Source organism: Grus americana, chromosome 1 (assembly GCF_028858705.1).
Source record: "Grus americana isolate bGruAme1 chromosome 1, bGruAme1.mat, whole genome shotgun sequence".
Taxonomy (NCBI): domain Eukaryota; kingdom Metazoa; phylum Chordata; class Aves; order Gruiformes; family Gruidae; genus Grus; species Grus americana.
In genome coordinates this window covers 52136571-52713286 of record NC_072852.1, presented here as the reverse complement: position 1 = coordinate 52713286, position 576716 = coordinate 52136571, and the positions used below count along the sequence as shown (strand labels likewise).

The 576716-nt window shown below is 39.3% G+C and overlaps 8 protein-coding genes, 3 long non-coding RNA genes and 1 other non-coding gene across 27 annotated transcripts; 5 read left to right on the top strand and 7 right to left on the bottom strand.

Moving 5' to 3' along the window:
* Window positions 1-4291: 4291 nt before the first annotated feature.
* On the bottom strand, window positions 4292-6382 carry LOC129200129 (uncharacterized). The gene is made up of 3 exons (XR_008574813.1): window positions 6261-6382; window positions 6001-6075; window positions 4292-4421 (listed from the first exon to the last, which is right to left on the bottom strand). It is a non-coding gene; the product is annotated as an uncharacterized LOC129200129 (long non-coding RNA).
* Window positions 6383-156732: 150350 nt separating this feature from the next.
* On the bottom strand, window positions 156733-181221 carry NEDD1 (NEDD1 gamma-tubulin ring complex targeting factor). Its single transcript, XM_054805643.1, has 15 exons — window positions 181098-181221; window positions 179814-179957; window positions 177843-177937; window positions 176342-176458; window positions 175030-175170; window positions 167691-167920; window positions 166472-166673; window positions 165546-165732; window positions 162772-162900; window positions 162527-162574; window positions 161853-162076; window positions 160947-161103; window positions 160511-160667; window positions 158099-158165; window positions 156733-157406 (listed from the first exon to the last, which is right to left on the bottom strand). The coding sequence occupies exons 2-15, from the start codon at window positions 179947-179949 to the stop codon at window positions 157302-157304; spliced, it is 1995 nt and encodes a 664-aa protein (XP_054661618.1). The 5' UTR covers window positions 179950-179957; window positions 181098-181221; the 3' UTR covers window positions 156733-157301.
* A 155-nt stretch (window positions 181222-181376) lies between these two features.
* LOC129202831 (uncharacterized) lies at window positions 181377-186677 on the top strand. Of its 2 annotated transcripts, XR_008575856.1 has the most exons (3): window positions 181377-181663; window positions 183037-183817; window positions 184313-186677. It is a non-coding gene; the product is annotated as an uncharacterized LOC129202831 (long non-coding RNA). The 2 variants fall into 2 exon arrangements; XR_008575852.1 differs by having other exon boundaries at window positions 181377-183817.
* A 2805-nt stretch (window positions 186678-189482) lies between these two features.
* On the bottom strand, window positions 189483-304772 carry CFAP54 (cilia and flagella associated protein 54). Of its 5 annotated transcripts, none has more exons than XM_054816019.1 (69): window positions 304576-304772; window positions 299160-299265; window positions 295496-295642; window positions 293214-293385; window positions 291306-291364; window positions 289833-289976; window positions 289302-289415; window positions 289104-289205; window positions 282796-282994; window positions 280966-281061; window positions 280179-280291; window positions 279894-280062; window positions 279166-279251; window positions 277065-277199; window positions 276333-276483; window positions 273092-273150; window positions 271961-272089; window positions 271153-271300; window positions 270262-270339; window positions 270057-270178; window positions 267274-267447; window positions 264002-264094; window positions 261571-261756; window positions 260415-260557; window positions 256037-256184; window positions 254898-255053; window positions 253204-253326; window positions 250945-251088; window positions 249509-249605; window positions 246513-246602; window positions 245266-245392; window positions 244756-244867; window positions 243958-244106; window positions 242126-242356; window positions 241564-241700; window positions 240027-240208; window positions 239104-239331; window positions 238669-238892; window positions 238440-238574; window positions 237708-237753; window positions 236672-236786; window positions 235491-235643; window positions 234773-234970; window positions 233794-233881; window positions 233140-233346; window positions 231493-231559; window positions 228466-228648; window positions 226209-226295; window positions 225047-225169; window positions 222506-222559; window positions 220896-221112; window positions 220452-220546; window positions 218740-218909; window positions 213772-213874; window positions 212066-212204; window positions 210976-211133; window positions 210592-210780; window positions 209185-209311; window positions 207910-208065; window positions 206988-207096; window positions 204789-204894; window positions 203916-204011; window positions 203278-203419; window positions 199527-199735; window positions 196223-196408; window positions 194756-194862; window positions 193740-193929; window positions 192310-192387; window positions 189483-189812 (listed from the first exon to the last, which is right to left on the bottom strand). In XM_054816019.1, the coding sequence occupies exons 1-69, from the start codon at window positions 304770-304772 to the stop codon at window positions 189693-189695; spliced, it is 9423 nt and encodes a 3140-aa protein (XP_054671994.1). In that variant the 3' UTR covers window positions 189483-189692. The 5 variants fall into 5 exon arrangements, 4 of the variants coding, with proteins under 4 accessions (XP_054671994.1, XP_054672176.1, XP_054672090.1 ...); XM_054816201.1 differs by having other exon boundaries at window positions 271237-271300; XM_054816115.1 differs by lacking the exon at window positions 237708-237753 and having other exon boundaries at window positions 238439-238574.
* A 2955-nt stretch (window positions 304773-307727) lies between these two features.
* On the top strand, window positions 307728-425947 carry CDK17 (cyclin dependent kinase 17). 11 transcript variants are annotated; one of them, XM_054815140.1, is made up of 19 exons: window positions 329484-330037; window positions 330590-330745; window positions 331137-331337; window positions 366823-366971; window positions 371523-371561; window positions 381383-381547; window positions 387961-388094; window positions 406346-406471; window positions 410400-410456; window positions 412108-412222; window positions 412769-412863; window positions 413730-413792; window positions 417426-417549; window positions 418513-418633; window positions 419174-419271; window positions 419587-419692; window positions 420491-420533; window positions 421746-421836; window positions 422031-425947. In XM_054815140.1, the coding sequence occupies exons 4-19, from the start codon at window positions 366854-366856 to the stop codon at window positions 422258-422260; spliced, it is 1725 nt and encodes a 574-aa protein (XP_054671115.1). In that variant the 5' UTR covers window positions 329484-330037; window positions 330590-330745; window positions 331137-331337; window positions 366823-366853; the 3' UTR covers window positions 422261-425947. The 11 variants fall into 11 exon arrangements, with proteins under 11 accessions (XP_054671399.1, XP_054671115.1, XP_054671207.1 ...); XM_054815232.1 differs by lacking the exon at window positions 330590-330745; XM_054815325.1 differs by lacking the exon at window positions 331137-331337.
* Window positions 425948-429980: 4033 nt separating this feature from the next.
* ELK3 (ETS transcription factor ELK3) lies at window positions 429981-470017 on the bottom strand. The gene is made up of 5 exons (XM_054804771.1): window positions 469571-470017; window positions 452431-452639; window positions 440902-441696; window positions 435389-435511; window positions 429981-431603 (listed from the first exon to the last, which is right to left on the bottom strand). Exons 2-5 carry the CDS (start codon window positions 452635-452637, stop codon window positions 431505-431507), a joined length of 1224 nt encoding a protein of 407 aa, XP_054660746.1. The 5' UTR covers window positions 452638-452639; window positions 469571-470017; the 3' UTR covers window positions 429981-431504.
* Window positions 470018-514598: 44581 nt separating this feature from the next.
* TRNAD-GUC (transfer RNA aspartic acid (anticodon GUC)) lies at window positions 514599-514670 on the bottom strand. The gene has a single exon. It is a non-coding gene; the product is annotated as a tRNA-Asp (tRNA).
* Window positions 514671-514900: 230 nt separating this feature from the next.
* On the top strand, window positions 514901-530949 carry LTA4H (leukotriene A4 hydrolase). Its single transcript, XM_054842838.1, has 19 exons — window positions 514901-515120; window positions 516242-516372; window positions 518448-518568; window positions 519066-519134; window positions 519817-519921; window positions 522240-522292; window positions 522880-522952; window positions 523262-523402; window positions 523628-523651; window positions 524641-524711; window positions 524825-524936; window positions 525893-526037; window positions 526119-526222; window positions 526595-526665; window positions 527228-527282; window positions 528143-528238; window positions 528744-528826; window positions 530011-530115; window positions 530425-530949. Exons 1-19 carry the CDS (start codon window positions 514965-514967, stop codon window positions 530543-530545), a joined length of 1836 nt encoding a protein of 611 aa, XP_054698813.1. The 5' UTR covers window positions 514901-514964; the 3' UTR covers window positions 530546-530949.
* Window positions 530950-533311: 2362 nt separating this feature from the next.
* On the top strand, window positions 533312-547650 carry HAL (histidine ammonia-lyase). The gene is made up of 20 exons (XM_054803761.1): window positions 533312-533683; window positions 534120-534180; window positions 534342-534369; window positions 534659-534733; window positions 534828-534900; window positions 534985-535051; window positions 535239-535276; window positions 535356-535481; window positions 536792-536931; window positions 538394-538441; window positions 539479-539626; window positions 539712-539807; window positions 539926-539984; window positions 540802-540882; window positions 541757-541822; window positions 541931-542096; window positions 544504-544638; window positions 545549-545657; window positions 545762-545831; window positions 546818-547650. Exons 1-20 carry the CDS (start codon window positions 533437-533439, stop codon window positions 546965-546967), a joined length of 1983 nt encoding a protein of 660 aa, XP_054659736.1. The 5' UTR covers window positions 533312-533436; the 3' UTR covers window positions 546968-547650.
* Window positions 547651-550129: 2479 nt separating this feature from the next.
* Window positions 550130-562615, bottom strand: AMDHD1 (amidohydrolase domain containing 1). Its single transcript, XM_054848773.1, has 9 exons — window positions 562384-562615; window positions 561175-561281; window positions 560093-560157; window positions 559246-559523; window positions 554973-555198; window positions 553875-553999; window positions 551398-551491; window positions 550835-550995; window positions 550130-550392 (listed from the first exon to the last, which is right to left on the bottom strand). The coding sequence occupies exons 1-9, from the start codon at window positions 562518-562520 to the stop codon at window positions 550278-550280; spliced, it is 1308 nt and encodes a 435-aa protein (XP_054704748.1). The 5' UTR covers window positions 562521-562615; the 3' UTR covers window positions 550130-550277.
* On the top strand, window positions 561811-569666 carry LOC129215515 (uncharacterized). The gene is made up of 3 exons (XR_008580009.1): window positions 561811-561934; window positions 565179-565249; window positions 569389-569666. It is a non-coding gene; the product is annotated as an uncharacterized LOC129215515 (long non-coding RNA).
* A 474-nt stretch (window positions 569667-570140) lies between these two features.
* SNRPF (small nuclear ribonucleoprotein polypeptide F) lies at window positions 570141-571606 on the bottom strand. The gene is made up of 4 exons (XM_054848788.1): window positions 571467-571606; window positions 571174-571299; window positions 570817-570881; window positions 570141-570245 (listed from the first exon to the last, which is right to left on the bottom strand). Exons 1-4 carry the CDS (start codon window positions 571467-571469, stop codon window positions 570179-570181), a joined length of 261 nt encoding a protein of 86 aa, XP_054704763.1. The 5' UTR covers window positions 571470-571606; the 3' UTR covers window positions 570141-570178.
* Between the last annotated feature and the right edge of the window lie 5110 nt (window positions 571607-576716).

Here is a 576716-nt window from a genome sequence, read left to right as displayed (position 1 = left end):
TTTCTGTAGTGCCTTTAGATAGGACATAACAGCGTTCAGCTTTCTCAAGCTATTCATTGGCCTCAGGTAGGCAACTCCCTCCTTTGCCCTCTTGACATACCGTAATCTCATTCTGTGTCCTCTCTACTTGTAGGCTATATAAAAGGTGGACTCTCACAGCTAACAAGTTCCTCATCAACTTTTTTTTTTTATCATCATTATTTTTTAAAACTCATTGACCTCCAAAGACTTCAAACTCCTGTTCAAGGAAGTGACACCACTTTGTACGTGTAGACTACATAGATTTCATTCTCTAAGATGTAGTATGCACCTTATCTATTTTACACGATTCACTGCGATTATTCAATGGCTGCCTGAAATATTTTATGTAGGCAAGCATAAGAAGATTTTGGGGTTTTGTTAGAATTTATTCAAATATTTCAGTTTTGGAACGAGGATACAAGGAGACGTTTAGGGTGAGGAAAATATGAAAAAAAAATCTGCACAAGTTTAAAGACTGAGATCAGCGAAATCTTACATCAGTAACATAAAATGTAAATTTCTGTAGAATTAGGCAAACGACATAACTAACTTTGGATTCAGGGCCCATTTATGAGATGTGTCGCATTGTAAAATGAATAAAGAATAATAGAGAACATGATAAAATAGAAGCATTTGCTCAGTGCTTAATCTCCTCTTCGGCTTCCTCCTCCTTATAATTGCATAGTACAACACACTTAAATAATGATAGGAGGTATTATCGCTTTTAGTATAGGAGGTTATAATTTAGCAACACTACCACTCTGTTGAAATTCAAGAAATTTAATTCATGATACACCTAAATAAAAGATCTTTGCTTATGAAAATAGCATTAGCAAGCATAATACTCAATTATGAATCATGGATTACACATTTTAAATAGATTCCCAAGAGTAGCAATGTTGGTATAGAAAAAACTATCACCATGAAAAAACATAATCTTTCATTTGTCACTCTAAAAATAGAGTCAGAAAATTATAAAATTGATTCTGTTAAAGCAAAATGAACACATGGTATGAGTACATTTACCCTTCCTTGGACAATCCATTTCTTCTTCTTTTTGCCTATATGGACAAGTCTAAAGCAATATTCCACCTTGATCCCTCTGTCTCTTTTGATCACTTTTTCCTAGACAGAAAAATAGCAGAAGTAATGAACCAAAAAAAAAAAATACAGATCTCAAATTAAACACTAGAGACCTATTTAAAATAAAAAAGTTATCCATTTATCACTACAAATTTGGCACTACTGTGCCAATATGGTCTAGAATTTCAAACCTTGTGGTCAATGAAGCATAAAATAGATTGTCAGAACTACTGTCTGAAATATGAATCCACTGAAAGAAAAAGCTTGAAAATACCTAAGATAATTTAAGAGAATCAAAATTGGCTGAATATACCTCTCAAAAGTCTCTACCTCCCTTTCTCATTTCATAAATGGCTTTCTCCTATGTGACCATTTTATAGTAGTAGTAAAAATAAGCCTCAGTTTTCTATCCTTGAAAACGCTGTACATTTTTGTCGTAAGCCAAATCACTTCTTATCTGGAAATTATTTACTCTGTAATAGAAACTAGTAGCAAAATAGTAAGCTTTCCCTCTCACTGAAGCAATCTTCTCAGAAAATTCAGAGGGCCCACTGCCATGAAGCCCATGGTGTGCTAACCATGATGTTGTATGAAGTAGAACATTACCACAGAAAACACAACTTCTTGTCATGAAGAGGCACACCGAAATAATATTTTTGTGGCTATAACTCAAAATGGAATTAAAAGAGGACATAAAAAAAAATTCATACTCCTTATACTCCAGTTGAAAATAATCATCCCTCATCACAGATCTTAATTATGGTCAGCCTGAATTCTACTGTTCCACATTAAAGCTCATTAAAGATAAAGCTGGCTACACCAAGTTGCGATAATTCTCTTACCAGCTTGGTTGACTTGTCTAGATAACCTCCACAGACCTAATTCCAGGGTACCTGGATAAAACCAGGTTAATGAAGTGCTGTGTACCGCCCTTAGTTACCACTTCAGCTGAGATGGTTTTGGCTCTGCTGACACTGTTCCATGGCAAGGGTACTCTTTTGTTTGTGATTGTCCTTTTGTTATTAGATAAGGATGTTGCAGAACACAAAAAATCCAACGCCACAATAAGAGCAATTGTGTCAAGAAGGAAAAGGATAACAAATATCCATCTGGCATTATGCATTCACTACTACCAACAATGATTAAAAGAGTATTTAGCAAGCTTTGAGTTCCTTTTTATCCTCATAGTTCATTAAAAAAAATCACAAACTAATTTGCTGATAGACTAAGTGAGGAGAAAAGATATCTATCTATTCTGACTGTATTTTCTCCTCTAAGAATAAGAAGAAACATATCTGCAATTATTTTTTAGAAGTCAAAATTCATAAGGAATGAAACAGTGGCTGCGTTCACATTGAAAAATATCAGAGTCTAAACTCAGAACACCCAATTGTGGCTTCTTTCAAAACGCTGACAGTCTCCAACACAGAATTCCTGAATTTTGTAAACAATCTCTCACCTTTGTTTCAACCAGTGGAGAAGAGGGGCTGGTGAGGGGAGCATACGAACAGACTGCAAAGAAATTGGAGTCACTGCCACAGACAGATGGCAACAATCCAGGGTTGCGCCAACCCTGCCTCTTGATGCTGGCACCTGGAGGGATGTGTTATTTGCAGCTGGAAATGGGGATGTCTGACTGCTGACAGAAACAGAGCTGATGACCAGGTAGAAGGAAGGGGAATGAAACAATCGCCCTTTCATCGTGCAGCTAGTAGAAGGCACTCCAACGCTTCAAGCTTTTTTTCTCATATTTCCTCCCTTCTCCCCCACTGCATTCGGTCCCTGTAATCACACAATACACAGAACGCTTTGGTCCAAACCATGTGCCAGATACAGAATCAGGAAAGATTGGGTTTGGGGTTTCATTTCCTCACTGAGCCCAAGTGGTGAGGATCTGGTAGCTTTTTGCATTATTTACAGTGATTCAGAGGCAGGGTTGTAGGAAGTAAGATTAATGTTGATTTGAAAGTCTAAGAGGCAAGCTGGGAATGAGCATCCCACTGCAGCTTTCAGCCCATATTCAGAGGCAAAGACATCCAATAATTCTCAGCAGTAAGTCCCCGGACTGTAAATATAATGGCAATCTGAAATCTTCATGAGTTTCCATTTAGCATTCTTACAACGTGAGTAGAAACACGATATTTACCAGTGATTGATATCCAAGGAACATAATCTGTCTTACACCAGGTTATTTATTTATAAATGAAGAGTCCTGCAGCTCTGCCTGGAGACGAAGCGGATGTGTATGTATGTCCTGCACTCCGTGCCAAACTGTGACCTCCTATCTAAAATTCCTTAGGTGGTGTATCTTCACTCAGTCTTACAGAAAAGCAATGGCTTACTCATGTTAGTAAAAGACTGTGGCCAAGAACTCCTGTCTCCTCCTGCTAGTTCAGATTCCTTCATGGCTGGGATTCTTCTTGCACATAAAAACAACCAGCAGCATTTTAAACATATCTTCTCGGTTCTCACTGCCGTATCTGCAAACAAATCAAACAGTGTGCTCAGGAACACCACACACACGAGCATGCTTAAAGTCAACTCTTATTCTTTCACTTGAAAAAAAGACAAAAGCGTCTTTGCAGCTTAGTGCAATGTTCATTATTTGTATGAAAGGAAAGTGAGGGAAGGTAATTTATGGGTGTCTGTGGCTAAGAGCATTTCAAAATTATTACCTGCTTAGAGGGTAACTGGGTCCATTCTGAATATTAGAAGTTTGTTATTTAAAATGTTATGGCTTTTAGATTAAGGGATGATTCCTCAGTAAATCCTTGAGTAAATTGCACTAGTGGCAAGGATTCATCCTCAGTTTTTCATTCCTTTGATGAAAGCATCTAACACACAATTCACATGCATCCCTTCCAAAAAATAAAAGGGCAATATCCACAGAGATGTCGTTGAGGGTTATATTGTTAATGTTTATAAAAAAATTCTTCAATGATGAAAATTATTATACAAAGTCATATTCATATATGCCATGTTATCCTTCCATTCAAAGTTCAGAAGGTTGCAGATCTGAAAGGCAGGCAAGTCTTTTGTTTCTGAATCACAGTTATTCCTGGGAGAATCACAGGAATAATTAAAATAAATAAATAAATAAAAGTTTTAAGCTTTAAATACCTCATACTTCAGAAACACGCCAGTCTACCTGAACTCATATTAATATATTTGGCACCTACGAAATTACCATCAAGCTCCTTCAGGGTACGCTGCTGTATGGGATATCTTTATATGCACATCTTCAGGCAAGGACTTGATCTCCCTGTGATTGATAGAGGCACTTACTGCAATGGAATCATAATCAAGACCAAGGTCCTCTGGAGAAATAAGAACAAATAATAATGACAGTAATGCTTTAATATCCTCCTAAGCAAGAATCATCTCTGCTTTCTTGTAACTTAACATTTTTTCCCTATCATTTACATTCATAAAACGTTGAGACTAACTGGTGTTACTATAACCACAGCCTGGTCTTCTGCAGAATACCAGCTGTAATTAAACAGCAGCTTGATGAAATATCACACTCATTCAACAAATCTGGGGGTTTTATATTGTCCTGGTTTCAGCTGAGAGGGTTAATTTTCTTCACAGTAGCTAATATGGGGCTATGTTTTGGATTTGTTCTAGAGGCAGCATTGATAATATAGAGATGTTTTTGTTCTATGGACCTATTGCTGAGCAGTGCTTACACAGAGCCAAGGCCTTTTCTGCTTCTCGCACTGCCCTGCCGGTGGGATGGCTGGGGGCGCACAAGGAGTTGGGAGGGGACACAGACAGGACAGGTGAGCCAAACTGACCAAAGGGATATTCCATACCACATGACATCATGCTCACTTTATAAGGAGCTTGGGGGAAGAGGAATGGGGGGGGCGGCAGCATTCGGAGTGATGGCGTTTGTCTTCCCAAGGAACCGTTACGTGTGACAGAGCCCTGCTTTCCTGGGGATGGCTGAACACCTGCCTGCCCGTGGGGAGCGGTGAATGAATTCCTTGCTTTGCTTTGCTTTGCTTGTGCGCACGGCTTTTGCTTTACCTATTAAAGTGTCTTTATCTCTACCCATGAGTTTTCTCACTTTAACTTTTCCAATTCTCTCCCCCATCCCAATGGGGGGGAGGGGGGTGTGAGCAAGCGGCTGCGTGGTGCTCAGCTGCAGGCTGGAGTAAAACCACGACATATAAATATTTTTGAAGTTGAAGAACTATGAAGAAGGATGGAGAAGCTTGAAAGAGCAAAGGACAATTTATCATTCCAGGAAAGCAAGAGCCCCAGCATTTCAGACCAGCATTGTATGTGCTCCTGAAAACAGATGCATTTGTGAATTCTGGGGTGACGGGGGACTATAAGAACCTGCAAAGATTTTGTGGCTGGAGGTATATGAAACATGTTGTTTTGGGCCAGCGGTGAACAGCAGATGAAAAGCTAGTGAAGAAAGGCTGGCTAAGGGGCTGGATTTAGAACAAGGGGTGAATTACTGGGGGCGGGGGAGAAGCAGTTAACACTGAGGCAAAAGGATTTGCACTTCTCAGCCCCGTGTTCGTTCTGCAGTTTATGGACAGGAGAGGCTGGCGGGGAGGGGAGAAGCTTATTCCACCTTCGGGTGCTAAGCACCTTGAAGGGATGGGAAAAGGGAGAAAAGGAAGCAGTACAAAAGGACAGGGCAGACTCTTAGATGCAGTAGTAACTAGAGAGAAAGCAAGAACAAGGCATCTGACCAAACACATAAGATTATTTGTTGTCCCCCTCCTCGTCTGAGGTCCATAAGACACCCACATTCCCTGTTAACCCCTGCAAAATGCAGATAAGACACAACGTTTGATGAAGATAAACTCCAGATCTTTCAAAATAAAACTATACCAACTAAACAGATAAATATTATATGGCAAGGAATATACCTACGGTAAACAATTCTGTTGATGCAATGCAATTTGTAATCTTATTTGTCGATTTTGGAACAACATGTTTGTTCAGAGCCTGCAATAAACAACCAAATGTTCTTTCATCAGAAAGTGCAAATCAACCAAGTTAGTTAAGAACTATTCTAAGAACACTTAATAGCATCCAGGTTCAGTGACTGATTTTCTATTTTAAGCAGGAAGAGAGGTACAGCACAAACAATCTGCCGGATAAAAGCCTGACAGCGAAAACTCCACACATACCAAAGAAAATAACGCGTCTATGACAGTGACAACAGCAGCAATTTTCAGCTTCTTACACTACTCATGCAACGCACTTTGCAGTCACCCCTCTTGCATAAATCTGTACGTTGTAATTTTGCGTTCCAATGGATCAGTTTGTACGCTCCCTATCTGCAAATGAGCCAGATAATACAGAATGTGAGAAGTGATTTGTGCTATCAGTGACATCAGGAGTTTTGCAGCTGTAGTTATTAACAGATATTTTTTCACCCAGCAGCATCGACTAAAATCAATCATTCTGATAACTAGGCATGGCATGAGCTGTCCGCCCTGTCATTTCAATCTGATTAATCACACGTACACAGACCTTTACCTTAAAGGAGCAATTGTTCACATTTAATCACGAAGATACATTCAAGCATACCATCACAGATTACTAAATTTAAGTGCAATTTATGTCTTATATTTCGGCAAATACGTTTATGATAATATGGCTTTGGCATATAAATGTATTGTTTCATTCATTTTACAAACATTAAAATCTAAGCTAATGTGTTGTACTTTGAATCATTTATCACATCAGATTTGCAGCTTTTGAAGCTTCCATTATACACATATCTTTATCTGCAGATTTATCCTAATAACCCAGGTACATATAAGTTATTAGTCATTATGTCTTCTTCAGACTGTGCTTGCTAGACAGCAGGTATCATCTTCATCATAGATGAAACCTGACTTCATTTTACCTGAACATCCTACATTCTATTAACTGGTCCTTCTTTTGTCTCAATTTTGCTTTTTAACCTTGGACAAAGCACAGCTCTTCCCCTAAGAGTTATGCAGGAGTTGCTCTTTCTTTTGGGGTTTTGGTTGGTTTGGTTTTGGTTGTTTTTTGTGGGTTTTTTTTATATATAATCTGTTTTTCTTTTTAAAAGGAAAGGCATACAAGAGAGTCCTTATACAAGCATAAAACTTTACTAGTCAAAGCAGACCACTCCAGCGAAAACACTGCTGTGCTAAAAACAAGTTGAATTTGAGATCTGTCAAACCAATAACATATTAGCCTCTGCTAGAAATGTCCTACACTCCAGATACGCTTCTTGATTAGGCCTAAGCGCACAAAAGCGTTCAAGTGTCCTGGGGTCCACCACTACTCAGCAAACCACACAGGCATTTACTTCACTTTCAGTTCAGAAGCCAATGAAATGAAGTACACGCTGAAAATTGAGCATAACTCGAAGTGTTCTGCTGATCCAAGTGGACAAAACCACAATCTTTGGCTCTGCTGCTGAACTGCAGCCCTCCGTAGCAGACAAGTGTGTTATTTGTTATGTGTATCCAGCAGGTGACTCCTTAAGCTTTTAGATTCTTTAAAAGTATAAATTCACCAACATTTCCCAATTGGGTCTGGTTTTCTAAAGGGTCAGACCCATATGCTAGGAATTATTTTTTATGTACTGTTTCTACACTTGATAACACTTATACTTTATAATATGTACTTTTTCAAAGACTGTTGTACTTGAATCTATATATGAATTGTCTGATTAACATTTTTACATTTTACATTTAAATAAGTACACTTCGAAATAATTTAATAAATATTTTCTTCTAGTAAGGCAAAAAGATTATTAGTCAAAAATATAACATAATGGATATAAACTGGACCTCCCTTTCATTTGTAGCCCAATATGCAGGAGGCCCCCAAACCACAGGCTTCTGTTCTGACTGCTGCCCAACTGAGTTCTCAGAAAATGACAGGGTGGATAGGTTGACGAGCAACTAAACACTTGCAAGACAGCAGAAAGAATTCTTCTGCCAAAGAATTTTGAAAAGAAAAGCCAAAGTGCTGGAAGCAACCAGAGAGTTGTTTATGTTTAAATAAATTGCAGCGACATAGATTCATGAATAGAGTGCAAGTAATGACTCAAAACTGCACAGTGCATTTATTTCCTCAGTCCTGAACTGGGATATAGAAGGATATTGCTTTCTACCACGTCACGCACACACAGTATATACATCATAACACTTCAATCATCACTCAGTAATGCAATCAACAGTAGCTAGGCACAATGTAACGGGAGTGTAATCGTCGCTAGAAACTTTAATGTAAGTGCCCCTTAAGATACAGAAAGCTGACTTTTCCAAATATTCCTCCTCCTTGCATCCTACAGTATTTTTCAGAGCAAGAACAACGGTTAATATTATTGTACCCACTCAGTTCAGCAGCAAAACACTATCACCTTCGGTCTTGATGTTGCAATGCACCTTTATCAAGTAGAAAACAGTTATCGAGGAACTGCACAGCAACCTTTATTTTATGCAGAGTATCTTACGGGGATACACTACCGCAAGGGATTTTGGATCTGGAAAAAAAGATTAAAGCGAGGATATACACAGCCATATACAAATTAAGAATCTAGAAAATGCAACCGCAGGTCAGAACATTAGTCCATTTAGTATGTACCCTATCTCCATAGCTCCCAGCATTGAGGAACGTGCAAAATACCTGTCATTAAGTAAACGAGGATAATACCTCCCCAGTCACAGGTTGCTTCCACATGATTGTCTTTAATAGTTACTCATTAGCCAGTTCTCTGTTGATTTTCCAGTCTCTTTTAAATCAGCTTGTACTTCTGACCTTCCAAAAACAGTAGATGCATTTCACAGTTAAAATTCTGTAGTTCAGAGGAGGAGAAAAACTGCTGGGCTTTTTTTTTTTTTTTTTTTTTTTGCTCTGTCTAAGCCTACCAGCTCATAATTACACTGGATTCCCCTGGTTCTTATGGAAGATGATGAAGAGCCAGTCCCTACTTATCTCCTCTGCAGCAATCATCTTTGTATTCTCCTCTACCATAGCACTTCCCACATACGTACCTCTTCTATGCCTAAAAGTTCCAGCCTGTTCAGCCTGCCCTCATATAGAAAGTCACCTAGGTACACTTCCTCGGGTTTTTCTTAAGACCATTTGACAAAGAACTTGACAAAAAATAGTCTGAAATTCCAAGTAAAATTAGTACTATGTTTCTCTCTTCAAAAGCTGAAAAGCTATGTTAACTATTCCCCACTACACTGCATTTTATTAATTCAATTTATTTTCAGTATTATACCACAGCAGCCCTCTGGAAGAACTCTTTCAAACATTTGGAATTTATCACCTTACTTTTTTTACTGACTAGGTTATTGTTATGAAAAAAGGTTAACAAGAACTATCAAAATCATCTTTCTGAAGACAAGAAATTTCAGCCTTTTTTGATTTCTCCTTCTAAGAATGTTTTTCATGCTCAGATTTTTCTGTATTTTCTCCAACATTTTTGTGTGAAACAGGTCAATACAATATTGCGCTGAGCATTTCAAACACCATTCCTACCACTGATATAGAAAGGCATACTAACAGGTTTTGATGTCTTCTTTATTTCCATTCCTTATGTCTTATGCAGTATCCATGACTTTTTACCCTGTAATTAGAAAACTGAGCTGCCCTGACTGATGGCAAAAAGCAAATGACACCGAATGCAGGACATGACAGCCCTCCCTCTCTCTACTTGAGACCTCACAGTTGGTCAGGAGCCTCTTAAGTCAGGGTTTCCTTTTGTAAATATACGTATATACACACACACGGTGTGAAGAGTAAACAGGAGTGGCTAATTCTTCTCACCACACACAAAAAAGTACTTTTTAATGAAGTAATTAATTTTTAGCCTCTTGAAAAGAAACACTTGATTTTATTATACAAATTTACTTTGAAGAGTTGAGTGCCATAAGACATCATAGAAGCCAGGAACTTCAGCGGGCCTTTTCTTTTTCCCCAGATCATCAAGAGTATCCTTCAAGAGAGGAGCCAAGTAGGTATCCATTAAGTGAGTGGGCAGAATTTCTCTCAACAGACAAATTACTTCATTGTCATCCAATAAAATACTTCTTTTACTTTCCTATGAATAACATAGTACACTCAAAAGAGGACATTAAAACAAAGCAGTGGCTTGATGGTTTATGAAATACGTTACTTAGACAGCAAAGGCCCTTCCCATATATGAATATACTTCACCTGTAAAAAAACATATTTTGTCTCCTCAGAGAAATTTACCAATAACGCAACAATATTTTAATCAACTATGATTTGATATGACACAATCTGTAGAAGGAAGATTTAAATTGTAAAAGGATTTCTGTATAGGGAAAAATTAAAGAAAGAGTTGTTCAGAAAACCTAATACATAGTATTTCCCTAAATTTCTAACTTGAAAGCTCTCTCTGAGAAACTATGAATGTGGCCAACATGATGTTCAACACATTCAGGCAAATAAGGCCTTTGCAAGAATATAATGTGTTTTTTCAAGTATATATTTTTCTGAATGTGCCCAATGTCAGGTTTTCTCTTACCTGTAACTGTCATTTAATTTTTAAGTCACTTCAGAAATAGGAGTACATTTAGGAAGCAAGGAAAGTTGAATTTATCAGAACCGAATCTGATATATTAATATGGTGTAAGCAATTAACTGAGGAATATTAATGACAACCTATTGCTACCGTCCTACTTCAATCCAATGCAGATGACATAGGTGCCATGGAATTCTTAGAGCTTAAACATGTTTTCTCCTATTTAGTGTATTTCAGGAAGTCAACACAGTAACCGTTTTCTAAAAAGATGATGATGCTCTGAATTCTGTTATCATACTTTCTTATGGCAAGCCCCTAGACACGAAGACTTCAGAAAGGAAGGTTCTTACTGATTTAATACAATGAATAGGTGGAGAAGAAATTAAAACAGAATAGAGAAAAATTCACAGAATCTATAATCACTATTAATAATGAGAAGAAAAAAAAGAAAGGATGAGATCCAAAACAACATTCAAAAACAAGGTCACTAAGATACATTTTGTGCATATTGTATCATTAACTGATAGAAATATACACCAAAAACCCTACTAAGAATGTAGTATTAAAAAGCTCTAAAAATTCTGTGGTGTCAGGTGAGACAATGATGGTCAGATAGGTCTGAAAGCATATATAAACTTTTTTTTTCTTTCTAATATATTTGCAATTATGACGTTACCTAAATTCAGTCTCAATAACATAACTGAAACCGAGACACTGTGCATACAATACGTTGCTGTATATCAAGAAACATAAGAGCTGAAAAGGTCTTTTCTTTTAGTTATGTAGCAGCGATATGGTCATAATTGACATTTTTGTCACGTTGCTGCATAAGTCCCAGTTTGTGCTGCATAAATGCACAGAAATTCAGCTGCATTTCACTGCTGTCTTCCCCTACCTGCCATTTCACTTTCTGCTCTCTTCCTCTCTGTCTCTTCCTTCCAGTCCTTCATCACATGTGATAATTCAATGTTTTTTCTTCTGCTTGTCGACAGGAAAAAAAAGAAGCTATAGTGTCTGCAGACTACAGGGTACTAAACAAAAAATCAGCAAAACCGCAATCAACATCTAGATAAGGTCCTCTAATTTCATTCTGAATATGAAGCACAATTTAAATCACAACACTGCTAACGCTGAAGTTAAAAACAAACACCACCACCCCCCCCAAAAAAAAACCCCACCAAAAAAACCCACAGCATGTTATGAAATGACAGAATCACATGTGATTTATGCTGTATATCTAATTCTAATTTTTATAGAATAGATTTAAGAAAGGACACATCAACCATATTAATATTCAAGTCTATCCCTTTAAGTATCACGCAGTCACTAATCAGAGCTGAAGGGGACTGAGCTTTTCTCACAGTATTAATTCTCATTTTAAAATGACTTAATTTTGAACTATTTTATATTCAAAACACTTTTCTTTATCTGGCATGTAACCCCTACAGTTCAAGTAGTTAAACAAACAGCATCTAATTTGATATTCTATAAAATTAATTTCAATAGAGTAGCTGATGAAAAAACAGAAAGGTTTTAGTATTTTATAGGTATTTCTAAAGCTTGTCCCTCCAGAATGAAATCTTCACAGCAGTCACTTTATAAGCAACATTTTTTTTTATGAGGTGTTACTTACATATGCAGAAGAATATATTTCACAATACACCTAGCTGTGCTATTAACATATATCTTAAAAAAAAAAAATAAAACAGCACTTATTGAAAAGCAAAGATTTCATCAGAGAATTACAGAGCAATCGTGGTACCCAAAAACTAATGGTGCTCCTGGCACCACGACACTCATCATGGGTTCTGTTTAGCAGCAATGCTTGCTTCACAGAGTTACCACCTCTCACCCATCCGAAACTCTCAGCTAAGCTTTTACTTTTACAACAGGCCCACTGATGCTGTATCTACTAGATTTTCAAATCACCACCATTTACTGATTCCCTTGTATTTTAGTGTCTTTTTTTTTTTCCCCCTCCTTTTCTGATAATAAGATTCAGCTCATCTTGTCACACTTGAATTGCCCAAGATAATCCTTGCTTTCCCAGGCCGGCATTGGTTACATAACAGAATTATCAGAATGCCAAGGGAGATTTTTTTCCAAGTCCTATTCAACCATCTGGACTAACAGGATTTTTCCTTTTGAACGTCACGTAGAAATTTAAAGCATCTAAGAAGAGAGACAAAACTTATTATGGCAACATGGAAAGAGCCAATACAAATATCTTATCTATTTTTAGCATTCCAAAAGCAGTTCTTTCATCCTTTACATATATTGGCCCCAGCTTGAAGACACGTCTTTCCATCAGCTTCGGGCAGCTTTACACAGAGCCCGTGGTGGGGGTGCAAGGCCATCCCTCCACCTCAACCACCGCAGCACTCCGAAAACGTGGTTGCACATATGTGTGTGAGAGAGAGATTTTATTCACCAGCATTTGCTTTGTTCACTGAAATGACTCAGCAATGCCATGCTGTTTTCAAAACGGTGTGAGGGCGCAGACTGACCAAAGTTTGGGCTGATGCTACCAGAGAACAGAGCCTCTGAGGATGGAGATGGCCATGACAGCAGTTCAGACCAAACCTCTCCCTGCTCCACCAGCGTCTAAGCAAAATCCTCCTAGTCATCCAATTCAGAAAAAAGAGAAGAAACTCACATCGCTGAGCTAGGAGAAGACTGAGGGAAGCACATTTACAGGCACTGAATGCGTACGGCACTTACAGAAGGACTACTAATGGACCCTCGGCGCAGGTACCAACGCACACAGGAGCAGAAGGGCCAGCTTGTCTCTGAACTACCCTTTCAGATGCATTTAAAATCTAATTGAATAGATCAGTCCCACCGCTTTTCCTCATATTTATTTCTAGTTCCACTTATACAAAAAGCCAAGTTCTCGTGGCAGGAGGCTCTCCCTCCCTACTTTTCAACATTAATTATGAAATCACAAACAGACTTCACTATGGCAGAAGGAAATGGGCAGTAAGATCCTTCTAATTCTGGACAAGAGCCAGATATAGGACTTCCTAATTTCTTAGTATGACCTATAGTACTGCCATTTTTGACACAAGTCTCTGAAGTATGCATCTTCTTTCTTGAAATCCGTGTATTTTACCCACCTTCTCTCCTTTTTGCCAAGTCTGCTTGGCCAGAGAGCGCAGCACTCCCTGAAGCCCCTTATGCTGTACGAGGACAGCAGCAACCACAGAACACATTGCAGAGGTTAAATGAAACTTGAAGAAAATATAATTTTTCTCTATGAGTTTTTACAAGAATACAGAAGGAGGAAAACGGTGATACGAATAAGAGCATTTATAGTTTCTTGAGCATGTCTTTTACCAAGTTTCCACCTTAGAGTAATCCAGTCATCATACTTTTCACTGAAGCTCCAAAAGCCTCACCTTCCCATTCCCTGGTCAAAGGCACAGGCCTGCATGGATACATAGGCTGTTCCCACTTTCTCCCATGCATTTGGACACTGGTAATTCTCCCTTCAAAAGCCTGCAATCAGCACTGCGTAGAGCCTTTCTCACACCAATGGGAATAAATTGGTTTTGGGGGGTATAAAGCATTTGGAGGAGAGAGAGACTTTCATAACAGCCCATGCTGCTGCCCATCTTAAGTACATTCTTGTGATTCCACCCACAAAAACAGTCGTGAGAGGCCAAGTTCTCAAGCAACACCCTGCTTCTTCCACGCAGAAGCCCCCTCTCCTGTTGAGGAGACCCTGCTTTGTTGAGGAACAGCTTCTTTAACCTTCGGTTTCTTTATGCCTTTGCTATACTGACATTGTCTCTTAACAAGCGAGAAGTGTCTCCCTTCAAGTCGCTTTTCCCATGCTATTTTTTCCCTTCTAGATTGTCTATTAAATTGTCAACCCCATTCACAGAGGAGCAACTTTGCGAAGAGTTGTAATAACAAAAATCACTCGAATGTCAGTGTTCCCTCCATATGCATACCCAGTGGGGTATATGTTAGGCTTATAAAAATTGTTGGAGCTTTCTTGTATATGCTCCACAGGAACTGGGAAAAGATACACATCATCTAATCCAATTAAATATATATATATATATCCTCCACAAGCTGTCCCTTAAACAATCTTATGGTTTGACTGCTCTGTTATTTATGCTGCTTTATACTTATCGTCAAGGTGGTCCAACCCTGTCGGTGCCATTGAGCTGGTGCCAGGTACCTCTACAAGCCACACGTGGGGGCACATCACAGCAACCACCCCTTAACTGCGTGCTGCCCCGATTAACGGGGATCAGCGCCCAAACACGCGTAAGAGTATTGAGAGGCATCCAACAGCTGTTAGATTTCACAAAGTGTGGGTGATGACGCTTCCCATACCCACCTTCCTCACCTGTGCGAGACCAGAGCAGAGAAGCCAGGCTGGTTGGTTAGACCACATTGACAAGATAAATGCACGCCCTTGAAAGAGCCACAGTCCTATTGACGTCAGAAAGCAATGGATTGGGTTCCCTGTCAGACACTGAAAGCAGACATCTGCTTCGCTGCGAATGCAAAGAGGAATTCATTAAGTCAAGCATAGTCGTATTCCAAACCAAACACTATTAACATTCAAAGTGCTTAAAATTTTTAACTAATGTAAATTCTCTTCAAAGTCTCTTGATTTCCTGTGTTAAATAATGATAAACGTTCAGATCATGAACTTTATGATTTCTTATTATTTTATTGTTTAATTTTGTTGCAGCTTCTTGATACTTTCCCTGCGCTGCTCCCCCCCTCCCTGTTCTATGCATTTCTCCCCCCTGCTGTGTGCATCTGCTGTGTGTCTCTCTCACTTGCTCTCTCCCTGCTGTGTACATCCACTATTTCTCCCCACCACTCCTATATGCATGTTTGCCATCTATCTCTCTCCCCGCTCCTGCTGTGTCTATTCACCACCTCTCCCCCTCCCCATTACACGCATCCATCGTGCATCTTCCTCTGCTTCCGCTGTGCACATGAACCTTTTCTCAGCAACTCCTGCAGGCGTTCACGAACACCCTCCTCTGTCTGACTGTCTTCCCTCATGTGCTCTCCTCTTTTCTTCAGCCCCTCTTTGCGTATCTCTTATCCCTGCTAATCTTTATCCTTTTCTTCCTTCCATCTTTTTGATATTCTGGTTCCTCTCCCTCCTTACCTGCACCACCCTTCTCTCAGTGTCCCCTCTGTATGGTTTCTCTCCAATTCTCTCTGATCTGTTCTCGCAAATTGATTCTACGGGAAAAATGTTCTGCTCTCGTTTGCATGGGTGTGCAAGGCCGCGTTGCAAAACGTTCAGCACTGTGTCAAATCTAATGGTAGTTGGCTTAATTTGCAGAAGAATCCTTGCTTCCTACCAACAGGTACGCAGGGTAAAGTTTCACAAACACTTTCCCTGTCCTTTTTTTCCTCATGTTACTGCACTACTGGGCTCATTTCCATGTAAAGCAAAGTAGTTAAGGTATCCCTGTGCATACGTGTCATGTTTTTATTGGCAAAAGAAAAGGATATGTTACAACACTGAGCCTAATTGTTGCAGTTTAGGTCACAACAAACTAAACGCATTTTGCATTAATTACTGCAAAATAGCTGGATACATATGAAATATTTTGGATGTTTATTGCCCCTGTGAAGCAGCGACCCATAATGCATAGAACAATACAAAACTACAGAAACATGGTTATCTCTGCTTCCCCTCTCCTTGCTGGGAAGAACGGCGATCGTCACAAGTCGGGAGGAGCAGGCTATTACCGGCATCGGTTCTGGCCACGCAAGCGTAGTCCCAGGCATCCATGGAGACCCTGCACGGTCAGATGTCCCCGATGTAGCCAGGCTGAGGCAAATGAGTTTTATGAGACAGGGAGCATCTCCCAGGTTGGTTGACCTTTTCCGGTTGGTAACTGCTCTGAGCCGCTGCTTGTGATTGGTGTAGCGAGTCGCCAGACAAATATTCTTGTGTAAGTTTAGTTCTCATATTTCTGCTGGTTACACAGTTTTCTTCATAACAACTGTCTAGTTGTGCTTTATCTATCAGAAGTTACACCACTAACAACTATAGAGCAACTTACAGAAGGTCAAATTGTGGTCCTCCGACTACCCTAGCTACGTCAGCTCAGGAGGCCGAGACACTGACTCCAGCTGCAGAGATTTACATTTTCCAGCCCGCAGTATAATCAGGGTCAACATGGGTGGCAGTTGTTACACGTACATGCCTTATTGACCATTAAACAAACCGCCTCTTCCAGATAATTCCAAAATTAATTACCATAGCTACCCTGACCCAAAAAAGGATGAAAGTAGCCTTCCCTTCTTTATCCTTCTCCCTTCCAAATAACCCTGGCAGAAGCAGGACACAGAAACTACTAGTTTTCTTGAAAGAGAAGAGTTCAACTTATGCAACCATGTTCATGTTTTCGTCCTTCCTAAATAGGTTGGTGAGTCTTGGTGGCCCACCATCTCTTGGGTTTTTACCTAGCCCAGTTATCTGCTATTGTGTGTAATTTTTTGCATAATTTTTTCCATAAAGTTTTCTTCCAACACCATCTTCAAACTATTTCACTCTCTTGCCTTGACCAGAAGGTAAAACTTCCCTAGCCTGTTTTTAAAAAGCGTCTAATTTCCAGGTTTATTCCAAATTTATCACATCCAGGTTACACCAACTTGTTCATGTGTTAGTCTCATCTTTCAGATTAAATGAACTGTTCTTTTCCTTGGAATGAAAAAAGAATATTCTGTCTCAGAATTTTCTAAACCAAACGTATAAGTTTATTTCCTGACAAGTAAACAAAATTGTCAAATAGCACTTCTAAAAGACACGTCTCCATTGTGTTGAATAATGACAAATACTTCCTCTTTCTGTAGAGAATCAAATTCAAATGCATCCTATGGTTTTTCATTTCCCTTTCCAACTGATGTATAGTAACAGTGACTTAGTCATTCAGTGATCAACTAATTGACCTGACTCTTTCTTTCTGCTCATCAGCAAATTTCATCAACTTGCTCTCACTTTCAGTGTCCAAGTCACTTGAGGAAAAATTTAAGACTGATCACAATTTAAGACTCATCCTTCAGGAACTCCAATAGCGACACCTACACAACTCTGTACTTTCTCATTCAGCACTAACCAGTGCTGTCTCTCATTTAGCTAATCACATATATTACTTAGACTGATCCCCAGCTTTCCAGTTTTGGCTATTAATATCCAGATATTAATTTCCAGATATCCAGTACAGACAGATGACGTCAACCACACCTCCTTGGTTTAGAAATTCATTAGTTTTAGCAAAGAAAGATATCCTCTCCATCTGGCATAATGCACCTTTAGTAAACCCCTGCAGCATTTATCCCACTTTACGTTATCGTCAAGCCTTAAATAATTATATTTCCTGTAAAATGTCTTCTATTGGCTTGCCGAGGCTTTGTTTAGATTTTTCTTTTTAGAATATAGGTATAGATTTGCCATATGCCCACATCTATCTTTTTTATTGGTCCTACAATAACAGGTACTGGTTCTTTTCCAAAGTCTAGGATGGAAATGACACAATCTTTGGGGGAAAAAAATCATTAATTTTCACTTTGGCTCTGCTGACTTCCACTTCCACTTCCAAGTGAAAGCCCAGTCTAGTCACATCTCCTTTGTCACTTTTCTTCATCATGGCCACCTCTGCAGTTACCTATCTATTTGGGGATTAAAGTCCTAGGCAGTTTGCTAACCCCCCTAAGCCTCCTCTGGTGCGTCTTTCTCTTCCGCTCCTTGCAGGTGGTTACATCTGGGAGCCAGCGTGCCACCACGGCACAAGCAAGGCTACCGGAGCTCCTGAACTCACTGCTCTTCCAACCCTCTGAAACGTGACAGAGTCATTTCACAGGCAAGGAGGGTGTTCTCAGTTATGTCACTCCCACATGTCTGCAGCATGGACACACCTAGAAGCACTAACCAAACGCTACCAGAGGCTGGCATTAGAGAAGGCGCGTATTCACGTTACAGGCATGCACACGTATCCCTTCACCTAAGTCTTGCTCAGGTTTTCTAGATCGTCGTCTACTTAAAAATAGAATGGAACTACAATGTTCCCACCTGTCAGTTCTGACCCTAACCTTGGCTAAACAGTTCCTGCTCCAAAACCTGAAGCCAGATCCATAGTTTTTTGTCAGTGTCTTCTATTATTGTGGTACTTTAGCAGACAGATTAGAAGTACTTTCGCAGCTCCTGACAAATTTTATTGAACCATATGTGAGTTGGTAAGACAGTCAGTAAAATATTCCCTGATATTAAATTCAATTTACTTTTCTTCCATCACAGAGAGCACTGCTAATCTTCTTTTCTTAAATGAGGCAGAACTTTATAATATAATGCATAATCACACCTGCTTTACATTTTGTATTAAATAAGTACATTTTGTTTTAAGAGTGCATGATCAATGTCACTGTAGCAGGAGGAAATTTTGGCAGTTGCACAGAAAGAAGGGATGAAGGATTTAGTGCTTCAGAAATGACCTGGGATTGAGAAATAGGCTCAGCTGCTGAATACCTCTGTGAAAGTGATCAACACAAAAATGGATAACATTGCCACTGACATTTTTATCACACGGTTTGAGTGTTGACACTCCAAAGAGATAATAAGAATGGTCCAAAAGATCAAAGTTCCTGTCTCAGGCTTTCTGCACTTTCAAGGAGATGATGGTACATCAATTTATACTTGATTCAATATTTGAAAATGTTCTTTTTCTTTCTTTACTCAAAGAACTTTAAGACTCATCTACATGACTTTGTGCTAACGAATAGATTCTACAAAGAATCGTAAAACAGGCAGGTCCAAACCTGTACATAAAAGCTTAAAAAGTGGATTAGGATATTTCTAATGAAAAGCACTTTATAAACATGAAATAACACTGGGAAAATATTAGGGATATTCTTTTCCACATAAAAATACCTGTAATATTTTTGTTTCTTTGCTAAAGTCAAAAACTCCATTTGTATTTTGAAGAATAAGTCACCACCTATCCCAACTAGACTAAAAATAATTTTATCTTGGTCATCTAGAAAGAGGTCAAAACAGTTCTGAATATCCTGCCTCTTTTGCCAAACAAACGTTCTTCATCTGAGAATAAATTTCCATGCCCTGACGGAATAAGCTGCTCACAGGAGAGTGATCTAACAAAAATGACTGCGGCTCAGGATATGAATGTAAAACTGATTGCTTGACCTGCTCTGTAACACAGCTCATATCATGCACATGCACCTGAGAAGCTATTATGATTTGCACATCTTCTGTCTGAATGACTGCCATCCTATCTGTAATAACTTTAACAGTTAAATCACCATCTGTTTCACAGGCTTTCTAATGTTTATATCTCCCTTTTCTGTCCTGGCAAAAGAACAAAATTGTTTTTCTGTGTTGTATGAGAAGAAGTATGCCTGCACTCAGCTGGAGAGCTAAGCTAACATATCTTAACCATCTCTATCAAACCAAGACACAGATTTTAGCATTCAGATGAAAGTAAATGAAATCCATGATCCTGCTTCCCCTATAGAAGGCAAGATAGACCAAGAATCACATTACATATTTTCACCTTCCTCCTTCCATCCCATCTGGTAAAGTTTCTTAAACGCTAATGTAACAGGTGATAATGAATGCACAAGAAACAGATCCCTGACATGTACCAATAGAAATGACACAGCATTTACAAGGATCCAATTTAGGTCCTAGGTCAATATAAGCAGAGGAAATTAGGATGCTCCCAGCTAAGTTATAAACTTTGGAAACTGTAGGCTCAGTCCTCCACAGAATCATCAACAGAAGATTAAGTCACTTCCATACTGCTATCCAATTCTTCATTATTAAATAAAAATGAAAAAAATAAAAAAGAAAAAAAAAGAGGAAAAAATACTCAAAACCCACCAATCCACATTGACCTAGCCTTGTGTACAAAACTCAAGAAAGCAAGGCATATGCCCTCCACTATCAAAGGAGTCCATAATCTGATTCCTTACATTTTTACTACACACTTATAAATGCAGACAATGCTGGTATTTGCTACAGGTAGCTCGGAGATGATGCTGCGCAGGCCAGAGAGTTACAGAGGTCTGGCAGGAGGGGGCTCAAAGGGAACCTTTGCAAAAGATGTCTCAATATGGATCTGCAGAAGCATTCTCACACACTCAGAATTGCTATTCAGCTCCCAGGACCCCGGATTAAAAAGTCAGAGTAGAGATCATAGCGACTATATATAAAATCTTTCACACTGGACAAGATTAAGATTAATCAGTTTGTCTCCCTTTATGCCTCTCCTGGACATAGTCAGAATCCTTTGGTTTTTGTTAACACTGAAAAAAAGCGTTACTCAATTAAAATGACAAATACACATTAGAAACTGACCACTTACAAAAGGAGCTTCTGCTATGCTTCTGTATGCTCCTCTATTATTCAATTTTACTGACACCACCAAGAAAAATTACTTTCCACTAGTTGTTTGTCACAGTCTGCTCTCCTCCCTCCCTCTGACAAGCAGTTCAGAGAGTTAGCAATATGGTGCCATCTATCAGGAAGCACAGAGGCAAAACAGTTGTGAAATCATTTTCCTAATGCACACGCGCCCTTAGACCTCCCCTCTCTCTCACACGTACACACACAGGTCTCTTGTCAGAGAGATTCAAAATTTGCTGGGAACTGCACCCATATCTGGGGTGGATAAGTCTGTCAAATAAAACAACAACTGAGCAACAAGCCCATCCTGTCCACGCCACAGTTCTACCCTCTTCAAACTGACAAAGAGCCCTCAGAGCACCAAGTCGATAACTTAGAGATGTAGGCTTAACGCTCCTTGCTGTAACACTGAACTATGCTGGTAGAAGAGCCAACAGCCCAGGGAACCCTTGCCTGATCCCAAACAACGTGGGGCAAAACCACACGACGACACGGCATTCACACGGAGGAGTCCCAGGAGCAGAGTCGGTCCTCCCCTTGCCCCGACGCAGGGTTACCTACACCAATCGTTTCCCCAGCCAAAGGCTATCCAGCCTTATATTAAAGGACCTCCAACAGCAACATCTTCACAACCTCCCGTTGCACACACAACTATCTAGCAACAGTAACCTCTAGTGTGAGTCAATTTTACCATAGCCATTAACCAAAAATGTTTCCAAGCCGCCAAGCAGGAGATAAAGCTTTCACAAGAAACCTCCTTCCCAACAGTTGCGGAAGTTACTGGCACAGAAGAGCGAGAACAGGGTGGGTACTAGTTCAGAGCAAATTTTGACCGAAAGGATGAGAAAAGCAAATCTCCTCAATAAATATTGAAAAAGAAAAAAAAATCTCAGGGAAAAGGGAAATTACTATAGCTCTGAAGTTTCTCAGTCCGTTGCTAGAAGAAAATGGGAGATGTTATGCTACTTTGAAGAGTTGCAGAGCATTCTCAATGGAGAGTTCCCTGGGAATTTGAAACCAAAGCAAGGCTCCCACACTGGTATTCCAGGATGAAAAGCAGGACCCCGAAAGCTTTGAGATGTTAACCTCTCTTTTTATCTTCTAACTCTTTTTTAATTGCAAGACTACTAGCAGGGAAAATATCTTGGGCATAAAGATTTTTATCAACTCCAAATAAAAGAAGTTCCAAATGTTCAAGAGGAAGCTGGCAATGCTACACTGTCTTCTCATCTGCAAAAGGAAAGAATTCATGTACAACGTCAGTGTCTTCTTGCTATTAAAGCAAGCAACAGCTGAAAAACTCTGTGGCATGAAGCATCTCTACTCATCTTCCTTGTAGTCACCTTCAAAAGTCACCTAGGATTTTGAAGTACAGGGCACTGAAACAAATGTTCAGTGTCTTTTAAAGTGTCCAGAAATGAATGAGCTGCCAGACTCATCAATTTCTAGAAACCAAGGTGACAGAACTATCAAAGACCCAGAGAAGTAACCACTGCGTTGTCTTGCCTGACCTTCTGTGATGATGTGCAGAGGAATGCAGGAGCCACAGGCCTTATTACAGGGAAAGAGCGCTTTGTTCTTGTAGCTTTCAAAACAAAGTAGAATGATCTTTTCCAATGCAGCTGAAGCAATTCTATCACCAGTGTCATTTTTTCTGATGTCTGAGCTGCCTCCTTCAGAACCAGTTCTCTCCCTAAACACAAAGAGCCGGGGAAAACACAGAACGTGGGTAGCTGGGCTTTCATCCCCAAACCCAGTAGCAATCCCTGTTAAAGGAAAGATGTGCACTAAAAATAATAGCGATGGTCTGCATATGGTCATTACTGTTTATTTGCTGTCGGACGTAAGTCCAGACAGGGAGGCAGCTAAGCACACGGTCCAGGTCTCTTGCAAGGATAAGAAGCCTGCTGCTTGGAAGGAGACGATGTGATGAATGGACACTTGGACAACCAGACTCCCTGAAATCTGGATACCGCTCTTTCGGGCGCTCAAGCGCCCTGTCTGATTATTCCAGCTCATTTTCACAGTCTCATAGGACAGATGCTGTCGGAAACCCATTCTGCCCTTCCACCCACTCCTTCACTTCAGTCTTGGCCTTTTTACTCTTTTGTTTTGGAGGTTTCCCCCCCTCCTTTTGTTTCTCAGACATACAAAGAGAGAAAGAAAGATGATGGGTGACCTGAGGAAAGGATCAATCCAGACGCTGAGAGAAAAGAGGCCTGATACGGTCGTCGGTAGATTACACAAACAGGATGATCTATAGTGCTGAGCGCCCTGACTACCTGTCCTGCAACAAAAGAACAGTTCAAAAATAAATATTCCAAGAGAGAGAAATTCAAATATGACATCCAAGCACAAATATGTACGGAATAATTCAAGTACAGGTTATCTGATAATAAATTCACCAGTTTTACATATTAGGAAAAAAAAAAATGAGCTGCTTAATAAACTTCCTACCTTATATGAAAATTTTAGAAAATGTTGATCAATTCCTATACCAGTCATGTCCAGCTAAACTACCAAAATAATGTAATGTTTAATCTATGCTCAGACGGTCTGGTGGTAGGCTTTTGCTTTAAGCCTGCGCTATAGAAAGCCTAATTTAAGATAAACTTCAAACAAGAAACAGGTAGTCAGGGAATTAGTATTGACATATTTTGCTTCCTGAGATCAGTAAACTAAACAAATCTCCAGAAGGAAATTAAACAAATAATATTTTTCATGAAAAACACAGGTTTGTAAAATAGACACCTAATACAACAATAAGAATAGTTATGGTTAAGATTGCAACTTAAAAATTTGATATAGCAAGGAAAATTAGAGCTAAGATTTCAGCTGTCTTTTTAATTAAAGTATTTTACCTCTTAAAAGACATTTCAGTAGCACAAAAGAACTTGAACTGCATTCTGTTCTCAACTGCCTGGCATAACCTATAATTCACAGTGAGATAAAATGAAATGGTATCCATAAACACTGAAACACTGGACCATTCATTAATCAGTCTGCATGTATAAAGTCAATAGCAAACACACTGTAATAGCAAAAACCGTTAGTGCTTTTATATACAGTATAAACTGCTGTAGAAATTAAAGCAGCAGATGTACAGAGTAACAACAGTAAAACAGTGCAGGGTATTAAAAATTCTAAGGAAAAAAAAAATCTTATAGATGCACAAGATCCACAATGTTGAACTCAAATCTCTCTTGAATATACCTGACCATCTTTGACCCTGTAATGAAAATCACAACTTCCTAAATAATTTTACACATATACTGTGCCTACTCCTCTTCACCTCCACCTAGATTTGTATAGATACAGCACTCTCTACATTGACAATTATAGCTCATATTCATGTTTTACTCTTTTTCCATACCTATATTAATTTTATATTTGATTTATTACAAGGTTCATTTTATTTTATTGACAAAGGGGCAAAACCTTTAAAGAATCATTGGAGGCGTGACTGATGCTAGTTGAATAAGATGCTACTTCACTGTGCATTTGCCCAGTTGCGTGCTGTCCCCTACTCCTGTACAGACAACCATCTACTTCTCCCTTGGGTTTATTAGACCTGCTAAGGAAGGCCCCTTCCAGCTACTTTGTGAGACAATACTGCTTCTGTGGAGGACACTCAATAAAATGGGAAACAATAATCTGTTTTACGTGTTTACTTGGTTAGTTTCTTAAAGATCGCTCACCTTTTAAGGATGCCAAGCTATTTTTTGCTTTACAAATTAGAAGTTAAGCATGACCACAGACAGCGCTGAAGCCAAGGATCTCACCAAATTCAGAGTCAGCCAGTAGTCCTTTACAAATCTCTTTCCCAAGATATCATGACTCTCAGGTCCTGGCTCTGAACTGACTCTACTGTCAAAACTTCCCCGCATGCCACCTTTAACAGGAGTGCTGCAGGTTGTTTCTCCCAGCCTGATGCACAGTGCTTGTGAGGTATCCAGGCAGCAACTTCAATTAAATTTAATTTCAGCAGGAAAGACCTCTCAAGTGTAACAAAGATGATATTACAATACCTACACTTAATCCTTTTTACCAGATTGCCCTACATTGCTTTGGGTCTATGACTTTTGAGTAAAAAGTGACTGCATGCAATTTTCAGAGGACGCAAAATGACTGACAACAGCATATAACACCTTAAGTAAAAAGTGAAGGAGACAGTCAACCATCACATTATTGAGACAAACAGCAATAGTCTTTCCTTAAAAGGAAATAAATCCCTTTACCAAACAATTCTCTCACTTCACAATGCCCCCACCTCACTGAGGAACTTTATTTTCCCTCCCCAACCCCCAGGACTGCATTTTTCCTCAAGAGCAAACACCTCCCGCCACCACCTTCCCATCGGACACAGGGAGATGAAGGCTTTTTTGGCTGAGACGTGGCAGATGGCACCCTCAGTGCCGAGATGCCCCAGGATCATCCTCTCCTCGTGGTTGCCATGGCTCATTAAAGCAGGCAATAGCAGTGCCAGCGCTTGAGGACCGCCTGCATCCCTGTCTTTTTTCTGCAGTGGCAGCAAAGGCATTTCAAAGGAATGGCCATTAATAGCATATTTCTTGATTCACCCTGACTGGCTGTTAGGAGTCCTGAAGAATTGATACCACAGCCACGGAGACAGATCCAGAGAGCATCACATGTCCCCAGTCACTGACAGGCTGTGGCTTTTCCAGAAATGTCAATGCTCACAACATCTGAAAGGCAGGAAAGAAAATGTAGAAGCTCCTAACATGTAAAGAGAAGGAGCTTTCCTTTCCTCCCTTTACACCACGTAAATATTTAGGTCTATAATACCCAGGCCACGTAGAAAATTACACTATTACATCATACATTACAAACATTACTTGATGCTTCTTAAAAAAAAAAACAAAAAAAACCACAAACAACAAACAAGCAAAAAAACCCCTGCAACCCACCAACCACCAGAATTCATGTATATATCTTCTTTTAAATACAGCATTATTCACTTAACTTCCAAAGTGCATGTAAACATGTACCTCAACTTACCAGAACAAGCACGATGAACTATAGAAGTATGTTTAAAACCGTATTCACCACACATCTTTGACCTCTTTTCTTACGATTAACATGCTAATTCATATTGATTGATACTAGTTCTGTGATGGCAAGCTTCACAGCTTCATATATCTGTCTCTAGGGAGAAAAAAGACCCCCAAAAATAAAAATGCAACTTAAAACATTCAGAAAGGTTTTTTCTTTTTATTCCCAAGTACATAAATAACCCTTCAAATTGTGTTGCCTTTAGGCTTGGATGGTCAATATTGATTCAAAGTTTTATATTCTTTCTTCGTATCAGACAAACACAGGATCTTTCATTCCTTCCTCTGCTCTTCCTGATATTAGATCTAACAGATCACAAAATCCCAGACCTTAAACCCTCCAACACCGCACGCCTGTAGTTTTGCACTGCCTCTTAAGCAAGCCTGTGGTTACACGGCTCTCTTCCTAGTCCTTAACTTCATCAAACAGTAAACCTAAATAATTCTATTGACTTCAGAGATCAATTTGGGGATTAAATGCATTTCTGGATGAGGGCCGGGGAGGGGGGGAGATGGGGGGAAGGAGAGGGGCTACAAGGGGACCTGGGAACCACAGTACTCGATACAGCAACGCTGCATTAGAAAGCACCGTGAGCAGGAATTATAAAGCTCCGGGGACCTTTTTTGCACATGTACAAGGAACGTGCTTTAAATAAAAGAAAAGCTGAATGCCAAAACGCCTAGAGGGTCAGACAGGCTCTTTGTGAACTGCCAGACAGAACCAAGACACTGGAAAAACAGTCAAGTGCCACTGTGGATCTTGCTGTCAGTTATTAGGCAAAGAAATAATACGACCTGCACAGCAGAAAAGGCCTTGCCTCAAAATGGATGTAGTAGCTCGGAGTATATATGGGTATCCGTAGACGAACCATCTCTCAGCTTGTTAACGGAGGGTTATATGTCCTGGCAGGTCTCTGGAGACGGTTGCACCGACCGAAAACATCTCTGTAGCAGTTTCAGCTAATAGGCCTTTCTGCTTCCTAATGGCTCCAAATATATCTTTTGTGATACCAGCCTCTCGCTTTTAGCTAGCTGAAGTTTGGCGAGTGACTTATCTCCAAAACATCAGCACAGATTATTTGTATGTGCCCAGTTTGGGAAAGCAGTCAATACAAGCTTTCTTAAATCAGAATAGGTCTGGCAAGAAGTTACATCCAACTACAGAAGCTCAATACTGAGCGACAGAACAGATAGCTGGACCCAGTAATCACCCGAGTGGTCCAACTCCCAACGGCAATTGCCAAGACTGTTTTAGCATACTTAGCATCCCTCATACCTCAGTCACAAATGACAAAAGCAGTCAGTATTATTCTAAGCAACATTATTTCACAGTCTCTCTCTAAGCAAAAGGATAATAACCATAATTTTAAAAAACCCACATAGTTTAAAAAAAAGAAACCACACCCCCCCCCAAAACAAACAAACAAACAAAAAAACCCCACCAACCACACACCCCAAAACAGCTTACTTCTATAAGTAAGCTTTCTCTACGGAAAAGGATTGGGGGGGGGGGAAATCTGCACCTTAACTTATTTTGTAATAAATAATGGGAGCATAGGTATGTCTCTGTTCATAATTAAAAAGCCCTAAGAAATTCTTCTCTGCTGGCATTTTAGATAAAATTTTAGCAGAGTCTCCGGTCTGTCTAATTGCTATGATACCGTACGCAGCCTGCCTCAAAGCACGGAACATATGGCATCCTCAAAGGATTTGCTATCATTTTTTTCTTTAAAACGTGCAAGTCAGTTGGCCATTGTTACCCCTCTGTGGAATTACTCAAACAGCTGCTACCTTCCAACTAAGAGGTAAGAAAATCTTTGTCTTTTTTGTTGCTGTTAATTTTACTGACACACTTCTGTCATATAATGAGAGTCGGTAATATGTCTATAATGCATTTTAATGTTGCATATTTGATCCATGGTATAAACAACACTTTGTTGAAGACTGACATCTACAAAAGGATGCTTTTCATGTTGTTTGCAAAGTAGTCTGAATCATGAGGCACACATTTTAAATTGCAAGAAATTCATTTAATATCTAAGCCCATATGAATAATGATACGCTATTGACGTTCACTTCTACAGAATCACAAATGTGACACTTGAACCCACTTATAATGCATAAAAGGTATTGTCTTTAAAATTGTTTTAAACTCTTTATCACCAAATAGATTATTTCTTTTAAAATTGTCTTTTACTTACCGAATAATGATTTGCTAAAATGTACTTTTAGCTTATGATTGGAAAGTAGATGTGTCTAACGATACCGTATTCATTCTACATAGAACAGGGTTATGAATTTCATAGTTTTCTGAGTTCTTATCTTCCACGGTTCACAGATCCCATCTCTCCTTGATCATCAGGGTATCTCCCCAAATTGAACCTTTTTTTTTTTTCTCCTTTCTACTCTTTCAAACTGACAAATTTTTCATTCTCTATCAGAAGATTAATGAAATAATAACTAAAGTGAGAAAAAGAACACACTACCAAAAGATACAATGATAAATGACTAAGAAATCAAATCTCACAAAGCAGAGAAAAAAAAACGGAAATGAGAAAGGGAGATAATCAAATCATGATCATGCACCATAAGAACCATATACGAACACCACGTCCTCCCACATGTGATGGGAAAAAAAAAATAGGATGTATAAAACATTTTTAAGTCATAGGGACATTCTTATAGGGATCATCCTGGATCTAGCAAGACAGTTGCCAAAGCTTTGTTTTCCTTATTTTTTTCCTTCTATGAGTTTTAGTTGTAGCTCACATTTCTTCATAACACATACGACCTTCTCTTGCAGTGGAAGAATACTAGCAAAAAGCAGTTAACAGTTAAAAGTTTCCAGAACCAGCGGATGACAAGCATTATTTTTATGGCCTAAAGACTGCAGTTTTATTACAGTTTACTAATAAATAATTTATATTATTACAGAAAAAGTTCATGAAGTCCCTCCTGATACTTCAAAGGTTCATATTAAACCATATTTTCAAAATCTTTATGAATTCCAACACACCTATATTGAAGAACAACCTATTCTGAAAAAGGACTATCATTTTCCCATATTCTAAGTGCCAACAGTACATTCTTGGCCCTGTAACAGATGTGAATAAGCAGGCAATAAATTACTGAAGAATACTAACTATGTAAAAGATACAAAATGACACAATAAAGGAAGAATTCACAAAGCATCTGATCCACAGTACGCAGCCAGTGGGAACTTTTCCATTAACTTCAAAGACTTTTAAATAGTTGCTAACAGACGTAGGTCAACAACGGTTTTGGTTTAATATAATTACCTGCTCCCCCTTCCCCACCTCGCCCCAGCTTCAGATGTAATGGGAAAGGCAGAGAACATACAAGTTAAACGTGTAACATTAGAATCTCAGCAAGTATAACTCTCAATAATTTCAGAAGTATCAATGATTCAAAGAATGTATTAGAATTTATAATACCCTTGGATATGTCCTTTGATGTTTAGGTCCTGCCCAAAACTCAAAAAAATAAAACACTTTAAAAAAAAAGTGTGTGTATATACATATAAAAGTCATTGTGCTGTGATGCACCATTCTTTCTAGACTTCTATAGTTTCTCCCATTTCTATACTCTCATAGAAAGACATCATCTTTTTATCAAAACTATCTTCTTTTTATCATGGCTCCCTCCCACCAAAATATTTCTATTAAGTTTTTCTTTGACTTCTATGAATCTAGGAGATTGTTAAGAATATAAAAATCTTTTCATTGGGATCTAAGTTACCTTGAGAAGAGACATGCATTTTTTGCCAAGACATGAAACAGAGATTTCTCAATTATTGCAAATTTCGGGATTTATAAGAGAGAGTTGGATACGTGCACATGCACATTTACATTACGCACATTGTATGGTAAGGATATATTCTTGTCTATAAAGCCCATCATCAGTTTGAAAATAAAATTACTAGTGAGGTGACACTATCATTCTCTTATGGCACAGCCAAAAAGTTCCAGATAATTATAATCATTTTACAATTTTCACTGATGGAAGTCAAGAGTTTCCATGGTGCAGAGAGAGATATTTTCTTGTCAAATCATTTGTAAGACCTCTTTGAAAGAAGCTTTACTACATACTTTTCCAAGCATTATTTGTACTTAAGCCTGGTAGTGTAGGAAAACCAAAGACTTTTAAACAGTAATACTTGAGGTAGTTTGCCTGCCTATGAGATCGTGGAAGTTTAGTTAACTAAAAAAAAAAAAAAAAAAAAAAAAAAAAGCAAGCACAGTGCATGTATGCTGCCCCTGGAATTAAGACCTGTATAACAATTATCAATCATTAACTTTAATGCCCTGGTAAGCTATGTGAGCTCTAAAGCAAAAAACATCTTACATGTACACATGGTTACACTTCAAAGCCTGCACAAAAATCGAAGGGAAGAAATGAGCGCACACACACACAGATAACAGCCCCGTCCACTAAGTGTTCTCTTCTGTCTTATGAAGGCGTGCTAGATTTTGGTCTCTCCTGTCAGAAGCCATACTTTTCCTCTTCAACCTGCTACTAAGGAGAGGAAGGATCCTTACTCAGAAAATGTGCCTTCTGTTTAAAAAAAAAAAAAGTATTTTGACAACTAGACAATGAAAAAGTCGAAACTAAAAAGCACCATGCTCCTCCAGAGGTGGCATCAGGCTGGGATGGGGCGAGAAGAATTTCAAGACTTGAACAGACAGTTCAAAAGCCGAATCCCTCGTTCCCCCAGTGAGTGAGTGATAGCCTTTCACTGCTGATGACACCGTAATGGCCCTTTCACACCTTTGTGAACTTTCTTCATTAAGTGCCAGCAACCTGCTAAGCAAATGGATGATCTGCTCCAGTGACTCTCAGGGCAGGGGACAGGCATTTCTTTCAGTAATGCCAGCTGAAGCAGCTTCATCCCCTCCACCATCCTTCTCCCCCACCCACCCCCAAAACTCATTCCCTCTTCTGCATTGCCGTCTCAGTTAAAGAAAAATGTTCTTTATTGCCATACCTCCACATATGATATTTTGTAAGACAAAAAGGAACTCTGAAAGACATCAGTTTTGAATCATTACTGATTGATTTCTCAGCCACTTCTGTATTAATAAGTGAGCACCATGCAGTTAACATCAGACTGTTGTTTGAAACAGTTTAATGAACTTTAAAAAAAAAAAAAACACAACAACAAAACCACTCTTGAACGTATGAACGCTTTTAAAACATAACATTCATTACGGAAGAAGACAGTAGGGTAAGGCTCCTAAGTAGCCATCTCTGCAGCTGTGAGACTGCAGCACAGAACTTCAGCCTGCTCTGATCACACATGGATTGCAGTCGGTACTCCTCACACGTACGCAAGGCATCACCCACAGCCTCCCAGGTTACGCATCGAGAGAAGGGAAGAGCTAACACCTCCCTTTCTCGCATATGGTGCTAGCATATGCTGAACAGACACCAGAACTGTAGAGCTGCAGCCAGGGAAGTAAAAACCTCTGCTTCAATCCACAGAGTGAACAGGGTCAATTCCAGCAGTTTAATACCAGCAGTATGTCAAAACACGGTAAGCTAAGCTCCTATGGTAAAATGAGGTAAAGATTGAAGTGACAATCACCTGGTTGACAGCCTGCAGGTCACACTGTTAGAGCAGTTACTGGTAGGACTACACAGAGCTGACGAAACAGCTCGTCTTTGGTCTCTTTGTTAGAGGAGGCAGGTAGAAGGAATGCTGATGTCAGTTAAGATAAAAACATATAAAATTCTTAAGCCTAGATTATAACACTGGAGTATTGGAAATTAATTGGAAATTAATTGCATGTTAAGGAGGTGCTTCTGATTTGTATTTCTGAGAAATGAAATGACAAAGTAGAGAGAGAGTGTTCTAGACTAGGTCATGGTATTGGTACATAATATTAAGAAGCAAAACATTTTCAATTTTCAATTTTTTTGGCTGAAAGATTTCAGATGTTGGCTTCTTTTTTCCCCAGCAGGAAGAAGTATTCCACTGTTCATTTAGTGAAATAGAAAACGATATTTTACTGTCACATTACTGAACTCTGGATTTTTACCACAGGGGGTGAACACTGTTAAAAAAATTGCCTAGTGCAATTTAGACCACTGCGAGGTTTTATTGATTACTCTCAAAGAGATGACATGCTTGCACCCAAAGAATATATTCTCACTATACAAGCATAGCACAGTGTTCTGGGCTCCAACCCACTGTGTTAGGAGATACTGATTTTGTGTGCTCAAATCACAGCTGTAGGTCTGGGTATCTGCAGTCAGAGAAAATCAGGCAGGTAGCAAAGCTACTGTAAGTGCTGTGCCAAACCAAAGTACCTGACAAACGTAGTTAGCATCACCCCGGCCCATCTTTACATATCAGGCATGTTAAGCATCAGCTGAGGAAGAAGGAGGCCTTACTATAATGCTGATCAAATACAGGTCCTAGTTACTGATGGAGGTGCTGTGTCCTTCCTTGGTGCTCTCCTCAGCTCCCAGAAACGCAGTCAGGATCTCTCCTTGGCCCAATCCTCTCAAGTAAGCTGGTCCAGACGCTTAAATCAGGAGAAAGCAACGTACATTTCCCCCCCCCCCGCCCTTTCTGTAAGTTAATTTTCTAACAGTGCAGTGAACTGAAGTGATTCATCAAGGATTAGATGAGCACCAGTGCCAGCAAGGACACAATTCCTGGTAAGAGACCCAGGATGCATGAAAGCCGCTCTCAGCAGCAGCAAACCATTAGATCACTCCAGTCACTTTGTGTAATCTCAGCCTATGTCCAAAAGACCAGCAATTATGTTGTTAGCTGTGGCCAGAGAAGAGGGGCAAGGAAGACAACTAATAGAAGCTTCTTATCCAGCCTCTTACAGCAATCAGTGAAGTATTAATTCTGCCCATCTTTTGCATAGGCAGGCACAAAAGTGGTTTTTTATAGCTACAGACTAACACTTAAATTTAAAAGCACTACAGAGACACTTTAGTACAGAGCACTAATTTGACAACTTTAGAAGCAGCAAGTGGGTTCAGATGCAGAGAAAGATTTGAGGCTACGTTACTAACTTGGCTGGGAAGCTAAAAAAAAAAAAATAAAAAATTGAAAGCAAAAGCAGTCTGCAAGATGCCAGAAAAGCAATTGATCTAAGCTAAACTTGGAAGTCCATTCTAGTTGCATAGAAAGAAAAGAACGATTTTATCCCAATCCACCGATAGCCTGTTCGCCCAGAAGAAAAAGCAGGAAGTTCTGAAGCCCTGAGCCAGGGGAACCAGGGGTCCAACCACAGAGCAGTTTAAAAACCAAAAGGATTAAACAAACTGGCTGTACGCTTTGCTTCAAAAACCATAAGCTGTATGTTCCAGGCCTCACAAATGTCATGGTCTTTACATTATAAGCAGTGCAGCTTATAGAAATCACCAGGCTGTCTGGCTCAAAGCTTCGAATAAAATAAATAAATAAATACCTTAGCTTTTAAAAACAAGGAGAACAATCAAAACGTAAGATCTCATGGAGTTAAGAATCCTGCCAAATATCAGCTTCGGGGACTTAAACAACAGTTCAGGGAATATACACCGCTACAGATCTCTACAGGATGTGCAGTTCTGTTTGTAGCACCATGTCTAGAACTGCACTTCCCATATGAATTTTAAAAAAAAGGGCACCAAGGGTGGGATTCTGTGTTTACTGCCTCCTCAGGTTCCATCATTTCTAAATGAAAATACCTTATTTGTTAAAAATTAAGCACCAGATCCTTCAACTCATCTCAGGATCTTACGCAGAATGGCAGTTCCTCCCCTGCATCATTAATTAGCATTAGCAATAAAAGGAAACACATCTCCAAAGATGATACTCTGGTGCAGCTTTCTAGTAATTTCATCATCTTCAAACTGTATTCTCTGTTTCACCAGCACAATCAAAGAGCCTCGAAAGATTTTGCATAGGGATAACTTGCAGCTACGTATATAATGTCAATAAACGTTATACCAAAATTTAAAAATTCCAGCTCGCTTGCTTTCAGTTACCCCTCATTCTTCCATTTCTGTCCAAAGACAGCCAAAGGTAGGAGAAACTTTGTTGTTTGTCTTCGTAGGGTTTTTATTTTTTCTTTTCTTTTTTTTTTTTTCAATAAATTAGAGAATCCAGATACAATAATGATTTCACAAAATGAACACGTTTAGTGGGGAATAAATTACTTTGTGGGATCACATAGTAGAGTAGAATTGCTACTTAAAATCAGAGTTATGTCATGAGCACTCTCTGTAAGTATATTTGACTACCCAGAAGCCATGCTTCTATTCAGCAGAAATGTAAAGCAACTCACTTCACTGTACTCTGGTGATGCTAGACAACAAAGGTTAAAGAATAGGAAAAAAAATTGCATAAAGGGAATACTGGCAACGGTCTGGCAGAAAAGGTGGAGACAACTGACGCGGGCAGGAAGAAAAGGAAAATTTACTAACTTAATTTTCCGCTTCAAACCAAAATCTATATTAGTAGTAATAAAAACAGACACAACTTAGTGTATTCAGATACCTTAAATAATAACATACTAAATAATAAAATGGTAAATCAAATTTATTTGTGATGTCAATATCATAAACTGAACTAGAACTGTGATAAAACTAGAACAATGACTCAGCATCAGGAGTCCACAGAAAAGTGTGTATATCCCAGGTCAGCAGGAGAGCACCTGAAGTGCAGCAGAAAGGAATTCCAGCCACTCCAGCCAGTAAGCCAGCTTCGTTGGGGGCCCAGCTGAAATGCCTCTATGCAAACACACATAGCATGGGGAACAAACAAGAGGAGTTGGAGACATGCACATGCCTGCGATGATCTCATTGGCATCACGGAGAAATGGTGGGATGGCTCCTATGACTGAAGTGTTGGGATGGAAGGATACAGGCTCTTTAGGAAGGACAGGCGGGGAGATGAGGAGGGGGTGTCACCCTCTATGCCAGTGATCACCTGGCCTGCATGAGGCTCTGCCTGGGAGGAGGAGGAGCTGACTAAGAGCTTGCGGGTCAGAATTAAAGGGAGGGCAGGGACAGGGGACACTATAGTGGGGGTCTACTACAGGCTACCCAAGCAGGAAGACCAAGTGGCTGAGATCCTCTATAGACAGATAGGAGCAACCTCACATTCACAAGCCCTGGTCCTCATGGGTGACTTCAACCACCCCAATATCTGTTGGAGGGACAACACAGCAGGTCATAAGCAATCCAGGAGGTTCCTGGAATGCGTTGATGATAACTTCCTTCTCCAAGTGATAGAGGAGCCAACAAGGAGAGGTGCCATGCTGGACCTTGTTCTCACCAACAATGAGAGGCTAGTGGGGAACGTGAAGCTCAAAGGCAGCCTTGGCTGCAGTGACCATGAAATGGTGGAGTTCAAGATCCTCAGGGCAGCAAGGAGGGCACGCAGAGCAAGCTCACCGCCCTGGACTTCAGGAGAGCAGACTTTGGCCTCTTCAGGGATCTGCTTGGTAGAGTACCATGGGACAAAGCCCTGGAAGGAAGAGAGGCCCAAGAAAGCTGGTTAGTATTCAAGGATCATCTTCTCAAAGCTCAGGAGTGATGCATCCCAGCAATGAGGAAGTCAGGCAAAAATGCCCTCAGGCCTGCATGGATGAACAAGGAGCTCCTGGACAAACTCAAACACAAAAAGAAAGCCTACAGAGGGTGGAAGCAAGGGCAAATAGCCTGGGAGGAATACAGAGAAATTGTCCGAGCAGCCGGGGATCAGGTTAGGAAAGCTAAAGCCCTGATAGAATTAAATCTAAGGAACCTGAAGGTGCACAAGTCCATGGGACATCATGAGATGCATCCATGGGTCCTGAGGGAACTGGCAGATGAAGTTACTAAGCCAGTATCCATCATATATGAGAAGTCATGGCAGCCCACTGCAGTTCCCACTGACTGGAAAAGGGGAAATATAACCCCCATTTTTAAGAAGGGTAAAAAGGAAGACCCAGGGAACTACAGGCTGGTCAGTCTCACTTGTGTGCCTGGCAAGATCGTGGAGCAGATCCTCCTGTAAACTACGCTTAGGCACATGGAAAATAAGGAGGTGATTGGTGACAGCCAACATAGCTTCACTAAGGGCAAATCATGCCTGACTAATTTGGTGGCCTTCTACGATGGGGTTACAGCATTGGTCGATAAAGAAAGAGTGACAGACATCATCTGCCTGGACTTGTGCAAAGCCATTGACACTGTCACGCACAACATCCTTGTGTCCAAATTGGAGAGACATGGATTCGACAGATGGAGCACCTGGTGGATAAGGAATTGGCTGGATGGTTGCACTCAAAGAGTTGCAGTCAACAGCCCAATGTCCAAGTGGAGATCAGTGATGAGTAGCGTTCCTCAGGGGTCGGTACTGGGACCGGCACTGTTTAACATCTTTATTGGTGACACACACAGTGGGATCGAATGCACCCTCAGCAAGTTTGCCAACAACACCAAGCTGTGTGGTGCGATCGACATGCTGGAGGGAAGGGATGCCATCCAGAGGCACCTTGACAGGCTGGAGAGGTGGGCCCATGTGAACCACATGAAGTTCAACAAGGCCAAGTGCAAGGTCCTGCATGTGGGTCAGGACAGTCCCAAGCACAACTACAGGCTGGGCAGGGAATGGATTGAGAGCAGCCCTGAGGAAAAAGACTCAGGGGTGTTGGCTGACGAGAAACTCAACATGAGCTGGCAATGCACACTTGCAGCCCAGAAAGCCAACCATATCCTGGGCTGCATCAAAAGAAGCGTGACCAGCAGGTCGAGGGAAGTGATTCTGTCCCTCTACTCCGCTCCTGTGAGACCCCACCTGGAGTACTGCATCCAGCTCTGGAGTCCCCAGTACAAGACAGACATGAACCTGCTGGACCAAGTGCAGAGGAGAACCATGAAGCTGATCAGAGGGCTGGAATGCCTCTCCTATGAGGACAGGCTGAGAGAGTTGGGGTTGTTCAGCCTGGAGAAGAGAAAGCTCTGGGGAGACCTTAAAGCAGCCTTCCAGTACCTAAAGGGGGCCTACAAGAAAGCTGCAGAGGGCCTGTTTACAGGGGCATGTAGTGACAGGACAAGAGGTAATGGCTTTAAACTAAAAGAAGGTCAATTTAGATTAGATATTAGGAAGAAATTCTTCACTGTGAGGGTGGTGAGGCACTGGAACAGGTTGCCCAGAGAAATTGTGGACGCCCCATCCCTGGAAGTGTTCAAGGCCAGGTTGGATGGCGCTTTGGGCAACGTGGTCTAGTGGAAGGTGTCCCTGCCCGCAGCAGGGGGGTTGGAACTAGATGATCTTTAAGGTCCCTTCTGACACAAACCATTCTATGATTCAATGACGACGATTCTATATACACTGTATACACCTCTTCTTACTGTTTCCATCACTAAATAAATTCTTGCCCAGTTATATGTAGCTACTAGTCCCAGTTGCTGCTGAAAATCTGCACATCATCAATCAAGCTCAATTGCTCATACAGAATGTATTATTGGAAGGTCAGTCTAACACTGGACAGCCAAGGTAATGTCAGAAGAGTAAGCTTATAAAGTAAGTTTGACATTTTTACACTAAGTCAATTCTGAGTTATGTGTGGATAAAAAAATAAATTAAAAAAATCCACGCATATTTTTTTCTTCTCAAAGTGATAAACTACCACTGCTTCAATTATTGCACAAAAGAGCCTGGGCAGTTTTTCCTCATACTTTCCATAAAGAATTTGTATCCTTCCATAGGCTACACAAAACCCATTCTGTGAAGAAAGAAACTTCCCATACCCTACAATTCACAAGTGGAATAAATCAACCTTAAGTTTAAGCTGTTAAATGTTACATAAATTAAGTATGGATCACCACAGCATTCAGACAGTTATTACTACCATTCCTTAGCACAAAAAAAGCAGTAATCCTACAAGACTTTTCAAATATAAACCCACTAAAGTCCACATAAGAAAAGTATTAGCTCAAACTAAACAAGGTCCAAACAACCTGAAAATCTCTCCGTAGGACTGCCCAAATACATACGTTACCTCAGCCTTCTCCATGGCAAACTGCTATTGCATCAGTCTTACGTTCACACTTTACCTGTTATTGCGTACCATGAGTCAATACCACCTCTCCTCTTGGCTGGCAGGTCAACAAACAGTTGAGAAATTATGAAAAGCAGCTTTTGAATCATCTCCCAGCACAAATGGACTAGCGTTTTTAGTCTGCTTCAAAACTTTGACAGATATCCTAACAGCCCAACTGTGGTTAGGACTTATTTCACTTTGCCCTGAGACAGACTACAGAAACTTCACAATCAGATGCTACATCTCAGCTGGGATGCCATAGCCAAGAAAAAAAGCACTGAACATTACGGCTACATGACACACAGTGTGTGTTCATCCATGAGATCAGGTGCCTGGTTTGTTAGCTCCATCTTATTCCTCTGCTCCAGAACAAGCGTGTTCTGGGTGACCTCCATGTCAATCCAAGGCATGACAGGGTCCAAGATCTCCATACAGGCACAGACAAAAACTGTTCACAACCCTCCTTTCACATGCAGTTTATTAAATCAGTGTGTAGATGCACTAAATTAGAGAGAGAAGAAAAAAAAAAAAAGTGTTGAAAACACTATTTATTTATTTTTAATATACCACATGCAAAAGATTTTCTTTGTCAAACTGCAATCTGTCAAATGTAGTTGCAGTTATCTACTTAATCTCCCAGTAAAACAAATTAGCTAGAGGAATATCACAGAAACCTACAAATGATCTTCTGAGAGAAAAAGATATTTTGTTTATGAAGAATATATATTGTACTGAGACTACGGCATGTCAATGTCAGCTAAAGGAAAGGAAAGACTCCAACAGTGACCCGAAAGGACTATAATTCACAGGATGAACAAAGTGAATTACGCAAATGTACTCTTAAAGAACTGATCTTTACATAACATCCTCCAGGAAAGAGTGCTAACACACAAACAAATGAAGGAACATTTAAAAAAAAAAAAAAAAAAAGCATGCTTAAATCAGAGAGATGCCTCAAGCAAAAGCATAAAAAAGATGATCAAACTATAGAGTTTCTCTTACCAGAAGTCAAATATTTGGGGAAAAAATAACCACCAATTCCACCCCCCTACCCCCCCCAAACCAAACCCAACACCCCTCTCCAGTCAGCTGAATACTAGAAACCTCTGATTTAAGAAACAATTTACTCTGACTACCAAGACAACCATGAATACAACTTGTTCTCCCTGATGGAAAAGGGGAATGGCACAGAATTTCTGGAAGCCTCTTGGTAAAACTGGGAACCCCATGCTGATTGCTACATCACAGGGAGATGCAAAAGCTTAGAAAGACTAATTAAGAACAAGTGCTGGTGACTTTCAGGCACTGAGCAAAGTCAAGGAAGACCATAGTGCTCTTGTAGCCCACCACACACTGCAGCAAAGCACATGCTCTGTAAAACTGAAACACTTGCACTTCTCTGAGCTAGCCATTTCCGATGAAAAATTATTTTCTTCAGCTTTCAGTAGAATTTTAAAAGAATTACAAACAGTAGAAAAATGATAAATTCAAAGATACTCAAGTATTCAGTGGAAGAGCTAGGAATAAAGCTCTGCAGTCCCCGCCATCTGTAGTTGTAGTCTGTTATCACAAAATCCTCCTCCTAAAATCTCCACCTGTTGCTTCATCCTGCCTCTCATAATTTCTTAACTTTCTATGAGGATACACAAGATTGAGGAGCTGGCCTTGTTGAGTGTAAGAAATGGTAAAAGATGGGGAACACTGTTTCATTTCACCGGGCTGTTTTTCAGCTGGATCAGTCCCTTAATTCAGTCACTGCACTGACCACACCAGCACTTGTGCCAATACAGCTGAATGGCTGACAGCAAGAATGGGCATCAGGGAGCAGCAACATCAATCTAATCCTGCCAGAACATTTCACAACATCAAACCACAGTCTTTTCATTAAATTAATTAACCTTGATTTAATTAACAAGTGAATTAAATAACTCCTCTTTCAGAGATGGAAACCCATGTTGTCAGTAAGATCCTAGACTCATGACAAGCTCAGATCCTAATGTGCTACATCTGCTCTTGAGCAGACACTCTAGGCAAATGCTAGAAATATTTAACAAGGTCAGAACCTGTCAGTGTCGTGAGGGCTTAGAAACACTTTACGTCTCTGAATCCAAAGCCCTCAGAATGCCTGATGTGAAGAAAAAACTCACATGCTACATCCTCCTACTGCAGCTAAACTGCCTTTTAGGTCTGGAGCTAAGAGCGTACTGTTAGCTCAGGAGAGATCTGCACGTGCAGGGTCAACTTGCCGCTGCAGTCCCAAACAGCCTCGAGTCTGCTTTTCGTAGTTAGCCAAGAGGTGGAAATATTTTTTTTTTTTAAATTTAAGCTAATTATTAATATAATCTTTTCTGAGAAGAGAAATAGTATAATTACTTAGTGTTACACTTAGTAGATTATCTCAGATGAGAGGAAACGTATATCCATGTATCAAGTCTGTGGATTCCCTTAAACGTAAAAGTAGTTAATCTTTTACATTATGATTGCCTTTTACTTCTTAGCAATGCTTTGCTTGAATAATATTATAATACATCATCAAGTACCTTTTACGCTTGTGCACGTAGTCATATCCTGTCTTAACTCTTCATTAATAAGACTGTCAGCTGTTGTTTTGGGGGATGGAGTTTTTAAACCAGAAATAAAATGCATCAAAATGATCTCATGTTTTAGAACTACAAGAGTGGTGTAACTAAGGTAATCGCTTCTCCAGTATTCTGCATTCAATCCTATACAAAATCAATAGTGAGAAACATCACTAGACAAAAGGATACAATGCTGATATATTATGTGTTGATTTACATGAACGTCAACATATTGGGAAGCATTACAAACCATTTAATCTACCATCAGTGTGGAGAACATTTAGGAATGAAAAAAAAGACCAATAGTGCTTCATACACAATTTGGCTTTAGGGACCAGATGTATTATAGCTTCCATATGTCTCAGCCTACTAAATGCATTTTTAATGACAAGTTCTTGCAGAGCAAAATCTGCACAGTAGCTTGGGTAGTCTGTCAAAAGGCAAAAATCATTTCATACAGATTTGCCCTGAACTTTATTTCAGTGATGCTTCTGCATGTTCTGGGAGCCTCACAGGGGCCAGAGAAGGGACTAAAGTGTCAGAGTGCTTTATTTCCTAATACAAACTATAATGAGCCTTTTTGGATATTCTACCAATGTCAGGGACATTAAATATAGATCATTGTTCTTATGACTCAGTATCTCAGGCCATACTGACTAAGTATATTGAAACTTTCCACAGACAGTGATAGAACATTAGTACTGGAGCACTACCAGACCAATTACCCATTTGTGTATCAGAACAAAACTGTTCCAAACAATTGCCCCTCAAACAACAATGCTCTGGGTGCTGCAGTTCCTCGGGCCTTTCAAATTTACAACAATTTTTCTTGTTTAGTACTGGCTCTAAAGGCCTTAAAGATCTCCAATGGAATCAAAACCAGTAGAGTCCGAAGTTTCATTGTACAAGCAGAAGCTTCAGATAAATAAGGCACAGACTATTCTTGCCTGAAAACAACTTTTGCCAAGAGGAATGAAGGGCTAAGCAAGTGTTACTTGGTGCAACCCATCTTGCCATTGGGCACACACTTGTACTAGGATCTCTTCTTTGAGTTCCCCCACACGTATCGTTCATTGAGCCAACAGGATAAACCCCAAGTTTTGCAGGATAACTCGCATTCCTTTAATAAATATTAAAATGCTTCAATGAGAGAGGTTAGTGGAGAGGAACCTAATGAAATTCAACAAGGGCAAGTGTAGGGTCCTCCACCTAGGGAGGAATAAACCCACACACCAGTACAGGTTAGGGGTTGACCTGCTGGGAAGCAGCTCTGCAGAGAAGGACCTGGGAGTCCTGGTGCACAAGCAGCTCTCCATGAGCCAGCAGTGTGCCCTCGTGGCCAGAAGGCCAATGGTGTCCTGGGGTGCATTAAGAAGAGTGTGGCCAGCAGGTTGAGGGAGGTTCTCCTCCCCCTCTACTCTGCCCTGGTGAGGCCACATCTGGAGTTCTGTGTCCAGTCTGGGCTCCCCAGTTCAAGAAAGACAAGGAACTGCTGGAGAGAGTCCAGTGGAAGGCTACAAGGATGATGAGGGGACTGGAGCATCTCTCTCATGAGGAAAGGCTGAGAGAGCTGGGTCTCTTTAGCCTGGAGAAGACTGAGAGGGGATCTGATCAATGCTTATAAATATCCAGAGGGCTGACGTCAAGAGGAAGGGGCCAGACTCTTCTCAGTGGTGCCCAGCAACAGGACAAAGGGCAACGGGTGCAAATTGCAAAACAGGAAGTTCCATCTGAACATGAGGAAAAACTTCTTTACTCTGATGGTGACCGAGCACTGGAACAGGCTGCCCAGAGAGATTGTGGAGTCTCCTTCTCCAGAGATATTCAAAACCCGCCTGGACACGATCCTGTGCAACGTGCTCTAGGTGATCCTGCTCTAGCAGGGGGGTTGGACTAGATGATCTCCAGAGGTCCCTTCCAATCCCTACCATTCTGTGATTCTGTGATTTAAAGGTCAAACTTCTATTTCTTTAAAAATTATCTGGATGCATAGGATCTTAACTCTGATTGAAATCTGGTAGGACTTAGAGTTAAGAAACACTGCCACACAGAAAGCCTGAATGGGTTATCACCAACCTGCTGAGCCACTATAAGCTTCTACATGTACTTAGCTGAGTTTCTAGTGCAAAGGGAATGCGCTCAGACTGCCTCAGGTCTGCTGCATGCTAACAGTGCACGCACAGACTGCTCATTGCAGTGACTTTAAGCAACTGTAACTTGATTGTATACTTGATACCACTGAGTAATATTTCTACATGTCTAAAAACATGGGTTCAAGATACAAGTTATCACTAAGTCATGTAAGAGCATTTTTAAATATGGAAAAATGTTAAGACAGAAGTTTTAGTGAACTACTTTTGCTACCAGAAAAAAAAAAGATTAAATTAGGATACATGAAGGGGTAATTCTGTTGTAACCTGTCAGAACAAACAGATCCTTAAACTTATGTGCTTGTAGCCTCTAATGTGGTTAACTGCATAAAAAAGTTCCTGAACTTCCAACACAACCTGGAGATCCTTAAAGTGGCAGTCTGTAAAGGCAGTTTCAGGGAGGGAACAAGTTTTTACCTGAATGGTCATGGCTTATCACATAGATAAAAAATTCCATCATGAGCCAAAGAAAAAAAATTCCCTACTTTTGGTATGTCAAAGATGGGCTTTTCCCTATCTACCATCTGCAATAAAACTGCATTTGAAGTACCTTAAAAAACATTCAGCCACTAATCATTATTTTCCTGCTCTTAGAATCCTTTAGAGAGCAATCATTCTATTACTGTCAATGACATTAAGTTACCAAACAAATACTCCCTAAAAAATCCATATGCATATTTTATACTCCGGAAAAACAAACTTCTTCAAACTCATGAAGAAAATAAAAAATAGTTCCAGATACGAGGTTTAAATCAACTACTAGGTTTACAAGATGCCTCACACAGACTTACACTGTTAACTACAGGATATATTGCAAGTGATTTAACGTTATTAAGACGCCTCTTGATTCTGTAATTTGGTCTATGCTGGAGAAGCTTCCACCATTTTGGACATTTCGAGTTCTGTGTGCATGCAAGGATATACTTGCACAGATCAGACTGAGTGATGGAAATGTCAGTTAGCCAGTGATAAGTAAAAAAGAAAAAATAAATAATATTTTAGCAGAGTTGCCAGTTAGTTATCCTGAAATCAAAATTCAACATCCAATCACCACTCTTAATCTAAACAGCATAAGGGACATAGAAATAATTTTGGGAAGTTTGGTTGTTGGTGGTTTTTTGCTTGTTTGCTGCAACTTAGCTATGATCCTCTTTTTCTATTGGCTTAAAAAAATAAAAAGTTGTTATATACATTTTATGCTGGAGAAAAAGAACAGGAAAAACTCCCAGCACACCTGCTTCAGAGCTAATTGGAGGCCATTTCTGAAATGAATATTGCGAGTGGAAAATTTCATGTTAAAGTCTCATTACTCTTCATTTCTCCTCACATTAACCCTGAATTTTTGTTTCCTCTGATGAGTGTGTTTATTGGAAATTAGAAAAAGTAAAATTTTGATGAAAGACAGACTTAGCACCTGGCACACTCTCATAAAGCATCACATCTGTCAGACACGGGTTACTTATTATAGTGTTACATCAAACACCTTACCCCAGTAACTAATTATTGCCTTTCTCCCCTCCTCTGTCAATGCTAGCAGATTAGTTCATTTATTATTAAAACCTCCACGCACACCACATCTTAAACATTGAAATACCTCAAAGACCACTTTTAAGAATGCCTTTTGTTTCTTAAGGAAACTATAAACGGTGAAATAATTTTGCAGTAGCTTGGGCTTGCTACAAGCACTGAAACAGATCAGAGTTGCTCTAGCATAATTACAAAGCAAATACTCTGTAACAGTATCTTTAAAACTGGATGTAAGAGATTACTTTCACTTAAGCAGCATGACAGCTACAGCACCTCAGCTGATAAAGGCCAAGGCCCTATGCCAATATACGGCATAGGTATTATAATTAATTTTGCTGTCTGTGAAACCAAGTATAGGGGTCTGCACCATCTACAGAAAAATACCTTATGGAATGAGACATGGCTTCTAGATAAGTAAGTAATACTTGCAATCAGCAAAACTTCTTTACAGTCATGGAAGACTTTTGTGTAGTCACAAAACTGACTCACTGGCTAAAACCAACTCCCTGGAAATTCCACATCAGATACTTCAACTTATATCAAATCAGCTCAAGTCACCTTAGACCTTAATAAGACAGAAGACAAAATACACAACAAAGACAATCAGAAGTTTTCTACCCTTATGTGGGTTTACACAACATGCTCTGAATCCAGAGTCCCACCTGCTAAAATCAGTGGTGCCACACTCCCTGACCACGCAGAAGCAAGCACAGTGGCACGCAAAGCTGAAAGGACTACCAGAGCTTGGGGTCTGGAGAGACTTAGGACTTCCAAGTTCCCTCTTCTGCAACTCCTCCTAAGAAAAGCTTTGGGGAATTTGGTGTATCTCCACCCTGGCAGTGAAGGCACACTCAGAATATGGTAAGGCATGAACTAGCCAGATCTTGGTATTTTTGAAGTTGCAGTTGCACTGTATTGTAACAGCATTCCTGTAATCTTTGGGGAAGAACTTTAACTTCTCCAGACTTTAAGAGGTCAGAGGAACACCATTTCACAGCTTATGTTTTGTTTTCAAAAGCTTAAAAAACCCCACCATATTCAGTTCTCCTTTGTAAGCCAGCATAAGGAAATAGTGCTTAAAACTACACTAAAACATACCTTTATTTCAACTAGCTAGTAAACGGTATCCTCATCTTAAAAAGGTACACCAAATATCTTATATCCTACCCAAACTATATTATTTGCTCATATTTAGAAAATGTATCTTTTTCTTTAACAAGTTTTTTGCTAATTCACTGCTGTAACTATGTCAGAATTAAAAAAAGAAAACTTCTACCTCAGAGAGACAGAGGGTTGAAACGACCTATGCACAATTAGTTATCAATGGCACATGACGTTCTGACATAAGGTCAATTATAAAACCAAGGCAGATCATACATTTAGTGGCCATTTGATAAAGTAAGAGTAATGTTCATATTTCAGCAATTAAATTCAGTATTACTCATTAGGAAAATATACACCTCGTTGAACGTGCATCCTGTCAGAGTGCCAACAGTCAAGGTGTAATACGCAATGGGACACTGACTTTTACCTCGTTGTGATACTTTTTCCAAAGTATTACCCAAGACTCTTAGGGACAACCGAATTAGATATCTTCATCCTCAATGAAATGTTTATAACATACCTACTACCCATTTAGGATCTATCCTAGATATCAAGTCCCCTGTTCCATCCCAAAAGGCCTACAACAAGATCCACGACCTACCCTGGGCGAAGCGTGCCTTCCCTTTCCAGTCACGCTTTTCTGTCTAGAACACAGAACAGCAGAAACATCTTGAGATGTTTCTTTGTAGGTCATTGTCAAATGATAATTTTCATACTCAACCGATCATCTGACATTACAGTAGAAAAACTATTTTTTTGTATAGTCTAATATTAAAGGATTCAAAACAAAACTCAAACATGAAATGAGTTTTATATAATAGAGTTTCCCTCTCCCCCTCTCCCTCCCCCCCCCCCCCCAATAGCAAAAGAGCATTTGAGGTAAAAATGTAAGTTATAGGGGACTGAAGGACAGCAAATAAGCTGACTATTTACAACATGAACTAGATAACTCGGTAAGTAACAACAAAGTGTTAGAAATCTTCAAGTTAAATTATGTATCTATTGGAAGAAAAGCAGAATACCTTTTGTAAAGAAAAACTATGTCATTCCTATCCTTCATGGTTCCTGAAAAGTTCACCAAAACACCAGAGAAAGGAGAATGAATTGATATTAATTTGAGTTTCCAAACAGCCTTTGACAAAAGTTCCCTGTAGAAGACTTAAGGAAACTAAATGGTCACTACGTGTAAAACTAAAATCACATGCCATCATAGAACAGAAAATAGCCAAGGAACTGAAAGCCATAAGCTGTTAATTTTCCTTCTCTTTCTTTTTTCCTTTGTTTTAAACTATCATCTAAATCTACCACCTGAAATAAAACTTACAAAACAAAAATACTGACAGTGACATACGCATGAAAACTGCTTTAAAGCGTTTTGCTTAAAGAGCTTTACAGAAATAAAGACTTCAAGACACTTTAATATTAAAAACTGAGCAAACGATTTTCAGTCATAAAAAGAAAAGACTTTTGCCTTCAATAAGCTATGATTATCAGAAAGCAGACAAAACAAGCATATATTATAAAGTATAAATAGCAAGTACCACACCAAAAAAAATGACACGTTCCTAACTGTCAAAGCCATTCACTGCAAATTCGCAGCTTTCCACGTCTGGTCAGCTCAAGACACCATCTATACAAACTATTTGTTAAATTTTCAAGCAGATACCTTCATGCTCTATCTCGTGATGCCCTCACAGATGCAAGGACTTCCCCAAAAATATCTACACGGCCAGGGGACTGTCCTCTCTTACTTCTCTCTCAAAACTACCCATGCCTGGCCCCCCATGGTAGAGCCCTGCAGCCCAATGAAAGAACCCAAGATACCCATACCCACGTGCAAACACCAGAAATCCTTGTGCTACGGGATCGCTCAACAATACACATTCGATCCAGATTGAATATCAGCACATGATCTCCTTTATCTCACATTAGCAAGATCACACAATATCAAGTTTCTGCTGGCTTTATATTAGCTCTAGTGGGAAAGATGAAACCTGATCTGGTACAAGACTTGACAATGTAAAGCTAACCTATGAAAGCTTTCTTAAAACCCTATTTAAAACAAATGGTTTCATCAGCACTGCCTATGACCCTCAGCGGTATCACCTCGTTGCCTCCTTACCTTCTCCTAACTGTCTGAAACGGTTGCCTCCTGTCTTTTAACCCTTTAAGGGGAAGGTCTTTCTTTTTCTTCTGACATTATAAGAGGCTACCCAAATAGAATCTTAGTGTACAAGTTGGGATACCTAGTATTATGGTAATAAAAGAATCCCAAGACAATGCAATATATAAAAAAAATAAAGAAAACTGTTTTCTCTTGAAAAAGAAAACAATTTATAATTTGAAAAATATGTTGTCCTTCTTAGACTAATACTAGGCAATGTATTAAAATATTCTAATCGCATTAATCATCTTTGTACCATGTATCAGAGATCTGAAAATTGATCACCAAAACCAATCAGGAAATTATCCCATGAGCTTAAGCACACAGCCTCCAGGAAAAACCCTGTTGACCCTCACTTCCTCTACAGATGCCATGGTTAAACGTCAAGAAGGCAATCTGCTTTGCTTATCTTCCGCTGCCGTAATGTACAGTAAGCTTTAACTGCAATAAAACCACATCTGATAATCAGGCATTTTTTCCTCACTGCCCTTAGAGGAGTAGTAGTAGTTCTCTCTTCAAAAGAAGAGATAAATTTTCCTACTGAACTTAAAGTAATTGGCACTCCTTCATATTGGGGCATAAATGTTTAGAGTCTGGTATACGTTTTTTTACATTTGCAAAATAACTTGTTTTCTCACCCACATCAAGATAAGGGAAAAACCTTCAAAATAAATAGAGGTGATATACTGGAGTTCAGGGGCAAGTAGTAACCACACAGCAAAATTTCTTGATAGTCATCTAGCTAGGTCAGTGACAGTAGAAGAGGCACTAGAAAGCTGTAAAAGACATTTCAGAAAAAAAACAACTAGTTGACAACAGCTGCAGAAAAGAGCATTTCAATCATTGCCGCATGTTGATGGGCTCCTAAATAAACTACAAAACTGTTAAAGGAAAAAAAAATAGAATTAATGAAAAATGGGTTTGACAACAATAGACAATAAAAATACTGCCCAGTTTCATTATGATTATGATACAGAATTAAACTGTATTGTTATGATGATATCTGCACCACAGTACATATTCTTTATGGGTCCTCATTTCTGCTTCTTCTGAGAAGTAAAACATGAGTGGTAGGAAATATAAGAAGCATGAAAAGCCCAAAGAAAAGTAAACATCAATTACTCTGAAATTTCAGGACAGTTTTAAAAAAAAAAAAAAAAAAAAAAGATTTTTCAGGTTACAAATGGAAAAGCAACATGACATGAATAAGTGAATGAAAATGAGAATATCTCCAGTGTCATTAGGCCATACAGACCTTTACAGGAGACACAGCCCGCCATACATTGTGACAGAAGGGAATAGATAGTACCATTGCTCGTTTCTTCCATTATGGAAGTTTCATACTTTCTTCTGATGGCAAACTTTAACACAGAGAATGAGGAATAGTGCTGTAATCCATTCAAGCAATTCCTGTTTTGGTTCATTTTTCACATAACTTACCAGTATATACATTAAGACATTTATCGCATAATACACTACATCATCTTACAATGGCAACATGGCCAGTTTAGTGTGCTGAAGAAGGGGAGAGTGAAAGGACAAATGAACTGACAACAGGAAAGAACTTGGTCAAAAATTTAGTAGATATTATATAGGTAACAGATAATAGTATTTGTAACCATGCTGTGAATAGTTAAGAAAAGATACAGACGCATCCACAAGCCTGTACGTATCCACAAACCAACCAAGTTTTCATACTGCAACATTTCTTTGATATCAGACAAAAAGTGAAGAAAAACTAGTTCACGAAAGCTGACACAAACTCCAGGAAATTGTGGAAGAAGAATTAAAACAACTGCTCAGTAAACAAGTCATGTTTCTAGTGATGTCAGCATCCAAAATAGAAGAATATTTCAGATTTTGTTCTGGAGCAGGCTACTCTATCAAAGAATGTGCAAACAACCTCATTTAGAATAAAGACTGATATGGGTCAGACTGAATTCAAATATGTCCTCTTATTCACAAGGCTCTGGGAATTTAAGAGACTGCCAGCAGTTAGTCTGAACATTTGGAAAACCTTCTATGCCTTCCACCTCACCTATTTCAGTCTGGACAGGAGACACAAGACATAGTGACACGCATTCTCAGCCCCTTCTCTGATTTAAGATGATATATGTGGTGTTATCTTAAAACCTCTAGATTCTTACACAACTCTATATTAAAAACATTATTTTTTTAAAAAAATCAAAGTGATAAGATTTGCTTGTTTATTCAGAAGATAAGTTCTCTGTGAACAAATTAACTGGAGTGCAGGAAAATTGCTTTCCTGTTGACTTACATAGGGAGCTCTTCAAAATTTTATTGAACATATAACATTCTGAATTTATATAAATACTGACATTAAATTACTTTACAATTTATTTTATAGAACAGCTTGCACCATTTTGCTTACATAAACTGCAAGTGAACTAATCTTGCTCTCAGCATTTACCCTTCAAACTGTTCCAGCCATTTTGAAAAGGAAACATGCTGCAGAGAGAAGAAACAATACAAAAGAGTTATTTTCATGCCAGTAAATCCTACTTTCTTCTCCCATTTAAAAAAGAATGTCTCTAAAGATAAGTTCTTCAAAGTACACATGCAAAACAGGGACACTTAACAGAACTTCCCCAATAAACTGACAACGTGTCTGTTGTTAAAGCAGTCAAATGGATTTATGGAGTTTAGGAAAATGCTTAAGCAAGAGGGATTAATTACTACTAAAGTGACTCCCAAGCCATTAAATTTTATCAAATGCAATTTCTTCGATCAGATAGTTCTTGACAGCTGACAAAATGTTAAGCTTTAAAAATATCACCAAGCCTAGAACTACCTCCAGAGGGTTTTGATTTTCTTACTAACATCTCCGTAAGGATGGCACTAACAGCTCTATACTGATAATCTTCTTATTTTCAACAAATTGCTAGTGAATTAAGGCATAGGATATAATGCGATAATGAAAGAAAACTTGAATGAGAGTTCCAGAGTTAACAAAATGATCTGGCAAACATTAAAATGCAATTTATCAGATTATCACAACTCTCACACAGTCCCCACAGTTTGTTCCTGCTGAGTAATGACGACTGTCTGAAAGGTAACAGGAGTACAACAGCTCGATAATATTACAGCGTGATCGCTGTGACAATGCTCCTGCGACTGCATTTTGCTTAGCTATTCAGTCATTCAGGTAGGGTGCTTAAGTAGACTGCTGACGTGTAAAAACACTGCTGCTTTGAACATTTTAAGTGAAGCATTCATCCCGCAAATGTCATTGTTATTCTGATCGTAGTGTTCATAAACCAGCAAAGGGCTAATGGAAGCTCCAAGTGAACGCAATGCAATCCAAAATAAACAAAAATAAAGTCTCTCAAAGATTATCAGCCTTTTGCTGCACTACACTACAGAGCTGCAGCACAGCGCAATATCCTGTGCCTTACCCAAAGCATCATACTAAAATAAAAAAAATTACTCAGGCTTTCCTCCAGTTTTACTCAGCATTTAATATACTTCTCCTAAAGTACAGGACACTACCTCCTCACAGAATTTTTTAGCAAGAGTCTGTCCCCATTTAAAGGGGAAATCAATTTTAAAGCACATTCCTCAAGGGAGAAATTTAGGAGAAAAATTTTCCATTAAAAGATTTACAAACTGTTACATCTAACATGTTAAAGTTTTATTCTGTGTAATAGTTTTTTCACTGATGCATATACACACTGATAAATCACATAGATCTAAAATTAATTGTCCCGATGATGCATCTTTAACTGCCGTATTCATAATGACCTTACTCATAACTTTGTCGTCTTTTTTTTTTTTTTTTTTTTTGAGCAGTTACAGGGCAGTTTCTCCTAGCTTAAACCCTGCCAAAGACAGACTGGCTTGTATTCTCTCATCTTTACAAAATCCCTTTGGCCCAAGATGCTGGACAACTAATAGCCAGATTTAATATACCAAAGACCACTCTACAATAGAAAAGGAAGCTTCATACCACTGGAAAAGACAAATATCTGTCACTGAAAAGGCAGGAATTAAGACCTGTTTGCTTGCTTCAGCTGAAAGATTTCCAGTGAATTCCTGGATGAGGATATTTGTCAGGCAGCACCAACGCCTGGGTACACATCTCTACTGCCCTGCAGCTGCCCCAAGAGATGGGGGCAGATATGGCCAGAATCAGAAACTTATATCACTTTTAGGGACTGAATTAATAGAACTTGCTATAAATGTCCACTGGCTTACTGGAGTTGCATTAGGAAGATAATGCTTGTGCTCAACAAAATTTGACTCAACATCCAATTTCTTTGAAGGTGCAATAGAAAGCATTCATTTGAATACAATGTTTGGACTCTGGCTTTCTTTAAGGTACTACTACCTGATTTCACAAGAATGTGCTGGGTTGGGCTGGGATACAGTTAATTTTCTTCACAGTAGCTAGTATGGGGCTGTGCTTTGGATTTGTGCTGGAAACCGTGTTGATAACACAGGGATGTTTCTGTTACTGCTGAGCAGCACTTACACAGAGCCAAGGCCTTTGCTGCTCCTCACCCCACCCCACCAGCGAGTAGGCTGGGGGTGCACAAGAATTTGGGAGGGGACACAGCCGGAACAGCTGACCCCAGCTGACCAAAGGGATATCTCATACCATATGCCGTCATGCTCAGCATATAAAGCTGGGGGAAGAAGAAGGAAGGGTGGGACATTCGGAGCGATGGCATTTGTCTTCAAGTTGCCGTTACGCGTGATGGAGCCCTGCTTTCCTGAGGATGGCTGAACACCTGCCTGCCCGTGGGGAGTGGTGAATGAATTCCTTGCTTTGCTTGCATGCGTGGCTTTTGCTTTACCTATTAAACTGTCTTTATCTCAACTCAGGAGTTTTCTCACTTTTACCCTTCCGATTCTCCCCCCCCAATCCCACGAGGGGGGAGCGAGCAAGCGGCTGCGTGGTGCTCAGCTGCCGGCTGGGGTTATACCACAACCAAGATCCACAACCAAACTACCCAAGTGATTACCACGTCTCTGATTTAAGTAGACTGGAAGCAGTGACTGGATGCTTTCCACCAGAAGCCCTGCATAATGTACTTGCTTTCTCTCTGCCCTACAGACAGTTAATAAAGAATTTTTGTTGTTGTTGTTGAGTTAAAACACACTGCCAACACAAAATTGGTGTTTTGTCAGTCAGAAATCCATTGCAGTCCTGAACAAAAAACCTCAGTACACTTAAACCAGAGATTCAAAAAGAATGAAACTATCAGTTATGAATTCTAGTTCTAAAATAGGAGAAGATTGTTTATGTCAGTAAAAGAGGGGTGGTGGAGACTAGAATTCAGATTAGGACATGACTAGATGCATATGAAAGTAGGCACATGAGAAGTAAAAGTAGACCACATAGAAAAAAAGTAACGTAGAAATATATCATAAAAAGTCAATTAGTATCCCAAATACAGGAAGCCAAGTAGTACAGCAACAGAGTGATAATTATAAACTACAAAAGAGACCATTAGGATAGCAAGATGGTAATACTGGATAGATGAAAGGAAAAACTATTAAAAAACAGCAAGTCAACAACAAAAGACAGAGAAAAACAAGATAAGCTAAAAAGAAAACATCTGCAATACGTGACAAAAACTGCTGTCTCCAATTGATTTAGCATTTCTTCATTTCTAGTTTTAGACTTCCTCAAGCTCACAGTATCACATACATATAATCCTTTGCTCCAGTAAATAAGAAAGATAATGATCACACCTTGTACAATAATCATTACAGCTGAATTTTGCTTTTTATGCTAAGAAACCAGTGGTGGTGATCGCATACCTAACAACTCCCTTCACTGACCATTCAGCCAAGCTAGTCTAATGACCACACGCTGCCATTGATAAATGTGCATTCAGCACTGGCTTTTATCTATTCATGGTATAGAAAATTAAGCAGCTTTAAAAAAACAACCACAACAACAAAAAACCAAAAACCTAACACTAATATCACCACTGGTATCCCTCACAGCTTAGCTCCCTCAAACAGCTAACTGTATCGGACAAGTAAAAATGCTTGTCTAGAATATGAGACCAGACAACAGGATAGGAACAGGACTGACACCCTGCCTCAGTTGCAGGTAATGAATGTGGATTAACTTAGCTGAGTCATGAAAGCACATTTGTAAAACCGGAGCATTTTCCTTGCCAGCTGAAGATCTATCAATGAAACAGTCATAAACAGGAAAACAATTAGACACAGAATATCCTCCTCGTTGAAGTGAACAGCCTATTTGATACTAACAGTTGAGTACATCTCTAAGATCCTTGTCAAAATGCACCCCTCTGGCAGGCTCTGAAACACGATCCATTTCTCTGTAATAATACGAAAGCCATTGGGCTAAGCACTGGGTGTATTCCTGATGAGTTTGTCACAAAAGAAGTTAAGCTGGGCTGTCTACGTCTCATCTCTGGCCTCATTTTCAGTACTACCAGCCTTTCCACACTAACCTGACCATCACCTGCTACATCCTGGAGCAAGCCCAAGGTCACCAGCACTCACCTGGACCTCTCAGCAGCTGGCAGCTCTGGAAATACCGGACCCTAAAACGTGCTGAATCAATATCTCTGTTTTTTAACAGTCATCCAAGAACTTAGTATCAGTATCCAGTAGGTCACAGTTGAAATCTGGCCAACCTGGCAGCCTCTGCAGGAAGAGGATGAAGTAATTAAATTTAAAGTGGTCAACAGACTTCCCCTTGCTCTGTCCCCTGGCGAGGAGCAGCTGACAACAAAATCTCTTCCAAGCTTCGAAAGCAAATTTATCCTCAGGCTGCTGTAACATTATCACATACAGAGTCATTGAGGGATCGGGTACTTGACAGACTCTTGCAACAAGCGGTCTTCGTTTGCTTCTTTTATAGTTTCCTTTACAGCTGTGGCCTGAAAGCATTCCCTGAGAACTCGAGTAACGCCACGAGTGCTGTCTGCAGTGGGCTACGGGTATCCACCCCGGTGAGAAACAGGATGTGACAAAACTTCGTATTCTCTTGCACAGTGGCCCATCTAATACCAAAACTCTCATGCACCTCCTATCTGCACATCAGGCTGGGCAGGCAGTGAAAATGAAAGAATCCAGGGTCCTAAAGAGGCTTTTGACAGACGGTGTATTTCTGGCAAATGAACATCTGAAGAACAGTACAAACATTTTGATACTACCCCAAAATAGCTCAAAGTCTGTCTTCAGAAGTATCAATAACGAAGAGCAAAAGCCTCCAGAACATAAAAGCTGCTGACAAAACCGTCAGTGCTGTGCCAGCGTTCGACAAGGAGTACGAGAGTCAACCTGGAGCTCAGGGGAAAGCAAATGAAATCCAGTACCCAACCTGCAGTCACCCAGAGCTCACCCCTCCACCTGTAACCAAGCCCGGTCCTCATCCTCTGGCCATCTCTCTGCACAGGCAATGAAAACCAGCAGACACGGAGACAAAATCGTCATCATCACTACAGTTGGATATAAAACCTTTATAAAAGATTCAACATTCACTTTATAGTAACATTACTGGATGGGAAAACAAAAGCCTAGTATCCTTTAAAGACAAAGCACATCATCTTCTCAAATTTGAGACTGAAAGACATGTAGAAAGGAATACTATAGCAGAAGTAGCACACTTCTTTGAAAACCATTCCTGGTTCATTTCAGAAACATAAAGAAAAAGTTTATTTCATCTTCATGCTCAATGAGAAAAGAGTGAACTGACTAATTGAAACCTTACTTGCGTTACAACTATTAAAAAAAACGTACTTTTTTTTCCCCCCGATGTTAATAAGCAAATAGTGCCAACTCTTTCTTTGTAGGTCATTCTTCTCTGTTTTTTATTGGAAAAGGGGAAAGAAACTGGAGTGGAAAACAAAAATAGGAAGAACAAAAGCAAAATGGTAATTTTCTGCTATTATCATAAAATTATAAAGAAGAGTTTGAAGAAAATCTTTGTTGTTAAAGACCACTAGGAAATGAAAAATTGCAACCAATTGTATAATGATATCAACTAATCTCTTAAGATTCATAAATTAATTCAATATGTTCATCCTCTCAGTATGAATCTACTCTGTTGCTGCTTCTCTAATAACTACTATAATAAACATAATAAATTTAAGTAAATTACAGCTACAAAGCATGCTCTACTATATCTTCATTCTACATTTTCAGGTTTCTGGAATACTAGAATATTCAAACTATTTCTTAACATTTCTATATGAAGGATTTATTTCTCTCAAAAGTTCATCAAAAACAGAGATTTAGGGGGGAAAAAAACCATTTCACATTCTCACAGAAATTAAAGCTTGCAGTTTCTGACTATTTCTCCCCGACCCCCCTTTTTTCTAAAGGAGGCCTACTAGAGATAAAGCTCCTATTTGCTCTGTATAGAAATGGAATATATTGAAAAGCAGATTGAAAATCATTTCTGTGCTACAGGATGTGGGTTATTTCCAGATTGTAATATTTTAGACTTAGTGTTTCATTAATATAGGTTTTTGTCTGCTTGCATTTCTGCAGTTAGGTTTTATTTTGGTTTGTCATTAAAATGAAGCACAGATCTTGCTTCTGTAGCCTAAATAACATACAGCTGAGGTACAAAATTAGTCTCTGTTTAATGTGCTAGTTGTAAAAAGCTTCAGGAATCAAATATTCCCCTGTTTTAGGGGAGAAGAGAAGGGGGAAGAAAAGACGTTGCTTTATTTTTTGTCATCATTCATATGATAGACCTACACTCTCAAACAATTTCAGTGTTTGTGTGCCTCCAATATAAATTTGCAATATTATAGTTTACAACTTTATTGCATTCATTATCATACTAAAAGACCCAAAGTAGCTGTTTCTGTACAGGAAACTAACAGAAATAGAGCCTTTCTGAAAACAAAACCTTTGATTTATCAATGTTCAGCAATGCTGAAATACAAAGGGACACACAGACTTTACCCAAACATTAATAATATCAATTCTATTAAAAAAATAAAAATCGTGAACAAAATTTAAGCCAAGTCTCTTGCCACAATTCTGAGCAACTAAGAAGAAAGCACCACATGAAAAACTTGCCGCGAACCTTGGAACATGTACCAGCATCCCTAATTTACAGATAAGGAAATGATGCACAGATGTTATACCCAGAGAGGAACATGTACTTAACTGAGAATAAACACCCAGAATTAGCGTGCTCACCTATGAATAGATATATTGCAGAGCTGCACTCAACCCCCATCTGTGTAATTGCATCAAACCGATATCTCAGGTAACGGGGTTGTTGCTAGGATTCCTAGGGATGTCTCCCTCTCAATCAGCTTCTCACTAATTCAAGCCAATGATTTGACTTACGATGCTTTCAGAGAGAACTTGCTTGTCCTATTAGAACGGAAGTGTTTTTAGCTCATGGACATGTTTAAAATGGGCATTTTTGCCTACGTAGATTCCTTATTTCTGTTTGTTTCTGCTGGACCCGTGTTATGACTCTGGTGGAGAAACACCTCCTGTTTGTGTTTTTGCAAGTAACAGAAAGATGCTGACGGAGGGCAGCAGAGGTGTTTAACAGCATTTAATCCAGGTAGATTATAATTCTCTGGCACTGGCACTAGTGACGTTACAAACATTGACGAGGCAAAGCAAGACATCTACTGCATGATTGAGCCACTCAAGGCTCTTGGTTTTCAAAAACACGTAAGCCTGGTGCAAGACGACAGCTAGTGTGCTGGAATCACATCAACGTTCAGAAACGGCAACAGCATCGTGCAAGAAAGATTCCCATTCGTGGAACTGTGTGAGAAACTTGCCATGACCCATGGCAGCTGAGACACGTAACACAGGTCCAGGGCTAGCCTGTTCACTGTTAATAAATCAAGTGAGGAGATCTGCAGTTTATTCTACAGCTATCCCAAAGATACCGCTTACGTGAATGACATTATATTGGCTGCCAAACGGCGTTCCGCACCTCTCCAAAGCCATCAGTTGCACACAAATGCCTACTGTTTGCCAAAGACAAAAAGTAATAACACCCAACCATTACGCATGCATTGGTAGATCAGAAAGGAAGGGACGCAAACAGCAACATGAGCCACACAAAGTTGGCACCAGCTTACAGAGCAAACCTAGTATTTACCTGCTTTGGCATTTTTGTTGGATAACATGGTAACCAAGCAGTGTGTTTGCCCAAACATTACAAGGGACCCTGCCTTGACATATGAACATGTACTCCAACGTCCAAGCACAACTGCTGTTTTCCCTGTCCTTTTCTGTATTAACAATACAGCATCTGCCATTCTGCACAGCGCTGGTGGTCTGTGAAAGATACTGTGCATGCTAAATCCCTGTTTATTACTCTTCCAATAATTCCAAGAGGAAAAAAAGATATTTCTCTCTCTACTTCCTTTTTGCTGCATGTGAGCTCCTTCAGATTACAGATCATCTAACATTTTAAGATTTAAACAAGGATTTTCATAGTCTCTACACTCTCACCCTCCACGATACTAAACAAAATCTGCTGTCTTAGATACAATTCTCTTTCTACATTAGTAATATCCAGAGACCTCCATGTGTCATGTTAACAAAAATTTATCATATTTCTAGCAATAGTTAACTTTATTATTATTTGCCAGAAGGATCCTGTCATACTCAGAAAACTGCTTAGAAGACACACACGTGCAAAGAAGTTAGAAGTGGTGATACTCCAATTAATTATTTTTTAATTACAAATTAGTCTTAATCTTTAATTAATGTTTATGTGGATTTAAAAAGGTAGGAAAAAAAATTTATTAGTCTAGGTTTCCACCTTTCCCTGGATTAACAAGACTTTCCAGACTCTTCCATTTTTTCCTTTTCTTCTCTGATTTCCTTTCTAGCCTATATTACTGTTCCTTCTTTTTCAGGCTGGATCTTTAGAAAATCCATTTTAGTATGTTCTTATCTGCAGTATCACTCCACCGTTTCTAATCATGACTTTTTCACCTTCTGATCCCTGTGATTTCCTGACTTGCCATGCTAACAACTGTATTTTGCAAGTGCAAGTCCCTTTTTCCTCCATTAGCTAGGTAGGTACTGCTAAACTCTGTTATTAATCTCCCAATGATGTACATACTAAGTACATAACAGTTGTGTTAGCGGTTTAAAATCCAAACTCTATCTGGAAATGACATCAGGAGGAGACAGTAAGGATAGTATATACTATATAGTATATAACTGAGATTCTTCTCCTTAGCCCCATAATTCTTTCTGCAACCTGGAAACTAATTAGCACCACGTAATCACATATTTTCTGTCTAGTAAACACAGTAGTTTCATGGGAGAAAATAATTTGTATCGTGAATCATTATCCACTGCTTAATCATAGCTTTTATGTAGATGAAGTGCTTTAGGTTGACCTCTGATTCGCTACTCCTCGTCTAAAACAGTAAAATCACACAAGTTATATAAAAATTTGAGGCAATTTAAATTACTCATCTAGGTCATTGGAAGTTTGGGGGGGGTAAACATTTTCTAAAGTATAATGTTGGTAAATGATTATTTCAAAGAACTTTTTACTCAGAAAGACATACAAAAGGATAAAATGCAGTTATAAAAATAAACTCAAGGGTATTGTCTAGCTACTACATTAAAAATTCAATGCACAACATGAACTTAATACTTAAGCAAAAGGTGCTTTACTTCAGGCAAGTCAATGCACCTGGTTTTTCATGCTGGCATTTTGCATATGTATTTATGAAAACATTATGTTTACAAGCCACATTAATTCAGATAGGCCACAAAACACGGTATCCTCATTCCAAAACTAGTTTTTAAACAGCGGCTAATTAATTGGTTATCACTGAATGTTGAGACTCTGCCAAAAAGCACTGCAAAAGTTGACACCAAAGCTTACAGCAAGGTAGCCTGGGAATAAAAACCAATATTCCTCTTCACAGTTCCCTGCTAATAGAAGCATTAACTTTAAAGTACATATGAAAGGAAGTGAGGACCTCCTGCCGCCTCTCTGATACAGTATTGGTGGCAAATGGGCAATTTCCATATATGTGGCAATTTACTAGTGTTACAACCCATACCCAAACGCCTTGAGGCACTGAAGTGCCAGTCAGGAGAGCAGGATCAGCATTAACATATGATTATGAAAGAAACAGCAAAAGGGAAAAGGAAAAAAAAACTAACTCTGAATGAATGCTTCAGTGAAAGTTTCTTTGTAGAAGTGGCTTTAGAGGCACGATCTGAAATTTCATGTTCTCAGAGGCACAATGCAATTCACTCATTTATGAAGTATTTAGCCAAGGCGGTAACCCTTCATTTCCCTATGACCATTCCTCCGAGTTCACAAATAGCGAGATCCATACAGAATTAAGTGAGCTGTGGCAAAAGTAAATAATCTTGCTATGAAAGGAGATGCATGTTGTAACAGAAACAAAAAAAAGTTTGCAAGGCAGGGGGTTGGGCTCAGCCACTACCATGTAAGGGTTCATGAATAATTCAAAATACCCTGTGCTTGCCTTATTGAGGAAAATGCCACAGGAAAGAGATCAGTTGTCCTCTCTGTTCATTATTTATCATATTGTAATGTCTGGGAACCATTTACCTTTCTCTTTCAATGCACAACTCCAACTGATATTAATAAGACACCAAATCATCTATCCCACTTAAATACACACTCTTGAATTTCAAGAAACACTGTCAAGTTCAAGATCCCTTTGTTTACGAGACTAATTTTTTTTTTCTATTGCCAGCTAGCACTGTTCAAAGCAGCATCTAATATTACTGTAGGTAAGAGGAGGAACACTATTAAGACTTTTCAGATGATTATCTAGACTTTTCAGTTTGTCCACTTCACATAATTGGTAACTTGACCATAAATAAGTGGATTTCTTAATGAAAAACACCTAATCAAGTTCCAAAGCCGGTCCTCAAATCAGAAAGTAATTCAGAAGATGTGCTTGTTATGGATAGAGTTAGTTTTCTTCGTAGTAGCTAGTATGGGGCTGTGCTTTGGATTTGTGCTGGAAACCGTGTTGATAACACAGAGATGTTTTCCTTACTGCTGAGCAGCACTTACACAGAGCCAAGGCCTTTGCTGCTCCTCACCCCACCCCACCAGCGAGTAGGCTGGGGGTGCACAAGAATTTGGGAGGGGACACGGCTGGAACAGCTGACCCCAGCTGACCAAAGGGATATCTCATACCATATGCCGTCATGCTCAGCATATAAAGCTGGGGGAAGAAGAAGGAAGCGGGGGAACATTCGGAGCGATGGCATTTGTCTTCAAGTTGCCGTTACGCGTGATGGAGCCCTGCTTTCCTGAGGATGGCTGAACACCTGCCTGCCCATGGGGAGTGGTGAATGAATTCCTTGCTTTGCTTGCATGCGTGGCTTTTGCTTTACCTATTAAACTGTCTTTACCTCAACCCATGAGTTTTCTCACTTTTACTCTTCAGATTCTCCCCCCATTCCACCAGGGAGGTGGGAGCAAGTGGCTGTGTGGTGCTTAATTGCCAGCTGAGGTTAAACCACAACAGTCCTAAAAAACCCACAAAAAATGCAATAAACAATAAAAGAGGCAGTAAAAAATAGACACAGTAAAAATTACTACTTTGTAGTTATAATTTTTTAAAATTTCATCTATTTCAAGTTCCTGAAATATTTCTTCTGTTTAGGAGCCAAGCAAACTACAAGCCACTTGAAAAATTTTTTTTTGTCCCTTAAATTACATATATTACTTTTATTCTGTGGCAAAACAAAAGAAAAAACTGGTATGTAGATCCCTTTGCACATACTTAGAGTTTTAAGGTTTACTGGTCTTTAACGATCAATTACATTCTCTTCTAAAATTGTTCAGTCAGGGCCGCACACCTCTTAAACATACTTTTTCTTCATGGGACATGCATATCTGGAGTTGTGCTGTACAACAGCTCAAAACATACTCCTTGCCACCTTCTGAACAGCTAACAGGTTTTACTGGTTAACAACGGTCCATCAAATTTCCCTAAAACAGATACATCCACATACCCAACGGCTGATGTACGATTCAAAAAGTAAATGTCTTTCCTCTGCACTTTCTAAAGCAAATGTCAGGTGGCTTTCACTGTAGTATGAAGCCTACTGCTTCAATACACAAATCCAACCCGCACATCTCTTCCAATACTCCTATTCCTTCTTAAATCTCGAGCCTTTTGGATGAAGCTGTGCTAAAAGAGCTATAATAAACACGGGCACAGGTAAACCTCATTAAGAACACCAATAACAGCCACCTGTTCACTCAAAGCTTGGTGCATTTGCAAGGGAGACATGTTTTATGTTCAACATATGCAGCAACCAGCTCTTGAATGTTCCCAAAATTTCCGCATACATTTTTCGTATGCAAGAGGAGTATCTAAAATGTCTTGGCTCCCCGCCACCCCCTACTTTCTACAGTGCAATTTTTGAGGAATCAGTTCTTATCCATTAAGTATTAGGACACAGAAAAAGCAAAAATTTGTGCTCTGAGGAATTTGGCAAATGAGCAGTAAATATTTACCAGCTGCTATGATCAGCTGGCTGTTTTGAATTTAATCTAAGTATAATTAAACAAATAAACAAACAAACAAGATATCAGGATTGCATTTAACAGTGCAGGACCATTCAAGCATTCTTCTATTTTAAAGTTATACCAGCATTAATGATCATCAATGCAAATTCTTTCTTTCATTGCTAGACAAGTATTAGTTTTTGGTTAACTAACAACTGACACTTTAGCTTCATAAATGGTTGCCAGATATTTGTAAGAATGCTATCTGAGAAGCATTTCATTTTTAAGAAGTTCACTGTCATAACATAAAAATGGTTTGCCAAGGCAAACTTGTCTCCAAAGAAATCATGGTTTTGTTTAAATGAATATCAATTCTTCATCTAGCAAACATTTCCTAAATGAGAACTGTAGCTTTTTTGCTTGCTTGCTTAACTTGGACTTTTGCCCAAAGCGTTTTCTTCAGGAAAAATCCTTAAAGATTTTTCTTTTCTTGGGTTTGTTGTTGGGTTTTTTGTTTTGTTTTTGTTTAAAGCATTTGAAATCTCAATATGAAATCTCAATTTTAAGGTTTTTCAGACTGCAAGTCATACATTAATGGAAGGAGCACGTGAGTTTGAGCTTTTCACAAAGGACAATCTTTTTCAAATTCATTCAGGCACTGGAATTAAATAGATGCTAGTAAAAACAAAGCAGTGTAAGATGCCCTAATCCTTTCAACTGTCAATTTCTAGGCTTTTGGTGTCCTGTCATGTCACTATTTCCTATCTGTCTTGGGGGGGGGGGCAAAAAAAAAAAAAAAAAGGTAAAAAAAAACCCAACATAGTGTATGAAGCTTCCTCTGGACATGAACAGCTAGTAAAACAAAACAATTCTCACCCACCTATAGTTAGCTTTATAAGAGATATAATCATTATTTTTATGGAAAACTGAATCTGCTGAAATGATAAAGAGAAAAATACCTTTTCATAGCTGCAGAAGATCTGAACTTAACTAGCACATTTGTTAAGTAGAACTGGTACATATGTTATAACTAGAATTACAAATGTTAAATACTACGGTACAGGATGAGGGTGGTGGGTTGACCCTGGCTGGAGGCCAGGTGCCCACCAGAGCCGCTCTCTCACTCCCCTCATTCACCAGACAGGGGAGAAAAGGTATAACGAAACACTTGTGGGTCGAGATAAGGACAGGGAGAGATCACTCACTAATTATCATCACGAGCAAAACAGACCAAACTTAGAGAGGGAATTCATCTGATTTATTACTAGGCAAAACAGAGTAGAGCAATGAGAAAATAAAATCAACTCTTAAAACACCTCCCCCCACCCCTCCCATCTTCCCGGGCTCAACTTCACTCCCGGCTTCAACCTCCACCCCCCTCAGCGGCACAGGGGGACGGGGAATGGGGGTTACGGTCAGTTCATCAGATGGTATTTCTGCCGCTTCTTCATCCTCAGGGGGAGGACTCCTCTCACTGTTCCCCTGCTCCAGCATGGAGTCCCTCTCACGGGGTGCAGACCTTCAGGAGCAAACTGCTCCAGCGTGGGGTCCCCCACGAGGTCACAAGTCCTGCCAGCAAACCTGCCCTGGCATGGGCTCCCCTCTCCACGGGTCCACCAGTCCGGCCAGGAACTTGCTCCAGCGTGGGCTTCCCACTGGCCACAGCCTCCTTCAGGTGCCTCCAACTGCTCCGGCGTGGGGTCCTCCACGGGCTGCAGGTGGAATCTCTACACCCCCTCATCCTTCCTCCATGGGCTGCAGGGGGACAGCCTGCTTCACCATGGTCTTCACCATGGGCTGCAGGGGGATCTCTGCTCCGGCGCCTGGAGCACCTCCTCCCCCTCCATCTGCGCTGACCTTGGTGTCTGCAGAGTTTCTTACATCTTCCCACTCCTCTCTCTGGCTGCAAAAGCTCTCTCTCCAAGTGTTTTTCTACTTCTTAAATATGTTATCACAGAGGCGCTGATTGGCTTGGCCTTGGCCAGCGGCGGGCCCGTCTTGGAGCCGGCTGGCATTGGCTCTATCAGACACAGGGGAAGCTTCTAGCAGCTTCTCACAGAAGCCACCCCTGTAGCCCCCCCGCTACCAAAACCTTGCCACGCAAACCCAACACAATGAGAAATGGCACTTGAGTTCCATGGCGGCTAAATTCCGAGCCCGATACGCCATCATCTCTATAATCTCACAGCACAGAACTATCAAGGTTTCTCCTCCACAAAGTTCTGGAAAACAGTTTACTTTTTAACACGGAAAATTCTGAACCAGCCTGATTTTCTAGCATCTAGCATGCAGCTTGTTTCTAGTTTGTTTCTTTAGGACTTCTTTTGGTGACTCATTGCCTTCATTTATTTACAGATTTCCTGATTAAAAGTAAAAAGAAAACCTAAGTATATTTAAAATCTTCCTCCTAAATGTATGCACATTTACTTTCTCCGTTTCATTCCTGCTATTACTATTTTTAAGTCAACTAATTCCATATGTAAGATGGGATGAGGGCTGGAAAGGAAGAGAACAAAGAAACATGCTCAAGTTGGTGCCTAGAATGCTCAGTGGCTTGGTTTTGGTGTTTAATTTTTGCCACTTCCTGGGTATTCATTGTGTTAAGTCTTCAAGAAAATGATAATTCCATGATGGACGAATGTTAAGTTTGACAGTGACATAAAGACCCATTCTATTCAACTAAGAAGGTAAATCTAACACATGTTTTCAACTACCCTACTCAAAGAAAGCATAGCGTTACAAGACTGATGGGTGGAATCTAAGAGGGACAGTAAGCCGAAATTAAACTCAGCATGAAGAACAGACTGCACATGGTCAGAAAAAAAAATGATGCAGATTAAACAGGATCTGTTCTAACAGACAAGTAATCAAATTTTTCTTTTCAGTTTCTAAAGAGCAATACTGAAAACACCAGAAACATGCAGTTGAATGTGCAGTAACTATTAATAGTCTCCTAAGAATTAAGCAGCTGCTTATTCAACACAAAAGGTTAGTGTCATACCATAAAGTTGACATTTGATATTTTTCTTGATCACATGCAGCTAAGAAGAAATGAGATGCCCAGATAGGTCATCATTACACATAAAACCTTACATTAGTGGTCCCTAACAGAGGATAGGAAGTGGAAGTCACTCAGATATTACCTGTTTGAACCCCAATGCTAAGAGAGAGAGAAAAATAAAAAAGAAAGAATTAGGCCGAGAGAGAGAAAATACAGTGTGGTCTATGGCACATCTTGCTCAGCATTTCCAGCTGTGGTTAGGAGAGGCTGGGGACTATTGGCCTATACTGAATACAGAAAACATGGATACATCTCTTACAAGCAGTCTGGTAGCTAGAAGTGAGCTAATTAGCTCCTGAGTGCCAATGATTCAGGATCCAGTTCAGGTTTTAATTGCATCATATCTCCATTCTTGGAGACACTCAAAAGCCGTCTGGACATGGTCCTGGGCAGCCTGCTCTAGGTGGCCCTGCTTGAGCAGGGGGCTTGGACAGATGATCTCTAGAGGTTGCTTCCAACTTCAGCCCTTCTGTGAGCCTGTGGCTGGGAAGTCACACTAATGAGAAGGAATTAAACATGTGCCACTGTCCTGTCCACCTGATCACATCCTCCTTGTGGGCTTTAAGCTAGCTTAAGTCCAGTTTAGCTGGCTGAGTGCAAGTCCAACTCTGTTTCTGATAGGAGTTGCTGTGAAGAAAGCTAGAAGGGAAGTCCCGCCTCACCTTTCCCTTGGGAGTCGCTTTTTGGCTGGGGCTGTACTGCTGGCTCCCCTCTCTGCCACATGGTAGCTGGGCTGCAGCTCTGTCTGCACCCGCTCTCCCACCACCCCAGTTCTCACCCTGGCCCAGACCTGCTGGCTTAGCTTCAGACATGCCCCGATTTACTATGGACTCACTGGGCAACCATTGGACAGTCTCTGATCCTGACCACTGTCTCCAAACCTAATCCCAACCCTGACTTGCTGCTCAGCACCCTGGCTCCTTGTCGGGCATGTCACTGCTCCCCACCTGCCTTGCTACCACGCTTGGTTCCCAGCCCACCTTTGCTGGTGGAGCATCCACCAACGGCCTCAGCATAAAAATAAATTCATTTAATCAGTAGGAAAAAAATTAAGAAAATTCAGTGGTATATTGGTACTAAATATTAAAAGGCCAGGAATCAAGAGGACAAATAAGTCAATATTTCTATTATTTATGCTAAAACAATTTGAGATAAGTACAAGGCAACAACCATAGCTGTAAATACAGTAGAAATTCCTGGTGTATGGTAATATGTAATAAGGATAATACAACTTTAACTTATAATATAATAAAATCTAAATGCACAGAGGACAAAAGAATGCTAGATTTATCTGGTAATACTACAAGGAATGCAAGATAACAGTGAATGCTATATTTAAAGACATTTTTTATTTGGAGTCTGAAGGAGTCCAAAGTACTCCAAAGACTATAAACACATTACAGCAAAAGCATAAAACAGTCATTTCTTAGCTAGGGGTATGGGTAAGGTGCAATCAGCCAACGTCACAGTAAGTAGCAAGGGAAGATGTTAAAAACATCAGGACAACCTCCTATTTTAACAAAAGGCTCCCTTTGATCTTTAGTGCCTATGAACAAAAAAAAGGAGGCATTTTTTACTGGAGAGAGAAAAAGAGGGAAAATGTGTTCTGAAGTTCTTCCAGAGTAAACTCCACAGTTCTCAGTGAATTTAATTCCTTGGGAAAATATATCAAGTTCACTCTGCTGGAACTGGTGAAGAGAAAAGGAAAAGGAGATATTCCCACGAGCTTCAAAAAGAAAGTATTTCTTTTTACCTGCATTATACTGAGATGTGATCAAAATGAAGCAACCACAAGGAAAATGATGGTACTACTGAGCTTCAGACCAGCCCTTTTTTTAATGTACTGTAAATTAAACAGAAAAGCCAATTAGGAAGAATGATAGGCTCTTGCTTTTATAAAAGATCGCTTTTATTCAATTTTCAAAGAGCCTAGAAAATTTGGTGGTCGGCAAATTTCTAAGACGCAACATCTTTTGTGAATTTTCTGCCCTCGTAACCTGCTGCAGGCATGCACTCTTTACGCCTTCCAGAATTAACACCTACGAAAGGATTACTGTGGTCCTGTCCCAGACAGCATTCATGCCTTTCACATGAATTTCATTTTAAATGTAGCATTCTAAAACGTAGATGTTTAAAATCAGGTATTTAAACAAACAGTCAAGCATCTGAGCAACAGGGTGGTTTTCAGAGCTGGTTACCGATCCCAGTGCCAAAGCAGAGCCAAGCTGGGGAGGGAAGAGGAGGGCTCTGTTCCGAAGGGGATCTGACATTTCAATTGAGAGCAAGAAAAAACATGAAAGGTGACTCTTTTTTGGTCTGCCCCTGTAACCACAAATTTGGCTGATGACCCCGCTGCAGCCCCCGGCCTGCCCATAAGTAGCTGCCTTCAAATCATTCTCACTTCAGGACCGTATTTCAGTAAAGGGGGAAACATTAATTTTTGTGGCTTTATGTGCCATTTCTGGGTTTTGGCTGAATTTCTCTGAACTCATCAAAGCTCCAAACCAGATTTCTGTGAGTCAAGAAAAACAGTGAGAATGAGACAAAACTGCTTCTTTCCTCCTGCAGCTTCTCCAGGTATTTTTCAATAGACCTATAGAAAAAGATCTCCCTCACACATTTTCAGTGGTGCATCACCTCTTGACATTTTAGATGCACTGTGAAATCCTTTCCTGGAGAAGGGAGGAGGAATGCATGATGAGGAACACAGGACACACTAGGATGCCAAGGTACAGAAAACAGAAGCATTTAAAAAAGACTTTTAAATATCTTCAAACTTGAAAAATATCTCTGTAATTCAAACACTTTCCAAAACCCTGAAATATCCTATGGTTGGTATGCAGGAGACATATGTAATGCATACGCAATACATTCAACACCTTTATTTTTACTAAATAAACAGACTTGTTCCTCCCTTTGTGGGGGAGCCTCGTTTCTAACTCAATTCAAACAAGACTGAATTGGAGAAAACAACACCCAAGTGCTTCATGTAGTCCCACTCACAAGCTAAATACAACCTGCCTTAGATGACAAAGAAAGAAGCTACTCACAAGACTTGAGGTTCTCATGCTTGGGCCACCTCAATTGGTATTTCCATCAAGAATCAAACCATTAAAAACAAACAAACAGCATGACTAGCAGACAGTTAAAATTCCTCCTCTTGGTCTGAATACCAGCTGGGCTTATGCAAGAGCTAAGGAAGTCTGGAAATGGAAACTGCTGCCAGACGTGCCGTTTCTCTCTCCCCACCTGCAGGCAGCCTTGTAGAAAAAGTAACAGCAACCATCACAGCCAGAGAGGAAATGGGATTGTGCAGATGGCCACTTTGGAGTCAAAAGAGCTTGGTTGGGTTTTGGGTTTGGGTGGGGTTTGGGGTTTTTTTGTTTGTTTGTTTGGGTTTGGTCGTTGCTTTCTTTTTTAATCACCGAGCATCTAATACATCATATGTGCTGCTCAAAGCTTCTGATTCAGTCTTCTTAAGGAATTAGGCAGTTATTGCATTTCCCACTCCTGGATCCAAATTCATAGACAATTCTGATCTACAAACATCCCAGAGACAAGGAGCCTTGTTGAACACACACACTCTCAAAGAAAAACAAAACAAAACAAACAAAAAAAAACCCTAACCAAAAAAACCCCAAACACAGGTCCGGTAGAGTCTAGAACACGCAGAGTGCAACAGTGTGCAATCAAAAAATTTTGCTAATCTCAGCTTTTCTAAACACGCATGTCCTACCTGCCACATGCTCTCGTGTCTTCTGCTGTTCTGTGTCTGCAAAGGGTGTTCCTGTATCACTGAAAAATAAAGACTTCCATTACCCAGATGAACGGACTTGAAGACTTGTATAGTTTCTGTATGGAATAGAGGTAATTTTTAAAAGGCCAAACTATTGCACCTCTTATGAGCCAATTCAATTTACTATTAAAGTAACTAGCATACAAGTAAGATCCCAATGCATCACTTGGGATAACATGGATCATTCCCACGCAGCAACTCTAAGCAACGTAACTCCCCCAAATTCATGATAATAGAAGACTTTTAAATAGCAGGTAACCTTGCAGATTGCATGTAATATATATGTAATTCACTCGTTTAAGGTCTGATCCCACTGACACCAACGAAGGCTAAATATGGCCTTAGCTTTTAAAATAATTATGGCCAGTAATTGTATTAAAAGTAGAAAACTTGAGCAGAAAGGTTCTGCAAAGACACCTGCCTGAAAAGGTTATCACAGAAGTACAAAGTAAGCACTACTGAACAATATAAAACTTCAAATACACATAAGTATTGTCCTTAAGCACAATCACACATAGGGGATTAAGAATAATCCCAACAGACTGATGAAAGTTTTGTTCTGAATTAATCCTAAATATTTTCTTCTGTTGCTTATATGGACACAGTCCTGTAATATTTCATATCTGTTAAAGAAAAGCTCAGAGGGTTTATTCCACAGGGGTACTGAGCTAGAAACCAGTTAGTACCTGGCTCAAGTATAAAGGGTGCATAAGTGGCAAACAAACTGCTCTGTGTACGTTTACAGTATAATGCAGGCGTGGGATGCACATATGTTAATATTGCGCACACATACTCTACAGCAGTGAAAACTGGGCTATCCAGCACTTCTGTCTGCCATCCATGAATTCTAGCTTATGAAAACAAGTACTGTTGTTAATTCTCTCCACCACAGTTTCTTCTTTCCATCTCACCCACAGGAAAGAAAATTTAAAAAAAAAAGAAAAAGAAAAAAAAAAGCGCAACGCAGCCAAGAGAAATGGGCTGTTGTGAAAGAAATATTTTTACTACAAACTACTCTCTAGAGAGAGAGAAATTGAGAGGTCGCTATAAAGTGACCTCCCAAAATGTTACTCGTTCAAAAGATTTTTTTTCCTGCACCTCCCTCTGTTAGGCTCCTAAAGAAAAATTACCTCCTATAGACGTACTGTTTCAATTTACACAGTCATCTCAGATTCCCCAAGGTGATGCTGCTAGATGCTGGAAAAGAAAAACTGTGCTGAATTAAAAGTTTTGGCAGATGAGACTTCTCAGGCTTTTTGGCAAAATGGTACTAAAGAGTACAGAGATTAATAAAAAGGCATGTCCCTTCTGAAATCTCATTATCATCTACCTATGATTTATAAGTTAGATGTAAACCATGCACTACCTCTAAATAATAGTTAATACGCTTGCATTCACATTTATTGTCAAATGCTTAATGAAGAATATGGACTTCAGCTTAGTAACTATATGATATTTTCCAATTGTCACATTCTAGTAGAAAACATTTATTCAGTCCTAAGCAGTGCTAATAAACAATATTTGCTGCCATTTTCTAACAGAAAGTGCTACCAGCTGTCACCTGGGTAATGTAAATACATGCATGCAACTTAGAAATACAGGGACAGGAAAAGAAAGGAATCTAAATTTTTATAATTAATATTGTTGTGATTTTTAATATTTCTTTTTAAAGAAACAAAAAAACCTCCAAAATAACTGGGTTTTGCCTTCTACTTCACATTGTTAAATATGTTCTCTGGGCTGGTCTTTTATTTTTAAACACGGACAAAAAGCTAAGAATTTTGACAAAAAATGCTCAGTTGAAGAATAACTTTCCACTGCTGCCATCTCAGCTCATAGAATTTCCTGTCTGGAACCTTTTTCCCCTCCCATAATTTTACAAAATCCACTTAATTACCAATTCCTTTATAGTATAATTAGACTTTAAAAGCCTAAACCAGATACATCTTCTATACTTCATTATTTCACATATACACAGAGATCAGAGGTCACCTCAAGGGTTGAACGTATGAGGAACATGCAGCCTCTAAAGTATATTACGTGGATTGCGACTAGAAGGAAAACCTACCTTTAAGATTCAGTAGCGAAAAATTTGAAAGTATCTTATATTGTCTGATGCTCTAGCAGACAAGTTGCCAGTAGAAGAACATATTAAAGAATGCCCATTAGAGCAATAAACCACCAAATGCTTTTATATCAAAGCTAGTTCATTATTTTATTATCACTCAGGACTCAAGAGAGAAATCTTATGTGATCACTTAATATTCCTACAGCTTTGTATCAGCTTCCTGGTCCTTGATCATAAAAATATACATACCTGTTGGAGATTAAAAAAATACTGTAAAAACATTTGATATCCCACAGTATCATTCAGTGCTTAAATGGGTTTTCCTCCAGAAGTATTTGCTGCGCACATTGAAGCTGCTTGCTATGAAGTATTAATTTTTCCAACGTTTCCCTCAAATTCTGTCATCGCTTGCTTTACCTAAAGTTCCTTAGGCATAAGATAAAATCAAATTTAACCTACACTTTTAAAATAGGATTTATAGAATACAAGTATCAGATTCTTTTTAATTATGCGAAAAAATATTCATAGTTTTTTTAACAAAAAACATGTAACAACATTAAAATAAAGCGGTTAAGAATTAAACTGAATATCAACCATGCTGCTGAGGTCTGGTTTGCAAATAATTACTGATTTTTAGAGTGTGATCTATAACAGCATTTTAAACTCCATTTGAAAATATAAATACATACATGTTACTATATTAATAACGATTAGAATATAAAAATAGAGATAGGCCTCTTGCCTAGACACTGACCTTTTCAAGCTTATCCCAGTACTTTACTTGCTCCTAATTATTGTTCAATATTCCTTTCCCAAGAGCACATTCATAATAATAAAAGGAGGAGGCTAACAGCTATGATAGCTGATTTAGAGGTTCAAATTCTTTACTGTAGCAATGAGATGGTTTTTAAAAAGGCAAAATGCCAGTCATGAGATCCTACCAGACTATTGGTAAACTACTGACAGCAGCACTACAGCAAATCAATCAACAATGTAAAAAGCTGACAAAGAAAGAAGAAAATAAAGGCTTGCACGACTTTGCAGTTTACAGGCTTTTGTTGATAAATTGTGCTGCCTAACGACATTTTCTCTTGTATTACGGGAGAATTCCAGATTTTGGTGCTAGGATAGGTCAACAAAATCCAAATAAATTTCAAATTCAGGAATACATATAAAAAATAAAATATTCTCTTCAGAAACACAAGAAGGCGGCATGAAGACAGCCACATTTCAAAACAGAAATAACTATTAAAAATAGCTTTCAAACCCAAAGAACTCTAGTAATTTTTTAATTTTTTTTTTTTTCATTTTTCCAGGTTGCTATTTTTAACTAAATAATTTGCATTAAACTTGAAATCTAGTTGGGAGTTAGAAATCTCTCAGTTAGGGCTAATTGACTTTGCCTCACATGCGTAAAAACTCACTACATTAAATTACAAGCAATCAGTGGTATTTTTCATTTGAAACAGCCTTCGGTGAGCCTCATTTGTAAACAAACAAGACACAGCATTATTAATTTATTAATGGACTCAGCGTAGTATATAATGGCATCATTAATACCAAAGTCACTTCTGTTCATGTAACTAATCAGAGTTCTGGGAGGGGGAAAATTAACGTGACAAACGTTTGGGAGAAAATCCGGAAACAGTAAGTACACAAAACAATTTTTTAAAAGGCCCGTTGAGACCGGCGGCTGATGAACTTTGGAAGAGAAAAGGCTGAGCACAGTGGTCGAAAGGGAAAGGCAGAACGGGCTTGCCCGTCGGAAGTACCCCGACACCACGCGAGCACGAACCGACTGTCTGAAGTGCTGACGCTAACAAGGTTTGGAAATCAAACGCCATTACAGACTATCGTGACTTGTTTTTGTCGGGACCCTGCCAAGCATCAATGGATTGGTTTTGCTGCCCCCGGCCCCCACCCTGCCTGTGGCCCAGGACCCCATTTCAGCTCCACCTGGGGCCCCAGCACCCCCACTGCCGTGCCAGTCTCCAGCCCTGCCTCCTGGGTGGACCCTGGACGTGGGTCATCACTCCCCTGGTCTGGGGCTGTCGATGGAGCCTCTCACCAGCGCCCAGCTCTGGGTGCAGACCCCTTGGGACTGTGCCCCATAGGTGAGGGCACCCTCGGCTCCCCACCCCTTAGGGATCAGCCAGCTCTTGCTGACAGTTTTAACTGAAACTGAAGCAGACAAGTACATTCAAGACAGATGGTGGCACACTGAAACAAAGGTTTTATGTTCAAAGAATAAAGAGAATTTCCAGTTATGTCTGTCTATGCACACATTTAAATAGTTTATCATCTTAGGATGCAGTTTTTAAAACTATATTGCTAGATTTTGTTGCTTACTTACAATACCATCATTTTACAAGATGCTACAGAAACTTCACAGACCTTTGAAGTCCACAGTAAACAGTGGCTTTAGCATCCATTGTAATTTATGCCTTTTTTTTTTTAAATATTCATGCTGACTATGTTAAATATATAACTAATTCCATTACATGTTGCCTCCTTTTTTTCCCCTCTCAAACTGCATGGTTGGGGAAGGGAACGTCCTCCTGTTCTGTTCCCTGCCAAACCTACCAGCTCCATGGCTCTCAGCCTCCAGATGCAGCAGGAGACACCACAGCGATGCACCTCCTGCATCTCCTGCGGGTACCTCTTGCTCTTCATGCAGCTCCTCAACAGCTCTCAGAATTACCCGAATACCTCCTGGGCAACCGCTTGTTTGGGACCAGCCATCCTGCAGGAGCCTCACTTGGCTCTTTGAGAGCCTGGCTGATGGTAATGTATGCACCCAGAAAATATGCTATGGTTGGTAATGAGCCCTGTGTAGCAGGTGTGAGAACAGCCTCCCCCAGACCTTTTTGATGTGCTACTTCTGATTCACCACCGGTGTTAGGAGAGCACTCGGCAGTCTGAGCCACGCTTCACTTGGGCAGACATAAAACAGAAACACAGAGTTTGTTTTAAGACCTCGCAGCCTCTCTCTGTGGCAAAAAGGAACAAGTGAAAGAAAGAGAGGTGTGCAAACTAAAGCAATAATTTATAAAATAAAAACCTTGTCCACCCAACAGCTTTCCAAGTCACATCTTGTCTCCTGGCTTGACGTGGCCCAGCTGGCAGGTCTTCACAGGCACCATGTCAGAGACGACCGGCAGAGAGATGCAGGGCAGGGAGAGAGCGGGCAATGCCCGAGTTAGGAGAGATTACAAATTAGACGGTGAGAGAAAATGTAAGAGACATGAGGAGGAGAAGCCAAGCACTGAAGGGCTAACAGCACAGGCAAACAGAAGAAGCTGTCAATATTGCAACAGCTTGATAAATTAGGCATTTTCAGTTGTTAAAAGTCAATTGACAGCTCAGCTACATCCTCTGTCTCCGGTGAGCTTAGAAAATGCTCCCTCTCCCTCTTTCCCAGGCATGTTCACGTTTTACAGGCAATTTCAGGCTGTTAATCTTTCTGTTACAGAAAGCGCAGCACCACCAGTCCCACCGACAGGCCACCCTCACATCTCGCCTTCAGCACCCTCAACACCCTCACCCCGTTCCAATGTCTGCTGCTACTTGTGCCATCATGGAGGTCGAGGCAGCAGAGATAAAGGCTTGTGAGCCCACTGGTCAATTTTTACTGCAAATGCCTGCAGAATGCAGACTTCAAACTCTTCAAAAACAAATTCATGATCTTATAGCCAATGTTTCAAACTCCTGGTGATTCTATAGAAAGGTATGGATAAGGCAGAAAAAGAAAAGTGGGGACTTGTATAAAGACAGCAAATGTCTGATGCCACATTTTGGATTCTTAATTTTTCCAAGAACTGTGAAGAGTACTGTGTGCATTTGTCTCCATTACTGAGGGCACATATTAGGTCCTTCCCGATCAGCACAGGTTGCTTCCCCCCATTAAACCAAATCTACACAACCCACAGACATGCTCAGCCATTCCTGTAAGCTTTCCAAGAAAAAAAAAAAATTTTAAAAAAAAAGCAGAATAAGGAAAATTAATCAAAACGGCTGGGAATATTCCCCCCCCCCACAAAGGACAGGAGTGGAGGAAGGAGAAATACCAAGAACTTTGTTTACTTTTTAAAAGTCATTCCAAATTGATTTAGCCTAGAAAGTTCAAACCTACTTTGTTATGTTGGATTATAGTGAGGGCTTGTCTCTGTGATTAGCATTGGGATAGTAAAAGAATTGATTAACATTTATTCCTGTATAAATTATGACAGCAATTGATTCTTTATTCCCATCTGCAATTGATCTGAAAGCACATGTGACAGACCCAGTCCAGAGAAGCAGGATAAAGTAGTGTCCCTACCAAGAAAGGGAAAGTCTGAACTAAGCCAGAAGGTCACTATCAAGTAATCAACCAATAAATCTTTTCTGTGCATATCCACATAGCTTTCTTTTGTCATATTTTGGAAGAAGATAGGTAAAGAAATGCCAAAAGCAAGAGCAGGACCAAAACCAAGGGCTTCCCATAATGAGAAAGAAGTTGAATTCACTCCTATGCCACTGCAAACTGAAAAGCATTTGGCATACAACATTCTATATATTAATTTTTATAGAAATTATTCAACTTACAAAATTACCTACCCATGAAAAATATTGTCTGAAAATTCTATACATTTAGTAATGGAGGAAAAAAAAAACACTGAATCACAACCAAGAATGTTTTGTTTGCTAGTTCCTGTAGTAAGAACATGCAGCCCATCTGTTGATAACAGAGAAGCCACTGACAGGAAAGAGCTTGAGATGTATTCCAGATGTGTGACACACTGTCTGGGATAGGGAAATGTTTGCTGGCTAATTCCATAAGAATCATCCCTGCTTTTGGTGTCCTAGGTGATTGATAGAGTTGCAGAACAATTCAGGTTGGAAGGCAGCCTCCAGAAATCATTTGGCCCCAAACCCTCCTTCAAACCTGTTGCTGAATCCAGCTTCAAAGTTAGATCATGGTGTTAGGGATGAGCAATATCCAGTTAAGCTTTGAGAGTTTCCACTGATGGATATGCCTTCTCTGGGCACATTTCTAGTGCTTAATCATTATCATATGTGAAAAATTCACAGAATCACAGAATGGTAGGGATTGGAAGGGACCTCTGGAGATCATCTAGTCCAACCCCCCCTGCTAGAGCAGGATCACCTAGAGCACGTTGCACAGGATCGTGTGCAGGCCGGTTTTGAATATCTCCAGAGAAGGAGACTTCACAGCCTCTCTGGGCAGCCTGTGCCAGTGCTCGGTCACCCTCAGAGTAAAGAAGTTTTTTCTCATGTTCAGATGGAGCTTCCTGTGTTCCAGTTTGTGCCCATTGCCCCTTGTCCTGTTGCTGGGCACCACTGAGAAGAGTCTGGCCCCTTCCTCTTGACATCAGCCCTCTGGATATTTATAAGCATTGATCAGATCCCCTCTCAGTCTTCTCTTCTCCAGGCTAAAGAGACCCAGCTCTCTCAGCCTTTCCTCATGAGAGAGATGCTCCAGTCCCCTCATCGTCCTTGTAGCCTTCCACTGGACTCTCTCCAGCAGTTCCTTGTCTTTCTTGAACTGGGGAGCCCAGAACTGGACACAGAACTCCAGATGTGGCCTCACCAGGGCAGAGTAGAGGGGGAGGAGAACCTCCCTCAACCTGCTGGCCACACTCTTCTTAATGCACCCCAGGACACCACTGGCCTTCTGGCCACGAGGGCACACTGCTGGCTCATGGATAACTTGTTGTCCACCAGGACTCCCAGGTCCTTCTCTGCAGTGTCAGCCCCTAACCTGTACTGGTGCTTTGGGTTATTCCTCCCTAAGTGGAGGACCCTACACTTGCCCTTGTTGAATTTCATTAGGTTCCTCTCCTCCCAACTCTCTAGCCTGTCCAGGTCTTGCTGAAGGCAGCACAGCCTTCTGGTGTATCAACCACTCCTTCCAGTTTTGTATAATCAGCAAACTGGCTGATACTTTAGTCCCTCCTCATGTATCATTTCTCCAACACCCATCTTGGTGACCCCACAGTGAACTCTCTACGGACAACATCTTTCTTGTGCTGGGAGCCCAAAGTTGGACATGGTATTCCAGCTGTGGACTAACAGAAGATGAAAAAAAAATTACTTCTCTCAACCTGCTGTCTACATTCTTCCTATCACAACCCAATACACAGCTGGTTTTCATGATACACAGGCACTGCTGACTGGTGTTCAGCTTGTCCAACACAACGCCCTGGACTTTTTCTGTAGAACTGTCTTCCATACTGCCCTCACACACCCTGTGCTGTTGCACGGATAACTGTCAGGAGCAGTAAAATCACCACAATCCTACCAATTGCTTCACCTCTGCCAAAGCCCTGAAAGAGAAGGTCTGCTGCTGGATGAACTGGCCCATGAAGGTTGAGGGCTCTTTCACAGAAAGACGGATGGATGCTCTACCCCAGCAGTTGAAGTCTTTTCTCCCACATGTCTATCCCTGTCCCTAACAAAAGAAGCTAAAACCAGAATCTAACTTGAAGCGTATCTAATCTGCTTGCTATAATACTGCAGCAAGTCATGCCATTTCAAAGCAAAACTGAACTGCCAACAGAAGAGCGTTTATCAGCTTTTGTCATGAGACAACATTTGAGAGAAATGCTCAAAATGTATTCAGCATTTCAAATTGTAAAACTTTACAAGGACTGAACACAAACTTTTGTCTAACATACAGAGTAAGGAAGTGTAAAAGGCCAAAGCAAAATATTTATAATATGTTTATGCCAGAGAACAGGGTATCAGGATGGGACTTTGAGGATGCAAAAAGCAGCCATACCCTTTTCCACCTATACAAATGAAAGAGATGTGTTAATCAGGCTAAGGATAGGAACTTCACAGGCCTTATCCACACCTCCCTTCAAAGTGCCTCTCCCTTTTATAGATGCATTGCATCTATACAAAGCAAAAGGTATGTATATTCAGTATGTGTATTCAGCAAATTACATTTATCTCCCTGAAACATCCGATAATACACTTGTTACTTCAGTTCTGATTTGGTGAGGTATTTTACCTAGCAAGGTATTAACGTTTCAAAGTCCTCCCAACTTCTTGAGGCTTCATTACGATCATAATACACTCTATTTCAAACATTTCCAGATGATACAGCACTGCCCAGGGGAATACACTGACCCTTTACAATAGACACTAATGGATCCTACTATTTAAGCAGCACTTTCCTTTTGCACAATATTTAACATCAATTGCATCAGTTTGGTACGGCTTATTATACTACTAATAATGAGCCTCTCCTTCCCCATCTCAGAAATTAGATAAATATTCAAATACATGAGATGCCATCCTTTTTTGATAATGGATTCAACAGTGGAGTTGCACCTTCCTTAAGGATGGCTAAACTAGAAACTAATCTGGAACAGAGTGTAGACCCTGCCAACACGAGTGTATTCTTTAGCTGAGCAAATAGAACAGTTTTAAAAAATTCTTCTTCTGGCTAATAGTTGAAAACAATCCAGTAAACCCTTAAAAAAAGATATGATCTGTACAAAATTTTAATGTGAAAGTTTAGCCATGCTTGTAGCGTAACATGTAAAACGGACAGGTGAATGGTTAGTTATGACTCCCAAGCTTCCAAAAATTATAGTTAAATCCCTATATGTATTTTGCTGCTACAGTGTATTTCTCAATGAATGGCAACTTTTGACTTCTGTATATGAAAGCAGTAGTGCTAACCCGCTCAACGGTGCGGCTTCTCAGCATGCACAGAGATTTCTGTTGAGTCTGTCTGAAAAAACAGTGTTGAAACATGGGAGTCAGAAAGGAAATGCAGCCAACACCTCATTCAGAATTAGATTCTAAAGGAGAGTCACACACAGAACAGCTGAGGTTGGAAGGGATGCCGGCAGGTCACCTAGTCCAATCCCCTTGCTCAAAGCAGGGCCAACTACAGCAAGTTGACCATGGTCGTGTCCAGTTAGGTTTTGAATGTCTCCGAAGATGGAGATGCCATAAAGCCTCTGGACAGACTGGTCTAGTCTTTAATCACTCTCACAGTAATAAAATTTCTTATTTTTAAGTTGTATTTCCTCTAGTTGAACTTGTGACCATTGCCTCTTGTCCTGTCACTGGGCACCACTGAGAAAAGTATAAATTCTTCTTCCCATCAGCTATTTATACTCATGTGGGGTTGGAGGGAAGCACAGGGAATCAGAGGATCTGGAAATAATAGTCACTGTTTATGAGCTATAGCTTACTCACCTGCATCAGATTTGTACAAAGTACAGACAACATGCAGACAATGCCTTCTTCCACATACTTGTATTTAGGTATCATTTCTGAATTTCCAGGAAACTACGCTATATAGGTTTCATAGAATCATAGAATGGTTTGGGTTGGAAGGGATGTCAAAGATCATCTAGTTCCATTGTATCTATAAATACAATTCCATACACTATAGAATATCAGCAGAAAGCAGACTCACGCTCAACACCCTCTCCCCAGCTCACAAGCCACAGTAGTGTGATGTTCTTAGAAGATTTTTCTCAGTTTAAAATCACAAAGCAACAAGCTGTGAGGCCACCTATAGTGGCAGAGTGTGGGGTCTTCTGACATAATATTACATATTCAATATTTATGAAGTACTACTTAAAGGACAACTTGTGGGGAGAAGTAATAAAGAATTAGTATATGAGGGACAGGACAGAATATCCAGAAAGAGAGAAAAATCAACCATTCTGAGAATAAAATACATATATTTTTAAAGAGTATGACCTAGAAACACTTCAAAAAACCACAGAATTCATAACAGTTCTTTTCCAGTTTCATAATATACCAGAAATCTCATCTTCTGGTATAGGAGACACAAGTACTCCCTGTATTCTTCCCTACTACAGAGAAGTGGCACTGCCCTTCAATGAATGTATAATTACTTGTGGGCTTCCTAGGTAAGGTAAAAGGTGCCATGTGTATGACAGAACCATGAAGTACTCATTTATAGAATTTCAGTCTTTTCAGTAATTAAAAAGGATGTTTCAATAATTAAAAAGAGATTTTAACTAAAACTAACTTTCATATTTTATTTACAAGCTCTTTTGATTCTACTCTATAAATCATTTCAGGTTCCTTTTTACTCTTATTCTTTGTGTCTATCCAGTAACTTGTCATATTTCCATTCTCCAGTTTAAAAAAATACTCTTGAGTATAATTAACTACTGATTGCTGCACAACACATGTTATTTTTCACCTATACAAATATTCCAGATATAATACTGAAATAAGCTTTTTTTTTTTTTTTGGTGCTTTAGATTTTAGTGGGGTTTGGTTTGGTTTGGGGACAAGGGGAACGCAGTGGTGAGAGGAGGTGGTTTTGTTTTCATAATCAAAGCCCTATTCCTAACCTAACACTATTCCTATATCCTGTCAGAGGAATCTGTATCAATGAAAAAGCTTGGCAAAAAAAAAGAATAATGGTCCACCACACTCTGCATTAAGGTTTGATATACTGTACACAATTTTCTGTATTTTAAAATACATTAGGATATTACAGAAATAAGGTTTTTATATAAAATAAGGAAAAAGACATTTTATTTTTCAACAAGTGTTCTACATTCCTGACAGATGCATCTCTCCTTGTGCCGTAACATTTGTTTACTCACCTGTAAAGACGGAATGCCCACAGAACTGCCCAGGTTAATGCATAAGTCACAGCTACCACCAGATAAGAAAGAGAACTGCATCCATAAACCAAAAGAGAGAGTAGTGTGATAATTCATATTGCATTTAGAACAAAGGGAACTGTACTCGTACTCTCAAATAACACTGCACAGAAACTTAAACTACACTGTTTTCTTGAAGAAGCTCCTGAAGTTTTGCAGGCATGTGGTTAGCAATACAATGAGTTGGCTCTGTTTCATGAGAGATTTTTTTTCAGTTCAGCTGTTAAAAAAAAAAAAAATGCTATAATAAAATCCTCCGGAGGCCAGCTTTGCTAGAAGTAAAACTATTAGGCTTCCCATCCTTGCTTAGAAACTGTGCACTTGATGCAACTGTAAAATATATCCATTGCTGCAAGCTGTTCTTTTCAGTGAAGTAAAAGAGAAAATTTTCCAACTATTTGCAAGCCATAGATCATTAAAAATGATCCCATACACACAGCCACCAGTAGCATCTAGCATTACAGTGTTTTTCTGATTCCTTTCTGCAAGCTTCAATTACAGCTTTTAACTTCAGAGTACAAAGACATTCCAGAGATAAATTTTAGGTTACATTATAATGATTTGGAAGAGCTTGCACACATTTCTTTAAAGTTTGCAGATCCTTTAAAATGACAATGACACAATTTTAACCCCAAAAGTATAAACTATTTCTGTGTTCCTTTCCTTGTAAACTCTGACTTCATACATTACGTTTTCTGTAAAGTTACCGCATCTTGTACAGGCGAAATCATTTTCTAAAAGGAAAAAAAAAAAATTAAAAAAAATCTGTGAGGGCCACCTGATGTTTTAAAAGATGTAGGGAATCAGTAAAAAGTAACCGTCTGGCTTCTGACAGTTTTCAGATGGGAGAAAATGCGAAGCATAAGAACTTATACTTAATAATAAAATATAACTACAAAGCTCTAACGGACAAGGGAAAATAGAAATACCTGTTTCCTTTCAGACAAACCCCGTGTTCACAAACTCTGTCGGCCTCAAATATCAGCCAGATACAAGACTTCTGTAAGAGCTGAAACAGGTAAAAAAGCCCAACTTCAAATAGGGATACAAAATATTTTGAAGTTGAGCAATGTCATCAAATCCTAAGGGAAGAGTTGCCACAAGTCAACTGAGGTTCCAGTTGGATAAAAATCTTCCAGTCTTCTTGCTAAGTCTTTCAGTAAAAACAGGACAAACAATGAGGAGCCCAGCAGCAGTCTCTACCTGGATCTCAGCAGCGGCATCTATTTTTACACCAAAGAGATTTCCAGATCCATGTTTTTAAGAATTAGCCAAAACTTATTTACTTCGACCACCTAGATTGTCTCAAAAGCCAATAAGTTGTTTTTCAGAAGTATTCCAGTTTGAAGTCTGCTATCTTCCATCAGCCTTATTTCCCATGTTATCTCCTACTGCTTGTTTAAAATGAAACTAGATAATGTCACTTTACATGCCCAAGGATTTCTCTGCTTTCCTGTGCTCTGTGGGACTCTTTCTCTCTCTTCTACCTGAAGACCACTCAGAAACCTTCTCCCTCTCAGCCACACATACCACTGCTTTTCCCTCACCGTACTGAGATCTGAAATCCCCACCCTCCCCATTTCATCCTCCATCCAGTCCATACTACCATCACTCAGTCTTCCGTCCCATCTGTCATGCCAGAAGCGTGGCCCCTATTTTCATCCTTGTGAGGGCTTATATACACCCGAATCATCTCCTCACAGTGCCAAATAACTCTCTTCTTGCAGACTGAGAAGCAAATCGTTATGTGAGTTAATGTTTTAAAACAAAAAAAGGGATGGTCTTGCTTTTAGGCTGGAAGGTAACCACTGACTGGTTTAGGTTCCACAAACACAGACAGTGAAGTTGATGGTGCAACTATTCACCTGTTCTTCCAGTCATCACCAAAATGAATAAAATTCTACCCAGCGATGCCTGACAGAGTTCTTAACATTTTCAGATTGACCAGTGCTTCCAGAGTTACAATGCCAGGGACTCGCACAGAAATGCCATTCAAGGCAAAGCACCATTTCCATCAGCCAACAAAGGAAAAACAATCAAACGTCACAATATTTCCAAGTTTATACTGGTGTTAATTCAAGCCTAAATATAAAATAATGATAAAATGCAAGACTTCTACACTCTTTCTAACAGTCATTGTTTGATAATTCTCTATAATTTAAAATCACGTTTAATAATCATACGTGACAATGGATAATATCATACAAAAGACATCAAATAAACGTGAGTTAAAATCACACAATTGAACAATCAGTAATACCATCTTATTTAAATTTAAATAGGCAGTTCTAAAAAAAAATTGGGGAGAAAAATATCTAACAGTTCAATGGGAAAATTAACTAATGAAATATAGACATGTAAGGTTTCTTACTCTCATCTTTATTGTTATTAATATATTAATCAAACTATGATTGCAAAATGAGATTCAAGTATGAAGAACTCTGCCCCAAAGAACCGATGACTCAAGCATCCGAGTAGCATTTGAGGAAGCTTAATATTAAATAAATGAATAAAAAACCCTCTTAACTGCTCTCTTTCTTCTCTTCTTGTGGCAACACTGTTACAAAGCTATCCTTTTATCCAATTGCGTGAAGAAGGGAGGGTAAAGAAATGGAAAGCACCGTAAGTTTGCTCTGTTAATTTTTTCCATCTAAGCATCTGCTGTTGGCTTCTCTTGGAGCTGGGGTACAGCATAAACCTAACAGCTTTTGTTCTGACCCCTCATTACAAACATTCTTATGTCACATTAGGGTGGAAGAACTTGCTTTCTCTGAGACACTTTCCATTTTGACTGAGAACAGGAAAGAAGAGAAAGGTTAACAGTACACTAAAAGAAACCTTATTTGTAGCTCCTCTTCTGCGCAGATCACCGCCTGCGTGCAGATGCCCTCAGAAGCTTCCAGCAGAAGCTGGTACCTGCGCTTACTGCGGCTTACTGGCTAACTGTGCACTCATACCCCGACTAACAGGAAAAAAAGGGTGGACGCTACCCCGTGGAGCCTTGGGACCTCAGTCATTCTGTTGTCCTACAGCAACTTCAGCACCAGCAGCACCCCCGAGGCTCCACACCCTGCTGACTATCCAAATGCCGGGGGCAGCACAGCGACGGCATTCACATCCCCATCTGGTCCAACTCCCTCCTCCTTCCCCATCACCCCACTGTTTACATTAGTAATACGCGTTACCTTCACAAGCGCCGTGGGAGAAGCTAGGATGGACGTCCCTGAACATGTCGTCTCCTCACAGCCTTCCAAAACCAAAGTGTGATCTGCTCTCCTCAAATCTATACAGTAAGTAATAATGAAAGTCATGTTTTTCCTAATTTCTCCTTCGATTATGTTAATGTCACCTGTGACTTTATGGTAAAAAAAAATGAAATATAGTAAATCTTTCAAGGACTTTACTTTTTTAAAAAAATCCCAAGAAAGTCAGGAAAATATATGGGATTACAAATTTGTATCAGCATTTATTTGGGAGAAAAAAATAGCAGTTCTCATAATAATGCCTTAATGCTGCCTATTTAATCAATGAGGCAAATCTATCAATGTTAAGTTCTATATAAAATCAAGCACTAATTTACAGAATACTTCTCTGTATTTCTATATATACATAGCACAATCTTTCATTTTTAAAACCTGGTAGACCAAGAGATGCAAACCACAAATCCATCATGAGCTCAGAACAAAATACTACCCCGGATTTGACAACAGGTGGGAGTAACAGCATATTCACATTTGCGTGGCTGTGCATGCACAACAACTCTATAAAATACACAGACTAACAGAAATTCATGCCTCATTGTTAAAAAAAAAAAGAATTATTCATATGACAGGTTAATTTTGATAGAGAAAATAAGATAATTGTTTAGGCTGTTTAGAAATATGTGTCTGAAGTGTTAAAGTCCATGACAGATTAATGGGCAAAATATAGGCAGGACAGCTGGGAGTTTACAGTAAATGAAGTATATAACACATCTGACAATTTTTCTATTGCATATAGCACACATATACCTATATACTCATTTACAAAGCCCTAGTGGTTGAATTAAATCAAACCATTTTCTTACTCCTAAATTGGCCAATTGTAAGAAGCAAGGCTGTCTGATCTATTTTAAAGAAAGACTCATTAAGCAGTAGCCTCCATTTCTTTCTTTGCAAGACACCGTGAGATGCAGTTAATGATTTGAAAAAGAATCTGTAGGCTGCAACTAATGATCCGTTTGGGTCAAAGTTTCTATTGAACCTGTTTATTTCCATTTACAAGAGATTTCAATGTCTTGTACAAAAGATGGTTACATTTCCTGGTCAATGTCCTTTCACTGATAGTCAATTGGATCTGCTGAGACTCCATATCAAATGAAACTTGTGTATCATGTGAAATTTGCACATTTTGGGGTGTTCTAATCCAAGACTGTAAAATTGTTTTAACGTATTGATGTACATTAAGGTGTAATATAATGTTTCACTGCTTGGAAAGGACTCACCAGGAACATATCTTTCTAAAGTTATTTTGTCTTCTGCATACGCACAGGATAATTGTGGGAAGCCTGTTAGATAATGACTTGCTTTGAATATGTTAAACTGGCAGATTTATATTCATCTGGTTCCATAATAACCAATGCAAAGAGTCACAATGAGGAGAAAAGGGGTGATTAAAATGTCATAAGCAGCCCAACTGTCGAATGCACAAACGCAACAGAAACCATTTCCTACAACCCTAGGCAGAGAACAGAGAGTAAAGTGGTACTAGCTTGCATGGGTGGAGAGGGGACGGGAAGGAGAGCTCTACCAGAGCAAAGGACTGGATGAAGGGGAAAGGTTGCAAGTACTTTCACTAAGTAGGATACGACAGTTAAATATTTTCCCATTCATTTCCAAAGCCATATGTTCATGAACACACCTGTTCTGAGGAAAGGCTTTTGTTTTAAGAAACCACTAGATTTGCTGTATCGAAACACCATCACATTGCTCATTACACCTAACGTCACTTTTTCATGACTTCAACTGGGAGCCTCGATGGCCAGTCAGCATTTAATTGTGTCCTCCTTTCCAATTTTCTTCAAAGCTACCTGATGAACCAACACCAGAATTCCTTAAAAATCTTTTGTTACTCCATTCATTGATGCTGCCATCAGATGTCACATGTATAACACACATACACACACAAGTGTGTGTATATATGCATGCTCCTGATAAACCTCTCACCAATTATGATGTCAATATTTCAACCCAAAATAAGTTTGCTGCAACACTGCTAACCTTTCTTCCTTAATGAAAACCAAAACCAGTCAAAGGAACAATTGTGTAAACAACAGAGATGAGTCTAGAAGCCACTTCTTAAAAGCCAGCATTTGTTTTGATAGGTAGGTTTCCTACCAGATTGCTATGAAAAACTTCCTGCAAATAGATCTTTTTTCAGAGGACAGAGCTCTATTATTTTCATTTGCTCTCTCTTGCCAAAATCTGTCTTTTCAAATTTTCAAAGCTTCCTTCAGCTGGTAACTCTTCAACACAAAACAGCAGCTTGCTCCGCTCTAGAAAAACATATTATATGACTCTGTGAAGCGTAGTTATTTACTGTATCAGATCAGATGCGTATGTGCATACTAAGGAATCTGTTCCAAGTAGGTGGTTTTCTTTCCTGAGGATAAAATAACTGATGCAGAAGAAACACTGGCACTGGTGGAGCCTCTTGATTACTGAGTAGGCAGAGTTGAGTTAAAGGATGGCAACTCTGCTAAACCACAACAGGGCGTCCTAACTAGGAGGAAAAATAAGATGGAGGTTAAATGTTTACTTTCCATTTTTCTTCATTTTGTTATATGCCAGCTGGAAAAGAAATTCTGGCTGGAACGCATTGCCTCATTACCAGTTAGAATTACTATCTTTTCTCCAACTCTTTTTCTACATTATCGCCCTTTCAGCTTCTGATAACTACCAAATACCCAGTTCCTCTAGAAAATAGCCAGGTCAGACCACTCGCTATCTTTCAAGAAATTGAAGGATTATGGACTGAGCTCCTGACAAAATTGTTGATTGCCCTCCTATTAAGATTCTCATCCGATATAAATGATCCTGAACTTTATATCTCAACTTTCATTGGATTACAGCACACTAACAGTCTGCTTCCTCTTGTGGGATGCTATTAACTATCATTACAAACAACTTTTCAAAAGGAACATAACATATCCTAATACTCGGGAGCGCTGTATCTGCATGTTGCAGGTACCTCTATTCTAAATTATCCTCCCACTCCACTATTACCTCACCTCCCACTCTCTGCAATAAAAACAAGATTTGCTTGATTTATAAAGGAAGTAAACATACTGTTTCAGTAGTTTATAATAGCATAAAATGGACTGAGTACAGTTCAAGGATACATCTGTACAACTGCTTGATCTATAATTTAACCACATTGTATTATTTCAACTTTACACTTTAATTGGCTTCGAAAGAAAGCTAGAGAAACTGCATTTTTTATGCAGTTTATCCAAGATGGAGCCCTGATGTTTTCTAACACATAAAACAACGTTTGACATAGTGAACAAAAGTAAGTCTCAGAGGACACCAAATGACTGAAGACTGACATTATTCAGGCTCAACAGGAATCTCATTCTCTTCTTTAGATTTGTATGAATAAATAAAGATCTCCAAGACTACCATTGCCTTGTATTACTTGTTTTATTACATATATAGTAAAAAATGAAAATATTACAAATTTCCCAGTCCAGTTTGTTCCCAAGACACCCATGCCCTCACACATTTTTGCAGTTCAGACAAGTTTTGCCTCAGAAGTTAAAAAAACCCAAAACAATCCAACTAAAACTCATCCCATTAAAAATACATTTTTCAGCTAGATCAGTCCCCTGATCTGTTCACAATGAAGCTAGACAATGGTTGGTGCATTAACCAGGTAGGGATATGGGATGTCTGCAGAGAAAAGCAGAAGAGCAGGAGAAAGAAAGGGGCGGGGGGGGGGGGGGGGGTGAAAGGAGGAGAGAACAAGGAATAGCACACTGCTGTGCTGTTGGTGGCAGTGCCAGCTCAGGACCATGCGGAGTTCACAGAATTAGTTTCAGGTCACTGCTCATCTGTGACCCTGCTTCTCCCAACTGTTTAAAGCAAGTTTTGGTGAAGAATTATACTTCCAGCAAAACTAGCATTTGGAACTGGATGTCCAGCACCTGCTAGTCCTTCCCTACTGAGACTTTAAATCATAGCATCATTTGGTGCATGCCAACTGCAGGCTAACCATTTACACCAATCCTCTGGTTTAATATTTTTATTTATGCTCACTTATTTAAAGAGTTGGTAGAAACACCAGCTTCTGCTTCATATCACGTTTCAGAAGAGCCAAAAATAGAGAGGAAAATTATGGAATCACCACATCAGCTCTCAATAACATAAGAATTTGGGGTTTCAGGAGAAATGGAAAAAACCCAAACAAACACAAAAAACCCAGCTTTGAGGAACCAAAATGCAGTCACTTTAAGAGAAAATTAACACAGCTTTTTGCATCTCCTCACTTTAGTTAAACAAACAAACAAAACCAGATAGCACACTGGAAAAGGCCACAGCTTCAGTGGAAAAGCAAGCTACAGGAGAAACAAATCATCATGGCTGCTAAATAGCACCCACTTTTGAATCAAGCTAGACAGATACTTCTCTGAAAAATTACTCAGCTAGTTAAGCTGGATGCAGACACCCCTCACCAGCCTAAATAAATCTTAAGACAGGGAATTTGAGGGAGCTGATGGGGTAGCTCCAGTGACAGTAGAGGAAAGATGAAGAGTAGTGGAATGAGGTTGCTCTGTCTCATTCACTCCTATTTCCTTCCAGCTCCTGCCTACAAAGGCGAGAAAAAATGGAGCAGTAGTGACAGTGCCAGCACCAGCAGTAAGAAAGAAGAATTTGGCACCTGAGACCAGAAAAGCCTCAGGTGCCCCACTGATACTGATTACCTTTCTCCTGCTGCTGCCCCTAAGAGACATGAGAAAAGATTTGGTTTCTTTATAATGCTGTGTATGTTGAAAACACCTTTGTTGACTTGAGCTGCACATATTTATAGCTTATTAAGTAAACGGGATCATTCTAACAAAGAACAAGCCACTGGGACATATTCCAAGGGAGAAAAATACATAAAAACAGATGCTTACAATCAATTTAGTTTGTTTTCAGAACTATATAGTAACTGCACGGTTATGGCAACCTCCTTTTATTGATTTATTTCACCTTTAAGAAACATTTCAGGGAGCCTAAAGCGTTCCACATGTAGTTAATGGGATAAACAGCCTTTTCACCCGTACTTCAAGGCATCCAATCCCTAGCCTGCACTGCTAGGGACTAAAAGACATTCTCATCTGACAGCTCTTCACCGACTGATGTAGTAGAGTACAGCAGAGTGTCCTGAGCAAAATCATACTAAGAACTCTTCCAGATACTTCTCCATTTCAAAGGGCACATTTCATTACCACACCCGCAGTCGGAAAAAAATGTAGAAAACACAAAATAGCATGATACGCGCATGCATATGTATCCTCCTCTCCACTCGTTCTCTGCCCATACCCTTCACTCAGGTTAAAATTCATGTTCATGCACTCATTCTACTCAAAAGCACACAACTACTTTGCTCCTGAAAACATTATGTACTATAACCACTCCTCCTCACAACTCTTGCCCCGCCTCACCTCTGCTTTTTTTATGTACGGTATATCCTAAGTCATGAAATGATATAATAAAGCAATCTCAGGTATTGGATCCCATGACCTCAGATTTGTTGAGATTTCCTGTTGATCATGTCCCACACTACTACTACTTTAATGAAAGTAAAGCATTAATAAAAATTTATAACCATAGATTTGGCTCTCTTCTTTCCATCGGGAAGACTCAAAACCAAAAAGGGTAGTTAAAAATTCTGAAAAATTAAGAACCCAGCCTGTGACATAATAATGGTCCTTCTAGGCTCCCTACTTATGACAAACCAAATTATTTACATAACACAGTAGCAAATTTGCATTATTTCCTATTGTGGTTGTTCATTTTTCAGTATCATTTGCAAATATTTTTGACTGTGGCCTGACAAAATGGTCTCTGTGGCCTCTCTCCTTTCTCATCGGTAAACATCTTTAGACAATCTAAATGTTTGTCAGCATCTCCATTTCACTTTTCTTCTTATAACACATTATGGGGAAAGTAGTTGTCCTCTTCCCTTCTTCACATTTTAGAAAAGCATAAACAGTCTCTCAAGGTACATCCAGAAGATATATCCATAACTAATTTAAAATCCTTGGTAGGATTTTCCTGCACAAACTTGAACCGAGATCCTTACCTTTTAGTGCAATCCTAGGAAAGTGCTGCTCTACTCCTTGTCATTTGTATTGAACCATGAAAGATTCATACAAGAGAAATTATATTTTAGAACATCACAATTATAAAAATATCTCAAGTACTTGGAGGAAAACTGCAGACTTGACCATGCCTTTTACATGGGTGTCAGCACAGCAAATGCCAGTCAATGCTTGGATGCTCAATGTAGAGAAAATGACCTACAATGGAGTCCAGAAATTTGTTCATTTTAATAAATAACCAGTATAGCTAAATGGCACATTCCTTTATGAAGCAGTCTCTGCAAAGAGTTTTTAAAACAACTTTTTACTGAGATAAAGAAGAAAAACCCTGCACGCTAGGGCAGCCGATATACTCGTGGAATTTATTAAGTTCAGCATAAATGCTAAGACTAAATGAGCTTCTTTAATTTCCATAATGAAATTGTTTTTGTAAAGTTAAAAATACTGTAATGAGGCCAAAACGGTGTGCTTTCAGAGACTCCCATGGTGAAACAAATGAGATTTTAGCTTCTCTAATTGGGCATACTGCAAGCTGGGCTTGATGCTGTCCTCAGCACAGGATGTTTGTTATCCCTAACAAAAAGAGGTCTACAGCTGTCAGCATAATACCATATAGCTTTTCTGAAGCCAAGCCATCAGGAGGAAGGCTGCTGCTTTCTGACTGGGACCACCCAAAGGGAGAGATCAAGTAGAGAACAGCTCTACTCTTCCCTGATTAAGAAGTTATTCGTAAGGTAATTTGTTTACAGCTATCACAGAGATGCTTTTGAAGCAAGGATTGAGTATTCCCAGAATCCTCTAAGAGAATTTTATTTGATTAAATGATGAATATGGATATTCTCTTATTCCTTCATTCCCACCCACCCCTTTTCCCCTTGCTTATTAGATCTCATTACCTGTCAACATAGGCCTTCGGAGCCTTACTGTTCCAGCAGGAAAAAGAAAAACATTAGAGGCATTGTGTTGTGTCTGTATTGCCAAAATCTGCTGGTTTGCTGCCACGTGCAACACCACAGCGCTGGCCTCCAAGCCTTTTAAGAACTTAAGGCTCATTTTGAATACATATTATTTTCATTTTTCCCCTACACTTGTTTTCAGGTGTAAGCAATAGGAAAAAAAATACCCAAGTTAATCATTTTACAGCAGTAAAAACCAGCCAGTTAGTTCTTTCACAACTAAACCATGATCTCATATTGGAAGCAAGAACAATAATTCTGTAGAGGAAGAGAGACAAATACTATTCAGGGCTGAAACAGAGGGAATGTGACTATACATACCTTAAGAAGCTAAACAAGAATATTTAATTTTAAGTAGCTACACAAAGAAGAAACACTTCACTATATAGATGCACACTGATGGAGATTGCTACTCCTTTGCTCTAAACCTAAGCCATCATTGTAAGATCAAATTGTTTAACCCATGTCAGAACATTTTATGGTCAAGCCATAATTTTAAAGTGACTTCCTTATTGTTTTAATTTTGCTATAATGATTCTATTCATTGTTTCATCGTCACATTCAGAATGTTTACGTATTTTTATATCTAGTCTTTCATTCCTTTCCTGATTTTCTGCTCTGCCTTCTCTCCTCAAGCATTCGATTGTCAACCTGCTACAAACTAAAAAAGGGAGTGGGAGGGACATTACAGAAAGGTTTTCAGAAGCTTGGTAGTTACTACATGTTCCACAATTCACCCCTCTGCTGACTCATAAAAATATAAGGAATATAGTCTTTATCATGAGAGAGTAAAACGTTATGACGAACAATAAGTAAAAGTGGACTGCAAGTTCAATAGAGGTTAAAAATGTAATATAAAAAATGAAGGCACAGGGAAAATAATAGTATTATAGGCAAAATTTTAAACCATCAAAATCAATGAATTTTTGCAAATGCATTTTGCCTTTTTGCTTAGGTTTTGGAGAGTGCAAACAAGTACAGCACAATTGCATAGAAGGAATGAGCAATAAGGTCATTCAGCAATCAGCAGTCAGAATGTTGCCAGAATTGTATAAGGCATCCATTTTAAAATGTATCTTAGCAGGTAAATGTTTAGAAACACTTGTTAAAATATGCTTTTCAACCTATTTCCAATACCCCTGTGTATTGCATTAATATTTTGTAAGGGAATGTAGGGAAATATTAGCAGGAGATAAGTGAATCATTACATTTTTTTCATTTTAATTTGAACTTTATTCATTAAAGCTTCCCAAACAACCTCTACAGTACAGAATCAGATTTAAATAATGAGCTATTTTAATTAATTTGAACTTGGAACTTCACTTTGGATCAGAGAAACCTTCTTAGAGGATTCTCAGAAGACCAGCATGGGGTAAAAGCAAAATATCACATTACTAGAAGTTAAAAGAAAACATATCTTGTGAGCCTCCTACAAAGACAAGGATGATTCCAAGAAAAAATAAAGAATGGGAAATTTATGACAAGCTTTTGTACAACTTATTTTAAGAGTATTCAAGAGTACCTATTTTTGTGTGTACTATGACACAGCAGGCTAGACAAAAATTATATACTTATTGCATACAGTTTATTAGTATGTGTAGTGAATTATTCAAAGTATATCCTTTTAGGTTTTGAAAGGGCATAGAAAGTCTGAGCAACTCCTCCCTGTATACCTACAAAACACCGTAAAAGATGTTATTATGCTGTGTATCTACATTAGCTGAAGCAAGGGTCTAGATTATACAGCCTAAGGGACAAATGTAAACATTAAAAAACTAACTGCCTCCTGAAATCGCCATAAGATAGACTGTAACTGGCAACTAGCTGTCAGTTTTCAGAAACAACAATACCAAATGATGATGTACTGAAAAAATTTAAAACACCAACATATAGAAATATGCATCATCGCAGCGTAACAATTATTCTAAAACAGTTTGTTACTAGTCCATTTATGTCTTCATATTTAATTTGGATCTAATGAATCTACCACTTTATTTCAGTTAGCCCTTAAAAACGATAGGATATCTTCTGAAATTCTCTCTCTCATGCTTGCGTTATAAAGGGGGGAAAGTGTTTCAGTGCACAACATCTTTGTCCCACTGTTTTCCTTTTACATGTTGTTACTACAATGAACAAATTACATTGTCCCATCGACGGGAACATCTGAACAAGATCTATTCTGACACGAAGCAAATAATAAATCTCTCCCTGTAATGAGTTCTGCTTTCTAATAAATTCACCCATTATTTTAGTCCAGAAGATTAAATGTTACAAAATCTATAATGCGAAGCACACACAAAATGTACATACGTATATACAAACAAACTTTGGGGTTAAACCACATTTTGGTATTCGCATTATTTCACAAATAACATGTCGCCTTTATTTAAGCTGATCGGACCAGCATTTCTTTTCTATCAACTGAAGCAGCTAATTTACTTTCATTGACCATCCAGCAGTATAATGTACCACCTGCTTATTGTGATTCTCTCTGGCTAGACATTAAAAAAAAAAAAAAAAAATCCTTTCTCTCCCCCATTCTGTAATTTAACTTTGTACAAATGTAATCTTAAATTCTTCAATTCTCTGAGGCATTCTGTGAGTGGAAATGCTGGGATTTTTACAGCACCACATCTGTGCATGCACATTGTGATTAATATAAGACAAATCCTTCAGGCATATTGCAATTGATGCAGCAAAGCTGAACTTATTTGAAGCACTGCAGAATTATCTGGTTTTTCAACTGCTAGCTAATTTATTTGCTCATAGCCAGACAAGTATAGAAGATTAAGCGCTTTTTTCATTGCTGTATGGAAGTAGAAGATGAACATATGGTGATAAAAGGGCAGAAAACAGTGTTATAATAGATTCTAACATTTTGGAAATAATTTGCTTTCCAGTCCAGTTCAATATTTTAAACAACTTAATATCCTTTAGAAAGTCTAAGTCGTAATATGATGAGGAATCCTACGTAGTCAAGTTTTCTTTACTATTTTTGTCCCCATCTAAGACTATTTCTACGGCTCTGTAAACATTCACAACCCCACCAAATGCTAGTTCATACTTGCTGCTGAAAATCAGAAAAAAGAGCCAGAAACATGTTATGTTCAGTCTGCTACTTCATTTTGGGTTAAGAGACTACAGTTTTGACAGTAGGGCCATCTGCTGTTAACTTTCCTTCTCATCATAATACCAGTCCAGTCAAAAGCAATTAAGTGTGTTTTGCCATTATAATATGCAGATAATTATGATAAATTACAGTTTTTAAATCAGCCTCAAATTATGCATATGGTAGGTATTTTCCTTGCAGTTACTGATGTAAAAAATATTCTTGCATTTGCAAACTATTTCAGCTATTTTATTAATGATATTAGTTCTGTAATGAGATATCTACAAGGAAATTTCTTAGGCACAGAGCCTGACAGTCATTAGAAATCTATTTATATCTCAGCAAGACATTTTGCCAAGTAGATAGAGTCATAACATTCTGTACTGCCATTATACAAAATACTCAGAAAATGGTCCACTTTATTGTGTCACAAAAATCAAAAACATAAGCAAACACACCAATAAGTAGCCAGAATAATATTTTAGTTTTTGTTACAAAATGGAATTATTCAAGAGTCTAACACAGCCTAAAACACCTGATAAAACACACCACTTGAAGAACTACACACTAACACTGTTTTCTGTCGAGTTTTCTCCCTTTGACATTGCTCAAGTGATCCCCAGGATGAGCCAGGTATAAATAAGCAACAATTCAAAGTGGAGTTAATAAAAATCCTTCCTCTACTGTAACACTAGATTTATCTTGAGGGTACTTTTTTGATGGGGGGAGTCCTACTGTCATACTTTCTCTTAAGTTCAACTCACCACTCTTGGTATTTTAATTTTTTTTTTATAATGTTTCTCAGTATTTCCTTGCTAGTGAATGGATTTATTGAGAAATAATCAGTCCCTACAATGCAACTACATGCTTTTCATAACCACAGCAGCATCGAGCAGTAATCCAGGACCCTTCATACATCTAATTCTCACCAGGAATGTGCTACCCACTATGAAAGCTGGCTCATAAATCCTGAGCACTAACAGCAACTGGCAGCACCTGAGTCATGGCAGGCCGCAGAGTAATGACGAGGAAGAGAGGAAAGCAAAAAAAAAAAACGACACAATAATGCTGGCAGCAGCAGAATCAAATCTCAGCTCTGTTAAACGCACGGAGATGGTGTCTGTCTGAAAATGGCCTTACCACCTTCTCCTCATTATGGCCACACGGAGTACGAACACAAGTCAGAGAGATAAAAGTTAGCAAGAGATAACTATCGATTCAATTGACTTCAAAAACTTGCAGTGAGAGACACGAATGGTACGAATTGATATTTAAATCTTTCCTTTCAGACAACGCAGCGGAGCAATATTCCTGTGAAGCAGCGATACAGAAGGAAAACCAGTGGTCAATATATGCTGTGCTTAAATGTCAGCTCGCTTGCTCTTCAGCTGCGCTTGCAATAACCATGCGGGTTCAGAAACAGAAGATACCAACAAAACAATAGCCGAATATCCCTATCTGTGCCTTCTGATTCTGAGCGCTTCAAGACAGGAAAGGATAAGATCACTACCTAAAAGGAATGGAGCCTTTATATAATTCTGCTCACAGAATAGATGTTTTCTTCCCATATCTCTCTGCTAGCTGAGTCACTGCCGTTAACAGCTGCCAGTGCGTTACCATGCTTTTTTCTCCTTGGCAGGACAGCCAAATTGCTCCCCACAGAGCAGATGCCAGTCAACATGGCAAAAGGAACTGCGCTGAGCATAATTTCTCTTCCCATAACACTAAGTTGTTTTCAAAATGTTTGGGTTCCATCAGACCACTGCTTGGGGTGAGCTGTTGCTTCTAGATTTGTTTCGAACATAACATTAAGTTGTACTCAATTTCCATAATCAATTAAGAAAATGCAGTGGATATTTTTATTTCAGAACTGCTACAAAACTTAACAAACCATTCAACTGAAAAAGCTCTTGTTAAAAAAGCTATTGAAAACTTAATGTTTAGCTAATTTATATTTACAAGATTGGTTTTGCCAGGTATCAGAATAAATAAATTTTACTACTCAATGTAGTTCTGTACCAAGGATTTCAGAAGAGGATATTTGGATTGCAAGGCTTCATGTCTAACACAACAAGACATTGCAATTGTGAGCTGTGAGAGCGGCGCGTAGCCTATAAACTGCGGTGTATAAATATATACGCATAGAAAGTCTATTCCCATTTTGACTGCTGCTTCAAAAGAAAGTGTTTGCCCTTTGTAAAGAATACCATTTTCTGAATAAAAACAAGAACTGCAGCCTCTACTTGACTAATAAACTTGAATTCATAAACAAGCCAGCCCACCCTCAGTCACCAATGAGGGTGTCTGTTCCGAAGCATGCAGAGTGACAAAAATATTCACTGAAATTTTTTGGAAGAAGCAATGCCGATTTCTACCTCCTTAAAAACATATGTCAAGATCCAGAACAGAAATGCAAATAAAATTCAGCAAGAAAAGTCCTCTTTTTAAGCAGAGGAGTTCTCGGCATACTTTTACCACAAACCTGCTCTTGAAAACAAAATATAATTAGCACCAGAGCTAGGACTAATAATCAGTTAACGGGAAATCGACCTAACCAACACAAGACACTTTGAACAGAGCTGTGAAGACTATCTCAATGGGGATGTTTCAGTCTGGAATACAGTCACACTGATTATTATTCATGCAATATTAGAAATGCACATACAATACCGTAACCACCTATGAAACACTAACCCCAAACTAAAGTTCATGCAACTTTGGTACCTCCAGCTGACAGGCAAAATTTTCATTTTCAAGCACTCCATTTTCCAGTTGTGGGCTAAAAGGACGTCAAGGTGGGAAGCCCATGCACAAGCACTTACAAGAGGGAATACAGTTTGAGAGGACCATCATACTTGACTAGTTCCTCAGTATAGCTAAAGGTGCCAGCATGTACAAATCTAGGAAGAAAAAAAAACCCCAATTCTTTCACTATTGTCCTCTAAAATACTTCTTAAATAGAAGTGAGAATGTTTATTATTAAACCAGGAAAGAGATCAAGGACCACACATGCAAGACATTATCCATCGTTAATGCCTAAGTGACCAGTTTTGGAAGTTAAGGCAGAGTGAAGATGTGCTCCCTAGAAAGTGATACCTTGGTGCTCTACATCAGCAGAACAAGAGCCTGTATCTTTGTGAATGCATCAAGCTTATTTCTGGTCTTCAGCAACCAATTTGGGAAATGATTTATTTTTTTTTCCTAAGATGGAAACTAGATAGGATGTTTAACTCAAGCCCTATTTGGCACTAATCTCCTTTTAAATCTAAATAGCGAGATGCAGACAAAGTGGAACACTTGAATTGTCTGAGACTAAACTTCAAAGATAACCAGTCTTCACCACCTTCATTTGCACCAACTGTATTTTTAAATTATGTCAGAGCACCTATTAATCTCACTTCCATAGCATTTCAAATATTTCCTACAAAGCTCTACTGCAAGTTGTAGTGTCTTGTAATGACTGAAACACCTTCATATTTTTTATTAAAAAAAAAAAAATCAATTTCCCAATTTTATTCATCATTGAGGTCTTCTGTATCAAATAAGCTGTGTGCTCTCTACAAGCGCTCATAAGGAACTATTAGCATTTAATAGCCATCTTTAACTCTTATGTAACTGCTCCCTCTCTTTCGGTCCGTCATCCCTCAAGAGTGGTTTCATTTGCCTAAAAGTACCCTTCCGCTGCGAGCCCAGCAGCCAAAACCCCCGCAGCACTGCGAGGGAAGTACAAAGCAGGCTGGAGAAACCTCCAGCACACGCTTTCAAAAAGATACGGCATCAATCTTCCCAGCGCTGTCAAAGACACCAACTAACATGGGAGAGCAATGCCCAAGCACGCAGAACAATGCAGGGTTGGCGGGGGCAGGGGACAGACGCTAAATTCACCTGTTTGGTGTACATAAAAAAAGGAGATAAACTCAACATCACTTAAATGCCACTGGACTTGTATTGTTATCATCCATTCTCACGCTCCACTGAACCGGTTATCTGCATTCCCAGGCAGGCACAAAGACCTTGAAGCCCTCAGTAATATTAACAGCGTGGTAAGCACCTCACGGGCAGCAGGCTCCCCCCCTTTACAGATGGGCATCTGCGATCACTCGAGTTAAAACACACAAAGCACGCTTACCGAGTCGTGCGTTGTGGCACGAGACCTGTCGTCTTTGCCCTCAGACTACTGCGTATGTCTGAAGTGCTTTGAGATAGAGCAGGAATCACTGCATCCCTGGGAAAAATACTGTGACTGTGGTTTTGTCCCAAATGTATCAACTAACAGGATTTGCAAAACATTTACCTAAAAGCACAATTTGTTCAGTATATCTTAGCATAGGCAACAGCGAAAGTAAAGTCTCTACTTTACTCTGTTTTCAAACCTGCCCAAGTAACAAATGAAGGAACAAGATAACTGCACACAAACAATTCTGAGGACTACAGAATTATTTCTTCATACTACAAATATCACGTAGAATAAAAGAGTAGAACTAAAAGAACCTGCTTTCTATACAGGTTCTCACTTGCAGCGTATCTCACTGCTTATTTAATGATTGTCTTTGGACATACAGGTATACAATACAGCATCTCAAATACCTTCAAAATTCAGACTCTGCCTGCGAACCCTTCTTCTAAAGCAGAATATCTTCTGGAAGAAGGTGTCATTGTTACTTTTGGATGCCTATTATCCAATGTCAGAAAACGGTAAGGCTTTAAGCAATGCAGGAATGAGCAATAAATTGGCTGACAATGCTGTCCTTTAACTGAGATTCAACACTAGCCCTGGCTGTGCCCACTTCCAGTATATGTTAATACGCCAGCACAAGAGAAATGGAAATCCTCTGTGTTCCTTTTACAATTTTTATAACATTGATTCAGATCCTTGGCAAAAGAAGCAGAAGCAGTAAAAGTAGAAATATTCACCCAGAGTGCCTGAAAAGTAAAGATAAATTTCAAAATGCCTTACTCATGGTGTAAAATAAAAATCTGCTGACATCTGGTATGGATCAGCTGGCTGAATTGCTCTGATTACTCATCCACAGCCAAGTTCTTTTTTATTTATTCATTTACTCATTTATTTCATGGTTATAAAAATGTGTTTCATAATAAATATGGAGAGTGACAACACAATGCTGATTAACAAATAAGATGTTCTCAATTTCTTTAACAGATTTCAGTTTTTAAAAGGAATTGTGTGTCTGCAAAAATGTCAGTCCTAAATTTTATCCATGCCTTTGCTGTCACAACTTGTTTTTGCCTTTCTTTGAATATGCTAAATTTATAGGTGTTGACAAAGTATTAGGAACTACAAGAAGAAAATGTCTGTGTAGAGCACTGCTATGAAATTGTATTATAAAGACTCATTCTCCGCTAGCACACGACAACCCTGAGCTGCAAATCACAGAGGGCTAAGAGACTGTCCTGGGAAAATACAAATACAGGCACGTGTAATTCACTCTGCTCTAAGCACCTATGATAGGCCACCAACAGACTGAGCTTATCACATCTCTGGTCTGACCTAATGTAGTGTATCTGCATGAACCAATTTCCCAAAAGAAGCAGAAAGGACCAAAAAACCTTGAACTCCAAATAATTAGTTCTTAAATGGAGAAGACTCAATCGATGGACTGCAAAATATTAGAAACATACAATACTTTGGGTTGAAAGGGACTTCAGGAAGGTACAACTCCTCACTCCAAAGGAGCCAACTTTGAAGGTAAATTGACTTACTGAGGGCCTTACTGAGTTTTTAGCATCTCCATAGTGGAGGTACCATAATCTAACAGCCTTTTCCAATGTTGGCCACCATAATTTGGTGTTGTTCCTAATCAAAATTCTCTTGCTGCAGCTTTTGGCTCTACCGTCTTCTCCTTTTAATAAGCTCCTCCAAGAAGAGTCTTGCTCCATCTTCTCTTTAACATCCCTTTAGACAGTTGAAGACAGGAACTAGAGTTGCCCCTCAGACGACTTCTTCAGTCTTCTGTTCTCGAGACCGATCCAATCCAGCCCTCAGCTTCTTATGCTTCAGCTCCCTTTTCATCTTGGTGTTCTGCAAAGCTGCTTCCTAGCCAGGCAGTCCTCAGTGCATAGTGTTGCACGGGGTTGTTCCATCCTAACTGCAGGGATTTGCATTTGCCTTTGCTGAAGGCAAGGTTCCTCTGAGCTCATTTCTTCAGCCTGTTGAGAGCACTCTGAATAGCAGCCTTGTGCTCCAGCAAATTTATCACTTCCCTTCAAAAGAGTAACATAGGGCAAACTTACTGAGATTGCATGCCATAGAATGATACAGGTTATTATGAAGATGTTAAGTAGTACTGGCTCCAGCACCAAGCCCTGTACAACTACTAGGTCACCAGTAACTGGCAACCAGCTGGACTTCAGACCACTGACCCTAAGACTTTGAGCCCAGCAGTCAAGCCAGTTTTCCACCTACCTTATAATCTGACTAACCAAAGAGTATCTGATCAGTTTAGCCACCAAGATATTATGGAAGGCCATGTCACCTCTCCTGAAGCCCAGGATTCTAATCTTCCTATTCACCTTCCTCATTTCCCTCATGATCAATTCCATCAAATCATGGTTGTGTAGCCGGGGCTACAGGACCTTCACACTCTTCACCAGATCCTCTCTACTTGTGAGCAGCAGATCCAGCATATCACCTCCTTTTACTGATGAGACCAGCATTTGCATCAAAAAACATCCTCAACACATTCCAGAGATCTCGATTGCACCATGTTACCTTTCCAACAGATGTTGACAGGTCAAAGTCACTCACAAGAAAGACTGTTTTCAGTCAAGCTTCCTCCAGTTCTCTAAAGAAACCTTCATACAATTCCTTCCCTCAGTCAGGCAGTCTGCAGTAGACGCTCACTGAGATACATTCATGTTGGGCTCTCCTTTGATCTTGACTAACTTGTTACTCCTTCCAAAGAAAATCTGGCTCTGCAAATTCAAGCCACTATTTGGTGTGAAGCACAAGCCTTTCTTCCATCTTACCAGCCACTACTTCCAAAAGAGTCTGTATTCATCCACTGCAGCACACCATTTGTGTGAGCTACCCCACACCACATTTCTGTGACCCTAAAAAGGTACTGTGATGGTACATAGACTTCTTATTCCTCCTTTTTGCTTCCTATGCACTGTGTGTTTCTGTATAGGTACTTGAGATGGCCCACTAGGGACAGTATGAAAGGCTTACTTATAATTCTGCCATTTAAGTACTTCTCTGGCCCTCGTTCCTCCACTTTGGGCTTCGGTCTCCATTTCCTGATAAACCAAAGTTAAAGCCCTTCTCCCTAGATTAGCAAAAACAGTTGCACGTGCTAGAGAGCAACAACTCTACTACCCTCACGCCAGGCTGCTCACTTCCCCTCACTCATGACCCCAGCCATAAAGGGTACCTTAGACAATGCGAATCTAGCACACGTTGATTCAACGCTTATTTGAATCTACAAATGACCTGAAAGGACAGTTCTAAAAGATACTATCACCCCTGCAGCTTAATCAAAGCTTTTCAGACAGCTGTTCAAACTTAAGATCATATGTGAAGCAGTCTTCCCTAAGGATGATCCTCACATTAGGACATTAATTTATGTTCTTATTGTTGAAGAACAGATCAACAAAAACCACAGAGCTACAAAGCGTACAAGATGCATGGCTGCTCTTGTGATGAATTAGTGAAATTACAGGAAGACAACGACTATAGGTGGTGTGGTTATGCAATGAGATCAGGATGTACATTACCCTCTCACCACATGCTCCAACAATACTTCTTTTTCTACTTCTTCATATCTGCATGAAGCAGGATTTTCTGGAAAAGCTGTTGTTAAAAACAAGTACAGTAACCTGCTGAGTACTGAGAATGAGCTACTTTTATGTCTGAAACTTCCCACTGCTCCTAAACAGATTTGTGACTCCAAGCAGACTCATCTATCTCATTAACAAGAAGTACTATTAGGGGAAAGACAGAAACCTTTGAATTTAATTAAAATTCAAGTACATTTTGTCTGAATGCACATTTTTATATATGTTGTTACATACAAAAGGAAGAATATTATAAAGTTTATCTACCCACTTGTTTACAGAGAAAGAATAATCAGCTAATATTTTGAGAGCGCGCCATGAAAACATTCCAATAGGGGAGGAAAAAGGTACCAACTACGAAAGTTTGGCAACTCCTGCTTATAGCTTATCTTTGCATGCCATGGCCTATTCCAAAAGTTATCCCTTGGAAAAAGATGCATCTCAATACCACAACTTCAAAGTGATATTCAAATGTGTTAGGCTGAAAATAAAAACAGTTGAGGTGCAGAGGAGCACGGAAATCCACCGATCAATCCTGACTCCTGTTTCCATTATCATTTGTGACTAGGAGGCTGCACTGATTTAAAATTCTTAATCATGCAAATATTATTTTTAAGTAACCTTTTAATCTCTTAGAGGAATACTTCACACTTGCTTTAGCTAACTGGTGACCTTTGTAGACTGCTTGCATAATGTGAAATACAAAGCCCAGCCACTGTAGGTTTTTTAATTGTGTGCTCAGTCAATATCACCAAACCTGTGATCTCATTTCAAAACTAAACTAACAAAAACAGGTATTACGGAGAAAATGTCCAGAGGGAGAGAGGAGGCTCATGAAGGTGTTGAAGAGAGAGGAGTAGGGAAACAGCTTAAAGATTCCTTTTGCTACAGAAGACAAACCAGAAAAATCAAATCTAGAAGAAATAAGCACAGAGCTAAGTCAGAATGAGTTTCAATTGTTCTTCCTCTAAATTCTAAAATATTTCTACTGATATCACTGAAAGTACACTTATCTTATTTTTATTGCCCAGAAAGGCAAGAAGGAGAGGGATTATCCAGGAAGGTGCACTGGACTTAAGACAGTTAATGACAAATTCTGCCCTCATGCTCAGTGTTGTACATTCTGTTTTGCACGATAACTGACAAACACAACAAGATTCAAATAAATAACCACTTAGCTATAGATTCTTTACCCCTGCAAGAAACAAGCTGAAGGCCAGTTAAAAAAAAAAAAAAAAAAAAAACCACAATCAAACCAAACCTAGCAATAACAACTTCGCTGTCATAAGAGACCTCCTACTTCAGAAGCAAAACCCATCTGAAGAACCCCATGCAGGTGGTGGGTCTCCTACAGTCTAAGTATCACATACTACATTTGAAGATGAGAGCCTTGAACCAATGTCCTAAGGTAAAGTCCCACTTACTTTTACAGATGCTTTGGTGAAACAGTATCAAAGGGGAGACATTTGTCTTACTCCCATTTTGAATTCAATTTCTTCAAATATTTTGCGCGCTATCCAGTTTCCAATGTGAGAAGTTACTGAGGAAACCCTCTGGTCACTCCTGCACACCTGGTGTGGAGCACCTGTGATCCCAAGAGGCACAGCTACCAAGTATGCCCCAAGACAGCTTCTGGAAGCACAGCTTCTGCCGTCTGAGTGCAGCCACCAGTCTGAAACAAAGGCAACCCTACCTGAGGTTGGGAGAACATTTCTCTCTGACTTAGAGCTTCACCCTTAGCAAGCAGAGTGATAATACCAATTTCATTTGAGCAGGTTGCTACTGTGGCAGAAGGGGAAAGAAAGTCAGGGTGATATGACCAGCTCCATACTTAACGACAGTAGTTCTGGACTGAATAAAGAAGCACGCAGCCCTGAAGCCACATAATGGACCCACCTGGCCTATTTCTGGAAGCATGCACTGCCCAGTCCAAAGCACTCCATCAGTTTACCTACCCAATACATGTGAGGCGACTTCAGTGCTAACAACCAGCTCCTGGACTGCAGTCACACTGTACCTTGTAAGTGGTAATGTCCTAAAGTTAGACTGACAAGGTCACAATGGTAGTACAGGCCTGAGTGTTACAGAGATCAATATCCAGCTCAGAGGCCATACTCCTAGAGGCCAAGATGACAAAAGCTGGAAGCCCAACCTCATAACAGGTTACAGCCTGACCAGGAAAAGCAGCAGCAATGATGTCCCTGTGACCTATCAGGGTCCTACACCCTTGAGATCCAGCATTCCAGACCAGGTCCTTGTCAAGACAGCAGACCCAGCACAGGTGATGAACCTCCCAAGAATCATTCAGGCAACATTCTTTTCTGGGTCAGATCAAGAGGCCATCTAAACCAGCAGAAAACAGCTCATGCACAGAGAAAGAACATAAGTAGTAAGGCAAGTATGGAATGGTCATTCTCAAATCTTGCCTTCTGGCTTGCAGTGAAGCCATTGCTGTCTTTTCATTGTAGGCACTCTTCCCATGAAATTCTACCCCAACAGAGTGCACCGGCAGCTGATAAACACCAAACTCACAATCATCTTCTATCAGTTCCATGGCTACAAACACCTCACCTTTATACAGGTAACAACCTTCTAGTTCTTGAGATACAATACTGAGCATCCCTTGGGCTGACAACACCCATCCAGTACCAAACTTGCACAGGTCATTGCTTTAACAACTTAGTGGCATTCACATATTAGACAGAGGCCGCCATTAACCTGTGGTACCTGGTATTCCAGACAGGACACCTTATTTCTGGAAAGTCACCACTCTTTTTTCTAATAAAGACAATTGGCATGAAAGTTTCTCACACAAACCAAAGCTGTATGCCAAGGAACATACTATCCATTTTCAGAAGAAGCAGGACCCTGGGGAAAAAAAAGATTAAAAAAAAAACCACCAAACATCAAACTGCGCACACAAAAACCCCACCCAAAACAACAACAACAAACCACACACAACAACTGGGCTGTCTGTACTGTTTAATTCAGGTGGGAAGCAGAGGGGAAAAAAATTTTGAAAAGGACCAAACTTCATGGAGGCTTGGTTTCTCAAGTCAGGCTTTGAGAAACTTGCTCAAATTTTGCTTGCAAACTTCAGAATTCAGAAACTTTGGGAGTTTTCCACTGCAGCAAAAGGCAGAGCTTTAAAAGACTTTAATTAGACATTAAGTAAGATAGCCTTTTCCCAGCTCCATCCCCTAGGATATGTTCAAAGGGAGCTGCATTTCACACACTGAAAACATGAACAGTTTTCATCGCTTGTAAACAGCAATCTGGGGAAAGAGAGGAAAAGAGCATTAACTTTCAAGACTTTGCTTCTACAATCTGACAGAATCAGGCAAGCTGGAAAACTCTACCAACCTATCTCTAAAATACTCTACAACATTTTAATTAAACCAGTTTTGTGCTTGTATCTTTGATCTAGGATCAAAGTGATCACCCCATATAAATCTGAACCAAGAATTCAGGTATTTCAAATGCTGAATGACAGGCCAACTGAGGATTAAAGGTCAGGCCAATAGCCTGAAATGTAGTAAAACCAGACAATGCTAAAGAACACTTAGATCTTCACAAAACACAAATAGCCTTCAGGCTTGGTATAAGTTTACTCAAAGTGAGACAGCATGATCTATTCAAGTTGCACTCCAGGCTGGATGCCTAAAGACAGGGTTGTGCTCATGACTATGGTATCAGTTTGCTACATGATCTATTCTTTTCGATTCACCTATATTTCCCTACTGACAGGGCAGATTTATTCTGCAGTTTTACGTGACTATCATGGGTCCAGGTCCCTATGGCATGTATATCATTTCACTTTGGGCTTCTTGTTATCTGTCCATAATGCTTTTGCCTGCTATTTTTTTATACAGCTGGAAATGAAGCTGAGGCCTCCTCAACAATCATGGTTCCTCAGGGACTATATACAAAATTGTTATTGCTCACATAATAAATTCCTTGAGTATAGCATATCGATGAAGCCAAGAATGCTCTTTCCAATGATTTATTTAGTTGTTGACTAAGTTTCTCTTCCATGTAAGAGCTCTTTGGTTTGTTTTGTTGTTTTGTTTTTTTTTTTTAATCAGAGATAAGCAAGTGTCTGAAAAGTTCTTCTAGTTTAATATTGGGTTTTCAGCTAGTCAAAGCATTAACAATAATTCATTAAGGACCATTCCTGGTCTTAATTACCAAGTTTTGACTGAGATTGCAACAACCACCACAGCATTTATCACAGGTCTGTCAGAGCAACTAAACCTGACCAGTAACTTTGACAACATGTACTGAATCTCTCTTCTACCAATGCTTTTTGCATTATCTCCTGAGTGCAATTTGCATCATCTGTCTGCAACAAACCTCATTCAGGTACATGCAATAACAAGTATTTCTCAGTATAGTATCATAGGAAATAATTAACAGTACTTCTACTCCTTGTATCAAGTTGATACCATAGTACTACTGTATAGAATCTGCACAGATACTACTTCAAAATATGAGGGTATTAACAACAATCACACACATTAAAAAAAAAAAGGAAAAAAGTTATTTGTGTAACAATTCCATCTTGAAAAACTTGTTTAAAAAAAAAAAGTTTTGTCTGGTTTCCAGAGAGGGTGGATATTCACATCACTGAAGCTTAGATACTTACGTAGGCAGCTAACTTCTTGTGGCTCCTCAATACTCAGAGAAAGAAAGGCTTCTTCAGGAATAAATTCAGAGCAGAGACCCAGTATAAGAACTTCAGAAGAAACAGTTTCTTCTAGAAGTGATGAAAACATAAAAGGAGCACAAAAGAAACTAGCTGACTGAGGCTAGGTGGTTCACACTGGAACACAGAGAAATAGAAAAATATCCTCATTCTATCATGCTATCTCTTCATACTGACAGAGTTCAATGAATCAGACTTTTGATATGACTGGATTACTGCCTTCTCATATTCTTTGAGCAGTCTTGCTCTCTGCAATGCTGAATGATGGCCACAGGAAATAGATTTCATGGATACTTTGATAAGAAGGTAAACAGAGGTCATATCTTCCCACCATAGAAATGGTAATGTTTACCTCGTGTTCGGCTTCTGTGGCTATACAATTTAATTAACCTTATGGTAATATCAGCCTGATCTGCAGTAGAATAAAAGATGAGGCTTCATTTGTCTCACTAATTTCAATTTTACTGTGAAGTTTCCAAGTAGTGATTGGGAAAGTTGAACACAGAGAGTCCTATCATATTCTATGAGATTCCTGAACAATACAAAAAATTACTATGAATTACCTTCAGTATGTGAGCTACTGATCAATCATAGTATTTGTTATTGTTCCAGTGCAAGTGGTATCTTTTAATGTTATCAACATATAGAGCTGCATTGCAAAAAGGTGATCATGTGGGTTTATGTCATCCAAGACTCAAGGATTCAGGGATGCTCATCATATGGACAGCTAATATCTTATTCATGGTCCTGGATTTGTTTAGAAAGCAGATATCTTTAAGATAGAGGACTTGGGTCCTTGACTTCATTTTATGTAAATCATGAGATCATAAGCATGAATTATGCATTTTGCAGGAGAGATGCTTTTATGACAGTTTGCTCTCTGAAGAGCAACGGTAACACAATTCACCTTGAGAACACCTGAAAGTTAGTCATAGCATATGGCGAGTAATTCACACTAAGTGGTGGACAGAATGGAGATCTTCCTGTGGAATGGAGATCAGATCTCCAGTCCTGTCGATCTTCAGAGATTTCTCAAATAAAAGATTTGATGATTTTCTGCTTTTATTCAGAGCGTTCAACACATTCCAGATGAGTTATTCAGGAATTTGTTATGGTAGCATTCTGAGATGTTAGTCTTGCTCCTTGTCTTTTATTCTTTAAGAAAAAAAGTTCAAATCTTTTAATTAGAGAGAAAAAAAAAAACTATAAACTTTTACATTGTTAGATTTCTTCAGTTTCAGACTAAGCCAGTTGACAAGTATTTGCTCATTTCCTGCCCAAAACACTTCTGCACACAGCTATAAAAAACACTTACGATTCAGATGAGTTGCAGAGCGTGTAACAATCCATAATCCTGGCTATAGCAGCTGACATCTCCATATCAGTTCCTTCATCCGGTAAATAGGTAGAACCATACTAGTCTTGGAGAAAGATGAGTAAACTAGTATGATGAAGTTCGGTTTAAACACTTCACACACTGATGTATAAAATATCTTAGGTATTCCTTCAAATGAGGATCACTTATTACTACTTTTAAAATATCTCAGCTGATAATTAATAGAAAGGAAACAATGTGCAAACACGAGACATATCATATCTCAGATATCCTTTTTCACTCAAGACGTCTTCCCTCCTCCAAGTAATTTTTCTAAGAATAGTTATTTTCATTCAGAATATTCTTAGGAATACAGATTTCTGTAATACATGGGATGCTAGCCACTGAGATCAGATGTGCAATCTGCCTAACACCACGTGCTGGGTATAGATAATAACGCGTTATGCCTTATTTCTAGTTTTGTCTATGGATTTGTAAGGCTGGACTATGAGTGATGTGATTGCAAACATATGCCTTAATTTTTTTTTCCCCAGGTGTTCTTCAAAACTTGTTACAGAAGAGTGAGTGATTACTAACATTTTTTAAAGGAGAGGTTAGAAGAAATGGGAAATGCAACCACAGAAGTGCCACAGTGGCCTGGAATAATCAGAAGGGAAATGGAACGCAGGGCACAAAATCTTCTATACTGTATTATGAAAGTCTCTTCAGTACAACCAAAGCATAACCAGAAGCCCGCAAACATTACCACAGTCTTTTTGGATCAATTTTCAGTCACTGTCTGGTCATCTGTGACTGACTTTTCATCAACAGAAGGAACAATTTCAGGACCAGAATAACAGGTAAAGGACCTTAAACTTTGAGCAGCTAAACTAATTAGCCTGACATCTTCCATGTCCCTCACAATCCTGTTTTCCTTTGTATTCCTAACATCTGTCATTGTAATAGCCCATATCCTCCCAACATCCCCAGAGCCATGCCACTACATATCCAAGTTTATTCCTAGACTCATGAACACAGTAGTCTTATCTCACTCCCTTTTCTCCCAGTGATGCATCTAGCTCCTTCTAACAATACATACTGAAAATAAAGGTGATAAGAGCAGAACTCTCCCTTCCTTCTTCACAACGAGGGCATTAAGATGCGTCTCCATGTCAACACCAATTTTCATACAACCTCTAAGACCTCAACAACTTTAAGATCCTGCTTCAAATCAGCCAAAAAGGTCCGTAAGCTATTAGAGCACAGATAGTGATGGAGTAATGGCACATGCCTCATTTCCTTAAGCAGGCAGGCAACAAATTAGATAAAAGGATGCATTTTACAGAAAAATGCTCATGTCACTGCTGTGTGCCATCTAACATTTTTAAATTCACAACTTTTGTCCCCTAATGCGCATTCATTTCAAAAAGGCAGACAAAGCAAGAATGTAAATATAAAAATACCCAAAAATATTTCTTAGGCATAGCGATACACACCACAACAGTATGGGGCTAGTCAAAATAAATAAATAATAAATAAAATCAGTAATATTTAGCTAGATAACAGCAATAAAGTTACCAGTGATATGCTTTGCTGCCTTGACAGTCACTCAACATAAAAGATTTTTAAAAAAATGTTCCCTGTCATGTAAATGAGCTAAAGTGCTGCTTCCTGAATATTAAAATATTTGGACCATGCTATGCTACAGCAAGTCCCTATAAACACAATATGCAGTTAACAGTAGAGATAACAGAAAACTGACACCTCATGCTTTTTGTTATTTTGCACTGTTTTCTGGAAGACTAGAGTAAAACACTGCATGACACATTGCAGGGAAGACCAAGAAAAGGACTCAGCAATTAAATTTCCCAAATGAATGACATTTTTGACATTTCTCTTCCCTTAAGAAACTTTATGACTTAGGGTGGGGTTTTGTTCTGTTTTTCCCTAGGAAAAACACAATCAAGATAATGATAGTAATTGGTAAACAGATGAATGAGAAATCCCAGAAGCAATTTCATATTAAAAGGCCACACCAGATATTACTGAGTAATACTGCTCTATAACATTTTTGCTTGACTCACAGATGTTTATTTTGCTCTTTTTTTTTTTTTCTCCTTCACACAAAACTTTCCAAGACGACACATTAAAAAGGTCATTTAATCCATCCCCTGCCCCTGGCAGGATCAATCACTTCTGCTACAGACATCCACGTAACTTCTCCAACTAAGACTTCCAGCCGCAGAGGCCCCACAGCCCTCCCCAGGCGCTAGATGATGTTACTTCCCTCACTCAGTCTCACAAAAGTCCTTTCCTAACATCTGACCTGAATCTCTCTCATTGCAATCTAACTCAGTGCTGCTCCTGGTCTCAATACACCTTGTAACCACTCCTTTTCCCCCTTTATCATTTTTACCTTCACAATTCTGCTGTTTATCCCATCTTTCTTGAAATTCGGTGCCTCAAACTTGATACATCAGTTCAGCCAAGATTCTCTTACACATGACATAATGTAATGCTGTTTATAATTTTTGTTTTTTGAACAGCAGAACAGTGCTGATTCACATTTCATGTAGTATCCCATACAGCTCTTAGAACCTTTTCTTCGGTTTTGTCTAAACAGGTTTTCCTCCACCTTGTATTGGGGCAGTTAATTATTCCAAAGTGTAGAAAACAGCAGTAGTCCCTAATAAATTTCACCCAACTTCTTATACACTATTGCTCCAGCATTTTTATCTTAATCCTGTCCTCCAAAGTTCTTCTTCCTGCTTCCTCATCATGATCACCTGCAAAGCAAGCAAGTATTCTGAGCAGACCCAAACTAAACCATCCAGAAATGCATTCAGCCCCCATTCAATAGCAGATGCTTCACACAATTAGTCTACGCAGTTCCGTAACTACTGGTTGATTCAGCCTGCAGCTGTTTCATCTACGATGTATTTCTTTTGCTTGCTTATAAATGCAGCATGCAAAAAAAAAAAAAAAAAGGGTCCAGGTGTTTAAGACAAGATGCATCTCATCTACAGCTTCTCTGACATCTACAAGGCCTGCCACTTTCATAAAATTAAATTAGACTGGTTTGACAAGAGTTGCTGTCAATCAAGACATCCTGCATTTATTTTTTTTTCCAAAGTATTTGCCAAAGATTGTGAGCTCCAGCACTTTCCTTGAATATAAGTTGGGTAAATTGTCTGCAATTCTCTGATTCTCCTCTTTCACTTCCATTCTCTTACCTTTTTCCATCTTTATGAAAATTCACCCTCCCTCAATGTTTTCTTGAACATGAATATTTCACCATTTCCCTAAATGCTTAAGGATGACATTCATCAGGATCAGCCAATGCAAGAGCAATCTTTCTTTTCTTCTTTCCACCCCTGTCATTTACAATAATCATGGTAGCCACACCATTAAAGATCACCATTAAATCCTTTTTTTCCCTTTTAATCATTACCCATAGGCTTCCCCACTCAAATCAACTGCAGTCTGGACCTCTGAGTACGATGTACAATCTTGATAAACCAACGTCACTCATATTAATAAGGCAATATAAATATTCAAGTCTCTGAATCACCTCACCAAATTTGTTATAGCATATTACTTTCACTACCTAATAAGGATTTCAGTTCTTCCTCTCTATTTCTTGCACATCTTGTATGGCATTTAGAAATTTAAGATGGGCAGCAGACTGCTGCTTTTTCCTCTCCTCTCCCCCATGAGTCCATCAATCATGAACCAGATATCAAGATATCCTGAGGTTACCAATGATATATACTTCTTTAACGTCATTATGCCATTTTTACAACACTTCATTGATTCTCATCTCTCTTCTGGAAAACTTGATAAAAGCCACATTCCCATCCTAATAACCACTAACTCAAAGTAATCTATAACCAGTGTCATTCTTGCTCACCTAGCAAACTGGATTTTAACAATAGCAACCCCAGAAACAATAAGCCCAGTTGGACAATGCGAGTGTGAATCTTGGCTGTAAAAGCAGAGTCATCCCCCCCACAGCAGGACCTGCCTCTGATAAACCAAAGGAGGTTATCATCTCCAAGAAAGGATACACACAAACCATATCTGTGATGCTTTCACCCTGCCTCACCTCCCTGACGTACAAGAGCTCCACTTTTCTTTTAAGGCTCCCAGGCAAACAAACTACATTTGGTGCGCTCTCTCAAACGTAAGTGGACAGAAATATTTTTCCATTGCAAGCAGATCAGATTAGCAGTAGTCATTTTGCAAAGAGTACTGAGACCTCCAAAACTCAAAATATAATTCTAAAGTGAATCTCTCTCAAGAATATAATCGTGTTTCGATTTTAAGTCCTATGAAAGTATGTTGAAAAAACTAAACCATCTGTCTTCTATTCTTGCTGTTAGAAAAAGATAAAAGGAAAGAAAAGTAGAGCTTTATTGTTTTGCTGGGGTTTTTTAACCCTGACACTTCCGAGGAGCCAGACTCCAAGGAACTTTGCTCAAATTGCTTTAAATCTCTCAAAAAAAAAAAAAAAAAAAGTGGCACAGCCCTAGACTTTACTAATTTGACTTTTAGAAACACGTAGAACTTGTTATAGCTGTATTTAACTAAGACTTAGCATTATTTCCCTACACTGCTTCAACACACTATGTTTGCAAAATAAATTACAGCAAATTCTCCTAAGATCTGAAACCAATGTATATACGACAGTGACAAGAACCTCTAAGCAGTGGGACGTCAAAGAAACATTTTTCCAACAGAAAAAACATATATACATTTTACAACTATGCACATTAACTAGAAAGAGTGAGAGTATGCACATGGACGTGTACACACACAGATCCCCATCTTATTTTCTTAGCAATGAACTAAATTATTGGGAATTCATAGCAATAGTCATTGTTCTCACCCGTAGAGTGTTGTGCATCTTTAGTGCGTGTCCAAGTTCATCCTTTTCTAAACTTGTACTAGATCACTGTCCCTGTAGAAAATGTGTTAAAAAAAACATTTTAAAAAGTCCAGCTTGGAGAATAGGAAAGAAGCCTCTGCACTGATTGGAGTCTCCAGTCTCAGGGTATCACAAGCCCATAACTCTGCACGTGGTCTAAGTTTAGCTACTTTCTTTATCTCAATTTCCAGAGGTGCTGTAATACACAGAAACAACTGGCTTCAGTTGAATTTAGGGGGGCCAGTATAACAAGCACTGTTAAAACATGGATTTTCAGGAGCCACATTAACTTTGAATATCCGGTACTGGCAGGGTTTAGAAGATTTGTTAGCTGATGGACACAGGAAATTCAACAGAAAACTGAATTTCTTCTTGTCTTTCCCTTCCTTCCTCTCCTCTCCCAACAGTAGATACTAAATTAATTTTATATATGAAGATACTGATTTTAACAGTTTTTGGGAAAGGAGGAAGGGTTCCCCCTTGTTTTCATTAGAACTATATTGCAATTTAGCAAAAAAAAGGCACCACAGCTTACATGACGGACACCAAATAAGGCAATGGCAATTACTAAGAGCCAGCCCCTTCTCCCCTGCAAGAGCAGGGCATATGTGAATTGCCTCTTTGGTTAAAGTAGTACCATCTCTGTCACACGCTTTCCTACACGCCCTGCCTCACCCAACGAGATGTACTTGTCATCTCAAACACGAGACCAGCCGAACCTTAGCCCCATCGGTAGGAAGCAACCTGAACTGATTGGTTTACCAAGAAGTGGTGCCCCTACCCCGCTGGACGCAGAAACCGAGAGAAGGGAGCTGCCTGCCTGCGGTGGCAATTAGTTACACAAGCATGCCCCGTACAAACCTTCCAGGAGAATTCTAACGTGCGCGCCCCCAAAATGCATTCTCAAACGCTATTTTATGTTAGCTCCCCTAAATACGCAAGACTTCATCAGAACTTAAAATGGAAAATGCAGTTGCTAGTAAGCAACGTAACTTCACTGTTAATACTCTCTTCCTTTCCCTCAATCCCAAAGCCAGGTAAAAGATGAGCTTTTTTGCAGATTTCTACTCTTTCAGCTTTTTTTCCTTTTGTCACTGCCTTAGTATTGCCTCAATGTAACTACTGTTTTTGGGGGTTTGTTTGTTTGGGTTTTTTTATAAAAGATGTTTGGCAAAGTCCAATATCATTCACAATATACCAAAAATATAAATATTAAAAATAAAAACCTAAATTATATGGAATATTCTATACTATCAGCAAAGCCTCTTTCTTCTTACTATGTAGCCTTTTATTAAAATCTAATACTAACACCGGATTAATGTGACAGCCATGAGTATACAAACCAAGTTACAAAGGAAATAAGCTTTTATTACTTTTCCAAAGATACAGCTAGCTTTAAAGTAACAGAGGGATGATGAAAATTGCTAAGAGGGGAAAAAAAATAAGAATGTTTCTGGAAAAAAAAAATATTCAAATTGTTAAACAGTGAATTGGATTTCCAGGCTTACAGTTAATTACAGCAATCCTCCTTACACAAAGTCTTTTCTTCAGCTGTGTATTTCCCCACATATAAACCAAGTGCAAGAGAATTTAAATAAAACTTTTCTTTAGTATTTGAGATTTCAGCTCTTATGATGGAGTTACGCACTAGCACACAGTACCAATACAGACAATAACCAGGACCAGTAACAAGAAATAGAACCGGATTAGTCAGATGCCAAAAAAATGCATAACAAACTGCCCCAAAATAGGTTTTTGTCCTGCTGGCATTCTCCAGGAGTGTTATGACTCCAAATGCAACAGTTGCAGAGCTCCAGCTGGAAAAGTCCTTCTCAAAAAGTCGTTAGACATCAGAGAGTGAGTCATTCTTTAGTGAACATTAATGATAAAAAGTTTCAGTGCCATTAGTGAAGTCGAACGTTAAACTTCTTCTAAACCATTAAACAGATGTTCCAGCCTTTATGCTAGCATGACTTTTTTCCTAATTGCCTCAATTACGTCCCACTAGGAGCCTGTTGTTCCTGCAACCGCACAGGACTCGAACTTCAGCCGAAACTTTTCTCATCTCCTTCCACCTCTGCAGCTCCCTTTGCCGATTCCCTGGCAGAGGGCAACAGCGGCTAACGCCCGTGCTGCTAACGAAGCGGGGTCTCGCAAGGGGACGAAGAGACAAGGCTACAGAAGCGGCGGCAGCCGAGGAAGGTGTTGCACAGGGGGGTCTGAGCACCAGCAAAGCACAGTGGTGGGGTGGGAGGAAGCGTATAGCAGAAAGGGGCCAGAAGTAACTCCAGCTATCCTGTGTACAGTTAGTCCCCCAACAAAAATTGCCCTGGGAAGGAACTACTTGTCAGGGTAGGTCAATGGCCTGTTAATCACAGAACAGGTCTTTAGAATGAACTGTAATTAAACCTTTTCCCTCCTTTACACTGCCCTTACAGACCATTCACTGCACACCTTTCCGCCCCTTAAGAGGCCCATGAGGCTGGGGATGAAACCAACAGCGTTCTTTATTTTTAGAAGACATGACTGCAAATGGCTTCCAGCTGAAACGTTAGAAATCTTTCCAAGTAAAGTGACTTGATATGACTCATTTGCTAATGTCATAAGCCTGTGGCACAAAACATCTTAAAAAAGATAGTTTTGTCTAACTGCTTATTAAATAGAGTCAATTTTTTATATTACTATGTTTTTGTTTTCCTTCTACATCTCAAATAATCTAATTTCTCAACAATTAAGCAGTTTGTTTTAATATACTCCTGCTGATTTAAATAGGAAACAATACAAGCAAAAGGGTATAATCTTTATTAGGTCAATGATAGTTTCAGTAAGTTGCAGTAAATTAAAAATGTCATTATACACAATTAAGGAACTTCATTAATATAATTGCCATTTTCCTCACTCTTTTAGCTTAGTGTGTTTAGTATATGCAAATAATTATACTGAGATATACACACATACATGCACGTACATCTACTTTCCACCTACTATCCCTATGCTACTTGCACATACAAATCAGTAATGGGCTTCTTAAAGCCAGTTAAGAAACTACACCTAAAAACCAGCTTCCCACCAATAAAAGCTGCCCGTCATGGTCAGCAGTGTAAGAACTACCCTCACAGCTAAGTAAAACACATGGGAGCGTATATGTGCCACACCGGCTCATTACTTATTCATTCTCTTATTGAAGCAGAGCATATTTGTCTTCTAGTTACGGAGCCCGGATGAGGGTCATAACCTGGACTGAAATGTGAAATGCCACGCCACAAGTACGACGCCACTCCAACAGTTGATAGAACATTCATCCGTTCTTGGAAACACGAAGTTTTACTTTGCAAAAGAGGGAGTTATGTTATGAAACTAGTTAAAAAAAAAAAACAGTCCAAAAATGTTATGATTGTCTATCTTGCAGAAGGAAAGCAATTTTCAGCCAAGTAATTGGTACATTTTCTTAGTGCATTATGTTTCTCAAAACATGTTACTGTAGGTGGAGATTAGCATCCCTTTTCTTCAAGAGAAAAATTACTTGTCTTCTATAGTGACTGGAGCTGTCATTCCAAGAGCTGACAAATGTTAACAATCTCTGGAGGTGTTCTTTACAAACATCTCAAAAATAAATAATATATTCAGATCAAGGATCTGACCAAAGAAAGGTTATAAATAGAAGGAAAATACCACAATTTGACAATTCATATGCATCATATATCCATCCATTCCAACATAAGGAAAACTATTTTTAAATAGCTTAATTATCATGTTAACAACTAATACTGAAGTTTGCCAAAGAAAGGACACAGAAATATTATTTACTAACAAATCAAAGTTTGCTCTACCTTCCATTTTGCAGATAACATCAAAAAGGAACTAGGCAACAGTTCCTTTCCAGCCAGCCAATCTATTAATCTGTGCAGACAGATTAGCACAACACTTACATTTGCATTTAGAAAACTACACAGATCTTTTTCTTTACATTATATTTTTGTTGTTGTTCATCACATTCTTACTGCAGTTTCTTGAAAGTGTTTCCAATGCTTGCAACAACAAAACACAAAGCTGAACTGCATTATCCCTCATGCTGAAAGCAGGTCCACAAAGTCCAAACCAACCAATTTGCTCAAATTAATTTCTTAAACCACAGTAATTACTGTAATTTGTTTAAACTATGATGCTAACACCCCAAGACACTGTCTATATGTATAACTCACTTAACATTTAAAATTTCAACAATAAAACTCATCTTTGTTTAAAAAAAAATAGCAAGACACTAATATACAGAACCAAAAGACATGCAAATACTTTTCTTTCTTCTTTACAAGAAATCGCCAATCACAAAACAAGGTGCTTTACTGAGATTTTGACTGAGAAACTGTCTTTCTCTTACCCTTTCCATAACACTTCAGAATAGCAGCTATTAAAATCAGAACAAATTGGTAAAGCTTCTTTTCCCAAGTTGAGACTTTTGCTAGGAGCCAACTACCAATGTGTCAGAAAACCTTACCTAAATTACAACTATGCATGATGTAGGACCACCTTCAGAGAACTATAATCTGAACCACAATCAAAATAATAGAAAAAAAACCAGCAGTCAATACAAGTCACTAATGTAAAATCCCAGAAAAGTAGGAAAGAAGGAATAGATTCTCATTACACTTTCAAAACTTTTCATTTCTCAATTTCCCAGTGTAAACCAAGGATATAATTTTAATATAAAATTAGTACCCTATGGGATGAATAACAGAAACATAAATAAACAAGCCTTGCAACTAGTTTAGCCCAAGACTATAACTAGCTCCTTCAAACAAAGAAGCACACAGAGTTCTCCATGCCTTTAAAGAATCTCCTTCTTGGAAGAGATGAACCTTCTTCATTCTGCTCAGAGTTAGAACTGTTAGTCACCTCTGAGCAAATGATTATCACATGATGGGCTCGGCCCAACCCACAACTCCACATAAATCTATAGACTCTAAAACAATGGGATTTAGGAACAGCTGACTGAAAAACAGGCTGTGGGAAAGAAGGGATGGAGGACTTAATATGGAATGACTTTAGTCTTACTACAAAGTTAGTAACTCAATGATAAAGAGGGCAAAGTAATATGGATTGAGGGCATGCAAACAGGCAATGTTGTCAAGGGTCAGACTATACCTGCTTTGTGTAGTTAAACAAGAAAATGACAGCTTCAAATCAAGAGCTGCAAAATACCCCATTGGATACAAAGCAGAAATTCACGTTTCCTTAGCCCTTCTTCACCTTCTCCATTGGGAGGCCCGACCTTTCCCATTCCATGCAGTGTCTGATTTTAGCATTTTCTTTCAGTTACTGTGGAGACAGACCCAGATTAGATCCCCTCCTGCCACAGGTGGCAGGGACTCAAGGCAGCTCACTATGGATGAGCTGCACCTGACCCACCTAAGAATCATGTCTCTTGTATCTTCCCACACTTAGCCAATCATCTAAATCCCTGCAAAGTTTAAGGAACAGAATTATTCATCAGTATCAGGCTTCTACCAGGAAGGTAAGACATCAAAATTTTCTTCTGTCGATTGGATGAAAGTGGGAGAACAAGCTAGACCATTTAAGCCTCTGAAAGGTTTAAATGAAAGACTAATTATCATTTACTTCAGTTCATTACATAAAAGTTCATGGAATGGAGAAAGGAAGGAAGCTCAGATATGTTATCGATCAATGAAAGGTCATTATTTTCAAAGTAAAAGTAATTCATGAAAGGATGAATATGTATTGTAGAAAATAATTATGTAATATAATATTCAATATTATATATAGAATACATTCTGACATTACACAGGTTAAGAACCTGAGAAAAACACTGACTGTTTCTCCTAAAGACAGAATATCACATCCTCACAGCCAAAAGTATTTAATAATTTTTACATCTCTCTCTAAGCAGGACTGGGATTATTGATTAGCTGACTGAAGCCTGCACTACATTGCATGCACTGACTTGGTGCAATGCTTGTTGTTAGTGACTTTTTGGATTAGACAACATCTTTGTTTGCAAATAGGAACGTTAGTCATGGTAAGGTGCCAGTTTAACTTATATGGGAACAAGGAAGATGCAGGAGTAAGCCAAAGTTGAAACTCTCTGATATTAAACAGCAGGTTGCCTGATGACTTCAGCATTAGCGTTTAAGTTCACTGCAGCTCAACTCACTTCGTATCAGAGGAGGTTTATATCAAGCAGTGGGAAGGCACGTCATCTTCTGCTTCTGTCTTACAGAATTACCATCACGAACACAGATTATAATAAGCAACAAATAAAAGCATAGGTAGGGGAATATTTCAAGTGCTATCAAAACTTGTAATGGTTACTCTGGTGCTAGAAGTATTCTCTAAACATTTCACCCTTTTACACCTTCTTGAAAAGAAACATTTTCTCTTTTCCTCATATAATTGAAGTGTATAGTGTAGCAGAATTTTATATACATGCAAGCCAATATCAAGCTATATAATTTGCTGTGTCTTACTATGATTCTGAAGTAAAACTTACTGTTCATTTGTTGTTTTGTTACCACCTTAGGCTGAGATCCAAACAGGTGGCAAACCGTAGCAACTGCAAATATTCACAAAGCCATTTTGATGATCTCCCATTTAAACTAAAGTTTGGTATGTACCATGTCCTCACTTACATACTATCATAGAATGCTTTGGTTTGGAAGGGACCTTTAAAGGTCATCTAGTCCAACCACCCTGCCATGGGCAGGGACACCTTCGGTATTATGAAGGCAGCACCATTTTTTCTTCACAATTCTTCCCCCTGAAAGATCAAGTTTGCTTCTTTCTTTTCTAAGCAACACAAACAACTACCCTACAACAAACTTTCACCACCACTGGATCAACTTCAGTTGTACCAACAAGAGTTCCTAGGATTTCCTACAAGATCTTCTCTTCCATTTCATCTTCGTTTTAGGGAGGCTGGAAAGTCCATCAAATGCTAACTACAAGCAATAAATTCAAGCTCAGTTTTACAATGGGCAGTCTATGCCTTTATCCAAGGAACTTGCACCTCATTTTAGATAACACTACATTTCTAGCTCACACACAGTCCTAGAAACTACAACTGCTTTCCTGCTTCCTATCAATAAATACAGCTTGGAATGAAGATGGCAGAAAACGTGCTGCCGCCTCCTTGATACCCGCTTAAGGTATAACTTCTTATGTAGGACAATCTGAGCACTAAGCACAGACACTGTCTGCCATTTTAGACCAGACTGGCTTGATCTCTGACCTCACATCACAAACAAAACCTTTGTTCTAAGGATTATAAAAAGGTTTTCAAAGATCTTAAGTATTTAAATCACAGAAGGATGAAAGATGACAACTCTCCAAACAACGTATTTTTTTTTTAAACATAGCCAGGTTAAAAAATGCCTCTCTCATCAGCATGCCAGAAATAAGGATTTAATCTTTAAAAAATGGCAAACTCTTATATGGAATATCAATTTAAATAACAGTATATCAACACTGCAGCTCTGACAGCTTACACTAATTTAGAAACTCAGAAAATAATCAGGGTTCCTTCGCTTAGCCAATTAAAAACCAATCCAGACTAGGTACTAAATCAGGAGAGTGTTTGTAAACAACTTGTTGTATGGAAGACCCGTATAAACTTTCTTTAGAAACTACCATAGGTCTTAGTCTTGCTTTGTGTTTTTTGCATTATAGTATTTACATCTTTTACCATTTTTTCAAAAATTATTCCTGTTATAAGCATCTTCTGGTTTTAAAAATGATAGTATTAGACTACTCGAATTGAGGAAAAAGCACTTTAAAGTGAAACCTGGGTAATTTAAATCCTGAAAAAGAAGATTGGGAAAAAACCAACAACACAACCCAAGCAAGTACATATTCTGAGAGGATATAGCTTTACTTAATTAATAGCAACTCTTCTGAAACACTGATTCATATGCAAAAATATTTTCAATAGCATTGAAATATTTGACTATGCAATACAGAAACATAAGGGGAAAAAAAATAATCTCCAAATCTTCTCTTTGTTCAAATATACAGCAGTGAACATAGTTTTTTCAAACACAGCACGATTACTTACAAGCAAGGAAATTTCACTGTTTTAAGACAGAACTTCTTTACTGGAAAATGTTTGACATCACCAAGTCAAAAAGAGCTCATATCTAAAAAACCCCTCCCTATTGTTCTACTGCATTCCATTCCTGTTACATCAACCCAATACTTGTGACAAATTAACTCTGCCCTGCAGGCCAGTGAATTTCTATTAACGATTTATTATGGAGGAAAATAAGAACAGCACAGTCAAGAGCTCTACCCATCAGACAAAGCAAGCTGTCATTCTGCTTAACTTTTACAACGAATGTCCTCAGACCCACATGAGAGAAAAGAAACACCATTTGGCATTTAAACCTGAGGTGCCAGGATGCATTAAAGCAGAAAACAAGCCTGGATTGATTACTCCGATTTTAAAAGGTCAAGAATTGCTAAGGTTTTTTTTGTTTGTTTTAATGGATATTTAGTTGATTTACAAGGCAATTGTTTTAAATTGTAAATTATAACCCTGTATAATGGGTACTGCCTTAATTAGATTTTAACTATATGCTAATCTGAAAGCGGGGCGTTTTGTTTCATGCTTTCTCAAGGTCTGCTAATAAAGACTGCTTATCCCATAAAAATACTAAATCAGATCAATATAACTAAGATAATATAACTAAGATAATATAACTAACTAAGATAATATAACTAACTAAGATAATAACTTTATAATTGTGTATTTCCTTGTAATGTAAAGCACTGGGCTTCCACAAACAATGACCATTTTGAAATGTTTAAATTTCATTTGAAAAGGCCATTTTTGCTTCCCTTGCATGACCAGTGATTTATACCAACCATTTTCCAAATCAACATAGAGAAGGGAGCAGTGCAAAGAACACACCTACGTTAAAATAAATAGACCAACTCACATAGGCTTCATCTGTGCTGTGTGGTTTCAAAATGCATCACTAAAAGTCTAGCTTGATCTTAAAATCAAACCAGAGATCTTCTAGAATTAGCAGTATAAAACTTACTCACCTTCAACATTTCACTCAGGCTTTGCTCATAGACACAAACCAACCCATAACTATCTTTTTTCTTTTACAGATTGTACTGATCATTTCACTTTTAATCCTAACACATTTACTACAGTGATGACGAAAGAAAAGATAGAAAGCTTATCAGTATAATTAGTGGTAAAATAGCTGCAGTGCTATTTTCACTCATGATCTCATCTTTGAAAAACAAACTGGTTTTTCAAAAGAATTTCTCCTTACAGAAAAAAAAAAAATAAATAAAACCACACTCTTCAGGCAACAATGTTCAATTTAAGTTACTGGAAATAAAGAAGGAATCAGATGTCCTGGACTTATGCATGTACACTGACAATCCGTTAGACTAGGAAATAAATAACATCCAAACCAGCCTCACCCTTACTTGTCTGGATTTGGGGTGGCAGGTCCCAAAACCAGAGGAGCATTCGGTCAGGAGGGAGCAGAGGACGGCCGCGCAGCTAACGGGACATACCGCTCCAGCACCCAGCCCCACTGCAGGAACCGGCTGCTGAGCAGCCGCCACTGAAAAACGGCTTTAATTTGGTGGTTACCACCTATCTCTCTAATGTCTTGCTAACAGGAAGAAACATAAATGTGTTAAATATGCTGCTGACATCATACGAAAGTTAAAGGCTAATCTCACTTCCGTCACATCAATTGCTCCAACGGAAAATAGGTACGGAGGCAGTTCTGTTGAATCTGACCTTCACAGCTGCAACTGCTGACCAAAACTATTGCACACAGACTGTTCCTCCCCTTCCCACGTCAATTTGGCATGCACAGCCATCAAATTTCATCTTTAGAGTTTTGATTAATAGCAGTATTATCACATGGACTAAAATATATTTAGGGAAACTAGTTTAGACTCAAATGTTTCAGGAGGGCTTTATGTTAGAGCACAAATAGCAGCTTCTTTACCGGTAAAGGTGTCGCTACACAGCATATACAAAACCTATGAAAAATTACAAGTACCTCCATCATGCTTCCGAAACAACCACAGACCAAAGATGTAACAAGAAGCACAAGTAATGCTCATACACTTGTCTCCATTATACTTCACTTCAGAAGTCCTCTTCTGGACCAAAGTGCATCTGAAGTTACTTGTAGAGGTTATATGCTCCGAAGTCCAGAAATGGATCCAGCAAAATGCTCAAATAATCACAACGTGCTCTAAAATCTGAGCGATACTGCACAGGAAGTCATACTCAGCAATGCGATGAGATGCGGGAAGCAAATTAATCTTCATTTGCCAAAACTGCCCACCTGGAGCTGTTAGTCACTTCTACATTTACACTGGTACTTCAAAGAGTACTGTAGAGAAAATACATGTTTCTTTTGAAGCTGCACACCCAACTTCCATCTTAGCACACAATTACTTAATTTCCATAATAAGCATCACTCTAAACAGTGTACTTCTGGCTTTCATTATGACCTGGGTTTTGTTTTGTTGTTTTGGGGGTTTTGTTGTTGTCTTTTTTAACTTGAAAGCACTTTATTCAACCCTAAACCAAGCAAATTGCTCCTTTCCATAGTGCGCTGTCAATGACAATCCTGCATAATAAAATGGTGCTAACACTTCACAATGAGATTTTCTGTTGGTGCTCAGAAACACATCTGCAAGAAATGGTTTATTCAGAACTAGGTTTGTACACTAAAATGATAATGTCCATATCCCCTCTCCCTTGCAGCTGGTGATGATTACAGGGTCGAGATGAAACATATGCAGAGAGGCTGGTTCTGAAAATACAGCCCTTAAATATTGCCCTTTTATTTCACTGTTTACCTTGTGATCTGACTCTTGACATCCACAGTTTATAATTGACAAACATTTTTAAAAGCTTTCACATTTTAATTAAAGATACAGGCAGAAATAGTTCAGCAGAACATGGGGAAAAAAAAAGACCTTTGGACCCACCTTGGGGCTGGCTGTCTCCAAAACCCTGCCTGCCTACTTCACCAGGCAGATAGAGAGCTGTTGGGAGGGAATTTATAACATCCTCTGGTGATAATAACTAGAATTTCCCAAACCTGAGGGAGTTATACACACACCTGTGCCCAAAGCTGCCACGTGCAGCACGGCCGTGCTGTTTGCACGCTGTGGGTGCACATGTGAGGGGACTCATTTCAACGTGCCGGACAGTCTGACTTCCTAAGCCCTCACCTAGCAATGAAGCAAGTATACACTCAGCTTTTAGGAATGAAAGGACCGTGGAGTTTAAGCACATCACCCAAATACATTTTGGAAACAGGCATTTGTTTAAGGTACATGCTTGTCTTTAAACATAACCTTTGGACGCCGGTGTTACATTAACAGTGACCACCATCCATTCATTAACATGAGAGATAAACTGCTTATGCTTCGGCAGGATGAAAGAGTAAACAGAACTGATACAAACAATTACCAATGTCTTTCTGACTAATTTAACAAAATCATTCATGTTGGAAGGGACCTCCGAAGGTCACTTTGTCTAAGCCCCCTGCTCAAAGCAACGTCAACTCTAGCAGGTTGCTCATGGCTGTGTCCAGTCGGGTTTTGAATATCTCCAAGGATGGAGACGCCACAAACTCTCTGTGCAGCCTGCACCAGTATTCGGTCACCCTTTAAGGATAATTTTTTATTGCATTCAAACAGAATTTCTGGTATTTCAGCTGGTGCCCATTGCCTGTCATGCTGTTGCTGGCCAGAACTGAGAAGAGCCTGGCTCCACCTTCTCTACTTCTCCCCGTATCAGATGCTTACACACACGGACAGGATCCCGCCGAGCTTCCCTTCGCCAGGCTGAACGCTCCCAGCTCCCTCAGCCTCCCCTCGTACATCAGATGCTCCAAGCCCTTTCAATCATCTTCCCGGCCCTTTGCTGGGCTCACTCCAGTAAGTCCGTATCTTGTACTGGGAAAGGCAGCGCTGGACCCAACGCTCCAGCCATGTCTCGCACTCAGTAGAGGGGAGTAGGATGAGTGAGGGTGTAATTTTAAGTAGATTCACTGTTGCACACACCTTTCCCACATGGCTGAGATGGAATAACCAATCTAAAAGCGAGAGCAATGCTTTCTCATACTTCTAAACTATAGGGTTTTAATTTATACTTCAAAATGTTGTTCATTTTATTACGTTCACTTTCCTGTGAAAGTAAATCACTTCAGTCTGGTTATCCTGAGGTGTAAATCTGAAAGTTAACAAAATCTTTGTGCTTGTTACCACATAACCGATAAAATACAATAAAATCAAAATTGTCCTTTCACTTGTCCAAGCCTGTCAAGCTAATGCCAAAAGCAGTATACCTGAACGAGTATATTTCTACGCTATCGGAGAATTACAAAAGGAAAGAAAAATCATAATTCATATAAAACTAGTATGACCTCCAGCCTTCAGAACTGCCAATAAAATAACATTAGATTTACCCTTAGAGACTTACATTAATAGCTAGCCTTGGCCATATGAAATCTACAGGACTCCATTTTTATATTTGTGTATGTATATAAATTGCACACATACACACACACACAATCCTAAAAAAAGACCCAGTTCATCTTAGATCGCAGATCTTGTGAAAACTTCTGAGCAAGCACAGGAATAAATATAGCTAAAGTTTGAAACTCTTCCTGCGATGATTCATTTGCCCGAGACACACGGCAAAAAAAATGGGATCTATACATTAGTGCAATGAAACTGTCTTCCTCTGCGTGGGCAGTGCCTAGCATGCTGTCAAGGCTACTGAAATATGAACAGAAACAATAAGACTAAAACCAGCTTTTGAACGCAAGATGTTTACACGTAATTTAGAAAATAAATTTCCTGCCCTTTTTTTGGGAGCTGAATTCCACCTTACCACATCGCACAGTTCAACTCTTTGTAAGACTCTGCATTACAAAATCAACTGATGCAAAGGGCATTTTTAAAAGAGCACCAGGGTAGTTATTAGAACAAGCCACTTGCACCTTAACATGAATATAGGTTCAGGCTGCCTTTGAAAAAAAAAAAAAAAAAAAAAAAAAAAAAAAAAGCTGGTCTTCTAACTCCACATAACTTTTCATTTCCTAATGCTTAATATTTTAGAACAGAACTGAAAGAGTAAACAAAGGCAGGAATGCATCCCATTTTTGTACTATGACAAGAAATCCTTCTAAAGTAATGTTGTCCTGTGATTCAAAAATCTTGCCCAGGACTCCTCTGTACCTTTAGAAATGTATGTAATACCATATGAATGGATGTCTGGAATATCCTCAACTTAGGAAATACTGGAGTGTCATGCATTATCATAGCCAGTAGGTAATCTGTAATCTAAATAAGCATCTGGTTAAATTCAACTAGTTGCCCTTTTCAGCATTATAAACTTTTATTTGTCATCTGTGACTGCATATATGTATGTACACCTATATTTATCAGCAAAAGTTTACAACTACAGCAGTCAGTAAGTGCGAGCTCACTCTGGCCACGCATTAGGAAGACATTTCTTAGCCGAGTACAATCAGTCTGCACACAGCGTCATACACACCACAATTCCACAGCTTCTCTGGCTTATTTCTGGCTGCTGCTGTGCACCAGGCGCCTCTGCACCAAAAGACTGTCTAGGTACCTCTTCTCACCTGTTCAGGTATTTTACTCATCTTTTCGCTTCACATTTTTCTAGATCTAGTTATGAACTATTAGTCAGTCAAAACCCCATTTCTTCTAGCAGTTACTCATAAAGTTGGAGTTTAAAGAACGAAAAGCTCACACAAGTCTCTATGCCTTCTTTACCACCTCCTCAAGGTTCAGTGTTAAGCTCTTGGAATTCAGCAGAAGGTTGTATTTATACCAGGAGAAACTGTTTCAAGATAAGGTAGAGATCTGCCAATGAAGCTCAGCCAAAGTAGAAGATATTTTCAGGGCCAGTCCTACCAGCATTTTATCTTCCCCCCAATTTCTGGTTCTCAAGTCAGTACCTGTATGGAACCGACAATTTAGTTCAATTTCAAAACAGTTCCTGTTTCTCAAGTGATTAATTCCTCAACAGTTATTAATTACTCCAAAACATTCACTCAACAGACTGTCACTAGCATAGCACAATATTATTTTAATATACACACTGCTGATATTCTTCCTTTGCGTTATAGGATCTTTAGGTACGAATTTGAAGTTGACTTCTCCCTGCTTTGCAGAAAGAAGTAACGCAAATGATGTCAAATCTCTTTTTGCTGCTAGAGACTAAGCACCGAAGTTAGAAGGCACAGCCTTATTAAACATTAATATTCTGCTAGATTTTTATATTTCATTTCAATATATTTGTGGCCAATAACCATCCATTTTCTCTCACTTGCAGAAGCAGAGCAGGTGTGCAGGTAGCTGGTTACCAAGACAACATACTGGCAAGGGATTAGAGCAGACACTTGTATGTGTATAACTCTGAATAATGCAAACACTGTTAAGTGATACATTTTTCATTATCCGAACATCACATGATGTTTTATGCCTTTTTTTTTTTGCCTGTTGAACATGCTCCTGTTAAGAACCCAATTCAAATCTCACAAGCAAATGTAATGATAGTTTCATTATAACAATGAAAATACCGCTTTACACATTTCTTCCATGAGCTAGGTAAGTAGTTATCCAAACATCTGTTCCATTTCCTACATCTCACATTTAGAAGAACTAAGCAGCAACACACAGACATTTATAAAAACAAAAGTGAGGTGAAGAAACGTATAATTTTATCAAATATATCCGCACTTCACCAAGGCGGCTGTCTACTTTGAAGAGATACATCTCTGCAGTAATTTTCACCTAGTTGCTCTAGAGACAGATACCAGTCCTTTAGCAATATCTTAAATTTTGTTTTCTTAAACTGTGGAAAGCACTGCAGAACATTTGACGGTGTTATATCAATGAACTATGAATTATAACATTAAGCAACAACCTGTTAATAAAAAAAATAAATAAATCAATACAGGCGAATAGAAGAGACGTATTAAAAACTTTCCTGTTCTTAGAGACAATTGGAAATGCACCTATTCAAAACCTTTACATAGATTAGAATATATACCACTGCATGCTAATTTTAATGGTTCATTTTTATTTTACATATGCTGCCAGAGGACAGAAAACCTATGGCTTTCTCCATACTTCTCACAGTAATAGCACACTTCAACTTTACCAAAATACATCATCTAGGAAAACACAAAACAATGAGAAATGCCCCTTTTTTGATCCACTACAAATCAGATCAACAAACTCACACAAGATCAAACAGCTATGTTTTATAATTCAGCAAACCTCAACCTCCACTTTAATCATTACAATCATCCACAATATGAGAGGAAGAAATGCTGATGTTTCCTCACGTGGATGGAAAATGTTAAGTGTTGCTGTCATTCTGTCCTCAGCAACGTGAAGGAGAAAGAGGTACAAGTACGTGGTCCTTCAAACAAGTATTTCTAGAATTGAAATTAGGAGCAAAACGTTTAAGTGCCGCTACTTTAAATTCGTAGATTTCAAAATGAGGATGATAAAACCTGATGTATTTTAATGGATACACCTACGCTTTTCAAAGGCAAAGAAGAACAGAAAAGACAAATTCATGTGTTTTTCATCCTCCTTCTATACAGTAACTGCTTCCTGCTATGAAGAAACCACCCCTTGCCCAAAACTGAAGCAACACTTTTTCTGCCTCAACAAACATTTTCAGGGATGTTTCAAAATCTTTATCAAAGTCAAATCTCCCCAAAATGCTGGAATTTACCTGGGCTTAATCTCATTTCAAACTTTTAACCGAGCTCACAAGATGGAGAGACACCTGGTGGATAAAAGCATTTTTAGTATTTTAATGTCTATCCTCCTTTCAAATGCCTACTGGTTCGAGAACTCACCTGTCCTGGTGCCTCTGAAAGTCCTGCTAGAAATAAAAAATACTTTTGATAACCTGCATGTTCAGCAATCAAGGGCAGAACCTCAACAGAGGAGTACTTAAAAGTGAGCTTAGGCTGCTGAAGTAAAGGCCTACATACTTCTCAGGACTGTGGCTTTAGGGCCTTTGGTATCACAGAAAGTCAACAGAAATTAGACTCCTTGAGCTTTGACACGCCTGAGCTTGAAAAACCTTACTCTAGATCTTTACAGATTAAAGATGCAAATCCTGGAAACACTTCAGCACACGTGACTGATCACTGGAGAGATCCCATTCAGTTCAATGGAGCGACTCACATGGCCAAAATGATGCTTATAATTAACTATTTCCAGGATCAGGATTTTAAATTTTGGTGCAGACTGCTCAGAAAAGATGAGAGACTCAACTTGTCAAATGCTTAATTAGATGGAGTTACAATTCTCTGACTAGCTTCCTCCAAAGAAACAGCCATCTGTTTCATGTTGCAAGCATCCCTAATGTCTCATCCTGCTTTACACTGAACTTAGGAGAAACACCTCTTAAAATCAAAGTCCAAATCATGCAAACAGGTACCTGTAGAGTTAATGCCATCCATAAGCTCACTAAGATCCGTGCAACTTCACAATAGATTTTTTTTTTTTTTTTAAAACTGCTGTAAGTCTTCTGTCACAAACATCAACAAGATGTTAGACAGGCTTTGTCAGGACCCCAAGGGCACCCCCAGCACCGACTGTCCCTGTATGGACCCCTGGGGTTCTCCCCACCCTGCCCAGGTCCCAGGACCCCACCTCAGCCCCCCGGGGCCATCAGTCCCTGCCCCAGCGATGCCACAGCAGGGCCCGTCTACAGCTGCCCACGGCCCTGCCACGGGACTGAATTCTCAGCTTCCCATAGTAATGGGGGAAGATGAAAGAGAATCCATATTAAGCAAAATTCGAGATAAAAATGTATTGTAATTAAAAATAATACAAGACTATTTCATACTGTCATTTTCAAAGAATTCAACCGATCTCTGCTGCTGTTGCTTTTCATAGAATAATTGTTCCTAACATGCCACAAGTGGTACAATGCACAGGTAAAGTTCCTTGCCACAAGAAGGCAGAGCAGTATCTGCCTCTTCCTCCAGAATGTCATGCTTGTGGTGGGTTAACTCTGGCAAACAAGCAAATGACCACCCAGCCGCCTGCTTACTCCTCTTCCTCCTCAGTGGGATGGGGGCAGGAAATAAGATGAGAAAGCTTGTGGGTAGAGATAAAGGCAGAGATATTGCTTACCGATTGCCTTCACAAGCAAGGCAGATTCAGCACGGGGAAAACTAATTCAATTTATTGCCAAGAGAAACATAGACAAAGATGAAAGCAACACCCTTCCCTCCATTCCCTTCCAGACTCAATTTCACTCCTCCACTCCCGAGGGACGGGGGCATTACAGTCACTACACAGCGGTTTCTCTCTGCCGCCCCTTCCCTCTCACTTTTTTCCCCCTGCTCTGACGGGGGCTCTCCCCAAAGCCTGCTGTCCTTCACAAAAAATTTCATCTCCAGCGTGGGCTGCTCCTCAGGCTGCAGTATCTGCTCAGGCACCATGCAGCACCTCCTTCTCCTCCTCTGATCTGTTTCCCTCTGCTGTCTGTCACACTTTTTCCCTCCTGCTCTCTCTGTCTGGCATTTTTTTGCCCCTTTTTAAAATAGGATTTTACAGAGATGCAACACCCGTGGCTGATGTGCTGTGTCCTGTGGTGGGTCCACTGGAGCTGGCCACATCCAACACGGGGCAGCCCCTGATCTCTTCTCAGAGGCCACCACTGCAGCCCCCCCAGCCTCAAAACCCTCCAGGGACACCCAAACAGCATCCAGGTGCAACACCACAAAGTTTTTTGAAAGAAACCAAGACTGAACAGTATACCCAGAGTCTCAAATCTCGGGCAGAAGTTAAACGTCGTGGCGTCACCCGCTAGGAATTACAAATCAGAGTGGGGCAAGAAAGGAAAACAACCCTTGCAACAGCAGTGCAAAGCACTGGGGATGTTAAGGAGCAGCAGAACAGAATCTGCTCTCTCAAAATAGGACCAGAAAGAAAAATGCTTCAGTTTAGCTCTTAGGGATGGGGGGGGGCATGCTTTACTGAACTTAAAACCTGGTCACCTGCACAATATAACCACAATTTCTCAAGTGCATTTACAGCAGTGAGACTGCAAAAGGCTAAGCAATGCTGACCTCAGCGGCACCACAGAGCAGAGTTTGTGCTGGAGAGATCACAGGTGTCTGAATAATTATCCACTCTGCTCCACACAACTCCCTTCCCTCCAACCACTTCAGAGCTTTTGGTTGATGAGATTTTGTAATTCTTAACCTTTATTTTACTGCGCTCATGTCGTGATCAATTATATAGATTTCAGGTTGGTGCATTTGCCTAAGAAATTGTCATTTCGGTTATCATCTCTGCTGTTGTCAAACTTTGGTCTCTAAGCATTCTTTATTAAAAAACATACTCTCGTATCAATATACACTACATTTGCCCACAGCATTTCCCTTGCTGAAGGGGGCCCTCTTGCATGCTTTGAAAGAGGGGCCTTCAAAGATGTAACATAAACATGCTCCTGTTCAATTTTAATTACATTGGAAAGAGATATTCCCTGTGGTCTCTGGCATTCCAAACATTACAGAGCAGAGACTTCAACTAACAGCTAATCAGATTTTTAAAAAACTTGTTTGCAAACACAGTTTTAGTTTAGGCATCCATAAGATTCTGATATGTTATAAAATATTTTATTTCCTTGAGGTTATGTTTGTTATCTATTTAAGCGAGAATCTAATTCTACATTTTTTAATAATAAACCTAAAGCATTTAAACTAATAGCTTTAAGAGGTTCAATATACATATACCAATAACGGCCACCCTATTAGTCATTACCACACACACATAGCTGCTTGTACAAACTGTGATGGCCTCCAGTAAACAAAACTGGCAGAGAAATTAAATTCTCACACTAATATAAATACAACTCAGCAGCTCCTTATTCATAAAAGATACCGTTTATATATCAAAGTGGTATTTGCAGACAAAGGAAATTATAACATCCTACAGTACTGTCTTTTTGTATGTTTTGGGTGGGTTTTTTGTTTTGTTTTTTTTAAAATCAAATTACTGCCTTAATTTGATCTTCTAATTTGTTACCATAACCTGAAATTTCTGAATTGCAAAACACTAAGTTCCGCATCCTTCTCTTGATTGTTCTTTAATGAAAGAGAGCAAACATTGCTGGCCATCCTCTCCAGCCATTCAAATACCATTTACATAAGCAACCTCATAGTTCTATTGAATCCTGTAGAGTTAAACTGCAGGATTTCTGATAAGGTTTTTAATCAAATCCAGTGACACTCCAGAAACTGAGCATTAGTAGTGTTCACAAAACCGCTCCACCAACAAGGAAAAAAAATATTTAAACAAACTATACAGATTATAAAAATCTCTTAGAGAGTTAAAGTATGGAAGACAACTACAATTGGCAGAATTGCAACTGCTTCACATCTCTCTCTCCACAGCAAGAGACAGTTACAGGCACCTGTAAAGGAAACATTTTCAGCTGAGAGCTCTTAAAGGGAGCGTTCTTCCTGGACATCCATTTCTGTCAATGCAAACACAAAGATGATGTGTGCTGAAACACCCTCAGCGGCAATTTCTCATTGTGCTCTCTCTTACATGTCTGACCATCCAGAGGAACAGCTAATTGCTTTTATAGTTTTGGCTAAGCAGAGTGGCTAAAATTCAGTCAACATGAAGTTTAGGCAATACAGGCAGAACAGAAGAAAACAAATGTAAAAATGTAGCAAGGATTTCAACTCATGCTTAAGGGGGTATGCCTCCAGTGTGTATTACAGGCTGAGACCATGTTTGGATACTCAAATAGAAAACAAAGTAACTGAATTCTTTCTGCATCCCCAAATCATCTATTCTCCATGCTCACATTTACCGCAGATTTAAAACTTCCAGACATCCTAAAACAATCTCCAGTTGTAGAGCAGAACAACGGGAGACACAAATCTGGTGTGAAACAGGAATAGTCACAGATTGAGGGGGACTATCAATGGGCAGGGGGACCTGCAATAGTAGGGAGCTAGTTAGATTTGCTTTCTTAGATGATCCTGAAAGTAGAAAGAAAGTAGACTGCATCTATAGTGAAAAAAGGAAAAATCCCATTAAGTTCTGCTGGCTCCTGGTAAGCAAGCTGCAGAACACTTGAAGCCTACCTAGCATTTGTATAGCATGATTGTGGTACATAATACACACATAATCAAGCATCTATTCTTTCCTGAACACTAAGAAAACAGATAGCTAAAAAACATGAATCTAAGCTTTTGCTGTAGGCTCACCTCTACCTATCAGAGGACTTCTTCCATAAACATGTTGAATGTCATCTAAAAAAAAAAAAAACAAACAAAAAACCAAAACATACACACACACGTCTTGGTGAGACAAAACCAAAACAAACAGCCACCTACTGCAGGTGCAGCTCCAGCTAATCCAAATTGCCTTTGTTTTACAGTATGTGCAGTTTGCTCTGGGAACACTGTTTTGCCCAGCCAATTACTTTTGGAACTAATCTCCATTTTCTCCAATAAAATTGAGGTTAGTGTACCTGAATCTTTATCATGAGGTATTATGGAAAAAGGTGTGGCTTTCTGAGCAAAACCACAATCCATGTGGAGTCAGCTTAGGTTCACAGGGACTCATCTCCTGCCCTGATTCAGCCCTGACAGACCTGTACTGATGCCTGCAAAGACAGAGGTGGATCTACACTGAATCCTTCAGCACTCCAGTTCTGGGAAGACTGGCTAACTTGTCTCAGCATAGCATGATAATCTGGATTCACTTCAGGTCTAGCGCTCCAACCTGACAAACTCCCTAGAAACCCAAGTAGCTCTTCATGGACCCAACCTAGCTCTGCCAGGGCTCACAAGGTCAGGCAATCTCTAGAAACCATAGTACTGCTGAGATGACTCGGGAATAGCATCATTCAGTCTGAATTACACAGCAGTGGAGCTACCAAACCCTGCCAGAACTGGTTCTTCACAAGGCCAGCTCTGCCAGCTTCTTTTGTCATCTGATCACACACTGATAGCTGGAACTCAACTGTGTTCCTGCACCAGGACACAAGATGTTGAAAGACATGGAGCTGTTGGAGAGAGTCCAGAGGAGGGCCATGAAGTTGGTCAGAGGGCTGGAGCACCTCTCCTATGAGGACAGGCTGAGAGAGTTGGGGTTGTTCAGCCTGGAGAAGGCTCTGGGGAGACCTTAAAGCAGCCTTCCAGTACCTGCAGGGCCTACAGGAAAGATGGAGAGGGACTGTTTATCAGGGAGTGTAGTGACAGGACAAGGGGTAATGGGTTTAAGCTAAAGGAGGGTAGATTTAGATTAGATGTTAGGAAGAAATTCTTTGCTGTGAGGGTGCTGAGGCACTGGAACGGGTTGCCCAGAGAAGCTGCGGATGCTCCATCCCTGGAAGTGTTCAAGGCCAGGTTGGATGGGGCTTTGCGCAACCTGGTCTAGTGGAGGGTGTCCCTGCCCATGGCAGAGGGGTTGGAACTAGGTGATTTTTAAGTGCCTTTCCAACCCAGACCATTCTATGATTCTATGTTGTCATCTTCCTCCCACCACTCAGCACTATGCCCTTATTCCTACTTTCCCAACCTCTCTCACAATGAGCCGCCACTGCTCACCTCCACTTCTGTATCTTCCTCTGTCTCTCTCAGGAAGAGGGAGAGAGGCCAATTAGCAGACACTGCATGATGCTGAAAACACCAAACGAGGCTGGAGAGCTGACTTATGATCAGGCTAGTGCAGTAAAGCCCTCATCCTCTTCCTCAGGTCACAAACTGCTTCACCTTCCAGAATGCTGCAGTTTGTCGGGTGGAGGGTTCACAGTGAAGACATCTTACACGCAGCAGCAGACACGGACCTTTGAGTGAAGCTAGCAACTGCAGCAGACCACTTGCAATTGTTTCTGTGCTCTTTTAAGCGAGGCACCCTTTCTTAATTTCTATGTTTCCACAGAAATAGCAGATGAAAACTAAAAACACCTCCCCGCTGCTTTGTGGTTTTAATTCGCTTGCAGAAGGTAACAAAGTGTCCATGAATCATCCACATAGAATTAGACTGGTTCAGTTAAGATTAATTCAGGAGTCACTGTATAACTAGGTCCTTGGCGTAGAGCAATTAGAGCTGGCTAAAATTTTTGAAAAAGCATGCTGCTTCTGCACCCACTCCAAGATCAGATCATCCTTTGTGTGTGAACTTTCTTCAGAAAGAAAAAGCTGACAGTGAAGGTCTGCAAAGCCTCTAATTGCTAGACTTCTAAAAAAAAAAAAAAAACCCAAAAAAACCTCCAGAAAGACAGATCAATGCATTCAAATGCTTCCACAGAAACACTTCCAAATTCTGGGTTTTATTTTGTGATCTGCTCCACTGGCAACAGAGCTGCTCTGGAGTATTTCAGAAATATTGGGCTTCTTCCTCCGTAGGTCACAAAAGGCCCAACACTAACAGAAGTATCTAGCTTCAGATTAATGAAAAGATCTATCTGCAGTCCACTGTACTTATTACAGAGGTGCATGCACTTGCTCTCATTGTCATCTTTGTTACTTGCAAGACAACCCACATCATTATTCTCCTCTCCCACAAGCATTTTCTTTACTTCCACAAACATTTAAAAAGCAGAGACCCTTCATGGCGTGTATGCAGTGAAGTCGAATTTCTTGAAGGAAGCGGTGCCAGACCTATTAAATCAGCCTTTACCCCAAAGGAAGAAAGTCTTGTAAGAGAAGGGTCCAGCCCCAACTGGGTACTTCCTTCAAGAGAAGGGGAAATGGTAAAAAGAGATCTCACACATGGAAGAGGGTAACTGCAGAATTCCTTCTGCTGTCCTAAAACTCACAAGCACCTATGTCCTCAGAATTCATGACATGATGGCAGTATTGCTGAAAATGAACCAGACAGACTGTAAAGAGAATATAGAGTATGATACTGTCCTTTAGCCACATTTAAAAAAAATAAATAAAAAACACAACCAAAAAACCAAAACAAATAAACAAAAAACTAAAACACCCAGCACATGAAAGAAACATGAAGTTCTTATATTGGAGTAGGGTAGACCTCACGTGAAATGTATGCATAGCTCCCAAAACAAATTACTATCTCCACTCATTTTCAAAAAAACAAACTGATGCTGAACAGTGGACCAGACACATGGCAGCTAATAAGAATGAGTTCTCAGGGATAGAAATTACTGAGATGGAAGCAAAATCCAAAGAGCTTATTGCTGTCAAGTCTAGGTGGCAGAACAATCTTAATCACAAAACACCGAAAGAACTGGTACATGAAATTGCAACTCTGATAGCATGGATATTAAATAAATCCATCAAATGAGGGAGTACCACATGACTGAAGAAAACCAAATATGGTGCCTGTACTTGAGAGGAAAGACATAGGGAAAAAAGTAATTTTGGTAGTACAGACAGATCAGTCATCTGCAGATAGCACACAAATCTCAAGGAAAGAATAGAAAACAAAGGAAATCAAATTAATTACAGAAGACAGATTATGTCACACTAGTCCAAAAATCTTTCTTTTCTATTGTTTTCCCTACAAAAAATGTCGTGAATGTAATGTATCTGGATTTTAATAAATCATTTGCCAAAGCACTACATAGACTAAACTGGAAAAAGTGGGAAAAGTCAGCAAAAGTATAAGATATATAAATCAGATAAACTACTTAAGGAGAAATTACTAAGTGGAAAGTACCAGGCAGAAAGCTCCTTACTAAGGAAGTTCCTTCAGATTGGTCTGCAAAGACATGGGGTTGAGCATCAGAAAGGAAAAGCATGACAATGAACAAAAGACAAGGTTTAACAGTGCAAGATGCAGTCCTTGTAAGAATTCCAGTGCAGGATGATTCCAAACTGTCAGCATGGCACCATCATGACACCAGGAAAGTGCAGCCACAAGAACAGGCAAATGCAACTGATGATGCTTTCAGAAATGTTTTGGAGAAGGGCTCTGAGGTTGGCCAGAACTTTGAGGTGGATCACATTATACTGAAGACCGCAAGTTTTCTGCAGCAGACTTAGGTCTTCAAGCTCAAGAAAGCTAGGCTCTATCAGAAGAAAAAAAAAAAAAAAAAGAAAAGACTCAAATTGAGTAGGGAAGATAACAAAAGCAAGAAGGGACTATACCCTATACTCTTACCCACTGAACTCCTCCAAACGCAGGTCTCTGCTTCCTGTCTTGATTATTCAGGAGCTTTTTGAATCACAACAAACTTTACACAGTCCTTTTAAAGGCCACTACTCTCTGTGCTCCTCACTACAGTCTGTTTCTGCTTCAGCTCCAGACTCCCCTTCCTGCTCACAGAGAAGCTTGTCTCCCTGTGCGTGACCATAGCTCCCCACAAAGGAGCAGCCTCCCCCTCTCTTCAGCAGGTTGGGATCCTCTTGAAGCCATTTGACAAATGCAAGCAGATGAAAACCAAACACTGTACATCAGAGGCAGCAACAGGATGCCATCAGCAACATCATCCAGGCACACGGAGTGCTTTAATTACAGACAGCGTGAATGATTCTGGTCAGCCTACCATGGAAAAACAAACTCAGGCATATGGATTCTTCAGCCTCCTCAAAATCCTGGGTGCAGCTGGCAGCACAGCACAAACAGAAAATCCCACCCCAGAAACTTCTTGACCATGAACCTGGTTACCTGGCACTGACCTTTACACCATGGTGACTGTGCTGCTAACAGTCTGTCAACTAGGGAGCTCAAAGCCATTTCAGCTGTGTCTACAGAGGCATGCTTGCAGCAACTCTACTGTAAAGCATGCTGAGGAGGTAAAAGCTTTGCTTTTTCACATAAAAAACACTGTGATTTGTCTAAGCCAAGATGAGAAAGAACAGCAGCCAGTCACAAGTGGCGTTCCCCAGGGCTCAGTACTGGGGCCAGTTCTCTTTAATATCTTTATCAATGATCTAGACAAGGGGATCGAGCGCACCCTCAGTAAGCTTACAGACAACACCAAGTTGGGCAGGAGTGTTGATCTGCTCAAGGGTGGGAAGGCTCTACAGAGGGATCTGGACAGGCTGGATCGATGGGCTGAGGCCAGTTGTACGTGGTTCAACAAGGCTCAGTGCTGGGTCCTGCACTTGGGTCACAACAACCCCATGCAGCACTACAGGCTTGGGGATGAGTGGCTGGAAAGCTGCCTGGCAGAAAAGGACCTTGGGGTGTTGGTCAATAGCCTGCGGAATATGAGCCAGTAGAGTGCCCAGGTGGCCAAGAAGGCCAACAGCATCTTGGCTTGTATCAGAAATACTGTGGCCAGCTAGACTAGGGAAGTGACGGTCCCCTTGTACGCAGCACTGGTGAGGCCACCCCTTAACTACTGTGTTTGGTTTTGAGCCCCTCACTACAAGACAGATGTTGAAGTGCTGGAGAGCATCCAGAGAAGGGCAACAAAGCTGGTGAAGGGTCTAGAGCACAAGTCTTATGAGGAACGGCTGAGGGAACTGGGGTTATTTAGCCTGGAGAAAAGGAGGCTGAAGGGAGACCTTTCCGCTCTCTACAACTACCTTAGAGGAGGCTGTAGCCAGGTGGGTGTCGGTCTCTCCTCCCAAGTAACAAGTGATAGGACAAGAGGAAATGGCCTCAAATTGTGCCAGGGGAGGTTTAGATTGGATATTAGGAAAAATTTCTTCACTAAAAAGGTTATCAAGCACCGGAACAGGCTGCCCAGGGAAGTGGTTGAATCACCATCCCTGGAGGTATTTAAAAGACACATAGATGTGGTGCTTAGGGACACGATTTAGTGGTGGACTTGGCAGTGCTACGTTAACAGTTGATGATCTTAAAGGTCTTTTCCAACCTGAGCGAGTCTATGATTCTATGAGGAGAAGCTTCATCTGTAGAAGAATATATGGTGCACCTGACACTTTTAGCAGAGATTGAACCCGGTGACAGTGTGACCCTGCCCACCAACTGCAACACCAAAGCAAGCCATATGTGACCATGCCATCCTGTTCTCACCTCTTCTTTTACCTCTGCTCATGTGTGTCACTTACCTGCTGTGCCTTTCTCAATTCAGATGGCAAACCCTCCAGGACTGTGACTTGTTAGGTATACATATGGTTCCTGACAGAAGCCCCAGCAAAGCCTCAAGGCTTTACCAAACACACTTAGAAATGATGCAGCAGCGGATGAAGCAGTGGAGCTTAACGGGTCGGCAGGATCCACAAGCGCAATCAGCGAAACTGGCATCTAACACAGCAGTTCAGTGGGAATTTAGACTGGGTGAGCTTTTAGATCACACCATTTGTATTTGTGCCTCTGTATGGAACTGGTAAAACCCACACTACAAACTCAATCACGTACAATGTTAATCAAAACCCTGTGAAGACATAAAAAACCAAAACCAACCCTCAAGACAATTCTTGTTTTGGATAACTTTCATCCTATTTAAATTGTGTCTCAGGTGCATGTCTACTAATAACAACATGTTTTCCCGAAACAATGCAAGAATGGAGTTAAAAAAAATATGTAAACAGAGCTCAAATAAGGTACACATGAACATTTTACCAGACAAAAAGTATAAACACTCTCTCAGTCTCAGTGCCAACAGACACTTATCTGCGTGAGAGAACTCAAAAGCGCAAATGCAGTGGCAGCACTCATGTTATGCAGACAGGCAGAAATCAATGTCCAAAACCTGGTACTCAGCCCTTGCTCCAAAGACAGAATTTAGGCTCTCACAGGCATCCCTTTGTCAGGCTTGTGTAGCTCCTTATAGAAAACAGAGGGGGACAAAAGTTGAGGACCTAAGAAGGGATTCAGAGACACGTCTCTGAGCAGCCACAGCATCTTCCAGTCAAGCTCCTGTCTTCCAAGGCAACCTCCCTCCCTTTCCCACCCTGATTTGGCCCATACCCAAATCCCGACGGTCTCATTTTTTCCCTCTTCCCATCTCCTGACACAGCCTGGCTTGTATTTCTTCTGCATTTAGACAGCCTGATGGTCGCTTGGTGCTTTGGAAACAGAAGCTCCCTTTTCTGTTTCAGGATGCAATTTAACCTCAGCCTGCAGCAAGAGGGAACTGCTTGGGAAGGTCTGTTTGAGCTCCCAATAACCCTGGGATGCGACATTCCTGCTTGCTCAGCGAGGATGGGGCATCCACTGTATAATTGCACAGAGATGACAGGTAAGCTTTCAGAATGTTATTACTGGCACATATTTCTCAGAGACTTCTAAACTTGGCAAGAATTAAACAGAAGCAGCAAAACAAAAATGCAGACTTCTGCCAAACCTACCCTGGAGCGCCCATGACACTATGGTTAAAGGGGATTGTACAAGTGACAAAACAATACATTTTTTCCCCCAGAAATTCATTCTCAAAAAGAACCCTAAACATTTTGATGAGATAACAAACAAAAAAGGCTGGCACGAAAATTTTCAATCCCAATGCTTAACTACATGCTTAATGTTTACTACAGCTTACCAGGAAGGAGCTTGCAGGCCTGATAGAAAAACAGTATTCCCATCTTACAGTTCAATAAGCCCAATATTTTTGATGCCTTGAGTCCCATATTAAACTCACTCCAAAAAGTAGACTACATGTAGAGCAAAAGATGTTTACTCTAGCAGAAATATCAGAGACCATTTAGAATTAAGAAAACTTCATAGATAGAGCTTTCTTTTTAATTTTAGAAAAGACTAGATAAACGCAAGAAGGGTTATCTGCTACCAATGAAATTGGGATGAAATTTTAGGCCAAAAAAACCCCACGATCAGCACCAAGAACTACTTTCAACTTTATGGAAACCACAAGCAGGAGGCTTACAGAACAGAAATACCAGCTCAATCAGCTCCAGTGGGAGCTGCAGTCAGCAGAAATGCTAACTCCATTGTATTAGGAAAGAAAAAAAAAAAAGAAAAAATAAAAGAGCCACATTGACGAAGATGTAAACATAAGGCTTAACATACAATTGTGTTCAGAAAACTAACTAACAGTATATGCCAGCCTGGTACCCAGCAGACTGGTGTTCTCTGTATACTCCAAATGACGGTAGCATGCTGAACACGCCGCCCTACCCAAACTGTGGCACTGCAAAGCCCATGCATTTTAGAAGGACCTAGGCAGGCAATTCCAGATTATACTAAAGTTCCATTTATAAAGGGGCAAATTTCTCCCACTTGACCAGGGTTAGGCAGTGTAACAGTAAGAGTGATGATAACTAGCCCATGCTGGTGCTTCCATTTTTGATGGTAAGGCTAGAGGTGAAGGAGCACTAGAGGAAACATCTTACGAAGCCCTGACAATGATAGCAACGCCTGCACCTTACAGAAGGGGGAACCCAAACAAGTCTTTATTGCTGATGACGTTTGCACAGTATGAAGAGTTTACCCACATCCTACCAAGTTAGCCAAAACTGGCCTTTCTCCTGAACTAATGATGGCTGAAAACACACCACACAGTCTGACAGCTTGTGCTCCTCTAATAAATTCTGAGCCTGACAGAGTCTCAACTGTCTACGACAGAAGGCTCAAAGCATAAGAGGAGGAAGAGCCAGAGTACTGCTCACCGGAGCAGGAATGTGTGGGGAGGCTGCAAGTAATGGTGGGGAACTGGAGGAAAATGAGAGCTACGGAAGTATAAGGACAACTGGGGAGTGGGGGATGATGGATGTCAACTTGGGTGGACAGCTCAAGAGAGCACAGCACTATAGGAAACCAGACATTATTGACTCAGATATTCACAAATTATTGTTTCTTTGTTTGTTGTGGTTATGTCCCATCCAATCTAAACTCACTATGGTGAGAGATACAGAAAGAGGGAAGGCAGGTGTAACACAACACTCGCTCTGCATCCTATTCTGAAAGCCTCTGCTTCCAGCCACAGCTTCTCATGCATTCAGCCTTTCCCACCTTCACTCCTTTCCACGGGTGTGAGAAAAACAAGGCTTCTGGAGCACACAGGTGGGACTCTCACATCTAATAACTTCTCAAATATTATTGCAAATCCCTCACCATTCTCTCCAGAGGCACCTTACTCCACTTACTATTTCATTTCCTGTTTGTTCCATTGTAAGTTTCCTTTTACTTAATGTCATGCAGCTTGGCAGAATACCATCAAGCAATTAAAATAAGGCACATACAGCACTCACAAAAATACTGCAGAAGTCTCCAATGTTCTTTACACCGTTCGAATTAATTCACATTTCACAGCTACAGGCCTACAATGCCTCTTTCACTCTACACTTCACTCCCATTTGCACATATTATAGCTAAATAATATAATTTAATCAGTATTCAGCAGTAAAACATCTAATTACCCACCAGTTTTATACCTTCGATGTCTCTCATGTTAGAGTCAGCCCAGAGACGACACGAGTCCCGAGGCACAAGAGATTCAGCAGGAGGAACGCAACCATCGATCTTGGCACACAACCACACATTAGGCTTTCGCTCACTGTAGAAATTGCTAAAGAAATCACTCCTTGACTGCAGGACCTCACCAAAATGTAACCTCTAATTTGAAAACAAAACACATTCCCTGTTTTCACAGTCGTGAAATCACTGACATGAACCAAATGCAATCCTGTGCAATATCTTCCTCCTTACTCTGGAGACAGTCTGAGCAAATCTGAAAAGTTAAGAACAGCCATTCATCTAATCAAGTTGATTCAGAAACCTAAATAGGAGGGCGGGGGGGGAAGGAGGAGAGGGATGAAGGTCTATAATCAATTTTGTGTCCCTGATGAGCTTCTCAGGAACATCCAGTTAAAATTTTCAATCTAAATTCCAAAACGCTGAAGAACTCACTGTCCTTCACTAAGCTGTAAAAAGTCCAAGTGCCTTCCAGCTCCTCTTCCAAATCTCAACAATGTAGTGAAGCAGTGTCAATATAAAAACATAGCATCCTGGCAGCAGAATATGCAGAAAAACTATGTGAAATGAAGTCCAGTTCATAAAATAAGTTTTGGGCATCTGGTTATAAGCTGCACTCCTCTTTCTAACTATCTGTCTTGCTTTTCAATTAGAAGTTGCTAACTGGTTTCTAGTTTACTGCAAAATTAGACCAGGATATATATTGCACCTTCTATCGCATCTTTGCAACCCAGTCTCAGTGCTCAAAAAAATAAGTACAAGAGCCTGCAGGGAAAGCTCCGCTGCAAGTCTAAGTTGCCCAGAAATCTTGTAACTCTGAACTCCATGTTTCAAAATATGATGCATTTATTTACTCAGTCGTTACAGAAGCAGAGTCAAAACATGCATGAGAGGTTTAATTTCTGAAGCCACTAATAAATATGATCACTCGTAACCCCAAATCACAAGGGGACACCACATGCACCGCACTGTTTCAGCACCAATTAGCACATTGTTTGAGAATGAGCTCTCAAAACAACCAGTGCATTATATTATGGAAATAAGTTTCCCAATTGTTCTAATGAAAACAGAACAGAAAGCCGAAGAACAAATCCTCTCCTGGTATAGATCCACCTACTTCAGTTGAGGTCCATTACAAGTAATTTCAGCTTTATTACTTAGAAAGTATGCGAGTAAAGTAACAATCCCTTTGAAATTAAAATTCTCGAGCGTTTTGTGTGGACCACATGACTATTAAGGTAACAAAATTAATCACAGGTTTTCTATCTCAGCCTTGGTGGTTTTCATGGTTTCCACTGTTGCAGCAGTAAGACTATACTTCTCTCTGAAAACACTGTCCAGAAGTTAAAGCAGTTTACTGAGTATTTCCACTACCACTGTCATTCCCAGATTATGAAAGCTTTGTATCAGTTGGTTATGTCTCTCCTCCAATTTCAGGATAACCAGCTCTTCACGTAATGCAGCTTCAAGATCTCAAAGAGCAAAATCCAGCCGTTCATCTTCAGCCAAGCAATCAAGAAATACAGTGCACATAATAATTTTCACTTTCAAAAGCTACTGTTCCTTAAAATGGGATAATACCCTAACGTGTGTCAGATTTATTTACAAGTTGTTTATCTCACGCAGCTTGAGGAAATTAGAGGTTTGTTGTTCTGCCCTGCCTCAGCCACATTTTAGGTGCTTTATTTTCAATTGCAACCACAAGTTCATCTCCGCTTGCTTTCATAACACATTTCAAACCAGATAGCCATCAACCTTCGCATATGGTCTCAAGCATCCATTTGACTTTGTTTTTGTTTTCCTCTGCTTCAACACCTCCTCAGATTACTCAGCTTAATTCTCTCATACCAAACACCCATTAGCATTCAGTCTTGTTTTATTTACTACCTCCTCCTGGGTTTCACCCACTTAAGATCTCCCGTATGGTTCTTCAAACCCAAAGCTGTATAGCGCTGAGCACACGGCGCCTGTTTTCCCTGTACTACAAATTCATGCCACGAGCATCAGTGTGACTCAACTCCAAACGAGCACTAGAACAGCACTTGCATTAATTGTTAGTTATTTCTGACAGCCCCGGAGAGTCTTCACATTAAGAAATGGTCTCTTGAAACCATTTTAAGCTCGCCCCCCCATTACAAGTCCAAAATGAAAGGTAACAAATAAGAGGGCGCACACTAGAAATATACATTAAGAAAAGCTACAGAGAAGGTAAAGAAGATCCCACTCTACTCTGCTTTAACAGAAAACGCACACAATGAAACTCTCATAAACTGAGAAGATCTTGTCTTAAGGGGGGGGGGGGGGAAATCACTGAACTCCAAATTAATTGTCACAAAACATGATGTTCCTGTAGCCCACTGCTAAGAGAAAAACAGAAAGTTATTTGCATTGAATGTAAATGTAAAACATTCCCCATTATACTGTTTCAAAGTAGAAGATTTTTCTTTAAAAAATATAAAAAGCAAATCTTTTTCCAAGGACCCAGGGAAAACAATCCTTCTGGGCTGGTTATTTAGTAGTTACTCACGACACCATGCCACATGCCTTCCTGAGGTACTAGATTCTAGCTAACATCAGAAACAGAGTATTAATCCCAACCACAGTGCTTAAGCCAGGACTTAACCCTAACAATTCAGAAGCACACAGTAAAGCGGCTCTACCTCTTTCCCCAAACAACAAACCTTGCTTTTATGAACATTTGTAACACCAGCTCTTTATGGCTCTATTTCAGCCTATTAGTCAGAAATGTACTGCTTTTCTCTACGTAAACAGAATAGCACTCTACTAGATTTTCTAGAAATAAAAGCTGAAGCCCAACACCGGCGCAGTGATAGATGAAGAATAAATAAAAGCTATTGTAAAGTAGCTAGGATGAAGAAAAATGGTTTAAAAATAAATATTCACAATAGCTTATCAAGAAATATGCACATATGCTGCTTTAACCAACATTATTAAAATATATGAACTCTGAATCATTGCTTTTGCTTAATGTCATATGAAGTGTGGGTGTTCTCTTGTTTCTGTTTTAAATGCCAATGGCCATCACCGTTAATAAACAAATGAAAGATAAAAACGGCCCATGGACTGTGGGGAAGAATCAGAAAAAGGGAGAAAAAGGTCTTTCAGTCATGTGAAGGTGACTCCTTCATGACTTCACAGGCACCTTGCTCTTTCAGCATACTATTAAACAGCAATGTTCAGGACAGGCAGCAAACCTGAAACTAGCCAGGACATGACTACAAATGGATGAAGGGGAGGATGTATAAGTACTACCCAACTTGAGCTCTTGAATTACCTGCCTGGACTTCCAGCCATACCCTCAATGGAGAAAACATTCCCCTAGGGAATTACATTCCCATTTGCCCCCACAGAAGTGATGTCTCTTCGCTGACTGGAGAGGGGGCCCAGCAAAGCTAGCCAGCCGAGTTCAGCATCCATCCTCTTCTCCAAGTGCCAAGGACACTTTCTTAAGCCAGCCGCGCTAGGAAGGTAGCCAGATTAAGTCTGAAATGCTACATTCAGTTGTCAGTGTCCAAGGTCCCCCTCTAGCCACAGCATGTAAGAAAGCACACATCACTGTATCCCTGACCAGTCAACCCTTCTGCACACAGATGATGGAGGACATACACCCACACACATTTCTCCTGGCCTCTTCCACAGCATCCAGAAGCACCATCCATCAAACATCTCCTTGTGTCACACCCGTGATGCTGCCATAGACACAACATCTCCAAACATCTTCATCTATCCAGACTGCAGTTATAGGACAACAACCCAAAGGTTCATCTGTGAAGATCCTCTCAAACATGTTACCCAGGTATGTTGCTCCCTCCTCTACCTCTCAGCTCTTCAATGGACACAAAGCTTTGTTTTTTTATTGAGAAGTGACTTTGAACTGAGGAACAAAGACCTTTGTAATACCTATTCCACCTACTCAGATTTTTTTCACCCTAGGACCACAGCTCCCGTCACAGTTGTGTGCAAGCAAAACTAAGAGACTACCCCAGGAGAAGCCAGTTCCCCTTACGGCATCCACAAAGCCATGCAACTCACTCCTGCAAAGGGTGTGAATGACCACCACAGAATCCACTGTCTTCAAAATTTCCTCTCCCTTCCTGCAGTACAGCCATTTCACACATAAACACAGTCTCAGAAGAAAATGCTTGTCAAGTTGAAATGGCTACAAAACAAGAAAAAGGTGATTCGGCTCTGAGGACATGCTCTGCTGTGCTCTAATAAGCACTGAAGCCTAAAAGAGTGGGAACCAGTGAGACAGACGCTTTAAAACCTCAGTTGCCTTCACTTCTATTTCCTCTCCTACTGACTAGAGGCTGATAGGAAAATTTGTTATTGTTAAAAGATATAAACAAGATAGTTGAAATAGCTCAGAATCCAATAGATACCTTAAATTGTGGCCGCATGTAACAATTCAGGTCACAATTTCTCACCTGGTATAATTACCTTTAAGGTCATCTGGCCTTATTCTGGGTATCAACACCTCTGTAAATATTTTTTTTCCCTATCACACTGATAACTTCTTTCAGCCATAAAGAATAGCTTGATATGAATTTCCAACAAGTGAAAAAAACCTGTATGAATCTATGCTAAAGCTCCAAGACTGTTAGGTACTTAAATGCCCCTTTAAGCATCTAAATCCCAAAAGTGCTAAAGGTGCCACCCAGTCCCCATAAGCACCTGAAGGGCCCCCACTCTCTGCTGCAAGGTACACAAAGAACTACTAAAATCCTGACAACCCTGAGCAACCACCTGCCATAGTTTCTATCCATGCTCTGGAAGGCACTAAATAGGGCTTTCCCATGACTGGGTTCATTCACAGGACCAAAAACGGCAGGATGGATGGATAGATAAATTTGCCACAATGGTGGCCATCAAGAGACCATAGATCTGCAAGCAAGACTTCTCCTTTTGGAGTTGACAGATGCTGTCTTCAAACCCCTGCAAAACCCACGTCAAAGGGAATGAGAAGAAGAGACTGTATGTTTCTAGTCCTTTAAAAGAAAGGACTAGAAACATACAGAGCTGTAATCCCACCAGAGCACACACTCCCACACATGCTGATGCGGTCCAGCCTCCCCGGGGTCACGTCTAGCACTTTCTCTTGGTTATCTCGCACAGGTGCGGCATTAACAAGGATGGCTCTTCTCCGACAGCTGTCGGACCTTGCGTTAAGCAGGGAATAGTTCTTCCATCCTGGGATGATTTCAAGACTTAAGATAACTTCTCTGGCGAATGAGAGCGAATTTGACAATTACCAAAAGCTTACGACAAAGAAGACATGTTCTTAGGGTACCTCTCATGAATGAGAATTTTCCTTCTAGTCCCTGCTCTACCTGAATTGAAGCAGAAATACTGGCCAAGCTTTCTGTTTGACCTGCTTGAGCTCCACTACGTAACCATTCACTGCAGCCAAGAGCTGAAGCAGGGTACCCCACAATGTCAAAAATTACGCAGACCTTTGACTACAGGGTCACGTGCGGTCTCGCTCTGCTATTAGAGCTGTACAAACACAGTAATGCTGAGTTAGAGAAGGTCTGGTTGTCTATCAGAGAGGTTAAAAATACGCACTAAAATAGTTTAAACTGCTTTTTCCTTGTTCTTTTGCTCTTACCTTTAGGAAGCTTACTATTTTCACTGTGGAAAGAAACGAGCCAGGGCAAAAGAGATCACCTGGTAGCAGCCTATTTCTTCTCTCGCTTCTTCCTTCCATCCCTACAAAATAGCACACAGCCTGGGTGAATACATCATATATTAATTAGCAAGAACAATTACCAACCAAAAAAAAAAATCATTAAAGCTCTTTGAAATGCATTTAATACCATGATATCACTTCCATGTAACTCTAAAATAAAATCTAAATTACTTCACATCTCTTCAGCATAAAGCGCTGGAATGAAAATTTATTTAAGAGGTTTACTTCAAATAGAACTTAACCTGTTACACAAAACCAGCGCCGTGGCTTGCCTGTTTCAGAAGGGAAGAATTAACCGCCCAGCATCCCGGCTGGCGGCGGTTCAGGCTGACGCTAATTACCACTTACCGGCCGCCGCCGCTCGCCCGCAACGAGCCACCGCGACGCCTTCCCCGCACGTGTCACAGCTTCCCCAGCCCGCTCGCCCGCAGCCCGCTCTGAGGCCGGAATTCGCGCCTCAAACCCAGCGCGAAGCGGGAAGGGCACGCGGGGCGCCGGACCCACCCGTGGCGCGGAAGCGGCCGCGAGGGGAGCTCGGACGCGCGTGGCGGCCGCGGGAGCGCCGAGGCGCGAGGCGACCCTGCCCTCTGCGGGGGCCGGGAGGTACTGCCTGAGGTACTGCCTGAGGTACTGCCTGAGGTACTGCCTGCACGCCTGCCTGGGGTGCCAAAAGCGGCAGGAACGGGAGAGACTGCAGGCACCTTTGAATGAAAAGAGCGGTCTTTCGTATCGAGCTTTGATCAGAGCGGGTCTCGCACGAACGTGAAATAGTGCGTTAGAAGCACGGCGCTAGAGACCGGCGGGCTTCTTGTCAACAGTTACACGTATAATCCCTCTGAAGGGAAAACCGGCAGATAACGCACCTTCGGGGGAGGGGGAGAGGGGGAGAGGGGGAAGCACAGGCGAAACCAAGCGCGGATTAGCTTCTGCCCGACAGGTGAGGGTGCCCCAGCGCTCCGCCCGCAGCGGCACGGCGAGGAGGGGAGCTGCTGCGAGGGCACCCCCCCGCGCTGCGCCCCGGGCCGCTCCCCGCCGGGCACGGCGCTGCCCCTGACGGGCGCGCAGCGGGGACTGCCGTTGCCCCCGCCACCGGCCCTCCCGCCGCGCCGCCTCCAACCCCGCCGCCCGCCTCCACGGCCGGCCGCGCCCAGCCCAGCCCAGCCCGGTCCGCCGCCCCACGCGTCCCGTCCTGTGTTCACCGGCGGCTCACAGGGCACCGGCGGGAGCGGCTTCCAGCTGCCCCGCCGGGGAGAGGAAAGGCTCTGGCCGTGCGGCCTCGGGAGCTGCGTGGCGTGGAAAAGAGGCCTCGCCCGCCTTAGCGTGTGGGCTAGCGATGGAGGATGTTCTGAAACGCGGCCTGGACGCAAAGTGTGGCCACACCTGAGCCCCGATTCCCACACCTGCTCCCTCCCCCATGGCCGCAGCCTGGCCGTCTCCTGCCCCCCAAGCCGAGCAGAGGTCCCACTCATCCCTCCCTGGCACGTTTAACTCCATCCTTCCCTCCACCTCTTCCAAGTCTGTGTTCATCACACAAACCCACAGGTACTAATTTTTTTATTTTTTTTTTTTCCAAGCCCTCAGACAAGCCTTCTGAAGTTCCATCACTTAAGGTATCACACTCTCAGGGACATTAATTTGATCCCTGGTGCTGAAATAGTACCAGGAGTAGCTGACTGTACTGCTTTCTCCTCCGGAGCTTGCCATGGCATTATCAAGAAAACCCAATAGGTGGCTGAGATAAGTGTATGGATAGATAAGTTTGTTTACGCTTAGCCTTGGTGTGATGGAGTGGATGCTCATTGAAAGAAGCATTTCAAGGACCTGGAGGGCTCCTGTTATTGAATCCTCGGTGCTGTGACTCAGTGTGTGGCAAGGGCTGTAAATCCTCTGAGAGTTGTTTTCATTCCTAGATGCTCTTAACACACAGCAACAGTGGCAAGAAATGTCTCCATCTTTTCCTCTGCAGCTGGAGCTGGCTTCTATTAGCGGAGCCTCGCAGTCCCTGGGATAGGTTACTACCCAACAATTTACTAGGAAGAGCAAAGGCCAGAAAAGCAGCTTTTTGCAGAAAAAAAATACAAGCAGCTGATCTGCTGTGTCAGGGAGACATTAGAGGGATAATTTTTTTAAGCATCTCAGTTGAGAGGAGCTGTTGCACCAGTAGTTAGGGTTTTCTCTTCAATTGCAGATCAGCCTCAAGGTCTCCATCTTCAAAGCAGATTAGCAGGTGAACCAGGTTAATTGCTCAAGTCATCATTAGATCTGTCTCTCCTTCTCCCTCCTTCCTAAGGATGCTATCTATGATCAACACATACAGTCAGGTTTCTCAAGCCCAGCTTCGATTTCTGGGAAAGGAGGGTGAGATACACACAATGCGGTAATCTGAAAGGTGGACTCTCCCCTGTACTCGTACTAAAGGAAACTGCTAAATTGACTGACAGCATCAGCACTGAATCTCCCAGAAAGACAAACCTCCGTGGTCCTGTTCAATACTCCTCCTACCCACCCTGGTACTGTGTGTGCAGGGACTGAACCGATGGAAACGGGCAAAAGTCACAAGCAGAGCAAAGCATCGGTGAAATCTAAGGACTAGATGTGAAATATTTTGGTTTCTTTGCCTGGCACTGAGTGAGACCTCTTGACAAAGACGACTGTTACATGGTGAAGAGACTTGTGTCATTTCTGCAAGTGTAAAAGCCTTGGTCATGGTTGGGATTGAAATACTGACAAGCTATCAGTTCCCTCGCTCAGTATAACTATTCCCATGAAGTTTGCCACACAACAGCCACTTAAATAAGGCAGAAACACAAGTCAACTGCTTTAAACGGTGAAATAAATGCATACCCTACATGTCTTGACTTGGCATTAAACATGCGAGAGGTCAGCATCAATTAAGTACTTTCAATTAACTACAGGAAACTTATGTACATTTTGACTTTATGAAGATAATGTTTTTTAAAAAGGTAGTGCAATGCTTATCTTGTTCAGTCCCAATGGTACTCCCATGTGGGTTTTATACATAAATTCCTCTGTTTCTAAAAAGCATGGAGTAACTTTCAATGCGTTGGTACCCTATTTTTTTTATAATTTATATTTATTTTATAATTTTATAAATTATTAATTTTATAATTTATATTTTTATACCCCCTATATTGCACTACAGGTGGAGATACCTAACAGTCACACCAATGCCATTGTTGCTTGCCTGATAGCTGGTGTAGAAAGTGACCTTTAAAAGAATCAAAACTAGACAAAATAAACAGCAAAAACAACTATGGGACGGGCAATTACAGAAATGGTAATATTGTTGGAGAACACTTGTCTGTCACAGTTGTCTGTCACTTCAGAATAGCACAGGGCAACTCAAATTACTTGTCACCGAAGTGCTGTTAGCTCCCTGCATCCTTTCCTGTTGTTCCTGGCTTTTTTCTCTTTTCCATTCTGAAGCATCAAAGTTACTATGGAAACAAGCAATGGCATTTATGTCGATATTTGTGAGCCCCACCCATGCATGCCATGTGAAGTCAGTCTCGATCAATGGTGTGACCTGCATCTGGTGGGGCACATCTGCGTGGAAGGGCACGGGTGCTGGCAGAACGAGACTTTGCTGTGCGCCACCCCGGAGAGGGGCACTGGGAGTGGGGCCAAATGCCTCCAGGGGAGAAGGAGACTTGTAATTGCTTCTGCCATTGCTGAGAGGCAGGGAGTCAGCGGCTTTCCCACAGCCCGAGGAGCTGATAAGACGTCAGACTCAGGGGACAAATATTTTGGACGAAGCGGAGTGACATTCCTTCCCCACACCGTGGGGATGAGTGGGAGTGTGAGTTCCAGCACCACGTGTGATTCCTTTAAGGCCAACGTGGCATGGGAAGAATTTTGTGTATTGTGGCATGAGGACGCAGGGTCTATTTAATTTAAATTTGCCCTAATTTTTAAAACTTGCTGACTTTTCTTGTCAAGAGGTCAGACTTCAGTAATAAAATCATTATATATATATATAAAATCCTGCAGACACTTCTGTACGATTGGAAATTTAAAACTTGAATGGATGATAATAAGTAGCACACAAAAGAGCTCTGACTATTAAAGCATTAGTTAGAAGTTGCACCATTTTGTTTATTCAGGTAGACTTGGATAACAAACGATGTCAGCATTCTGACTGATAAAGAAGTTGTTCAGAGATGAGAACTGGAACAGCATAAACCCAGAACTGCTTCTGAGTTTAGAAGTTATGAGATTAGGGGGACAATTCAATCCACTTAGCCCAAAACTTTCAAAAAAAATATTAATTGGGTTTGTTTGCCCTACTTTTGATTGACCTTACAGAAATATGAAGAACTCACTATTCAGAAAACACAGTTCAACCTCTGCAACTTGATAATTATAAAAAATATCTCCAACTGGACACCTCTGGGTATTCAGCCATTCTGGTAAGTAGTGCTATAGTAACGCAACCGAGCACCAATATTTATTTATAGCACTAATTTTTTAAAATGAATTCTGAAACACTTCTGCCCTGTATTAGCTAATATGCGTTTTCATAACCTGTAAAGGCACTCCTATGTAAATAACCTGTATAGGAAATTGTGTTCTTTTCTCATGTGTCCTTTTCTCTGTGTAATTTCTTTCCTTCTCCATTACTCAGAGGACTAGTAGGGATGAAAAGAATAAATCAGAATTATCATTCTTGCAAAATAATAGGCTGAAAAAGCATTGTCTCTCAGTAATTTCCATATAGAGACAGAGCTTTGTAGTGTAAGAAATTGGATGGGATCCATAATAACTTTCAATTACACGAGCCTTGGTATTTTTAGCTAGAAGGAGAGGACAAATGATGAATTCAAGAGAGGTGTAGAGCCCAAAGCACAACCGTTTGTGCTGCAACTCGCACCTGTTGGAACTAAGGGAGAACAATATTTTGCTAGCAAGAACAGAGGTTTCTACAGCTAGGACAGATTGCACGTGAACCTCAGAAGCGTAATGGCAGTTTTAAACTCCCTCCAAAGGCAGTCACGACTACAGCTGGGCCGGTGACTACGTGGGACAGCAGGTGATACAAAGCTGGGAAGTTGTTTCTGAGAAATGCTAGTGGTATGGACGTGGTGGAGAGTGGATGGCTTAGGACACTTACCAGCCAAATTGAGAGCCCCAAGCCAAGCACTTACAAATTCTGGCGTGGTGGAGCCCCAAAACACCATGGGCATTACTGGTTATGCTGCACCAGCATTTGTAGACCAGAACTGCTTCGAGGTAAGTAGATAAGTGCAGTCCAAAAAAAAAAAAAAAAGGCAGTTGCTGCTCCAGCAAACAACTCCAGTCCTGATACAGTTTGTCCAGATGAAGGAATGACACTTTCTACTTGAGTTTAGGTCTCAGTATTTGAAGTACCAATGAGGCTAATAAATAAATATCAGCAGTCTACACTTCCCTTTGCTTTAGTCACCAATTGTCAAAATCCAGGTGAATAGAGAATAACCTGGAAGTTTCTGCAGATTTAGTGGACGTTTCTAAGCTTGCTCTCAAATCTGAGGTGCCTTCTGGAGAAAGAATAATTTTTATTGTGTCACCACTCCCCCCCCCCCCATATCTCATCAAGATGTTCTTGAAAATCCATGGTTTATTAAATGAACTGCCCAAAAAAATCTTTTGGCAGTTTATTTTGAAAACATGAGATATGCACTCTAACCCTAGGCTAGCTTTTCCACAGGAAGAAATGAAAACATCTCACATGAACCCATAACTTCAGTAAAAGTGACTATTTAGCAGAAAGCGTTATTGGCAAATGATGCAGACATAATACTAGATAGGACAGAGCATTGTCTACATCTGAATGATTGTTTCTCATGGCTCTTCGTCCCACAAATGTATCACTGTTTAGACTACCAAAATCAACTAAAAAGGATGTGTTTACAATAACTTTTGAAATCTTCATTGAGGATGATTCCACTGTTATGTTTCCTTGTACTATAGCTGTGCCAGAGATGAGTAGGAAAACGTGAAGTGTCAAAACACAGGTACTGTCTGTACTTTCTTATCTACAGAGAGACATCCAGCCATACGGCTAATTTCAGTTTATCTTGAAAATACTTCAAAATTTTTTATTCTTGTCCCTCTAGCCTCATATCTTATCTTTGCCAGTGCCTGCCACAGCACACTCAAGGAAAAATATGAGATTCTTTCCATAATTTATTCTTAGAGAATTTGTTAATCATCAACCCCCAGCCACATTGCAAGAGGTAACGTGAAAACAGCTGTATGGAACCAGAGCAGAAGGTGCAGCTCTTGGCACGCACCAGTAATGATCACACAGGTATAAGTAAACGGGTGGGCAAGCATATAGCATGGGACCTGCCAGTCTTAAGCAGCCAGCGGTACCAGATCTGTTATCTTTATATCCAAATAATCTGCAATGGTTTTTCATCTGAAGGTGTAGTACCCAGCACATCTGCTAGCAAGGAACTCTAGATTAGTGATGCAGTCTGTAATGCATTGCCTTCCTTTTCATGTGTCCTGTTCCTTGTATAGAAGGGGCAGCGAGCAACTTCCAAATTCATCATTGTTGTGGTGTTTACGAACACCATTGCGTGTTGCCAGAAGTAAGGATACATTGGCATTTTGTATTTTTCTGAGAATAAATCAAGCAGTCAAAATCAGTTTTGAAAACCTACATACCTTGAAACTTCCCATCACAAGAAGTCTGATATGTGCATGAGAGAGAAGGGAATTAAAAAAAAAGAACAATCTGTAAGTGAAGTATTAGGAAGAGGTAGGATCCCCAACTTGCCAGAAGCTTAGGTGACAAGATTATTCCCCCCACCCAAAACATCTGCTTGAACATTATTTTTAGCTGTGAACATGATCTCTCTGTCATGACTGTAACAGTTTCCAAGTTGGAAGGGGGAACTGAGCATCTGTTCTTTACTCTAAAAGCATGAGGTAACGTGAACATTTCTGTGAACATGAGTTGATGGTCTACGCAAAGCCAAAGAGGCAGAAGAGAGATTACTGAAGAATTTTAGGTAGATCTCTACATATTCTTTGGCTCAGGCTCTAGATTATTCCCTTTATAAAAAGTAGATCGCCACAACCCCTTTTTTTTAACCTTTTTGGAAAAAAAAGCTTTATTTTAACATACAAATCAGATTTGTGTACAAGGCAAAACATACCCCTACAGTGGTAGGCATATTGGGTCTCCACACAGCATGCGTAGCCACTTGCGCTACAGTAATCCTGAGATATGGAAAAAAGCCCTAAAAATATTTTTTAAAATGCCAAAATATCTCCTTTTAATCACTCTTGCTATAACCACCTCCATTTGGGAATTAAGAAAAACATTATACAGTTCTGAGTCAAGAAAACAAATTATCTACAAGCCAAATACCCAAGATACTTGTCTAATTCCCTGCTGTCATCTGGGTATACTAGCAAGAGCACTTGGGGAACAAATCAAGAGATGCAAATATGCAAGGTTACTTCATTAACACTGCAAAACATGTAGAAGAACAGTAATATATTTTTGCTACCTTCAACTACTATTGTCTTCATGAACTGTGTGGTCAGTGTGTCAAGCTTACACATCCTATGAACTTATAAAAAAAATTCTCTACATTGTGTGTTAAGTTACTAAGCAAAAAAATTAACTTAGTTTGCTTCCTTTCACCATGAAGTTTTATGTGATACAGAAATATTTTTAAAAGCTTATAAAAGCAATATAACTGCAGACATTTAAATTCCTGTCCCTAATATTAAAGGCTACTTGAACACCCTCATTTTGATACAAGATTGAATTTGTCATTAACTGACATGAGAAAAAAAAAAGTGTCTTTTTTTAAAAAAGTTAAAGATAGGGAAAAGGTATAAATGGGGTGGGTTTTTAGTTTTACAACATATAAAAATAAGTTATGCTATCTATTATGGCTTTCTCATTTAGTGGAAGAGTGCCATTATGGACTTAAACACTAGATGATATAATTAAGTCACCATGTTCTTAGCTTCCCTTGTTTGAGTTTTGATTGTGTGAAAAGAAACAACCAAATACTAGTGGAAAAATTAAGAAGACTCCAGAACAATTTAAATAGCAAGAAGCGCTTGAAGTCTTTCAGAGACATTTTTAATTTAATTTAAATTTTTAATATATTTTTCAAATTAATTTAAAATTGAAGTTTTAATTTAATTGAATCTCTTGGCACAAATAAAGGCCAAGCCAAACCTCCCATGAACTTCATTAGAGTCAGGACTTCATACTGAGCTTCATTTCAGAAATGTTTAGATACAAGTATGATACCATTATGCTACTGAAGTAATGATTTCTCTTTAATGTTTATGTTAATCATACAACTAAGACACTAGTTAGATTTGGTATGCAGCTATCAAGAAGGCTCCAATAATGCTAAACCAGCAAGATTCAAAACTACAACTCAACTGCTGAAGTGTTGTCCACTACGAATAGAAAGGAAGGGGGGAGCGCAAAAGATGCTTGAGTCAAAGACTGAAAGGCTGCATTTACACAATGCTACGTTATCAATGGCTGAGTATACTTACATTTTGATGTCTAAAGTTCCATTCAGATTACAAAAGCTATGACAATATTCGAATACATGTAAATAAAGAGAATTCTAGTCTCATAGCTGAAGTTGTAACAAAAAAATCTCATTGTGCAGTTGAAGTAGTATTTGCAACAAAGTTCATAGCAGACAAGCACAAATTTCAGACTTATGAATATAGTAAGAAAGATCATGGCACTGAATTTGGGAATATTTTCAAGCTCTGGTTTTACTTAGGATAGAACAGTTGCTAGTTGAATAAAGTTAACTGAATACTGTACTTTCCAGCTCCTTATAAACAAGGCTCCACGTCATGCAGAAGATGAGCTTTCTCTCCTCTTTTTCCTCCAAAATAAGAATCTGAAAGGCAAGCTACAGTGATTGCTTCCGACAGCAGTAAAACAAAGCAGCAGATAGAAAAGTAGGTATATCAAAAAATTCTTACGGAAAAAGGCATCTGTCCTGGTTTGATTTTGTTTACAAAAAGGCACTTAACATATTGCTAAACCTCTGATAATGTACTAATCCTTTTAGTTTTTCTGTTAGAAGGATGTACCTCAAAGTGGTTAGCATGAGTATGCAAAGGTTCTTTATACAGTGTTTATCTGTTACAAAGTTTTATAATAACATATAGTATCTTATACCATTTATTTAGAAGAAAAGATTCGTGTTCAAAATAAGAGCAGGTCTTCACACAATACTTCAGTGATGATGGATGATCTGTCATAAAAACACACCATCTGTAGTAAGTTCATGCTAATAAAATTAGCAGTGTAAATGTTTCAGAAGTGAGTCCTCAGTCTTTTGTTTTCCTCTCGTAGTCTCTCAATTTCAGCTACTAAGCTTTCATTTACAGAGTATCTTTCAAGTAAAGCGTGCATTTCATTCTAGAGAAAAGAAAAAAGTCCCAATCACTAGCTATAAAGTTAATTATTCCAGTTTTATCCTATCCCTTTTGAAAATTAAATAACCTAGATAATACTGGTTTTGAAAACTTTTGATAAGAAAAGTAAGATTTTTTTATGCTGACATACTGTATTTTGATCATTAAAACATTAGTGAATATTTTATCAAAGGATATTTTGCACTTCTTCAGGATGAGAATGTGCTAATGCAGGTTCCATTAAAATGTTCAGTACCAAGACAAAGTCTTCTTAATGCAGATCAAAAGAACAAAGATTCATAAAAAGGTGAAGTCAAAGAACACAGAACACAGTTCAATATGCATGCAGTACCTATAACTGAAGCTTTCTATTTGAATTCCATCTATCTCCTCCTCAGCCCAGCTATTGGTCCTTTCCAAAGGACAGCTGAATTTGTTTCCCTTTTGTCTTTTTATAACTCCTGAACTATGGAATTCATGATACCTACCCAATGCATATGTTCCCTTTATTTATCAAGCATAAAACAGTTTAACAGATTCCAATTCACAGTTTCCCCTTCCTTCACATCCAATCCTCCCCTTCTTACTCTTAATAAGTAAAATTGATTTTCAGTTTCGAGAGGAAAAAGTTGGCATGCCTTGGTATTACTAAAAATGAAAACTGAATATATTTCCCACCATGCTCTCTGTACATACCAACTGCATGTGGAACTGCTTGATCATCTCCACTTGCAAATTCACAATATCTCGATGGCATGCTTCTCTGGGGGAAGAATTGCAAAAGGACAATGCTTAGTTTTATTAAGGAAGCAGTAATTCTCTCCACTCCTCAGCACCCAGAACTCCACACTTTCTCACTTTCATAACATCATAAAACATGAGTCTGAAAGCCCTTAAGCTACGAAATGTACTTCTCTACCACTTATTTTCTGGAATACTTTTGTTATGACATTGACTTTCATAAGTACCATTTTTCAGCATACAAAAAGACTTAGAATCTTTTCTGTTTAGAAATATAAATGTATACGTGGCAATATCAAGACTCTTTTTTCACTCACGAGCTGTAAACTTCTCTCATTTTTACCATTCAAAGCTGATTTTTCAATCCTTCGATCACAAGTACCACAGAGAAGGATATTTATCTGTAACTGAAGATACAGCTTTTCAGTACATCGCTTTCAGCACTTTCTCGTAAGAGGACCCAAAACATCAACTGTGATAGATGATACATTATCCTCACAAGCCCACAGAAAGCTGCAGGTTAGTCTACAGAAGTAGTAGTTCCAGTGTTGTCCATGAATTGACATGAACTTGTCAATTCATGGACAACCGTTCCACACTATAAGAATCAAGCTCAGAAACACCCTCTGAACACTACATTAATACAAGTGTTCCAGACGCTGAGGAAGAACAAGGAGAACAGCTCACAAAAAAGCAGGCAAGCTCATATGCTCTTCCTGAACAGCGCACCACAGTGCGATCATCTGAGACCACTGTGCTATGGGTACCAGTGGCCTGAGAAAGTAAGGAATTTCTTAAGTAGATACACACTGATCTTATTTCATTCTCCTTTCCTAAAACATATAGCAAACCCAAAGGGAATATATTCTTCACTATTTCCACAGGTTACTGTGCTTCAGAACTCCTGCTGGAGGCAAACGGTCATCTTCGAGTGTATTGAGCATAGATGCCAGCTGGCAGCTCAGAAACCCAAAGATGTAAGTTATCTCCCAAAGACAGCAAGTTCAAGAAACAAGCAGCTTTTTAGAACCAAATGAGTTAGAAAAGGACCAGGAGGAATATGTAAGTTCCCTGGGTTTTCCCCATTACTTGAAGAAGAATAGATTTCAGGCAAGAGCAATAAAAATCCTTTCCTCATATTCCAGAGGGTGAGAGGTATTTATATCAATGAGAAACTTGCAATGGTTCCCCTCCCTCTTACTGACCTCAGTACAAACAATCTTTTACATTCAGTTTGAATGTATCCACAATTTACAACTGGGAAGAGGGCCAGCAGAGCTGTCCAGCCACTCCAGGAAGCGGAGGCCAGAAGAGAAACACAGTCTCTGAGGCTCCAGATCTAAGATACTGGAAGTACAAGACTGACAAGCATTCCTTCCAACACTGGGATGCCTGAACACAGACTTTAAAGAAAAAACATCTGCAATCCATAGACTGCACTTTAAGTAATGTGAAAGTTACCATTTTTAATCAGATGTGTGATTATCGCCAAATATTCAGAGGGGAGTTTTACTATACTGTATTCTTATTTAAAGACATGTAGTAACATTCAATGTATTTTTCTGTTGGCAGATACAGAACAGCCAGAGCGCATGGACCTACTAAGCTAGTTTTGCATTGCTTTTTGTCATCAAGACAGCAATACTTCCCCGGCCCAGCAATCTTTTTCCCCCTCCACCATCTCAGTCAACCTACTTTTTCTTAAACATGGGTTGGGAAGTGATCCCCAAGATACAACTCTCTCAACTGCTCCATCTTCTTCAAACTCCGCTCCAAATCCATGCTAATTTGACTTGCTTCTTTCAGCACGAGTGGAGTGTTAAGTATCCACGAATACAAAGTAATCTGTCACCAACCATCACTTATGGCACAGACATTATTTTAATATAAAGCTTCACCAGTAGAAACACACACAGTATTTTACCTAATTCATGCCAAGCTAACAACAATCAAAGCCAATACAAGTCAACTGTCTAGGATCAAACCCTCCACAACGTCAACTTTAAGAGAAACTTCTCCTGCTGGGGCAAGGATGAGCATAGAGGAAAAAAAAAATCAGCAGAAGGCTTCATGAAAGCAGTAAGGACCTCATTATACAGATAAACTTACCATCTGAGAAGTATTCAAACACTCATTCTGAAAACATGTTAGCAAAGCCATGCAGTAACAACCCTTAGAGATATCGGTCTAATTAGTCATCAGAGCTATTAAAAAATAATAGTTTTATACCTAGATTTCCAAGATTAGGGGTATTAATGGTGTCAGTTTCTAATGCAAGCAGAAATTTCTTAAAGCAGATGCTAAAACATCTTACTAAGGAAATATGTCATTGAAAACAAAAAAATGTTCTGCATGAATACCCAGTACCTGAAGTCATCCATTGTTTCTTGTATCATATTCTGAATGAAGTTTATTTGGATTGATGTCAGAGGTGCATTTGGTCTGCTACTACCAATAGTTTCTACTATTTTTTCTGACAACGAACTGGCAACTCCAGCAGTGACAGGTGATGTTATCTTTGGACCTTTACAATTAAAGATAAGATAAAATAAAATTAAAAAAAAATCAGTATAATGGAGTACAAGAGGGTTTTTTATTTGTCTTGAAGCTTGTCAGTATTTTATCTCAGATAGATTTAGAACGAATCTTTTCAGAGCCAACTAGAGATATTCTAGGAGGGCAAACTGGATTTACAGAAGAATCAGGACTGGATGCTCTGTTTTAATGCTAAGGCCATTTTATCAGGTTTCACATCAGTTCACAATCAACCATGCTTAAAACTGGACCAAAATGACCAACTTACTTGTTGAGGTAGTACCATTTACTGGTAGATCATACGCAGGATGGGCCTGAATATTCTTCACCAGTCTCTCATTCGTATCAGGAGCCTTTACAGCAGTGGATGATGGTGGAGGACTTAAAGTTACAGATTCTGCACTTGATGAGCTTGATTTTGAAAGCTGACAATAAAAACAAAAATAATTTTAAAAAAAGAAGATGAACTTTACTTACTATAATTAATTATCTAATTGCACTTGAAGACTAAGTTTTCAGGAATGCACTTTCAAACATTTTTGGCTTTAGCAATCTACTCAAACATATGCTTTTCATTTTCTAGCAAGACATTCTAAAAATTGATTGCTAAAATATTCAAAATTGCCTCAAATGCATGCACACTGAAAAGAGTGCAAAAGGCAGGAGCCTCTTAATTTTCACATCAAATGTTTTGTGGCAAAGTTATAAATATCATTCCTAGCAAACTCAGACTTCTCAAAAGCAATATGAAAGGAGCTAGGGTCTCAGAAGTATATCAAAGATAACTCAAGGTGGAAGAAGACTGAGACGGAGAGTAGGGAAAGAAAAGAGGGTGGAATTGACCTACTAAATGACAAACAATCATACTGGTGCAACCAACTAATGATCATTGTTGATTTTCTAGAAAAATCAAAATATTCCTCAGGCTAATCCAGTTTTGTTTCATATGAACTTTTGTAACCTGAGCTTACTTAAAGAGAAATATACATTTATCTTGCATTGCTGAAGGCCAACACACTTAAACTGTACAACATTTTACAGATTTGTGTCAATAGTGTGAACAGAGTTGCAAAATAAGATTAGCTGGGATGCTATTAAGGATTTTTCCTTCAAACAGTAGCATTCTGTCAAGAATTTAAAAAGATCACTCATAACAATACTTAGTATAGTATACCTGCTTTGAGACTTCTTTAGATTCTGGTTTTCCAAGATTTATTTTCTTAGCATCAGTCTCTGGATGCTGTTGTTCTTCTTTAATTGGAGCTCCCACAAGTGCATGTAATGGGCTGGACCGTATCCCTTGTGCACTACTGCCGACTGGGTTTCTTTTTACTGGAAGGGCAGTGGTGAGCTGTGGGAGAAAATCCAAACCCAAAACATAGGACTGAAAATCCAGACCTAAAAAGGAAAAAGGAAGGGTGAAACACACAGGTCAAAAACCAAACACATACCCCAAATCAAACCCACAATTAAAACGCCTGCACACCACCACAAAACAAATAAACAAAATCACCCAAAAATGCTACAAAAACTAAATCCTTAAATCCAACTTATGCTGTCACTGTCCTTATGAAAGTAATAAAGCACAAAAAGCTTCCATATATGACTATAAATTCCATAAAGGAAAAACCAAATCACTTTAGGACCGTACTCTTGGATTTCCTGTTACCATGTTGTGTCTTAGCACCTCAATGTATTAGACAATTTCCAGAAAAGTTCATTTGTTTCAGTGTCTGCTTTCCTCACTTGTTTATTTTCAACTGTAAGACAAAATGAACATGGCAGAACTAGCGCAGGCCTCCAAAGCCTACCACTGACCAAAGAAAAATATACTGAAAGTATGTTTACCATCCCCTTTTCCTTGAGGATCTTCATTCACTTTATTTGCAATAGTATCTACAAAATACCAGAACACAGACAAATTAAGTGTTGATTAAATGAAACCTACATCGGTATTCATATCATTGCATCAAGTTCATAATCAAAGACAAATTAAAATACCAAATAGGTGCAGTGGTCAGTAACAGACAAATGTCAAAATGTCATGCTATATGCAGATGAATGATGCTTTAAAAATTTCAGTAGCAACTTACCATCTCTGACTGGAGAAAACACATCTCCTAAACTACTTCGACCCACATCAGAATTATTTAAATCAGCACTTTTCCCATGATCTGTTTCTTTAGATGGAATCACATCCAAGCTGCAACTATGGGGAAAGCCTTAAAAGGACAATAACATTCAGTTAATAATTGATGTTTTCCAAAAATAACATATCCTAAACAATCTCACAGCAAGCATGATGCCTGGTAAGTCCAGCAAGCACTTTAGAACCTTCTACAGATTCCAGTTAGAGGGTCAACTTCTAACTTCCTCACTGGGGCTGTCATCACAGGTGAATATAACTAAAAGCTGATATACTTATTAACAAAAATAAGATACAGTTAGATTCCTTTCTTCTTTTGAAGAAGCAGCAGAGTTATCAAACCAGAATGCACTCATTTTCAGATAAATCTACATGACGGATGCAGCAGATATATGGTGTGTCAGGTGAAATGAAAAGTAGCGAATGCACCTTCCGCTAAGGTGATCACATTCAGATGATCAAAATTTAAATTTATTCTGCAATCCAGGGGAAAAAAAAAAGTTAGCTTTTGTATGCATGGTAGTAGGAACAGTTGTCCGAAGAATGGAAGCATATCTTAAGTCCAAAATAATCCCAGTAATACATGGAGAAGTTAATTGAACTGCTAAGATAACTACATAAATTACTTTCACAATATAGTATGTTTGAAAACCAGCTCAGGACTGTAAGCAAGCCACTATTCTGCCCTCACTGAACTCCTACCTCTAAATGTGCTTAAGTTTTGCTTGTACAAGTTAAGACCTAGGCAAAAAGCATTAGTGCTGTGCAATCCATAAATAAATCTTCTATAAATAAATCACCTGCACATACAAAAGCTTTACTTTGTACCTAGTTTAGTTTGAAAAAAACCAAAAACAACAACCCACAAGTTGTTCATAAAACCTACTTCTCTACTCACTTGTTCAAGTGATGCAAATGTGACTGTGTGTATGACTACAATTAATCATGTCCAAGTATTTACATAAACTGGGACTTGAGTCAGGTTTAAGATTTCACTTTTAAATGTATTAATATAGCACATTTTCCGGTCCTTCAGATGTGTCAGTTATGACACATACATAGGATTGCACTTGCTAGTTAAGTAAATACTTGGCATACTGAGTCAAACTAGAAGTGTAATATCAACCTGTGCCAGAATCCACAGAGGACTGATATGCAAAAAGCATAATAGAAAATAGGGCAAAATGCATTTTGTATATTTTTACCCATTCGCAGTAATCTAAATCTAGTAAGTACCTAAACCAGGGGACAGCTGTTAAATAGAAGTTTGTGAGAAGCCAGCTCAAAGTACATCCAAACTTCTCATCACCTTCTGAATTCATTTATACTTTTGTGCTTTAAAATACCTGTCACAAAAATGCCCCAGTCTGTTTGTAAGCTGTATGAACAGATGGGTTTTTTTGTTTTAAATATGCAATCAGATCACTTTACTGAATGCCCCTTATTTCTCCAAAGTTAAACCCCATAATCAGGGTATAGAAGAGTCTCCACAGAACAAGTGCAGTTTGTGGTCTCTCATCCATTCCCATTTTTAAGTTTAAAGACTGTATATTTTGAAGTATACTGAGGTCTTTACTTCTAAAGTGAACATTCAGTTTAATGAAAAATATTTGTTTTACTTGGTAAGCCTTTATTTTCTTAAAACATTTATTTATTATGCTTGGTCCTCTTTATACAGGGTAACAGCCATTACATCTTCAAATAAAGATAATAAATCATATATTTTAACTGGAATAAAATTTTCCACACCATTCAGTAATGTTGATTAGCAACACTTCTTATATACATAGGAAGCATTCTACCTTACCTCGTACTTCACTGCATACCCAAGGGAGGTCATTAATACACGTCTCTATGGACTGCAGTGGCTTATTGCCTAATTACTGTTGCTAAATGTATTTTTCCTTATTTAAAAAGGGAGGGAAAAAGTGCTGTTGCATTAAAATGGCTTGAGGACTTTTTTCCAAGAATCTAACAGTGCTACTGATTTCAGCATATATTCAGAACTCTTGAATTAAATAAAATTTTAAGAGTACATTTCACACCGTGGTAGAGTTTTAGAATAATGCTCAAAATTCTTATAAAGAACTTGTTAATTTCAGAAGCATAAATAGCAAGTACAGTTATACAACTAATCATACTTGCAACTATATTTAACATCTTTCCTACCATGTGATACTGGAATCATGCCTCACACAAAAATACAGTTCAGTTCTCACTTGGGTGTTTGGATTAGGTTTTTTTTTCCCTGTGTTTTGTTTGATTGGGTTTTTTAGATGAGGTCTGTTACTCCTGTTTATTAATAGAATTACAAACCATTAGCTCTGCATTCTATACAGACATTGCATCAGAAAAACACATTGTGTACATAAGGATAATCTACAGGAAGTCAGCATGCAAGAGAGCTCCCCACAACATCACCATAGAGTTTTCTCCTTTAAAGTTTAAATGCAAACTTATACTTCAAGTCCAGAACTTTAGACTTCACACGTCTAAAGTTTGTAGTAAGACACAATTCACTTCCCACAGTCTCATAGTATGTCTAACGCAGCAGAGGAGGGAAGAGAAGGTACAGATGTGCATGCATGTATGCACAGTTCTTGCAAACAAATACCCTTTCCTCAGTGAAACTTTTATATTGTTATGGCTAAGGCATGAAATATTCCTTCCATTTTGTATATTATGCCAAATAACATTATATAAGTAGGAAGAAGACACTACCTGTTTTCTCCTGAAGAAACTCTCCTCCCTTATTCTCATTTGGCAATGTCAGATGTGATGAAACTGTAGCTGATGCTTGAGAGGCAATGTTTTTGATGCCGACATTTTGAATTCCTCCAAGATTACTACCAGCTTTGACTTCTACTCTTTTGGATACAGGTTTATTTGAAGAACTTGTAAGGTTAGACTGAAGAAGGAAAAGAAAGAAAGAAAAAAAGAACAAATCAAGAGAAATTATTATTCCTTCAGCTAAGAGTAAAAATATAAGCCGATATTCTTTCAGTATCAAAACACTAAAAAAAATTCAGTTCAAGTTGCAAAGGTTGCCTAGGAGATATGCCGTTACAAATATAAAAAAAGTATCTTAATTAACTTCAAAGAACATGGGAAACTGGGAAACATCTGTATTATATGAATACTGTGTGGACCTGCAAAAAAATACCAACAGAACTTAAGGTAACAATGGAGTGAACTCACACAAGCCCATTTTGATCCTAGGCTTCAGAAAAATAAGAGATTACATTATTAGGGACTCTATGCTATAAAGGAGTAGCCAGCCACTAGCAGCAAGTGTGCTAGAAGAGGAAAGCCCTTCAGCGGAAGGGCCATTACAGACCTTTCTGCTATTGACTACAAATGAATCTAAGGTGCCACAAACTGCTCTACAATGGCAGCACATTCACACCAGGAAATTTAAGACTAAAGTTTCACTCATTTCTACACCGAGGCTAGGGGTGGGGGGAATTCCACATTAAAACCCACTAAAATGGCACTTAAGACTGAGCAGTTTATAATTTCTATGCTGATATGAACCACTTTTGTTGGCATCTGTAATTCTCAGAAATTGAATGGTATCATTTCTTTAGAACTTAATGCCTTGCTTTCACTGATCTGCATATTGAATAATAAAAGGAAAGATTTTTTACCTTGGAAAAAGTGCTACTGAACTGAAGACGTATGCATTTCACACAGCCTTTGTGAGCAATAACTGTTTTCACTGGTGATGTCAGTTGTCTTAAGTCATACTGGCAGATTTTTCCCCGGGAACACCCTATAGCCAAAGTAGTACCATCAGGCATGAAGTCTACTGTTGTCAGAGGAAAATCAGCTACTATTGTTGTCAGTAATCTTCAAACAGGAGAAAGGACAGAATAAAGAAGCTTTTAGAGTTCAAAAGTTAGACTTTTCATAACAGAGTACCTATAAAAAAAATGTAAAAGCTTTCATAATTCAGCTACAGGTCAGTAGTTCCACTTCTCCAGTGCCAAGTAAATTCAGTGAAATATCTTAAAGAACAGTGGATTAGACTTATAGTAAGTGTTCATGCTTAATAAATTAAAGACTGCATATGCCTCAACAGATTTCACCAGGACGGGATCAAATTGCCTTCATAACAGCAGTTCTGACAGCTACATTATTTACTGGTATCGTCATTTCCAGCAGCAATCATACTACGTGCATAGTCTAGCTTCCCAAGCCTACCAACTCTAACCTTACCACAGCTCTACGAAGAGCTTCAGGTCCTAGTTTGCATCCTTCTACTACACCCCTCCAAACCAGAGCCAGACTCCTGCTTTTATTCAGCCAGAGTGAAAGCACAACCCACACTAGAACCAAAGTCCCACAAAACCACTTGCCACCCTACCCTCTTACTACACAGCCCCATCACCTATGCCCCATACTTTTTTCAACCAATACTCTTCCTTATTTAAGGCTCACTGTTTCAGCAACTCTGTGCACCACAGTCACGTCTTGTACCTTGAACTAGAAAAGCAAGCAAGCTAAGCTCAGGTGGCTGCAGGTCCTCACAGGCTGTACTGCCTACAGAGAAGCTAATTGCTCTGTATCAACAAGAAAAGCCGACATACAAGTACTTGGGAGTGGTCACTCATATGTAACACCTCAATTAGTTCCCAAATGCCTTGGGTTTTTTCTGATAGTTTGTCTGGGGTTTTTTTGTTTGGTTTTTAAATAAAAAAGCAAAATGGACTATGGTACAGGTTCTCCAGTAACAATACGCCAACCATTTCAACCATTCTCAATGTGGTCTGAATTAAATATTTCATGTCATAATTAGGCATGCTTTTTCAGTTTATAAAAACCAAATAAGGATCCTATAAAATCAAAGGTCTTTAATATACTCACTTTTTACTTGAAGTGTCATACAGAATTATTCTTTTATCCAAACCTACAGTTACAAGCAGCAGCTTATTGACTGGAGAAAAGCAGATTTCTGAAGCTGGTGCTTTATGAGTATTTTCAAAATTATGATATGGGTTCTGACTATTTACATCCCACAGAGTTACGTTTCCACTGTCAGAAACGCTGCCCAGCAAGGATTTCTTAAAGGATGAATATTTCAAGTGTCGAATAGGCTGTAAAACAGACATAAAAAATGAATGGTAATACCACTATTAAACACCATATTAAGTTCTTTTATAAACACACAAACACATTAGGAATACAGATTTTACATTAACTTAAAGTAGTTTACAAAGGCTGGCCACTCTAAAAAATAAAAAGTAAAAAAAAAAAATGTTCATTTTGCATTACAATGCCATTTTTGCTGTCAGGGCAGCAGATTTTTTCTTTTTTCTGTGCACCAGTATGGGGCACCATATGAGCTGATCAGCAAAATGAAGGACAAGGGAAAAAAGAAAACTCCTAGAAAAGTTTCTTGATTTTTCAGCAAGTATCATGCCGTCAAACACACTACAAAAAACCATACGACATCTAAAATTAACAAGTGAAAAGCTACATTATTTCACTGATTGGTCTCCCGCAAAGAATGTTAAACTTAATTTCCCCACTGATTTTAAGTACTTGGGTATAAGTCAATTTGGTAAGACACACAGTCTCCAGAGTTATGCAAGTATGTAGGTCCTGCAGAAGAACAGACATCACCCTGTGAGCTAGGACTGCAGAAGAGGATAATATGCCTGGTTTACCACAGGCAGCCTTGCTATCACAGAACCATGTAATACAGGAACTTGTCTTTCAGAAGCAGCTAAGTATTTTGTTTCCACCATATTGCTTCAGAGGATGTTTCAGAACCTCACTACTCTAATACTAAATTATTGTACTCAATTTCCAAATTAATTTTATTTATGACCCATTTGCACCAATTCACTCCTGTGACAATAACACCCTCACACTTAAACTGCTTCCTAACTCCCCAGTGCTGCTTTCCCCTGTTTTAATGAACAGCCAACTCATCTTCTTTCAGGCTTTATTTTGCTATAAGCAATAAGCGAGACTCAGTCTCCTAAGTCTGGTTTTTCAGCACCATCACAGTCTCTTTGTAACTCTCCCAGTTTGAATCTTTCTTGAATACGGACAAACAAAATCTCGTACAATCCTCAAAACATTTTGCTACTGCCTTTGCAAAGGCAGTAACACTTCCTCCGTTTTGTACTGTAAATACTCATCCTGACATATCCTCGACTGCATTTTCTTTTTTGTTATCCAATCTGTTTTGGTTGCTCATTGCCATTTTATGATCAAGATGGCCAAGTCCTCCCTTCCCTTGGGAATTTTCAAATCCTAGTTTATTAAGAAAAGCCTCAGTTGTGACCTTGATTTCTATACAGTCACAGTTGCTCCCATGTCTATTATTTCAATTATTTTTTGATTCGGACACAATCCTCTCTCTTACAGGCAATACCTTCCAACTGTGTCTCAACATAGCTCTACTTCTCATATCATAACCATTACTGAAAATATTCAACAAGATTAGCTACTGATAACCTAAACAAATATTTCATTTCAATATTACCTACTGTCATCTTTCCTATAACCAATTTCTTACCCATCCTCAAGTCCTTTCTAACCTCCATCCTCTCTAATATTTTCTCACAAGGCACTGAATCAAGTGCTTTACTTGAGACAGACAAGAGCCATTACATTTTATTTGTCTGAAAATGCTCTCAAAAAGCTATTATATTATTCTAGTATAGACCACACCGCAATGTGCCATACTGGATTTTATCCTATTTCTCTCTTTAACTTCATTTTAATGGAGATGTGTTGGTTTATATGCCTTCAACATAATTTCTAACACTTGCATTGCATGTCTCACTGGAAGCCTAATTGCTCCAGAAGGAAGTGGCATCCTCAACTACATATTCAAATAGGGCAGAAGATGACTGTTTACAATTTATATGGTCCTCTACTGGACATGATGGAGACATTTTTATCAGCATCTTTCAGTTTATTTACATTTAAAAAATATTGAGACACTCAGCAATAACAGCTCAATTCCATACATTATCTTCATGGGAAATGTGCCTGTCCCTCACAGTTCTCTCAATTCTTCACCTCCAAACACCTTCCTTACTGTCCTGGCACCTGCTCATGTTCCATTTTCTTCCTCCTCTGTCCTCCCGCCCACCAAGATTACTCTCTCCTAGCTCTCCCCAAGCCTCCCTTGCTATCCTACCATGAGGCATCAAAGAACGTAATTTCCGAAAGGCTGCTTGACAAGACAAAACTAAAACATTTCTCCTCCCATTAAGTCACTTAATTTGAAGTTTTCTTAAAAAAAAAATCTCCATGAAAAAATACAGCTTTAAGCTTAGCACAGTTAGAAGCAGTAGACAGCCAAGTCTCATATGGGAAAGCACCAAGTATTAAGATGCAGGTGGTCAATCTACATCACTTACAGTAAGTCTTAGCTACATTTTCCTTACTTCCCACCCCATCCATAATCAAAAAGCAAATTAGAAACTGTGTTTTAGAATGAGAATAGGCTTCATGAAGTAACATGCTGTCTTTATCTTTAAAAATATTGACTCAACTCTACATTAATGTTATAACAAAGCAAACAAAAAACCAACATGCTATCTGGTGTTCACTGGACACCAGATGCCCCATCCCTGGAAGTGTTCAAGGCCAGGTTGGATGAGGCTTTGGGCAACATGGTCTAGTGGAGGGTGTCCCTGCCCGCAGCAGGGGGGTTGGAACTAGATGATCTTTAAGGTCCCTTCCAACCCAAACCATTCTATGATTCTGTGATTCTATGAAGTTAAAGCACACATATACACACTATGAAAGCTGACAAGCATACACAGAAAAATATCTTTTTTGTGATCCACTGCTGCAAGGGAATGGGACTCCTTGTACAGGAACAGATGATCCATTACACTTGATCAGATATTTGAGCTGTTTAATCCTACGTCATATGTATAAAAGTGTTTGATACTGAAGTTCTCAAAAAGGTAAAAGGGACCCCTCGCCACTCACCATAGGAGACAGAGCTGGGATAATCTAATGCTAGGCCTAAGTCTCTTTCAATTAGTTAAAACCAAACTTATCTCCTTTACGGTATTGCTTTCGTTGTAATTCTCACGTTACTTTTCCAATCTTCTCCCTCTGATCACATTTATTGCCAAAGAGGATGCTAAAATAAAATCATCATCATGATCAGCTGTGTGTTCACGGAGAAAACATTACCTTTATGTCACTGAATTTAACATTTTTGTTTAAGGCTTAACATAAAGCATACACAGGGTGGGTTTGTTTTTTTTTTTTTATTTTCTTCAGTTCCTTTTTCTTCCTCTTTACTAGACTTCTTCCCTACTTCTAATGCCTCTGTACCTCTGCAGTTGTAACTCTGTAAACATTTTTGAGCTGTCATGCATACTATTCTAGATCAGATTCTATCACCTATTTTTAATTTTAATACGTGTTTCTTTATCTTATTTCTTATACATTCTAATGTCTTTATTTATCTTAGTGACATAAAATTAATACATAGTCACAGTCTTCACCAAACAGCCTTTAAAAAAATGTTGATTTTTGGATGGCACGATGAAGTCACAGAGCTTTAATACACTCCCAGTCAAGTTTTTCCTGAAAAAGTTGAACTTCATTTGTCATCTCCTCTCCTTTTTCCTAAGTTATGGTTTAGAAACAAGAGTTCTGTTACTCTGATTTTCAACACTAGGGCCTCCAACTCAGCCTAGCTGGAAACCACCTAATACAGTTCCTTGGCCTTTGCACTGCCAGCAACGGGAATCATAAGCCTAAAAAGGGCACACAACCCATGTGCTTTATACAGTTTAACTGCAAAGTTTACTAGTTATAAGAAAAAAATAGCTAAGGATGTGGGACACAAGTTAAACACTGGTAATTTTCTGAAAATAAACCCGAGACTGTTTACAGATTACAATTTCATCCACAGAATTAAATGGCAAAGGTATGAGACATGTTTCGTAGGGAAAAAATCCAACTAGGCAAGCCTAAGTATCTTACCTGAATTAGGTCTAAGAGGATATTTAAGATTCTTGCTTTATTTTAAGTCAGCATAGCTGTTCACTGGCTGAAATTCAAATGTCTGAATAGAAGTGGGAAGGGGGCATCTGTTTTCTGATAATTTTAGTTACTAATACTAAAATAATTTCAGGACTACTAGGAATGACACAATTATTTGGAAAGAGTCATGTTTTGGAACTCACATGTCAAGACTGAAAAAAAATTTTAAAAAAATCAGTAAATATGAAGCAACTTTCACTACATCTTAGTAAGTACAACTCTTGATGATTTCTGGAAATTCTGTGCACGCAAAACTATCAGAAACACATTTAGCACAACGTACCGAACCCACAAAAAGACAATTAAGTTCTCTTTGGAACATTTCACCAGTCAGTGTAGCACAAAAAGCTATACACATCTTTTTGCCTTAGCTGTGATTGGAGTGGATTTTCTCTAGAAAATAAAAGTACATTTTATCTTTAAGCTTCACAATAAGACAGCCAAACAAGGAACAGTGCACTTCAGAAAATGGTTGGTCCATTGCTGAGGACTAGTTACACTTAGGGTTTTTCACCACTGAAAAAGAAGTGAAAAGCCCAAAACTAAACCACAAGTAGTCTAGCATCATCAATTACCTTATTTAAAGACAGCGTAGTTTCTTAATCTCCTTTATACCTTAGTGAGCCTTGTAAGTGAGAAGGCAGATGTAAAGACAGTTGATAGCTTTAAAAGCCGAAGACTATTTCACTATACGGAGTGACCAGAACTCATCACATGTCTTTACAAATCAGCCAGCTGTTCAAACAACTAAACTAAATCCTGTTGCTAGGAGAGTAGCACTAGGCAGTGAAGACTTGAACAAACATTATGTTTCAAAACAAACCTTAATTCATCCTCACAACAGCAAGCAGATAAGAATCTGGTAGTCTAAATGAATACCAACAGCAAAGACAAATTATGGGATCTGCAAACAACTCTGTGCAAGAACTCAACTCTAATAAAGCACAAAAGGTGTTTCTAAATCAAAACCAATTGATCGAATATAGGCCAATACTCATATGAAAAGAAAATTGTTTAAAGTCACAGAAAGCACTGCAACCCTGGGCTATTCTACTACTTGTAGAGTCTATACAATATCAGAAATTAACTGGCAAGAAAACTACATTCCATCATGCTGAATCAAACATAGACAAGCGAAATTTTATAAGCTTAGTTTGACCTCACGTTCCCCAATTGTAAAAAAAAGTTACTAGGGAGTGGTGACCCTTACCAAGCCAGACAGCTAGTGCCAGGATCAAGCAGGACAATACACTGTGTACCTATTCAAGCTTACTCTTAGAAAACTGGGCCTCTAAACTATAAATCAAGTAAAGGCTTTTTAAATTTATCTGAAGACTTGTGTAATTCTGTTATTCGCTTCACTGCACAATTAATCCTGCAATGCTCTGCAAGTATCAATTAAAACCCAAAACCAAAAATAAAGCTATTTTTTGCACATAAAAGCAAAGATAATTTTTAGGACATAAGATAAGCTGATAAACTGGGACATCCAAGTAGCCATTCCATTACACAATTATAGCTCGATTCCATTTTAAATTAAGGCTGCAATCAAATAACTGCCCCCCTTTAGAAAATGTTATAGACCCTTTAGAAAGTGAAAAGTAGCTCTGTGCTTGCAATTACTTTGATTTAACACTTCAAATATCTTTAGCCATCTTAAAGGTCACTCAGCTTTGCAGTAGGCCTCTTGATTTCATCTGCCAAAATAGCTATTCACTGCATCACTTAATCCTAATCACTTTTTGGTGGAAAGAGTTGAATCTATCAAACAGGTTGATGCAAATCATCTTTGTAAGATTTTCTTCATTTTCGAATTAACTGGCAGCATAGTGCCAACTCTGGATATTCACCTCAGCTGCGTAATCCAGCCATGGATTTCCCTGTAGCTCCTGCCTCACATCCACGTTTTTCATAAGATCGTAAGAATCAAATCAGAAAAATGAACTGACTACATAGATGGATTCTTAAGATCAAACCAAGTATGAAGTACAATTTTGCTTCAATATAAGTATGAGACTGGTGATGGATCAAAGACACTGCAGCACCTAAGAGCAGAAATAGTTCGAATTTAATGGAAATTTTTCAACAGAAAGTATACCGCAGTTCCTGTGATGCTATAAAGTCATAAGAGATTCTTCATCAAGTTATATTGTTCACGCTAGACAGGAGAAAAATTTAACTTCACACCCTATCTGCAGTCTAGGACTGAAAAAGCTGTTACAGTAACAGAAAATGACTAAATCACAACCTGAGTATTCCCTGCAACATTAAAGGTCAGGTTTAGGACCAAAGCAACAGTTCTGCATCCCCTAGGCAGCTCCTACCTCTGTAAAAATGACTCGGTAAAAAAGAAAAGAATGCCCAGAACACAAACACTTAGCTGTGCCTAAGACAGCATTCACACTAAGAATGCACTCTGGAACTTCGATGGGACACCAGAGCTCATTTACTGCAGATGCCCTTATATCAAGGGGTATCTAATGATACCCAATAATCCTGCCATATCTTTTGAATGAGTAAAAAGGAATTGTAGCGGAAACCCCTACCAAGGCCCCTAAGTAGTACACACGCTTTGCATTTGTCTTTTGCACAGTTTTCCTTCAAACTAAGTTATCCAAAATTTCACCTAAACACTTAAGTAGGTAATATAAAATCTCAATTGCTTTTCTCTTTGAGCAGCTGTGCAATTTTAATCTCCAGATGAAATAAGCTTATTATTTCCAAATGCAGGCTTATATTCATCCCTACTGTACAGATGGCCCCGTTCAGTCGTAAATCTGATTACTTTGGATAAATCAGAACCCAGGCTACATGGTCTTTGCTCTCTGCAACAACATACGTTGAGTAGCACATTAAAATCCTGCTTTGGTTTGTAAAACTGACTGGTTTTGGTTCAGTTCCAAGATATGTAGAAATTTGTTCTTGAGGAACCAGAGTCTACAAAGTAAAATTTGCTGTAACCTGTATGTAAGGTACTTGAGAAATTTGTATTTCAACGTTTAGTATTATTTAAAACCAGAATACACACAAAGGACTGTTTTTTCCTTTCCCTAAGTGCACTCTTAAAAGGAAAGAGATTAACAAAATTTAAAAGCTCTTGCTATGTACTTTCAATTTCCAAACACTGAATTAAAGCTTCATACCTGAAAGGAACTTAATACATATAGCCTACCTGACGGCTGCCGTAACCAAAGGGATTACTTGATAAATTGGTTGTAACACTGTGTAGGATAATTTCACCACTCAAAGATCCAGAAGCAATGTAGCAATCATTCCAATTATATGTAATACACGTGACTTCATCTTTATGATCCTGTGAGGGAGGGAGGGAGGTTAGAGAGAGGGTTAAACACATTCAGGATAACCATATTCCTTCCTAATCAGTGCTTTTGCAGAAAAATTTCATCTTCACGTTTTTTTCTGACCATCTGTAACATTTAAAAAGATTATTTAAGAGTTATTAAGGAATATTCCACAAAAAAGCAGCAGAACATACTGAAGATCAGCTATTATATTTTAACCACCGTCTGATTATTTTCAGAAAATTGTTTTAATAAATTAGTAAAGATGATGCTGTAATTATATACAATATTTTAATAAGACAACCATAGATATAACTACCACAGGTGTCATTAATGTTATTTTAAAAGTCTTCCAGAAGCCAGCGATATTTGAATACACTTTCTGTGAATCTGATGTATTACTGCCAACTTCCCCTTCTGTCACTTTCACTATCAACACATATTTACCAAATAGCTTTTCAGTATAGTCATTTGCAATGATGATATTGTGTTTACTGAATATAGAGGGGACAACAATCAAGTACTACTAGTCCAAAAGAGGAGAAAAAGATATTTAAAGTATTGTATTAGCTACTTAGTAATTTTGTTTCAAACTGTAACTTTAAGAAAAAAGAATAAATCAAAGCTAAAGTTTTAGGACCTCTTTAACAGTGGTCCTAAATGAGGGCAAATCACCTACTGAAAGCATCATGGAACTATACTAGACCATCCTAAGTTTTGTGCATCATAAGGAGGTTTTAGAGAATTCATACTGGATCAGTTAGAAGATGACAACCTTGTCCCAGTTTTGCGTAACACTAGTTTAACTACAGTATTCTACAAATACAAAAGTATTTTCTTGTTTGACATATCAGAAACAGCAATTATCTGAAATGCTGCCCTTGGCAAAAATCCCATCAGAGACTATCAATACAAAGTCACAAGATAAGAAGCCTATTCTGAAAATTTAAACATACTTTATTATACAATTGTACTCTGAAGACATCAAGTTAAGTATGCTTGTTAAATTAAATTTGCTATTTACACCACACAAAGAACACAAACTTGAACGAGACACATGTGTGCTAGCTCCTACCTGTGAACGTGATCCAATAGATACATGACTTAGAGAAAATTAATTTTTTTACAGTTGGCAGCAAACCCTGGCAGTCATGAAAGCTACAGTTCTTCAGCCAAACTTACCTTAAGGCTACGGTAAACCCTTCTGGATTTCAGATCCCAGATATTAACTGTGTTATCCAGGCCTCCACTCACAATATATGAAGAACTAGAATTCAAGCTCACACATGTCTGTTTTGCCTGATGGAGAAGGGGGAAAAAAAAAAAAAAGTATGTTAAAGATAATTAAGAGATTTATGCAAATCTAATTAAAAGCATATTGATGTGTGTTTTCATCTTCATTAACACAAATAGTCCCACCAAGCAACAGAACTATTGGTACACTACAGTCATTTTCCATCAAAAGGCATTTAAAATCCAGTCTAGTTTGGACATATGTTTAATATACTTTAAAATCTAAATATATAAACTCTCAAATGCTCACATTTTCCCACTCCCATTTCATTTTTTAGCACCTTTTCCTGCAATATGCATTCTCCCTTTAAATTATAGCTCCCTCAAGTACAACCATAAACTTCTATTCAGGTACTGAGTTTTAAAAAGAAAATGCTGAGGTTTTTTCTAAACTCCTTAAAAGAAAATCAAAAAGTTGTCTAAGTCATGTACTTCGCATTCCCTAAACATTACAAAGAATATTATAGCAGCAAACCTCATAATTTGGTAAAGTGATTCTTTTTAAAATAATCACTGAAGTACCAGCTTTTGAAAAAAAAATGTCAATCTTAATGATAGGTCTACATCGAGGACAAATTATTATTCAGTTCTATCATGTTGAATATTCACTTTTAAGTTCCTGAAATTTGAATTAAGAAAAAACAAGTCCATCTAATTATTGACATGAAAAAATTGGAAATGATTGCATTAGTTATAGATCAGATTCAGTGAAACCTCGAGGACAAACACACACTCCACCTTTGAAAGTGTTCGCTTCAGCAACCTAAAAGCAGGGTTGAACACCTTTTCCAAAGATTTCCAGTCCAAATTAGCATTACAATAGCTATCCATGAGAATAATTAGAATGGTTTAGAATGCTAACAAGTTATTCAAGTAACCATGTCGAGACTCTTCTAAAACTAAGTCCAGCTTTCTGAAGAGTTTATAGTGCCACGCATTCACATATTTCCAGAAGATAGTGCATGTATGCTCCAAGAACAACCTCTACATAGACTCTTATGGTTTTCAATGTACAATTCACAGGAATGCATAATGCTGACAATTCAAGTTGGAAAATTAAGTTCAAACTTGAGCTCTGTTTGTTGCCTACACATTAGATCAAGTTTGAACCACTGACTGCCTCGGGCTATCACATTGAGGCTCAACAGGCAAATTCCCCTAGCAGATGCTAGTATAACCACATTTGTATCTTCTTAGTGGTAAAACTATTCTAGAAGTGCTATTCCCCCCACTCTTTGAATCTAACTATACACAAGGCAGTGTTTTTATATACGTGTCATAACTCTAACAATGCTAAAATTAAATTGATCCCAATATGCAGAACAGGTGTGATACAAACAGTAAGGTGAAGTGGGAAAAAAACCCAGGGAACAGCATTAGTCATACTTACCCCTTCAGCAATTTCAAAGAGTGGAACAGCTTTGCTTTTACAGCTTGAAACAACTATTTTATCACCAGCAGCAGAAGCAGTGGCCAGGTATCTATCTTAGTCACAAGTTATGGACCATAATTGTATTACACTGGTGATTAATAAAAGCAGCAGTAAGTTCCCCTTACTGAACAGAAAACAGATTGGCTAAACAGTCTAAAGTACTGTACCTTGAAGGGACCTAGAAATAGAAACGTAAGGCTATTTTCCAAGCTTTCATTAAGAAGCTCTTCCATTAACTACAGCCCTTACTTCGCAATACAAGGCAAAGCAATTTCTTTCAGAGAGAAGAGCAAGAAATATCTGGCAGATATTATTTAAGAGCTCTTTACCGCTAAGGCAACTTATCCGGTCTACAATTTTGTTTCCCCACCACCCTCAAGTAAGAGCCCCATTTATCACTAGAGTTCAAAGGAATGCCTGTTAGCAGACTACAGATTTAAAGAACGCTCCTGTTCATGACAAATGTTAAACTACTTGACCATATGGTTTCTAGACTACAATGAACATATACAAATTTATCTCCCTCTGTACCGACGGAAGAAAAACAAAAAACCCAAAAGAATCTTTTATGACACCAAGTACCACAAGTTGTAAGAAAAGCCTTCAATATGGAACTACAGAGCAGGAAAACTGCATCTGCACCCCCACCAAACAAATCAAGTAATCATTTAGATCCATGTCCTGTAGGTCTTCAGGCCAATGCCCATTGTGATTTTGTATTTGTTTATTTAAGAATACAGGTTAATTGACTGGATTTAACACCAAACAACTGGTAGGCAGATTAGCAGATTAGTCCTTGTTCTTTCTTTCATTATTTTAAGGCACCATTTTAGCTTACAGAATTATGCAGAACTAAACCCAGTGCTGTACCCCTAACAAATTAACAGGCATTCAAAAGTATATGGAGTAAGATGCTTCATTGTTTCACTTTTGCAGGATGAAGAGGAAACTAGGTGGAAGAAAGCATGACAAGTCAGACTGTCTACAGCTAAAGCTTACTAAACAAACAACACATATAAGTGTGTGTATATATATAAATATTATATCTATGCTTCAATTTCTCATACATCCACTTATTTGCAAACTTAGAGGACATTCAGAACTTGCAGGACTTAACTGTTATGTGCCAGCATCCTGTCCTTTTTTTTTACATCAAGATCAGACATCACTGCCTTTTCCCATGAGAGCCATACAAGCTGTTCACCTGACAGTGCACTGTTCTCATGAAATTTCCTCATATATTCATCTAACACCTCATATCATTCTCCTGCAATAGGCTTCCAAGACAGAGGTGAAAGGCCTAAATGGGCCAGATCCATTTTTGTGCATAAATCACCACCATCCTATGGATATTTTCCTACACATCCAACACTTTTGTGTTTCCTCTGTAAATGCTACAAAGACCACAAAGAAAGCCAGTGCCTACAGAGTAAGGGGTAAGTGTACACTATCAAAGACTATCAGAATCAATGAGAGGCTGTTCAAGGAGAAACAAACAAAAAAAAAAATGTTTCATTACAATTTTCCTCTTTACACTAGGTATAGAATTTTACTGCACTAGCAATTGCTTTGTTCAACCTTGTCAGGAAATTAAGCACTGCCTTACAAGTGAATATTGTAATCAACTACTGAAGAAACAAATGCGTAAGCTTTACAGTTGGTAGGCAATTCAAACATATAATAATCATTAAAAGTGTTAGCCTCCTAAAGGAAGAGAAACTTCTTCAGAAGCATTTACCAGTGTGAGTTTATTTCATAAATCACTTCAACACAGAGAACTACAAGATTTTCTTCACAATACATACAAATCTTTTTATGCAAGACTTCAAAAATGCATCAGACCTGTGATTTACAGACACTTTAATAAAAAAAATTCACTGAAATTTTGCAGAACACCCACAAAACTATGGCTAAAACTGTAAAGGATACTATTGCTGGCCCAACATAGTGAGCTGACTGGATGTGGGGGTGTATGTGGGTTGAACTGCTCCACCACAGTTAGAGATGAGGAATCCCAAATTTTAACGTCATCTCCCGATGAAGCAAAACGTATGCTTTCTTGCATGGCTGCACCTGTTTTTTCCAAAAAATAAATTTGAAAATGAAAATACATATATATAAAAAGTAAAAATATACAAGAGGTGACTTCGTAAGTCAAGAAGAATTTTATTTGTGTCATTTAATACTGTTTTCTTGATAACCAGGTCATTTATTTAGAGTTACACAATTAGTACCATTCAACTGAAAATACTACTGAAAGCAGTAGACACTCCACACATTTGTTACTTAAATTCTTGCAGGAAATGTATGCTTTCCTTTTCACAAAGGAAAAGCCACCCCCTCTATGGTATCAAGAGGCTAAGAAGATGCTTGTATCTGCACAGAGGATAGAGCTGCCTAACACGAAGCCGTGAGTATCTCAAGGATTCACTTCCCACCAGTAGATGGAGATACACAAGCTGGAATCAAACCGACTGTTGCGGGGGAAAGGCTGGAAGTTTGGACCTAGAGAGCTCACTTCAGCGCTCATCTCACCACCCTAAAGGAAACATCCGAGAATCCTTTAAACTAAACCTTTAACTGTACAATACGAGCAACAATGAGTTGCTTTTCAACACAGCTTATACAACGTTAAAAGACAAAAAGAACACCACCAAAAAAGTACGATATTTGTTTTGACTGACACCGTTTTAAGAGTAAAAGCCAGGCTAACCAAATCCAGGTTTATACAGTTTATTCTTAGGTTTTTACCGTGGGCAATTTTAAACTAGCAACAAACAAGGACTCAAGCCTTGGTAAGCATTTCCTTCACCTGAAGGTATCACCACCCTTTAGCCAAAAGCTTCCGGGACATTCCTACAGAGCTTTAAGCCACTAATTCTCACTGCCGAGGATGTACAGCACGGACAAAACTAGTCAGGAAACTCAAGGTCCACAACCGCCTTCGCTCGGATGCCCAAGGCACCAGCCCGCGGGGCTGCTCCCCGCTCCCTCGCTGCTCCTCCCGCCTCGCACGGGGCTTCTCTGCCCGCTCTGCACCCTCAGCCCCGAAGGCCGCGGGATGAGCCGCTCTGCGCTCCCGCGGCATCGCCACCGCCCGGCCCTGGCCCCGCTCCCGGTCCCGCTCCCGCCAAGGCGGGGCTCCGCTGTCGGGCCGCCCCCGCGCCCCGCGTTCTCCCCGCGGCGCCCCTCTCCCCCGCAGCCGTAGCCCACCTGGCAGGGCGGGCACCGGGCCGAGCCCCTTCCCCTCCCGTCCCGGCCCAGCGCCTCCGCAGGGATCGGACCCGGCACCAGGCGCCGGCCGCCCCGATTGGCCCAGGCCCTGCAGCTCCCAGTTCTCTACGGGGTCCGCGGGCACTCCCGGCCAATGAGCGCCGCCCTCCCGCGCGCCCTCCCTCACGGGCCGACTTTCCGCGCCTCTTCCAACTTAACAGCCCGTCCCAACAGCCCCCGCGCGCCTCCGCGTCCCCCGGTGACTACGGTGGCCCGGAGGAGGCGAAGCGGAGATCGGGCGCGCGCGCCCTTCCCGCCGCTCGGGCAGTTCCCTGAGGCGAGAGGCACCGCCCGGCGCTGGAACCGCACCCGGGGGCCCGTCCGCCCCGGAGCCGGGCAGAGCCCCTGCGGAGGCCTGGACTGGCGTTCCCTTGTCGGGGCACCCGAGCGGGCCTGCCAGAGCGGGGGAGGGCCTGTAGCGCCGGGCCGTGGAGGGGCTGGAGGTTTGACAGGTCACCGGGCCCAGGCGGAGGAGCCGGAATTTCCATGGAAACCGCTGAAAGAAGGTGAAGCGAGCCACGTGTTAAGCAATAAATGCTGCTCTCTGCAATGGGTTCGTTTTGAGTGACGCTGGATCCGGTATCTGCTGCGTTTTAAATTGAAAACGTGGAGGAAGGGCTGTATTTTCAGTAGTGAGTAAAGAGCATCCAGCACAGCCGGCCTGGGCCGTCTTCTTCACAGGGACATCGTGGTGACAGATCATAATAAATAATAGTCAGAAATACATTCCAAGGAGATAAGTTCCTGAGCCTGTCAACTCAAGTCTGGTTTTAATTATGTTCACTACATACCTATTTGCAGCCCGTTACACACCTTGTGTTTACTTCAGTAACTGATCAAGTAACAGAAAATCGTTGCATCTTTATCCTGATTTAGAATATAGCTGTTACTCTAGTCATGCTGAATTTTGTAGAAGGAGGGATTTTTATTCATTTTTTCCATCTGGCAAGATAAAAGCTAGCACTTCTTCAGAAGTAGTATGTATTTTCACTGCCTTTGCTTTCTAAGCCTAAGTAGAAAATCACTTCATAAAAGATTGTCTTTAAAGAAATATTACAAAACTGTACGAAATCTGTTTCTGTAGAAATTTGGTTTCAAATGAGTCTTTACTTTGTGTATGGCCCACAGAATCAGTAGATCTGAAATGCCTCCTTCACTTTCCTTTGCTGATGGAGTTTCGATTTTACAAGTTCATTTCAGCTCTAGTCTGTATAACTGAACTCAGAATCAGGAAAGAAACTCATGTCACTGTTAACACAAAATGCCATTATTATTTCCCTACAGCAATAGGATTATGTCTTTATTGCATCTATTCATCCTCATTAACCAATCATTAGTCCTATCATCTATCATCTGTCTTCTGAGATATCTGTTTGGAGACCTACAGCATTCCTACAAGCCTGCCACCCCCACTCCACTTTATTATCCTAATTTCCTTTAAACCAGCCATGTTTCGCTTCTAAGGCCGATACTTGTTATTCTGTTCTGTGTATCATCAACACATAGAATCAAAAGCTTTTTCTTTCCCTTAACAATATCCTCTGCCTTTTTTCTTTATCTCCTCACTGTGGAGCATAACTGTGTTTATACACAGGTAGGTGAGTACCCGCCTTCCAAGCCCTGAAGCTTCAAAGTTGAGCAATTAGAAATTTTCCCTTTTTTAAGTAAATATGACCAGCATTTTTTGCTTCATTCTGTGACACCCCACCCAATTAAATCAGTTTTTCCTGCTGCTAGGACCTTTGTTGGCATTTTTTTATGCCAGTGAATGTTGTGTTTCTTCTTGGTATTTACGAGAAACCACTGGGACATCTCAGTGTATCATCTTTGGGGAAAGGACGTTCCCTCACACCTGACATGGGGAAACCGTGCCTTGCAGGTGGAAGGGCAATCCTCTTCATGGAGCTTTCCAGATGAGGAGAATCAGCCCGCCTCTGGGAATCTCAGCCAAATACACAGCATGTGACCAATGATTTCGTACAGCACTCCACCAGGAAACAAGGAACTTCCATCGTCTACATGCAGGATGCACTCCTTTCGTCAAGCTTTTTGCTGCGTGCGCGTTCAGATTTTGAAGCAGATGAAAATGTCCAATCAATTCCCTACTGCCAAGAAGAAATCACAACTGATAGATACTGACGCAGTGTGGAGAAATGCAGTCTGGGCAGGACAGAAGAGGCCTTGACAAGTGGAGGCTCAGGAGGCAGCGGAGGAGTACAGGCATGGGCCCGGAGGGATGGGGCACATCCCTGGTGCTGGAGACCCCACAGCTACAACCGAGTCACCGTCAGTTAAAGACTTGCAGACCTCATGCTGGACAAAAAGAGTTTTCATGGGTAACAAAGAGAACTAAAACCAAGTACTTACCACATGGAAAATACCATATATATTGAATTTAGATGTAACACGGAACTGCAAACCCATGAAGAAAGAGCAAGGTGTAAAAGTGTGTTAAACATATAAACATAAAACATAAACATGTAAAAATCACCCCAAATGAATTCTAGAGTGAGGGAGAAGAAAACATCAACACCATATTCCTCCTGGCCCAGGACTCTGGATGCAATGATGCCCTAACAGCTCCTGACACACACAGACATCAGCATGAAACCACTGACCTTCAGACCCAGGGGAGCAGTGGAAGTATGAGCGTTACACAGGTGGAGTAAACATAGAGTGTATAAAATAATTTTAACTGTATTATCACTATTGCTATTAATTAAACTTTTTCTGCATAAAAGTATTCTTTCTTTTCCCATAATAATTAGACCTGGATTAATAATGATTTGTGGATTAGGCTAAGATTTCAGTTACACTAACAATAAATTTTTGGCTTTAAATACGACTTGTGTTTCCTCTTTGCCCATACACAAGATTTGCAATGTAGCAGCAGTGATGCTGGGTTCTGAATTACGAGCCACAGAGTTCCTGGGGGATAAGACCAGTCAGGACACTGGGGAAAAAAAAACCCACCTGGATTTCTTCACAGTTATAGTTGTTCTTTAGAGCAGTTTTGAAATAGTTGGTATTACTCCACTTGGTAGTGGACTCGTAAGAATGTAACAGAGCTAATTAATACACTACACATTATATTATAATAAAATGTATACAGTAGTTTTATAGGATAAACCGAATGTTGATTTTTTTTCCTTTAGCTATGCCATATTCTAGCTGTATGATGCCAGTAACCATGGGGAATGAAGCAAGGTGCGAAGCATGAAGCAGACCTCATTCTGCTCCCGCATTGCAGAGCAGCCATGAGAGCCGCCAGGCACTCGGAGTTCTCACATTTGGAAAACCCGCAGTAGAGGCTCCCATGCCAACCCCCCCCAGGTCTCTGTGAGGAGAACATGACTGCCAAGAAGCAAGGAGCTTTGACTAGGACATTGTTATTTTTTGGCAGCTGCTGAAATGTTCTTTTCAATTCTGGATGTCTGGCCAGGAACTAAACCAGCTCTGACGGTGCGCTGATTCTTTACAGAGCTTCACTTTCCACACAGCTGTCCGGAGAACAGCCCAGATACCGGATCCATCACCTTGTGATGATTTCGTATGTAGCATTTTCTGGTTTTGCACTCTGTGACACAGATTGTTGTTGTAATTCCCTTCAACATGTACTTTTTTTTTTCTTTGCACATTGAGTAGAATCCTAAATCATGCTGACATGGGAGACAAATGAGAATAATTCTAATTATCTCTGGGGTTTCAAAGTGGAAAATTAAATTGCAGTGGTAAATATTTGACTTCAGCACTTGCCTTTGGACCCTTTCACCCACTCTGTTTTAAAGATTAACCTATGCTTCATATTTTCACTTCTCTCATTTGATGATGTACTCGATATCTTTAACTCAGAGAGAATCTTTGGCAAACGTAAACGGAACTCTTTGCTGGCTTAATTAGTTCAGCATATTAGCCTGTAATTCCATCAATTAATTCTAGTTCCATCGTTATTCTTGTTAAAAATCTTTCTTCTTGGATTTCACTGAAAATGGATTTGGAAACAAATTACTATCCCTTTTACATTGTGTCTCAATTGAATAACAACTTAAATTCCCTGCCTCTTTCATTCAAGGATCTGAAAATTTCTTCCAAATGTTGATGCAGAAAACTTCAAATCCCTCACTGATGAGGGGATTACTGTTATCTTCAGATAAAGAAACTGAGGCATAGTCAGGCTAAATACTAGGATTATTTTGTTAGATTGATGTCATCCAAAAAATGGACAAATACTTAGTCCAAACCAAAATAAGCGTGAGTTAGAGCTGTAATGGAATTTAAAAACTAGTCACATACAATTGAATAAATCTGTGTGAAATTACTAATTTCCACATCATAAAATTAATTTAACCAGAAATAATTTCAGGTTGCCATATACTTGTAGGCATGAGACAAATCTTGTGAATGCCTTGCATATACAACTATCAAGGCAGCAATATACCTTAAAACTATATTGAAACAGTATTTGAAAAATGAAGTATTCTAAAACCCATTCAGACCTGTCAATGCTCAGCTCCCTGCTCAAGCTCAATTTGAGCCCTAGCACATTCTTGATGATGCAGTTATTAATTACAGGACAAGAAACTGTTTTTGTTCTCAGGACGCTTATGTCATTCAGTTCACAGAACAGTCACTACCAAAGGAATTAAAAAACCCCCAAACCTCTTTTTACTATTCTTTAGTTCCCTGTAGGATCCTTCTTGTCTCTTATCCAGGGGATGCACTGAAGATAAAATGTCATTCATTTTGGCATCCTTTCAGTTTGTCCCCACAGTGCTCTCCCGTGCTCTCTCTCTCTCTCTCCCCCATTGCCCGTCCCACAACTTATCAGATAGGGAAACACTATCCATTCCTGTCACAGATGTGGAATGGCGAAATATTTCAGTTAATATGTGAAAAGAATTGGTAAACATATCAGCGGTTCAAAGCTGTCAGGGTGGTAAGTAGCCCTTCAGCGGTGCTGTACGGGGCAGACCTTCGCCTAGCAGGAGGGCCCTCCCTTACACTTCAGACTGTGAAATCAAAGAAGGTGCCTTTCCCCTCTTCCTTTTTAATTTTGGAGACAGTGACACAGACAAGTATTCTATAGAAACTTAATTGAGCATGGTGCTGACACAAATTTATTCTAGTCTCACATATTGAAAGCTTTAGTTTGCATTCAATGGCAAGGAAAAGCCCACCCAAACTCCTATAATACATAAAACAAGAAGCAATTTACTTTGCAATTAGCTTTATGCTTTTTTTTTTTCTGTGCTATTACAGGAGACGTTTAGGTATGAGCTTTCTTCCTTACAAGCAGATTTTAACTAAAGAGTTTAATTATATGTTAAAAGAAAAATGTTTTCTCCAGTGTTTTCTTCTGAAGCCTGCATTGAATACTTAATCCTGTGTTTATGAGAATAAAATCTGCTGCTATGGATACAGTGAGGTCAACATTTCAACATTATTATTTTACTGTGCTGTGTTAAAGGAGATGGCAGGATAATATTTTTGTTTCAATAAAAATACCTTAGAAAGTATAATGAATTTTAAATGCATATGTAAAGCATTTTATTTAATATTTCTCTTTTAAGTATGGGAATTATAACAAGGTCCAGACTGGCAGCACTGAAGAAGCACCTCATCTCTAATAGAACTTTACTTCCATTTTCACATGATGCTATAGAGTGTTTTACAAATATTAATTAAGCTGCACAAAAGTCCTATGATAATCTTCAAGGTGACCCCAAAAAGAAAAAAAGAGATGTTATACTTTTTAACAAAGCATAGGAAAAGACTGAATAACTTTTCCTAAAACGCTGCAATTTTCTACTTGTTCCTTGTAAAAGAAAAATGAGTAATGTCAATTTTTATCTTTCCTGCTTTTTGAAGAACTGCAGAACAATAAATTCTTTTAATTGAAAGAGTAATGCTAAGGAATATGTCCTCCAAACTGGCTGTTAGGCAGTTGAGTTAAATAACCATTCTAACTCAGTTTTAAAATTGTCTTGCAAAAATACCTTCCCTATCAATTACTCAGTTTTTACTTTCTTTTTATCATTGTATCATAATCCTTCTAATTTTTCTACTACCTACAGCAATCCAGAAAGGGCTATGCAAAAGAAAAAATAACACAACTTTTAAAAAGCTACACATAACAAATACATGCAGTCTTTCTTCTTTTATAAGAATAAAGAAAAACAGCAGACAACCTCACCCCCTTTCTTCCTGTTACTGATCACATTTAAGATACTCATTATGCTGAATCTTTTACCTCTCCCTGTCTCCCTCCATAAAAGAAACTTCACTCAACCAGGTAACATTTCTCTGAAAAGCACGAGCTAAGGTAAATCTGCAATTTCCAAATAGCTCAAAATATTTTTTTGTTTTAGCACTGGGCTACAGCACAGGGAGAGCCTGTCTGAAGTGAAAGGGGCTGTGTGTTGGGTTTGTGTGGCAAGGTTTTGGTAGCGGTGGGGCTACAGGGGTGGCTTCTGTGAGAAGCTGCTAGAAGCTTCCCCTGTGTCTGATAGAGCCAATGCCAGCCGGCTCTAAGACGGGCCCGCTGCTGGCCAAGGCCAAGCCAATCAGCGCCTCTGTGATAACATATTTAAGAAGAAGAAAAACACTTAGAGAGAGAGAGCTTTTGCAGCTGGAGAGAGGAGTGAGAAGATGTAAGAAACTCCGCAGACACCAAGGTCAGTGCAGATGGAGGGGGAGGAGGAGCTCCAGGCACCGGAGCAGAGATCCCCCTGCAGCCCGTGGTGAAGGCCATGGTGAAGCAGGCTGTCCCCCTGCAGCCCATGGAGGAAGGATGAGGGGGTGCAGCGATTCCACCTGCAGCCTGTGGAGGACCCCACGCTGGAGCAGGTGGAGGCACCTGAAGGAGGCTGTGACCCCGTGGGAAGCCCACACTGGAGCAAGTTCCTGGCCGGACCGGTGGACCCGTGGAGAGGGGAGCCCACGCCAGGGCAGGTTTGCTGGCAGGACTTGTGACCCCGTGGGGGACCCCACGCTGGAGCAGTTTGCTCCTGAAGGTCTGCACCCTGTGAGAGGGACTCCATGCTGGAGCAGGGGAATGAGGAGAGGAGTCCTCCCCCTGAGGATGAAGAAGCGGCAGAAATACCATCTGATGAACTGACCATAACCCCCACTCCCCGTCCCCCTATGCCGCTGAGGGGGGGGAAGGTTGAAGCCGGGAGTGAAGTTGAGCCCGGGAAGATGGGAGGGGTGGGGGGAGGTGTTTTAAGAGTTGATTTTATTTCTCATTCCTCTACTCTGTTTTGCCTAGTAATAAATCAGATGAATTCCCTCTCTAAGTTCGGTCTGTTTTGCTCGTGATGATAATTAGTGAGTGATCTCTCCCTGTCCTTATCTTGACCCACAAGCGTTTCATTATACCTTTTCTCCCCTGTCTGGTGAATGAGGGGAGTGAGAGAGCGGCTCTGGTGGGCACCTGGCCTCCAGCCAGGGTCAACCCACCACAGGCTGGCACTTCAACCCGATTATTTGTTTTTCACAGAAACTGAACCCAGGAATGGTGACTATTAGTCCAAATTTTCCTGTCTACAGAGAAGTGCACCTAGTGACAGGACAAGTTCTGCAGGGCTCCTGCCCAAATGTCCTGGGGTTTTTGCTGTTTGTTGCAAACAAATGATATGAACTAGCAAAGAAGCGCCTGGCCTTGTGATGTGAGCAAAACCAAAGGGCTGTGAACTCTCAGGCCTGATTCCTGCTGCGCTCTCCTGTACGGGCTTCTTCAACTAACTCACTTTTTCGTGTCAAATTCCCCATCGCTAACACTGGACAAGCATATTTCCTCAGGTGGCTGTTGTTACAACTCATCAGGGTTTCTTCAGCGCTTTAAAATAATATTTACAACATTGACAACATAAGTAGAGGTTTTGTTAGCATGATGTCCAAAACTGTTCTATATAGTACTATTTTATTTTTTAAACTGGCTTCTTTTCAGACAAATGCTTTGAAATTATGGAGGCATCTGAATGATCAACAACCTGTGATGTGTGTTTGCTTCAGAAAAGACAGAAAAGTCTGAAATGCTAGTTTCCAAATAGAATGTAAAAGAACAAACTCAGTGATGATTTTAGGCCAAAAAAAAATTTCTCAACCTCAGAAATAAAACCAGCTTTTGATAACTGCAAAAGCAATTAAAAAACTGCAGATGAGAATAAAACCTTAGGGAAAAAGCACTATCTATTAGTGGATGCTAGAAGGCTACAAGCCTTCAGCTTTTCTAAACAATAAGAACTTATTGAATAGCTAGAAAATCCCCAACAAATTCACTTAATTACAGATGATTGAATAAATCAAATTTTTAATCCTCTTATTAAGAAACTACTTTTAATTCATTTAAATCCTAAAAATGTATTTTTAAAACTATTAATTTTTCAATAATTAGAAAAAAGCTAAAAATGAAAATCATAAAACACATTTGGAGCCAAATCCTGGTGTGATTAATGAGGTTGTTTCATTAACACCAGAACTTAAGTCTAAATCTATAGCACTCAGCAACTGATTAAGTTACTGCAAAAATAGAATTTAGTGAAACAGAGAAATGATCCAATTGAAAAGACTTTCTTCAGTTATTATACATCCACTGGCAGGATCAAACATATCTTCCAAACTTGCTATTGATTGCAAAGTAACATCAAATGGGATCTGAAAAAACAGGGGGAAAAAAAGGCAAATAAATCACTTTATTAATCTTATAGGTACCAAAAAGTACATACATACAAGTAGCTCCATATTAAAGCCAGATTTCTGACCTACAACCAATGAATAAGTTAGAAATACTCATTGCCTCAATATAAATTTGTGGTTAATGACATCTCTTGCAGGGAACTAGTAAAACAGGATTAAAAGGAGGAAATTTCTATGAACCGTCTTGCTTACAAAGTTTATCCTGATCATCTGCAGGTAATATGAAGGTATCACACAAGAGCAGCAAGAACGATTAGTAATTTGGAAGACTTTTCCTGAGATGAGAAGTTGAAACAATTGAGGTAACTGTAAAAGGTGAAACAGGGTGCACTGATAAACTGGTTTGTGTGTCCATTGGACATGGAGAAGAACTACTTTGTTTATTTAGATATTAAGAAAATCTAACTAAAGGAAGAGAAGCTTGGAACAGGATATCTCAGGAGATTAATTTTTAATGCAATTATTTAATTTATAAATTTACTTTTAAGATTGGAACTTCCAAACACTATGCTTTATTATCTCTCTCAAGAACATAGCTATTCATTAAATAGCTTTAAAAATGAGCTGGCTGTTCAATTTTTATTCTTAGAACATGAACACTCAAATAATTTTAAATGAATAACTCAATAAAAATGCACTTTTTCCACTTAGAACTTCAGTGCTGAATCAAAAACACTATGAGACACATGAACGGAAAAAAGAGAATCAAAGAATAGAAGCTGGAAACATGATAGGAGTTAAAGTGTGACAGTTCGGAGAACGAGAAAGCAAATACCACAAATTAGAACTGACTTTGTCCAATTAATTCACAAGAAAATGAGCAACAGAAAAGTGTATGGTGGGGAAAAATGATGTAAAACTACATATAAGCAATCTGTCTGCTGCTTTCCCCTGCATGTTTGAAAACCAAGGGAAGGTACTACCATACGGTGTACATCATCCCACTCTGAGCTTCCCGCCTCTAGCCAAGAAGACTGGGTAATGCACATGTACAACTTATTTGAAAAGTTGGAAATATTACTTAGAAATATGCTATACATAATGAAGTGCTGAACACTGTTGGCTTCAGAGAAGAATGAAGAAACTCAGCATCTTGAAAGATTAGGCTCCACTTTCTCAACCAAATCTTCCATACATAATAGGATCTCAGTTTGAAGTCTCTATCTGAAACTTTGTGATGAAAAGCCATTTGTTCCACCTGTTGAAACATTTTAGCTTGCTGTGGCATTTAGCCAGAATAAGAACAGTTAACATCATCTTCTTACTGGAAGGACACCACTAAATCTGCTCCGTCACTTTCATCATAGAGCCACAAATAGAAGCAGGCGAAGTGAAGAGGGATTCACAAGAATTTAAAAGAAGTCCAGGAGATCCATATGATTCTATGAAAGCTCAGCTGTACCTTTCCCTAGGTTTCTGTCAAATCTCTCTACCATGGAAGATATTTCAGTGGGACTGTGAAAAGTATTATTCTGCAGAATGAGTGTCTACGTATTGATGCATTGATAAAGCCAGATTGAGTGATATGAAGGTCTGGGAGTCATTTGAGAGACACCTTTAGGAGGGATAACAAGAGGTGGCAAGAATGGTGCGATATGTATAAAAGCAAAGTATATACTCCTAGGTACCAGACTGCAGGATGCACAGGACAGCATTACATTCGCTCTCTTCTATAACAGGCCACTAGCCAAACTGTTCCCAGATAAAACTTTGGATTCTCTTCTGGTAGGAGGAGCTACCTGACAGGAAAAGAAGAGTACAGTGGATGCCTTATCCATCATCATTCCACTGTGAACAATTACAGGCAAGACATTTGAGGATTAGGAGGAGGAGTTATATGTTACAGTGGATTCCAAAATCTTCCCTGGAGTTCGTTAAGCCCTGGCAGTTGTGGTCCTTTCCTGATCCACCAAGGGTGGCTGAGAACACTGCCCACTATGGGCCAGTTCCCAGAGTCTCCTCTGGGATACTGACTGCAACTGGCTAACAAGGTGAGCACAACAGCATGGACAAAAAAATGGCATGCTGTCTCTCAGGACATATCATGGGCAATGAGAGAAAACTAAAGAAAATAGAAGGAAAGCCTGAATAACTGTAAAAAGACACGGATGGAAGGAAATTGCATTTGGCAATTTCATCATGGAAATTCACTGGCGTCTGTGTAAACAATGACCAGAGAATGGTGGATAAACCAGATGAACCTATTGTGAGTGAGATTCATTCTTAATACATTTTTGTATGTATAAAAAGGTGATTCTAATGAACAGTGAAGATATTCACAGTTTGTAATCATGCCCATTTGGATTTTATTTGTAAAGATGAAAAAAAATAAAACCCCAACAACATATGAGAAAAAAATGGGAAGATACTTAGTGGTATAATCCGTGTTTTGGTTTAACTGAACAACAGTTTTATTTTAGAAGGCAGATTTTTACTATTAGTGAGAATAGCATACCTCAGTTAATGGCAAGGACAGGGCTGGAACAGCAGACAGCAGTGTTTTGACTTCAGATAAACACCTTTTAGCCATTTCCTAATGGTATAAAACAAGAAAAAACTAATGCTGTACTATCAGTCTCCTCTGATAAGCTAACAGATGGCTTAGCTTTACAAAATTTTTCAGAACAATCAAGTTTTAAGTTATTCCAGTTGAATTCACAGCAAACTAAACCTTAGTGGATGAATGTAAATTTTCTGAAACACAAATACTTGTGTTTGCTGTACAAACAGAAGTGCCCAAACCTTGCAGTTTCTACAGAGGCAAACTCCCCCCTGGCTCAGGTATTAAATCCAGTGAGCGAGCCTACTTTTGCTGCGTGCTTACTGAAGACGTTCTAAACAAACACTCTGACAAGATGATATTTATACATGTATAATGCATGGCATGTTAATCTTAGTATTCTAAACATTGTTTTTCCAATTACTGCCATATATTAATGAAAGTTTGAGCAAAGCCCTTCAGGTAATCAGAAACACCCACTAAAGGACAGCTCTGTCTACCCTCCTGAAAGCACGGTGATTGGCCAAAACATCATTTGTTCTCCAAGCTGGCCAAAATACAGCCTCCTAATAATGGCACAGTTCACAATTGTCACTGTTTCACAGCCTCCATCAGACAAAATGACAGCCTCTACATCATTAATCATCTCATATAATAGATATAAAGAGAATCCTGTCACATGATAAATGTCTCCCACTTTGAAAATAAACGTCTATTTTGCATTGGCATTTATCAAGCAGCAGTTATGCTGTGGCAACATTCTATTCCAATGACATTATCTCAAACAGACCACATGGAAAATTCTGAAATTACCTCTTTTGTGTGTCTATGTGGGGGGGAGTTATTTGGTTGCGGACCATATTCAGCCTTGCTAATAAAAAGAAAAGAGGAGCGCGGCGTAGAGAAAATGAAAATAAATTCACTGCCAGTTTTAGTCCTCTCTCAATAACGTTATTAGAAGGATCTTATTTCAGAAACCATCACTGCCCATTTTGCATTGAAGATGAGTAACCGATTTTTAAAAAGGGCTTTTGGGTTGATCGCCATGCTAAGTTAACACTGCGCCAAGCATTTTCAGATGCAGATTACTGTAAGTTAGGCATCAATTTTCAAATCTATCATCTACCTGAAGATGTAGCCTTTATTTTCAAATGGAAGGTTGAAGATGCCTGATATTTTTGTAAAGTGACAAGCAATACATAAGGAAAAGAAAAAGTTAAATTTTAAATGAAAAGTGAAAATATTTCAACATTCCTTGGAAGAGGTGAGGGAAGTTTAATCTTTTATGTCTGCTTTCCAAGTTACCTGTCATTTATTTCCCCAAAACAGACATCTTAAACAAAAGACTGTCAGACATATTTAATAGCAGAACTGTGCTCACTTACTTCTGTTTTTTCATCAAGATACACTTTTGCAACATTCGTTTGGGGGTTCTTTGAAGGAATTATTTTCAAGGTTTCACTTTGTTCTAGGAAGCTTGTAGGTTCTGAAGCTGAAGACAAGCTTTTAGAACTTTGCATCAACGTTTCAACTTGCTGCTTCAGTTTAGATAATTTCTCCCGTAAAGAAGTAATTCTGAAAGAAGACAAGATTTTTCATTATTGCTGTTATAAAGTAACAATATTTGTTGTTTCCAGGTTATAATTAAACTAACATAGCTTTTATTACATATTTATTAGGTTCTACATTTTCTTTCATTTTGAGACTGATCTTATAATTTTACAAAAAGATGTTTTCCATTAAAGAAAGTGGAAATATGGAATACATTAGCTTTTTGCATTAAAAATGGTAACAAGAGTATGCCTCTCTACGAATAGATTTTCTCATCCAACCAGCACAAGGTGGGCTGACAAGCTGGGTGGCAGGGGCTGCAACTCTTCTTGGCCTGTTATTCCTTTCCCTCCACTTGCTCAGCAGTTCCAAACATTCTAGGGCTAGATGAATGACAAGGAAGTAATGAAAAACACCACAGGATGTAAAATGAAGGGCTGAGTCTGGGGCTACAACTGAGAGAAATTCTTGCATGCACAGAGCTGTAATGTGGGATGGAGAAAGTAGCTGATCCAGTGACAGAATGGGAATAACTGCTGGGAGTGCTTCCTAGATTTGCTCGTGTTTTCTTACATTGCTATGCCAGTATAATATAATTAGCATGTGTTATTCAGTTCTTTAGGAATCAAAACTAAAATGCTAATGTACTGAAAAGGCATATGTTTGGATGGGTTTAAGACTGTGTACAACATCTTACAGTTTTTATAGTGAAAAATCTCTGCAAAGTGAAAATGAATGCATTTAAAGACTTACAGCTCTGATATTTTGTCCTTTATTTCTTCTCATCCTAAATGGTTGACTGATCTTTACTATAGCATGAAATAACAGGATAAAGTCAGTGATTATTTACCTAGCCAACGGAATCCACAAGTGGCCTGAAAACACAGACATTGAACTGAAAATCTTGATGTTGCTAATCTTGACAGGCTTTGTATTATAAGCATACAGCAGCAAAACCTGTAGAAGAGATGGAATAGATAAGCTACAATGCAGTATGGTATAGCAGACCTGAGCTATTTCAGTGATACTAGATTATAATACTATCAAATACAGTGTACTAATGAAGACTTGGATAACTGACTTCCAAAAAAGAGGGGAGTGTGGCCTCGTATGAATTTGTGCTACGCTCAGTTTTTATAGGTGTTAAAGCAATTTAATTATGCATATAATTTATATGGGTTTGAAAATTACACCCTATAGAGTCACCATCAAAATCCCAGTCTTGTCCTGATCCTGGTCAATCAATCCCACTTATGCTCATGTCAAAGTTCCAACTTCAGGTAGGCTGAACAGAAAACTTTCACTGACTTTCCAAAGGCCCTTCACAATTAGTTACGTTTGCTATATGGCTTTGTGCATGGCTGTCATCATACGAGGTTTAAATCCATAAAGTGCACATAACTCACCAATCTAATAAAGCTGTAGCAATATAAGAGCAGAAGAAAATGAAATAGAATGTTCTCATCTTTCACTGAATTAATTTGCTATTATGATTGAAAATATGCTTCCTAGTGGTAGCTGAATATTTTGACTATATGGAGAATGTCAAGAATACGGCTTTCATATATTAGTCATTTTTAAGAGTTGTCTCTGGATCTCTGATGGTTCGTAAGGTCATGCTAAAGTAACTATATTGAAAAGTACATTATTTGCACTAACTTCACAGGGCTTCTGGCAGCTTACTAATAGAGATGAAATGGATTTAGCAGAAATTTTGACACTGATCTGCTATGCCAAAAACTTTGGAGAACATGGATTTCTATTGCAGTAGCAGAAATTTTACTTACATGCTGTTCCCTTGTTTAAAAATTTAAAAATGAATTCCATGTCCTAGTCTCTTGCTTTTCTGCAACCCTACAATCTCTCTCATCTTTCATGTTTAGTCTGATTTCTTAGGGAAATGATATTTACGAAATCCCATTTTCTTGGTTATATGTGTGTCTCTGCTTTTCCAACAGCCTCCCACCAAACAGTGTTGTTTGAATGTATTGGTCAGCTCTAACCAAACTTAACAGAGTGGAGGTCTTCAAGACATCAAGGACCCACAAAAGGCATGAATACAACATGGCCTGGAAGCTCTGTGTGGTCAACAAAGTCTTTCTTTGGCCTGCCACCAAAAAACTGTAACTGTCAGGGCATTGTTTGTCCTGCATAGCGGGTTTGCGGCACAGTAAGTACATAGCTCCCTGCTGTCTGGCTTGTCAATCAGCATATGTATAATTCAATTAAAAAGCTGATCAGTCATAACACAAGTATTCATTGGAAATGAGACTTAATTTGTTCCGATACGTAAGGAACTGCTTTGGTGTAGTTATACCTTGGTCTCTGTATCGTTTGACGGCTTTGCCAGAGAAGGAATGTACCACTGAATGTTAATTTCCTTCTTTGAAGCGTTTGCTGCCCTACTCTCTGTCTGACTGTCTGCTTCTGCGATGACAGAAATCGGAGAAGCTATTGTCACATGTGACATCTTTGATGTAATTCCAGTAATTTCAAGAGACATCTGAAACACAGAAGAAAATTTTAAATTGTATTTTTTTTAGTGTAACGTGCAAAATCTTTATAATCTAGTGTCTACTAGAATTGGTATGACTTTCACTCCTGCACAAATATATGCTTATTTGATAAATGGGTAATTTTAAAAGGTGTCCATTTTACCAAGTTAAGGCTTTTCAAAGTTCACATGATGAGACATTTCTAAAGGTAATGCAAAGGACCTGTGGGCTGACTTGCTGACTTAGAGACACTTACAGTAACAATGATTGGTACATTTGACTTATCTTCCTTACGGCAGTACGTTTTTTACTAAACGGTATTATTTGACATGCTGATCATTCAAAGTTTAGTGCTGAAAAACTAATTTGTCTGCTATGCATATTAATAATTAAAATAGTAATCTGAATGCTAGATTAATCCTTTATTTAGGTTTACCTATTTGTTTTCTCATTAGCTGTGCAACTAACAAAGGGTGATACCTACTGAAAATTCAGTCACTTAATTTGTGAGGATTTGTCATATGTCATATTTACTAAAATATATATGGAACATTAGCAGGCTATTCATCAAATAGTTACAGTTTGACCGTCATTTACCAGGGAAGCAAGGGAGGAACACTGTCAACCAACATTCATTCATGAATAAAAGCCTCTTTTAAAATTGTAAAATATTTGATTTAAAGGCTGAGGAGCACCATACCATTTCTACTTTACAAAGTGTTATGCAGATCTGCAAGGAACAGAGGCGGCCAAACGGTGACATTTGAGGGGAATGCTGAAGCTATTTGAGAAGGTTGTTAGTGCCTCCATCATTGATTCCAAAACGTGGACACTGAAAACAGCTGCCTGGGGATTTAGTTCTTTTTTAATTTTGAATGTTCATCACTAAAAAAACTGGAGAATTTTATCCACTTTATTTTCAGAAAATATAGCTCATGACTGATAGAGGGTAGTAAAGCCAGGGGAGCAGAAGGTGGATTTTTCAGTGACATAATCTTACTTCATAAGGCCAGTTCCCATTCCACATCAAAATATAGCAGAAGCGAAGACACAGATGAAGTCATACATGCTGAAGTCATGCATTCAAGCATGTGGATATGCCTTCAGTATGGCAGGGGACAATTAACCGGGGATGGTCCATGCCACATAGACTCCTGGGCACTGAGGCAGTGATAACAGTGGCCTTAACCCATGGTAAGCCATGAGGTGTGCATGGATCACCCACCTACAGAAGGATCTTCTACACTCGGGATCTTAGACTTTAGTTTTGGCAATGAATCACCCACTATCCTGCTAGCATGGAGAGTGAACAAAATTATGAGAAAGCACATATATGGAGGGGGGAACAACCTAATTTATGCTGTGTCCCTGAACTAGAGCTCTTAAAAGTCCATTTTGTGATATATTTCTTTCTCAAACATGCAGTATGTTTTCTTTTTCACCAAACTGCATCTTTTGTTATTTACATAATATTGAATCTTTTTGAAGAAGGATATTACAACTGCTCTTGTCAAACTGGAGGGTTGCTGAATTACATACATAAATATTTATCTATTCAACCTTCTCAAAAGCCTGAAAACAACAAACTGGCTTAGTTAAGTGTTTCCAGTCCTACATACTATCATGGAGTTGAGTAAAAAACAAGCATGCAAAATGTAATAGGGCACACAATTTTAATTATAGCCTTCTTAATATAATTTGGATTCTTTGTTCAGCAGAGCTGGAAAAAACTTCAAGAGTCAAAAATGGAATCACAAAGACACATGTAAGTGAAACAACCTTGTACATAAAAATCATTATTTCAAAATTATATCTATTTGTACTGTTAAAAATCCTAGTATTAAAATAAGGTAACATTTTTAAAATAACTTACACATTCTTCTGAATAGTTAAGCTTCTAAAAATGTTGTGATAAAAATCAATGAAGCTTAGAATTAAAAAAAGTAAGAGCTTTATGCTTGTTAGCTGTCTACAACAGTGAAGCTAACACATGATTATGCAGCTTGCACCTGTCACGAACATGACAGTGAGCTCTGAAGCTTATTATTCTAGGACAGTGTAATACTAATTATGTCAAAAGAAGAGCAGACAGAGTAAAATAATTTTTGATATACAATGGCTGTTATAAATGTCACATACCATATATTTACAATTTATTCAGTGGCACAGTCAGCTCTTTGTTGGGAAATGAGTAATGATATGCTGTCCAACACTGCAGAAAGTTCACCAACTCTAGAAGAGCTACTTTCACAAAAGTATTTTAATTCCTTTTTATAAGGTAACAAGTTCTCACTCCTCAATGCTCCCCTGTCTCCATCTAGATACTGAACATAATAGGTAAAAAATAAACCATAGAGAGTAACCTGTCATTTTAATTTTTTAGTATTAGGATAATTATTAATATGAGAAGTGGGATGGAGGAGCTTTGAAGACAATTATTTTTACATTGAATCTTCAAAGACTTTTACCATTCAATATTCAATACATATGCCACGGTCAGTGTAGACTCCAGAATTCCAATTCCAGATTTCTCTGAGTAATATAGCCTGAGCTGCCTACATTTGAAAGCTCAAATAGGCTGTTCACAAGCCAGAGATCTGAAAAGATTAATTTTCTAGCCAGATGATGATCAGTGTAAAAATTTGGCACACAAGGCCTTCAACAAATTTTTGAGAAAATAAAAATTATATTTTTTTTATTACAGACCAAATTAACAGTATAGAGGCTTGTACGTACAAATTACAAAGCAAACATCGGGACATTTTTGGTATGAAACGTGGCGATCCACAAGATTAAAAGCCTCAGTCCTACCAAATAACACAGTCAACTTAATTAACTAACAATGAAATCTTCTTAAATATCATTCTGCTTAATCTTCTAGGGTCTAAATATGCTGGGCATGGGATAGAGATCATTTTTGCAGGGATGAATAACACAAGGATATTTGCATTTGTTAACTAAGTCCTTCACTGCTTGCACAGGAGTTTGGTTTTGCACTGGTCCTCTGCATAATGAATTTCATTCTTCTATAGTGCTCACCGAAATATCATCATTGGAACTAGCAAGAATCTGAGAGAAATGCAAGTGTAATACATATTTTTGAAACATCAGTAAGAAAATGAGTACCTTTGAAGAATCACCTGGCCTACCAACTGGCAATTCTACATCATGTAGCTCTTCTGGGAAATTCTGAAGACAACACATTGAATATTCAAACAAATGTTTTTTAAGAAAGGAATGCATTTCTGCTATGCGTAGAACAAACCCCGTGTCAAAAACAGAACTAAGGTGTCCTTCTCTTGCAGAAAATGATCCAGGTCCTGAGTCAGGGGCAGCTTTGAAAAGAGATTTTTATTACATTATTAGTTGCCATTTAAAAGTAAAGTTTCTACAGCTACTCAATATTAATACATTTTGAAAATATAGTAAAATATGTAAAATGATTCAATATCAAATAAATGCATTTCCAACAATTAAACTGATGGTCCTTAAATATTACAAGTTTATGTTACTTGTATTGCAATTTTTCATTGATGATCTGGTAATGAAACAAGCTCTGTCTAGACATTATTAAGTAGCATAAAATGGGAGCTGCAGATTTGAGCTTTAAGTACTTAAATTTAGATCATCGGTTCACTAGATGTCTAAGCACCCACTAGAATAAATGCATATTTAGTCAATACAGTCAAAAGAAGCTCTAAGAGCTCTTAAGACCCGAATTTAGACAGCTAGTGGCCGATCGGCTGAGTCACTCCCTAGGCTCCACCGTTGGTAACTACAGCTGAGATACACGTGCACATTTTGACAACTATTTGTAGATACCTTACTGTCCTTATAGTTCTGTTGTGAGAAAGAGATGGGAGAGGAATACTTTCCCTTCATTTGGTGCTGCATGGAAAAAACCCAACCCTCTCTGAAATGATTCTTTTCAGAATTGCCTAGTTTCTCTCGAGGCAGCACCTATGTGTACAATCTAGGTCTATTCTCACCTGTTAGGTCGTCACCTGTATATCCAGCAGCTGGCCATCAGATGTAGATATATAGTATTAGGGCCCTGAAATTCATGGCTTCTTACTCTGCTTGAAAGGTCCTATCTATTACCATCTTTTGTTTACAGTGAAATAAACCAAGTATGTACATAACATCTGGGGTTTCAGTCAAAACACATTCAATAATGCTCAGCCTTCCCATTTACACTACACTCAACTCTCTCAAACAGGCCCTCAAACTGAACAGATTTATTTCTGATGTGACTGAACTCTGATGTATCTAGAACTAAAACCAAATATAGATCAGGAATTTTTTAAAAAATGCTTCAGATATAGGAATAGCAATTAAGTTTTGAGGGATGCTTTTCTTGGTATCATGAAGGTTTATGAATAATTATGAAAAAAGGGTTCACTTACAATACTTGTAAACTGTCGTAAATCTTGATTTCAGTGAAGATTTTTCACATTTATACAATTTAAAGCAACTTAAAATGGGACTATGTCAGATGATGGCCTTTGAATCTGACACTGTTGGCCCCCGAAAATAATTACCTGACCTACGGCAGTTTTCTAGAAGGAAGAATAAAATCATACCAAATAGAAGGTTTGTGTTATAAAGTCTTTTTAAATAACCGTGGTAGCGAATTAAGTGAACCCATGTTATTGTCTCTTTCTTGTGGCTGGCCTTGGTGGCAAGACTTTCCGTTCCTTCACTGTAGCTCTGCTTGTCTTCTACGACTTGTTTGTTTTCAGTAGAAGATGCTTTGGAACTTTCAGAGACACCATATCCATCTGCAAATCCAATAATGGTTTGACAATACATTAAGTGAATGGTTGCAATTCAAAAGCTATTTCTGCATTGTGTTGGAATTGACTAATGTGGAACTAAAAACGGAACTTGTGAACTTGCTTATCTTTCCCATAAGAGGAAAATTCTTTCTATTCTGCTTTAATATTAGTTGCACTAGTAAAGAAAATATTTCTCAGATCATGGCCAGGAATCTGACTGGACCTTGCAAGAAGCTAAAAGGGGTAGGGAACAAGGTGCTCGCTCTCTCTGAATTTAAATATAAAACCATTATTTATTTCTATACATTGTTCAACAGCAGATGTTTACTAAATGGAAACAATACTAAGAGTCATCAGTCATAACTACAGCAGTTGAACTTCCCAGTTACATCGACCTGAACTCAGAAGAGTAAGCTACTCTGAAATGTTTATTGTTAGCTTCAATCCAGTCCCTTTTAGATATTAAGAGCATTATGAATGAAATGTGTTCTTGACTATTGACTAAAAAAATGGGAGTTTTTTGGTGCTGCCTAAAAGTTATATTTATGCAAAAAATATCAGTACAGTTATCACTATATCACTGCTTATATTCAATATTTTTTTCACTGTATTAGTGCATGGCGCTCTCAAAAGCCTACACAATTCTTCTGCTCTGTTTCCCATTCCAAACTGAACAAACATTATGTTACAGTAATTCCTAGTAGTAAACTTCCAGAAAATAATTATGTGTGCTTCTACAAAATCTGAATGTCTCCATTATTCCTGATATTTCACTGTCAATTGTAAAAACAGAATTTAGTTAAAATGGCCACATTGTTTATAGATGAAACTTAAACAATGTGTTTCACTAATGGTTTTACAGAAAATATTTAGCATGCTGTGCTGATCATTTCCATTTCGATTTACCTTTATATATTTTGGCCTACTACGGCTTTTTTACATTTTCTATTCTTCTTTGTATTGCCTAACAGAACTATCAGGAGAAACACCTGCTGCATTTGCTAAAAGAAAAAATGATCTGTAATTATAAGCAAATGGAGCTGGTACAAAACAATCAGATTGATGGAAGGTCTTAGCATACAACACTTGTTTTCATAAACCAATCAAAACACATATGTTTAAACACTGTACAGTAAGCAGACACTGCTCAGCTGTGCCAGCAACTATCAGGCAGAGCAGTTCAATCTTTGTCTGTCACTTGGGATGATTGAAATTAAGCCACCGAACCAAAATTTTATCACTAAATTAACGGTTCCCAGTTTAAAAAAATAGATATTTTGCCTTAGTGCTTATATAGTGTATGCAACCATTATCCCAGAATTCCTAGTTTCACTGAATTTTTTTTGAAATCAAAACCTTCCATTTTATCAACTCCATTAGCTGTAAAATAAATGCAGAAGTTGGGAATAAACCAGGTAAAGGCAAAGTTCTACCAAGCTAATGGAAGCATCTCTAAATGATAATCCATTGGACTGGAACGATAGTGAAAATTTTTTTATTATACTGACTTCGACAGTAGAAGATGACAGTACCCAGACAGATAACTTTGCAAGAGATTGGGTTTTGGTGTTTGGCTTTGGGGGGGGGGGGGTTTGAGGGGGGCTGGCAGTGAGAGATAAGCTATTCAACACCAACATGTCTTTGCCAAATCAAAAGAAAAACTGAAAATCTCCAAGGAAAAGCTAATATAGCTAGGGAAAAAAATCTGTTCTAAATCAGTGTTTGAAAAAAAAGCAGTGGTGACTGATAGGGGTGCCAAGACCTAGTCTAGAAGTCTGGAGAAGTCCTGTGACAAAGGTCCATCTGCCTTTTTAAAAGTATGGCAGTATGTGCACTCTGTTGTTCTGAGCCACAGTATGCAAACAATGCAATTTTTCTTAACCTATTGAATACATGCATAGGCTGATATTTAAAGACCCATTATGTTTACTCAACATTTTGTACTGCTATGCAGGACAAGGATTTTACTTTTACTTTCCAAATTTGACTTGCAATTTTTCATAAATGAAAATTAGATATTAAATGTATTACTAGATTACATGGCATATATAATTTATTAGTTATTTAATGTTCTAATATCACTAGGTGTAACGGAATACCAGATAAGAAATCTCTGTATGAAGCAAGAAGATCCATGGAAGCAAATTCTGGGATTTTCTGTTGCACTGCATCCTTCATGCTGTGTTCTTTAACACTCTTCATTCCAATTAATAGCTGAGAAGCAAGTACAGCTTCACTGACCTAAAAATAATATTTGTTTTATTCAGAACCAGTTCACTGCAATATTTATACAAAAAATTAATTACTCAACATACCATATTTTTAAAAGTCAGGAAAATATTCTACTTCTCTCTGACATATGGTATATATTATACTTAAATAAATTATTACTGCTGACAGCTTAATTACTACATGAGTGATTTCAAATCAGATATCCTCACCTGGATGCCACTGATGTCTACCCACATGTCAAATACATGTGCACACATATCAGGCAGTGTGCTGGTTTATTTGCACCGAATCAAAGTTGAGGTAAACAGACTCAGATCTGTCCAAGAGAGATTAAATGCACTACTTAGACAGATGTCCATTTTAATTTCCTCAAATAAGACCCATGCCAGAAATTTCAGGAAATCTTAGCTCTTGTCTTGTTTGCATTGCCTTGTTTGCTTGTGTAAGTAGCCTAAGATGAAATTAAAAAAACAAAAAAATTACCTCTTCAGAATATTGCACCAACCTGTGTAGCTGCTCTTACTGCAATCCAGGCTTGTACTTTGTAGCCTTCTGATTTCAGAGTCTCCTTAGGAGAAGAAGAGTGTTCTCCAGAAGAGGTCTAAAATTATAAACCGGTCCATAGTTAGGATTCTAAATGTACTATGATAAATTATATTTTAAAGGTAGAAAAAAAATCCTCCTACTTACAGAATTTTTGTTTTATTTGCAAGGTGTAAAAATCAGCATTGATTTTTACCACAGATTAATTGCTAAAATGGAAAAAAATTATCCAGAGTATAGTAATTGGCTGCTCCTGTAAAAATTTTCTCAGAGCAGCTCATACTATAGTCACTACTGTATACAATTTTGCTATAATTTTCCATTTTTTGGAATCTGAATTACTTCTTTTCTCTTATATTACACATTACGCTTTGAATCTATGGCTTGTAGCCACTTTAACGTGGTTAAAGCCTTTTATATTTCTCATGCTGTCACTCATATTTGTACTGAAAAATTGAAATCTGGTAAAGTATAAATATTGCCACTTAAAAGGCAGGTTTTAATGGGGTTTTTTAATGTTTTCTTTGCAAGCTACAAATTAATTAGTACATAATCAAAAATTAAAACACTGTTGGTTCTGTTTCTTCCTATTTTATACAGAAAAATATTTTAAATGTTATAATTCAATGCAGTAAACATGAGAAATAACATCAAAAAAGATAAAATTCAACTGCCGTACTGTATGATTTCTTTGTGTGATTTTTCTAGTAGAATTTTCAGTATCAGTATGATTTATAAGTCACTGTAAGTAATAGTCTGGCAAGGTGCACAGTGTTCTAACAGAAATATATTTCCTGCTTTGAAGAGGCCACTACCCAAAAGATAGAAAACATACGTTTGATTTGGAAGGCGCTATCTTATCTGTCTGCGACACTTCCTCATTATTTGTAGCAAAATGCAAATATAATAGTGCTATTTCAAGGTATGATCTTCTTATTAACCTGTAAGAAACAACACACAGATCAATCAACGTTACTATCAAAGTAAGCATTACAATGATACAATCAGACTCCTGCATAAGACTAGCCAGACATCCTCACCAAATAAATCATTCATCCAGCTCATCATCTACTTAAAGTGTATCCTCTTTCAGAAAGCCACGTGATCCTGTTTTAAAGTCTTAGTGAGTCTAAAACATCCCTATGGTATGCTTAACAAATAACACATTGATTTAAGAGAATGTCAAATATAATTTGCATTATGTGCAACAAATAGGCCATAAATAAATTGCAAATGTTTAGCAAGAAAACTGTAATTCTGCAAGGGAAGTGATCTTTCTGTACAGAATCTGTATGGGTTCCTCTTCCTTCCTCAAGTTAAGGCATATATCCATTGTTCTGGTTTCCCTGAAACATGAGTGGCTGAATTTGGAGACTTTCTTCCAAGAAACAGAAAAAAAATACCCACAGTGACCAAAACAGTCTTTTGTTTCTTCATCGGCCTCAGCTGAGGAACCTTCTTAGTTTTGAGTTGTGTACCAGAAGGCTGCTGAAAGGCTGCTATAAGGTCTCCCCAGAGCCTTCTCTTCCCCAGGCTAAACAACACAATCTCTCTCAACCTTTCCTTACAAAAGAGGTGTTTCATCCCTCTGATCATTTTCGTGGCCCTTCTTTGGACCCACTCCAACAGCTTGATGTCTTTCCTGTACTGAGGACCCTAGAGCTGGATGCAGAACTCCAGGTGGCGTCTCACCAGAGCGGAGTAGAGGGGCAGAATTACCTACCTCAGCCTGCTGAAAATCACTAGATCTGGAGAACTTCTCTAACATTTCTATTCCCTTTAGGTTTGTAACAGTCTTTTTATGCAGATTCCTCCTGGCACTGTAGATCTCTTCAAATCTCCTCTACGAATTAGCTTTCCTAAGCATAGCAACAAACTCCTGCTCATCTAGTTACTATTCTGGACAGAGTCATATTACACAGAGTTGACTATATAGTACAATAAATTCCAGCTTTGGTATGATTTGTGTAAAGCAAAATGCAAAAGTCAAAGAGTGCTGTACAGTCCAAGATAGGGCAAACTAAGTGGGAAGACGGCAAGTTCTACAGTTGGTTGGTGACAATTTAGTTAACTTTCTAGTCTTGCTAACAAAGAAGGATTTGAGACATCAAGAAACAACTTTAATTAAGAATCCCTTAGATATCAGAGGGCTTGTATATAGGTGATCGGGATGTTTAGTTCTGTAAAATAAGCAAGCCAAGGTCTATTGATGTTGCTGTACATTCTTTTAGAAAGACAGTAGCAAATTAAATAAGGGTGTAGCAAATTAAACTTGCAAAACATCACAACAGTCCATTTCGGTACTATCTTCCATCATGCTGAACGCTTGTAGAGGTTTATTACTATGCCACTGCTTCTGTGCTCAGAGTTCTGGTTCATTAACTTAAGTAACAGAATACCCAAACAAGCAAGGTAAATTGCTGCCTTTACACTGCCTGTAACCAGACATGGCACATTATTCATTAAGACTGGTCAAGACACTAAAAAAAACCTAAAGTCCAATATATCAGAGCTGCTTGACAGAATTTATTGGCTGGCTTGGCTTAGCTCTTCAGGCATCTTCTATGCTGATAACTAATGCCAAAGTCACTGTACTGATATCTGTTACAAACACATTTCCTATGCTTCTTCTGCCTCTGCTCTTCTGACTGTTTCTGGCTGCTAACCTTTTCAAGCTGAATTTCTATTATCTGGAAGTGGGCAGACCACAGCTCATCTTCTGAAATATGAATAAAACCCCTGTTTAATTGATAGCTCTGTTCCTGGTGTTGACAGAGAGGGTACAAATTTGGAAACAGAACAGAAAGCTGTAACTTTATATACTCTAAAATATGCTTTTAAATGTTCTCAGCATTTGTTTTAAATAAGAGAATAAATATACAGTAACTCTTCTATACTGCAATAGAAGAAAACTCTCCTAAACAGAAAAGATGCTTCATAATAGAAATCCCACACCAAATCTTAGAAAATGGTCAAAAAACTATATTCATGTGTGATTAAAATTATTTTGAAAGTTACATAGCTAGTTTCGTACTCAAATTTTTGATCATGTTGCTGACTGCGTTTTACAGCTTCCAGCAGGGCTTCGACAGCTCTAGATGACTTGTTATTGCCTGCTTCAGTTATCTGGCGTTCTACCTTACCTAAGAAAGAAATATAGAAAGCAGATTTGCAAGATCATTTTTTTCTGTAAGACTCAACCTGTTTTTCAACAACATAGTGCATTTTCTGTTCTCTTCCTGATAAGAAAAAATTTTTCCAGTTTGTTTAAAATGTACAATGTTTATATAGCAAATTACTTTATAAAGTAGCTAAAATAATGAGACTTTTGAATCATAATGACTCCTAACGTGTAGCGATCCAAACTAGAAGAGCATTGTACATGGAGAAGTTAATGCACAGGCCTGTTCTATCCTCTAGATACACTATCCTCTTTTTCTTTATAGTATTAACTCCAATAAATGGCATTTTAAGAGATACTTTACAGAGTCTGAGTGCCTTTCTGGCTGGGATCCTAACAAAGCAACACCTCCTGGTACAAAATGTACCTCCTGGTACACCACTAAAATCGAAATGCATGCAAACACTGTAATTCATTAGCTTTGTTAAATCATTTAGAAATACTTTCTAAGCCTCTCATCTTCTTTAGTTCAGACTGATGCAGAGAAGCTAATTAGCTTTCTACAGTCCTTAATCTCATTGGCTACACCCTTTGATCCCTGATAACATAGAGGTGGGAGAAGTTCAACTGCAGTTTTGAAATTATTTGTTCCATAATGCAACCTGAACTACGCTGGTGTGATATTAAACACAAGAGAGAGATCTGCAGCTAGACATGGTGACAAATATACAAATCTGTTCTATTTTTATAGTAAAATGTCTCCATTTTAAGAGAGGCCACATGCATAACGTTGCCTAGGAAGGTAATCACGATGTACAAACAGTGTTTTATTTACCTATCTGAAAAAGAATTTCAGCTTCCATATCTAATTTTTTTGTTGCAGATGCTCTGCAAAGCTTCAATGCGGATTCTAAATGTTTGAGAGCACATAGCCATTGCAGTGGATCTCCTCTTGCAGGTGTACAAGCTACTTTTTCAGCTAATGTACGTCCTAAGGAAAAAACCAGTTTGTAGTAAATTATTTAATAGAAAACCAATTTATGCAAAAAGAAACAACTTCCCTAGAATACTGTTACATACTTACAGTTACAATCCAATCCTCAAAAATCCAAGTGATTAATGAATATAAATACAGAACTATAATGTTGTTTCACTACTTTACGGTGCCATTGAGGTTTATCTAGGCCATCCAAAAGAAGCTCAGGCTACACAAATCAACCCTTTCACAAACTATCTGGAAAGACTAGCAGTAAGCCACTTCATAACTTTATTTCACCTGGCAGTTGTAGGCAAAACCAAAACCTCTCTGAGCATTTCCAAATTCCCAAATTCCTTTTGTACTAACCAGTTCTAAAGGCTTCTTTGATGTATTGCATACGTCTTATACTATACCCCCTAATATTCATCTGTGTTCATAGGGTCTTCCTAAAAATGTGGATTCAGAAACAGGAACTGGTCAAACATGGCCATTACTACAAGTGAGTCTGGCCGTGCCTGCACTGACGTAAAGCACAGTAAGAGTGGATCTCTAGAGCAAACCAGCTGGTGTTGAAGACTTGACAGCCACAGCAGATGCCTTTCGGAGTGTTTCCTTTGGACCACCTCTATACTAGTCCTAAGGGCTGAACACAAAGTAATGGTCGGGGTGCACCAATGTGCTTCTGGAGCATATCTTCCTGAAAAGTAATCCAGAACACTCTGAGGCTGCTCCACAATACAAACCAAAGCGCAGCAAGTGATTTCTAGATTTTATAGTCCATTACAAGTCAGATATACACCAAATTAATTTTAGAAGAAGGAACAGCAAGACAATATCCTTTTCCCTATATTTGCTATACAGCGACAAATCTCAGACAGATCTTAAAGGTCATCTTCTGTTACTGTTCAGCATACTACCAAGAATTGTACCTTGCTTACACACATTGCATAATGTGCAAAGAGGCACAGAGCCAGAGGCATCTACTATTGGATTTTAAAATATTTTATTTGTATATGAAAACAACTGATTTACTACATTCACTTCTGATGCATCAGTTTATCTGTTGTTGCATAAAATATGAATAAAAATGAATGACAAATTAAAAATAATGATGACTTGCATTTTTCTTACCGATTCTCATTTTGACTTGGGCTAGCAAGTTGATATGTGGCAAGTAGATATTTTTTGTAGGTAGGACCACGCAAGTCAACGTACTGTCTTCTATTTGCTGTTCAATGGGTTCTCCACACATAAAAATCTATGACAAGAGTATGCTTTGTAAAATCAAGTTGCAGACAGCAAATTAAATCGTAGTTTGAAAAAGTAACTTAGGTATTGCAAAACCCTGCAACTCAAATGTCTCTTGTAAAAGAGCCCTAGGAAAGGGCTTGATAGTCCTGAACTCCTTTACTTCAGCTTGTGATTGTCTTCTTTGCAGAGGAGTCTGGTAGCAAATGAACAACTTCAATGAACTCTTGATCAAATTTATTAATGTTAGGCTTAGGTTTCTAAAAGCAAACTCCCTCAGAACAGTCTTTAAGAAATAGATCTCCCAAGTAACTCGAGTCCTAGAAAGAAATTGTCATTTCTGTAAAGAAATCTGACATCCCACAAAGGCCAGAAAGAAAATAACATGTATGGACCAGTCAAACTTTTCATTCATGGAAATAAGGCGATGGGGACATACTGCAAACTCTTAAGTCTCTTGAAGACTAGCAAGTCTCACAAGCGGAAGTCTAAGTCAGAAGTGATTCATATGATTCTTTATTAGTTGGGGGAACAAATATTTCAATGGATTAAACTTCTGTATTAGGAAACACAAGGAAAGAAATTGATCCAAAAGCTTTTCTCTCTAAACTTTGTCAAGAACGGGTAGAGACTGCAGAAATGCATATCTATGTTTGTATCACCAAATAGGTAAATGGTTTATTACTATACATTCCTCTCACAGATTTCATGTCTTTAAATTTATCTTTTTTTTTACTGCCTATTTAAATTTTTACCTGGAAATGATTTCTTCATAGTGATTGTAACAATCTGTCAGTCTAAAACATCATAAACAATATGCTACTTTATATAGATTTTCTAATTCAGATTATTCTAAGTTAAGATAAAAAGGTAAACTCTTAAACTTGGATGTTCAAGAGTTAGGAATTATATGAGATGTACATCCTCCCTGAGGTGCTGAGTACGAACATATCCCTCAGTTCAAATGGGAAAAATTAATGTTCCGCATCTCTTTAAAAGTTAAACTACCTATTTCAGTTTTCACATCTGAATGTACATTTTGCAAGTATTCAATGTTTTTAAATTGTATGAAAATACCAGACTACATACATGAGTATGCATGATGAGCATGCATAAATAAGTTTGGTAAGATGAATTACTTCTTTACACTATGTCATCTAGGGAAAATTGAAGTGATTAGTTAACAGCAATAGCCCTTTTTAATAAATTGTTAAAATAGCTTCCAGAATAGATAATTAAGATTGTTGGAAGGATTTGCAAATGCTGTGTAAATCACCAACATATACTCACTGCTTTAATGGTAAGCTCATGTGCCAAAATTAGTAAGTTTAATGGTTCCACTGTAGAAGAGGAATGTTCTGTATCTTCTAACGCTGTTTGCAGTGTTAGTATGTCAGCCAGCAGAAGCATACTTTTCACAAGAGTCAAAGAAGCTGGAGGGGAAATAAATGTATCCTCTTGGAGTAAACTGATGATATTCTGTTTGGACATAGACAACATAAACCAAAGTAGTTACTACTTTTGCTGTCTATTTATGAGGACAAATCACACAAAGTGAAAAAAAATCTATTTTAGAGGCACTATTTCAAGCTTATTTAATGCTGGCATCAGCTGTTCTGACTACATGAAAAATGCATCAAAGAAAAGCAAACAGTTTCTCCTTTGTGCTCAAACCTGCAAAAGAAGTTTAATGCCTGCCACGGGACGTTTTTCGTGCAGGTCAAGAATAGCAGCTTGCACCATCATTTCAGCCTGGGTCTCAATATCACCAAAGGCTTCTGCCTCTAGTATTGCTTCTTTTATCACACTTCTGCGTTCGGTCACATAATTTTCTAAAAGGAGAGAACATATGAAGAGTGAAAATACAATACAAAAGACTTTAGAGTATCTTCTACCATTCTTAAGAGGTCACTTCCACACTAAAAAGTTAAAGAAAATCTGACATTATAGATTCCACATTTACCATTTCATTGATTCTGTGCCAAATTTACTTTAAAAAGAAAGAAAAAACACCTCGTTTTTAAACTGCACTTGGTTTATGTTCATCCAAATACATTCTTTACATGTAAGCCACCAGCAGAAATGATTAGATTTTGAGATCAGATGTCATTCTCACCCATAAAACATATTCTACATATTCAAAAATCTGATCTTAGTTATCATTCCAAAATAATAACAGCTTTCACAAGAATTATGCAGAAGAGATTAAATAAGAGTTTGGCTACAGACCTAGACTGTGATTTTGATACTTAAGTGAGCGTCAGAGCTAAGTTTGTAGAACTAAGGAACTGCAATGAATGTATTTTGTAGTATCTCAATTAAATATTTTTTTTAAAAAAAGAATCTGAAACATTTTTAGGAGATATATAGGAATTTTTCATTTATTTGACATATAAAAAGGGAAAAAAACTTCTGAGACTTTTAAAACTCGAAGTATGTAGCAACAGTGGTTTTTTAAAACAAGCATACTTATTTAACCTAATTACACTAGAACATTTGAAACTTTTTTCACACAAGTGATTTATCAAAAGATAATGATCATTAAACAAACATTAATATAATGTTTTGTGTTTACATGCTCTAGGGAGAGATTGTACTCAGAAATATATTTTTCTTTTTGCATTGGATGATTTAATACAAATAATTGCTCAGTGATATTACAGCCCCATAATTAACGTTAATATTTTTTATGAATAAGAATTGTGTCTGAATAGGCTCGCTTGCCCACTATACTCCAAAAGTCTAAACCAAAAGAGGGTAATACCTTCTATATTGCCAATGCCATGTATCTGTGTTACGAGTGCAGTCACTAACATTGTACGACACCTTAGCCACAGATGTAGGCTCGTATGTTCTTCTGCTGTTATACTGTGAGGTAGTCGCACATCTTCAACATGAGAGTCCTAATAATTTCCAAAAGCAAGAGAAATGTTACTTTCTGAGTCAACTACGTTACTACAAACAAAGCAACAGAGCAGCATCAGTCTAAAATAAATCAAATTGATATATTACAAATAATATAATTATAACCAGAAGTTTATTTGAAGCATAGATACATATTTGTTTTAATTACAGAAGTCCATTTATTAGTTAACTTTTAGAAGTTCTATAGAAAGAAGAATTGTAACAAATGGAAAATAAACCAACCTTTATGGGAGACTCCCATAACTATATATCCATATACTGAATGTGCCATGGAGAATAATTCTAACAGTTTGGACTTTATTCCTCTCAAACAGGAACATTACACAAAACTCAAAGGCACAGAACAGTGTAACTGCAGATCAGGATCAATATCAAGTTCTGGTACCTCACTAGTGATTAGAAAGAAATTTTTAATTTTTGATGTCTAGTTTTTATGGTGATTAGAAACAAATATTAATGTAATAGAGTACTGGAAGTGTTTGGGATAATTCTCAGCTCAACTCCCTGTGCCATCTTCACATATTATAAACCACCTCTATTACTAAAATTCTACAGTCCGTCTTCTAAGGATTTGCTCCAGCAAGCAATAAATGGACACTGCACCACCCATGTTTTACTTTTACAAAAAATCATCATGAATGCCTTGTATTGATGCAAATGAGGAAAAAAACCCCAGCAATAACTCAGTTACTGGCTACAGGGCAGTCCTAAGAAAATGTAGGAGCAAGTGCAGAAAGACAGAAGACCCTGTTATGCAACACAGACAGAGAAGAATCACACTGCATGCAAGCAAGTCCAGTCTCATTATGCATGTTACAAAACCTGGCCTCATTGCTCAATTGCTCTGTCCATGTTTGACTTACTGCGCTCTCGAGGGTGACTGTGTGGTGTATTGCCAATAGGTTTTGTACATGGGCTTTCCAAAGTATAGGTCAGTATCCCTATTTGTTAGGCAAAAGAAGTCAGCTGCAATCTTGCTAAGTTTGGAACACGCCAATGATGTGAACTGGTCTCTTTGGCTCTTTGAAGTAGATTTTCAAGCAAAAAACCTAAAATACCTTACCTGAATAATACAAAATTTTCACCTGATATCTGTTGTTTCCACATCATATTTGTTCGTTTGTAAACAAAAGGAGATTTTCAGTGCTGGCATTTGAGAGTACACAAATAAAAACTGTAATTCCTAACCATATACAAATTAAAATGATGATTACAGGCATATTCACCATCCCTGGAGGTGTTCAAAGAACGTGTAGACGTGGCATTTTGGGACATGGGTTAGTAGACGTGGTGGTGTTGGGTTGACGGTTGGACTTGATGATCTTAGAGGTCTTTTCCAACCTTAATGATTCTATGATTCTATATTGAATATACTATAGGCAAGCAGGTAACTGAAGCATATCATACATAATTTTCTCCCCAGGTTAATGGTAACCACGTAATACAGATGACTGCTGTGTTCTAGTATTCTGAAAATCACTCAAGACTTAATACAAGACTTCATATACTAAGAAACAATGGTTTAAAACAAATATCCGCACATACCGAACACTCCTCTTCGTCCTTTTCTTCTTGAAAATGTGTCACTTCCATCCTAAAAATGTTTGCATCTTGGAGAAGTCGAATTGAAGAGAAAGCCAAAGCAATGCTGTGATACAGAACAATATTATTAAAAAATACTAATTGTATTAGACATTTTATGCTTTTATTATACCTGATACTTCATTTCTGACTACCTCAGAGATGTCTATCAGCAGTTATCAATTTTTGCTTCAGTAGAAAAAAAAATTGCACTTGGAGTATATTCTGAATTTGTAGACACTACAGTATGAAAGTGAGAAAACAGCAGTAAGAGAAACAGTTTTGCCAATAACAGACATAACCTGATAATAAATACCAGCCAAGATCTATCATATCCTGTTGCAGCATTCAAAACAGAACTCCACTATAAATTTCAGTTACACGTATCTGTCTTCAGGGATGGGCTTTTAGAAGTTAGAAGAGGTAAAAATACTGAAAATGACAAAATATAGTTGGAGAGTTCTGTATTTCATCCACAACTAGGGAGGTAAGAAAACACCTTCCTCCTGAATGCCTTTCCAGACTATATGTTAATCCTTCTGTTAAATCCACATGACCAAATACTCACAGAATCTTAGTAAACATCATGAACCAAAAATTGAGCCAGGTGCCACCCTGGCAAAACCTCATAAGCAATCATGTGACATTGAGTCTGCTGCTCCCCGCCCCAAACATAAATCCTTTTCTGGAGTTCACTGCAAACAGCGTCTAGAAAGATACACACACTATCAGGACTGGTTCAGCGTTCAACCTCGCATTTCAAAAAATTGTGAGTTGGAATCCAAAAATATTGTCAGGTTTCTAAAAATATTAACTACTGGGGTTTTTTTTTCCCTTTTTATGCTGTCTTTTTAAAGCTTTCAGATACACTGTTCAATTTTCATGACATCTATATAAATGTGTATCTGTAACAGCAGACTTTGTGAATACTATTATTTTCATGATATGAAGACACTTGCAAAACCAACACAGTGAGAAGATAGATCTTTTTCACAACAGGATTTGTTGCCCAAAGAACACGCTACACAAAATATTCTGAGAACTGCCAAAACCAATGCCTCATGGTATTAGTTTTCCATCTCTAATTGTATATTTTCCCCTACATCTGTAAATCTCTACTTTCCTACCTCTTCTCTAAAACGTTTTTGGGATTACAGGGTTTGGTAGGGTTTTTTCAGTTCTACTTATTCTCAACATATTTTCCTAATGATGCAAAAGTACCTGAGGGTATCTCTAGCTCACCTGTTAAAGATTTTTCAGCAGGTTAATTGTTAAAAATGTAGAACCAAAATTCTCATCTATGCTGTGTTTTTACACAGAGAGACTCTTTTTACATAGAGACTAGCTGCTATGAAGCAAAAGAAAAAAAAATAATTTATGAACACCTTAAGTTCTGTTTACACTGCCAGAACACTGTGAAGAGCTTTTAATGCAAGAGAGATTCAGGCTTTGTGTGAATTTACTGCTTTTGAGAAGTTCCAGATTAATTGTTGTAAAGGCAAAGTTCTTGATTCATGTACAAAGAAGTCAGAACAAGAGCAGCAGTACTCTGAAATTACTCACATTATTCTGCCAACACGTATCTAACCACAGGATGGATAACCTCCAGAGATAAGAGGGTAGTTACAGTCTTCCTGTCATTTCTGATTCTACCCTGCTGCCTGTTTTTGTGATGCAGAACTGGATGGATTACACCAATTCAGCACAAGTAGACCCCAAAGTAACAATGAGAACCAAAACTGTTAATATCTTGCCTTTCAGCTCTCAGAATTCAATCCTTATGAATCTCCTTTATCATCCCTTTACCTCAGTTTTATTCAACAAAATGAAACCAGAATAAATCAATGTTGAATTTGATGGTAACCTTCTCCCTAACAACAGAAAAGAAGAAACAGAATTTGCTTATAAAAGCAAAAGAGACAGTAAAGATAATGCAATGAAATATCCTGACTGCTTTTCTTTCTTTTTATTAAGAGAGTTTTCCCTTGAAACCAGGCATCAAAGTTAAAATTACAGCAAAACCTGACATTTTTCGAAACATTGGTTGAGGTGCTATGGCTAACATTTCTCAAATAAATTGGAGAAGATGCAGCACCCAAGAGTACAGACTTTTAAGGAATATTAATCTAACTTCCTGAGCATCACTGCCTTCAGTTAACTGCTGTTGTCTACATTGAACCAGTCTGTAAATGAGGCCATTTTTATCTACATGCTTACAAATTTCATGAGTGAAATGTAGAGCATGAGCCCAAAGGTTCATGTATGTATTGTTTTAAGCAGTAATGTATTCATATAAGCAGACAAGCACATATTTGGGTAATTAGAAACCTCACATACTCAGGGGGGCACCATGTAAGTACTCTCCTTGAGATCAAGGGAATTAGTCCTATACATAAACTTATTCTGAGGCATAAATTTTTTTGCAAGACAGAGGCTGTAATGTAGAAGCTTCCCTTGATGAAATTTTTGTGACCCTCTTCTGCTGTCAACAAGAGTGATGTGTCTATATATTTCCCTTGACAAAATACACATCCTTTTATCAGCTGAATCAGAAAGTGACAAGATGATCAAAATAGGAAAGTACAGCTGACTATAACAATTTCACCACTAAGTCATTTCGCCAAAGGAAAAAAATGATGAATTTCTGTAATATCATGCAAAGTTTGATTTCTAGGCTGGCAGGCAGGAAACATTCAGCTGTCTGAAGGAATGTTTCATTTGTATCTGAGGCAGATATATCAGCAGTGTCCATGGATGGCAGTGCAATAAAATTGTAAAATAGGTTAAAAAAACCCAAACCCGTGCTTTGTTTGTTGGTGGGGTTTTTTTCCTGCTATCTGACCACTATCGATATATAAGGCCCATTAAACGCCCATCAAAAATTTGAGAGTCCCAAAACATGATCCATAAAATGTTTGACATCCATTGGAACCCTTGATAGTCTAAAAAAAAGTTTCTTTAGTCTGAGATAAGTTATAAGCCAAGAGAGAAACTACTCTCTAGGATGTAACTGCATGTCAAAAAGAAGGGTCCTGCACTGAAAATGGCTTGCGTACTGGAACCAGTTTAGCAGGGTCAGAAAGTTTGGATCAGAACTCTATTAATACAGGTTTTACCAAGCCTAGTATCAAGCTAAACTGGGTTTATGCACAGGATATTTCATAAGTCTGTGTACTGGTCCTTAGTTACTAGTATGATAATTTTATAAAGTCCACATGGCACTCAAAAGCACAATGAGGTCACTGTCCAGTGATTTGTTGTCTTCTCTTTGACAATTTTATGGTAAATTAATCTAATTTGAAAGGCACTGAAACAGATTAATAGTTCATGATGAGAAATGTCCACAAATAGCCTACAAGTTCTTACTTCACATCCTCCTAATGACATTACTACTAAATTATTACAGTCCTACTATCTGAACTTTTGGGAAAGTTCTATCTTTTAAAATAACATAAACAAAACCCAGGTGAAAGATCATGCTGCAGTACTCTTACTGTTTTCAGTTCAGTAGTCTATACAGCACTGCGAAGCTCCCATCTTTGTTAATTTTATTTTTTTATTGCTGTACCATAGCAGCTAAAAAGGAATTGTGCTATTTAAAGGCTATCTAATTTGGAGGTTTGTTTATTCACAGCCAGGAGAAGGAAGATAGTTTGCTTTTGACACAGAAGAAAAAATTTCTTTTTTGTTAATTAGGTAAAAAGGAAAAAAAACCCCACCATTGAGACTGGTTTATCTGTTGGCCAGATGAATCACCTACCACTTCATCACTAAGAGAGTTACAGCAATCTTCACCAGTATTCCAACAGTAAAGAAGATGTTAATTTTGCTTTTTGCTTGGTGCTTACTATAATGTAAGATTTACTGTAAGAATTTTGGTGTGTTTAGTCTGATTACAACTAACAAAAATTACAAATCTGGTTACGTTCTACCTAATCTCAATATAGTCTGGCAAATGACAGTGCCCTCTATATGCTGCATCTCTAGTTAACAATTTGTACTCTCAAAGAGTTTTCAACCTAATAAGAAATTAGATAAAAAGAGTTTGATGCTAATAAAAATGATGTATTGTTAAACTATTATCCTTCTTATATAAATTAATTTAAAATTACAGGTATGCTAAACAGAGGAATCCTCTTTGCTAAAAGATCAAAATGATGTTCAGAATTTAACATCTACAAAGAGTTAATATATTTCTGTATGCCCCATATATTCAAAGAACAGCACAACTGTAATTTCATGAAGTTCTTCAAAAGAAATCAGAACATCAAAAAAATCATGGAATTTGGAAATAATAATTTGGAGAAAACATCTGGAAGAACATGTATATACAACAGTATTTTACACACTATCACTAACAATGTAATTAATGCCTGATAAAATCTATTCTAATATGTTAAAGGTTAGACCAATGCTTTTTAATCAAATTGATTTAAAAAATATAATTTTAACATGTTAATTTGACAGCAGTAAGTACACCAAGAGAAAATGTTCTCTTAGGACAGTAACAGGGCATTCTAGAACAAAGTAGAATTCAGTAGTTCAGAGATAACACTAGTGCTCTGCTGTACACTTTAAAATTACAAAAAACCACATGACCTAACATATCCTGACTTTTGCTTTAACAAAAACAGTGAACATTGCAGCTTTTTCTTTGATTTCATATAACACTATCACAAAAACACGTCACAGAGAAATCACAGGCCAGTAACTGATGATCTTTTAAAAAGTAAAATAAAGCAATAATAAAAAAATTATATGCCAGCATAACTTACATTTGTAGATATACTAGTGGGGTTGTTATGGCTGGTTACTAAGATTTAGAATATTAATGTAGGCATAAAGGATTCAAAGAAAAAATTGCTGGATTATTTTTTTTAATCTTCTGTAGTCAACGCTGTGCAACATAAGGTTGTTCATAATATTACTTACCTGAAAGCTGCTTGATACCTCTGCTGAGAAATAGCAGCAAGCTGAAGTTTGGCCTCAATAAGAGCCTCTAAATCTTCAGCAGAACACCAAGATATCTCCCCAAGATATTTGTCCTGTATGTTCTGCACAAGATGGCTAAGACTTTCTTCAGCTTCTGTCAATAAAATCCCCTAGAGAAGAACACAGCATTGTATGATTTCAAAAAATAATGAAATAAATAAAAAATTTCTTTAAAAGTATTTTATTCTTTTATAGCCTACTATCAGTGCACCCTGAAACAAATCAACTTGAATATTATATGCTTTTTCTATAAATAGCGGGTGTGGGGGGGTAATTTTGCTTTTTGCAGATTTACAGATTCAATGTATTGAAAGAAGCAACATCTTAACTGTGCCTCTACTGTTGCAATTTATGCTTAACTACATATTTTATGGCTTAGCAATATTACACAATAATTTTTAATTCTTATCTTTATCTATACTTGGTAATTTTATACTACTTACTATTCTTAGTAATTTTCAAAAATAAAATTCAATATTAAAATACAACATTAAAGATGTTGCCAGTAGTATTACTTTCTTTTCTATCTATACTTTAACAGATCCTTGAGTGCAGTAGGCATCCCGAAAGTCCAACTGTAATTTACAGTCTCTCCAACAAACAAAGCTGTAAGAAGCTGTGAAAACCAAATCTAAAAGAAAGGTAATTTTAAATAAAATCTCAGTTGTGAAGCTTTCGGCAGAATTCAAAAATAATTCAAAGGTTTTTATCAGCCAATATCTTTTTTTGACCAGTTTCCTCAATGAATGCAGAGCTCTGCTTAAAAACCCAAAAGAATAGAACAGTTAAAGAAAAATCAGAAGGGTAAGAAATATATTATGTCTCTTAAGCCCCATTCAAATTAATTTAACATTTCTATTTTAACTATTTTCAAGATGCTTCTTTCAAGTTATTTTCAAGCTATACTAAAGTTTCAAGTTTCTATTGTATGGTAGTTACCAATTGCCATGCAAAATCATCCCCCATTTCTCCAGATGTATTTTGCACATTACTTTGTTTGTAACAATGGCCAAAAGTAGGTACTCCCAAAGTGGAAGACACCTCTAAAAGAAGAGTATGTCAGCCCTCAATTTGGGTCTTTTTATGATGTGAAACTGCCAAGCATGAAGTTTACAATTAAACAAAACAAAACTAAAACTAAACCAAAAAACCAGCCAACCAAACAAAACCCCTTCAAACAAAGAAGCTAATAAGCTGTAGTATGTTTTCTCCAAAATAAAGTATCAGAAAAAGGAACGTGAAAAATTTGAGACATTTTACATATGGTTTTCCATTTATTTGTAGAGCATCCTGCCCCATCAAAGAGTCTCTGACATGTTCTACAGCTGCCACTCTCTGAAAGGAGATGATTTTATCCTTCAAAACCCATTCGGTCTTTACCCTTGTGGCTGAAACAGTCATACTGAGATCTGATTGTGATGATATTTCCCATGGACATTTATATAGCATAAACTATACCGTTTGAAAAACTGCACCAAATCACCAGGACTTCATGTACGGCTAGTAAAATTACAATCAGATTAGAAAAAGAAATTTCTAGTCCCCTTACTCATGCCATCCTCCCATCATAATTTGTTACACTGAACGCATTAGCATTGTTTTTAGAACAATCTGCAGTTTCTTAAGCCTTCTTCCCTAAAAACCAAAATTACCTTCAGCATTGCCATATTTAATTCATCTTTACAGCCAACGAGCTGCACCATTGTGCCTCTTTGTTCCTGTTGTCTTGAATTCTTATCAGCATCAACTGTCAAATACATTTCAGATGAAATTTCAGATAACAGATGCAGAATCAAAGCATTCTCAGTAACTTGAAGAATATGCCCCTTTTTTCTCTATTTATAATTGGGACTTTCAATATCAAAATAAGTGAGGAAGAATGGAATACACTTCTAATAATGTTAAAGATATTAGCTTTAAAAACCTTAAAAAATCTTAATGCTTATTATTTCAATAAGGACTGATTTTTCCAGCAACATTTAATATGCTTATTGTTTATAATATGACACATTAATGCATATGCAGTTAAAAGTGGAAAAACTCTGCTTGAAACAAGTTGCAGAATAAATGTACTTTTCCACCACCCTTATAATTACCTTTTACATTTGATGCTGTAATTCTGTTTGACTCCTTCAAGCTGTTGTTTTCAACAGAATAGACATGTTTTTCCACTTTTTCAGGTATATTATTTATTGTGGCAGAAAGGCAAATGATGAAATGCATTTTGGCTAAGGTAAATTTATTCATAATTTGTTGGTTGCACAGGGGCACCATTGTTAAAGACAGACTCCAATTAAATATGTCTTCCAGTACCTACAAGAAAGTTAACAATTGGGACTATCTGAAATGACATATTTTACATTTTTCTTATTCAAGGCATATTCTGCTTCTCTTAATAATGATGTTTATCAACAATTAACATGAATAATATTAGTAATATGCTCTTAGTCATTATGGATGAGTTGCTATTTTCCTTTCCAAAGTTAATTCACCCACTTGCTACAGCCTCAGTGATTGGTTTTCCAGAAGAAGGTGCATCTATGAAGTTACAGCTTTTACTCGGTGTGAGTTCTAGTTTTCTGCATTGTCCATAGCTCTCTTTGAGCTCAGGCAGTCACAAAAAATATGTAGGTAAATTTGTAGTTCAGAAATCTCAACTCAAAGAAAAGTCTGTTGTTACAATTCACCCTAACTAGAAAGATTAAGCAAGGAAAAAAAATCTTGTATCAGACCATTCTAGTGTATTTCATAGAATCTTTTTGTTATTCGTTATAGCATCCTTGTTTTATCTTGAGTTTAATATTCTCACTTTAGATTAATAAATTTAGAAGTTAGAAGTCTACACAGCTTTGTAAAATCATAAGACCAATAAGAGCCCCATATAGACTCTGAAGTGTTCAAATCAAAAGCTCAAGATAAAGCACAACTTCAAAATAAATATGAAACTAGTGAGATCAAAAGCTGTCAAGATAGACATCTCATTTCTGTCTTCTAATATCAACTGTGGTAGGAGATGCAGAAGCTTGCTGTAAACAAAATAGAGAAAAGTGGAGGAAAAAAGTGGGGTTTTTTCTACTTTATCAGTTTGGTTTTATGTTACAGCTTCTTTTCCACATTCTGCTAATATTTACCCCTACTGGCTCAATGGATCTGTGACAAGGCAAATTAAGGAAAATTATTAAAACTGAAAACCAAAAAAGAAGTCATTGATGAACATGTGATTTTAATTAAAATGAGAAACAACTGTTCATTAACCAATTTACAAATTCACTTTTTCTCCCCCCCCCCCAAAATGGACTTCAACCCCAATCTGAATTAGGACAAATCTATGAATACAGCTCTAGTTGATAGAAATTATAAGGCTAGATGACTGAAGTTCTCGGTATTTTAGCAGGATAAACACCAGACCCTACATATCATGACAAAACCTGAATAATTCTACTGGTATGCTTTGCATAGACAAGTCACAGATTTGTACATATTAGGTCTCCCATATGAAAAATGGTGATAATGGTACTTGCCTCTCCCTTGAGACGTCAGCCACAAAATTTAAGGAAATGGTAAACTGTTGAGGAGGATATGTTTTCTGTTTACTGGTTTTTAGTAATAACAAGTATGTTTTCTGAACCAAATAATCTCTAACTGATGCCAGAAAAATAAGTATTTATGTCTAGCATAAAATTTTAACTCTTTTAGACTTTTTTACCTGTAAATTTGTAGCAGTGAGGAGAGATTTTGAGGAGTCAAATTTCTGTAAGGCCTGTAAAATGTAGAAAACCAAAAATAAGTAATGTGTTACAATATGAGTATAAAATGAGTTAGCAGAGTAGTGGACAAGTGTAGCACATTTCCAACTATACTTTGAGGGCTCTGAAAATGCAAACAATTACTTGGCTTCTACAGGCTTTACATTTCTGAACCATAACCCCAAACCCAGAACTATCCCTACACCTTCTATGCCATTCATCAGGATTCTTGAACTCGAAGCAATAGGAGAAAAAGTCATAAACCAACAAAAATCCTCTTCCAAATTCTAGGAGCTCTATAGACACCAACCATCAATTCCCTTTTTTTTCTTTACATTTCTGAATCCCAACCTAACTCCAGACTTTGCACATGCTCTGCTATTCACCAGAGCACAGATCTGTGAATGGAACAAAAACAAGAGCTACAGGTCAAGATGAACTGGAGACCTCAGCCTCCTTGAGGGCTCTAAAAGCAACTGTTTCTTCACTTATATGTGCTTCAGTTTTCTGAACCCTAACCCTAATTCTAGTCCTTGCTGAAAAACCCTTACCTTTTCACCAGGAGACAAATCAGGGGAAGGAAAAGAGGTGAAGACCTAATCACAAACCTCCTCTGCTATTCACCCTAACACTCACCTGTGAGCCCAGTTAGAAAAAGTAAAGTGACAAATCAAGCAGACCTCATCCTGTGAGCTCTTCAGACAATACAGAAATTAAGGAAAGGACTTAAAGATGCATTTTAACCTGACTAGCATCAGTAAGGAGTAAATGCATTCACTACTGTAGCCACGAACAGGGAAGCTTTGTAGAACCAACTCCAGTGAGGATGCTGATAACTCTTTATGGCTCAACCCAGTGAGAATGTGATGTAGTTTGCGCACTGAGGAAAATCACTAGATTTCAGTTTCTTATCTTCCTGTGTGGTTAATATGAAAGTATCATTGACAAATTAAAAAGGTCACCTTTTTTGATAAATATTTTAATTTTACTTCTTAAGTTCATGTTTCATTTAAAAGTGAGTACCACTACAGGTTATTCTAGGAGGAGTGCTTGTCCATATTTCTGGGTTTTTAACTGTAAACATTTGACATCCTATCATAAATGTAATTGTAATTATTCCATTATTAATTAGGTTAGGCGTTGATTTGTTGGCTATTGCCAAAAAAGATACTACTAATGTATTGGTTTTGCGTGGCAAGGTTTTGGTAGCAGGGGACTACAGGGATGGCTTCTGTGAGAAGCTGCTAGAAACTTCCCTCGTGTCTGACAGAGCCAATGCCAACCGGCTCCAAGACGGACCTGCCACTGGCCAAGTGCGAGCCCATCAGTGACGGTGGTAGTGCCTCTGCGATAACATAGTTAAGAAGGGGAAAAAAAACCCCTTCATAACACAAAGAGCAATTGCAGACAGAGAGAAGAGCGAGAATATGTCAGGAACAACTCTGCAGACACCCAGGTCAGTGAAGAAGGAGGGGGAGAAGGTGCTCCAGGTGACAGAGCAGGTCATGGTGAAGACCATGGTGAGGCAGGCTGTTCCCTTCAGCCCATGGAGGTCCATGGTGGAGCAGATGTCCACCTGCAGCCCATGGAGGACCCCGCACTGGAGCAGGTTTGCTGGCAGGACTAGTGACCCTGTGGGGGACCCACGCTGGAGCAGTCTGCTCCTAAAGGTCTGCACCCTGTGGAAGGGACCCACGCTGCAGCCGTTCATGAAGAACTGCAGCCTGTGGGAAGGACTCACGCTGGAGAAGTTGGTGGAGGACTGTCTCCCATGGGAGGGATCCCACACTGGAGTAGGGGGAGAGCGTGAGGAGTCATCCCCCTGAGGAGGAAGGAGAGGCAGAGATGTGTGATGAACTGACCACAACCCCCATTCCCCGTCCCCCTGTGCCGCTCCAGGGGGAAGAGGTAGAGAAATTGGGAGTGAAGTTAAGATGGGGAAGAAGGGATGGGTGGGGGGAAGGTGTTTTAAGATTTGGTTTTATTTTCTCATTTTCCTACTCTGATTTGATTGGTAATAAATTAAATTAATTTTCCCCAGATTAATCTGCTTTGCCCATGATGGTAATTGGTGAATGATCTCTCCCTGTCCTTATCTCAACCCACGAGCCTTTCATTATATTTTCTCCTCCCTGTCCAGCTGAGGAGGACAGCCAGCAGCTTTGGTGGGCACCTGGCCTCCAGCCTGGGTCAACCCACCACAGCTGCTCTGTGCTGCTTTTGCCATCGTGAGGCTGCAGGGTAAGGACAGTCAGGCCATGGGTCGCCTGAAACTCCCTCTCAGGATTGGGGGAGTTGGGAGATGGGAAATTTCCCTTCAAATGAGCTCATTAAACTCAATTTGCCTCGCAGTGCCAGCTTCACAATGTCTACTATTTGACCTGTCTATTAAAAGAAATTTAGGAATTTTTTAGGAATGTATAATAACTTCCAAACGTAGAGTATGTGCAGTTTCATTAAGAGAACTGAGTGTTACAGTTCGATACTTTACTGGTGTTTACCTTCATTTGTTCAATTTTTCTGTATCCTGCAGGTATTTTCCATGGAATTCTCTCTCCACGGTTAAGCAAAGACAGTTCATGAAAGGCCTCTGTAAAAAATCCTATATCTGTAAGTACTTTAATCTGTGAAAAAAAAAAAACCAGAGCCTTTGATTTAAATATTTTCAATAATTCGTTTTGCTCAAAATAAAGTGTATTCAAAGGTAATTTTCAAGTAGATTTGGATACTGGAATAGTACATTGATGGAGAATGTTCTTCAATGGGAAAAAATTCTTCACATTTTATAGTAAAAAAATGAAATCTCAAAGATGGGTATTTCACTTTTGAAACAAAAATGAAAAAAAAATCCAAAAACATATTCTTCAAAAAGTTGCTCCTGACAAAGGAAAAGAACTTAATTCATCTGACTGGAGCTTTGAGTGTCAGTCTAAGATCAGCCCCTTATCAAAATCTGTTTCATAGATTTTACTCATCTTCGTCTCATAGTACTCAGCTACTCTCCCTAACCTGTATCAGCATTTCCTGAAAATATCTAAACCCAGTAATACTTCGACTCTTACTACAAGTTAGATTCCTTTAAAAAAACCCCAAGATATTAAAAAAACCAAAAACAAAACCAACAAGCAAACATTAATGAAATGACAAAAGTCTGTTCCCAGAAGTCTGACAACCTGGTTACACCATGATACTGATAACAAATCTCCAGAAGTGAACATTGTGAACAAAAAAAAATTTATGTTTTGCACTTAAGAAAACATTTAAAAGAACAGTGGAACGAGATAAAAAATACCAAGTAAAAAGTTTGGATCTAAGAGGGAAAAATCTTATGAACATATCTTTAAGGAGAAAGCTTGTTAAATGGAGAGTGGAAAGAAATGATGGAAGTACTTAACAGTCTCTGCAGGACATTAACAGTAAAACTATATAAATAACCCTACATCCTACTAAAATTGAGAATATAAATAATAGTTGCATTTAGAAAGTAGTCCTATTCTACAATCTGTTGTGCTAAGGAACACTAAGCAACAGCTGAACTTTAGAGCATTACATTTCATAGTAGTGATATATGAAGAAATATTAAATTGAGTATATTTAATAAAGAAGTGAAAAGTTTATTTGAAATACAATGTGCTGTGATAAAAAGAAAGTTTGTTTGATTACCTTGAAGATTCTTCCTTCAATACATTTAGCTGGGTCCTTACAAATCTCAGACACAATGTATTGGTATAATGTGAACAATGGTAAAATCTGTAGGAAAATATTAGGTCATCTAGTTATAAATGTCATAAAGAGTACAATTTTAGGCATGTACATTGCAATTACGTATCACAAATATAGAGATACTATTGGAGTACTGCTTTCACTGCCACATACCACCACTACGTTTCCTATGAAGGATGAACATGTTAAAAAGTTCTTCAGCTAGCTAAAGCTAACCCCTTATAATATCTTACGTGTGATTCATAATGTAGAAAGTGAAGTTTCCCCAAATTATTCTCTGTGTTTAAGCTGGGTTTTTTTACTATACCATTAGTGAGTAAACCTACTGGAAAGATGTTGATATAAGGGATTTCGAAAACTGTTTGCATTTTGATGCCATAATTTTTTCAGTACATGTAACAGAATAATAGCATTCTTTAAGCTTTATAAAATAAACACAATTAAGTCCTGCAACTGTCTAAGTGAAAAAATACCAATTGTAAAATAAACTGGATGGTGATAAGACTTATTGACAAATTTATTTGCATTCATTTCAAATTGAAAGTTTTTGTAGGGGCAACTAACAAAAAACATTTTATAACTGAGTTCCAGTAAAGTATACAAACACTGTATTTATTGTTATATAATATTTCAGAAAAAGCAGATTCTTTCCTAACAGATGTATTTGTTTACTGACATTGAAAGAACTTCCAAATTTTAATTACCATTCAGCTTTTACATTTTTCTTCACTTTAAAACGTCCCCAAGCTTGGAAAATGCTAACAGCATTGTTACTTTTTTGTCAAATGCACTTTTAGTTTTCATAAAGTAGCTTAATACTTCTGAATTTGGATTACAAATGCTTGATGCAAATGTTTTAATTGTACCCATACAGTTTCCAACTGATATTTGAAGTAGTTCAACAAAATTAGTCTTTGAAGTCTTATTTTTAATAAAACTGGAATCTTGATGTATTTTGATTTAGATGTCAAATCAACTTAGTGCCACCATCCAAAATGTTCCCACACATTAAGCATTCAGTGGAAATGAAGCTCTCATCCTGCTGAAACTGCAATTGTTTTGACCATGATCTATGACCTGGATCTATATTCCGCTAGAACAAGTGCAGAAAGAATAAAAAATGTGCATGGCCACATGAAGCAAGCAGTCAAATTAAATGTCCCTGCCTCCAGGTAACCGTCTGCTCCTTGATCTCACTTGGTCTCCCGTAGCGAGGGCAGTTAGACAAAGCTTAATAACAAAGCAGACTCCAGTAAAGCAGGATGGGAAGAAGCAACAACAGGAGGTAAAAGACAGACACTTAGCCTGAAGTTCCAGAAGAAATCAATCCAACAAATGGCTTGCTGACAAAAAAGGAGTAACGTCTTACTGCCTCCTCCTCTCTAACTCCTCGTACATCTCTACCCCCTACCCTTTTCTTACTCCCCTGCTGCCAGCCACGCGATCTTTTCCCCTCATTTGTACTGACTCTGCCATTTGCAGGACCTTTCCATAAGTGGATTCAACTCATTAAAGCAGGAGAAAACTAACTACTTTTTCTGCTGGGCAGTTTTCTGTTCTGTTTCTGCTGAGAATTGATTTATAGAGGTATACAATAATCGCGTGACATGAAAATCTGTCAGAGCATACAGGACCAAACAGAAACAAAGGTAGAATTGCACTTTTTTTAGTACTAGTAAGAAATTCAATCTATTTATTCCAATGTACAGCACTGCACCTTTGAAAGAAATTGGATTAAAGTGGAAGTGGTCAGTCATTAAATGGAGGAAATCAGCACATGATCAACATAAGAGGGACGCTGTAAAAACACTCCATACAGAAGATTAAAGGAACATGAGAAGCAGAAAGGCAGACTTTTATTTACTGAATGTGAAAATAAAATTACTGAAAGCATTCTAGACATACTGCATTTGAAGTCATTCTCTGTACAGTGCATTTCAAGTTGTATATAACAGGAAATTTCCTCCAAAATGCCTAAGCTAAGTGGACCATGTATTGTCATATTCCTGAAAAAACAAGTACCCTGTATATTCTAAAAACTGTAGGGAGCAAGCTATAACTTGCCTCTCAGTGCCACAGAACCTAACCATACACATATTTTGCTAGAGCTTCTGAGGTATCACATAAGTACACCCACACAAAAAAATAAGACTTGATGTCTTAAAATTCATTTCCAGAGTATAAAAATAATACTTACTATTAAATTTTGTTTTGCACAATGTAGTTGAAACATCAGGAAATTCAGACTTGCAACTACAGTAGAGATATCAGCTCTGTAGCGATCAGAGAACAAGTCGATGCCAGGAATAAGCATATCTGCTTCATATCGTGCAAAGTCACAGTCAGATGTCGGATGTGGAAGAGAAGCTCTAAACAGGGTCTGAAAATAATAATAATGAACCACTTGTGAAAAGATGTATAGGCATTAGTGAAACACTACAAATGTCCAAACTTTGAGACTCATAAATGACTACATAAATGAAACTCACTCAATGTCTTAAGTATCCAGTTGTTTCCAGACAAAACCATGAAAAATCTTTTTAGAAAAAAATGCTTTGTTTGTGAACTTGATAGAGGAAAAAAAAACAAAACCCGCTGTAAATAGTCTAAGGACAGTATTTCACAGAACAAGCAAAAGAGAAAAACTAATCTAGGTGTAGAAAAATAATCATGGAAGATTCCTCAGCAAGTATTCCCCAGGTAAAGAAAAGTCCTCCTAAAGAGCCAATGGTGCTTCTCTCAGATTCCAAGTCAAAGCATCCCAAATAAATCTCTGGAAGCACTGGAAAAAACCTGATCAATCACTTGGGGTTCTCACAAAGACTTCTTAGATAATTCTTAGGACAAGCCTCTGATCAGCAGACAGAAAGAACTTAATAATTTATTCAAACATCTTCATAATCAAGAAAAATGCATAGGAAAAATTTGCTGAGATGATTCTGGGGATGTGTTCAAACATTTCTTTACCAGTCCGAAGATGTTTCATGGAAAATATCTTCAGCCCAGAAAGCCAACCGTGTCAGCCCAGAAAGCCAACCGTGTCCTGGGCTGCATCAAAACCAGGGTGACCAGCAGGTCGAGGGAGGTGATCCTGCCCCTCTGCTCTGCTCTTGTGAGACCCCACCTGGAGTACTGCATCCAGCTCTGGGGCCCCCAGCACAAGAAAGACATGGGGCTATTGAGCTATTGGAGCGAGTCCAGAGAAGGGCCATGAAGCTGATCGGAGGGATGGAGCACCTCTCCTGTGAGGACAGGCTGAGAGAGTTGGGATTGTTCAGCCTGGAGAAAAGAAGGCTCCAGGGAGATCTAATTGTGGCTTACCAGTACCTGAAGAGGCCTACAGGAAAGATGGTGAGGGACTGTTTATCAGGGAGTGCAGTGACAGGACAAGGGGTAATGGGTTTAAGCTGAAGGAGGGTTGATTTAGATTAGATGTTAGAAAGAAATTCTTTACTATTAGAGTGGTGAGGTACTGGAACAGGTTGCCCAAAGAGGTTGTGGATGCCCCATCCCTGGAAGTGTTCCAGGCCAGGTTGGATGGGGCTTTGGTCTAGTGGAGGGTGTCCCTGCCCACAGCAGAGGGGTTGGAACCAGATGCTCTTTGAGGTCTTTTCCAACCCAAACCATTCTATGATTCTATGATTCCATCAGAAGAAAAATCTTTTAATTTTCCCCAAAACTAATAAAGCTAGTTTGATTTTACTTAGCCTTAAGTTCTTTCCCTGCCATCACCTCAGCTGTCATTTCTGAGAGAGCTGCTGACTTTAAGGCCAGTTAAAAGCTAGTTCCACCCTAGTTCCGCCTTTAACTAGGTCAGCTAGTGCAGCTTAAATCATATAACTTGAAATCAACGTGAACTTTAAAGAAGTAACTTAAATGTTCCTCCTTTAAAAAGGGAGGAGTGTGAACATTGTCTCTGGTGTTGGATATTCCTTCCCAATTGTGTTTATCTTGTCATAATTAGCAGTGATATGCTAGAGAAACATGCATTTACATACTCAGATCTGAGATATTAACAAGCCTAAAGCCTATACCAGCGGTGGAATTTAAATAAGGTTATAAAAGCTTTCCAAATCAAGGAACAAATTATGGGTTTGAACTTCACAAGGTACAGTGACAGTAATTGATTATATTTTTCAAGACACTCACCCTGCAAGCTGCTCCTATCCCAATTAATATCAGACCCACTTCAGTCAAGTCACAATTATTTCTACCATTATACAACTGGAACAAATGCTTACTACTATTTCTGTCAAAAGGAGGAATCAAAATTGTTCAGCTTCATATCACCAGCAATTACAGTGCTAGAAGCTAGTCAAAATTCTCCTTTACCTTTGTTTCTTCAACTTGTTCTCCTTCTGCTGAACTTAATGAGGTTTTAAATGTGGCCTAGCACAAGTCACACAGCCACAACCATGGCTGGCACAAGATGTTAGAAAGTGGCCTTGGTTTGTTTTGGAAGAAGCCGACTAACTTCCTGATGCTGTACGGGGATGAGTAAGCACTGATCCCAGTGGAGTATGACTGGCAGAATACTTGCAGTTCTTTCTCCTATATCACTTTTGTTACTGGTATCTTAAAACTTTCTTTTAAAAGTAAACTGAAACCCTTTTTTCCTCTATAGCTGGTTTCTGAAAGTTTGCAAACTTAATTCTAATGATCTTATTTTCTTTGTAAATGAAACAATCATTTAGACTAACCTCTATTTTTAGAGCAAACTTCTTACAGAGATGAAATTTTAGAATTACAAACTAATATCTTCCAATGCTAAAAAAGATTAAAAAATTTCTTTTTCTAAACAGTCTGTTCTCCTGGTTGAAAATTCATGACAATGTGTGAAGACTCTGTACAGATCTGACAGAGAGCACTCTGCTATTGTTGATGCCATCAAGCTCTTCCTGAGCAGAGCATTTCCAAGAGAAGAAAAATATATTTGACTGCCAAATATTTTAGCCATCTTCACTTTTCAGTATTTCATTATTTCTCTGAGACACTAGCCTTTTATTGAAGTGATAATTTTTAGGCTATAATACAGGAATAATATTAAAAAACAGAGAATAAAAACATCTAATCTAATGTGCATAAATTGTCAACTACCTCTGATCTCCAGTTTTCCTTTACAATCAAAATGAAAAGAGAAATATTTTAATAGAGGGTTATTGAGATTTAAATTTTAGAAGCAATCTGTCAACTTCATGAATTCTAACTGAAATTGTATGCTTACCTTAAAAAGCATAGCAGAAAAATAGCAGTATTTAGTTCTTAATCTCATCTTTGATGTTGTTATATACCTAAAGTACAACAAATAATAAGAAATATGAATGTGCCCATCAATATAAATTATTCAAACTCTTTTTTTTTTAATCTAGTATAATAATGATGCTAACATAGTCTAGATGTTTTCCATATGGGAAAACAGCTGCCTGTTCTGTAGATAGGTGCTCAGCCGTGCCATGCAAAGAAAGAAACATTTGACCAAAGACAAACCTAGACAAAGGGATTTGTCTAGATTCTCTTTAAGGGAGAGAAACAGGCAATCTAAGTGCAAAATTCATCTCACACAAAGCTAGAAAGATAAAGCAGGTCAAGCAACTCACACCTTAAAGTGTATTTCTTTCCATAAAGGAAGCCTAAGATAACTAGCACACGTAGACTTACACATGGTAGGTGTCTAGTTACATTAAATGAATCCCACATAGTATCTCATCAGTATTTAAATGATCCTGGTAGCAGGGTACTCCTCTGATACTAGAAATCTTTAATACAATATTAGAATCCTTTAATACAATATTAGAATCCTTTAATCTGCATTTTACAGCCTGAGACTAAGTTGCTCTAGAAAGAGCAACTCAAGGGAAAGATGTTTAACAGCCCAAGTCAGGTCTGATTAGAAAAGATTGGCCTGAGGGAGAAGCCGAGAGGATAGCTCCCGCCAGATCCCTGCCAGGATTTGGAATGGGCATATTAACAGCACAGGGATAGAATACAGTCCAGCAAATAGGTGCCACATGCACCTACTGGGTCTTGCCTAATTCGACCTGAGATTGCACCACAGCTCAGAATTAGAAGAGTTGTTGTTTAGTATCAACTTAAACTCACTCCTTTTCCTCTTGGGTGCTAATTCTGAGTGTTGCAATGCTGTTTCATCCTGAAATATCCATGCTAATACTTTCAAAGCTACCTCGGTTTACAGATGTTTCACAGTGCTATTAATATGACCTGCTTCTCAGGTAAGACAGGTTACTCAGATGAAGTTCTGCCCTTTCATGGGTATAATGCTTCTAAGGTCATTTAGAGCTGGCTTAGATATTTCTAAACTTTATATTTTGTACATTTTTATATTGTACAATACATTGAGGAACAGCTCAGAATTACATCCATGGTGTTTTACCAGCAGTCAAGGAGTAGTGGACGGAAATCTTTATTGATGGTAGGCTTTAATACAGTAATTCAAATTTCAATTAGTTGTAATTCACCAGAAAATGAGTACTTTAGGCAGTAAATCTGCCCTCAAGATACATTAATATTTAATATGTGCAATGACTTGGGAGATGTGATATTTCAATTGAAAATCAATATGACTGTAAAATCCTTGCGCTTATGACTTTTTATCATTTTGTTTTATTTCAATGATCTCTCCATATAATATACAGCTGCAATTACGATCAAAGATGAGCGCTCAAAAAAAGGGAACAAACAATGTTCTCCAAAAGAACAACTTTCTTCCTGAAAGGAAGAATTCCTCTGCTTTTTATGAGGTTTTTTTATAGCAACTCATTAGTATTTTTAAATTAATTTCAAGTTGCCTACTGTCCTGGATGAGTAATTTGTTTAAAATACGAAAAAATACATATATAGATATAATACTTACTGAGCTATCTTAGCCACTAAGACTGCTGCATGTAAACATCCCCAAACTCCAGCCTGAGAAAGAAATTTCTGACTGATATCAGTCGATCTTTCAACTGCAAAGCAGTCTGTAGTATTTTTTGGAAAACCTAATTCTTGCCAGTTGTTAAGAGCATCAGCAATGTTGAGCGTTTCATCAAGGGCTTGACACCAGTATTTACAAGCAGCTCTGTAACACATTAAAAACATTCTCATCATATTGCTGACATTTTCCAAAGTGCAAGATAAGACTCGCTTCATTTTACCTTTATTGCCTGAGATATAACTAATTCTGATTAGGTCAAAAACTGAAATACAGTTTCTACAACACAAAAAGATACCATTCCTGGTTGATAGACTTATTGGGACTTATACTAAAATTAAATCATCAGACAATAGATATTACTTCTTAAAAACATATAGAGATGCTTAATTAATTTGCTTCATTTCAATTAACTAGCTAAGAAAAATAATTTCTAGAAAAAAAGCCTCTCAAAATATAGCTAATAGTGAGTTATGTGAAAGAAGTTATATGGACTTGAGGATAGCACAAGAACTTACAAAACAGTTGAAGGGTATATGAATACCAGTTAAAAAAAATTAAATGATGTTCTTTTTTAATCCAATAACTATGTACCTTTTGTTTCCAGCATAAAAGTGAAGATTTCCAAGTTCATGTAAAGCCTGAACCTTGAGGTCTCTTTGGTTGTTTATTTCAAGGATTCCTGTTATTTATTTTTTAATAAATTAGAAAAAAATATTGTCACATCATTAAATCAGTTACTGAATCCTGAACAAATTTTGCATGAGGAGACATGCATTCACATGTAACTCAATGCATTAATATTTTTGAAAGATTTATTAAGCTTGTATGTTTTACCTTCAAATGTACAATTTCTTATTTCTACTATCTTTAAAAACAAGAGTAGGATGTATTTATGGACCTGTTTACCTAAGCTTTTGTATTTTTGTTTTTTTCAGACCTCTTAAATTTTTTCCTCTTCAAGAGATAAACTGGGAAGCAGGCATTAGTCCTGCTAAACAACACTGCCTGCATGCAGCACAGTAGCACTGTCCCTAGCTCATTTCTGGACCCCTTCAAATAAAACCACTTACGGCATCTGTTGACCTGCTACACTTCACCTATTTTGTCATACACCAAAATCAGGTAGTAGTACTAAGTGAGCTGTAACTCTATGAGTAAAGCCATACTAGAACGTAAGATGGAAGCCAAGCAACTAGGTCTCACATTCAAATGCACAGAATCCAAAAGGTCTGTTTGCTAGGAAAAACACTATCATGGAATTAAAATGAATCTGCTAAACATTACAGCAGATGCTTAATTTGTGATTAATCAGTATAACACCATTGAAGTAAAGCTTTTTCATAAGATGACATAACTGTAGAGTTATGAACCAGCTAGTGGCTTGTTTAGGATCTAATGCAGATTTTCTGAATCAACAGAAAGAAGGTTGTGTATTTCTGAAAATCAGCTTTCTGACAGTTATAGCTGTCTGACAGAGGAAAATAACACTGGAATAAACATATATGAACACAGATAGGCAGAATTATATTACATCTTAGCTGTAAACAGAAATTTATGAAAAAAAAATTACCAATTGTTTGTTCATAGGAAGAGATAATTACTGAAAGCTGTGACTGGGGTATTGGCTTACTCTCAACCATACTGGATAAATTAAATTTTTCTTCAGAAAGGTCACGTGGCGTTGGTAGAGATATCAGTTCAGCTCCTACATTAAATTCTAGTCTTCTCTTTGAAGAGATATGACTGCTGATTGCTCTTGCAGCATTTTCTAGACCAGAAAAGTGATTTATATGATCAGTTTGGAAAAGTATTATACTATTTCCAGCACCACAAATATTTCCACACCACATTACTCGAACAAATATACAATTCCTGTGTACCCTATTTTTATCTGGTTTCCTATGCTATGATTCTGTCTATGTGTCTCCTAACTAAACTCATTAGACATAATTCATCGGTCAGTGCAACCAAATGAAAATACGTGCTCTGTTAGAGAAAATAAACTTGGGAAGATCTGCCAATCAGTCCTCTAACAGAGGTTTGGCTGCAGACAGACAAGTGACACAGCTGCATGAAAAAAAAATTATCATCCAACCATGAGACACAAATCATAGGAAATCAGGCTTAAAGCTTGTGCTTATGGAACTTCATATATAACTTTATATTCTTTATTTTTGTAATTGTCAATAACGACTAAAATTTGAATTTAAAAAAATCTATTCCTTTCACTCTTTACTATTTTAACTGCATATACACTTTACTGAGAAACACTTCAATAAATAACTCACCTTGTGTGTGCGCGAGAAATAATGAAAGTAGTTTTCTGCTGTGTCTCAGTGCTCTGCTGTGATAGTTAGATTTTTGTAGAGCTTCTCTAAAACAGTTCAGAGTATCATTCACATCAAGAGGTACATAAACTAGGGCTTTCGCTTGACTGCGATCTAAAAGGAATTAATAATTATGGAGAACAATTTTGCATTACAGAAATATATACTTTTAGTAAATCACTCTGAGAAACATATATCTGAACCATTCCACAACTTCAAAACTAAAATATATTAACATAATTGTCACCTTTGTTTCCTGTTGGATTATGAATTAAAGCAAAATTATTAATCACCAGGAACACTCTGAGCATTTATGTCTTTTTCAGTGTTCCATTTTAGTTCTCATGTGACATCTATATTCCCTGAATTCCATCTGCCCTGGGCATGCCTCAGCTCAGCTTTCTGCTCTGAATTCTGGCATCTTAAGTCTGGAAACAAATCTTTTACTAGAAGTGTTGATCCTATTTACTACAATTACCGTAGTTTCTATGTACCAACCTGTGAGTTGGCATGCTCTCTTCACTGAATGCATAATATTACCTACTCTTCTTACATACAGCATTATTTATTCTTTAATGACGTTCCTCAGCTGAATTCAACACAAGGCCCTGTGCGCAATGTGTTGACATATCTGTGGTATGAAGAACTATGCTTTACAAACTTCCATTAATGACTATAACATTTTAATCCTGACTGAAAAGAACAGCAACTGTGGGTAAAAGAGGTGTTTTGTCACATTATAGTTCACTTCAGTTTTTCTATCGATTCTATCGGTAACAGTGCAGGTTCACATTAATTTCTGGGTATACTGCTGGATATTCAACAATACCGACAGAAAACTGGACCAAGACTGTCAAGCTCACTCAACATACTGTAGGTCATCTGGCATTTGGATAACAACTGCTTTTCTCTGCTTTCAGATACAGCGTGAATATATTTGGAAAGGTCTTGACAACATTACTATCCATCCAAAATATCCAGAATAATAATTTGAAGACAAAACTGAGTTTACATTAAAAGAAACAGATTATAGGAGCAGTGGAAGACCTACGATAAGGAGGAAACCAAAAGAAATATCCAGTATGAAAAAAGGAAAGGGTTTGGGAGAAAAGAGAACTCACGATACTGAAATGTACTCTGACCTGTATAATCATTTTTCATCTCAGGACAGAAAAAGTATCCAGGAAAAATCCGTTCACTAGCAGAATGGGCAACAGGCAGCTGTAATTTCTGCCCTATGTAGTTTCTGCAACTCATCTAGAAAGCAAGTTTTGTTTAATGATAATTGAATAATATTCAGAAAAATCAATGTTTGGTGCTTAAAGTTAAGTATCTAAATAGTCATATGACAAAATAAATGAGGACTAATTTACAAAGACACCAATGACCCATAACTAGTACCCTTGTCAGTAAGAGACGAAACATTCACAACACCTAAATATTGGATATAACATATATAAGTATTTAGATGTTAATAAATTAAACTTGCATCTTATTCAGTATTTGCCATAATCATGAGCAACCAGTTGATGTTCAGTAAATACTCCACTTTTCTTTGCCTGGATAAATGCATGATTGCAAAGAACCTGTCAGTATAAGTAGGCCTAAAGAGGACACTGCCTGTAAAGCATGATGGAATGCTGCACAGGGATATACAAAATAGCTTTAAGCAAATAGCAGAAGCAGTCTAACCCTGTCAGAGATGCAAACTTCCAGACTCTATAAAGGGCTAATCCAGCACAGACATTTTATTTTGCTAATGTAGCTACATCACTTCAGAAGCAAAAGAACCAATTCAGATCTAGTTCTAGACTCCCTGAAAGGCATCGCATTGTGAAATGTAGCCATACCCTCCAAATTTCTAACCTGATGATGTCGTTTTGAACAATCCTTATTACTATTAACTATCATTAGTCTTTATTCTGTAAGTTGTCTCTCAAAACTGTGATTACTTTTCCACACTGCTCAGATTACAGTGGTATGTGGTGGTTTGCCTCACTGTCCTTTTTTTTTTTTAAGACAAAGCACTATGTTCTGAACAGCAGGGCCTGAAAGAAGTCAGCAGGAAACAGCCTTACAGAGAGACAAGATAGAGCACCTCAGCTGCCCTTCACAAGCCAGGAGTGCCCTTTGGCAAGGCAGTGGCTCCTGAATGCTGTGATCATGTTCAGAACAAACCTGTTTGGAATTCCAGATCCCATTTTCCCCCATCTCCTTCAAATCCCGTGTTTATATAAGTAATAGAAACATATTAAAAACATCAACCATGCAACTGACTTTTGCAAAACCTCTTAGAAATAAAGCTTAGGTTAAATAAAAGGAAAATCATAACTTTTAATAGCTAATTCCATGAAAAATTTCCAAGTAGCAATGTCAGTTTACTACATAGAGCCATGGCTTTTAATGAGACAACCTTGCTGAGCAGCTTAGGGGTTTTTTGTTGGTGGTCAAGTTTTACAAGTTTTTTATTGGTATTGTCAGTGTTTGGGTTAACTCAATTTGATTAATTTTGGTCTTTAGAAGCAGTGTTCCAATGCAGAAACAAAGCAATCTCTTTGTATTTAACTTTAATTAATCACAAAGATTGCACAATATCCAAATAAATGTTTTCAGGTTAAAAGAGCGGCATCAAGCACTAACACGAAATTAGATTTAGGCTCATTATATGGAATGGGTACATTATGCATGGAAGAAATGTTCACTGGGTCATCAAGTCCAGACCTCTGCTGCTGCCAGAATTATGTCATATAAGCCTTTTCATGCACTTCAATCAATTATGTTCATTAATTTATTATAATTTACAATTTGTGAACATTATGAAAAACCATATTAATCTCATCAGTGAAAGTACTTCACTATATTTAGTTCACATTAAGAGTCAGTGCCCAAAAAAGAAATCTGTGTTTCACCTTATGTGCATTATCAGACAGATATTTTATGAAATGAGATTCATGGCTGTCTGGGCCACTGAATTGCTGTATCCTTTCCAGCAGCTGCCTCTGAGCATACACCAGCAGTGGACTCACTTGTTCTGTGTATCTCTCACTGGAAAAAAAGCAAAGTATAGTAATTAAGCAAAATAACAGTATATTTAACTATATCATGTTGCTTTTTAGTTATTAGAGTTGGTGTGACTTACTGTGTAAATATGTTAAACTGTACAGCTATGTGTACCAGTGCTTCCCACTTCTTCATTTGATATAGCAATTCTATTGTTTTAAGAATCAGATTACATATCCATTTCAAGTCAATCACATTCACATCATCCAGGGGAGACTGTGGATGGAGATTAGAACCACCATTCTCATCCATAATACCTCCTACACAACTGGGAATGCAGAAGTCTCCTTCAGGATCCACAATCTACAGTGAAGAAACATTATTCTACCTCTTATTTTCAAACTAGTTTTTAGCACAAATCAAATTATGAAGATCAGGAAGTACTATAATCCTCTAAAAACTTGTTACAGAGAATAACTTGGAGATACCAGAATATAATGCAAGAGAAAGAAAACTATCTCTACTGAAGGTGTCATAAGAAAGAGTATACTCTCTTAATAAAAATAATTTTTACCTTAAGAGACTTGCTTGCTTGTAGATCAGTTATCATATCAATGATCATGTCTGATGCCAAATAAAATGGCAACCAGATGGTGTTCCTAAGAAAACCCCTGGTAATGGGAAATGTGTCCATATGGGAATGTGAATGGTTAGCAATCAATTGTAATTCTTGAGTATAGTTCCAAAGTTCTCGACAAGCATTTTGAAGCAACGTCCAGTGGCCACCACGGTGAGCAAGAACCTATACATATCATTCAAAATATAATTATACTTTGGAAATTCAGAAATTAAAAACTTCATTCTTTTATTGCAAAGCTTAGGTATAAGTAATCTTTCAAAATAGCAGTCTATGGATCATCCTTAATAACAGATCATTCAATATTTCAATTTATATAACACATTACAGAACCTTAATTTGGAAATTTCCATAGAAGCACTAATTTATAATTTAATTGCTGCTTTTGGTGTGAGAATAAGAAATAAAAATTAATTCATACCACCTATACATGCATTTTTACTTGGTTATAGACGGGTTTATGGCAAGAGTAGTCAGTCTGCATTTCCTTTCAATCACGTGTCCTTCTGCTTATACTACCAAGGCATTCACTAAGACTTGTAAAGGGAAAGATAAGTCTGCAAGTATTTTCAGAAAGATTTAACAAACATGAGAAGGAAAGTTACAAAGACTAAAGGAAAAATAAAACATTTATATAAATTATGATATGTTTGATAGAAATAAACATTGAGATAGGTGATGTGTCTGACATTTCATACACTGTACTTGGACATTTTGCAGAAGATGAGAAATCATTGCTCTTTCCCACTGAAGTTTTTTAAAGTTTCTGAAGTGTGGGTTCTTTTAACGTAGAAAGTAGTAAGTATTGTAATGCAATGCTTAGTAATAAATAAAATGTTTAATAAGAAAGCTTATCTTACCACTGCTCTTCTTAAATGCAGAAAGATTTTTGTAAAATGCTCCAGTAAAATGGTATTTGACAGAAACCGGTTGCATTCTTTGGGGGAATGAGAGACAGAAATTTCTGTATCATTTGTTGTTTGAGTTTGAGGAGTATCTGTTCCACTCAGTTTAATGCTGTGCTCAGAAGATTTATCTGTACCTGAAGACAAAAAGTTCACTGGTTACAAATGAGTTAAAGTTCTAAAAAAAATAAAAAAGAAAATATTATCAGCCAGCTAGGCTTTTCCTGTGGCAGCTAAATACTTAAATGTTAGAAAATGCCAATGTTAAGGTTATCATATTTATAAGGTTATGATATTTAAAATATAAGATGCTTTTACTTAAGCATTGGGGGAAGCAGGGATAAAATAGTGTACTAAATAGTTTTCAGCCTCAAAACCAAAACATAACCCTCACAGAAGTTAAGTTTTAGCAAGAAATCACTGTGTGGCAAGCTCCCGAGAACCTTTCTGCCTCTGAGGCCTCTTAAAACAAGAAGTAAGGAAGAAGGGAAGATTTCTGACAAATTCTGTGGTATGTGCAGAATTGCTTCATTATTTTATTCAATACCAAATATCCTCCAAGGGGAAACACAGGTTCATGGTAGTGGGATACAGTAAAATCTGAGCTAGAGGTTTCAGGCAGAAGCTCTTTTCTAGCTAAGCAGTATTTGAACTCTATGGCAAACTACACACTTGATTAAATTCTTTCATTCAGAACTGCAAAGGCTAGGTGGTAGTAAACAGGATTTTCATTAGTTTTCAGCAACTTTCAGTGACTCGGTTCTCAGTGACTTGTAAACATCAAGACAAGAGAGTATAACTAAAAGTAAGCTGTTGCAAAGAGAACCAGTGAATTCAACTGCTAGTTTTTGTCACACCTCCTTGAAAAAGGCAGAGAGGATGGTTGATTCCTAACTTAGGAAATCCTACATGGAACGATAGGAGAGTTTTGCTCTCTACAGCTTTGAAAGATAACACTAAAATTCAGTCTATAATTTTAAGAAAGACTTACAGAATGACCCAGGAAATTACTGACCTGTTAGGAAATCTAAAGGAAACTACAGACCAATTAACAACTACAGAAACTCATAAAAATTATCACTGCATTTAGAATAATCTGGAATATTATCAATTTACTAGGTCTAGGTAGCGTGGCTTCTGCAAACCGAAAGCTAGTATCACTAAATTATTAGAATTTAGAAATGTTACTAAAGTATAGGATAAAGAATAACCACTTGATAAAAAGTAACAGATCTATCAATACAATAAACAATGCTCAGAGTTATTATAAATGCCCCATTATTGACTATGACTTCTTTTATATTAGATATGCCACAAAGAGAAAATACAGAGTACATTTTTGAAATCTAGAAACATTTTCTCTTTAAATTGGCATGAGTGTTTTTTCAAAGGTGATGTGGAGAAGCAATGACAGAAGTCAAGACAGAAATTAAGAGAGGGAAAAAGTTAAGTTGAAACTGATTCCAATTGTGTACCCGTTACGAGCTCTTACAAGTTTGTTTTTCGGTCACTCTTGACTTTTTAATGAGAGGAGGAGTTGGTGTTCCCATGTCATTTTCTATGACTTCTCTCACCACTACAGTGCCAGAATTATTCAATGAGAATATTTCAGGATCCAAAATATTGTAACTGCAGAATGGGAGAAAAAGAAGAAAGCACAACCCCCCACCACCACCCCCAGATACAATATTAAAAAGAATTTTGATATACACACACAAAATTCAGTTCCTCAAAAGTGAGTTTTGATTACTCTCCGGCAGCTTTAAAAATAATGAATGATATCCAAAAGTTATAAAGGAACAAAAAAATAGCACAGTATAGTATATTGCAAAACTTTCATCTGACCAGTCAAGTGAGCAACCAAAAATGTGCATGTCACCTGCCATATGATGGAAAGCAAAACTTGTTACATAGTAAATCAATTTGCATTTGGAAGCTCAACTGTTCCTATGACAAACTGACTGATGATATTGTAATTCAGATCTGTCTGCATTAATGGCAATAACACAATAATCTTTATTAATGGCAATCACTGATAATGCAGTAAGATATACCTGTCCAGATACCGTGAACCACAAATTCCAATGTTATATTGCTCTTCCAGTTTCTTTTTAAATAAGTTGTAGTGTGCAACTGCCAGATAGATATTCATCTGAGACCTCCAGGGCATCTCTTCAAGACATATTTGATGAAACTTCCTTCGCTTTAAGTAATTACTCACAATTGGTTTCAGCAGTATCACTAAGGTGTGACGAGCTACTTTTTGCAACTGTTCCTTGCATTTCCTAAAGCAAAATAAATGAAGTAGCAAAAAAATGAAACTGTGTTTTCTTGAAGCTGTAGAAAAGAAAATCATGGTAAAGATACACAGAAGTATCCCAATGCATATCCACAGACTCATATTAACTGAGAGGTATGTGACACATTTCTAGCAGAAGGATTTTTGCTGCAGTCAGTAAAAGCAATTGTGCTTTCCCCTTTAAGTGCACTTAACACACACTAAATCCTATCTTATATTTTACCTACTTCCATTACGATATTTGTCTTAATACTTACAAAAAGTTTAGCTCTGTGCTTGAAGTTATTTGTATCTGTAATCATCCAAACAGTTTATTATAGCAAGTACAACGTGTTTCACATAGCCTGTTCAGGAGATGGAGGGTCTACTATTATACTATAAATTTGGATCACTCTTTTTATTGATGTGTTTTAGTAGCTAATCATCCTCAATGTGAAGAAAATATTTTATTTCAGATATGGATGCCTGGCTTTAATTTCCAGCCATAGATTTTTTTTTTTTTTATGTTTCTCTGCCAGATCAAACAATTCTGTGTTACCTGGCACACATACAATGCTATAGTCAAATCAAATATCTTTTTGTTTGTTTGTTTGTTTGTTATAAACTGCAAAATGATCCCTTTATCAATCTAAATTATTTTTTTGCCTGTTTTCCACCTTTAAAATGTCAGCAGAACAGTATACCATATGCAATGTTGATTATATGACACAGCAATATTAGTATGTAAGATATGAAAGAACAGATGAAAAAGCAAGAAGCCCAGGATAAGTTAAACATCCCCTCTTTCACTGAAAGCCATGAAAATCATGTCATGTAAGATGGGGGTTTAGTGTCAAGGAGGAAAAATGGATGGTTTAGGTAAATATTTAGAAGATAGTGTATGGAAGACTTTTTTGAGGTTCTTGATTTAAAACACTTCCAGAATCGGTTACGTGATTGCTTATATGCAGATATTTCTAGTTTTCTATTTGCTAATTGCTGGAAGCATAATGACCAAAGCACCAGGTAATGAATATGACAAATTCTTTTCAGTCAGAAGGTACTGTTATTAGCGAGTTAACCAAATATATACAATTATCTGCCAAAAGAAGAGGTGAATGAATTTTCTTTTGTTTCTGTCAAGGAACAGTTTTCCGAAAACTACAGAACAGATAATCCAAAAAGACTGGCAAAGGGATGACAGAAATCAGTTACACTACCTGAACATCAGGAACAAATAAACATATTCTTTATTAGATTTCTAACAGGTAAGCTCCCCAACACAGTTTGAAAAGCATTATAGTATGCAGATTAACATAGCTTTTCCACCGTGATGAATCCACATACTCATGAAATACAATCTTTGATTATTCATACAAAGACTTCAAAATCTTCAACAGTTATTCTCTGAAATAGAAATGAGATAGATTTTGTTCTCTTGAGTGGAAGCCAATTTTATACCAAACTAAAACAGAAAAGTGAGTGGACTGTACAGAAATTCATCCCTTTGATAGAAAAATGTTTTTAAATACACACTTAATTGTAAACTAAATTTCAGTCAAAATATTTTGGTTCTGTATATGAACCCGACAACTTATGTTCATTTACCTTTGTGCTTCTGGAGATTTCATTATGTTTGGATGTTTCATTAAATACTGTCTAAGAGTCTGTCTTTTTCGAATAGGACTCAAGGCTTCTTTTCTTCCTTTCTTCAAAGTTGATGCATCTGGTTTCTTTAAAGGTGAGGTCTCTGTACTCTTTAAAAAAATCTTCCATGAAAATCTTAAATATACTTCAAATATTTATATCTACATTATCAATTACTTGAGTTATACAGCAGTTTGGCTTATGCAGGAACAGAACGGAAAATAAATTCTGGAACTGTTTGTCAGAATAAGACAGAAAAAAAGTATTTAATATCCCCAAAAGCTTCACAATTTTTCTGGAAGATATTCATCAAATGCCTGACACTAAGAAGCCAGCCAGCTCCCCAAATATTTTCTTTCATATACCAGTGTTTTTTCATCTCAAAAATAATGATAGCTCTTTTCCTATTATTATAAATAGTAAAACTTTGCAATGCAAAAACCGGGACAGAAAACCCTTTCCCTAATCTACCTGAGATGCTAGCAGTATTACAGCATGACTAGATGGCTATGAGGGAGAAAACTCTTCCTCCAAAACAACACAAATCCATTAAGATTATTCTTAGCTTCCAATAAAAGCAAAAATTTATTTTAGGAGATTTTAGGAGAGCAGAGGTGAGCTGAGGACTAGAGTTTGTATCCCAAATTTTACTAATTATGCATGTCTTTAGCTGAGGTTTTTATGAGACAGCTTTTAAAAATATATTTTTGTGCTTATGGTATTGCTGCCCAGTAAAGACTCTTTAAAAATAAAACTCACTTTCTGAAACTCCACAACTCCTGTAGTGTATCTATCCGTGCCTTCTGGCAGAGTGGAAGAACTTGTTTCTTGTGTTGATATTCCATTGGTACAGAGAAGGTGGTCATTCCTCCTGACAAACAAATAACGTTAAAATCATCATCATCACCGTCATCAACTCCTTTCATATTAAAAGGGTTATCTTTGGGAACAGGTAGGGCACATGCAATCCCTATTTCACTGGGAGTTTTAAATTCAGCCGGTATTCTTTCCTTCTTCCCCTTCAGAAAATAGCAATAGATAGAGTTTTGGACACAGCCAAGGGAGAAGTCTCCATGTATAATAAGGTCACAATACAATATTTTCTGTAATTACATAATCCTCTGTGTCCATGGAACTTCTGCAGACTAGGAGCCATGGAAATAGCTCCAGATGGGTCTTCTACAAGGTACAATTTACAGTTTCTGCTGTAACTGTGACACCGGTGAACCTAAGTAGTAGTTTTTCACTACTTCTATAATAGAGATCTACCTTTTCAAGTAAACTTGCACATTGCCTGCCCACTCCAGAACGCATTGAAACTTCTCTTCATTCAGGATTTTGTGCAAAAGTTGAACAAAGAACTCAAGAAAACGTGATTTCTTTCTGAATTTCATCACTGCAATGAAGTAACAAATAATTAACAGAGTCTTTTGTACTTTTGCTGTAACAGGTTTCTGAATTCAGCTGTAATTGCATCTATGTATGTCTGAAAGCACATATTTATGTAATTTTGCACACTGATGAAGAAAAGGCATACTGATACCAAAATCAGATAGGTCATGAGACACAACAGCAGTTGCTAAATAGTTCTTCTTGTGACCGGGCATCCAGAATCATAAGTTCACTCTATTTACGCTCCTAGAATGAAAAACATTCTAAGGACTGACACAACAGGTTTGGAACTATTTTTGTAGCATGCAGTACATAATGTAAAAATATTTTATAACACTATTCAACATGCCTAATTGTACACATGTCTGAAAATCCTGAAAAAACAATAAAGCAAGTATAAACAAAGTACTCGCATTCTATTCACTTGGGTTGCTCTTCTCAGTGACAGTCACATTAGTGTACAAGCATCACACAGTTCTCATTGCAGCAGTGGAGCTGTGTTGTCCAGATTTTAGGCTGCTTCATAATTGCAAACTGCTTTCACTGTTTGGCTATCTTCATAATTTTTACCATCAATAAATAAATATTTATCCTATTCGAAAGCTATACTAATTTTAAAGGCTAAGCTCCATTGTTATTTTGAATATTAAAAAAAAATAAGGTGGTGGCAAAGGTCACATACCTAAATCTTAAATCCTATTTCAAAAACACAAGCGTACTCAGACTTTTGTGAGTTCCTCTTTCAAAAACATAATGTGGAAATGGAGTATCGAAATTTAAAAAGAACATTCCACACAAACAAAATCTTGACACGACTTTAAAAAAATGAGGTCATTTGTAAGGTTATTAGAAAATAAACATTATTCAAATTATTTAAAATACGAATATTTTATATACTTAGCATCAATATCTAAAATAATTTTTTGCAAGTATTTCATGCATTTCTAAATGTGACTATGTTAAGAACTTTTTTTCAGCTATGTTTTACTTGATTTTGTATATTTGAGAACAAAATGAAGAGAAAGTTTCCAAGAGCTTTTTCCAAGCAAGAAGTAGATAGCTTTACTGGCAACATTCTGAAGTAAAGAAGCCTTTACAACTAAAGTAAACATCAATTATCCTACCTTCTCGATAAGCACTGTTTGATGTCCAACATGAAATTACAGGGTAGAGGAACAAAGGATCTTCCTGTCCTGTAAGCTCTGATCCATAAGCTACATCAATAACCAAATCAAATCCATTATGACAAGCAGTGATAGTGCACAATAGAAACTCTACCTGGAATCATAACTGAAGACTAGAAAAATCCTTCTTTAGCACAGAGTTTGCTTTTAAATCTCTCACTGTCATCCAGAGAGAAATTCAAAAGCTTGTTATTTTCTTCTAACATAAGTAGCCGTGCCACTTAAATCATGAAGAGCTAATGGATGTAACTGATGAACTTCCAGCTGCTAGACTAATGAGCAGGATGTCTGGAGTTCATGAGAGGCCTAACAGAGGTCCATACAAATCACCTGTGGAGGAGGATGTGCAGTAAAGACATGTCCAAAAATTTATTTAAAGCCATACAGCAGGAATTGAACACACGATGCTACTAGTGATTAGTGATTACATACATGCTGGGCATATGCATAGCATAAGTAGGTAAAAGATTTTTTTTTTCCTTCACCTAAATATTTATATAAATATATGTATACAACTGTATTTCTATTCTATAAATAATATATTAGATATAGGTGTTAATAATATATACAATATAGAGATATAAATAGTATATATAATATACAGGAGAACAATAACTTGGATTCTACGAGTTAAATACAACTGCATCACCAGCTGATGAGCACTGGAACAATGTTACATGTGCTAGTTGCTATTTTGCCTTAACAAAGAAACATGACCTACAAATTTTGTGCTTAGGCAAGTTCTGTGGTTGAAAAAGATCAATGCAGCTAGTCCCTGAAAAAAGTGAGGTTAAAAATGCACTCTGGAATAATCAGCTGTGATAGCAGATCAAGAGCTACACCCTCCAGTGGTGGCAGTCAGTTGAAGTCTCTTGAATGCAAATAACATTGAATTAAATAGGACAGCCAACAGGAAAAGAAGATTCTTTTATTTATCTTCTTTTTAGGACAAGTCATGCCCTTTATTAGTACTCTCTCCTATTTGACAAGTTCAAAAATATATTGCTTCAAATGAGCATTTTCACAAAGAATAATACCTCCCAAAAATTTTTAAATGGGAAAACATTTGAAATTTCAGAATTTAAATTGTACTGTGTATGAAATATTTTGCTTTTCTCAGTTTCTCATGAAAGAGGCAGATTCAGCTTTTTTTCATTTTTCTCCTAGACTATCATCAACAGAATGCTAAGTGTTGATCCACTTTTAAGGATTTCCTATGACAAGGTTTTTTTCCCAAATATTTTTAACAGCATGCCCTACAAGTGTGCACATTGTCCTAAACCACTTAGACGTATTTGTAAGGACAGCCGTAAGCTTTGTTATTTGTTTTGCATGGCCCCAGCAAAAGACTCCAATTCGTATTCTGAAACTTATTGACGAATATGCTATTTCAGCAACAGAGCAGACTTCAGCCATCAAGTATTTGCCAATTTCTGAAAATGTGTTCTTCTCTAACTAACCAACCCATTAATTTAACTTTCTATTAAGTAAGAATGGAACATCATTTTATTAAGTAAATAATAAATCAATGTTAGCAGCAAAAAATGAAGGATCAGCTTGCAGATGAATGGATTTTTTGCGTCACTCTTTTCATCCTATTTATTACAGAAATGCTTTCTCTTCTAAGACAAATCCATATACAGAGATGATGGACGATAACTAGAAACCTTGCAGCAAAGACCAGTTGCATACTGGGCTGTATTAGAAACAGCATAGCCAGCAGACCAAGGGAAGTGATTATTCCCCTCTATTCAGCACTTGTGAGACTACATCTAGATTACTAAATTTGGTTTTGGACACTCTAGTACAAGACATTGACATACTGCAGTAAGTCCAGTGAAGGGCCACCAAGATGATAAGGAGTGCCTGACAAAGCAAGAAGAGGCTGTGAGAATTGGCTTTATTCAGCCTTAAGAAGAGAAGGCTAAGAGGAGTCTACACCTACCTACTAGGAGAAATACAGAATGTGGAGACAGACTGTCCTCACTGATAGCACAAGAGGCAATAGACACAAAATGGAAATCAGAAAACACCAAATAGATACAAAGAAAACCTTTTTAACCATAAGGGTGGTCAATTATTGGAACAGGTTGCCCATAAAGGTTGCAAAATCTCTTTCTTCAGAGAGATGCAAAATTTGACTGGACAAGTCCTAGAGCAACCTGATTTAATTGTACCTGTTTTGAGCAGGGGGTTGGAATAAATGCCTTCCAGAAATGCCTTCCAACCTAAATTATTCTATGATTCTATGCAGATTCCAAGGACTACAAGATGCCATGTAAATAGAATGGGAAAAAAAGTCAGTAGTGGCTCTGTGTTTTAAGTTCTAATTGAGTTTCCTTTACAAGTCCTACTTATTAATTCTCTTACTTTGGCAGAACTATTAGCCTGAAAGTTCTTATGCTTAATCCAGACTCTTAAGATATTTTAAAGTTGATATATTCATTCCTGAGTTACAAGGTAGTTAAATGCTAGTATACGTGCAATTCCTTCACAAAAAGGACAATTTCTGTTAATTCTCTTCAAGAAGCCTTTTCTCCACTAAAAATTCCTGTCGTTGTCATTACTACTAGCACTGATAGGATAGTAAGACATGCTATAAAATGGACAATGAATAGTCTTTGCTACTGCATTTTCTGATTTAGGAAGATAAAGCAAGTCTAAATAATGTGGAACTCAATTTACACAGATTGGGAGAACATATTTGCAGAACAGAAAAAAATGACCATTCCATTATAAGAAGGAATGAGTGTTTTAGTGGAAATGATGAAAAAGATGAATAAAAGTCATTATACACATCACTGAAATTATTATTTTGGTTGATTTATCATGGAAGATATATGAAATAAAAGTACTTCTTAGGTAAATATTTTTTACAAATAAACCATAGAAAAATCCATAGAAAAAGGTAAGAAGTGTTTTAATAGTTCACCCACCTGGTTTTGTCAGTCTGAGGAGATTTGATTCAAGAGCACTTAGATTTTCTGTTGCTTTTTCCATTGCAGCTAAATGGGATGTCTTTGCAGAAGTGGTCTGAAATACCCAATACTTAGTTATGAAAACTCAGCTTTTACCTAGCTAAAACCAGCAGGTCGATAGTGGAGTTAAGGTTAGATCCCAAGTTTTCTAATTCTTTATCTGATAGTTTAAACAATATTGTCCTATTTTTCAAGTGAAATATAATTGATGTTCATAATTTTTAGTACAGCTTCAAAACCGTAGCCATGATTCATTCTTGATTGATCTCCAAGGGAGTGAGTGGACTTGCTTTGCCACTAAATAAATCATTAGGGAAGTCCCACATACAACTACAACAATGTATTTGAATAGATTGTTTGACAAAATACATTGTTTTCCAGAAAAAATAATCTTTTGTAGATTACTTACTGCCTACAGAAATCAAAATCTTTCTCTGGAAAGAAAGTTCTTCATTTTTTTCACTTTGGTGAAAATGTAATTTTCAGTCAGCCCTGCTTGGCTCAAGATATTATCTTGTTGCTATGATCTTAGATACCTTCAGTATGAACCTGGGAGCAGCCTACACAAACTTACCAATAAATGATGGAGAAAAATTTATCCTGGATCCTATCAGCATCCTGCAAAATTTTGTACAGAAATCCATCCCTGTAAGCTGATTGACTTTTTATCCCTCTCTTTAATATATCTCAGTTTCATGCTCACACTGCTTCCTTTCTTCCTCTCTCGTTATTCCTACTTTCTTACCTCTTTTGCAAATCTCCTCACCAGTATAATTTCTTCTAAAATTATTTCAAGAAAAAAACAGACAGAAAAGTATGGAGAATCAACACTTTGATTCTAATTTGCAGGAAATTCTCACAACCTGCTGCATCTCTCTGTAATTTAAGTATTAAGGTCTCTGAGATTGAAAGTTCGCCCTCCACTGAGAAATATTTTTCAGTCTACACAATTCTTAAGTTACTCTCTTTATTATGACACAGTTTCAAGCAGCTGCTACACAACACGAGAGACTAAGTTTCTACATTATTTAGGATATTTTTGCTCTTCTTTACTTATACAATTTCATTGTTTTTTCTGTCTAATAAACATTCCTGGAAACTATATGTGAAGATCAGTTAGGGATGCGTGTATAAATATCTGCAGGATCCTTATAGCTCTGAACTGTAATATTGCTAACCCCTCTCCAGTTCAACAAGATGAGACCCTGTACCCACTGCAATCTGCAACTGGTCTTAACAAAGATGGCTACAATTAAATAGAAGCCTCTCAGCTGTACTTTGGGAACTCTTATTCCATACAATCACTTCTCAAACAAAAAGTTAATAAATGTAGTCTTCAAAATAATAGAATACAGTATTTAGAGAAAAGAAAAGGTAAAAATCAGAGCAGTTACTTTAACTTCTTCGCTAGTGTGTGTTTCTTCAGTTTTCATTGCTCCTGACAGGCAGGCTGAGGTTGTTGGTGAGGAATCCAACAATTTTTTCCCGTAGTTAACAATAATTACTGCTAGTTCATATTCTTTCCATGAACGTAGTACCTATTAAAGAATCATCTGTTATGTATTTTTGTTTTGCATAACATGTAATGTTTCATTATTGTCTATTTATAATTGTCAAAATGCATGAATATTATAAATAGAAATTAATTACTCGATACTTAAGTTTCCTTTCATAAAAAAAAAAAAAGAGGACTAAAGAAAGACCTGTAAAATAATTGGAACTGCAGATATGTTATTGATGTGTTCTGCTTAACCTATCCCTCAGAGAACAGAAAGATTTAACCAGAAGTATCTATTGCTGTGATTGACATTCTCCCCATTCTCAGGCAGTACTGCTATCAAAGAGTATAAAGGGTAATTAAATGATCTTCATTTACCTCTCTGGTATCAAGTGCACATTTGAAAATCCCAACTGTATTAGTGAAAGTAGTGGTGAAATTTATTTTCTAAATTATGAAATTTATAAATGAACGGTGTAGGGAATGTTTTTAGATGGCTTTATCTTCTTTAGATAGAGCTCTGAAGGCCAAAGTGCTTCTACTATGTGCAAGGTAACTTCACATCAGGATGCTTGTCTTTGGGGTACAAAATAAGTGTATAGATTACTTTAGGATAAATACAGTGCATAGCCTGACTGTAACTCAACAGAAGACCATATACCAAGGATTAATGAGAAGCATTTGCAATTCACTCATTCTGTTTGCTATTCTGTTGAAATGCTATCTCTAAGGAAAAAAAAAAAGCAGTACAAGCAGACAGTCATTTAGCTGGAGAATCTAACAAACACTATATCAAGGTTTCAAGGTTCCTTAAATAGGCTTTATTGGCCTTGACAGCCTCCACCTGGGCCCTTTTCCCCTGGGGCCAGGAGCTCCCTTTCAGCTCAGGTCCAAGCCTACAGTCCCTGCCAGCTCCTATATGGCAGGAATGCTGGTCTCCAGCGTGCTCCGAGCCATGCCGGGGTCTGGCAATGGATCCACCGGTCTGGACACCTGAGCCATGGACTGACTCCTCAGCTTGACTTCAGACTGCTCCCATCTCGATGGACCAGCCTGCTGGGCTGTGTCTGACCCTAGCTACCCTCCCTCACCAGACCTGATCCTGACCTGTGGATTGACTTCCCACCTTCAGCTCAGATCTCCCTCATGACCACAAACTCACTGATGACCTACACTCCTGGTTGAACCTGACTGCCAGGTGCTGCTCTGCCAGCCATGGCATTGCCCTCGGCTCCTGGCTGCCCAGCCCTCACCGTGCCCTGACGCTGCCCTCACAGCCATGAAATAATTGATTAATATGAAGAAAATGACAACACTAAGGCTTAAAATACTCATCTTTATAGAAAGAATGAAAACTGGGTCTTCCTGCAGTGCACTTCTAAGGATATTTGATCTGGTCTTGTGAGGTAAGCACAGAGATCCAGCTCCTATAAAGACTGGGGTGAGGGATCACCAACACAGGGGAATCCAGCATCAGCCACAGCTCAGCTTCAGTATGAGCTCTGTACTCACAGCTAGAGCAAAGCTGACTTTTTCAGCATCATACATTTATCATGGCGAGTACTTTAACTCTAGCATGTCTCTATACTAGAGGAAAAAAACCCTACCAGTACCACCTTTCTTCTTATCTCACTAAATAGAGTATCTGAATCATAAATGTGATCTACAGATATGTATTATGGCTGGGAGTCAAGATGTTTATGTTCCTGCTAGCATGTGGGACTAAACAGTATAAAGTCTCTTGTATCTAATTAATTACCAAATAAGTCAGATATGCTAATGTGATTAAAACTACAAATATGGCCTACTTGCAGTAAATAAGCTTTTAAATTTATATATTACATATAAGTCTGATTGAAAATAGTACTACTTTACATGTAAAAATACACAGAATGATATAAAATACAGATTTCATGTCATGGACTAATAGTTACAGTGTATTTTCTGAACAAATGGAAATTCTCAGCACTATTAAAAAGTCAAAATATAAAATGCAGTGACACAAAGATACTAATAAATATTTCTACACATTTACTATTCAAGAGTGCCAGTTCTCTAAGATACCACTCTGAAGGCCAGCTTACTAAATTTTTTTCTCTAAATGACAAGAGCTGTATCTTAAACTAAGCTGCAAGCACAATAATACACCCCATACCTTTGCCGTATAAAATGAAGTACAGGCTATCATATGCTGAATACTCTCATAACATCCTGCCTGTCTCCTCTGCAAAGTCGCACTTGGAATTTCTTGAAGGACAGCCAAGCACTTAATGAGGATCTATAAATACAAGAGTTAAAACAAAGTCTGGAGTCTGCAACACACTCACAAGCTTGTACCTCTGTACAGCCTATTGTATTTGATGGTGAACTTTAGAAATACTTTGAAATCTAACAGATAGGATGAAATGCTAAATCTACAAAAGCCAATAATAAAATTTCCATTGAATTTAACGGTGTCAAGATTTCAACCACAGCCCTTTGGAACAAATGACATGTTCACATAAAATCACAGATATTAAATTACAGATACATGATGGATATTTTTGCTGATTTAATTAACATGAAATCAAAGAATGCTTAATTCAGTCAGATCACATACGCCTAATAGAGCACTGCTTAAAAATGTATAGAGCTGGTCAGAACTTTAAATGAAAGAAAAATGTTTCCAATAAGCTTTAAAAATAAAAGACTTCTTTCCCCCATTTTTGTCTATCAGACATGAAAAGAACATGCGACTAAATTAGTTTTCCCGTTCATTAGGAAATCTGAAACAGGAGCCATTTCCGGTGGCTAGCTGTGCCTTTATGTAAATAGATAATGTTTTTTTTTTCTAAACACTCCTAAAAACTTCTCAGGGCCCTGAGTGCCCCAGTAGTCATTCCCTGAGCGGCCTCAGTTGGGGCCTCCTCTCACACCTTCTGCCCAGGGGCACAAGAGTCCCAGTTAAGCTCAGACACAAGCCTTTGATCCCTGCTTGAGCTGTGGTATCAGTGTGCTGGTCTTTAGTTCCGTCTCCTGGATGGACCTTGGACCTGTGTTGTAGCCTTGTCTCCAGTCTCCGGCTCCAACTCCTGCAGCTCCTGACTTTTTCTCCTGGACGGACCCTGGCCAGCCCAATAACTTCAAGTTCTCTGGACTCTCAGTGGATCCTCTTGCCAACACCTGCTCTGTCTGCCATGTTCAGATGCTGCTAGTCTGTGCCCTGCCTGCACTGCAGGCGCCTCATGCTCTTACTGTTGCTCCCTCACAAAACTACCTAATTACAGGGAAAAAAGTTGCATGTTTCTACTGTATCCTTGCTGAATCTCAAAAAACACATCTGCTGCTTCAGAAATGGCAGGAAAGGATTCAGGTACTCTGTTTTCAAAGCAAGGTGCTTGCTTCTGGAAAGGAGCACATGCCTGAAAACTAAAGACTGCGTTACCGAAACATTGAATAGCCGTCTTTTTTTTTTAAGAAGAAAACTGTATATGAAGCAAACATTCAAAAAAAAGCCATAGGCAAATGCTGCTTTTCTTTCCTCAAAATTGCCATATGCAAACAGCATTCAAGTAGAAGTTACATTGTAGATTCTACCATAGTTTAAAAATACCAACAAATCATCCTGAAGAAACAATCAATATTCTGCAGTTACTTTAGCATATCTGAAAGCGGAATCTGTTAAACTTATGCTGAACATACATGCATTGGGAACCCATTAAACCGTAAAAGGCTTTTCTTTCAGCAGCTACTAAGAACTCAAAGCCTAGATATTTAGCTCTCCCACTGTACGCTCCATTATAAGTTTAATCTGAATCACTATAACTTCAAGACTTGGATGCCAGCTGCTTTGTCTTAAAATGCTCTCACCTGAACTACTGGCACTGAAGAAATCTTGTGATAAATAATTGGAGCAAGGAGACCATAACATTGTACAACAGACTGCAGGGTGTAACTTGCATCATTCAACCAATTGCTAAGTTCAATCGCCACAGTCATTCTTTCACATTCTGCTAACCTAGCAACCTGTAAAGGAAAAGTACATTTTGATTCAAATATGAATTCTGTGGTTTTAAATCTTTTGAAAGAAGACAGATGTTACTGCGGTTTAAAAAGCAGTGTAAGCAGCAAGTAAGATAAAAGTTTAAAAATGAATTTACACTGACACCTGTTAGAAGTATATCAACAAATGAAACATTATTCATGATTCTAAAGGAAACGATTGTCCTTGACAAAATTGTGCCCTCTGAATTCACTCATATAATTTACAAAGACTGGTTAACAACCTCAACCTGTTTGGAACAGAAATTTCACGTGCTAACCTCTCAGAGCAGGTAAGGGGAGGATAACAACTCCTTCCTTTCCCTTCCACTTATTTGCTGCAGTCCTTACGTGTGTGAGCAGCTCCAGTAAAGTCACTGAGTAATTGCTCGCACTTTTACAAGACAAATACTGCAGCAAAGAAAGAGTGGAATGGGAATGCAATAATACAAGAGGCAAAGCTTGGCCATCCAAATAAAAAAGAAAGGTTTTTTGGTATCATTAGCATGCCATTACACTATAAGAAAGTCTGAAATAAGATAAAAGAAGCTTAGGATATTAAACCTATGAAATTAAAGAAGTTCAATATTCATGAAAATATATGTATTAAACAGCAGAAATGTTTAAAATTAAAAATCCAAGATACATCTAAGTAGGACAAAAATAACAATGATTATACCTCTTTCTTAAATTATAGTCTACCACCATGAAGTCAAGGAAAATCCTTCCTCAGTTGCAATCAGTGGGCTTTGGATTAGGCAATAACTGATTCAGAACCCATCTTCCCACCAGGATAAAAAATAAACAACAGCTACTAAAATACTTCAGACAGGAAGACCAGATAACTCACAGAAAATGAAGTAGTCTGTAAATAGGATTAGTACGTTGCAACATTTATCTTGCAATGATGAAATAAAGCTGATCAAAAAGTAAAATGAAATCCAGTATATTATTTAACCCATACATACTTGTTCCTTATAAAGTATCTCATTGGAACAGATGGAATCACAGAAGAGCGCTCCTTCTGTGACATTAATGTCACAGATAGCAAATATATTCCTCAGGAAAAGGTGCAAGGTAATAGGAGAAGTCTGAGATACAGCTTCAAAGCATAACCTAAAAAATAAAAAAGCAAAAGAACAGTAAAAGCATGTTAATGATGATTCAGATATCGCATGCCTGAAACTGCATTATATTAAAATGCAGTCTTTAATTTTAAAATTATGGACAAAAAGGATTACTGTAGCTACTTCTGGGAATAAGATTTATACATAAAACTGAAAAAATGCTTAAAATGTCTAACATAAAAAATAAATAAAAGGGATAAGACTTCTTTTCAAATTGTTGTCCACCTTCTACTATCCTAAGACAGCTGTTCCTTAGTTGTTTCATCTAATCCAGTGAAACTTACTTTGAAGTTTCTTTGAAAACTTGGGGTGCTACAGCTTATTTATTTTAACTGTCTCCTTTTACACATTATTTTTCTGTAGTCTGACAATGACGCATGCAGTTGTGAAGTGCATTACTAAGTATTAGTAACAGACTCCTTTTCATCACTGCTGTCTTGTATTACAAGTCTGAAAAGAATCTTTTCTTCTGCCTGCTTTTTTGTTTTTCTTCCCCGGCGGTAGGGGGCCTTTTGTCCTTGCTATTTTTTTTGAATATTTTTGATACAGGAAAAATCCTATCATTGCAAAGTATAAGAAATAAATTCCTCCTTCTCCTCGACTGTATTTCCTAAAAGAGACTGAAACTCAAGAAGGAAGATCAAATAGACACATTCACACACTTGACATTGCCAAGCTATCAACAGGGCTTCCAGCTGGAAACAAGAGGTTTCCTTTCCTTCCAGCTCCCTCTACTGTCTCTTCAAGTCCTATGTACTTTCAAGCTATTCCATCTAATTTCTTAGCTACCAATCAGTAAAGCTGAAACTGCCTTATTTCAGGTCTGATACTGCAGCTTTGAGAACCTTCCATATTAATTGTAAAAAAAATATATATATTAGGTTTGAAAATAACTGTCAGAAAAGCAACATCTCTGAAACTGTTTTGCACAACTATTTAAAATTTTCTGTCTTCATTTGATTTATCTGAATGTAGCTTCGTTCAAATGTTATCTCTAGAGCTGTACATATTCAAAAAAAAAAAAAAAAAAGAGAGAACTGATTAGGAAAAAAGATAAATGAAAAACAAGTGGAAAAAAAGGCACAATGACCAGACTTGCATTCCTGCTTTGTTGCCTAGGCCAGGGATACATTTAAAACATCCACGTAGTCATGAAATAGGATGTCTAGTGATTATCTGCCTGCATCAATGCAGTCCACAGGCTGCTGTAAATCCCAAATGCTCTTACAGCATGTAATGCCAAGACCCTCGGTGAATTTGTATGCCTAGTATCAGACCCGTGGTGGCATTTGAAGGACACACAGGATACACACCAGTGGTCCGGCTGAGCCCCAAATAAAAAGTACGCTTAGACACATTACTTTCTCCTGTAACAGGATTCAAAGCACACAGAAGCCTACACTATGTGCTTGCATCCAAACAGCATTACCATGAGAAAACCATGGGCTCTGATGCAAGTATGTCAAAACAATATAGAGAAAACACTAGCTACATTATATGTCTCAGAATAGCTGATTACCAGTTACTTTGTCTGTAAAGTGGAAATGTAAGTATTATCACAGAATCATAGGATCATAGAATGTCCTGAGTTGGAAGGGACCCATAAGGATCATCGAGTCCAACTCTTGGCTCCACACAGGACCAGCTGAATCAGAACATATCACTGAGAGCGTTATCCAGATGCTTCTTGAACTCAGTCAAGCTCGGTGCTGTGACCGCTTCCCTGGGGAGCCTGTTCCAGTGCCCGACCACCCTCTCGGTGAAGAACCTTCTCCTGATATCCAACCTGCACCTCTCCCGTCACAGCTTCATGCCATTCCTTCGGGTTCTATCACTGGTCACCAGAGGGAGGAGATCAGTGCCTGCCCCTTCGCTCCCCCTTCGTGAGGAAGCTGTAGGCCACAATGAGGTCTCCCCTCAGTCTCCTCTTCTCTAGGCTGAACAAACCAAGGGACTTCAGCCTCTCCTCATACGACTTCCCCTCTAGACCCTTCACCATCTTTGTTGCCCTCCTTTGGACACTCTCCAATAGTTTTATGTCCTTTTTGTACTGTGGCACCCAAAACTGCATGCAGTACTCGAGGCGAGGCCACGCCAGCACAGTGTAGAGTGGGACAATCACTTCCCTAGACCAGCTAGTGGTGCTGTGCTTGATGCACCCCAGGATACAGCTGGCCTTCCTGGCAGCCTGGGCACACTGTTGACTCCTGTTCAACTTGCTGTCGACCAAGGCCCCCAAGTCCCTTTCAGCATGGCTGGTCTCCAGCGTCTCATCACCCAGTCTGTATGTATAGCCAGGGCTGACCCTTCCCAGGTGCAGAATCCAGCACTTGCCCTTGTTAAACCTCATGCGGTTGGTGATTGCCCAGTTCTCCAATCTGTCCAGATCTCTCTGCAAGGCCTCTCCACCCTCGACGGAATCAACAGCTCCTCCCAATTTGGTGTCATGTGCAAACTTGCTCACGACACCTCCTAGTCCTACATCCAAGTCATTTATGGAAACATTAAAGAGAACTGGCCCTAAAATGGAGCCCTGGGGAACCCCACTAGTGACTGGCTGCCAGCCTGATGTAACCCTGTTTACCATAACTCTTTGGGCCCAACCCATGAGCCAGTTGCTCACCCACTGCACTATGTTTTTGTCAAACTGTATGCTGGACATTTTGTCCAGAAGGATACTATGAGAGACAGTATCAAAAGTTTTACTGAAATCTAAAAAAATGACATCAACTGGCTTGCCTTGGTCAACTAGATGGGTGACCTTGTCGTAAAAGGAAACTAAGTTTGTTAGACAGGCCCTTCCTCTCATGAACCTGTGTTGGCTGTGACCAATGACTGTGTTGTCCTTCAGGTGTTTTGTGATAACTCCCAGCATAATTTTCTCCATAATTTTACCAGGCACTGAAGTGAGACTGACAGGCCTGTAGTTACCAGGGTCTTCTTTCTTGCCCTTCCTGAAGACTGGAACAACGTTTGCCAGCTTCCAGTCAACTGGGACCTCTCCAGATTCCCAAGACCATTGAAAAATAATTGAGAGAGGTTTTGCAATGACATCAGCCAGCTCTCTGAGCACCCTGGGATGAATCCCATCTGGCCCCACGGACTTGTATGCATCCAGGTGGAGCAGCACGTCCCGCACAATTTCAGAGTCAGCTGGGAGTTTATCGTTACCGCAGTCACGGTCCTCCAAAATTTTAGGAAATCCCTCTACTATTTATTTCTTGACACAAAGATCTTTATTTTCTTTATTTCTTCTTTAATTCTTGAAACATTTGAGAACTATTAACACACATGCAAAAAGGTTGCTTTCTGTCATTATGGTTTCCATACTAAGCCAGTCAGTCAAACTAAAACTGAGAGGCTGCAAAACTTTTTCATACCTCCTCCACAAGTTGGCCAAAACTTTCCTAATGAAAGAATTAGTCCAAAAAGAATTCCAAACAAGCAGAGATGATGATTTGTGTTCAGTTACAGTGGATGTTAACTCGTTATCAAATTACAAGCAGTTGACTAACATTTAAAGCTATTACTATTTATTGTAGTATTTCATGTCTATTATTTCATACAAGTGTCTTTCTTTTATCTGGGAATTAATTAAGTTTTGATTTATTTTTGAATTTGGATATATTGAATTCCAGTGACTGTAACCACAAAATTCCTAGCTGGGCTTTGTCATCCTGAAAAACCTATACTATTATGGTTGAACATTTGAAATTTATTTATAAATGAATTAATTTTAAATATCTATTCTAAAGCACTCTAGTATATTCAAAGATTATTGGCATATTTATATACTGACCCCAAAACAAAATTATCAAGCATTTACCAATTTTGGGTGCTGTTCTTGACAAAATTTTCACAATTTATGAACTCTACTGGTCCCTTAATGAGAAAGTCAAGAACGCAGTACATATTACATATTTGCATATGAAAATGCATCACACAGAATTAATAGCCACTTTATAAATATTTTCCATTTATCCTAAGAAAACAATTATTATAAAGAATTAGGTGTGTAAACGCTAGCAGTTCCATAAATAACAAAAATCCTCTGCTAATTATAAAACACTATATTTTTATAACACATTTAACACCTTTTTTTTTTTAGAATGCTTTTCATATGTCAAGTCTGAACAAAATTTCACAACCTGGTACTCTTTAAAATATAATGTGCACATCTATAATTAACTATTATTTTAATTTTGTTTTTGCCAGTTACCTGTTCTCAGATATAGTGAAATTACTATGTGCAGAAATAACAGCTGCATTGGCAGGCAGTGGAGAAGAATTTGAAACAAAATAATCCCACATTGGTGAAAATGCTTCTCTGGCTAATGTATAGTTGCCAGTCTGATAGGCTACCTACAAAAAACAATAAAAAAAAATTTAGAAAGTTTAAATGTTCATCAAATAACCAAGCAAATATGGTTATAGTATAAAGAAAGGTTTTAAAATTCCCTCACAACTTGTAAATTTACAATTTCTGTAAGAAGATTCTGACATATTTGAATAAAACACATGTAGTAGCAATCTGATTCCTCTAATATTAGTTTGCCTTCAGAATTAGCATCAGAGAAGGCAAAAGAGTTTCTTGACTGTTAACCAAGGATCTAACAGCCCTTTGTGGAATACTTTACAGGTATTGTGCTGCAGTTTTGGAAGGCATGTTATTTCATCTAAATTCATTTTACTTTTGCTAATACTGCAGAATACCCTGCTGCTCTGGATAATGGGATATAAATGGAGCCACATAAGTAGGCATAAAATCATGTGGATACCTCTTACTCTGGAAGATTTTAGGAAATCTTCTAACTGTTCCCCATGATCTGATCTATAAGGCTAGACAATTTCACTTTTCTCCATGCCATGATCTGTTTTAAATTTTCTTTATTAAGAATACAGAAAATTATGATAAAGGTCTGACAGAGTCTTTGTGGTCTTCCACAAGACATTACAAAAATAATTTCAATATGAAAATTGCTGGATTTGATACCTGGTAAGTTCAATCACATTTTTCATCCCGTACTGTAATCACTAATAAGATGATTTCTAGCACTTAGTCTCAATCACAAAAATGAAGAAATAAAATATAAAAAAGAAGAAAGAAGTTAAATGCAGACTGAAAAACAGGAACAAGGGCAAGAAAGCTAGCTGAGACATCTTTCCCCTTAAACTAGAATTTCCAATAATTTTGAATTAAGAATTGAGTTACTCAAATATAACATTTGTTATGTTAAAAATGTTATTTGTGCTTATCGAGCTTTTGGCAAGAAAATTTTCAGGTTTTACCAGAAGAAGTTTTAGAGCTACTATTGAAAATGAGTAATTACAACCAAATTAAAGTATATGTTTATTATCAAAGACTCTAACCCTACCTGAGTTAGATAGGCTCGAACAGTAATAGCAGAAAGAGGTGAATAAGCAAGGATTGGCTTAGTCGTTTCCCCAATGGCATCACCAATAAGTTTTCCATCAGAAGAATATGCTGCGACTGCAAATATGTATTTCTCATTGGGATCTAAGCCATGTATTTCCAAGAGGCTTTTCCCATCAGCTGGTATCTGTCAATAAAAATATTTTCTAGTTACACCCACGGTACATATAAAAAATAAATCTCAAATTCTAAACTTTTATTGTGAAATAAATTATTTAATGGTCTTGGATACAATCAAAGCATGTCATTAACAGACATGTCATGTTTCCACGTAATATTAGGTTCTTGAAGACAATGAGAAAACAATGAAATGACAGGGGAAAAAAAGTATCAGTTTTGTCTGGAATGCAGTTGAGTATACTCTGAGCACATAACCTGAGAGAACAATTTAATACCAGGACTTGGCATTTCTCGAAGACATTTTTGTCCATGTGCACATTCCCACCATGAGTGTGCATGCTTGCAGTCATTGAGCTGGAAACACTCTAGCCCTTAGCTGTGCTTCCAGAGAAAGAGCATATGGCTCTCCTCCATACATGCCACATGCATGTGTTAGATATGGGCAGAGAATGTCTCAGGTCCTTTTAGCACCATTAACAGGACGTTGGAGTTTGTGAAATAAACAACATATTTTCAAGATCTTTTTTTTTTCATTTTTCTTTCAAGTAATTGTCCACCTGCACTTTAACATCATGGTTCATTCCTAACAGGCTTTTCCACCTTCTCTCCCCCCCTCCCTCCCCCAACCAACACAACTTACACAAAGAAAAGTTTTAGGGTCTTGAAACAACAGACAACTGACATAGTAACTGAAGCACAACATGAGAAATGAGATCGTAATGTAGCATCAACACAGTGCTCTTATTCATATACTGTCTGGCCTTCATAAGGAGACCTCTGAACAACAGAAATCCCTTCAAATGCTGGAGCTGAATCCTGAACCAGCAGACCAGAAATTAGTGTAAAACAGTCTGTAGTATCCCTTCAGAGCAAGCTTTTCTCATGTTGATAAGTTGATAGATCATTCCACCACCAAGAATTGTAAACCTTTTCCATGGAGTAGGCAGACAGTGACTTTGTCTGCAGATCAGCATTTTGCAAAAGCATATCCTAAAGCAACCAGAAGTTCCATTGCTGAGGCATATAGTTAACCTGTGGTCTGTGCATCATATTGAAACTAGCTCATTGGACATCACAGGAAGCTTGATTCTCTGGATTTGATAATATCAAGAATAACATCAAAGCCTCTATTGCCAGTAGCTACACGCACCTTCTCTTTTTATACACCTTCCTTTTGGGGGAGAAGATGGGGGAACAGGCACAAAGGGAAAGATTTCCTCGCCATCACCAAACACAAGTCTATCGGTATTAGTACAGAGCTTGCTCACAAAACCAGGAAAGCTTAAAACATTGGGCAAAAGAGGTTGAGATAATTCTTCTGTCACAGTGCAAAACAGAGACCTGCCCTGCAAAGAACAGAACTCTTCATGAAGAAGATTTCTAGATATAAAAATGATCACTCAGGTCTGAGGCTACAGTAAAATTTGCTGAAGAGGATGTTCTGAAGCTTTTTTGCCCCTTTCTTGGATGGATCGCAGTCGTCATTCAGGTGGACAATGCAATAGCATGCAGAAGTGAGTGAAAAACAGAACTCTTCCCGGCCTATACAAGAACATCAGAGTGTGATCCAAAGGGAAAAAACTACACTAACACAAAACAAAAAAATCCAAAACATACTCAGAAAATAAAAAGTCAAATTGTAATGAAGAAGTAATATAAAAGAGTACAGACATGATCAGTCATAAGTAATCAAAGATGTGTGGGATGATTGGTCATACCACATGTTCACAGCATAAAAAGGAAAGAGCATGAACCTAGAAGTCAATCATGTCTGAACATGAAGGTTATTGAAAGAGTTATATTATCATGTTGCCAGAATTAAGTAAGGTAAAGTCTTATTAAGAAGAAATAGCTGATAGAAGTTACACAATTAAGAAAAATATTAAATCCCTGGAAAGATTAATGTCTGGGGCACACTCTGTAAATACCTCATATACTTTCCTTTCCTTTTGTATTTCTTAGATGTCACTCAAAATCCAGAGTTATAACAGAAGGGACAGAGACTTGTCTAACATGAAGCTTTTGAATAATTTTATTCATTATTCAAAAAAGGTTCCTAGAACTTTTTTTTGGGTTTTGGTATGCCTTCAGCCTAGCAAAATTTCAATTGTTTAAAATAAAGGTCAAAAAGTTTGTCAGAGGTTTGGCCAGTTACCTGATTAAAAAAAAAGATGTTAGATGTATACATTTAGAAAGTTGGTGTTTTTTAAAGGAAGAGAGAATGACCTAAAGGAGTTTTACTTCTGTCTTACCTCTACTCCTGCATTTGGAAGTTTATTGTTATTTAACCTTACTTTCATATTACTTCCTTCTGCTACAGAACCCAAAATACTGTACCATGAAACCTGTGAAGAAAATGAGAACAAAATGAGTTGACAGCATTTCCAAGTTTTGCCTAATGTTGAATGTACTACTTTTGTGAAAACAGTCTCTGGAAAAAAAATCCCTTAGTTAGTTACAAAAATGTATAGTTTAACTGCACTAGAAACATTCATTAATTGATTTAGCTGGAGAACTAGATATACTACAGTAGGAGATAACTCTCCATTATCCTGTCTCCTACCTTGAGCTACCCTATACCTCAAAGCTAACCCAAAGCATAAACTCTATAGGTCATCCTGCAGATTTAAAGTCATCTAGATCCCTTATTTGATCCTTGCAATGGTATTCTTCTAAAGTTGACATCAGGTTCTGATTCAGCAAACTACTTGAGGACAGATCCTTAAAAGCAGGTAACAGAAATGCAGATATGAAGTAATGCAGTAACATTTTCTAAACAGTGTTCTTAGTTCCTATTGAAATCAATGGGTTTTTTAAAGCCATTGAGCTGCTGATAATCTCATTGGGCATATCATCTACACTTTTCAATATCTTTAACCAAGGAAGAATGTGAGCATGCATTCCTGGATCAGTGCTCAGTCGTGTCCAGTGAGATCAAACATGGAAACTAATTTTGATTTCACCTCTGCAGAACTGGGCAGATGGATTTCAGTAAGTTATGCATCTGATGAAGTTCTCTTGCATTAAACAACTAAAAGCTGTACTAAGTCTATTTACTTTCAGCAGACATTTAAACAGGCCTAAGGTTTGGCAGATATGGTCATTTTTCAACATACAAAAATTCTGTACAGCTAAAATGTTCATTTTTCTTCTAACAAACAGACATGATTTGTCTTGCAATGAATCCTGACTGTTTTTCCAAAGGAGATTATTTTCACCAAATGAGCAACTTTAAGATCAGGAAATTTTAGATACTTTGACTTCTACTACAGGAACTATATATGTCTAATTAAATCCTGAGTATCTATTTCCAGTTAGTAAGTTCTTCAAAAAACATATATTTCATGTCTGCTCAACAGCTATGCGTATCTTTAGAAAAAAAATTCTTCTAGAATATCTGGGCTCAAATTATAAGAATTATAATCATATTGCACCATCTGGTGGCTTGATATGTTACATTCACTCTCCTGTATTGAACAAAATGAAGTATTAATACTAAAACAGATGAACTACCAGACTTTAAAGAATTATATTTTTTTAAATCTTATGTTCATTAGGGATTAAAAGGACAAAGTTTTCCCTAATTAATTTCTTTGAAATTCACTAATCAAACTGCAATAAAACTGCAAGTTATAAAAAACCTGTTCACAGAAACATTCTTACCACTATTAATAAGATCTGAGTTCGTACTGGTTTTATACACATTGTTATTTTGAAGAAGCTTGCAAAATCACTCTGAAAATGTCTCTCTCAAGAACACTGCAGCTAGTGAATTTTTCAAACTTCAGCCTGTTTGAACCCTTGCTGGACATATGAAGGAGAAAAAAGGTGATTTGGAACGGCCAGCATGGATTTACCAAGGGCAAATCATGGCTGACCACCATGATTGGCCTGTATGACAAAAGTACTTCATTTGCAGAGAAGGGGAGAGGAGTAGATGCCATTTACCTTGATTTTAGTAAGGCACTTTTTTTAACACAGTCTCCCAGTATTCTTAGGATGTTACACTCTGGGATGTTAGGATGATACGCTATGGGAGTGTGAACAAATAAACGGGTAAAACAATGGTTGGAAGATCAGACTCAGAGAGTAGGCATTAATGGTTTGTACTCTACCTGGAGGGTGGTAACAAGTAGAGCACTGCAGGGGACTATCCTGGGACCTGTCCTGTTTAATATCTTTAGCAATGACCTGAGGAAAAAAGCGAGCACATACTCACCAGGTTTGCAGATGATGCCAAATTGAGGGAAACAGTTGATATTAGGGCAGATGAGGGCAGGATTGCTATTCAGATGGACCTAGAGAGCCCAGAGGAATGGGCCAACAGGAACCTCATGAAATTTAACAAATGCAAAGTCTTGTATCTGGGAAGGAAGAATCTCTCACAAGGATATGGGCTGGGCAGCAGCACTAAAAGGATCTGGGGGTCATGTTAGACAGCAAGCTGAATATGAATCAGTGGTGTGCCATGGCAGCAAAGCAGCCTAAAAGCATCTTGAACTGTATTAACAGACATAGTTAGGAGATTGAGGAGCATAATTATCTCTCTCTGCTCAGCACTCTAATATTAGACTACATCTAGATACCATGGCCAGTTTCCCTCCTGCCCCCCATCATTCTAACAAGAAATGTTGAACAACTTAGAGTGATTGCAGCAGGGGACCACCAAGATGGTTGGGAGCTGGAGCACTAGCCCTGCAAGAAGAGGCTGAGAGAGCTGGGCTTATTCATCCCGGAGAAAAGGTTGCTTCAGAGGACCTACCAGGAGCCTTTGAGTGGCTGCAAGTGATGTAGAAGATGTAGCCAGGCTTTTCACAGCAGTGCATGGCAAGAGGATGAAAAACAATAGACCTAAACTGAAGCAAGAGAGTTTCCAATGGTACATAAGGAAAAAAGTTTTCCTCGTGAACAGATTGCCTTGTTGGAAGAGGTTGCCCAGAGAAGCTGTTCAGTCTCCATCCTTGGAGGTTTTTAGAACTGACTGGATAAAGCCCTGAGCAACCTGGTCTAATCTCAGAGACGACCCTACTTTGAGCAGAAAAATCTCTCCTAAAATCCCTTATGATCTGAGCAGTTCTGTGACTCTACATGTTCAACAGAAGGTGGATTTTTCCACCTGAACTATGGCATTTCAGCACTTCATTAACAAAGACTTCAGCGTGGTTCTTTCTTGCATCACATGATGCAACAGCCTTGCATCTCTTCAGAGGGTAACTAGGAGTATGTCAGTCCCTAGGGGAGAGAATGAGCTTTTGACAAGTAGAATAAATAAGTGTTATACGACAGAAACACCAAGGAACATGATGCATGAGATGAAGAAAGTTTCATGCAAATGTGAAGATCAAAACAGTGAGTCACAACTGACTCAGAGGGGGGAAAAAAAGTATACTTAATTAAGTCAGAATAATATAATCTTCTCAAGAACAACAGAGAAAATTGGGATGGTGTAGCACTCTTGAAACAACTTCTGCTCTCTTGTGTATTGTTTAATTATTTCTTACAGAGTCATCATGAAAAGCATTACCTGAACATCTGAAGAGAACGGGGCTGGTTTAAATGTCATGGAGCAATGTGATCTAGAAAGTAATAGAGGAGGAGGAGGAGTCCTTCTTTTTTTCTTGCTGCTCATAGCTTCTTTGAGACTGTGATACAATGCACTTTGTTCAGCTTCAACTTGCTCAATTAAAGTTAGTGCTTCCTAAGATTTAAATTAAAAGGGAAAAACTATTAAAGCATAACAATCAGACAGATTTAACACTTATAAATGGTTTTCAAAATGATCTTATAAAAATTCACTGCTATGTAGAAAACTTTTTATAGATTTTCATATCATCTTACATCCTAAATTAGGATGAATGGTACTTTGTGTAAGCCTTACATGTGCAGATTAATTTCACCATATACAATAAAGGGAATGCAGGGTTGCATATGAAAGAGGCAGGGCTGAGGCATATCCAATTTTGGAAGAACCTATAGGAAAAAAGAGAGTGATCACAAATAGTGTTGTTATATATGTATAGTGAGCAATTAGTGGCAATCAGTGATCAGCTCCAACAAGAAACAAAAAAAAGATATCAACTCTTATTTAGCAGAGAGCTGGAGACCTAATTTGTGGAATTTCTGAAGGAGCTGTGGAAGTGGTCAGAGTGATTTTCTGTACTCCAGAATTAGAGAGAAGAAATAAAGAAAAGGGAGGAGAATGCAGGCCTGGAAAAAGTAGGGCTAAGCCACTTCCCTTGGTTAGCTAGAGAGTGCTGAGAGCTGACCGACAGTCTATTAGTGTCTTCCAAAATCATAGCATCATAGAGTCATAGAATGGTTTGAGTTGGAAGGGACCTCAAAGACTGTCTAGTTCCAACCCTCCTGCCACAGGCAGGGACACCCTCCACTAGACCAGGTTGCCCAAAGCCTCATCCAACCTGGCCTTGAACACTTCCAGGTGTTTAAATGTCAGGGCCTCCTGAAAGCTGTAAAATGTGAGGGCCTCCTGCACACAGTGATTATGTGGCCATTTGGTTGGTGATCAGGGTACATTTTTTTTCTTATTGGACTGAATGGCAAATTGGTAGGTTTCTTCACCTTGTTTGCATTGTCAGGATAAGAGAAACTTAACTTGGAAATTTAATATTAAGAAATTAGTACTTTTAAATCTTTACTTGTGGCAGCTGTGCAGTGCAAATCAAGGCCAAAAAGGCCAGCTCTCAGAGATTAAGAGACTGGGTATGTCTTGGACAAATTACATTCTTTTGAGAGAAGAGAGAGGTGATATACTCCTACAACTAGGATTTTTACTTGAAACCTTTTAGTACCATACACTGGACCAAGGATTTAGGCTGAACTGAGTCTGAAAAATACAGTAGCTCAAGTAATTAAGCAGTATGATGTAGGTGAGTATACAGGTATGACTCAGAAGCTTCCATACCTGCCTGGTGGTTTACTGCATGAGAAAAGGTAATTTGTACGTTTCTCAAAAAAAATAAACTGCTTTCCTATTTTGCAGTATAATAATAACAGACTTATATCATATTGTGCTGAGTACAGTAGAAAAGACCAGAAGATATGAGTAATTCTATATAAATCTCTTGGATGTTCTACAATACAAAAGGCAAAATCCTCTACACAGAAGCATGAAAATAAATGTATGGATTTGCTGTTCATTAAGTGAGCACCATCCACCTCAAGGAGGAAGATTAATTGAGCATATAATTAAATATTTCATCATAGTACAAATATCAAAGAAGATCATGCTAAGTTTGTCCAGGCAAAGTTAATTCTGACATTTTCTGACAACTGGCTGCAAATATATTACATACATTCTTTTACCTACAACTTTCTCTGTGAAAAGTGCACAGAAGTAAAATATAGTGAAGGTCAGTATAAGGCCTTTTCAAATGTTTGTTTGGAATAACCACATGATTCTTGGGAATTGCTTGTAAGTCTTCATTGGTGACTACAGTTACAACTTTCATACCATATCACTACATCTTATATTCATAAATGCCAAATATTTTACCAATATATGAAAGAGATTTTTAGTGTATGTCTTTCTGATCCAGTTTTTGCATTCTTCTGACATAAAAGATGTGCATGTTAATTATCATGCTTCCAAATTTGTAGCATTTAAAAGAAAAACACTTTTTTAGGAACTTCTTGTTTAAAATACTTTTTCACATATTGTATAGTGAGAATTGCAGATTCTGTTATCTGTTGTAGGGGCTATAAGAAATTTTATGCCCCACTGATGAGAAGGCAATTTTCACGGAGAGATGCTGGTACAAAGTTCAATGGAAAGACTCCCATTGATTTCAAGACTTCGAAATGATCTACTTTTAGCCTCAATAAATTCTAAAGTCTCCATCTTCTAAACTGTTTGTTTAATAAGAATAAAATACAGTCCATGTCATCATCACCAGCCAAAGTAATCTAACAAAACTTACAGATCTTGGAAAAAGAAGGATATTGAAGGTTGCAATGGGAAGAAGGAAACCTGGATGACATTTTGGCAAGGCATAGGTTCATAACTGCAAAGTCTAGGTGATTAGGTGTAGAAAGAAAGATCGTATCTTCTTTCAGGTTTGCTATGAGCACAAAATTTGGGGATGTGCTCTTTTATTGTTTTAAGTCACTTTATTCTTTCATCATACTTCCCAGGGAAAATTTAACAATGGAAGTTAAAACCACCCAATGTCCCTCAAGTTCCTTCCATTTTTCTTCCTTTTGTAAGAAGGAGTAATCCAAGTCTTAATTATACAGAACATGAAAAACCATGATAATGATAAAGAATTTCTACTATATTTTTTTTATTACCTCCAGTAGCTGCCTTTGGGAAGAAGTGGTTAACTCTTCAGGGAACTTCTGTGCAGACTTTTGCATCAAAAAGATTGCTCTGGATAGCTTATTCTTTTTTATTTTTCTCATTATAAGGGCCTCTGTAAAACAGATATTTTAAGACATTTCTAAAACAGCAGCAATAATTTATTATACTTCTAGAATCTTAATTAATAAGCCTTACCTGTTAAATACTGGAAATCTTTCATATTCTTCACATGAGACTTGCTAGACTTAAGACTTTTGTCATCCTTTTGAGAACCTATGTGGGAAGGAAATCCTGAGTTATTAATTCTGATAGTGCTATTGAGAAAATTTCAGTGAGAGTGGTTAATACGTAGTTTTGTAGTAAAACTTTGCTCCATCTCATGTTCTTTTCTTTGGTTCAAGGAGAATTTCTTGGACTGATCGTGCCACTAAAAATATATCACCCTCATGCTCTAACATCTTTAGCAGTTATACTAACATCACAGGAAAAGAGGGATCTTGTTTGATCATAGGGAGCAGTGCACAGGGGAGGTCTGCAGTGTCAAACTAATACTAGCTTTTAATTAAACAAAAAAAAACCCCCACCAATGGGAGAACAAACAGAGTTTTTTCAGAAGGCATTTGGCACGAGTGGGATATCTGCTGACTGGGAAGAGATAAGGACAACTTCACAGTAGAAATTCAGATTACAAAGAGCATTGAATAAAATATTCAAGACATTCTCTATAGAGAAAATTAGCATTATAGAAAAAAATTTCTGCAGAGCATCCCCCAATTCTCTGTTACTGACACTGTAGCAGTTAATATTATAACTGAAATACAACAACAAACTGTCTAGGAATCGAATCCAGTAGCTGTTAGCAAAGTTTAACTCCCATTGGTTGAGTAGAGGTTAGAGACTAGTATCATGTGGTAAATCTAAATTCTGCAAATTCAGTACATTATTTCTGTCTGTACATGGCATACAAACTGCCCAACATCAGCTCCTCTTCAGAAAGTAGATACTCCTTTATTTCTTAGTATTACAAAACATATTAACAGAGGACTAATCAAGCTATGAAGATCATTTAGCTTTACTGAAACCTACCTTGTGCCATTTTAAGAAGTTTCACAGCCACCCGATGTTGGGCCTGAATAAGCTCCAAGTGTAAATCCATTATAAAAGCATTACCTGTTTCTGTCTTATCGTTACCACATCCCCAAACAGAATTCAAATTCTCATCAGTTGAGTCCACCTAATAAATAGGAAGTAGTAATTAAGGAAACACAAACTTTTATTACTTAGCTTACTGCATTTATCTTGAAAATTGATATTATTATTTCAGTAAACTGACAAACACTGAAAGTTTTCATATCTGTGTAATATGCAGTCATTCAAAAATGCATGGAAGGAAGGAGAATGACTAGACAAAGCATGGATAACAGACAAAAAAACCTAGATAAAAACTGAGAATCAATAGGAAACCAGATTAATAATAAATATGAAATTGCAGAAAAATTTGTTTTCTTGTGTTACCAGTCCACAAAACAAAGATCATATTGGTGTAGAATGATAATATTTAGAAAGTCTGAACTCCCCTCAACAGCAAAAATTAATTTTAACAATAAACAGTTGCAAGCAATAAATATGAAAAGGATTTCTGCTTTTATTTTATAGGAGAAAGCTACAAATTATAATTATTTCCAAAAGAAAATGGAAGAGAAAACCTAAAAGAGTTTATTACTGAAAAAGAAAAATGCTATTTCTACTACACAGAGATTTATGGAGCAGAAAGATGAGATACAATTGATAATACTAAGATTTCTAAGTATGAAGAAAATACGAGTTTTGTGTCATCAAAATCCAATATATTATTTATAAATTTTATTGCAGCGTAGCTTTTTGTAGACTTTACCTTTGTACAGCAGTTGTCAAATATCGACTTTCCATTTGGTAGAAGGGTCAATAAGCGAGATGTGTTCATTCCATTAATTGCTTTTTCAAGACTTTCATAAGCAACTTGTAATTGTTCTGCAGGACTTTTCTGAAATGAAAACACATAGAAACATGTTTTATTAGATAAGAGCATTAAAATCTATAATATGGACTATCAAAAGTAAAGTGCTATTATTTTTAGCTGTTGCAGTTTAAACTCTGTCCAATAATCTTTACATAGGCACAACTCCCCATGCTTTCATATACTAGTATCAATATTTTAAATTTCAATTTTAATTAATTGAGGACTGATTTTCCTCCAGCTCTCAAAAAAAATTTACTAACTCAAAGAGTTAGCTTATAGCAGAATGAAACGTAACTTAAAAGAATCAAGTTGACACAGTATTTTTCACAAGCAGTTTTTCAGCTTTCCATTAGATAATGTTAAGAAAACATTGATTTTTCAGAAACCAACACTTTTAAGCAGACTGTCACTGAATTAAAGCCTCTCCATGTGTGTAAGCATTAAGACATACCGTTGACAAAATTCCTGAATCCTCGGACTAATGTATATCTTTTCTTGTTAATGTGTTTTAGTAAGTAATTTTGAACTGTTTGATTGGACACTTTTCTGCAAAGTGCTGAGCACTGAATACACTGAACAAAGCAAGGACACTCAGGATGTTCCATCTATTCCACATCACCCTTACAAAAACAAACAAGCAAAAGCACAACCCAAAATATTTCCCTAAATGAAGCAAAGACTACAGTTTGTATGATCTTTAAAAAATGTGCTGTTAAACAATTTAAAGCTGATACTATATATTGGCATAAAATGAGTCTACAGTGGAAATCAGTATAATCACACTGTAAAAAAAGTTTCAGATAAAACTTCTTCCATATAGCAGATTACTATAAAAGACTACAGGAAAAATTTCAGATTTTATTTCATTTGAAAAAAAGCTTTTGCTTTTTTCCTCTGCAGTAGCATGATTCTATGAAACATTTCAGCTTTATAAAACTAAATACAAAATTGTATGAAAAGCTTCAAGCAGAAGTATTTTTATGATATTCAAAAATGCTGTATTAATGAAAATGAATTAGACGTTACCATCAGTATTTCAGGAATATCACAGGTTTCATCTTGCAAGAGAGAGGTATTTCTTTTTCCTTTTTTATAGGAAGAAAATCAGAAAGTGAAAATGAAATATACTCAGAAAATTTTAGTACCATTTGATTAGCTCTACTACTAACTGAAGACTGGCAATAATTCAGTTCTTCAGTACTTGACTATGACAGGTAATTATATTGTTTCTTGAAAAGCTTTTCAGGGTTTAAACACAATAGCTACATATGTACAATTATACTAATTCAATATATGATTATCCAATAACGTAGTATTTTTAAATGTACACTATATTTCATAGCAACATTATATCCAAGCTAATGAAACCTGGATTCATTTTCTAGTTCCTCACATTGTTGTAACATTCATATCAATTTTCCATTTTTAAATCAATTCAAATCTATTGTTATCTAATTCACAGAAGGTTTAATGCTTATTTAACTTATAGGAGGATTTTATATACGTGAGGTCATATTTTTATGATATAAACTATTTCAGTTCAATATTCCTTGAAGGAGTATCACCACTCTTTTAATGTTCATTTGGATGGTTTAAATTATTTTCTTATAGAACGCACCCAGAATTGTGTTTTCCTTTCCAAAACAAGAGGAAAGCAGCCAAAACAAGAGGAAGCAGTTTCTTTGTCCTTGTTTCCAGTCCTCTAGTCTGTCAAAAATTTATTTCTTCACCAAAATAAAATAATTTTTTGCCCCTTCAGGGGGACAACCTTCTAGTCACTCCTCCACTCCTTGTGCTTGTTCACTGTCTCTTTCTCATAAATAAGAAAATCTATATTCACTCAGCATTCATTCAGTGAAAAGACTCTTCTCAGCATAAATATGTGCTTGACTGGCTAGTTATCAGCTTGTTTTGAGCAATGGCTCCTATTTATTCAGGTTTTTTCCCTCCAAATAGACATATTTCAATGCAATGAAAAAGAATAGCAGTGATGCTACAATGAAGATTCATCCAACCTCCATCAGAATGGCCTGATTTTCATAACATTCACAGAAAACAATACCTGCTCTACCTTATAATGGAATAGTACTGTTCCAAGATTTTCTTAATTTCAAAAATAGCAAAAGGTATTGTCATTCTCTTCTGTTCCTAGATATGCTCTAAAAGGGTCATTAAAATCTACTCTCTAGTTACTGCAAAACAATTAGGAGAAATATGATTCATATTCCAAGACAGAACATCCACAACAACAGAAAACTTTTAAAAGTATGTCTAAATATTCATATGTTACAGCATTAGTCAGGGTTTGTAAGGAAATTTGTTTAAGGTGATTGGATTATATCCCAATAATGTCAATCAAGTTCAATTTCAAAGACAATTGAATTCCGATAAAAAAATCAAGACTTGTGTAGACAAGAGATCCAAATTAATGGCCCAATAAAAGCAAAGGCTTCAGTATGAACTCAATTTTCCTCTTCTGTTTGGCCTGCCACTAGTCAACCAGCACATGAATGCCCCACATGAGCTGCAGCACACATTGCCTTCTGCCTAGTCGATAGAAAATGTATGAGTGATCTGTGGCTACTCTGAAGGGGCTAAGAGACCTGTAGAAGACCTGTTGGGATGGTGAGTCGTAAGAGATGTGTTTCAAAATGTACACTTCAGTAGAACTGAAAAAAGGAAAAAAAGGAAGACCCAGGGAACTACAGGTCAGTCTCACCTCCGTGCCTGGCAAGATCATGGAGTAGACCCTCCTGGAGACTATGCTCAGGCACATGGAAAATAAGGAGATGACTGGTGATGGCCAACATGGCTTCACTAAGGGCAAATCATGCCTGATAAATTTGGTGGCCTTCTATGATGGGGTTACAGTGTTGGTGGATAAGGGAAGAGCAACTGATGTCATCTGCCTGGACTTGTGCAAGGCATTTGACACTGTCCCGCACGACATCCTTGTCTCTAAATTGGAGAGACATGGATTCAATGGATGGACCACTCGGTGGAGAAGGAATTGGCTGGATGGTTGCACTCAAAGAGTTGTGGTCAACAGCTCAATGTCCAAGTGGAGAACAGTGGCAAGTGGTGTTCCTCAGGGGTCGGTACTGGGACCGGCACTGTTCAATATCTTTGTCAGCAACATGGACAGCGGGATTGAGTGCACCCTCAGCAAGTTTGCCGACGACACCAAGCTGTGTGGTGTGGTCGACATGCTGGAGGGAAGGGATGCCATCCAGAGGCACCTTGACAGGCTGGAGAGGTGGGCCCGTGTGAACCGCATGAAGTTCAACAAGGCCAAGTGCAAGGTCCTGCACGTGGGTCGGCGCAATCCCAAGCACGACTATAGGCTGGGAAAGGAATGGATTGAAAGCAGCCCTGAGGAGAAGGACTTGGGGGTGTTGGTTGATGAGAAGCTCAACATGAGCCAGCAGTGTGCGCTTGCAGCCCAGAAAGCCAACCGTGTCCTGGGCCGCATCAAAAGAGGTGTGACCAGCAGGTCGAGGGAGGGGATTCTGCCCCTCTGCTCTGCTCTTGTGAGACCCCACCTGCATCCAGCTCTGGGGGCCCCAGCACAAGAAAGACATTGAGCTGTTGGAGTGAGTCCAGAGGAGGGCCACAAAGTTGATCAGAGGGCTGGAGCACCTCTCCTATGAGGACAGGCTGAGAGAGTTGGGGTTGTTCAGCCTGGAGAAAAGGTGGCTCTGGGGAGATGTAATTGCGGCCTTCCAGTACCTGAAGGGGCCTACAGGAAAGATGGTCAGGGACTGTTTATCAGGGAGTGTAGTGACAGGACAAGGGGTAATGGGTTCAAGCTGAAGGAGGGTCGATTTAGATTAGATGTTAGAAAGAAATGCTTTACTGTGAGGGTGATGAGGCACTGGCACAGGTTGCCCAAAGAAGCTGTGGATGCCCCCATCCCTGGAAGTGTTCCAGGCAAGGTTGGATGGGGCTTTGGGCAACCTGGCCTAGTGGAAGGTGTCCCCGCCCATGGCAGGGGGGTTGGAATTAGATGATCTTTGAGGTCCCTTCCAACTCAAACCATTCTATGATTCTATGATTCTAACTAGAAATGCAAGGAAATAAGGCACAAATCCTTTGAAAACCAGGTTTCATCAGCTTTGATTATGGACAAAAACTTATTATTCTACTCTCAACAATCTCTTTACAACAATTTTTGAATATGTATATTTGCCAAATTTTGCAACTCAAAAAAGTTCCAACCTTTAAAGTCATTCCTAAAAGACAACTACATTTTTGTTGAAACCTTTACCTGCTTTTTTCTTAGATTTACTTGTAGAATCAGCTACATTTTCCAATATTGCAGTTAGACATAAGGTTATCTCTGCAAGCATTACAACATTAGTGTCTGCTATGCCGCTCTTGTGAATTACTTCATTTATTATCCAGAGTACATGAACCCACTAAAAATGAGGAAGGGAAAAGAAAAAGAATCAGGACAGAGATAAAACAAATTTTAGGAAGATATTTATGTATTACAGAGGCAGATACGGTTTTGCACTCAAAATTGTTTAAAAATATTCATAATCCTGGACACAACTCCTTTCTTAGATTTTACTTCTTTTTTTTGGAATGTCACCAAACTAAGATTCTGAATTTGTGCTGCTATCTTAAGCTGTAAGTTTTTTGCCACTTTCTTCAATTGATCTAGGGAACTTTCTTGTACAATACTAGTATTTTCCACCACAACACACCAAATGCTTCTTACATTGTGCCTGAATGCTTTCACTATTTTAGCATCTATCGTGGTCCACTGGCAGAGAATGGCTTACTTTACTGGGAAAAGGCTAAGAAATATTTTGATACTGGCATATGGGAGCACAGTCTGTTCAAAGTGTATATACAATTCACGTTTTCAGTGAAGAAGATTTATCTGCATTTTACCATAAAAAAATGTACTTAGACTGGAAATCAGTATTTTATCTTGGCTTCACTATAACAGACTGCACTCATATTAAGAGAAACACATTATAATAAGGAGTACTTGGTAAGCTTTGTATTTGTGGATATATTTTAAGTAGTCATTTCCACTCGTTTGGATTCGCTGAAGTCCCATTTTGCACTTCTGCCACAAAAACGTTATTACATCAACAAGTATTTCTTTGTCAGGTTGGATATTCTGGAAAGAAAATAACAACATAGTTGTAGAAAGAGGTATGTATATACAGTACATAAACACTCTCAAAATTTTTCAAGGTAAGTAAATAAACTGTTACTATAGTTAACTTAGAAGGGTTCACAACATTTTGAAAACTTAAGAAATATTTTTTTAAAGTAATATCTGGTAGACTACCCAAACTTTTCATCTCCTAACAATACAAGTGGTTTTAGAGGGGTTTTTTTTCATTTCTTTTTTTATTTTCAAGCTCTTAAAAGTAACACAGACAAGGAAAGCAGTGAGATGAAAATTATATGGGAGAGACAAGCAAATTAACTATCTGTGAAACATTATAACAGCCAATACATTCTGGGAAAACTAAGTAATGCAATTTAAGTTATATTAACTTTGGGAATTTTTTTATTACAGTACTTAAATATTTGCAGAAGAAGATCTAAATTAGTAGGTTTCAATTTGCATTGACAGCATACTTCCACAGGTTGTTGGTGCATCTCAGATGAAGAAGCAGTGAAGAACAACTTAACTAGAAAAAAGGTTGGAGTGGAATACCTACCAACCGAAAGAAAAAACACATCCGCATCTTATAAAGAGAATAATTAACAAATTCAAAACTCTATTCAGTTAACCTCCTAATTAACACATTTTAAAAGGCAATAGTCTGTCTACACTGTGTTAAACACATTCTGAACAGTGATTAAGGATCAATACACATCTTTATCGCCATTTATACCAGACTTGGACTAGTATCTCAGGTGCAATGAAACTCAAGCCTGCTATATCCACTCCACCTGTACTTTCCTATGTGTACAAGCGTAAGATTTCAGGGATATTGATATTGAGAAGTGGGGGGAAGAAAAACACTATAAAAGAAGTAAATCAAGATCGCTTTTGCCACTCATTTGGTGGCAACAAGCTGTTAGACTGGCTCAGCTATATCATGTAACTTTACCATCAGTGAATTCACTGTTAATCAGGGGAGAATTTGTCTTTCTTCCCCAGACAGATTAGGTTCCAAGGAGATTTGTTGGAAATTGTAGAAGAACCAGAAGAGTTTAAATCCAGGTAACCTGCCTCCATAATACAATGGTTATGTAAAAAAAAGACAAATCATGCCATCTAAAAGTGTAACTACCTCACAGGCAGGATATTTTGACTAAAGCTAAAAAATGTGTGTGCTCCAGTTATACTCAGACTGGGGCAATATTGAAACTACATCTAAAATTAATTCTGCAGTTAAGACATATGCCATGTTAACAGAACACATTTTTTCTAAGGAAAATTTTTCATTAGCCTTTTGGATCACAGACTATTTCAATGTAAATGCTAGTGGAGACATTGCACTGTAATTTTTTTTCCCTCACAGTAGCACATTAAGGGAAATCTCAATTTGAACAAGTAAGCTAAAAGTGGTTACTCTGGGAATAAACCATCAGATATACAATGGGATTATTCTGTAGTACAGGCCTCAGCACAAAACATCCCACACTCTTTGGTTTTGCTGTTGCTGCTGGTTTGTTTGCAATGAGAATTTACCTTCAATTGCAGGCATACTGCTGCTATAAAGGCATTATCATTCCTTAGGGTCACTGCTTACATTTCTATGAATATTGCAGAAATGTTTTACTACAGCTGAGCATACTTGCCCACCTAAATCTAATATAAGAAATTTGATCTCTGCTTAGCTGAAACATGCAATTAGTTCTATGATATTCCAAATGGATTTAATATCTACATTTTTAAAGTAGCCTGAGTACATAGCATCAATAAAATTAAATAAAAATTGAAATAAATATTATTATTTTTTTAATCACAAATTGATCACATCTTAGGGGTATATTTTTTCATTTTTGCTATTTTGTTTTTGTAGTTTGTTAATCATGCAACTGATTCCTTTGGTCTTAAATTATATGCATTCATTACAGATTATGTGATTTGTTCAGAAGAAATGTCTCTAATTTTATTATACCTGCTTAGATCTGGAGACACAGGAAAACACTGTTGTTGCCAAAATCATAAGATCATTGGAAGGCTCTCCGTGCTTTAAGGAACCCTCTGCATTCAGTGTTTATTAAAAAAGGAAGAAAAGGAAAGGCAAGATGTTATTTCTAGTTACAAACCTATGTCTGAAAAGATCCAAGTGAGTCAACTTAGCAATTTATGCCAGCAGATAATATACTCCGACAAATAGTAAATGCAAAGGGGATAGATATCCCCAAGTTTATTAACTTTCTGTGAAAAGTGATCCTTGCTATTTTTGGAAGTGGAAAGTTCTCGAGATATCTGCAGTTTTTCAGAATGTTATACAATTAAATTACAGTTGCTTTAAGAAGTTTTTCTTCCTTTGATGCCAAGAAATTTTACATAAATGAATTATAAGGAGAAAAGAAAGCCAAAGATGTCTGTTTCACTTTTTTCCTGAAAACCTGTCTGAAAACATCCATTAATTTTACATCTTTGCATATAACATGATATATGTTAAACATATATGCTATTTCACCCTCAAGGGAAATGGTATAAAGTAATGTTTTGGCAAATGAAAACTAGATAATACTCAGTAGGTTGCAATTTCTCAATTGCTAGTTTTTGTGATAGAATACTATATGCACCATACTAAACAGTTTTAAAATAAGAAACAAAATTTCTTGCTGCTAAAATATTTGAAATGGAAACACAGCTTTACTGAACAACACTCACTTCTGAATGTTTGCTTCTTTTCAGAACCATGAGGCATCCTAGCTTCTTCGGTATTAGTTTCACTAATAGAAAAACCGTGTTTAAATTTTCTTGGAAATAGTAAAGGTTGCATCAGTGTAAGAAGTTTGAGTTCCATTTCAGCTTTCTTCCATGTTGGGTCATCTTGAGCCTAATTGACAGAAACAGCCAATAGAAATTTGTCTTTAAAACATGTACTTTGAATACTGTTCCTTACCCTCCTAGGAAAAGAATACATAAAGAATGTCTAAATAGCATTCGGATTACCTGAAGAAAATTAAGGACAAATTCAATAGCAGAGTCAAACACATCCCACTCTTCATAGCTGAAAGCTAATTTTATATATTTCACAGCAGCATCTCCGGACACTCCCTTTTCTCCTGCAGTGATGACAAAAATATTTTATGTTACATATATATATTCAGAAGTTTAATTTAAGCAATAATTTGGGTATTGATAAATACAAAGATAAAACTCCACGTGTTTTTGAATAGTCAGCATAATCCTGAAGGATTTTTTAATAGCTCTACAAGATACAATAGCTTTATTATTTTGCTGTAATTTCTATGCTTATATACTGCTTTAATGATGTATCTGCAATGTCCTGTTACATTCCAAAGAGGCTGTACTATTATTGATATTAATGTACCTGTGTAGAGGAAATCAAGGACGTAGTCATTTCTGTTGCAGAAAGAGCTTAAATCTGGGTATCACCCCATAACAATCCTTCTTCCCAGAAATTTAGTAAAAAAAAAATGGGTAGAAACATAACAATTTCTTGCAAGATAGGTGAGCATTTCTCATTACTGTATCAGAAAATGTGCATGTACACATAAGGAGTCTATTTTCTCACTCTTCAAGTTTACTCAAACCACACTAAGGCAGAAAAGGTATTTTCTGATCCTTGGAACTCTAAGCAAGTGTCTTAGCTAATATATTCAGCCGTGTTCTGCAGTCCTAAGACTGCAGTCCCTTTATGCATAGAATTGCTATTAACAAGCAAACATTTGTATGGCTGGGTACAGAATCCTTTGAAAATTCAAAGCTAGCTTACCTGTTAGTACCAACTGCAGAAGCGTTGATGATACATTAATTGTACCAAAATGATTGGTGCAATGACTTCCTTGAATACCAGTACTGCTCACTCCACCTTTAATATAGACAATTCATTAAATCAGTTTATCCTAAGCACAACTACAGGCTGGGCAGAGAATGGATTGAGAGCAGCCCTGAGGAGGACTCAATGGTGTTGGCTGATGAGAAACTCAACATGACCCTGCAATGTGCACCTGCAGTCCAGAAAGCCAACCGTGTCCTGGGCTGCATCAAAAACAGCATGACCAGCAGGTCGAGGGAGATGATTCTGCCCTCCGCTCTGCTCTTGTGAGACCCCACCTGGAGTACTGCATCCAGCTCTGGGGGCCGCAACATAAGAAGGACATGGAGCTGCTGGAGCAAGTCCAGAGGAGGGCCACAAAGATGACCAGAGGGCTGGAGCACCTCTCCTATGAAAACAGGCTGAGAAAGTTGGGATTGTTCAGCCTGGAGGAGAGAAGGCTCTGGGGAGACCTTAAAGCAGCTTTCCAGTACCTAAAGGGGCCTACAGGAAAGATGGTGAGGGACTGTTTATCAGGGAGTGTAGTGACAGGACAAGGGGTAATGGATTTATGCTGAAGTAGGGTCGATTTAGATTAGATATTAGGAAGAAATTCTTTACTGTGAGGGTGGTGAGGCACTGGAACAGGTTGCCCAGAGAAGCTGTGGATGCCCCATCCCTGGAAGTGTTCAAGGCCAGGTTGGATGGTGCTTTGGTCTAGTGGAGGGTGTCCCTGCTCCTGGTAGGGGGTTGGAATTGGATGATCTTTAAGGAACTTCCAACCCAAATCATTCTATGATTCTATGATATTGTATTTGACTTCTTATATTCTAATTGGCCAGTAATCTTATCAAGAAAATATGATTTTGAATTGTATTTAGTCTCTATAGATTCTTTTATTAATAAAATATCTCTATACCTTTGGCTATATTCAGTCCAGAGCCTAGCAAAAAAGGTTTGGAAGGAATCATCAAGTCCAGTCTTTTTCTCAAGTTTTTAAATCTATCCCTGAGTGATTTAGTTGGGAAAAAAAAAATATATATATATACACACACATACATATATATATATATTAAACACCATGGCTAGTTGGTCTTGCCTGGCTTCCAGACCCCCACCCAGCTGCTCACCCACTCCACCTCCTCAACAGGACAGGGGGAGAAAATAAGATGGAAAAGCTCATGGGTTGAGATAAAGACAGTTTAATAAGAAAAACCAAAGCTGTGTGTGCAAGCAAAGCAAAAAAAAAAGGAATTCATTCACTATTTCCCATAGACAGGCAGATATCCAGCCACTTCCTGGAAAGCAGGCCCTCAGGATGCATAGCAGTTGCTTGGGAAGACAAACGCCTTAACACTAATGTGCTTCCATCCTCTCCCTTAGCCCCAGGTTTTATTGCTGAGCATGACATCATATGGTATGGAATAGCCGTTTGGTGAGTTTGGGTCAGCTATCCCAGCTATGTCCTCTCCCAGCCTCTTGCCCACCCCAGCCTACTGGCCTTTGGAGAGAGGACAGTTGGACATAAATGCAAGGCACAGCACCATATGGGCTATGAAGAAAGTGATTTCCATCCTATTGAGAAAAGATATGCATAAATTACCGTAGATTTTTACTGATGCAACAGACAACAGATATTGGCCCAGATTTTTATCTTAAATTTTGTGAAGATAAGAAAGATTGCCTGCTTTTACAGGTGCTATTGTTATAAATGAAATAGCAAACAAAATAATAAAATGGAGGTGTGGGCTCCTAACCAACACACTTTTTGCTTCTCTATGTTGTTACCTGAGAGGATTTCCAGGCCTGCAAAAAAAAGCTCTGAAATGACATCACGAATTTCAATTTCATCAGGAACAGGTGGAGCAGGGCACAACACATGCCTGCTACTATCAGACAGAGCTTCCAGGATGGCAAGGAATTGAGCTGGGGCACTGTCAAACATTTCTGTCAGCAGCCGTTCGGTAGTAGTACGAGGCCATGGCAACTAAGTAAGAAGAAGTAATGTAAGCCTTGTAATATCTAAACCAAGTTACAATAAAGTAAGATTTCTTTCAAAACAGTTCACCTTCAGAAAGTAAGTACATGTTTAAAAGAGAAAATAATATACTGTAAAATATATTGTTGTTATGAATTTCATGCTTCAAAGGCATAGCAAAGCCTCATGCTAAGTGGGTACAGTACTTAAGAAGTGCCATAATTTCATAGCAACCACACGCACTGCTGCATGGTATTTTACTTAGAAAAGAATACAATAGAAATTATGAGTGAGAGTATTGAGGCCATGTAGTTTAAAGCCACCCAGATCTTTCCTTATAATGATACAGACTTGACATAAGGAGCTAAGTTCTACACACTTTGCAGAAAATCAGAGAAAGATTAGGATGCTCAGCACCGCAGTGAAAGTAAAACACTATTATATTCTCTCACTTGCACATTTCAAACAGCATAACATAAAAATACAAGGCAGAACACACAAATATATATTTGCACTATTGACAGCTAAGAAATCAGAGATCTATATAAGAAAATATTTTAAAATTTTATTTCAATGTTCTGTTTACATGGGTACCAAACCACTACCAGATATAAAGTAAATCAGAGATACAGTAGTTTAAAATGGTGCTCATAATCCATCAACATTTCAGTTCTGTTTATTTGGCACTTTCCAAAATAAAAACACTTTGGATCAGTTTCTAGGCACATTTAAGTAGACAAAAATTTGGGAATTTCCTTCTCGCTTTGCTGGATCCACATCCTTTATTTTAGCTTCCAAATTAATACTTACAGACAAGTTCAGATGTGTACCTCATGAAAAAAAAAACTTAATCTGTTCAATATCTGACAGTATTTAGAGTATTAAAGCTAAAGAGTTATTTTTGTTTTCAAATAAGCTCATAATGAGTGAGCCTCATCCATAGTATAACTGTGTTTTCCAAAGAAAGAGGAACTATTTCTGCTGGGAGTAGAGTAAAAGTAAAAACAAAAGATAGTTAATATTGGATACTTATGAAGCAGCTAATCCTGGAAATCACTTCCAGGCACTTGAAGGACAACAAAACCATCAAGAGTGGTCAGCATGGATTCACGAAGGGGAAGTCATGCTTGACTAAATTGATCAACTTCTGTGTTGAAACGACCGGACTGGTAGACAAGGGGAGAGCAGTGGATATTGTCTACCTAAACTTCAATAAGGCCTTTGACGCTGTCTTCCATAACCCTCAACAAATGTGCAGATGACACAAAACTGGGAGGAGTGGCTGATATGCCAGAGGGAGGTCCTGCCATCCAGCGGGACCTCAACATGTTGATAGGAACCTCATGACATTCAACAAGGAGAAGTGCAAAGTCCTGCAGTTGGGAAGGAAGAAGCACATGCACCAGTACTCGCTGGGGAGCCACCCAGCTGGAAAGCAGCTTGGCAGAAAAAGACTTGGGGGTCCTGGTGGACACTAAGTTGAACATGAGCCAGCATTGTGCCCTTGCAGTAAAGAAGGCTGACAGCACCCTGGGCTGCATTAGGCAAAGTATTGCTAGCAGGTCAAGGGAGGGGATACTGGTGAGGCCACACCTGGAGTACTGTGTCCAGTTCTGGGCTCCCAGTACAGGAGAGACATGGATATACTGGAGAGAGTCCAACAAAGGGCCTCGAAGATGTTTAAGGAACTGGAGCATCTCCCTGGTGAGGAAAGGTTGAGAGAGCTACAACTGTTCAGCCTGGAGAAAAGGCTTGGGGGGATCTCCTCAGTGTATACAAATACCCAAAGGGAGGGTGCAAAGAGGACAGAGCCAGGCTGTTTTCAGTGGTGCCCAGTGACAGGACCAGAGGCCATGGGCACAAACTGAAATACAGGAGGTTCCCTCTGAACATCAGGAAACACCTTTTCACTTTGAGGGTGACCAAGTACTGGCACAGGTTGCCCAGAGAGGTTGTAGAGTGTCTGTCCTTGGAGATGTTCAAAAGCTGTCTGGTCATGGTCCTGGGCAACCAGCTCTATGTGGCCCTGCTTGAGCAGCGGGGTTGGACCAGATGACCTACAGACGTCCCTTCCAACCTCAACCATTTTGTGATTCTGTGAAGCCATTCTCCTAGCAAAACAACTCCAAAACAAATTTTCAACATTTTTTAAAAAATCCTTACAATGATGTTTGCAGACTAAAAAAATTTCAAAGCAAACTATACTTTTTTTTTTAATATTTTGTGTCATTCTATTCAATATACCTTCTTCCCCACACTGTGGATTTGTTTTTATGAGCCCAATCGAGAAATCAGATCTATGCAAGCAGAAAGGAATATACATCACATATATTCCAGGACAAGCTAAGCACAAATTGCAGGTTTTGTTTAAAAAACTCCATTAAAATGCAGAGCAGAATGGGCATGCAATTTACTACTAATAATATTTTTGCATAAGCATTGTGTTGTCACGTTTAGAAAACAAACATTGCACTGGTGCAGAAAAACCTCAAAGTGAAAGGTAACAAACTAAATAATTAGTCTAGCTTGTTTCCATTTTTCAAGGTGATTTAAGTATGAAACCAAATTCTACTGCATACATACTAGAAGAGAAGGAAGAGCTTTACTTCTTTGCCAGTCCAAGCATAATGTGCTCTATAACATGCTGGACTGAGCTCTAAATACAACTGTCCTACCTGTTATACTGTAGTGTGCATGTTCTATGACTAAAAAAGGAAATTGTTTTGAAAGTCAAAGTACTAGGCAAAAATAAATGTCCCATATTTTTATATTGACTTGACACTTAATAAACCTACAAAATATTCTGAAATAATTATTAAAAGAGTGCTTTCTGATTTTACATCATTCAACAAATCTTGTAAAGTTACAAAAGGCATACAGAAATAAATATGAAAAGTCAATACTATTCCTTCTTAAATAAGGTAATTAAAACTGTTGGAGCACATTTTAGAAGCAAAAGACTTGATGGGGGAGTTAGGAACAGTGTAATTTCCAGCAATTTGTTGTTTACTTCAGGCATTCAGTTTTGTCAGAAAATCAGACACTGCAGAACAAAATCAATTACTGAAGATTTTTCAGGCTTCTGGAGATCAAATATATGAGATTCCTGCTATGTGACAGACATAGGTTCCTAGTAACACGATGGGTGCCCGATGAGCAAACACTGTCTGAAAGCATATTGAGTTCCTAATATCCTCATTGCTGAGCAAGACTTTTAGATGATTGTCATTCAGAAATACTGAAGTCTTCCAGAATCAACTGACCTTGAGAAAGTTGACCAGTACCTTTATATGTGCTAACCACACACACTTGAACATATTGAGGTTTCGGCCCTATCTTGGATAATGGGAAATTTCCAGTAAGTGAGGTTTGGAACAGGTCAATTGTGTTATCCACGCAGCTCTTGGATTATGATTCAAGTCAATTATTTGAAACTGAAGTATCAGATTAGCTTTTTAAAACTTATGTAACAGAAGCATTCGATGCAATCAGATCACATCTGTAATACATTGCTATAACTTCATTATAATTTTACTATTAACCATAAGCAGTATCAAATGAGGACTCTCAGTTGCTTCTGATAAGTCTAACACAGCCAATTTTCTTTTAAAAAAACAACATAATATAGATTAATGGCATAGAAATAATTAAATAAAAATATATCAATATTAAACAATTATTTAAGACAGAAAAACCATCATTCTTATTTTGAATTATTTGGCTTTTACTGTACCTAGTGCGGTACATGTTTTTACATGTAGCTTATCCCAAAGTATTTTACAAATAAATTAGATAATTATGAACAAGAAAATCCAGATTTAACCTATTTGTTCAGTTCTGAATGTTTGAATTTGTTCTAGCATCAGATAAACTGTGACAAAGAAGATGTCACTTTGCAGTATCTCTTTCCTTTTGTCTTTCAAAAACATGCAAAGAGATTCCTCAATTTTACCGTTATATTATGAGGTACATATGTAATTGATCTATATCTACATCATGAGAATTAAAGGACGATGGAATTTCAGTTCAAGGAAACCTTGAGAAACTTGAGGAAGTAGTTTTACTGGCAGAAATGCCAAGCTCTGCATCTGGGGAGGTATGCATCTGTACAGACTGGAAACCAAATTTAGGAATAGCAGCGCTGCCAAAAAAGACCTGGTTGTTAAACTTGAGCCAGCAGTGTCCTCTTGTCACAAAGAAGGCAAACTGCAGACTGGGTTACACTAAGAGAAGTGTAAACAGCACAATGAGAGGTTATCTTCTTCCCTTACCTGGAACTCGTGAGGCTCCACCTAGAGTACTATGCCCACTTTTGGGCTCCTCTGTGTAAGAAGGATGTTAAGAAACAGGACAGGGTCTCATGGAGGTCAACTGAGATGATTAGGGGCATAAAATGAACAAAAAGAGGCTGAGGACTAACTAAGGCCAGCCTTAGTTAGTATGGCAAAGAGGAGGCTAACAGGTGACCTAATAGCTGCTCACAACTACCTGAAGAAGACTTAGAAAAGTAAAGAAGCCAAACTCTTCTGAGTAGAAACAGATAATGTAACAAGGAGTAATGACAACAGTTTCAACTTTGGGGGACTGGACTAGATGACTTCAATTCAGATGATTCTGAAAGCATCAGGGCTGACTTGCGGATTGGACATTAGGAAAAGTATGTTAAGTAGGAAGGTAGTGCAGTACTGGAAAAGGTTATCTAGATTGACAAGGGGATCTCCTGCATTGAAGGTTTTGAAGACAAAGCCACAGATGATTTGATCTATTGTTGGCAAAAGTCATGCTTCAAGTCAGAGGCTGGACTAAATGACTTCCAGAAGTCCCATGCAACCAACATCTTTACTCCTACGATACTGCAATAACAGTAATTCTTCATAATGCGGTATTTGCAAAAGAAAATAATTTACTCCATAAAACCAAACTAACTATATTTGCATCACCATCAGCTAACAACATTCCACAGAATAATGCTTTTTATCACAGGACAGTGTCACAGTGCAAAGAGACCACGACCTTTTGCTTACATGGGTACAAAGCATCCCAATAGGCAGGCAATATAACTCAGTAAAAGAGTGTAGGTTTGGGAGCTTGCTCATTAGCACTTTTAGTCACTCCTCTCTGCCAGCTTCCTACGGAATACTGCAGGAATTAAATTTATTTAAATGACAATTGCAAACAGTAGGAAAGCAGAACGACCATCTGTCCATGAAAAGGGAATAACCACTCAGATGGAAGCATCGTCTTTGGCACAGTGAAATCAAAATGAGAACTTTCTATTCTATCTGTGCAGTCCTGTATCTAGGAAGGGTCTTGAATTCAAAAGACCTATCAACCTATGACCAAAAATGGATGATACAATCTAAGTAAGATGCATAACCATTATGAACCCACATAGTAGCATAATGGCATAAAGATAAACAACTACTGAAGTTTGATATATTAAAGTCTGCATGCTGACCAAAAAAGGGACAATGTACTCACACAAGAAAGTATTTTCTTTGATTACTTATAATTCTTATCCCAAAAGATCTCTCATTTTTGACACTAGCTGTAAAGAACACAAGGAAAGAGTGAAATTTGAGCAAATTCGTTACTTCCTTAAAAGTCTACTTTGTATCCTGGATGCCTTTCTCAAATTCATAGTATCTTGCAGAAAAGTAAGTAAGTGGCCTTCAAAAACAATGTCTCAAGACTTAAGAGAGTTCTCCACTGTAAGTACAAAAAAATTTAAAAACACAGTAGTTGGGTTTTTTTTCAAAGCCGTTTGAAAAAAATTTCAAAGCCATTTATCTTCACAGCCATTTAAGACAGCAGGGCAAACTCAGGACTCCCACACACTTGGTATAAATTCGAACAAGATTTCTCTTATTTTTATTACTAACATAATTGCTAAAGGAAAAAAATGCTAGAAAAATCAGTATTTTCTAAAATAGTAACTAGTACATCTTCCCTCCTTTCAAGTTTGAGTTTTAATAATAAATTATGTTAACTATGAAACTGAAAGAGTAAAACTTTCTCCTTGTGAATAGTACCATGTCTATTAAGCAGAATTATATCACATGTTCACCACATGCAAATAGTAAACAAAGAGAAGGATTATATAAAATGTGAGACTTACTTTCTGTGCTTCTTTCAGGCTAACCCTTAACTTAGGTCGAAAGTAGCTTTTCGGCTTTCTCCTGGATTCATATACTGCTCTCTTGAAAATCATTACTGATATCTGACACAAAGAAAAAAAGCAAATAACTGTGTTATGTGTTCTGTTCATAGAGATTGTAATTACTATACCAGTTTACAATGAATTGCAGAATGATACCTTTAGAGTGGCCTCTCTAAAAATGTTTTTTGTCTCTGAATTTTCCAGTGAAGAACAATTATTTTCTAATTGCTTCAGTTCATCAATTTTAATCAGACCACGGCGAGCAAATATCTGTCCAAAGTATTAAAAAAAAAAATTATACTCTGTATTCATATTCTTTATGTTGGTATTTAATTTTAGAATCTTGTCATTCTTGAATTCAGACAACTACAATGAAAGCCAGGTCATGAACAACAACTGAAAAGGAAAAGAAAACCTTTGCAAAATACTTTTTTATTTTGCATGGGGGCTGGCCACTACTTAATGCTAGAAGTCTATGACTATGATTATATTACAAAGTACTATTGCATACAAGTTTGAATTGATTACTCATTTACATGAGGAAACACACCTCCACTTTGCAGTTAAATTTTGGAATATGGGCAGAACTCTAAATACATCAATCTGATGATAAGTAGGAATATTTAAACAAATATTTGTTTCCCATCTGATTGCATCTGAAATGCTACATATGGTAAATGAGGATACCTCTCCATGAATGCCGGCTTGACAATCAAAATAACACTGAGAAACTGCAGTATATAGGGTGGCTCTCCACGTCAAATAATGTACAGATAAGAGTGGAATGGATGATTCCATACATATACTGGCCCACAGTAAGTATTCTAGGACCTGTATTGAAGAAATCCAGTTTCAAACTGAATGCATTTTAAATGATATAAATATACTACAGGACACATACAAAGATTTATTCTCACCTGCTAGGGCAAATTAAAAGAGGAAAAAAAACCACACAGAAATTGTATTAATTTTTAACATGTTTTATTGACCATAAAGCATTCCTGCATATTATTGGGTTTTTTCCCATCTGAAACTGTGGTCAAGCATTATATTTTAGTCTCCAAGCTACCTTAACCACTTCAGTTCACTATAGCCTTGCCACCAGACAGAGGTCCTGCCCTTCTCTCTCATCTGCTCTTATCTTTAGAGTTGTCCCTGTCCTTTGTGTCAGCTCTAGTGATCATTTTTTTCTAAGTTAGTTTGCCACTAGATCAGCAAGCTTATTTGGGATGCAATGGACTCTGCCTTCTTTGGTGACCACCTGCACTCAGATTAATTTACAACCATGGAACTACACTATCGGCTCTTAAACTTAGGGCCAACATAGTCATTGCAGCAGTCTAATTTTAAGAATTAGTCCTACTAAATTGATTGAACAACATCTTCCCCTTGTATTTTCCTCGGGTGAGCTGTTCCCTGAGGTACACAAAATATGGATAACCTTAGCCCTAAATTAAGTCAACATACAGATTTTCTTTGTGTCTGAACTAAAAGAATCTGAAATACCTACAGTCAATTCCACTGTTTCCTGTATAGTACAAGTCTGAATGCATTAAAGGAGATGCTAAATCACTTCTGATTTCAATAAAATATATTCTTGCTCCATGAAAGATTAGTATAACCAACAGATAAGAAAATATACTGGATTTAGGCTGAGTTAAGCTCTGTTCAAGTTTTAGGAGAAAAAAGTAAAGCTAAGACAAACGAAAATTACATTAATAGGTAAAAAGAAAAGGGCAGGGGGGAAAGGCCAGGTCATTTTTATCAAGTGTTCACAACTAAAAACCTAGCCACCAGGTGTCAGTACATTTCCACATTTTACGAAACAAAAGACCAATTCTTGGGATTTGATACAGTTGCCCAAAAAAAAAAAAAAGCATCTAGAGCCCTCTGAAACAGTCTAACGTAACCCATCTCAAAGAACAGGAAGACTTTATGGTGGGCTCCATTCCACGACTGAAGAAGGAGCAGAGTCATAAAGGCATGAGGGCTTAGAAACTGGCTGTTTGGCAATCTAGACATTTTATTCCCTTGCGTCAAAGTGGTACTATTGGTAATGACAATAAAATAGATACGTCAGGGTACAGTGTTATGCAAAATACAGGTGCATTTTCCAATCCTCTGTAAATTTTTCAAATGTTTCTATTTATTTTGCCATACCTTAGCAGACTGACCTCTCATCATCAAATGTCTGCATACGGTGTAAATATGAATAGAACCTGCAAAAAGAAAATAAAATAAATTAAAAACAGGTAAGTTCTATAAAGCTATATAAAATTTGTTATGCTAACCAACTGAAAGTTTTTCTTAACATCTGGGTTGTTATTTCCAGAGGCTGGAAAATAATAAACTAGTAATTTTTCTATAACTACTTTTAAATTAGAGAGGATGAAGCCATTAAATTCTTGGACAATATTAGCTTCAAAATATCTACACAATGAAGTAGTAACATAAAAGAATGAAATCTTAAAAATGCATTGTATTGAAATTTTGTTAAATAACTGATAGCGAGAAAAATCTTATTTTTAACCCCAAATGTCAGCCTCTTTAAAAAACATACTACCTCTCCTCACAGACGTTACCTTAGGTGATTCTTTTAGTTTGTCATGGCACTGTCGCAGCAGACAACACCACTATTACGTGACATTAAGTATGACAAGTGAAATGAAGAAAATTGATTGTGAATAGAATTTTCAAAACCATCAATGTGACTTACAAATAAAATCCTGTCAAAAATTGCTTAATTTAGGCTATGTCACAAAATTGCTTTTCAAAAATCAGCCCTAGAAGTATAAAAGACATTGCAGTTCTGGGGGGGGGACACGACAGGGGAAGTGTATTCTTCTGTCTGTACGAATGTTCAGAAAGGGACACCTGCGGCAGCAGGAGGCATCACAATGTCAACTGTCAGAGCTATAAGGGTGTTATTATCCCAATAAGCAACAATTGAGCAAGTATTAGGAAGATTTTTTTGTTTTATCAGTCAAATGTGTAATAAGGCACAAAATCTATTGCCAGAAATTGCAGAAAAATGCTCAGGAACTGGGAAAAAAATGAGTTATCACCTAACATTTACTTCTAACCAGATTAGATTATTGGCTAGGCTTGGTACAGAGACCTGTCCCACACACAGGTGGTGGGACTTAGGAATGGCAGGTGAGTATATTTTAATTTTAATTCTTCTCCCATAGAAACAGACAAGCAAAAACTACACCTCAAACGTAGAGACTGAGGGCAATAGCAGTCCCAGCAAAACAAATAGATAAGAATTTTGATCAATTATAGCTTAAAGAAAGTAAATTTTCCAAAATTAAATCAAAACCACATTATCTCCTCAATTTATATTGCAACAATCGACCATAGTAGAATGAATTAATAATAGTCTTTCAACTTTTGACTAAATAACATGGCATTTTAAAGCAGAACTATACTGTTGTTCTTGAAATAAAAATCTTGATATACCATTCTCTGTGTATCTAGTTCATGGAATTTTCAGTTTTCCTCATCTTTTTTTCCTAATTCAAGAATTTATAAATAGCACAGTAAAATCATATACAGAGAGAACCAAATTCTTAAATGTCATATGGTATTTTTTTAGAATAGTTTTATTATTAAATCTAGCCTTAAAGATCATTTAAAAAATACAAAGATGTAATGTCAGATAATAATTTTCTACTCTTAGATCTGCAATCCTTTAAAAAAAAAAATCCAAACTCATTAACACAAACATTTTATTGATAAAAAATCTTGAGGCTGCTTTTTTAATCAGGGTTCACTCAAAAAATACCCTTACTATGTTGTTAGATTTCATTTCATTAGCACACACTAACCACAGCTATAATGAAAAAGCTATTACTTTTAAACAGTCCACCTGAAAAAGCACACTATATAGAAACTTCAATTTAAAAATTCATCATTTTAGAAAAAAAAAGTTACAAAAAACCTATTGCGATTGAAGACTAGCTAAAGATTTATTCCTGACTCCTAGGTTGACCTTAAAGAATATATATAAAGTTTCCCTCCACAGGTTTGCTTAGCAAAGAAATGTAAATGGAAAGTCTGAAGTACCATTGTAGATAAGCCAACAGAAATTCTGCTGAGGTAGAGCCACTTGCATAGCGAGTCGTAATGAGGACAAGACATTGAAACAAGTCTGCAGGGACCCCTCATTCTGGAGGTTTCTGTCACTGCTGCAAATCATCTGATAAATGCAAACATTCCTCTCTTGCAAAGCATGGAACTAAAACATATGGAAACATATGTAAAATTAATATATATATATATACAGATAAAATACATGCATATGTCAGTTGTTACATCAGCAAAGTACTACAAAATGGTGAGTATAAAAAGATTAAGCATACCAGAAAAAAAATCAGCCTGACATTGAAACAAGGATTAGCATATGGAGAAAGTGCTAAAACTGTAATGTTGCTGTACCATTAGCCTGAGTCAGTTTCTACTGCATCACAGGATGAAAATGCACCTAGTGCACTTGGGCTGCTAAAGGGAGGAAGGATAAATGAGGCATTAAACTAATATTCAAAGAATCTGGCTTTAATTCTTGGTTTCTCTGTAAACGTCCTCTGTAAAGTAAGGCAAGACTTAACTTTTCTGGACTTTACTTCTCCATCTGTATCATAGATATTTTATTTCTCACCCTCACCAGTTACTTTTCTCCTGCACAGATGCATCGTTCCTTCTCTTCTTTGTAATACCTAACATGATGTGATCTCAGTCTTGCCTGGAGGACAGTATCAACTGAACAAAACATGTGAGAAAATGAGCTAAGTGGGATGCGGCTCGTCAGTAACTTTCAACCTCTCGTCAGTAACTATCAACCTCTCAGAAGCCTACTAACCTGATAATATTTGAAATTATATTAATTTTTGCAGTTAATTCACTGAAACTGGAAGTTTCAAGCCCCGGAACTCCATTTCTTTGATTTCTTTAGTGTTACATTAAAAAACAAAAGCTAGGCATAGAAACCTAGCCAAAAATTTTACATATAAGGCCTTTAGATGTAATCATTTGACAGATTATCATTATCCATTTCCAATTGTAGAGATCATTGTCAAACTAGATTCCATATCTGAAAATTTAGGGATATTTCAGTATCTAAAGGTCAAGTTATAGAATGGGCATTTTAATGTAGACTCATGATAACATCTGGCACTATGATTGGTTCAAGGTCTAGGCAGACATGTAGAAAACAGGAGAAACCATCACTGGAACTTCAAATTTATTTACAAAGGATTTTTTAAAAAACAAAATAAAATGGATTAACATAGTCTTTGATCATATTCTCTCTAGGAAGCTGAACTCTGAAAAACAAAAAAAACTATAAAAAGAGTATCTCTTCTATCATGACATCTGCTTCTAGCTTTTAAGCAAACTGTCTGCTTTTTTCTCCTCACTAAACACCTATTTACAATCTAACTCTGACTAGAAGAATGTGAATTTGATTAGTTCAATACACAGGAGATGCCTATGATTTCCTTTTCTTGTTCTTGATCACAGAATAACTTGCATTAGTTTATTTTGAAATAAACTTCCACCATGTACTGAAAATAGAGCTTCTCACCAAAGAACTGTGTAAGATAAAATCTAACATATTTTTAGCATTCCCTGTATACCTACAGAAACAGTTTCTTCCATGGGTAACAAATGATAAAATGCAAGCCTGTACCTCGATAAGCAATTAACACAAAAGGATGCCAACATACTCTAGAGGTCACTCAGCTTCCAAGAGCTTAGAGCACTTACAAAACTATTTGGTATTCTGCCTCTTTTTTTCATAGTGAGCAAGTAAGGTATTGATAATAATGCAATCCTGGTTTTTTACTATGTCATGACCTTTTTTTTACACGTAGTATTTTTGCACATTTATGGTACAAATGACAATGTTTTAATTCTTTTGCACTCTGCCTAGTTCTTAGATTACATCATACAGAAATATCTACAATTGCAGGACAGTTACCAAATTTTGCCCGTATCTTGATTCTGACAGTGGTTAACAGCAACTATTTCAGAGCAAAAACCGCTGTAGACAGTTACAGAATAATCTGTTCAGAGAAGATTGCCTTTTTAACATTAAGTTGATAGTGGTTGGCTTATGCCACAAAAGCATAAGCACTTATATCCTCTTAAAAATGTACACCAACTCTGGATGTTCATATCATACATATGACTCTTAAATCTCAATACAATCTAGACAGACAAACTATTGAAGATTAGTTGATATATAATTAATATGAAGTACATTTATGGAGGATGAAACAGGCTACTTATTTTGCATTTCTGAATGTCTTTGACAAAAACAAAACAAAACAAAACCAAAAACAACCTACCGTAAGTGCTGCATTTTTGTCTCTGAAACCATTTGGAAAAAAGGTGGATTTAAATTGATGCACATCATGTATGATATCATCAAGGTTTACAGAAATAAACTGCTGAAGGTATCTTCCATAGCACTGTAGAAGTGCCAACTTATATTCCTGAAGATTGAATAAGATGTTATTTTTATAGTTTGTATATTACATTTCTATTTCTATAAAACGTGGTTTTTTTAATTATCTTTATGTAAAATGTATCAATGTGAAAGAGCAGCTAGAAGTAAAACACTGAAGTTTCATACAAACATTCAGCAATGTAATTTCTAATGTGAACACTCTCAACATATGAAAGGTTGAAGTACTTAAAAGAAGAGCTTGTGGTTTGGGAGTTTCTGTTTATTTTAATCATAAATATGACATATCAGAGAACAATTGTAAAGTATAATCCTGGGCTGATGTAATAAACTCAAAGGGCTCCTGGAATGTCCTGCGGCTTTGCAACAGTAACGATAATGATACTGTACTTGTGAGAAAAGAACTTCATAATGTAGAACTTTATAAACAATATACAGACATCATTACTTCCCTTTCCCCTGTTTCCCTGATGTCAAAGCCCTTTTTTGATAAAAGCAGAGAGGAAGAGAAGATGACTAAGATGCACTAAAAAGGAATGAAACAAGTGACAATCAGAATTTACATATGGCCAAGAAGTCAGCATGAATAGACCAGAAATTGCCACTGGGTCTTTAAGAACTGTTACCAAACAGGATGTTGAGCTTTATGTCTCATTCAAAATACAGCTCCCCAGCAGCATGTTGAACCACTATTGTTCAACTCGGACTCAGATGTGGAAGTGCCATTTACTGAATCACCTCCACCACTTCCTGCAGCAAAGATTATTTAGAGGTTTCTCTACCAACTTCACTAAGTCTAGCACGCACACACACTAGTCATGATAAATTCCAAGGGAAAAAAAAGTAACTAATTTGTATTTGTAAAAATGATCCTTTAATGTCTAATCACAGAAAATTGAAAAGTATTTCCTTATACTCACTTTTTTCAATATAGATTCCTACCACCACCACAGTAACACTTACCCTGAATTTTTAATCATCTGAGGAGTCTAACTCACATGGCCCTACTGTCCTCTTTGCTGTGTGAAAGCAGCAGCCATACAGAGAAACGTTACTTTCCATGGGCAGCTCGGGGCAGTCGGTCACTTGTGTAATCTAAGCCACAGATTCAGGCTGTGATAGCTCTTAGAATCTGAAGTCACGGATCAGAATCCCATTTAGTTAGTTACTAATATATAGTAAAAAGGTAATTTCTCTCCCAAAAAGTTTAAAATATATGTATAAGACCAGAGATAACAGGCAGATACAGGCAGAGAGGGAGGGGAAAAAATGAGTCAGTACTGATCAGTATGATGACTAATGGGCTAACTAATTTCCAGATATATGATATAATGAATTAGGGTGTGTCCTAAAAGATGCATAGCAGATGTATAATAGAAAGGAATCTAAAGTGAGAAGGCACTAAAAAAATAGCAGGACAGAAAGTTAAGTTGGTGCTTACCCACTGATTAATCATATTCAATAATTAATTTTAAAGACTATGCATCATTAAGTATTATATAACATAAAGGTGGCTTAAAATTCAACTAGGAGTTAAATTTTTCAACTAGGAGTCACAAATTTCAACTAGGAGTAAAAAGGGGTACTTATGGAATAGGCTCTACCCCACCTACCACAGAGCTTGGTTACACCACATTCATCTTTCCAGTAAGGCAAAAAATTTGTAATTAACATCCATCATGTATTTTTTCTTTCTATTTTCTCCAGGGGAAAAAATGGATACAATGAAAATTAAATTTTTAAAGTCAAAGAAATGCCCTTAAAAATGGGAGTTCCAAAGAGAGCTCATGTCAAAGTTTTAGGCTGACCAGCAAAACAACATTGCTAACTTTACCTTTACCATAGAAAACCACATTACACCAGAGGATTGAAATTGCAAGCAGAAGTCTTTACTCAGAATTCTAGATTATTTTTAGGTCATCAAGCACCATGAACGTAAGGACCAAATTACCACATTTGAGCTGTGCTACGGGAAGCCAATGTGAAGTACACAGAGCAGGATTTGATGCCTTTGAAATAACTTCTTACTGAATATACTGTGAGAGCAGCAGTTCCTAAGTACTAAAAGCTTCATGCAATATTCCAAGCAATTCCTAGGGCCCAGAAGTGATGAAAACTTGAGGAAAACATGAACATGGAAAAGCACTGAATGGAATTGGCTAGGCAATGAGGGGGCTATTAACAAATGCAGTTATTCAAGCTTCCTTAAGATTTTCTGTGAGTGTTCCTAAACCATGAGCCTATACCTTCAATTACAATGGCCCCACAGCTACAGACTTTTCTGTATGGTTTCTTCAACCTATCGGTGAGTATTGAGCGCTGCTGAAGTTCAGCTTCAGCTTGCTGCTCTTTATTCAGGAGGCAGGACACTTCTGTGGAATTCTTTAGGGCAAACGCAGTGCAAGATATATAAGACTTGGTATCTGCATGGTATTCATACCTTTGCCCAGTTCTGCAGAAAAGCTCACCTAGTAGCCACATATATATGCTTTCCCTAAATAGCATAAATACAATTTATCCTTGCTGTATTCCATAAGCAACGGATATAATAGTGGAAGAACAGTTTCACTGGAGGTGTTCCTCCAAAAGATGGCCCCTCAAACTATCTTGATACATTTCCAATTATGACCTCTTCTTTTCTATGTGACAAGAGGGAATCTAACAGTGTCATATGCTGCAGAGAATGAAAAAGGGTTCCTGGCTAAAAGCAGAAAAATCCACTGATGGATCATTACAAACACAAAATCACCCTAAGCAGATAGCATCTACTTAGGAGCTTACTCTAAATTATGCTAATTCTCTACAATCTTTAAGTGTATTCTCTCAAGCAACTTTTCAAGTACTGAACCTTTATAATAAATTAAGCTAGCTACTAGCCCAGTATCCCATCTCCAACAGTAGCCAGTAACAGATGACTAGGTATGAGTATAAAGAGTTATCATGTAGTGAAACATCCCCCAAATACTCTTAGTGTCTTCAACAATCTATCTCCTGAATCTTTTGTAGTTGCTATTTACCTTTTTTGAGGAAACCAGAAGTGCACACAGAATGCAACATGCAGGAGCAACATCTGTACATATAGTTGTATAATGTGTAATTGCACTCTTTTTTATTCTCTGTTCTCCTCCTGACAATTCTTTACATTCACTTTTGGTTAACTGAGCATTGAGTTGACTTTTCAGTGGAACAAACCACCACTGCTCCATCATTGTCAATTTGTCCTGAAGCAGTGTCTACAGGCACAGTCAGGTACTGTACTCTACTGTGTTGAAACTTCAAACAAATATTTAAGAAAGATTTTGGGGTGTTTAAAAAGGCAACAGGTGCACAGGAAATACATATATAGAAAATACATCAAAAAATCTGGCAATTTTACAATAATAAGCAAGAGATACAAATCATCAACTCTCATTGGAATTATTTTGTAAAAGATTCTACTACTTTCTAAATAGCTTCCAGTAAAACACGATTAAAAATTTAAGTAGCACAGAAACATAATGAAACAAAGACTGCGACTGAGCCTTTTCTGTTTTCATATGACTTACTTTCATCTGAGCGAGGGAATCACCAACTTTCAGAAGTTTTTCATTGTAATACCACTCTGGCAGTCGAGGCTTATATTTGATCCAAATATTAAACAAAGTATTTGCTCTAAAAAAAATACAGGAGAAAAGGTTTCAGATTAAACTGGCAGTAGACCTGTCATAACAAGTAAACAAATCAGGAAAACTTCTAACTGTGAAACCCCCTTTCTTCCAAATCTATTTGAACCTCTATGTATTTCAAAGCAAGTGCTCATTAAAACTGGATTTAACAAGCAGCCAAGGACATTTCTGGGTTTCATTTCTGTCACCAGTTTTTATCACACGTTTAAAATAGGATGAACTTTCTCCTGTGTAAATTCTTATTTAAATATCTTAGTATTAATCCCTTTGCATTGTTCAAACATGGTCACAAGTGGAAAATCTGTCCCACCTTTCAGCTAGTATTTGAGAGGTTCTGTTTGAAGAAAAAAATTGATATTTTAAAGAAACTCAATGGATTACAGCTCCAGTACAAGTGGACTGGAAACTAGAAATGCTAAAAGCAGGAAAAAAGATCCCAAAATAACAATGCATGTCAGATAGCAGCAAACTTAGGAACTGGTAGCCATGGAATAAACCATAGAGCTATAGAGTATTTAGAGCTATGATATACAGAGGGTTATGGTATATAGAGCTATACCATGAATCACAAAAGAAGAAAGTCATTAGAAAGCCTCTAGGATGAACTGCATTTGGCGTGAAATGTTCAGGAATTGTAAATCATAAAGGGTAGGATTCAGAGAGAAGTAAATGACACATTTGTTAAAATAGAAAGGATTTTACGGCAATAGATGCAATGCTCTTCTGTTGCCTCTGCCTGTTATTCTAGCCATAGTTGTCAATCAAGGATGACTTTGTGTAACAAATCACTTACTTGGCTGAACCAGCAAGCCCCCCCCAAACGGTAACTGCCTCTAAGCAGTTTGCCTCCTCTACAGAGGAACTGCCTCCATCATGCCAGTATTATAGTCCCTACTGATCGCTGTTTGATGGGTTAGTGCCTTCACATGTACAACTTTCCCACCCTAGCCTTCTTTAAGAAAGCTATATTGAAACTGGAAAACAATAATTTATCAAACTGATAACAAGCACAGGGATTGTTCAGAAAAGAATCCGCTACCGAATTATTAATAGTATTGACAGTGTTCACAGTGCCAGGCATCTCTTGTATTTATTCTCTTAACATATCATTTGTACAGCAACCTCAGCAAAGAATGCCTTGTGATACCACAACAGCTAAATTATTCATAGGTATCAATTTCTGAGGAAGGAAAACAACTGATGAGAGATGAATTAGCGTTTCAAAATAACCTTCCAGCTGAATTCTCACATGTAAACCTTGTGCTAACTGGTGTAAGGCAGCTGGAACTTTTCAATCTCTTAAGACACTGATGTTGAACTAGAATGCAAGACACTTTCTTAAGCTGTTTTCTGACATTCAGGAACTCGGAATCCATTCTCTCAGTCTCCCAGACAGCTAGCCCTTCATTTCAGCTTACAAGAAGGTTCCCAATAAAAAAAGCACAAACTAACACCATTTTTTTCCATACAGAAAGCTGCGAGCCACCTTCACATTTCAAGGTGAAACAGATGGCTGTATGAGAAACCTGTCAAAATGATCTTTATACCAAAGAATGACAATTATAATCTTTTTTTTTCTGTCAAAATGATCTTTATACCAAAGAATGACAACAATTATAATCTTTTTTTTTTCTAAAAGTGTCATCTCAGCACAATTCTCAGCTCTTGAAAGCAAAGAAATAAGTAGGACATTCTAGAGGTGTATCCTAAAGGAAAAATGCAATAACAGCACAAACTAGGCCAAAAGCAACAATATGAATAAAACGTTCTAAGGCATTATGTTTTTAAAGGAAACCATAGCCCAGTCTAACGAAAAGCACCTCCTAAATGGGGAATGAGTCCCTCCTGGTCCGTCCATAAGCAATTTACAGTCTGGGTGGCTACTGACTTCTTGTACTGAGGGAAGTATACCACTCCAGTTAATAGGGATAAATCTGCAAAGAGGCTCCAAAGCGAAGGAATCTGTCAGGCATCTGAGAAGAGTTCCCTCGGACTATCAAGGGAAGAAGCTTAGGAAAAGACTTTCAGAGTACAAGAGGCTTGATGGATACTACTAGGGGGGAGGGAGAAAGACGGGGCGGGGGGGGTGGGGGGGAAGGTATTCATCAGGTTGTAAGGCTGTAAAGTAACTGACAGCAAGAATGACTGTGGATAAAGCACTGGAAGGTGAGACAAATTTCTTTAAGACTGATCAGCTGGAAAGTCCCTAGTGAAGGTCATCTTCATTTTTTGTTTTGAATGCTCATATTAACATATGAGATTCTCAGATGTAATAAATGTGTAACAAATCTGTAATAAACTAGTTTAGAGAAGTAGTGACAAATCTGACTAGACTTTCAACCTCAATGGGAAAATTAAGGTAAACTCATGCAATGCCATGACTAAGTACAAGTGAGCTCATGACACAGGCATGGTTCTTTGACACAGACAAAGGAGAGTGAGACACTTCCCTAACAGCTCATCAGCCTTTCCTTTAAGCAGGCTGTAGGACATCAGAATAACAAGTTAAGCAAGTGAATTCTTGAAAAAATACTGGGCTGTCGGAGCTCAGAGGTGAAATTTCTTCATTTCCAACTACTCTATGAATAATGAAAAAATTTTCCCTAAGGTCAACCCATAATAGTATGCACAGGGTAAGGCCCACGTGGCTATACTTATGGGCCAAAAGTCTTTACTATAGGTAGCAAAGGATTCTCTGACACTGATCAAAAGATGTCTTATTAAATAAGACATCAGATAAAATCAATAGTTCAAGGTAAACCGTTTATGGCCCCATCGCCAAGAGAAATGGGGTAAAACAACTTCGGGTTTAGTTGAGGGAAAAATACTTTTGATTGCTACTTCTTCTAACTGAAAACATTCATGATTCCAGTACAGGGCAGGTCCTCAGTAATTTTTGTTTCTTACATTAGAATATTGTAAGTGCCTAAATTACGGCCTTAACTGTTGACTTATCAACACCAAAGACTGACAGCATTGGAGGAATGAAGCTGACATACTTGCCATGCGAAAGCTGGTTTTCTTGCTCCTCTAATAACAAGAACACTTTGATCTCAACCCATGCCAGGAAAAGTAGCTTGAAAAATGACACAAGAAGTCTTTAGTGCATTTAGGAAAGCATCTGTAATAGCCATTACCTTCAGAAATTCTTAGGAACAACTAGACTAAGGCTGGTTCTGCAAGCAGCGCACACTCCTATTTTGAGTTACCAAACAATGAGAGGCAAGGGAGAAACAACCCTGAAATTTCACAATCACAAATAAATAGCCATGACTTTGCTAGCTGCCAACAATCAAAATTCCAGTCTTCTACCTCTGTACTGCCCCTATACAAATGAAGAATGCTGGAGGATGCAGAGCTACTGGGAGCTTCATGTTACCCAACGTCCTCAGTGCCCTGGAGTTTTAGTATGGATCATCTCTACCAGTGACTTCTGGGATCAAGAACCAGGTAGCATTAGTTCTCATCTCCATGATGAATGCTGCAGAATTCTTTGGATGAGAAAATGCTCTCACGCTGATTGAGTTTTATGTGCATATGGGTCACATCTACAAAATACCAGTTTGAAAAAGACAGAGCCTATTGAGGTCAAAATATTCCAGAGGGTAAAGAAAGGCTCGGAGACACTATTCATAAAAACTAGTAACTTGGCATCACATTTGCAAACAGATCAGATTCAGCATGCCCAACTCCCAAACAGAAGATACAATGAATGTGTAGAAGATACAACAGATGTGTTCATTATCAGCAATTTTGGCGGTGTCTGAAGCAGCTGAGTGCCATTCCTTCCTCCAAGGGGCCTAGAGGGGATACCTTTCAAAGTAAGAATACAGATCAGCTAAAGCAAAAAAAAGGTCTGAAGCCACAAATGAAAGGCTTAAAAATAGCAAAACACTGAAATCAGCTGCTGAAGCAATACAAAAAGCCAACATACTGAGATTCAAAACACCAGAAGCAAAAGCCTGGAGACTGATACCTGCATGATAGATCTAGACCTAGACCTGAGGATGAACGTGCCACAGAAACAAATCAGAAATCCAGATGGCTTAGAATGGGAAAGATCTCCAGTGCAGACAAATGCCAGGCTGCAGAATCTGAGTACCTCCTGAAAATGCATACAAGTCCTTTAGAGAAGGGTCATTTGTAGACCACATCTAGGAAAGTACCGAGTGAAATACATAAGGGTAGAAGCTGCAGGTAAGTGATAAGCTAACCACCCTCTAACCTAACTCCTGTGCTGTTTTTGAATGAAATTTTGATAACCCGGGAAACTTTCATTTTTTTTATTAAAGATCTGTAAATTTAGAATAGAACACTGCTCAGATGATAATGATAGAAAATCAACCATTTACCTTAAAAGAAGCAGTTGAACTTTTATCTCATAACATACCTAAATGCAGCAGGGAGAGCTACATGAGAAATGCACAGTCTATAAAAGACATATGCATGCACTATGAATCATAACTGCATTACAAAATCTAGATTTATGCATACCCACAGATATGCATGTATGTGAGCAAACAAATATGCACAATTATACTTGCCATATGTCCTGCTTGCATCTATGTGTATAAAAATATACCAACGTAGACATAGACATATGCACAAAAAGAGCTGTGTAGTGTTATCCTCACGTAGCCCTACTGCGAGCACATCTTTTAGAGGCATGTACGTGCCCACACGCATTCACCCTCGCCTGCAGTAGCACATGCTGGTGGGCTGCCAGTTGCTCCAGCACTGTGAAGGGATTTTCCTAGCAGAAAGCTCAGGCAGCTCTGATGCAGCCAACACTGGTGCTGCCAACTTCCACAATACCTTGTGCTTTTTCCCTAAAGCATTAACTTCTAGGAAGTGCTGAAAAAATAAAAAGTGTTCAGCTTTTGGAGAGGTTTTAATTAAAAAGACAAAAAAAAAAAAAAAAAAAAGGATTGCCGGTGTTTTGGCACACAGCTGGAGATGCTGACCCAGAACTACCTCCTGGCTACCTCTCAGGCCAGGGGGAGAAGGAGGGAAGTGGCTCCCCGGCCTGTGGGATGCGATGTTAGGAGAGAGCCAGGAAAGAGGGAAGGAGCCAGGAAGCCGCCGCGGCGGTGCGCGGCGGGCCGGGAAGGGCAGGCCCAGAGCCGCGGGAACGCGGCGCGGAAAGTGGAGTGAAGCGGCCGAGGGGAAGGGGCTGGAAGGGGACGGGGGGACGGGGGGACGGAGGGGTTGAGGCAAGGGCAGACGGGAACGGCAAGTGGCTCCCGGAGCTGGTGGCGACGCGGAGACGACAAGGAGGCAGCGGCGCAGCCCCTACCCGCGGCGGTGTAGGTCGTGCTGTTGCGGCTTGGCCTCCCCTGCGCCTCCCAACCGCCGCAGGAAGCCCAGGACGTCTCGCAGCTCGGCCTCGAAGCTGTCTACCACTGGGTTACCCGGCGCCACGGCCCCGAAGAAAGAGGCCGGCGGGGGCTGGGGGACCAAGGCGCAGAGCGGCGACCCGGCAGGCTCCGCCATGCTCCGGCCCGGCCGCGGCGTCGCGTCCCGCGCCGGCGTCGCCAGGCAACGGCCTCGGGCAACGGCCCCGCGGGGCGTTCAGGGGCGGCCATGGAGGTCCCTGGGGCCCGGCTGCGGTGCCGACAGCTCCCCGCTGAACCTCCCGACCCCAGGCGGGGCGGCGGAGGGATGAAATCTGCCTTCATCCCCTGGGGAGGGGTGCTTCGCATCGGGGGTCGGGTTGTAGCCCTCCGGGGGGTGAGTGAGGGGTCTCGCACAGCCGGAGGGGTACGAGACACGAGTCCTCGCACCTCTGCCATCAGGTGAAAGAGCCCTTTTTTCTCTCAGAGGTTACATATTGCCAACAGGCAGTTGAAGAAGCTTCACGGGCACCGTGCGCCATGGCAGCGGCTAGGACCGTTGCTCGCAAAAGGCGTTGCAGCATGGAGGCTCTTTGCCTTGTGAAGGCTGCTGGAGGAAGCTTGGACAAGGCCGGGAGGTACCTTATGGGACGGTTTTTCACCACGTTTGAACTTGCTGATTATATCACTGAGCAGGCCTACTGCATGACTACAGATAAAAAAAAGAAAGCATGCTAACCCTCTAAACAGTTATATCTATTTAAAAAGGTGGCAAACTAGGAAACAACCAGGCCATATTTATCAATGTTACAGGATGCGGCCATAGCAACCTATGTGTTTTCAAGCTCTTTATAGACATCGTTGTAAAGGGGTTTGGGAGGGATCTGAAGGAAACCGACTGTATTGCCGTGTTCATTGGCATGATGAGCAATAAGGGACAGTTTAACTGAAAAATGAAAGTGAAAGCTTAGAAATGTGGTGAGTGAGCAATGAACCAGGCAGCCAGGGCCATTTGGAGGCAGTTTCTTGACATTGAATGGAAAAGGACCAATAGGGAGGGGTAAAGTGAAGACATACCTGAAAAGCGCATCTAAGTAATTCATAATTGACAGTAAAGGAACTGTCCTTTGAATGACCGTATAGATGCAGCATCAGCATGCTGAACGATGAGAACCAGAAAAAAAATGCATTAGCCAGCCCAGAGAAATTATGTGGGAATCATTTAGATACTATGGGGAATATACAAAATTTTAAATGCATTTGTGACTAATGTGTCTGACTCATTTTACACACTGACTTTGTATTGTTACCTGCTGGGTGTTTTGTGGATCCATCTCCAACACGTATTGTGTGACTAGGGGAAGGTGTTAGTAGGAATCATTACAGGCAATTCATATGCATGGAGTTAATTCCAGTGACAATGGCTATGCATTTAGGTGGGAGCAAATGGCTGAGTGCAAGAGCAGGTTCCTCAGGTTTCTGTGGAGGCTGTGAAAAACGAAGCCTGCAATGAAAAGACATGGCACAAAGGTGCTGATGCTGGGATTTAGAAATCACTAGATACAGAGACAAATTTTACAAGACAACTGAAATATGAGAACTTGGCTTGGAGAGCAATTACTGCTACATTTGAAGATTTCGTCTGTGCTTTGCCACACTAACCAAAGAGCTTCCTGTGATGGATTCCAGATGACTAATAAACACTGGCCTCTTGTGAAAGGCGGCTTTCCCCTGCTGGGGACATCCGTTTCCCTCTGAAGATGTGAGCTAGTGCGCTTCACTAGATGGTGCTGTATGCTAAAGGGCTGATCTTCACATCCCTGGGGGGGATGAAGAGCTGTGCACTGAACAAAGCAACAGTGCCTAGAAGCTTCAAGGGGAACCTGAGAGACTGGAAACGACACCGCTGAGTAAAACTTTGCATATCTCTAATATTTGGCTAGCAGGTGGTGAACTGCATGTAACATTAGGAGTTTGAATTAGTGTTTCAGCCACATAAACAAACTGAGTCAAAGAAGAAAATAAGAGAAAGGAAGTATAACCATTTCCCAAAGGGGAGGATTACAGAACTATGTAAAGATAAAGCTTTAAGCACTGGGAAGTTAACCATGGCTAGCTCATGAAGAGTGTTCAGTCTAAAATTCCTGGGTCAGAGCTCAACAGAGTCCAAGTATACCTCCTGCTAGGTGAGGTATAGTGTAAGGAGGGCAGTTGTGACCCTCTCAGCACCCAGTGTGGAAGGCCATGGAGAACCATAGCAAGGAGCTACACTGCAGCAAGCATGATGGCATGTATGTTATTTCAATTTTGGATGCTTACAATATTGATTCCTATTTTACTGTTCTGGAGAAGACTCACATTTACACTTCAGATAGTCTTCATCTAAGATTTAATGTGTTGAACATTTGATGGGTACAAAAGCCAAAGAGGCTTACGGTTCAACGAATGGAACTTTTTAACTTCAGAAAGATTATAGATCCTTCAGAAGCCTACAGTGTACATAATCTGATGTTTACAGAGAAAAGCTCTGTGTATACAAAACAGTAAGGGAGTGATGGCTATTGAAATTGCAACTGTGGTAGGAGAATTTCCTCAAAAAATGGAGTATACATATGAGTGCCTGTACAACTTGGAAAATTTATAGTGATTTTTTTAATTACCTACGTCCCTACACCCTAGGAAAATGTGATTTGTTGATTGGAAGACTAATGATTTATTCATCATTGGTAGGTGACCATTTAGATAGTAATCTGGATTACGGTAAAATTAGTGATAAACTAGGGGAGACAATGGTCTCATAGGAGAGTTGGCACAGACAGAATCCCAAGAAATGGAATTTAGGTAAATACATTGGCCCAAGCAGACCGCTCATAGCAACCTGTGATTTAATATCGCCAGGTCAGACATGAGGAAGCTGCCTCAGAAACAGAAGGACCCACAAAGAGTTAACTTACTAAAAACCCATATAGGAAGTGTCTGCTCTCATGGCTATAGGGCCAAGAGTATGTTTGCGTCAGAAAGGGGAAAAACTTTGCTGCTAACTCATCAAGCTGCCTGCTTACTTCTCATGTGTCAGTTCCACTTGTGTGAACAGCAGTGGAGTTACTAAGAGCCAACAAAGGGGAGGAAACACTGTACGATCACAGCAGAGTTGGGCAGGAAGAGTGTCCAGTGATATCAGGGCTCAGCATCTGAGGTAACGTCTGCTAAGCCCTATTTAGTTCTTCAATCAAAGTTTATTTCCTGTGAATAATTCTGAGATGCATTTTCAGATCCCTTTCTAGGATGCTTGTAGCAAATGTACACCTGAATTTTGGTGCCTATAGATCCTGCCGCTTGATATTCAGACAAGAGGCAGTCATGGGTGCTGTGTTACCAGACTTCTGCAGGGTAACTTGACAGTCCCCAGAGATGAAAGAGCTAAATTTATGTCATCTCTTCCTTGATGCTTTTAGAAAAAAAAAGTCTGCATTGAGGTGATTCTGGGCCATCGCTTAGCATTTTCAGGCTGATAGGCTAATGAAGACATGAGACTTTAAAATAATGTTTAACGTATTTATGGACTAGCATATTCAGAAGTGGGATGTGCATTTACTCTAGTTGTGGTAGTCACAAGTGCGAGTGAGAATCCGGTTCTTCCCCTTTCAGTGGGAGTGCATTGTTGGATTTAAAAAACAGAAGTAACTCTAGAGAAAGAATTAGTGGCAGGTATGTGCTGATTCGTATGGATAAATTCAGTTTGTGAGTTAGGCAGGAAAACATGGTCAAGGACCAATAGAAACAAAATGTCTTGTATCACAGTACAGCATTTGCTATTCACATGGTATAGGGGAATCAGATATGATGCAAAAGAATAGCTCTAAGCCGCCTGACATAGGTCTTTAGAAAGCCATCAGATAGCTGGAAGAGGTAAACTAAGTTGCTGAATGCTAGCAGTATACTTTATAAATGTGATGGAAGTTGTCCAATGGGAGGACAAAAAGGAAGAACCTGTACTAAACTTAGAAGAGGCAAACCACTTGCTGGAATCAATCTATCTTTCAAATAACTAACTACGGGAAGGAGTTAGGTGCAGCAGATGGGAAGTTTCTTGCTATCGAAATCCGTGGCGCTTGTCTGTACCTACAACTGACGAGACTGATGTGGGAATACAGAGCTTTTATGGGCAGCTATGAGGGATTATGCTGTCATCATTTCCTTCCCATCCTTCTGCCCTTCGTGTTTTAGGGCTGTTTGGTAGAGCTGCTTGTGGCTTACTTATAGTGTCTTTAGACTCAGATGCCTTACTTAAATCTGCCTTTACATTCAAACAGAATTCATGGATTCCTAACATTATCTAAGGGCTACCTGCTCCCTTTCAATAGAAAAGTTAGTAAGGAGGTAAGAGATACACTGTCATGTTTTGACAGCATTTTTTTTGCTGTACCATGAAGAAACATGTCCTGAATTAGGTGCATGTCTGACTGCAAAGGTAGGGAAATGTGAAAAGATGGTGGAAATGGCTTGTTTAGGACACAATACAGATATATAGCAGCATTATAAAAACAAGCATCTACAGAGCTGGAGCCACCTAAAGAGGAAGGATTGCACTGCTTTTCAAACAAAGCAGCAGATCAAGTCCTTTACTGAGATGGTGACACATATTTGTAAAGTATTCCCGTGCTGTTCCTGTCTCTGAGCAGTATACAAAGTTTGTCAAGCAATGGAATGGTCTCTGAACTCTGGAACATACATTAACAGAGTAGCTGAACCTCGTGAATATTTTGACAAGCAATTGATGTTTTTTTAAGATACGCTGAAAGCAGATCTGGGACAGTTTTAATGGAGGTGAATTCTAAGAGAAGGAAAATGCTAAGTTTTTACTTGAATACGGTTCTTGGCTTCATTTCTAATCTAGTGCGTCAGTGTAGTAAAAGGAAGGGAAAAGAGTGATCAACACAAGAAAGAACTGCAAGGACTGAGAACTGCAACTGCCAGGTTCTTACAGAGCTGTGTTCGAGTTTGGGGTGACAGTTGGCACTGTGTTTTGGTTGTATCATATGAAAGGTTTCAGTGCCAAATTCTAAAGACAAAGTGTAAGCTTTCAAGGTTATAATATGGAAGTAATATTTTTTTTTAATGTGAGTGTGAATGCTCACAAAAAGGTTTTCTCAGTGTCTCTTTATCATTAGGGAAATGTTCTTCAGCATATAGATGATTTTCAGTTGATTTTCAGAAAATGTGTTCTATGGGAGAAGTGATCTTGTTCAGTTGATTTTATTTTTTTTTTCCCCAAAGAAAGTGTAGGAATGTGTAATATTTGTGTGAACAATCTGTGATATTTGTCTCACCCACTCAGGCTGTATTGTTATGCACTGAGTGGGTTAACCAGTCTTTGGGGAGGGAGATGCAGAAGGTTTATTATATAGCTGCCTGAGTTTTTAAGAGGTTGAAGTTGAAACACAACAGATTCTGAGATCTGCTTTATGGACTTACGTACCTAAGGTAGCAATTGGACACATTGAAGTCCATTAGTGACTTTCCAAAAGATAGAACTATTGCTTCAATGAGATAGTTTGCCTAAAACTCCTGTTATTTTCTTTATTTGATTAAGATATGCTTTATTCCAGTTTACAAGTACATTCTACTCAAGTCATCAGTTTTGGAAAGACTTCCAAATATTCCCGCAAATACTTCTTCTGAGGGTGTACTAATTTTGGTTCACTAGACAGACCATGGAGGTAAACTTCTTGTCTCACTCAAAAATCTTGTCTCAAATCTCAGGAAGCTGTAGGTGTTCTTCTAATGAAGAAACTATGCCTAAGGCTAGTTTAGAGTGATAATAAAGAAGTCTTGTGCAAAAGCCCTCTAAATCCCTTCCAATCATGAAAAGGTGAAAGTCTGAACAAGATTTTTAGTGATGTGCATGAAAGCTGCATCTTAGAAACTAAACCTAGAGAGGCCTGTGCTAAAGACAACATCCGATTTATTGAGCAGAGACAGGCAAGATGGTTATTTTTTCTATGGAATGTGAGAAAGAAGTAGCAGAGATGGAGCATGGAAATTAATTCAATTTTAGCTGCATTCAGCTCAAGCTGATTGCTAGGCATCTAGTAGTTAAGATTTGATTTTGGAAAAAAAGCAGTGACATGTTTTGTTTAAAACCATCATGCATTTTCTTAATTTCACAAAGATTCTCAAGACAAACTTTAAATGAGAGGAAGCATAGCCTACTCCAAGAAATAAATTTGTTATGAAACCCTTCCCAAATCTCTCTTGAAGCCAAATATGACAGTGCATTTTTATTCATATGCTGCTGATGCACATTTGCTATTGTAATCCTGAGCTGCTACAAATGCTGTAGATAGAAATCATCTTGGGGAAATAACACTATTGTTTGCATATATAACTTCCGAGTAGCCAAATGCATCCTTATCATGACACTTTCTCTGTTGTGCCTTTGGTCTGGGAGTATTCACAGGATCAAAATAGACTCTTCTAGGAATTAACCACTGGCAACAAACAAAGGGAGACCTAAAATAACCTGGTGATGACCTCCAATATTTTTAGATCAATGCATTTCTGTTCAGGCCATTTTTTATTGCATTACAGTATGAATTTTGAAACTTTTTGGCATCACTGTTTCCATTTTCCATTCTTATTAGTTTCTCACTCACTTGCCAGAATATTTCACTCCAAAGTCAAAGTATCTGCTGATTGAGATTTGTTCAAGCAGCTGACAGAAATTGTTTTGGGCAATAGCCTGACCTTGGACTAGGAGATTTAGCAGCTTGGAAGTTAGCAGTAGAAAATTATGCAGTTTGGAAGAGTAATTTGTTGGTTACCTTATTCAAGGAAGTAGAAAAAATATCTTTGTCTTCACGTACTTATTTGAGTATCTTATATTTTTCAGCAATACTTTTTTAATTCTATATATTTTCTAGGTTATTCTTTCTAATAAGCGAATAAGCTCTTTTGAGCTTTTGGTATATATTATTATATTGGTATATATTATTTCTAATAATGATATATGTAATTATGTCATTATGAGCTTTTATCTCAGTACTTTAGAATTTTAGAAAATGAATATTTAAGAACAAGTAATTGGTTTGCATTCTACATACATGTGGGAAAGTTATTTGTCTAGTTTCTAGAATAGTGGATCATGGGCATGTTGGCTTTATTTCAGTTTAAGTAAAAATTAGAATAATTTCTTTTTAGAGCAATTGGTGCTGTTGCCTGATTATATTTTATGAAATAAAAACTGTCCAGAAACAGGATTATATGTTTCTCAGTATATCTATAGAAATGCAAATACTGGGTCATTAAATCCCTAGTAGGGATGTAGGAAAAGCTACAATATCAAAAAGTATAATGACACTAAAGAAGAGTAAATAGTTGCAAGAAGGAAGATTAAAATCCCAGGCTTGGTACCAGCTGCTAACAAGAATGCGTAAAAGTGCAGATGTTTCCCACAGAGATTCTGGCTTCTTTTGGTGGTAAACCACTGGTTGCCACTGATACATAAGCCTGCAGAAATTAAGCTGGAGAGCAGAAGTAGATCTGTTAGAGCTAATATGCTTGAAGTAAGCCTTCCTTTAGCCTTTTTTTCCTTAACACTTTACAAGGCAGACCATTATTTTTAGTATTAGTTTCAAAAGGAATAGTAGTATGCAAATGCTTAATGCGAGTGGAGTGCCTTTATTAAATAAAAAAAAAATCACTCTTCCTGGTGTTTGGTCCCGCATCTCATAATCAGTGTGGCAAGTGATTTCTAGCTTTGACTGCAATAAGTTTGAAATAGCTGATACTTTTATATCTCTCTCCTTTTTTTGAGCCACCCTTGTTTGCTATGCATTTTTATTATGATTTCTATTTCATGCCTAGGATATTTTCCTGGTTTGATTTTATTCAGATTGTCTTTTTACTAGAAGTTTTGGCTAGGGCTTATATTTAACAACATTTAGTCTACTTTAAAAATACTTCAGAATTTTATGATATTTTTATTAAAATTATGCTAAATGTCAATACAGTAACTTGGAAACATGGTTTTATCAATCACAATAAGATAATTTAATCCTTCTTTCTCACACTGAAGGACCCTCCACAAAATGGTAAACATACCTCTCTTAATAGGCAGACTAAGTGAAGTTTATTAGCTGTACATTTGAACTTCTCTCTGATGCAGTGAGAACTCGGATGGAGTAGTATTCCAGGACTGAGCTGGACTCATGTGAAATTTCAGGCTGAGAGCTTTCTTTTTTGAGATGAACAAAAAGGAATGTAGAGAAAGGGAAGCAGTGAAAGATACATACCTATAGAAAATACCAAAACAATAACAGAATAAAGGTCTTGGTTATTTTGTAATTCAGTAAAGATTAGCTGATGTGCCTTAATGTAAACTTTCATCTAGCATCAAAGTGTAACAAAGAAAAAATTAATAAAACAGTATTGGCAAATAATCTGTAATATATACAGTGTCTTGGGAATCCCTATTAAAGAAACAGTGATGTAATTTTTGGAAAGTTATGTGAAGAATCCTTCAATTATCTTATTAATTTGAGACCTCACACATGACAATTTTCAGGTCTGTTTTCAATATCCCTATTATAGGCTTTTAGAGAAAACAAGCAATAGGTTTTAATTCTTGCAGTTTCATCATTCTGTTAAAGTAAGAAACGGCCAAGCTGACAACTCTTACAGTATCCATTTTCTAATGAAAAATATTCTTTTACTTCCCATTCTCCAAAGATTACTCTGAACCCATGCAATTAGCCCCTACAAATATATCAATAGTACCATCCATTCCTTTAGAATAGCAATTTGTATTGCCATTTTATAGAACACAAAAGACAATTATATACATTATATATACAACTACATACATTTTTGGTCAACATACTATCAGTCTGTTCTTTACATGTTTTATTTTAATCCAAGAGATGCTCTATGTAAAGTTGTAATGTTTACCTTTTTCTCCCTCAGAATTTCAAATGAGAAAGATCAAACTATTGTCTTTTCTCTACATGATGGCACTTCAGGAAAAATAGAAATCACTATCAGCACTTTACCATGTTTAATTGATGCAATAATAAAAAGCATGTAGACCTTGGCCACATGAATGTAGATGAAACTTTGGTAGCAAGTTTTGAAAATTTTTCTAAAATGCTTTCAAGTGGACATATGGCTCTTCATCTATTAGGTATGGATATATTAAAATGGCTATTTTTTACTCAGTGGATCTACTTTGTATACTCTGGCATATCTATTACATTTAGAGACAAAAGCATGGTATTTATCTTTGTAGAACCAAAGTAACTGAGCTAGATTTTATTCCTTCTTCTGAATTGTTAGCAATAGAGTTGCCTAATAGATTATCCTTAAAGGAGCAAATTTTGCTATGTTGTACCTGTATAATGCCATTATAAGACTGACGGAATGATTCCTTAGAGAAGATAGACACAGCTTCACTGAAACAAAACATTATACATCCATCTGAGTTAGCACAAAGGTAACTTAAATATAATTTAGTCATCAGAAACATAATCGCTATGTATCAGACATGAATAAAAAAGCCCCAAGGTAATTTGTAGATCTGAGATTATGGGTGCATCTACATTAGCAATTTGCTTCGGATCAAGAGTGCACTTTTGAAGCATCCCCATCTCCTGCACTTGTTTCACGTTATGGAGTGATCTTGAGCGCACGGCTTGAACTCCTTCTGAATGGAACTCAGCTGAAATGTGCGCTCCCCAAGCACACCTGACATCCTCCAACTAGTACTGGAGATTCTGTCTCTAGGAACAGACTAGAATGAGTTCGAAGTAAAACCCCCAAAATGTGCATTATGTGAACATTTGGTCCCTAGGACTAATTGTTTCCCAGTACAGATCTGCTCCAATTGCACTGCTTTCCTTGTTAATATAGCCATAGCCTACTTTGCTAATTAGGAAACAAAATGGTTTGAAGCAACATGAAAAACAATTATGCCATTTCAGGAGAGCTGCTTTTTAAAATATCTACACTTGAAGGAAAAGCTGCTTAAGAGACCACTGCTACCTACACTTTTCTTTGCAGAGAGAGGAGAGAGAAATTGCTTACAAACTTTATGCCACAAGTTAAACATTTTTTACTTGTTATAGAACTACATCTTAAAAAGCTAAAGAGAAGATTTCCAGTATCTCCTCAGTGTCATTAACATTGCTGACAAGACTGCAGTAATTATACATACGTAACAAAAGATGCCTGCGCATTGCATGTGGTATCGTATCTGTTTCAAGGCTAAAGTTTACAAATAGGGCCTATGCCCCTGGTTTGTAGTTTGTCCCATGATTTAGCTAAGGAAAAAGGACCACAACATTAAACTCTGCTACAAAAAGTGTTCTCCAGCTCTGGAATTACAATGTCCTTTTCTTTAGATCTTTGGTTTATTTCCTTAAAATAACAAACTTTATGCATCATGTACTTTCCTAGAAGCCTCCATTTTTTCAAGGCTACTCTTCACAGGCCACCTACATGTAAATAGTCTCTAAAACAGAGACCACTTGTCTGCACAGCTCTGTTGGTAGACAGCAGATCATTCACAGACTGGAGTAAGGCTGAAGTCCCTTTCGAAGATTCAGTGCGATGGTTGTGTTCATACTGTTTTACTACAATCATTTTCAAGGACTGAGAGAATAGAGAGCCTGCCCTGATCCGTACTGTTGATTGTAAGGTTCTTTCAGAGAGGCCAGAAAAAGAATGTGCTTCTCCTCTCTGACTTCTCAGTATCATTTATAGTTCACAACAGGCTGATAGTTCAGGGAGAATGAATATCAGGGTGTTTTCAGGGACTAGGAAGAGAAAATGAACTGACAGGTGCCATAATGCCAAATCCCAATTTCAGTGAGAGGTCAGAAGACTCTGTCACCAGTCCTGATCTGATGTCAGACACAGCATCTGAGCCAGCTCTAAACAGGCTTAGCCACTTGGCATAGCACTGTGCTGTGTGGAAATACCAAAACAATGTAGTTACAGCAGAAGGACGAACCAGAACAGTCTGTCTCTGAAGTCAGTGTATCTGGGATCATGTTGTGTATTTCTGATAGGGTGCTACTTTGCATAGTGTGGGTGCACATTTAATGGCCAGTATTCATTGTACCACAGGTGCACAAAGTGAAGGATCTGGGAACATAAAAATAAGGAGATGACAAGATAGAAGAGACTGTTGCTACTAGGATGCAGTAGAAGACTGGGATTTGCCTTGGAAAGCTCAAGGGCTGTAAGATGCGGTATCTGGCATACAGGGAGAAGGAACTGTAGTAGGTGATAGTACAACTTATGTTGTAGTTGTACAGGATGGAAAAGAGCATGCGAGTGGTATTCTCTTTCGGGGGAAGAAGAGGAGGGAGCCCAGAGAGAATACAGGAATCCACAGTAAGCACTGGGCAAGGAGGCAAAGACAGAAGTCACAAGGAACAGCAGTGGAAAGGACAGGAAAATGGGCTGCAGTGTCCTAAGTGCCTATGATGTTTAATCAAGAGGAGAGTCTTCTCTTAAGAGAAAAGAAATCATGCCTCGAACACTGATGGAAGTAGGTCCCTCAAGTACAGCCCCAGAGGCTGCTCAGGAGAATAGTAAGAGACAGTCTGGCCAGAACAGGGAAAAACATGAAAAATAAAAAATAATATCTTCACAATTCTTCCTAAAAGAGACACTTTCATATACATGTTTGTTGCGGTTTGGGTTTTTGGGCAAGGAACAAGATTAAGCTAGCTGTGGCAGACCCTAGGCCTCAGTTTCTCACATCAGGCCAACTTCCCTTTGATAACAGCAACCATGCCTAGTGTCTAGCTCCAGTTGCCTGCATGACGGCGATGGCTGGCTGCCTTCACACATTAAAAGGGGGCTTCCAGGCTCATTTTCTAGGGAAAAGGGCCTTAATTTGTTATCGCAAAGAATATGGTATCAGTATGGGGTTGGTTTTTTTTGGGGGGTGGTGTGGTTGGGTTTTTTGGTTTGGGGTTTTTTTGGTCTTTGGAAAAGCTTTTGCACAATTTAGAAATAAAAATTGAGATTTTCAGCAAAGGTGGGGACTAATGGTACTGATCCTACAGTTTCCATTATCTAAGATGTTTTTTGGGGAAGCAGGTGGAGTAGAAGGCAGGGAGTGGGGATGCTGAATGGGAAGGTGAGGGGGTCGGGGCAGATCTCCACAGAGCAGGTGGAGCTCCCTCAAGCATCTGACTTATATTTTCTGAGTCAGAGAATTAGGGTTGACGGTGACAATTACATATGCTGGGTACAGCAGAGATCTGAGATAATGAGATAATGGTCTTCCCTAGGAGAAGAGAAAGGCAGTAGCTGAGAGCAATAGAAGCAGAAGCTAAGAAGAAAGGAAAAACATGAAGTGGGAGTAGGTCAAGGGATATGTTTTAGCAATGGTGCTGGAATTTCAGGTCTTTAAACCTCTTCAACAGGTGATGTTTCCTCTCTGGAGCTCTGTAGGTATTAATATGGAAGAGATACATTAAAATGTAGAGAGACAGTCTGGCGCTTAGTCTCTGAGAAGTTTGCAGACGGGGACATGTGGGAAACTTCCTCAAGGAAAGTATTTTGCCCTGGGGGTATAAATGGTGTTTCTTCAGGGTTGTTCCTAAGCAAAGGGAGCTGGGGAGGTTCAGGCCAAGATGATCTTCTCTTCATTAGTGAGCTGTAAGAGGTCCCCGTGTGTTTTGGAAGGCTTGAAGAGATTGCTGTTCATAAGTGTCATGGGATGACTTTTCAGGTTCACCCTGTTGTAGCCTGAATGATTTGATAATGCCTTGTCTGCACTACACATCTCTTACAGTCTAGGGATGTCTCTGTACTTTATTAATTTTCCCGGTAATACATTTGTTATCCAGCTTTGGTCTGGTGACTTCATTTTGTGTCCTATTTTAATTTAATTTCATTTTACTTTTTTTTTCTTTTTTAATTTTGCCATTTAGTTTAAGGTGATTACTACATTTTAATAACTGAAATTACTGCAGCATCTTGGAAGTAAACAGTTGATCACTAGTTAGACTGAATCAAATTCTCTTTAAAAGGCCGATTACCCAATGACAGGTCACATGTGGGGTTAAAGATTATCAACAGTAGCCTGAAACTGTTCTAGACTGTACTATTCAGTGAGTAGATAAATTTGTTACATTTCAACACTAATAGTTTCTTGGGCATCATTATTATATATGAATTTATTCATATTTTTTTCTGTTCTGTGCACTTCTGCACCACCTCTATTATTATAATAATTTAGTACATCTGTATCGTTCCTTTGACTATTACTTTCAATAGAGAATACCTGAAAAGTGGACACAATTAGATTACTGAATAATGCAAACCACAAGAGAGATTTACAGAGAGGAAAAAGAAAATACATGCTAATGGCTAATTCAACCCTCATTAAATACAAAATGTAACATTTATGATAAGGTTTCAGAATTCCTTAAACATCCTGTATAGCCTATGGCCTTTGTTTCAACTGCAGAGCTGTGCAGCCCCTCCATTTACAGTGCACAATAACTGTTCAGAGGAAGGGAGATTTTTGCATTTGCAGACGCATATGCATTTAGTAAAATAGTTTCCAGCAATTGCTGAGTAAAATTCCAGTTCTGCAGATCATTTCTACCTCAGTGGGACCTGCAGAGCTTAGAAACACACTGATTTCTGAATTCCCTTCTAAAAATCACTCTGATGTTGGAAATATTTTTTTGTTTATCTCAAATCTATTTATCCTGACCAACACCTCAGCCATCTTCTCTTTACTAGTTATTTAACAGCCATCATTAGTGTACACTATCAGGATGTTCCAGTGCAAAGCATTAAAAATCATCATGGTGAATGCTTGTATCACTCCAGAACACATTTTAAAGACTGGACCTATTACAAAATAAGAATGCTGCTTCACTGTATGCAGAGAGCTATATTAGTATGTGGAGAATCAAGCTCTGCAATCCAGCTGTTTCCTGATATGCATCTCTTCATTGTGCATGTCACATGAGTATGTTTTAACAGGATAAATTGAAGCAAAACAAATATCTTAATTTTACTTTTCTGGGTTTTGAGAGAAACAGGAAATACAAAAGGAAATTAATACATCCAGCACTCTTGGGTAATAATTATCACGGGAGTTTGAAAAACAGTCACACAAAGAAGAACATATGCAAAGTCAGAGACCGCACTGACCTCCCACACTGCAAAGTTCTTCAGAATTACTGAAATTATAAACAAAGTAAAAGCTCTTCTTTCCCAAACAGCCGCCTCGATGTCACTTGTTTCCACATTCCGGCTTCTGTCGCTGCATCCCACACTCTCTCTGTTGCTAAGTGCTTTAGGCTTCTGCAATATGTTGCAGCAGCTCCCTGTTTCTCTCAGATCTCCAAATGTGCTATCATCCGAGAGCAGAATGTCTAGGTTTATCTGACATGGAAAGAAAAAAAGATTAAACTTTACAAATTACAGCTTCCTAAAGAACATGAGAATTTTCCATACCAAAAATGTCTTTGTAATCTTGCATGCCCTTTCATAACATTTTGTTAGAACATGTTTTCAATTTACAGTAGGATATGTGAGGGATGGGGGCACGTTATGGCTCCTGGGAGCAGCTATAACTAAACCTTGACTGTAAGTGACAATAGCGGCACAGAGCACAGAGTACTTGCAGAAGCTTAGATCAGTGCTGTCACTGAGCTATGCAAATAATGAAGCTCATAAATAAATGGAAATCATAGGAAAGGGGAGGGGAGGAGGGAAGACAATGCAACAGTTAAGAATTTGTATCATTTTGTAATTGGATTAGTAAGTATTGACTGTTAAATCTATTCATCACTCTGGCTTAAACATTGTTTGGTTTCTTCTATCCTTGTAGCAGGCACGTAGTAGCTTCCGTTTAGGAGAGAATGATATTGTCACAGTTACTCACTCAGCTGCGTCTGGTTTTTTGTTGGGTTTTTTGTTTTTGTTTTCTTGATGGGTAGGCATCTTATTGAGTGCAGTTTTCAGCCCATGTTTTACCCATTCTGGGGTACAATTCCAGAACTCTCTCTGTATCTTTGGCTACGGTACTAGCATACCTACTACTGTGATTGCAGGCAGGTTTTGCTGTATCTCTTCCATTCAAATTAAGATGAGCAACATTAATAATGATTAAAGACCTGCCTTAAATGCTAACATATATAATTAAACTGGATGCACATCCCCCCTATCAAATACAAGAAACATTCTGGATACATATTTATGTTAGATTTGCCATATTCCAAAGCCAGCTCAAGGTGCAGACAAAGTAGGCAGTATTTTCACGAAAAAGTAATTCAGCATATTAGGACTGGATCAGTAGAATGAAACAGTTGATACTGAGGTACCTCATTTTTTCATGATATGTGTTTTGGGGGTTTATTCGTGATTATATTTAGCCTGGTTCCCGGAGCCAAACACCTCCACTACGCATGTGTTTCAAAGCTTTCTGGGGAGAAAAAGTGTTAGGTGTGTGCTAGAGGACCTTGTGACGATGCAGTTCACATGCTATTTTGGAACCTGCTGTCCCCATTAGCACTAGGGTGCATGTGGAGCAGATTTGAAGCAGAGCTTCTGTTTTCATTTCCTCCTTAAGGAATGTAGTTTGTATGCACCAAAACCACCCTGAGAACTGAAACACCACATGGTAAATGGACACAATGACAGGATTTTCCTCCAAACTGCACCATTGCTTTGAAACAAATTGCTAATGTAGACACAGCCTTTGACAGCTGCTCAGGGCAGCAATCTGCCAATTCCACTAGGGCCTAGGAGAGATCAGCTGCTTTAGGCTGAATCTCTTCCCTCCATATAGACCACCTTTCAATATCACTGCAGACCATCTTGCTCCATCTTCTTCCTTTTCCCACACCCGTTCTCGCCACCAGGAAAGGTCCCTGACCTGCCCTATTTCCATCCATGTGGAAGATAAAGGAAGTGGACTGTGGCTGCTGAAAGACGACGCAGGCTGTAGAGTGAGGACTGACAACGGCATGAGACCTGAGCATGGAGATGCCATAGCCACAGACAACTGAGGGAAGAGTGTCTCTGGGTGGGGTGGGCATACATAGGTTGTTAGAGAGGGGGGGAAAAGCCCCCATGGCTTCTAAAACTCTTCTGCTTTCTTTCACACCTCAGCCTCCTCTTCTTTCACCCTCATTCAGCCTCCTCAAACAACACCAGCAGTTCATAGTACCCCAACATTCCCCGGAAGAAGACAAAAAAAAAAAAAAAAAAAGACCCCTCCCAGTGTCCCCATTTCTTACTCTGAAATAGCTCGCCTGCTAGTGCTGCAAATTTTGATTAACCACACAAATCCAGAATTTTGAAAACCATGTTCCAGCAGATGCTTTCTCTCTGCCTCATTCTCCCCTCATAGAGGGAAAGAGAGTTTCTTTTTAAATGTGCCTGGTTTCTCCTGGTTCCTAGGCCTCTTCTTTGCCTCCAGACATGTTCTTTTAATAACTGCATGCTGAGACAAGAGATATCTTGATTCTGTCTTCATTCCCTCAGTTAGTCTGGGCCTGAAACCAAAGCTGATAACCACTCTTTCCCTTAATCAAAACCCAGGATAGGATGTTCTGTTGCTTGATATCTTAAAAGCCTCTGTGGAGGGCTGGGGTTAGGACACCCTCTACTCTACAGTAGTGTTAAATGGCCTGGGTTATTCTGAATCAGAGAAGAATACCAGCCAAGGCAGACATTACTCTCAGCTGGGATGCAGCAATTAATGACTAAAAAGCAGTCTAAGAATCAGCTGAAAAGCATGCCTCGTCTCGTCCCTTTCTAACTGGACAAAATAATGGCATGGCCCCCACCCAAATCTGGGGCTGAGGCCCAGGCCAAACATGTAAGGTCCACATAGCCCCTGCACCACTCTTTACTTCCTGCTGTTTTTTCCCTGAAGCACTAGTTAAGTAGGTTTTACAGCGTAGTCATATGCTTAACTTGCTAATAATCAGGGTAAATATCGACACGGTGCTGAGAGAAGCTCAAATGTCATTGTAATTGTTCTCTTGGATCACTTCAGCGTGGTGAGGAACAGAGAACAAAGTTAGGTGCCAGAGGACAAACAGATGCCCTACAGCAACCACAGGGAGCTGAAAGGAGAGAGGCAAAACAGTAAGAGAGCTGGTAAAGCTAGGGTCAGCTGGAGTCATCTAGCTGGACTCTGACATGGTGGAAAAGGAGTGCCCAACAGAGCAACTACAGATTCGCATGAGGTGACATCAGTGACAAGATTTTCAAGATTTTTCTATGATGTAGAAAGACTGGGGGGAAAAAATCAGGGGCAGTACAGTTTTGCATTCAGGTGACAATAGCCAAAGGCATAAAGTGTTGATGTAGTTCATTTGTTAGTATCCAGTTAAAATAAAACAAAAAAATAACCCCCCTGACTGTAATGGACAGCAGTTTGACATCTTTGCTGAGATGCTCCTATGAAGGCCAAAGAATAATGCAGGCAGAAGTGACCTGTATCTCACGTGTAAGGAGATCCATCTAGGAAGCACCGAGACATGTTGTATTGCAGAGCTGTGCCCACTACAATTACGGAAGCACAATTCTCATATTCCCTGTAACAACTACAAATGTCTCTTTAAGGGTAGTATACATAGATGCAGTGTATTCCCTGAACTCTATTCTTAGTATGTTACTAAGATACGACTGTTTCTATGGAGAGCCTATTGGTGGGCAAAATAAACTGTTTTGATGAATTATAAAAAAGGTAAATTAATTTTTAAAACAAAATATTGCATGAGAATGCTAATGATACGAAATCATGCTAATATTGAATTTCAAGTACATGCTTCCCTCTTTTTTATTAATTTCTAGTAGACATTTACCCTAAATTCTGTATGGTCTGCAAACTGATACAAATTAGTATATGTCCTGCAAAATACTTAACTTACTATAGCAGCCACCTATGTAGTGGCTACAAAAGCTCCAACTGAACATTTGTTTATTTCTAAAACCTAAGTATAATTGTACAGCAATTTGTTGTGGATTATAAGTATCTACATGACCATGAATATGCCATGTTGTGAAGTGAACAAAAGAGCTTTGAAATAAGAACGGTAAAGGCAAAGAAGGAGAGAACAAGTAAGTACGTTAAATAAAGCTCAGAATTTAATTTTAACATGCTTCTGTGGTAACAGCTAGACTCTACAGATGACAAGTAATAGATATGTGGGGGTTTGTGGCATTCCTGCTTCTTTCTTGTTTATAGCTCTAATTATTTTATACTGTGCTGAAACAGACCTTGAAAAATGCTGTGCTTGACTTAGAGAACAGTTTAGTTAATCAATCAATGATTTGGCAAAGCAAATAACAGGAAGCTACACAAAAAGAAATCAGTGAGGAAATCCACAATTAAACCACGTGAAATTTATGAGTGACCTCTTCTTTTTTTATCTTTACATGTGTAGAAATTATTAATCTCATTTGAAGATATACTTTGATATTTTCAGTACCACAAATATTCCATATGTTACATATTAGTTTAATCGATTGTCTTTTTTCTGGTTCTTCATAAGAAAGCCAGCCCAGGATCAAAATTCAACCTTAAATGTACACGCAGAAGTGTAAAGTTTCTCACAGGCACCTAAGAGGAAGCTTTTCTTTCCATGAGCAGGTAGAAGCTGCCATCTATGCCCTTCCAGTTTTATGCTACCCTTTTTTCTCTCTCACTTGGTTGCAGTCTTCCAAATCTAGCACCAACATATGAATGTAGACACGGCTGCCTAAAGCAGGAGGATTCATAGGACAGCAAAAATTAGTTAAGAGAAGCCTGACTGATCTGGCTGTGCTGATTTAGAAGAAATTACAGACCACACCACTTTGTCCCTCCCATCTGCCAGAGGGTACCGTCCTCGTAGGAGGCAAGGCAGAAGAAACTATAGGCATCTGACTCACCTGCCTCAATGTCCTCACTGGTGGTTAAAGCTAATTGCCACACTATACAGGGAAACAGGTACAGTTCCCGTCTCCTCTCAGGGTGTAACAACTTTCAGCAGAAGGGTAGGGCAACTAGCTGGGGCAGTAATGCATTAAAAAGTAACATCGGAGTTCTACCTATCTACCCTGCATAGTTAGCGTTGCTAAGATTACAAGACAAACTGCCAGCTAAAGCCCTACATCTACTTACCTCTTAATTTCCTGCATTCTTTTTCCATATCTTTTCTCTTGCATGCTCTTTCATCCATCCCAGCTCTCCTCCTGTGCCCCATCTCTTACCTTAGTGCTTGTTTTGCATAGGCTATCTCCCACTGACATCTCAGAAGCTCCCATTCTAAATTTGAAAGCAGTCCAGACAGCTAGCTGCCAGTGCACAAAAAACTCCAAACAGTAGTTGATGTGAGCATGCACAGGGATCTCTAGAATAGAGAAGGAATTCTCTGCACATCAACAATACATTGTATACCCTTGATTTGTGGGTCATGGAACAACGTGTGCAGTACTCAGTCCTCCCTACAGTAGTCTGTTTGCCTCAACCCACTTAATTCTGTCCCCAGATTTCCTGTACTTTATCTCCAACATCCACTATGTATACTCGTTCCACTTCCATGTGCCCTTTCTCATACTCTTCATATTCTCTAAATTGGATTTTAGTTCCAGTCCCCCTTCTTTTATTCCCATATGTCTCCACACCTTCCTGTCCGGCCTTAAAAACATACATTTGAGAATGATCTGGTTACATCTTCACTGCAGCAGATACCATCTTTGCTAGAACAAACTTCATTTTTATGTAACAGGATTACAGGAAAGTAACCAGCTGTCATGACTGAAAGAAATTTCACTTAAGTCCGAAAACTCTCTGGAGAGAGCAACCATTACAATAAGGAAAAAATCAGAAGTCTGACACCTATAATCTTCTAACTGTGGGAGTCTCAGTGTATTTTGTGCTTTATTTTCAAATCCACTAAGTACTTTGAATTGGCAACAGTATGAATGTTCTGAGACTCACTGATGGCATTTCTAATCAATTCAGTGAGTAATGACTGCAAATTTCTATGAAGCAATTTACTTGCAAGGGAGAAAGACGCTTGCTATTCTGTCTGAGACACTGAACCTGCATGAATGAAAAAGAGAAGAAAAATAGGAGCCTCTTCCCCTGCCATTTCAGATTCCTGTTTCACAAAGGGAGAAGTATATCCCTGGCTGGTACCTGAAAAGGAGAGGCAGCAGAGGTGTGCATACACAAGTGACCAGCTTTCATTACCTGCAGATCTTCATTGTTTCACTCAAATTCTTTTCACTGGTTTTAGTCTCCAACACAAAATGTAAACAAAGTCTAAAAAAAAATCTTTCTTTCACTAGGCTAGAGTTTCATAGTGACCTATCTTCTACTGCAGGAACCTCATTTTTAGGTAATCTACAGAAAATACCTCACCATTTCCTATTGGAGCATGGTAACTGTACTGGGTTAGGGTAGGCCTAATATCTTTGGGTTTGAAAAGCAGGATGTCCTGCCTTTCAGAGCAGTAGCAGAGAAATAAAGGAGTGTCTAGCCATTTGTTTGCAAAACAGGGCAGGAATGGACAGAAAGAGTCTCTCTCCATGCCATTAACTTCCTTCTAAAAGGATTAACCTGACTCTTGCTGAAGTCAATGGAAAGACTTCATTTATATTAGCTTGAGGAATCTCCAACTAGAGAAAAAAATAATCAAGAAAAATCAAGCAATTAAACTAGATTTTCCACTAAAGCAATGCCCCATATCCCAAAAATATGCACAACCTGTAGACACTTTCTATGTCCAACTCCCAGAAATGCCGGATATAAATAAGAGCATCAACTCAGATATCATGAAGTCATAAATTATTATCTGCATGAATGATAAATAATCCTCAAAATTTAATGATACAATGTGTAAGGAAATGAGAAATAATACTTAAGTACCATTTTGGTAGGATGTTGTGAAGTTACATATGGGAACTGAAGGGTTAAGCAACATAAAAGAATAGGAAGAAGGAAAGAGTGGACAATGGTATGTCATGTATATGTCATGTCATATATAATAAATATTTATATGCTATAAAATGACAAAATAAAGAGATAAGGGGTAAGCACAGGATGACACAGACCTTCCAGTAATGGTAATTTCTCCAGCAGTTATCAGTCTCCAAGCACCAGTATAGCTACACAAATGCAAATCTCAAGTGTAGGTAACAAACACCCCGCTATTTGCACTTTGGGTACTCTTCCCTGCTTACCAAACAAGAACAAATAGTTGTTTTCCCTGTTTCTATCTGAAATATACAGTGCAACTAAGTCAATGACCAATTAGCAGTTACTCAAATCATGGCAGAAAGGGCTACAGTTCTTGTCAACAGAAGTATATAACTTTTTGTTTCTTGCAAGGGTGACCACCTTCTTGTTGCTACTTCCTGCTTCCATTCATTCAAAGAGGAAGGAGTTTGGTCTTCCAGTGACCTTACAGAATTTTTTTTTTTTTTTAGCCTAGAGGCCTGCAAGTATTACTTTGTACTAAATCCAAGTAACCTGGAAAATAATTTATACGAATACCAGCTTGGGATAAGAAAGCAAGAGACTATCTTAATTTGATTATTTTAAATGGATTGGAAGTTTTGCGTAGGTGGAAGACGATCATTACAGAAAGGGGCGCTACACAGAGTAATATATAAATAGCTCGTGCTGTGAGCAGAACAATAGCTCTGTTTCTTCTCTCAAAGCACAGATACAATTAGTTAGAGGATATGGCATTCTTCAGAAATTTTTGGCATCCAATAGAAAAAAACCACAATTGCATTTCAAAACAAAATATTGTATTTGAAAATCATTTCCCCTTTTAATTACCTGCCAAGACTTTCAGTCTTTCCCCTGCAAATGAACACATCCCTTGCAGTTGAGCACAATGCTTTCCCACACTGCTGGCTGGTTGCGAGGCTGCTGACTCCTGCTGCTGCAACACAAAATCCTCAACTCAGCTCTTGGCAGGAAAGTAACTGCTTTCCACATACATTGTGTTAAAAATACATATGTTTCTGTAAGGTTTCCATCTACCATTACATGAACGTCACTGATTCAACTCCTATACTTTTACTGTCACGAAATAACTACATCCTTCTGTTCAATAAATGCAGAGGCAAAGCCAGTGTATTCATATTCAAAGCAGGAAATCTTGGTCCCCTGACAGCGCTGTATTCCTACGGCTGGATTTATATTCTAATGGCTGATGTACATTTCATCAGATTGTCCAGTGGCAATAATTCATTCCATGTAACCTGGGCCTACTCCTTTCTTGCTAGCTTAGAGAGCAGACCTATCGCACTCACCAGCCAATCCATCTTAAAACTAGTTTAAAATATTAATAATCATGGTTAGCTAGATGGAAATATGATTGATTGCTACATATTCGACTAAATAATAAAACAAATCAATAGCTATAGTTATAAAACCAGGCTCATGGGATAAATTAATCAAAATCACTGCCTATGTTTCAAACATGTCTGTCACTCAACCTTGCTACTGTACTGTCTTTTGCCCAGATGTGAAAATCTTTGAGGGCACCAGGTAGTGGTAGATGCAAAGGCCAAATGGATATCAAGTGTTATACTGTTACAGACTCTTCCCTCTTAACAACTCATTATTATCTCCATTACAAGTGGAAAAGCCTAAAGTATTCTTATTGCACTGCAATCGGTGTTGACCCCTTATTTCTCAGGTGACTCATCCTAACTATTCATTTTTTAGTTTCTTTGTTTGTTTGTCATAATTACTTTTCCTGTCATAACAGAAGTATCAATGGCAGACATTAATATGTATAAAGTAAACCAAGCGCATTTAACTGATATTTTTAACATTTGAAAACCAAAAGACGGCTTCATAAACAACCCACCTTCTCCCCATACCTTATGGAACATAATTTACTTGGAGGTGTGCAATAAATGCACTCAGTGCTGTGCTGTCTCAAGAACTTGTTTTACAAATCATGTGTATAATAACAAATTTGCACACAATCATTTATAATGATATTACTTACCCAAAATAGCCTTTAAATTGAATAAGATAAAACAAAACACAGATCATCTTGTTAGCATTCAAAGATCAGGAGAACTGGTAGGTCTAGCAAGAACTGGTAGGTCCTGAGCTTTAAAGGAGATCCATAAGGGATATCTTTGCATTACCAGGAAGTTCAAAGCTTGAATGTCTGCTTTCTCCACGTTATTAAAAATCCCACAAGTTTTGCAAAGGGAAGGTAGCTATCCTACATCTTGAAAACATTCAGAAACTCAGTAATCATGTTTTGTCTCTCTAAAAAGCAAGTTTATTTCTGAGTCATATTTATTGCTTTTTATTCTAAAGTGATTTCAGCAAAAATCTACATCAGCATGAGCAAAGTGAATTTCTGTGCATGTAAGAAGTGGTTTCATGCTCACGCTCTTTTTTTTTAGGCAAGAGCAAGCGACTTCTGCTTACTGGGAAACACATTCGTCTGTGTTCTGGTTCGCTTGTGCTGCTGTAAGGGTGCAATGGAGCTGGAAGCAGAGGTATTTTCAGCTGGCACTGCTCCTGCAAATGCAGCTCCCACTTGGCCCTACTGTGGAGAAGGACTGGCTAGAATAAGTTGCAAATAGAGTTATTCAGGACCAGGAGCTTGAGGAACTGCAAATGAAAATACTCTCCAGTCTCCACCTAGACACAGCATAGTGCAGACCCACCTGCAGAGCGATGGAGTTTTGGCCTCCCTCAGCATACACAGGAGTGTGGCGGCACAGACTCGAAAGACCTGTGAATTAGGTCCTCTTAAGGAGCCCGTGATGTGGCCTGGCACAGCCAGTCAGTACCCACAGTCTGCGTGACAATGGGAGACCCAGTTTGAGAAGAGGTCCCGTGGTTGTGACACTGAATTTTGGCTGACAAAAGAAAGAGTGAGCAGGCATGCAGCCAGGATCAGCGGATGTCCAAAAGGGAAGAAAAACCCCAGAACCCAAAATAATTTGCCAAATTCTGCCCTAAGTGTACCTATGACCTGGTACTTGAAGTTCAAACTCATGTCACTAAAATCACTTAAGATTTGGCCTTATTGTTATATTTTGTTCTTTGTGTGGTGGAAATATGAAAACAACAGATAGTGCAGAGTAACTGGCTCACAAGACTAGCTTTTAGCTTTTAGGTCTTGTTCAGTAGGACACAAAGCTAAAGAAATTTAGGGATGGAAAGGGCCGAGAAATGAGGGAATGCAAACTGCATCATTTTGGGGGGAAGAATATTCCAAGCACAGGAAGGAAGCGCAGTTGCTGCTGGCAGAGCAATCACAAGGGAGACAAGAGGGATGGTACAGGGACTGTGAATGCAGGAGACAAAGGAAAGAAAACACCACAAGAATGAATACGGAAAGGATGTTTTTGTAGCTAGTGAGTTAGGAATCGATCTAAAAAGCCACACGGCTCCCCTTAACTTCAGTTACTGACTTGTCAGGCGGGGGGGGCAGGGGAGGATGCCTGCTACCTCAGAGACGGGGTAAATCACCCCGCAAACCCAAGAGGAAACACTGCCAGGAGCCGGAAAACATGAAGCAAGCAAAGGCCCCTTCCCACATTGCCCTCCCCGAAACCGCTCGGGGAGACCCCCCGGACGGCCAGCAGTGGGCAGGGCCTCGGGAGCCTCCGCCGAGGAGATCCGTTTCCTCCCGCCGCAGGAGCAGGCTGCCCAGGGCCGCTGAGGAGGGAGCAGCAGCGCCCCCCTCGGCTGGGCCGGGCGCTCCCCCGCGGCGAGGGCGGCCCGGGAAAAGCTGCTGCGGGAGCCCCCAGCCGCCGCCCGGGGCATTCCCCGCGGCGCAGGCTCCGGGCTCCGCCCTCGGCCCCCCCTGCCCCGCGCCGGGCCGCTCCGCTCCCCGCGCAGCCACCGGCTCAGCCAGCGTCGGGGCCGCCACGGCCGCTAGGTGTCGCCGGTGCCTGGGCCTCCCCCGCGGCCCCTCCTGCGCTCCGGCTGCCGGCGGGGCTGTCTCAGTGCGAGCCTCCGCGCTGGGAGCGGGCGGAGGCGTCAGCCCGCAGCGGAGACGCACAGCCAGGCTCGGCTCGCCCCTTCCCCGCATAGCCCCGCGGCTCGGCCCGGCTAACGTGAGGCCAACCGAGCTGCTCTCGGCACCGCCAGCGGTCGGCTCACGAGCACGGCCTGCGGCCGCTCTCCGGCGGCGGCGGGGAGCCGCGGCGAGGCGAAGGCTGCGGCGGCGACGGGGAAGCAGCCATGTTGGAGCGGGGAATAAAGTGACTTTCGTCGGGGAGGGAGCGCGGCCGGCGGCCCAGCGGAGGCGGCGGCTCTCGGGACAGCGAGGGGAGGGGGAGGGCTCGGCTCGGCTCCCGGCGGCCGGATACCGCTCCTGGGCGGAGGAGGAGGGAAAGGAGAAGGGGGAGAGGAACCGCCCCCGGACCCACGGAGCTCCGGCGCTGCTGGTGAGTTGTGGCTGCTCATTGTCTCCCGGCCCCGGAGTGCGGGTCCGGCTCGCGGGGTTGGGGCCCGGCCCGCGGGGATCGCAGGGGGCCCTCGGCCTGCCTGTGCGTGGGACGTCGTGGGGGTTGAGGTGAAAACGCGGCCCTGGAGGAAGGGGGAAGGTGATGGGCGCTGGGGCGGGGTCGCCCCGGGAGAGGGCCGAGGGGCTGCTCGGGGAGCCCGAGGGGCCGGCAGGGCTGCTCTGCGCCCCCGGACAGGGCCGGGCCGGGCTGTGGGGGATTTCCGCCGCCCGTTGGCGGCTGGGAGCGGCTCCGCGGGGCCCGGGGCAGCTCCGAGGGGCTGAGCCCCGGCTGCGGGGGGACGGGGAGAGCCGAGGGAAGCCGGGCCTGAGGGGTGAGCCGGGGCTTGCAGCCAGCGAGCACCGCGGGATTTCTTGGTGATCCTGCGTTCGTAACCGTCCTTTCCCCACCGCCTCCTCCCCTTGAAGCGAGGCTGCTTTCTCCTGACAGCTCCTCGCAGCCTCCGCACGAATGACACATTCGCTCCTATTGCAGGTCTTGCCCCCCCGCACACCCAAAATATGTAGGTTTCTGTGCGTGGCATAAGAGTTTTTGTGCCCTGAGCTTTCAGTTCGTGGATGACAGGATACGTGAACATTTGCTGACCGTGAACTTCTCTGAACTCCTCCCTCCTCTTCCTCTCTCAGATAGGTAATGGCTTGAGTCCAGTGAGAGCAAAATGGTTCTTCTCTCACAAGGTTGGGGGGAATTAGGTGGCATTAGGTATATTTTATATTTCATGCAAATTTACTACGCCCACCAATTCCAATACCGTGTTCATAGGAGTGGATTAGCTGCTGCGTTAGAAGAATGCTGACCTTGATCCCCTTTGTCTCTCCTGCAACAATTTCAGTAGCTGGCAGGAGTTGTTTTAAACTCATTGCTGTCTTTGGCAACAGTGGTTAACAGTGAGGGAAGCAGGGCTGAGGTATATCATAATCCAAACTAAATAATTTAAAAAGCATCTATTTCCCCCCCTTTTTTTTTTCTTCCGTTTTGGTGAATAATTTATATGTGTGTTTTTCTTTTTGTGATTTAACAGATGATCAATAGCAACATTTTGTAGCTATCATGGCATAGATATGAAGAGAGGAAGCCTGGTTTGACATTCTTCCATTCCCTCCCCTCCCTCCTTTTTTAATTGTATTAATTGAACTGGAAACTAGATGACCAGAGGTTAAATACTTGGAAGATGCGGGGCAGAAGAAAACATTTATGAAATTACACTTAGTACCAAATTCAGGTTTGTTTTCTTGTTAGAATTGGGTAAAAGTGAAGTAGGTGATCTGCTATTTTATGTGCTTAAGATGTTAAATAAATTGCCATATTGCTCTGTTGTAGGAATTATGTATCCTCATACACAGCTCTTGTTATTTATATCTGTACTTCAATAAGTGATGTGAGAGAGACTTGTTTTGAATAATTAACACAAAAGTAACAGATATGAAAACATAAAATCATATGTTTGAAATGCATAGTGAAAAATTTCCCTTAAAATTATTTATACTTGAAAGAACAAACTGAATTTACTTCTCCAACATAGAGAAACCATTATAATGTTAACTTGGCATTAAAAGGGCCACTTAAATTTGAAAGATGAAAGCATCTTTTTTGATGGCATTATTTAAATACTGCTTTGGCAATAGTGAGTCTGGCTTACAAAAATCTTTAGTAAGGATAACGCAGTGAAGTTCATACCTTGCGTTTGCATATTGTGTGGTGTAGCCCTGTGTTTCCCTGGAATGGAGCTCTACACAAATCAGTAGGTGGGGTCTGCCTACCTCCATACTGAAGAGTTTGCAAATTTGAGCCTGTGTTGTCTGAAGCAAATTATAGTTTGAAAGTGGCAAGTCATTTATTTTAAGCTTGGCTAAGGATGTAGTGCATTAATTGATCATTTTAATATGTAAAACACCACTAATGTGTAGTGAAAGACTTGATTTGTAATTCCAAATATAATTAGACTAAGAATAACTGGAAACCAGAACTGGGCTGTGTTTTTTCCCCTGAATGGCTCTGGCTTCAATTTCTGCCCAACACTGCAGTGTGAAAATGTGATACAGCTTATGACATGGATGTTAAGATATTCTGTATGTCTGTGTTATTGTTACAACGTGGAGCTCTTGCAGTAAAACTATGCAGATTTTTTGAATGGCTTACTAACATATAAAGTCTTCTAATTTCTTAAATGACTACCTGCTGCTAGAAGAAGAAAAAACCAAAGAATGTTTCTCTAGTCTTAATAAGTTTTGGTTCAGTACAGTGTATTTGAGTAGATCAACCTATGAGTGCAATCAGGAAAGGCGTCGTTGGAGACTGATTCAACGAATAGTCAGCATTAAAACCTTTCCGGGAATTTGCTCTTTACCCTCTTTTCACGTTTAAAGGAAGCTCTTGATATTTCATGTACTGATCAGCTTTTATTTGTTGGCCAGGAAAGTTGATCAGCTGTTTTAAAAAGGTGTATTACTAGTTGTGTCCTTATTGAATGCGTAATCTGGTGCAATGTGAAAATGGACAAGATCATGTCTAAAAATCAAGCTCAATAATAATAAAGCTTTTCTAGCATAAACTCGCCTTTTGTAAACTCACTAAATGTTGCTTACAATTTTTAAGTTACAGGTATCTTAAGTTCTTAGCTGCATGCTTTTTAAAGCTTGCTTTATTTTTACAGCAAGCTCTGAATATGTATCTACTGAGGCAGCTGGGCACCACTGTAATCAGTGGCACTTCAGGATTTGATATCAAACACTACCTCACAACTTTAGCTTGTAAAAATGCTTTTAAAATGCCAAATGTTTACTCAGCAGTTAGGCTTCACATCTGGAGAACAAACTAAACTAATGTATTGCTAGCGATCATCGTCTTTTTTGCAATGCACATAATTGCAGCAATGACTTTCTCCTTCTGAGTGTAACAACTGGAAGGGGTTTGGTTTTTTTGTGCCTGTTCACATGCTGGTGTAGAGACTATCTTACTTGGATGTTAGAGATAAAAGCATTTTATATTTAAATATTTTGATCACTAGACAGTAATTTTAATTTACTTTTTAAAAACCTTTAATAGTCTAAGACTAGGGGGCTTTTTAATAAACTTACTAAATGTTTTCTATCCTGCTGTGTGTACCTTTTGGGGCCTAGTAACTTTTTTCCCTATGAAGCAGGGAAGAACAGATACTGCCTCTTCCAGAAATACCAGATGCCCAGAAATGCCCACTAATGGTGTGAGATGTATTCTTTTTCCTGTGTATTTTGTGAAGACTTGTGATATACTTTTGACAACTGTTTCTCTGAAGAGTGAGAGTTAATGTTTGTTTAGACAAATGACTATTTATAATTCTGTATTGAATATAAATCCATACATGCCCACTCTTAACTAACCTGATGGATTGGCAATTCTTCCAGAATTTCTGGATTATTTTTAGCAGCCATGTCAACTCCAGGGTTCACTAGAACTGGCTAGTTTGAACATCTACAAAGAGCAATCTAAACCTCGAACATTTAACCACTGATATTGATAGTCACAAAGAATAAAGAAAACTGGAGCTTGAGCTAGTGTGCTAACTTGGAGCACAAGAACATAAAAAAAAAAATCTCCTTCAGTTCTGTGATCTGATTATATGGAAAACAATAGCCTTAATCGATCATAGATCAGGTAATTTGCATCAGACCAGCTTTTGATACATCAGTCCTCAGATAATAAGGCTTTTGCCACTTCTTGGAGATCATAATACATTATATCGTTATATCTGACTGTATTATAAAATACCAAAGATACACTGATTCTGGAAATAACAACTCTGTTTTACTGACGTATTTGGGCTTTTGTGGTCTAGTGCCTGTTTTTAAAGGATTAGAAATTTCTTTCAATAGAAAACATCATGTTATCATGGGGTGCTATGTATAAGCACAAATGTTATAATGAAAAAAGAAATGTGTGAGTAGCATAATTAAAAAATACAGCAGCAGAAGAAATAACTGTCAAATCAAATTTAAATTTTTCATGTGGGGCACAATTAAACATAATAATTTTAAGAAGGGGAAAATACCAACTTTATTACATTTTAAAATAAACACTCAAAGGCGTTTGTGAATTTCAGGACAATGTTCTGCTTGCTTCCTGCTGTAATACCTTGAAAATACAGTAAGCTGAAGAACAGTTTTATCCTAGGTTTTGATTATGACCTTTTTTCCCCTTATTTTTTTTAATCTTCTCTGGAACAAGTAGTTGTGCATGTATTATGATGAACAAGGCTGCGTTATTATACCAGAACAAAGAAACTACATGTCTTTCATTTGCACTCCCAGCTACAGTTCTTGCCTCTCTGTATTTTAGGTTGGCCTTGCTAGGTATCTTGCATAAGTAAATGTTACTCTGTGCCCTCTAATCATATTTCATTTAATTATAATTTATACCTTGTAATTGTGCTCCTTTCCCTGACTGCTGCTGTTTTCAAGGCTTGGTAGAGTTGTACGATGGTCTCTGATTTTTAACATCTGCATTTTGTCAGCTTCGCTAAGGATACTCGCATGCTTTCAGTTTGTGTTAAAGTTGGCAGGATCATGATTTTCTCTTCTGTGCTCAGTGGATTAGGGCATTTTGCAGGCGTGTGGCTGTACTGATACGCTTGTATCATAGTGAACTGCCATAAACTGCATAGTCTTCCTTCAGAAATGTCTCTTTCGAGTATTTCTGACTTCCTACTCTTACCTTACTGACATGGAAGTGTTTTGATTTGTTCGCATTTTGTTCAGGTATGTGCAAGACTCTTTTATACAGCAGTCATTAAAGGTAACATTTAATGAGGTTTACAGTAATGGGTGCTAATTGGTGTTCACTAAAATAAAGATCTTTGTGAAATGTGGATTACTGAGAATAATCAAAGAATATTACTTATCATCAAAACCATTGTCCTGTAATTAAGAGACAACTGGGTTAAAAAGCTACAGTGACCTATAGGAGTAAAGAAGCCAGTTTACAAAAAAGTAAAGAAGTTGAAATTGAATTAAGTGATTGATAAGGGAAGCCAAAGACTGTGATGAGGAAAACCCATGCTGTCACGGACTGTGACAATAAGACAGGGCATGTTTTAGAAGGAAGATGAATTCTAACAAAGCCGTTAGCCTGTTAAAAATGCTAAAGAAAATGTTAGCATTTGATGATCTTCAGAAGAGGTTGATGTTCACTAAATACTGCTGTATTCAGAAGTAAAACCAGGTGATAGTCCTAAGTTCCTAAGAGAACCTGAGGGTGTTAAACAGCAGCCGCTGAAGTTGTAGGGTAAGAATTGTAAAAGTTGATAGGGTGCTTTCTGGATTATTAATGCTGATCATGTTTTTCAGTATGTATCAGAACACTGAGAAATTCTGTAGTTTTAGCACAACTTAAGGATTCTTTCAGTGTTTCTAAAAGTTAGTAATATGCAGCATAATGGGTATTGACAGAGCAGGAGTTTAAGTAAAGGAAATAATTAATCAGTGTATATTTATAGAAGACTGATCTTGTGAAGTTAACTTCTGGTTCTCTTGATAAGATTACAAACTTTGTGTGGTATAATATTGTTAGTGTTGCAGACAGGCTTCTCTGAAACCTTTTACTTGGTTGTTATGTGACATTTGATAAAGACACTAAAATGATAGATCAAGTGTCTTCATATGAAATGGTTTAAAACCTGGCGGATAATGTGAATCAAGTGGTTAACTATAAATAGTTGCCGTTACGTAACTGCGTGTGATGAGGGTTCCTCCTCTGCAAAGTACGTTCATGAAGGAGCACTGGGAAACCTGCTCAGTGCCTGCTCTTGGGCCTTACCACTACTGAAGTGAAAGCCAGGGAAAATTGCTGATCGTTTTTGTAGCTTGCAAAAGATTGGGAAAACAATAGATACCGCAGAATGGGTCATTAGCGCAGGGTGGATGCTTGGAAAAATGGCAGTTTCCTGGTTGTTTACTCAGTCTGGCATTTTATATCAGGCTTTAAAAGATTGAATACAGTATATTAACTTTTAAAATAAATAAGTCATATTTTGTAATTAAGTCAGATATAAGCAGCTATTAATATTAGCTTTTAGTTTGGCAATTTATATTGTAAAGCTTTGGAATAGTTTCTCATGTATAATACAGAACAGATACTAAGTGTTGATCTGCATTCAATATGTGGGTCTTAGGGAAAGCTTTTATTTTTAAAAGATATTAATAATATAATTAATAATTCATTAATAATATACAAGAGGAGGAGAACCAGTTATTAAATAATAGATTACATTTTATTATATTTCCACAAGTTTTCTGTGTATCTTGAAGCAAAGTTGAATTTCTAAATGTAGAATTCATAAACATTCTGTGTAAGCTAAAAAAGTTGTAGTCATATGTATGTTTAACTGGGGAAAATGAAAAGCCATTTTTTTAGTCTGTGCTTAGTTTATTGCAAGAGCAGCTTCCTCTGTTCTTTCTCTCTTTATCAAGATCTGGTTGTCATAAGCAGCAGTATTTACATATGCAGGAGGCTTGTTTCCTTCTTAAGTACTATTCAGTCTTAAAGCTCTGTCATAAATATCTTACTAAATTGTTTAAGTGTCTGCTTGTAAAATGTGAAACTATTTCATAATACAACTTATTTATGTTTGCTCTGAAAATGAGGTATAAAACTTCAGTCTTCCTGTGTGACTGTGGGAGACTGAGGTTGGGCTGGCGCTGCCTGTGAATAACTTTGTCGCTCCACAGACAGTTTAAACTGATATAATTTTGGCACTATTGCTTAAAGCCATGGTGGTTTTCCCCTTTGGCTGCTGCTCTCATCCCCTTGCTCCTGCCTTTGTATCCGCAGGTGTCTTGTGGTCATTTGACTATGTCAGGGAACCGATGAAGGTTACAACAGGCATTAGGATTCAACTTTACTTTTGTTTTTAAACATAAATAATAGTCACTTTCTGCAGAATCAATGGAAAAACAACAATTTGTGATTATTTATTTTTTTAAATATCCTGAGCAGATGGGAGGGGAAACTTCCTGTTGTACAAAGAGGAAAGGAGGTCCTCAACTGCTAAATATATCAAACATATATGCAGTAGTAAAGTCTTTTAAAAATGATGTGTAAAACAGCCGCTCAGAAACTTATTTTGGTACTGAATAAGAAGGGACAGTGGGGAAATAATTACTGATACATCTCATAAAATATATTCTGAATTTTAAATATGGCTACATCTTTGAGGTGGAAGTTATGAAAGGAAATAGGATTTTTTTTGTCTGAAATTGTTGGAGGAAAGAAATCTAAGGAAGCTGATTATTTTTTTTTTTCCCTAGAAAATAATATTTAAAAACAACTACAGAAGCTGAAATTGAGCCATGGTATGAGTTCGAAAGAAATTTCAGAACAACGATGAAAAAAAATCAGTTAATAACTATAGTGGTCATATTTTAAAGGGGCCCAGTAGGGGAGTTGTGCAGCGTCCTTGTTTTTTCTGAAGAAGCGATCACCTCAGGAGAGACAAGATGAGATCTTTGGCTTCATTGAAGCTACAGTTGAATTTAAATCACTGAATTTTACACTGAGTGTTCTTGTGAATAATGTCCTGTACAATACTCAGATAAAGCAATTTCAGAGGCAATTCCAAAAGTTTAAGATTCTCCATAGTATTTCATTAATGTTGTCAATGTGATTCAGTAGGTTATGGCAAAGAAGCAAAACATTTTAAAGCTCATGCTATTTACCTTCAGGATTAAACAAGATAAACAGCTTACAGTGTTCCCATTTGCACAAGTCACAGTATTTTTAAACCTGCTGCTTGTAATACTGGGTTGTTTATCAGGGAATGCAGTTAACCTAAATGTTTTATTGTGGCTTGTTTCTAATTCTTCTCAGTATGATTCTCAAAAGCAAAATGTTTAATCCATAAGCAAAACCAGAATCTTTAAAAAAATATTTAGGCAGAAGGAGGCCTTTTGGTATTAAGCATGCTCTCTTTTTTCTGAACAGTACAGGAGAAACAACATGATGGTGTATAGTAATGAGCTTGCTCTGTAGGTATATGCTTTTCTTCTTGAATGATGCAATTTTAGTATTTTAGGAACAATACCAAGTAGGTTATGAATTCTGAAGGTATGGATTTGATATGCTTTGGTAGTAAGCTCAGTTACTGCATTTTAAAATGTGTTTGGTTTCAGTTTGTATGTAAAATGTAAAGTGTTAGGTGTTGTTAACAATGTGTTCTGAACCTGCTTCCTTTAAAATTTTTTTTTTTTTTTCAGTGATTTTACATAATAGGAGTTTTGGTCTCCTGGTATTTGTGAATATTTCTGTTAGTGGAAGAGACATTAGTTGAAGCATTTAAGTCATAAGTTGTCATTGTTAAAAGTTATTTTGGGGATGAATGGATAGCCAGTGATGATTTGCACCTGTAGCTGCATTTTAACAAAGTAGCTATATTCTTTTTAATCATATGTTTCTAGGAGCAGGTAGATGAAACCTGGATTTTTTTTCAGCAAATGATTTATTCACAGCAGATTGACTGATTTGGGGTTTGCTTTTTTTTTTTTTTAGATGCTCATGTCTATACTCAGTAGAGAGAAACAGGTTGAGAGGGTAATCCGGAGATCTTAATATAGAGCTGCCTCTCTTTCCACATTTACCTTGGAGGTAGGAGAGAGTGGCTGCGGGATGGAGCCAAGCATTTTCTTACTGGTGGTGGGAAACTGTTAATTGACCCCAGAACTGGTATGAAACTTTTTCCTAAGTGCCTCAGGTCCCTAAAGATGAATAGTGTCAATCCCCCCCTGCAATTTATGCAATTGAGTCTTTAATATGTAAGCAAGAAAATGTGCAGATTTTCCTTTGTTCTTCACTTCTGCTTGCTGGTGCTTAGTGTGAATTAAAATTCTAGTCATGTGAGTAGTAGTGATAGTATATTTTAATATTGAAATAGATTGCTGAATGATCTGTTTTCATTTTATGTCTCATGGTGATTTCAGAAACTAGGGTTGCCAGGACAAATAAAAATGATCTGTTCTTTTGTATTGTGAAAACCTGGATCTTAGAATATAAATGCTCCATGATAAAATAAGCCTAGTGAAGATTTGGGCATATACTATACTTCCCATTGATATTCGTTATTGGCTTTTTAAGGACATTACACTGCATAAAATTAGTTGTAAAGTTACATCTTTACATGACTGGATTTTCATATCTGCTCTTGGTAACTGAAATTGTATCTTAATTAGGAGTTTGTTTTTTGGTTTTGCTTGGAAGATAGGATATGTTTTACTTGTATGTTGAGAACGATTTCCTTGGGTTGGATGACATTATTTGCCAAGTTTTATGCTAGTTTAAATAACCTGTTGAAGCTGTTATTTTAGGATATAACTGCAACAGGTTTTGTGTAGTGACACTGGCCAGTTTTGATGGAAAGTAGTGCATCACTAGCTAAGGAAGTACGTAGGGACAGATTATGTCAATTTTTGATTGCTTAAATTGAGGCTTAAGATACTAATTTCAGGCTGCAAGCGCTGAGGACATTTTGAAAATCAGCCTTAACAGTGTCAGCTGCAGAGACCTGTTAACAGAAATAATCCCCTGATAGTGTCTGAAAACCTAGTGGTATAGATTCTGGTAAACATTTCTAAGAAACAACGGGAGGAGAAGCAAAGATGGTTTATCTATAAAATACTGGTAAGCCAGCTTTATACTAACACCATGGGATAGCTTTCCCCTGTTCTATGGCTAAGTGGTATCTTGTTCTCAGTCTTTTTATACCACTGCAAATGAATCTATCCTGGACTATTTAATCTACATTAATGCTTTACATCTCAGTCAAGGTAATTGCACTGATGCCTTTTCCAGTCCTACGTCAGACAACTAACACATACGTAACCACCTCACTGCTTCCAGACAGGCCTGAAACACAGACTTGGAAAGCAGTCCTGTTGACTGTCTTCTACAGGTAATATTCTCTCTTAACTACTTTGGGTATACAGAGCTGCCAGTAGTAGACTATTTAAAAAAAAAAAAAAAAATCTTTGTCACTTAAGAAGGGAAAAACCCTCAAACCTCTGATAAAGCACAGGAAGCAAAATTGTTGACAGAGAAAATTCCTTTTCTATGTAGTCATTTTTATGAGAAGAGCCACACCCCAAAGGTAATATATTTAACTGTTAGTGGATCCTAGTGACATAATACAATTTTTTTCCCTTGTATTCAGAGGTTTAAAAGGGATAAAGAAAATTATGTGGGTTAATATCCTTTCAAAGTTATTGTGGTAGTTGCCACCTTATTTGTGTTGTGTTCTAATTAAAAAATATTTGTGTCTCTATGATTGTAAGAAACTTCAGAAAAATAACGTGTTCCATTTTGTGCAAAAGTGGGAGACATTTATGATGGTCCTTTCATCTTGTTTAACTCCTGAAAATGCTCCTTCCACAGTGTGCACAAGCCTTGCTTTTTCTGCTAGGTAGTAATAATACTGCAGTTGAATTGAGTTATAAACTCTAGGAAGCTTTTTGATTAAGCAGTCTGAAATACAGAGAAGATGCACTTTGTTTTACAGCATAGAGGTGAACTTTTCTTTTTAATAATGTCCCTTTCCCCTCCTTGGATGAGTAGCTTTGCTGTATTTTTGAACCAAACCTTAGGGTAGCAGAGGTTTTGTTGGGTAGTGGAGGGGAAGAATTCAGGTGTCAGAAGTGAGGGAGGGAGGACAGAAGGAGAGCTTTACATGCAGGGCATGCAATTCTGGCATGCTGCATCCAGAATCTGGAGTGCGTTCTTGTGAAATATGCAGAATCTGGTGGGGTTTTGGTTTTGGTTCTAAGCCAGAAGAAGGCCTAGGGGTTATCTTAGGGCTTTGCTGTCTGTGCTGTCAACAATATTTTGATCTAAAAAGGCAGACATCTGTGTTTATGTAGTGAAGCACGGCGTACGTAAATCTGCTCTTAGATCCCTGTACTGCAGGTTTTCTTTGAGAGATGCTGCGTACAGTATTATTCATGATACATGCTGATTATGTGTTCTAAGGATAATTAAATGTTTTGAACTTTAGTAGGCCATAGGGCTGTATCGTATCCAGTTTTTTTTAAATTCTAGTCATGAAACGCTGTAGATTGAATAATATAATGTTGTAGAAAAGCTAGAGGTGATTACTAGATGCTGCTGTTCATTGCCGTCAAACACACGCTCTGCAGCATCGAAAGTATTATGACAGAGGAGACTGAATTGAAGCCCAGAAATGTTTCAGGTGTCCTAACGCGTTGTCTTGTAGTGCTGCTAGTTTAATCTTATCCATGGTTCTGACACAATTTTTTGTTGCCCAGTCCTTCTGTAGAGCAATATTCACTTCTGTACCTCTGTACCCGTGAATGGAGTGCTGGTCTCAGAATTTTGCTATGAAATGCCTTGTACTACTTCTCTTTTTTTTTTTTTTTTTTTTAAAAACCTTGAAGCTTTAAGTGTATGAAAGTTAAATACTGGGAATTCTATTAATAAGGCTTAAACTTCCTAAAGGCAAAAAGCAGCTTTTCTCCGTAATTTCCAGTATAGTTTTGTTATCTTTTTTGTCCATCAGTATTTTGGGAAGTGCTGTTTTTCCTAAAAAATATCACTAGGGAACATCACAAGAGGCATGCTATGTTGTTGTTGGACATTTTTATATGCTTAAATTTTTGCAGCTTATCTGGTTTTTGTCCCTGTCATTTTTAGTAATTTGTATGCTACTAGAAATGGTTAATATTGGAATTTTAGGTATTTTTGTTAAATTGAATTTTAGATTTTTTTTTTTAAGAGCCCTTAGAATAATCTTCATCTGCCTTGCCCATCATATGGCAAAGCTGATGTTTTTGGTGTTACTTCAAGCATCCAAGATCAGAGAGTGCAAAGTTAGTCACAGGATCTTAGTCGCAGCCCAGGTTTTCCTTGCTTTTTTCTATCTTTCCTACATATGTGGTACAGAAATTTATTCACTCAAATAATTCCATGAGATTAGCTGTAAGAATTTGTATTGCTGTAATAAAGATTGAAACTTGTAGCTTCTGATGTGTAACTTTACTGGCTTAATTTTTTGTTTGATTTATTTTAAATGATTCATTTTAAAAGGATGCTGATGTTTCAGTATGCAGTAATACAATATTCATTTTTCTACAGTATAACATAATGTGTAATTTGGGCTTTAATTTTTTTCGTAGACTCTATTTGGAACTCTGCTGATGTGTATGCTTTTAATAGTATTCATGAAGGCTGGAGTCTTCATCTGAAAATTATGTATTTTAAACTAAGTTTAAAATTGATGATGTGTATTTCTTCCACCTTATGTAATTTCCTAGAATGGGGAAGCTGTATTTGAAAACAATAGAGGATTGCTCTGTAGAGTGATTTAATTCTGTCATTTGGAGACACTGCTTAGAAACAGCCTATCTATTATATTGAACTTTTTAAAATATTGACTTCTGTTTTAAAAGTGGGGTGCAATCTAACTCCAAATTCCGACAAATAAAAAGAGAAAACATGATCTATATTAAATGTTAATTAAATTCATAGGCAATAGAAAAGCAACTGATGGGTTGAAGGTCATTATGACCTTGGAGAAAACAGAAGGTATTTAGGATTATAATAAGCATTAGTAGGCTTTCTGTACCATAGGCCTTTCTATATTTTGTTTAAGAGATCTGGAAGTAACTTTAATAAATGTGACCTATTTTTAGATTTAGTTTGTCTTTTGGACTATTGGAAATCCTGCTTATGATGTATTTGGAACTGTTTTTACTTGAAAGATGCAATGAAAGTTTCAGGTATTTTTTTAGTGAAACATTCACATTTATTGAGAGGAGGAGGTTAAAATGGCAATTTTATGGCTGGGTGAAATTTGTATATAGCAAAGGAGATGTAAAGAAATGCAACCACGTTTTCTTCACACATGCAAGAGCATGTTCTGTAAGCAATTTCTGCAGTTAACTTTGTTGCACGCTTCATGATTAGTTAATGTATGTTGGGCATGTTATAAATGCATGTCTGGCATATCAGAATATGATTTATACTGTGTAAATCATAAATACTTTATTCAGTATTTTCACTGCTCATTACACAGAATTGTCTAGCAGCACTTCAGTGAGCATAAATGAATTCTCTTAAGACCTAAATGTTATCATCAGCAATACCTATGTGTTTACATTCTTGACTGCATGGGCCGTACATGGACCACTTTTTAAAATAGTCCATTGTGTGAATAAAGAATATTCAAGTCTTTGTTATGCTAAAGTAGAAGTTTAATACAAGCACTAAATCGATTAAAAATACTCTTCTTTTTTTTGGTAGTTAAACTGTCTCTCAAATTTAGACATCCTGTCTCAAAACAGCAGTATTAATCATTTAGTAAGATTAAAAGAGAAAGTTCCTTTGTAACAGCTCTTTGTAATTATTCAAAGTTAATTGTTTATTTTGAAGGGGGAAATGAACTTTCTTTCCATGAAATGGTGTACAATGCTAAAATTAACCTGATCTGTAGCATGTGATGTACTGTTTATCAAAATGATGCACTGTAATTTAGGATCATTTAATCAAAACAGTAATAACTTCAAGGTGTTTTTGTTTATACAACCAAATCAACATAAATAATTTGAATTAAAAACAAAGTTTGAGGCTTTTTTACAACAGGTTGTGCCTCTTTAGGAGTACAGGTATCTGGGAGTGACATTGCTTGGGTGTAAGGCTCACAGGGGTTAGGGCATGGTGGCGACTGGGCTCTTTGAGCCTGGCCTTGCCAGGGAGAGTGACGTGGCCACCGTCGCTCCTCTTCTGATGGCTCTAATGGGTGCATGCTTTAATGATAAAACTAGCTTGCTACCTTAAAGCTCACAAAGGCATCTTAAATTGCTGCATTAATCCTCTTCTTTCTAAGAGCAATATTGGGTAAATTCCTGTGTTCCTGTTCTTGTCTGTATTCTCGCTAACTTGGTCATTTGATCTTCCTGGACAGCAGACTTATACTCTATAGAAACTATGTTGGTACCAAGGTAAAGGTTTCTGTCTCTAGGGAAGAGATTAGGTTGAGTATATTGTGAGCTACAGGGGAATGAACATTTATTTGCAGGGTGACTATTTCACCTGTTTGTGTTATATCTGTTTTAAGGATAAAAAGAAATTGCAGTTTAAGAGTAAAAAAGCTTTGAAGTGAGTATGTATTTACTGTCACCTCCAAAAGTCATTACTGACTATAGTATATACCAATATGGACGGGGTCCCCTTGTGGTAAGGTATTTCCTCAGTTAACTCTATCTGTCCATATAAAAGCTAGTAAATCTGTGTGTTCTTCTGACATTTATTTGTAGTTCATAAAGTTGTAATGTGTGGCACAAACAAGAAGTTTGCTTTGATACCTAAAAGTTGAGTTGCTGAACTGATGGTTTGTGTCTGCCATTATCCCCTGTTGTTCTACAGATCCAGTGGAAAAACCGATTGTAAGCCCGCTCTGGTGGCACTGGTAAATGTCTTTATATATAAAGTCAGGATAGATTTGTGTATGTTCAGTACGAGGCTGTTCTGAAGCTGAACCAACTTGAGTAAATTCTCTTTTTTTTTCCCTGTTGCACTGTATGGAAGGTTTAAAATAAAGGTAGACTTCTGAAAAAGTAAACTGGAGGTGGCCATGCATAACACTGACTCCACTTGCCTTGGCCTTGTGGCCAAACGTGCTCTGTTTTCCATGAGATGTGGTCGTGAGGCTGGAGTAGAAATCGCCTAGTGCTCCAGGCAGCAGCTTTCCTCCTCTGCAGACTTCACCAAAGGAGGGTTCCCACAATAGGATTGCAAGCAGGGTGGTAAATACGCAGTGCTTTTCTCTTTGGGTGGTAGCTTAATTTAATGCCATTTAGAGGAGTTCATTAGTCATCTCTTTCTCTTACATCAGTTGTTTGCTGTGAAGCTATCTGCTGTATGTGCTTGTTGACCTAAACATTAATGTGTTGAACTGCTGCTCATCAGACATGTTACGTTCCAAAAAATTGCATGCTTTCGATTTGTCCTCCAAGATGCTCTGCAAAGTACGTGTGGTGTTTACGTAATGAAGGGAGATAGTTGGGTCTTTCAGTTGACTTGGTGACTAAATTAGGTAATTCTCACAGAGGATACTTTGACACTGGTCATAAATTAAAGTGAGCACATGAAACCTGTTCGTTACAAGCCTAATTAATAAGAAACACTTATTCTACACTTACCCCTCTTATCCTCATCGTGTTTTACTAAATGTCAGTTAAGATAATATATAATTAAAACATTAAACATAATTAAAACTATCTCAAGTATCATAATAAATTGTGAAACAAATTATGTCAATCCTGTAAGGCACAACAAAACAAGCTGCTTTTTGAGCTTATTGGGCTGTCTTAAGGAAATACATGCAGTAAGAGTTTTTGCTGGTGATTTGCAAAACGTGAACTGCAGTAGAAAGGAAGTTGCAGAAGAAGTTTGAGCAGTAGATAGAATAATACTGTTTTGATAGTAATAGAAAGACTTCAGTCTTTACTCTTGCTCTTATTTTGTGAAGACTGAGTGTTTGGGTAGGGAGGGGTTCAGCGTGGTACTTACAACTGGATGTGTTTTTGTTACATCAGAGAATGGAAAATTCAGCAAAGCTTCTTGCTAGTATGAAAGGCACTATCTGTTTTATTTCTTTGCCTCCCCTTATTTTTTTGTTGTTCAGTTTGCTCTGTATTACTGTGAAGAAAATACAATAATGTGCATTTTAAAGACATGATACCAGATGTAGAGTATATTTCAAGTGTTCAGAAATCATCAAATTTGCTTTGAAAAGCATACTTGGCTTCTGCTTATACCAACTGCATTTGGGATGCCATATGTATGTAGCTTAGTTTAAAAGTCTGTAGATTCCAGTTTGTTTTTTCTCCCAAAAGCCGCGTTCCTTCTCTCAAACAAAAGAATTTAGTCTGAGTATTTTTTATATATTTTTTATATATAAAAATACAGATTATTTTTATATTTTACATCATGCTGGGATACATGTGAGCCTTTAAAAGGTTAATTTTCTTTATATTGAAATTTCTAATCAACTAAATGTTTCTTCGACTTGTCTTTCTTACTTGTGTCTTATGCTGCCACATTTGAATGGTAAGCAAGAGCTAACCTAGTCTGGAAAGAAGCAGGATACCTGGTTTATGTAACGGTTGTAATAGATTTGTGCAACATGCAGAGAATATGTGTAGCAAGAGTAGGCTTAAAAAGTGTTGGTCCCAACCTTTCTTTGCTTTGTAAGTCAGATTTGAATGTTTAACATAAAAGTTCAATGATAAATATACACTTGAAAAACAAATCAATGTTAATTTTATTAACCTTGTTGATAGGAGATTCTTTAATGGGAGGAGAGAGATTTTTGTCATGGACTCTTGTTAGAGTGAGCAAGAGGTATGAAAGTTGGACGTGGGGAAAAAAGGACAGATCAGTCAGTCTCATCCCTAGGGCATCCTGTCTCTGCATTCAAGTCTGACATTCAGCATGTGAACTCTGCATTTTCTTTCCTCTCATGTCTAATATGGGACAAGTAGTAAATTTCATGCTAATTTTAAAATCTTTCACATTCAAAATTTAGAGCTTTTTCTAGCAGATTGTCAGGTAGTTGTATATTTAGCTACTTCAGCCTAGAAGTTAAATGTGCAAATAGGTTAATTTGTTCCCTGTTGAAGGGAGGTGTTCTTCAGGCATCGCTTTATCAGGTGCAGTATAAATGTATCTGCATGAGTCCTGTTCTCTACATGAGTCTAAGATCTTGTATGTGTGTAGGCATGCAAGCTGCATACAGTTGTGTTTGCACGTTCAGTTTTTTGGTGATTGGTTTTGGGTTTTTTTCCTAGTTTCTAACACTTTGTAAAATACTTCAAGCTTATTCCAGGTACATACAGTTGATCCCTACCTACAGAATTTATGTGGGAAGCCTATGATCCTTGTTAAGGAGCTGGTTAGAGTTCATGGAAGCATGTCATGGGGAATTAGGTGTTAGGAAAAGAGGTACCTCCATGCTTGGGGTGTTTCGGATTTGCTTCGGTAATGTTTGAATGCCTTTGCTTTTGTGCTGTTGAAATGTCATTATTTGGATCTTTCCCAATGTTTTTATTCAAGTGATAGGAAACAGAAGGGAAAGAACTAATTGGTATGAGTCTGGAAAACATGCTCTGAATACACGTACAAGCATTTGTACTTTCTTATCCAGATTTCCAGCATGTGAGATATGCGGCAGCAGAAGCATTGTTCTGGGATTGGAGTTAGAGCTCTTGGGGAGTCCAAAATGTATTTTCATCCTTATTGCCAGTGAAGGAAAGTGCGGGTGTTTCTCTCCTTATTCAGACTCTCTTAAATTCTTGCTTTATAATGAAGAGCTTTTCTTGCTAGTTCATTAGTAATTGCTACCTCCTACCATCTCTTTTGTCAGCAGGAGGTAGGATTTCCTCCTACACCTAGGAAAAAAAAAAGAAAATTAGATAGTGATAGAGGCTAAAATTAAAAGAAATTTGAGAAGAAATAGGCCAGGTTAGTCTCAAATTCTGTAAGACATCAATTCTTTCTTCAGTTTTTTAGGTGAAAAAAATCATTCTTTTCTTGATAGTGGTATGTTTAGGGGGCCAGACAACACCAGTGTTGCTGGGCAGAGAATATTTCCACATGGGTCATCTGCTTGTACTTGGACTAGCTAGCATGTATTGGCATTACACATTTGATTAAGGCATTTCTAAGTGGAAGGCTATCTGCAATTCAGAAGCAGTTGCACCTGATAACCTGGTTGCCTCACACCAAGAGGCCAAGGCACTTCTAAAACTTCGTAAAAACCTAACCTGTGAAAGCTTGTAATTCTATTTGTGCCTCAGCATATTGTGAGGACAGTACAGGTAGCAACGCTTCAAACAAAACCACGAGAGGAAACAGTTTGTCACAACTGCAATGTGGTGGCTTGCATATCTTTTCATTATCTCAGCTTCTGCCTGCGCTGCCGTCACAGGAGCAGTGATACCAGAGCTGGCTATAAAGTAATTGGTTTGCATACTGCTACTGACAGCAGCAGTTTGTTGGAATTAGTTGCAAAAAATGTTATAAAACTTTCTATGAAGTCTTCCAGTCAGGTCCCTCCATCACTTGAAGTTTTTTATTCCCTGCAGGTTAAAAACCTTTCCCTTTCACTTTTCTGCGTTCCATTTAACTTCAGTGTTTGATGACTGGAGTAAATGTTTTTTCAACAATTCATCTGTTTCTGGGTCTGTGATTGCAAGTGATCAGAGAATGTTTATTTCCCCCTCACCCCCAAGAATTTACTATACAATTTGAAAATACAATCTAAATATAGAGAATAAAAATAGTCCATGTCGTGCTGAAGTTGAGATGTTTGTTGAGGCTGTATGAGGCAGGAGCTTGTTTGGAAACTGTGTGTCTTGTTGGATTGTCATCACCTATTGTCATGTTAGGAGTTTTCAAACCTAAAGTAAAAGTATTCCACTGTAAGTACTGAAATATGCAATAACAAAATTTTTATGGGAAATAATATTTGTCAGTCCTTGTAACATTCCTTTCCCTCAGCCATTGTCAAGCCAGCAGGGTTTTTTTTGTTGTGGGGGTAGACAGTTTAGAACTTTCTTCTGTGTTCAAAGAAGTGTTTGAGCTTAAGTGGTCACGATCTCTGGTTGAATCATCAGTAAGAGTTTTGTTATAAAACAAGTTGTGTGGCATTACTGACTGTTCTGCCAAACTAGAAAATTGCTTGCAACTTCCTGCCTTTAGACCAAACCTTTTTTTTTTCCACATCTGGAAAGTCAGGTAATTGGTTTTCAGGAAGTCACTTTTGCCTTTTTCCTTCTTTATTTCTTTAAAAGCTTGATTATTTTGTCTATTCCCTAGACAACAGGTGTCCACAAGCATGATGATCATTAGCATTGACTTTCATATTGTCAGTCTAATGGCAAGGTTGACATATAAGTTCATATGGAAAGGGCAAATAATACTCATCAAAATGAGATAGGGAAGAAAAAGTAGTACATTTTTAAGTGTGAAGAGTATCAAGTTTATTTGTTTAGATTCAGATGACTCCAAAGATTTTTAAGGTTAAGGTGTAACATTAATACATTTGTGTTTATATCTAATATGATAGATAAATATTGATTCTTAGGGATCAGTACTTGGGGTGAATATTTTGATGGTTGATAAAGAAATCGATTCAATATTTCAGATTTGCTATTGATGTGCAAATTACAGAGTTTGGCCACAAAAGCTGAAGCAAATGTGATCTTTATTTTTCAAAAGATGTGGATGTGTGTATCTTTGCTATGATCCCTGTTCATTTCTTCAGCTTTTCTTCAAGATAACATACTTGACACAAGTTTGGGAACTTCAGAAAAATGATATGATTTCTTACGTATTTCTTACGTATCCTGAAAAGGATAGGATTTCCTACCTAATTCACTCAGCATCTCTCAACATTAAAAATAGATCTGTGAAATTCTTTCAATTTTTTGGCAATTTCTCATTGTAAACATGCAATGTCAGGTATTTTAATTTCTAATAAAAATTGCTGCCGATGTTTAAACAAGCTTTAGCCTCACTTGAAAGTTGAAATTTTTAAAATCAATGCTAGAAGTGTAAAAACCAGTATTAAAAGTATTTGTCAAGACTTCAGCCTTACAGTGGATAATTTCTGATGCTTTCAGTAGAAGCCTCAGTCACAAATTACTATTTTGTTCTTTAGATTTCAAACCTTCATTGTAGCTTTGATTGTTTGTGTGTATCTATTTCTTTACATGCAGAAAGGTTACCTTAGGCAGAGCAGGAGAAGTTACCGTCTCGCATATGTAGTGCAATCAGGACTAAGCTGTGACACACAAGGAAGAGTAAAGAGCAGAAATGCATGTTAAAGTACACTTATATAAGGAGAATATTTTTAAACTGTGCTGGCTTAGTAGTGTGGATTTTGTAAAGGCACTCTCATATGGTCTTATAAACACATTTGGTTAAAAAACAAGGCAGTCTTATCTTGAGCATAAGACTTCTGATTCTGTAGAGATCATGGAGGGTTGAGAGACTAAATCCGTTGTCAACGCTTTTATTTTGCTTGAAAGGTTTGAGAGGTTATTTACTGGGGTTTTTTGTTGTTGTTTTTACTTCTGAGCCAGATTCAACTTGCATGCAGTTTGCAAGAGCTTTCACATTTTCCTTTTTTAATGCTTTTATTAAAAAAAAAAAAAAAAGATAAACACACGCGCAAAAAATCCTGCTACCTCTAAGGCATACTCAAGATTCTGAAAATGCTTTTCTGAGCGATGTCCATCATAATGGAATCTGGATCAGACCAGAAGCAACTGAAAAATGCAGTTACTTCCTTCCATTGTTAGAATAGCAAGATGTGAACTTCTAAATATGGCCTTAATATTTGACTACACTATTACATAAGATAAAATAGCCATAGATTAGATAATGGGGAAGAAGATGGAAAAACAGATTCTGAAACCAAGTTCGTATGCTATGCTTTGACGTCAGGATTTTAGTTGGATCTGTAGCAACTTAAACTGTCCTGAAAATAGTCAGGAAAAATGGGTATGCTTCTGTAGTATTGCCTTACTGACCACTTTATACTGCATCTTTGGTCTTAGTGCTTCACTATTCGGAATGTGTTTCATGTTTCAATTCCTTGTGAACTTTTCATCTCAGTATAGAATCCAAATTTGTCTACTGCATGACTTAAATGATCCCTACAAAGAACTGAAGATTGCTACGCATATTTGTCCAGAGCAAATCCTTCTTCAAAGATTAGTATATAGGTATATTGTTTATTTTATTTTCTTTCCAGACGTACTGTTTTTGGATTATATGCTTTTCAGCAGTAGCCATGCAAATACAATAAAAGAAGTTAATTTTTTTCATGTTAATATTTTTCTTGTTGAATTTATCCATTTGGGGAAAAATGGCGAGACTACTTAATCTTCAGGAATGAAAGCATCAGGTAGCTGGTTGATGTGTCTGTATCACTATATATTTTTTCCATTCTATTAAATATCTATTGTTTAGCCCTACTTGGTCTTATATATAATCAAATAGTGCAAATGTTTTAAATAACTGTACTTTCAGTAATAATACATTTATTCCTAAGTAGTAGCTAAGCATTCCTGGTTTTTTGTTTTGCTGTTCACTGAAGTTAAAATAGATTTAAAAAGTTAAGCATTGAGAAAATTAACAGAAAAATCAACACTGATCACAATATAGCCTTTAACTGTAGCTTATAGCCTTTTCATAGTAAAGAAGAATCTTTTTTACTCCTAAGAAATAAACTCTATCATTAATATTTAGGCTTAAGTACTGTGTTATTGTATAGCAGTTAGTGTATTTCTCTTATTTTAAGGATTAAAAAGAAAATTGTTGCAAGTTAGTAGTTTATTGTATTGAAAATTTTAGTTGTCGTTGCTCTAAAACCAGATATGAATATGCATTGTGACAACTCTGAATTATGTAAAATATCAAACCTTCCTGTCAAATTGGCTGAGTCACGTATTTCTCTCAAATTTTTTTTTCCCAAAGCTATTTCAAATTTAAGAAACTGCTATGCAGAGTACAAGATAATTAGAAATAATAGCACGCTTCAGTATTTTTACTTGAATGGTTTCAGCTGCCTGAAACTTAAATTGGCTAAGGGGCTGAACACAGATGGCAGAGTAATGGCTGGCTAGTGATTTACTTCAAAGTTGAAAGGGCTACCCTAATTTTATGGGCGAAGAAATTGAGTTTTAAAAACATAGACTAGAACAAATCAAAATCTATCAGAGCAGGCTGTTTAAAATCAGTAGAATACATGATATTAAAACTGAATTAATAACTTAGAAGTAGTTAATAAATTTAATTAAAAAATTAAATATTTTTGCAGTACACATTGAAAATGTTAGCTAGACTGTGTAAGAAAGACGTTTGCATACTGCTCTGTTTCCCTTTCTGCGTAAGGGTTGTCATTTGTTTCTACACTAGCATCCTCACATACATCACGGCATGTATCTTTTGCTGTTCTGCAAAGGAAAAAAATTGTTGTTGACTTACCTGCAGGGGATGAGTTACAATCAATTCTGTTCAAGAGTCATTTTGAATATTACCTTATTTCTGAATAAAACAAGATTTCTGTTTGGATTTTGAGGACTTCTGATAAATCTTTTATTAGACATTATTCTTCAGTTTCTCATGGCCTGACTTTTGGTTTCATCACACTTTTGGTCTTTCCACCTTCTTTGAGGATGGGATAAGTGAACAGAGTACCACAATAGAGCTTGTGTAGTGTATTTGTGTCTCTGAGGAATTAGACCAATTCCTGTGGTCTCAGTAGGCATTATTCCTTTGACTAAATGTTCAAATAATTTTCAGATAGTAGCACTACATTGACTTAAGGCTTCCTGTGTACAGTAAAGGAAACCAGAGGTCTTTGAAGCTCTGGAGATCTCGTGTCTCAGTCCCTTTAAAGATGAAAGCCTGCCATAGGCAGTTAAGGGTTCACTAACTGGATGTGGCAAATCATTAGCATATTTTGTGATAGCACAAAAGTGATGATAAATCTTCAGCCTTTCTTGCATTATTTTTATAAGACAACTTCACAACTACAAACTAGCCCAATCTTTGTCCTTTACTCTTGTATGTCCTTTTTAGGAGTCATTTCTGAAGAAACAAGCCCTTGAGACTAGACACTTCATAGATACCTGGCTAATTTTGCAAAGTTAAGTAAAAAGTAATAATCATGGCATCAAGTAAAGAGGAGAATGGTACCTTAACTGAGGGCTTCAATTCTTGCTCCTATGTAAGACAAAGACTTAGTTTCAAGGTGCTCCTGTGGGATAGTAGGTATGGTTCTTAAACTTTTCTTTCTTAAAAACACATGAGAACTGGGAAATGAAGGTTTGGAAAATAGAAAATGTCATATTTTGCTATAAACCTTCTTGAACTGACATAAATTTTGGAAAACTTCTATTCACAAGTGAAATTTAAAGCAAGCCTTTTAGTCTCAGAGGTGTCTTATGTTGGCCTAATGGTTCTCCTGGAAGTTGGTGGAAGTCTTAACATCTTTAGTGGGAGAGTAATTAAGCCAATGATAGGAATTTTAAAAAAGAAAAAGTACTAAATCAAGTAATGGTGGAATAGATTTCTTTAAACAAAATAACAAAGTAAGAATTAACCTGTAATTGGACTTTTTGAAAACACTTGCGTCTCTGATACCTGGAATAAGATTGTTCAGGGGGCTCTAGGGTTTTTTGGTTGCTATTTTGCCCTGGAAGCTGTCTGTACAGCTAGTTTTATACGGGCTCCTGGATCTCAGATCAGAGTTTCACCTCTAGCAATAGTGGATTTGTTCATTACTCTCAGTGTGGGACCACCCATCAGTACAAACTTGATCCAGATGAAGTATAAGCAAATAATATTTCTGTTGATTTGATCAGAACATGCAACAATGCTGCTTTTCAGCTTTGTGGTGGCTGTGGTAGGACAGCTGATCCTCTGTTCAGTGTAGGTTTGGAACAGAATTACACTTAGAAAGTGTTTTGAATGGATTCGTACAGAGAAGCTGGAGAATAGTGGTGCTCTGCATCATGTGAATGTGTGGGATTTTGATCTAGTAATTAGGCAGCCTAATACCCAGTTTACTGTCTTGAGATGTAGATCAAGTCTCTGTCATCATTTTCCCTTTTTATTGGTGAGAGAAATTGTTGCATACAGGTTACTCCAGTCCTTTCTCTCACTTCTTTTAAATGCCTTGTGAGTCTCTTCTCTACTGCAGTTTCTCCTTTCTTGTCATTTCATAGTTTGCATCTGTCTGTCATTCATTGCCCATTGCGATTCCTTGCTGAAGCTTCATTCTGCAGTGGCTCTAGTAGCTTTATCATGGAAACATCTATGTATTTTTAGCCTTAAAAATTTTGTTGTAACTTTTAAAATTATATATTCTGGAGTAACTGTCTTAACAAGAGCAAGCTTGTATGTACTGCTTCTGACATGTAATTTGCTAACAGTCTTTTTTAGTAGATGTTTAAATATTGGTAGGATACTAGCAATGACAATAGCTGATACTTTTTCTTTTCTTTTTTTTTTTTTAATTCCTAAGGCTGCATGGTGATAGAACATAATTTCTCTTCCGTAGCTCATATGCTTTAATGTAACTGAAGACTGATAAGATGAACAGACAATTAAGTAGCTTTTATATAGATTATAATGTGGACAGCAAAGTACGGGTTGAGCTGTTAAACAGCAATCATCAAAATGAGGTTAGGGTAGTGTTTTGATCTTTATAACCTGTGCGGTTCTTGTATGTTTACTTGGCTGCTTGCCACGTTCAAAGATTTCTGTCTGAGATTTTGCTATCAATTTCTTTTATGTCTGTCTGGTTTCAGTAACAATATACCAAGATAATATATATTTTTACTTGTTACTTCTCTGAAAATGGAAATTGTTTTTAGCAGCACCTCTTTAATTTAGCAAATTCAGTTTTGATTCTTGGAAACTACTTTAGCTTTCATTAACTTGAGTATATTTTGTATTTTTTGTGTAAAGCAAAATTGAATGTGCTTCTACTGCAATTAGTCAGATGGAAGGCACTTCATGCCTACCACATATACTGCTATCATCCAGTTTCTCCTACAGCTCTTTTCTCAATAAAGTTAATGAATTCAGAAGGAAAATATTTCATAATCACATAACAATTTGTATCTGTTTTTTCTTTTCGTGGTCAATAACTACATTTTGGACCCTGCAGAAGGACATTTTGGACAGCAGAGATAGCTACATTGTGAAGAACCAAAGCTCTCTTGATTTCAATTTTGTAAACATTCATCATCTTACTATATTATGGTATTGTTTTAGTTCTGTGGTGGATTCTGTTCTCTACTTTTAGGTTTTCAGAATTCAGTTGATGTCCTGAGCTCTTCATGTGCATTTTTTTGGAGCCTCTGTTCTCCAATAAGAATACACTCATAAAGGTGGAAAGTATAGTTGTTGGGATAGTCTTAAGAATTAACAGAACTGACTGTAGAAGTGTCTGTAGTACCTCCTTAGAGCTGTTGAAATTGGCTGACTTGCGTTATGTGTGCAGCAGAGAAAATAAAGTAAGGTGGTCCTGAGGAAGTTCCAAGCTAAGGAGTTATTGACTGCAGTAGAGGAAGGAAGGAAATGGAAAAGAAATCCAACAATACTGGTTCTTTATTATGCAGAAAGCAAGTTTATGCATGCCTGACCAGGTAAAGGAGAGAGGAGAGTGTCAACCTATAGTCCTCCTTTGGCAAGGAATCTTATCTATAGTTACCATAGTGTTACAGTGAAAGAAGAACCTGAACTACTGAGGTGATGGTCATTTAGAAGAGCTGGGAAATCCCCAGATTATGTCAGAAATGCTTATTTAAATACTGTCTCCGTGATACCCTGGTAAAAATCCCTTGAAAAAGTGTTCCTTATGACCTCTGCTAGGGATGTACCTGGATCAGAGATGGACAGTGGAGGAATGGTGTCATAAGTTTCACCAACTGTGGGGAACAGAAGGTATGAATATCCCAAAAGGCTGTTGGAGCAAGTTTTCTTATTGTTATTGAACAGAAACATGAAGTTATCTAATTGTGTGTGTGTGTATCTTGTCTCTATGTGAAGTAAATCTGTAGTTTACTACAGTAAATAGTAATAGCGAAAGCCTCTGCCATTCTAGTTTACCATCAAGCTAATGAGAAGTTTCATTCTCAATTCTTAGTATAAAGGTGCACTAAAAGCATAGAGTCCAGGGAGATAAAAAATGAAGGCGCACTTCTTGGCAACAGTCTGGCAGATTTTTATTTTGAAGTTTTCACCAGAGTGTAAGAGTGAAATAATTGTGTAAAGAGAATCTTAAAGAGGATTTTTTAAAAAAAGTAACTTAATTTAAAAAAAAACACCTTGAAAAGCAAATGTAGTTTGGTTTTCATAATAAAAACAATTTAACAGCTCATTTTATTTACTTCACAGATAGGTCTGGTTACCAGATGTTGTGCCGAAACTGCGCTCAGGATGCACAACTTAAACTTCAGTATGATAGTACGTGATTATTTTGTGCTTTTACAAACTACTAACGAGGCATAGGTGACTAATCCTTGTGAAGGCATTCTCATGGGTTCCCTTTCATTAAATAGAAATTAGACTAATTTTAAAGAAAGCAAAGCTATAGATCTGAATTGCAAGTACTACAAGTGAAAACCGGAAGCTTCTTGGACTGTTTAATTTCAGGCTTATGGATCGTAGTTATCAAAAGGAAATAAACCACACTGGGAGAATTCTTTTGGTTACTCTTCAGCTTAGTTGGGTATGTTGAAAAATAGCATACTTGCTGGTAAAACGGATAGAAACTTGCCTTAGACTGTAGATAAATGTATTTTAAAGAATATTTTGGCAAAAGGATACTGTTTTCCAAGGCTGTTGAACTGGGTAGTTCAAGAACAGTTCAAATACTTGACTTAGTAGTTTGGTGAAAGAATAGCATATCCTGAAATTTTAAAGAACTAGGCCTTGCCTTAGATCAATCAAAATGTAATCTTTTACTCTTTGAGATGACAGGCGACATCAATTGGACTTTGTATCTCAAAGGCTGAAAGACAGCATGGGCGGGGTTTTCTAAAGGAGGTTATGAAACAAAGATCCAAATAGCTAGTGAGAAAAATAAATAAGTACATTTCAGAATAAATTATTTTGAAGACAAACATAAAATTTCAGTTCATTCTTCTGCCATGGAAACAAAAGAGAGCAAATGAGTCTTCTTGGCACAAATATGTGGTCAGGAACAGTGCTCTGTACATATTCTGTGATCCTTTCACTGCTTCTTTACAGAGATTTCATAATAAAATATCCACCTACCCTTGCTCTGCCTTTAAGCTGTAGCTTGCAGGATCCTAGAAGAATTCTGCTTTGGCATGTGTCTGTGCCTGCTTTTGTTGACAATATCAGTGTTGCTTGTCTGGTATTAGTCACAATTATTTTACCTTTTTTAATTCTGTTAAAAAAAAAAAATCTGGAGACTACTTGTCTTTCAGGCTTTGTTTGCTAATTATTCATGTCTGCTTTAATGTTATTGACTGACATTAATAGCTGTTACTTTCCCAGGTTTCCTATATACTAATGCTGTCTTATTGATTGGTCATTTACTTACAGATAAGTATTTTTCCACTTTTACTGGTTGCCATTTGGTTACTGGTTTACTGGTTGCCATTTGTTTCCTCTCCACTGATATCTTGTCACTGTCTCAATTCTGTATAAACTTTTCTTCTTGTTGTTTTTGGGAAGCCTTGTTTGGGCAGTGTCAGTTTCCTGGAGAAAGGAGCAGCATGTAGGATTGTGTCTAAGAGCCACACAGGGAAGAATTATCACAAGCAAAGAACAGGGAACATCCAGTGATACAGAAAGATCTTCAGACTCCAAATCTGTTAGTCTTCATGTAGGGTTCTTGTTTTTGAGCCAACAGTGACAGTTGTGACAGCTTGATGCATGACAGTTGCCTTATTTTGTGTGTTTAAATGAAGATGTACTTTTTTTTTTTAATCCCTGGCTCCTTGAAAGTACCTTGAAAAACACCTTTTGTGAGGCTTGGTGCAACAACTTAATTTGGGAGTGGGGTGTTGCTGCAGAAGTAGACAGAAAAAGAAGAATTGGCATGAGGTTATTGTGTGGTGGGAATCATAATGGCCTGAACCTATTGCAGAGGATGAAGGCACTTGTGCTGAATGCTTTTACTTTATTTCATATTTATTTGTTCTTGTTTTCCCATGTCATCTTTCTTTGACAGCATTTGCTGTTGTCCTTTATTTTGTTCACAGATTGCATTTATTTCAGATATCAGTTTTTGTTTAGCTAGGCTAAATAAGCTTAAGGCAGAACTCTGCAGTTTTTCAGGCTACTTTTCTGGTACACAACAGTTCTATCACAGTGCTCCCAGTGAGGACAGCCTTACCTTGCATTTGATGTGCACTAGTGATCAGTGCTCTACTTCTGTGAAGGTATCACATTGGGTTAAGCAGGCTCCTGCTTTCTTCTCTGCCTTGTAGGCCAAATTGCCACCACCTTTTTGGTGCCAACATAACTATTTGCGAAGCCACTTAGCAAACATATGTCAAAATTCTTCTTTCTTTCCCAGGTTGTCAGCTAGATCATTTGCATTAGGAACAGTGTCTTTTGCTTATGTGTTTAGTATCCTTGGCAATGGATACCGAAATGATCCATGTGTGTATGTCCAGTTGACCATTAAATGGCAGCATGAACACTTCAGACAGATGTAGCAACGTTTGTCTGAGTGTTGTAACAGAACAAATTGGTCCCATGCTGGGACATCATGACTGCTATGTAAAAACTAATACAGCAGAAAAATTTATAATTGACTTATTGTTCAGAGTTTTTCTGTTAGTGAGGAATATCTGAAGTTACAGGATTGGAGAAGGGAAGAAAAGGCAATAATTTGTGAGGTTTTATAAAATACTGAATTGGAGCATTTTATAAGTTTAGGTAAAAGACATTCATTAATTCAAACAAATCTTGGAATGATAGTTCAAAGATTGTTTATTGCAAGAACGAGTTTATTTACTGCCCATTCAGAATTACCTTTAGGATATGTCAGTCGAGATACTACGTGTACTCAGCCTGACTATGCAAAACTTTAGCCTGTTCTGTCAGTAGTTACTTTCTCAGTTGTAGCCAAGATATTCCATCTCTCTTTTATTTCAAAAATAGTCATTGTACCACAGCTTATTGTTGTTAGAAATCTCTAGAAAAATACAGAATACAGAAGAGACTGTTGAATCTTATGCATTAAGTGAATCTCCAAAGAGTCTGTTTTATCATACCATTTTTTCTTAATGTCTTGTTTTGTGTCTCAATATAATGCCTTCAGGGCATCAGATTTTAAATGTGGCCTGTTATTCATAGGAAAAATACACATGTACATTGTCAGTACTGTAGAACATGATCTATACCATGCTGCTTATGGTGTCTCTTATTTGCTGATTAAAAAAATCTCCCTGTGTTGCGATGTTGTGCTTTCTTCCAAAAACCCCCACAAAACAAAACCTCTGATTACTGTCAAACAGCTTTGTTTCTCTTGTCTTTTTTTTTTTTTTAAGTTGTCTTCTGCATGGACATAGACATGTAAGAGAAATGCATCCAAAGCTGTCTGTTTTTAAACCATTCCTAGACTCTTTGATATTACTCACATGCACAGACATATATGTGTACAATAATTATGGAAGTGTTTGATTTTAATGTGGGATTTGTGTGTGTGCGTGTGTTCAAACTATACAGAAAGTGGATTGAGGTTCAGTAAGTAATGAACCCAAAAACAGTTGGAGGAAAAATGGTGAGCTGTAAATTTACAGCAGTTGTACCAATTAACCAAATACTGGGTTTGTGATGGTCTTTGTTTTGTCTGCAGTTTCAATAATTACAAAGCTTTTTTCCTGGGATGAGCTCTGTTATACCTCTCATTTGATGGTTAATTTCCAGGCAAGCCACGATGAGGATTCCTCAACAGATTCCCCAGTGTAATTCATTTCTGTTGTAAGAGAAAAAGATCAAACCCTTTTTTTAATTTTGTTTAGAAATTTGTATCACTGTTCTTTGTTTAGCCAAATCAGGGGTGTCTGTAGTTTTTAATCTTAGTTTATATTGTTATGATGTATTTATTGTGTCTCTTGGTGCTTGATTCAAGAATATCAAAATAAGCTGAAAGCTTTTTGTTGCCTTAAGTCTTGGGTAGTAAATATAACTTTTTTTGTGAGCACAAGAAGAAGCAAATGTTGAAGAATCTGGTCAGGGAAGTTCAGATGCTTACAGGGACAGGTGGTGCTGGGTTGAGAGCTACTTGAGCTTGAGAGAAAGTTCTTCAGTATGAGATTCTTTGATTTGGTGCCTGAATAGTGTTGGGGGGAAGAAGAGAAAGCCTTTAGTTTTTGAAAATCCATGCCTTTTATTGACAAAATTGCAAATTGCTCAGGCTCTCAAAAGATTGCAGATGCTTTTCAGTCTTATAGCTAACACTGCCTTCTTGAGCCTAGAAGAAGTTTTCTGCTAAGGTTTCTTCCTCAGTCTTGCAAATGAGCCAGTCTTTGGAAGATGGTCCTGGAAGTGATGACTGCAACATTGTAAATCTGTCACTAAAATAATCACAGCATTAGGGAGCAGCAGGTTTTGTGTGCATAACTGGGTTTAAGTGCTTTTCTCAAAGCTGTATTAAGGCTTTATGCCTGTTAATCAAAGCTAGTAAAATTACAGACATTGCTTTTGGTTTCCAGTGCTCATTAGATCTTTTGAGATGGAAAGTTCCGTGGCCTGTTCGTAGTATATATGCTACATTCATGTAACCTTCTGGTTTTTACCTTCCCCTCTGAGAGAAAAAAGTTTATGGATCTGACAGCAAATGCAAGAATCTTTGCCAGTCGGCTCATTCGTTTTGTTGGCTTAAATGTCAGCCAATTTAACCAGACTGTGTTTTTTCACTTGGCTGTTGAGGGAACAGAACCTTTGATAATTAACGTGGAGCTATTCATCAGTACAATCTAATCTAGTGAAATCTATCAAATAGAATGTCTCGATTTTGCTGTTTGATACTGCTTGTATCTATATGGAGGAGAATGCATGTGTATGTTTTCAAGAATGTAAAGTTGCTGTGATTACCTAAGTAAAACTGAGTCCAAGAGAAAGAAGATAAGCATAGGATATGAAAAAAAGACTGCAAGATTTGACCCCTTTGGCAGATTTGGGAGTTTACTGTCTTTTAAATTCTGTACCAATAGTATATTTAAATATGTCTGTAATAATGATCAATATATTTTTTTAACTTAAAGGATTATTTAAAAACAAAAAACCAAAACAAAAACCCCAAACAAAACCAAACCCACAACTTCTTTTGATTTCTGTCCTTCATTACACTCTAAGGGCAAAGAGATTGGGAGGGGGGTGAAGATAAGGGAAAGTATTCACAATCTAATTAGGACAGGCTAATTTCCATATATTTCCTCTGTTCGCAGAGGTTCTTCCAGTTGATGATCTAGATCAGGAGCTGAATATAGATGCTGTTACTCACTTTGGGAGGAGTCTCTTTGCCTATATTAACTAGGAAGACTAGCCTCAGATAAGAAGTTAACCTTTGTGAATACCTTTTACCTCCCGTTTTCAGTAATTGTTTGACTGCAGTTCTGAAAAATACATAAGAAGAGGCTTCACCTCAGAAGTTTAATTCCATATTGAATATTGTTTTATTCAGAAGGAAGAGGCTGTGAGGGTCCTTTTACCCTTTTTTCACTGGGAGGTCAAACTGGACTGTGATATTTGACTTCATAATTATTTTTTTTCATCAGCAACAAAGGCCTTGTTTGTTAGATGTGGGTTATATCTGTGCAATGTCATTTCTTTGACCTAATGTAACATAAAAGAGAATAACTTTTTTAAGTAGTTCTGTTCCTGACAAGGGAGTCTAGCTGGCCGGAATCATGTTGTTTCTAAAGACTGAGCGTGGAAAAATGAAATTTTTTTTCACCGACGTGAACAAACCTGAGTTGAGAAAAATACAAAGAACAGATGCAATGAGTAAGATGCCATATTTATAATCCATTCTTGTAGGGTAGAATTGTGTTTGTAAGGAAGTGCATCGGTAGTAGACATGAATTTTACAAGTGCTCAAACTGGTGGCTTATGATCTTTGATAAATTATCCATTTATTTCTCATTAGTGTAATTAATAGTTTGCTCTGTATTTGTCCAACATGCTTATGTGATCAATAGCTTTTTTCTTTTTTTAAAATTCAGGTAGATCGAGAACAGTTTAATAAATATAAACATGATGGAAAGTTGGTTTTCTTTTTAGATTAAGAGGACAATATCCTTGACAGGTGTTTCCTGTTTCTGTTTTAAATTAACATTGTTTGCAGTACTCTAAGCTTTTCAGACCTCTCTTTTTGACAAAACCTTGGATTATCACCTTCAGAAATACTTATTTTGAAGTTAGACGCGTCTAGAATTATTAATGCAGCCAAACAAATGAATGATGCATAGTTTGTAGTGTGCTTGAAAATATTTAACAGACCTGTAACTGGTGTAATTAAAATGCTAGTGAAAAGTTAAATGATTATCTGTTCAGGTTTGAATGATGCAGTGAATGACACCATGGATTTTTGAGAATCATTAGCAACTGTAATGCTGAGGATCATATGAGAGAGAATTTCATGATTCTTGTTCTTGTTTCTAGTTGTGTGGGCTGTTTTTATTCTTCAGTCAGTAATACCTTACTTGCTTTTCTACCTTGTATCCTAAAAACTAAGTCTCTTGACAGAATGTTCAGATCTCTTCAAAGCCCTGCCACAGTATACCTCTTCGCAATTTTTTTAACCATCTTTACACAGTTTGGCCCACTGCTGTGTAAATGTACCCATTTGGTTGTAGTGATTTTATGTAATCAGATTGAGTGTCCCATATGTGTTTGCATCTCCTTCTATCCTAGGAGTTCATATAGAGTGCTGTTACCTGCTTGCTTTGATGTCTTATGCCCGTGGCCTGAGTTTGTTAACCCATCCTTAAGGGCCATGCAGCGTCCACACTGTTGTTCACGTGCTGCTGTTACAGAGGGTCTCATTCCTGTCCTTTCCTCCCACTTCAGCTGCCGTCTTCAGATAATGAGTTTTTCAGAACAAGAACTGCCTTTAGATGTTTGGAAAACACCTACCGCGTCGTAAAACAGCTTGTGAAAATAGTCAAATAGCAACTTCAGTGTGTATCTAAGTGGAAAAGTAATTTTAAAATGCTTAATCTCTATGTAGATGCATCTTAATGCAATATAACGTCTGGAAACAGAAGAGTCAGCACTTAGTCTGATCCAAAGCTTGCTGAAGTTGAAGGACAGGTTCCCATTGACTTCAAAGGGCTTTCAATCAGCAAAATCTTAGTGCGCTTTTGGTATTTGTGACCTTCCTGAAATAAACTGGCTAAAATTTAAGCTGTTAAATACCTTCAATGCTTTTGAAAATTTTAGCTGACTTTGTTTAAACTTAGAAGGATTAAGCACACAGCATATGTTAATTGTGTATAACGACCTTATGCATTCCTTTTTTTCACTTTCAAGGTACCAAAAGTCTGAGAGCTTGGAGGGAGCGGAGAGAGAATTTTAGCTCTCAGCGTTATAAGGCCTCTGATTTTTGGTGAATAGATGAGTGTGGAATCTAGTTGAGTTATTACTTCGGAATCAAAATGCTTTAATGTCAGTCCACCGTATATCCAGGGTGTTGTGGACATGTGTGTTTGCACAATGAGAAGTGCTTTACTACAGGCATTGTGGGAAGGATCGGTCTGATGCAGAGAAAGGGAGCCAGAACCCACTTGTTTAAATCTGGTTTTACCTCGATGATATAAAAACTGTGGAGTTTGTTTTCAGATCTGTGTTATAGAGATCACTTTTAAATGACATTGAGAGCAAAGCAGGAGTTTAAGACTATTGAAGCAAACTGAGTTAATGACAATGAATGTTGGAAAATACTTTTTCTACAGTTTTTAAGGAGAAAAGTGTGTATGAAAGATAAATGTTAGCACAGTTCTCAAGGATTAACTTATGTTGCTTTTTAAAGACAAAAATAGCAACTTTTGAGGGTTAGAGTGGAGATGGTTTGTAAGAAGCAGCAGTTCCTTTAATACATGGTCTCTTCCTTCATTTCCTATCAGTATAAGGATTGAAGAAGTATGTCTCTGCCAGCTTTTCTGGGTTGTATCAGATAGTATTGTATCAGCTTGCTTGTCCTCATTCTGTCTGCAGAAGACTAGAATTTGAATTAGTTGCAGTCAAGTGTATGCATCTATCTGCCGTGACATCTAAAATATTTGATTTGGGTACGACCTATTCAGAGTAGATAAATTTACAGAATAGAACAGTCAAGCCCTGGGCTCTGTTCTAAAGCTCAAAAATAAAAATAACTGCATATTCTTCACACAATTGGTAAGAATTTGAGGCAACATGAAGAGTCTTACTGCATCTGTTGATAGCCGCTAGATGTATATTACTAATCAGGTAACTCCATTTTGGATTTAAATTAGATTTACTGTTAAATGGAGAAAATAAGTATACATCTGTTAAGAATTAGTGAAAATGAATATCAGACAATTCCCCTTTAATTCTGTTAAACTAATTGACTAATTGACTTTTCTGTGAAATTGCTGTCATTTTAGGGAACTAAAGATAGCTTTGGATTGTATAGATCATATTTTCAAAGCTCTGTTCGCTGAGACCTTGTCTCAAACTGCCAAGATTTAGGAGGTTCTGCAACTTTGGCTGGAAATGAGAATAAAGAAGTAAAAAAGGACATTTCCATTTGCTAGGTATGCATCCTTTACACATCTGAATTAGCAAGAATACTGATGCTTTAAGGGAGGAAAATTTGGTTTCCTATCAGTGAGCATCTTTTCCTTTAAAAAAAACAAAACCCTGAATTACATTTCAGTAGAAGGAAGCATTCGCTCACACATGGATTCCCACTCCTGATTCCTTTTTACTGTTAAAATCTTTCAAAATCAAGCCCTGAATTTAGTTCAGAATCTTAGTAAAAATGGTGTGTCCACACTCCACCCTTCTTTAAGTGGAGAAATTTTGTAACTATATTTGGCAAATATTTGCTTTTATATTAGCTTGAGATTTAGAATGTCTCTCGGATTTTCTAACCCATGTGTCTGTTAATTTATATGTAATACTCTTCAGCAGTAGACCTTCTTTTTGATTAAAAAATTGTGTAGGCTTAAATATTTGCAAGATCAAAAGCCAGGAACTGCCTGTTTCCATATAAAGGCATCTGCTTTTTCAGTTACTGCCCAGGTGGAAAATTGGAAAGAAATTGTTGTGCTGTCAGGTAGCTTTAGGGCATTATATAGCTAAAAATTGCACGTATTTTTTTTGAGAATAATACACATAGGAAGATGCATGTTTCAAAGAACACTGTAGGAGAATTTAGTAAAACCACGTATAAAGGATGTGTCCTTCTATTTTTTTTAAAAAAACCCTAGGTTTTTATGAGAAACATACACCATAATTTTTGAAAAGTTAAATGCAGAAATACAGCGATTTCAAGTAAGGTCTTTAATGCAGGTCCCGAACAGGAAAAGTAAATGTTCCCCTTGGAATGTTCTCTGAATACAGTTTCTTAACAATAAGAATATCCTGCTTTTGAGTGAGAGAGAGCAAAATTATTCATACTAAGGTGCGGCTTTATTGCACATTCAGCAACGCATTAGAAGGGCAGTTTCGAAACTGCTGGCTTAACTGTATCTCCAGCAGTTACATTTTTATTTCCTACATATCTGTACCCAGTGCCTGACTATTTCTGCTTATAGTAGTTGTGGTTGTCTAAGATGTTACCCTGTTTTGTAATCCACCTCTTTCCCCTTGGATGCAGTTCTTTGCCAGTGATTGTGCTGTTCATCTCCGACTTTCAGGCTCAAATCCCAAAGGTCTGCTTTTATCCATCCTCGTGTGTTACTTACTGTCCTGTGCAATGTAGTCTTGTGATCATTTAGTCTATGTATGCCTTCTGCCATCAACAGACACTTCCAGCTTGTTCCACCAATTTGTTCTCCCTTTTATTACATAGCATCTAAACAAAGATTAAGTTACGCAATTGAAATGTGTATACTTTAAGGGATGATGTCAATATAAAAGTAATCATATTCACAATTTGGTATTAAATGTAGATCTTTAGAGTACTGGTTCTTGCATTTCTCTGTTTGGAGGAGGACATCGAGAAAAATTTCATTTTCTAATTTTGTATGTGAATTATGCATTTTGGAGTGCGAAGAGGCTGATAGATATGGGAAAAAATACATGAGCAGCTCAGACTTAAAAGTATGCTGTGCTTGTGTTTGTCACTGCCTATGTGACTTGTGGAGGCTATGAACAGATGAACAAGTTACTGTGAAATAACGTCTAGGGTGAATTGTCCATATGGACTAATGAAGGACAGAATTGGGCTTCTTGCCACGTAGGGGCAAACATACAGCATGCTGCAAAGTTCACTTACCAGCTCAGACTTGTGGCAACGTGTTTATCAGCCTGGACCTTTGTTGTTATTGCTTGTTTGTTCCCGCTTTCCATGGAGAACGTGCCTCTTGCTTTGTTCCCAGTTTAGTCTTACTGCCTAACTGTAGAGAAACATCCATTCTAGCCGTTGTTATCAGGCCCTGGCTATCTATTTCCCTAGGTTTGAGAATTGCTTTTGTGTTTAAAGCTCTTAGTGTTGTCCTCTTCCTCCTTTTGTGAAAAGGGCAAAATATGGAGAAGTTTGGTAACTTCTCATCTGTAAACAAACGGGCTGAAAAAGAGATAAGGTTCCAGCCTCCTCCTTGGTAGGTTTGGTGAAAGAGGCTGCAGAGGAGGCAACAGAGTGTGTACTCAATAAGTTTTTGGATGACTGTTTTATTATTGGATTGTGAAATTAGTGACCAAATTAGCTGGCTGTTTGGGTCTGGTTTTTTTTGTTTTAAAACCCAAAGATTCTCATTTTTCCTAACAGAAAAAAAAATGGAAAAAAATATATGGGCACCTGCATCTCAAGACATTCTTCTTCACTCCAGTAGAGTAATCCTGCTTTAAGGATATGGTTTTAAGGATAGCTTGCATGTTGACTAAGTTTTCCATAAGCCTTCCTGTATTTTTATTTAATTTAAATTCTGGTTTCTGATGAACTAATTTTTCTCACTTTTTTCTTTTTTTTTTTTTTTCAGGCTTCCTTAAGCCAGACTTAATATTGATAGAATGAAAAAGTTTAAGAGGAGACTTTCCTTAACCTTGCGTGGAAGCCAGACCATTGATGAATCACTGTCTGAGCTAGCAGAACAAATGACAATTGAAGAAAACAGCAGCAAAGATAATGGTAAGCATATCTTTCACTTTCCAGAAAATGTAAGAACTTTAGCAGACTCCACTCAATTGAGTGTTCTTGGGTTTTATTTTAGTTTTCACAATTGCATGGATTTCCTCACTAACCTACTTTTTTGATTTATCTTACATTTGACCACCCTGGTTCTTTTTAACAGGTTGATATGTTGTCACATATTGTTTTGGTTTGTGTTGCTTTGATGTTAAACTGTTACACAGCTATTTATCAAAAGCTACCTAAATTGATATTTTAGTGTGGTGTGCAGCGAGAATCATAGATGCTCTTACAGTAAATAAACCCATTATTTTATTAAGTTAGTGGATCTCACATCAACTTCATATGGCTTCAAATTAAAACTTTTTCGCAAAAGCATTATTTGGTGATATAATTAATAATAATTGCTTAAGTATTATAAATAAAACTGTTTACCTTATCATTGGTGATGCAGTGCAATAGGCTGAGAATTGTCACCCCTTCATGTCTCTGAATAGTGTTTCTCTTCAGCAGTATGAAGGCAGCTAGAAACATTCAGGTTAACTAGCTTGTCTGTGTATTCTTACGCAGGTCTTTGGCTGATCCCATAAATGTACGAGCTGCTAAAAAGTTCGCATTAATGATGATACCGCTTTTGAATGCAAACTGCAGTAATAATGACTGGAAGAGATTTTGTTGCTTTGTTCTGTTTCCTGGGCTGCAGCTTTTAAGCCATATTTCATCTTCTATGCTGATGAGTGTTATTTGTTGCTCTGCTGACATCTAAGATTTTCTCAAGTATCAAGTGATCTGAATTTTTTTTTTCTTCACACCAATAAATGATTCTGAATTTTCCTATTGAAAACTGACAGACCTGGGAAATTTGAGCAGAAGTAGAGGCAATGGAATTTGCCCTGCGGACTTTTAAAACCCCATCCAAAATCTATTGCATACCAAGCTTTTAAAAGCTGAATTTACCTGTGGCAAAACAAAGCTATTCATATTTTACATTTTTACCCATAATCCCAGGTATATTCATTGCTATTGTCCTGTCTTCATCATGGACCATGCCCAATAGTTTGGAAAATGATGTTTATTGCAACTTTTTATGTGTTGATACAATAGATCTACTCTGAAACAATAATTGTAGCTTTTTTTTCACTGATGTCTATAAAGTACTTTCTGAGACACTGAGCAGTTGTCCCACGTGGTTTCACTTGTATTAGCCTTTGTTACTGATGCATATTTTGTTCAGACCTGTATATACTTCTGACAGAGTGATTTAATTATGCAAATAAGTGCAAAGAATATTACTTTCATGCTGGGAAGTGAATATCAAAAAATTGGCACCAGCACCAGTGAATGTGGTGAACTGGGTTACTGAATGAATTCAGTTGAAAACTGGATCCAGGAATTTTATTTTAAACTGGATCATGTTCTGGGTGCCAGCTCAAGGGACAGAGGACACAAAAACTCATTTGCAGAAGTATGAGCTTATGCCATCTTAAACCATGTATGAATCTATTTACAGTTTGTAATATTTATGCGAATTATCTCAAACAGCAATACTTAGATGTCATCTGCATGCTTATTACCAAGCTTTGACAAACTTAACTTCTTAGTAGATATTTAAAGTGATAAAAACACAATTGAAGAAAATGCTTCTAATAAAAAAATTCATTATTTAGCTTCTAGTTCTCCTTTTATTTTGCTTTACCCATTATTGCATTGGCCAAAAGGAAGCTTATATGCTAATATTGTGTGATACAGTACATGCTATGCTTGCAACTGCAAAACATTGTTAATGCCTTAGTAGGGTATCTTTGGATACGTTTAAGTGTTATTGATCCTCTTGAAAGAGGAAGGATAGTAAATATAAACTGTACTGTTGCTATGTGTAATCTTTAACTCATAATTTCATGGAATTTTAAAAAGTTTTACTGACATTTGCTTCCTTTTTCCGATACTTGTAGAATGCAGATATTAGTATCTGTCCTATCTTTGATCTTGCAGAGATGAACAGGATACTACTTTGTGGATTTTTGGCTTCCTTTGTTTTTTCCTTTCCAACCCTCCTTTTCTTAGAAAGTAGGGTTAGAAAAATGCTTGCTACACCAGCTAGTCCTGCTTTTCTAAAGGAAGCTCTAACTCTCCCACAGATCGAGACATTTTGGAAGGAGCATTTCTCAGACCATAGGAATCAGGGTTTAGGCAACAACAATTGCTGGAAAAAACAGTCAGGAAATGAGTTCTCTTTTTTGGTGAAAGACAAGTCTGGCAGAGAACATAGCCTGGAAAAAATCCTCCAGTGGACAGTATTAAAAAAAAGACTTACAGAGGAGTGCTTAAATGAGAAAGTTTTGTCTTAGCATCTTGTCAAATCAAAGTGCTAAGAAGCCCGTACTAACTGTAAATAACCCGGCTCGGACACATGAGAGGATGTAGTCTCTTGAAAAATAGTTTATAAAGTGATAGCTGCATTAAGATTTTGAAAGTGCATCTTTTACTGCGATAGTGCTGATCTCAGAAGGCAGGAGTAACCAGCTCCCTAGTTTTGCTTTTAAGAAGAATAAACAGCTCCTTTACCCTGTGGAACAGAGAAACACAAATGTGCCCAGTTCGCAGGCTTTGGATCTGTCCTAAAGGAACTTAAAAAGCACAGCCTAGTAAATCAAAGGCAAGCTAATATCTTGATGTACAGAGAATCAAAGTCATGGATACAAACAGTCTTCAGAAAGTGGTTCTTCATATGTGGTTTATTTTCAACCGTTATTACATCATGAACTTGAGAAATGAGAATTGAAGGGTGTTGCAGCTGTTCTCATGCCAGAAGGCAAGGATAGACCCTGAACACTGAAGGCCTTTACAGCAAAATTTTTTTTTCATTGTTGTTGTCCAACTTTGTTTTATTTTTTTCTTCCTAGCAAATCACCCCTCTTGTCTCCTGTCACTCTATTCTGATGGCTGTGTTCACGGAAGGATTTGATTTTATACAAGCCAGCTTTTTCCCTTCCTGGAAAATGGCTGTGTTACTGGACCTTAGAGGTTGTAGAGGCTACATCCACAGAAAACCACATCTGTGCTGACCTGGGATCCACGCTCATCTCTATCTGATTTTCACATACATGTCCTGTAAAATCTTTATCAAGTTCTAGTTCAGCACTGCAATTCCAGGTGTAGATCATGTGCACATAGTATCAGGGACCTTTCTTCAGGGTCACCCTTTTAAAATAACCTGTCTTGTTCAGCCCTCTGGCACACATTTCCTTTCCCAGAACAATCGCCTTTGATTTCAAATAACTGCTGCTCCAATCCAGAGACCCACTTTGTCATTAGCTCCAGCCTTGAGTGGGTTGTTTGAAGATTTACTCTTAAAGAACAGTACTCCTAATGCAGAACAAATTGTCCCATTTGCAGTTCGCAGACATAAAAATAGATATGTAACTTTTAATTTCTTTGCAGTGCATTGATACCACTGAATCAGCTAACCTTTTGTATGCGATCCCATTTCATCCCATTTTCACAGCCTCCTTCATTGCGTGATGTCAGTACAACCTCAGTGTGCAGCACTCATCCATCAGCAGCAAAATGGGATTAGCAGGGATCAACCCATATTGTTCAACGCAGTAGCACAGAGCTGTTGCATTGAATGTAGAATAACCAACAGTTTTAGTTTTGGGTTTTTTGGAACACCATCAGATATTTAGTGAACAGAAACCTATATATAATTAAATCTGCCTTACAAATGATGTTCATCATAATTGGCTTCTGGGTGAGGAAGCAGCAAAATCAGCTGCTTAAACCATAAAAATAGAGGGACCAGTGAAATGCCTAATATCTGTCTGAAGCCTTATGAACTGTGGACTGTATGAAGTATACTTTGGGCTATTCTTTTATCTAAATGCAGCAGCTTTTCATGGTCTCTGTTTCAACATATAAAACCAATTAGTTGGCCATTTGTTGTTTATTTTTCATTTTGTCTTGATTCAAGCACACTAACAATGTGCCGGCTTGCTTTTCTAATTCTAGGTTTTACCTTAATATATGTATTCAGATTAATATTAAAAATACTAAATGGTAATTTGTAGCAGTTGACAACTAAATTTGCTCCTGAAATTTTTCTTTGCCTATGACATACTAATGAAATTTGGCTAGAAGTAACATCCAAATCATGCATATTTAAAGCCCAATTAACTGTAAAATTTATGCAAATACTTTAAATACATATGAATATGCTCCCTAATGAAAGCGAAAAATGTGGCCGTATTGTCTAATATTATAAAATACATTATCACAAGTTCTGAGCATGCTTTTAAGAAGAATTTCAAGATATATTCAAAAATACATCCACAGCTCTTGCACGTATCTTGGAAAGCCATTCTGTATTGCCAGTTTTTATTTTTATATTTAGATATATGCACATACATACTAAACCAAACAAGTGAGCTTCTGATAGAGATGGCTTAAGGAATTTTTAGAATAATTATCTCCATTTGGTCTGTTTTAGCTCGGTGATGTGATCATAGGATCCAGTTTCACAAACACTTGCATAATTTTTTTGTAATTTTACAGGTGTGAGTAATAATGGAAGGATCAGCTACAGTAAAGTGCGTAAGTGTTTTTTAGGTTTAAGGCCTTAATGACTAGTTATTACTCTGATAAGAGGAATGAATGTTTATAAAAATTGACACATTGCAGTACTGTCTCAGAACATCCAAATGTCTTTGTAGTTGTAGTCATTTCATATCATCTTCAGTACAGCTGAGAAACTCCCATTCCATCTGCTATGTGTGATTCCTTGAGTATGGAAGGAAAACAGTGTGTTGCAACATATTTTCAAGACAATATTCTTGAATTGAAAATATGAGCACAGAAATACTTACTGGTAATAAAACAAGACAATTTCTCTGTTGATACTGGAGGAAAGTATCAAAATAAAAATATTGGGGGGAGGGGGGAACAAAAAAATCCCCAGAAGTGCTAGAGCTCATTCTAAAGCTACAGATTGCTGCAAATAACTGGCAGTTTTCACAGCTAAATACTGAACCTTGTACTGTCCCTCACACCGTCCTGATGATGTTTTTATTATAGTCCGTATGTACCCTTCTGTGCTGTGGCATACATCAATTTTTCTTATTACTGTTCAGTATGGTTTCTCCATCCCACGTACCCTGTACAACATAGTGTTCTTTCTTCCCTTCTGTTTTAATTTGCTTCTTCCCACAAAACCTGGAGGCTCTATTCATGTGTGGAAGTGCTTATAAAGTCAAATGAGCATGAAAATTCAGTGCCTGAAAGTGTGCTGCAGAGACCTGTAGTCTTGGGGTGGGGGGGTTGTTGTCCTCTCATAAGCGTTTTCCTTGACAAGCAGAACGCAAATTTGGCAGGAGAACATGGTGCTTAGATGCAGAAGTGGACTCTGTAAATACACCAAATTTCTGCTAGCGTAGGCTCACCGATGGATATGTAGAGATTTGTTCTCAAATGGCATTCAGATGGACTTGTTAAGTACGTTAGAGTAAAATAGATGTAACTAGCCAACACCGTTATTTCTGAAAGTAGGGCAAAAAGGAGCCAGGTCCTCTGTTTCCTGATTTGATTGGCATTGTGGCCTCACAGATGTTTGCGTTGGGAGCTACAGGGTAGTTGTGTGTGGGAAGGCAAGGATGGAGGCCAGGGATGCTTGTATCTTGGCTACGATGCTGACTCACGTTGATTTAAATTGTACCTGACAGCGTTCTGAAGGATTTAGTGTAGTGCGATGCTTTCTGGAGTTACTCTTTTTAGAAGGAAGATAAGTAACTGATAGTGTGTCATGCATATGGGATAGGAGATATGGGACTAGCAGACTTGTGTTCCAATATGTGTTCTGATGACCAAAAGTGCTGTCTTGAGAATTATCTTTTAAACGGTATGAAATATATAAACCTCAAGGGCAGATACTCTTCTTTCAGTATTTCACATCTGGTTGTGATCGTCTTTGTCTCAGTACCTAGACCAAAGGCAAAACCTTACTGTATGTGAAGTCAACTTTGAAAGGCTTTTTGTAGTGCTTTTTAGATGTCTTGATCTCATTTTTTGCCTTGTGTCTTATCTCTTGGTTTTGTAGTTTGAACAAACTCCTTGGAAAAGTTTCTGTCCTTTCCATCCCAAATTTAAAAAAAAAAGAGTTTACAGGACATTACAGTGGCATTTTAATCATTGTGGTTCTTAATTTCTGGGAGAAACTGAGTTTCTTTAAGTTTCTGTCAGCACATTTCTTCAAATGTGCTACCAATATTTTTTGCCTTGTGTCTTCCAAGTGAAGAGCATTTGCTCTGGACATGACTGCTGTACTCAAATGGATTAATTTGGGAGGGAATCCCTTGAGGTTCTGCGAAGTTTTTAATATTGTAATAGTCAAGGTCTCATTTAATGAACAAACACAGTTTTATGTGGTTTCCAGTGGTTGCCCTAGTTTTAGGATGACTTAATATTTTCCTGGGTATCACATAATGGAGTCCAAGGAAGAAACCTCATAAAATAATGTATAAATATACAGTATTTTGTGCAATGCTCCTCATATAGCTCCCTGAGAGTACAGATATTGCAAATGTCTAACTACTTCAGATTATTTAAATATTTCTTCCATGGGAGCCATCACCTGCAATCAACTAATTTTACTGAGTGGGTCTGACAGCCTCACAGCAGTGTAATTAAATACTGTACAGTGCAGCATGCCAGCTCTAAGATGTCAGAAATTCACATGCCTACATTTTAGGATTTCTGAAGAAATAAAGGGCTTCTTGACAACAGCTTCTTCAGAAAAGCAGTTTGTTCAAAATATTTTGTATTGCAAGTCCAGAAAAAAAATTAAAATCAATCTTTATTGCCAACAGACATGTAAAAATTGAGTAACCCATAATAGGGCATACATTTAGATTAGTTAAATGAATGTGTAGTAGATGATGCCAAAATATGAGCAAGCTACACGACAGTAGCATTTGAGACAATGGATATAAATAGTTTTAAAAGGTTACTGTGATGGATCACAAGCTTCATGAATGCAGGGCTGTTTAGAGAATGAAGATTTAGTTTCACGTATGTAGACTTTTGACAATTCCCTATTCTCTGTTGAAATGGAAAAGAAAAAAAACAAAACCAAAACAACCTTGGAAGTTTTCTGGAGCAAGGATGAGGTCAAGGTGAGTGGAAAAAAAACTGCAGAGAGTCTTGTCCTATAAAAACCAGTAGCTGATTCTCAGGATGTTTAGTGAGATTTTGTTATAGTTGAGCCGATCCAAAAGTGGCGAGTGAAGTTCTGCCTCCATCCTTCTGTCAGCACTCGCACTCTGTGTGCCCCGTGATGGTCTAGTTCAAAAACCTAAATCAGAATTACACTTCTTTTTTCCTGGGGGAGGACCTTGAGCCACCTTTTTGGTAGCAGCAGTGAATTGTGGCAGGCTTGCTGTCACACAAAAGTTCATCCTTAGAATATGGAGAGAGTTGGGGTTGTTCAGCCTGGAGAAAAGGTGGCTCCGGGGAGATCTAATTGCGGCTTACCAGTTTCTGAAGGGGGCCTACAGGAAAGATGGTGAGGGACTGGTTATCAGGGAGTGTAGTGACAGGACAAGGGGTAATGGGTTCAAGCTGAAGGAGGGTCGATTTAGATTAGATGTTAGAAAGAAATGCTTTACTGTGAGGGTGGTGAGGCACTGGAACAGGTTGCCCAAAGAGGTTGTGGAGGCCCCATTCCTGGAAGTGTTCAAGGCCAGGTTGGATGGGGCTTTGGGCAACATGCTCTAGTGGAGGGTGTCCCTGCCCATGGCAGGGGGGTTGGAACTAGGTGATCTTTGAGGTCCCTTCCAACCCAGATCATTCTGTGATTCTGTGCCTGGGTTCAGTCCCCATTATATACCCAAATCAGAAATCATAAATGCTAGGTCTGCAAAATCTGTCTTACTTTGATTAGAAAAAGAATTCCTTTTGTGTACTTTATTTGTATGAAATTAAAATATATATATTTGTGTGGTTTCCATGTCCAGAATGGATAGTGGTTACTGAATAATACATTTTCTTGCAGACTTATTCAGCTCTATCAGAGATGCTTGATTTAAGGGAAAATGTCACCATGTATGACAGGTGATTTTGATTTTTTATTAAAGCTAGCTGAAGCAAATACTATTCCAAAATTTAGACAGTGAAATCTGAAAGCCAGCTTGGTCTCTTTATCACATAATAGAGATACTCATAGGACATAAAAAAAGAAAAAGAGGTAGTTGAGTATGTGGTATTAGATATTCATAAAATGTGGTTTAAAATGCATTTACATTCCTAATGAAAACACTTTCTTTCTTTAATCCACCAGCTGACTGACGTGTGACAGTATGTCAGTGTCTGAGGCCTTGCATAGAAATGCCAGGCAATTCTGCAGGCTCTCTGGAACTCAGATTAACTAAATCCAGTTAAGTAAATCCAGCACAGGAAAGAAAGTGGTAGTGTGACTCTTTGTTAAGAAAAATGGACAAGGAAAAGAAACATTGGGGATTTATTGAAAAATTGCCTAACTGGGGAGTAATTTCAGGTCAGGGTTTGTGGTTAATTTAAATTGCAGTTAAAGGAAAAAGAGGAGACATCTTTATAACCTCATAAAGTAGTTGGTTTTAACTAATTCCTCAGGCAAGCTTCTTGATTATGTACACTACTGTTCTACTTGACTTTGGCAGTTCTCATAATTATGAGATAAAATCAGGTCCACTTATGTTCAAGCATAAATATCTGTCACTTCACAACTGAAAGATTTCAGCGACTCATTTGAGTTATTTTCAGCTCTTTATGTTTATTAGCATTGGTGTTGGCATTATTTCAAACTTAGCATAGTAGTGGTACCTTCCTGGGTACTGTATTAAGTTCTTAAAATATAGGTGTATATTCTAAAACAGATCAACAACATGGTCTAGCAACTCTTATAACATTTGTAAGCCAGGCTTGTTGTATTTTAAACATTATTTTCTTTGAATGGTGGTGGTGTAGTTATTTTGCATTATGTCAATAATAGCGGAAGTTTGAATGATAGGATGCAAAAAATACAGGAAAATGAAATAAACCAGCAGCTCAGCTGCTGCCAGACTTGAAAATCAAGTAATACAATAGTGCAGTCACCATGCCTTGCCCAATTTTAAACCTTGCTGAAGATGCACATTTAGCAAGATAACATGGATGTGGCATTAAAAGAAAAGTGTGTGGGTGTATTTTACATTTAAAGACTAGATTTGCATGATAGCTTCGTAGTTCTGTAAGAAATTTAAGAATTGAGCTGACATTCCTTGAAAGATGAGTGAAAGATGAAATGTTCTGTAGCCAAAATAAGAAGATAATATAACAACAACTGACCAAACACAATTTAAAAAGAACAACTGAGAAGTCTCTCTTTCAGCTCACTTTCCATTTTTACAAATTTTATCAGCTTGGAGTTACAGATTACAGAGCAGAGTGAGGAAAGAGAACTAGACATTAATAATTAATAAGGCCCTCGCTGGAATGGTTGTGCCAGCATGAGTCAACATGCAAAAGCTGCCCAGGTGCTGCAGAAGTCTTGCTCCGTGAGGATGGCTGGAGATCTGCCTGGCTGTTCTCCGGTCTCTGAGGATGACATTTAGGGGCAAGTCTAAGATTAGATCCCAAAATATAACAGCATTTCTCCAGAGTACTGTACTAGTTTCTAGTGCAGAGACTTCCTGAACGAGGCAAGTCTCTGTGCAGTTAGTAACCCTGAGCAGATTTCTTGTTCAGTCTCCCTTTGAGTCTTGCAAACTTCTGATAGTCATCCTGTGGTGAGGACTTTCCACAGGCTGAGGGCTGTGAAGAACCGCTTCCGTGTGGCATGTGCAATCTGCCACAGTTTCTTTTTCAGTGACCCTCATTCTTGTGCTGGAGGGAGGTGGTGGTGGATGCAGCTGATTTCTAGGTGTCCTCTTCAGCCCTCCTATAAGTCTGTCGTTTGTATCATAGTTCTGCAGTTTTAATTTATTTGAGAGAGGAAGACCAGAACTGTTCATGATAATCAAAATGCAGTAGATCCATACACTTGCATAGTGATTTTCTGGTGTTTTTCTACTCCCCTCTTAATTTCTATCATTCATTTTGGCTGCGGCTGAGTATTAAACCAATAGCACCATGAAAATACCTACTGTGCTACTGGAAACCACTCCGTCATGTCAGCTAAACCTTTAAATGGTTACTGAGTTATATTTACCAAGTACAGTGACACTAACATAAGGAATGTTTGTGAGTTTTATATAGGGAAACATTTTTTTAAAGACAAACTGAACCTATAATCACAGAGATAAAATTATAAGAAGCAATTTATAGATGTATGTAATAAAGGCATTTAACTTTTACAGTTTTGAGTCCTCTTATTCAAGACCAGGCCGTTGCACTAAATCCACACCTTAAAAACTTCAGTGTTACCCTATAAATGTAGTGATTCAACATATTAATAATCCTCAAAAAAGTGAATTCAAGTGAATTAAATGAAATTGTAATTTTGGAAGAAGTACTTAGGGATATTTGGACAGAAGCAGTGAAATACTTCTTTCAAAAGCACTTTCTTCAAATCTTGTATCTCATAAATTCACAAAAATAATAATAAAGAGTCTTGTAAATTCATTTCCAGCAAGAGTTTGCTTGATCGTTTTCAATATTTGTTCCAGCTTTTAGCTGTTAACTGTCACGTTTGCAGGGAGGAAGCAGCACACAATGCAGAATTCATGTGAATGTTTCTTTAAAAGTTTCTAGCATATGATGTTGCAAACTTAACTCTGTATAACAAAAAATACTTTTCCAGACCACAAGTCTATATGTTATACCATCATAAAATGCCATACAATCCCTCCTTTTTGTAAACGAATGTGTACTAGGATTTAAAAAAAAAGTTGTAAGCAAGTACTATTAATACTTCTCTTAGAAGTATACTAGTAATCTGAGAGTTTTTTTGTAACCTTCATTTCATTGTCTGTCAGTAGTTACGCCTGTCCTACTGCATGACCTAAAGTGTTGCTAAATTTTGTAATAGGCTCCATAATTTAGAACAGTACTTACGACAGTGCGGGAAGGTAGTAGTTGCCTATGATGGCAAAAGTTATTTCTGTATAATTGGATCTTATTGTTAGGATATTTTAGGAATTTTGTTTTGAATTGTCAAACACATGCAAATCTACCAGTGCCATGAGGAAAACAACTTTTTTAAACAATCAGCTCTGTTCATCACACTGTCATGTTATTAATGAACATAGAACTCAATCTCTACTTAGTCATTCAGTGTATTCCTAAACTCTTTCCTTTTTTATGCGTTACACGGTTCGTGGAGATAGATGAATTTTAGCATGAGTAGACAAAAGCCATAACATACAAGGGAAATTATCAACTCTGTGCTCCGTGAATGCAGCTGTAGTCCACATGTCTGCATACACTCCAGTGTGGTTAATGCTACTGGAATCCTCAGCGACTGCAAATATACAGAGGTGGGTATGGGTGGCCAGGATGGCTGAGGCAGAGTTTTTCTTCCAGCCGTATGGCCCTGCCCCTTTCCTGTGCTGCCGTTGGTGCTTCTCCGACCTTTGTTGAGATCTATCCTGGCATCTTCAGTTCCTCATCAGGATGAGAAAAGTCATGTTTACTTTGATGCAGAATTTGCATTTTTGTGTGCAAGACAATACTCTTGCCATGGGAGATGCATTTTCAGTTACCAAGCATCAGTCTTGTCTCAGCACTTGCTCAAGCTTTAAGTTATCCTCCAAAGTGTAAGGCTACTGACATTAGTGGCAGAGCTAAAAAATATTTTAGTGATATTTAGCAGTACTACCAAAAAAGATCTGAGAAGTTTCTTCCTAGGTTTATTATTAGGGCTTTAAAACAAAACAAAAAACTGAGGGACTTTTGCTTTGCTTGGCGTAGCAGGGCTTGGTGGAAGGGAGGAGAGATTTATTTCCCAGAGTTTCCCAGAAAAAACATCTCTCTGAGTTTGCTCTCTTTTTTTAATAAAAATTTAGTTTTAGAAACAATTAAAATAACGTGGAATTCCATGCTTAATATATATTATTTATTGCTTAGTTAAGGAATACAGACTGAGTAGTAACTTTAAAATTATGCAAACTAGCCACTAAAACCCACCAAGCATTGTAGTTATAACCAGTGATGACTGTCTCAACAGAACAAACTAGGTACTCATCAGGTATTTGGATTTTCAGTGTTACCATTCATTTGTTGAGCACTGTGTTTAAACACAGTGTGAGGTTTTTAGTCTAGAAACTAGATCAAATTCAAATAAAAGATTAGTAAGAAAGTTGGAAAGCAGAAAGCAAATTTTTATATATAAAAAGCAAAAGCAGTAGTTGTGCTGTATGTGAACCTGTTTCCTGTCATGTGGAAGTAGTAATAGATTCTATTCAAAAATTGATGAGGAATTTGCTGCCTGCTGCCCTGGGATAAATTTGTTGTTGAAACCTCACAAGAAGGAAGCTGATACCACTCTTAAATCAAAAGGGATGATGCAATCTATTAGAAACAGAAATAAGGATTTGGGACAGACACATGCAGAGTTTTGAAGGTGAAGACACTGTTTGTGCTTCATGAACATACACACGGATGTATGGTGTATTTTTCCTCATGTTCTCCTGTTTGAAGCTGTGTTTATGAATGATGTTAACCGAAAGATGCAGGCAGGTTTGTAACAGTGCTGATGTGTCCTTTCATGTTCTATTTTCTGCCTGAAGCAATTTTTTTTGCATTTATTTTTTTCCTGCAGCAGCTGAGTAATACAGTGAGACAAAAAAATCACTTTTACTCATGCTTATATGCAAAAATTCCTTCTATAATTATTTTTTAAAGTCACCAGCCTGTCCTTGGATAGTTCTGTGTATTTCTGTCTTTCTGCTTCAGACCAATCATAATAATATATCCAAAAGGTTTTTCTACTTGTGGGGAGAGGAGGGAGTTCCCTTCAGGATCCTGTTTTCCTTAGGTTATTAGGTATTTGTTGCTGTTATTTTCCTTCACCACTGAAATTCTGCTTTCCATAAGTTCTTCTAGGTATATTATTCTTCTTCTCTTATTTTGGAAGGGAAAGCATTTTGAGGTCCCTGCATGTAAGAACGTAAGTCGGGGTGATGAAGTAGCATCCCAGACCGCTCCCTGTCCCAGCAGGCGTGAGTGAAACTCAGAGCAGATCCCAGCTGTGTTATGCCCTGGGAGCAGTGGCTCCAGAAACGCCTCAGAAGGTGCCAGTCCATTCAGTAGCACTCACGCTGCGGCCGCTCAATGCGTGGCTGCTGCCTTTTCTGTCTTCCGAATAGTAGCAAACCACATATATCTGTAATGGGAATAATAATCAAATGATGGAGAAAAAAAAAATTACTTGAATCTAAAGTGTTCTTTAGGCTTATCTTCTGGTCTTTTTCCTGGTACATAGCTGCCAGGTGACTCTGACCTCTGGGTATTTCTTCTTTAATTTTTTGTATGAATGACTTCATCAGTGGTTCTGATAAGTCCAGTTTTGTGACAATCAATACAAGTTGAGGTCTATTCTGCTTCTTGTTGGGGTAAAAAAAAGCTTCTGTGTTTTTTAGAGTTAAACTGCTTCTAGTGCCATGGCAATCCTTGAGTGTTAGTCCATGTGTGCAGAGTCAGGTTGCTGAGAGAACCCGAACACTCAGTTTCTCTGCATATTTGTATATAAGATTTTAAGATTTCTAACATTTCTAAATAATAATTTTTTAAAAATCTTACAATCCTGGTTTTAAGTCTAAGCACAGTGAACTGTCTGAGAGACAATCCAATAGAAAGCCAAAATAACTCATTGGAAACTTAATTATTTTGATATCCTTTAGGTTAATAACCTTAATTACGGCACGACAGCTCTGGTGGGTATAGACAGGTACGTTTCCTTGTAAGGACTTCCAGTAGTGAGACCTTGCTACTAGTGATCCTCAGAAATTTTGACAGAATATTTCCAAAGGCTTGTGGTTGAACTTGCTCATCATGTGAGTTGATGTAACAGCTGGTCTGTTTAAATTAAAGATGAAACATTGTGCAATAAGGCAAATTATTAATTCAGAACAAAATAATAATACTGATATTAAAAGCTACGTTCTGGTTTTATTCACATTTTTAGCCTGTATATTCAGGTCATTTACTGATCCAGCAGCAGAGTGACAGAATTTAATAAAATGAAATTTGAGTAATACTTAATGCTGTGTTTTGTATTAATTTGTTAATAGAGAAATGGCAGTAGTATGATGGTCTACTGTTAGTATGAAAGAGAATCTTACCAGAGTGGTGATTTCCTGTCTAGTAACTGGTTTTTTTCTTTTTTTCTTTTTTTTTCCCCTTCTGGCATGTTCCTGACACTCCTACTTGCTTGTGGGAATGAATATTTTGATCCTTGTGAATTGTAGAGCCTATTGTGAAGAATGGCAGGCCTCCAACGTCTCACAGCATGCACTCATTTCTCCACCAATACACAGGATCTTTCAAGAAGCCCCCTTTACGGAGACCACATAGCGTCATAGGGGGCAGCCTCGGCTCTTTCATGGCAATGCCCAGAAATGGGAGCAGATTAGGTAATTTACTACATTGTTTGTTTAAGTTCATTTTTCTATGAAGTATAATGTCTGTATTGATTCTTAGCAAGAGATATGGTTATTCTAATGCATTAATAACTCTCTGGGAATGCACTGATCTTTCTCTGGAGTTACTAGAGAAACTTGGTTTTAAGGTACTGAATGTGTCTTAAGATTTTCAGAAGAAAGCCATTACAAGAACACACAGAAGTCACCCATGAATTTTTGGCAAGTTGCAAAGTTACAAAAGTTACAAAATATTCTTTCTTAATACTTTGCAAGAAACGTGTGTGTCCATCTCAGTTAAGCATTGGTGAGAACTACAATAAATAGAATATGATAAAACCAGAAGATAATCATCCTATATTTGGAATTGAAAAAGAACTGGTCTGTTACTTAGACTTTTCATTATTATAAGAAAAAAAATTACTTTTTTCAGTGATAAATTAAGGCCACTCAACTATGATTACCTTTTTGTTATGGTCCCGAGCTATATTTGTGGTTCTGTGGGGCAAATAATTTATGAATTTTTTTTTTCTCTCCTTCACGTAATTTGTCATGTTGCTGCCTCCAGTCATCATTAATGTTTTATCCTCCTTTTATGTTATTTTAAATTATGCGTAATTAATTGATAGTAGAAAATGAGAGCAAGTCACAATTTAATTAGAATTTTATGAATTTTTCTGTCCTCCTTCAGAAGTGTGCAACAAACTGATCTCCTTCAAGATTAAGCTATGAGTATTCAAGATAGTAGTCAAGCCCCTTATGTACTCCTCTGCTGTAATATCACTCACCATATTCAAAACCTTGCCTTTTTACTGTTTGTGCTACCATGCAAACTGAAAAAAGATTTCTGTCCTCTTGAGTGGACTTTAGCAGCTGTGTATTCTGTATCACAGAAGAAAACAGGTTTTAGTGTGCACAGTTTGCTACCGTATTAATTCCTGATTTCACTCAAGTCCTATACACTTTTTTTTTCTTTTTTTGCCTAGCCAAGCTTTGCTTAAGTTGCCAAGACTCTAACAGGAAGACAAAGTTTAAAAAAATAAATCGTGTACTTAAAGAAATCTCTGATTAGGAATATTTAGGCTTTTATGGATTATTTGTCAAATCACATGTATATAAACTGTGTACAGGAACAGCAGAGATGTATACCTCTGTACTCTTGTTCTTGTGTGTTACCTTGGAAAATATTCTCTTGCATTTTTAAAAGTAAATTTACCAATAACTTATTCTTCTTCAAAATTTCACTATGAACTTCAGATCAGCTTTGAAAAAGGAAAATTGATAAACAGGTTTTGGTTTCTTTTAATGATTTTCCAGTTTTCTCAAAGCTTTATTTTTCACCTGAAAAAAATAATAATATATTAGTATTGCAGAAGAATTTTTTTCAAGTGATGAAGTTTTAAACAGCACTCAGAATTTTAATACATTAGTCTGTAGGAAGCGTTACAATAACATGTTTTAAACATTCCTGTAGAATTTGTAATTTTGTTGAAGTATTATGAAATAGATTTACTGAGTGTGTGTATGTATATGTTAAACACCTCTTTTTGCTTTGAATGCAATGATGCCATTAATGATGCCTTTTTTTTTTTACTCCTCATTTGATGAAAATTTAAGCTACTTGTACATGTTATCTAGTGGTTGATATGAGTACAAGCATATAGAAGCATAATTACTAATGCTTTTTCTGTTCCTTCTTTACATCTTTCTTCCTTTTGTTCCTGCCATATGAGAATGGTTATTACTCAGCACGATGCTGAGGTTTGCTGCGTTGGGATAATGACGTCAGAAATGAAATGGTCAAATATGCTACCTTACACGAGACTATTTTCTTCATTTTCTTCATTCATCCTCTTTTCTTTCCACTTTTTCCTCTATTCCAATGGTGGAAAAAATGCTATCAGAGAGATATTCTTGACATACCCCAAAATGATGGCTGCTAAAGGATGATTATTTGGTTTAAAAACAGATTAAAATGAGATATGCCACAGGTGCATCTTCATGCTGCTTGCTTTTGAACGAGATTATCAATATAAAAATTGGTTGAGGAGCCTAGGAGAGTTTTGGAGTTTTGTTTGCTTTCTGAGCACTGAACATGAGTTCCTGCTGTTGTGGTAACATGTAAAATCCCAAAATATTTTAAAAAGAATTTCTACTTGGAAACGTCCCTGTTAGCTTTAGGTTTTGTAAAATGTTTTATAAAGACAAAAATTCTGAACTGGTCTCTAAAAAGCGTGCCTTTGTTTAAAGTTTTGTAGTCATTTTTAATTTCATATTCAGTTATGATGATGATTTTAAGTAACATAGATGATTCTCAGGCCAAATTGTGACTGCGCCATGCCGCTGATGAGAATGAAGGTCTACTTGAGGGTTTTCTACACAGCTACACAGCTTCTAAAGTCTTGCACCTCCAGAAGCATTTAACTGCTGCAGTGCATGATGGAGCCAGAGCTAATAAACCCTTTTTTGGACCTGACCTGGCTAAGTGCAGAACCAACTTAGTTGTCCTTGATCCATATTTATATTACTGGCAGTACTGGAGAGACGCTTGGAATGTGCAAAGCCAACTGAAGCTGACCCTCCTGGTGAACCTCAGTAGCAGCCAGGGGAGAGTTTGTCCCTGCTTTTCCCAGTTGTGTTAATACAGTTTTCTTTCTGTGTCGTAAATATTGGAATTGAAAGCACTTAGATTTCCATACAGCTTTCATAGTTTGGTAACGTTAACAGCAAAGACAATTTCTCACTATGGCCTTCCTCGATTTGAGTCCTTATTAGTGAAACTAATCATGAAACATAGCCCCTTCATAGAAAAGTGCACCTTGGAAGGAATCCAGTGTGCAAGTCAGGTGACTATTTTTGTAATTTTTTGAAGTAAGATGGAAGGATCACGCAATCTGACTCACTACTGACTAGCTTGGGATATTTCTTTAGCTCACTTGGAGTTCTCATTTGCTGCCCTGTAGGTTCCCTGGATGAATTTCTTCCATGGTGCATTCCTCACAGCAGAAATGAGGACAGCCTTTTCTTTTAAATGTACTTCCATAGTTGTCCTGTTATATTGTAGACATCTACAGATTTTCATTATGTGGCTATACTGGGTATTTAATTAGATATGTAGAGTACATTAAAATAAATATCTGTGTAAGAGAATGGCTTGGGTATTCAGTGAGAGCAATTCAATAAATCATTGAACCGTTAAAACCTCTGAAGACCATGCAAGCTGGCTTTGGTGCAGGTGAATTTGCCTATAGCAGAGCTTAGTGAAATTGAGGAAATATTTTCATTATTTTCATCATTACTTAATCAAATATTGTCATCATGCACCTGTGCAAAATGATTAAAACAACTAGGTTAATGCCTTATTCCTGGGTTTATGCTATTCAAATAATGAACATAAGGCTCTACTAATGCCTTTTTAATTGAATGAAATAGGACACATTTATATTAGATGATAACACAGTCAAGATATTTTTAAAAAGCTTAAAAGTACTCCTGTTTAGAATATAATTAAAACATCTGCAAACCCTTATAGGTAGGAGCAGTTGGGTATTTAGCCCATCAGAAATCCAGGCATATGCTTAATGATACATTTTTGGATGCTACAGCCAGCATCCTGCTTAAAACCTTTTAAGGGTGTGTAGCTTATCCAGACTTAACAGAATTAATCATATCACATTAATATTCAAAATAGACTGACCATCATCTTATTTAAGTCTGAAATACTACATTTTTAGACTTGAATAGTACAGACCCACTTTGTCTTCATGTTCCTGATTTACAAAGAGCAGAATCTCCTTGCAGCTGCATTATCTGCCCCAAGTGTTACTAGTTCTTGAAATAGACCTTAGTTGTGTATTATTGCATAGGTGGTGGTCTTAGTAGAAGAATTATCTTTGTCAACTAGGATGCTCTTTGTAGTTCTGAGCGTTGCATTTTGAAATGTCCTTTTTTTAAATAATAATTTCATAATATGTACACTTTTGTGAATTGAACATTGTATTTTAAGATAAAGAAGTATTATAGTATCAATCACATGATTACCTAAATAAGTGTCAGTCATTTTTAAAAAGAAATTATGTAATTGCTCCATGCCTTAAAATACAGTACTACTTTAATTTTGTCAGTCTTATTTGTGAGGTTGCCCAGATAACTGTCTCTTGTCGAACTTCTCTAAAGAAATTAGACTTTGGGGCCAAATCAATGGGCTTGTACTAACATGAGGATCAATAAATGGGGGAACAATTGTCAGTAGCTGTTACACTTAATTTTACAAACAGAATCTTGAGAGCTGTAATTGCTAAAATTGATTACATGACCTCTCAGAAAAGTATTTTAAAAGAGAATCTTTATTAAAGAACTAATATGGTGAATATGCTGTTTACCAGACACAATAATGCTGGCATAACAGCTTTGTTGCAAATAATGTTTTCAATAATGTTTTTATATTATTAAAAATAATTTCCTATAGTTTGTTAGAAATTTTTAAAAAGACAACTATAAAGTCAGTACAGAGAGTAAGAGAGATTTCTTAGAGACTTGGCAAGAGAGTGTCACATTTTGTCTGCTTAGCTTAAGGTTAAGGCTGATCTTTAGGGACCACTTCTGAAAATATTTTCCTCTAGTTCAAACTACCATGCCTTTAGAAGCACTGATGAGTATTTACCTTGTTTGAAACCAGAAGATTGCTTCTTATTATGCAAGGAGTGCAGCTTATTTTTTTTCTTATTCAGTCCAAATCTGAGCATGACTTGCAGGGAAAATTCTGATGCAATGTGGATTTTTAATCAAAATCCAATTTAAATCTGCATTGCTGCTGGAAAATTTGCTTTGTGCATGAGATGCATGCTTAGTTTCTGTGTTTAATTACAGTACTTTGAGTTAAAATACATGGTGTCAATACCTTATGAGTTAATCGTTTTATATCCATTCTGTTTTCTGTAAAAGGAAATTCTTTGTACTGAGGAAGAATTTGATCCTTTGAAGTCTACATGATTCTATGTGAGCCAAACTAGACAAACATTTTAGAAGATGTGCTGATAACCAAATGTTAGCCTAAAGGCTTTTTTTCCTAGAAAATCCAGCTTCCTTGCTTGTTGATAGTGATAAAACTTGTGTTTTCTGTTTTTGTTTTGTTTTTTTAATTGCTGTATTGCTGTGCAAATGCTGAATATTTTCAGGTATGTTGGTGGTAAGGCTGAATTGAGCTCTGTGTGTTTTGCTAATATTAGCATTTTTTAGGGGTAGAGTTCTGAGATTTTTAATTGTTCCTCAGGTTCTCTTTTGCCTTGTACAAGATCATGCTTAAACCCAAGGATCAGGAGAGGGCAGGGAAATTGGTGTCTTTTGAAGCACTTCCTTTATATGTATAACTATTTAATCTCTATAGTAATTTGGAGTTCAAATGTTTCAGAGGTGATGATGGAGCTTTACTCTAGTGAATTGCTTCTGTGACCAGTTTCCCATCGAGTGCCCTTTTGCAAGTCATTTGGCTCTTTATGCTATTAACAACACCACCTTGATCTTCTTTTCACTCACTATGATGTTTGTCCTCCAAAGTCTGGAAGATCCTGTGGTGCTTAAAAGTAATGTGTATATATACACATAAACACTTTTGAAGGTAACATATATATGTACACATAATATACATAAACTCTTTTGTGTGGATGAAATCTACAGGATTGTGTTAAAAGTACCAATTTCAGTTGATATGAAGATCCTGCAACAGCATATAAATCAAGCAGTCTGTTACCTAAACTCCTCCATAAGGTCACAAATTTCACTTAATTGTGCCAAAATATCAGGTCCTCTGCTGAATCCACTTGTACGTTGTAGACCTCTGTTTAGATGGTCAGAATACATCCCCTTTCTCTGCACAGACACACCAGTGGGTTTTATATCTGAAATTTCCATATTTAACATTTCTGAATAGAATACCTATACCTCTTAGGTTTTGTTAAGCTTTCTGAAGATACATTTAGATTGCTGATATCAGGTAGTCTGATTTGAAAATGTTCAATATTCTCGGTAATATTTTATATCCAAGAGCAGCTAAAAGAGAAGAGGTAGTGAGGGAGTTCAAGAACTGAAGCCATGAGAGGAAGGTGGCTTATAGGAATTAAAATTGGAATTGCACTGTCTGTCTTTTGTTTTGGAAAATTGAGTTCTGCTGCAAACCAGATAAGAAAAATAATGATAAAGTTTGTGTAGAAGTCCTATAAAGCAATCCTGTTCATTTTGTGATTCCTGAGCCATAAAAAGTGTATCAAGACTACCGTGACTGTGATGAGTCTTGAACTCTGCAATATGACCCAATGCACAATAATGATATGGTTGTTTTCCATCTCTACAGGAGAGATGTTTGTTGGAATACTGATTAACTGTTTTCAATTCTTTGGATTATTTTTAAGATATTGTTCATGAAAATCTGAAAATGGGATCAGATGGTGAAAGTGACCAAGCTTCTGGAACATCATCTGATGAAGTTCAGTCTCCCACAGGTGTTTGTCTCAGAAACCGGATACACAGACGAATCTCAATGGAGGTAATTTGCTTTTCACATAAGGATCATTTAAATTAACAAGAGAGTTGGGGGTTACTTTAACTGTTTGTTATAACTGGTTGTCTTCTCAATTAACTGTAACAGTTCTGACATATATGTCATGCAGAGAGCATTCTTTTAATTTTACTTAAACTTCTGTTTCCATTTGTCACGCAGAAATCAGATGGTTATCTTGCATTGTTTATGAGGTGTTAATTTTGAAAATCTGAATAGGTTTCGAAACTTGGATTTTTGGGAGGAATTTAAGTGTAGCATTTGAAACATTCTGTCACATCCTGTGCAATTCATCAAATATATTCAAGAAGATACACTGTTTAGACATTTTTTACTTAAGACTGTTTTCTAATCTTTGTAAAACTAATGCTACAGCAGCGATGGTCCTGACTGCTTCAGCCTTTCCCTCTCTTCCTGTTTTTTAATGAACGGAACTTTACAGGATGGTAAACAAAAGGAGGAAAAGTACCTTATGAATAACTGTGCACATAATTTCCTTTATTTATGAGTCTCATTATGAATACTAGCCACCCTTGTGCTTGCTTTGTTGTCATTTCCCTTGGTGAAGAAAAACAGAACGCTTCCCTGTTTCTTGAGTGTATAAAAGTTACAGTTATAATGATGCCTTTGTTCAGAAGCATGTAAAATTTTGTAGTTGCTGCTTTATAGCGTACATACCAATATATAGTTGGTAAGATTTTAAATCTTCATACAAAACCTGATATCAAATAAAGGATTGGGGAAACAGATCTGGGTAAGTTACAGTAGGGTGTACATGCCAAAAATTTTTTATTTGTGAGGCGTTCCGTTATGCTTGGAATTCCAACACTCCAAGCATGTAATGCAGATATAATTCCAAGAACTTGTGCATTAGCTGTATTAATTATTTATATCATTTCTTGCACCTGGGGGATGTTGTCTTCAAATTCCCAAATTTGTATGTTAATCTCAGGTTTGATCTAAAGACTGTTAAACCATTTACTTAGGAGAACTAAGGTGGATCTATTGATTTATGCAGGATGCTTAAATTAAGAAAAAGTAATTGTGAAAACTTGCATATCAGAAGATACGCTGGAGAAACTAAAAATGAAGGAAATTATTTAAAAGGATTGTTTCCTTTTTGTTCTTTGTCTGTTTCCTCTGCATTTTGAAATGCGCATTTAAATCAGGAAAGAAATAAGGAAATTTAATGATACATAATGAAATTAACAAACTGAAATGGAAATGTGTCAAGTCTTCCAGAGAGGGCTAAGAACCATTAAAGGATTCTCTTTTAGATTAGGATTCAAGAAACTCTAAAAGAAGTAACCAAAGAACTTACAATTACAAAATTGTACTTTTGTAATTCAAATTACAGAAGAATGGATTGAGAGCAGCCCTGAGGAGAAGGACTTGGGGGTGTTGATTGATGAAAAGCTCAGCATGAGCTGGCAGTGTTTGCTTGCAGCCCAGAAAGTCAACCATATCCTGGGCTGCATCAAAAGAAGTGTGACCAGCAGGTCGAGGGAGGGGATTCTGCCCCTCTGCTCTGCTCTTGTGAGACCCCACCTGGAGTACTGCATCCAGCTCTGGGGGCCCCAGTACAGGAGAGACATGGAGCTGTTGGAGCGAGTCCAGAGGAGGGCCATGAAGTTGATCAGAGAGCTGGAGAATCTCTCCTATGAAGACAGGCTGAGAGAGTTGGGGTTGTTCAGCCTGGAGAAGAGAAGGCTCCAGGGAGACCTTAGAGCAGCCTTCCAGTACCTAATGGGAGCCTACAAGAAAGCTGGAGAAGGACTGTTTACAAGGGCATGGAATGACAGGACAAAAGGTAATGGCTTTCAGCTGAAGGAGGGTAGAGTACCTGGAGTACTGTGTCCAGCTCTGGGGGCCCCAGTACAGGAGAGACATTGAGCTGTTGGAGCGAGTCCAGAAGAGGGCCATGAAGCTGATCAGAGGGCTGGAGCACCTCTCCTATGAGGACAGGCTGAGAGAGTTGGGGTTGTTCAGCCTGGAGAAAAGGCCACTCCGGGGAGATCCAATTGCGGCTTACCAGTACCTGAAGGGGCCTACAGGAAAGATGGTCAGGGACTGTTTATGAGGGAGTGTAGTGACAGGACAAGCGGTAATGGGTTCAAGCTGAAGTAGGGTCGATTTAGATTAGATGTTAGAAAGAAATTCTTTACTGTGAGGGTGGTGAGGTACTGGAACAGGTTGCCCAAAGAGGTTGTGGAGGCCCCTTCCCTGGAAGTGTTTAAGACCTGGTTGGATGAGGCTTTGGGTTACCTGGTCTAGTGGAGGATGTCCCTGTCCATGGCAGGGGGGTTGGAACTAGATGACCTTTAAGGTCCCTTCCAACCCAAACCATTCTATGATTCTATGATTTAGATTAGATATTAGGCAGAAATTCTTCACTGTGAGGGTGGTGAAGCTCTGGAAGAGGTTGCCCATAGAAGTTGTGGATGCCCCCTCCGTGGAAGTGTTCAAGGCCAGGTTGGATGAAGCTTTGGGCAACATGGTCTAGTGGAGGGTGTCCCTGCCCGCAGCAGGGGGGTTGGAACTAGGTGATCTTTGAGGTCCCTTCCAACCCAAACCATTCTGTGGTTCTATGATTAACTCAGGAGTAGTCATTAAAGTTGAGGAAATTCCTGTGTAATTTTTTGGAAGATGTCAAATAAAAGCATCTTTTCATTGGCCTCTTTATTTGTGAAACAATTGTAATATTACTGTTTAAGAGGCTTTGGGAGGTTTTTATTTAAGTGTTGTTTATCCAAAGCTTATTTTCTCATTTTTCTCCAAATTCCAAATGCTTGTTTCTGAGTTTTCAAATTATTTCTTCATTGACTGGCCCAGTCAATGAGAACACAAATTTTTTGGCAGCTATTCATGTATATTCTGTGAGAATTGTAACATTTCCCCCAAATCACTTCAGTATTGATATGGTGACTTTTCCAATAACGTTTCAAGCTAATGTCTGCAAACACTCTCACTTCTGAATTTTAAGAATGAGAGATATTTTTGGTTGACTTAAGTTTACTTCGAAGTACTTTCTAGCAAAGTAGGTGGGGTTTTACCTGTTTGTGCATTCCAGAGGAAAAAAAACCATAACAATCTTTGTAGCTTTGGTTAAAATATCTTTCTAATCATAATCTTTTCAGTCGATTTTCTCATTTCCTAAGTGAAAAGGCCTTAAGTAATTACATCATCTGCCTGTCATTCCCTCCTCTTATTTTTCCCATGGGTCATTTTCTGTCAGTTTTGACAGATGAATAGAAATCTCAGATGCTAATTTTGTGTTAATTTCTATGAAAAAAGCTCCGTGTGGGGAGAGATTGCTACTGCGTGCACTGCTAGGAAAGATGCAGCCTTTATTAAAGACCACGGTATCCACATGTGAGTTGAGTCTCAAGACATACATCCATAGAAAATGAGGTTTTATTGGTTTTGCTGTTTGTGGAATGAGATCACTTGCTTCCTTGGTCTTTGAGGGACCCAAATAAAGTTTTCCTCTTGTACCAAATTTTGCCTGCATGGCTTGGGTGATTTGTGCCATGGAGCTGGCTGGTTCAATAGTAGTAATTTGATTATATAAAGAGAAAGAAACAGTTTTGTTGTGAAGTAAGTTTCTATTATTTCAGTTTTACTTTGCTGGTTTGTTGGGATGTGTCATCTCTAGACATTATTGGGTAGCCTGAGGCCATATTCCCTTTATAGTCGTTTAGGTTGAGTTATAGCTGTATGCTATACGTACAGGTTGGAGTAAACTAGTATGTGTATGATAGTATGTTTTTGCTGTAGTCTGCTGAAGTCATTAGTCACACTTGAAATCCATTGTAGAATGTATTTGATTAAATATACAGATTGGATAAACTCAATAAAGCAATATTCCTCCTTCCTCTGCATTAAGATGAATGTGCCTGTCACTCTATGACTGTATCCTTTTTTTGTGTTTCATTTGGCCAGTGTTCACTGTGTTTGTAATTTTTTCTACATAATTTCTTGCTTATGTATGTTTGTTTGTCTCTGCTGAATTGACAGAAGTCCTGACTTGTTTTGAAGGTAACAAATCAGGTAAAGCTGAAACCTTGGAACAGTCCTTTCTACTTGTAAGAACTTTGTGTATATAACAAATTTTTCATGCTCAGCTTGAACTTCCTCTAGAATTCTGAAAATTAGCAGCCCATCAAAAAAACTCAACCAATTTTTTTTTTAATTGCTTGCTAAAAACATGCATACTGTAATCCAAGTGCTAATTTACCAATACTGAGTCTTAATATTCTTGGGATGTTTTGTACATTAGAATATGCATTTTGATTCTTAGTGTCCATACCCACTGCAGTGAATCATATAATAAAGCTGCTTTCTCTTCAATCATTAAATAATTCAGAGCTACAAATAAAATTGTAATGTTTCGAAGATTCTCTTGTCCAGAGTATATGAAAGATTTTGTTAGGAAAGAAAACTTGACTATTGTAAAATTTTCATATAGAGATACCCTGGAAGATAAAGAAGTGCAAAATAGACAATGGAGATGCAACTAGAAAATGTGTTTCTTGTAGCAGAATCTCCATAGCAGTAGGAAGCTAAAATTTCATAGCCTTAACTTGACCTGGTTAAGCAGTAGGAAATCATCCTACTGCTATGTAACCTAAATATGAAGCATTTTAGATGTGAAGGGTTGATACTGCAATGAGAAAGAATCCTGCTCCGCAGTGAAAAGTCTGCTGGGGTGAAAACTTGCCTTCCACATCAGCAGCCATGGAGACGGCAGCTTTCAATCTGTCATCCCCTCCGCAAATGACGTAAAATTTCAACCAGCATGACTGTTAGAGACAGGGAGATGATAGGCATTTGCTTCTCAATTTGACAACACTGCAGTTGTGGGACTAGATTTTTTTTTTTAAATGATTGTTCATTGTTATCATGCACTTAGAAAACAAAGAGAACATACCAGAATCTCATTGTGTTGCCTAGATAAGGTTTATTTTGCCTGTAATCCACAGGCTACAAAATGCTCCATAAAGCAGTTGCCTTTTTTTTTTTTTCTCCTTCCTTCCCCTCATTCAGGAACCATGCTTGACAGTAGGTGCAAGCATCTATCGTGTGAGGAATTTGGCTTCTAACAGCTGTTAGGTTTTAATTAAAATGTCTACTAATCTCATGCTAATATTAATGATTACTTAGCAAATCAGTAAAACTGTTTATCAAAACAGATGTATGGAATCATTTTTTTCAAGCACCAGAAGCAATACCGCCTAAGAATGAATACATGTGTGTCTGTATTTTAAGTGTAGGGGCTTTCATCATGTAATAAGAAACACTTCTCCAGATCGTGGAGTTACAGCTTAAAGCATTTTCACTTTGATTTGCTGGAAAAGAAGACATGGGCAGTAATGGATTAATATAAATTCATGTTTCAAGCCCTAAGTGTTCACTGGGGGCCCTGTGCCCGTGCACTGGATAGTGAATGCTTCATTAAGAACTGTAGTGGATAAAAAATAAGGAGATACAGTCTGTGCAAATTGAAACATCTGTTTCCCTTTCCCAGAAGTCCAAGGTCTGTAAGCAGTCTTCGCATGTGAACTGGCGGAGGGCCATAACCCACTGCTCACCAGCCTGTTTCCCAGATATTTTATCCTGAGAAACAGTTCTTATCCATCCAACTGTCACATTAGTGACGGGAGTGTGTTCCAGATCAGGCTGCTCCTACCACGCTGCTATAGGGTATAATTTTCCCCTGGGAGGATTAGCTGCAGGGTTACTGCTTTGAGCTGAACAGAGAGAAATACAAAGGCTATGAAGTGATCCTGTAGTCATGTGTGCATTGTACTGGTCACCTTCCAAAAGAAAGAACCTAAATGAGAAATAAGGTTTTGGTAAGCTCCGTTCTTTACCAGGGGTGTCACTGGTTCAGGGGTCCTGACACACCTAGAGTAACTCAATCTGCTGTTGGTCCAGCTGGGCATGTACCTTCTCCAGAGAAAAACCCACAACATTAGTTCATGTTTCAACTGACATAGTGATAAGATTTTCTGTTTGTAGGCTTCATGTTAGAATGTGGTTCATAGGTCCCCTTTCACATGTGCAAATAGGGCACTCTTGGCTTTGTTCAGTTGTTTAAATTCTTGAACAGCAGACTGGATGGCAGTACTGACCCAGGCTTTCGGTCAGGGGCAGTACAGTATTTTCTCCTGCCATCAGGTTTGGAAGCAGAAAACGCTGTATCAAAGCCAGCCTGAACATTCAGCCCAACATCTCTTGTCACTTGAGAGGCTCCCTTGGACTCCCAGCAGGCATTGCTACATGGTGCCTTCTCTGCGCAAAGGTTCTTCCTTCCTCCTCTGCTGGGCAGCCTATGTGTAATTCTTTCTGCCTTTACTGGATGTTCTCTGATTGCCTTCTCTGCACCTCCTGAGAATGTTTAGCTTTTCTTCTGATCGTCTCTTCTGTGAATCTAAGCATGTGGTCACCTACCAGAAGATTTCAGCACTAGACAGAAAAAAAAATAGAAGCTGAATACAATCAGGACTCTTTTTTTTTTCTTTTTTTCCCAGTGGTTGCTGTATTATCTCCATTCAGTCCTGCTTGGTAGCTGTCTCAACCTTTTGCAAGGTTACGCTAGAAAATGTGCTATTATGTTTGTAAACTCCTGCTTTCAAGTTCACATGAAGCTTGATGTCTTCAAAATCCTTCTTCTAAAAACACAAGTGCATGTTCTAAATTCCTATTATGATTTTGATGATACTGATGGACCTCCTTTAGATCTCGTTGATTAGCAGACTTTCATTTCTTCTACAGAAGAAAACTGACATTTCCACAGAAAAATAATTTCAGCTTGGGTAACAGACAGGCTTTTTTAACCTGCCTTGTACTAGATTTTCTAGGGGTAACTGTCTGTTGTCACCAGTTGATGCTTTTTTGCCCTTCTGTAAGGAATCTTCGTAATCCCGATGCTAAAGTTCTTGCATTCCACTTGCAAATGCTGCTTCCCTTAGAAAAGTTACTGCACTAGGTGGTACCCTTTCTGTAAGGATGGAATATCTGCTTTTTTGGTTTTGCTTTTTCTTAACTTGCTTTTCCTTTTAAGTTCTGTTTAAGAGTAGTCTGCTATCATACTGGATGTGTTCAGCCATCTACAAAACACATCTCTAGTAATCACTGGAACGCAGCAGATGAGAACTCAGTACTTGGGTACAGTTTCCTACCCTGCACCTCCAGCGTCACTGTCTTCTCCAAGCAGGTCAGATTTCCAGTTTCCGTATTCAGGAAGTTGGTTTAGTTTGAATTAGCTAATTTCATCATGAGACATTCTCTTTGGTACTTACAACTTTGTGTTGATGTGAATGATTCTTGTTAGTAATTAATGTTACACAGAACTGTGTTAAGGGTCCATGTTTGCATTTCTGCAGTCATATGTTCTGTTTTGTTTCTTGTGGTATTTTTTCCAGATGCATTCCCCTCCACCTCATTCTTCTTGTAAGCTGATCAACTTATGTCACCTTTTCCTTTTTGGGCTGTTTCTCCTACTACTCTGTTACAGAAACTGATGAAAACATACAGAAATCTATGTTTAAAAATAAGGAAGGTAAATGAAGCAGAGCATGCTTTATTAGCATCTGTTACTACCCAGCACCTACCACTGAGTCAAACAGTCATCAAGCCCCAGATTTCAGCAGGGTTTGTGTTAAGAGGTTAATACCACAGAGTCATATCTTATTAGGTGATAATTTAGCCAGACAAACAAAATCAGACATATATTTATGGTTATTATTATTTTTCTTATTCTTCCTTATACTCTCTAAGTTCACTTCCTTATGAGATGCAATAAAATAACAACAAAACAAACAAAAAAACACCCAAGAAGAATTTTGAGGTATTTCTGGCATAATTTGTCACAAATTTCCTGTGAATTTATACACTTGATGAAAAGAAACTAATAGCTCACATTTGAGTTTAATTTTTCCTTCCTCAGATTTTTCAAAACTGGTTTTATGTGTCACATGTATTTGGTTTGGTTTAGTTTCATTGGTTGTGAATAGAAGCTCCTGGAATGCAGTTTCTGAATACTGTATTTGTGCTGAACAGTTTCAGCCTTTCACCTTAAAACTGCTGGGAGATACGAAGTAAATAAAAAACTGACTGGTTTTTTTTTGAAAAAAGAATGAAAGATCAGTTTTTATTCAGCTAGTCAGTAGTCTAACCAGCACATCCATGAAATTAAAATTCTTGTTAAAAGTATTTTGAAGAAGAAATTGTTCATATTTTTACTGCTTACATGAAAAAATCCTGTTGACTTCTAATTCTGTGGGTTCAGAAGTACTAATTGTTACAAATATTATTGAAGAAAGAAGATTTCTTTTCGTAAGTTTTTCATTGTGCTAAAGTAAATAAAAGCAAAGGAATTGGCTTGCAATTGTGGTTTCTGTGCTTTTAAGAAAATTATTATATATCTTTGAGTAGCCATAGCTACTGTAGATATTGGTGATAACTTTCTTGAACTCCTGGCAGTAAAGTCCTTGCTTTGCTGATTGATGATAGTAGATGTGCTGGGATAATGTGACTCCTTGTCCCAAAATAGAGACTAAACCTTAGATTTCTTAATAACATCAATATTTCCCTGATCACGCTTTGCTCCTCATCTTTTCCTAACATCTCAACATCAAATCTGACAAACTATGTTTATGTTGAGGAGGAGGGCAGAGAAAATGGAATATCTGTGATCATTGGTATTTCTCCAGAGTATGAAACAGCCTGTGGGCTCAATCTCATGATAAAATCCCTGAAAATATTTTGTGTACTTGATTTGATTACCATATTGAAAAAAACCCTCTTGATTTAATTGATGAATGAATTCCATATCTTGGGTCATTTCTGTCCCAAGTATAAAAAGCCACCTGATTCAATGCTCAAAATTGATGTTTTCTTGAATTGTGTTGCATTTCAGTTGACTGTCTGAAAACCAGCATGGATTTATGGAGTGAGAGGTAGCAGTCATCCTTTGTAGATGAGTCTTAAGTTTGTTTTCATTACTGCTTCTAACAGAAGAAGGGGTTCTGTGAAGCCCCTTTCTTCAAATTTAATAGAATAATAATTGATTCCTTGTGATTTAATGTTTTCAGTAAAATAACAACAACAATGTTCAAGTATAAAGGAAAAATGTAGTATTCAGATATAAACCATTCTTCAGAAGGCAGAAAAAAAATGCACTTTCTGCATCATGATGAAATTATAGTTACATCTGTCAGTTGAGTGGGGGAGTGCTGGTGGGTTTATATACCTAATAGGAACACTGGTATAGGTAAATCATACCAGCTGTTAAAATAGTGGTTTTGGTTACAGTAATGGAGGCTTATTTATAAAGCATGCTGCAAGGATGCTGTGGGTTACTTCTAATGGATGTGTATGCTGGTGTTTCGCTTCAAGACCTTGGAGGTCTACAGGGCTGTAACCAAACAACAAAATTCTCTATAAATATATTCTCTGATTTGGGGTTGATTTGTTGGGTGTTTTTTTTTTCTATTTGCTTTTGCCTTTAGCAGTCGTCTTGTATGTCAGAATTCTGTAGAGGATCCAGTTGGCTTCAACTGTGCTAACTCTATCATTTGACAAAAATGCACTGAAATTTGATAAGGCAACCTTCAGAAAAAACTCCACGTGGTATTTGATACTAAAATGGTACAGTAAGTATATGCATATAAGGTTGTATATTAGAGTGTTTAAATTCTCATTGGCATAAGCAAATGTTTTTCAGTTAATTTGTTTGCATGTCACAAAGTAGCACATAATGTACACTTTTATTTAAAATATGCAAGGAAAGAATACTATAAAAAGTGGAATTTTTTTTTTTACAGTAAGTGTGCCATGAAGTTGAACTGTGTTGCATAGTGTTATATGATGTAGCATTTTAGATCTTATTAAGCATTCTCCAATGAACAAAAGCACTATGACTTATTAGTGCACAGCTTGTGGTTGCAGCTGACATGTCTCGCTTGTATTTGCTGAAACTGGTGAGAAGACTAATTCAGATCGATGCTTACGCAAGAGAGCGAAGCGTTTTCATTTGATCTGTAGTGGATTGTTTGGGCCGTCAGGCTGATGTCTGTAGACTTAGAAGAACAATTCTTCTTCTTTGTGAGGCTGTGACAAAATTTTATTGATAGCATTTAACAATATTAACTCTTAAAAGATAAGCTAAAACTTCAGGGAGAGGTGGAGAGCTGCTTGTCTGCTGCCATATAGTAAGTATGTACCTTAAGTAATGGTTGGTCTGGAAATGTAACTTATCAATAAACTGAAGAACCAAAGCAGTAAGGATTGGTATATAATGATGCAGCTTGGCAATATAGTTTGTATTATCCACTGACTACTTGCTCCTGATAGAGCCAGCTTCCTTCTCCTCTCGGCTCCTGAACTTGCATCAGCAGATAATACTCACTTACTTTGTTTTGAAGGGGTAGTTTTCTGCCAGTTGACTTTCTTACACCACATCACTGCATTGTTAGCTTAGAGCCCGTTCTAATTCAAGAAACGATGGGAACATCTGGTCACAGGCAATGAAATACGAGGCTTGGAGGTAGATAGCTGTTAGATTAGCTAAATGAAATGTTCAAGGAATAGTGGACTGAGGCTGATGCTATCATCAGACCAAGACTGATGCTGTGATGGATTTCCCTTCCAGTTTTTCTGATGTGTCATTTGGTACTACAGGACTGAGCTTTTTTTTTGGGGTGGGTTGTTTTTTTTTTTTTCCTCCTTGTGTCCCTGGCAGAAGCCTGAGTCTTTCTTCTCTTGCTGCAGTTGTGAGTGCAGCAGCAGCCTGTAGCAGCCTAGCAATTGAAAGGTTGATGGCATTTGCAACCCAATAGATTTGGGAAAGATTTATTGTTGCTACTCCAGCAAGAAAGAAACAATCTGCAAATCGGCACGTTTGTTAAAGGATAAAAATAAAAGTAGTCTTGGTTTTTCTTCTTCTGTTTTTTGTAGAGTAGTGAGGATTGGACTGGGGAACACCTCAACAAATCCTTGCCCTTAGGGCAATTTTCTGGTTATTTATTTTTTTTATTATTGTTATTCTGTTTCGTGCAAAATATTAGTCTTTATTACCTAAATGTGCTATGTAAGTCAAAGATGTAATGACTTGAGTCATCAGAAGACAGACTAAAAAGTGTGAATATTTCAAATTGCTTCTTTTTAGATCTTTTTTAACATGTAGGGTTCAAACATTCTATATCCTGAGTTAGAATGATCTTTATTTCACTTCAGTGAAATTTGCTGAAGTGTGTAGTGCATCTTGGCAAGAAATAAATGGTGAGTTAAGGAAAAACAGAAGTTGTTGATTTTAATGTCTGATTTAACGTACAAAAAGTTGACAGTGTTGCTTTCACAAGTAAGAATAAGTTCATTCTGTGGAAAAATGTACTTTTTTGGCAGGGTTTAAGAGAAGTGAAAATAGGTATGTTGACCAGGAATTAGACTTTCTGAAAAGTGTGACACTATGACACTAAATATTATGTGGGCAAGACAAGCAGTTAGAAAGAGGAATAGCTGGTACGCTTGTATTATGGAGAACAGGAGATCAGAATAGGATAGGTAGAAAAGGAATTGAGTTGTTTGAGAGTCAGATGTGAAAAGCAGAATGTGGTAACAAAATGCTGGTACTAAACTCTTACAAATGATTTACTATGGATGGCAAGTGAAGAAGCTAATATTTGCAACAGCATTTTGGAACATCCAAAAGGGAACCAGAAGATATCAAAGAGGTTGGAAGTTTTGGGTTTCACTTCTAAGTATGTCTGAAAAACAGGAGGTGTTTCGTTTGGTTTTTTTATTTGGAAGACATGTTTGTTTACTTATAGGATTTAAGTTGAGACACCTGCCTCCTTTTCTTGTGCCCAAGTGTAAGTCATTGGTGGTAGACAGAACGTACACATCGAGTTACAGCAACACAGTTGGATACTAGCCAGATGAAAGAAGAGGTTCGACAAAGTGTAGCTCTTCTCAGAGCATTTGCTGTAGCCAGCATTAGAAATAGATGGTAAAGACAAGCACGAGTTGGGGTAGTTTATCTCCACAGAAAACAAAGTGATATTAGTGTCACAAGTGCTTACATGTTTATCTGCCGTCAAGCAGAGTAGGACAAATGTGATTCTCATTTCAGGCAAATTATAAAAATAGTATGCATTTCTCAGCCAGTAATAAAGCAAGGCTGAGAATAAGCATTGCACATGAGGATAGAAAATGTGGTTTTAAGATGTAGAGGAGGGGGGAAATGCCACGAGCATTCTGGCTACCCTAGCAAAGCAACTGGTGCCTGAATATGTTCTCCAGAATATATTCTGGAACTGGATCAAAAAATAGCTCATTAAGCAACATACAGTTAACTGTAGGCATTTGAGCATTTAACAGCACCACATTTACTGAACATTGATATGTTCTGTTGCAAGCTGACCCTAAAGTTAACCATAAAATAATCAAACTAGAAAATGTTATGAATTGACCTCATTTAGAAAAATAAATCATAAGTGACATACAAAAAATTACTATCATTTTAATTTTCTTAAAGATAGATTATTTTACCTGAAGTACTTTGTTGTCCCTGAAAGCTAAGGTTTTGCATTCCAGTAAACCTTTGCTTGTTAGAGTTACAAAGGAATGCACCCAGATTCCTTCTGCATAGTTGAGGGTCTGTGTACACCACTTACACACCTGTTATGTTTAAAAAAGGATACATAAGATAACATAGGGAGTTACTGTAATTTACTACCTTTAAAAATGAAATAAAAATTTAAAAGATTCATAAAGGGATGCAAAATTAATTAGCGTTAAAAATTTACATTTAACTCCATAGTGTTGACAAGCTCAAAATCTTAAGTGTCAGAAATTAAAGAGCATCGGGAAAATAATCAGTCCTGCCATTAATTTTACATGCTTCCTTATTACTTCTTTAAACAGCATTGTAGCAGGATCTTGTAACAGCCTGCATTTTTAACAGCCTGCTAATAATTTCCATTATAAAAGGTTTCTTGGGTTTAGTTGTATTCCTTGGTTGAGGTTTTGGGTTTTGTTTTTTTCTTTTTTTTCTGAGAACTGCTCACATGTCATTAGATTCAGTTGGTAACTGAAATCAGTGTGGACAAAGTCCTCTGTCCCAAAAGTGTCTTTTTCATTGTTTCATGGAATTCCACAGAGGTTTAAGAGAATTAGAAATTCTTAAAAATCCCTGTTTCCTGTTGTTGCTTGTACTCCAGCCTGGCGTCATGCCAAAACAGCAGCAAGCCATGGGGTTCAGGAGAGCAGGTTTTGCTGCTACCAAAGCAGCAATAGCGAGATTGCAGTGGGACGGAGGTGGTGATTGCGTCTAACGTGCAACTCTGGGCTTCATGTCCTCTCCGTAAAGGCTGTTCAGCACCAGCAGGGAGACGGGTCACTTCCCTCAGGCTCAACAGCCGACCCAAACTGGCCAAGGGACTATTCTGTACCATCTGACATGGCGCTCAGTGACTAAAGCTCGGGAGAAGGAGGAGGAAGAGGGCACATTTGTGGCTATGGCATTTGTCTTCCACTCCCTGAGCCACTGTCAGGCGTGCTGAGGCCCGGCTTTCCAGGAAGCAGTGAATCAGTTCCTTTTTCCACTCCACTTGGGCGCACGGCTTTTGCTTTCCCTATTAAACTGTCATTACCTCCACCCGCAAGTCTCCTCATCATCCTTCCGTCTTCTCTGCATCCCATGGGAGCAGGGAGTGAGTGCTCAGCTGGGTGCGGGCTCAGCTGTTCCCCGGGGTCAGCCTGCAGCGGGGGGAAAAAGTCTCTTGCTGCCGTCAGCCGAAGAGGTTGCCTGAGCATCAGCAGACTGCCTGGTCTTGAGCACTCAAGGCTCAAAATTGGTTGGTGTATGGGAGGGTTCTTGCTTTTCTTTTTGACATAATCTCAGTTAAATTATCTGGGTTTTTCAACTGTATCAAACTAATGTAATTTTAGTTTCCAGTTTTTCTATTTAGCCACTAGGAAGCATCATGCGTATTTCTCTCATGCACGTCTGATGAATCCCCTTTCATGTTGCTGTATAGCATTTAATTATGATTGCTTTCTTTTCCCAAGGGGTGGTTGCTTCAATTATTGCAAAAACTGGGAGGAATTAAGATGGTACAGGCAAACAAAACATGATAATTTCTGTCTTTCAGGTATTTGAGTTTGCAATCTAAATGACTTTCTTTAATTTTGCCTATTTTAGGCAGTTAGGTAAAGGATAATTATAATACAAAGAAGACTATATAAGAGACTTTATATATGTAACTTTATGATCTTTTAAATATTGATGTCATAAAAGGCTTCTGACTGGGAGGTAACAATTTTAATATATGGTTTTAAAAAAGAAGTCTTGGCTTGGTTGACATTTCAACATAGCCAAATATGCATGAGCATTGCAAGTAGAGCAGTAGTGTAGGTTGTCAGGAGGAATAATTTTTCAAGTACCTGCTGTAGTTTCCATGAAATCATTATGTTTTCTTCTCAGAAAAGAAACTTTCCTCAGCTTTAAAAATTTAAAGAGAATGGATAGTGTTTTGATTTTATTTACAACATGACAAAAATTTAGGCTTCCAGCACTAAATACTTGTTGGGGGGGGGAAGAGTGATTACTGTCATGTATTGTCCATTATATTACAAATGTAACTAGAGAAATTATATTAAAACAGATATTACAATTCTGAAAAAAAATTCTCTCTACTTTTTCCCTCAGGTTCATTGTTTTTTGTTTGTTTTTTTTTTTTTAAGACAGACATTGGCAGGGGGGCAGGGTGAGGGTTGTTGTTGTATACTTGAAGTAGACTATTGTTTGTGGGTTTTTTCCCAAAACTGGAATGGATTTTGGCCTTCACATCAGTAAGCATTTGCTTTCAAACACACGCACTGTGGAGCACCAAATCTAAGTTTACAGTTTAAGCTCATTTTAGAACTGAGGATGTGACACGGATCTCTGAAGTCAGTCATGGGGGGGGAGTGTTGCAATTGCCTGTTGCAGAAATGGCATAGGCAAAGCTTTTGAGAATGCAGGAAGGGGAAATCTGTAATAGAATCACAACTAGCTCCCATTATAATATTTTTCTGGTGCCTAAGATATCGTTATCTCCAGTATTTATGGTGGACTCCAAGTAATGAATTCTTAGTAACTGTAAAGCATCTTAGACTTGTTTCCCTTCCTGTATATTTGAAAAGGTGTGTGTTTATTGATGGCAGGTGCTGTGCACAGTTAACGGCATAGTTTTCAAATTGCCGTCACAGCTTAAAGGCTGCCTTTACTTCCTTCTTCCTACATACCCATCAACTTTGTGTGGAAATGCTTCTTGGAGGCTGTGGAGCTAGGTGTGAAGCACCATTTTGGCTGCCCCAAGGATGAGTACTGTGGGAGGAGAGAACATACAGATGGAAAGCTCTGGGGTACAATGAACTCAGTATTTCATGAGGCCTTTGGGTTGTGGTGCATGATTTATCCCTATAAACAGACTCTGTTAAAATACTTACTTTTAAACAAGCACTATGGGACAGTAAGAAGAAAGCACTACAGCAGGTTTCTGTGCCATGGAGTTAATTGGTAGGAGTAGGAGAAAGTAGCTATTTTGCCACAGGGTATATATGATAATGATATCTACTGTGTTTGGGAAGTTTTACTGAAAAACTCAGCTCAGTGCTCTTTTCTGCTGTCTTGGAATTTGTCAAATTTCTGCTTTATTTTATGTTCTTGAGCAACACGAGAAAGAAAATCAGGATATTACCCCACTGTTAATCTGGGATTACAATGGAAAGGTGGAGTAGAGACTGATGCTGGTCCTTTCCCTGCCATCCCTGTCCTGTTCCAGCAGTTCCATGGTTTCCCACCGCAGTGAGATTACAAAGCTGCTGTCTTTAAGGCAACGTGGAGCTCTTTCCTTTGTGCTCATCTGTTTTGATGAGCTACCTGAATTTTCTGAAGAATGCAATAAATTATAGAGAGGGTGAATTTATTCATTAGTTTATTTTTAATAATCTGAAGTCCTCTTCAGTAGGGGAGAGGCGTTTCTCTTTTCAGATGACTCTAGCTTTACTGAATTTTAGTTGCCCATTACAAAAATGGCATTAGCAGAGCCTGTCAAAAAGAAGGAAAATTCTTCAGTGGAAAGTGTTTTGTTTTAGGGATTACTGCTAGCTCCTATTGTAATTAATTAGTTCCTTCACTCTCCCAAAAACTACACAAGCAGTTTTAAAATTGCCAATGTTTTGAAAAATGTGAAATACCAAGGCTGAAAGTTAGTAAAGAAATCAGAAGCTGCCAAAACTGAGGCATCCTTTTGTTTTTCAGTTTAATTTCAAAACATTGGTCAAAGCTGCCATTCTGTGAACAGTACTCCTTTTGTTTAAAAACAGTTTAAAAATTCTGTACAAAATAAGAAATACAGAAGCTGATTTTTCCAGTTATGCAAAGAAGCTGGTGTTGGGCAGCAAAGTAGATGCTAACAGATTTGTGCTCTGTACCTAAGGAGATGTGAGGAGCAAAAGGAAAGCAGGAGGGTCAGCTGCCAGAAGTTATAGCTTTGTTGGCGTCTCTCCAAAAATTTCTGTCTTTATCCAGTGGCCGTAGCAAATAGCATATGTAGAGCAATCATCTGGGGGAATGTGTATTAGCACTTCAGTCCTGAAATTCAACTAATTGCCAAATTGCAATAATATTTTTTTTTTTTGCTTAGCTGTTGCCCTAGGCACATGTACAAATCATGCATATACCCAGTTCAAATACATTATCAACCCTGAGAGCTTAGCAAGTTGTCCACTAAGATCCTCAAGTCTTGAAAAGTCTGATGATCCAGTTCTTTGGCAGCCTAAACCAATTTAGCTGTTGACTTCCCGGGCTTGCCCTGCTGCTTCTCTTGCCCTGTGTTCAGGCTGTGAGCTCGTCTGACCTTCCACTGAACCTGTTTGGAGCACAAAGCTGGCAGGAAGCTATGCACTTCGCCTGAGATAGTTTCTCGATGATTTAGCATGCTGAAATAGTTCAAAGCTGCTGCAAAGAAACACATGGCCAAGCCTGAGGGGGACCGAATGGGGCTGTAGCTGCCAGCCTTTAGGTTGGCTCGGGATGCCCAGAACTCAAAGCTGGATGTGATAGGTAAGATAGAACAGAGTAATGTCAAGAAGAGTTTACTGCCCTCAGGTCAGTATCAAATCTGAGATCCACCAGCAGAAATCTGGAGATTCCCTTTTCTGCTGGAGAAAAGTGTGAAAACTGGTGGTTCCAGAAATCTCCTCTTAACTTCAGGATAGAATCCATAGGGATGGATTGTGTGGTTTGATGCTGAGCATTGATTTTCCTTTACTTGGATAAACTACTGAAAAATAATTCCTGCTGTTCTGGAAGTTACTTTCCTTTTTTTGTGAGTCTGGATATGTTGCCCTTGTGTCTGTCCAGTGGTGACTGGCCACCTTAAGAGAATATTTGGTATTTCATCTTCTGGCATGTTTGAGATTAAAGTCAAACTAAAAATAAAAAATCAATGAGAATGTGCAGCCACCCCAAAAAAAACCTTTTTTGAACGGTAATTTTGTTTCCCTCTTGTCATAGAAATTATACCTGTCGTTGTTGGAAAAATTTACTAGTGAAAAACAGAATCTGATGTAGGGGAAACTGGATTTATATAATGACAGTTTGGTTTTCTAAAGATCATATACTAAAGAGCTTGAAAATGGAAAATGTATTAACATTTGTAATAGTTTGGCTCAATAACACAGTGATACTGTTTTGTAAGACTGGAAAAGGGAAGTTGAAGGAAGTTTGTAACTTTTATTAGTCAGAGAAAGTGAGTGGAGAATGATGCACTTTGAATTGTGGAGGTCTCTTGTTATTCTGATGTAAATACTATATAAAAACAAATGTATTTACCAGTCTCAGATTTCTCAGTTTCTGGTATTCCAGGCATGCATAAGTATTCACATAAATTCAGTAGGTTTATCCACAATGTAATTAATTACATTTTAATATTTCATTCCTCTTGTTAAAGTAATGAGTTTGTAAAGCACTGAATTTTTGAGCCTGTTATCTAACCAATTTGAAGTATTACTAGAAGAGAATGTTTTTAAAAAACATTTCTGTGAAATTACTTATTTTTCATTTGTATAAATATTTCCATTTTAAATGTCAACACTGGAGTAACACTAACACTACAGGTGTTAAGATTTTTCAGGAAATTCTGAATTATACTTCACCCTTCTCTTTTTAACATTATTTACTGCAGGATTTGAACAAGCGTTTGTCCCTGCCTGCTGACATCAGGATACCTGATGGCTATCTTGAAAAGCTGCAGATTAACAGCCCACCATTTGATCAGCCAATGAGTCGACGTTCTCGTAGAGCATCACTAGTAAGTATAATGCATCCGCTTTGCTAAACCAACCTCTTGGTTCTTCAGGTGCCGTTTAATGCAGATGTCTGTATACCATAGGCATGATTCAACTTCACTTTTACACCTCGGCTTTTATGTCCTGAACTTTAGTGTGCACCTGTCAAAATCCATTGAACAATTTCACCCTTCCTTTCAAAAACTTTTCTTCTGCAAAATTGGCCCTATCGTTTCTCAGTGAAGGTCTTGACCCATTGAAATCAGCAGCCAACTCGACTCCCAACGTGCATACTTAAATCTTTTTGGTTTTTAGAGCTGGGATGATCTGTTTGAGCAAATAGGCCACATCGTCATAGATCAAGGCTGGGGCTCTCATGTAATACAGTAGGAAGGTCCTAAAGAAGCAGCATAATATGAAGGCAGGTCCTCCTCACTCTTCTTTTTGTATTTGATAACAAATTTTCTTTCTCAGAATTGCTGTTGAGATGAGAGGGGTTTTTTAATTACTTTTTTTAAAGCATATGTGGATTCCTAAGAATATGAATGAATAAATTCACATATACCTTTTTAGATTATTGGGTTATTTTAAAAAATAAGTCTTTCCTTGGAGATGGCAGAATGAGGATTCCTATACTGCAATTAGAGTATAAATGCTAGAAATCCTGGACACTCATAAAATAGGCACATTGGTGAAATAGTAAAAAAAAATAATAAATATTTTGTCTAATTTTTACAAAAGTTGTTACAGTTCAGTCATAATTTGATCTATCAGTTTTCTTAATGTTAATTGAGGTCTTAAAGAATTACTTGACCATTATTAACTTCCTGACCACATTCATTGGTGAGAAATTCTTGGCAGAGAAAAACTGGATAGGTTTATGAAATCTGCCTAGTTCTTTCTTTTCTTGATTTAATGGCTTATTTGCTGAAAAGTATATATGAAAGTACATATAGTGAATTAGTTTTATTAACTGTGAAATATATTTTATTATTTTTGAATTAATAATGTCTGTAACAAAGCCATGGTTGAATTTTGTCATGTATTTTTCCCCTGAAAAAATATGATTTAGTGTGTTAGACTAAAGCTTTGATTTGCATGTTGCCTTGTACAAGAACAATATTAAAAGAAGAAAAAATTGAGTCAAAGTACTGGAAGTAATAATAATGTAGGAAGCTTAAATATTTGTGTCAGAATTTTGTAGCTCATTAACCACTTAATTACTGATGTAGCATTGAACTGAGGAATAGAATTCCTCAAACCTTCTCTTTTCAGACACTGGTTAAGTACCTTTTCAGTAGAACCTTTTCAGTGGAATATAGTATTTGAGGGCTGGGAGGAGTTTCCTGTATATTTAAATTCCCTTGTTCATTTAACGTGGAGCCCTTAGAGCAGTTGAAGTTCACTCCTTGTTACGTCTTAGAAAACAGACAGAAAAACAGTGCCCTCTAATGAATATGGTGTGTGTATGGAATCGTTTTCTTGTCACAAGGTTGTGTTGTTTTACCATTTAAAAATGCTTTCAGGGCTTAGAAGTCCAAAATGAAACCTGCCAGCAGTGCTTGTGGTATGCAGGCATGCATTTGCTGCATTGTCCTTTCATGATTTCAAACTAACCTTTAAAAAAAAAAAAAAAAAAAGAAATTCAAGGGCTCATTATTCTGAGATTGTCATTGAAAGCTTGCTAGCAGACTGTTAATTGCAATATGTGAATATTGTGCCCAGCTTCAAAGGAATGTTTCTTCAAGGCTTAGCACAAGTCAAAGGGAAAAGAGCTATAAAAAGTATCAAGTGAGGACTTGTTATACTTTAGGTCTGGTATATTTCTTTGAAATACAATGAAAAAAATTAGCTTTGCTGGTAATTGCATTTTGTGTATACGCATACACGCATGCGCAGTAGCATCGGTGTAACTCTTATGCACCAGCCATTAGAAAAGACAGTAAATAAATGCATCAGCGTTTGTGTAAGTCAAGATGGACAGATGTGTATTGCAAAAAAAAAAAAATAAATTGTTCAGAAATTATTTTGAAGGAAAAATGAAATTGATCTTAGTTTGAGGAATCTAAAAATTAGTTTTTCTTATGAGTGGTAGGCAACTAAAATGTGATTAAAAATTAAACACATGAAAAGACAGGTCTTGAGGAATATCTGTCCTCTGTATGCAGGAAATACTTTATGATTTTATTGTCTAAAGAAGATTTTCAGTTTATTAGTCTTGATGAACAACATTGAGGTTTCTTAGAGGTCAGACTTTCAAGTTATATTCCAGACTGTCTGGCAATAACAAGGCCAATGGCTATGAGTTCTCCTTTAGTTTCTCCTGTAAAGTAAGCAGTCTATCTTTTTAATTCTAATACCATTTAATACTCACTTCAAGATATGTTTGTTTAAGTAGGTCAAAATGCACTTTGGAAACATAATATTTATTTTACTAACTTTGTACCGTATCAGTGGTATGTTTAAAATCTCATTGGAGTTGTAAGTGTTATCAAATATCAACTTTGTATTTTGGGATAAACAGCTTGACTTCAACAAGCTCCTAAATATGCTTGAAGCTAAAGTATCCTCGTGCAGTTTTAAAATATTTCAATTCTAACACTAATTTAGTAAAGCAGAATTACTTTTAATACTACATGAACATAATTATGTGCACATTTTTTCTTAGATATGTCAAATATGTTTACAGACAAGATCTTACACTTACTTCAGATGTATTTTCATGCATGTGTTCTGAAAATTAAGTATTAATCAAATTTTTCTTAGTATACCTTCATATTATATTGTTATCAAATCTTAATAGAGTCAGCACTATTTATGTTACACAACTTTAATATCCATCGGATTTTAGGAGCAAATCAACATACTCTGATTTCTGGAAGTAGGTGTTGAAGCCAGTCTGGGGTCAAAGTATCGTTCCTTAGAATGAAATAGCAAGTGGAGATCTATGTTTGGAAGTGGAAGTGGGAGGTGATGCTAAGGAGAAAACCTGGCTTTTTTTGTCTTAGCGTACGTTCAGTTGTCAGTAACACAAAACCTCATGAAGCCTATGGATTTGGGGTTTTGACAGGGTACAGGTTTGTAAATTGTTTTAAAAATTTACCTGTTTTACATGTCTACTTTCAGCATTCTTTGCACTGTCAGAACAATATAAAGCTTTGGTGTAACTGGCAACAGTCTTACTGTTACCTCTTACAGTTATTTTCATGGATTAAATATAAGAGTAGCAGTGGATTTGAACAGGAAAGGTGTAATGATCATACAGTCTTCAGAAAAAGGTGCTATACAGGCAGGCAAACCCTCCTGGCTTGCATTGCAGAGCTGAGTTGGTGATGAGAAAAGAGATTAATAAGTCCAAGTGAAATATGCAAAGTCTTGACGTTATGAGCCACGAAACACAAATTGTTGCGACAAAGCTGAAGCTTGTGGAGGAATGATTGATGTCTAGGGATTTTACTTGAAGAATTTTAGACTGAAAAGCATTGAGAGGTCAGAATGGGAGACGAGACCTGGAGCTGACATCTTGAACATAGCAAATAAGTAACATTACTTTGAAAGAAGCAGCAGCATATGGTTATGCTGAGCAAGAGAAAGGATGGAATAGTTTGAGATTACATCTGTGCTTTAGGCTATAACCACCTTATTAGTAGTAATCAGATCAGAACAGTGGAGTAGACTTAAGTAGGAGGTAGGGTAAAGTGGGGTTTCGGTCTGAGTGTAACTCAGTACATAGTCCTTCCAGGATACACAGTAGACTGGCCAACAGCCTGAGCATTAGGCTTGGATGCTGGGACGCATTTGTATCATAATATGCTAAACTGTTTTTAAAATAGTGGAATTGTGAGGTGTTTGGTCAAGTACTATCAGGTATTTTTCTGAAACAAAGATTAAATTATGTGTAAATAAAGTGATCAGTTTTAGTGATCAATTTTCCATTTCTTTTCATTGCAGTCAGAAATTGGATTTGGAAAAATGGAAACCTATATCAAGTTAGAAAAGCTTGGAGAGGTATGTATAGCTTTCTTGTAAACTGATTACTGCTTTGACGACAATGTCTTGTGTAAAATTTTGCATAAATGTTAACTGAAAATCTCCATGTCCCTCGAAATACACATTGAATTTATCTTTTCAGTAAACCAAACATATTCAACATGTGTAACAATGTCACAACCACACAAACGTTCTATTCTTTTATAATAAGCAGGAAAAAAAAAAAGCAGGAAAATCATTACTGAGCTGGGGAAGGGCAAAATGCCATTAACGAATGATCTGTGACCTTCTTATGTAGGCTGGATTTCTGTGCAGATAGACAAAGTAACTAGTTTTATTATCGACAGAGTTAAGTCTGGTGTCGTCCTGCCGTGCGTTGGGTGTTAGGGAGTGCTCAGGCCGGGCAAGAAGCCAGCGCTTGCGGGGAGCAGGCAGTAGCTGGGCATGTTCTGGTGGAGAAGCCTGCGTGCCTGAGCAGAACAGCCAGCCAAGTGCTGCCAAGTGAAGTACGTAACACGTTGCCTTTCCGTCTGGGAGGGCAGCCATACAGCTTTCTACCTCTGCTCAGCCTCTGACTTCCAGAGAAACAGGAGAATTCAGGAGGGGCCAGGTATCAGTCCTGTCCGATTTGATTGACATTGGCCGATGGGATCAAAAACGGACGAGGAGCACCAGGACGGGACGCGCTGAACATTGCAGAAAGAGGCAGGGCTGCTCCGCATCTCTGTTGTGAATGTTGCAGCTAGTCCTCCATCGGCAATGTTTTGATTTCCAAATGCATTTGGTTTTTGTTCTGCCTCTAGTACTTGCTAGATGGGTCACTAGACGTGACATAACATTGCATATCTTTGGAGGAATGTCAGTCTAGTAGCTATCAAGTCATAGTTGCAGGTGTAGGTTGTCTAGTTTACAAAGTATAGTGGACAACACTGGGTATGTACTGTAACCTAGGGCGGTTTCTGTAACTTTGTTGCTTCCTCTTTGCAGTTGCTGGGATTAGTTGTACCTGCGTGCTGTTCTGTCAGGGTTTCTTGTCCTTACGTAACATACCTTAAAAGTTTTGAATCTCTTGTTGTCTAACAAAAAAATAATTGGGAAAGATAAGCTTCATAATATTCACTGTTCGTGATGTCAACCAAAATGAAACTTTGACAACTCCTTCCCCATCTCTCAAAAAGGAAAAAAAAAATCTCATGTAAAATATGTAAGGAAGGCAAGAAGCTATCAAAAGGAGTTAGGTGTTTTCGTAAAAATGATGGAAGAGTATGTCTGCAGCCTTTGGAAACATAACTGCAGCGTAGTGTAGAGATACCTGTGCTAGTTTTAATCAAATAGAGACTTTCAAGAGGGTAAATGATCCCATTAGTGATCTTGGTGAACTTAATGCTGCCTGATCTGACATCTTTGGTAGCTATATGGTGTATAGCTTCCCATGTAATTTTCAGAGTTGTTAAGCTTATGTGTCCCTTGTGTCTTCTGTGTGTTCAGACCTCTGCTTACAAAATATTTTTGTCATTTTATCTATATCAAAAGAATACAATGTAAAAACTATTCATATCCAAAATGAAATCTATTAGAACCTCAGATAGAAGTTTGTTTTCTTTTTTTTAACTGAATTTTCAATGAAGCAACAACTTTTAAGAGTTTTTCTTCTTTTTGCATTTTGTAGGGTACTTACGCAACAGTTTATAAGGGGAGAAGTAAATTGACGGAGAACTTGGTAGCCCTGAAAGAAATCCGCCTGGAACATGAAGAGGGAGCACCGTGCACAGCCATAAGAGAAGGTGATAACAACTTTTTTTTTTTTTAACTCTTTAGAATTTCAGATACTTCTGGATTTCTTTTTGACCAAAACACTGTTGGTACTTGGAAATACATAGGTTACATGGGAGATGCATGAAATTGGTATTAGTTTTGATGAGGAAAATTTTAGTCTAGACATATTAAGAGTTAGCGTTTCAAATTTATTTACTTTATGGGGGGTGGTTGTGTTCTCAAATGCAGTGTTATAAAATGGATAACTTTATGCTGAATTTGACTATTATTAGTGAGTAACTTTCAGGGATTCAGAACACATTTTATGAAATGACTACTTCCACCCGAAATGTATAATTTAGGAAATATTTACAGTTTGTTAGTCAAATGTCTGTTTGGTGTTTTGATTAAATACCTTTCTTAACCCAAGTATAACTTAATGTTATATGAGTATTATGTTCTTAAAAATAGCATTTTAATTTTTTAAAAAAATAGCTTATATGTATGAGCTTGCTAGAAATGCATTTACTGCTCATGTGTTTTGCATTTATTTTATGCTTACAATTCTCTTGCAGTGTCATTATTAAAAGATCTGAAGCATGCAAATATCGTTACATTACACGATATTGTGCACACAGACAAGTCTTTGACTCTTGTTTTTGAATATCTGGTAAGTGCTTAAACAACTAGTGAGGTTTACATTCGATTTATTGTTTCAAAGTAACATAGACATAACTAAATTGTGTACTCTTTTTAAAAATACTTGGACTGTTACAGTTTTTTCCTGCTTCTAGAATCATTCAGCTGAAAATGAGAAAAGTGTATTCAGTTCTTAAATTGTTGTAAATTAGTAAATACTGTTCTGATCGTTTCAGTTTCATTAACAGCAGTTAGTGTTAATCTACCTGAGCAAACTGTCTAGTTGTACCAAAATTGTTAACTATAAAAAAGGATAATCATGCTATTATTCAAACAATATTATTCAAACAATTTTTTTTCAAACAATGATGCAACTCTGACAAGTTAGCTAAGGAGAAAAGTATACTTCAAAATAAACCCATTGCATCTTTTTTGTAACAACCTTTTCAAGCAAGTGTCTATGATTACGTATCTCACTTGCTCACATCTTGCATGGTAGGCATTTCATTTTCTCACTGAAGCTTTAACTAATGATATTTTTGTATAATATGCTGGAATATGTAAGCATAATAAGAGGGATGAAGAAAAACTCTTTACTTGCAATGTAATTGGTGAATGTAGCAATTTCAGTTCTTAAATTGTGGCACACACAAGATCGAGGAGAAGGCAATAACAAATAATGTCTGAGATGATGCAGCTTGCTGGAAACCATGGGTATTTATATACTCTGGAAAACCAGAGTTTTCTTCATGTTCAGGCTTTTGGGTGTTTTATCATTGAACAGCTCTTGCAGAAAACTCAGTTTTCTAATGAATTATTTCCATTCTAATAATAGATAATAGTCACCTAATCTGTTGTCCACAATTTTGCTGAACAATGATGATGGTGTTTTGACAGGACAAGGATCTGAAGCAGTACATGGATGACTGTGGCAACATCATGAGTATGCACAACGTAAAGGTGAGTGTTTTCAGTGACAGTGAGTGTCTTCCAGCTTTCTCTGCTCTAAGAATTTCAGAGAACTTAATAATCAAGAGCTGTATGGTTTAGGGCTTTTTTAAAAAAAAAAAATTAAGAAACTTAACTTCCTTTTTGACCTTTAGGCATGACTTAACTACATTTGACATCAGATGGAGTCTTTCTTTTTGGTTTTTGATGGCTTTTAAGAGTTTATAGCACTGAAAACAGGAGATAATATAACTTTATACGTTTTAATTTTCTTTGAAATTATATATTTAAAGTAAAAAATTTCCTAAAAAAAAACCCCCAAACAAAACATTCATAACTCTTTTGACCTGTTCTTGTCCTTCCATTATTTGACACTCATTTATTAAGTCAAGTCTGTAGTTTGATATATCCTCAAATAAAATTTATATATGCACACTGAGGAAAATGTAGCCTCAATCATGAATGTGGATTTGGATAGCATTGCCTACCACACAAGTAAGAAATTAAGAATACATATTTAAGAACGAGTGATGTTCATCTCTCCATTAGTAACAGAAATTATTTTCTTTAACTGTGATGGGTTGACGCAGGCTGGAGGCCAGGTGCCCACCAAAGCTCCTCTATCACTCCCCTCTTCAACTGGACAGAGGAGAGAAAATGTAATGAAAGGCGAGATCAGGACAGGGAGAGATCATTCACCAATTACCATCATGGGTAAAACAGACTTGACTTGTGGAAAAAAAAATTTAATTTATTACCAATCAAATCAGAGTCAAGTAATAAGAAATAACCCCAAAACTTAAAAAACCCTCCCCCCACCTCACCCTTCTTCCCAGGCTTAACTTCACTCCCAATTTCTCTACCTCCTCCCCCAGCAGCGGCACAGGGAGATGAGGAATGGGGGTTGCAGTCAGCTCATCACATGTTGTCTCTGCCTCTCCTTCCTCCTCAGGGGGAGGACTCCTCACACTCTCCCCCTACTCCAGGGTGGGGTCCCTCCCACGGGGGACAGCCCTCCACCAACTTCTCCAACATGAGTCCTTCCCACAGGCTGCAGTTCTTCACGAACTGCTCCTGCGTGGGTCCCTTGCACAGGGTGCAGAGCTTCAGGAACCCTCGGTTTCCAATCTGGCCTGCTGAAACTAACTCAGGTTCAAGCGTTACCTCTCTTGTAACAAGCAGGTTTTGATTTGGAAAACTGGAATAATTCTTTGTTATTTAATACTTCTGGCTTTATAAACAAGAATCCAAACAGAGGACAATACTATCTTGAAATGAGTGAAGTTGTCTGAGGAGGCTGGGTTACCAGTATGACCCTGCTGTGTTGCAGCCTGTGCTGGACTGTTCCTTCAAAATGTTTTCATTAAGCCATATATAATTCATATAAGGGATGTTAATTGGGTGGTAGATGTGTTTGAGAAACTCTTCCATGCCTCTTGAAAGAAATTAAGCTGTGAACCTAAAGAACAAAACCATGAGTGTGCACACATGGTAGGAAAATTACTTTTATACACATGGCACAAATGTGGTTGACAACACAATGTACTAAATACTGCGAAGTGATGGGCTTTGTGTGCATTCCAGTAGAGTTGTCATCCTTGGGTTTGGCTTAGTTGCATGTTGCAAAATCTGTTCTTAGTTGAATTGCATATGGGATTCAGTCTAGATATTGGTTACTGTTTGGATAGCTTTTTCTTTTATTCTGTTGTCACATTACAGTAAGTATCTCTAGGGAAAGACATTTGCCCTTAACCTACTCTGTTGCTTCCTTTGAGAGCGTACAAAGGGAAGTTCTTTAATTTGTATCTAGTTCAGAGAGACAACAAAAAAACATAATTATGCTTGTATTTTTAATTAACTACAAGTTAGTAAGTAGTGCTTTAAGCTTAAAAAAAAATAAAGCTGTAAGTGGGAAGCTGACTCCTGTAATAAGTGCAGTTAGAGAACAAGCAGAATCTGTTTGTGGTAATCCAAGCTAAGCAGAGGAACTGTTTTTCCTTGTTTGCCTATAGTTTAAGCTATGCCCTAAGAGCAGATTTCTACGGTCAGTACGTTTGGCACTGGGAAACCAGCACAGCTGCTTAACTGCAGTAGCTGCAGGTGCTTACCTTGCAACAACTGTGGGGGTTTGGGTCATTATTGACTTCCCTGTCATTGCTCCCCTCACATTCCTCAGCTAATTTTAGGGTTTTGAGCTTTAACAAAATGAAGATGTATAATATAAAGATGTGTGCGATCTCTGCAGGTATTACTGTTTCAAAATTTTGAGCTAATACCTGTAGTCCTGTGCATTTCCAAAAGGATCCATGCCAGCTGTGGTGAAGATCCACAATTTCTGTAGAACAATCTGCTTTGCCTTCTTGACTAATCCTTGCAGTCCCAGTCCACGCTGGAGATGGCTATCGATTTCCATAGTAGACCTGTTAATACTACTTGGGACTGACTGCCTCTGCAACAGTATGGGCATGAGTAGATGGAGCAAAGCTTGTTGGTTCTCATTCTGCTCTTCAAAAAAGAAAAAGAAAGAAAGAAATTGATCCCAATTCCTTTTTTTCTAGAAGAGATAAATCCTGCTTGAGCAGACTGAGAACAGATGGATGTAAGCTACACCTGCTGTGTGTTTGTCCAGTTTAGGAAAAAGAATTTGGTGGTGTCACCTGCTACAAAAATAAACTCATGTGTTAGAAAATGGTTATATAAAGGCATTCTAGTGTTTCTCCTCAAAAGTCCTGTTACATGCTGAATTTGTCGCATTGGTAAACGTTGCTTTCTGTAATGCTCTGTATTTTTTCATTGTACATTTGTTCATCTATACTGGCTGAGGTCTGTTGTGTGGCAAATGCCAGCAATGGCTACGCAGGAGCCCCGTGTTTAAGATCGGACCCTTTATACATACAAAAACTGCAAAATAGTAGTTCTTAATGCAGTCATACAGTCAACTTGCTTGGCTGCCCTCTGTTAAACCTTTCTTTATCCCTTACTACTTCTGTGTCTATATATGTGCAGCATTAATATGCATGGCTGAAGTTGCTTGCTTGGCTTGCTGTTCCAAAGGACTAAAATAAACCTGTGTGTGTCAAGGTGAGGGATGAATATAAATGCCAGAAGCAGTTGGGCTGTTTTAGTAATCCTCATTTCCTCATTTCTCCACATTTCGTGAGCTTGTGAATCCAAGTGTATTTTTCCAACAGCATGCCAAAACGTTCTTTACATAGTTTAACACAGTTGGATGGAAAGGATGCTGAGCTGCATTTTCAGAAGGGATTCTGTGGCAGAAGGGAACTTGAGTATAGAGACAGTTACCTTTAAAGGCATTAGTGTGGGGAAGAGCATTGGTAAATGCTTACTTAATAAACAGCCCTGCGGTTCTCTTCAGTTAAGCAGAACAAATTGCTCTTAAAATCTTTGTTGTAAAGTAACGTGTTAAAGCAGTGCATTAGCATAAAGGGATACTAAATCTGTAAACAATAATTAAGATGTTCAGAATGTGTTCACATGGAAAAGTAACTTGCTTTTTGAGAAGTATTTTTTGTCCTGCTTACAATACAGAGACTTAACTTGACAGTGCCCAAATGGGCTGTTATAGTCCTGTAATCTGTAGATTAACATTTTTAGTCTAATTTATATAAATGTTCTCTTTTGTAGCTGTTTTTATACCAGATTCTTCGTGGTTTGGCATACTGTCATAGAAGAAAGGTATTGCATCGAGATCTGAAGCCACAAAATCTCCTAATTAATGAGAAGGGAGAACTGAAGCTTGCAGACTTTGGTATGGCCTGACATTATTCTGTAACTAATATTTTCTTAGAAAGGAAAGAGGAGAACATCAGGTCTGTAGTGAATTTCTGCGTTCTCAGATGGAAAATGAAAGTCAGCCTTTTACAGGATATTAGTAATCAAAGTAGTAGGTGTATAGGTAATACTGTCGCATGACTTGTGGTTTGAAAGTAGGCTTACAGCATCCTTTGAAATCAACACTTAGTCAGATCCTTAAGGTGGAGCTCAAGTTGCTTTTCCTAACACTCCACATCACTCCAAAGCAGAGTAACCACTATGGGAGGGAGAAAGGGTCTGTCTGTGTGCTAAATTGTCAGGTGTTACTCCATCACTGATACACCAAGTTCCTTTGGGATTTCCGGTAGTGGGACATTCACAGTTTCCTGTTATCTTCTGTGTCAGGAAGGTCCTTTGAAAGTTGTGCTACCACTGGTTTTTCCCCTTGTGCGTGAATGAAAGTTGCTCAGAAGATTGTATCTAACATGATAGACTTAAATTTGATTGAAGATATTACTGACAAACCGACAGTGTTAGGATGGAAAACCCCTGCTGATCCAACACTGATTTGATCTGTTTCCACCGTTTCATTATTCGTTTGTTGCCTTCTGCCGTTTGCAACGTAATTCTCAAATGGCAATCGTGCAGAAGGGTTTTTGCGGGGGGGGGAGGTGTCATATTGATCTAATGCTTTGTTATTTTTATCAAATTTGTAGGATTGCTCCAGGTTTTGATCTCTTTGCCTATCTTCTATGCATAAAAATGCTGATCATGAGATTGCTGTAAATACTAAGAGGCAAATCACAAGTTGTAGAAATGTATTTGTTAGGGCTTTTTAATGAGCATTAAGGGAAGGTATTGAGCAAGTACAGTAGGGTTGATTTAGCTTTTAAAAATCTGTTGTTGATTTCATGCAAAAAAAAGAGCTGCACATGACTTTATTTGCCTTTATATCAAGGATTGGCCAGGGCGAAGTCTGTTCCTACAAAGACCTACTCCAATGAAGTTGTCACATTATGGTACAGACCACCTGATGTTCTCCTCGGATCTTCAGAATATTCAACTCAAATTGACATGTGGTTTGTATAGCTTTGTCTGATTTAAATTTTTATTCTCAGTCAAGTTGAAAAAATGTCAACTTATTATATAGAAGCATTCAAGTGCTCATCCTTTGAATTTTTGAAGGCTACAACTGAGTTAGATTTTTAGAGAAAGGATTGGCAGTCAGGGAAGATGCTATTATTTCTCTCTGAAAATGCAGAGTACCTTTTTATTGCTTAGAGTAAGCAGGCATTAGGCCCACAGTGTTATGGAAAAAACCAAATGTTCTCCTAATGACATGATAATGTGATATTTTACTATGAACTTTTAATACAATTGATAAACTTGACATCTGAAGGAAGAGGATTTAATATAGCTATGACATAGGTTTTGTTTAGTCTTTGACAGTTCTTTTGTTGCTACATATCTTTCAAAACAATATTTTTCATAGCAGCATGTGGCTACCAACTAATTTAATAATTTGTTTTAATGGAAGAGAAATCACAGAAGTCTTTAAGAGCTGAAAACTTAAATTGTTGGATTGCTTCTGATTTATCTTTTTCTCTGTTTTTATAAAGGGGCGTTGGATGCATATTTTTTGAAATGGCATCAGGAAGGCCTCTTTTTCCTGGTTCAACGGTTGAAGATGAACTGCACTTAATTTTCAGACTTCTGGGTAAATGGATACTTTAAGCAGTAATGTTAATGCTATATGTTTGTTCTTCTAAACACTTTTTCCTCAAGAACTGTAGATCTTTATCTATAAGCAATGATATTTTATATTGCATTGTAATTAAGGTGAATGAGTATACTCTTGATGAAAAATGATTGAGCCGAATGCACAGCTGAGTTTGTCCAACAGAGACTCATTGACAGATTTTTTTTTCTTTCTTTCTTTCCTGTTTAAGTTACAGGATTAAATACTTGCTTATGCCAAAGTTGTTTCTTTACATTTTTTTAAGTTGAATTTGTTGCTTTTTTTTAAATGTAGGAACCCCATGTCAAGAAACATGGCCAGGCATTTCTTCCAGTGATGAATTTAGAAACTACAACTTTCCTAAGTATAAACCACAACCCCTCATCAACCATGCACCAAGGTACTTTGTGTTTTATTAGTAGAAAATATGCATCTCTGTGGCTTTGCGTATTTGTAAATGTGAACATGTTTCCAAGTACAGTCTGCTACTGAATGCTGGAATACTACACGTCAGCTGTGTTATTGTGGGCAGATAGTAATGCAAAGCATAGTCCTGGTACTACATGATTACTTTGTCTAGTATCATTCAAGGTGCCCCAGCACCTTAATGACTTAGAGAACTATAAACTCTGATTAATAACGCCTGCATAGTAGGAGTATTCACACAGCACTTCCTAAATAACCCAAATTCTCATCTGTTATATAAGAACCCTGTTGTAAAATGGCAAGGTTTCCTTGAGCAGTCTCTTGAAATCATTCTAAAACCATCATAAGGAATTTGAAGGGTCTGCATAGTTATTATAAATAACTTTTATAACAGACTACCACATTTTTTAGCAACTTTGAAGAAAAAGATCCAATATTGTGTCCTTCTAGTAAATGAGTCTTGTTGGACTTGTTAAAACAAAACAAAACCCAAATTTTTTTGCTAAAATAAATGATCCAGGTCAACCTAGTAAATCACAGTCCAAAGCTCAGGATTTGTCCCCAGTGCTTTTCAAATAGTCTTGTTCTGAGATACTGGTACTTGTATGTATAGACATTAACATGCGAGAAGTTGTTTAGGTGAAAGCATTTCTGTGTTTAAACTTAATTTTCGGGTTTGATACCACTTACTTAAATCAGTTCCTTGGAAGTTTTGCTTTTGTAAATGTAGTTCAATAACTGTTTTAATTTTTTTAAATATTTTTATTTTTAGGCTAGACACTGAAGGGATTGAATTGATAGCGAAGTTCCTTCAAGTAAGATCTGTTTTGTGGCTTTACTTCATAAAACTGCAAGTTTGGATTTTTAATACATTATTTACAAAATGTATTAGAAGCCATAGTATCTGTTAGATCTATCTCAAAGTGGAATATGCAGCTGAGACTGTAGTGGATGACAGATTTGGGAAGAATGACAGTTTTGGGAAGTCTGTATACTGTAAGAATTTAAAACCTGATGTTTAATTTATTTTTTTTTCCCCAGAAGTGATTTCTTCTCTTACTACTTTTTGAGAAAATAGAATTGATTCTATGTTAGCAATTCCCTGAAAAAACTAAATCTCTTGTGAAATACAATATCGAAACAGAACTTTTAAATACAAATACTGAACTTCTGTAACAATGAACTTAGCTTACTACTAGAGAAGCAGCCACTAAGGTGTAATATTGCTCTTTGATCTCGGAAACTGGATTCAAAAGGTGAAGTGGTATGTGGGTTTAATCTTTTAATCTGTATTAAAAATGAGCCAGAAGCAAGAAGAGGGGAAGCCAGACAGAAGGCCAACTCTTAAGTCTTTAAGTAGACACAGAAGCACTGTAACTTCACAATGTTAAAAATTCTTAGTACATAAGGTGGAGTGCAGTTACTCTGCTTTGCAGCCTGGGATTTAAATCCTACATCAGGTCTTCATCTGTTTACACGTTGTGTCAGCCCAGTACTTGCCGTCCTTGTTTGGACTTTGTTCTTACTTGTATACAGCTTTTGAAATGTCTGCATCTTTGCTCAGATGTGCGCACATGCCAAGCAGGAGAGATTTGAGTGTAGATTGAAGACCGTGTTGTCTAAAGTTCCATTGTATGCAGAACGCTGCAGCAGAGTCCATCAAATTAGAAAACTTTTGTGATCTTATGTAATAGCATTTCATTGCAATTTCATATTAGAACATAATGTAGACAGAAATCTGTCATCTAATCATTGTTACAGCTATAATTAAAGATTAAGTATATTTTTGACTGGCATCCATTTACAGCAGTTATTTTGACTATTTTAGCAGTCTTGTTATATGTTGATAATACTGATTTAGATAACATATGCTAGATTTTCATGTGTGAAATAAAAGTAATGAAAACAAATTTGTCCTAGTGAGTTAGTGGGAAATATTGAACTCTATTTGTCCCTTTGATGAAATCACTTGATGCAAAGAATTTTTTAATGAAAACCAACACACTTGTATCCTCTTATGTTAATAGTATGAATCGAAGAAGAGAATTTCAGCAGAAGAGGCCATGAAACATGCATATTTCAGAAGTCTTGGAACAAGAATACACACTTTGCCTGAAAGTAAGAGGAGTAGTAAATTAGCAGAGTATTGTTAAGATAGTATTCTATTAAAGAAGTCTGATATATATTGATGTAAATATTTTGGAATAGGAAGCTTTTTCTTTTTAATCTAAACTGTGTAATTAAGACTAGAACTTTGTTCAATAAAGCTTAGTTATGTTTGGATATGAATTAATTTCTTTGTTACATTCCAGGTGTTTCAATATTCAGTCTAAAAGAGATTCAGTTGCAAAAAGACCCTGGCTTCCGAAATTCCGCTTACCCTGAGACAGGTATGGAAAGCTTAAGATTTTCTCATCTCTGCAAACGGAATGCTGTGCCAGAAGCATTTGGAACTGAAAAATACTTTGTTAAATTGGTCCGTATGAGTGTTCTCAAACAAATAATAATAACGGTTTGCTCAGATTCCTGTCGAGACATATAAGCTAAGTGCACAGAAGGAGGTGAGTTTTACTAGGGATGGGCAGAGGGACTGTTAATACGAGAACATCTTTGAGTTTGAAACCGTTCCTGTGTGGGTGTTGAAAGGGGGGGGGGGGAAATGGCAGTAAGTGCAATTAAAAGAAAGATGCTGATATTAGTTTAAGCACAAAGAAAGGATATTCTTTTGAAACAGGCAGACAGAAGATATAGATAATAACTGAATCCTCTGTTGTGCGAATGCTTTGGTTTCTCACCGTGGTCCGTGTTCTGTTGTAGGACACGGGAAGAACAGAAGGCAGAGCATGCTCTTTTAAAGTAGGCGATGCAGAGTCGAGCCCAAGCCTATCCTGTCAGTCCAGGACTCAGATCTGAAGGCAGTGCTCTCTGTTGGTGGACTTGGAATCGCAGTTTGTCTACACTGTCCTCTTCACAGTGGAGTCTTTTTATTTCCAACCTGCAGATTATGTTTTTATATTTGTTGTCACAGTGTGACAATTTTTTGTACAGTTGGTTTTAAGGTCTCCTCTGCCACTAGAGCCAGTAGGTTACAGCTGTTGATGTAACTGTAGCTGCAATTTTTGTGCAGGACTGAGAAACACAGTGCATTATTTATTGCGGAATCATTGCTGCTAAATAACTACTGTCTGTATAGTTAACACAACAGTTCCATGCCTGAAGAAGTTGCAATGGCTTTATAATATGTGAATGCATCTGTTTCTCTTCATAAAATGTTCTACTGCTGCGGGGTTTTTTTGTATTTCTTAAACTGCAGTGTTTCCTGGAATGTAAACATAGCTTTGCTTGGCTATAGGTGAACCATCTTTAATGCTCTAAGTTCATGGCACTTAATTCCTTATTTAACGTTGGAAGTATGCGTTGAAATAGTTGAAAAATTATAATGCATATTATGTTTTTGAAAAGCACATGGTGTGAAAGTTGATGCAGACAAGTGAACAGTAACTATTATGTGCTCTCAGATCCTCTGTTCATTATTGATAAATTAGAGCATGGAGACTGGATGATAAACTTTGTCAGGCTTACTCCAGCATAAGATATTTGCACATTGTTGTGCATATGGGGCCTGCAGAAGCAATGACTTTTCTACCTTGTTTTTAACTTAGAAATACAAATAGTTAAAGGATGATTCATATACGTTGGACCCTGGCTTACTTTTAGAAATTTAGAATCTCTTCGTTACAGAGGAACAGGATAACTAATTACAAGAACATGGGAATAATGTCACATTTCTCCCACCTTGTTGCTCTCTTATTTGTGCATTATTCACTTGAAATCAACTGGAAAGATGCAAGTTTGTACTTGGTAAGAACTCACTAAACTACAGGGCTTTTACAGCGGGAACTTAGAGAGTTTTTCAGATCTTAGATGTTATCTGTTTACCAGAGATAGTAAACATGTTACTACTACGCTTATGCATCTCAGTGAGTATCATAAGTACGCCCTTGGTGATGGTTACAGTATTTTTAAGCATTTGTGTTCACCTTTATGAACCTATTTGTTTAGTGCATCTTAAAGAGACTGTAAATCTTTATTGGTATATTTTGAAATGGTCATGTAAATCTTTGGCTGGTATATCATGAAAATAGTCATAGGTAACTTAATTTTTCCTGACGTTCACTGTAAAACATTCAGGGGTCCTACCATTTCTGTTCAGGAAATCTTGTAGTTTATTGTTATTTAACAGTATTAAGTGAATTTTTGTATATTTCATTTTAACTTTATTTGTGAATAGTGATTGTGGCATGTTTGGGGGTGTTTTATTAATATTTCATTGATACTGGTAAATTTGAATTGGTTTTGTTTTTTTTTTTTTTATTTTCTGGAAGAGAGAAATTCATGTGTAATGGTGACTATTGGACCACTACTGCTTTTCAGCATTTGTAAACCGGTTTTACGTTAAATCTTGTAGACCTAACAAACTGCTGTTATTTCTAACTGACCGACCTGTATTAATATTGTACTTTTGAAAGTATAAATATTATGTGGAATTCTTTGGTTTTGTTTTGAAATTTATAATAACAAAGGCCCTGTGTTGTTAAAAATACAGACTAAGTGAACTTGCGGTTCTTGGGGCGTTGTTGGAAACATTTAGCTAGATCTCTGTGTTGTGGGAGCCGTCAGTTTTAACTTTGGCCGCTTGTTAATTCACGCAATGCAGAAGTAGTGGCAGTGAAAAGTAACGCGACTCATCCGTGACTGAGGCCATTCAGGATTTTACCGTAAACGTGGTCCGTAGTCTAATTATTAGCCAGTAAGTCCTGCATGTCCCGCGGTGTCGGAAGTCTTGCCTAGGTCTAGGAGCGTGACACGTTTCTCCGATAACGCGCGTGGCTCTCGCGCTGATACCTGCATGCATGTGTGTGTGTCGGAGGCGCATTTGGCACTGATGAAAAACCTTTGTCCCAAAATAGTTGTTATATATTTTTTTAGAGTTGCTATGGATCTGATCTAGATTTTATACTGATTAACTTTGTAGGAAATACGTTGTAGGCGTGATGGTGTTGAAGAAAAAAGTATCAGGAAAACATCTTTTTTTTTTTTTTTTACAAAAGTAGTGAAGATCTAGAGTAAATGTTCACTGTGGATAAATGTGGGATTTAGCATTTCTAGAACCGTAATATTTTATAGGTCATAAAAGAGCAAGTAATAATGTGACACTAATGGGTAAAGGACTTAAAGGTTTAACTGGTAAAATTAAGTGCATTAACAAATTTTGTTAGCTGCAGCTGATCCCTTTCTAAAGGAGGTTTCCATTTTAAGTAGGAATTCAGCTTTTTTGTTACAGCTGAAAAGATCTTCCATAAAATTAAAGCACTCTGTTTATAAGGAGATTTTTCTAAGGACCTGCAAGTGAATCAGTTTGCTTTGTTAGGAGGTAGCTTTAAAACAACGTATTTCTTAAGAAACTCGGCATCTGTGATCAAGCCAGTTTCAGCGCGGGGTGGGTTTTTTCTGTCTATAATTGAAACTCCTGCATCAGCAGAGGCAGTTCTGTGGCAGCTGCCTGTTTGGGGCAGTAGTCAGTGAGTCTGAAGTCACTGGGCATTTCTCTGACATCCTTTTTGTGCAATTCAGTGTTCGGCCTCCTGTCTGACAGCATCAGGCACTACGGACTTGGTTTCACTGTCCCAAGAGCTGTAGGGAGTGTTGGCCTTTTTGGGAGAAGACTTCGACCGTGACAGAAACCAAGCAGGTAGTCGCTAAAAACGGATGACTTTCAAGATTTGGTATGACAACCTTTGCTTGAAGATGAGTGATGAGTTAATGAGAAATGGCCTGCAAGTTGTTGCTGATGAAGTAGTTGTTTTTAGAAGATAGCCGGCGTATCCCATCTACCCCAGGGCAGGAATGGCAAGAGGTGTGTATAGGTGCGCGTACGAATGAGGTGGGCTTGAAGCCAGGAAGGAGGCAGGTGGTGATGAAGTTGCATGGACACGCAGGTGACGGCTGGAGGGGAGAAAGGGTGGGTGGAGGACGGGTAATTACGGGGCAAGAGGGAGTGGGAGGCTGTTGAAGGGGCAAAGCAGCTGCTCAGCAATGCGCCAGTGGAACGTGCATCTCAACACAGCTGTGTTATTTTTGTGCTGCTTTACCACAGCATTAAGAAGCCAGAGTGTATCCCTGAATTGGGCAATAAAAGTTAAAATAAATGATTATTAAAGAATCGACATCCTTTGTATTTGCAAATCATTTGAAAAACTGCAAGGTAGCGTCCTTTGGGCTGCTTGCTTGTTGTTTGCGCGTGAGATTTTCCATGTAATAAAGGTACGTTGTTTCCGTTTTGCAACCTTAAGATGGAATTAAGGTTAAGAACACATTCAGTTATTGAGGACAAAATATATGAAAGGTATGTTGTAAATATCCCCAAGCTAACCCAGGAAATACCCAGAATTAAGGTCAGACTTGAAAGAAATCTAAACAAAGTAGGGTATGGAAATGCACAGCTACGGCACACAGTGACACTGAAGAAAAATTAGAACTTGCCTTGTCTGTGACAACATGTGGTCACGGACATGTGACGTCTGGTCACTAACGGGCAGAGTTGAAATAATTCATGCATCTTGTTAGCACATTTCAATACCTTTTTTCCCTTGGTAAAGTTTGGCTGTGAAACAAATGCAACATTCTATGAAATGTCTTAATTTTGGGGAGGAACTTGAATGCTTACTTTTTATAGATTTTTGATTTTTATTTTTCATTTCAGAGGCTGGGCTGTTAGAGAATTGGTCTGTATGTGGGTCAGCAACACCCATGTATCTCACCAACATTGCTATCAGACCAATTTAAGAGGTTGACAAGATAACAAGTACAGACTATAAAACATAAAGGAAGCACTGTACCAGTGTTGAGCTAATTGGTACGTTGTACAGCCGGAGCTTACTTACAGGTAGGATGATTTTGAAAAGTATAAAAGCCAAGTAGATACGTGAGCTCTCTAATTCGGAGCATGCAGCCTTTTCATCTCTGCAGTTCGGTTGCACAGAAATTGCACTCTTGTTATAGACCACAGTGGAAATTTGTGTTGTCAGAACCAGGATTAGAGTTCAGCTATTCTATATTTTTTTTAAATCTTTGTTGTGTGATTTTTCACTGAGCTGTGCTACGCCTCTCTCATTAACGGAAAGAAAAAGATTGATGTCAGTGGAAAAACACGTACCTGACAATTTTTCCATTATTTCATATTTTCTAAAATCCCTTAACTCAGTTCTGTAAATTTTGAGCCAGCTTAAACTGTGAATGCACACATATGCACATACTTACTGTTGTAAATAACTGCTTAATTTATTGTCCTGGCTGCATCCTCCAAAATCACTTGAGAAGCAGGTCTGCCCAAGTGGATTGCTCTTAACGATCCTCGTAATGAAATACAAGTCTCACTCCACGCAGAGGCCAGGCCTTGAAACACGTTTTTCCCCAGAGAACAATGAAGTTCCTTCGTGTGTTGCAGTGGGATCTCCTTGCCGATGGAATCGCTGCGGATTGCAAACCGGGGAGAGTGCTCGTCCCTATCCCCTCTCCAGCATACTCTTGCCGGAGCACCTCCCTCCAGGCTCCACACGGCAGCCTCAGCGCTGCCTGCTCCTCCTTTCTCACGCCCCGAGCTTGTTTTTTCACAGACCTTTATTTTCCCCTCGTCCGTGTCCTTTTCCTTAATTTGCAGGAGGAGGCAGCTGGCCTGGAGCCATGTTGGGAATAATTAAGGTAAAGTTTATCCATTCACACTTCAAGAGTGAACACAAAATGAACCCATGGGAATAAACAACGCGTCCTGGAGTCCTGTCCTCTAGGAGAGATGCTTTTCTACCAATGCCCCCCCAAGGCAGGCCGTGATGCCGAGTGCTCCAGAGTCCTCGCCTGAGGTTCATTCTTTTTTCTATTAAATAAATTTACGCTCCTCCTCACTAATGCCGTCAGTCTCTTTGCCCTCAAGAAATCGGTTTGTACTCAATCTGTATAGGTAGAGCACTCGCGTATTGACTGGTGAGAGCAGTTAGTTTGGGGCAAAATGGGATTTCAAAAGTTGAAGTTTTCTGACGACTTTGTAGAGGTATTATTAAATCTGAGTGACACGTGCTGCTTTGTCCTACAGGATATAGGGACAGTCTCAAGATCAGAAGGGAACAGCGATGCCCTTAGATAAAAGACCACTTGTAGTTATGATGCCTTTTCTGAATTAGTTTGGTGGTCGTGGCAGCTTCTGAAGATGCTTCCTGTAGGGATGAGATCACAGAGCTTCTTCATGTAGGGACTGGTTCTGTTAAAATGAACTGCTGTAGTCTCTTTCGAAGGACCGTCTCACCTTGAAACGCTCATCTTGTTGACGTTCATTACTTCTTTGGTAGATATTTCCAAATTGGCAAGCACCTGTCTGATCAGACCAGTTTTCTTCCGACAAAATAAATTGTTCTTTGTTGACATAATGGACAAGTGTCAAATCTTTCTTTTTCTGTAGTTTGTTATCACCCATCACTGTTTTCCCACCTTGAAAGTTTTCTTTAGAACTGAGGCCACTGGCCTGTGCCAGGGCAGATGATGTGTGCAATCTCTTGGCAAAGCCATCCAGTAGCTGTGGCCCTACTGGTGGATACTTGCTTTTCCGAAAAAAGCAATAGAAAGGTAAGCCAAAAATAGCCTCATTGTCCACCCAACCTACATAATATTGAAAACTTCTTGTGTACTGCTGAAGCATGAATAAAGTGTAAATCTAGCCAAAAAATCCCTTGAATATGACCAAACTACAAATACTACCGAGAATACTCAAGAGAGAATAACTCCATGTTTTTTCCCCAGGATTGTTGTGTTGGAGTTCTCCATGCCACAGAAATATCAATGCTTTCACAGTATTTATTTTACAAACATTTGTTTGATTTTTCTCTACAGTTAAAAGATAGCTGTTAATAAAATTCAGTAGAAAATTACCAATAGACTGTTTTCTTCAAAGCATAAGGCATCATAATCTAGTGGTTTAGGTAGGCGTTAGACTTGAGAGGCTGGACTTTATTTGTAGAAATTCTGCCCAGCAGGAAGAATTTTTGTTCCACCAATTGTTTGACCAATTTGGAAGGCAGATTTCATTTTAACAACCTTTTTTTTTTTTTTTTTTTTTAACTGAAAAGCCAACTAGCAAAAGATGATGTGTTCTGTTGCTACTTTTTGTTCTCTCAAAGATGAGAAGACAGCACTACTTTATTGTTTCTAGGTGTCTTCCCTTAAGTGTTAATGGATTTTCTCGGATCCTTTACAGTAAATTGTTGAAATAATAATTTTTTTTTTGTCTCAGAATTGCTATTTTCTGCTATTTTTAAAAGAAAACCAAAGTCACTTAAGGAGCAGGAGGGTGGGAGGAGGGAGGTGTGCAGGGAGGTGGAGGGGGGTGTTGAGCCTTTTGAAGAGAAAAAAGTCTGCCTTACTAATGGCAAAACCTTGGAAGAAACAAAGTCATGAGAATCTGGATGCTTTTTTAAGAATCTCTTTTCTGTCACACACTCCCTTCTCCCATGTTCATCTGGGGTTTTTTGCAGTGTGGTATTCAATACTTACTAAGTCAAAGACTAAATATTCGTGAGTATTTCTTTACTTTTTAAACTCATGAAGTGAGAAACACTTCATCTCTACACCTTGTTCTCCCATTAGCTCCACTGGTGCGTACAAGGCAAGACTTCACTGAAGGAGGCATTCGTATTTAACGTAAAAATGAGACGAGAGTTGGCTCTAGTGTGTGAGTAATTAGTGAAAAATATTCCGTGTACCTGGGAGGAGCCCATTGAAGGAGAAATGTTGGACCTGCGCTCCCTTGTGATCCATCTCCACTACACCAGTCCCCGTTAGTCATGTGCTGCCTTTTCTTCCAACCTATTCCAATTTTGCCGAGTGTAAAACTTCCCTTCACTCATAAATTGTGCGTAGGTTCATCTTCTGGTTTTGACTGCGCGGGGTGGCACCTCTTGGAGCTCTTCAAACGCAGAATCAAGCGAATGACTTCCACTGTGTTTGATTCCTTTGCCTTACGTCCTGCGTCTAATTGCTTTGTTTATCAGCGCTGGTACTTCATATAGATATGGCAGGGTTAATCTCTCCCGTTAATTACTGAGAGTGAAACTGAGGAGTCATTTTTGGTTGTGCAACCCAAGAGCCTGAGGAAAATTCCTGCTGTCTTTTGTCAGACTACCTCTGCCCCAAAAACGGCTTTTCAACATCAGAACTGCATTAATAAAATGTTTATTTAGCACCTTTCAGGTTGAAGGATCCAAAAGCACTTTACAATTAACTACACACATCATCACTGAAATGCATCCAAACAGAAAACCAGCAGACAACTCACTGCATAAATTTCAAAAAGAACGGACTTTTGACCAGCCGCTTGGCCAGAAAGCAAAGTAGAAGCGCTAATGACCTGTGGCAAACAGGATTCTGATTTTGGTTTGGTTTTTGAAGGTCTCATCTGAAAAACCTACATGGTAAAGCTGCATTCAACCCAATTTAGCCACCTCAGAAAACTGAAGATTTGCATCAGCCCTGCCAAGATTAGAATCTGCGGTGCCAGGGAGTCTAGCCTAATCCTGGCCCAACATTTGGATGACTAAACCATCACCTGAAGGTAGAGGACATACCCAGTAAGTTCAAGTTGCAAGTATCTAGTAACACAGTGCTGTTTTTTTAATCCAGAATTCAGATGTTTATACATAAACATCCTGCGTGTATGCCTCTCTACAAGCACCAGGCATTAATTTACAGTCTTGTAACTTTTCCAGCTTTGTGGGAAGGGGAAATGTGACCTTCTGAGCTTCAGTAGCTAGAATAATCTTTCCAGGGAAATAGTGGAAGGCACTTGGCACGACTGAACAAAGCACCGGGAAATTCTCTATCGGGAATGATAGAGGGAGGACAGAGATTACCTGCAGTCTTCCCAGCCGCAGCGCGGACAGTTTGTAAGACGTATACGCCGAATAAGTTCTGAGCAATGTCGCCTTTTCTACAGAAGTAGTCTCAAACACTGGAAAAGCCTCATGAATGTACATAGCCCCGTTCCTCCCTGGTGCAACTCCACGGAAGAACTTGGGCACAAATGTGTAAATGTGGCTTTGTTACTACTCCTGGGTGTATCTCCTGACTGTAATGTTGATTACGTTTTTCACTTCAGCAAAGAAAAATTATAAGGCTATTTTTATACAATTTGAAAGCACTTAATACAAAGTTACATGAATACACTGCATCATATGGCCTATCCGTGGAGAAAATACTGAAATACTACCATAGGGCTGTTCAGTACTAGTTTTGTCTTTCAACTTTTTCTCTTAATACTAGAAAATATATAAATCATTTACATGACATTATGCAAAAGAAGGCACAGCCGGTTATAGTTTACACAAGCACAATGCATAATATGCAGAAAAAGGGATTAAAAAGAAGCTTCACATCCTTATTTAGATACATTGTTGCAATCCATTACGAAAAGTACTTCATCAACAACAGAAGTGTTCAACACTTGAGAGCTATGATATAAAAAAATTATAATTCATTTAATGCAAAACAGATTTATATATACTTTTATATATAAACACTGTTTAAAAATGCTAACATAATAAAAGTAGATTATCCATGTAATGAAAAGTGCAAACCAAAGTAATAGAGGGTTCCACAATGTCCTTCTCATGACACAGGAAAAACTAGCCCATAGGAATGAAGTGTTAAATCCACCAATAAGTCCTTGGCGTGATGAGGCGTCATCAGGATTTCTGAGCGTTAGGAGAAAGCAGTACTGGAGAAGAGGCTCCGTCCAGACTGGGGAGTGGCACTGGTATGTGACCATTTAGCAGAGTTGGAAACTGTAAGAGGCCGACAGGTAAAAAATGACTCTTTATCTAAAAGGATCCAGCCCAGAAGCACACGCGTTCAGCATTAGCAACCGACCGGATGTGTTCAGGACTTGTCATTTCTATACGGTAAGATGTATACAGAATGCCCGCATCAGCCACTAGGAGTGTAAAATAGAGGACAAAACCTGAATATATGTATTTAGAAACATACAGGGATGCGTAAATGTATTATTGGCTGTATTTTATATAAAAGTTCACATAACAATACATCTATCATCGCCCTGGGAAAGTGAATACTATAGAGCAATGTTTGTCATCCTTTCTTTCTTTCTTTCTTTCTACAAAATATTAATTAAAATCCATGCTTTTCATCTGCCCTTCAAAAGCAAAGCAGAAAAGAGCTTTGCAAAAGTGCAAATTCAGATGTAGGGTTAGGGCAGAAAAAAACCGATTTTGAATACAAAACATGGGGCAAATTGCTCTCAAGTAGTTACAGTTTCTCTCTGTTCACCAAGAAACCATAAACTGGGTATGCTGGATCATTCAGTATGTGAAGCAGAATATACTGTCATTTAGTAGTAACCTTCTACTTCTGAAATACGGTGAAAAAAATCCTGATTCGATACATAAACCATTTGTTCCTAGTTCATGGCAGCATCCTGACTGTAACTTGCCTGCGGTGACATGTATTGACTAGTTCTTAACATCTGACCTGAGAAAAAGCAAAGCAAGTAGGTGGAATAAACTTGCTGCAGCATGAGGCAGGAATTATCCCAGTGGTAGATACTGATCTGGCCTCCAGGCCCGGTTCCACGAGCACGTGTGCTGGGCTGCTGTTGCCTTGAGAGCCAGCGAGCTGAATGCCAGAGCTCCCACCTTCAAGTGTCTGGTGTATTTTTACCCCTTATCAGATCAGTCCTTCAACAGCCAACTGTGGTGTAATCAACCTCCACGCGTGCACATAATCTGCTTATAACAGGATTACTCTTCCACTACGATGTTAGTTAACGATACTCGTCTCCCAACGCTCAGCTGAAAATCAGGCCGAGCAGCGCAGGTTCGGCAGTGTGCTGCGGGGGGCTGGCACCACGCTCCTGCTGCGGCTGGGACTGACTGATACCTCTATTTTAACCAAACCTCAGGAAACGCATTTATCACTTCTGCCAAGATTCAATAAAACACAGAACTTGATTACAAGCTCTTGCTTTTCTAGGTTTCTAAAGTGAGATGTGCAAATTGTGTTTCATGTGATTTCTAAAGCTAATGAGAAGAGGGCTATATGATCTTTGGTCTCTGTCGAGGTGGGTGGCATGCTGGCACTATGGCCCGAGTGATGCTAACATAATGATTTCATGTTTCCCCTGGTCCTCACCCCAACCCAGCTCTCTTCTTCTTCTTCCTGTTGTCTCTGCAGCCCCTGGGGCCAGGACGCTGCTCTTTATTCATACACCTTCACACAGCAGGGATCTGCGACTTGACTACACCCTCTCAGTGCTACCGTCTACACAGTATTAGCAAAGAAATTACACTTAAATTTAGTTAGCACTTAATTCAAGCTAACTTGGAAGTCCTTCACTTTGGCTACATTTTCTTGAACCAACCAATTCTGTGCAAGTCTCTTGCTGTTGCAGTTATGTGGTAATGTCAAACTAATGACGAAACATCAAAGTAAGTTTAATTAGACAGCAGTGTGCCTTCAAAGGGAAGACTTTCCAGGTAGGTCAATATATCAAGGTAAATTGTGTGAAAGGAGACTGCAGATTTCAGTGATGCTCTACATAGGCTGTAAGGCTGTATAGGCGTAGGTGTATGGGAGTTGCTTTCACCTTATAAATATTGAAGGAGAGTTTTTACGAGTTAATAAGCATCTACATGCTCTGTGAGGGAGTATGCACGTAGTTGTGTCCAGCAGTGCCAGAACAGGCTGCTCCTGGTTCGTTAAAGGAGGGGCTGTACTTTCCCATAGGCTTGTTCTGGGCTTAGTGGGACCGTGGAGGCGGATGGCTCCCACCCTGGTCCTGGTACTATACAAAGACGAGTACTAAGAACTGTAGGCAGTGCCAAGCGTGGTGCTATTGTGAAAAGCAGCGCACACCTGAAAAAAAAAGAACTACAGGAGCCTGGTGTGTCCTCCGTGCAAGCCAGCAGGCATGGGTGCAGAGGCAGGCAGGCAGCTGCAGAGCTGCCCTGGCCTCTGGCTGCTGGCAGGATTTTGACTCCTTCAGCAATAACCAAATGTTCTTTCAGCTGCCAGGGCAAATGACCAGGTGAAAACAAAAGCAACGTGTGAAGCAGCTCCAGCCCTTTCTGCCGTTCCCTGGCCAGCTGCATGGAGCGCAGCCTGGCTTGTGCCAGCAGCCCAGGGAGCGCTCTGCCCCGATAGCTACACAGGCCAACCCAGCAGTTGTCGGTGGGGTTGGCTAGGCTACAGCTGTGGTTGCTCTTTCCTATTTGGCTGTTAAAATAAAGCTTTGTGCTCTGCGCTTGTCACTGTGGCCTTTGCCTGAATGAAACACCGTTCACAGAAGGCCCTTTGGGTCTCTCGGGAGAGAGCCACAGCCACTCTTCACGTTCAGTTCCTGCAGGGGGTGGCCAGCGTACGTCCGTACAAGCTCACTCCAGGCCGTGGCTCAGACACTTCCCTCTCAAATGCAATGCCTGGCTGGTTTTAACCACGTGTGCAAAACTAAGGTGCAACTTGATAAATGAGTTTATCTGAAACGGAAATAAGGCGTCCCGGGGCTCCATGCTCAGCTGTCCCACTGGAGGCAGAAGGACTTACTACCCCAGTGAGGATCATACCTGAGCAGAGCACTTGAGCTAAGGCCTGGCCCTTGAGTTGGGCAGTCTCCCTGAAGGTTCAGAGGCTAACACAGGACCCTGTATAGCAGCAGCCCTCTCCTGTGTCGGTGTTGGCCCTCCACAGCAGTCGGGGAGTTCGTTCCAAGGCTGTCCCTGCATTCTTCAGCTGCTCAGATGCCCATCAGCTGATCAGTGTAATTTCTTTCGTGACTTGCTGCAGCAGCTGTTTTGCAGCAGCTACATCTGGAGCTGCTAATACCATCCCCACCATCCTCTTCCTAAGCCTCGAGCAAATGCTGCAGCTGAGTGCTGTGGCCACCGCAGTTTAGTTAATAACTTCTGTATTCACCACATCTCTATAAAACTCAGAGATTTTTACTCTCCCAGTACCCATGAGAGAGGGGACAAAGCTGCCTTTCTCCTGTTACATGTAGAGAAGTCATGCCAAGAGGTATGAAGTAACTTGGTTGAAGACATGCGGATAATGTGCAGGAAAACTGGAAATGGAGCCTTCAGGCTCAGTGCCCTTATTGTAAATACAACTGTGCTCTAGCTTTCTGAGGGAGAAGTAGCTCATTAAGACAGGAGGATAACCCTACACCCACCTTACTGTGTGAGACCCAAACTGGCTTTGGTTTTCCCAGAGTCCCCGTTCCACCACCCTCCTGGCTGGTCCCTGACTGGTCTGCCCTCTCTTCCTGAAGGTCTGAGGGCTCTGTTACCTGCTCTTACTGGGGTCCAGCATTTATTTCTGTTTCCTTCATACAATATGCGTGTCCTTGCTGCAGCAGATACTGCCCTGCAGGTTCTGACAGTGCTGCCAATGGTTTAAAGAGGGTACCAGTAACTAGGCCTCTCTTTAACAATGCCAATTAACTGCTACATTGTCTCAAACTATTTGAGAAGCTCCGGATGATGTGAGATGTTCCCCTGATGTCTCTTCTACATATGCGCTTTCAGAAATGAAACCTGTGCATTGAAAAAAGACCTACCTGGAACAGAGTGTTTGGTCCCTGCAGCCTGGCAGGACTCAGAGGAGCAACAGGACTGAGGCTGCTCCAGAAATGAATGCTAGACAGCAGTGGGCTTGGGGTCAGCAATAATCCATTTGGGGTCTGCAAGACAAAAAAAAAAAAAAAAAAAAAAATAACAACAGCAAAAAAACCCCATGATGCATGTCTCAGGAGTTACAGTTCCGTAGAGCAGTCACAGCCCCTAAAGCCGTACACTTGGAGGTTCCCTCCAACCTGGGCTATGATTCTGTGGTTCACTCAGACAGATGGCGTGCTGAGTGTACTGGCTGGCAGCAACTGCCCATCCAGCCCTGAATCCTGTCTCCACAGCGGTCAGTACTGGATACCTGCACATTTAATATTCCTTCATATGCAAATTGGTTTCATTTCTATTGTGATTTGCTTAAGGAAAACACAGTTATTGTTTACTTGAACCATGCTCATGCTACTGTATAAAATACCACACGTGCCCCAATGTCTGTAAACACAGCCTGCTCTCCTTCAGAATAACTTTTTACCTTTTGAAGGGCCGCAATTGCTTGAACTGACTGCAGCTTTTGAAGCATTAATGCAAGTGCATGTGGAGCCAAAAGAGCCACAGCTGGCCTTTGAAGTTTACTCCTCTGATGGCGCCTGTTCAAAATGGAAGAAGATTCAAGGAACTGGCAGTGCACGGGCTGACGCAGCGAGAGGCAAGTGTAGGGGCTGGGTGCCCGGAGGGACTGCGAAGAGCACACCTAATTGTTTGAAAAGAACTAAAATGGCAAGAACTAAGAATCCAAGGCTCTTCCCAACTCGGAGGTGGCACCTTCCAGTGCCATGGCGCACAAGGAGAGCTGGGAATGCTCTCAGCACATCTAAAGCACCATTGGAGAGGAGGTAGTGATAAAGCACATGCAAATCTCCATTCAAAGGAAGAGTCACATGAATTATTCTGTATCCAGAGTAACTTTTATCTTTCCAAAAAAAGAACATGAAGGCAATGTGACAGTTTTAAACACAGTATTTGGCATAATGAGTTAATCTCACCAGTAATCTTGATGCCAATTACCAAAAATCAGTCCTATTTAGCAAAGCACTTAATGGAATTTGAGTGCACACTTAGCAAGTAAGTACGTGTTTTGCTGTGTAGGACAAGTGCCTCAGTGCTCTGCTAAACTGGGGCACCAGTTTGTCTAGAGTTTAAAATATGTAAAGAGAAGACAGAAGACAGAAGATAAGGAGTATCTCTCCCTAGTAACAAGCACGTCATGCATTCTAGTACCTGCCAGCTTCCCACCAGGCCAGAAATATAAAATCCCACATATGGTGATTGCAACCAGGGTCTCACATAACAACTGCTTACACCACGTTGCTAGGACTCAGCGGCGGGTAGGCTCAGGAAGGCAGGTACCACAGGCCATGTGTATTTTCAAATATGACGGACATATTATTTGCAAAATGGTGCCTGAAGGATTGGCTGTGGTGTTGGAGGCTCTGTGGAAACGTTCAGGAATACGGACCTGCTCTGACATGCTTGCACTGGAGTTCACAACAGGGTCAGTTAGTTTAACATCAGCGGGAGAGATGGGAGAGACATGGAGCAGCAAACATTAAGGTCCTCCCAGCAATTCTGTCCCAAGATGTCTGAGAGGCTGTTTTACACAAAGAGCTTGCTCTGTGGCTGCTCTTGAAGGGGCTGACTTTTCTAAGGAATCTCAAAAGAAGTGACGTTCATGGAGAAATGCGAAGGGAAAGGACACTGCCATCTCTCTTGTGCTGAAGAAGGTGGATCAGAAATACTGAACTGTGTGGAAGAAACCACAGTTATGTCCTAAGGAGTAATAATCAGATGGCATTGCTGGGAAAGCAAAAGGTGTTCATGCAGTAAAACAGCAGGTATGGCGGTCACAGGAGTACCAGTGAGGTCAGGGTTTGGATATATTTGGATGACAACAAAAGGGGAGAGTGGCAAGGAGAAAACTTCTGTCTTGATCACATCGAAGGAGAGCTCTTGCCAAGATATCTTGCAAAAAATACTTGACAAGCAGGCATTTGTGAACAGGCTCCTTCACCAATGCCCTCGTCCCAGGACCACAGTGCTTTCACAGGGCAGGAAAATGGCAGCACCAGCGAGAGCATCTCTCCTGTGCCATGTTACAAGCTGATGCTCCGCGGGCAGAAGGCCCTCGATGGTGATTTACAAGACTGACAAAGAACACACCTAATTAGGTCAGCATAAATACTCAGCGATCTACTTAGAGATGAGCCTACTAACCTTAAAACCAAAGACGTAAGCAGCAAGACGCAGCAACATTCAACTAAGGTCACAGCATTGTGCCAACTGTACTAACAGCTCCACTGAGCTATGCCACACTTTTATTTTTTCTCTAAGACACTGCAGATGATACCCAGAACTGAAAATGCATCTCTTGAGGGAGTCTTTTGAAAATAATAAGGAAAACTTGGAAGTGATTATTCATACCTAGATACAGCCAGAACAAGTCTTCAGAGAGAGAGATTTGCAGCTGAGCTGTCCTCCATTCATCTCTGGAAGCATGTTAACATGCCTAAAAGTGCTAAGCAAAAGCTTGCATTCTCTGATGATCAGAGCACTAATGTCTGCAAGTTCTGCCAGAGCCAAGAGCCAGCCAAAGCAAGCCTCCCAATCTGTTAATATTTAATGCAAAAAGAGCACAGGACCTCCCAGGCTTGTTCTCAGTACCGCCATCAGCCAAGCATCAAAACCACCAGAGGAAACATAAGTGTAAACAACACCACAGCAAAGGCTATCCTTAAATTACACATGGAAATTGATGTGTCACTTCATTTTCTGCCCTCATGCAGCTGTACATCTGGTGTTAGATGTGGAACCCAGTGGAAAGTTCCTACTTAAAAAACGTCATTATTATCTAAGTGTAGGGACAGTTTAAATAGAAATAATTCATTGCACAGAGAGGATTATGTTAAGCAACAATGCTCATGGCTCCTGACTTCTCTGACAAAGAACGTGTGTAAGTACAATCTTTCTTGTCACTTCCAGCTGTCAGATAATGGACAAGTGCTGTCACACGTACATTACTTCCTAGGTCATTAGGCACGTGCTGGAGCCTGGATAGTAGATACAATACAGACCACACGTGTGCTGGCTGCAGGCACACTACTTCATCCGTAAGGAAACAGCATATTGTAAATGTTACAAATGCCAAAGTAGAGGCCTGAAGAAAAGAGCAGTCAAAATTATATATCCACATTGTCCAAAGGACAGCTGACAAAAATAACAAGCATAAGTAATCTGTAAAAGAAGCAAGTACTGAACAAAATCTGAATATATCTCTTTGAAGCTAACCGAAGGGAAAGCTGGTATTTGTCTACCAAAGTATTGTACTGTATGCACTGGCATCTTCAAACCCTTTTTTCTGTTCTGAAATTGGCTGTGCATATCACGTGCCCTTTCACAAGGCTCCACATTGACCAGCAGGTACAATGGAAAGCCCTCTGAAATACCCTCTCTGGCAGCAGCACCTTCTCCGAACCTACATCCCTCCTGGAGCAGGAACTGGCGTGTGACATCCTGTTCTGCACCTGCCCCATGGCAGCAGGTGTCTACGACTGGGATCTGATAAATCAGAGATCATTTGAGATAGGATGCATGCTCTTCCTAGGGTAATGGGATGAACTGCAGATTTCCAGCCTAAATTATGGCTTTAGTTATTTTGCATTGTGGTATTGCAGGGTGCTTCTTATCCACACTAGAAATAGAAGGCTAAAAGAGAGGAAAAAAGCTATGTTGCTGTATAGCCAGAAGTTTAAATAAATGGACCCAGGAAATACCCTACACAGGTGCCATCTGCCTCTTCTGTGATAGCATAACCTGTAAAAAAAGATTTGTAATGGCATTAAGTTAGATAATAGTCATCACAGCCTGAGCTAGTGCTCCTGCCGAAGGAGGGCCACAATCATCTACCTAATTCCCTTCAATGTCTTTCAGGGGTAGTAAGTACAGTGGTTTATAGAGGAATGAGAAAATTAAGTGTTCAAAGAAATAATTACAAAATGAGGAAAGAAATCTCTGTTCATACTGAGTTTTGGGGCAGTGGTAGATTAAAGTGAGCTTGTAATAACTCATGCTGTCATTGTGTCTGGTTGGCATCTGATATGATTTATTTGTCAGATTTGCTACCTGCAAGCAAAATACTTACTGTGGTTATACCACAGTTAGAGGTTCTGAGAGTCTGTCAATGCACCTCAATTTTGGTTTGCCACACTTCTGTTCTTCCTGCCAAACGTAACTTCACTTAAAGGTTTTACAATGTCAAAAATGACAGGTAACGGCCCACAAAATCCTCTTTCTTTGCGACACGACCTCATATCTCAGTGGCCTACAGGTGTGTCTGAACTGCAATGGCTTTGCACAAACTTGCTCTGCAGCCAGCTGAAAAGCTCAGTAAGACAAGTGCTGTGCTGGCCGAGAGCACTTGCCAACGCTCTCACCTTTGCCATGCCTTCGTGCCACGCAGGCACGCAACGCTGTCTGCGGCCAGCTCGAAGACCTCTAACACCTGGCTGCACTGCGGGCATCACTCCTGCAAAACCTCTTCGAACAGGGGAGGGTAAGGGGATTCTGGATGCAGTGTGACCATGACCCCTAGACAGCTCGAAGTAAATGAGAGCTTGTAATGCACGCCTTTTTATTTATTTATTTACTGTTCAGTTGTTTTGTTCAATGCTAGTATTTGCATCAACTGTTACTGGGGGGAGGGGGGGGTAGGTGTTCCCCATTGGGATAATTTTACTCTTAGATTTTTTTTTGTCTAATTTTGCAGTGGTAGCATAAGACAAAACTCACTGATGACCACACCTCCTCCTCTGAACTGCTAGATTTTTTTCACAGACTTGCTTGAAAATGAGAACTCGCATTACCATTAATTACCACAAATATGTGATTAAAAAGAACAAAATAACCTACTGGTTATTCAGTAGTTCTGTGCTGAAAGGAAGCTCTGGCAAGTATTCTGTGGATCTGTAAAACTTTGGAAATCAAAACTGTCTTAAGAGCCTTGTCTTAGAAACAAACTAATTTGCTCCATATTCAAAAACTAATGAATAGGTCACACTGTTCGAATGGATACAACATCTAGCAGAAAAATCTAACCAAGTATCCCACAATGCACACGCTCAAGTTATGACCTACAAAACCCCTATGTTTTTCTTCTTGGCTTTTTCCTGTTTGTTTTGTAGACCTGGTTTGAGCTGCTGATTCGCTTGTGTTAACTAATGGCTGCCCATCTCATTATCCTTCCAGGCACTCCGTGAACTGTGATGGCTTTTCCCACACTCACATAGGAACCCTAGGAGGAACTTTTCCACCCTTTGTTCAGACCTTTGCTACGTCTCCCTCTTTCCCACGTGTTTGGTTTTTTTCCATCAGATGATGACAGATCCAGAGAGCTCTTGGCCACACAGAGGGAGAGCTGGCTACAGCAAGGGTGCAGGAGACAGGCGGGTCTTACCTGTGCAGTGAAGAAAGCTGGAGTCAGGGATCCCGACGGAAGCGCGGGGCTGTTGAGGGCAATGGAACCGATGTCGGTGCTGGAGAGAACCATAGGTGGGGCGGAGATTTCCAAGCCTTTGGGTTTTTTAGCCTTTGGGGGAAGAGATGGAGATTTTGCCTTGGAGCCTGAGGAGAGGTTCAGAGGCTCAAGGGAATCTGAGTCGTGGCAACTGGACTCAAGGAAGAGGCTCCTGTGTTCTGCAGGGAGGGGTGAGGTGGGAGACAGAGACGGTGACCTGGAGGAAGATGACGACGGAGATGAAATGCTGGCACTGTTGGGTAGCATTAAGGAAGATATTTTAGCTGATACTGATGAGCTGAGAAAAGCAGAGGCAGCTGCTGTTTCAGAAGTGGAAGGCAACGACACCATGGGCCTCATAACTTGTTTGTCTGTTTTGTTTGTCACAAATCTTATAACAGTCCGAACTTCTTCGACTGGTGTGCTTCCTTCTGACTTCTCCTCCAGTTTTTCTGTTTTGATTGGCTTGTAAGGGTCTGGCTGGTTCTGCAGAGAGTTGATAGTGAAAGAAGAGTACAGGCCAGAGTGGATATATTCATTACGGCTTGTGCTTTTCAGTGCTGACAAGCTGTGCTTGTGCTGATCCCTGCTCTCGGAAGGCATCTTACAGTCGCTGTCCTGCAGCAAAAGGCTCTCTCTGCTGATTTCCACAGCATGTGGATCCATTTTTAAAATCTCAGGAAAGGAGACAAACTTGTACACAAATTTTTGTCCAATCACTTTCTTGATGATGTTCTGCAAATACAAAAGGAGATGCTAGAAAGATCAGCATTTAGAGGCACTGAGTACAACGAACATAAGGCCCGGGGGGCCACTGCTTCCCCTTTGGGCTGGGCAGGTCATTTCAGTGGGGGTCCTAATGCTGCTCTTCCTGGGCTCGTTCCCATACCGCTGCTCAGCCAGGGTGGCCACCCCTGCTCCTCATGGTGCCTAACAAAATCACCATTACTAGGTGATAAAGACTTACTGGTGGGCTGGTTGGCCCCCACTTCCTCTGAGGCAGCTTGGGAATATTTTCTTTCCAGTAAAAACAATTTCACCACCTTGCAGACTCAAGCCATGCCACCATTTGCATTTCACAACGAATGCAAACTCCGTCATTTATGCCTCCCAAAAGTGACACCAACTACCCTGGAGAATGAAACACTCTTGAAATGTCTGCAAATGACAAAACCACCGCAGCCTCCCTGTTCCAGTCATTAACCCTCTCTTCCTGCCCATGCACAGAAGGATTGACTTGGGCTGATGGTTACTGTCTTTCTTTCCACAGTCCCATGCTACGTCTGTCACAAATGCAATCACTTGCATGGGTTGGAAAAGTACTTGTGTCCTGCTGTGTTTGCTGTGCTACCTCCAGGTTTGCATTAGGCTCAGGATGCTCACTGCTGCAGACAGTGTAAACTGGCTATTTAAATTAATTCTTGGAAAAAATCCCAAACCTCTCAAAGGTTTGTAGAACTATTTTTTTTTCCATCTTTGGCATAATAAAGGTGTCTCCTTTATGGAAAGAACTGATTCCCTTTGAGGAATCCTTGAGGGTCTCGTTTCCAGCCCTAGCTCTTACTGCAAAGCCGGGCATGCTGCCTGCTCTAACACAATGCAAGGTGCAATGTGAGGTCCCCTGCAGAGGAAACTTCACAGCACCAGGTGCTGGCAGGAGCCTGGCCTAGGAGGAGGACTGGAACATTTACCATCCTAAGCCAAGCGCTGTGGAAGACAAGAAGCAATATTTCTTCTTGAGAGAACTGGTGAAGAGTTTGTCTGTAAGTCACCTCTGAAAAACCCTTTCCAAGAAGCTACCCTTTTGCTGGGCAGACATCTGCTGTATCTCCAGCTGATACTCTGCAAACAGACATTTGCTTTGCTGTACATATGGGAACGTAAATATTTATATTATTCCTAAAAATCTAATTTGTTTTTCATTCTACCACAGATTGCAGGACTAGTAGAGGAAACATTTGTTTAACTGACTGAAAATGAAAAAAAAAAAAGAAAAAAGAAAGAAATAGGAATACAACACTATTCCTATTTATATACAGACAGTACCTAGTTCTGGGTGCTTGCAGTGCCCACGCTACACCTTTTCTTGTCACAAAAGCAAGGCTGGATTTGGGAAAGAGGAGTCTGCACTTGGGTATTGGAACCTCATCTGTCTTTCAGCTGAGCTACTGTATTCTGTGATTCTTCTAGCTGAATGTCCTGGCATTTCGTTCAGGCACCTTCTTGAATACAAAATTAATCCTACAAAGAGCCCTGGGATGTAGCTTTGCTTCACAGGTCAGGAGCTATGGCATAAATGGAGAAAGTTGTTTCCCAAGTTGATAACGGGGATCTGTAGCAAGGAGAAGAATTAAATTCCACAAGCTCAGACTAAAGGCACAAAACTGTCCTCTTCCATGCCAGACTCTATGCATGTCCACCCACCTGGTGGATCCTGAAATGCATATTTTTGCCCTCCAAATGTTCAGGTCAGATAGTTAGTCCACAGGATCTCAGTCTGCATGAGCTTTAATTCCCATGGATTTGGGCTTGGCCTAGCTTTTTTTTTTTTTTGGTGCTAATTAGGTGAAACGTTGGATGGAGTGAAACGTTGGATGGACACAGTTTTTCTGCATGCTCAATATTAAATTCTTCTTGAAAAAGGCAAAACCTCCCAACTACTCACATACAAAAAGAAACACCCCAACTGGATTTTATTTTCTTTTTTGAATATATATATATTTAAATTTAAAATAATTCCTCCCCTCTGCTCCTGGCAGCTTTGAGTTATTGTTACATCAAGCACTGACAACTGAGATCCTACTTGGAAAATGTGACTCCCAGCAGAAAAAGATTAAATGTATTTAAGGGTGGCACTTTTATACTGGTGCAGGCTTGAAACAGGGGAACATTGCTATAAAAAGCAACCAAACAGGTTGGTGAGTTTATACTTCCTCTGTTATTATTAAATACAGTTACATTTTAAGAAGGTGTCTCAGTGCAGCTCCTCTGACTCCATAAGCCTGCAGCAAAGGCCCACTTAACGACGGCTGGAGATGAAAAGGATTCAAGTGCAAGATCCCTCAAGCGCTTCACAGGCTTCTCTTAAATGTGGAGCCTGAGGAAAACTCCATCCACGTGTAAGAGAAAATAAGGACGCAAACTAATTAAGAGCCTCTGAAATGCCACTGACTTTTCTAAATTTTTTTGACAAATAATTGAAGTAAAGGTAAAAAGCAGCTTATTTTTACCATCACCTCAGTGATCTGTCAGAATCATTCTGAGCTGTGGACGATGGTTCAAACCACAGAACACAGTGACAGGCATCATGACAAGCAGGGGTCTTCCACCCTCAGTTTGAAAGGGCAAAGGCTTCTTTATTATTATTATATTCCTTATTTATTAAGGACTGCATTTGCAGGGAGGCTAGACCACTTGCTTGGTAGCAGGACAGTAAGTATATATGCATATTTAGCCCTTTTTGTTGTTGTTGTTTGAATTTTCTAGGTGAATTCCCCCCATGAGCAGACTTGCAATGAATGCTTGTGGCTGCCGGCCAGGGCTGCAGGGAGCTCTGGGACAGTGCTGCCGAGGAAGGCGACTGCTGGGCCAGTGCAGCTGCTGGGGAGGAAAACTGGGCAGCCAGGCCAGGAGCAGGGACTCCAGGCCAACAGCTTTAAAAAAAAAAAAAAAGTCTTTTCGAGAGACAGCACTCTCTGACAGTTAGTAAGAGGGCAGGGAGCTGGGAATGCCCCTCTTCTCTTGTCTTCTCGACTGGTTTCATCCCTTGAACACTTTACACTTCCTCTCCTCTGTATATAAAACAGTGACTACAGCAACTTTGACCACCCTCCACTGCAAAGTGCTGTGGAAGCTGCCGATATGAACTGAATCATCAGCTGGAGGGATGGGTCTCTCCCCTGTCCTTCTCCACAGACCAGCTGGCTGAGCTAGATGCCAAAAAATCAGTGGCCTGGTTTCTCCTGCAGCTTAACGTGGCTGGGTTTTTTTTTTTTTGTGTCGACTACGCATAGGCACTATTTTTGCAAGCCCTCCCAAAATACGGGGGAGCTGTTTGTCCATCTCAACAGCACATGACCTCTGGGTTTCTTTCCATATTTTACTTTCCCCCTCCCCAAGGTTTTCCTGTATATCAGTGCAACTGAGACTTCAGTTCCTCTATTTTATGTTTGTGTTTTATTTTCATCGGTTCTGACTGTCCTGCACATGGATTGGGGCAATCCCAAGCACAACTCCAGGCTGGGCAGGGAATGGATTGAGAGCAGCCCTGAGGAGAAGGACTTAGGGGTGCTGATTGATGAGAAGCTCAAGATGACCCAGCAATGCATGCTTGCAGCCCAGAAAGCCAACTGTGTCCTGGGCTGCATCAAAAACAGCATGACCAGCAGGTCAAGGGAGATGATTCTTCCCTTTACCCGACTCTTGTGAGACCCCACCTGGAGCACTGCATCCAGCTCTGGGGTCCCCAACATTCGAAGGACATGGAGCTGCTGCAGCAAGTCCAGAGGAGGGCCACAAAGATGACCGGAGGGCTGGAGCACCTCTCCTATGAAAACAGGCTGAGAGAGTTGGGGTTGTTCAGCCTGGAGAAGAGAAGGCTCCAGGGAGACCTTAGAGCAGCCTTCCAGTACCTAATGGGAGCCTGCAAGAAAGCTGGAGAAGGACTGTTTACAAGGGCAGGTAGTGACAGGACAAGGGGTAATAGCTTTCAGCTGAAGGAGGGTAGATTTAGATATTAGGCAGAAATTCTTCACCATGAGGGTGGTGAAGCGCTGGAAGAGGTTGCCCATAGAAGTTGTGGATGCCCCCTCCCTGGAAGTGTTCAAGGCCAGGTTGGATGGGGCTTTGGGCAACGTGGTCTAGTGGAGGGTGTCCCTGCCCATGGCAGGGGGGTTGGAACTAGATGATCTTTGAGGTCCCTTCCAACCCAAACCATTCTGTGATTCTCACTCCCTGTTCAAGCCATTTAGAGCTAAGGTGTAACTATACTACCAGTGTGACACAATGATTTTAGTGGCTTGGCTCAAACCTGTCAGCTAGCAAGTTTGCTGGCTGCAGGAGCCACTCAGGGACTGAGCTAGGAAATGGGACGCGGTTTCTAGTTGAAATTCAGATTAATGAGGGGCCTCAGGGGTAGGAAGACAGACTAGGACTTTTTCCTCCTCCCTGGAAGTGACCTATAATCAGGGTGCCTGAGATCTCAAAATTTATGACAGAACAGGATGAACTTGTCCATAGGTACTAAATGTCCCCGCTTGGGAAAGAAGAAGGGCCAAAGCTGTAGCTGCTGCACTTAACTCCCACTTGGATGTGTTGCAAGTTCTCTGGCTCCAAGAGTACTGAGGGATGCAACACATGTAGGAACACTTAAGCTATGAATTCCTCACGGGACTGTCTGAGGAGGGAGCCAGGCTGCATCCAGCTGTTGGGAACCCTACCCAGAGAGAGGGCTGCTCATGCTCCAATGTCTGAAGTACATAAGCTGGCAGGAGGTACTTGTGGCATGGTTTGCTCCAAGCAGTGGGGCGTGTGTCCGCATCAGCATGTGCAGGCAGGCAGATTCTGTTAACATCATACTTTGTGCACTTGTGTTTATTATACTGTGTGCGTAGAAGCTAGACTTTGTCAAATTTTTGATGGAGGCACAGGTGCAGGATCATGCACTGGTATTGACTTTTGGAAGTGCAAGACTCATTTAGTGGGATTTCAGTCTTTCCTCACCCATCTCCATGTGGAAGGCAAAAGCCATTCCCCTGGCTGGCATCTTTGGCCAGGTTCACTGCTCGCTCTGCTGCAGTTCACAGCGCATCCGTTACCTCTCACATCAAACATGAACTATTTGTCACTCTTTTCTGGGGGGTCCTTGGGTTTTCTCCTCTACCCATCACCTCTTGCTATCAAATTATTTACTCCCATCTTTCCATCAGGACAGCACTCAATAACCACTTTTATGCCATTTCAGACAAGCACTTTCTTGACTTCCATACGTCACTCTTGAAAGAAGGGCCTTCCAATTCTCTATAAAGCTATTTTCTAATGCTTCTTCAAGTATTTCCTTATAACACCTTTTAGCTGTACCACTACAAAACGTACAGCTGGTACTTTAGCACCATCATACCCCTATTGTTTCATTGTAATATTCTATTTTCCCTGAGGTAAACTCAAGAGAAGACCTTCCCAAAAGTAAAATAGTACTTTCCATTATGACTTTATATCCTGAAGTTCTGTAAGCAGACCAAGCAAGGAACCCTCTTCCCAAGACAATTCTACGCTGCCACCCACACTTGGGCATTAAAAATAGGAACTAGTAACCAGACTACTGCGTCTGACCTGTTATGGGAGGAAAGGGAATGCCATGGGCACCTCTGAATCCTAAAAGCACCTGAGAAGCTGTCCCCTGCACTGCAGCAAGCACAAAGAAGCCCATATTATTTATATACTATACATCATACTGCAAACCCATCTAAACAAGTGGGCAGCCATTAACTGAAACGATTTATTCTGTCTTTAGAAGACAGATTGAATAGCACTCAGAGTAAAGCCCGGGGCCACATACTGTTCAGAGAGGATGCAAAAATATTGAATAGCTGCTCATCGCAACAGTATGTGACTGTGTAATTAAAGATGCAGCATAACTCATGCAAACATTAAGGTTACCCAGGGAACTGTGATTCTTGCATTTCCTAAATTCTGAGGGCTTGACTGCCACAACTGTTACATCCTATTAATGTTGGTATCGGCATGTAATTTCCTGGATACGTCCTCCTCCTCCTCTCATAGGGAAAACTCACTAGCTTCCCTCTTGTCCTGAAACCGCTAGAGACTTCCAAAAGATATCTGTCATTACAGCTATCAGAAAAACAGAGTAACTGGGCAACTTCAAATAAAGAAACCTACTAATCCTACTTATAAAGGTATTTTAGTTCTACACATCAAGCTAAAGTGCTCTGCGTGGGAATAACGTGAAGGGTTTCCTTGCCTGAAAGCATTACAAGAGATTTCTGACCAGCAGAAGTGTGTGACATGATGGACATGCTGCTCAAGCTGTAGGTAGAGAGACTGCAGGATGCCTTTCCTCAGTGCTATCTGTCATCTGTTCTGCTGCTCTGTTGAGGCAATAGGGGAAATTTATTAAATAAAAAAGGGGGAGGGGAATTCGGGTAACGAACGAAACAGGAAATGGAAAGTCTTCAGATTATCTACAAACCTTTAGCAACCAGAATCATGGTAGCAAATTACAATTAAGGCATGCCACACTGTATTTCCTGGGGTGCTTTATATGTGAATTTAACATAAATCTAGCCATCAGCCTCAACAGCACATGATGCTTGCATTCAAAATCAGGCTAAGGAACTTGTCCTAATTGTGTTATTTTTCTCCAGTACTGGAATTAATTTACTTTTAAGTTCAGATGAATCAGATGATGAATTTTAACAAGCCAGTGTTCCCCCCCAAGCAAAATGGCAGAGCTCATAAACCTCCATTTATCCAGTGATCAGCTTTTATTTCTCCACAGTGAATAATTTCAAAGACAAACCATGAAGCAGTAGCTCAGTTAGTGTCAGCTGTATGCAGCAGCAGCAGCGGGCAGCCCGAGAAAGGGAGGCCCATCCCATGTGCCAGCATCATTTCTAAAAAAATCACTGCTCTCTGCCTCAAACTCACATGCTGCCAGATCATTTGGGTTATAGGTAAAGAAGTCCATGTTGATAATTCCACAACCCAAACGAAGTCTTGTCCAAAGTTCTGCCTCTTGCCTTTCCTGCTGCCATTCCCCAGCCTGCAGCACATTTATCCCATTTGCCCAGGGTGCATCCCATTTGTGCCAACATGTCCATCACTGCCAACAGCAAGGGAGGGGACAGGGATCTCAGAAGGCTCCTTAAGGCTACCTCAGGGGCTAGACCACTCTTGGTTTATCCCCGAAACTGGCGAATTGGTCCAGGGGAGAGGAGTGCAAAAGTCTGAGAGACTCTTTCACCTCACCAGCCCTTCCCCTTTTGTTCTGCAGAAGGGAAAGAAGAATGACAAGGAGCCTTCCCTTCCCTCCTCGACTTCTTCCCTTTCTGTACTATGAAGCATAGACTGAACTGAAGGCAGAGGAAGTGTTTAGGATTGAACCCACTGCTGAACACTCCCTGCCAGCCTACTAGGATTCATTATCTGCTATCTTATGCCAGTATCTCTCTTACTTCAAAACTTGCAGCAAGTTCCCCTGTCCCTCTGCACTCTCCTAATAATCTGCCTTTCTCCGCTGCCTGGGAACCAACACACCATACCAACACAGAGAGTGAGAAGCTCCCACTGTTTCCTGCTAAAGGAGTTACTCCTTCAATTTAAATAGCAATAGCCATGGTTTTGGCTTGGGGTTCAAACTCTGATCACAATACATAGGGAAGAAAGAGCTTATCCTTCTTTCCATCTAGGAGCTACGACCTCCATTGGGCTTCAGAACTGGAAAAAAACAACCAAAATCCTTGTGCCACATCTAGACAAAATTTGCAGACAGAGCGCACAGTCCAAGAAAGCAGCTGTGAGAACAGCAAGCAATCACCTCAGCCAGAGCCCTGGTGAAGAAACTGTACAGCCACTCCTCTGGCACACGCTGCGTGAGCAGAGACGAAACAGATGACAAAAGGTGCGTGTGCACTGTTGGGGGGGCAACTGAAAATAGTACAAGGGTAAAAAAAAAAAAAAGGTTAAGGGGTAAAACAAGAATGGGAACCTCAAGTAAGGAAACATTATATTCCATTGATTTGAAGAGATCAGAGAGATCTCAAAGGCCAAGTGCTACAAATATCTCATCCCTTGTTTTTAAGCAATGTCTGTTCCAGTCACTAACTGTGTATTTGGGCTCTGCCTGGATATGCCGTTCATTTACCAGCAGGCACTCTGTCTCCATTGATCCTGGTCAAGATTATAATCAGAGGGGTTGGAGTCATAAAATGAAGCAAGCTTCCCCATGCTGAGTAGAAGACTTTTTAGCACTTAGTGAAGGGGAATTCAACACATCAACTACTTGGAACAGCCGCTGTATTGTCCTCTCTGAATCCTTTTGTGCCTTCTCAGTCAGGCCACCTTTGTAAGATGTTAAGTGGAAAAATCTGACTTCTAGCGGACAAAACACTAAAAACATTTCATTGCAGAACTTACAGCTCTAAATCTGAAACTAAAAAATTCTTACAGAAGAAGGAATCCTTCCAAATTCCTATGTGAGCAATAAAAAGTCTGATCCTCAAATTGTACAAATTTAATTTGCAATCAGCATGGGTTTTGGTTACTGTGTTAGATTGATTGCATAGCACCCAGCCCCACTATGCCCTTCAAGAAACAGTACACTACAAATAATACATGACAACAGTACTCTGAGCTTGGTTCAGGGACAATATCCAGTTTCCTCTGCCTTGTGCAGACAGCAAGCATGCCATAACTGTGCTGAACACTGGTGTTACTCACTGTATAATCTCATCTCACTGCCTTTCCTGAAAATCAAGATGAGAACAGACCACTAGCATGGTTATGAAGTTTTCCTTTTTAATATGCAAAATCTGTAACAGTCCTTCATTTTAATGTTAATCTTCAAGGATATAGGAAATAGTAAAACCTATTAATTTAGACAAACTATTAAAAAAATCCATTTAAGGGGAGCTAATCCTGAAAAGATTTAATATTAATTAGTAAAAACAATATAATGTTCATTCAAAAAAAGGCTGAAGAAACAACTTAGAAATTCCTTGAATTTGCTTGAGTCTAAAATTGAGAAAGCTTCAAGATATTTTAGCACCTCCGTATTTGTGCTCTACAATTTTTTTCTTCCAGTATCTTGACACATCTGAGAGATTCCCTTCAACCATCTTCCTGTTACAGCAATCTAATACATATCCCAGTTACTCCCTGTTCTCATTTTTGCATTCTCTGTTGTACTGTTGCCACCTTGCTTCATACTGAAGTGTAAGACCAAGGACTAAATGTCAAAGTGAAGGACAGTTTCATCAGAGTTACAGTGATCCTATGAACTCCCACCATCGCAGAGAGATTTTATTTTCAGAAGTGGTAGTCACCAGTAACCTCTACTGACCCCTGCCAGATTGTGGCCATGCTCACGATCTCTGAAAATCAGAACCAAATTGAGCGATCTAAATAATTCCAGATTACGATGTTCAATATGTTACTATTTCAGATTCCAGTTTTAAATAAAGAGGTTGAAAGTGGAGTTCTCAACAGCCCACAGCCCTGCACTAAGTGTATGCCTACACTATCTGCCTGTAACCAGCTTCTAAGAGCATGCAAATAACCCACAGCTTGCCAGTTATAAGGTTGCTGCCTGAACTGTGCTGACTCCTTGGGTCTTATTAGTTCTATCAAACCTCAGCAGATATCTCCGTGAAGGAGAGGCAAAATTCAGTAGGTCTTGCAAGGGCAGAAAAAAATTGATGAAGAAACCCCTACCACTATTTTGACTTGAGATAGCCAGAAGGTAAGTTCTCAAGTGGGAGTAAATTTAACATTCTACAGCACATACAGTCCACCTGAGATGAGCTCAGTATGAGACCAATAGACCCAAACATATCCCTGCTCTGACACCCACTTCTCCCTCTGTTTGCTGCTCTTATTCTGCATTTTCATCCAGTAAGACATCACATTAGTGCTCTCTCATATATATTGCTCCTAATTAAATGATAGCAACATATAATCTAGACTCCTGTTGAAGCTAACATAGATTTTGTCCTAAAATGACATAGTGGAAAACTTCCAAACTCTTAGAAACACTGAGCATTAACAAAGGAATAGTTACAGTGAGGTCTTGCTGAGGTAATACTGCACTGTCATAGCTGTAGAAGTGTTTCAGCGTTGTACTTCCAGCTAATAAATTAGGACCCAATACAGTTGTAGAAAAGATTTACCAGAAAGCTCAGGCAAGTCTACCTAAAAACTCTGGCCAACAAGATCTATGCTCCAAAAGTTGTCCCCCATGAAAACTGAAAACTCAGCCCCACCCTCTAGGTTGTATGTTTGTGTCTTTTCCTTGTTCTGACATAGGTGATACCTGCTGGTAAAGCTGCCAGTCTGCCTGCTGCATCGCAGTATCACTGCTTTCTACCACCTCCCTGCATTCCAGAAGATCCTATGCAGGCTGTAATAATCAAACAGTTCTCTGTTATCAACAGTTATTTTATTGTTGTCAAAAGCTACAGAAAATATTGGGTAGCCAAATGCATAAACACATGAAAACATCATTAAGTGTAAATAAACCTAGGTGAAAACCTCCCCTCCTCAGGAAATGGGATGTGCAGTGTTTTCCCATGCACCTTTTAGCTGCCCTCTTACCTCCACTGTGATTGCCTTCAATACTGTTGTCTGTTGTAAAAACTAGTTAAGAGCAACTTTTGAATAGCTTCCACATAGAGGTGAAATATTAAATGGTAGCATTTCTATTTTCTTAGTCTGCATGAGAATAACAAAATTTACCTTGTCATAATAGTATCTGAGCGCTCGGCTCAGCTTGTCATAATTCATATTAGTTTTGTTTTTTCTGAGTCCCCACAGCTTAGCCACTTCTTCTGCCTTGAGTAGCTTGAATTCGCCATCATTAGACGTCCAGCAAATCAGGTGCTCATGTTTCTGGTCTAGCAGCAACTGCAAAAGGAACTGCCACAGTGTGATTGCACTCTCCATACCTACAAGGGACAAAGGAGAGCAACAGTGTGAAAAACATTTGGGAGCAGGTGTTCCACCCAATGCTCATGTCAGTAATAAGCTCTGTGTAGGAGTCATCCTACGTAACTGAACAAAAGAAGCTACTATATCATTTACAACCAAACATCCACAACACCTACAAGTCTTGCACTCCCATTTCAGTATTTTTTCCATGGCTATTTTCTGAAGGGACACATAAAATTGAGTAAGCATTTAGAAAAGCATTGCCCGCTTAGTTCACATGGTAGAGGGTCATCTCCAGTTGCTGTCTTCAATTCATTGTATGCAACCACCCTTCAAAGGAACATATAGAGGGGAAGAAAAAAAAAAAAAAAAAAGACGATGGAACTATCCACTGAAATGAGCAGAAAAACTGCTGTTTACTGTCATGAGAAGTATACTGAACTCGTTTGGATATGTCACTGTGAAGAAGGGGAGGAAAAGAGAAGACCAGAGCAGTTGCCTTTGGTTAGAGGACCAGAAACCACACTCTTTCCCCCTCCCACCACACGCACCCGCCTTCCTAGTGTCATATGTCCTTCTGCATATTTTGTTTCTTCCAGGGCCTGAAATGGCTCTTGCTGCTTCTGTTTGCCAACTCAAATAGTGCAAAAGATATTTTCTGTTTTGTAGAAATGCCATAAGTTCAGTACACTTAAGCACAATGAAGCAAGTGATGTTTACCCTGAACCTTTCTCTAACTGGGATCTTTCCTTTCACTATCCTACATACAACTGAGAACTAGGAATATTTTTAACAGTGCCCAAGTCTTACTTCTAAAGTTGTTTGAATATTTTTTCTCTGCTAAAGGTTGTTTGAATATTTTTTTTCTCCACTAACTGCCCGTGCTACTAAGCCCTCCCTAGAATAAACCTTTTTTTCAGGCACTGCAATAGAAGCATAAACTTAAGAATGACTACATTCTAACTTAGCACAGGCACATACACAACTTAAAACTTGGAAGCATTACCTATGAAGACAATTTATTATTGTAATGAAGATGTAGTTAAAATCGACCTTTTAAAACTACAGAACTACCAAATGAGATTTTCCCCCCACCTTCAACAACATTGCCAGCCTTAGCATGTTGACACTGTATCAAAGCATTTTTTTCTTGGCCTCTTCTGATACTTAATTTGGACATGTTATGTCTAACTAACACAGATTTAAAGATGACTGTATTGCTGGGTTAACTGACTATGGTGCTAATTATTACCTGACTTATTGTACACGTAACAATGGATATTTTTGTCTTTATCTAAACAAGCTGATGCTTTTACATGGGCAGAACATGCCAGGCTTCCTGCCTGATGTTTCCCTTGGTGTGTTGACCACAAGAGGGCACAAGACATCCATCTACCTACCACATGGAACAGGACAGCAGGCGGCTGAGCGAAGATGTACCTCTTCAAGTCTACCCCAGCGCTAAGGAAATCATGTTGCATAAGCTTCACTAGTATAAGGGAAAATAAATTGCATACGCCTCACTAGTGTAAAAGCAAGTGAAAGATACTAGAGCATGTTGTCAATAGTTCTACAGAAAAACTGAATTTGGAGCAAGTACACTGGCCAAACAAGGGTTTGTAGAATTAATGATGGTTTTATTATCCCTGCAAAAGCCTCATTTCTCTAATTAACTGTGAATCCAGTCTGAATGACAGGGATGGAAATATCTATCCCTGACACCCAGCTGTGTACCACAGTAACTACATAGCACCTTCAAGAGACAGCAGAGGCTCCCAGGACTGCTAGGCATCCTCGAAACAGAACTGCCTATATGGATGATTTGGCACTTTCAAAGGTTTGCATTTGCTTAATTTCATTTTTTTAATCACTTTATACAAATCCTTTTCCACACAGCGTAAAGCAAGAAAAAATGTGTAGCTAGAATTAAATATACCTGAAAGTTATATATTCACTTTACAGGCTTTAAAAGTTCCTTTAAACTACACCATCTGTGCAAGTATTAACATCTTTAACAGATTATTTATCTATAACATCATAGCTAATAAAGTATCCCTATTAATCTGGAATGATATATACATACTTTTTCATTAACATTTATAAATTTTGCAACTTATTTCACTATACATGTGTAGGTATATAAAACCATATTGCTTTAAAATTATCTTAGTTTCTGCACCTCACGTATTACACAGCTATACTTTGCATAATTTCCAAACAAGAAATCACAAACAGAACATTTTATGCTCTGGAAAATTAAACTCATAAATAGCTTTCTTCAAAATTGTATTAAAATGTGTACAGGTGTCCCATGCTAGAAACACCTGTTGGTAGAACTTCAGTGGAGGAAATTAAAGATGGAAGGGAGCTATTGAAGCACCAATACAAACCCCGCCACCATGCCATTAGCCAAAACAATACAATACTTCAGACATGCAACTCTCTCATCCAGACCTTAAATTACGTCTTCCTTCAGATCATCAGCGATCATGCCTCTTCAGAGCGTTTCGCTGGAACTGAATTCAGAGTGAAACACATTTTGCTGCAGTGTGCTCCATCATCCCCATTCACCTCTGCCCAAGAACACTCATAGGGTAACCTACAGCTAAAGTTACACTATACTTTCCATTACGATCCTTTTTTCTGATGCTTATTGTTTGTAAAATGTAAACAGTTTTGGATTCCATTTTATCTGCTGAGTGTGGGCCTCGTGGTGACTCAGCCATGGGCGTAATGTCAAATGCTTGAACAGTGCAAGCCTGGGTGAGAACATCCTACAGGAGTACCCGCTCCACACTATCTGTCCCGGTGACTAAGGAGAGGTGAGTTCCATCAGGTTATTACATAAAAGGTTACCGCCACCTTTTTTCAAAGTGGTTCAGTTCTTGGTGATTCAGTTCTTCAAGCAGGTGAGATACACACATAATCGGGGGAGGGGGGGGAATTCAGGTGCTGGATCCAGGGCAGATGGCTGTGGAGGGATTAGATTTAGGCAGCTCCCCACAACCCTGCTGCCTTACCATCAACTCTCCAAATGCGTAGCTCTGAACAGGCTTTATAAAGGACCTGCGCACCTCAGAATTCAGCACTGATGTGCTTAATTGGTACATGCATAAATCTTCTACTGGATATGACCCAAGTCTGCCCATACAGAAATGGGATTAAGCCAGCTCAATACTGCATTCTACTCCATCCCTCCATCTGCCACTGACTTCCTGTAAAAGCTTCCCATATTGCTTGTATAACAGTATGTATATGATTCCTACCTGAGGCAAATCATGCAAATTACATTTTCAGCTTATCATGAATTGCACAGTCCTTTTCTTCTAAGCACCCAACTTGAGGCATTCAGGTCAGAGCTGCACTGAATATCCACAGCTGTAACTACCTTTAACAGAAGCTTTGTGCTCAGCATATATGGAGATGTAAAATCTTAAATACCTTGTATTCGGTAAAGTGGTGTTAATCTTCGCATCTCATTTCCATTCTCTAAATTGTGATTTGCAGGGGAATAGTAAAAATCTAAAATCTTGCAGTGACAGGATTTCTAAACTGACGCAAAATATTTCATTTCCAACCACGTCAACAGAAGTATTAACCTGCCTTTCTCTATGGGCACCATGTTGGGGTTCCACAAAGCATTAACTATCCTCTGGGGAGGACAATGTGGCCACACAGTGTACTAAGCCTTAACTTGTGCCTCATTTGAGTGGTGGAGCAAAAGAATCACATGACAGATGTATTACAAGGCATGTAATTTAACCGAAAATGTGCTAGCTGTATTAAAGGTTATTATAAATTATGATTGGGAGGAGTCGGAAATCTTCAGAAAACATTGTATTTCATTTATGTATTTTCTAATTCTTTTGAATTTTTACTGACTCAAAGGGAATTCAGCGTCTTGCCTTAATTTGACAGAAGTGGTTGTTAGGATGTGGTCACTTCCTACAGGGCATGTATTTCACATTTCATTCAACTCTTTATTAATATTAAACAGTAATAATAAATATTCCCGTTACTTCTGTGCTCAGTAAAGGATTTGAATGCTGGGCAATAAATAATACATGGAACCACACAGTGAATTACACGGATTAGAAGAAAAATAGTTTTTAAAAAATCACTTTTCTAGATAGTGACATTCATCTATGGTAGAGAATAAGACAGGCAACCTATGTAAGAAACATATTTCTGTGTCATGGAAAGCCTAATCAAAATTCATATAGACAAAAGAGTCAATTATTTTTTTCATCCATTAACTTTTACATGTGGTGTGTTTGCCATCTTAACATTTTTTAAAATAGTTATACAATACATTTGACAGTCAAAGATATTTTCTAAGCCATGAAACAAAATTTGCTAGGTTGACCTGACCTAAATAGCTTAGTAATTTTACTTTGTGATCAGTTCCACTATCACTGATGCAAATAATCATTGGCACAGCTAGAAGGAATTATACTTTGAAATGCTGTGTTAGACAGCAAAAGGGTATTTCAGGACCGAGTTTTCTGAAAGTCCATTTCTCAGGCAGCTGTGACTGGTAACCACACTAACACCCTCTGCATTACCAATTTACATTCTTTCAAACATGGTGTGTGTGTCCCATACAAAGCCTACCAACTGCAGGATCAGCGTGATACAATGCGATCTCCACACATCAAATTTTAAGTTCAGGACTGATGCAGGAAGGAGGCAACTCAGAGTATCTGTGCTGATAATACTGCCCCTGTTCATTTCAACCAAGTTAAGGGACTAACGGAAATGCCTAAACTTGGAGTGGCAGCAAAGTCAACACTGAAGCTCTCCCTTTAGCGAATAATAGAAAAGGACAGAGACATCCACAGGGCAAAGCATCCCATCAAAGAGATGATTCTCCTGTAAAGGGGGTGCCCAAACTCCTCAATTAGGTGAGGGGTCCAAAAGCCAAACACTGGCTCTCCCCTTAGTGTCTGGAGACTGACATCTACCAGTATGAGCACACGTTATGAAAACATTACGCAAGTTACACTAGAAGTGGTTAAGACGTATGAAAACGTGCTGATGAGCTGCATTACCTTTTTTTTTTGACCAAGATAATACATATGAAATTCCATATTATGAAATGTCAGTAAAGTGGCATTAAGGTCCAAAAAAAGTAATTAACTTGCTGGGCAAAATAAAACAAGTAAGCAAGCTATCTTAAATCCAGGCAGTAGAAAACCAGGAGGCTCAGAGACGAACCTAGCTAAATGAAAAGCTTAGTATTAGAAAGATTTATGACATGAACTGTGAGATAAGTAGGATACTTTCTGGGGCATTAAGTTTTGTAGGACTCTTGCATAGGAAAAGCTAGAATAAAAAGGCAGAAAGCTGGAAAGCAGCTCTGTAGCATTCAGGACCTCTGCAGAGGTCCTTAGCTTCCATACAACTATGTTACAGCTGTGTTCTTATCTTCCATTCTCCCACATACTCCAGGTTTCCTACCTGGATTCCTTCTTCCCACTCATGTTGGCTCCCCCACAGCCTTTCTAAAATAAAGAGATACACTGCTGATCCTGGGCAATCAACATGAACAAGTTCTGAAGGCTAAAACTAGGAATCCCTCCAGGCTTTAGGATCAAAACCAGCCCCTTGTTGCTTTAGAGGGTCCACAGAGGAACATCTGGGACTCTGAACTATAAACCAGGTCGTGAGACGTGGGGCAGAGGAGGGACAGCTGAGTGGGACAGACTGGCTGGGGAGCCCAGAGGCTGAAAAAAAACAGCTGGAGATCAATTAAATCAGGAAGACATAAAAGGTGTTAGCCAGCATTATGCACTACAGGTAGTCACAGAGAGATGGTGATCAGACACGTACATGAAAAGGATTAAGAGGCAGCGTCAGAACAGGGAAATTAATTTCCCTTAGTGTATGAAGAAACTGCTGATTCCTTCTGCAGCCAACGCAGCTGCAAAAGATTCAGCTCCTTTTTGTATGCCCCACCACAGCAGGCACACACCTCCACTTACATTTCCCTTACAGGCAAGCGCATGCTTTTGCAAGCACACAGCACTTCTCTGTAACAGATGCCTTCCCCCCCCCGCCCCCAACTACTCTGGAAAACGTGTGTATATTTTTTGTACATCTATTTACTGCTTTTGTATCCTAATTCTGGCCAACAGCACGTTTCTTTGAGCAGCGTGACGTGGGGCATTGTTAGCTTCTCATTCACGTTAGCATGCGGCTTCCTTTATTTCTGCAGGTTGCAGCCAGGAAACTGGAAAATGGGCCACAGGAAACCTGGCCTCCTACATCTGTCCCAGTTTGTAATAGCAGCTCTGGTTTTATTTTTCTAAGTGTCTCAGGTTCATTTTAACCCTTGAGATGACTGCTGCAATAACATGTGAAAGAAAATGACTGTTTCGTCATTATTTTTTTAACCACCGTTTCTCAATACTAGAAATTGAGATTTTGCTAAACCATACTCATTTCAAAGTATATTAATACTTATAAAATAAACCGTTACATGAATTTTAAAAACCTCATGTTGGAAATTACAAAACAATTCCATTCCATAATGACAAATATCAAAGAGTATATTTAGAGAAAAGTACGGAAAAAGGTAGTCCCCAGCTGTTTCAGCTATATACATTTTTAACATAGATCTAAAGTGAATGTCTGTATGGAAAGTTGGCCTAGAGGATTTGTAAGCTGTTCAATTTTTCCTCACATTTTAGTTTCTGTAAAAAATTGAAGGACACTTGTTTTGCATTTGATTACAGAAGCAAAAGGGTGCTGATTGAGAAAAGGAACTTTTCTAGAATAATCAAAAATCGGTCAGTCATAACATTCTCCACTGAAAATTCCTCTGTATAACAATGAGTATATCATGAGAAATTAAAGACAACTGCCAAATCTGCCCAAATGTTTGCCTAGAAATGTTTGAAAGAACAAGGCAAAAGTCTGAGTCAGTCCTCACACTTTATTTCTCAACAGAGATGCTTGAAGGGTGATAAATAGGATGTGGTTGGTGAAAAGTCAGTGATTCTGCCAGAAAGGAGGAAAAACAAATATCAATTTGTTTACTCAGAACATTTTCAAATACTCATCAAAGGAGATCTTACTGCTAATTTAATTGGCCTTGAAAAAATAAGCTCGCGACTAAGTGTGTAAATATACCTGTTTTAACTTGATGCAGAACTTTCTCTGTTAAAGGTAATAAATCAAACTAATGGTGCAATCCATACCCAGGGCACTTTAGGGAACTGACTGTGTGTATGATACAGAATGCTGGTAATTTTTCCACATCCAGCAACCAGGACATTTCCTGCCAGAGCATCCTCTGAGTTCTTCCATTGTGTTGAAACTGCAAAAACTTTCTAAACCAGGACTTCCTCCTATTATATTTTAGAGGCGTCTTTCTGGGAAATGCAGATTCAAGTGAAAAAAAAAAAAAAGAAAAAAAAAAAGGAATTCCTGCAGCACCACCCAGTGGAAACATTAGAAAAAAGTTAGAGAGCGCCCCTGCACACAAGTTCCGATTTGCTGCAAAACTACAGTAATATTGCCACACAAACCCAGACTGGTTTCAGGATGTGCCAAAAAAGCACACAGAGGGTTTTGCTGGCCAATGTACTTAACAGAGTCACATGAGGTATGCCTACTCTGCCGCTCCTGCACAATAGTCTTAACTTTATATTCTAATTTAAAAGAATATTTACAGTAATAATTTACAAGGTCTCCTTCTCAAGCAAGAATACCCACTGTTCTGGCCCAGCACATTTAAAAAAAATAGACAGACTCCTGCAGTTAAGAGCAACACAAAAGAGACAGCGGCAAGATCTAGCAAAATATTATAGGATAACATCAAGTTCCACTGCAGAAAAGAAAGCACTCACACACATGTCCAGTAATGCTTCCAGTAGGTGTATTTGGTAACACAGTGTTTGCAGTTTTTAATTTTTTTAACTAAGTCAAAGAAAGGCTCAGGCAGATGTCCAAAGGAAGAAAGTTCTGCAGCCTCCAAATTAATACAACAAAGGACTGATCGCCTGCCAAGCAGAGGTGTGATGACACCGCCTCTAAAACACAACTGTTTTCAGAATCTCCATAAGAATGCAGTTCAAGAAACAGTTTTAATCCGACTGGAGTAAAAGCCCTTAGCAGGAGGGAATATGGCTAGTTGCCTCCCTGTGAAAGGCGTAAAAAATGTAACCTGCTCAACTATTTCTAAAGCTACCCGTAAACAAAACTACAGAAATCCCATAGTGGCTCCAACCATTCACCTTGGGACAGACGTAAAATGAATGCAGACTCCTCACAACTGCTTTCTGTCTGCTCATGTGGTGCACATCTGTGGCATGCTGGCAATACGCTACACTGCAATCCGAGGGACTTCTGCTTTCAAAGCCAGCCTTATATGTTTATTTTTCCCATATGACTTTCTCTTACATTTTTGTCAGCATCAGTAGGATACAGATCATGATTATTTGACTGTCCTATATAAAATTTCTGACAGTCCCTTTGATAAATTCAGAGAAAATATGCATGAATACAAAACCAAAAAATAGCTAAAGAGGGCAGAGGATACAGCCTTCAGGAGCAGTGGCTATTCTGAAAGTTTACTTGACATATTAAGCCATGATTACTCCCAAATGCAAATGCTTTTTCCTTATCTGTACTCCCTTCTTAAACTGAAGTATTAAAATTTCCAATTTTGTGACAGCAGACCAAATGCTTTGTAACTTATGCTAGTGGCTCTAATATTTTAAATAGTGTATTAATACTATCAACTGTCTCAAATGTTGCTTTCAATACATTTCATATCCAGCTTTTTAAACTAATCTTCCCCTCTCGATTGATTTTTCCTAGACCAGAAACTTAGATAAACAAGCAGGATTTTCAATACCGTGAGCAGAGGGGAACCTGGCCAAAAGGACAGGAAATGCAGTCCTGGGAGTTCTGTTCAGGCAAAGCAAAGCGAGGTGGCTGGCAATTTCCGCGAGACCTGAAGCACAGCAAGATCATCGCAGCTTACGCTGGCAGTCAGAGCTCGCCTTCCTATGCACACTGAATTTTCAGAATTTGCTGGATTAGCAAAATGAGCCGTTAAACTATTAAATAACATACAGGCTTGCAAGAGAAGTCAGTCATAGCATTATACTGAAAATGGTGTAACACAGTTCAGCAGATGGTAACATAGAGAGACATTTTACCTGGAGGATTTTCTCCCAAAACATTAGCGTTATTGCAACAGGTCTTGGTGCACGACCTGGGGTGTAAGTTCCTCAGTCATAAAAAATGAGCAACTAGTCACAGCATTAGTCAAGGTCTGTATTTTTCACTTTAAATGCTATTATTTTTGTGCGCAACGGTCTCCTAGTAAAAACCTATATTAAGAATCACTCTTATATGTCAAAATCTCAAAAATCTGCTATTCTCCTCCTTTTTCAGTGCTAATCAAAGTTCTGATAGGCATGTTTAGCATATGTAAGCTGAACTGAAACCGAATTAAAAGATTCTTATCTTCTGACATTATTCACTTGTCTACTACACCAACAAGAACCTGAAGGTCACACCTACACATTTCCCCTAACATCGTTCATTAAACACTGGAATACCCAACAGACTGTACCATAAAATACATGAGATTTCAGCCAACAGAAGATCTGGTTGTTACTGTCCTGTATTGTCTGTGTCCCATCTACTTAAATTCCCATGGCTGCTACGAACTATGAAGGAGAGACAAATGAGACACTATTTCGATGATTACAGCAAACTTTGCTGTATACAAAGTGCTAGATTGCCTAGGTTTAGAAGTGACATCAATACACCAACTGGTTTGTTAGTGTCTCTGCTGCTCAGGATACATAACAACCACTATTTTGATTTGTACGCTGAATCCTGGATAAGATTCCATATGTAAATAAAACGTAAAGACAAGACATTATCACCTCTCCTCAACTTGGATGAGATTGCACAGTTTTATTTTACCCTACTCCCAAGGAATCAATCCAGCACTGATACTGCTCCGTTTCGGAAGCATTTGCATCACAGAGCTCCAGTACTGAAGCAGCAGTACTGAAGGAGTGCTGCAGTCATACTTTCTATACCAGCCCTATTCCACGCTCACAGCTTGCTAAACTAACCACACACGCCAGTTGCTCTGAGTCTGCTCTGAGTCACCAGACTTCACAAAGGTCTATATCTGGAATCTAAACCCACATTCCCATCTCAGCTATATTAGTATAGCATGGAAGAAATTCTCTGAAGGTAGTCAACTTTCTTCAGATTTTGCTAACAGAGCTGCAACAGGAATTTGTTCTTACTTTCTAAATGCTTTTTAAAGATTGTCTCTTCCCCTGAATTACTGTTAATTGCTGGGAAGAGATAATAGTTGTACTTGAGTCTATAGACTTTTTGTTTGTGCTGTATTGTGACTTGATACAACAGAAGCCACTCAACTTTACCACAATATAAACATTTAAAAACAATAACACTCATTAGCATCCTTCCCAAAGAGCTTAAACTAAAATACATCTGATCAATTTTCTTAATATCAAAAAAAAAAAAGAGATGAGCAAATGTACAGAGATACAGTAAAGAGATGCTGTCACCACATTAGAGGCAAATGGATACATAATGGAAACCTGGTTTCCAGACGAACTGTCAGCTGGTTTGCAAAATGAGGATGGGAAACTTATAGGAGGACATGTGATTAAAGACATTTTGATTCTTTAGATGAAGTATATAATCCAAGTCTACTCTTTTTTGTACAACTATGAGAGCATATTTTACACAAACTTCTTTGCTTGTTCACTAATATTTTCAGATAAAGACCCATCTTGTAAAATTGTATTAACAGGACTTAATACTTAAGGTAGTGCTTAGAAAGCTTTGACCTATTTTGAATGATTGGTAATAATCATAAAAATTACAACCCAGTTATCCATTACATAATTGAACGACAGCTAAAACTAAAAGACAATGTGTAAGATGTAAGTTTTTCTCTCGTAGCACCTCAAATGATCTTCAAATTAGGATCCACAAGATTGAAAAAATGTATACTTTAAAGCTGAAGAAACTAAGACAGGGCTGCTTGCATGATAGCCAAAATACATTAACATGTAGTAATTGCTATGTGCAAAGATTATCCAAGCTATATTCCAAATCTTCAAATACCGAGTAGTAAATTGGCAAGCAGAGACACAGACGTAATTGAAATGCCTCTCTGAAATGGGTCTGGGGGAAGCCAGAGAATGGGCAGTATCCTTCACCCACTCAGTACGTCCTGACACTGCATAATTTAGAGCAAAGCTATGGAAGACTGGAAGAATACTTGCACCGAGCAAGCAAGAGCTACTCCAATGTCTTAGTTACATTCGAGGCCTACGCTACCATTTAAATGTTTGCAACATGCAGTTAGTCTTAGTGCATTAACAGAAGTGCTGACACACTCAAAAATAAATACATGCCTAAGTGCTTTAAAAGATCAAAACAACATAAGTTTGTGGCTTTCTACAGAAATTCTTCTCCTGAAGACCCTGAACTGTATCTAACCGCTCAGATGTAGACAAAGCACACGGTATAGTCTTTAGAAACCTTTCTTTACACAGTTGATTGATATTTATCTTAAAAGTTCATAGGTCTCATCATACAGGTGAGCAGTTTTCAACATGTGGCCCACGCATGCAGGGGTCAGTGGATTCCTCCTGAAGGAGAGGCAAAAGTACCACAATACTACTACAGTTAGGCTCAACTGCAACATAGGCATCTGCACAACTGCTCAATAATAATGACGGATCCACAGACACAAAGAGGACAAACCTCACTGCTCTAGACAGTTACAGCAATGCTACTTGAGCAAGCAGGCCAAAATCAGATGTGGTGTTGGTAACCGTAACTCCATAGGAATAAAAAAAGTATAGTTTTCAACTGAGTTGTATCCGCTTAGGGTATGGCAAAATTTGTTTTCTGATGTTCTTAAGTGTAATATAACTTTAAAATAATTACTTAAATATTTAGTTATTCAGTACACTGTGAGATAACTGACCGTGACTTACATTGATTAAGCAGATCAATACCAGGGTACTTTTTGGTACTGCAAAAACTCCCACAGTATTCATACAAAATGCAGAATGACTACACGGCTATTAATTGGTATTGAATTAGCTGGCAGGTAGTGCCTTAGTGATATTTTCATATCAATGCTTATGGAAGGTATTCGCTTTAGTTTTTGCTTTTAGAAATGCAGCAAGCCTCCTTGAAAAAGCATTTGAATTAAAATCCACTCTTAACAGCAAACCCTTAAGAATCTGAATTCTGATATAAACACTGGCATATAAAACCACAGTGAGTTAAAGAAAGTTTTAAGCACAAAGATGCATTTTCTCTTTGTGAAGTGCTCAGATAAGAGGTACTTTGTGCTTCACCCGCTTTGTTTCCATACATGCAGCCTTGTATTTTGCAGTGCAGTGTGCTGGACTTCCTGTACCTATACCTTGACATTCTCCTCAAAATCATGACTAATTCTTTAATCATTCATTATTCAACGTAATACTTCAACATGAGAACAGACATATTCTGTCTTTCAAGAGCTCTCAGCAGCCTCCACAATATTAGTTGATTCATTTACCAAGCCACAGACAGAGTAAACATCTGCCTAATGATTCAAGACTGTGAGATTCCCTATTGTGGGAAACACCGAGGAGAAAGCCACGGTGAATCAACTCAAGGATACACAGCGTAACATGATTTTCAAAGGCCCCTAAGTGACAGCCTATTGCATGAACCACTGGGTGTGGTTGCAAAAGATACACAGCAACTCAAAACCAACAGTACTCTTTGAAACTGGCCCAGGCTAACAGTGTCCTATAATCAGTGTCATGGCTCAGACAGATTCAAGCAGCAGCATCCAGGCGTGCTGCACGTTGGAGCCACAGCCACCAGAAAAAAAACATGGGCTGATAAACAATCTGAAGTGCACAAGTGAGTCCAACCTGCCATATCCTTCTGGAAAGTACTACCTCATTTATGAGTTCTTTTCTATCTTAGATTACCTAGTAGTATCACAGAGAACCACTCAGAGATAACTGTAACTACATAAGCATACAAATTTTAAATGATGTCACCAAGATAAACCAGCTGAAATAACTTCTTATAAATACATGCATCCCAAATAACTGTATGCCTTATCCACTCTCCCTTATCTTTAGTAGCCAAATGACTTTTTATTTCCGCACCTATTTCTTTTCTTTGATTTTCTGAAGCAACATGTTGCCATGTGATTGCATTCCCAGGGCAGAGATTTCCATTTTCTGTAACAGCTGATGGACTTCAGTGCCCCTAAGATTATATATAACTATCTTCCTACATGTAAATATATGACCTTCAGAGCAAGCAACAAGCTCCACGCAGCTTGGTGAACCTGCAAAATGACTTTCCTTCTGTGCTAAGTCCTCCAGAACAGATTTTTAAACTAAGGTAGGTTTCAGCTTCAGTTATATGAAGTCACTTAAGCAGTAATACCTTCCCACAAGAATACCTCTGTCATAACACACCCTGAAGCTGGCCTCCATCCCAAGAAGGGCATTACAACGAGAAGGTAAAGTTTATGTAACTAGACTTCATGCACAGCAAATGGGAATGCTTCAGTCTTTGGAGTGAGATACTTGATTTGTTTTCATGATTCAAGTTTAATTAAGTAACATTAAGTAAGAGGAGCAAAGAATGGCTGTGAATCAGTAAGCAGTGAGAACTGCTAAAGAATAAAACAGAACAGATTTGTACATATGAAAGCATCATAAACATAGTTACAAGGAAGGCTGTAGCTGAGTTTCTCCCTGAGATTGTTGCTTGTTTCAGCTGTTACATCTAGGTGGAGTTGGTGATACCAGAAAGGATATAAGCCTGTAGTTTTTTTTTCTTTTTAGGAACAACTCAAGGAGGTGATTTGGAACATCGAGATAAAAGTAATTAAGATAATATCTCACCATTAGCAGATAGTGAATACTCTTCTCACATGCTTTTTTAATTCATAAATTAGAACGGGTAAAGAATAAAATCATACTTACAGTGAAAACGCTTTTAAAACATTTTTATTATTTGAATGGAAATCATCATGTACTATTTGATAACTGGATTTTTTTCTGTTTCAAACAGAACTGCTGTATTTTTAAAACATCTATGCATTGCTTCTCATTCACTCTTTCAAATATACAGAACACACAACCAGTACATCACTACTACATCTGTTTTTCTTTGAGGACATCAAGATGGTTCTACTTATGCTGAGTGAATAAAATATATGAAATGTATATAGTGTAGATAGACCATATATATATATGTATGTATGAATGTATGTGCTTCACCTACACTGATTCAGCAGATGGCAAACTGAAATTCTAGCAAGAGTTAATGCAATAAGTAGACAAGTTAATGTCCATGTTTCAAAGGGAGATAATAAGAGCTAGGGAATGCTCTTCAGTAAGAGTTTTGGTGTTGTGTGCCACACTAACAGTTCCATAACATATTCAACAGATTTTTCAACATCATGCCTAGTAATGCACCTCTCTCTCTAAAATTTAGAATTTTATGAAAGAAATAAAACTCCAAAACCAGAAAATAGTTCTCATTACCTGATGACTGCATTCAACTGAAACAGAGATTAGGCATTTGCTGTTTTACATACTGTTCTAAAAATTCTTCTCTGCCCAACTAGGAAATCAAGAGGCATCTGTCTGAAGATTGTGTCACTAATCCACTCATAAAAGTTCTCTGTAAAGTGATGTTAATGAAGAACTTTTCTGTGCAGCTTGGACATAGGAAGTACAGGAAACACTGAAGATCCTCAAAGGTAAACACGTGGTATACTGCAATTAGTTCTCCATCCAAGTACGACTTTTTTGCACAATATTTGCTAGTTTAATGCTATCACATGATAATTCAAGTAAGTACCTAAGTGTTATTTCCTATTACATGCAATTTTATTCACATTTTTTTGGTCATTTCTTTAAGTTAGAACCCGCTTGCAAGCAAGACTCCATTTTCTTTGTTTGCTCCTGACTTTTTTTAAAGTTGTTAACTTGTAATTTAAATTAAAGATCAGTGGGGCATGGCAAAAATCTTTCTAATTCTGAACACAGACTTTTTTCATGACTGCTATGAAAATAAATCATCATGAAATAATTACACAAACCACTAAGTCAAAAGTGATATGTACAAAATCACTTGAAAATTAGGTATTTAAAGCACCAATACAGGAAGGTTATGTGAGTGAACATACTTTTCAAACATGCCCATCACCTCAGTATCTTGGCACAAGAGTCTTTTAATCATGCAGTTACATACAATTGTCACAGACGCACCAAACATGCTTATCATAATGCAGCCTTCTGTGTACCCCATTTCTGCACTTCACCCTGTGAACTATTTATGCATAAAACACATTTAATCTGAAATAATCAACAAGTCTGTATGAGTAAAATACAAGCTGAACCACGACGTTCTGCTTGAAATTAAATGAAACCATTGACATTTGAAGTTGGAGTCCTCATGATCGAAAAGATGCTGCATTGTATAAACTTGTCTTAGCGCTACACCCCTAAGTAAATAAAGATGTAACTTGTCTCCCTTTCAACAGCAACGTTAGAAAGGCTGACAGGGCTTCACAAAACCCTCCTGTGTTAGGGAACGGAAACTCCTAATGAGATTAGTTGGTGTGTGTGCAGACATTACTTAGCCATGACTAAATGGGCTCTCTTCCTGCAGCCAGTGGAAAATTCAGGGAACTTTTTCCCCCTGCAGCATCAGAGTCCCTCTAACCTTCAGCAAAGCCAGATCCAAAAACAACTCTCCACTTTCTCTCCCTTTCTCTCTCTCTCTTTTTTTTTCCCCCTTCCCTTACAAACATTTTTAGTGTTTTTTCGGTTGGTCGTGGAAACTATCCACCTCGGCCAAGGGGTCTTGGGGCCGGGGCTGGCTAAGAAAAGCGGGGAGGGGGAGGGCCGGGGAGAACGCAGAAGACTACAAAGGAAACTGTAAAAAGGAGCAAATATATAAACCTGAGAGGGAGAAAACCACAGAGTTTCTTTGTGAGCTGCAGTGACTCATTTTCAAGATGTTGTCTGCTGCCAGTTTCAAACCGGAAGCGCATGGCAATTAGTCTTGCTGTTTCCAGACAAGCCAGAAACTCTCCCGACACTTTTTTTTTTCTTTTTTAAAGCCCCTTCTGCAGTTTCTGCAGGAGCCTTCCCTTCCCCCCTTCCCCCCCCCCCCTCCGCCTCTCCCCGGCCCCGCTCGGCCTCGCAGAGGCGCCGGGGACCCCGCGGCGCCCACCGCCGCCGTGACAGGCACCCGGGCGGCCCCCACCGCCCCAAACGCCGTTATCATGATGCTCCTCGTACGGGGCAGGCCCACGCGGCCCCGGCAGCCGGACACCGCCGGGGAGGGGGGCAGGATAAGACCCGGTACAGTCGAGGGGGCTGCGGGGCGGCGAGGGGTCCCAGGGCTCCCCCCGACCCGCTGCGCCCTGTCAGGCAGCGCCCCCCTCCTGGCCCTGCCTCCCCTCACACCCCGGCCCCTTCCCCTGCCCGCCCCCCACACGCTCCGTCCCCTCACCTACACCAGCTCCTGGGGGCCGGCGGGGCCCCGGGGCAGCCCTCGACCGGCGCGGGGGGCCCCTGAGGCGGCGGGAGCACCCCCAGCGCCGCGCACCCTCCAACCGCCGCCCCCTGCCCTTTGCTACTGCCGCGCTGGCCGGGCTGGGCCCCGGGGCAGGACCCCCGGGCCCCCTGGCTCCGTGTGGGGCACCGAGCCCCTCTCCCCGCGCTGCCCCCCGGTGCTCCTCACCTCCAGCCCGCGGTTTGCCCCGCCGTGTTCGTCCCGCTGCCCCACCAGCGAAGGGGGCGCAGCAGCCGCCGGCCCCCCTTCCCCTCCCCGAAGCCCCCCAAAACTTTGCAGGAGTCGGGGCAGGCGCAGCAGCACTTGTACCTACCCAGAGCCTGAGGGACTTTTCCGCTCTCTCCTGGTAGTTTAGAGGGAGCTGGGTAAAATCCCCTGGTTCTCCATGCTGACAGTCTTCTGCAAACGCTCTGTTGCTCTTGTAATGAGATCCTGATTTTTTTTCCCCCTTTTTTTTTCTTTTTTTTTTTTTCGGCCGGGGTGTGTGTGTGTGTGCCTGTGTGAGAGAGCGAGCAGGAAGTCAGAGCAGTCAGACAGAGAGCCGGCTCACTTCCTTTCCTGCATTATTCCCCAGGCGGTTTGCAGTCTGTGTAAACAGGCTTTTCCTCCCCTCTCCCCTCGCTCTGGCCACTGATGTGCAGCATGGCTGTAATATAAGACACACACATAGTAAAATGGGTAACGGTAACTCCACGGGCTCGCAGGGAGCTCCGCCGGCTCCCCCGACCTCCACCTCTTCCTGTGCTACACCCCTGGGGAGGAGCTTCCCGCCGGCCCAGCGCTTGGCCCACCGGCGGCACCCGGCTACCAGCCGGCCGAAGTGGCTTGGCATAAGCACCCCTGCTTCTCCCCGGGTGACTGCTGAGAGATGCTTATGGAGAGCTCAGGAGCAGTGCTTCGTCCTCCCGGAGCATCACGAGGGGCCTCGGCGAGGCGCTGGCCCTGCGAGGGGTGGCCGTCCTTGTCCCACCCAACTGGAGGTTCAGGTTGCAGCGGGGCGAAGCGTTGGGCGCCTCCACTTTGGGTTGGTGGAGGTTGAGGGGTCAGTGGTGTGCAGTAGCTTGTTGGATACGCTGGCTGCCTTCCCGAGCTGGACGTCTCACATAGATAGCGAAATACAGAAGCGGTGCAACATGACACAACAACATAAATCGAGGGAAATGACATAGTAAAAGCCAAGGGGCACTCACATTGTCAAATGTGAGCTGCATCTTCCAACTCCACATCGTATCTCGGAGATGAACCAGTAGTAGTCTGCTGACTGGGAATTAGGTTTTGACCCTCAAGCTGTAGACCTCAGATCTAAATTGTTGGTTTGGATTTATTAAATGGGACACATTTCCAGTGTTTGGAGTTTACATCCTTTATTTCTTTTCTCATGTCTCATATATCTGCATTGTACTGTCTATTTCTAAGTTTACTTGGAAATTCTCAGTGAGTGACATTATCTTCTGTCTGCCCAGTGCATCAGTGATATTCAGTGCACAATACTTCAAAATTGATACTGCGCTGCTATTTCTTTTAACAGTTACAAGATTTATCATTCCAGCACAATAACTGCAGTTCAGAATGTTCTTGACATGCAATGACACAGAAGCTATGATTATTTTTTATTACTCTATTGGGTTGTTGCTTACAATGTCTTTGGGAACAAAAGTATGCTTTGATGGAATTAAAAAGATCGTCACAGTTGGCCACTAAGCATTAGTCAATAGCATCCGAACAGCTGGCGGTGAGCAAACCGCGAGTTTCTTGTGGACGTCTGTCAGGTTTCTTCCTTCTCATCTTCTAACATGCCATGGGGGAGCAAGAATAACGCGGTACTGGCACACCAAATTATGTAACTTTGTTATTTTCCTCAAATAATTCCCTTTTAGAAGTCATTCTGAATTTCAGAATACAGATGTGAGGTCCGCTATATCCTCATTTCGTGTTTCCCAAATAAAGAAGCATTGAAATGTTTAACTTGAGATAGCGTATTTCCTAATTTAAAGTGCATAGTGGATGAAGTCCTTGCTGTAAGTGTTAAAGTCATTAGGATGCAGGAATCAACCTTTGTTTGGGAACTACAGCTGAAGACCCAGTTTTGCAAAACCACAATAGTCAGAGAAACTTTTATGGTACCAATATGCAATGTTGGACTGAGAACTGGAGGTACCAGCATTCATCTTCTACATTTATCTTTCACTGATTTTGTGAACAAGAGAAGAAGCAGAAACACTCCAGAGTTGCCTTGACCAGTTATTGGTGTGGAGATCTGAGAGAACAAACTCTCAACACCAGTATAACTTCTTTTCTTTTACAAAAAGTAAATAACACCAAGCCTTTAAAAAAAAAAAAAGCATAAGAATTAAAATGTTTCTTTCGTTTATTATGCTGTAACTTGGTTGACAGCACTAGAATTTTTTTTTTACAGCACCAGTCCTTTTTCGTCTAGATAGTGAGGTGGAAACCTAAACAAAGCTGCCATGCTGGAGGTTGGATGGCCACTAGATGAGGGCTCTTCATACTACCCTATGGATGCTGGAGAAGAAAGTGCAGAACTTGTTTAATGGAATAAAACCACCAGGATATGTTGGAAACACAAGGAATTCAGACAGCTCTGCTGGAAGTGGAAGAAAATGGGAGCTTTTGGCCAGGGCTACTGATTCTAGCACTATGGATGTCATCCAGAAAATATTAGTTGAAACTACATCTAGGTGCTTGACAAAAACACTGTGCTTTACGGAATGGTTGACGAAGCTCTCTCATCCGCGATATCTGCCTGCCTATATTAATCTAGACTTATAGTTATCCTTAAAGATTATCTGATGCAAAAATAAAAGATGATGAATGAGGAAAATTGCAGGTTTGTGTTGTGTAGGAGTCTTTTTCTTCCGCAAATGCAATTCCGCTCAGAAAACCTGTTTGTTTATGTAGTCATAAAAATGCTAGTTATGTTTTTAGCAGAATCACTAGTCAACGTCTGTGTCTCAATTCACATCCATTCATCAGCACATATTATAATTACAACTGTTAATTATAAAGCCCGAATCCTGCCCTCAAGCTGTGAAGATTTGGGATTTTAGCTTTGGAAATGGTTGTTCCTTGCTCAGAGTTGGTCCAGACAACAGCTGTCGCACTCATAAAGGACTAAGAGTAACTAAAGACAGCTCTCCTTCGACCAGTAAGGCAGGTTACCGCTGCTGAAAGTCCTAATCTGATGGGTTCAGGCAATCCTTGAACAAACACATGCACCCAGGATGTCTCTGCCTCCTGTTTATCTAGCGATAGCGCAGTTTGTAAAAGAGCCTGTATTTATAAACCTGCCCTTCTGTTGAAAAAAATTGCCCCAAAGCATTCCTAAGTATTGTGACTATAATTCTGCCTCATTTTTATTAGATTACATCAATTAAGAAACCAGGCTTTGTCTGTCCTTTCAGATTGTTTCTACCATATTTTTAAACTGTTCGTAAATCTCGTGTGCTGCTGTAATTAACCAATCTGAAAGAAGGAAACAAAAAAATAAAGGTAGATTTGCTGGGGTCCAGATATCTGTTTAAGTTCCTCAGGCTGAGGCTCATGTCTGTGTTGGTCTAGGTTTTAGCGTAATTTCACTCTAAGCCTTGAGTCCCACTGTAATTACATTATTAAATTAAATTAAATAATTGTAATGTCACTTTGTGGTACACTATTTTCCTTAAATGTACATAGATGCTTATAATCATGTGTAATTATCAAGAACGAAGTTGAAAGCAGCTGGAAATAATTGTTGTTTCATTTAATATTTTAATTGCAAATATATTTAATGAATGTATACATTGTTTCACCCTCTCTAAACATTTTGTATTTCTTTCTAGATTACAGGCTCTGCAGTGAAGAGGCTTCAAATTTGTGTCTGCCTTTATGACAAGTAACACAATAGGTTCCGTGGGAGAATCACTCGTAACCATTCTTCTCTCTTATTTTCTAGTCATTCTAGCTTGAATAACCACCTGCCAGGTTGCAGGGGGGTTTCCAGGGGATTTTGGAAAGTGGGTATATAGAAATTAATTACCTGAGTTGGAATGACAGCCTAATTCTTGTAGGATTCTTGGTTCCTCTTCACAACATACTATTTAATGCCTTGCAAATGTTGCATCAATATTGATGAATGTTCCTCTAGCAGGTTTGGCTTTTCTCTTTCACGCTTCCCTGTAGCTGGACAAACATGGGCTTCAGAGCCAGCAACTTCATTACTGCAAAAAGTCCCGGGGGATCCATGCTGCTCACAAAGTGGTCAGGTCCTCAGTTTTATCTCATCTCACAGGCAGCTTCACTGGCAAGAAAAGTGTTGTCTGCAATGCTGTCCAGTGCTACCTCCAGGGTGTAACACTGACTCCAAACCCATGGAAACTCAAGAGATTGGACTGCACATTGTTCCTCAGCAAGCATTGTTTCTTCCTGGGCTTTTTGCTGAGCTATCTAGAGTAAAATGGTGAGCTTTAGAAAAGGTTTTAGATGGCAGGCATCGACAGAGCTGGGTGTGCTGCTGAGAAACCTCTTGTTCAAAGTTGGATCAGATTAGTGGGAAAAACAATTGCATGTCATCATCAAAAAGTTCAAAACCTCATGCCACATTTTCTGGAACAAAGAAATTCTGCAAGTTTTAACCTAAAATGTTTCCTGTCAGAGACAGAAGAAGGAGTAAGTCCTTCTTCACACCCTGAAACACGTATACTCTGCAGATGGTAGGACCTCAGCAAAGAAGTTGGAGCTTCTCCCCTCCTCCCAGGGACCTCTTTTTCCCTCGGGGAGCATGTTCCAGTTCCTCGTGACAGAGGCTGTGACTGAGAATTACTGCTGGGTTGCAATTAGAAATCTGCCTTCAGTCTTAAGGGAATGATGTTTTGGAGACTCCAACATTTTCTTCTTCTACCCTACCCACTTGTGGAAGGCTGTGGTGCTTGATCAGGAAGGAGTGTTTGGGGAGAATTACTGCTTTTACACTCCTCTTCCTCTGGCACATTTTTGCTTTCCTGAATGTTTTGCTTTCCCTGTATGTTGCTGTGGAAGAAAGCACATGACCCAACATGTTTCGATTAAAAGCATCACTTGCGTGTATGATTTCATTAGGTTTGCCTTCTTAGTGAAAGATTTATAAGGAATTACCTCCTGTGTGCAGTCTAATTGTCTATGATTTTTTGTCATTTCAGGAATGTCGTGTTGCTGTGTGTCGAAAGAGCCTATAGCACCTAAATGAGCAACCCAGGAAAACAGGGAAAGAGTATTCCAAGAATCTTTGAATAACCGTGAGGTCTAATCTAACTGCAAAGATTAACTATTTTAGAGGTCACCGTGCTGCTTAAATCTTTCAATCTGTTCTTCTGCAATGTCTTTTCCAGGCTAATTAATTAAAGGTCTGAGCTAGAACTTTAGATGCATTTTATCAGCCTCTTCTCCCCCCCTCCTTTGTCTCCCATCTGTCTATTTTGTTCTAACCTAATCTCTGAATATAACTTAACCAAGGTATTTCTACTGCCAAATATCACCATAGCATCTGAATATAATTAAACTGCTTTTACTGTTCTCAAATGCTTTTGGTCAAATGGAGCGCAACTCACTGCCACTTCTGTTCAGCCCAAACTAATTCTAAGATTTTTAGATGATGAATGAAATTGCATAGATTTTATCTTCAACATGTGACCTTATAGCTTTTATGTTTCCCAGTATGACACACACACTTCGAGAGACATTTCTACTTAACAATTTTCAGTTAGGTGTAAATGATGATATTTTTTTCTCTTCTAATCACCGTGTATTTGATTATGATGTTCCAATGATTGTATTACCATGCTTGTATTTACAAAGTTAATTATGCATGTTCTTGGTGATGTTCATTTTCTAATAAAATAATCAACATTTTCTTAAAGCCTTCCCTGTTCTCATACTCCATAGCCATAACTATAAACCTGATATAGAAGACACACTGGAAAAACAAATAAATCTTCAAATTATCTTTGGGTTTTTAAAGTCAAAACTAACCCCTTAACCAGTCATTGGTGCAGACCATAAACCAGAATCATAGAATCATAGAATGGTTTGGGTTGGAAGGGACCTTAAAGGTCATCTAGTTCCAACCCCCCTGCCATGGGCAGGGACACCCTCCACTAGACCAGGTTGCCCAAAGCCCCATCCAACCTTGCCTGGAACACTTCCAGGGAGGGGGCATCCACAACTTCTCTGGGCAACCTGTTCCAGTGCCTCACCACCCTCACAGTAAAGCATTTCTTTCTAACATCTAATCTAAATCGACCCTACTTCAGCTTGAACCCATTACCCCTTGTCCTGTCACTACACTCCCTGATAACCAGTCCCTCTCCATCTTTCCTGTAGGCCCCTTCAGGTACTGGAAAGCTGCAATTGGATCTCCCCGGAGCCGCCTTTTCTCCAGGCTGAACAATCCCAACTCTCTCAGCCTGTCCTCACAGGAGAGATCCTCCAGCCCTTTGATCAGCTTCATGGCCCTCCTCTGGACTCACTCCAACAGCTCCATGTCTTTCTTGTACTGGGGCCCCCAGAGCTGGATGCAGTACTCCAGGTGGGGTCTCACAAGAGCAGAGCAGAGGGGCAGGATCCCCTCCCTCGACCTGCTGGTCACGCTTCTTTTGATGCTGCCCAGGACACGGTTGGCTTTCTGGGCTGCAAGCGCACACTGCCGGCTCATGTTGAGCTTCTCATCAACCAACACCCCCAAGTCCTTCTCCTCGGGGCTGCTCTCAATCCATTCCTTGCCCAGTCTATAGACGTGCTTGGGATTACCATGACCCACGTGCAGGACCTTGCCCTTGGCCTTGTTGAACTTCATGCGGTTCACACGGGCCCACCTCTCCAGCCTGTCAAGGTGCCTCTGGATGGCATCCCTTCCCTCCAGCATGTCGACCACACCACACAGCTTGGTGTCATCTGCAAACTTGCTGAGGGTGCACTCGATCCCGCTGTCCATGTTGCCGACAAAGATGCTGAATGAAGTACGTGCGTTATGTGTTTCATATGGGAAATGACTGCTATTTGCATAATTGTAGCTGCCTTTTGCTTGCTAAAAAATCCTTTTACATTCATATTACACAAAAAAAAGTTAAAAAATGAATGTGCCTTAATACCTTTACCTTACATATGCATGTGCACTTATTTTTCTTGATGTAGGGTAACAGAGACTTCAGAAAACGATTCAAAGTATGTAAGTTAGGACCCCAATATGAATGATCCGGAGGTGCCTGCTTCTGTCTGCTGACTGTGCTGGAATCCTGGGAAGCCTCCCCAGCTAACTCAGCCACCCAAATTAGGTGCTTAGAGTTAGAAGACTCAGATATGCCTTAAATTCATATTCTGCCTTCAGTACAGCTAAAATGTGGAATCACTTTTCACTTGTTTGTGAGGAGATATGATTCAGAGTTTTTTTGTTACACAGTTGAACTACTGGTATGAAAAGCTTTCGGTGTAGACATACTCACATCTGAGTCATTTAAAAGTGATAGCATTTTGATCCTTCTAAAAACTCGAGTAATGTAGGCTTGCAATGCAAATTTGTCCCTCCAAAAATTCCCAGTTTGTACATCTTTCATACACTGGTTTGCTCTACGTTAGATCAGGACTGCTATCCTGCCTGTACCTTAAATGTACACACGTTGAACATCTGATACCCGTTTGCCTGTCTGATAACTTTTTATCACATACTAGCGCTAGTCACAGTTCTAAGAAGATCGCTGATGTGCAGCCAAAACTACGGTTATACAAATATTGCTTTGGCTGTGTTGTGCACTCTTGACTGGCTGTTACCAAGAGATGCCACTTTTACATGGAAAGTTTTTTTGATACAAACCGTAGGCTTCTTCATGACCAGGCTTAGCAAAAGACCATAACCACAAGCCTAAGCCCATATTTACTAACCAAGTCCTTAAAAGCTAACCATGTGCTTTCATGTTGTGTTTAACACAAAATAAATTCAGGCAACCACAAAGCTCTGGGAACAGCTAACGTGGCTGTAGCCCACCATTGGTGTCATCCAGTGAAGCACGGCTGCTTCAGGTGACAGGACAGGGCATCGGCTATAACCCTCTCATCCACATTTCAGCCGCAAGCAACACCAGATTTAAGGACATCCTCAAGCTTTGCTGAAGCAAGGCCTTACATCCTTGTGCAAAAGGTGTTGAGGTTGTGGCGAGTTTCTTTTGACTTCAATTTCAACTCAGGGTTTCAATCAAGAATTTATTGCGGACATAGTCTTCAGGAGGACTTTGGTTAAATACCAAGTTTCTTCAAAATCCTACAGAGATTGTAGTATAAACTTGTTAGTCTGACACTTGCTCATTCTGCTAAAAGAAGGATGCTATACCAGATAGACCATTGCTTACATTACTCCATGTAATATAGCTTGCATAATTCACGTTAAAAATTGCTTTGAGATATTATTGCGAGAGAAATTACAAAAATACATACACATAGAAATGTATAGTAAACTATGCTGTAATGTAAGTGTCTTCAAACATTTAAAGAGAAAAAGGAAATGTTATAAACTGTTGGTAAATTTTTTGGATGCTGTTTATGTTTGAACTTTTCTCTGTTTTCCTGTAGAAACTTCCGTATCCTCTTCCTGTGTCCCTACAAAGTTTTGTACAATGCAGAACAAGAAATGCTACAGGGATTGTGCTCCACCTTTCTCCTTCCTGCTGGGATATCCTTTCTGTAGAGAAATGTAAAGTATGTAATATTCAAGTAAAAATGTTGTATTATTTTTTATCTCAGTCATTTTCTGTTATCTACAACGTATCAAGCTGAGTGTACATTGGTTGCAGAAGTACACCGCTATTTTTACATTTTTATGACATATGAGTTTCTCAGCCAAAGGTGGCTAAAATCTATTACAAAGTTTCTTGTTTTCCAGAGTCTTATCACGGGTTCATGTCTAAGCCAAACAAGACAAGGGTGGGTTGGGTTTTTCTCTTCATTGTTTCGACTGAATTAACAGGAAGGGGGGAGTGCTTTACCTGTCTGACACTAGAGCAATATTCATTAGCTCCCACTTTTCACTTGTCTGTCTGTCCAGACTCTGTCTGCATCCTTGTGGGAATTGTACGAGAATTTCTTAACTCCCAGTAAAAAAGAAGGAAATTAGTAAAGGCCTTTGATCTGAGTTCCAGTCTTCATTCTAAAAGTCAATACTTAGAAAAAAATAAAGGACCAGGACTTTAAAAGCTTAGTTAATGTTAATGGACCATGTTCCTGAGCAGTCAGTGTAGGCTTTTACCGTTGTACTCTTCCTCTGAATGTTGGAAGCCTGTTTTATAACCCTACAGACATATAAATGCAGATGCATATATGTATGTTTCTTATTTAGATCATTTAGCAGTTCTTCCCTAGCATTAGCAATAAGGCATGATGGTGGTCAAGACGGAAGAGAATTATTCTGTAGTCTGGTAGACAGGGAAGATCAGAAAAGAAGCTGATTATTCGTTTCAAATGGAGTTCATGTATGTAAAATAACAAATGATTCACAGGGCTGCGAAATTAAAATACTGTAAAAAGCCAGAGACTTTTAAAAATATGCAGAGCTTTCAGACAATTTGTTGAAATACATAGCAAGTGGGAAGTAGATGTTTTTAAATCTACCTTTAAAATAATACAGAACAAAACTCCTCTTATAGTTATCAGTCTATTTTCCCCTCCACCTTTTCTGATAATGTATACATTTTATTGGCTTGTTTATCTTTCTTTTTGTGCTAAATAGAACAGGCAAACAGAATAAGGGGAAATGTTTTGACTTGTAGGAAATAAATAGTATGAAGAACAAAATAAGGATGTAGCCAACAAAATTCATTATTTAAATTTTGTGCCTTTGGTGATTACCAAACTGATTAAGAAGTATATATCAATTTAACCTTTATTTTATTTACATTTTATTTATCATACCTATTTATATTACAATGTTCCTGCCTGACCTGTATTTCTATTAAAATTATTTCTTTAATAGTAAGTAATTGAGCACAAGGCTAACACATGGCAAGGAATGGTCCCTAAAAAACCCCCCGTGTTTAAAACTGATACAATGACACTGTAAACTGATGAGAGTGGTTTTTTTCCAAGCAAATCACAGTTAGCAGTGGGAACTATATTTTTGCGTGTGGCAAACATTTATGATTGTGTTTGTTAGAGCATTCTGCTTTTGTGGTTAATGGATTCGACTCCAATTCCTGTTCTGCTCAGGCTCCCTCATGTCTAAATTAACAGAACTGTACTGAAATTGGTGGTGTTACTCTGAATTTTCATTGGGCTAATTATTAACAATTTCAGCCCCTTGTTGGTGTGTCAGAAATAAATACTGTCTTCCTAATCCCAGAGAGACGGAAATAACTTTAGCCCATTTTTTTAAAGAAATGAGTCTTTTGTGATCACAGACTATGTGAGTGCAGGTGAGAGAACCGATGTCTGTGCAACTGTAGATTTGCACGCTTTGATGCGTTTGCACGGTGTCTGCCAGTTCTCCCTGATAACAGGTAACCCAGCTTTCCCGTCTCAGCCAAATTGACAGAAATGGTCTCAAAGGTCCAACCAAGATTACTTTAAGTTCCGTGAAAATTCTGTGAAAATTAGCGCTTGGCAAGAAGACCTTGTTAATGCTACGTCAGGAAGAAGCGTAGCCGAACTCAGTAAGTCACGGACACCAGTGAGTCCACATGATGATATGCTGTAAGTGCCTTAATCATGTGATTAGAGCCAGTTGGAGATTGCACTTACTAGGCACCAAAAAGCGCAATCAAAATACGCAAAGCCATATGAAGCCAGACTTCGTTAGCTCTTCTGGAACAACTTTGGTTTTTGCACAGCTTCACAGAGATATAAATTCGTCTCTTCTTGTCCAACATGCGCAAGGAAAGACTGGACTGCCTTAGGGGCCAGTGTTTTGCCGGTTAAACAAAGATTACTTAGCAGTCTTCGACCTTCTCCTCCTTCTTTATATCTTTCTTCTTTGGTCTTTCTGGTTCTCTAGATAATCTTGGTTTGCCTATCGGAGCCTCATGAAACCACATTTCAGAAGGTATGATAACTCTGTTATGCTCTCTGGATTCACCTCAAAACCGTTCAATACCTTCCCCCAGAGGCTGCAGGAGTCTTCTTTCCTTGAGGGTATCAGTGTAAAATTACACATTGCTAGCCATCTTAACAAGAACAACATTTACCAAAAACAAGGTGAAAACTCAATGAAAACAAAAGAAATGTGTATTTTAATTTAATTTCATAATTAAAAAATTAAATTTAATTATTTTATCTAATTTATCAGTTACACTTCTGATCAGCTATATTAGATAAGACAGACTCAGCTGAGTTTTATAGAGGAAAAAAATACAAACAAGTAGCTGGGTGAACAGCTTGCTTCAGTCTCCAGAGGGTTCTCTTGTTGCACAGACAGACACACAGATTTGAACCAGTGGCTTTTTGAACTAGTTTCCCCAATTACCTATACGCATAAGGCTGTAAACTCATTGCTTCCTCTAGGACAAGTGGAAACCTTTATGTACCCAAAGCAGCATTACTAAAAGTGGAGTTATAAGACACATAGATGGTTGATTTCATGTGATGCTTATGTTAGCGCATTTTTGTCACTGAGTTATTGCTCGGCGGTGTCACAAGGGGAACCTGGGCTCCGTGGAAGTGGACAGGGGATGCTCTAGTGAAAGACTTTTTACTGAAGGTAAAGAACAGCCTCTTGAAAGTTTAGCAGCTATTTCAGAGCCTGCATTTTCAGATTGGTTTGTTTGTTTAAACCCCATTCCAAGCAGCTCCAAACGATTATTTCTTCACCCTGGAAAAACTGATAAGTTGATTATTTTTTTTTTTTTTTAAAAGATCTATGTGTGTGTTTCTATGAGGATTTTATTGAGGTAGAGACAGATCAAAAAGATGAGTACTTTGTGTAATTCTGAAACCAGTGAAGCCAGAATCATGACTTTCGTCTCCTGTGGGAGGTAACCAAGTTGGGCATTTACCATGATGCTGAAAGGATTTCCTTCCTCTTCCCTGTACTTCCCCAATTAACATGATCTGCAAGACCTCCATGCACTCAAGGGCCACACCACTGAATCATGACTATAAGTCATATTTAGAGCAGGGCTGCATCTGTCCCTGCAAGTTCCATAGCATCCACTTCCATTTCTCTCCTGCACATAAAAACCTTCCTTAGGGGCCTGATACTTTCCTCAGTTGAGCAGAACAGCTGTCAAGGGAGTTTATGTTTGTGAAGAAACAAAAATGAGTCACAGGCTAAAGATTAATTTAATAATCTAGAAACAGATGCCCTTGAGGATGTGTGGTATAGTAGAGGAAACAGCAACTTCTATGATGCCTGTCTTTCTCCCGGCAAGAATCACCTCTGTCTTGCCTCACTGCAGCTTTGCCAGCTTCTTTTAAGGTAGGTCTGCCAGTTTAGAGACCTGTAGGCACAAAGAAAATCTGGAATTGTAGCATTTCAGTCCTTTCTAATGAGCTTTTCTGCTCACAAAACTGCTTGTTTTCCATGGAGCTCTACCAAAATACAGTCTATGCCTTTTTTTTCCAGGATGCATGTTGTTTCATCACCTCTCTTCAAAGTTCTGCATAACTGTTGAATGGGATGAAGCAGGGAAATGAGATGTTCTGAGTCTCGTGGCAAGGGTCAGGAAGTGATGAGCAGTCATTGACAATGGTCCTTTGCTTCAGGAATGGACAACTTATCTGTTTCTAGGTCTTTGCTGAAGCTTGAGAATATTTTATATCTTTAAGGGAATATTATCTTGCAGTGATTTGCACATTACTGTATTGTCACCGTTCTCAGCTCTGGAGAAAAAGGGAGGTCATCTACCCAGAAAATATGTATTTGTACTTACATGAGAAGGAGGTGGAGCCCCAGGTGTCAAAGTTAGGGCTTCTGGCATTATCTGCTAACCTTTTCAATTAAATTGCTCAGAAAGGGGAGGGCAATCTCTGCTGGTAAGATATCAATTGCCCTGTCACTCTGTAACAGGTATATGCTCTTTCATTGACTTCATGCAAGACTTACAGCGAGTCTTCTGTCTGGAGATGACAAGGAGTCATTTGTCTGTGAGATGACAATGGGATTTTTCCAGGGTATAAAGAGAAAATATCAAAGATGGAAAGGACACAAAAAAAGAGCATATAATCTAGTATCTCTGGCTTCCTTGTAGGCAGCATGAAAAAGGTCTACTCTGAAGACCTGTAAAGCAAACAGCACATTCTATAAAAGAGGAGAGGAGAGGAGAGGAGAGGAGAGGAGAGGAGAGGAGAGGAGAGGAGAGGAGAGGAGAGGAGGAGAAAGGATTTAAACTGTGTTCAGCCCTATCTGACAGCTTACACTATATATACTAGTACCCCAAATCAGAAGTTATACCTTCAAATGTAGCTGTTTGTGGGCTTATACACCCAACAGGAATTCTATTTGTTTACTAACATTAATGCTTATGTACAGGGTTGCTCTGTACTGATTGTGCTACTATATGAATACACTACTGGGTCCAGCATTAGGGGCTGCAGAAAATTATTGGGCTGTAAGATATGAACTGAACAAAGTTTAGAGGTGGCTGCTTTGGGCTGTTACCATTGCTTAAGAAGTTTCAGAAAAACCTTGCACTGATGTCCCAATTAAAAAACTTACCTTTTCTTTTCCCTTTTTTTTTTTTTTTGGTCAATGACACCAATGAAATCTCTGCCAAAAAAAAAAAAAAATCAAAACAGTTGTCACATTTTCTTTCCAGTACTTTGGCAGTTGACGTCGTGCATATTGTAAGCCAAATGCATTGAAGAATTATAATCTGTACCTCTGTGTGTGACATCTTACATGTCTTAAAATTGTGAAGAAGGAAATCAGGTAACAACCGAAGCTCTGTTTTTAGTCAGATACATACTTGGGATTTTCTGAGTGAGCCTGTATTTTGAACATCAAAGTTCACTGAGAATGAGGATTAATTTGGTAGTGGGAATAAGGATTGTAGCTGTGTGTGCTCAGTGTTCAACAGATAAGGATGAAGCCTCTAACCCTACATTTTTTCTGTGTGGGTTTTCAGGTGTGGCTTTTGTTATGTGTTTCCTCAAAATAGTGAGAAGAAAAACAGTTTGCGTTACATATGTTAGAGTGATTAACTTACAGATCTAATTGGGATGAACTTTATGGTTTGCAGATCAGTTGTACATTTTTCTAAACCTTTCAGCCTGGAAACAACCCACACAGTGGGGTGGAGAGTATGTGATGTTAATATCTGGAAACTTCAAAGTAGCCTTAGACTCCGATTTATAAAAAATAAACAAACATCCTTTTAAGTGGCATGATGATCAGCTGCAGAAATGTTATACTACAGTCTCGTTAGGGTCAGAATTTAGCAAGGAAATTCTTGATGAAAATAATAGATCATCTTTCGAAGTGTCATCTCTCCATTTTTTTTTCAGCTTTGATGCAGAGACTTTCTTTTGCCAGCTAGGATTATTTTATTTGCTCTCCTCAGGTCATGGCAGCATTTATTTGGCTTCTGCAAATCCTCACTCACTTAGATCTCTTCATTGATTTTTTTCAGGCCTATGATGCTGTATTTCCACCTTATTTTTCACTTTTTCATATATGTTTTTTCTATTTTTTGAGGATATGTCAATAAATCTGGCTTTCTTTGCCAAAAAACCCAATGTTTTACAGATCTGGATTTTATTTTATATTCACATTTAAATTTTTTTCACATCTGTTTCTTTTTTGCAAGTATTCTGAGGGAATCACTTTGCTTGCATTTTTTTCTCCATTATAAAAGCACTGAATTTCTGTTCCTATTTATTTCAAATGTTTTCATGTTCATCTATCTGCAAAATAAAATTAATCTTCAATCATTCAACTTCTTGTTTCAGATTAAAAAGACTATGGTTTTAGGAGGCAGACAGGAAGTTATGCCCTTTTGACCCAAAAAACTAAGAGGAAGGTTGGGAGGAAGATGATAAAGAAAAAGCAAAGGAGGATACGATTTGTATGCACTGGTCATAGATCTTCAAAGTTTTAAATTATGCCAGTAGGAGGTATTTGGGGAGCAATCCCAGGCAGAATGTGGAAGCATGTTCTAGTCCACCATGCTGTATTGACTTTTTCTCCCTGTACCCTGGAATAGCAGCTTCGATATAGCTATTCCAGCACGCTTCATAAAAGATTGGGTTTCTGTGATTCTTTCAACAGGTTCTGTGTGTAACGAGTGTTTCTGAGCACAAAATTCTCCCGAACAGTTATGTCAATCTAGGAAGCGCGCATTACCATGGAAGTGGAAGCCTCAGCTACACAGATACTTGAGATCATGATTTCTTTTCTGCACCTTCCTCTACTTTACTCTTTCTCATTTCATAATTTTCTTCCTTTTACTTGTATACTTCTCTATCTTGCAGCTTTTTCTCTTTTTCCTTAATATTTATACTTATCTTTCTTACACCTCCCAGCCCTCTTGGTAATCTTCCAGAGCCTGTTGGAAAGGAAAATGGGGCAAAGCTTATCTTTTTCTGTTCTGCAGATGAAAATCCAGAAGATGCATGCAGAGAGATGCAGAGAGATAGAAGGAAGGAGTGCTTTTGCTATGGGAGTCTTCTCTGCTTCCTCTCTTCTGCAAGAGCTTATCCTTGGAGAGCCCTGCAGGATCCTGGGGACTCAGGACAGGAAAGGGCTCTGAAACTCTTGCCCAAAATAGAAAACAGGTAACTTAATCCTCCTTTTATCCCACAGGAACCTGAGGATGAATGGGTGTGCCCAGCAAGTGTGACAGCAAGGCAAGAAATTAGAAACAGTCCTGTGAAGGAGGAGGCTAAAAGAGAAGAATGGGCAGAGATGTCAAGACTGTGCTTTCTACATCTCCTCGGCATGTGGAAGGACGGGGAAAGGTAAGGAATGGTGCTGACCCCCTCTTGCATTGGCCCGAAGGTGAGATCATGAGATAAGTCACTCCATCGCTTCCCCAGGCAGATGAGGACTGGGGAGGAAGTCTCGCTGCCAGCATGTCCCAATGCCACTCCTGCCCCAGGGCAGCCGAGCACATGAGCCCTCCTCAGACCTTGGAGCAAGCAGAAGGGCCCGGCTAGTAAAGCAAAGTGACAAATGTGTATGGGCATTTCTCGTAAACTTAGCAAGGTTTTTCAAAGCAAATCATTAGCTGCTGCAGTGAACTAAACTTGTCTTTAACTAAAACTTCTTTCAAACACCTCAGACATTTGAAGTTGTGACCCTTATATTTATTAAACCAAACTTTCATACATGTGTTGGATCGAAGTGTTATTGGAACTTGCACTAGACAAGTATGAGCTTAATAAATGTCTAAAGACTGTGATAAAATTGTGGTAGAGAAGAATTTGGTCCAGTCTCTTCAGAATCAGGAAATATGTAACCAGGTATAACAACCCTACTTCATACTTGCATGAGTAGATGCACATGAGTTTCTCATAAATTCAGTTACTTCATTCTTGTTGATCATGTCTGACAGCTTTTACATATACTTGTCCACTTAATATCTTCCCAAAATATTTGACAATGAATAAAATGTAAAAAGTTGCTGATAAGCTGAATTGCATGTTTCCACTTAAATCTGCATTCCTTGTTGGGTTCTTGTGTTGGTTTTCTTTAGAAATGTCCCAGTGTTTTGCCTACCGTGTTTGCAGTATACCTGTACTTAATGCTCTTTCATTTCCTTTGTCTAGCACAAGATGCTGTTATTCCACAAAGACCTGGGGAGAGCAAAAAAAAAGGAAAAAAATGTTAATTTAGGAAGTAAATCTGCTCAGTGTTTTATCCCAGCATCCTGTCCTCCTGCTGCTTTTTACATGACCTTTTGCACAGCACAGAATTCATTACTATTGTAGAAACCATGAGTTTGTTTCTTACAAAATTTCAAGAAACCCATGCCCCGTTTTAAAGTAGATGGGATTCACAAATGGCAAAGCCATGCCTTCTTCCAAATCCTTTTCATTCCGTAGCAACTATGCAAGTTTGCTAATTAGACCCACTAAACAAAAACACCCCAGCAATAACACCGTGCAGAAGGAAAGGACAAAACATCATTATTGCTATTTTATTTACCATTTCACTGCAGGATGGCACAGGAACCCTAATCAGGTCAAGACTGCATTGTGTCAGGTGCTGTATACAATAAATAGCAGTTCCTGCTTCAGGAAACGTGAAATTTGTGCATATATTTATAGCCAGGTTTGTGGCCCCCATGGTAACTCATGTCATGATTACCCCTACAAATGCAAGTGTAGGCAGGCACCCAGAAATGTTTGTTGCAGGACACAAACACCTGTGGTTTTCCCCGGGCTGAAACCCAGTATAGTTTCACCTCCACAGAAGGGTAATAGCACTTTAGTGTAGATGGAGTGGCATAAGACCCAAACCACTTTGTGTTCTTTAAGTGAAAGACACACTATACACATATATGTTTACTCAAAGAGGCATAACTACACAGGCATCTCTGTGTAATTTGCCTGGGTCAATGCTAATATTAGTAAGTACTTATTCTGTGGGTCAGACATATTGCTGCAGTGTGCAGTCCCTGGCCTGCGTGTCCGTAATAAATCACTCTACAGAAGAACTAGACTAACATGTATCTCTGTCAGCTTTTTTAATTGCAGACCACAAACACTGATAGAACCTAAAATGTTTGCTCAGTCTAGACTGAGTGGAGAAATGGAGGCGCACGTTGAATTTGCTCTTTGGGGAGTACCTTCTGCTCCTTTTAAGGAGGCAAAGTCTACACATGATACCAGAAATGTCAGACTGTGTACAAAAGCAACAAATGCTAATAGTCCCAGGTGATTCCTTAAAAATCATTTAGATTAATACAAAATAATCAGGTTTGCATGTGGACTTTTAGAGTTTGGGAGTGCATTTAGTGTCTGGAAAATGCTGGGTTTATTGTCTGCCCACAAATAAAAGCAACAGGTGGGACATTGCCACCTTCCCCGTCCCGTCCTAAAGGGGACCGGTCCTTCGCTGGCTGAAATGAGTGGGGGAGCTGCAAAGGCTGGCATCAGAGACATGCCAAGCCCTGCCATCCCTTCCTGCAGCCCTGGCTCCTGCAAGGGCAGGGGTGCAGGAAGAGCCATCCCGGCTGGCTGGCTGACAGGGGTGAACCTGCGACCCGAACCGGCAGCTGATAATCATGTCACTGTCACAAGGTCTCTTCCTGCAAACAGGCAGCTGTGGGGAGAGACGTGAGCCCATTCCTCCAGAGGACGGGGGCGAGGAGGCGAGGCCCTGTGGGCTGTGGTGTGAGCCGGGCTGCTGCAGCTGCTGCCTCCCCTCCGCCAGGAAGCTGGGCACCCCGTTCTACTGGAGCTACATTAAAAATGGCAGCCATGGCCAAGTGCTGTGGTATTCACCATCTGAAAGTCTCATGGTGCCCGAGAGTGCTTGGCTTTGGGTGGCAGGAAGGGACATGCTGGGCTGTGAGTCAGCCTCGCTCTCCTTGGCAAGCCCACAGCCGCCATTTGGGTGAGACAGTCTCCATCTCAGACCACAGTGCGGGCCTCTGGGCCATGGCCGGCGTGCAGCTCGTGCTCGTGGTTTTACTGTCTGCCTGGTGCGTTTGTCACAGCGCCTCAGCTCTTCTTTGTGGAAATCACGCCTTCCACTGAAAATAAAAAGTCACTTCCTAGCTCTGATGGGGAAAGAAAAAAGCCCAGGGCGACTAAAAGGCTCAGGAGCCAGAAGGCAAATAAAAACAACTCCAAATGCCATTATTTTGTTGGGTTTTTTTCCCAAGAAATCTCCAGCCCAAAGAAGCCTGATTCATGCTTTCTCCAAAGGCGGGGTGGGCCATGGAGACGCTCCTGTGGCTGACTGTCCCTTTTCCTGTGATTTCCACCCGGGGGTCCCTGCAGGCTTTTCTAAGGGTTCCCAAAGCAGCTGTTTTAAGGGCAATGCCAGTAACTGTGGGAAAGCGCCCCTAGGGGAGAGATCTACCCAGAGCGGGACCCCTGAAACAGCATCCTCGCAGCCCTGATGCTCTCCTCCATGCTGGCCACCAGCACCGGCCACGGTGCCACTGGCCACCATGGAGGCCCCTCACACGGCAGTGGAGCTGGAAGCCAAAGGCAGGAATTCCTGACTCGGCTGACCTGAATCCAAATATATGAGATTAAGAATGAAAAAAAAAGAAATAAATAAAAAAAGTAGTTAACTCTTTTCAAGTAAGTTAATAATTGATGCATTTTCCAGGCTTGCCTCTTGTCTGTCTGGGAGCAGGAAGCAATGCAACTGAGATGCCTTTGAGACGCTGTTTTCACATGTTGCCTCGGCCCGTGGGGGTCACAGAAAGAACTACCACCTGGGACGCCCAGGGCTGCTCAGCCTGTACAAACCCAAGCACCCAACGCGCCTGCATCCCTCCTCGGAGCCCAGGATGGATAGGCATCAATCCGGAGAAGGCTTTAAAGGGTTACCGGGCTGCGAGAGGGAAGGGTGGGGAGCGGAAGGCGCGGGGGGAACCAAGGTTCTCTTACAATCGTCAGATCAAGTCACAGGGTGGAGGAGGATTTTCCAGATCCTCTGACCTTAAGGTTGGGGAGTGAAAGGAAGAGGAAACACATTTGCCCAGATCCTCTGTCAGAGCTTCCTCAGGGAGGGGCTCGGTCCTTCTGGCCTTTTGCTACATGTAGGGCCATGCACACACATACACACAGCTAAATAAACATGGGAATGAAGTTCAAAGTAGATGCACAGGAGAAAACCCAATCTATGGGAACCTGTTATTAACACTTCTGTTCACCAGCTCCTCATATCTTAAACATTAAGTGTTTAACCAGCCATAAAAGAAAACATTTTCTGAGTACCAGGAATACCTTGCAGTCCTATAGCACTTTCTAAGATTTTTCAGTCACCTTATGAGCCATTAAGCCTCATTATGCCTTTGGGTAGGCACTTTAGAAGACTCAGAAAAGTAGGGAAACTGAGGCATGAAACTTAAATTAGGTGGTGGCATCACTTGGGAACCCTGTGGTAGGGCTGGACAGGGAGCAGAGACCCCATAGTTCTCCATCACTTACTTTGCACCTGATTCAAAGCCCATGGAAAACACCGGGAGTTTTTTATTGACTTTAATAGGCTTTGGCTTAACCTCTTCTGCCACAAAGACATCATCATTTGTATTTTATAGCACATCTGTCCTGCAGAACAAATGTCTGAATCCTCAGCATAGGTTTCTGAGACAGTAAGATATATTACAAATAGGCAGGAGAGAATCTTTCTCATTTCCCCTTTTTACTTTTTTCTCAAAAAGTGATCATCAAAAGTAGCAGTTCAAAGGTTCATTAACAATACAACCAAATTTCTCCTATGTTTTTTTCCTTCTCCCTTGTTTCTCCTCTTGGCCTTTTTTCTTTTTTTTTTCCCTCCTCATTTTGTTTTCAAGCTACAGGAAATGTTAGCATGGGCCATTTTAGATTAGGCACAGCATTCAGTGAGTGAGACCCTCCCTACAGTAGATTTCGAAGAACAATTAGGACATTATAAATGTGAAGAGGCACTCAGACCTGCAAAATTGCTCAGTAGTTTATGTTTCCTAATCCCGAATAATTCACCTCCTGCAGAAGATTAAAAATAATAACCTAGCATGCAAGGAATTCATCTCTTTACAGTAGCAGAAGAACTGCCCCAGCCAGCGTGTCAAATTCAGTAAGTGCTCTTTTCAACAAGCATTTTTTGCTGTTCCACACATCATAACTGTGTGTGTGAGTGCCTGCGGCAGTGCAGCCTCCTGGCAGCTGAGCCAGCTGAAGGTAACTGAAACTTTTTCCTGAGTCACTAAGCTAATTTGGTGAGAGTAGAAGCCATGTTAGCATCTCCATCGGCCCTGTGGCTAGATCCTCATGTTAAGTGGGAAGGCAGTTCAGTCTCCTCAACTGTTGGTCTGATAATTTCTTAGCATTTGCCCAGTGTTGGGTTGTCAGTTATTTTTTTTTTAACACATCTAAATCATTCTGCTGCATTTTCTTGTCTATCCAGCTGTACTTCTACATCTCTTCCTTGTATTGCTCCTATGATGCTGATACACAGAAATGATATAGCTCTGACTGCATATTTTAATCTTTTGACATGAGGTGGTGTTTACACAGCATCTGTTCATCACAGCCCGGAAGAAACAGACCCTTTAAACAGTGATTTACAAACCTTTCAATCTGACATTTTCATATCAGAGAGCCACTGGTTCTGACAAATGAGCCAATGCAGCTGAACACTGGTATGCTCCATCTTTTTAATGTTTCCTTGCTCCCAGTCATCAGCTCTGCTTTAGTCTATGTATTTCTTCCTCTTACTTCTGAATACTTAACTCCTGTGAAAGAGATAATGATATTTATTGGCTATTACCTTCTGGAGGTCTAAATTTTATTCCAACAGGATAACAAAGGCAGCAATAGGCCGTTTCTGATTAGATTTTATCTCTGGCCGTTGGAAAAAAAACCCCACAATCTGCACAGATAAGACCTAGAAAGAATGAGAGCATTAAATGTCCTCTCCTTCAGAGACAACTAAAATCTCTTGCCTTTCTGCTTTACAACTGCCTCTGAAAGGACTTTGCCATCGAGAGGCCTGCTAGTAGCAAACACCAGACTCCAGTACATCCTGCTCACTGATGGATTTCTACCAGCCAGATCATTGTGCAGAGGCAGCACTTGTAACGCTGGTGGAGCAACCTCTTCCACATCATCTCCATCCAGCTCCACCCTGCAGAAAGTCTCCAGGGTGTTTGGTATAGGTCTTCTTCAAGAGGCTCCAGGGTGAGGAGAAATGGCAGGAATTGGCCATCCTCTTAGACCAAACTCAATGCATGAGCGCTGGCAATCACTTAATCTCCCTGGAATACACAGCACAAAAATTCAGCCTCATCTCCCAATTCTTGATATCTGCCTGCACCAATGCCATCTTGATAAATATTGTGCACATAACCTCAGTATTTATTGAGTTTTGACCTGTTCATTGATTTTGACCTATTTAGACTCCTGAATGCTTCTGAATAACCCTAATATTCAAGACTGCTAAAAATTCATCTTCGCTTTGTAGTTGCTGAGAAAATCACAACCCTGTAATAGCCTGCAAGCTGGACTTCTGGACATAGCATCAGAGCATCTTTAGCATCAGCATCATTCATCCAGTAGCTGCAATTTGTTGTAGGTATACCTGTACTTGTACACTGGGGAAAAGCTCCCTTCAATCCAAATTTTGATTGCTCAATTGTCTGCTTGCTGAGTGAGGCAGCACAGCCACATCACACTGACGCTCATCTTAGCACTGGTCACCAAAAAATGTAAAGTCCGGCTCCAGGTCTCTAGATAGGAAAGTCCTTCCTGAGACAGATCACTCCTTCCTGTCTGTGACAGAACCTTGCTTTAACATTTGCATCCTCTTGGAGCAGTGATGTTATTACCATTAGGAGGAAATCCACAGGAATGGATTAAACCATACTCCTTACATAAGAGACAGGAATGACCACAGGCTTTGTGAGTGGAAACCAAAGGCAAATCTCATTTTTTCAACTCAGCATTTCTTAAGCAGCTCTTTGCACACATGCAGGGAGTCTTAAGCAGTAATACCTCATTGCCTATTCCAAAATTTAGTGATGTGGGTGAGGAGAGGAGAAAAACAGATAGACTTTCTTCTGAGGCTGCTATTCCTCCTGCTTAGTTCTGGGGAGGCTCTCCTGGACCTGGTGTCACAGGCTCTTCCATCAGCAGGCTCTGCAATGACGCTGGTGACTGCTTCCTCTCTCCTCTCCGGAGCCACCTGGAATGAGTCACAATGGGATGGGGTTCCCATAGGAGGACTTTGTGATGTGAACGATCGACTGTGAAAACTGAAAACCAGCGCGAAGCTAAAAGAAGCTTGGTGTTTCCTCCCTGAGGTCAGGAAGAACAGCTTCCAAATTTTCAGTCATGTGTTTTTGCTCTGCCTTGTGTGGACAGACTAGTCATATTTGTCTTGTTTCAAGGCTCCCAAGAGAGGCCAAAACTAAGCTACAACAGATTTTTACATTTCAGCAAGGACCTATTGTGGTCTTTCTAGGAAAAGAAAAAACAGCATTGCTGCTCACAGCTCGAGTTGCCACTGGAGCAACATGGCAATGTCTTTTTCATTAACAGCCTGTCTTTACTTGCTAACTGGACCAGTGCTCTCACATGAAATCAGACAGCTTGTGCATTGTGCTCTGTGAAGCTTGCACAACTATCCCATCTTGCCACCTGCAACAAGCACTCCACCAGCTTTGGTTATGGTTCCTCTGTGTGGGGTCTTCTACTTTCTGACATTTTACAAGAGCTTTAATGCTATGCAGGCAGAAATTTGAGTCAAAATCCCAGATCAGGTTTTGGAAACTCCAGGATCTGCTGCCTACTGCTAGCTGAGCATTTTGAGTTACAACAAATAGCAAACATTGTTACAGGGCTTATGTTCTTTAACAATTTGCAAAAATTGTTATAGTGTTGAATTGATTTGTGTGATGTTTTCTGTTTTCCACCTGATTCCCTTGTGGCCACCCTTACAAGGGCTAAGAGATAACATTTGGGAAGCTCTGATCTCACATAGCGGTGTGCAGTACAGAACTGTGCAGTGAATTATCCTGTTCTCTGAGTCCCCTAATGTGACTTTTCCCAAGTAGTGACATTGATGGGACAGAGCCCAAGAGAACAACACACTGCAAAGCAGCAAGTCTCATCCCCATCAGCAGATGGTGGGACTGCACCCTGCCACAGTATGGGCAAACGTTCTAATAGTGGGGGTCAAGTCCTAGCCCCGAGACAGTGCTGCACAATGGGTTATAGCTATCAGACATCTGGAAATCTGTGATAAGCATGAAAAACCTCAAAATTTATTTGGGCAAAATTTCTGAGCAGAAGAGGGAAGTATCAGGGGAAATCCAGTTATATGAATCTTCCTCCTAACTTTTCTGCTCTTCTAATAAAAATATATTGTGAACTGGACTTTGCTAAAATTTTCATTTTCAAATTTCCAGTCCTGGAGTAGAGCACCCAGTTAGCTGATGACTTCTCAGGAGCAGGTTGAAGAAGTTTAAAGCTGCTCCCTGGCACCCATGAGCATGGGAAGAATCATCTCGAGGTGTGCCAGCAGGAGCACAGAGGTGGGACACAGACCAACACCGCGGCTTGGGCACAGTGCCGAGTGGGCTTGCACCTCGGCAGGAGAAGGTAGTAACAGCCCCGCACTGGGAGCGTGTTGGCAGGCTGCCTTCCTCCCCAGCTGCTGGAAAGGTGGATATGATGAAACCAACTGTCCTGACTGTTAAAACCACTGGAACAGTAATTGCAAAGTGAAGGTGAGCCGGACCTCTGAGTGTGGGGATGCTCAGATGTGATGGATTTGTTTAGCTTCTCACAGAAATGGACACTAAAGTTAAAATTGGAAGTGTACTAGTCTCTGCAAGTGTTAGGGTTTTTAGTTTATGATTTCCTTTAAAAAGCCTCTGTCTCTCACCCTCTCTTTATTATTTTTTTCAAACAGATAAGGACACTTGGATACTGACACTGGAAAGGAGAGAGAATTATTCTGCAGCAGGAGCCAATAATGAATGAATCAATCAATTTTTCTTTCAGAGAGGAGGGAACAGAGGGTAGAGAGACAGGGGAGGAAGTGCTAAATGTTCAATCAACCAACTGAACTAACAGGCTAAACTTTAGGGAATGCTTTATATGATATATTACCATGCAATTAAATGGCAGTATGGTATTATGGTACTACATTAAATTCCATTTAATTTCCTGTAAGCTCTCGTGATGAAAAGGCAGGCAAAAGCAGGTTCTATTGATCTCTCTTGCTCTAACCTACTGAACAGCTCTTCAATGGACAAGTGACTCTTTTCCTCAGGTTAGTTACATGAGCTTCATCTGGATTCACACGCTGTGGGGTAATGATTTGCTCCTGTAAATGGCTTCACTGAGGCAACTTCACGTTTGCCTGCCTCCCTCCTGGGGCATATTTAGGGTGTCATCTTAGCGAATGTAGAGTGTGGATAGCTTGCTACGTGATGTTACATTTTTGTTGTTCTTTTCTTTCAGTATTGCCAAAATCCATGATGATGACTAATATTTTTCCCAGTGCAGAAGTGAGTCATTTTTTAAAAAGTGGTTGAAAACCAAAGACTGAAGTGATGTCTGTGTGTGTGAAATTAGTACTGCTGGTTTAAACAGTCATTTTGCCACCTTGTATCAGTCTCCAATCACTCTCATCTAAGGACCAAATCTTACGATCACATTCAGGAGTAACTATTCACTTAAAGCAATAAACAAAGGTAGCCAATAGGTTTCTGTGAATGAGGTTCAGCTAACAGAGGAACGCATTGCAAAGTAGAGATGTAGCTAAATATATTCTTAAATACCTGGGGTTTAAAGAAAATCTTGGCTGTTGGTCAGTTACTACAGCACTGAAGTATTATTATTTCGTATTCCTCTCATTATAGGTCACCCTCCTTTGGTTCTCTGTCATTTCTATGGTGCATACCAGTGTCAGTCTTGAAAGGAGTGTAACCTGGAGAAAGGAGAGAGCACGGAAGGTCAGGACTGAGCTGAACAGAAGAGCTACGGCAAAGATTACCCGAGGTACACCAAGACCATGTCAGCTCCTACTTACTGATGTTAATTTGTCATTTTCATGAGCACCATGATCAAATAAACTTACAAAAAACATAATCCAGATTGCTGAGGCAGAGAAACACTGTACACAGGGCTGCTCTAACATCCTGTGTATTATTGGCCCAGAGCCACTGCCAGCTGCAACGTTTTTCTGGTAGAAAGATGAAATTGCTGCTCCTGAATGCACACAAATATTTAAACAACCGACACAATATAAAGCAATAGATATAAGGACATAAGAAATAACACAGCCTTTCAGTGATAAATCTTGTCCAGAGCAACAGCCTAGTAAATACTACGTAACATTTAACAGAGCCATAGACCTCATGCTGACCTCTGCCAATACATTTGTTCTGTAGATTCGATAGGAATCCCGGCAGTTTGGGGTCTTGGTTTTCCTTTCACCCATCTGTTACTAGCAGAGCACATATTTGACATGACTGTTCCACTTCATCTGAGACCTGCCAAATAAAAATTCTTTTATTTACATGAGTAGTAACTACCAATAATTTGCATTTACAGCACATCGCACCTTCTCTGGAAAACTCAAAGCACTTAGTAAATATGAGGAATGGAGCTTTTTAATACTTCTGAGAAGTGGTGTATTATTTTCCCTATTCAAAACTACAGAAGCTATTGAAGAGAAAGTGTTACATTCAGTGTTATGGCTGAAAGAGAAAGGCAGAGCCTTGAGGAGACTGTAAGCCCCTTGAGTGCTTTTGCCACAAAACCACCCAGCAGTAAATGAGAAAACTGCATACACCATAAAAAGGGTAGTCACACTGAATGAAGTCAGTAGCGGTACCTATGAAATACTAAGCCATTTTAAAGTCAAAGAATTTTTATGAAATCTGGTCATTTGAAGTGTTTCCCGTGGGGCATTTTGAGCCAGATTCAACCTGCTAAATAAAGGGAAAAAGTGCTAACTCGCATTAAGGGAAAGGTCAAAGCTACACTGATTAGCAAATGTGGGAAATAACCAGGCTGTCTGTGGTTCAACCCGAGGGAGGCTGATAACTGGAGACCTCGGTCCTCCCACCCCACGTGCCTCAGCAGACTCCTGCTGACTTGATGCTCCTCGCAGTGGCAAAGATCTTCTCCGCACAAAGGCACTTTATGGCACTGAAGTGTTCGGTAGGCTCCCTCTTCTGCACCGCGAGGGTGGAGGGAGCTCGGCTGATACGAAGCTGGGTCTGTACTGTCTCAGCATCTTGTGACGGGAACTACAGCAATATGTTGCCTAGTAATGATCTTTCTAGGGACTCAAAAGGCTTTATAAATTTTTAATGTTCCAAATTCATTTTCTGATAGCCTTAATACAGGTTTACAATTTCAGTCTGTGAAACAATAGCTGGTGCATGTTCCCAGTTATTAAGGTCCTACTACATTTTTTTCTTTAATTTTCAGTAGTATCCCAGTTTTGTTCAAGATCACTTTTTTAACAACAGCTGTGGCAACAGTTTTATCAATCTCAGCTTACTGGGTTGGGCATGAGAAGGGGTGATTCAGGTCTCGTGCAAATCAGTTTTAGAGTGGGTTTAACTCCCTGAGCTCCCTGTGGAGCTGCTCCTCCTATACCTAAGGGTAAGTGCAGGATAAGGATCAGGCATTCGTAACTTCTCTTCCCAAGGATTCATGCAGCAGAGTCTGCCTCTGCGATATGGGTAGTGAATATATCCATTTTGCTCCACTTCCAGGCATTCATTTCCTGTAACATAATTTTTAAGAAGTCTCTGGCAGTTCAGTGGACAGAGGGGTTTTTCCTAATCTCTCTTAAAGCCCTATTATGACTTTTAATTACCACTGTTTAATTTTTAAGGACAAAAAATCTGGCAGACTTGTTGAGCTGCTTAAGTCTCTTGTTAATCACTCCTAGTTAACATGGCCACTGTGTCAGCAGCAAGCCAAATGAAGGGGAGGGCAGCAGAGGCAGGGACCATGCATCTACCCACTCATCTCCTTTTGTGGCATGTTTGTACCTGTGCTTCCCTGCTTTTTTGTCTTTTTAGTCCTTCTCCAATTGTGTCATGGATACATTGGTGCCGTAAGGTCTGCAGGACCAAGACAGTCTTTGCCTCTGATGGTGGCATGCAGGGACCCCGGGCCCCACCATGGCCAACTGTGGTCCCCTTGCTACCTGTGATCTTCACACTGCCACAGTGACCAGCAGTGACAGCTCAGAGCCACCCTTCCTGCCTCTCCTGGGTGCTGAAGGACCCAGTGCATCTCCTCTCCCATCTCTGAGTGGGGCTGGTGCTGCTGGGGCTGACCCAGTCCAGGCTATGGATGTCCCTGCCATCTGATATCACCAATGAATGGAGGGTCAAGTGAGCAAAGTCAGACATGGTGCCAGAGCACAGAGCATGCCGCAAGAGGAGACAGAGGGGAAGAAAGGTCTTGTTTTCACACCGCCCGGCTGCGGCAAGCTGCGAAGCAGGTGAGAACATTGGGAGAACATGTGCTTGGTGCTGCATGTCTGCAACACAGCAGGTTTGCTCCTGTCTCCTACCCAAATCATGTGTGGTGACAGCTCGCCTGCTGTTACCAACAAACAGCCTCTCATCATCATGGATATGATCTCCTTTCATTCCCCACAAAAGAGCAGGATTAATACCCTGACACAGACAGCAAAGTGCTCGTGGAGATGGCTGGTGCGTGGTGTATTCTGCTATCCGCAGGGCATGGATAGGGGTCCTCTGTATGCAGCTTTCCTCTTCCGTTACGCTTCTTCCTTTGTCCTCTGAAGAAAACTTTACAGAGGGAAATTTCTGTGTTTCAGGGAATAGCTCACTTCTGTCAGTGCTTCTTGAAGAGCTCATGAGTCCTGGTTATTTATCTGATGTGTGGAAATGAGAATGTGTTGCTTGGGTTGTGTTCGGATGGAGAGAACAAAATAAGTAATGGTACGATATGTTAGGCAGCTTTTCCTCTTGAAGACATAATGAGGCTGTTTACTGTTGGATCATTGATTTCTGCAAACTCTTTTGTAAAATCTGCTACTGCCACCATCAGGACATCAAAATATAAAATACTTTTTTATACAGAACATAGCATCAAAGCCAAATAAGTCAGTACATCCAATAAAAATGTGACTAGGATATAAATCTTTTGGATGTACACAACAATATGTACTGAATTGGAAATGATAATAGTATTTCTCTCCAGAGAGACATCCATAAGGAAAAATATGGGAGGGTGTGTGTCTGTAATTTGTGCGATAGTCATGTAGTAGATAAAAAATCTAAATAAAATAACTTGCATTGTCCATATTCATGAATGTGAATTAAAGGGGCATCTAATAATAACACTATAAAGATATTAAGAATATTTTTGTCTGTTCTTCATTACAAGATGTATGACTCATTGAAGACTGTCTTCTTTCCACATAGATGTCAGCTGTATTTATGAATTCTCAGTTAGCTTTTGTATTTAACCTGGAAACCTAAATTCTTTAAAAGTTCTTTCTGATACTTTGCAAATGCAGTCACAATTTTCTATGAAATATTCACCTATCTAACACCAAATACAGCCAGAAAGTACCACATCTACGTGGTCTCACTTGGCTATCATCAGGAAGTCTGAGTTGAGGCTGGACCAGGCAGGGTGTCAGTCAATGGAAATGATCGCCTTTTAACATGATTTGTATTAGCAGAAAATTTGGTCTTCTCTGTATAGTTTTGTGTAGTATCTTTGTGTAGTCCAAATAAAGAATCACTAATACAACAATAAATAATAAAGACATTTCTGAGTACATTGCGATGCAATACACCAGCCTGCTTTTACAGCCAAGCATGCCAGGAAAGCCTGTGCTCTACTGCCTCAGCTGCATTAATTTATTGTTTACTTGTATTCACTAATAAATAATATCCCATTCCAGGTGAACATGTTTTCTATGTTTTAGATTAATATTATAACAGCCTTAAATCAAATTGCTTTCCTTGAAAAAGGTAAGCTACCTTCCTTTAGTATTAGTAGCAGTTGCTCCAACCGCTGCTCTGCCATTGCTGCCGTGGGTAAGCACCCCAGGACCCTCAGTGAGTGTGCAAGCAAAGCAAATACGTACATATTTTTAAGGCACACTAACAGTAAGTGGATATTCACTGTCAGCAATTATGTGCATATCTGGGTCCTCATTGTCCAATGACAACATATATGATCTAAGGAAAGCACTTATGACCTTACTCTTTTAACCCAAATATCTGTGTAACCAAGCACTGAAGAATTTCTAGGAAGAACCTTTGCTGCCCTGAATCAAGAGGGCCTGGTCTTTGATAGCAAGTTGTTTTGGGACATGTTTGTCCTCTGCTGGTTGTATGAAAAAGAACTTTCCATGTTTCCCAGTAATTAATTTAAAAGGAGGGGCTCATTACAGTGGAAAGCAATAGGAGTGGGCGTGCCGGGGGAGTGAGTAGTCATTCATTATGGTCATTTATGGGAACAGTTTTCGGAACGGGTGGGGGTTTCTCCACAGCTCGGTACAGAGAAGCATTTGGCCCCAATGGGGTTACAGAAAAGGTCACAGGGAAGTCTGTGGAGGAAGAGGCCATGGGAAACGAAAAGAGGTGCAGAGTGAAGGCAAGCAGCCTGCAGTTCTGCACCACACAGATGTCAGTCTGTTGTAGGAAGGATGGGGATTTCTTCTGGACTACCTTTCTTCAAGTGCTAGGGAAATACCCTGGGTCAGAAAGGAGGCTGGAAGAGCAGGACAGTACAGGGTACGGGAGGGCTGACAGGTCTAGGGTCTACCTCTGTGGCTGGCAGAGGTCTTCCAGCCCTGGGAATGGGGCAGGAAAGTTCCCAGGAGGGAAACTTCCTGTAACTGAATTTTAACTTTGGAAGAGCTTTAGACCAAAGGACCAAAAATCACAACAGCAGCTTCCCAGCGTGCTTAGGGCAGGTGATTCAGTTGGGGAATTAAGGCATGATACCAGCTAGGTAAGCGTTACTGCAGACCAGTAAGGTCCAGCAGGCTGCTGGGAGGAGGGTGCTGCACAGCCACAGTCCTTCTGCTCAGATAACTTATGTTCTGGGCACACATTTATAAACATCCAGGAAAAATGCTGCCAATTATCTAAGTTTCCATGGAGGTTCATGAAGAGAGACGTGGTCCTTCAGGACCAGCGTCTAAACCATTTACCATCCAGTTTTACATAGCGCTAACAGCTCAGATTACATCCAGATGGGAAAATGGTGTGGCTGTGTCATTCCTTCAGCCAGCTCTCCCCACTGTGGCCTGCCCATGCTCTGCTAGCTGGAATGGATGATTGGCATAATTGGATTGCCATATTGCCACTTGCACTTGAAATAGCCATGATCTGTTAAGTAACTATAAGCAGGAGGAGTAGGTTTTGTATGAGGTGGAACTAGGAAGGCTTGGTAGTGTCTCATGTTGGAACTAGCTGGCATCTAAGGAGGTGTGAACTCTAGCAGATGATTTTCCTCTTGTTGAAAAGAAATGGTTTTTAATGGCTCTCCTCCATGATGCCTAAAGAGGGCAAAATGACACAGCCTTCCCCTTGATACAAGCACCAGCAGGATTTTTCTTTCCTTCCCAGTTATTTATTTTCATTTAATTTTACTGAGCAACATTTCTTCAGCTCACAGTAGCTGCGCTAAGCATAGCTGGTTGTTAACCCCCTATTTGCGACTAGTCTTAGACACACTGAGAATGATTTTCTTCTGTAGATGCTCACCTCCAAGCCTGTCCTGGTTTCAGCTGGGATAGAGTTAATTTTCTTCCTATTAGTGCTGTGTTTTGGATTTAGGATGAGAATAATGTTGATAACACACTGATGTTTTGGTTATTGCTGAGCAGTGCTTACACAAAGTCAGGTCCTATTCATCTTCTCATCGTGCCCCATCAGTCAGGAGGATGGAGGTGCACAAAAGCTGGGAGGGGGCACAGCCAGGACAGCTGACCCAAACTGGCCAAAGGGATATTCCATACCATATGACGTCATGCTCAGTATGTAACTTGGGGGAAGCTGGCTGGAGGTTTAGACTGTGGCTTGGGAATTAGCTGGGGATTGGTGGTCTGTGGGTGGTGAGCAATTGTGCTGTCCATCACTTGTTTTGTATATTCTACTATGATGATGATGATGATCATCATCATCATTCTTGGTCCTATTAAACTGTCTTTATCTCAATCCATGAGTTTTACCTTGTTTTTTTCTGATTCTCTCCCCCATCCCACTGCAGGGTGGGTGAAGGGAGGAGGAAGAAGTGAGCGAACGGCTGTGCGGTTGTTTTAGCTGCCTGCTGGGTTAAACCACAACAAAGCCAAACCAACCTGTCTGCCCGCACCAGCGTACTGACCACCTGCTAGCCTTCCAGCAAAGAGCTAGAAGCAGCCAAAGTTAGAAGAAGGCTGTATTCCTGACATAGCAGAGTGTAACAGAGCCATAAGTGGGTGTTTGTGACTCTCTAGGGATGGTCTTTGCAGGAAAGGTACCCCAGTAAGCACAGCGGCGGGAGTCCTGCTCTCAGCTCCGGAAGACACGTTGGGGTCGTACTGAGAGCAGTACTGCAGAGAGCTGCTGTTCTCTGCACTGAGAGCAATACAGGGCAATCTGAAACAAAATCTAAGTGAGACCAACCGCTCTTGCTTTGTGCTTTCCAGAACCAGAGGCAAAAATACCCTCTTGGCTATTAATGCACTGGATATATGAATGGCTCCCTCTGCTCTCTTTCCGCATTTCAGCTATGTTTGCGTACTGTATTACAACTATCTACAAACAGGTTTTATAGGGACAGATTCCAATCCTGAATATTTAAATAGTCAGACTGGATTGCTATCTCGTTGTACAGAGACGAGATTCTTTTTGTTTCCATGCAAAGGCATGGAAGGGGGGGGGGGGGGAGGCAAAGGGGAATGTGGGAAAGGTGTGGAAAGATGAGGAAAAAACCACCTGGAAAGGGCAAAAGTAAATGGAGAGCACTCCACACACAAGCCTACTTTGGCTCATGAATTTAACATGTGTGTAATGTTTCTTACAAGAAGTCACGTGAGCAATTTAAACTAGCCCCTAGGCAAGTCTAATCGGAACAAGCTGCTCTGAGACAAGCTACAAATTGCAGGGTTTAATAAAAAGAGTAGGCTAGAGTCAGCAGAGCAGAGGATAACACGGGAGGGGGAAAGGGCTAGCATAGTATCAAAACTTGAAAAGAAGTCTCCATGAGCAGATTTTAATAATAAATTACATTGAGATAGCAAAGACTGAAAAGGGGACATTGCATTAAAATTCTGCACAGTTGGGAGCGTAAGTGGTACGAGATATCCTGACATTTATTTTGTATCCATGAAGAGTGGCACAGTTCTTTCAGCTCATTTGCACCCCTGCTGTATCCATGTCTTGCACTGTGTCCCTACCATTAGGTGTCACCACTCCACAGCAGTAAATTTCTGAGGAGCTATGTCTAGAAAGTCTGGTCTAATGTTGCAAATGTCGTCTTTCTTTCTCAAGGGTTCCCAGGCTACTCCTACAAAAAGGTTTTCCTGGGTAGCAAGCTAAGCTACTGCCACAGACAGCAAGAGTGGCACTGGAAGAGACCGAGCAGATCCTGAAAGCCCCTGGCATTGTTGGAACAGTTTGGCTTCAGGCTCTTAATTTCAAGGTTCAACTTGTGGGTATGTTCAGCCTCAACACTGCAAAGCAAGGCTCCAGCCTGGCCTTCAGAGTGCCTCGCTTGCCTTGCTCCTTGGCTCATCTTCCACTCATGGCTGGGACTGAGCCTTTGCGGTTGCCCCCAAGGGGTGATCAGCCTGCACGTGGTGCAGCTTGGCTTCACGTCGTCTGCGCTTGTCCGACAGACCACTAGTCTACCTGTGGATTCACGTGGCCCAAAGTGATGGTGGGGTTAACATGGCTAGTTCTGTTTTGTGAGGAAAACAGAGCTCAAAATGTGTTCTCTCTTCTCTGTCTCATGTGCCATAACGCTCCACAGCTTCCCTATGAGAAGAGACTGTACTACAGGGAGTTAAACACTGTCAGTACAAAACCACTCTTGGGACAAGCAAATGTCATCTGCTTGGCAAAACAGATTTTGGAAATTATGGCGACATTTATTAACTGGTCACCATTACAGGGATGGCCAGCAATCCTCACTGCAATTTTCATGGAGTTAAATAACTCTTTACATGGAAGTTTTCATCATAAACTGGAAACAATGGCCGAAATATCTAGATCAACGAGATTAGGTCCGCACAAGCTTGGCTTCCTGACAAAACCTCAAGCAAACCCAGTAAGTTGTTGGCTCCTGGTCCCACTGTCTGACCCCGCTCCCTGAAGACTGGGAGAGGTCCAGCCCCCTGAGCGCAGCAGCCAGGGCAGGGGCATGAATTGCCAGACTGCAACCAGCAACATCTTTCCAGTCAATTCAATGCTTTCAAAAAACAAGAATTCTTTGGAAATTCAAGGTAAAAGTTTCCTCTTGTAACCGATATTTACTTAGCAACATAAACAAGCGACTGAAGGACAGAACGTGAGTCACAATGTGGAATTAAAAATATTCCTCATCTTTGCTGATGGGCGAGCGCTCTGTCACGCTAACTGCTGACAACGAGCTCACTTTGGCCTGAAACTGTGCAGACTCCTTTTTCTGATGCGGCAACCTCTTCCATACTGTTGGGAAAGCAACACAGACATAACGAAGTGTGAGGGCCACATGGTAAGAGTCTTCTCTTCCTACCTTCCACCCTCCTCTCATCAGGGGAGGAAGAAGGAGTGATTTCTTTCCTTTCAATGTTCTCTTGCTTCTTAAATCAGTTGTATCCAAAGAGGCTGCAGAGGCCCCACGATGCGTGTAGTCCATACGCCTTCCCCACAAAGCTTTGTAGTCAAAGTCACAAGATAGACAAAGGGGAAACTACTCTCATTCGGCAAAAATTTTGAAATGAGCCACATGAGGAGTCTGTGGCAGAGCTTGGACGTGCACAATGTTCTCCGAAATCCCAGTCGGTGTCTTTGACAAGATCCACGTGGAGCAGCCCTGTGTTCTTCCAGCCAGACACTACACTTCTGAGGCCGAACGAGCACCTCATAGGACATATGGCCTGCCAGGGACAAAAACAATATATCTAATTAAGAACATAATTGATTAAGGGCCTCCAGAAGCAGGCCAGACCAAGGTCCCACCTCACTCAGTATCTTCTCCCTGTTTAAGGAGAACAACATAAGAAAAATGAAGTATGGAGTGATTTTTCCCCTGGTATAAACTCCCAGGTTATAGAAATCCGCACTTCAATGGTTTCAGGAGTTGGAAGCTGCATCCACTCAAAAATGTTTTAAAGGCACTGTTGGATCTAGGCTTCATGACCGTTTAACTCTTTTGAACCTGTTTATACTCCCAGTGTCCATGACATCCTGTGACAATGAGTTTCATAGTTTACATGGCTGCATTTAACTCATTTAACGGCATGAAAAAGCGCTTGCTTTTGCTTGCTTGCTTGCCAAAAATTTCATTGCGTGCCTCCTAGTTCTCCTTTTATGAGGAACAATAAATAACCATTCCCAGTTCATCTTCTCCAGACCACTTGTGATTTTATAGACATCTATTTTAAAAAATGTTTTAAAATACATTCCCTGAGCTTTTATCAATGTCTTCACATAAACATACAACCTGTTTCATATTACTTGGGTTGAAGCCTGCCATGGCTATTGTCCAACTACATATTTTAGCAACAAGAGTAAATATGTCCAGCTGAGCCTCTTGCATTGTTTTGTGTACTTGGCAATATTGCTTCCTCCTTTTTAGGGTTTGGTAGGAAATATTTATTTAAAAGCAAGACTGGATGAATACTTGCCTCATTGGACCATCTCAGACACTCAGGGTGCCCCAGAACTTAAGTGGAGGAAAATCTGGGGTGGGGTGGATGCCCCCTCCCTGGAAGTGTTCAAGGCCAGGTTGGATGGGGCTTTGGGCAACCTGGTCTAGCGGAGGGTGTCCCTGCCCATGGCAGGGAGGTTGGAGCTAGATAATCTTTGAGGTCCCTTCCAACCCAAACCATTCTATGATTCTGTGATTCTATGATCCTGCTGGATATTGGCAGCGTAAGACAGCCAAGCACTGTGTGCCCTGTGAGCTGGACTGACGGCTGGAAAATCTCACCTGCCCAGAAGGGCAATCTAACTTCAGTGCCTCTTTGTGTGCACGGGGATTCGCCCTGTGGTTTGGGGTTTGCTGCCAGCTGGGAATAGGCATGGGGTGCAATTATACATTAAATGCAAGCTGAAGTCAAACCTGGGTGTAGCTGCTTACTTCTAATAAATTTCAGGGACTGAGGCTGTGCAGTGTGAAAGGTCATACACAGGATTTCCTTTTGATAAGACATATGTTGCTGACTAAGAGGAAACAAGGTCTGCCCAGCATGTCTGTGCCTGCTTGTTTGTTCATTTCTTTGGTATTTGGTGGACTTTTAGCCTCCCTCTGGCAGTCCATACATTGGTGTAAATTTTACCCTGCCAGGAGGTGCTGGTAAGCTAATGAGGGCAATCAGCCAGAAAAAAAAAGAAAAAAAATACTGAAAAGAGAAATCTACTGACTCTTAGTAGAAGTATTTATTCTTCTGTTCTGGGAGTGGAATGATGTTGAGAAGGCTTTGTGCTGTGCTTCGTAAAAAGCAGGTAGGGAGGGATGCTGGGGAGGCTTTAAGGGTTATACTTGGGTTTGGCACAAGACCACCCGTGGTCTGTCTGCACTGCTCCTGAGACCCACCTCAGCGAGGATGGCCGTGCTCAGTGGGGCTGTGGTGTCCTTGGAGGGTGGCTGAGGTGTCCCCTGCCAGCCCCCCTCGGTGCTCCCCACTTCCCAGCTCTGGCTAATGGGGGGCAGGAGGGTGAAAAGTGCCAGTCTGGGGGGCTGGGGCATGTGCCATATTCCTCACAAAAACCCAAATCCTTCATTGCTGACTGTTTGTTCTCCTGGCTCACAGAGGACATGGGTGAAGGAAGGTCTCACCACTGGTCCTGACACATCTCAAGTCCAATGGCCCTCCCAAAGCTACTGAGGGCACCGCAGCCCCCTCAGCCACCCTGGTGTGCCTGAAACCAGATCCCAGACAGTCGGATGGGCTGCACGGGACTTCAGGCAGAGATATGCAGAAGTCAGGCACTTACAAAATGAATGTATTTGACCAAGTCTTCTGAAGAGGTTTCTCAAACTTTTTATTTCCCCTTAGTGAGACCATTTGATCCAAAATGACATCAGCTCCTGCAAAAGAGAGTCATCCACGCTATTTCTTCAGTCCAGGCTGTGCAGTGTCTGCCCAGGCATCTCAGTGAGTACACAGGATGAGAGGATCGCACTCTTCAGAGGAGTCCCACCAGTTACAAGCAGTATTTCTTAACATGCCTGAGAGCCTGCCTGCACCTCGATGCTATTCTTTTTCAGACAGAGTTTTCAGTTCTGGTCTCTTGGGCTTTCTCAAACCTTTTTCTCTGCTGAAGATAGTCCCAGACAATTCAGCAAAGATCTTCCTTCAGGTTGTGTGTTGAGTACAATGAAAAATCTTCTCAGTCAGCCTTCAGCCATCTGAACTCAGCCAGTCTCAGGCAGTGAAGATGCAGCCCCAAGGTTTTCCCTTGGGCTGGGGATAAGTCCTACCTATTTCAGCAGGGAAGCCAAGGGAGAGGAGGGAAGGTCTGCAGTTCATGGCCCAGAATGGCTCTGCACAAATCTGCACAGAAGCCCTTTCCTCTGGGTGCATGGCCTTTCCCAAGAAGGTCCTGCTTCACAGTTTTGGACCTATCCCTGCAGAGAAAGGGCAGGGCTACAGGCATCCTCGTGTAGCAATATCTCTTGGCTGAGGTTACACATGGTGGGCCAAGAGGAGAAGATCAGTCTGTCTGCTGAGAGCATCACAGGCATGGAAACCTGGATGGATGGGGTGCTCCATAGTTTTTAGTGAAGAGAGTGCCACCTGAATAGCAGGCTTAATCAGTTTGCGTGTTATGTTGCATGTTATGCAAGAAGTTGGGGAAGAGGCAGTAAGGCACTTCTGCCTTATGAAATAGCCATGTCAAAAACAGCTATCAGAGAAACATGAAAGTTACTGCCTGTATTGCAAAAAGCTGACTGTGCCTGTGGTAATCGTCTCCGGTTGTTCTTCAGGCTTGGGGCATCCCCTTACAGACAAAGGGGGAAGTTTGCTAGTACATCCATTTAGGGAGTCTTCCCTTTATAGCAAGAACGCTGTGTGGGCTTTGTGGCTATTCCTGCAAAGGAGCTGAGATCTCTGGGGCAAAGGAACAGCAAACAGAGACGACTAATGAAGAGCATTGTGGGGAGCAGCTCATCACTGCAGAGTAAATGGCGGGACTTGTTAACCAGTAGCCTAAGTGAAGATAAGTGAAGGCACACCTGGGGTTGAGAAGTAAAGAGGACAACAAACTGAACAAGCAGTTGTTGTTCACACCCTCACAGCCCTGCGCCAAGAAGTGATGAAGACTCGCATTATCATCCGGTGATTTTGGAGAAAGCATTTATCTTTGGCTCTTTTGATAATTCTTTTGCTTCCTCTTTTTTTTTTTTTCTCCTCCACAATAAAGTATTGTTTGAGTAAAATTCTTTCATTGCTTATTGTGAAAAAGTAGAGTTTGTTAAGTACTGGCATGGAAGAACTCCATTTTCCCAGCTTGACCTCTACAAGTTGAAGCCAATGCTGCTGCCAGGCAAAGTCTAGCCAAAGGGTCATAGAGGCAAATTCCTATTTAAAAACATGAGATTCTTCTGTGCCAGACACAAAGCCTTTGAAATTTGGAGGGACTGGCAACACCACGTAAGCATGTGCAGTAATATAAACATTGCTCTAATGCCAAGTTTTCAGATCGCACTCCAAGTCTACACATAAGAGGGGGCAGAAGTGTAAAATCAAATGGTTTGTGAAAATTTCCGTTGGTTGGTGCTGCGTTAACAGTGGAACGCCGCGGATCATGTGAATGTAGTAAACCAGGCAGAAGAAATAAGCAAGCCCTCTGCAACCTCAAAAATTATACGGAGAGAAGAGGAAAGCACATAAGTTTTTCTTCCAAAAGTGTAATAGAAGCTTTTGCTGTTTAGTAAATATTTATTCTCTGCTCTCATTCTTAAGGAAAGACATCTGTAGATGAGATGTGAGACTTCTGCTTTTTACTGAAGCCTTTGGGTAATATGGTATTTTCCTGCACAATTAGTTAGTTTCTACTTATGTTCTTGCTCTGGTTTGCATTCCTGCTCTGCACTTGGATGAGGGACAAATATTCAGGTAATTACATGCAAAAGCTCTGCACTGTCTCCCTGAAGAATCAAAAAAAGGCTCAAAGAAACATATCTAACTAAAAAAAAAAAAAAATCAAGTCTAGCTAAGGGAAATCCAACCTACTGATCTACAGGTGTAGAGTATTGGCTTGGCAATGAGCTCAAAAGCAGCCTAATTACTGCACGTTACGCTGACCAGAAGCCATTGCCTCCTGTGGAAGCAGTAGCTGATGGATGTATTTCTGTGCATCTGTTGGGGAAAGTCAGCACCAGATCTAGGTGCAATTCAGTAGCACTCCTGCCCCTAAAGCAATGCCCTGAGTTTATCCCAAGGTCAGTTTGTATTGATCTCTGGGGAAAAGGTTGTTTAAAGCTGAACCCTATGAAAACAAACATGAAACCTCCACTTGGAAACCTTTAGATATTAAATGACAGAGACAAAAATCCCTTTTGTGATCATGGAGTTTATTCTGCCAGAAGATGAGCATCTGCGTCCTATTCAAGCACAGTGCTTATGAACATGCTTTGTGTGAAGCATATAAACCATCCCTTTGATTTCAATGCTGATTCTTGGATGCTTAAAATTTAGTATGAACTCGTTTGTTTGGTACCTCATGGAACAGAAAGAACCCTATCACCCAGAAGCAGGTGGTTTTAAAATTGATAATTGAGAAGATTATGAAGCTAATAATAGCTACAGATACATAGAAAACACAGATGATTTCTTCATATACTGCAATTCTGTCCATATAATAAAGTTTTATGTGCGGTAGGGTTCTGAGATGTACAAGGATGCTGCAACACACTGTTGGTAAATGTGAGTAACATAACCTGAAAGACGAAGTGTTGCCATCCAGGAGATTTCAAAAGCTTTAACAAAGAAAATATCTAAGTAAAAACCAAAATGCTGAGCAGGCGAAGTGGTGTAATAGACATTTAGCATCAAACTAACAGAAGAGTTAACTGTGCATCATCTGGATTTTTGGTTTTGAGGCAGGAATTGTCCTTACCTGAGCCTGTCATGATGACATCCTGAGGTTGCCAGATCTCTGCACAGAGTTAAATAAATCCTCTGGAGAAGAAAACACACTGCACACCCTGAAGTGGTAAAAACGAATCGTGTCATAACTGCAAATACAGGCAGTTCAAATGGAAATTTTAAAGTTTGTTACTTAATAGTGTATGCCAAAGCGTATGCCATTTTCAAATGTGTATTGTGATTTATGGATGCTTTAATTTTGACATAGTATGACTCTGAACATCAGATCTCCATGATACTTTGAATGCAGCACCTAAAAGCTGAGGCTAATTATTCTGGTGGTGTAAGCTGTGTGCATGTCTAGCAACATGGAAGTTACAAAAAAAAAGAAGACTGCTTGTGCAAAAGTATTTTAAACATCAGAAGAAAGGAGGAACTGAAAAAATTACAAAACAGATTCCCTCCAAATGAAAAGAAGGATGATGGTAGTTATGTTTAACAGACCATCTGACATGTAGAAATGAAGCTGTATGAAATGGTTGTTGGCTTTTGCAGGGAAGACAGGACTAAGAAACTGTCTTTCTCAGAAACAACAGAAATAGAATAGATGCTCTAGAGCTGCTCAAAAATAAATGCAGGATAAACTATTAATAATATATTGCTTTCAAATATTTTCCATCTTATCTGTTCTAGGAAACGGGATCCATTACTGGTCATTCATGTACAAAGCTGAACAGTTCCTTGTAGATCGTTATGTTCAAGTATTAAGTGCTCAATATGTTAACAGCTACTGGAGAAAAAGCGGACATCTAATTTACCCTTATTATAAGCTAACATGGAAAGATGCCAGGCCAGTCTGGAGGAGTCATAAAACCACAGTATGCATTGGGATGGAATGCCTGATGGTGGCCTGGGTATTTTTTTATTGGCGGGTGGGTCGGTGTCCCATCTGGCTCAGATTAACGTTGCTCCACTGACCCAAGTGGGGCTGCAGCAAGGCACAGCTCCTGATGGCCCAGACCTGTGTAAAGGCACTGGAAATTTTCAATGAAAGGACTCAATCTCCAGCTCCTTGGTGGCACGCTGTGGTCACAGATTTGCATCCTGATCCGTGATGACTGGTGTGCCAGGGAGCTGCAGGAGCAGGCTGCTCCTCGGCTGCCCGCACAGCCCCACAGCACCCGCACGAGGCGAGCAGGACAGGGACAGTGGCGGTGGCTGGGGACAGCCACGGCTCTGCTGTCACTCTCACGCAGCTCTTTTCCCAGGAGCTGATCCAGGGCTGGCACCATCACAGAGCTGGTTGGGGGCAGCCAGACTCCTCAGTGCAGGGAGAAGACTGCAGAGCTTGTTGGGGTCCTTGGTGCCAACAGTTAGTGAATACGAACGATGACAGGCTAAAACTTCTTGAATGAAGATTAAATTCTTCCAGGATGCTTTTTTCATTTATACGACCAGCTGGTTCACCATGTGTACGGATCAGAAGCCTATAGCAGCTGCTGGTGGTGCAAATTGTTTCAGCGCCTTCTGAGGGGCTACCACATTCTCCTCTCCTCTTACCAGCCAAAAGGTTTAGCACCAGGAGCCTCTGTAGAAGAATCAAGGTGGAGTAGAGGGCTTGTATCCTCCTAAATTGTCAGTTCATTGAACTTACGTTGGATGTACTGACCTGCAAGATCCTACCTGATCTTCCTATTTATTGATTAGTTTCCTTCTAAGAGAGAACACAATTAGCATATTTTTCAGTAGCTGGTTCTGTTTAAGTTTCCCCATTGGGACTGCCTAGAACAATTGCTGAGAACTTATTTTTACTAGGCTTAAAACATGAATTTATTGCTATATTTATTAAGTTTAAGAAGGGGGCCCTCTCTTCTTTTCCTTGCCCTTACAGTAACCAACAACATAAAACTTCCAAGATTTTCAGTGCTCATAAGTTTGTGTTTCATCATTACTAATGACATAAAGCAGTTTCCAACGTTTGCAATCTTTTGCCTTCCAAAAATCTTCTTGACAAACGTTAATTTAAAGGTTTGGCAGAGTTAAGCATACATAAAACACACTTAGTTAAATATACATATGGAAACAACACAGAGGACAGATACACAGAGTTACACAGTACCCAGGGCTTGAACATGCTTAACCAAGATGCTTTAACAAGATGCTGTTAACACGCTGTTGTGGTTTAACCCAGCAGGCAGCTAAGCACCACACAGCTGTTCGCTCTATCCCCCCCAGTGGGATAGAGGGGACAATTTGGGGAAAAAAAAAAAAAGGTAAAACTCATGGGTTGAGATAAAGACGGTTTAATAGGACAGAAAAAGATGATGATGATGACATCATCATCATCATCATCATCATAGAATATACAAAACAAGTGGTGCACAGCACAGTTGCTCACAGACTACCGATGCCCAGCCAATCCCCGAGCTGCAGCTGCCATTCCCCTCCCTGGACAACTCCTGCCAGTTTTGTTGTTCAGCGTGATGTCATATGGTATGGAATATCCCTTTGGCCAGTTTGGGTCAGCTGTCCTGGCTGTGTCCCCTCCAAGCTTCTTGGGCACCCCCAGCCTCCTTGCTGGCAGGGCAGTATGAGAAGCTGAAAAAGTCCTTGACTTAGTGTGAGCGCTACTGAGCAACAATCAAATCATCAGTGTGTTATCAACATTATTCTCGCCCTAAATCCAAAACACAGCACTGTACCAGCTGCTAGGAAGAAAATTAACTCTATCCCAGCCAAAACCAGGACATATGTTGAGGCTGAACCTCCAGCCCAGACCTCCCCTTGGCGCTACTCTGCTACCACACTATGTGATCAGCAAGACTGCAAGCAGTAGTTTACTTTCCATCCCACTCTTGTCCTGCTGGTTTGGCCACAGCCTTCTCTGCCAACCGTAAGGCTGATACCATCTCTCCCTGAGCTTTTGATAAGGTGAGGAAAATAAAACACACATGTGATGGCACACCAAGTGGGATAACTAGAAACATCGAAAGAGATGCAGCTGAAAGCTGTACGTTGATAATTCAATAGGCATTTGAAGAAAAGAATCAGGGTAAGATTTCTCCTAGCAATATTCCAATGTTTGGTCCTCTAGATTTCATCAGTGCCAGCACTTATACAAATTTTCCTGCTGCAAACACTGCAGGAGGCTTCCTGCTTTGTGCCTCCTGTGGACTTTGCCCACGGGAAAGCCAGCCTGGACCACACCGGAATTCTCACAGTGGTCCAAGGCAGCGCAGGCAGCTGCGGCTGGGCTTGCTGGCATTGCCACTGGCTTTCCAGTGGTGCTGGCTCCACGCTGCCAGGTGGAGTGCAACAGCACCATAGGGGTGCGTGGGAAAGATTTGGAGAGGGGAAAGAGGTTGAGTTGACCTGGGGGAGACTTAAGGAAGGACAAAGTACCACACAGGGGGAGAAAGGCTGACCTTGCAAAACCCTGCTCAATGTCCCAAGCTCCTTGTTCCTCTTCCTTTTACCTTTGCCCATGCACAAATGAGAATGACTTACCAGGACTCCAGAAGTTACACATCTATAGCAAAACTTTGCCTCTTGGGTAGTTTGCTTGTGCACTGCGAAAGCTTAATCTGAAAACAGGAACCCCAACTAAGCAGGTATGGAGTTGCTTGCAAGACTCTTTTTTATGCCTGCAAAGCACTGTTAGCATATTTCTGGTTTGAATTAATTGCTTTTCTAATTCGTTATTGTATTATGACAGCTGAAATTGCCTGACTGGATGTCCACACATATTAACTACTAAGTGGATCTTACATCTTATTTTATGGTCCATTCTCTGTTTTGAAATAAATTGCCTACTAAACAAAATCAGTTTCCTTGTGTTTCTGATGACATATATATGCGGATTTTGAGAAAGGGAAGTGGGCACGGGAGGAAATTCAGAAATTGCAAAAGGAAAAACGTTGGGGTTATTTTTCTTCTTTCTATCACACATGCAGCAACAGACCTACTGAAACTCCCTTCTTCTGCCTGGGTTTATCTGGGCTTGCTTGCACATGGCCCTAGTCTAGCTGGTCTATACAAAGCTCCAGGGTGTCACTGTGGATGACGCTCCATGTCACAGCCCCTCTTCTTCACGTGTTTCTCACAATTCCCATCTCAGGGTCACATCCAGATGGGACAGCTGGGGCAGTGGGCTTTGCCACCAGTTGGTGAGTCCATGGAAAGCACCTCTTGGGCAAGGTTCACTGTACCTTGAGCCTTGCATCCTTCCTGTGCCTGCAGCTCCCCACAGCTCTGGTGTGCTGCTCCCATGGCTGCATGCACATGGGCTGGAGACATGCTGTTTCAGGAACTGATTTCTAAGGGTGAAAAAGGTTAGATTCTGCATTTGGCATTACATGTCTGTGGCATCTAGCAACTTTTTGTCAAGAGTAATCGCCCTTTGTTGCCAAACTTCGCTGTCAAGTTGGAGCTTAGCTCTTACTACACAAAGCTAATTTTTCTTGTGTATGTCCTCACTTGAGTGCTTGCTGCTGTGTTTGTGTGGCTGATGTGAGGTCACTCATGGTACAGAATAATTTGCTTTCAATGCCTAGGTCAGGGTGTCAAATTAATCTTATCGAAACTGCCCGAGTGCACTAAGCCAGGCCCAGAGCAGGGCCCTCCAGGCCTCCAATGCTGAGAGCCTGGCACATGCAGCTCGCACCCCTTGTGCGAGTGCCTTGGCCTCATCTTGGGTCCTAATTCCTTCCCCCTTTTATGTGTGAGTGGCTGCAGTGCTCTCGCATGACTTGGAAGAAGAGAAATTTGGGTGATCACATTTACTGCTCTGCATCTGCTGACCTCCCACAGAAAGGAGGAGATCTCCTTTAGTATCCCTGGTGCCTAAAAGAGTAAAGTAAAGACACAAAGCAGATGCAAGCAGAGATGCTGGAGTCTCGCAGTTGCTGTGCAACGTACTCTTAGCTAGTGCTCCAGATGCACTGGCTCGCTGGCTGGAAGCCCTGGGGCTTCCCAGTCTGTGAGTTCTGGCTTTGAGGATTAAAACAAGGGGCTGCATCACTGCAGGCCAGGAGATAGCCTTCAGCCTTCCACCTTCCCTCTTCCTCCTGTCTGCTTGACCTGTCCTTCCTCCCATGGTTTCCACCTCACAGGTTTTAGTGAGGCTGGGGTGTTTTTTGCTATCTCGGTTTAAGAAAAAAGGTGAATGTTTTTGGAAGGCTTAATTAACCCCCCCATTCACCTGTTTGAGCCATTTAAATGTGAAAATTCTTTCCACGCACATTCCTTTGGTTAAGCATCTCAGCTTGTAAAACCCTGCAGCCGTCCCGCTGGCCCCCAGGGGCCTACCCTGAAGCAGGCCCCGGCTGTGTTTTTCTTCTGTGCCTCGGGTGTTAAAATCGCGGTACTCCTCCAACGACTGTCTGGCAACAGCTTTGATTTCGCAAAGAATTGCTTTTTGCCTCTGGGGTAAAGGCCGCATTGGAGAGTGGGAAAAGTGAAGAACAAAAAAGATATGTACCTCCCCGTCGGGGAATCGAACCCCGGTCTCCCGCGTGACAGGCGGGGATACTTACCACTATACTAACGAGGAACTGTACAAACGTAGGTTTTCCAGAAGCCACCAGATAGTTTCTGCACAGTCACAGCCCGCCGCTGCCCTGCCCCCTGTCCCTCACGGCCAATCATGCTTCCCGGCGGGCTCCGCCCCGCCTTCTCCCGCAATGCACCACGGGAGTTGTAGTCCTCCGCGCGCTGCCTTGGCCCTTCCCGCCGAGGGCGGAACTACACCTCCCAGGGGCCGGCGCGCGGGACCCCCCCCGCGGTGGGCGGAGCGGCCGCGGCGTTGCCCGCGGCCGCGCGGCACAGGACAGACAACGTGCGAGCGATGGCGGCGGCGGTGGATCCGTGTTCCTTCGCTTCGCCCTCCTGCTGCCTCACGCGGCACCTCTACTTGCGCTGCCGCGCGGACTTCGGCGCGCAGGCGCTGCGGGGCACGGCGGCCTTCACCACGCGCGCCGAGAGCGAGGCGCTGCGTTGCCTGGTAACGGCGGGCGGGCGGGAGGTGGAGGCGCGACCCCCGTGCTGCCCGTAGCTTGTGAGGGGCGATCGCGGACCCTCGGCCGAGGGGGAGCGGTGAGGTGCCGGCGGCTGTGCTCGGGGGTGCCCCGTCTCCAACCTCGGCATCGCCTCCCCTCAGCTGTCTCCCCCGTCCTTCCCCTCGGCCATCGACCAGCTCCTTCTTTCCCTCCCTCCAGCCGCAGCCGCCGCCGGCGGCCGCCTCGCCCTAAGGCTCCTCCACCCCTGCCGCCTGCTCGGCTGGAGCCTCCGCGCTGGTCGGACTCGCCTGCGACCCGAGTGTGCTCCTCACCCGTGGGTTACCAGCGCCTTGCCGCCCTTGGGCGGCCCTGGGCACCCGCTTGTCGCGCCTAGAGCCGGCGCGTCGTGCAAGGGAAGAAGGGTAGGAATATGTATTCCCCCTTAAAATGGCGAAGAGCCTGTTGCCGAAAAGATGGCAATAAAGCATTGGAAAACTACGCTTGTGGCTTTCTCACGTGTGTGGTTTGTTATGCCAGCTGCTTTATCGGTTAGCAACGCAAGTAAACGTGCAAACCTGTTCAGCTTTGCTTTATATGCGAAGTAAAGTTTGGGGTTTGTGGGCTTTTTTTCATGCTGGCTCCATAAAATCCTTTTGTGATTGGCGCTTATTTTTTAGGAAAAAAAAATTTATCCTCTTAATAATGAAGAGTAAAACTTCACTCATGCTACGTGTGGGAGTTCTGTATTATTTCATTCATCTCCTGTTGCATGAAAGTCTGGATTCATAGTGGCTAGTTCAAGGATGGAAGCTTTGGCAGGGGTTTTTCTATCATTCTCTTCATTTCATAGCAGCACTGTGAAGTCATTTACCCTTGTAGTTTACTTAGTAAACTCCTGGTCACGCTTTCGTAGTCAGAAGTTGATTTTCTTTTCCCCCCTCCAGTTTTGTAAGTTCAGTGCTGCTCTCTTAAATTCTGGTTCCCAATACTCAACATAGTTACTCAGATTTTCTGGTTTTACTTAGTAAATACTTTTTCCTTCAGACAGACTTGTGCTTAAGATTTGACGAGTGGTCTGTTAATTATTACACTATTTAACAAGTATGTAATGTTTGCTTCATCACAGGTCTTGGATACAAAAGACCTACAGGTATTTAAAGTGACTGTAAATGGACAGGATGCAGAATTTGTTTTTGGAGAAAAGCACAATTTCAAGGGAACTCCCCTGGAAATCACACTTCCTTTTGAACTAAGAAGGTACACACTTTTGCCTGTTCCTTTAGGTGGCTTCCAAAATGCACTGTATAAGCTGCTTGTCTGCCTGTAGGGTCTTTGTGTAAAGCTTGCAAAGAGACCTATAAATTAGAGTGTTCCATTTATTTGGTATGATCTTGTAGATGAATTTAATATTTAGATAGCCAAAACTTTGGGAGTCTTTGTACCGGTCCCCAGGTCTTATATCATGTACAAAATTACTTTGTAAAGTAGCGAAATGATGTGTAATGCACACAGTTTTTCCAGTGCTTCTCATCAGCAATATTCTTTCTGCTTCAACTAGCTGAATTTTGTCATGTTCACAATTGCTACAGTATGGTGCATATGGACTTACAGACCCTGTTTGCCTTTCTTTTATGCAAGGGCTGATCCTGCATTTCTGTAGAACTGCAGGTTACCACTATGATTAGATAGAAACATCTTTTCAAATAATAAAAAGTTTTATTATATTGACTATGCTAAGCCCAAGTCCTTAAAAACTGGAACTTTAGTTTTGACAGTGTGATGGAGAATGAACTAACTATAATCTACCTCTCAAGTTGCATGAATTAAAAAGCTGTTGTGAAATTAGAATACATTTTTTGGCAATTTGCTTTGTATGGTATCTCGTATGCCAAACCTGAAAGCGGTGATTGTATAAGGAGGTTTCCTTGTTTGAACAAAATTGTATACAAAGTTGCTTCTTACTGGTTTGTTTCCAAAACTGGTTGCTACCTCTGCAAACTCAGGTCTGGTTTCTAATTATTTTTTGTTGTTTTTCTCTGAATTAGTGCAATTTAGAAACACACATAATGTGGAAGAGAAAGGAATGCCATGCAATAGCTTCCCTTCTGGGGAAACGCTTATAATCTGATATGAAGCTGATCGGATTAATTACTTGAACAAACTGGCCACAGCAGAAATATAGGCCTGTTTCTTTGTTTGACTTTCAGCTTTTTTTTTTTTTATTGCTAGATTTCCTTGTAAGAAAAAATGGTACAAAGAGGAAGTTAATGAGTTGTGATCATAAGAATTTATAATCTTGTGTGAGATATAGTCCCCCATGTAAATATCAATAAAACAGTGATAGGAAGGGGTCGGAGTTACAACAGAAAGCCTGTCTGTTCAGTAAGCAATGTGCTTTATGCTAATACAAATTATTTTCTCTTTTCTTGTCAAATACGTACTTTGGAATACTGGTTATAAACCAGATATACATATACCTCGTCAGCGTATCTAGTGTCTAGCTGAAGTTTGTTCTGATTTATGGTTGGATTGTTAATTGCAGAGAGTTGCACATATAACCTGAAACTTTCCAATAACAGAAGCAAGTACTTTTTGTGTGCTTTTGGTGTCAGTGATGGTTATGATACGTTTTTTAAAAATAAGAGTATGAATGTGTCAGGTTTGTGTGTGTTCTGTTGTTAACAAGCTGGTACCTGTCTTGTACAGAACTGTTAGTTTTTACTTTTCACCAGTTCTGAAACCCTGAATAACATTTGAATGCTTTTATTTTTCTTGTTAATGCTGCTGTTAATAGGATGTTCCAGTAGTTACTATTTTCAGTTGGGTTTTTTTTTTTCTGCTTAAGGATCATACTTACAGAACATAACATCAGCTGTAAAATCTAAACTTTTAATTTACAGAATACACAAATCCTATGTTATTGAGGCATGTATGTACTTATATAGGCTTTATACACTTTTTTGTTTGCTTATTGCAGTGGGTTTTTTATACTTAAGTGTACAATGGTGGATAGTTGTGACAAAATTATACGTATGTAGTTGGTCCAAATGGTTTAAAGAAAAAGTCCATGTTCTACTTGAGGAGAGGAAAAGTTTCTGGTTAGTAAAAACAATAATAGAAGTGTGTCTTGGGACATTAAAATTGAAATAAACCAGCTAATTTTTACTATCATAATTGAAAGAGAAAAGTTGTTTTTTAATATGCTACTAGTTCTTATTGTTAAAGCTTTTGAGACAGTGCTGCAGACTTATTTCCCAGAAATCGTTGTAGAGGAATTTCAGCAGTGATCAGGAGTTGTGTCAAAACAGTCTGATATGTTCTTTATTACACAGGGGACAAGAAGCCATTGTCGAAATCTCTTTTGAAAGCTCTCCAAAGTCTTCAGCTCTCCAATGGTTTAGTCCAGAGCAAACTTCTGGAAAGAAACACCCATTTCTCTTCAGCCAGTGTCAGGTTGAGTGGATTACTTTTTTTTTTTTTAACCTTTTTCTTTACATACCACTGTAATTCCCCCTGATTTCCAAAGAGTTGGAGAGGAAGGCTAGTAGGGGAAAGTACAGTAGCCCATAATTTCTAATTGTGTGTGTCAAAGGTCCTAAATGAAAACACTTAATAAGTCAGGACATTGCTGGGATTGTATTATATGTTTGCAGTTTAATAATTCCAGAACTGCTTTACCCTCTACAGTATTCTTGTTGAAGAACATGCAGTCATTTGCAATCAATATATGTGGTTATTGATCTGTCTTACCTACCATTATTTCTCTCAGAAAACCCTTAACTGTGAAAACTACTATAAGCTATAAGTGATAGGAAGTATTGGTTTGTAGATAATGAATTCTCTGGAGGAGCTGCATAGATTTCTGATGTAGTATATTTGATTTATTTCTAGTCCTCTGCATTAGAAAGATTGTTATGGTTTAGCTTTTTTTTTTTTCTTCCCCTTTCTAGGCCACCCACTGCAGAGCCATCTTTCCGTGCCAAGACACACCTGCTGTGAAACTAACCTACTACGCAGAGGTAGATGAACCTAAGTCATGTGTGTCTAGCTAAAGACAACTACTACAATGGGTGATTTTTTTTTTTGTAGCTGCCAGCATGTGGGCTAAAATAAAAACAGAGAATATTGACTTTTAGCTTAATGTAAGAGCCAAAACATGCTTATCTTCCCTGTAGCTTTACTATTTTATTTATATATATGTAATCTCTTTTTTATTCACATGTATCTTTGTTTCCAAAAGAAAAAAAGGAGAAAAAAGTGCTGTAGTAGGAAAGAGATATGTTCTTGAATCAGGAAAAGCTGACAGTAAGACAACAGAGTGCTGTAAAGTAAAAATCCTTGAAATGACTCTCATATATGCCTTAAGTAATATCTTCTGGTACATAGTTAGGGGATCTTTGCATTCCTGGCATAAAGAGTCCAACTGTTTTGAGGAAGCAAAAAGCAAGATGTGCAATGTGACATTACAATTCAGTAGTCTGAAGAAAGTGAAACTTTCAATTTCTGTCAGAGGTAATCTGTCTGGTTAATTAAATATTGCTAGCCTTTAAAACAAAACTTTCTATACACCTTATATTCTACTTGACAGAGAGGACTCAACAACAGAACAAATCTGGGCTACTCTTTTTGCTATTGCTGCTTTTAGTATATTGTATAATCCTGTGTGCCAACTGAATTCCTCATAGTTGGGTAACCTTTCAGGTATCTGTTCCTAAAGAGTTGGTAGCTCTTATGAGTGCTCATCGCGATGGAGAGATGCCTGACCCAGAGGACTGCAGTCGGAAGATATACCGTTTCAGTCAGAAGGTAAGTGCTCTGGGCTAGTAAACAGATGCCTAAGATCTTATTCCTAACTCATGCAGTTCACAGTCACTTCAGATATGGTTTTGATGTCATCAGTAAACCATGTGACTTACGATGAATCTTTGCCACTGCAGAAATATGAAATATTATGAATCTCCAACCCTGAAAAGTCAACCAGTAGGTGCTGGTGATGTTTACTGGTCATTTTGGCATTCCCAGAAAAGCCAAATTCAAGTTTTGAAAATGTTTAGTGTACTCAAAGCCAGTACTGTGAAAACCCTCTGCCTGCACTGATTCTTGGGAAATAATACATGGGCTTGAATAACATGGGAGTGAATTTTGGAAAACAGACCCTGCAAATTTTAAGCTTACCAAGGTCTTAGCAGTGAAGCTGACCATTGGAACCAATTTTTAACTTGAAGTCAGGCAAATTCTGACATCAGAGAATTTTTTAAAGGTGAAAACTTTGGCTTATATGGAAAGTATCTCCAGCTAATTAAAGATTACCGTTCTCAGGATGAAGTTTTATTAAGTGGTGCAGCTAGTTTAATGATTTCACTGCTTCTAAAGTGGCAGTCTCAATTCACTCTTCTGGCATTTTTGTTTTCACAGCTTTTTGGGTTACAATTCTGATGTTTATGGGATCTCTTGGTTAGTCTAGTTCATTTTGCTGAACAAACAGATAAAATTAACATAGGTTTAAAAAAGAAATTGTTTTAGTAAGATGATCTGGGCTGTTGAGGGAGTGAATGACTGCAAGGAGGGATGGAATTGTGTGACTGGAGGAGAGGGGGAACCTACTCCAAACTGCAGCAGCTGTTGGATTGGTTTGGCTGCTATGTGAAACCTGAGAGAGGCGAGAGGAGAGAGAGAGAGAAAATTGTTCCCTTATCTGTGACCTCTTCAGTGTGCAGTGCTCTGCCTTCTCTGTGAAGCCAAAAACATTTGGTCTGGTCTAGTGCGTCAGGCTTCTATGTGGTATGTTGTGTGAGCTGCACGTTACCTAGAAATACACTGTTGAAGAGCTTGGTGGACCTGTACAAGGAATAATATGTAGTCTAATTGAAATTACACTACACTTTCTAATATAGAAAACCATTATATTAATTTGTTAGAAAAGGCATGTGTTTAATTAAACAAACAAGACAATTGCATTAAACGCAATGCATTAAAAAAGACATACGCATCACCTAACGTACAAAACCACGAGACCGATTTGTTAGAAAAGGCATGTGTTTCCTTAGACGAAAAAGGCAAATGCATCAAACTCTTGGATATGTGTGTGTGCTGAGATTTTTTTTTGCTCCTGCATGGCCAGGCTGGTAAGAAGTGTAGTGGAGAGCAGGCTCTGTAAAAATGAATTTATAACCCAGCAGCCACTGAGATTTGAAGTAATTTCAAAATTTCAGATTAGTAAATTGGGCATCAAAATGTAGGGATATATTGACAGTCTTTTAATAATTTGTCTATAACACAAGTCAATGGACTTAAATCTTTTCAAGAATGTATTCTGTGGGTTAATATGTAAAATTAAAATACATACGATGATAAGGGTATTTTAATAAATGATATTGAAATGGCGTGGGGATAATGGTGGAATAAAATTTTCTGAAATGTTGTCTCCAAGTAATTATGATTTAAAGTGTTACTTATTTCACATTGCTTAGTCAGATAAAATGGCACTTTTACAATGATGGCTGTACTATTCCCTTTTGTTTCGAGAGCACTGGGAGAAAGCATTTCTCTATACAGATACTGTAGCTTTGGATTTTTTTCATTAAAATAACAAATATTTAGAACTTATTTTCATTCCAAACATTGAAATAAAAAAATTATTTTTTTATTTTGCTGAATCTCTTGTATCCATAAATATTCTTGTTTACTTAAATTCATTAAAGCTCTTCTGTGTCTTTCTGTGTGATATAACTGCCCTTTATCTGAGCAGTCTCTCTTAGCTTCCTCATCCGTAAAATTTAACGGAACTGGAATGAATATGGAAAACTGACTTTCTTTTCAACAGTAACCAAAGCAGTGGCATTTTTGTATGCTCTTAGATATGCAGATTTTTTTTTCAAACAGAGATGATATTTATAATTTTGTGCCCTTTGCATGAAACATCTGTAAAACAAGTATTTCTTGCAGATAAAGGAATAATATCATTTGGGGAGAAAAAACAATGCCTTTATTATAACATAAGGCAGGAAACTATGGAGGAAATGTGCACGCTTCTTTATTTACATACCTTTGTTTTTCTTTGGATCAGTAGTGTTGATAGCTCACATTACAAATAAGATTTCTTTTTTTCTCATGTTCTCCATTAGGTTCCCATACCTTGCTACTTGATTGCTTTAGTGGTTGGAGCTTTAGAAAGCAGGTGAGTGAATCTGCACAAAGTATAAGTATTAATAATTATAATAAATCTTCAGAGTTATCTTTTTTGTTTCTTCGTCTTGTTTCTAGATTTAAAAGGTCTGAGAGGTTCAGTGAACCTGTATCACACTGCATGTATATTGATTCACTCTTGCATCATTTTTTTCTGTAGAATGTACTTTTGCTGTAAGTTAAAGAAATACCATGAAGAGTTTGGAATTGATTGGAACCACTAAAGGCTTTTTCTAGCTCAGGGAATAATATCTTTTTCCTCAGGTAACAGATAAGCCTCGTCATGTACAAAATGCAGGAAATTAGAGCTTCAGCCTCATTGTTCATGTGTTAATCTAGCCCATAATAATGCTTTTATGTTAGGCCTTTACAATATTTTAAAATCTATAATGTGTTTCCTATTTATTTGTCCTGAACAGTGGATGTGTGTGGTTTGTTTTGTTTTCTAAAGCTTTACTTTAGCAGTGGAGAGGAAAAAGAGACAAAGGCTCTTCAGGAACATGGTTACTCACAAGCACAGTTAAACATGCGCTCTCTGTATTAGTTTCCAGTTCTTAGTGGCATTTTTACTTTCAACAGAAAGATTGGCCCAAGGACGCTGGTGTGGGCTGAAAAGGAGCTAGTGGATAAATCAGCCTATGAATTTGCGGAGGTGGGTAGTTAACAGAAAAATGTTTTGTAAACTAACTGTTTCACATAGTATTGGTAAAGGAACAGGCTGTAGTTCAGTGCTTTGTTCATCTGTAGCTCTCCTTTCTCTACCTCCCACCCCCAAAAATGCTGCTGTTCTATTGCAACACAAAACTGCTGCTGAAAATAAGTATTGATACAGTCTTGTACTCATTTTGCATGTGAGACGTGCCAAGATGAAAGAGAATGAAGTATGGAATCCATTGCTTATTGCTTGTTCGGTGTTTGTAGTTTTGTAGTTTGTAGAAACTAATGTGAATTCTTGTTTCAGGCTGAAGCTATGCTGAAAACAGCAGAAGATTTAGCAGGACCCTATGTATGGGGACAGTATGATTTGTTAGTGTTGCCACCTTCTTTTCCTTACGGTGGAATGGAGAATCCTTGTCTGACTTTTGTGACTCCAACACTATTGGTAAGTATAACACCAATAAAAGTTAGCTTTTCCTTAGGGCTTGCTTATCCATCAAGTCATGGATATTAATCCACAAATTGGATTAATCTTCCCCCTAGAAAGAACTGTAATTGTTCCTGCCCCCTTTGGAGTTAGGGATCATACATGAAACTGCATTAAGTGGTATGTTTTGAGGTTTACTTGAACTGACAACTGTCTTTTTTTGTCTTTTTTTTTTTTTTTCAGGCAGGTGATCGATCTCTGTCAAATGTAAGTGCAAAATAGGTTCATATCTTCAAGTAGAACACAACTTGAAGTTGTATCTTAACTTCCTTTTTAAAAGATACCTGAAAACTTGGTCTCTTTTTCATTGAGGGAATTGAAAGTTAAGGCAGTAACTCAAGAAGTCTTACAAAGTGAGTTTTAGTTCTAAGTAAACTGTAGAAAACTGGAGACATATCTATTCTGTATAATGAACAGATGAAAATAATGTGGGTGCCTGTATGTATAGGGGGCTGACTGACGTTAGCTGTTCAGTAGCTCTTTTCCTGACCTGTGTATAGATATGTTTAAATACCACAACTGAATTGATGTCATTGAAATAATTTGGAGGCAACGTCTTCCTCTGTGTGTCTGTCTATGCACTAGAACTCACATTGTGTACAGTTTTCTTTTAAAGTGAAAATAATGAGTACGATTTGAGTAAATTCTGGGTTTTCTTCTGGAAAGTTGAGTACTCTGGGTGCTGTTTTATCTCGTATGTCTTTCTACTAGATTGATATACTGCTAAAAAAAAAAAGAATATGATGGTCTTATCCCAAGAATACTGAAATATTTGACATGGATACTTTTTAATGTATCATGCATCGTTATCCTTCTAGGGGTGACTGTTTTCTTCCAGTTTGATATTTGAGAACATCCCAGCACTGCAGAAGTTGCTTAGTCTGTCACTTGGCATGAATCTAATATTCTGAGATGTGATTTCATAAACAGGTACCTGCACCATGCTACCAGAGGAGTGGCTCTATGACTTGCAGGCTGGATATTCAAAATTATTTCTGGAGAAGGTTTGGTAGGATGGTGTTAGTCCTCTAAATAACATTTATTTGGATAAGTTTAGAGAGTTGTGAATGCTGACTGGCTTTGGGAATGTAGTGCAGCAAATGAGATCCCATTAGGATTTTTTCCTTTCTGTTGGGATTTGATGTTCATTTTCCAGAGTCTAAATGGTAGATCTGTCCTTGTTTTCTGTGTTTTAGGTTATTGCTCATGAAATCTCTCACAGCTGGACAGGAAACTTGGTAACAAACAAAACATGGGAGCATTTTTGGTAGGTGTGATGTTCAGTGCCATGCAAATCATATATTAAAATTAATTTGTAAAGAGACCAACTAAATTAATTTTGCCATCCTACCAGTGCTGACTTTATCAATGCATTTCCAGGCTGAATGAGGGACACACTGTATACCTGGAACGCAGGATTGGTGGTCGGTTGTTTGGTGAGCAGTTCAGGCACTTTAAAGCTCTAGGAGGTTGGAGGGAACTGCAGAATACGGTAAATATTTTTAAAGTTATGATAACTTTATGTTTAAGCATATACCTAAATAAAGTAAAGCTGATTTCACGTGTTTCCCACAAATAAGACTTATCTAGTCAGCTTTCCTAGCACTTTCTTATTAGAGGATGAACACCTTTGATTCCAAGGTATGTGATCTCTCCCCACGGTAATAGTTGAATATACTCAGATTAGGTAAAGCTTTTTGAACTAAGTGTTCTGTAAGGATGAACGTCTTTACAGACTCTTGGTTGTTTTGGGTATGGCTAAATTGCTAAGTTACCTGTTAGTATACTGGTAAGCAGCTGAAAGCTTGTCAAAATTATCTGCAAGCATGACCATCAGAATTTCCAATGCCTTGTGCAAGTAGCTGATTTCTTTTTTTTTTTCCTGTGTACTGCATTGTAATTAGCATATTCCTAATCTGTTACTGTCTGGAAGGATTGTTTAGTTTTGCGTTTAGGTAGCATAGTTAAACTTTAGTTTTCAGATTTTGAGCCTGTGATATTTCCAGCCTTCTCATTCAGTTTGGTGATGCAGTTTACCTGGTCTACTGTGAATATTTCCTTGTTGTATTTTATTCTTTATACCACCCATTTAAATCAAGTAGTTTATCCCTTTATTAAACTATTTAAATACAGAGAGTGTATTAGGTGCTCGTGATTATGACAGACATGGTAGTAATTAGCTGCTTTGAGACAGCTGGAGCACAGGGTGATTGATGCTAACATCTTTCTTTGATATGTGATCAGACACTGATAAAACAAAATGAGAAAAAAGGTTTAGTAAACTGTTTTGTGCAGATTTGGAACTTCAGGAAGAAAAATGAGAAAGAATGCTTTGAAATGAGTCCATCTTAGTTTTGGATGGATTATACCTTTATAAATAGGATTAGTAGTGATTTGAAGAGTGCTGGTTTTCCTAGATGAATATATTTTCTTGTGTTTTTGTCACAGATAAATACTCTTGGAGATAAAAATCCTGTAACTAACCTCGTCCCTAATCTGAGCGAAGTAGATCCTGATGATGCCTATTCATCTGTTCCGTATGAGAAAGGCTTTGCTTTGCTTTTTTACCTTGAACAACTTCTCGGAGGACCAGGTAAGTGTTAGTCAGACTTTATACATTATTGTGTCCCCTTTTAACTTCAAACACTGAAACAGTTTGTTTTTTAACTGTTAGATGTCTTCATTGGCTTCTTGAAGGCTTACATTCAGCAGTTTGCTTATAAGAGCATAGTAACAGAGGACTGGAAGAAGTTCTTGTACTCCTACTTCAAGGATAAGGTTGGGTACTATTTAAAACTAATTGCTTGAAACCTTTTCATTATGTGAAACTACAGCATAGCTCAGGAATTACCTTCTTTAAAGGACCAGTTCTTCATCTTTCTCCTCTTTATCTCAAGATCTTAATATGACGTAGTCTGGCATCTTACAGAGATGGGTTTGCATTATGATGCGGTTTTTTGTTGATGTTGTTTTGTTGTTTTCTCCTAGAAGGGAATATTTTATTTTGAAGTAATCTGTATAGGATTCTCCAGGGTAATTGGAGAGATGTTAAAAAAAAACAAAACAAAAGATCGAAACTATTTTTCATAGGGTATACATTTCTCTAAAAATAACATTTAAAATTGAGTAAGAATTTATATTGCTTTGTAGGTAGATGTTCTTGATAAAGTTGATTGGAACTCATGGTTTTATGCTCCAGGAATGCCACCAGTGAAGCCTACGTAAGCTGCGTTCTTTTATAGTTCATCTTTTCCTTCTCCAGATTGCACATGATTTTCCAAACAGTCATAAAGCAGTTTGTAAACAGGGTGAAAGTCTTCCCACAAACGTTTTATTAGAAAATGTCCTAGTACTACATAGAAATTGATATGTGTGTATATAGGAGGCAAAAATGTCGCTGTTAATATTTTCAAGTTTTTATTCTGGTGGAAATTCATTTTGCTTTGAAAGCTGCCCGGAAAGTTTCTTTTTTCTGACAGTTTGCTCTTTTCAGCTATAAGCTATAATATATGTACAAGCATATATATGCTCAGAAGTATTGAGCATTATAGGCACATAGGGGATCAAGGGATAGCATCACCTATGCACAAAGTGCTTCTAACTAAAACTGAAATACTTCTCATGATAATACATCTTTTCTAAACTGTGTTGCAATATTGAGTTGGAGTCTACAACAAACAAATGTGGAGCCACTTGAAAATAATTTCTAAGCTTTCTCGTAAAAATATTACAGGAGCTTTTTGTGTTTCCAAAGTGTGATCCTTTGTTTTTAATATTTGACAGGTATGATATGACACTAGCAAATGCTTGTGTTGCCTTGAGCCAAAGATGGATCAAAGTAAGTGGTTAAAGAGCGCTGAGGTGTCTGTATCTTGAAAAGCTAGTTCTCACAAAGTGAGCCATTCTCTTCTGAAATCTATCATTTGCTGAGAAAGAATGTATTTATGGTGATAGTATGGCTGCCAGGGATTTTGCATTTTATAGACTAGCCTTTCATCATAGAGTCTGTGGATTTGCTATGATTTCTGTATGTGAAGTACTGTACACATTTTAACAAGGCACGCAGCCAGCTTTTTGTTACGTGTATGCAGTGACCAAACTGAGAATATTCTTTTTGAAACCCTGATATTATGGCCTGATTTTAAAAACCAATGCCAAGGTATCTCCACATTACTGATTATCTTGTATTAGCAATAATTCCCCTACACTATACTGGAGCTAGTATGCGTTTCTCATGAAAAACTGAAATACATAAATCGTAATAAGTAACTAATACCATACAATTTTCTCATAATTTAAACCATTAAATTCATACAACTGATAGAGAATTCAGCATACCTTTCTTTAGTTAGCTCTGTGGCTTTTCACTGTACTTGTATGTTATCTTTAACTTGCTCCTTCTCAATGTTACTTTCTATAGAAAAACTATTTGATTTTTCACTTAACTTTAAGGAGACGACAGTAGAGATTAAAAGATCAGTGGAGAGAAAACAAGTGAAAATTGAAGTGAAGAATACCAAACATGAGACAGTAGCTTAAGTCTCTCCCTTCCCCTTCTTGTAACGTCCTGCACAAAAACAAATCAGTATTTTTTTACATGCAATGGCTCAATAGTAAATGTGGATGTCCAAACAAAAACTTACACCCGATTGTACTTTGGAATGCCTATTAAAAACTTAAGTAACCATTCTCTTTTAGGCAAAAGAGAGTGATTTGGGCTCATTCAGCTCAGCAGACCTGAAGGAAATGTCATCTCATCAGTTGATTGAGTTCCTGGCACTCTTGCTTCTGGAGGTAAATGCACACCTGGGGTAACTTGATGCTGGTATCACAAAAGCAGACACAGAATCCTAAGTGTGCTTTGGAATTAAGTTGTCCATTTTCTTTTAAGTTTTGCTAAAATAACCCGCTCTCACCATACATAGCTACTAAAACCTTCAGCTATGCCTCCCTGATTATGTCTGGCTCTTCAGCTAATGAGCAACATACAGAGTATTTTGGATTGAAAGGTAAAAACAAAACTATAAGGTGCTTGAGTTTGTCTGTATTTGATGTTATACCAAATAAGCTATAAATAAAATGGAATGAAAATACTTCATGTGGGAGCTTGCTAACATTTATTCCTTGCCACTTCCCTAATACTCTGAGAAGGTGAAAGAAACAAATACAAATATTTGTCATAGTAAGCTTTTAATTCCTTTGTAGCATCAATCTTTCTGAAGGAACCTGTTTTATTTTTGAAGTATGTGGCTTGAAGCATGCCTCTGGCTTACTCTGACTCTGCAGTGTCCTTTTTCAGGCTCCTCTTCCAGTGTCACATGTCCAACGAATGCAGCAAGTCTACGACTTCAACGCTATAAACAATTCTGAAATAAGATTCAGGTTTGTTCTAGTATGGGCATTTTTCTAATCTTAAATGCTTTCAGAAAACAAACTGTCCTGCTTCCTAAGTGGTCTGAGACATACTGGTGTATGTAACTGGTGCAGGGGTTTGGGTGGGGTTTTGATAAATGCATGTAAAAGCATGCTGTTACTTAAGAATTGGGTAAATATAGTCTAGTAGAAGAACTGGAAGTGAGCAGTCGATTAGTTGTGCTTTATTTTCATCTGTCATGCTAGCGAAGGAACCTTTTAACTTTTATTTTGGAGGTGGTATTGGATAATACAATAGCAAGCCTCTCTGTGGCTCAAAACATGGCTGAGAAATCTTTCAAAAAATTTAGTAAAGAACAGGTCTTCTGGACTTGCCTAATCAGTTCTGCTGATATGCCAGTGGTTTTTTCAACACAACTTGAAGATGTTTTTGTCACATTTTAATGCTCACTATCACGAAGCTTTTGGCTCATGAAAAAAAGTGAATATCAAAGGAAGTTCCTAAACAGGTAGGAAATGCTTCTAGCTAAATGGCTTGATTCTTATGCCAACCTAATTTCTTCTATTTTGTATTTACATGTTGTGTTTACACATGTCCACTTGTTAAAAAAGGTATTGTTGAGGACTAAGTAATCTTTACAAATATCTTGAAGTATTGCATATTTTGCTACTGTTACATACTTGGATACATTTGCAATAGTGATGGTTATTCGGCCTTAACTAACATACAGTGTAATTTCAACTTCTTGTGACAAGATCAATAATTTCATAGTTTTAAAATAAAACAAGCACATGCCAGTTGCTGGTGCCATTTTGTTTGGGGTTTTTATTGTTGGGTTGTTTTTTTAATCACTTGGTCAAATGTGACAAGTGCAATATAATTCAGCTCTAATTCTAATTAGAGTGATGCAACTGGACACTACTGTAATATAGAAGAAATACATAGTGGCAGAAAATAATCAGACCGTTTTGGAGAAACTTTGAAAAAAAAATCTTATTTTATAGAAAAGTCCACTTCTGGAATGTGCTACTCAGACACTAAATATTTTATGTTGAACTTAGCTAGAATCTCATTCCCATGATGACATAGCACTGCTCAGACTGTTTATGGGAATAGAATTGTAAGCTAGCTAACCACTGCAAATTAAAATAGAGTTGTACATTTTCTTCTGTTGTTGTTGTCTTGTTTCCAGATGGCTGCGCCTCTGCCTCAAGTCCAAGTGGGAAGAAGTTATTCCTCTGGCTCTAAAAATGGCAACTGATCAGGGCAGGATGAAGTTTACTCGACCCTTGTTCAGGTAAAAGTAATCTCCGTATTGTAGGAGCTCATGCTATTGGCGTTTTTAGTATAGTGGAATGTATAATGCTCAACACTATACCTGTCTTTGTTATGCTTCGAAGTGATAGAATACAGAATTTTCTGTATAGTGTGAACACGCTTATCAGAGTCACTTTCCACTTGTTGACTTTTTTAATCCCATCCCAGTGGGCACCTTAATGTGAGGCTTTCAAGGGAAAAGTAAAACCTTGAGAAAATCCCCATTGTACTATTCTCATAGATTTTGTAATGATTGTGCTTTCCCCCCACACACCTTTTTCTTTTACAGAGACCTTTATAGTTTTGACAAGTACCGAGATCTGGCTGTCAAGACATTTCTGGAGCATAGAGCCTCTATGCACCCAGTCACTTCCATGCTTGTGGGTAAAGACTTGAACCAGGATCAGTGACAAATTTACTCATTTCTTTGAAATTTTCTTGTTGCTGAAAGAAGAGACTGATTCCACAAACTGCTGATACGCATGCTTGACTATGCCATAGAACACTCTGCTGCTTTGGTACTAATTTAGCTTCAAATGAACTTTCCAAATCAAGTTCAGTACTTTCTATTTTGCACCTCCAAGTAAAACAGCAAATTTGCTAAATCTCTGGAATTGGGAGAATGGTTTTATTACCAGCAATTTTTAGAACACATGAAAAAGCTGATCTGAGATGTCATTTGTCAGTCATGGAATTTAAAAACATGGAAAATTAACTGGTGGATGGTGTGGCTCTTTGTGCACAGCTTTTTCATAGCAACATAGTTGAAACTTAAAGTACCTGAAGAATAAAAAAAAAATCTTTTCATTGTCTACTTGTCTGTGTAGTGATCTGTACGAAAACCTTTGAAATAATAGTTTTGGTTTATGTAATCTTCTTTGTTGTGGGAGAAATTTTTCTTAGGGGTCTGAGAGGATCACAGCATTCTAGTGTTGGAGCAGAATGTCCATCTAGCCCTATTTGTCATGGCTGTATTGTGTTGGTCAATTCTTCACATTTATCACAATATGAGGGTTTCAGTTATTCCTATTGGATCCTACGCTGTGCTCTAATACTTCATTGTTTTCTGGGGGGTTTTGGTTTTGGGGTTTTTTGGGGTTTGGTTTTTTTTTTTAGCACACCTGGGATTTTTACCGAACTTCAGATTTAATATCTTGCTAAGCTTTATTTAAATTATTTCAACCCACTATCTATTTTCTAAACTTCTAATTATGGCAGGGGGGACTAAAGCCCAAGTCTTTCTTTCCCCCCTTTGAATTTTTTTTAATATTTCCATTTTTTAACCAGTTGTGGGCACTATCCCTTACACTAGTATAACAACTTTGAAATAAGGTAAAAAAAGCAATCGGAGGGCCGGCTGCGTTTCCTGTAAGTGCTGCGGCACTTCACTGGGAGTGGATGGTTTAGGTGAAACTGTTGTGAATGCTGCCATCTGCAGGTGGTTTTTTGAAGTGACTTTGAGAAGAGCTGCTTGTCGTGGAAATGGTCAGTTAGCATAAATTAAAGCTGTTGACACAGAGGTAACCCCATGTGGAGGAGTAATAAAGGGAGAAAAAAGAAGTGTCCTTTTTAGAGGAGGAAGATACCAATATAGGTCATGGCAAAAGGCTTGGATTTAATAACAGCACATAGAGTGGGAGTCGACAGTCTGTCAATCAATTTCTTTCTGATCTGAGTTTTGGTCAGTATAAGCTTTCAGATGGACCAAGTTGGGTACTTTACCAGGAGATTCCCCTTTTCACACTAGCAGCTCTAATGTAAAGTAAGGCGTGAACATACCCTGTTGGATTGATTAATTCAAGGCATCCCAACTTCTTCCATTCAACTTTAACCTACTAAATAAAAGTGATAGAAAAATTAACTCCCAGGTGACCGAGGATCAAAATCAGTTTAAATTCTTTCTATGAATATCGTGCCACTCAGTTTTTAATAAACACAATAAAATACTGGCTGCTTTTGGAACTAAACCAGTGTAGTTTCTTTGTGTGTAAAGAACTTGTGGGCTTTCTTGTGTTAAGGACCTAATGAGCCGTTCGTTCTTTTCTTGCTGCTACTCTGAATGAGTGATAACTTCTACTGGAAAACTTACTGAAAACAATTTTTCAAGTTAGAAATGTAAGCAGTTCTTTGATTCACTCCCAAAATCTGATTAGGCTTCTGCTGAAGCATCAGCTGAACAAGCAGGGACTCTCTCGGGCAAGGCTCGAGTAGGAGGAGGGGGTAGCTGGTGTTAACAGGTTCTGGGTCAAGCAATCAGATTGCAATGGAAAGTCCTGTTCTGGGTTTCAGAAATGTTTTCTGTTACTAGTTTTAGGGTAACATTTTATTATAAAATCCCATATATCACATAAGGTGATTTGGCAGTTGGAGTTCATGCTGCCAGCTAATCTTGATTTCTTGCTGTCGGAGCTGGGAGGAAAAAATAGTGGCAAGCCTGGCTTTCACTAGCGTTGTCCTGCCCTGCTGGGGCGCTGTCTCCCACCAGAGATGTCCACTTCATTTTGGCACCAACTAAACGGGTGTTTCTCCACATCCTTTCCACTGTGCATCTGCCTGCAAAAGAAGCGTGGTATGGCAGCACTGGGCTCCGCAGTGCCAGGTGTGACCCCATATTTGTGCTCCCTGTTCTAGCAGCATCTTCCAGAGTGTGAGTGAAAGGGTAATGGAGGGAAACTCATTCATCTCCTCCTCACCATGATACAAAATTATGTTCTCTAACTTCAGCTTGGATTGAGCAAAGCAGGCTTGCTTCCTACGCTGCCTGCTCTCATCCCGATCTGGATAGAGACGGATCCAGCCTCCTTTCAACGCTAGCAGCCATGACCAACCCATGGTGGGGTGACTCTCTTCCAGCCCTGTCCCTCATGAGGGTTTTCATTACTGTCATCTACCGCCAGGTGACAACTCTGTTGTTAAACCTTTAAGGTTTTAGAACAGTTGCATTCCAGCTTATTCTGATTTATTTATCTATTCTTGCTACATAAACTCCAGCTCCTAGATTTTCAGCTCTATATTTCTGACGTGATCTGGAAAAAAAATTCCGGTGGTAATAGGGGGGGGGTTTTGCCTTTCCATGGAAAGGGTGTGCTCCCTGGGTTTGATTTGATTGGATGAAGTCAGCTGGATACGTTGAACTCACTTATTTACAAAGGTGGGGATTTTGGGGGTGGATTTTTGCCTCTATCAAATTTCGTCACTGGACTCCAGCTAGACGCTGCTCTACAGGCCGTCGCATGGTAAATGTAAGGCTGCCGCACGCTCCAGTCCCTTCTCAGTCAAGGGACAATTTTGGAGAGCAAACATGCCGAGATACACGGTGCACGTCCGAGGAGAATGGCTGGCAGTGCCCTGCCTAAACCGCACGAACACGATCAGGTGGCTGGGAAAGGAAGCTGTGAGAAGGTACATGAAGAACAAACCCGACAACGGGGGATTTGCCTCGGTGGAAGAAGTCAAATTTTACATTCGAAGGTGCAAGGGACTTGGCTTGCTGGATCTTGATGATACAGTGGAGGATGCTCTAGAGGACAATGAATTTGTTGAAGTTGGTAAGCAAAAACTTAAGCAACGCATCGCAGAGTGACAGCATTGGCATCTGAGTCAGCAGATTGTGGCTTAGTTTATCTAAAATTGCATCTGAGATAGTGTCTGTGATTTTTATGGAAAAAAGATCAAAATGCTCCCTTAGTTTTTAAGTATAGAACTACATAAGGTATAGAAGCTACAGGATTCTATATACACAATTTGTATATCATATATGCTATATGATTGTATGGGATAGGGAGCATGCAGGCAGCTCTTTTGCCTTTAGTGTACCTTAAATAAACTACATAGTCCCTTGTTATTTTCCTAGAAGCATACAAATGTATTTGGGGCTGATAACTGCAAATTAGAATTCTTACTGGTATTGCAATGAATAACAAATTCATTTCTATGTACAACAGAATTTAATGCTGTTCATGTTTATTTGGATATTTCTTCTAGTTATAGAAGGAGATATAATGTCTCCAGATTTCATACCGTCTCAGCCAGAAGGAGTTCATTTGTATCCTTTTTTTGAGCATTTTGTGAACTTTTTAATAATTTCCTAGATTCCCCTGTTCTTTTAGTGTTCCTTCATTCTTAAAACACATTGCCAGCTGCATTCGAATGGTCACTACCTGTGAAATCCTGTCTGCCCCTTATTTTCCTTCACAGAACTTTCAGATACAGCAAATACCGAGAACCAGAACAGGTAGGAGTCACCAATGATTTTACAACTCGGTAACAAATCCTGCTGTTCACCAGAGAGTTCAGCTGCTGCATCATTCGTGAGAGCAAGGGCTGTTAGATTGGCTGGGTCTAGAAATCTAAATTATAATGTGCTTACTATGTTTTTGTTAGCAAGTTCCTGTCTTACGAATAAGCATGAGTGAGCTTCCCATCATTGCTGAGTTTTGACTGTATTTTTTTTTCTTATTCTGATTAGTAAGCAACTTTATAAGTATACGTATCCCAAACTAAAAGGTGGTTCTTTGGTGTAGTATCTTTCTTTAGATGGCAACAGCTTAACAACGGAGGACTTGGTCAATTTAGGAAAGGGGCTCTACAAGATAAAGGTAAAGATCCTGAATAAACGTGGCTAAAAATTATGTGTTTATCTTTCTATTATTAAACTTAAATAATGATAGATAAACTTAAACTATGTTGTAGCTCACACCTGAAGCTGAAGCTAAAGTCAAACAATCACGCGAAGTGATTGAAAGGATTGTAAAGGAACAGACGGGTAAATATTTTTACCTCTAACTATTAATTGTTTAGAAAACTTTATCAGGATCCCTCCTTAACCAGCAGTGCACATTTCTTGCAGTTGTTTATGGAATCACCACAGGGTTTGGGAAGTTTGCCAGGACTGTCATCCCAAACAGTAAGCTGAGGTAAGGCGTGTGGGCGGCTTTCTCCATCCTTTCTTTTCAGGAAAGGAAGAGGAGGGAGCAGTTCAACCCTGTACATTTATACTCTGTGGGTAGATGAGAGGGCTGCTTCAGTATTTCCCTCTGTTTTGCGTGAAATAAAACCTGATAAGACTTATTTGGGTTTTTACTTTTTTTTTTTTTTCCATAGGGAGCTTCAAGTGAACTTGGTTCGTTCACATTCTGCAGGTAATGAGAAATTGCGTGATGTTTCCCTTTTCCGCTGCTGTGGGTAGTGGGTTAGTAACCGAGAGGGTTACTGTTTCAGGTGTGGGGAAACCTTTGAGCCCAGAGAGATCTCGCATGCTGTTGGCACTGAGGATCAATGTCCTAGCAAAAGGATACAGTGGAATATCCCTAGAAACGCTCCAGCAAGTTATTGAGGCATTTAATGGTAAAAAGATGTTTAAAGAAAATCCCCCTTTCCCTTTTTTTTTTTTTTTAACTGTTTCGTTACAGGGTGTAGCTCAATGCATCGAGCTATGGATGTTGGTCTTTTGACTTGGTAGTTGTGAGAGATCAGGACCAAAGCTCAGCTGTGACCAGTCCTGTAGAAGATCATGGCTAGAGACTGTTCCTCTGCTGAAGAACATGGAGTGTGAGCAGAAGTGACAGGAAATGCTGACAGAAAGGGATGCAACAGGTAGAAGCTTGGGAGATGAGCCTCTGAGAGGTCAAGTAATTAGTTCAAGATTAAGCCTGACTGAGAGCATGACTCTGACTCTGGGCAAGCTCTTCTACAAAGGCTCAAGTCTCTAACTTTTGTCCTGTTGCATGTGCCACTATCTTTTGCGATGCCAGGATTTTGAGGTGGGGCTATTACCACGTAGAAAACTGCATGTGTTGGTGTTTGTCAAGCAGACCTGCTTGAGCAGCGCCTGGTTTTGTGAGTAGACCCCCTGAGACCTACACGAGTGGTCATGAGCAAGGGCTACAAGGCAACAGCACAGAAGCACACGGCTGCTCAGCAGCTCACATGGCCACGGCTGTCAAAGCAGTTAAACCTGGGTGGACTTGCTGGATGCTGTGGCAGGGAAACCAAAGGGGTGGCTGTGCTGTTCGTTAGCTGATGTCCATTAACAGTCCTTCTGGTGAGGCATGCCTGTGTGGCTGTGATGAGCAAAGAGTACTTTCTCTCTCTGTGCAGCGCTGCCCTCTGTTGCACCCTCCTCCTCCTCCCACAGTGGTTAAAGGAGCTGAAATTCAGTGTTTAACTCTGCAAAAAAAGAAATGGATCAGACTGCTCCCTTCTCTGCTTTTTCTGCAGTTCCCTGGGCTCCATTTCTTCATTTCCACATGTTCAGTGCTCAGAGGGCTGGGGTGGGTTGGGAAGAGGGCTCAAAGATGGTTTGCAGGAGTTACCCAATGTTTAGTGGAGTGAGAAAGGAAGAGAAATGTGGCTTTGTCCATACCAGGTGGTCACTCTGCGATGGAGAGCTGAGAGGAATGATGTTCTACCTGCCTGGCTGTGTGGCTGTAGATGCAATCACCCTGGGCTGTGGTCCCCCCCAGTCCAAAACTAAATCCAGAAACTAAACTTTTCGAGAAGGGGCAAATCCCAGTCTGCAACAGGAATTGTCCTATTGATGCCATTGACCATGATTGCAGGATGTTGCTGTGACCACACTTATGTGCTGGCTTCTGTTTTCCAAGGAGTGTATTGAGGGGAAGCTCTAACAGGAGTTGGTTTTGTTTTCATTCTAGCGTCCTGCCTCCCTTATATCCCTGAGAAAGGGACAGTTGGAGCCAGCGGAGACTTGGCCCCCCTCTCACATCTTGCTCTGGGATTAATTGGAGAGGGAAAGATGTGGTCCCCAAAGAGTGGCTGGGCTGATGCTAAATATGTAAGACTTGTGCAGCTGATTGCTTTTTTTCTGCTTGCTGGCTCATTTGCTAAATTGCATTTAGCTTCAAGAGAAAGAGAGCTTTTTATCAGATTAATAACAGGTACAAGTCTTTGGATCTTCTGTACCAGTTTGAATTGGGTCCAGGTTGCCTTTAGCAGCTCATCCTCTACCTTGAGGAAGGTGGATCCATGAGAACGGAATGACTGACCCACACATCACTGGAGCAGATATGAATATGCAGCATGTGATTAAGTCCTAAGGAAATATCACGCCATAGTATTGCAATACAAAATACTGCAGTGACATCAGTTAGGACCTGGAGAGAGTGACAGGATGTGATACCAGCTTTGAAATAACTGTTCCTACATCTTCAGCTCCAGGAACATCAACACTGTTCCAACAAACCCAAGATCACTCAAATTCAAAACTTCAAATGCTGAGCGTAACTGGAGATTTATTGGAGGCAGGAACTTATCAGTAAAAATTCTAATGATTTTATAATGGCTTTAAGTGAATACACAGGTTTGGACATTTCATTTTTTATAGATTAACTAGGGTTACAGGGAACCTTTATAGCATCCTCTACAAAACGGAAGCTTTAGGATAGAATTATTTTTTAACTAATTGCTATTCTGTCACTAATGCATCAGCAGATTGATCTAGTGTTGAATATCTCCAAGTCTGGCCCCTCCAGAATCTTTCATGTGTACTCCTATCCATGAATATTTAAGCACCAGCGTTATTCAGGGATTGATAGCTGTACCATCACTGTAGGCTGGAGAAATACCAAGAACTATACAGGGAGAGGAGTAGGGAAGACGCAGGCCAGTGTGTCCTGGACCTTTGGGACCAGAAGTTACAGTTGTACACCTCTGAGAAGTGTTACCTCTTCAGTTGGAGAGGTTGAGAGGACTCTAATCAGAATCAAGGTTACACCTTTCCTCCATTTCCCACGAGAGTGATTGCCCTATGGAATAGACATGTATAGAATAAACTGAGCAGGAGTCTTCCTGTCATTGGAGATTTTCTGTAGAAAGGGTTAGGGAATCATTTATGAAGGAATAGTTTATGCCAAGCCAAACCTGCTATGATGCAGGGCAGAGGCAGAACTACCTTCCCAAGATGTTTCCAGCCTTCTCTCCTATTACTCTCTCCCATCAGCTAATACATGGTAGATGTTAATGGGCTACGACAACATCTCGCTTCGTGCTCCTACCACCTTCTTTTACTAGCACTGGTAAATGAGGTGCTACTTTGGAAGCCAAAAATGCTGTCCTTTATTTAGTCTAGCAGAAAAAAATATTTTCAATGTTTGTGATATAAAGCTCTTTTTCTCTCTTCACTTAAGGAATCTGTTAATATTTTTATTTATGGAAACATTTAAGATTTAAAAGTTTTGGTGGTTGAATTACCAGAAAACATTTTTCATTAATTACCTTGTCATTAAACTCCTTCCCAGGTCCTGGAAGCCCATGGTCTGAGACCAATTACCTTGAAACCAAAAGAGGTAATAAAGTGTAATGATGCCAGCTGATGAAAAGCAAGCATAGTCAATCACTAGTTGCTTTATACTTAAGAATTTGAGCCTGAAATGAATTAACAGTCATTTTAAATCAAGCCCCAGAATGATATTAATGAAGTATTGTCAGGAGTGGGATTCACCTCTCCTAGTGTCACCCTACTTGACTTGAAATGTCAGACCCAAGCTTGATGTTTAGATTGGCTCTGTGGTTGGTGGAAAGAGGCGCATCTTCAGAAAACACTTTACATCATCCTGAAACTGTCTAAGAAGCCCTCTCAAGGACTTCTGCCCTCTGACCACAACAGGAGCTGACTTGAACCAAGTATCTGACTTCTAGGTCATTAAAACTAGGTGAGATGAATCTCACTCCAAGTATTAACATTTACATGGGAACACAATGGATTTGAGGGCTGTGGGGCTCCCCGATAAGGGGCTTCGCTTGCTGTAAAACAGCACCGGGAGCAAGAAGCCAAATGCAGTTTCTCCTAAAGGCAAAGGGAGGGGCTCCCATGGACTATCTGTTTGTTTAGAATAATATGAAGCTAGTTTTAACTGAACTCAACAAGTCTTTTAAAGCAATTATAACTTCTAATGCTGTTTTAATTCTCCACTTCCTTATCATGACTGGTTTTCACACACCCCCCATGCTCATAACTTCTTTGTTTAACTAATAACTCAAAAAGAAATTAATAAAAATAGGATTCCACTTCCAAAGATCTGGAAAAGAATACAGATTTCCTGTATTTTTCTTGCTTAAGCTTGAAAGAACATGAAATAAACCTCTTGCTTGGAACTACTGGAGCTCCAAGGTTGTCTATAGTAGGGTCATGACCATTGACAATTTATGTAGCAAAGATGCTCAGCCAAGCTGTGCATTTTATGATTTCAGGACAATCCAGGAAGCTGAGCAAAGGTCTTTAACTCATTCATATGAGAAGGAGAATTGTCACAGAGATGAGGAATTATCGCAGTGTGTGGAATAGCTGCAATGAATTTGCTTAACATCTGCTCTCTCTTTGAAGGGTTTGGCTCTCATCAATGGGACACAAATGATCACCTCACTGGGATGCGAAGCGGTTGAAAGAGCTGGTGCTATTGCTAGACAAGCTGACATAATCGCTGCCCTTACACTTGAAGTCTTGAAGGGTACAACAAGGGCCTTTGACACCGGTGGGTACTGGGCCCTGTCCTGTCTGTTTGCTTAACAGTTGTTGACCGGAGAAGCAAAACCTAACAGTCCCACTTGTTTCACCAGATATCCACGCAGTGCGCCCACATCGAGGGCAGGCCGAAGTGGCATTTCGATTCAGGTCCCTTCTGGATTCTGACCATCATCCATCAGAAATAGCAGGTGAACAATCTTAACCTTCACCCTTTCAGGTTACACAGGTCAGGCTGGGTCTTTCAGCAGCAGCGCGTACGCTTTTGTGTGGGCAATATTTGGTGTTTTCCTCCCTTGTTCCTTCTAGAGAGCCATAGATTCTGTGACCGAGTTCAGGACGCATACACGATGCGCTGCTGCCCACAGGTAAAAACTGAATTTATTTCCTTTCATAGCACTAGATAAATGATGATGAAGTTCCCACATCAGAAATACTGTCAACTATGCACTGTCTGACTCCATTAGAGAAAGCAGTTTTATTTTGCTTCTCCCTCACTTCAAAGTTAGTGCTAATGGAGACATGTAATTTGTTGCTCCCATGTACGCACCCATCAGGCAACGTCTAACAGAGCTGTGTTCAGATCTGAAAGAGGCCAAGTGTCAGAAGCAGGGGGAAGCTGCCGGTTTCTATTCTTGTAGGCTTTGTAGGGCATTTATTCTGAGTCGATGCTAAGATCATGAACTGGGGAAAGATGTCTCCAGAAGCAGCCAGAGTGATAGGTTGTTCATCTACCTGTAGAATCTCTAACATACTGGAAGAGCTTGACCCTGTGAATTTTAATATGAGCAAAGCTATTAAATCAATGGAATTAAAGAAAGTTAATTAATGAGAGTTTTTGTTTTCTGTGGGGGCTTTGTAAGGTTACTTCTCTCCTAATAATGCTTCTGCCACTGAATAAGCATCTTCCATTTAGGGTAAACCAACCCAAAGAAGTAAAGAATGACATACCCTTTCAGATTACCCTTTCAGCAATACTGTCATAACAGAAAATACAGTCTTTCGGGTATCTAGGATGGGCAGTATCCCATGGTGATGCTCCTGATTTTAAGAGCAAGTACAATACCATCATTATGTGTGGATGTAGAGGCTGGGATGATGGGAAAGAGAGTGCAGCTCAGTCTGCATCCTGAAAATGAACTAAGTGTAGATACTAAGCTCTGGTGCTAATGTCTTTTGTTCTAGGTCCACGGAGTTGTAAATGATACAATTGCTTTTGTGAAGGACATCATGATGACTGAAATCAATAGTGCAACGGACAACCCTGTATCTTTTTGATGACTTTATTTCTATGTAAAATTTTGCTTGTCCTTTTTTATCCTTTTCTTCTATATAATTATTTGCATAGGAGGCAAAAGTCATAATTTGGCTTCGTCAATAACTACCATGGGTTGCAACAGCAACCTCTCTTCCTTTCTCCATGTCTGCAGTGATGAATGCAAGTGTGTGTCTGGGCAAGGAAACCATGTGTGCGTGCGGTTTAGCACATGTTAAATGTTTCCTAGATGAGCTTCTATATGCTTATATTGAATATGTAGATAGATGGGACTTGGCAACCAAATGGACGTAGACGGAAGGTGACTTGTATGAAACATCTGTTGGTGCAGCATGAGTGAAACCTGCACTATGGAGCAAAACTTGCACTCAGGGAAGGCAGACAAAGTGCATGTGGCTGGTAAGCCTCCTCGTGGCTCAGCCTCGTAAACTCCGTGCACAGTTCTTGCACTGGCGCTGAGCAAGGCTGGATTCCCCTCAGCAGGATAATGATGCTATACATAACATCTCATGCATAGCTGATAAGCGTTACTGCTTGTAACCTGTCTAAAATTGTATCTGCCATGGAGAGAATCTACCAAGGAACTGAGAAACTATGCTAGGATCCGAACACATGTGTTTCTTTGCACCCCTCCCCACCCCCGATCAAAGTCCTCATTTTATTCAGTCTATTTGAAAAAGACAGGAGAACCGAGATGGGGCCTTCATTTTCTGAAAAGTGAACGTGCAGATGTAATATAATGTGCTGGCAAATGAAAGCCTATTAGCACAAACATTCCTTCAGTTAAGATATTCTGATTTCTGACAGATATCTATCATGTAAACTGTATTTCGCTCATGTTTGTGCCTTAACTTCTCCTTAAAGATGGTGTTTGCTGAAAGAGCAGAGACCATTTCTGGAGGAAATTTTCATGGTGAATATCCTGCAAAGGTAATTAAGCACTTGGAGAAAGAAAAAAGAAAATTAGTTTCTGGTTTGGTATTTTGTTTGTTTGTTGTTTGTTTGTGACATTTGGTTTAATGAGATCATCTTTTATAGGCTCTAGACTATTTGGCAATTGGTGTGCACGAACTCGCTGCAATTAGTGAAAGAAGAATTGAGAGGCTCTGCAACCCCTCGCTCAGCGAACTGCCTGCATTTTTAGTCACTGAAGGGGGTCTGAACTCTGGCTTCATGATTGCACACTGCACTGCAGCTGCCCTGGGTGAGTGCTTGAGCAATATCAAGAGGGCAAGCTAGAGAGACCAATTTATGTCGGGGCAGTTGTCATTTGATAGTAGATACAAAGGGATCTCACTCCTGTTTTCCATCTCTTCTCCATGTGCTTTGTGCTGTCTGGGTGCAAAGTTTGAGCGTTGAGTTTAGCTGCAATTATTTCAGCTCAGGAACCTTTATTCTGCACTGATCCATGGGCATTTTTAGCCCTCTGAGCATGCAAACCCTTAGGTGGACTTTGGTGGGAACGCTTGCCGGCTTACATCTTTGTGGGACTGGCATGCAGCGCTCTGATTTAGACAGTCACGAACGCAAGAGCTCCAGGTGAAAACGGCGACAGCTCTGTGCCCAGGAGCCTGCAGATCAGCTCAGACAGGGCTGATAATTAACAGCAAACACTGCAGGCAGTGAACATATATCTGTCTGAGCCTCTCTGCTGAACCTAGAACCTCTGCTTGAATAGTTCTGGTCTGTAAGCAGGGAATACCTCTGTTCCTCACTTCTGACGGGGACACCACTCGTCTCAAAGCTGGGCCTGATGCCCGTAGTACTACTTTGTGTCTCCATTTGATGGCCATCAGTATCAGACTCCACGGTCCTCAGGAGACCGGAGTTCTCAGGGCTGGTTATTGGAGGAGCACACTATAAATAAGCATTAGTATGTTTTTCCTCTAGTACTCATGACTAAGGCAACAAGAAGCCTGCTGGCCGCTGGGATATTACAGTTCATAGGTTCAGGGAAGCACGAGCCAACATGAAGATAAACACGCTAGGAGTGGAGGGTAAATTATAAGAGATGCAAACAGACAAAGGAACAGAGGATGTCAGATAAATGTGTAGATAAACATCCTGTAGGGAAAAAAAAAAGTCAATGAACTAAATTGATGTAATAAAGAAACCCTGCCCAGAGACCATTTTGGGAAGTGGAGCTGGAAAAGGAGCTGAAGTGCTCCTTCCCTTGTTCAAAGGCTGGAAACTTTCCCTTTTGGCTGGGCAGAGTTTAGGACGGCTCCCAGCCTTAGCTGTTGCTTGGCTTCGGGTTTCGCACCTCACTTCTGCAATCTGGAGCGAGATTCTGGAGTGTTCGTGGTCTCTGCTGCGGGGAATGAAAATGACAGCCCTGCCTCCTAACCCATCACTGCACTGACACCAGGAGTCCATGGGTTAAAACTGTCTTTCTCTGCTCAAAACAGCCAGGAATTTATCTAAAAGTGAAGTTTGAGCTCTTTCTGGGTTTTCTTCCTTTTTTTTAGCAAGATATAGCTAGTATTTTTAAAGTCACTCTGCCAGTTTCTGAGGTGTCTGTGTACCAGCTAATGTTCACTCCTAGGGTTAATAGATAAAGCTGAAAAAAATTTGCAGATATTTTGCAATGCCACTGAATGCGTCTCTCCCTTCCTCTCTGGTAGCGCTGTACCTGCCAGACCAAACCGTTTGCAGTAGCCACGTGCAGCCTTTCTAGGACCTGCTGTTGCCTGCCTGAACATGCCAGCTGGGCTCTGGCCCAGGACTGCGTCACTCCAGCAATCGGTGTCACCTCCTCCCTGTTGCTCTTGTTGCTTTTCTGAAGCCCCTAATTTGTTGAGGGCGTTACGCAGCATCCTGCTGGGCTTCAGAAAGAAAAGGTCTGCATGCAGCCAGGGCACTGTGACTGCAGACTTCATTTCTTCTCCTCTAAAGAGCAATTCTCGACCTCAAATTTTTGTCGGATGGTGTCTACAGCCCTTCCAGCAGCCAAATTCCCCTCCCTTCTGGGTGCCGCTTACTCCAGGTCTCCCACCTGGCTTTCCGAGCTGGAGCACTCCTGGATGTGTATGCCCGGAGGAGGGACATGGTCAGGCTCGTAGCGAGGTGAGGAGGGTGGGAGAGGATTTGTACCACGCTCCCGCATCTTCCTGGAGCAAGTTCTGCAAGTGCCTCAGCTCTGATGAGAAGAGAGCAGATGCTGATCTCTCGCTCTCCTCTTCAAACCAGGAGAGGGGCACTATCTGTGACCGAAACCAGAGGGAGCCAATGCTCTTTGCAAAGAGTTGCCTTGGAGTAACGGGCAAGACCAGTATTTTAGTTACGCTGTCCTCTCTTTTTCTTCAGTTTCCATCAGGCCTTTGAGCCAGAGCAACCCAACCCCAGAGATGGGGGAAGAGTGAGCAGTCTTTCTATATTTGGTTAATATTTGCATCTAAAGACTGATATTGGTTGCTCTTTTCAGAGGTAATGGTAGTTTTCAAATGTTTATTACAAATTACTCAGTCCAGTTAAAACATTGATGTGTTCTCAAAAGAGGAGCAATAGTCAGACCTGAGGTGGTGGACCAGGCTCTTTGCTCCCAGGTTGGCCATTGCCTCTGCTGTCTCGTGTCCATTCTGTCCTACATTCATTGCACTGGATTTTTGCAGTTTCTGAGAACAAAGCCTTGTGCCACCCCTCGTCTGTAGATTCTCTCTCAACTAGTGCTGCTACAGAGGATCACGTGTCCATGGGAGGATGGGCTGCAAGAAAAGCTTTGAGAGTTATTGAACACGTGGAACAAGGTAAAACTAAAATGTTGATTTCCAGACAGACCTTATATATGTAACTAGATGAAGATATTAGTGCCATTCTTTTTAGATATATTTTAAGAAAAAAAGGAGTTAATGCATCTGAAAGAACTATCTAAAAAATATTATATTAAGTGCATAGTTAATTTAAGTACTTAAGATACCCTGGAAGAGATTCCTATGGATTTAAGACTGTCATGACCACGAGTTCCTGGCACACTGAAGGTTCTGTATGGCAGAGCACCCAAAATCTGCTTGCTAAAATGCTGGATACTAGCCCAGCACCATCCATAAAACAATCCTGCTGCTGGGCTGCCTCTCGGGTGTGTGGATCCACCAGTCTTTTCACATTGCATGAAACCTTATCATATTGGCCAGAATAAACACCAGGGAGAGCTTTATAAGGGAAACCTTGCCTTGAGCTGCACCTGCTGAAAATCATAGAATCACAGAATGGTTTGGGTTAGAAAGGACTTCAGAGATCATCTGGTTCCAACCCCCCTGCTGTGGGCAGGGACACCCTCCACTAGACCACGTTGCCCAAAGCCCCATCCAACCTGGCCTTGAACACTTCCAGGGAGGGGGCATCCACAGCTTCTCTGGGCAACCTGTGCCAGTACCTCGCCACCCTCACAGTGAAGAATTTTGTCCTAACATCTAATCTAAATCTACCCTCCTTCAGCTTAAAGCCATTACCCCTTGTCCTGTCACTCCATGCCCTTGTAAACAGTCCTTCTCCAGCTTTCTTGTAGGCCCCCTTTAGGTACTGGAAGGCTGCTCTAAGGTCTCCCTGAAGCCTTCTCTTCTCCAGGCTGAACAACCCCAACTCTCTCAGCCTGTCTTCATAGGAGAGGTGCTCCAGCCCTCTGGTCATCAAATCCCTTTTGCTGTTCTGATTTCTTAGTTCTGGCTATTGAGCTGCTCGCGGCTTGCCAGGGCATTGAATTCCTACGCCCTCTGAGAACGACAACCCCATTGGAGAAGGTCTATGACCTTGTGCGCTCTGTTGTGAGGTAAGATCAGATAAATGCCTCCCCCAGAGGTTACCCATCTGGAGACTGGCTGCCGGTGGTGGTGGTTAATGTTTGGCCAATGTTCGCAATGTGTCTCGTTACAGGCCTTGGATGAAGGATCGCTTCATGGCCCCGGACATCGAAGCAGCTCACAGGCTGCTCGTGGAGCAGAAGGCATGTGCAGTAGGACTGTTCTGAGGAGCACGCCGCAGCTCTCCTTTGGAAATACCCCTCCATGTGTTCACTGGATGGCCTCACTAAGAGCACTCCTCTGCCTAGGGCAAACCCACCAGATTTTCTGAGATTCAGGTTTCCTTAGTTTTAGTGGGATAGATTTAGAAATCAGTTCCTAAACTTGCACTGTGTAATAAATAGCTTACATTATTAAATCTGGCAGGGTCCAGACATAGGTCCAACTTTGAACTGTTTGAGGGCAGGGTCCTATAACCCCACAGATGTCCAGAGGAATCAGCAGTCTCTCCAGATGGTGATCCTCATTCCTGGGGCAGTGAGTGTTTCCCAGCCTTGAGGCCCTTGGCCATGGTTTGGAAGCAATAAGGGGACATGGGTGAGGGAATAGCAGTGGTGAAATGTGTTAACCTGGGCCAAGTGTTCGTACAGCTATGGGATCTATCTATTTTATTTGTTTGTAAAATATAAGTAAGAGAAGAATTGAGGACACTGAGCAAATGGGAGAAGAAAATCCTTTTTTTCTTTTTTTTTTAACCTTGCAGCTCTTACAGCCTCCATCCCTTCCCTTTTTCTTTGTCCATGCCAGCTGCCATTTTGCTTCCCTGTCCCCTTCACGACCAAGTGGTTTTGTAGCAAGTGACAGTGATTCTCTCCCCACTATTGCACACAGAGCGCTAACCTGGTAACAAGGCAAGACGCAACATTTTTGCCTTGAATCCTTTCACCTTGTCTCCCTGGAGCTGTACCTTTTCCCATCCCCTGTCAACTCCATCCAGGCACTTTCCCTGCACCTCACTCTGGCTGCCTCTCTGCTTCTGCTGATTGCATACAGCGTATCCACCTAGATCTGTAATTCCCACCTCCATCCCAATAACTTTGCTACAGGATTTCCTGAACTTGTGCGTTGATGCCTCACCCGACCTTTTGTTCTGCCTCTGACTCTGCTGTTTCACTTCCTTGTTTTGCAGGTGTGGGAAGTGGCTAACCCTTACATTGAGAAGTACAGGAGGGAACACATCCCTGAATCGAGACCCATTTCACCGACAGCTTTCTCCCTGGGATTGCTGGAAATGAGTTCAGGTGTTGGTCATGACCACAGGCATCAGGATGAACTTTAAGAGTTGTGGCCCTCTGGTAGAGAGCAGATCCTTTCCAGGACCTTGCCTGAGGGGTGGCTGTTCTACTCGAACTCAACGTGGTTTCTCCAGGTGACCCAAAGGACCTGACTGTCTAGCTCAGGAGCACATACAGATAGTAGAGAAATGGCTCATTTGTTTCCTCACGTGTGAAAGACAGATTTGTCACCATAGTGTGGTTTTGACTGAATTTCCTGAGCTTCCAAACACAAAATATTGACTCCTGCTGAAACCAGTGGATGTTTTATACAGGGCCTCCTGTATTTGTTTTGTCAGCTCTTTGCTTGTTTTCTCTTCATCTGTGCCAATGATACCAAACAGCCTAGGTTTGATATTCTCACATTTTCTTTTCCTTTTTTTTTCCCCCCCTTTTTTTTCGTTCAGGTAACTGCTGTAGTGCCCTTCATTCCACCACAAGCAAAATTATCTTTACACTTGATTGTCCCCTCTTTTGCAGATTATATGTGAGGTACAGGTTCTTGTACAACCAGTGCATTTTTAGAGCAGGTGCTTCAGAAATCAGACAACCTGTGTGCATAAAAATGTGCTATGGAGATTATTGCTCCAGAACAAATATATTGTATTCTAGTGATGGACTACACTTAATGCAGCTTTCCAAGAGCTATGGGCTCACACCTGCAATAAATAGACTGAGGCTTCACAGACTGCTGTAGCAATCTATTTTCCTGCCATGCGTGATGATGAAAATGTAAAGCAAACACTTAATTTGGAAATAAGGAGGCCAGGAAGGGGGGCCAGGGGCGGACAACGAGGAGGTGTAGGAGTGGTGGATGTGAACCAGTGCTGAAGCAATAGCACCAAGATCTACACCCCCATGGCTTACCAGGTATCTGCCTCACTGCCACAGAGGGACTCATGTTGTAGCATGCTCCTTGTTACAACGCTGACCTCTGGCACGGGCTTTATTTTGCAAAGGAAGAGTCAGGGCTTAAGACTTCACATCATGGTGCAGTGATGACGTGTTAAGGCTGGTTAACAACCACCAGCCTTGGCACTGCTGGTCTGATACCCACAGCTACGGGGGGAAATCTTCCCAGGCTATCAGCTGTGCAGCAAGGGGCAGCCGAAGCACTAGCGTGGGGCTGCCCTCAAGTGTCTGAGACCTGCTCTGTTATACATGCCCTGAGGAGAGGGCTCATGCCTGTTGGCAAGCTGGCAGGGAGATATCTAACCTGGCCAGAAGACCTGGGAACCAGGGTACCCACCCATCGTGCGTGAGCTCCCAGTTCAGCTCCTTCCTTCTGTACCTGATTTGCAGCATCTCCAGCCTCTGCCTCTCCTTCATGTGCCAAGTAAGTCCCTGACCTTTCAGCTCGAGGCTGCAGGTGTATTTCAATCTCCCCCTGAAGCTGGTCCATTTTCTATAAAATCAGATATTAATTAAAATCAAGTGTGAGAATGAACAGCCAGGCTTATATCTTGTCAGGTCAACCATTTGCCTTCAGCCTCGTGTTATGGCTAAACAACATGGTTCCTTCAGCAGCAAAACCAGCTGAAGTAGGGTAGGGGAGAAGTTCCTACCCGCTGCACTGTTACCTACATCCTGCTCCTGGCCGCTGTGGGAGCTAGCGCGGTGAACATCATCACTGAACAATCAAAAACAATCAAACCAAATCTTCCTCCATTTCAGCATGGTGCACCTGCCCTGGCAGCTGCCCAGCCGTGGTGGTAACGGTGCTGCAAACTGCGCAATGGCAGGACCACGTAGATGGCTGTCAGGAACCACTGGAGCCAGCTGCCCCACTAAAGTATAACCACATCTTCTAACTGCAAACCTGCCACTAACTACAGCCCTGGGGCATACTCCCAAATGGCTACTGGATTCAGCTGAGCTGGTCGGGCAAGCACATGGTTTGCTGTTCCCATCATCAGAGATCGTGCATGACCCTCACATCAGCAGTTTCAAGCCATGAATGCCCATTCCTCTCCAGCAAGAGAGTATTTGAGCTTTTTCTTACAGTCTTGGGCCACCAAATGCCTTTGGCGCTTTGGAGACGAGGTGCTGGGCATTGCTTCCCACTCACCTCAGTTTTCGGCTGCCTGGGACCAATGCACCACCAGCATGCTGCAGCATGGTGGCTTTGGCACCACACCACACCGATGCTAATCTGAGAGGAAATGCCTGTGCTCATACCCTGACAGCTTTCCCCAACTGCCTGCATAAATGTTATTTATTAAGGCTGTCTTGGGCAGAATGGACCATGCGATCACGATCTTTCAGATATTCTTCCAAGCTCTATAAAAACAAAGGTCCACACCCACATCTGGTGCAACATCTGCTTGCAGGAAAACAAGTCTAGTGGCAGGAATGCCATTAAACTGTTTTAAAAACTGATGTAGTTGGCTAGCCTGGGTCAAATAAAGCATGAACAAAGATACTTTATGGGGTGGCTTACATATTTTGGATGTTAACAGATATGCCCAAGGCTCAAGGAGATCCAAAGGTTGTAATAAAGCTCATACATACTTGTGATGGCTTTCAAATACCTGTTAATCAGAATGAGACTGTTGTCCTTCTTCAGGGGCCTACTTCACTGGAGAGCTCTGCTCTGTCCCACAGATTAGGTCGCCTTTTAAATTTCAAGGTAACTGAAATTTTGAGAGGTTGGCTATACTCGCCAGACCTCACTGACCTAACTGCCTCTAAGAGTAAACCGTAAGGTTTTGGCATCACTAATTTCCAACGGTAGGCCTGATTTAACCTCTAACTTACAGCGTACTCCGTCAGCAGCCCAGTGAGCGGTGTACCTGATTGCATGTTCCTCTCCTCCTTTTCCTTGTGCCTCTATAGCCCCGAAGGAGCTGTGGGATCCTCAGCAAGGCCAGATGAATGTTTCCTTTGGACACTGTGGCCTCCTGGCACCGCCAAGAGCCATTCCAAATGTGCCCCAGACCTCTGTCATAGGTTACTTAACATCACTCTGACCAATAAATCCTAGCTCGATGTAAACTTCTTCATTCATTGGTGGTTTGTTGGGATTATTTTCAAATATAATAATTTTATAGATTAAAATTGTATAGGAAACCATTTTTGGAAGCTGTCTTACTTCAAATGGATGCAACTAGAAATTATGTTCATGCGGTGGAGAGATGGACGACTGACATAAAGATGGACCAGATGGGTAATGCTTGGTAAAGTTTATTTGAGTAAGAGGGCTGGTGAGGTGAGCAGGCAAGCAGTTTACCAGTAAATACAAATCTGATTTGTCTGTTGCTTTGAAGTATTCCATGCTAATTTGATTATAGTAGCTTCTTAAATTACTGTCTTCTCTCAGTAACTGCTCATTGTCCCACACCTCTCATTTTGATAGACAACTTTTCCTTTAACTATAACATAGTCGATCAATGCTTCATGTCCCCCAAACTGGTAAATCAAGTGCTCCCACCTAAAAAGACAAGAAGATGTTTAAGAATATCCAGACTTGCATAAAAGCAGGCCACATACCTACTGGCAATTATAAAATAATTGCTCGAACCATCGGAAAACACTATTCCACGTTTACATGGTGATCTCTTGTTGCATGAATACAGTGAGTTAACATACAAATCAGTAAAGAATTCCTTCCACAAAATAAACAGGTATTATCTTTAAATAATTCGTAATTAAGCAAGGATTATTTGTAATATTAGCCCCAAGAGTTTTAGGCTTTATTTTCCACTGGAGCGACTGAGGAGAATGAAAGTGGGTCTAAAATGCTAGCAGTATTTTCCAATGAGAATAACTTCTAAAGCACGAGGAATTCACTAACCTCTCCGCTATCCACAATATGGTGAAAAACAAAGTTCCTTATATTAAATCACATTTCAAACGACAATGGAAGAACAAACCTTGACGAATTTATGATAACAAGATCCCCCTGCTTGCCAGTCTCTATGGAGCCATGCGTGTCTGATTTTCCCAGAGCATAAGCTGCATTAATGGTGGCAGCTGCTAGTGCTTCATTCATTGACATCTTCATGTTTACACAGGCCAGGTGCATCACCATAGGCTAGTAGGTGAGTTAAATGGAAAATGGGAGTTACCAGCAACACAAATAAAACTGTTCATGCCTCAAATCCCTAAGCACTCTCCTCCCTCCATGTGCAACAGAAGGAGTTGTCCTGCAGGATGTAAATCTTGCCAACTCCAAAACGAACACGCTAAAATCAGGAACTTTGAGAGCCTTTCTTACAAGCCTTTTGGTGCATAGAAGAAATAGGAGCCCTTCTGGTTTCAAAAATTTCTGGCAAAAACTACCAACCCACATAAATAAGCATGAGAATTGTCTAAGATGGGCATACAGCTCTCTTTGCAGGCATAAGACTGTTTTAAGTGTGCAATATCTAAACACAGTTGTGCCAGTAAGAGACTTCATAATTTTATGTTGTCGTAAGTATAAGGAATAGCTTACCATTGAAAAACAGTAGGCATTAGGATTAAAGTCACTGCCAAGAGCAACTATAACTCCTTCTTCTAACATTTTTCTAGCTTGAGGTTGCTTCAGTCTAGTGGGAAAAACACTTGTCAGTGCAATTTGCTTAGTTATTACATGATGAATTACAAGAGCAAAAGTCATCACTGGGTTTGGCTACACTCATGCCTTCAGTTACACTAATCCTTTTGGAGACAAAAGGCCAAATTCTCCTCTTGGCTCCCTACCTATCACCCTATGGACAGCATAAATGGGAACTGTGATCCATTGCTTTTGCGGTAACAGTATGTGGCAGCAGCCAATATCAAGCATCAGGCTCCAGGCCATTGAAATTCTGGTATTTATCCAGACCTCAGCCACTTAAGGATTTACAAGGTGAAAATCTTCATTTCTCAAAAAAGGAATTTTGTAGTCCTTATAGTTTCAAAGACAGGCTCCCAAATATGAGCAGTGGCATAAGCAACGCACTAGTCCCCAGTTCTGTTGGCAATTCAAAATACTAAGTTGAGGCTGTGAATTTAACTTGTATACATTAGAGGACTTTCTCACTTAGCAATGCTAATGCAATGAGGTATCTTCAATAACTTCAATATCTGGAATAGCCATTTCAAAATTCAGCCACTTGATTAAGCTTGAGTGGGTGTTTGCAAGGGTGGGCACCAGCAAATACACTCTAAGTTTTAGCCATAGTTGCTGTAAAGCCAATGGCACCAAACCTTGTATCTGAAAATAAACCAATGTAACAATAAAAATGAAACATTAGAGCATCTGCTGCTCAAAAAGTAGTATAAAAAGCACTGCAGTTAACAGAAAAGAACAATAAATGAGATGTCAATGAAGTGCTTACATTTGGTATAAGACAATCTTCTCCCTATAGAAGCCTCTTAGGAGATTTATGAGAAAATACCACCTGCTCCTGCACAACACGATGCTCCAGGAGTTAACCGTGTTTAAAAATATTTGCCTGAAGGGCTGTTCCCCGACCTCACGTGTCCTTCCAGCCTCTGCATCCCTGCTGTGCTCTGCTGCCAGCCTCCTTAGGGAGTATTGCAAGCAACACTTAGCAACGGCCAGAATGTCAGTGCTTACCATTAAGCAACTCTCCAGCTGCACTCTCTGCCCCAGCTCTGGCCATCAGGTGAAGCGCTGGCCACTACTGCTTTTCTTAAAACCAGGGGACAGTACAGGGGCAGGACATCTCGAGGTCTGAGCTCTCACCATCGGTGCTGAAGGAGGTGAGCAAGATCAGCAAAAGATCTACCACATCGCCGCATAGCAACTTCTCAAACGTTGCACAGCTTTCCACCCTCAAATACTCTTCTAATCAGTTATCCGTTATATCTCTTCTTCATTTTTAGAGTGTATTAGTCTGGCAGGTCTGTGTTCAGTAAATAGTGCACCAGACACTGGAACAAATGAGGCTTCATTTCCTACGGCTCGTTATTATCTCCATCATAGACTTATCCTGAGGTTATAAACTTTCTACCACATGAAGTCTCTGGAGTAACACGTGAGTTACAGCCGCAGCCTTTTCCACAGGTGGCTGCGTCTCTGTTGCCTCCTTTACCTCCCTGCCTGGGATCAGTTTGCAGGACCACACGTCCTCCCTGAGCTCTGTATTCTGGCGGTGCACGTAGTCGCAACCAGCCTCTGGGTTCAAAAGCACTGGTGCAGGACACGGACAGCTAACCACAAACAGAAACACAAGCACGGCTCTAGAAGTGAGCACAGGTGGCAATCGCACAAGCCTCAATGCCCCCAACAGTGGGCTGCTGAAAATAAACCACAATCAGCTCAAGGATCTTCTCTTCACAGGAACGGACGTATTACTGGGTCATGGTCCTCATCAGCTAGTTGGCTTATCTTTGTCATTAGGAGTAAGCAGGTGATTCATCTATGCTTATCGGGAATATCTGCATATGGAAAAGTGTTCTTAAGGCGATTCTGCTCAGTGTTGCCTGGGTAAAATCAGATGAGATTTTTAAAATGCTACCCACGGTCTTTCAGCTCTTCAGATAACCAAAGGATTCATTTCCTAGCAAAACCTTATGCAAGACAGCAAATGCATATATTGCAGATATAATTTGCCTGAAACAAAGCCAATTTGGTTTTCAAAGTCTAAATGGATTACAGAAAACCAGCCCAGTTTTCTTCTTAAATGAATGCCTGATTATCACCTTAGCCTGTCATAAGGGTAAATTCCAGTGCTGACTGAACCACTCCAAATCTACTGCAAGACTTCTCAGAAGCAGGGTATTGCCTTATTTTTGAGGATCTCCAACAGGAACAAGATAATGAGGAGGCTCATTCAGCTCTTTCTATTTCTCATTGTCTTCACCGATCCAGCCAGATCCTTCAGGCATAGATACAATCTTATGCTTTCACACTGAAAGCCTCTACAACCACAAATATGGTTTTGCTGTTACAAAAGTTTTCCTCCAATCCAGTGGCCTTACCTTAGCATGTAGGCAGTTGTTGGTAAAAGGACAGCGGCGCACTTAGCTCTTGCCATCGCTGTGATACCTTCATCACTAACTTCTTCCAGGTGGCTGATAGCCCGGGCTCCTAGTTCAGCTCCAAGCTAAGCAAATTTTCAAGAAATTTACTCACCATTCTCAATTAATTCAGTAAAGCAATATTGTTTTCAAATGACAGGAGGAGACAATTCATTATTAATGTAAAATTTACTGAAAGAAAAATCATAAAGAATGCTTAAAAGAACAAATGAAATACAGAGGCAAAATATTTGCTAATTTACTGCAGGAAAAGTTAATCACAAAAAGGTATTAACCATCTGCTGAGTGAAAGCACACCTTCAGTGATGTTTTTAACAGATGAACACGCAGACTATGGACAGCAATGGATAAAACCATTATCAAGTCCTGTTCACAAAGCACCCGGCAGAACAGTGTTGACAAAACTGATATTGGTTGCAGAACTAGCAGTGCAACTGCTGCCTTCAGTGCTGAAGCACCAAAAAGGCTTTTATGATCAATCAAGTTGGGGGTTTTTTGTTGTTGGTTTGTTTTTTTTTTAATACAGCAGAAAATAACTTGAGCAGACCCCAAGAAGAAAGCAATGTTTAAATGATGGTGAAACATGGTCTTAGAATGGCTTTCTCCATCAAGATATTTGGGAACCTACTCTTGACTAAACCATCCCTCTGAGTGTGCTCGCTGCACATCTGACTTGTTGCTGCTAACGGGACATTTAAGGAAAAAAGATTTTTCAAGTTGCATAGAAACCATGTTATTGTCATTCTTGGGTTCACAGATATCCACCTTCCTCATCTGTATCCTGTGTGGAAGATAAGCAAAGTCAATGTTTGATTAGTCAGCACATGTTAGTCCCAGAGGTCAAGGCTTCCTCCCATGTCCTTAACTCCAGAGCTGCACAAGGGCTGCACTTTCTATCGTCTGATAGAAATAGATGTCTGTCAATTATTTTACAAAGTCTTAGAAAAGAAAGCCTTGGTTTTGAAAACTGTAATTCTTTCAAAGATTCAGCTCTCGCAAAAGCAAAAATGGCTCAAGCGAATGTTAAGAAAGACGTACCTCAGCAGATTTCATCGGATGGAGTTCATCACCATGGAAGTTAATCTGTAACCCTATCTCTTTTCCAGCTTGAAGAATTCTCCTAGTAGACTCCAGATCAAAGACTCCTTTCTCACAGAACACGTCTATATTGTTAACATGTATTTCACCACTTAGTCTGAGTTCTTTCAATTTAGGGAGATGGTTATTGATAATGTCATCTGTGGCTTCAGTAGCAGTTTTCCCTCTAACAAAAAGAATAACATCCTTGAAGTCTGGGAAACATTCAAATTGTACATGCAATTACTAGATTATTTAGAAAATTATGCAAATACAAATCACTCAAAAACCTGCAGATTAAAAAAATTAAAATGACTGTAATTCACGTACTCTCAAAAACTAAGTACTTTCCATTCAAAGAATATTAGATTGTATTACTAGATATTTTTTACAAGGTTACCTTCTTGGATGCTAACCAAGACATGAGAATTTTAAAATAAATTCTTCTGCTTTCCTATTCATATATTCTGGACTACTTAGACTGTATTCTAAACCACATTTAAAATATGTAAATGATTATTTAAATATATAAATGGTATTCATGCAATATTTCTATGCAAATATCAAAGGGGATGTGCAGCACAAACCATTATTTGAAATTGACCTCTCCTCCTTTTACATCATTCAGAGTGATAGCTAGATAACTGCTTCTAAATCCGAGGGGCCTCCCGAGGTTTGATTTGCCAAAGTCAGAACCGTTTATAAACCCCCTATTACACAAAGATAACCCAGGGGAGATCAGTAAACGCCTTCAAAAGAGCAAACAATCCCCAAATCTGCAATTGAGTTAATATTTTGCAATTTTAAGATCTAAAGATAAGTGACGTAAGTGCAGCTAAATGTCTGTGACGTCTCAATCCTCATTTCAGGCACTGTACGGCATGCGCGGACTGGGATTATACAAGTGCCACACGTGGGCAAGTTGCGAGTTTTACAGTGGCAGTAAATTCAAGAAGCCAAATTCTGCTCGGATTTATAAATGAGGTTGTGCAGTTACAAAGCAGAGCAGAACCCAGCTTATGGCCCTTTTATTCACCTCTCACTGAAACAGTCATTGCTCAAGCTTTTACCATGCCAAGCCTTCTCCCTTTTCTTTTACTCTGCAGCCTTTGGAGGAATTTGGACTGAAAGATTAGGACCAGAGCCAAGACAAAACAGGGGGAAATGTATGTCTTGGTTTCATTTTTTTGGAGGACATAATACCCAAGAATTCAAAACAGACGTTGTTTTAATGCAAGAGACTTCTGCTCAGGAAATCACTTTGAGAATTTCTTCCTAAAGATGAAAAGGGCTCAGTGAAGCTTTGCCAATCAAAAAAAAGAAAAAAAAAATTAGAATCAGACATCCTCAAAATCATGAATTTGATTCAAAATGATGAGTGGAGGGATGATGGAGCAGTTATTTCTTTGCCCCCCTGCTGTGAGCTTTTTAGGTTCATTTCCTAAAGAACTGGAGATACTCTAAGTCTGGAAGTTCCAAGGCTGGAAACACTTTTTAAAAGCAATGGATGGGAACAAGGACCACTATAAACAGAGCAGCCTTATTTTTCTCTAGGATGGCTTGGACTAAAGTAGCCCGCACTGCTTGGCGCATACTTCAGTAAGTACTGCCTATTACCAAGGCCCCATATTGTAGTCCCACAGAATAACTGTGTGTGTAAGGACCTCTGGAGCTCATCTTATCCAACCCCTGGTGCAGAGCAGGGTCAATTTGAATCATGTGTCAATGGTACCTTCTAGAAGCAGAAAATCAGACTGAATTACCGTATACCTAGAATCACCAACACACACACACAGCAAGTTCTCAACATCTGCCCAAAGCTAATTTCCAGGTGGGAAAAAAGAATAACCAGTGCTGGCAAGTCTGGAGTTAGGCTCCTCTTAAGACTCCACATACTGAAGCTTTACAAGACATGCCACATATTGCAAGAGTTGGCAACATAAGCTTTCCAGTGGCACTTTTATCAATTAAATAAGCTTTCCGGTGATGCTTCTGCTGTAAGAGGCCAGACTTGCAACAGTAAATTAAGCCAAGCATAAGAAGCAAGCAAGCAAATGGCTTAGCAAGAACTTAACAAAGCTCCCTGGCAGCAGCCCCACGGGGGTCTAAGCAGCATTTTCCGTGAGCGAGAAAACATTACTGTCTTGCTTCACATTAAATAGAATGATTTTAAATTGATCCAATGTTAGCAGATTGGCGGTAACAAATTTGCACAACTATGATCATTCCAAAACCATCAGAAGATTATTAGACTTTTAATGGCTATCTAGTCAAGAGTTGCCATTAAGTACCTACAACAAAAAAGGGCATTACATTTTAAGACCTACATAAATCAAGAAGGTTTAAATAAAAATAGTTAAATCGATCTTACTCTTTTGTTGTATGATTTATGCATAATTGAACTACAGGGCAGTTTTATGGAATATAATGATGAAAGAAAACTAGCATGAGCTTAAGTGACTTGTAAGATGTCTGTTTAACAGCTTCAAGAATCCACAAGATCATCATCATCTCATTTGCATAAATAATATCAAAGAGCAATTCCCAGCCCCAAGCCTGGGGGCAATGTGTTCCCCTTGCATTCCTCTACTGTTATGGAAGCTGCAGGAAATTCAGAGTTTAAAATTGGAGCTCAACAAAGCGTGATGCTTCCCTCAGCGCGTTACTGGCCCAGATGTTCAGGAGCCAGGCAAAGGCTGAGGACCACGGCTCTGAACATCAGGCCTTGGATCAGGGAAGAACTGTAGAATTCCTCCTGGTCAAAACAAAAACCTGAGGCAGAGACTAAGTTTGAAGGATAGCAGAAAATTCAAGCAAAATATTCTAGACATGAACATTTGAATGAAAAGAGAAGAGGATTTAAGAAGACCCAAACTGGAAAATACAGATAATTCAGTATTTCCTTCAGGAAATATCCTCAAATCCCCACTACCCTTTCTCTTTACTTGAAATACAATATCCTCACTACCTGTATTTTGTTATGCTTGACATGCATCAGTGGGGATAGAACCATGCAGAGGGCGAGATGTCTTTCTAACACATAAGATTTGATATATTTGTAAAAACATTGAATTTATTTCATGAATTTATAGAAATGCTTGAAATATTTTGGTGGGAAAGACGATTTATTGGGATTTAGACTGAAATCCTCCCAAGGCTTTTTAGGGGAGGAGGAAAGGAAGGGCTAAGAAATATATATAGTTTGGGGTAAAACCTCAATTTTATTTTACCATTAAGTCTTCCAAATTTTAGTAGAACCTCTTGAAAGAAACATTTGGCGTTTTCAGCAGATTTCAGTTATCTTATTCTTAACCATCTTCCAGTTACTGAAGATGATACAGGATTCCTTTTGAACAGTTACATTAACAAAAGATAATTTCCCATCCTGCCCCAAATACACAATAATTAGATTGCAAATAAATTTTTCTAGGTCATGTTTTCTTGAATGTCGGAAGTAGATTTTTTTTGCATGCTTTTTTTTTTTTTAATGACCGTCTCTTAAATATTGCCACAGTATTCCTGTGATGCTAGGCCTGCGTCCATCTTACATGCTTGTTTTGCGGCAGCCTATTGCTTAGTCTGTCAAAATATGTTTCACATACACCTACCTAGCTAAAACTCCTCATTAATTCTTTCATACAATGAAATTTGGTAACTTGAAGATGTTGTTTTCATCATAGGAAAAAAAATGTCAAAGTGAGAAAGGTTTGGTATGGTATGTCTACTTGAGCCATTAAAATAGTTGTGATTAAGCACATTTACTTTAATCTTCTGTTCATCTCACACCTATAAGATGTATGCAATTCTTCATTGCATGGAAGCATAATTAACCTTTGTTTCCTGAAGTATATAAGGATTAAATACAGTATTTTTTTCTGTTAGCTGGTCAAAATAAAAGGTCATGGCAGAGACTAAGCTTGAAGGGTAGCAGCAAATCCAAGCAGAACGTTCTGTACAGGAAACCCCGTAATCCGCGTTATGCTCGGTGTGAGCAGCAGGTGGAGGCAGGGATTCTGTGCTAAACTTATGCTGGCATTTAGTAGCTATTAAATAATGCTTCCCCATCTTCCTTCAAATTAAATTTTAGGAAAGCCTTCTGTAAATACTGGCTATTGTTTGAAATATGTTGTATTTTAGGAAGGCTGGGCAGAAGAAACCTTTCTGAAAATAACAGCCAGTTTTCAATACAAAGCAGTAATACTGAACAAGAGCAAGAAAAATCAAGTTATATTACTTCGGCACAGAATGAGCTCCACAGTACGTTGATGAAATGCCAATATCCATGGATTGCTTAGCGCGTTCAATCACCCTGAGCATTTTAAGCTCTGTTTCTAAGTTTAAGCCATATCCACTCTTGCACTCAACCAACGTAGATCCTGCTCTGCGCATGCGTTCGAGTCGGTCTTTAAAAGTATTGAACAGCTCTTCTTCTGTGGCCTTCCGAGTGTGTTCCACAGTAAAATGTATTCCTCCCCCAGCCTGGTGGATCTCCATATAGGACGCACCTGCCAGCTGGGGGGAAAAAAGAAAACAAAACCAACCCCCACACACACAATTAACTATTAAATGTGCATTTTCTATCCAAGGAAATCGAGAAAGTGCCTTGAGGTCTCTTTGCAGTGGGAGAGAAAAAAGGGGGGGGAAATTGCCATTAATTCTCCCTCCCCCTCCTCTCTCCCCTCCACTTAACTGAAGAAATGATGTAAGAAGCGACGTGAAGAGAATAACTGAAGATTTGCTTCCCCCTGAGCCCAAGGGGAAAACCTATCTCTAGCTCAAAAATTCTTCTATGTTGAAAAAAAAGAAAAAAAAACCCCAGGATTTAGATGGTAATAGAAGGCAGCACTCCTGTATTGCTTCAATTAATACAAAAATATCTCAAGGCTGGCTGCAAATGCTGCAGTTACACTCCTCTCTCAGCCTACCAGTAATCAAAAACCGTCCTTTCTCCCAGTTAGATTATCTGACAGAAATTATATATTTTTCTACAGATGACAAATGGGAGTCACTAGAAAGTATAAATAGTTACGCCTTAAAAAAAAAGAGGAAGAAAAATATAGCTGTGTAATTTACACCATTACCTTCATTGCAAACTCATGAACCCTATCACCAGCCCACACTGGATGTGTATGTGCATCTACCAGGCCTAAAGAAAACAAAGCAAATGTACATTCAGGTTATTTCACTATGTAAAAAAAAGGCTTATGAACATGCAAGCAAATGAAATGGACAGCAGAAGCGCCCCTATAAAGCTTCTATTGGTTAGAGAAAAAGAAAAATCCAACCAGCCAAAAATCTAGGATTTTCTTTAAAGGCTATTAATTTTCTTTCGATTTTTTTAGGTGTGACACCTTATGCAAAACACCTCTAGGTAAGTGCATCAGTTGCTGAGTTTTTCATATTGTTTTGATGAAGTTTTCAAACTGTGGAAGAAATGATAAATGACAAACTTGGAAAGAGTTCATTAGACTTCAAGTGTGTGTTCTTTAAAAAAAAGCAAAGTGCTTAGGCTGGGCTTAGTACACTAGCACTTTAGCAACAGTCCACTTACTCCAGCGGGAGCTTTTTTTATGAGCTGTGAAACCAACACTACTGAAAGCCCAAGGCCATTGCAAACAGAACAGCAGTCTAACAGCTCGTGCGCTAACACCACTTGCAAAGTTTAACATGCAATAGATTTGCCCAGGTTTATTTTTTTATCAGGTAAAGTTGCAGAGTACGTGAATTAAAATCCCGCGCTGCCCTTTTGCCTCCAACGGGCTGCGGGCAGGACAGAGAGACTGAGCTGTGTGGCCGAACAGCTGATGGGCGGGAAGGGTAGAGAAAAGAGATGCGAAGCTGAAAAGTCACTCAGCGGGCCAGCTGCGTTACTGTTGTGATCTATGGTACAGAGGAACAGATGAAAAATGAAACAAAAGGAGAAAGAGTTCTACCAAGAAGCCAAAAAAAACCAAACAAAAAAAAAAAATCCCAAATGCTGCGGTTTTCTCCCTGCAGCACCTCTGATGAGGAAGATATGATACTCTGCCCCTCAACACAAGATACTATCAAGCCAATACTGAATCAGAGGAAAAAGGACGAAATGATGTTTAATACACATTTACTTTGTTTCTAAGCTCTTGCTGCCATTTGGCACTGTATCATTACGAAAAAGTACACCTACCTGGTAATACACACTTCCCGGAGCAGTCAATTATTCTTTCAAATGTTGCTCCTGAAAACTGATTGCGAATAACATCTGCCTGGCCCACAGCTTTGATACAACCATCTCTGCAAACAACAGAACGAACAAAGGAAGCGTGAGGCTGTTGAAAAGCCAAGCGCTCAGTGACAGAGCTCCTGGAGCAACAGCTCTGTGAAAGCAGGGGTAGGGACCTTCAGCAAGACTGAAGATGCACACAGGAGATATGGTTTGCATAGAAAATGATGGGGTAATGCCATGCATTTCAAGTTGTTTGCCATAACACTTGTCACATCCTCTAATTAGATCCCTCAGGACAACACCTTAGTACTCTTTTCTTCTAATTTTTGCTAGACAACATTGTTTTTATCTTGTGGATCAGCAAATATACAGCATTCCTCCAGCAAGTATCTGCAGGGCGCTCTTCCCCTCACTGAAATCACCCTGTCATTGCCAGCCTCCCGTGCCTGGACCTGAATCGTACCCTTGTGCCCTTGGAAGCCACAGAGATAAATCCCTTCGGGGCTGATCTTCGGTTCAACAGTAATTTTCTCCTGGTGGAGCTCGAGGACGGTACTGGGAACCCTATGCTGCACTTGAGGGGTCCCCCTCCAGCCTCACTCACACAAGAGGAGCATCCCGGGGTGTGCGCGGCACCGCTGTCCCTAAAGCCTTGTCTGTCTCCAGCTCTTTTCAAGCCACCGGAATAGTAACCGGGAGTCATCATGGGCACCTGCTGAAGGTACCTCTGCGCTACACGGCTGAATTTTTAAGACGCAAATAGCAGTTAGAGCATTTAGAAATGGGAGAGAAGAGATGTAATTATATACGTTAATTATTAACTATAATTTCATTAATTACACAATTATTTAAAGGATTGCTATTAGTTCATCTCAGTTCACATAGAAACAACGCAGAGGCAGAAGAGGGTAGCAGTTATGGTAACACCAGGCTAGAAGTTATCTTTAGGAGGCTAGACGTACAAATACAGCACAACAAAGGAAGTTTATCACGATATGGATAGATATAACCCAAATGACGACGGCAGGCGGCTGCAGTCCAGCCGCCGGCGGGAAGAGGCTGCACTAGCACCGGCGGGCAGGCTGTCGGGGCGGCGGCAGATCGCAGCGACCCCCTCCCTCAACCAGCCCCGCCGCCCCCCGCCCCAGCCCCGCGGCCGGCCGCACTCACAGCCCCACCACCAGGCTGGCCTCCCGCAGCACGGCCGGGCTGGCGGCGGCCTCCCGCCGCAGGTACTCCTCGCCCCGGCCGCAGACCAGCACCAGCTGCTGGGCGTTCTCCAGCAGGAGCCGGTGCCGGCCCGCCATGGCAGCGGGCAGAGCGGCAAATGGCGGGCGGCGCGGGGGGCGGCAGCCGCTCGGCTCAAAGTCCCTCGGGGCGGCGCGGCAGAAGCTGCCTCCTGCCCCGCCGGCCTGCTCCCGCCTCGGGCCGGGCCTGACCCTGACCCTGGCCCTGCCCGGGTTGGTTTTTGCTAACCGGCCTCCCAACAGCGGGTGAAGGCAGGGAAGTGGGAAGCAAAGCAGAGGGCAGGCCGGGCGATGCCGCCGGGGCACGGGTGAGGTGGGTGGCGGTGACCATCATCACCCGTGCTACTTTCGGCACTTGACAGAAATTTGGGCTGGGAAAGCTACAGGGGTTTAAGAGTGAGTTTGGCAGTAGGGTGCTGCGCTAGGCGAGGGATGCTGTTCTTGCTGCAGTCCGGGGCAACGTTAGACCATCCGTTCATCGTGTGGGTTTATGGTAATTTCCAAAGCAAACGGGCTTGCCAGTCGGGGATTCCCGCTGCCCTCTGCCCACACTGCACCACCTGGAGATTTCCCTTTGCCAAGAAAACGGGAGCGTCTGAATTGGGAGCATTGTCTGCCCGCATCCCCCCTCCCCGGCGTCCCTCACCTCGCTGATGTCCATCGCCTTGCCAGCATCCCAGCACCAGTCCCTGAGGGACCGTAACACCTCTCACCACACCGGATATTCAGGCAGACATTATTTATCTGGGCAGATATTAATTTATCCAATTCTACGATCGAAAAGTTTGTGTGATTCTGCTGCCCCCTACAGAATTAGGGATGGGAGAGTAGGGGAGCAAATATTTACTCAACATGGATTTTTGGTTCTCTTCTCTCTTCAAACATTCATAGCATGTATAGGGCTCCAGTAATCCCCAGGTGGAAAATAGAGTGTCTTTCTAAAGAAGTGGTCCCTCAAACACCTTTCTGGTGCTGGTAATCTTCTTCAGACACCTTTTCTTTTAGAAAGTGGATCAATTTATAATGTTTGTAACACACCTATGTGCACATACATATTCCTGTATAGCAGAAACAGATGGGTATGTTGGGTCTTTGAGCTTTTCTGGTGAAGTCTCATTTGCAAATGATGCAAAGTATGCAGCTAAACCACAGTAATTTGCATGTAATAGCAAACCTGAAAAGTGAGTAAAACTAGGATAGCGTTATCTTGTGATGCTGCTCCACTGGCTCAATACTGCACCATGACATAATCTTCATCTTCCTCTTAAACATTCTCTCACTACACACGCAGAAGATCGACAGGAGAGGCAGTAGATGGTGCTTTACTGCTTCCAGGAGTTCCTGCTGCTGACTTTGGCTCTCCCCGGCAGTACCATAGTATGTTTGAAAGCAGGAACTAAAGAAGAACCTTGCAATGGAGTCATAGCAAGGGCAGAAGGACACTCCATGGTGGAGGGGATGCTTAAGCAGCAGTAGTGGGGTGAGAGCTGGTGTGTCAGGAATGAAACGCAGCATGCTGTGGTGGAGCCTAGCGCTCGCTGGACCAGTCCTGCCAATAAAAGCAGTGGGGAGATGATTCAGCTGGGGCAAAACAGAGCACCCTACCCGCACGCAGCGCACTTCTCCATGTGCGGTGGGATGGCAGGCAAATAAAGAGACCTTGAATTAATGGCTTCACTGTAGCACTGTCTTACGGCAGTGCAAGTACTGCAAAATCATCTCCCTTGTATTCACAAATATTTTAGGGTACATGTTCAATGAGCTGCTCTTTCTGCTTTTGAGGGGACCACCAGTGAACATTAAATTCCCACCTGTATTTGTACATCCCCATGTTTAATTGCATGCCTGGCCATCCCACGCTTCTGTGAGCAAGGGCTAGAAGTCAAACAGAAACGGGCCTGAATGCTTCTGATATTTACGTTCCTCACATCTACAGATTTTTTTTTTCTTTTTGTCTCTTTCAGCAATTCTGGAGAGAATTTCAAAGACCAAAGGTGGCATTGCAGCTCTGTTTCTGGTGATCCAATCTCAGACTCCAGCCACTCATCACATTAGTTTTGCTAAAAGGGAGGAAAAAGGGAAGATCAGTCCTGTGTAAAGCTTTACACCTGGGAGAAGTGTGGTGTTAGACTCTTAAGGATAAAATTCAGGTCTGTGCACTAGGCTTTTCCAAGAACCAAGGGCGGACCATGATTTAAATCCTTAGAATAGGTTAAGATTTTATGCTTAGTGAAACAGGAGTGTATTTCATACTCAGACTTACGTTCTGCTTGCACAAAAAGTAGTTCTGTACTTGTGTATATGTATACGCACTGGTGGTTCTTTTCTGTTGAAAATTTTTCTCTGCACTATGAAGAAAAAGGTCAATCCACTGCAAAGTCAGTGGTTTCTGACATGCTGTGCCTGACATATTTTTACAAGTACTGCCCAGAAAGGTAAACGCAGGAGCAGTTTCTTGGTTGCATCCTCAGGAAATTCTTGAGTTTGATACAAAAAGTACAGATTCCAACAGTTGGGCTGTATTTTTAAAACATTAATGTCAGAATTCATCAGATGTAAATGGTAGGGTGCCAGAGGAACCCTGCCTAAATTCCTTAAACCTAGAGCCTTTAAATCACAGCCTTAACATCCAGTGAAAGTGCTTGTTGAAAAGAATTTTTAAAAGTGGTGTCTTCAATAGTGTCTGATAATAATTTATTTTTCTGCAAAATTGTATAGGTGTTGATAAAAGCAATCAGAAGAAGAGAACTCCTTTCACAGCGAAAGACCGGTATTTGCCTGCTGAAAAGGTGTGTGTTCCTAAACCAGTTTGAAGGATAATATCCTATGCTCTTTTTACTTATGTTATCCTTGGGTATTTTAAGTGCCTTGAGTTTGTCAGTTTGGGTTGGAAAATTCACCAAAAAGATTAAACAAAGAAGGTAGCAGAAGGAATAGAGAGTGAAAAAAAAAAAATAGTAGAAGTAGAGATAAGTAAAAAAGTCAATTGAATATCACGTTATCGGTTTCAGAGATTTCATCTCTTCTTGCTGGTGCTTTGTGTAAGTGTATGATATACTTGTTCCTCAAGTAACATCTTTTCAAATACACCGTCAGGGTTACTTTAGGATGTTGATTCTTGTAAACGACGTGTAATTAAATACAGAAGGCCCAAGGCTGGATATGAGTCTTAATCCAAACATTGGCTACATTTTCCTTAAATTCATTTGTTAGGTTTTTTCATCTGCTAAATAGTCCTTTACAATAACACATATGGCATGATGAATTGTCCTGAAAGGAGACATTTTGCATGTCTTAAGAAAAGCTGATTGCTGGCAGAACTTACTGCATGCTCTGTCCCTGTTTACAAAAGCAGCAGAGGTTAGCAGACCCTCCAGATCAAACATAGAAATTGTATCACATGGATGAAACTAACTTTGAAATGTGGAATTGAGCCATACTAAATTGCAAATTTGTCATGTAGTCTTGGCTCTCCTCACATCAGATTGAGTTTTACACCAGATTTACAAATATTTTTTGCATAGCTTTGCAAAAGTAAAAATTAAGTAATTCTGCATTTTCTTTTTCCTATTCAGAAAAACCTTGTATCACTCAGAGTGTGGAAACATTGCATTTGCTCAGAGGAGCTTTCTGAATCCTCCCTCTGTTCCCTGGTTCCCTCTTAGTAACTCCTCTGGCACAATCCAATTCTCCTGGTGATGGGGGGACCTTTCGGGGGAACTCCGCAGTCTGCCCCAGGGGAACTAATTCAGCAGGAATGGTTCCCTCTGGGCATAGTGCAACCTTTCCAACCCACCCGCCTAGGTCTCCTTTTCACAAAAACGGCAGTGAAGGGAGAAAGAAGAGCTTGCGTGCACCTGTGTCCTGTCGGGAGTGAGGACACAGACACACCCAAACATCAGAAGGAACTGGTATTGTTCCAGCATCCGACCTTATTGCTAAAGCTCGTCATTCTTTGCAGTCAGCCATCTGTACAAGACAGAATGGAGAGTTTGCAGCATTTTCTCTACGCAATGATAAAAATTTAGGGTCTTCTCAGCTAGGTTGTGTACCCTTTTCTGGTTGCTGCTAGGAATGGGAAGGTTTCCAAGTCAAAAATAAACAGCAAACAACCTGTACTTAAATAAGTATCACAAAAAATAAGCTCAAAACTACGTGTTGTATGTCTCCAGTCTTGGTGTCAGTCTTTCTAGGCTCTTTTTGACTATGGGATTTCTCACGATGTATAGTAAGTAGTTTTGTAGGATGTTATCTTTTGCTGATGAATTGTCCTACTACTTTGTCTCTGATTTCTTTTATCCTATGAACAATTTAAACACATGAAAGCATTTTTTAGTTACTTTATACACCTTATATTTCAGAAGTACAACCACAAGCCCCTTCTTTTCTATCTTTGATACATACATAAGTGAATGGTTCCAATTTTTCTGTCTTTTGGACTTGCTTCCGAAGAAGGGAAAAATCTGGTTTTTGTATTCATGGGCCTTACTCCGTACCAACTAAGGACCAGCTCCAATTACACCGATATGCTCAGAGTACCTCACCTTCGTCTGTATTGCGATTCTTTTCACACCATTTAGGACCAAAATCTGAATTAAGCCCATGTGTAAGTCTTTGTCTAACTTTACCTGCATGGCTTCTCCCATTGAAATGAACAGAACACTCTATGGTAGCAAAGATAAACATATGCATTCATCTTTGCAGTGTCCAGGCATAAGAACTAACATTAGTTATGAAGTTAAACGCCAAGGTATTATTTAGTTGCTGTGTTTGATGCCTGCTGGTATGCTAGAAGCGCCTTTCTGAGTTTGAGGTGTAATGAATGTACCTATCAAAAGAACCTGTAGGCACGTAACAAAAAAGTCAAAAGAATTTGAAGCTACGTGAGAGGAGCACACTTTCGTTGAGAACGAAACCTCAAGACTCTATAGAGGCCATCTCAGTCTTTGAAAGAGGGAAACAGATGACAGGAGAATGTATTTGTTTTCTTAGTTCCGACAGGGCTCTTGCTTTTGCAAAACGCAAGTCCACTTGTCTTTCCTATTACTCAGCCTAGATTTTTGTAGAATTTTGACTTTTTTCATCTAGATATGGGTTTTAAGGCCAATGTCTTTGTTTAGAATGCTGTCCCTCCACAGAAAGCTACTGACTTTACTGGGCCTTTTAGAAACACAGCAGTCTGCACAGATTTATTTCTGTCCACAGTTTGTCCCTCAGTGGATGGTGAAAAAAGATTTGGAACCATACCCACCTTTCAATGGATTGCTTGACTTTGTGATAAACTACCATTTTTCTTCCCATCTGTCCACTACAGCTACTACAGTCTGCTACTAAAGAAACGTAGAATTTTAGTATGAAAGCTAATGAATGAAAGCCAGACCACTTGCAGGGTTCCACCCCATTTAGTGGCCAGGTAGCAGAGCCGAGATCTGTATGCAGTGATTTCCGTGGGGTCATTTACTGGTAAATAACCAGCACTAGCCGAGTTTTTGTGGAATTGCACTCACAGCTGACTTGCCTGTGAGACTTTCACTTGAAATAACTCAAAACACTGATGGTTTTATACTGGTGACAAATAATAGCTTTTAACCTGAAAGATAAACCCATTTATGAATATGCTGAGGTACGAGATTGAGTTTATAGATGTCCTTGGTGTCGATCACTGATTTCAGAAGCCTTTGCATGGGTGATGATGCACAGAGACAGTGCTGGCGCTGAGCTCTCCACATGCCTCCAGGACACCGGTTGCAGGACCAATCACCCTCTGCTTCAAGTGGTTTACTAAGAGCTCAACCCCATAATGCTGGTTTTATTCCCTGATTAGCTTGCCATCACATAGCTCCTCTCCTTAGACAAAACCAGTAAGTTAATGACACAGCCTGTGGCATGTGGAGGGCTTCCAGAAAACCTCCTTTTTCCATCTCATCTCCGGCTTCTGCAACACACCTGTACAAATCCTGTCAGGGAAGGGGCTGGAGTTCGCAAAGAGCAGAAAAGGGCCCCCTCCTCTCCCTTTTTCACCCTGCAGCCTTGTCTAAGGCAGGCCAGGTCCACAGCAGAGGACCAAAGGAATTTTTATCTTTTGTGAAGCTCCACTACTGAGATCACACAGGGATAAAGGAGGAATTCTAGTTTCCCCATGTGTAAAACAGGGGCAATACTTCTGTATTTGACAGCAGCATTACGGCAAGTGATCACTGATGAGACAAGGGTAAAAGTAACACAACAGTTGTAATTTACGTTCATGCAGCGTACCTCTAGCTGTCTGGGCTCTGGTCTGCAGAATGCCCCTCCAGCCACATCCTGCAGGTAGTGATTCTCAGCTCCACCAGAGCCTCTAACAGGGAGTCTCAGACCAGCAGCACTGGCAAAGCAACGGCCTTTCATTAAGCAATGCTGACAGGTATGGGACATTCAGTTAACCACAATGTTTAAGAGTAAACATTTGAAAACACAGTTATTGTGCTCCTGACAAAGCTTTAACATTCCAAATGCCTGGTAACAAAGAGAGACTTTCTTTTTATGACCAAGACTAGGAGCATGCACTCCCATTTTGCAGTGTGTTGTCCTTATTAATGCCCATAAAGTCTATGGACCTTTATAGCTGCCAAGAGGCTTTTGTTTGTGTCGGTATTAGCTACATAGTCGACACAAATCTGTCCTTCCTTAATAATGATTGTACAGCCAGACTTCAAGCTTCGTGACTCAAAGCAGCAGAATATTTCTTAGAAACACTGGGGTATATATAATGGATCTCCACATCTCACCTGCAGTGAAGTCTTCACAACTGTTCTATTTCCAAATATTTTATAAACAGGTTTAAAGACTAAGTGTATTTAAATAGTAACTACATACATACTGTAAACTATATAGACTGCTATATTTTCCTGTGTGTCATATGGGAAGATAACTGGTATTTTGTTCACAGCCTTCAGCCATTAGAGCACAGAAGACAGCTAAGAAGAGGTTCTTGCAAATACTGAAGATGACTTACAGTTTTTCACTTGGAGGCAAAACTTAGTTTCCACTGAAGCAAGGATACAAAGCAGTATAGCTGCATCCTCTTAATTAACCAATTCAGTGCTGAAGGAATCATTATCAAATCATCGGCAATCTGCAGCAGGCACACCAGGATATTTGTTTTAAAGATTTCTGTTGCTCATTCTACAGCCAGTATTATCATCATTAGAGAAGAGACTATTCCTGCAGCTCCTTCAATCTACTCAGCAATTCAGCTTAGAATGACAGCAGAAGAGAAAGTCACATACACATGATCTTTACCTTCTATTACACATACCACAGTATGACTGCCTGACAGGAGAGCACTGATGCTAAACTCCGCTGATACATGAATGAACCATCTGTTTTCTTTTAGAGTACATGGCTTTCAAGATCTAATTCATTCTGGGAGTCACTTAAATTTAGATATTTCCCTTGACAGTAATGGCATCTGTTGACACTGGTAATACTAAACAATTGTGGAATTTTTTAAATTATTTTTTTTAAAATACTCACTTTTCACTAAGATTGTCAGTCTTAAATAATTGCCTATTCCTCCAGCATTAGTTTTTCAGATACCAATAAAAGATTAGAGACCTTTTTAACGGTTAACTTCCTCCATATTAAAATATAATGGCAAAAAAATAAACACATTATTACAAAATTATGGAAAACAAAAAAAAACAACAAAAAAATTTATTTCCAGATATACAAAACACCTATTCTCTCATTTCTCCATCTTCTTCCTCTTCTTCCACACCTCTGATGTACAAAACATTATTGCACCTGTAAATAGAACCAAGAGTTCCCTTAGTGGTAAATGTTTTAATTTTCCCCACATATACACTACTTTAAACATTTTCCTGCTTGAGTGTAACCTGGCAACAGCCAAATTCTGCATAGCAAATTGTTGCTGTTGACCTTGTACAGCTTTTCCACAAAGTTCATTACAATTGCAAAAACCCCCACCTTTATAGAAGCGGTAACTTGTTGACAATGCTGTACAAATTTTTACTCCTGGGTTAACAGTTGTGGTCAAGAATAAACGCCAAGCATGCAAAATGTTTTCAGTAGCAATACGCTAATATACTCTACTAATGCCAATGGATTAATAGGTCTGCAATAATCTGGAAAACTAAGGTATTTAGTTATCTGAAAAAGAATTGTTAATACTTCTTTACAAATATTTCAAAATTCATTTTTCCTCCCCTCCAAAGGGATCTCATAGCATCCACATAAGTTACATTAACACTTAGCATCTTACTTAGACAAGAAACACAGCATCTAGCAATACAAGGCTTAATGCAAGCGATAAGATTTAAAGACACACTGCCTCTGCCATAAATATCCTAATTACCTTATCAAAACTTCACCCAGGTGTCCAGACAACGCACCGTCTATATACTCCTCTGTGTTTGCAAGCTTGAGAGGAAGACCAGCAAAACTCAGAATGATTATAATAGAACAAGCTTCCCAAAGCACATCACGGATTTGCCCTAGTGCCCACCGCCGGCTACGGTGACCGGAGGAGGCCGAGCGACCGCGCTCCCAGCCGATACAGCGCCCACCGGAGAAGCACCGCCGAGCCTTCAGAAGCGCCCCACTTTGCCCCCCCCCCGCGCCCACGGCCAAGGCCCGGCGCCACCCCCTCCCCAGGCACCTCACCGGGAAGCCGGTCGGCTCCTGCCCCTCCGCCGCCCACCACGGGCCTCACCTGCATGTTCATGTAGCCGTCGACGGAGACGAGGTAGCCCTTGTACTCCATCCCCCACTTCAGCTTCACCATCACCGGCTTCCCCGTCAGCCCGTTCAGGAAGGGCTTGGGGTTGAGGGGGAGGCTCTGCCGGGGACAGCAGCCGGTCAGCCCCGCCGGCCGGCCCGCGCGCCCGCCCACCGCCCTTCCCGCTCCGCCCCGCTACCTCGGGACCGTTAACGGCCGCGGCTCCCGCCGCCCGCGCGCACCCCCACCTCCCCGCTTCCCGCGCGCGGCGCGGGCACCGCCCTCACCATGGCGACGCGGCGCGCGGCAGCGGCCCGAAAAACACAGGCTCACGCGGGAATCCCTCGTGCGCGCCGCGGGCTGCGAGAGAATGAGAGGCAGCGCCGCTCCGGCTTCCACTTCCTGTGCCACCGCTCTCACCTCCGACCTCTCACCCCCGCCGCGCCGCACTTTCAATAGGCTGGGGCGTCCTCACGCGCGAAGAGAAAAGCGGGGCTGCCCATTGGCTGGGCGCCGCTGCGTGTCTCTCTCATTGGCCGGACTGACCTCCCTCCCCCTTTTCCCAACCAATCGTTGGCCCACGCGGGGCGCTCGGTGCTCTCTGGGGCGGGGTAGCGCAGTGCGGCCGTTGCCGGGCGCCTCGGGGCCGCTATCGCGGGGCGGGCGAGTGCTTTCCTGCGTACCTCAAGGCTGTAAGGCCTCTCCGTCGCTCCCGGCTTGTGACCTCCTCGCAGCCCCCAAGGGGCCGGTTTCGCCCCCTTCAGACCGGCAGCAACCTTATTTTGCTTTGAAAGTCGGAGGGCCGGAGCAGCAGCCGGCCGGGGCCGGGCGCGGGTCCTTCCCAGCAGGGTAGCGCTTGCTTTTCCCCTCGAGATTTACCAGCCTTGAGGACCGGGCTGAGGTCGGGAGCAGGTGGCACGTCCGTGCTCCCGTCCCGCTCTGTAGGGACAGACCCCACGAGGTGGCGGCGCTGAGCTCGTACGGTGGCAGCGGCCCGTAACGGGAGGCGGCTGGCGAGCTCTGCCCGTGTTACCTGCGAGCCTTGCCGGCGGTGAAAGCGTCGCAACATCCATTCAGGTGTAAGAACATATTTGCGGCCGAGGACGTTTTCATCACTCCGCACGGATAGATGGAAAACTGTGGAGTTTAAGACGCATAAGCGATGTCGTTGCCGCTGCACGAGTGCTCTGCTCAGTCTCATTGGGCGCCCAGGCGAAAAAGTTGCCAGAGCTTTTCTTGGTGTGAGCTTTTCTTGTGACTCAGCCTTTGACAGGCAAATATGTTGAACCAATGTTTGTACTGTTTACTAGTTTGTCACATCTATACTAATGGCTTCTGCTGCTCTGTGTCTGAAGTCATCACGTGCCACGATGTGTATTTATGTTTTGGCATACAGCATCTTCCCTTCATCTTTACTGTATGGGATGCTGAATGTGGAAAACATACACTTGGGAACTAACCTTTCTGTAACACAACTGTTAGATTTTTTGTGCACTTTACCTTCCAAAGGTCAGTCCAGTGCCCTACTGTTGAAAGCAAAACCATCATCGCCTGCTTAAATCCAAGTGTTTAATTCTGTTGACTCCACCACCTGTCTTCTCCAGATCCACACTGTCCTCACACACAGTGGTTGTTATACCTTTAGGGATGGGTAGGAGTGAATAAGAGTTGGAATTGTAATTCTTTTTAACTAGCATGTATCAAAAGGACACTGAGATACTTGTTGCCATGATCATTAGAAATGAGTGTGATTTTTCTTTTAGGGTGTAGTGGATGGTCAACAGAAACGACTTCAAATTTATGCTACTAGTCTTTCTGGTAGCAAGACTTGCTATGGGCGAGCTGAAAGAATAACTAAGAAGATTTCTGTACGGAAGTCTGTGTTGAGACTATATAAGAAAAGCATGAACACAATGGGAAATGGCATGTACAGCAAAATTTTTTTGTGCCACTTGGAGTAAAGAATAGCTGGTTTCAAGTGATAATATGTATAGTATTGCAGAACGCTGTGAGCTTAGAGCGAGTGTCTCGGATTAAATCATACTGCAAGAGTAATTTTTGCACTTTTTTCACAATTGCCGAGCATAAATATGTATATCTGTGAATGGCAATATTACAGGTTTGGTATGTTATCTGTAAACACCACTTCTTGTCTTTACATACTGAACCAATTTTGATTGCAATGTCTCCTACTCATGGTGGGAAAACATTTTGTGTACCAGGAAATACAGGAGCAATTACATTCAGCTTTTAATACACTCTGCTCCTTTGAGAGATGAGTAAATATTCCAGCCCTGTTGTTATAAACTTCTCAAAAACCAGAAGAATTTCCCAGGGTTGTAGATTTCAGCGTAGAAGTCAGAGAGCAGGAGTGCTTGACTTCTAGTTTCACAATTGGTGTGTGAATTCACGGGTCAGTAATCTCATCAGCTGTAGACTGTCTGCAGCAATTTTGCATAGCAGTAGGGTAGGAAGGAGTACTGAAAGCACAGAATGCGTGACTACATCTGATGTAGTTAACTGGATAACTTGGTTAATCAGGAAACAAAATAGCTTTTGCTTTTTTTTTGCCCCTGTAAGGAATTTGCTGTTTGCCTTGTTGACTGAATCATTCTGACTCAGGGACAGTTTGCTTACGTGGGTCTTCTCCTGACCTTCAGCACAGGGGTGAAGTTCACCTTTTGTCCTCTTTGTATTTCCCCATGTAATAGGGGAAGTAATCATTTGCATTCTTTTCTGCCTTTGGGTCACGGTATTTAGTCTGCTGCTTGACAGGAAATGAACAGGAAGGAGTTTTTGTCATAGATTAATCCAAACCTTACATCTTGGGTAGATGGATAGAATTTTCTCTTCCAGCTCAGGGCTGGGAATTTAGCATGACTGCCTACACTCTGTTCCTAAGGAAACACATTAAGGAGCTGGACATCCGACCGCAGCAGCGTTTCTGGTGGAGGGACTCATTAGATGGCGTTATCTGTGTAAGTGCAAATGCTCACTGACATCATTAACACGCCGTGTCACCGTAATGCCAGGCTGAGAGAGCTAGCCTCTGTACTCTCACATTGGTGAGAGAAAGTTGAGCTGCCCAGAAATATTTCCTGACTGAGCCGAGTTTGCTGAGACAGGAACTCCCTGCAAAATCCCCCTTCTGCCTGCCGTAAACACATCTCTTAAGGAAACTTTCAGAGCTGCATCATGTTGCAGCTTCTGGGCTGCACGTTTAGTGAGCATCCCGTGCCTTTTCCTAGCAACATGCCAGCTAAATCAGGTTTTGCTCTGCTGCACTCTTCTCCCGCATCGCGCGAGTTACTTCTGATACCATGCAGTTCATCTCTACTGGAGTAGTAACAGCGTCAACTTTGCCATCACACTGAAGACACCATGAGATGGGCACCAGTTGCAATCAGAAAACTTAAAGCAGCTGTGAAGGCACAGCCATGAATTAAGAGTGGGGAAAGCTGAGTTAACAAGGCAGCTCCACCAGGAGACAGCACCTTCAAAGGACAGGTTTGCATCAAAATAAATCCCATGTAGCAGCACGGAGTTAGCCCTGCTACGCAACAGATGAACCTCAGCTTCTGGTTCTGTTGGGTTCATAATTGACAAAGCCGTTTAAGGACCCTCTGCTCTCCCCATAGGATCCTGTCCCAGGTGAAGATGTACCACTCTCCTTCCTCCCCCTTGCCAGACTCCCAGACCGCAGTGTCTGGTTCTTGAAAATATTGGGTGATATGATGCCTTGGTCTAAGCTAGACAGTTGTTAAGTAGCCTTGTGCAGACCAGGAGTGGATTTCTGAAAAACTGTCTATTCTAACCACTCAGGGATACAGCGGTTGTGACACTTACGGGCCTAGAACAATTTTGAGACTGTGCACCCTCAGAGAGTTTTGCTGCTGTAGCAATGCTACTAAAATGTGAAGAGGATCTAGGACCTCAGGCCAAATCTTACCATGAAATAAATTTATTTTTCCTTCAGCAATAGACATAATGGAAAATTTGCCATTATAAATCACACTGTCATGCAAAATTTGCTCTTCCCCACAAATTTTCTGTAGAAAGTATCTGATGACATTTTGTCTAAAAATCTTTTTCAGTAAGAAATACAAATTTTTTTCTATGTGCAAAAAATCTGTATCAGTTCTCTGCTCTTGATGACTTGGGAACTACTGGGGCAGTATGTGTGGATTGTCGACAGCCCTCATATGAGGTATAATCCTGACATTCTGGGGCTTTGTCAGATTAAAACAGTTTCTCTTCAAGCGGTATTTTCTCAGAGATTTCTACCACTAAAACATCTTTCCTCTCTCTGGTGACAATTTTTCGTTTTAATAACACCGTCTTTGATTACATCTCCATGAATGAGGCAAAAAACATCCACCACAGACCTTCACCATGGATGAGGACTGGGATCCCTGCAGGTATTTAAAAGACACGTAGATGTGGTGCTTAGAGACATGGTTTAGTGGTGGACTTGGCAGTGCTAGGTTAACAGTTGGACTCGATGTTCTTAAGGGTCTTTTCCAACCTAAATGATTCTATGATTTTATGCTGCAGTAGGTAGTGGCATCAGGCTCCAGAAGGAGAGAGGTCTTTAATTTTTTTCTGACATCCTAGGATCATCAACCGAACCAAACCCAAGCTGTGCTGCAGAGGTACTGGCAGTGCAGGAGGCAGGGCTGAGCCTGGGAAGAAGAGAACGTGGTGTTTCTTCTCGAGTGGAGGATTTATGTGCAGTTTCTGATGAACACAATGCCTTTTGCCTGCAGAGTGATGTCGGTATGAAATGAGATTTGGCGGATGGGAGGTATATGCTGACAAAAACTCAGGGCTTGATGGAGTAACAACATTTTTGCACCCCTTTCCTCCCAGGAGGTTTGCTGTGAACCTGTCACCAAGCTGGGCTGTGCTGGTGAGAAGGAGCATGGGAAGGGTGTTGTACAGAAATTACGGGAAGATTAAAGCCTCCTTTTATGCATATAGAAAACCTTTATTTCTTTGTGCAAATAGTATTCATGCAAATTATGCAGCTACACTAAAGAGAGGCCCTTTAAGAATGTGTCTGAAAACACAGACTTCTTTGCCAAGAAATAATGGGACTTCCTTAATTATCAGCTGTTATCTTCTGGTTTTGGCAAAACTTTTGTTGCTTTATGTGCTGTTGTTTCTTTTATGCTTTGACATTAATGAATTGGAATTGAAATTATGTGCTGAGGAAAACAAAGTGATCTGTATAAATAATAAAATGGCATTCTTGTGTGTGTCAAAAAGGGGGAGATCAAGCATTGTGCAGAAGGAATTTGGAAACTGTGCTTTCACACAAACATCTTAATGGAAACAAATAGCTGGCTCCAAATCACAGAAGTGGTTCAAGAGTTGGTGTTTTGAGAAATCTGTCTGAACAGAGCTCAGAAAGTCTAGCTGGTGTTGGAGGCTCTCCATCTTAGGTGGAAGCTGTATTTTATCAGGAGCTCATCTGCTTCTTCTCTTGTCTTCTTACCTCCAGCCATGGCTGAAATTCCAGCAGTGGTGGTACAAAC

What these genes read in the sequence shown, in the direction of transcription:
- CDK17 (XM_054815424.1), top strand. Translation starts at nt 366,854, where the DNA reads ATGAAAAAGTTTAAGAGGAGACTTTCCTTAACCTTGCGTGGAAGCCAG. An exon ending in CAGAAATGGGAGCAGATTAG is followed by an intron (nt 381,548 to 387,960) that starts GTAATTTACTAC and finishes ATTATTTTTAAG; the next exon opens with ATATTGTTCATGAAAATCTG. An exon ending in CTTAATTTTCAGACTTCTGG is followed by an intron (nt 419,272 to 419,586) that starts GTAAATGGATAC and finishes TTTTAAATGTAG; the next exon opens with GAACCCCATGTCAAGAAACA.
- SNRPF (XM_054848788.1), bottom strand. An exon ending in ACGGCTACATGAACATGCAG is followed by an intron (nt 570,882 to 571,173) that starts GTGAGGCCCGTG and finishes CTTCCTCTCAAG; the next exon opens with CTTGCAAACACAGAGGAGTA. An exon ending in CTGGGTGAAGTTTTGATAAG is followed by an intron (nt 570,246 to 570,816) that starts GTAATTAGGATA and finishes TTCTATTTACAG; the next exon opens with GTGCAATAATGTTTTGTACA.
- HAL (XM_054803761.1), top strand. Translation starts at nt 533,437, where the DNA reads ATGCCGAGATACACGGTGCACGTCCGAGGAGAATGGCTGGCAGTGCCC. An exon ending in AACAAGGGCCTTTGACACCG is followed by an intron (nt 539,627 to 539,711) that starts GTGGGTACTGGG and finishes TTGTTTCACCAG; the next exon opens with ATATCCACGCAGTGCGCCCA. An exon ending in TATTGAACACGTGGAACAAG is followed by an intron (nt 544,639 to 545,548) that starts GTAAAACTAAAA and finishes CTGATTTCTTAG; the next exon opens with TTCTGGCTATTGAGCTGCTC.
- AMDHD1 (XM_054848773.1), bottom strand. Translation starts at nt 562,520, where the DNA reads ATGGCGGGCCGGCACCGGCTCCTGCTGGAGAACGCCCAGCAGCTGGTG. An exon ending in CGGGAAGTGTGTATTACCAG is followed by an intron (nt 560,158 to 561,174) that starts GTAGGTGTACTT and finishes TGTTTTCTTTAG; the next exon opens with GCCTGGTAGATGCACATACA. An exon ending in ATCCGATGAAATCTGCTGAG is followed by an intron (nt 554,000 to 554,972) that starts GTACGTCTTTCT and finishes AAATTTGCTTAG; the next exon opens with CTTGGAGCTGAACTAGGAGC.
- LTA4H (XM_054842838.1), top strand. Translation starts at nt 514,965, where the DNA reads ATGGCGGCGGCGGTGGATCCGTGTTCCTTCGCTTCGCCCTCCTGCTGC. An exon ending in AAAACATGGGAGCATTTTTG is followed by an intron (nt 524,712 to 524,824) that starts GTAGGTGTGATG and finishes ATGCATTTCCAG; the next exon opens with GCTGAATGAGGGACACACTG. An exon ending in GGAGGGAACTGCAGAATACG is followed by an intron (nt 524,937 to 525,892) that starts GTAAATATTTTT and finishes TTTTTGTCACAG; the next exon opens with ATAAATACTCTTGGAGATAA.
- CFAP54 (XM_054816019.1), bottom strand. Translation starts at nt 304,772, where the DNA reads ATGGCGGAGCCTGCCGGGTCGCCGCTCTGCGCCTTGGTCCCCCAGCCC. An exon ending in ACAAATACAAAGCTTACCAA is followed by an intron (nt 276,484 to 277,064) that starts GTACTCCTTATT and finishes CCTCATTTTTAG; the next exon opens with TGGGTTCATGTACTCTGGAT. An exon ending in GCATTAAACTTCTTTTGCAG is followed by an intron (nt 210,781 to 210,975) that starts GTTTGAGCACAA and finishes ATGTCCAAACAG; the next exon opens with AATATCATCAGTTTACTCCA.
- ELK3 (XM_054804771.1), bottom strand. Translation starts at nt 452,637, where the DNA reads ATGGAGAGTGCAATCACACTGTGGCAGTTCCTTTTGCAGTTGCTGCTA. An exon ending in TCAGATACTATTATGACAAG is followed by an intron (nt 441,697 to 452,430) that starts GTAAATTTTGTT and finishes TTGTATTTGCAG; the next exon opens with AACATCATCAAGAAAGTGAT. An exon ending in CAGCTTTCTTCACTGCACAG is followed by an intron (nt 435,512 to 440,901) that starts GTAAGACCCGCC and finishes TTTGTCTTGCAG; the next exon opens with ACCCCAAATGGATTATTGCT.
- NEDD1 (XM_054805643.1), bottom strand. Translation starts at nt 179,949, where the DNA reads ATGCAAGAAAGCATACGTTTTGCTTCATCGGGAGATGACGTTAAAATT. An exon ending in GTTTCTTCAGGAGAAAACAG is followed by an intron (nt 162,901 to 165,545) that starts GTAGTGTCTTCT and finishes TGTCCTTTTAAG; the next exon opens with GCTTTCCCCATAGTTGCAGC. An exon ending in AGCAGTTCCACATGCAGTTG is followed by an intron (nt 157,407 to 158,098) that starts GTATGTACAGAG and finishes TCTTTTCTCTAG; the next exon opens with AATGAAATGCACGCTTTACT.